Consider the following 498,918-nt stretch of genomic DNA (forward strand, 5'->3'; position numbering starts at 1 on the left):
CCATTTAGCTGCCCATCCCTATTTTACAGATGAGGGAACCGAGGCAAACAGAGCTTTAGTTACCCCAAATCACACAGCTAATTAGTATCTGAGGCTGAATTTGAACTCAGGTCTTTCTGATTCCAGGTTCAACATTCTCTCTGTTGCATTATCTAGCTATCATGTTCATAAGGGGAAAGAAAAATTGAATTCAATCAACAAACTTAATAACATAGTAATGGGATGGTACCCCTGATGCTTTATTTCTCATGAAGGACATAGACCAAAGAAGGAACAAATAAGAATGTAGTCTGTGAATTAGAAAATAGAATTCGGAATATTAGAACAAAAAAGAGAAATTAAAGAAAACAAAATAAATGAATACTTTCTTAGAAAAAAAAGCACCGCAAAAGAATTTTACTTAGGTTAAGAGGTTGGGAGGAAAGCAAGAGAAAGAGAGAGGAGATTTAGAATCACACCTATTTCTTCAGGTAAAGGGAAAGATGTAAAGAGATGTTAAAGCAAGATAAATAAGCCAATACATAGGAAAAAAGAAAGAAATCAAGAATTTAATTAAATTCACAGAATTTGGAGAAAAGCAAGTAAATGAGAATGTGGATGAATCTCTAGTCCTTTGGATGTCTCTCTTTAAGCAGAGATTCTTAGAATTATTTAATTAATCAATTTGTCCCTAAAACAGACTTGTGTCATAAATATGGATTATGGAGTTGTTTTCTTCCAAAATGTGCTTGAATAGTAATATTAAGCAAGGTATAAAACAGAAAGACAATAAAACAGATTCAAAAATGAAATGGGAAATATTTAATAGAAGAGAGTTCAATAAAAGATGGATTTGTTGTTAATAGTGAGGTTTTCCAAATGATCCTTTGACATTGTTACTAGTTGCATCAAAGTCTAAAAATCTGCAATTTCCTTATTGAAAAATATAACCATTCAAAAGAAAGTAGTATTTAGTTGGAAAAACCAAGTAAATGAAAAAGTGTATTGTCACAAATATGACATGTAGTTGGATGAATATCATTTGGAGAGGCACTGAAAATAGAAATTGGGTTGGCCCTGGAGTCAAATAAGATAAGAGAGGGATTGATTCTCTCTCTGAAGTGTTTCTGTAAATCCTCTTTTAATATTTTGAGCATTTATGTAGCTCTGGCTCTTCATCTATTTTATCTCATTCATCCTGACATGACCACTTCCTTTTCATATTGTCCTTATTAATTAATGTCTTTTTTTTTATCACTTTTCACATGTAAGTCATTACAGTCCACTTAGAGTCACCATTCAAATTTCCATTGATCTGTTATCTGCAATATTAATCCTTCCAGATCATGGTACTCTATGACTGGAAGTAATATATTATAACCAAGAATATTGATACTGAAGAGAGGGATTGTTGCAGTAGTTAGTAGTCTGATTGTGATTTTCTAAATGCAGCATCCTACTGGAGCATAGAGCTCCCAACTTGGGTAGCTAAGTGGTCAAGTACCAGACCTGGAGTCAGGAAGACCCATTTTCCTGAATTCAAATCTGACTTCAGATACTTACTAGCTAGCTGTGTGACCTCAGAGAAGTGACTTAAGTCTATCTGCCTCAATTTCCTCATCTTTAAGATGAGCCAGAGAAGAACATGGTAAACCATTCCAATATCTTTACCAAGAAAATTCTAAAGAGATCCCCAAAGGTCAGACACAAATGAATAACAATAAAATTCTCAATTCAGCTGTCAAAGTGGGGCAACTCCTTTCCTTCCTATTAATGGTTGGGCAGCTAGATGGCACAGTGGATAGGTGCCAGCCCTGAAGTCAGGAGGACCTGAGTTTAAATCTTACTAGCTGTATGTCCTTGGATAAGTCACTTAATCATGATTGTCTCTAATCCTGGGCCATGTCCAATCATCCTGATCTATATCAAAGGAGAAAGTGAGGCTGGTGACTTAGCACAGCCCCTCCTCAATCAAATTCAATTCACCCTCATGTCATGGCATCACCTCCCTGATGTCATGGTCTTCCATGAGAACAAAGAACAAAATGTCACATCATTATTGATGACTATCTCCTTGGACCACAGTGGTGATGACCTCTACTGCATGCATCCATCATCTTCTACATTCTACAATCAATCAGATGGCTTTTGCTGCTATTATATTCAACATTACTGCTCTTGCCTCCATATTGGTTTTCTGGAACCCATTCCCTTCTCACTTCCATTTCTTAGAATCCCCTTTTTCCTAGGAAGCTCAACTTAGGTACCATCTTTTACATAAAGTCTTTCATGTTTTCTCCAGTTACCTAGGACTCTCCACTAAAATGATTTTGCATTTATCTTGTACCTAGATTGTACATACAGTTCTATTTTGTGCATGTCTCACCTAAAAGAATGTAAGTTTTTTGAGGGAAGATACCGTTTCATTTTTGTTTTTATATTTCCAGCAGCTAGTATAGTGTCTGGTACAAGTAGGCATTTAATAAAAGCTTGTTGGTTGAAACTTGGTTTTCTTTTCTATGTAATAGAGATTAGAATAAATGATGCCTAAGGTTTTTTCCAGTTACAACTTTCTAAAAAATATTAAAGCTCATACATGTGGATTGCACTTATATAACCTATATTAAATCACTTACTATTTAGGGCAAAGGGAAGGGAAGAAGAGAGGGAGAATATTTAGAACTCAAAATTTTATTTTAAAATGAATGTTGAGGGGCAGCTAGGTGGCGCAGTGGATAGAGCACCGGCCCTGGAGTCAGGAGTACTTGAGTTCAAATGTGGCCTCAGACACTTAATAATTACTTAGCTGTGTGGCCTTGGGCAAGCCACTTAACCCCATTGCCTTGCAAAGCCCCCCCCCCCCAAAAAAAAACAAACTAACTAGCTAAACAAATAAATAAAATGAATGTTGAAATTGTCTTTACATTTAATTGGGAAAATACTAGTTAAAAGAAAAAATAAGCTACAATTAGCAAAGTGCACTGTTTCATATAAAGAAATAAATAAAATTTAAAAAAACAAAAAATTTTATGTAGACCATTGGTTGCTAAGTTGAGAGACAGTGACATCTAGTGACCATAATGCTCATCCAACTCAAGCACCAACCTGTACCCAGGAGGCCTCCTCAGGTAGAAGGGACGAAGGAGTGGAAGACTTTAAGAATTCAGCTGATATGTGTCTGAATCTAGAATCTCAGGAAATGCAGCCTTAAATTTAGTGGGTAAAACAAGAATGGGGATGGTGGAAAAGAGGAATTGAAAGTGGAGGTTGGCACTACTGGGTCTATATCCTGAAAAGATGAAAGAAAAAGGGTAAAAACATTACTTGTACAAAAATATTCATAGCAGCCCTGTTTGTGGTGGCAAAGAATTGGAAATCAAGTAAATGTCCTTCAATTGGGGAATGGCTTAGCAAACTGTGGTATATGTATGTCATGGAACACTATTGTTCTATTAGAAGCCAGGAGGAACGGGATTGCAGGGAAGCCTGGAGGGATTTGCATGAACTGATGCTGAGTGAGACGAGCAGAACCAGAAAAACACTGTACATCCTAACAGCAACATGCGGGCGATGATCAACCTTGAAGAACTCGCTCATTCCATCAGTGCAACAATCGGGAACAATTTTGGGCTGTCTGCAAAGGAGAGTGCCATCTGTATCCAGATAAGGAGCTGTGGAGTTTGAACAAAGTGCAAGGACTATTCCCTTTAATTTAGGAAAAAACAGATATCTTATTGTGTGATCTTGTTACCTCTTAGTATTCTTGTCTCTTCTCTAAGGATATGGTTTCTCTCTCATCACACCCAATTTGGATCAAGGTACAACATGGAAACAAAATAAAGACTGACAGATTGCTTTCCGTGGGGGCGGGGGAAGGGAAGTAAGATGGGGAATTGTAAAACTCAAATAATATATTTAATAAAAATTAATTTAAAAAAAAGAAAGTGGAGGTTGGGGGTGTGGAAGAGCAGAATAAGCAAAGGAGAAAGGAGTCTCAATAAGCAAAGTCAAGTCTACTTGTGACATTGTACCATCCTTTGGATCAGTTTGGTGTCTTTCCTTCAAAGAAGGGGGGGGGGCAAAATTCAGGAAATAGAAACGTATGATGTGAATACCTGTTAGATTCTTTTATATCCTTCCTCCCCAAATAGAATGTAAGATAATAAAGGGGAGGGATCGCATTAATCCATCATTAATTCTTAGAGGACTGCAGTATGTTTTAATTAAACAGTTTTCATAAAAGGTCCTTGGACAAAATTTTTCCATTGGGAGGGAATTTTTCAAGGGATATTACAGGGAGTTAACATTGATTCCATTCTCAGGAAGCTGATAACAAAGAAGGATAAGATGTAGATTAGATATCTTGGTTGATTTGACTGCTGAGAAGCAGTGTGATTGTCTGTAAACTAGTCCCAGATCTACCATTTATTCACTGACTCCATACATGAAGACTCTTCCATCCTACAGAAACTCTTATCTGAGTCTACCATTGCCTTAAGACATCATCCTGTCAACCTTCCTCTCTTTCACAGTCAAACTCCTAGAAAAAATTCTTTGTATTTGTTGGTACCACTTTCTCAATTCTCACTCTCTTCTCAATCCTTTGCAATCTAATCTAACTTCTGCCCCAATTATTCAAATGAAACTGATTTCTCTAAGGTCACCAATGATTTCTTTATAATTAAATCCAGTGGTCTTTTCTCAATCCTTCCTCTTTTTTATTTTTTTAGGTTTTTTGCAAGGCAATGGGGTTAAGTGGCTTGCCCAAGGCCACACAGCTAGGTAATTATTAAGTGCGTGAGACCGGATTTGAACCCAAGTACCCCTGACTCCAAGGCCACTGCTCTATCCACTGCGCCACCTAGTGTCTCCTTAGATACTCTCTCCTTAAAGAGTTTTCATGATTCCACACCATCATGATTCTCTTTCTATTTTAATCTTTAGTCTATTTAGTCTATTTTCTATTTTAGTCTTCTTTACATGTTCTTAATCATGTCCTACTGTCTGTGTGGTATGCCCCAGAATTCTGAGCTGAAACCTCTCCTTTTCTTCTCTATACTCTAATTCAGTGATATCTTTTGTTCCTTGGATCCAACTTTTTTTTTTACCCCTATGCAGATAACTTCCAAAGCTACATGTTAAGCCCTCACCTTTTGATCTCTTTCCTCACATCTTCAATTGCTGCTTGACATCTTCAACTATATTTCCTATATACATCTCAAACTCAATATGTACAAAGTAGAACTCATTCTTCTTCCCCATAATCCCATTCTTCTTCCTAATTTACCTGTTTCTGTCAAGAGTTCCATCATTCTTCCAGTTGCCCAGATTCACAACCTCTGAGTCATCCTCAATTTTTTTTTACTGTTACTTACCCTTCATATGCAATCACAGTCACCACATCCTGTCTGTTCTATAATCTACATTTCTCATATCTATCCCTTTCTCCTTACTGGTATTATAATTACTCTAGTACAAGCCATCCTCACTTTTTGCTTAAAATATATCAATTCTCCTAATTGATCTTCCTGTAAGCAACCATTCCCCGCTCTAATCCTTTTTCCACATAGCCACCATACTGATACTGCTAAAGGTGCTATGGTCATGTCACTCTCCTGATCAAGAAATTTCAGTGGCTACCCATTATTGTTAGGAGAAAGCACAAATTCGTCTATTTAACATTTAAAACCTTCCATGATCTGGCCTCAACCTGTTTTTCTTGGTTATTTATACACTCTTTTCTTTTAGCTAGGCTGGTTTTCTTGCAGTTGCCCTTGTACAATATTCAATTTACTATCTCCTAGTATTTGTACAGGTTGTTCCACATGCCTTAAATGTGTTTTTCCCTCATCTTCACCTCATGGAACTTTTAGTCTTATTCAATAGGACTTTACTGATTCAGTTTACTGATTCCCCCTAAAAAGATCACTGAATACTTATTTTATTTAAGATAGAATATATATATATATATATATGTATTATATTTATCTTTAAATATGTTGTATCTCTGTTGGTGGAACATAAACTCTTTGAGGACTCTTCTTGTATTCCCATTGTTAGGCATAATCACATAGTACATGCTTAATAAGTATTTATTGAGTGAGTATGATCTTGGGCAAGTTAGATTTATTCCCAGTTTTATCTGAAATGTTGGGCTATATGTTCTTTAAAGTCCAATTCTGATCATAGATCCACAGTTCTTCCAAATATCCTCCAATTTTTGTCCCTTCTGGAATCAAGATGATGGAGGAAAACAAGAACTCACTTGAACTCTTCCAAATTTCCTTTCAACAACATTAAAATACCATCTCAAAATGAAGTTTGAAGTGGCAAAACCAACAGCAGAGCAGGATGAAACAACTTAAAAGACAACTTAGAAAGTTGACAGGAAAGATCTATCTTACTTAAGTGAAAGTGGAATACAGATCTGGGAAAGGCAGCAAGCAGCAAGTTTGTCTGCCTGGTTCAAGCCAGTAGCTGAAGCCCTGCATGAGCCGGCCGTGAGATCCCATGCCCCAGAAAGTTGGTCTTGGGAGGCAATTGAATCAGCAGCAGCTACTCCCAGAGCTCTCGGCACACAGACAAGAAAGGGACAGGAAAACTATCAAAAGGAGATTACAGAGGACTCTTTTCTGGCACTGAATGCAGGACTCTGTTGCATTACCTAAATAGGGATCTGGTTCACACACTCAAATCACAGTCCCATGGTGAGGAGGAGCACAAGTACATTAAAGCATGCTACTAAAAAAAGGGGAGAGAGGATCCTAGACATAGGTCCCATGGCAGAAAAGAGTGCTTATGGATGCTCACAGACCAGAACACAGGTCAGGAGATCAGTTACCATGTCTCTCTTTAAATCATACCACCTTAAAGAATTGAAAACTTATAGGTTCCCCAGAATTAGCTCTGAAACAGCAGCAAGAAAAATCTGAAGCTCTGGATGCCCCCTCTGTCCCAGGAGTGAAATCAAACTTTAACATAAAATTAAAAGTAAAGAAATAGGCTGGGGAAATGAGAAAAAAAAAAAAGAAAGAACCTAACTAAAGATAGTTACTATGATGACAAGGAAGAGCAAAACACAGACTCAGAAGGGGACAATAATGTGAATTCTCAGAGAAAATTGTAAGTTGAAGTCAGGTCTAAAAAAGATCTGGAAGAACTCAAAAAGGATTCTAAAAAATCAAAAGAGAGATATAATAAACTGGGCAAAGGATGAGAGTGATGTGCAAGAATCATGAAAAAAGACAGCAGTTTGGTAAAAGAAGCACAAAAATAGGAAAAGATGTACAGAAATTCATTGAAGAAAGCAACTCTTCAAAAAGTAGAACTGGCCAAATGGAAAAAGATATACCAAATATTCCCCCAATTTTCTGTCATGGCCTTGAAATTCCAATATTAAAGCATCATTTCTTTGGTCTTGAGGACTTTTCTGCCTAAAAAGAATTGTTTGTTTTAGTTTAGACCTCTCTTGGTCAGCTCACTTTGTGTTTCATTAACACTTTGTGGTGAAAGTATAAAATAAACTGAAATAAAGACCCCAATTAATCTGGTATAAAGTATGCTGGGTTCTTTGAGGTAAGTTATAGGGCCTGAACAGTGAAGAGAAAAGCCTGAAAATTAGAAGAGGTCAGAGAACATAGAAGATTAACATTGGTTAAACAATTTTAATGTGGACTCCCAGAAGATAATGCTAAGATATCTAAGAACTACAGGTTGGCTATTTCATCAAATAGTAGGGGAGTGTTAACTGCTTGATTTGACTTGTCTGCCCTTCCCCAAAATAACTCATGTGTTACACACACATATATACACATACACACACACACACACACAACACACACATACACACACACACACACTACCACTACTATGGGGAAAAGTAGTGATTGTTTAGACTGGATTCAGTTCCTCTAAAAAAATAAATACCTTTGTGATGTTAAGATTTATCCATCATTCTTACCATATTGAATATTAAGCTAAATCACAATGCTTCCTTGCTAATACTCTATAACATAAGTGTCAGAACTCTGGACAGGGACCATGGTAAGGCAAAGATCAATGATCAGGGCAGCTAGGTGGTGCAGTGGATAGAACACTGGCCCTGGAGCCAGAAGTACCTGAGTTCAAATCTGGCCTCAGACATTTAATAATTACCTAGCTGTGTGGCCTTGGGCAAGCCACTTAACCCCATTGCCTTGCAAAAAAAAAACAAAACCTAAAAGATCAATGATCAGTGTCAGCACTACTACAAAGCTTCTTGAGATGAATGCAGTGATAAGAACACTGGAATTAGAGTACGGAAATCAGAGTTCAAATTAATTAGTCTTCAGACAACTGACTCAGCTGTGTGACCCTGGGCAAGTTACTTAACCCTGATTGCCTCACCACTAGGGCCATCAACCACTAGGCCCCAATTCATATCTGGCCACTGGACCCAGATGGCTCCAGTGGAGAAAGTGAGGCTGGTGACACATAGCACAGCAGCACCTCACTCATATCCAATTTACATATTTGTCATGGCATCACCTCCCTGATGTCATGGTCTTCTTGGAGAACAAAAAACAAATATCATCATTATCATCACATACATGATAGTGTATGGGTCAGCAGGTAGAAGGGAATTTAAAGAGCATGAAGTATGCTTACTACCTATAGTTAAAAACTAGCTACTATTATAACTTTATAGCTGTTTTTGAGGCCTTTGAAAAGTGACTCAGAGGGGTGGCTAGGTGGCACAATGGATAGAGCACTGGTCCTGGAGTCAGGAGTACCTGGGTTCAAATCTGGTCTCAGACACTTAATAATTACCTAGCTATGTGGCCTTGGGAAAGCCACTTAACCCCATTTGCCTTGCAAAAAAAAACCCAACCCATTAAAAAAAAAAAGAAAAGTGGCTCAGACCCAGGTTCAGGGTGGATGTCCAATGGCATTGTGGGTATCAGTGGAGGATAAATCAATAAATATTTTAAAACTATATATCAGATACTCTGTTTGGGGCTAGTGATACTCTTTTCAAGGAACTTACACCCTACTGGGAAAAAACAACATGTACATATTGAAGATGTAATGTGTACTAAATATTTTATTTAATAGAAATAACCCTGTTGAATAAGTCCTCTAGTAATAAATATCAAGAAAAACATAAAACAGAAAGACGTGTACTCTCCAAAGATATTTGCCTCTATGATTAGGGATATTGCCTGCAGAATCCAGGGAATGACATCCTCCAGATGCCGTCTTTTGTGGATGGCATTGTGCTGATGGCAATAGGAGATTGCAGAGCCCTCTCAAAAAAAAATATTTTTATTCAAAGGAGTTTTTCCTAACCGTTATATATACACAGAAATGTCAATTAGATGAAGAATGATTATTGACAAGATTTCAATAGGCACGTGGACAGATACCCTATAAAGACTGTATAACTTCTATCTCTTGTACACACAATTGAGATTGACAATGATCTGGATCCAGACTTGGAAAGGAGGAGAAAAGGCTGGGTTGATTTCAGAGAATAGTAGCTCTCTTGTTAATTCCAAGCTTCCCATGAAAGCAAAGATAGATTTACAATAATAAAAATTTCCCAGTGTTACTATGTAGGGAGATATAGAACTCCACTACCTCCAAAGAATTAAATATGAGAGCAATGAAAAGGATCATGAAGGGAATGAGTAACTAGTATTAATAAATATAAGGAATTCAAGAAAAACAGTGGTAAAGAACATCATAAAGAAATTTTATGATAAAGAGAAGATAGAAACGTTAACAAGAGCAAGTGATAGTAAGTGATCTCCTTTTATGAGACAAATATAAACCTAATATTTAAATCAGGAGAGAAAAAAGCAAAAAATGATGAATACAGAACAGCATCATTACTGAATATTGATTCAAAAGTTTTAAAATGTTGGCAAAAATGACCACAACAGTTTATACAAAAAGTCACTCACTACATCAATTTGGATTCATATCAAATAAGTAAGGATAGTTCAACATCAGGGAAACTATTAAAACAATTAAGCATAGTAATAATAACATTATATGATTATATTAATCATTAAAATGTATTATTATTTCAATAAAGGCAGAAAAAGCTTGATATACTACAACACTCACATGCTAAAATCCTAAAACCTACACATAGATGGATCTTTTTTTAATATGATTAAAAAATACCTATAAAATGCCCCAAAGCATCATTATACACAATGGGTACTAGAAGATTTCACAATAAATACAGAAGTAAAATCAGGATACTTCCTTTTCCCTAATGTTACTTGACATAATTCTAAAAGTGCTAGCAACAACAGCAAAACAAGGAAAAAATTAAAGAAATAATAAAAGCAAAGAGGAAACAAAGTTATCTCTCTTTGTTGATTACCTTGTGGGTTTACTTGGAATCAGCAAGAAAACCAGTTGAGAAAGTGAAGAAGTTTACTTAAGTAGCAGGTTACCGATCCAAAAATCAATCATATTTCTACATAGAGATAACAAAATCCAGAAGAGGTTAATAGAAAAGGAAGTCTCACTCAAAATAACCAAGTATATAAAACATGTGGGAATCAATCTGCCAAAGCATTATCACAGTTCTGTTTAGATACAGCTACAAAATGCAAAATCCTCCTTAAAGGAAGAAAGAACAACAACATAAGGAAATTCAATGCTCACAGTAAGACAGTGACTATAAAATTCAAATGACGCTATTATCAAAATAGTTTACAGATTTAGTGTTATACCAATTAAACTACCAGGGTGCTTTATATAGAGCTAGATGATAAAATAAAGTTCATTTTGAAGTAAAAAAGGTCTAAAATATCAAGGAAAAAAGTGTGTGTGGGGGAAATAGCAATGAAGGGGAAATAGTACTTCCAGATCTCTTGCTATTTTGTAAAATAATAATCATTAAAATTATTTGGTTAAAAAATAGAAAAGTTGATCAATGGAACAGATTAATCAGAGAAATATCAGAAAAAACAGAACTCAATACCCTAGTCGATAAACTTGAAAATATAAATTACCTAGGAAAGAACTATCTATTTGATATGAATTTCTGGGAAAAATTAGAAAGATTTACACAAAGCATTTCTTTAGGGCATCACACTTTTGCTAATTTTATCATAGTATTATTTAAGACTAGCTAGAACCCCGTGTGAATTTACTAATAAAAGGGATGTCATCCAAGTGGGGATAATGGACAGATGGTGTTTTCTTATTATTGAACAGAACATTCTAACCCTTAATGTGACACCTGAACCTTAGTTGCCCTGCTTTTTTTGGTGAAGTTTAAGGGGTTATGGGGGCAGCTAGGTAGCGCAGTGGAAAGAGCACTGACCCTGGAGTCAGGAGTTCAAATTCAGCCTCAGACACTTAATAATTAGCTAGCTGTGTGACCTTGGGCAAATCACTTCACCCCATTGACTTGCAAAAAAAAAAAAGAAGCATAGTTATGATGGGGATTGATAACTCAAAATCAGAAAGAGAAAAAGGAACCTTTTAAGGCCCAAAACCAAACAACTCACTTGTCAGTTGACTTTAATAAAAAAGGAATTATGAAGAATGGACCACCAAAAGCTAAACTGACCTAGAGACTTGACTGATATCACTTAATGGTGGTAGGGAGAGAGAGAAGTTACCCTATTATGGTCTAAATGAATCTAGTTTACTTTAAGGAAGTCTAGATCTATTCCAGTCTAAATGGACACTATTATTGTTGTGGGGTTTATCTCCAGGTGACTCATGAAAAACTCTTGCCCTGTTATGGAAATCTGGAAAATAAGTTAGAAAGGTCACACACTCCTCTTGGTAGGCAAACCATTCTAGGCTTTTAGATAGCAAATGTTTAGATCCAGTCATTGTACTTGGCAATTAAACTTTGTGACACACAACCTGGGATTATGATGGATCTAGAAAATTTGTCTAGTTTAATATATTTCATGTCTCAAATTGGTATTCTATCATACTTCCAATAAGTTGAAAGCTGAGAAGCCTAAGCAGATCCCCTTATATACCCCTACATTATGGGCTGGTAATGATAAAGTAGGAATGGATCAGGTTACGGTTCATCTGGAGTGTCATTGCTGCACAGTAGTGAGGAGAGGGGTGGGACATCCTGACACCCAATAGGATGTTGGCAACCTAGGAGAGCTGAGGACCAAGAACTGAATTTGGCAGCACTACAAAATCCTTAACCTCTCTCAGCCTCAGTTTCCTTAGCCTCACAGGATTGTTGAGAGGATCAAATAAGATAATGCGTAGTTCACTAGAAACGTTAAGGATCTATATAAATGTTAGTTATTATTGTGGGGTGTCTGCCATTATACTATAAGCCACGGCTGTCAAACCCAGATAGAAATAAGGGCTAATAAATTATACTTACATATCCCTGGGAGCTGCAAATTAACTTAAATAACCACATGTATTTATGTATTAATTTTTTTTAAAATTAATACATAAACACATTAAATCAGATAGGTTCAATCAAATAGGTTCAATCCCAAGATGTCATTGAACATTTAGATCATTTGGTATTTTCTAAAAGAGGTCATCTGTCTCTGTGGGCTTCCCATATAGATTGTTTTTAATGAGCCTATGGTTCAGCGTCAAGATCTGGAAAGAGTTTCAAAAAAGACTGCTTACTACAATCTATTATTCCCAGGTTGATGAAAAAGTAGAGCAAGCAAAATATAGCAAATATTATCTACATTATTCTAAAGATAACCTACAAAAAAAAAGTACCAGATACTGAGATCCACAGACACTCACTCACTCACTTATACATGTAGATCCATATCACTCTTACAGAGATAGACATGGTAATACTTTTTCTCACACAAACACTACATGCACCAGCCCTCTGAGAGTTTAGCACTCAAGAGTAAAAGGAATACAACACACACACACTCTCTCTCTCTCTCTCTCTCTCTCTCTCTCTCTCTCTCTCTCTCCCTCTCTCTCTCTCTCTCCTCTCCTTTCTTCTCTGCAAATGCTTCTTAAACTCTGGCCATTGGAGTGTTTATAAAACCATTAGAGCAGATCTGGCCTCTCACCCTTAGGACATTGTGGTTTAAGAAATCAATTGAGGAAGAGCATAGTTTCTGGGGTAAGAATTCTCTCTTTGATAACAACTGTTGGGGCAACTGGAAGTTAGTATGGCAGAAAACTGGATTAGACCAACATCTCACATCCTATCCCAAGATAAGATCAAAATGGACACAGGATTTAGACATAAAAGACAATATTATAAGCAAACTAGGAGATCAAAAAATGGTTTACCTGTCAGATCTATGGAAAGGGAAGCAGTTTATGACCAAAGAAGAATGGAGAGCATCATTAAAAATAAACAATAATTTTGATTACATTAAATTAAAAAGCTTTTTGCACAAACAAAACCACTGTAACCAAGAACAAAAGAAATGTAGTAAAATGGGAAGCAATTTTTATAACTAGTTTTTCTGACAAAGGACTCATTTCTAAAATATATAGAGAACTGGGTCAAATCTATTTTTAAAAAAAAGCCATTCCCCAATAGACAAATGGCCAAAGGAAATGCAAAGGCAATTTACACATGAGGAAATCAAAGCAATCTAGTCGCATGAAAAATTGCTCCAAATTATTACTGATTAGAGAAATGCAAATTAAAGCATCTCTGAGATACTACCTCCCACCTCTGAGATTGGCCAATATGATTAGAAAAGAAAATGATCAACGTTGGAAGGGATGTGGGAAATCTGGGACATTAATACATTGTTGGTGGAGCTATGAACTCATCCAATCTTTTTTGGAGAGCAATTTGGGCTCTCCAGAGCCCAATTTGGGCAAAGGGCAATAAAAATGTGCATACCCTTTGATCCAGCAATACCACTACTGGGTATATACTGAAGAGATCATGAAAAAGGGTAAAAATATCACTTGTACAAAAATATTCATAGCAGCCCTGTTTGTGGTGGCAAGGAATTGGAAACCGAGTGAATGTCCATCAATTGGGGAATGACTGAACAAAGCGTATATGTACATTATGGAACACTATTAAAAATCAGGAGGGATGGGATTTTGGAGAAGCCTGGAAAGACTTGCAAGAATTGATGCTAAGTGAGATGAGCAGAACCCAAAGAACATTGTACACCCTAACAGCAGCATGGCAGTGATGATCAACCTTAATGGATTTGCTCATTTTATCAATGCAATAATCAGGGACATTCTGCAATGGAGAATATCATCTGTATTCGGAGAAAGAACTGTGGAGTTTAAACAAAAACCAAAGACTATTACCTTCAATTACAAAAAAATTGTCTTATGGACTTCATAATTTTGCTATCTCTAATATTTTATTTTTTCCTCAAGGATATGATTTTTCTCTCAACACATTTAATTCTGATCAATGTATAGCATGTAAACAATGTAAAGATGACCAGATTGTCTTCTGTGGGGGGGGGGGAAGGAAGGGAGAATGGGGGAAAAATTATAAAATTCAAAACCTTATAAAATGATAGGTAGAAATTACTAATATATATAATTGGAAAACAAATAAAATATTTATTATAAAAAAAGAAATTGGGGCAGCTAGGTGGCTCAGTGGATAGAGCACCAGTCCTGGAGTCAGGAGTACCTGAGTTCAAATCCATCCTCAAATACTTAATAATTACCTAGCTGTGTGGCCTTGGGCAAGTCACTTAACCCCATTGCCTTGCAAAAACCTAAAAAAAAAGGAAATTGAAGGGTAGGGTGGCAACAGGTGAATATGGCACAGACTCCCACAATCACCCTCTCTTTGAGTCCCACTACCACCAGACCATTTCTTACTCATTATCAATCATCCTGGAATCTTAACAGCAATTTCATCCTCTGATTAGACCAATACGGAGCATAAAGGAATGGAGGAGGAATCTTTGATATTACAGGTCTGTCTCCTTGAGCCTTATTGCTCCTCCTATCACCTCCCCACCCCAAGATTTCTTTCTAGAATTCCTACAGAAGAGGCCAGGATGAAGACTAGGACTAGGAAAAATTAGAGCAAAGGAGAGAAACTTTAGTCAGTATTGTAGAAAGGTTGATGTCTAGTACTTAATAAATTCTTATTGACTTGATGGGCTGAAAGTTAATCACTTAATCACAAGGCATTTATTATATTTCAGGGACTATAGGGAGATCTGAAATACAAAGCCAAAAATGAAACCAACAGTCCTTGTCCATGAGGAGCTTATAGTATGGCAATGGAGACATGTTCATCTGTAGATATAGTATAATTTGGGGAAAAAATTTTGCAACTAGTATTTCTGACAAAGGACTCATTTCTAAAATACATAGAGAACTGAGTCAAATCTATAAAAAGGCACTAGTAACTCAGAGGTGGAGGATGGGGAGACCACCAAGAAAAACTATAAAATTCAAGAAAGTGGCATGGGAACAGAAACTTGATAAAAACAAAGACTTCTGAGAGATGAGTGCAAGGAGAGAGAGAGCACATTCTAGGCATGAGGAGGCAGGAAATACAAAAGGACAAGGGTCAAGGATGGAAAGTCCTTTCTGAAGATCTGGGTTTATTGTCCTGGCTAAACCATGAAGACCTCAGTAAGTCATTACATCTCTGTAGGTGTCATTTTTCTCATCTGAAAAACCAGGGTGCTGAACTAAAAGATCTCTTAAGCCCCTTTCTGCTTTAGAATTACGACTAAAGTTCTCTGATTCTTTTCCTGCCCTCTTTTCACTACATCTTCATCTTTTTGATCTACCCCCTTAACTATGTTTCTCCTTCTTGCCCCCTGAGGGCTTTTGGATAAACCATAATTAGTCAGAGATCTTTGTTCTTACAGTCCACAGAACACTAATATCTTATTAAGCAAAGAGGTCTCAGGAAAAAGCAGTCCCAGGGGAGAAAGAGTCCTTGGCTATTGATCTTCTCAACGTGGGGAAAGAGAGTCTTTTTAAAAACAGTGGTGAGGAGGATGTTGTTAACAGCACCAACCTTGATGAGGCAATCCAATCTGTCTTCCCTTCCCCAGGGTTCTGGGGGAGTCTGACCATTCTTTCACTCATCGCTGCTCCCCACATTCTATCCGTAGGATAAGCTTCCTCAACCCTACCCCAACTTAATTTGATATTACTAAGGAAGTCCTTTAAACTGGGACTGCTTTAGAGGATCAGGGGCAAACACTTCCCCCCCACCATTGTATTAGAGGAGAAATGTAGACACAATGTCCTGTAGTATCATAATTTCTCCCTCAGGATCCTCCCTGTGGGTGGGACATGAAAGGTGCTGCTACCCTAAAAAAAGGGAATAGGTGGTCCCTGGGTCCCACTCACCTGTTTTCTGTCACAGGACTCCAGTTTGCTTCCCACTGCTGCTGGGGTCTACATAGCCAGCCCTAATGCTTGCTGCTATCATGTCGCTCCTAGGGTCCTGATGCAGCCCACTCCCCTCAGATGAGGCCACTTGGCAGGAATACGTTTCTATATCCCAGAGGGGCCTGTACCAGTCCTTGGAGCCATTGGGCAGCTGCCTGTTGCTGTTGCTGTATCCAATGCATATTTGATGACAGCTATTATTCTAATTTTGCCTCTCCCTGACAATGGAGCCAGGAAACAACAAACCTCTGAATGCTTCAGCCTTGTGGGAAGAGCCAAAGTCCTCCTCCCTTTCTCTGCATTATCTTAGATCTTACTCAAAAACTCCCTTCTTTTTCTGTTCTGGCCCCTCCCCTCCCTTTTTAGGAACCACTTGAGAAATGTGCTGATCATCTATCCATCCATCCATTCATTCACATTTCAAGTATCTTAATAAATGATTATAATGTGTAGACCATTATGCTATTACTTTATGAGATACATAATTTAGATAAGATCAGCCCCCGGTCCTCCTGGAGTTTACTGTCTAATGGGCAGCTAGTTGTAACAGTGGAACCTGGGACTTGCAGTGAGAAAAACCCAATTCAAACCTAACTGCAGATGCCTGTTGGATAAGAATAATTTGCTCTCTCCTTGCACTTATCTCTCAGAAGCCTTTTGTTTTTATCAAGTTTCTGTCCCCATGCCACTTTCTCGAATTTCATAAAGTTTTTCTTGGTGGTCTCCACCCTCCACCTCTGAACTGCTAGTGCCTTTGTCCCCAAATTATCCTGGATCTACAGATGTCCATGTCTCCACTGCCAGACTATAAGCTCCTCATGGACAAGGACTGTTGGTTTCATTTTTGACTTTGTATTTCAGTTGTATTTCAGCCATGAAGATGACTGAAGAAGCAAATTGAAACACCTGGAATTGGTCAGGCATCAGAGATGCTAAGGTCATCATCTGCATCCCAGACCATTGCCTGTTGTCTTGACTTTGGTCCTGTCACTGGACTTTGATGACTCAGGAAGAGTGAAGTTGATGATTTTGAGCAACTCTGCTTCACTTGCATCTAATTCATGAGCAAGTGAAGACGTTACATGTGATGGCACTGGCCCTCTTCAAAAACAACAGACTTTCTACTATAGGTAAATCATTTAAACTCTCCTAGTTTCAGTTATTTCATCTCTGAAATGGACATAATAATATACCTATCTCCCTGGGGATATTGTGAAAATAAAATGAGATAATATTTGTAAAAGATATTGCAAACCTAAAAGTGCCAGTTATCTTTGTAAGACAAAAATCCAAATACACAACATTAAAGTTTTAAATAGGTGCCTATAGAGGCAGCTAAATGACTCATTAGATAAAGTGCTGAGCTTGATGTCAGGAAGTTCAAATCTGAGTTCAAATGTGACCTCAGACACTTACCAGCTATGTGACCCTGGGTAAGTCATTTAACCCTGTTTCCCTCAGTCATCCTGTCAAATGATCTGAAGGAAATGGCATTCTAGTATCTTTGCCAAGAAAACCCCAAAACAGACCCAACTGAAAAACAATTGAACAATAGCACCATTAGAGAGGTGCAAAACCCTGTGATTCAAAAAGATTGCTACCAGTGAAATTAGGAAGTGTTCTCATGAAGATGGAGGGAGGAAATTCAAGACAGGAGAAAACAGCTCAGACAAATGCTTGGAGGCCAGAAAGGGACCAGGAGCAGAATGTAGAGTGTGAGGTGAGTAAAATGAAATAAAGATGTAAAGAGAGAGTGGCATCTGCTTCTGAAGACCTTGAATGTCAGTCAGTCATCAAGCAAACATTTATTAAGAGCTTTCTACAAGCTGAGCAATGTACTCCTAACTGGGTATCTAAAGAAAGGCAAAGTTTATCCCTGCCCCAGAAGAGTTGCCTTTCTAATGGGTTAACAATGAAAATAATTAGGAATGTTCAAGAGATATATAGGGAGGACGCAAGGTAACAGTAGGGGGCAAGACACTAGCAACTGGGGTTGGGAATGGGAGGTGGGGTAGACCAGGAAAAGTCTTTTATAGATTTGGGAGTACAGTTAGGGGATACAGTGGATAGAGCACTGGCCCTGGAGTCAGGAATACCTGAGTTCAAATTTTACCTCAGACATTTAATAATTACCTGTATGGCCTTGGGCAAGTCATTTAACCCCATTTGCCTTGTAAAAACCTTAAAACAAAAAAGATTTAAACTGAATTTTGAAGGAAGCCAAGGAAGTTAAGAGGTTAAGGCATGGAAACAGATTGTGATGTTTAAGGAACAAGAAACAGACCAGTGGAGCTGAATGATAAAAGTATATTTGTGTTGTTTTGTTCAGTCATTTCAGTCATGTCTGACTCTTCATGACCCTATGGACCTCTCTCCATGATACTGAATAGTTTGCCATTTCCTTCTCTAGTGTGTCTCCATTTTGCAGATGAAAAACTGAGGCAAATAGGAATTAAATGACTTGCCCAAGGACATACAACTAAGTTTTTGAAACTGGTTTTAAACTCAGATCTTTCTGACTACAAGTTCATTGGTTTATTTACTGTGCCACCTAGTCACCCCAGTAAAATACATAGATGTTTACCCTTCATTTTGAAAAGATCCAATGACATCCAATGTCTTGACTTGCCTGTGAATTGGATTTATTGTCAGCCTTATCTCTGAATCGACAGAGTTCAGGGCCAAGACAAAAGTCAAGATGACTGGGAATGGTCTGGGATGCAGTGGATGACCAAGCTCAAAGCATTAAAGCACCTGCTTTAGCTGCCTTCATGGCTGTGGAACAAATTCTCATCTGCCATTCCTCCAGGAAAAATTTTCACATACTTGGAGTAGGACATGCTACTAACTTATTAATAGGTTTCAGACCTGTTGATTAAATACAACTCAGGTTAGCACATCTGGGATAGTTTACTGAGGTGTGACTACTGAACCTGTTACAGCTAATTACAGCTGAAAAAAGTTTGCAAATTGTCACACCAATGGTCCTAGTCCTTCTAAAGGGTCCTATATCCTTTAGAAAAGAATAAAATATATAAGGGTCTCTAGATGGTGTAGATCTGGAGTCAGGAAGAGCTGGGTTCAAATCCAACCCTAGACACTTATTATTTATCTGACTTTGGGCAAGTCACTTAACCCCTATTTATCTCAATTCTTCATTAAACAGGGACACAATGAAGGAAATGACAAACCATTTCATTGTCTTTACCAAGAAAACCTCAAGTGGGGTGAGGAAGAGATACACATGACAGAAAAACGATTGAACAACCAAAATTTCAAAAACACTTAATCATGGGGCAGCTAGGTGGCGCAGTGGATAGAGTACTGGCCCTGAGTCAGGAGTACGTGAGTTCAAATCCGACCTCAGATACTTAATAATTACCTACATGTGTAGCCTTTGGCAAGCCACTTAACCCCATTTGCCTTGCCAAAAAAAAAACCTTAAAAAAAACCCATCTAATCATTACTCTCACAAGACTTTTGATTAGGAATAATATGACCACTTCTATGTGCAGGAATGATTATTTTGACTGTGCCATGAAGAATTGGAGAGTAGTGAATAGAGGTAAGAAGACATATTAGGAGAGTATTTACAAGAGTCTAGATGAGTTCTAAGGAAAGCAGAATTAATAGAACTTGGCCACTAGCTGCATATGAGAAGTCAGAGGCAGGAAAGAGCCAGAGAGCCTTGAAGTCATTTGGTTACCAAAAATCAGGTACAGCTTGTCTAGTTTCCTTTATTAAGACTTCCCTGAATGCTAACTTTCATTAAAGTCTTCTTACTCTCAACTCTTAAAACACAGTCTATATTCCACAATCTAACTTGGATGTGGTCATTGCTGTCTTATATTATTTTTGGATTTTTTCCCCTGAATACTTTGTTCTCCCATTAGATTATAAATTTCTTGAGGAAAGAAATAATTTTTATACATAACTGTAGGTTCCTTTAGCACTTATTCCAAGTATTTAGGGTGGGACTTTGAATATTGGCAGATTTCAATAAGTCAACTGAAGAAAACAATAGAATTTGGCATTCTCATTCTACCAAAACTCTAAAAGAATCAGACATTTCACTACCATTTAATAGAGGGAAATAAAGTGAAATATTACACTTCCTGTTTAAGTTTATTTTCTTGGACTCAGTTCTCAACTAAGTGGTCAAAGGTCACAAACAGGCACTTTTTAGACTATGTCATATGGGGGGGGAATGCAAATTAAAACAATTCTGAGGTTCCATTCACATCTGTCAGACTAATAACAATAGAAAAGAAAATGTTGGAGATGTGGGAAAATTGGGGCACTAATATTGAAATGGTGAACTGATTCAACCATTCTGGAGAGCAATTTGCCCAAAGGGCAAACTGCGTACCCTTTAATCCGGCAATGCTACTATATCTATATTCCAAAAAGGTCATAAAAATGGAGAAGATTCACATACATTTATGACAGCTTTTGTGGTGACAATAAACTGGATACTGAAGGGAAGCCCAATCAAATGGGGAATGGCAGAATAAGATGTGGTATATAAATGTGATGGAATACTATTATGTTATGAGTAAGCAAATTTCAGAAAATCCTGTTAAGACTTACAAGAATTGTTGAGTGAACTGAGAACCAGAACATTGCACATAGTAACATGATCTACCATGACACTTAGCTCTACTCAACAAAACAACGATCCAAGACAATTCCAAGACTCATAATTGTAAATGCTATCTACATCCAGAGAAGTCTGAATGCAGACAGCAGCATTTTTTCCCTTTTCACATTTCTTTGTTCACAATATATAACCTGCATCAGCTTGCTATCTTAGGGATATGAAACTCAAAAACTTCTAAAAAAAAGATGAAAACTATTTTTATGTGTAATTGGAATTAAAAAGTACTATTTAACAGTTTTCCCCACCAAAAATAAAAAAAAAAACTTTCATGGAGCTGATGGTCACTTGAAGAAATAAAGGCAGCCACTCTTCTTACACATCTCCCCTTAAGCTTTAGATGGTTTCAGTGTTTTTGGAACTTGTTCTTATTGGACAGAGGGTAGCATTACTTTATCATTAAGTACCAATAAGACCTGGTCTTTCTCGGCATCCAGCTGTCAAACCATCTCAAGAAATTTTCCCTAGTTGGCTGACTCTAGTACAAAACAATTCAACTCACATTCTGAATTAAAGACAAGCTATCAAGATTCTAACTTCTATCCTCTGCAATCGTTCATTCCTGTGAATTCAGCATGGTATAATGCAGTGTCAAACTCAAGAAAAGAAACTGGGCCCACTAAACCATAGATAAGAATACCTATGGTATATTAACTTAGAAAATCACACTAACATGTTTTACTGAATTTTAATTTTGTTAAATATTTCCCAATTACAATTTAGTCTGCTTCTGACTGTACTTGAATGTATTGAGTTAGAATGCTTGTGTCCCATCTTTGACATAATAGGTTAAGTGCCAAACTTCAAACTTGCCCAACACGCTCCAGCTGTGAGATCAACAACAAAGCATTTAACTACTTGGAGCATCAGTTTCCTCATCTGTACAATGTAGCAGAACAAAGAGCCGACCTTAGAGGTAGTGGTTCACTTTCAACACAAGCATGCCAGCTATGTGACTGAGCAGATGAATCAATGGGAGTTGCCTACAGCAATAAGACCACAGCTCCCCCCACCTTATCCCTTGAAATCAATGCCCCACCAAAGCTGTGAGGAAAGCCCATTCCCAAATTTTAATGCTTTACAAACGCATTGCTATTTTCATTCTTCAAGCACATGGTCCTGCTCAACAGGACAGGGAACAGCCACTCATGACCATTTAGCACCATGTTGTTTTTCTGGCTCTGGCTCTCAGGTGCCATTTGTTTTTCATAACTCCATGAGTTAAAGTGAAAAAGACTGACACAAGCTGGGCTTTCTATTGATAGAAAGTGGCAGCTGTGTTTTCTTTTGAATATGAAGTACCAACTCTTATTCTTAGTTGGAGAAGAAATCATCCTTCTGTTTTAGTCTTTTAATCCAAAAAGAAAAACAAAACACCCTTCAAATTTAACAGATGTGCAGTTGAGGATCCATCACTGAAGGTTAAGAATTTGCAGTTAAGTAGTGGTACTCTGTCAGGAAGAATGGGCATCCCCAGAATTCCACAGGACCCCTGACCCATCCCATCCCGTCTTGCCAGCATCAGGGGAAAGGAGGGAAGAGGCAGCAGGAACTCTCAGCCATCAAACTATCAGAAAAATTCAGAAGTCTAGATAGTTCTGTGGGTGGTTTGTAATTCCCCTACTGGACCTGGGGACCCTGTTGGGATAAAAAGCTTGCTATGGGGAAAGAGAGCTGGAAAAAAGTTTCTTTTCTTGCCCTTTGCTTTTTGGAAAATCTGACACATATAAAAAATAAGTATGAACAATTGAGGAAATATGGAAAGATCCATGAGGTGATAAGAGTGAAGTGAGAAGTACCAGAATTGTACACACACTGACTGCAACGAGAAAAAAAGGAGAAGGGGCACAGAAAAAGAATAAAGTCGAAGGTTGTAGAATTTCCAACAGATCTATAAAGGTAAATAGAGGGGAAAGTCTTTATTGTTGCAGGTGAGGAGGAATTTCTGCTCTTCACTCCTCCAGTCATAGAGTGATCTGGGAGCCTTTTAGGATGCCTGGTGCAATAGGAGGGGACTCAGAAAGGATTGTTCCAGGTTACCAAAGTGGTACAACATAAAGCCAGGAGTCACATCTCCTAAGATATGGACTCTCACTGAAGGGATGGCAGGAGGGGAAAAACTTCAGCATCACCCAATCTCATACCAGTCATACATGAAAGAGAAACAAGCACTGTTAGGCTCTAATGGCAAGAAAACAGATTCTAATGCAAGTCTTAGCAGACCCTCCTCCCCACCAAGGGAAAGCTGCTTGGCACACACATCTCCATATAGCCAGTGCTGGCCACATGACAAGCCCACCTGAGCAGCACGGTCAGCAGCCTGGAAGGACCTAGGCAGAGCTTGGAAGTTCTGATTTCTGGTTACAGGGAGCAGATCCCCAAGTTGAGGACCCATAATGTGCAAATCCCTCTAGCCCACACTGGCTTCTTTGCAGTCTTTCCTTATCCTCCTATTGAACAAGCTTCATGGAAGCATAAATATGTGACTCTACGGTTGGTCTAGGTTTTCCTTCTTGGGCACACTCCCTCCCTCCCCACCCCCCACCCCATCTTTTTTCCTCCCTTTTCTGGCTAATAGATGATTACAGTCCATCAGATGCCATTCTAGGGATCAGGGTGGGGGCAGGCGCTGATGATTAGGTTACTTCTTGACTATCTGGATGACATCTTCATGCTCCATCGTGTGAGTCAATCCCACTCTCTGAGGGCTGTACTTTGTGCTGGTTCCCTTGAAGAAGGGAAGAAAGAAAGAAACATTAAGGAGTCAGCATTTCCTTGAGAAGGAAGAAAGAAGAATATTTTTAAGTCAGAATGACTGGTGGACTTACCCACACTAAAGCATACTTAAACTGGCTGGCAAGGGTTCGGTGAATCCGGTGGCACTAAGGGAAGAGAAAAAGATGTAAACTTCAGGATGTTCTCAGACTAAGACATATCTAATAATTCCACACTTGTTATTCACACTTGGTTTTCAGAGACTGAATTTCTTACAGGGGAGAATGAACCTAATACACTGTTTTTTCAATCTCTTAAAAATTAAAGATTGCTATGGTGGCAAAAGACTTCAAATGTCACCAATCCAACACAGTACCACATTTGCCCTTATTTGTTATTTGTAATTAGTAATTTTCTGCATGGTCTGGCTATTCTTTACCCCTTGACGGTAGAAGGGTGGTGGGCCACTAGTCTTTCAGGACACTTGGCACAATAAGAGACTCAGAAATAGAGAAGGACTCAAAAGGTAGAAATTTGCTCCAGGTGCCAAAAGGAACTAACATGATGACCCAGGAGTCTCATCTCCTAATAATGTGAAGTCTCAATTTATGAGATAGCAGAGGAGGGAAAGAACCAACACCATATTCAAAACTGCCACCCAGAAAGAAGAGAAACACCTGCTGATGTAGAGATGAAATTCAAACATTTTATGAAGATTTCTCTGACCATGGACAAGCCCTCCTAGAACTACATCACATCCTCTTTTTTTCTGTACTAAATTTGCCCCATAGTCCTGAGGAACCTTGTTATCATTTAACACAATTGTTTTAATTGTGATTGTGTGTGTGTGTGTGTGTGTGTGTGTGTGTGTGTGTGTGTGTGTATATGTTTTCTCTCTAACCAATTATAAAATTGATGAAGTAGGCATCTGACTTTCCATTTCTCTGGCTCTTATGTACAGACACATCACAGATAATTAAGTATCCATTTAGGGGATGACTCTAGACTAAATCAAGGGGATCCAGATACCAGAGCCATTTCTCCCATTCCTCACATGGTTCTTGGGAACTCACTTAACCTAATAGCACTTCCCTGACTATCTAACATGGATGTTTTGAAAATCAAAGATGTATAGAACCTAAAATACCCTAAATTTTCTCTAAGAAAATTGCCACACTACCCCAACATCCCTTTTCTGCAGTTACATGGGTGAAAACCTTTGTGCTATCAGAAATAGCTCAACCTATTTATTCTACTGAAATCTCTGGGGTGTCTTACTGTAAGTTTTAATCAAGGTCAAAAGAAAGCTACACAAGGACAGTCCTGGGCATATTTTGTATGCAGTCCTGGGCATATTTTGTATGTAATGGCTCTCAAGAGTCAAAATATAAAACATTGCACTGCCTCAGATGCCACAGAAATTTGTTTCTTCATTTACCACACAATATGCTCTTCTTAGATAAAATCTTTAAAAAATGCATTTGTTTTTGTATTCTAAGTTTAAAAAAAAAATAGTGCTATCACAGCACTATTTAAAAATTGGGCCCCAATTTCCTGATGCAAGTAGAGACTAAGGGTAGGAGTGGATAGCAAGGAGAAATGCTTTGCCACTCATAAGTGCTCAGGTAACCATAACATCCAATAATTAAATCACCTTGTAAATGTCACTGCCTGGAGACAATGAGGTTGTGACCAGGATTTCTAAATAACTAGTGGTTTTGCTTTAGTGGGGAAAAAAACACTGAAGTTTCAAAGAAGAGTGAGGCACTTGGGGGCAAAAGCTCAGTAAGAATGAGCTGTCTGATGAAGGGGCAGGGCAGGATCACTCAACAAGGAATTTCCCTGCCCTGCTGTGAGGGCTGCCTGAGCAGTGGAGGAGGCAAGACCCCTGGCCAAGGACAAAGATGTTAACTGAGGGAATTGTGAAAAACGACCAAACCAAACTGACTTTCCCTTGTGCCTTAATTCTGCATTTAGCTCAGTTCCCTTTCCATTTAATTATGGGTCTAGTCCAACTTCTGTCTTAAGAAAACTTTATTCAATTATTGTGAGAAAACCTTATTACATTGTTTGAATCTCTTCCTGAGGGAAGCTGGACCATCTGTACCTGCTGCTTAGGTCCCTTAACTACAGACCAGAAACTCAAGATTGAAGATTATGCAAGACATTTTCTCATAATTATCTTAAATTAGTCCAAATATGTCTAATCTGAAAACTGGCCCCATACTAGTTAACAGTTATGGTTTCCTTCCTCTGATAGAATACAGCCATTCTAGGGGAAGGGTAAAGTGGGATACCTCTTTTTCTGATTTCAGGGAATTAAACCTATTTGCTCTTCCTCTCCTAGCAAAGTAATTTTTCCTCCACTTTGAAATAAGATTATCTAATCTTATATTTTGATTTATATACTGTTATGTTTCCTTTTAATGAATAAAAACCCTGTATCCCCCTGGTATTCAGAGTTCTGTGTCACCCTGAGGAGGCCTGATCTCAATTTCTTATGCAACTGGCACACACTGCTTAATAAATAGATATGTTCAGAAGCTCAAACCTTTACTTCCTCAGTTATTACATATGCCTCCCACTACATTAAAAATTCTTTGATCTGACCCAGGACCACAGTAGATGACAACCATAATACCAGTTAGTGCAAAGTAATTCCATGGGCCAGAAGAAATAGTACTAGTGAGTTAAAGTACAGTGAGTACAGTGAGAGCTGAGTCACTGTCTGAAGAAAATTCTGCTAGGAGAGTTCCCTGGCAATTTCATATTAAATATGTTAAATAATCATTTCCTTTTAACTTACCACATGCTCTACAGAAGCTCCTTTCCGGAGAATAATGGCATCTGTAAAGTCTGGTCTTTCTAGATGAAGAATAGGATGAGAGGGGAGAAAACAGTTATAAGCTATCAGTTTTTCAATAGCAGATTTTTTTAAAAAATTAGCTCATACTTATGCCAACCTATCCAGCTATTCTTAAAAAATGTCAAAGAAACAAATAACCATTCACCAGATCCCAACAATTAATTTTCAACTTCCAGAATTGTATTATCTCAGAGCTGGAGAAGCATTGAATGCATACCTGCCCAAGAATCCCATCTAAAACATGTAATATTCAATATCTGCTTAATAATCTCCAGCAAGGGGAATCCATCACTTCATTCCATGTGGAAAAAGCACTAACCATTAGAAAGTTCTTCCTCAGATCAAGCCTCAATTTACCTCTCTACAATTTCCACCCATTGTTTCTAGTTTAGCCCTCTGGGGCTAATGATTCCTCTTCTCCCATGGAAGTTCTGCAAAACCTCAAAACAAATCTCATATCTTCCCAAAATCTTTTATTATTCATGATAAATTTTCTTCAATCAAATTTCAAATGACAAAATGTTGAGACCACCTTCATTATCCTAGAATGGACATTAGTATACCAGCATATAAGTCTTTTATACATGTTTCTTAAAAATAAAAAATGGTTGATATGTTATATGTGAAGAGGTGGCCTGTGCAGGGAAGAATCCAACAGGACTGTCCCCATGCCAGCTTGGGACATTGTGGCTACTACTGTTGTCTGAGGTGGCCCTGGCTTTCTGGCGGTCATACTATGGACCCACAGAGAGCTTGCAATGAACTACAATTTCCTAATCTTTTGAAGATGAATGGCTATCCCATTATGCCTCCTCTATCTTTTAAATGTGTGACTTTTTGAACTCAAGTTTAAGATACAGTATTTGGTCCTGACTGGTGAAATCACTGGTGGAGGAAATTTTCAGCGAGGAATATTTTTCTACCAATACAGACTGGCACCTACCCTGTCTTACTGAATTTCCTGGGAACAGGGAGAATATACAGCAGGAAGGTGCACTGATAGGACTTGAACCCTGATTTTCCTGACCCTCATCAGACCATCTCCCTGTATATTTATTCCTATTAAATGTTGTTTTATTAGACTCTGCTATCCAACCTCCTTATCTGACATGGAACCATTAATGACTCTTCTGCAGATCTAGCCATACAAATAATTCTAGGTCTATCCTGAATGGACCCACTACCCTTGAGTCCATTCCTCTTCATCTTGTCCACATTATAACATTGAAGAATGACATTAAAGGCTTGGGCAAATGTTTTGATATTATCCAGGTACACTATACCCACAGCACAGTGTAGACTATTTTATATTCATCCTCTGCTTTCTTTTTAGGTATTATCATCCCCATATTTTGAGATGAGGACCCAGAGAGAGGGGGTTAAGTGACTTGCCCATAGTCATATTGTCAGTGTAAATATTAGAATCTAAGTCTTTCATACATGTTTCTTAAAAATAAAAAGTGGTTGATGTGTCATATGTGAATCCATATCAGCCACTTTTGAGAGTCTTTGGAACTGCATTCTTGAACAAATCCATCAATCATATTTTTCTGTCTAGTTCTTAGATCTCCACACAGGAGTATGTTTTCTTAATATATAGAACTACTCCACTCTTCCCTTTACCTAACCTGTTCCTTTTGAATAGGGTATGTTTATCTTTCCAGAGTCATATTCCAGTGATGGGTCTCATCCCACTAAGTCTCTCGTAAAGACCACAAGGACAAATACACATCCTTGTGTCAGTATACTAGTTCTGACTAGTTCACCTAGATTAAAACTTTATAACTCATACTTTGAATATATGGATATAAATATCTGAGGTTACAAGTTTTTATTTCTTTCTTGTTTTTTTGTCTCCTCTGTATGGCTTGGTGTCACTACTGTTATTTCTTTCTACATTATCATTACTCTCTATAGCAACTGTGTCAAACTCAAATAGATCCCTGATGCTGGGTACTTAAAAAACTCTGAATTATATTTTTATATATTTTATTAAACATTTCCAAATTACATTTTAATCTAATCTAGGCTTCACTGAAGTTTTCAGGATGTAGGCCTCAAAATTGATGTTTTTAGAGTGTTTAGCTTTTAAATGTAGATAGTTTTCCCCTCCTTCATTTCTTAGTTTAAAATCTTTTTGATTAAATTTGCAAGACTTTAAGCAAATATTAGACTTATTTAGGAAGATTGCATTCCTGATCAGGATCCTGTGATTTACTGTATTTTAAATTTCTTCCAAGAAATTCTAATCTTTTTCTCAGATGTCATTTTAATCACCTCTTCACTGCCCAAATCTCTTCTAAAACCCTAACTCTCTGTTGGCAGCAACTATGACCCTAAGATCTTCAGTGTCTTGTCCAAGATTTCATAATCTTTAGTAATTCCTTCTAAATTCCTTTTGGCAGCATTATTTGTGCCAATATGAATTACTATAGTATTATATAGTATATGAATAGTCATCTAGTTTGACATATCTGAGGAGTTTTGCAGTTAACAGGTTAATAAAAAATAATCTCAATACCATTCAGCTGGGACTATCACCACTTTATGTTTTCCTGACATGGGACATGAAAATCCTTATCATTATTCCTTGGAGGACAATCAGCTGCTTCCACCTTAGAAGGGAAGTTCTTTTCCTTCAGAAAGGCTTTGATTTAAATAGTGCTTCTTTTCTTTCTCATGTGTGTCACAGTTCCCCCACCCTCTAAACTCCTGAGACAGGTAGAATTCATTTCCTTTCTGTCTCTTCAGATTCTTTTTCTTTTGCTTTCAACACTTTTTCTCCCCATCCTCACCACCTTTTTTTTTTTAAGGTTTTTGCAAGGCAATGGGGTTAAGTGGCTTGTCCAAGGCCACACAGCTAAGTAATTATTAAGTGTCTGAGGCCAGATTTGAACTCAGGTACTCCTGACTCCAAGGCCAGAGCTCTATCCACTGCGCCACCTAGCCGCCCCCTCACCACCCTTTTTAAGAAATTGCATTTTCCTCAAAGAGTGAGCAAGAATTTTTTGAACATCTTTTTTTCTTAAGACCAGCCTACTTTTAAAGCAACTGATAATGTGGCTCTGCAGTCACTACAAAATTCTCTCTGCTCTCTGAACTTTTTGGAAATGCGATCCTTAAGTTCTTTAGGGTTTTTGTTCTAATAGCTTCTTCCCTGGGCAACTTCTGTTCTCAGGGATCTTTTTTTGTTCCTGAGTTGTTACTATTCAATTTGTATGCACTTCAACACCCAAACACAACTTCCTTTCCCTTTTCTTTACTAACTTTCCACCCTGTCCTATCATCCCTATCCTACATCTCTTCACAACTCCTCAACTAAAATTCCATGAAAGTCTGTTGCTTCTGTCATCACTCCTTGCGTCTAATTCTCCTTTCACTTGTGGCTAAATCTTTTGCTGCTGGCTTCTGACCTCCATCTTGCAACTGTACCTGTTTCCTCCAAAGTTATCAATAAACTCTTAAATATCAAATCTAATGGTCTTTTCTCAGTCCTTACCTTGGTTTCTCTACAGTATTTGATAATACTGGTGACCACTCTTCTCTTGGAGATTCCCTTTTCTCTGGATTTACATGACACTGTTGTTTTTGGAATATCTACTTGATTTATCACTCCTCTTTGGTCTCTTTGCTGGATGATCTCCCATATCCTGTTCCCTAATAGCAGGCATATCCTGAGGTTCTGTCTTGAGCTCATGTCTGTTCTCTCTATTCTTTCACTTGGTGACCTAATCAGAATATTTTGTGTAGTGTTTCTGCATGTGCGCACATACACACACGCACACACGCGCACACACCACACACACACACACACAAACACACAATCATATAATGTATTGTTATACATTATAATTACTACATCTATTCCCTAGCTACAACTCTTTGCAGCTTAGTTAATGTTATTTGTAATGTTATCATCATTTGGTGGTTCTCTTTCCCCTAATAAATACATTTCTTAAATATCTCCAACAACCTTGATAATAAGAAAGGAGTTGGGGGCGGATAGGTGGCGCAGTGGATAAAGCACCGGCCCTGGAGTCAGGAGTACCTGGGTTCAAATCCAGTCTCAGACACTTAATAATTACCTAGCTGTGTGGCCTTGGGTAAGCCACTTAATCCCATTTGCCTTGCAAAGAAAAAAAAATAAGAAAGGAGTCAAGGAGGGAGGAAATAAAAATCAGAGAATCTATTCTATCACTTTTGCTACCTACAAAAGGGCTGAATATAGCAGAAAAAAAATAAAAATGTTTAAGATATTTGTGTTTACACAGCAAGCACTGAGCAGCTGCTGAGTCCAAATCTGAGAAGTCTTATCTTCTCTTGCAAATAAGATCAGTCTACCATAAATACTCAAAAATGCAGTAACATAGTCCCTGAGGTTACCTTGGTACCTCTGACCTTCAGAATACAGCCAAAGACCATGATGAGACAGGGAATTAAAACTCTCACAGATTCCGTAATCTATGACCCATGGTTTAAGGTAAAGGAATGATTACTGTTTATAAAGTGTCACAGAAGGAAACCGGGTCTAGGAGTGGTCCAGAAAGCACTAAAAGGGATAGTCTGAATTGTGCTGTCCTTCATTTATAAAAATAACATGACTATGCCCCACTGCTAGCAGGATGAATTCTCTCAATTTTTTAAGCAGTGGCAATGTTGTTCTTGTTCAGTTGATCAGTCATGTTCAACTCTTCAAGATCCCATAGACCAAAGCATACCGAAATAGTCTATGAGGTTTTCCTGGAAAATGTACTACAGTGGTTTGCTATTTCCTTCTCCAGTGAATTAAGACAAAAAAGGTTAAGTGACTTGCCCAGGGTTACTAGTCTGATGTCAGATTTGAATTTAGGACTGCCTGACTCCAAGTCCAAAACTCTATCCATTAAACCATCTAGTTGCCCTTAGTAGTGCCAACAGGGTTAGGATTATTATGAGATCTTACCTAAGGAAGGAAATTAAACCTAAAGTAGGTCCTATTATAGAAAGAGGGGGTGGAGAAGAGGGAGGGAAGGAGGAAGGAAGAGGGGAAGAAAGGAAGGGAGGAGGGAGGGAAGGAAGGAAGGAAAAAAAGGAAGAGAAAAAAAAGAAAGAGAAAGAAAAAGAGACAAAAAGGAGAAAGAAAGAAAGAAAGAAAGAAAGAAAGAAAGAAAGAAAGAAAGAAAGAAAGAAAGAAAGGAAGAAAGGAAGAAAGAAAGGAAGAAGAAAGAAAAATAAAGAAAAACAAAAGTTAACTGGTCCAAAAGAAAATGCAGATTTTCCCTCAGGGAAAGGGAAGGGGAAGTGGTGATGCCATGACACATAGGCACACATAATGCTTGTCCAGGAGAAGGTCTGGTACTCAACTTACGTCCTCTTTTTTTGGTGTAGATACATGTCAGGGCCAAGTATTCCCAAAGCATTTCCAGTAAGAAGTCCAGGTTGAGCTTCATCCCACAGCTACAAAGACAAATCACATACATGCAACCACGTTTCCTCAAACCCAGGGACTGTGTTGTGTAGTTAGTTTAATGTTGGGATAGATGCAAATGCGAACATGAAGATTCCAAGACCTCCTCTGAAGCAGAAATCCAAAGCTCATATTTTATTCAGCAGGCTAACCCAGAGGATGGGGATATAAGATAGGAAAGTCAAGAAAGAGTAGGGGATATTTTAGTCAGCAACAAAATCAATAGCCCTTAAATGAGTGGACACAGTGTATTTATACACAATTGTTTATAGGACAGGCTGAAGGTGGGTCTCCTCTAATGTAAACTGTATGGACATTAGAATAACTATTTCTCACTCATCTCTCAGGGTCTTTTTTGCTTACTTCCAGGAATATAAGTGGGCTCTGAATGGTCAAGAATTCAAAGAAGTCTGTCCTTCATAGAAGTGGAGTTTTACTTTCTCTTTATAAAACCAATGTCACAAAAAAATGGCCACCAGAACTATGATCTTACCTAATGACAACACTGTTGGGTTTTCGTGCCAGGCGATCAACTTCCTCCATTGAAATTTGATCAATTTTGTTATAAACCTGATTCCAAAAGGGAAAGGGAAAAGCAGTGAGGAAAAGAAGGGTCTTGGGAAAAACAAATCCATTCAAATAGTTCTCTACTCCTGCTCATTTTCTTACCTAGCCAAATACAAGGACAAGTGGAAGGGAATAAGCTTTTATACAGTACTTACTGAGTTAAGTATATCTTTAAAAAAACAAATATTATCTCACTTGATCCCCACAACCCTGAAAAGTAGGTGCTTTTACTATACCCATTTCACAGATGAAAAAATGATTTGCCCAGGGTAACTCTGTTAGTAAGTGTCTGGGGCTGGATTTGAATTCAGGTCTTCTGGACTCTAGGCCCAGAGTTTTATCCACTGTATCACTTACTTGTCTCTGAAAGAGTACTAAGGAACTCTGCATCTCAAAAAGCACAGCATCAGCACCCAAATAAAGAGCCTATTGGGGCTAAGACTCTCCAATGACTCCTAAAGAAAGCTGCATTTAGTTCAGTTCAATTTTACACTTCAAAAATTCCTATTTGTGTGGTAACCAAAGAAAACAAAGAAGATGGATATTTAAAGGGGGAAAGTAAAGAGAACTTTACTTCCTTGTCTTTTCTAGGACTCATTTTTCACAAGAAGGGCATGCTTGAAATTCCAAAAAATGGACTGAGACAAATGTACACAATGATCAGTATCTACTGAAGAGAAAGGAATTTCTCAGATCTTGGTTTTCACCCTATGGTCTCAATATGAAAGCCTCCACCTGGAGTTTGGGTACCACTCACATATAAGCAGGGCATGTACACTCGGTTGCCAACAATCACATCAATAAACTCATCTGGTGAACAGTCTTCTCGGAAGAGAACTTCAGCATTGAAGATTTCTGAAGTGGTCAAAATTAAGGTCAATGAATATACGTTTTCCTCAAATACAAATCAAAAGAGTTTCAGTGTCAAGTTTCTTGACTTTGAATTGTTCACTGACTCTCAATGAACAATATAACAAATAGCACTGTTCTCCAACCTTTCTTGTGTTCTCCTTCTGTTCATATTGGCTTGAATGTTTACAGTGTACAGGGACATCAAGATGTTGATGGACAACATTAATTGTCTTAAAGTTCTCTAATTTATTCTTCCCTGGTAGTCGTGTCTCTCTTAATCCACCTATATTTTCCCTCTGGAAAAAGACAACAAATCTAATTCCTCTTTCACACAATAGTCTTGTCTTTGCCAAAATACATATTTCAAGTTCTTCAACAAAGTGGTCCTCTAGCTATACTTTGCTGTCCATCTTAATACGTAGTCCATCCAGAACTGAATCTGGCACTCCACAAATATGATAAGCAATGGGAATTTATTAGATTAATAGCTGAATTTGGAATACACTATACTTATGGTAAATACTAAAATAAATAAAATAAGCATATACATTATAACCCAAAAGTCTTAGAGAGCTTTAAACCCACCAAAACTTTAAACTGCACCAAGACTTTTGAGATGCTCTACATAAAAGGTGCTTTAAAACCCCAGGGATTCTTACCTACAGATAAGTTACTTATTTTGACCAATACCAGTGTGCTTTCCAAGAACAGCACTCAACATTCAGAATAAAGTAGTCAGGCAGTTATCATCTTGACTCCTGGATGTCAATTCATCCAGGCCCCAGAAATCACTTCTAAAACTGCCTTCTATCTTGGTCGGAACAGCCAAAAATTTAAGGGGGTCCTCATTTATTGGATCTTTTGGAGAAAGGATACTGTACTCGTGTAAGATGAGCTGCACCAGCTTTTCAGAGCACTGGCTCAATGTGACTGTTGAATTGAAGGAGATCCCACCACCTTTCTTTGGCTGGGGTTGAGAAAAGAGAAAAAAAGATGCATGTTTAAATATAAAAACTGTTCTGGAAAGAATTCCTATTCTCTTTCAGCCCATGCAAACAAACCCTATTTAGGCCCAGAGTTCTCACCTTAAAGTAGATATTGGGTCTGTGCTTGTTGAGTCGGATCCCCACAGATTCCAATTCCTTTTCCAACAGGGACCTGGCACAGATACAATAAACAAAATGACTCTTAGATGGACTTCAAGCTCCAGTAATGAAAATACCTTCTTTATATCTAAAAAGGAGAATTCTATGCCCCAGACTTTGGACCTTCCTATATTACGCAGCTCAGTCAGTCAACAAACCTGTGTTAAGCATCTACACCAAAGGCACTCTCAAGAAGCTTACACAAGTCAAAAGGTACATATAAGTACAGACAATAAACAAACAACGAATAAGTTTAAAAAAAGACAAATAATTAAAACAGTGTATTCAAATTCAGGTTTTGTACTTAGAGGAACAGAGGGCTATTTCATTAAAATATCAGCATACCCCTTTCCCCCCATTTAAAGGAGGAAACTCAAGTAAAAGCTATGCCCTTCTTTCCCAAAGGAGCTCAGAGTTGGTCCCTGGCAGCTCAAAGTCAGGAAAACAGACCAATTTAATGGTTATGAGTGAATCTGGAATCCCTTGCCAGCACATGCAATTTCAAATGGGAACACCCTAACCCAGAGGGGGAGGGAATCAATGGAACTGTTATCTGGGGCCTGGTGTCTGCCAGTCTTCAAGCAACAGCTTGGTCACCCTGGCCAACTCTCCATAGAGTCAATGAAGGACTTATGCCAAGTTTCCCTCTGGTACAAGTTCAACTAACATTCCCATTCCAAGATCCTTAGCCAGGGCTTTCTACAACATCTCTCTCCAATCTTTCTTTCTACTCTCCTGCTATAAACAACTCTTTACTCCTGAGTGCTCAATACCAAAGCACATATTGGCTAGATCTTACTTAATTTACACTCCCATATAATTATGCCAAAAATCTAATCCAAGTGGAAAGACAAGTTAGTTACCAAGGGAAAACTGAGAGCTAACTCTCCTGCTGGTTCCTGCTGACTAGAAGTCCAAGATTCCAACCCATCTAAAGAAAGGCTAGCAGCAAGGGAAGACTTTTCAGGACAGCCTTTCTTTAGGGTCTTACGTAAGGCACAGTTGCTACTAAAAGTTAAGAGAACTACTCAGCAGATAACCAGACACAGGCAGGTAGCAGCATTCTTTGGTTTGGAACTGCAGTGGCATCACCACAGCAACTTGTTCTAGAGGAATAATTCTGGCCCAAACTCAATCCATTCCCTCCCTCCACACACTAACCTCTGAACTTCTCCCTTGGTGGCATCCAGCATCATGATGACAACATCTGCTGTCCTAGCCACAGCAATCACCTGTCGGCCTCTGCCTTTCCCTGGGAGAAGAATATGAAATTAAGTTCATCCCTCTTCCTAAAGTGTTAAAAGTTTATCCAATGATTTTGCCACCTTTTCACTTACTTTAATGGATTCCTGGAGAGGCATAGCAACTCCCAAATTTACAAATTAACATTATGTTGTAATTGTATTTTTCTTCATTTTGTCAAATATTCCCAACTATATTATATTCTGCTTTGGGTCATTCAAAAATTTTGGGAATGGTGGCAAATTTGACTCCTCTGATCTACACAGTTGTTCTAGGATACATTCAGAGACTCTGAAGAGTTGAAAGATATTTTATAGGTATATTTGAAGCTCACTAACAATAACAGTTGGGGAAGGGGTTTTTATCATGACATTAAAAATTAAAAGTTGTAGAATATGATATTCCAGAAGGCCAATGAACTGCTCAGCAAAAGTGAACATCATCTTTCAGGGGAAAAAGATGGGCATTCAATGAATCCAGGGAACTTTCAAACTTTCCTGTTGAAACGACCAGAGCTGAACAGAAAAATTTGATCTCCAAGTACAGGACTCATGTGAAGCACAGAGAGAGTGGAGGGGAAGGGCAAATTATGATGGACTTAATCATGTTGAACTGCTTGTATTCCTGTATGGGAATATGACACTGCTGACTCATAGGAATCATTCTCATTTATCAGAGCAATTAGAAGGAGCATATATAGATCAGGTAAAGAGGGAGCTGAATTTGAAGGTATAATATATATTAGAAAGATGGAGTTAATGAGTGAGTAAGGAATGTACTGGGAGGTAGGGAAAGAAGAGGTAGAATGGGAGAATTATTTCACCTAAAAGAAGCAAGAAAAAGCTTTTGCAATGGAGTAGAAGAGGAGAAAGGAGAAGGGGAATGAGTGAGCCTTTACTCTCATCAGAAATGACTCAGAGAGAAAATGACATGCACACTCAATTGGGTATAGAATCTATCTTACACTAGAGGGAAATAGGAGAGAAAAGGAATAGGAAGGGGGTAACAAGGGGGAGGGGAGGGAAGTATAGATAATAGAAGAGGGGGAGAATTGTGGGAGGGTAGTAAGATATAACACACTTTTGAGGAAGGACAGGGTGAAAAGGGAGAGAGAGATTAGAATAAATGAAGTTGGAGGGGAATAGGATGGAAGGAAATACAGCTAGCAATAGCAACTGTGGGGAGAAAATACTGAAGCAATTTCTCTGATGGACTTACAATGAAGAATGCTATCTATTGCCAGAGTCAGAGCTGATGGTGTCTGAATACAGCCTGAAGGACACTTTTTCCCCCATCTATTTTTCTTGAGGTTTCTCTTTCTTTGTGAGAGGAGGGATTATGTTTACTTTTGCAACATGACTACTGTAGTAATGTGTTTCATAGCTATACATTTTTAACCTACATCAAGTAACTTGTTTTCTCAATTGGGGGAGTGGGGTGGGAGGAAGGGAGAGAATTTAAAACTCAAAGTTTTGGAATAAATCTTGAAACTTGAAAGAAAAAATGAAAGCTGTAGGTGGAGTTCTTTTCTGGTGAACTCAGAAAGTGGAGTATAAAAGGGGATAGACATTTTGGTCAGTCGAAAGTCAGATTTAGTGACAATTTAGTGCCCCTACAAAGTCCATTAAGTTTGAATGGACCATGGACTACATTTCTTTTTTTTCTTTTAAAATTATTTTGCTAAACATTTTCCAATTACATATTAAATTTCTTAAAATAATTATTAAAATTTTGAGTTTGAAATTCTCTCCTCCTCCTTCCCTTTTCCACATCACCTCCATTATAATGGTAATGAAAAACTATTCTCAAGCTGCACCACCATTATGAGGTCCAAATTTCTTTACAACTCCAATGAATTTCCAACACCTCAGACCTTTGCCATAACTACTTGGCAAACAGTTTAAATGAAGAAGTAGAGGTTCTGCATGGCAATCTCATAAATTGCCTTTCCTCCAAACCCACTATGAGGAATTGGCCTGGGCACTTTATTCCCCCTTCCCTGTCTTTACCAAGTTTCTGCGTCAGTGATTATGAATAAAAATCAAACCAATTTTCCTACCTTGTGCAGCACCTTCAATGATTCCAGGAAGGTCTAAAAGCTGGATATTGGCTCCTTTATACTAGGGCAGAGCAATGAAAGAGGTAAGAGACTATGGGGATGATCTGCTGATTGTCCCTTGAAAAAACTTTTCTTAATATGAATTAACAATCCCTTAAGTCTTAAATCAAACATCTAAAAGAGTATTTAAGTACAGAATTTCCCCATCATGTTTCTGTCGGTTCTGTTCAATGGAAGCTTTTAAAATTTTATATTGCTCTTTTAAGAACCGAACCCTATCAATCCCAAAGCTAGGCTGAGAAGTACTTTCTTTACTTATAGGTTACCTTTGAAAAGAGAGCTCAGTATTGACATAAAAAGAAAAAGTGTTTCCAAGCCTTCAACATGGGGCAGGAGCTTTCAGGTTTCATTTTACACTCAACTAAAGATCATCACACATGCTACATCTTTTAAAAATTGTGATCATGGGAGATTCAAGACTATGTGATGATGATGATGATGATGATGATGATGATGATGATAGCTAACATTTATAGAGCACCTACTATATGCCTGGCACTGTGTATATCTCTCAAAATAAAGAAGTGATTTGGACAGATCACAATACAGGCTACAGATTTAAAGTATAATTTTAATTTTATTTTATGTAAACCAACTTTTTTACTGGAGCTAATTAGTGAGTTGAGAGTATTCTTACTGTTTGCCAGACCTCAGTGCAACAAGTAGTTCCTAGAAGCGGTGAGGGCAAGTAGTCTCTTGGAGCAGTATTCTAAAGTTCTAATCTAACATTCCTATCAGTTAGGGAAGCTGCAAGGAACTCTTTGAAGACCTCAAACCTACAGGGTAATAAGGCAACTTCAAGGAAATGAAGCCCAGCATCAACAAAAGTACAAAAATACTAGACATACAAACACATCCCCAAATATTCTTGTTCTTTTTGTCTCCCCCATCCAAAGAATTCAGACTTACTTCAATGACACCTGGGATACACGTCAGAGTGGTAAATTCATAGGATGCAGCTTCACTGGCCGTAGATGTCATTAAGCTCAAGAAGGTAGACTGAAAAGATGAGAGCATCCATTCAGGAGGTAAAATTACAAACTCCCACACTTTCAAAGCCCTCTAGGTTTATTAGTCAAAAGCCTCAAAAATCAAAAAGACCCTGCTACAAAGCAGACTGGGGGAGGAGGGGGCATATGAGCAGAGAAGGTGAAGAGAATAAAAGCTAGGAGGAAAGTAAACCTTTATCATTTCATTCATTTGACCCCGAGACTTAATACACTCAGATGACATTTGCCATCACATTTTCTGACATTTTAAGGGAAGAAAATTGTAATTTGGAAGTCAAATATTTAAATTGTAATTCCTCTTTTCTTTCCCCACTCCCACTTTAAGAATAATTTCACAATTATTGTTGAAAGTAAAGCCTAGGGGCCTAGCTGTGTGACCTTGGGCAAGTCACTTAACCCTACTGCCTTTCAAAAAAAAAGTAAAGCCTGGCACACTAATGCACTATTGGTGGAATTAATTGGTCCAACTATTCTGGAAAGCAATTCACAATTACACTAAGAAAGTGACTAAAATACCCACACTCTTTGATCCACAGACTCCACTGCTAGGAATACACTCCAGGAGATAAAACATAAACAACTCATATATACTAAAATATCTAAATTAGCACTTTTTTTGTAATAGCAAGTAACTGAAAACAAAACAGATATTCACCAATTGGAGAATGACTAAACAAGTTGTGGTACATGCAATAATAAAATAATATTCCTGTGCTGTAAGGAACAATGAATATGATAAATATAGAGAAACATGGAAAGAAAAATGAAATTGATATAAAGTGAAGTTAGCATGGACTACAAAATGTAAATGGAAAGAAAAACAACAAAATAAATCTGAATGCAGTACCAAAAACAAACAAAAACCCAACAACCTGAATTCAGTGAAATTTAGCGAAAAAGATTGAGTCCAAAAGAGATACGAAAAAGCACTAACCTAACCTTCTCGGGAGGGGAGAGGGAAATGCAAGAATAGGAGACCTTGATGTGGAAATATTGTACTTAATGTCAAACTTTTCAATGTACTGTTTAGCTTTACTTTCTTCACCTTACTTTTAATCTTTATTAAAAGGGATAGCAATCTAGGAGAGTAAAGGGGAAGGCAAGATTTAGAGGGGCAGAAGCACAGAAAGACTGAGTGACAGATTTTCCCAGTCCAAGATAACTTAGAAGTTTCACTGGAAAGGTGTATTTCACCAGGATGGGGGGGGGGGGGGGGCAGCCCAGCCCAGAGATCACCAGCAACAGCTTAAAGGGGCAGTGAGAGAACTTTGCTACACCAGAATAAGTGTGGAGTGAGGAGCATTGGCCACAGAATCTGCAGTGAGAATCTGGAGAAAGCAGCCTGCACCCCAGAGCACAGCCCAAAGACAGAAAGGGGTCAGTGAAGACTACAGAAATTTCTCCCTCTGCAGTTTGGGTTTGCATACTAAGATAGCCAAGCAGGACCCCTCCTTAAAGCTCCAGGGCAGAGGGAAGTGCAGTGGTCATCTAAATATCAAAGCACAGGCAAGAGAGCATAAGACCTTGGAGGAATAAATGTCCCAGTGGAGTGTCTCCACCCCAAAAAACTCCCCAAAGCCTTGGAAGTGCTATAAATTAGTCTTGTGCTGAAGAAATGAGTAAACATCAGAAAAAGAATATGACCATAGAGAATTACTTTAGTCCCATGGAAGAACAAAACACATATTCAGATGACAACAAAATTGAAGCTTCCTATCCAAAACCTCCAAGAGAAATAGAAAATAGGCTCAGACCATGGAAGAAAATAGTTTAGGCTTAATGGAAAAAGCAAAACAAAAGGCAAATGAGGAGAAGAATGCCTTAAAAAGCAGAATTGGTCAGCTGAAAAGGAGATAAAAAATCTCTCTGAAGAAAATAACTCCTTCAAATGCAGAATGGAACTAAAGGAAGATGATGACTTTGCAAGAAGTCAGGAAAAAATAAAACTCTTCCAGAAAAGCCAAATATTAGAAGAAAATGTGATTCAATGGAAAAACAACCAACCTCGAAAACAGATACAGAAGAAATAATTTAAAAACTCTTGGCCTATCTGAAAGCCACAATCAGAAAAAAAGCCTAGACTTCATTGTTCAAGAAATAAATTGCCCTGAGATCCTAGAAGCAGAGGGTCGAATAGAAATTGAGGGAATTCACTGGTCAGTTCCTGAAAGGGAATCCCAAAAGAAAAACTTCCAGGAATATTATAGCCAAATTTTAAAACTCCCAAATCAAAGAGAAAATTCTAAAAGTTGCCAGAAACAAACAATTCAACTACTGTGGCTCCACAGTCAGGATTACACAGGATCTGGCAGCATCTACATTAAGGGCTCTTGGGGATTGGAATATGATATTCTGGAAGGCAAAAGATCTTCGTTTACAACCAAGAATCAACTACCCAGCAAAACTGAACATCCTGGGGTGGCCAGGTGGTGCAGTGGATAAAGCACTGGCCCTGGAGTCAGGAGTACCTGAGTTCAAATCTGGTCTCAGACACTTAATAAGTACCTAGCTGTGTAGCCTTGGGCAAGCCACTTAAACCCATTTGCCTTGCAAAAAACCTAAAAATAACCCCAAAAAACCGAACATCCTCTTTCAGGGGGAAAAGATGGACTTTCAATGAAACAGGGGACTTTCAAACTTTCCTAATGAAATGACCAGAGCTGAACAGAAAGTTTGATCTACAAGTACAGGACTCTGGTGAACCATAGAGGGGATGAGGAGGACTAATTATGAGGAACTGAATGATATTGAACTGTTTGTATTCCTGTATGGGAAGAAGATATTAATAACTCATATGAACTTTCTCATTTATAAGAGCTGTTAGAAGGAGCATATTTAGACAGGGACACAGGAGGGAGCGGAATATAATGGTATGATATAGTAAAAAGATGGAGTCAATGGGTGATAAAGGAAAGTACTGGAAGGGAAAGGAGATGAAGCTAAGAAACTTCAAATTAAGAGTCAAGAAAAAGCTTTTTCAATGGAGTGGGAAGGGGGAAGGCAAGGGGGAATGAGTGAGTCTTCAATCTCATCAGAAATAGCTCAGAGAGGAAATAACATTTACACTTAAATAGGGTAAGGAAATCTATCTTACCCTAGAGAAAAACGAGAAGGGATGAGATAAGGGGGAATAGGGGGATAGAAGAGAGGGAAGATTGAGGTGGGGAGGGTACTCAGATACAACACACTTTTGGACAGGGACAGGATGAAAGGAGAGAGAGAATAGAATAAATGAGAGTGGGGAGGAATAGAGTGGAAGTACAGCTGATAATAGCAACTGTGGGAAAAAATACTGAAGCAGCTTCTCTGGTGGACTTATGATAAAGAAAGCAACCCACCCCAGAGACAGAGACATTGGAATCTGAACACAGACTGAAGTAATGTTTTTCCCACTCTCTCTCACTATCCTTGAGTTTTCTCATCTTTTTGGGGGTGAGGGGGGTTTATGTTTACTCTTAAACAAAATTATTATTATAATAGTAATAATAAATTAAAGCTCTCTTGCAAAAAAAAAAAGAAAATGTAGGTAATGTAAAAAAAGATCAATAAAACACTTGAAAATATGAACAAGTGTATTGTTCTTTCATATACAGTTACTAATTTATCAAATTCTATTAAGATCATTTGTATTTTAGTTGAAAATTGCAATCTTCTATAAATTACTAAGGACAGTGAATGTATCGCTATACCTAGCTCAATAATTCTTTTATATGGGATTTCAACTTTAGTTTTCTTTTAATAATAATTCAATAATTATCTATGATATAGACTTAGTTATTCTCAGCAATTCAGTGAACAAAGACAATTCCAAAAGATTTGTGATGGAAAATGCCATCCACATCCAGAAAAAGAAACTCCAGAGTCTAAATGCAGACTAAAGTGTTTTTTAAAAATGTTTTTTTCTTTCCTTTTGTTCTGATTCTTAATTCACAACATGACTAATGCCTCACATGACTGTACATTTTTCACATGATTATACATGTACCATCTACATCAGAATACTTGCTGTCTTGGGGAGGAAAGAAGGAAGTAAAAAATTGGAACTATTTATGGTATTCTTGTCAATCTGAACATTAGATAGATTAATTGAAAAATAAATATCTTTGTGGGGGAAAAAACTTAGTTTTCTTTATATTATATTTAACAAATATTTATGAAGCTCAGGCAAATGTTACACTAGAACAATGATGACAAAATAGTGTCTGCTCTAAAGGACCTTACATTCTACTAGAAAGATATAATATGGGCACAGATAAAGTAGTACAAGGTGATTCCAACAGTTGGGGGATCAGAAAGATTACTTGAAGGAGGAAGGAGATTCCAAGTATAGGAGATAATGCTATGTGTAAATGCAAAGGCAGGAAAATGTCATATTTGTAGAAAGACTAACAGACTTGTTTTAGACTGTACAAGAGGAAGTAACAAACTAGGCCAGATTGTAGAGGTCTGTAAATGCCAGGATAAGATTGCATTTCATCATGGTGTCAATAAAAAATTTTTGATGAGGGGAGGGAAATGATGAAACTAGTGTCTTAGAAAGATTAGACTGAATTGGAAGCAGAAGGGGGAATGACAAATTTGTTTGGAGAGAAAACGTTATGTATATGTTGGCGAATTAATAACTAAATAGTTGATATTTTTTTGCCACCAATGTCAATTGCCTTCCTATCAATTTCTTCTGGTTTCTGTTAGTCTTGTGTAGAAACAGTATTGATTTTTGTGAATTTGTCTTCTATTCTAATATTTTGTTAAGGATATATTTTATCTAATTTTATTGAGTTGACTGTAATTTCTAAATGTTTTCATATCCTCTGCAGAAAATACTTTAACTTCCTTGTCAATGCTTCTTTCATTAATTTAGTTTTTCTACCATATTGCTAAAGCTCACATTTCTAAATTCAACTCTCATTTCTAAAAAGATACAGTAAACAAAAATTCTACACAGACTATAAGAGTGTTTAGATGAACTGGTTGAGTCCATAGCTACAAGAGAAGCTGGGGTAAACTTAACCTTTAAGGCTGAGAGCACAGAATAGTTAAATAAAATCTAGAAAGAACATTATATTATTACTATTATAATATATTCTATTATATTCACTGCAATTGAGGAGGCCAAGGCTCAGGGAGGTGACATGTCCACAGTCACAATCTTAATAAGTGGCAGAACTGAGACTGAACCTTAAATCTTCTGCCTTTTACAAAGTCAGCTCTTTCTCCCTAGAGTATGGTAAGACAACCAGAGCTCTCACAACATATTTCTAGACATTCTTTTGACAAAAGAATGAGGGTAGACTGGACTATGACTCTGACCCAATAAGATAGACAGCAACTACAAGGACCCCCTTTCCAGTAGGGAATGGGGGGGGGCAGCTACGTGGAGCAGTAGATAGAGCACCAACCCTGGAAATCAAGATGTCTGAGTTCAAATCAGACCACAGACACTAAATAATTACTTAGCAATGGGACCTTGGGCAAGTTACTTAACCTCATTGCCTTGAAAAAAATCAAGGAAAAAAAAGGGGGGGAAATTTAGGTAAGTGTAATTAAAATTATTTTAATAATTTGAATTGAAATTAAACTTAAAGGGGGTGGCTAGGTGGCACAATGGATAGGGCACCGGGCCTGGAGTCAGGAGTACTTGAGTTTAAATCCAGCCTCAGACATTTAATAATTATCTAGCTGTGTGGCCTTGGGCAAACCACTGAACCCCATTGCCTTGCACAAAAAAAAAAGAAAGAAATTAAATTTAAAGAACGAAGAAACTGTCATATAGCTGAATACTTGAAAGAACTAAAAATATTTATTTTGAAGAAAAGATGAATGAATCACAGTATTTTAAAGTAGAAGGATGAATAAAGTTCAAAACATAACAAAAGGTGATGAAAAACTTTAGAGAAGTTTTAGAATCCATTTATAAATTTTTGAGCACCTACTATGCATAAGGTGCTATGGGTAAAATAAAGATTAAAACCATTAGAAAACATTAAAAGAATGTCTTTTGTCTGGAAAAGAGAAATGTGAAAGATGACAAAACTCTTCAAATACGGATTTGGAGGACTGAGAAGAAAACATTTGATTCGACAACTATGAGCTCATTAGAGATTTTTGGAAAGAAGTTTCTGATAAAGTGATGCCATCAGAAGGCAAACTGCAGAAAGTTTTAGAAGAGTGATAGGAGAGAAAATGGAGGTACTGAGTATAGATAACTTTTTTAAGGAGTTTGGGTAAGAAAGGGATAAGACATATAGTATGATAATTATAAGAGGATGGTGGGAGTGAGCAAATTTATTAAAGATGAGGGGACATGAGTATGCTTGTAGGCCACAGAAAAGAAACTAGTAGATAAGAGAAAGATGAAAGAGGGGATGAGTGGGGGCAATCTGTTGGAAAATAAGGGAGGGAATGGGATCAAAGGTACATATAATGGGGCAAACCTTGGTGAGAAGGACCTGAACTTAAGTGGTAACCATGAGTTCAGAAAATGGATGAAATTCAAATTTAGAACTTCATTCCCTTTAACACAAAACTTTTAGCATTCTCCCTTCCTAAATTATCCTGTATTCATTTTGTACCTACTTCTATATGGACATGTCTCTCCTAATAGAATACTGGCTCTTTGAGGAGAGGGAATGGCAACTTTTCATCTTTACATTTCCAGGCATTTAATAAAAGCTTGATTGAGTGCTTGGATTCAGCTACTAATTGAATTTTTGGGATGAAGGAGAGTAGGGGCAATTCAGAGATTTTGGATTGGGGTGATTAGAAGGAAGGTGGTACTCTCAACAAAACAAAGAGAGGAAGAGAGTGAATTTTAAGAGGGAGAGAATGAGTTAAAAATGACCATTAAGCAAATAAAATGAGATTTGACAACTAAGGATCATTAGAGATTTTGGAAAGAAGTTTCTGATAAAGTGATGCTGACAGAAGGCAAACTGCACTGTGTGTGTGTGTGTGTGTGTGTGTGTGTGTGTGTGTGTGTGTATACATATAAATATACACACACACACACAAATATGTTAGATATTTTAGATATTTAGATCTTAGAATCACCTGTACTGAGATGATAATGGAACCAAATCAAGCTAAGAAACCAAGGACAGTGCAGATGGAGAAATGTCAAAACTTCATCCCCAGTACTTTGAGAACACCAAGAGTTATGGCCTCAATGGTGATCTAACAAAGGAAATTGGGGAAAGTTCAGACAGTCAGGAGAACTTCTAGAAAATTTAAAAGAGACTATCAAGGAGAGAAAAAGTTGAACAACTGTATCAAATGAACATGAAGAGAGAGAAAATAATACTGGATGTGTTAAGAGATTATTGGGAGGTGGACAGGGAGAGATTGCTGGTAACTCAGGACAGAACAGCTTCACTTCACTTGACTGATGGGAATCTGATGCAAGGATGAAAGAGTTTGAGTAGTGAGAAGAGAGGATGTAACAATGCACTCAATCAGAGATATTTCAATTGCTTTTCCCTGGGGAAAAAACAAAGGAATGAGATCATTGCCTGGGCATCAGTAGCATACAAAATCAGACAATTATGTACACTGTATACTTTAGACAATGTTTCTCCTTAAAGTCTAGGATGCTGAACTAAATTTAGGAGTCCAGGAATCCACTACATGGATAAAAACACACATATGATTCCCTTTTACGTTAACAAATCTATGTAATCAATCAAGCATTAAAGCACCAACAAAGTACCAGGCACTATAGATACAAAAAGAAAAATGAAACAGATGCTGTCCTCAAGAAACTGCTATTCTATCCAAGGATATAATATAAACATAAATACATATAGACTATGTAAAAATAAATAATCTGATAATTGGGGGGGGGTTTCATGTAGAATATGGTATTTGACCTGAATCTTAAAGGAAGCTAGGAAATCTAAAGAGGCGGAGGTGAAGAGGGATTCTAGGCATGGGGACAGGCAGTAGGTACAAAGGCAGGAAATGGAGATGCCATGTGAGAGACACAATAAGAAAGTCAATCTGGCTAGACCACAGTGTAGAGAGGAAGGAAAGAAATGTATAATTTCTTAGATAGGGAAAGGTAGGATTAGAGAGGGTGGAGACTTGAGGCTGGGTGACAAATTACAATGCTATTTCACAAAAGTCCAAAAAAAGAGATGATGAGGGTCTGAAGCAAATAATTTTAATCACTGACCTTACCCACAGAAGGAAAGCCAATCAGTGCCACTCGGGCATCTCCAGATTTCATCACATCAAAGCCTTCTCCTTTGGTGGAAGCAGATTTGGAGGGTTCCAAGAGCTGTGCTCTGTACTTGGCAAGTTTTGCTTTCAGCAAACCAAGATGGTACTCAGTAGCTAAATATCACAAAACCAGATAATGAAGATCAATATTCATGTAATCAAAGACATCCAGGTAAGATATAAATAAATGTCAGGAAATACTGACTGGGAATAAATAAAGTGAATAGATATAATGGTCAAAGCATCTAAAATGTAACTGAGGAGCTATAGTTATTTTTATATGGGATTAACAGGTTGGAATAGCAGTACCTTAGTTTTATCCAAGGATAGTTGAAAAAGAAAAGAACAAACACAACAGGTAAGCATATTCTATTTTACTCAAGCTTCAGCACCAGACGAGTTCCGCTTCCCATTTTATAATTATCAGCAAGAACTATTTAATACCAATATCTCATCTCCTCCCTTCTTCCCCTCTATTACCATAGGTCTTTTGTACCTCTTAATGTAATGAGATTTACCCCATTCAGCCCCCTCCCTCCTGTCCCCCTTTTTAAGGGGAGGATGTGTTTTTAAATTATTCTGAGTCATAGAAAATTCTGAGTATTCATCACTTCTGGCTAAGTATATTCTCTCTAATAGAGTTACAATTCTTTTTTTTTTTTTTGCAAGACAGTGGGGTTAAATGGCTTGCCCAAGGCCACACAGTTGGGTAATTGTTACGTGTCTGAGGCAGGATTTGAACTCAGGTCCTCCTGACTCCAGGGCCAGTGCTTGATCCCCTCCACCACCTAGCCACCCCATTGGAGTTACAATTCTTGAGTTATTAGAGTCTTTCTCCCAAGTAGGATTATGGCCAGTTTCATCCCATTGGATAGCAGCCTCATATTTAATACCAATATCAAAGGATCCTTCTTCCCCTTCCATTCCCAGGCTAAACTTTGTACTATATATTAGTTCAAAATAACTTTGGGGTAGTATCTACTCCTTCCTAAAGACTCAGGACTTCAATCTTTTTTATGACTGGGTAGGCAGGACTATTAATGTTGGGCCAACAATCAGGACAAACCTAAACTTTAAATGGCTCATTTCCTGTGTTGGCAAATCCACACTCCTGTCTGCTTGACAAGATTTTGATAATATGGCCTTAAACTACTGAATTATCAGTTCCTTAACATCTTCCCATTCCTCGTGCTGGTATGACATCCTCACTGTCCACATTGGGAAAATTAATCAGAACTAATCCCTCAACCAGGTCAAACTCATTCCTACCTTTATGCTTTCTCAGATACACTTCTAAATTCCTTTCAGGTATCACCTCCTAGAGGGAACCTTTCTGACCTTCATTAGCTCTTTTTGCACTTAGGTTTCATGTTGTTTTGTGTGGATTTTTTTTAATTGGCTCCTCAAACTAAACCCCTCCAAATCTTATATTTCACTAATACTGACTCTTGCAAGGTAGAATAGAGTATTTTAAAGTGGCAGGCCTTCAGCTGTTTGCTGATGATGAATTGGAAATGAGGTGGGATACTATATACCTCTGCCCTCTATTTTCTCATAGGATCATAGTAGAGCTGGAAGGACCTTTGGGCCCCTGTCCAGCCCAATTTTCTCTCTCTCTCTCACTCACTATCCATCTCAATTCTCTCTCATCTCTCTCACTATCCTTCTCAATTCTCTCTCACCTCTCTCACTATCCATCTCAATTCTCTCTCACCTCTCTCACTATCCATCTCAATTCTCTCTCACCTCTATCCCTCTCGGTTCTCCCACCTCTCACCTCTCTATCCCTCTCGGTTCTCCCACCTCTCTCTATCCCTCTCGGTTCTCCCTCACCTCTCTCTATCCCTCTCGGTTCTCCCTCAACTCTCTCTATCCCTCTCGGTTCTCCCTCACCTCTCTCTATCCCTCTCGGTTCTCCCACCTCTCACCTCTCTCTATCCCTCTCGGTTCTCCCACCTCTCTCTATCCCTCTCGGTTCTCCCACCTCTCTCTATCCCTCTCGGTTCTCCCACCTCTCACCTCTCTCTCCCTCTCGGTTCTCCCTCACCTCTCTCTATCCCTCTCGGTTCTCCCTCACCTCTCTCTATCCCTCTCGGTTCTCCCACCTCTCTCTATCCCTCTCGTTCTCTCACCTCTCTCTATCCCTCTCGGTTCTCCCACCTCTCACCTCTCTATCCCTCTCGGTTCTCCCACCTCTCACCTCTCTATCCCTCTCGGTTCTCCCACCTCTCACCTCTCTATCCCTCTCGGTTCTCCCACCTCTCACCTCTCTATCCCTCTCGGTTCTCCCACCTCTCACCTCTCTATCCCTCTCGGTTCTCCCACCTCTCACCTCTCTATCCCTCTCGGTTCTCCCACCTCTCACCTCTCTATCCCTCTCGGTTCTCCCTCACCTCTCTCTATCCCTCTCGGTTCTCCCTCACCTCTCTCTATCCCTCTCGGTTCTCCCACCTCTCACCTCTCTCTATCCCTCTCGGTTCTCCCACCTCTCTCTATCCCTCTCGGTTCTCCCACCTCTCTCTATCCCTCTCGGTTCTCCCACCTCTCACCTCTCTATCCCTCTCGGTTCTCCCTCACCTCTCTCTCCCTCTCGGTTCTCCCTCACCTCTCTCTATCCCTCTCGGTTCTCCCACCTCTCTCTATCCCTCTCGTTCTCCCACCTCTCTCTATCCCTCTCGGTTCTCCCACCTCTCACCTCTCTATCCCTCTCGGTTCTCCCACCTCTCACCTCTCTATCCCTCTCGGTTCTCCCACCTCTCACCTCTCTATCCCTCTCGGTTCTCCCACCTCTCACCTCTCTATCCCTCTCGGTTCTCCCACCTCTCACCTCTCTATCCCTCTCGGTTCTCCCACCTCTCACCTCTCTATCCCTCTCGGTTCTCCCACCTCTCACCTCTCTATCCCTCTCGGTTCTCCCTCACCTCTCTCTATCCCTCTCGGTTCTCCCTCACCTCTCTCTATCCCTCTCGGTTCTCCCTCACCTCTCTCTATCCCTCTCGGTTCTCTCACCTCTCTCTATCCCTCTCGGTTCTCTCACCTCTCTCTATCCTTCTCGTTCTCTCACCTCTCTATCCTTCTCGTTCTCTCACCTCTCTCTATCCCTCTCGGTTCTCTCACCTCTCTCTATCCCTCTCGGTTCTCTCACCTCTCTCTATCCCTCTCGGTTCTCCCTCACCTCTCTCTATCCCTCTCGGTTCTCTCACCTCTCTCTATCCCTCTCGGTTCTCTAACCTCTCTCTATCCTTCTCGTTCTCTCACCTCTCTCTATCCTTCTCGTTCTCTCACCTCTCTCTATCCTTCTCGGTTCTCTCACCTCTCTCTATCCTTCTCGTTCTCTCACCTCTCTCTATCCTTCTCGGTTCTCTCACCTCTCTCTATCCTTCTCGGTTCTCTCACCTCTCTCTATCCTTCTCGGTTCTCTCACCTCTCTCTATCCTTCTCGTTCTCTCACCTCTCTCTATCCTTCTCGGTTCTCTCACCTCTCTCTATCCTTCTCGGTTCTCTCACCTCTCTCTATCCTTCTCGGTTCTCTCTCGTCTCACTCTCAAAGATGAGACCCTTCAGTCTGGAGGAAAAGCCCAAGGCCACACGGCCACACGGCCACACGGCCACACGGCCACACGGCCACACGGCCACACGGCCACACGGCCACACGGCCACTGGAGATGTTCCAGCGCAGTCCCCTCCTTTCACAAGGGAGGAAGCTGAGCCCCCCCAGTAGCGAGATGCTGCCTGCCCGAGGCCCTACGGTAAGAGGCAGTACACCCCGAATTCCACCGGGGGTCCCGCGACCCTGCACTGAGTCCCGCAGAGCGGAGGCGGGATTCGCATTGGGGTCTTCGGGCCGCCAGCCATCCCGGGCTCTGCTGCCCGCACTCCCCCGCTTCTAGGGACCCCGCCTTCCCCACGAGGCGACCCCACATTCACACGAGCCGGGGGCCGGGGAGAAACAACCCTCCCCCCTCAGTCCCCCGGCCGGGCCGCCCCGCCGATTTCACGGACGGGGACCCGGAGTCGGGAGGAGAGCCCCCGGCCCGCATCCCGGGCCCGGCCCCAAGCCCGGCGCTCACCCTTGTTCTTCTGGGTCCGGGCGATTTCCTTCTCTATTTCCGAGATCTTCTCCAGGATGCCCATGGCGGCGGCGGGAGCACCGGAGAGGCTGCAAGAGCGGACCGGATACCGGCGGCCGGAAGCCGACCGCAAAGCGCTCCCCCCCTCCCGCCCGCGGGGGGCCTTCCGCGCACGCGCCGCCGCCGCCCAGCCGGGTGCAGCCGGCCGCGGCGTCCGGGCTGCCGACGCAGGCGCCGCGCCCCGCACTCAGAGTTCCGGGCTCCTCCCCCGGGCCTTCCCAGCATTCCTTGAGGCCGCAGCAAGGGCTTCCGGCTTCCGGGGGAACAGAGGCGGTGCAGCCGCCGGGGCTCGGAGTCGGGCAGGGTGGCAAGTCCGAGAGCCCCGCAGAGGCGCCCGGCAGTGACCCCGGAGCAGCCTCCGTCCCGGGTCGCCCTGTTCTGGTTGCACCATTTTTCCCTCCATAAAAGTTAAGAATGACTACTGGAAACCGGCTTCGGCGGGCGATAAGGCGCGGAGCCAAGGTCCAAAAGCATGGGTGGGGCCCTGACCGCGGGGCAGCCGGCGGCTGGGCAGGATCCGAACTCGTTCCCCGACTCCCAGGCCAGCACCACCCCTGCCGCTGCCTAGGCCCCCAGGGAGCTCGCTGTTGGCCCCGGGCACCGCAGGGTGGGGGCGATGCGCCCCGCGCCCCAGGGGTCCGCTGGTGAGGCCCCTCCCGGCCCCGCGGTGCTGTGACCCAGGACAGAGAACGCCATCCTCCCAAGGGCTTCCGGCTTCCGGCTACAGACTACAGCATTTTTTATTTTCACTTCATTTTTCTTGAGGTTTCTCTTTGTGTGTGTGTGTGTGTGGGGCGGTGATGGTTATACTTACTTTTACTGCGTAACTATTTCAGTAATATTTTTCATGGCTACACATTTCTAACCAACACCAAATAACTTGCTTTCTCAAGAGAAGTGAAGAGAGGATTTGGACCTCAGGGTTTTGGAAGAAAATGTTGAAACTCGATTTTGTATGTAGCTGGAGGGAAGGGAATTTTTAAAAATTAATTAATTGAAAAGAAAACAACTTCCATATTCTTAATATCTTCACTTGAGAAGGAAATGGCAAACCCCTACAGTATCTTTGCCAAAAAACACCTCTTGGACAGTGCTGATGTACTACTATGGGTCCATGGGGTCACAAAGAGGAGTCACCTTGAACGATTCTTTGTAGAAAGAGGAAAATGTCTAAGAAACTTTTGATTTCACATGTTTTCCTGCTTAGACCTGATTAGCAGTGGAGGCTGTAAAATCATAGAATATAGAACTGGAAAGGACCTGAAAAGCCATGTAGTTCAGCTTCTCTTTATTTTTCAGATGTGGAAATAGGATTAGTTTATCCAAGCAGCACACTGCTAGCTAATGTCAAGTCTGAGCTCCTTTTAAGTGGAGTCAGTCATCCATCCAAATGTTGGCATACCATTTCTTTCCCCCACAATGTTGTGTTCTAAAAATTAAAATCTACCCCCCCAAGTTGATAGCATTTCCATCATAGGACTCAAAAAGAACTTGAAAAGTTCCTCTAAAAAGGCAGTATTCAAGAATTTTGGTCTGATAAAAGTCAGATCTTGTGAAGTAGAGCTCACTGTGTGACTTCTTTAAAAACAATTTTTACCTCATATCCTCATCATTCATTTCCATACTTACCTAATAGGCTCACTCATTCAACGTGTCATAAATTTCTACAAAAGGTCTTTCCTCCTAATTATATTAAGTAGAATAGAATAGCAAATGAATGATCTATTAAGTAAAAGAACTAGATTTCTAATCATAGTTTTACCATTTAGCTATGGGACTTTAGACTACCAAAAAAAAAACCAAGGCACTGTGCTGCTAGACATCAGGAATAGAGATGAACAATTCCAGAGTCTCTGTCTTCAGGAGTTTCATTTCAGAAGGAATGAAGTCTGAATGCAGATAAAAAGATATTTTCCCCAGTTTTGTTTGTTTAAGCTTATTTGTTGGGAGGGAGTGAGGGTTTTCTGTCACAATATGGCTAATATGGAAATATTTTGCATAACTGTTCATGTATAACCTTTACCAAATTACTTGCCTTCTCAATAAGGGGAGAGGGGCAAGACAGAGACAGGAAATAAAAAATTTTTAATGAAATGTTAAAAGATTTTTGCATGTTAATTGGAAAGAAAATTAAAATATTAAATAATCAAGTTTACATCTCAATGAGGACAGAAAAGTATAATATATAGAATGTGATGGAGCAAAGAATTTGGGCAAAGTGCTTTAAAAAAATGAGGAATCAGAACTCATTTTTAACTGGGTTATCAGGGAAGACTTTAATTAAGAAATAAGACTGAAGCTGAACCTTAAAAGAAGAAAATTACTTCAACAAGTAGAGAATGAAGAGGAGTGTAATTTACCAATGGGTTAAGCCTGCTTGAGCATGGGTAGGAAAATAAAATGAAATTTATAATGTGATTAGACCAGTCTGGTTGGAATGTGGAGTATGTGAAACAAAGTAATATTGAAAAAAGGTAGGCTGTAACCTGAGTGTAGTAGAAATTGCAAGCAAGGCTAATTTTATTTTATCCCATCAGATTTTGAGCAGGGGAATGACATGGTTCACCTATATATGTTAGATTGTTTTGACATCTATGTGATTGGTAAACAGGAGCCTGAAGATAGGGAGACCATGGTGGAGTCTGTCATATTAGACAAAACAAAGATAATGATAATGGCCTGACTTTAGGTGGTAGCAGTCATGTGAGCAAAGAAAAGGTCAAATTCCAGAAATAAATGAAAATAGCATATAGGGGGAGAAGGGAGAGGCAAAGAAAATGTAACCATTTAATCCTGGGTGTCTAGTTGAATGACAAATACTACTTAATCTTTCCAAACTGCAATTGGGAGGTGCATTTTGTTTTCTTTTAAAGTTTTTCTTGATTTGTTAGCAAAATGCTTTTTGCCCCACAATCATATACACAAATGGGAAAAACTCAAAATATTTTAAGCTACCATTGATTTCAGAATGACACTGAAAAACAGCTCCAAGATCAAGCAATTTATTTCCTTGATACAATCAAAGCACTGATCACTTTGGGTCAAAATTAAATAATTCAGCCACTCTGATGCCCATCAAGTAAGAAAAAAGCATTTTTGTAGGGCTTTTAAAAATTTGTAAAGTGCCGTGAAAATGTCATTCTCACCACAATTCTTGGAGGAAAGGGTTATTCCTGTTTCATGAGTCAAATGACTTGCCCAGGCTCACACAGGTTCAGAGGAAGGATATGAACTCAATATCTTCTTTATTCCAGGGTCAGCTCAAGCTCCACAGCTAAAAATGAATTCTACTCTAAGTCAGAATCATAGATTACTATGCTTACTAGTTATGTGATCTTTTTTTCTTGCATTTTTTTTAATTTATTTTTTATTCTCATTTTGTACAAATGATTTTTTACATTAATAGAATATTCTTGTTTACAAGTAAACAAAATACCCCTCCCCCCATGAATATAGATAGACTTGCTTGGGCGAAAAAAGTAAAGGAGAGAGAAAAAAAAATTAAAATTTAAAAAAAATAATAGTAATAATTGTAGGTATGGCCAGGTGGTGCAATGGACAAAGCACCAGCCCTGGAGCCAAGAGTACCGGAGTCCATATCCAACCTGTAAACCCAATAATCACCCAGCCATGTGACATGCAAGCCATCTGATCCCCACTGCCCTGCAAAAACCAAAAAGGGGAAAAAAAAGACCCAAAATAAAGTAAAATAGTAATAATAGTAGGGGTGGCTGGGTGGCAGACAGAGCATTGGCCCTTGAGCCAGGAGCCCCTGGGTCTGAATCCAGCCCCAGACACCCAAAGATCACCCTGCTATATGGCCCCAGGCAGGCCATCCAGCCCCACTTGCCCTGCACCCTCCCCCAAATAATAAAAACAAAAAATGTGCTTCAGTCTTTCTTCCAACACCAATAGCTCTGTCATGGGTGGATCACATTCTTTATGTTAAGTCCATGGCAAAAGTTACTTCCTTATTTTTCCAACCTTGCCATTGCTGATCGCAACTCCCTCCTTTCTTATTTCTCCACTACCATGTACTATATTTTCTCTCTCCTTTCACTCTGACTCTGCTGTAGGGTTGCTGAGTGGCACAGCAGACAGATCCCTGGTCCTGGGGCCAAGAAGCCCTGAGCCCCCATACCACCCCTTAGGCCCAGAATCCACCTGGCCCTATGGTCCTGGGCAGGCCATCCAATCCCAGCCCCTTGCAAGAAGTGAAAAAGAAAATGTGTTATATCTGACCACTGTCCCCCCATGGTCCATCCTCTCCTCCTTTATTCACATCCCCACCCCTTCCCCCTGCTCCCCCCTCCTTCTTACTCCAGATGTCTATAACCCATTGAGTATATTTGCTGTTTCCTCTCCTAGCCACCTCTGATGAGAGCAAAGGTTCCCTCATTCCCCCTTGCCTCCCCCCTTCCATATCATTGCAATAGCTCGTTGTAATAAAAAAAATCTTATTATGTGAAATATCTTGGACTATTCCCCCTCTCCTTTTTCTTTCTCCCATTCCATTTCCCTTTTTTTCCTGACTGCATTTTTACATTTTTTATCTTTGAATTCAGCTTTCTCCTGTGCTTCAACTATAAAAGTTCCCTCTACCTGCTCTATTAACTGAGATGGTTCATATGAATATTATCAGTATCATTTTTCTATACATGCAGTTCATCCTCATTAAGTCCCTCATATTCCCCCCCTCTCCTCCCATCTCCATGCTTCACCTGAGTCCTGTATCTGAAGATCAAACCTGTTCAGCTCTGGCCATTCCAAAAGGAACCTTTGAAATTCCCCTGGTTCATTGAAAGTCCATCTTTTTCCCTGGAAGAGGACATTAAACCTTGCTGGGTAGTTCATTCTTGGCTGCATTCTAAGCTCTTTTGCCTTCTGGTATATTGTATTCCAAGCCCTAGGAGCTTCCAATGTAGCTGCTGCTAAGTCCTGTGTGATCCTGACTGCAGCTCCACGATATTTGAACTGTGTCCTTCTGGCTGCTTGTAATATTTTCTCTTTGACTTGGGAGTTCTGGAACTTGGCTATAATATTTCTGGGGGTTGGTTTTTTGGGATCTCTTTCTCGGGGGATCGGTGGATTCTCTCCATTTCTATTTTGCCCTCTGCTTCTAGAATATCAGGGCAATTTTCCTGTAGTAATTCTTTGACAATGATGTCAAGGCTCTTTTCCTGATCATGACTTTCAGGTATTCCAATAATTTTTAAATTATCTTTCCTAAGTCTGTTTTCCATATCAGTTGTTTTTTCAATGAGATATTTCACGTTTTCTTCTAATTTTTCATTTTTTTGGTTTTGAAGTATTGATTCCTGATTTCTGGTAAATTCATCAATCTCCCTGAATTCTATTCTTTGTCTGAAGGATTTATTCTCCTCAGAGAGTTTTCTTATCTCTTTTTCCATCTGGCCAATTTTGCTTTTTAAAGCATTCTTCTCAATAACTTTTTGAACTGTTTTATCCATTTGACCTAATCTGGTTTTTAGCATGCTATTTTCTTCAGCATTTTTTTGGATTTCCTTGACTAAGCTGCTGACTTCATTTTCATGTTTTTCCTGCATCTCTCTCCTTTCTTTTCCAAGTTTTTCTTCTAACTCCCTCATTTGATTTTCAAAGTCTTTTTTTGAGGTCTGTCATAGCCTGATCCCAATTTCTGTTTTTCTTGGAGTCTTTAGATGCAGGAGCTTGTGCTTCCTCATCTTCAGACTGAGTATTTTGATCCTTCTTGGCTCATTTGCAAAATATTTCTCAACGGTGTTCCTCTTGTTTCTTTGCTTGCTCATTTTCCCAGCCTAAGCCTGTTTTTTGGGGTGCTTCCTGAGCTTTTGGGACACTCCCACAAGGGTCTCAGCGTGTGAGGCTCTGTCCTCCCTCCTGGTCTGTGAATGACCATAAGCACCTCCCTCTGCCACGGGGATGAGGTGGGGGGGGCTAGACTACGATCAGGATCTGAATGTGGTCAGAGCCCCAGAGTCCTGTTCCAGGGGCAGAGGACAGAGCTCTGCAGTCTCTCTCTCTTCACTCCCCTCCCTCAGCTCAATGGGCTCATGCCCTGGGGGCTCCTGCTTACCGACTCTGCCTGCTTCTGTTTCTGGGTCTGGGCTCCAGAAAGACCGAGCTGCTTGCTGTGTGCCCTGAAGGCTGGGCTCCACGTGCTCGCTCTGGCAGAGGTCCCCCGCTGTTCCCCCACTTTGTGCCCAGTGTTCCCCGGGGTGCAGCTCAGGAGACTCCCCCGCTGCTGTGAGCCACAGCTCCCAGTGCCGTGGGGCTGCCTCTGGGAGGCTGAAGTTCTTTCCCTCCGGTGGGCCGCCCCTCCGACCCCGGGGAGCAGAGCCTTTCTGCTCTTTTCCAGGTTACCTTGAGTAGAAGAACTGCCTCACTGGGTCCCTTTGTGGGTTCTGTCTCTCGAAAGTTTAGAGTCCTTAGTTTATGAGTTTTTATCAGAGAGCTCCTAAGACTGGATTCCTTCTTGTCGCCATCTTGGCTCCGCCCCCCCTTACTAGTTATGTGATCTTGAGCAAAGTCACTTCACTCAATCTGAGCTTATTTCCTAGTATTAATAAAGCAATCAGAAAGGCTAAAATTCGGTCTTGGCTGCAAATGTTTTAATGTTATTATGGAGGCACAAGAAATCAAAAAGTACTCTGCATTTAAATCCAAGATTTTAAGGCAGTTGTTCTTTTCATTATCCTATCTTGCCATACTTAGCATACTAGTCAGCATAGAAGAGAGATTATCAGACATGGCTGGAGTTCCTCTATAGTCAGTCTGTATTGCACTCTACCCTCCAAGAATGGTACCTGCATTCCTCACACATATTTTCATGGTCTGCCTTTTGTTTCCCCTTTTTTTGTACCAACCATAACACAGAAAAGAGGGGCAAGGGGAGTTCAGTGACTTGCCCACTGTGAAATATTAAGCGAACCAAGGAAGGAAAGAAAAATAGAGTAGAACCTTTGGATTTTCTAGCAGTTTAAAAGCCTTGGAAATTACATGTACAAAGGGTTTCAAAATCCAGGGCAGAGAGAAGCCAGAAAGCTGCCTGAACTTTTTTTCAGTTTTCCTCTCTAACAACTTTAAATAAAAAGGCTTCTAAACAGATTCTAGAGTACCAATCCCACAAAAAGATGGAATGAACAATTTTCTAGCTCAAGATATCTGGGAGGGACTTCAGGAAAAGATCTATCTCACTTGGGTAAAAGGGGAGCCCAGCCCAGCACAGGTGGGGTAATGGGGAAGCCAGGAGTCTCTTAGCCACAGCGTAGTTCAGTAATCAAAGGCCCCCTGGTCCAGTTCAGCAGGCCAGCAATGAGGACCCCCAGCTTCAGTGCAATACAGGAGGGTCTGGGTCTGGCTAACCTTTTGCCCTCATCATCTAAGACCCCAGTGAGCAAAGCCAGTGGGCAAAGACTCCTGGCCCCCAGCACAAGAAGCCCCCTGTAACCCAGAAGCAAAACTCAACTTTAAATCATAAAAAAAAAGGGTCAATAGCTTGGAAAATAAAGTTCAAAAATTGACTGAAGAAAATAATTTCTTAAAAATAGAACTGGCCAAATGGAAAAAAAAATTCACTTCAGAAAACAATATCTTTAGAAGCAGAATTGGTCAATCGGAAAAGGACATACAAAAGCTAACTGGAAAAAAAATCTTTAAATATTAGAATAGGGCAAGTGGAAGCTAATGACTTTGACATTCAGGAAGGCAATGGAGATTCAAATCCAACCAAGAATCAGCTCCTCAGTAAAGTTGAGGATATTTGGGGGGAAAAGATGGACATTTAATGAAAGAGGACTTTCAAACTTTCCTGATAAAGAGCCTAGAACTGAACAGAAGATTCAATATTCAAATAAAAGACTCAAAGTTTCTACTCTACTCCCCCCTTACAAGGGAAGATAATTCTTGTAACTCCTGTGAATTATATTTCTATTAGGACAGTAAGGAATATACTTGGAAGGTATGAGTATAAGTTGATTTTGATATAAGGACTGTACTAGAAGGAGAAAGTAGAATAAATCACATCACTGAAGAAGCACAAAGGACCTATTATATTAGTAGGAAAGAAAGGAAGGGCTGAGTCCTGATTGAATCTTTCTCACTTTGAATTTGACTCAAAGAGGGAATATATGCACCCAACTGAATTTAAAAATCTATTTCACCTATAGGGTGAAATAGTAGGAAAAAGGAAAAAAGGGAAGAATGGACTGATAGGAGAATGTATGAAGGGGAAAGGAAAGGGGAAGCAATGAGAGAAGGAAGAACAGATTGAAAAAGGTGATGATTAAAAAAAAACCACTAATGAGAAGGGATAGGGTGAAAGGAGAAAGAAAAGTATAAACAGGGAAACTAGGAAGGAGGGAAATAAAAGAGTTGGTAATCTTAACTGACTATAAATGGGATGAACTCTCCCATAAAATGGAAGTGGTTAGCAAAGTGGATTAAAAAACAAATGGTTCCAAATCATTAAAAGTATTCCTGAGGAAGTTACACAATTGCCATTGAATTCCCACAAGTCCTTCCCCCCATTAGATTTAATTAAATCAAACTCCTTTAATTTCATCACTAGCAATTTTAATGCCTTTCTTACTTAATGGCGTTGATATGTATAACTTTTGATATAATATTGATATTTTGCCCATGTTGCTGCTAGTTTCACATATGAGGTAGGCATTCTTTTTCATCTATCTCCAGATCCCAAAAAACATACATATGTATTTTTTGCTCATGCTGTTTCTAGTAAAAGAGGAAAAGTGCTCAAAAACGGTTGAGGTAGAGAGTATATAGGATTAAAAATATAATTTTTATCTGTAGTGCTAATTCTTTAGTGCAAACTAATATAACAAGTTAAAGAAATTCTATCACCTTATTTGTATATGGTATTGCTTCTTTTAAATATAACATCAAAATACAAATCGCAATTTAAAAAAATTGGAAAGGACTCTTTGCCATATGTTGATTATATTTCCTTTGTGTTTCATTTCGATTAAATACAGATAAAAATCAAATTTAAGAGAAAAATTGTTCTTTCCTTCTTTTTAAACTTCTAAAGCAACTAAAACTAGAAACATATTGAAAGTTGCAGGAGTGAGGGAAAAGCACTCCAAAGGTACAAATATATTGGGACCGGAAGGAGAAAAAAAATAAGAATACCAGGGCCACCTAGAATGAGCTTTGGACAAACTCCTACATCAAAGATAATTTCAGTACACAAAGAAAAATGACAATTTCCAAAGCCACAATTGGAAAGAAATATGATCTGCCTTTCCAAACTTGTTATTGTTCTTTTTTACTGCTACTAGTTTCTTCTAATACAGAAATATTTTAGTTTAAAAACAGGGCAAACACACTGCTCAAATACCTTTATTATATATTTCTTTTTATTATTTGGACATTGATAGCTCTGCAAAATACTTTTCCCACCCAATCCCTTTCCACAATTCATCCACAAAGAAAAAAAATATTTTGTATCCACTTAAATCTAATAAAAAACTTAAAATTCAAAGATGAATTTTTTTCTCCAAAACATATTAGTTATTTTAAACCTCAATGCAGCATACTTCATGGCATTTCTTTTGAAAATTATTTTATCAGACTCCATTTTATAAGAGGGAAAGAAAAATTCATATCAAGAACTTAGAAAGGAAATCCCCTATTTTCAAAAAGGAAAGTTATGTCCAAGTGTCCTTTTCCTTCCAAAGATTTTATGGGTTTTTTCCTTTTTTGATAATTTAACCAGCATTTAGACAAGTTAGCTTAAGCACTGCTTAGTTATTTTGGATTTCAGCTGAAATGCTTTATAATGGTTAAAAGAAAAAAGGAATTCTTTTCAAAATACCAAAAATATTAAGACTTGATGACCACAAAAGGAAAGTTTTCTGGGCAGTGGGGTATAAATAACCAAATTTTCAAGGGATCTTGATACTAGAGTATCAGGTATGTTTGGTATGAAAGTAAGTGATGGACAATTTGAAATCAGCAATATTTCTTAATTATGAATATGAATGACAATGAAAAATATTGCACACAGTATCAAAGTCATGTAAACTACTGACAGGTCAAAAGTAAAAGTAACTACAAATGGGGGATATGTTTTCCAAAGTTCTTTTAGGGAACACATTTGGAAGAGGTAAATTCTTTGTGTAGGAGTCAAGATAAATGATTAGAAGTGTTAACTAAGAGATGGAAATAATACTTAACTCTTTTCTCTGTCCCCACCAGACAGATCTTTAGAAAAAAAATCTTCATTAATGGTGTCCAAAAGATCCAGCAAAAGTATTACTACTTATTCATCTTTTCATTATAACTGGGAGTTTCTCCTTAAAATTCCATTTAGCCAAGGAACAACCAGTAATTTCCCCTAACATTTCACACCCAACAAACTCCTGAGGGCAGTCTTCTCCCCATTTTTTCCTTTCTTGGAAGGCTTGAGAAGTTAAGCCTTTTGAGATGTTTACAAAACATATAACAGGCTATTCACTAGCAGGGTCCTAAATGAGGAAAAAATTTGCAACATGAGGAATGACTGGAATTAAACAGCACTTGCTAAAATAAATGAACCAAATACAATTCATGTTATTGTTGCCTTGATTTTTAAATCTCATTCATCTGCTTATCAGCAAAGCTGCAGTGGAGCCTCTCTCATTAATATGAAATCAGCTAGGTTCAACCATAGCAACAAATAAGAAAGAAATGCCAGTTATTGCAGTGCTTTTGTTTTAAAATCTGACAGTATTAATTAATTTCTGAGAAAGACATGTTGGATACAAAAATAATTCACTGGGGACAGATTTTGTTGGTTCTGTTGCCCTGATTAGACCAGACTAGCTGGTTTTGCTTCGGTATAAAATTCTCAGGCTCCCTAAATTTTGGATCAACATAACACGTGTCCACTGACTAGTTCCCCAAATATATTTCCTTAAAGGCTTACCTTAAGACTCAGCCTTTTGATATGTTACAGTACATGTAATCATTAATTATAAGTTAGTTGGTTTGTGTATCTGTCTAAATAAAATATATTCTCCACTACTCAATTAAGTGAAAGGCTTTGCATTTTCTTATACTGCCAGTGGCCAAACAACCTCAAAATGGGTTTGTTCCCTTGGGTTTCAACTGTTTTGTTTTAAAGCTACCCTCATTGTTCTTTGAATCAAAGTCTAGAAACCACCAGAAAATGCCACCCCTAAAGCCCTGCACATATTTGACAGCTACACATCAAATATACAACTGATGCCAACTTTGAAGCTTCTGAAATTTTTGAAAAACAAAAGAACAAAACAAAAGAAAATACACACGCACACTTTGGCACGCACACAAGCCTCAGGTTATTATTTGAACATGGTTAATGTTTCCCCCTCATCCCCCAACATTTCAAAGTCATTGTTAAAGGAGAACAACTGCTCCTTCTGCCTGATAAAAAGGTTTGTCAAGCACTGTTTTGTGTAGCAAAAGGAGGAGGTACAAATGTTAAACTGACCAAAAAACAGTTCTCTTAATTAGCACTAATTTATGCAATGCTGCAAACTTTTGTACCAGGATGACTAGTTTCAAAAACTGCTGGTTGATTAAATATACATATATATATATATATATAAGTATAAAAATTAATAAGTCAACATTCGCTGTTTTCAATGTGAAAACGATAAAATGTAATTCTGAGTAATTGTGCATTTGCCATAGAGTCCTTGCTAAAGAGACCATAAAAATAATTTTTGTAATTAAAAAAATCTCTTATTTTTACTGAGTTTGGTTTTACCCTCAAGTCTGTGTGTTCAGAGCAAATGTACTGAGTAAGCAGGATTCTGATCCATTCCTACTGAGGGCTTGGAAGTGTTGAATTTAGTTATTCCCAATGGTGTGCCAAGGGAATCTAACAACTATTTATTTAGCCTTGAGTTGTTAATATTCCAGTGCTTTGCAGCTTGGGTTGACCCCATTAACCAATCAGAACTAAAGATTGATTAGGCCCTTTAAGAATCAGTACTGCCTCAGCCATGTGCTTCATTAGCAGATGTGGTGGCTCACCAATTCCCTGCACAAAACTTTGCTGATGCACAGATGGATCTAGGCTGTGGTTTCTTTTGAGCTACCAAAGCGTCAGACCAGGGGCACTGGGGTGCAACCATAAATTTGTGATTAGAAAGAATTAGTTCAAAACACTGCACACCAAGCCAATGCTGACATATATATATCATCCTGGAAACTATCAACTCTGCTTGGATTTAGAATGGGGGCGAGGGGAAGGGGCATTTCCATAATACAGAAGGTAGCTGTGCAATAAGGAAAAGTGCATTTAAAGGTAGCTTAAAAACCAGATTAAAATTAAACTGCCATTCAGAAGCAGGAAGAATTCCATTAGCTTCTTCCCCTCCCCCCACCCCGGTCATCCGCTTCTCTTAGGCTCTATGGGTTGACACAGATGCCACCTGGGGCACCTGCTCCTTAGGAGACCGGCACACGCTACCTCCCACTTCTGGCAGGTACACAATTCTCCTGATCGACTGGAATCTTTTCTGCCAAGTTCAGTTTTACTTGGTTATTGTTCTGAACAGTCAATTGTCACCGGAATTCATAGATCGGGGCGCTATGTTCAGGAACATGAGTCAGATTTAAGGACTGATACCTACAAAAGGAAGAGAATAAAGATATGGGTAATGATTATGAAAGAATTCTAAGTTTGAACTTGTCTAGATTTAACTATTAGACTGGAGATCTATTGTTTAACACATCAAATTCACAAATTCATGAGAAATTTCATTTTAATTTCTCCCAAATAAAGCAGACTGAATTAATTTCATTTATATTTTTCAAGTGGAGCCTAAACAATGAACAGAATTTATTATTTGTAATCATTCTGCTATCCTTCATAAAGTAATTTACAACATGCCTACCCTCATCATATTTAGTCTTCCTAAATGCACAGTTTACTATTTCCATTAACTCTCTATATAATATATAACCTAGTAACTCAGTATCAAGTAAAATTGGGGCATGATACTCTAATTCAATTTCTGATGTCTCAGTTTTTACAGTATGGCTAAATTAAATTCATATGTAATCCAACCCTTATTTTTTTGCTCTTCCTTTCAAATCTCCTCACCCTTGCTAAATCTTCCCTCAAAATCACTCAAACAGATGAGTTTTCCCTCCATTTCTGTGTTCTAAAGAGAGGAGAATCAGATGATGGATAACAGGAGAAAGGTAAGCAAAAGCTATGGATAATTTACAAACTGGCTATCTATTCATGGAAGAAATGTTGAACTGACTATAAAAGACATCTATTTTCTTCCTACATAATTCATAAAGGAACTGAAAATTAAAAAGCTTGCAGAATCAGGAGGAAGCTATTATTTTCTATAAAGTGAATAATACAATATTGGTATCAAACTGTTCTTCAAAATATTTTAATTATTTTTAAAAGGTGATAAAGTTCTGTGAAGGAAGGCAATGCAAAAGAATTATATAGTTTTACCAGAGCAAACAGTGAAATTATTTACTGAAAGTCCAATACAAACTGATGTGAGAGCAGCACTGACTCTCAACTTGCACAATTCTATTTCTCCTGACTTGAGGAATAATCTCTGGTCATCATTCCACAGTGGAACAGTCCCAAATAAAGCATTAGGAATGGAGGAGGGGCAGCACAAGGTGGTACTAAAACCATAAAAGGTGGGTGCTTTTCAAGGTCTTATACTCTTTAGCCTGTTTTTTTTTAGGTGTTTTTTTTTTGCAAGGCAAATGGGGTTAAGTAGCTTGCCCAAGGCCACACAGCTAGGTAATTAGTAAGTGTCTGAGTCTGGATTTGAACCCAGGTCCTCCTGACACCAAGGCCGGCCGGTGCTTTATCCACTACGCCACCTAGCTGCCCCTCTTTAGCCAGTTTTAAAAGGTTCTATATGGCATTAGAATGAAGTTAAAATCAGGAGCAAACAAATGTATATGCCAGTATATAAAAAAGAGTAATGACATTCAGATAAAGAACTAATGGATTCAAAATGCAGATCACTTTATTCTGTTTTTGTGTTTTTTCCTTTTGATCTGTTTCTTCTTTCACAACTGTGAGTGATATGGAAATTTGTTTTATATGACAGTACATGAATAACCTATAGCAACTGCCTACCATTTGAGGAAGTGAGAAAAGCAGGGAGAAGAAAATTTCGAACTCAAAATCTTGTAAAAATAAATGTTAAAAATTAGATTGATATATAATTGGGAAAAAAAGGAAAAATAATTTCAAAATTCTAAATAATTTCTAATTTCTAATAATAAGTGGAACAGAGGTCCACATAGAATGTGACTTTGAAGAATTCAAGCAGCAATTCAGGTGTAAACTATTAGATATTTAAATTATCAAAAAGCAAACAGGGGCAGCTAGGTGTCAGAGTGGATAGAGCACCGACCGGCCTTGGTGTCAGGAGGACCTGAGTTCAAATTCGATCTCAAACACTTAATATCTAGCTGTGTGACTTGGGCAAATCACTTAACCTCACTGACTTACAAAAAGGGGGGAAAAAGCAGCTGTTCTACTTTATCCCAAGTCATAGTCATTTGATAAACATGGGGAAAATATTGACAAAGCACTAAGAGTGCAATTATATAGGCCCCCTCCCCAAAAAAGTGCTCAAAGGTTGAACTAGAGACCTCTAAAGTTCCTCTTAGTTCTAAATCTTAAGTTTCTAAGTAGTTAGCATTTAACACCTTTATCTATCACTCTGTATTACCTAATTTAATGTCAAGTCAAGGGTGAACACCTACTACAGAAAGATTAAAATTTTTTTAAGATTTTCAACTGAGTGACGCAAACAATATGTTTATAAATGTTTATGTTATTAAGATTTTTTTCTTATACTGAACACCATAGTTTGAGAATAGCAAGAACTCTTTTAACTAGCATTTTCTTGATATCTTTACTTTTGAGAAAGGAGGGGTTCTTTCTTACCATTCTGAACTCCTATGGTAGTAATAACCCTCTATAGAGGCTGCAGATTTCTGGAAGCAGATGTAGTAGAACCCAGCAAAGGAAGCACCACTGATGTCTTTGATTGTATGGTCTGGGACTAGGAATTGTTCCTGTACAGATGAAGAAGATGACTTAAATCAATGGAAAATAGCAAAGCCTTCCAACAATGAGTCTGGTTTTCTTGGACTACCTTAAGTCATGCAGTTTGAAAAGGAATACCACTGTTGGGCTGAAATCAGTTCACTGTGTGCACTAAGTAGCAAATACAGAGTGCTTAAATATTCTGAACATCTACATACTACCAGTTTTCACAACATCTTAAAATAAGTAATGTTGTGAGTTCCCTTGACAATAGCCACTTAAAAGATAGTATGATCTTTCCCCCCAAACCACAGGTTAAATGACCCAAGGAAAATAAGTCTTTACTTCACTAAGGAACCTCACCAGAATATTAAAAATATGTCTACAGGGGCAGCTAGGTGGCACAGTGGATAGAGCACCAGCCCTGGAGTCAGGAGGAAATAGGACCTCAGACACTTAACAATTGCCTAGCTGCGTGACCTTGGGCAAGACACTTAACTGCATTGCCTTAAATAAAAAAGAAAAAAAACCCCAAAAGTATGTTTACAGCAGTTGCCAAACTCAGTACCATAGCTTCAACAAATCAGAATACATTAAAATTAACTGGGAAATATTTACAAAAATACATGTTAATTTGAGATTTTCTGAGTCAATATGAAGTCCCAGGGATCCCTTTCTATTTGAGTTTGACTCTACAGGTCTAGAGCAATGGCTAGATCTGTGGGGGTCTCTGGAATGTTTAGAAAACAAATTTCCCAGAAAAAGTGGGGAGCCAAGATGGAGGCATGAAGGCAGCATTTCCCGGGAACTCCCCCCCCCAACTCCAAAAAAACAAATGATGGCTCTAGCCAAAATTTAGAGGGGCAGAACCCACAGAGGACAAATACCCCAGAGGACACCCACTCTAACCTGCCACCAAAAACAAAAACCAAACCAAAAAGACCCTTCACCAGAATCAAGAGAAGGAAATCACTCTTGATGACGTTATCAAAATAAAGAAAAAGGAAGTTATTATTTTCATGCTAGAATCCAAAGGATAGACAGATATATTCTATTAGAGATCAGACAAGAGACTACTTGGAGGACACATGGGCATTATATGGTAGTCCCCAGGTCCAAACGATGAACATCTTTAAAAAAATTAAATTTTAAAAATAATTCTAATAAATTAAAATTTTCCCATTTCCCCACATCTTAACACAAAACATTTTTACCACTTAAATGAATTAAATTTATTTTACAACTTTCACAAAACCCTATGAGAACATTAAGTGAGCACAAATAGCTAGGTGTGGGAATTATCACTGATCTATAGAAATAGGTGAATTCCCCAAAACAAAAAAAATTACTATGAATTTGAATATATATATATATATCTCACAACAAAAAATTGCAATTTTGCTAATATATGATTGTATGCTACAACTAAATAAAAAATAGACAAGATATTACAAATAGAGCACACAAACATTTTTATGAAACAAAAAAAAACAAATGAACAACATAGACTAGATGGTTTGCACCAAAGACTGAGTAGAAAACCCAAATGCTATTCTTGTTCCCATATTTCTTGCATTGTTAGGGATAAGAGATGTTAATGTATTACACTGAGCCCAAGAGATGGAATATGGTAGGTAAAAGGTTTGATTTAAATAGCAACTGAGATCTCTTGTTAAAATAAGCATCAATAGCTCGCTAAATTTAAGGGGACCAAGACCATCTTTAGCCAAGAGTATGTAATACCATATGATAAAAGAGAGGCAGGGGAGGAATGGGGGGAGGGAAGAAAAGCAGCATCAAAGAGATCTGGACTGGTGAAAAAAATTAAATTTAGAAAAAAATTCCAACATCATGAGAGTGATTTAATATTAACTTAGATAAGAATAAACATGCTGATCACTAAAGTCTGAATATAAGGTGTCCCAAATGTCCTAGTACACAATTTTAAGTTTTTAGTTCAACCTATATAAATCGTTTGAGAGAATAGTAGTTAGAACGTGCATGCTTTTATAACTACTCTTCTGGATCTGTGTTTCAGTTAGCCAATGATATAAAAACAAGATGCATTCAATATTAAATATGAGAAATCTTTGGTAAGAAGGAATTTTCTCTGAAGAATGGATACATAACTTAAATTACAGATAATAGTGAAGCCTAATTCCCTGAGAGACTACTCAAAGTACAGTACTTACCTTCCACCTCATGAAGACATAATCACCATTCTTCAGTTCTTCATAATCGAAGTCATCGGAATTAAATGATTTTGCATACTGGTAAAAAGCCTGAAACTTGCCCTGAAAGCAAAAGAAAAAAAAGCACAATGTTTTCCACTAACAAAATAACATTTCAGAATTGTATCCATATTGTCTAGGCATAACAGTTTTCAAATTTTGACAGTCATAGATTCAACTCAAAATAAAAAAGAGACTAAGATTACATACATTAAGATAAGGTTTACTATCTGAGTCATTCATATTGAATCCATATTAGGTCTCAAGAGTACCTATTTGGATTCCTGCCTCAAAAACCAAAGGAACATAAACATCAAATAATGCATTCTTTAAAAAACATTAGAATAGTGACAGAAATCAAGGTTAAAAACTAAAAGTTAAAAAAACAAAAAGTAAATTAAATCCTGAAGGAATACAATTTAAATAAATCCCACTCTTCAGACTGAAATATTATTGGTTTTAAACAAAATGATTTTAAACAATTGTTTTTAAACAAAATGGGTTTAAACAAAACCATTTCACCAAAAATATGAACTAAATTTACTTTCAGTAGAGAATAAAATGAAGAAACATTTAAGTGCTAACAAAAATAGGATACCAATTCATTTTCACAACGTAAGATTCTCATGGTCAAGAAATTTTCAGAGTGAGACATATTACTCCTAATGGTAGCAAAGTAGGATATTGAAACCCAATTAAATATTTTTAAAACTCTAGACAAAATGGAAAGAAAGGGATAGCTGGTGAACTCACTGGATTGGAGTTTTATGATTAGGAATCACCATATAATAAGCTATTTGTGTATGTGGTGTGTATGTAAATAAATATGCCTATCCATGACATTTTGTAAACTTGTATTTTTGATATCTTATTTGAACTTCATAAAAAACTATTATTGATTATGAATAAGAGTTGACCAAGGCATAGAAAAATTAAGAGACAGACTTCCATCAAATATAATAATATGAAATTCCCCAGAAAAGTTTTAAAAGGATATCAAAATGAAGCAATAACCAATAAAACCAAAGGAAACATCAGTCAGCAACTCCAGTTCAAAAGCCTCTGGCACTCTGACCATAGGTTGGTGCACAGAGATGGAGAGGAGGAAAACAGGAAACTAAGATTAGCACCATATTCACAAATGGTTGTTTGGTCCTTCATACTCAAAGAGGACCAAAAATGTTATTACTCTATAAGGATCAATATATATATATATATATATATATATATATATATATATATATATATATATATATATATATATATATATGTCAAATTGTGGCTGCTAAGATCAATCAACATGAGCTAGGAAGGGGTATGTTATAAACAAAAGACACTATAAAATCATTTTTAGTAAAGAAAAATAATTCATAACCATGGAGAGGGCAAATCTAGTGAAAAAACAGAAGCAGTCATTACAGATGATTCTGAGAGTTTGGTAATGAAAATAAGGATATGGACCAACAACTTACAAGGATGACAGAATCAAATGAAAACTTTAAGGACAGGGAAAACCTATGAATACAGTCAAGGGAGAAATGTCCAATAGCCAATAAATAAAGTTTCCAGAGAATATAGGAGGAAAGAACATCAAGGGCACAATTAGAAGGATTGATGCTGACACAGAAAAGGGTATTCTTTCCTCAGAAAAAATATGAAGAGGGATTTTGAGATGTGATATTGAAAGGGAAGGATTTCAAGATGGGATATTCTTGATTTTCTCAAATGAGGAAGCAAGAGAAGGAAATAGAGGGCAAATTAAATAAAATTAATTTGCAACTGTAAAGACCCAATCGGCACAAGTGTGATTTCTTCCAGCTCCATCAATCAGTATGAACAGAAACTGATCAAACTAGCATGATTACGAGGCAAATATATTTCCAACCCCAATTAGGTACACTTTACCCTATGGCTTAAAATATAGAAATAATGGATTGTAAGCCATAGTCCAGAATACAAATCAAATTTTTAACCAACTCTTTACTTTCCAAATTTGCCTCTCTTCTGACTATACCTTTATTGGTATCAACCTGTATATTTAAGGTCTTCAGCTTCTTACACAAACATCTCCACAACCTCTAGCAATGTTTCTTTAGTTCCTTCTGGTTAGGATCATCTGAACCCATATGAAACATTATAAGTAGATAATGGTTGTCAAGTTTGAAAAAACTCAGTGGTTTCTCTATCAGGGCCCTAATATACCTAGGAAAATAGCATTATTTTACATCGGTTGACAAAAAGAGCTGATCCTTAGTATGCCTCAAGAGTTATACCTCACCCCTCATTACTACTACTTCTAAGGCTTATGAAAATAATTATGAAGCAAGGGCCACATAGAAATAAGTCTTTTAAAGGAAGACTGATAAACCAGAATCAAGAGCTAAAACAGGCCACCAAATTTATGAAAACCAATGGAAAGAATAAAATTCTGGAATACCTATTTTTGTCAATAAATAGAAACTTTTAAAAAGGCAACTGACTGGTTTCAATTATACTGAAAAGCTAGTAGGAAAATGCCAATTTTTTTTTCTTGGCTATAAGAGAGAAAATGAAAAATATTCTAAGTTTTTCCTGGCTACTCTCCATTAATAGGAATAATTGTCTCACTTCTTAATGGCTTTTCTTTCCACTAAATTATCTGAGTTTTTCACACACACACACACACACAGCCTCTCTCTCCTTCCTTCTCTCTCTCTCTCTCTCTATCCCTCTCCCTTCAATGGCCTAACACAGAAGTTTTTGCTCTGACCAGGTGTTTAAATAAGTGGATTATGGAAAAAAATGAACGTCAATGTTTATATTATCTGTTTTCTGCTCCGTCATCCTTTGTCAAATTTTAGATTTACCTTTCTGTCCTTGGTGCCTCTAGCAGGAAGAAGATTGAATTTAATAAGGTTATTTAACTAGTACACTAATTCTAGGATTATTTGCTCATTTAAAACAATGTTCAAATGGATCAAGATCAATGATCGCAATTTAAAAGTTCCTTCTCATGATACAGATCTTACTCTAACCATGTTGGCCTTTCCTGGGCAACTCCTGTTCAGTCTTCTCATAAGGGAAGTCATTTAACGTTTTGGGGCGCCCTTCCTTGTTGTTTTCTGATTTTGAAAGGGTAATCAGGGGAGCATTTCGGCTACCCATCTGTTATCTCTCTCCATGTGAACAGCACATCTTTTCTATCACATAATTGCTTAATGACATCTCCTGTTCTACAAAGTTTCTTGTCAATTATACCTTGCAACCTAGATATATCTACCATGTGCTTTCTCTATGTGATGTTCATTAATATTTCATAGACTGTTGAATTTCACATCCTTCATTCTATCAAAGTGATCTTCCTAATGCTCAGATCTGACCATATCCTACAGACACACACATTTCTCTCCCCTAACAAACTCCAACAGGTCATTCACTGTACCTCCAGGAACAAATATGAAATTCAGTTTGGCTTTTAAAGCTCTTTCTAACCCCATCCTCCCAGTATTCTCACATCCTAAACTTCCCACTGAGATTCAGTAACATTAACCTCTTGGCTGTTCCTGAAATACAACATTCCATCTTCAGACTTTGTGTCAGTTCACTGGTCATACCTCACGGTTGGAATTCTCTTCCTCTTTGTCTCGGCTTCCTGGCCTCCAGGAGTTCCTTCAAGTCTCAGCTAAAATCCTACTTTTTGTTAGAAGCTTTTCACAATATCCTATATTAATGCCTTCTGAAGGCATTAATCTTCCAGTTCTATTTTATATGTGTATGTAAATATATATAACACATATATATGCATAAATAGTACATACACACATATTTATATAATATACACTACTCATGTATCTTATAGTTACACATAGCTATTTTGCCTATTTTGAGCACCCTGAGGGTAGGGGTTGTTTTTTACTTTCTTTGTAATTTTGAGCTTAGTACACAATCTGGCACATCAAAGTGTTTGTTGACTGCCTCCTGGTTTCTTTGCCATCCTTGAAGATTCAGCTCAAATCTCACCTTCCACAGGAAACTTATTCTGTGTGTCCAAGCTATGGACCCTTCTCTGAGATAATCTCATTTACCTTTCTGTAGGCATCTCAACCTCTATTTAAACAGAATTCATTATCTTTTAACCCAAATTCACTTATCTTCCAAATTACCCTATCCTCTTATCACCTCCTACAATCCTCCTAATCACCTAGGGCTTCAACTTTATTGTCACTCCTGACTTCTTACTCTCTTTTACTCACATCACCTATCAGTTGTTAAGACTAGATTCTCTCTCCCTAGTCTCTCTTGAATCTGTCACCTCTCAACTCACTCTGTCCTAGTTCATTCCCTCTCCCCAACCTGCAACTCTCCCCTACACTAGTTAATCTCCAAGTCATAAGACTCTTGGTTTTCCATGCCATTTCTCAAAAGCAGTCTTAGTGACATCCAAAATCACAGATTAACCATGTCACTCTATGCTGCTCAATGAATTCCAATGGTTCCCCTACTAACATCAGAGCAGAGGTTTTTAATGAACACAGGTTTTCCTGACTCACACCAGCACTTTATACATTGTGTCACCAAGCTTGAAGTAATGAATATAAATTGTGACATAAAAGTCACAGCTGGGGACAGCTAGGTGGTGCAGGAGATAGAGAGCATTGGTCCTAGAGTCATATCATATCTTGACTATCTTACACAAATTGCTGGTTTCTATGCAGATTTGTTAAATCACTTAAAATCTTATAAAAAAATATTGAGCTTCAAAAAAAATCAACTGAATCAATAATTTTTATTTTAGCTTAAACAAAACTAATTTTTGCTGACCTAACTGAAGGTGAAATATCAAAGTAAAGGACAATATTATATGGCTAATAACATATAGGCTAATAACAATAGTCACTATTTGTACAGTTTCATGTGCCTACTAATGCTGTACATCAAGCACTTTACAAACATAGATTCTCACAAGAAGCCTGGAAGGTTGTAGGTGCTATTACTATATCCATTTTACAATTGAAGAAGCTAAAGCAAACAGAAGTTAAGTGACTTGCCCAGGGCTTCAACAGCTGTTGTGTCTAAGGAAGGATCTGAATTCAGGTTCTCCTGACTCAGACTAGCACTTTATACATTGTGTCACCAAGCTTGAAGTTATGAATATAAATTGTGACATAAAAGTCACAGCTGGGGGCAGTTAGGTGATTCAGAGACAGAAAGCATTGGTCCTGGAGTCAGGAGGACCTGAGTTCAAATGTGAACTCGGATACTTGTGCTCCCATAGTACTCCTTCAGATGTTTCAAAAACTCAAGAATATTCCCCAACATACTGGGTGGCCACTCTGAATCAAACATGAGGAAGATGCCCACAAGTCTATCAATTGTGGATGGATTTCACTGCACTGATGGAAGAAGTATTCACATTAATAAGATCATCTTTGAGTATAATGGAACAAATCCTCATTTTGCTCATACCTTTAACTTTCAATAAGAAAACAGAAGTGTGATCAATTAAGAGAAGTTGTTTTTTTTTCTCTTTTGGTCTGGAAATGCTGAATAGCCTAAAAGATCCTAAATCTCATTACCCTGAGTTATCAAAATGTCATTGGAAGGGTCAAAATGGATTATTCAAGGAGTTACTCACCCAGTGTTTACGATCTACATCCTCATCTGCATCCCACTTTCTGGTTAAAAATGGGTGCTTTTTGCTGATTATTTCCCCTTCAAAGAAGGTGGTAAGAGTTGGGTATTCCTATAGCAAAACAAAATATTTTTAAACTCTTAGCAAAAACTCAATCTTTTTCATTTGAATACTTGGATGAAAATTAACATTCCTAAGCAGTGATCTAAAATAGTTAAAATCTATAGATTGGAAACAAATCTACAGCAGAGGCTGTAAACCCTTCATTTTATTCAAGCTAGCCACTAATAATAGATAGACTCTCCCGTGTTAGGGCATTTTAAAAGTCTGATGCCAGAAGTGCAGAATCACTAATCAAAATATTTCTGTCACAGGAGCTTAAATAACACCTTGGTAAAGCAGATTATAGCTTAGTGTGTCTTGTTTTTTCAAAGAATAGTTTCAAAGCAAACTAACCAAAGTAAGTGGTTACACACTAAATGCTTAAGAACTAAAGCAGGACAAGAACAGCTTTGATTTTATATACATAAACAAAAAAACAATTCATGGTTTCATATTTAAGCCTCATCCATTCTATTTTGAAAAAAGAATATGCTCATTTTATTGTTATCAGTTGAGATCAGAATAATTCTGAATTCAACTGATATCAAATAAAATGAGCATATTCATATATACAAAAAAAGAGCAAGTCATATGGGTGTGGGTGTAATATGTATGTGTGTGTCTACATATATATACAGTCAGACCTGTAATTCCACTGATATAGGGAACTCCCAGTGAGGAAACACCTCTCTCCAAAGTAGTAAAAGCACCTGTTCCACCACTATCTCAGAGAGTTGTCTGGGATCAGGATCAGACTGCTAGTATATATTCAAAGAGAATGGACTCTTAAGTCTTCCTAGGTCTCCTTCTCTGCTCCACTCCCTTCCAAAAATACAAATAAGGCCACATTTTTTAAAATTCTCTATAACCTCTTATGGTGTTTTCAACATGATAAAAAATATTCAAAATGTCAGCTTTATTATTAGTTTCCCCCATGCCCCCATTAAAGAATTGTGACAAAGAAAGCCACTTTTCTCCCATCAAATGCTTCATACAATTTAGCATTTATATAAACAGCTCTCTTCTTCCTCCATTTTCAGTGCATTATACATACCAACACATATGTATATAGATGCAATAGTTTCTTTCCCTCAATAATGTCAAAGTTCCAGAGAAAACTTTGTTTGTTGAATTGACTATACTATATCAGATTAGAATAAACGAGGTACACACAATCCTAAAAGTTTCATAAAATCAAGAATGACCTTTACTATGTTTACAACTTATTTAAAAAGATCTAATGAATGGAAAAATTTGTTTATTTTTTAGAGAGAAAGCTTCAAGAAAATATAAAGCAAGCAGATATCCTATTTGTTTATATATAAAGATTACCAATTAAATGAGTAATCTAACTTATATTAGAGTTATTTGTGGTCTTCTCTCTACAAGACTAAACTCCTTGGGGCTTGAAGCTATTTTATTATTCATGTTTATTTCTTCCTCAACAATGAACACAGTGCACAGTACACAATTTCTCTGTTTAAGAGTGAATAAATTAGATGAAAATGGAAAATACTTCAAATATAAAATTGTAGTCTTCATGTTTTTTTTCCCCCACAAGACCACAGATTACATTTGACAAGAAATAATAAGATTCACCAATAAAAAGCATTAGGAATGACTTTCAAAATAAAATTTATAAAACTACCACCCTTGAATATAAAAGAAACCCTCATAAATCCTCAACATTTCTATATATGACTAGGAAGATAGAGCTGAAAGAGCTAGAAAGAGAAATCCCATTCAAAGTAACTTCAGACAATATAAAATACTTGGGAGTCTACCTGCCAAGGCAGACTCAGAAACTTTTTGAAAACAATTACAAAACGCTTCTCACACAAATAAACTCAGATTTAAATAACTGGGCAAATATCACCTGCTCATGGATAGGCTGAGCTAATATAATAAAAATGACAATTCTACCAAAATTAAACTACGTATTTAGTGCCCTAACAATCAAAATTCAAAAAAAATTACTTTATTGAGTTAGAAAAAATTGTAAGTAAATTCATATGGAGAAATAAAAAGGTCAAAAATTTCCAGGGAATTAATGAAAAAAGTGCAAAAGAAGGTGACTTAGCCCTATAAGATCTAAAATTACATTAAAAAGTATCAGTCATCAAAACTGTCTGGTATTGGCTAAGAAACAGAGTGGTGGAATAGACTAGGTGCAATAGCAGGAAATGATTATAGTTATCTGCCATTTGATAAATCCAAATTGTCCAGCTATTGGGATAAAAACTCTCTCTTCGATAAAAAACTGTTGGGAAAGTTAGTATGGAAAAAACTTGGATTAGATCAAGACCTCACAACCTATACCAAGATAAGATCAAAATGTATACAGGATTTAGACATAAAAAATATTATAAGCAAACTAGGAGATCAAGGAGTTTATCTGTCAGATCTATGGAAAGGGAAGCAGTTTATGACCAAGGAAGAGATGGAGAACATCATTAAAAACAAACTAGATGATTTTGATTACATTAAATTAAAAGGCTTTTGCACAGACAAAACCACTATAACCAAGATCAAAAGAAATGTAGTAAATTGGGAAAGAATTTTTATAACTAGTATTTCTGATAAAGGACTCATGTCTAAAATATATAGAGATCTGAGTCAAAAAACAAGCCATTCCACAATTGACAAATGGTCAAAGGACATGTAGAGGCAATTTACAGATGAGGAAATCAAAGTCATATGAAAAATTGCTCTAAATCATTACTGTTTAGAGAAATGCAAATTAAAGCATCTCTGAGGTACCACCCCACACCTCTCAGACTGGCCAACATGACCAGAAAGGACAATGATCAATGTTGGAAGGGATGTGGGAAATCTGGGACACTAATACATTGTTGGCGAAGCTGTGAACTCATCCAACCTTTCTGGATAGCAATCTGGAATTACACCCAAGAGGCAATAAAAATGTGCATACCCTTTGATCTAGCAATACCACTACTAGGTCTATACCCTAAAAAGACCATGAAAATGGGTAAAAAAAAAAATCACTTGTACAAAAATATTCATAACAGCCTTGTTTGTGGTGATAAAGAATTGGAAATTGAGTGAATGTCCATCAATTGGGGAATGGCTGAACAAATTGTGGTATATGTACATTGTGGAACACTCTTATTCTATTAGAAACCAGGAGGGATGGAATTTCAAAGAAGCCTGGAAGGCTTTGCACGAATTGATGCTAAGCGAGATGAGCAGAACCAGAACAATACTGCGGACCATAACAGCAATATGAGGGTGATGTTTAACCTTAATGGGATTTCATCAATACAACAATCAGGGACAATTTTAGGGTATCTTCCATGGAGAATACCATCTGTATCCAAAGAAAGAATTGTGGAGTTTAAACAAAGACCAAAGATATTTAATTTTTTAAAAAAGGTATCTTATTATGTAATTTTATTATCTCTTTTATTTTTTCCTTAAGGATCTGATTTCTCTCTCAACACATTCTATTTTGATCAGTGTATAGCAAGGAAACAATGTAAAGACTATCAGACTGCTGTCTGTGGGGTGTGGGGGGAGGGAAGCAAGATTGGGGTGAAAATTGTAAAATTCAAAAAACAATTAAAAAAAACTACCACCCTTGGCTTCTAAAAATGGACAGACCTGAAAAAGAAGGCAATTAAGGCCAACATATTTAAATTAATATTAAGGAGGGAAACAAAAGGTGGTAGAAAAAAACAATCTGTATTTCAAAGGTCAGAATCAAGTCCTAGATACACTACTGACCTTACTACTCCTCTGTGACCCTGCTTAAAGTCCTTTCGCACATCTCTGGACCCTACTTCTAAAATGAAAGGATTAAACTAGATGAACTCTAAAGACCCCTAATTATAAAAACCTTAAAATCATATACTCCAAGAGGGTCAGAGACATGACAATGCTTATTAAACTGACTACCCCACCCCCGACTCCCCGTGCCCCCAAATAAAAACAACTGATTTCTCCTGCATAAGGTTCATAGTTTATATTTTAGACCTAGAAGTACCTTTAAGATAGGTATAAATTCAATCCCCTCATTTCATAGGAGGGGTGAAACAAAGGGGCCAGAAAGGGGATGCTAATATGCTTTAAATCACACACTTGAAGTACAGGGACTTAACACATCTTCTGATGGCAAAGCTAAACACCTTCCTATTGTCAGTAGTCTCCTCTTTCCTCCAAAGAAGAAAAAATGGCAGTAAATTATAACTTATAAATTTTAGCTAGATTGATTTCTGATTAGGTGCCTCTAATAATTTTCTAGTGACCTGTCTTATTAAATTCTGTTGGTCATCAAATTGGACCAAAAGGCATAAACCCATATTTTTAAAGTCCATATTTTGTCTTTCCAATTTGTTATCTATATCTAATGATCTATTTTAGTTATCAGCACAAATGTCAAGATAACGGTAATGTCATTGGAAGGATGAATTCCTTTTAAATAGGCTAAACAGATATGAAAAGATTTTTTTCTTCATACAATACTAAAAGGACAATGATCAACACCATGTGTAATTTGTCTTAGCCTTTTTCAAAAATCGTAAGCAATTTTGCTTAAATCCCCTTTCATTGTTTAAATAATTACAAATATGAATTATGGTTTTCTTAAATTCATTCACTCAAATATTTGCTGACTACTATGGATCTAGTACACTGCTGAATAATGTAGGAGAAAAAAACTATATATGATACTTGTCCTCTAGGGCCTTACGATCTCAAATGTGAGATAAAATAAAGAGATAGATGAGAGTTTCAAGGCCTAACCAATCTCAGCACCAGGGCATGGCACCTAATTGGCTCAATACTACCCTCAGGTACAAAAATGAAATCCATGTTTTCATCAAAACGGGAAGCTCCGGGGAGCTAAAAATATTTATTTTTTTAAACATGTCCTAAAACTTATAAAAGTCTTAGAGAATTGCCAGGGAATACTAAGAGAGTAAGGGCCTCGTTTGTCTAAGAACAAGAAGCTAGTATGTGATAGACACAGGACTTGAACCCAGGGCTTCCTGCCTCCAAGGCTAGAATCCCATCTAACAAACTTCGAAATCCAATTCCTTTCAATCTTTAAGTTAAGTGCCTTACCACCTATATGCTGGCCAAGGGGTTTCAAGACCTGCATTCAGAATCTGGATGTGATCCTGGGAATGTAGCCACCTTCTCAATGCTCTAGGTAAATCTCAGACCAGTTGTTCTCAAATTTCTTGGTCTCACATCTCTCCATTCTCTTAAAAAAGAATGAGAACCGTTGCCCCAAGATGCTTATATGTGTGGTATCTATTGTCATCACTGTTTATTAGTAATTTAAATGTCTTGGCATTTATTATGAAAATAAGTTTTGATCTAGCTGACTCCATGAAGGAGTCTCTGAGAACCTCTGGTCTTCCAAGATCACAGTTGGAGAAAGATAAAGGTGCCGGAGAGTTTTCTTCACCTGGCAGTGTAAATGTTTTACATGCTAACTCTTGTCTCTTAACAAGGACTTTAGAAGGTAACATCCTGTTGCCAACTTTCTAATTGGCATCTTCCAAAGTTACTTTTAACTGCTCCATCTGATGGCTTTTCTCAGTTCTTTCTCCTTGATTGGTCTGCAGCTTTTGACACTCTTAAACTGTTCCATCTTCCTGGAAAAAGTCTCCTTTTCCTCATCAACCAAGCATTTATTAGGCATCTACTTTGTGCCAGAACCACAGATACAAGCATAAGGACCTTCTAACATTCTCCTTGAGAAGACCTTTTTGTCTGACCACTCTAATGCCTGCAATGTACTGCTTCCTCTTCACTAAGAAATTGTCTCCAACACTATGGTAGGAGTAACATTAATTACTCATCTGGTGGGAACTGAAGGATCAAAATTTCCTGCCATATGGGGTAGTTTTTTCACCAAAAAGGCAATGAAACCAACCTCAGAGCATCTCAGGGGCCCTTCTCAGTTTGATGTATGTCAGCAAATTCATTCAGGTGTACAAACATGGCAAATGCAAAGGTAAGGGAAAGTATAGCTATTTAAATCAACCCTGTCTCTGATGAATATCCTTTTCATTTAATTGTTGAGTAAGTATGCCGTACTCAATTTACATGTACTCTATTTTATTTCATTCTAAAACTGAGCCTGATCCATCAGTATTTGGTGTATTTTGGAATGCTCTCTTGGTTACCATGATGACTGAAATTAGGAAAAGATTAGGATAAAGGAGAGGAAGATAACTGTGGATGCCTTAGTGGCCTAGTAACTAGTATGGTCATACTTCTCAATAAATATGCTAAGCCCTTTCAATGGGACCAGAAGGATTTCCCCAATGATCTGGTGGGCTTACTCTACCAGGAGTTTAAGGTTGATAGAAAGAAAAGGTACTGTCAAGGGCTAACATTTTATATCTGAAAAACTAGATAACTGTCAAAAGGAAAATGATGACAACTAGAAACTTTCTCCAATGAGAGCCCTTGGTTTACCGTATTACTCCATGAGACGGAGAATGCCTTCATTCACCAGAGAGATCAAAGGCTGGATTTTTAAACTACTGAGGAACTTTAGGAGGTTGCAGGACAAATTTAGAACACAACTTTATGAGTTTCCAAAATGACTGGTGAAGTCGTGGCTTGGGGATATCAAAGAAGACCTACTTTTTCAAAGTCATTAAATTACTTGATGGGGATCTATCATTCTTTGTACCTTTGAAAGTAGCTAAGTCATGTATAGGTGATACAATAAAAATGAATTCCCTTTGTAACCCATACTCTGACAGGGTTCTTCAAGGGAGAGGGCAAAATTACCAAGAAACACAAGGCTGATGGATTGGCTCTATGATTTGTGTACCACAACACCACAACCATCCCTACCACAATATACAACCTATGACTAGCCAATGGATGGAGACATCATAGCCTATATTGGGAGCTGAGCCCACTACTTTTAAGTTGATTGATATTTCCTTTGTCTTCCTCCATTAAAAATAATCCTAAGTAGGAATTTTGTGGGATAAAAATACACTAAACAAGATCTTCAGAGACTGGATCTGAGTAAAATCAAAGTTTAAGTGTTTTTCTCAAGAAAAAGGCAAACTCCAAATCTCTTGGATCAAAGAACTGCACCCAAAGGACAGTCAAACAAGATTATATAGGTCCTAATGCAGGTTCTCCCTCCCTAACCACCTTCTCCTTTAACTCACTGGCTGAAAAGAATGAAATGTTTTCATAATTTTTTCCCACCAGATGGTGAGGTAACTTGGGACCTTCCATTACTATCTTAATAAAGATGAATAAACTGTCTTCCCAGTTTGCAAAAATAGTTTTTATCATAAAGCAGGTGGTTCTGAGCCTCCTTTGGAATGTAAGGTTTTCCTGACCAAAAACAGTTTTTAACCTTGAGAGTACTCCACAAGGAACTTTCCCCACACAGAATTTTTCCACTCTACTTTATATATCCGCAATTCCATGTCTAGTGCGTGAAAGAGAGTTGGCATTTAATACATTTCCTTCCCTACTTCACCATCATGTTTGAACCAACATACTGACTGTTAGTGTTATAATGACATATCAGGACATCTGAGCAAATATGAGGTTAGACTGACAGCCAGACTACAGAGGTGCCATATCAAGTCCTTGTATGAAACTCCAGGTTTATGGCATTTCTGGAACACATCACCCTAGGGTGACCAAGGCTAGGGTCATTCTAACTTTAAGGACCACAGAAGACAAGAAGTCATATATGTTCAAATCATAGTGGCCTAGAAAGGTGGGAGGGGCAGGCATCAAATGATTAGCCTTCTTGACAGAAGCAATCAGGTTACTATCATGCCAGGGAATTCTCAATGGGTCCACTGGGGGTTAGGGGGGAAAGGGGGAGACAGACTATTAACTGAGAAAGAGGAAACACATTTGTTAAGGGAGGTGGATTAATAGGGGACTCCATCTGAGCCGTTACTTCTGATGGTTCATTAGGGTTGAGGGCATTGTTAGAATGGATGTGATTAGAGCCTGGAATTTAGGTAGATTCCCTACCTACATAAGGTAGAGGAATCTCTATAAAAGTTATTGTGGAAAAGATCAAATGGAAACCTTTGAGGTCATCCAAGATATTCCATATGGTTATTACCAAACTATAGCAGATCACAGGAGCTATGAAAGTTATTTCTTCCCTAGGAACAGAGATGAAGGAGATTGGGATATTTCATTATATCCACTTCATTTACAACTCTGTGCCACCAGAGAGGAAAGCAGGTAGCCCTTGAAGGCTTACAGTGAACTCCAAGGAGGTGAATCAAGTCATCATACACACTGCTACCACAATTTATACTTTTGTTAGCATGATGTCTTATCTTGAAGAAAGCAGCAGGAACAGGCATCAGGACAATACCAGCGGAGTAAGGAGAGATCTAAGGAGCTCAAGCAGTGTGGGCAGTACAATAGGCAACCTCTTCTGAGCTAACCCTCCCCATGGGTACCCAGTGGTCAGACCCATAAGTGCCTTCTATCCAAAGAGCATATGAGAATGGAAGAATATGGAGATAATGGGGGGAGAGACATAAGCCTACTGAAGTTTAAACAATAGCTTTGTCATCATCCAAACTACCAGGTTTGGAATGTCTCACCACTCAGGAACTGAACCTATACCCTAGGAAACGAAGGGTTCTCTGATTCAACTCTAAGAAAACTTAATAAATAAGCAGTTTTTGGCCATTGACTCCTTTGACATTCTCTAATACTTCCTTATTCTATCTTCTGTTCTCCAAGTGGAATAGCCTAAGGCTCCTTCTGGATGTCATACTTTCTTATAAGAGCATACAAGTAGAGGAGAATGAAAACCCTCTTTGTATAACTATAGTCAGGGTGAATTTACCTAGAAAAAAGAGTCAATGGCTAATTTCCTCAGGAGAAGTCACCAATGGGGCAAAGATAGGCTTGGTGGGTCAGAGTACACTGACTGGATAGGTAATAGAATGGGGCAAGTTGTATAGACACAGGCCACAGCACACTCACTAGCACTGCTCCAACTCCTATCAACACTGTTTTATATCAGAAGAGGTACTGTAAACTGAGCTGAAAAGACTCTTCCCAGCTCCCTACACCTTGAACTAAATAGTTAAGATCTAGGACAAGGTCCTTCCAAAAGGGAAAGATGAAGCCTGGGTTCTGGCTTTGGTTCTGTTGGGGTAGTTCTATCTGACATCTCCTCCAAGAGTGACCTCTGTCTGATAGACTGCCTGCATCCTCAAGGTGGAGGGTGTCCAGTGGTTGGTGATTAATGGCTCTAAAGGCATTTAGGAAATAGAAGATTCCCTGAAAGGCCCTTAAGCTCTTACTCTAAGAGGTGGGATGTAATAGCAGTAATCTCTACTTAATAATCTGTTTGAGATCCATGGTAGGTAAGACTGAAAGATCCCTGTCATAAAATTTAGTTTTCCTTGTAAAAAGCAATGAAGTAGGGCAGCTAGGTGGCACCTGGAGTCAGGAAGACCTGAGTTCAAATTTGGCCTCTGACACTTAATAATTGCATAGCTCTATGAGGCTGGGAAAGTCACTTAACCCCATTGCCTTAAATAAATTTTTTAAAAAAAGCAATGAAGCAACCTTTGAGATGTAATTGGTTCAGGAAACTTAAGCCTCAAACTGTTAATAGTTTCCTAGTATTTAAAAGACAAAAGCCCAACCCACAATGAAGAGGTATTCCTAAGACTTGAGATCATCCTACTACATAACAAATACAGAGGAAGGGGAGCATTAACCAAGTGAACCAACAGAACAACTTTGTTCAAAGTCCTTCCTATGTTATTGTTTGGCAAACTTCCTTCTGTTAAATGCTACATAGCTTATACCAAGTGTCTCACTTCATTCCATTTCTGAGTAAAACCCACCAGACTGGCATAAGCAGACCTAGTCTAGAACAAAGGCTCAGCTCAAGTGGCAAATTCTTTACGAAAATTCCCCTTGGATCCTCAAGTTTTTCATGGTTACTCACTCCTCAGCTTAAGACAAATTTTCAAACATGGTTTATCCCCTAGTAGAATGTAACTTTCTTAAGGAATTATGGGATCTCAGATGTAAAGCTGGAAGGAACCTCACAGGTCAACTTCTTAAATCCTCTGCTATATTGTAGAAGAGGAAACTGGGACCCAAGGAGGTTAAGTGAGTTCTCCAAGGTCATGCAGAGTAAGTATCCAAGAAGTTCTCTGACTCTAATGTCAACATTCTATACACTATACCACAGACATAAACTGTTATTTTTATCTTTCTGCAGACATTAAATAAATGTTTCTTGAATTGAATGAAGATTAAGAAAAAAGATTACTTGTCAAATAGGTTAAGAAATATTCAAAATAGGCTAAGAGTCTTTATTTTCCTTTTCCTAACACAAATCTTTATTATTCTTGTCCTGCTTATTCAAAGAATGGAAAAGAAAGACTAACTTTCTTGTTTTCAAATTCCTAAGTAAATCCTCAATTTAGAGTGAATTATTAGATCATCACTTTTCATTAATGAGTTCAACTGATGAGCAGACATGAAAAGGAACTTGTATTAGTTGGCTATTATGATTTTTTTTTAGTTTTTTGCAAGGCAAATAGGGTTAAGTGGCTTGCCCAAAGGCCACACAGCTAGGTAATTATTAAGTGTCTGAGACTGGATTTGAACCCAGGTACTCCTGACTCCAAGGCTGGTGCTTTATCCACTACGCCACCTAGCCGCCCCATCATGATTTTTAAAATGATTTGTTGTAATTGGAAAAAGTTGTGATTACTATACATCTACTTACAGTTAACTTTTCTTCTTCACAAGTTAAAGATAGACCCTTAGACAAAATAAAATATTGAAAACTACCAAAACATGAAAGAGAATGCTTTTTATGGTCTCAAATAGTAGATTATTTGGTCTCAAATAGTAGACTATCCTGTCTAAATTATCCCAATCTAAATTTTGAATAAAGACAAAAATTATTTTAACATTTTTTTCTTTTAAAAGCATTTTTACCAATAAAGAGAAAACTTTTAGATCTATTCAGATAGTGGTAAACTACACAAATACACTGCTAAAGAACGAAGAAAAAGAAAAAAAGAAGTAGCAATAATAGCAGAAGCTGCTTTTATATCATCAGGTTAAGTAAGAACAAGAGATTTCCTTCTCACATACTTTCACCAATAGCCCAGACCAGGTGTTCTTAACCTAGAGTCCTTGAATAGATTTCAGGAAATTGGTGAACTTAGTTGGAGGGAAAACACAACTACATTTAAATTTTTCACTATCCTCTAAATGTAATTTAGCATTTTCTTTAATATTTAGAGATACTATTCTGAGAAGGAGGGGTTCAAATTTTTTTTGAGACTTTCAAAGGGTCCCATGCCACAAAAAAGATTAAAAACCCCTACCCTAAGGTCTTCCTCCCACATGTTATAAAACTCACGGGCTATTTCAGTCATCTAAAAATTTCTGGCAATTCCAATTCAGTACATCTTTCTCACTCCAAATTTCCCACCACCTCTCACTAATTGAGTTCAAAAAAACCTTCATTATCTTCCACCTGGATAATTGTAAAAACCTTCCTAACTTGTCTTCCCTAGTCCATTTTCTTTCCCTCTCCTCATTCTAATCCATCCTTCATTTAAAAATTTTGATATTTATGATTTTGGTCACAACCTGTGAGTTCATCTGTGTAAACAAACTCTACTCAAACAGGTCAGCTACTTATCTTCAACTTATTCTGTTAAAGAGTTTATTAGGATTCAGAAATGACATTAATTCCCCATAGTCAAAGATCTAGTGTGTGTCAAAGATAGAATTTGAGGTTGACAGCTTTTTCCCAACTCCAAGGCTCTACTGTCTACTATGGCATGCTGCCTCTCCTATCTATTAAATCCCTCACAAATTAATTTTCCCTATGGATCACTCTTTCGCTTAAAAATCATTATGGATTTCTACAGCACACTGAGTAAAATTCAAGTTCTTTTTTCTTGCAGGTTGAGGACCTTTATGATCTACCACCAAACTACTTTACATCCTTATCTATTATTACTGCCTCCCCATCTTCTCCCCACTACCACCCTCCTACATTTTCAATCAAATTAAACAATTATCTGATTCTCAAATAGACCCTACGTTTTCTTGACATCCTCATACTTGAAAAAATGCCCCATGACTGAATTTTCATTCATTTCTTTGAAGTTCAATTCAAATGCCCCCTTTCTCTCAAAGATACTGCTTTTTCCTCCTCAGCTAACCTTCAATACTTTTTTTTTTTGGCACCCTCTAATTCAGTTATGTGAATTATAGCTACCTGTGGTCTTATTTTGATTTTCTACTAGACTTTAAGTTCCAGGAGGGCATGGCCCTGACTCAGTGCTTATACAGTGTTTCTTGAATCTAAAAAAGTATGCACGTCTGTTTTTTAAGTGAAGCAAGAGTTTGTTTTTTGGGCGGCTAGGTGGTGCAGTGGATAGAGCACCGGCCCTGGAGTCAGGAGTACCTGAGTTCAAATCCAGCCTCAGACACTTAATAATTGGTCTTGGGCAAGTCACTTAACCCCATTTGCCTTACAAAAACCTAAAAAAAAAATGAAAAAAGTTTGTTTTTTAAGTAAAGCTAGCAGAGCTACAATAATATCACAATGTCAATGGAAAGAACAACCATAAAATAATCTTTTTCTATTTTTAAATTCTTTGATATCAGGAATGGCTTTTTGGCAATGAGGAAGAAGAGGAAAATGAGAAAAAACAAAAAATTAATAATTCATTTTAAATATTCTAAGGGAAAAATGTAATTATCAAGATGCTAAGTTACACCCAGGTCCATAATTACCATCAACACAACACCCCCTTACCTCTAGTTGCTTTGGTTCCCAACTCCCCCAATCACATAATCAGAGAGCTAGATCAATTGCTTAATTTGGCACAGTGGTACCTCAAGATGTACCACAGACATCTGTAAGTTATGTTGTCTGCAACACTAATTTTAAGTATAATATTCAAAATCAGATTCTGCCTATTACATGTGCACACCAACTTCAAAACATGTGAGACCACAAATTCACAACACAGCTCAACAAAAACAGAAACTCTTATCGAAAGAAAACTACATATTGCCTAAGTTTCCCAAGCTTCCTCTTGTGTTGACAACTTAAATCTTTAATATACTGTAATTTCTCATGGCAAAGAATACTGTGCTGAGAGTAAAGGAAAACCATTGCTTTTAGCATTTAAGAGAAGCTAAACGATAGACAATGGAAAACGTTGAAGGGGGTGGGTGTACATGAGAAAGAGCGCATAATTCCAGTTCATATCCTCTAGTTAAGTCAAAACTTATGGTCACCCCTAGCTGCCAGAAATTTCAAAAACTCATGTAACTAGCAACTTCAAAATCCTAAAGTTTCAATTAACCTTAAAATAACAAAATTTAGCTAATCTTAATCTGGAATCTAGAAGTTGAAATTTCCTGCCTTTAGTTATATAAAATTCTTTAATGTTGATTTTTTTCTAGTAATTTTAAAAGAATGCTTACCTCAGTAAGGCCTTTAATCTTCAAGTATCCACAAAGGTAAGAGTTTTCCATATCCACATGCTAGAAAGAATACATACAATCCTGTTAGAAAGGTATAAAGCAAATGAAAACTCTCAAATAATTAGGCACACATTTTAAAGCTATGCAGTATTTTGGAGCCTATTTACATGCTATCAAGTAAGACCATACCATAAAACCATTGGTGAGATCATCATTATTCAAAAGCTTACTCAGGAGTATCAAGTTTTAAAAACATTAATACAATATTTAGTACACACAGATCCTGGTATATGATATGCAATTAATAAATGCTCACTGATAAATTATAATGCTTTTCCATGCTTTCTCCTTCTAGTCAAGTAAACTTCCTGAATAACAAGATATACTCACACATCATCTGGGTAGTCTCAACAAAAACCTCCCATTATCTCCTTTTGTACATCTATCAGTTCTCACTCTATTTGTATGCTTGGTGCCAGACTTTACTCTCAACTTATTTTTTTTATTCTATTTCATGTATACTTGTCAACAACTCTGAGTACTGTTTCATTTCAATCACTAAATCCTTTTCTTTCCCGCCTTCATTCCTTTCTGGCTCAATACTGATAATGCCATATGGAAAACAAATATAAAGCACATTAACATTTTGAATTGCTAAACGAATGAGCTATTTCCCATGAATGTTTTCTAGATATTGAAAATTATTCTTTAAGGATCTAAACTTTAACCATTTTTGGATGGGAATCTTTCTTTTAAAAGTCTTAAAATACTCTTCCATCTTAGATAAATAAGTTAGCATAATTTAACATTTTTCTTGACTCAAGGTCATCGTTATGAATGTCAGTTATGACTACTTGTAGTGGTTATTGAAATAAATAGGGCAATTTGCCCTTAAAGAGAAATGTTCCTAGACTCTTATGGTTGATTTCCTAAGTCAATGCTCATTGGATTCCAGTTTGAGAAGTTTATGTCTCCTCCCTTAAGAAGTTTCTTAAGCAGACAGCTGCTATCAAACCCTTCCTTATTGCTTATAATCTCCAGTTTTGGGAGAAATGAGATAGGCCAGCTTGTTGGTATAGTCTCTAAGTTACTGTCTCATGGTTTCTCCTTCATGAGTCTGTAGTTCTGTTTGCAGAGGATTAAAACTGTTTCAAAAATCTACCCTCAAATATAAAAGCATATAGATTAAATGATATGCTATTGACTTACAACTTATGACTTTATAAAGTCACAGAATTTTTGAGCTAGATGGACTTTACTTCCTCAATAATTTACAGAGAAGGAAAAATATTAAGAGGCTTGCCCAAGACCTTTGCTTAAGACTGTCCTGACTTTTTTTAAAAAGGATGGACATGACAGAGACAGGTCCAAGACTTCCACCTACTGGCATGTAACAGCTTGACCAAAACACTACTTTTAAGATCTTTAGGGGTGGCTAGGTGGCAGTGGATAGAGCACTGGCCCTGGAGTCAGGAGTACCTGAGTTCAAATCCAGCCCAGCCTCAGACACTTAATAATTACCTAGCTGTGTGGCCTTGGGCAAGCCACTTAACCCCATTGCCTTGCAAAAAAAAAAATCTTTAGCTTTGTACAAAGCTTAATATCATATTCTGCAGGCTAGTTTCCCAAAGAACATAGTAAACTCTGCTGATACTATACTCTTTTTATTTTTGACCAATATATGCCTCTGTGCTGATATGGTGGCAGACTTTAGTGAGCACTTTGCAATAATCATCAAGCATTAGCTTTCTCCAGTTAGTTATATACATAGGAACTGAAGAAAAGCCTCTTAAAAGATGATCTGAAACAATCTCCTGTTTGTAACTCTTTCAGCTTTAGTTATCTCTCTTCCAAAATAACTCTAACCTGTATCAATTTCTCTAGCATAATTTAATATAACTATCAGTCTCATGATTAGACAATATATTCATATATTCCTATTCCCTCTATTATTTTGATGTCATCTTTTATTATTTAACTTGAAATGGGAAGAACATGATGTAGTGAAGTGGGGCTGCTAGCAGTTGAAATATTATTTTTATGTCTGAAAAACTAAGGAAACACTCTGAAGAAAAATAATTTTACTATAACTTATTACTTAAATTATAACAATTTATTACAACTTTTATTTTTATCAACTTAAAAAAGGTTAGTTATCAACACTTACTGGAGTATTTCTACCTGAATGGTTGGATGTTTAAATTTCAGAGTTTAAAAACTCCCACATCCATATTCAAAATGGATTTTTTTTAAGAACCACAAACTCCCCACAATACCAAGACTCAAATGCTTAAACACCTAGGTAGCAGCTAGGAAGATAGGGAGATTAAAGAGATCTTGTCAATGAAATAGAATTACTTATAAATTATAAACTCAGGAAGAGAAAATCTGAGGTTTAAATTCTACCTTACTCCCTTATCATCTGTGTAGCACTCAGACCAAAGTCTCCCTGGGTCTCACTGTTGTCCTATCTAAATATACTGGTTGGTCACTGAGATCTTTCAGTTCTAGATCTATATATCCAAAATAAGAATGTATCCAAGTAAGTCTTCTTCTACAGAGCCAAAGCATTTGAGCATAGTTTTATGTGACTTATTAATGGACTGCATGTGTATTTTAAATACATTCATGCGTTCTAACAGAAAGAATGCTAATAAAATGGCATTATTTCATGAAACCTAACTGTTCAACAGACTGCAATAAAGAACTTTTACTATAATATATATTTGTATAGTACTTCATATTTTAGTTTTCTTGGAGCCATAAAAATTATTTCACTGAATCATCAGAACTGTGATATTTAGCATATATATTACTAATACTAATACCATTTTATGGATGAAGAAAGAGGTTAAGTGCCTTTCTCAAGGTCACAGGTGGTAAACTGCAAAGTTGAGTTAGGACTTTCTAATTCTAAAACTAACAATACTCTTTCCACTACACAGGATTGCCTAAATTATAAATGATATAATCTACAATCTTGTGTATGTGTGTGTATATATATATATATATACACACACATACACACACAGCGCTCATGAAACTAACATATATGGTGGTTTAATATCTGAAGGAAAGATACCCAGGTGACATGGATACTTGATGGGTTGGGCTGTAGTTGTTTTGTTTTTGTTTTTTTTAATCTGTGAACTGGCTAAAATTTTTCAAGAGTAAGAAACACAAAAGAACCAGAATGTTGCCCCATTCAACCCTATACTTCATTGGGTTCAAACTGAGAATTACAAAGCCTAGAATTAACAAGGAGAAGATTAACTTAATATATATCATAATGAGAAGAATTTTAATTGGAGTCTGGATAAGAAAGATTACACATTTAGCAAAAAAGAAGTTACACAGCACATTCATAACCAAAATCTACTCCTTTTATATTCCTTTCACAATGTCCTAAGACTTTCTGTGCAATTGGTTTCTTGGATAGCAAGAAGGACACTGGAAGTAATTTTTTAAAAATAGGCCCAATTAAATGCATAATGTTTACAGAAATTTTCTCAAGGCAGAATCTCAAAAATGGATATGGTAGAAGGAAATAAATTGTAGGGATTGAAGTCCCCAGGCTTTTCCTCTGAGAAACAAGACCTGGTTGATGGAGCAACAAAAATGCTCTATGACAAGCAACCACTTCACCAATCCACCTGCAAAACAATCACAGCCTTTACTTGGCATGACTTACAACCTACATAAAGATAGCTCTGTTTGAATTAAGATGTACTACAGCCTATATCCATGGGCTTCTGCTTTAGCTGCCTTAAAACTTCCATTCCTCACTGTGATCTAAAAAAAAATCTCAAATTTAGCACTCATTCTTATCCTTTTCTAATGATGCTTCCCCAAGATTTAAATCATGAGCAAATGTAAAAAAAAGTGAATTATTGAACTAAGATAAAAAAATAAAACATTCAAACCTTTTATACTTTACTAATTAGATAACTGTTTCCATGAAAATTGGACGTGGAAATTTGGGACAAGAAGCACAAAAAAGCATTTTCATCCTTACAATTCATGGCCAACCTTTATACCTTTCACTAAGATTTTTGTTATAGTTGTAAAAGATATTCGCTGCCTTCTGGGGGGGGGGGGAGGGAATCAAGAATGGGGAAAAACTGTAAAACAAAATAAAATCTTTCTTAAAAAAAATAAAAAATACCAGAGGAAAATAAAAAAGAAACAAAACAAACAAAAAAAAAAGACATTTGTAACTTACCCTCTAGAAAAGACACAGAATTTGGGAAACTGAGAGAAAGCCTATTGGGTACTGTTTCCAAAATTCAGAAAGAACACTGCTTAACCACCCTACTTACTCCTAATATTACCAACATGACGTTGTATAGCAGATAAGTTTTCAGATCTAAAAGAAAGTATTTACATTTCCTAGGGGAAGAAATGAAGAAAATTCCTCTGACATAGAGTGCAGTAACTGAGAAGAATGGATAAAGAAAAGAGTATCCAACAAATAAGGAGAAAGAATCTGCTTAGTGCTCAAGGGCAGGTGTTCTTAATCTGTATTAAAAACATTTTATAACCTATTTCTTATAATTGATTTTCTTCATAATCCCACATAATTATTTCATATTTCATTTACTTAAAAACACCATTCTGAGAAATGGTCCAGTTTCACCAGAATGACAAAGGAGGTCTGCGGCACACACAAAAAAGTTAACTTCTGTCCCTAGAGTTAGTAAAAGGAGAAGGGTTCCCTACTTGCCTTTCGAGGAAAGGTCTATTTGAACTGAAGATGCAAGATCCTCTTTAGATTTAAGAAGAAATAAGTCATAGGTAAAGGTGTGATTTAGATTGTCCATCCCTATCACACTAGTAAAAAATTTCCCATTACCACGTTGGCCAAGCCCCTCCTGAGCGGTACAGATGCTGGCAAAGGTTTCCAGAGCCAGCTCAGGATGGGAAGGTGCTAGTAAGGAAGGAGGCTTCCTGTGGGAGAAGCAGCAAACCTGGGGGGCCTAAGCGGACCTCCCCCTTGAGCGCGAGTGGGAGCGGCTGCGGGGCAGGTGCGGGATGTGGGCACGGAGGAGAGTGGGGCCGAGCTGTCAAGTTTCCTCGGTTATGCGGCCCCCGAGATGTGCAGCTCCGGCAGCGGAGGCCGCATGAGGCCGCGGGCAGGTGCCGCGGGGAGCCGGAGCGAGGCGCCCGACCCAGGCCCTTCTGAGGGGCGGGGGGGAGGACTTCCGGCGGGGGCGGGAGGCGGCACGGGGGTCGGGGACGCGCGGGGCGGGGGCGCGGGGGCGCGGGGGCGGGCCGGCAGGGAAGGGGGCCCGCCCGGTACCTGCAGCACCACCTCCACGTCGTACGAGTTGCCCTTGCTCTTCTGGTGGCCGCGGAACTTGGAGCCGCTGTACAGGAGGCTGGTGGCCACGCCGGGCTGCTGGGTGTTGATGGGGGGCGGCGGGATGAGGGAGGCGGCGGCGGCGGCCGGGGCTCCGGCCGGCGGGGGGCACTCGGTGCGGACCGGCATCGCGGGGGCCCCCGGAGCCGGGACGGTGGGGTGGGGGAGGGGGGGAGGGGGAGGGAGAGGAGGGGGGAAGGGAAAGCCGGGGAGGGGGGAGAAGCCGCCGCGGCCGCCGCGCGGGAGCCGGAGGAGGGCGGGCTGAGCGAGGGGGCCGGGCGCGCGCAGGCGCGCGGGGCGGCGGAGGGGAGGGGAGGGAGGGAGGAGAGGGACGCCCACCCCGCTATTGGCCGACGAGCTGCTCCAGCCGCCGACGGCAGCCGGAGGACTAGAGGACGGGGCCTCCCCCACCCTGACGGCCCCCCCTCCCGGCCCCTGCCGACACGCGCGCACGCGCACGCAGGCACAGGCCCCCACCCACACACATACTCACACACATTACACACGCGCTTACTCGGGCCAATGGGCTCCGACCCGGCGCGGGGGCGGGAGCAGCTTCAGTCGCCGCTCCTTCCTACTGGTCGGCGTGAGTCGCACGTGTCGAAACGTCAGAAGCACGCCGGGATGTGTAGTCTTCGCCTAAAGGCGGAACGCGTTCGTGACGCTGATTGGCTGAGACGCCGGAAGCTGAGGCAACGGACCGGTAGTGCCTTGGGGGGTCAGATGGCGGCCCTCTGAGGAAACTGAGTTGATTAACCTGTAGGACGGTCCTCCGGGCTAGCCTCCCCACCGGGACGGGTGTGGGACTCCCCCTCCTCGATTGCTCCCGGGCCCCGGCCAGGGGCGCCAATGTGGCGAAGCTGCTTTCGGCTCGGGGCCGGTGGCGGGAGCTTCCCACGCCGTCCTCGCCTTCACCCTGCCGCCCTCTGGGGACCGGGGGACCCGGCCGGGCCGGCCCCGGGGCTGTCGCTCCTCCGCCGGGCTTACGCCCCCCCTGCAGGTGAGCGCTGGCCGCTACCGCCCCGGGCCGCGTGGAGCCGGGGGCGGCCGGGGAGGGGAAGCCGCCGGGGCGGGATGGATCCGCGCGGGGAAGCCGGGGGCAGAGCAAGGCCCCGGGGGTTGTGCAGCCCTGAGGCCAGCATCATATCCGGGGCCTGGGGCCTGTGGGCCCCCATCTCGGGAAAAGTAATGTGAAGCACACGCCCTGATGTATGTGGATATGTGTGTCTACATGTTACATGTATGTCTGCATAGACATCTGCTCGTATGTCTCTATAGAGCTCTGCATCTAGACCCACATTTATCAGTACCCATAGATTCTTATGTACATAGATGTAAACTTTACATATATTTAATTGTAGAGGTCGTTGTAATGCATATATATGTGAATGTAATTTAAGCTATTAGAACTTTTGAGAATCTGCACACACACACGTGTGTATATGCATATTCTCTCCTGCAACTGTCTGCTTTCGCAAGGAACCAAGTGGAAAAGAGCATAGATTAAGTCATGATACTCACTTTTTCAATCTTATTCATGATATGCTAAGTTGTTTTGGTTGAAATTTGGCTAGTAAATTCTGAAGGGGTCTTGTTTTAATATTTTTAACAAATGGGGTCAAAACCCACTGAAACTTTTCATTTGGAAGATTTTTAAACAAATTAGAAAATTGTTTCCAAGGTTTTTGTTTTGTTTTATGAAGATAGGACAGTTTATAGATGACACTGCATCATTTTTGGCAGCAAAAAAAAAAGATGGAAATACTTCCAAGCATCCATTTTCAAATGCTCTTTTTATTCTTTTTTAAAAAAGATTTTATTTATTTTGAGTTTTACAATTTTTCTCCAATCTTACTTCCCTTCCCCACCCCCCACCAAAGGCAATTTGCCAGTCTTTACATTGTTTCCATGGTATACATTGATCCAAATTGAATGTGATGAGAGAGAAATCAAATCCTTAAGGAAGAAACATAAAGTATAAGAGATAGGAAGATTACATAACATGATATTAGGGGGTTTTTTTTCCTAAATTAAAGGTAATAGCCCTTGGTCTTTGTTCAAACCCCACAGTTCTTTCTCTGGATACAGGTGGTATTCTCCACTGCAGACAGTCCCAAATTGTCCCTGATTGTTGCACTGATGGAATGAGCAAGTCCTTCAAGGTTGATCATCACCCCCATGTTGCTGTTAGGGTGTACAGTGTTTTTCTGGTTCTGCTCATCTCACTCAGCATCAGTTCATGCAAATCCCTCCAGGCTTCCCTGAATTCCCATCCCTCCTGGTTTTTAATAGAACAGTAGTGCTCCATGACATACACTGTTTGCTAAACCACTCCCCAATTGAAGGACATCTACTTGATTTCCAATTCTTTGCCACCACAAATAGGGCTGCTATGAATATTTTTGTACAAGTGATGTTTTTACCCTTTTTCATCATCTCTTCAGGGTATAGAGCCAGTAGTATTACTGGATCAGAGGGGATGCACATTTTTGTTGCCCTTTGGGCATAGTTCCAGACTGTTCTCCAGAAAGGTTGGATGAGTTCACAGCTCCACCAACAATGTATTAGTGTCCCAGATTCAAATGCTCTCTTAATAGTTCTTTCAGGGGTGTCTAGGTGGTGTAGTGGATAGAGCACCAACCCTGGAGTCAGGAGGACCTGAGTTCAAATGTGGCTTCAGACACTTAATAAATGACCTAGCTGTGTGGTGTTGGGCAAGCCACTTAACCCCATTACCTTGCAAAAAAAAAAAAAAATCCTAAAAAAAGTTCTTTCAAAAAAGCAGTTTTCTTTTTTAAAACATTAAAACTCATCATTAAACATCTTTTTGAAAAGACGGATTTTAGATTATTTCTTCAAAATTGCTAAGTCATTGCTACTATTGCCAACCACTTTGATAGCAGATGTTACTTGTTTTGGTAAAAGAAAAATGTGTAACATCTGTAAGTTTGATACTTGGTTATCACTGGATATCTATGTGTGTATGTGCATATATATGTACATATATATGGACGTATATATTGTCAGTGAATTCTTGTGTTAGAACTTGCCAATCATATAAAACAGCAAATTGCTGCTTTCCCATTGAAAACAAGCTAGAATGAGTTGGCAATAGTGATTTCATTTTTTTAAAATTCTGTATAGATATTAAGGGTATGAATTAAATATTCAGTTAATTTGATCAAAGGGGCTAGCCAAACAGATAAAGTTTAATATTTCTCCTTTCTCCTGAAATGAACCTCTGGAGAGTAAGAGGGCAGAACCTTCCAAGAAGCACCAAACCATCAAGAGGTGATCTGGAGAGTAGGGTTATGTGTGGAGAGTAGGGTTATGTGTGTGTGCTCTGATCTGGAGGCTGTGAGAGATGTATTTGCATACCTGTTAGGATTGGTTTTAATAATAAAGTAGAAGGGGAGAGGTTAGAGAGCTGAGGGTAAAGTGGAGGAGTATTGGGCAACAATGCTTGAAGGGGATGGTGGGGTTGAGAGGTGCCCAATGATTGGCTGTCTAGGCAAGGGATAGATGAAACTCATCTTCTGATTGGTTAGTTCTACCAACTACTATTACTGCCATCACTACCACTATTACTATTACACCACTATCACCTCCATGCCTCAAGTGGATTGTCCCTTACATTCTGTGGGATCGACATAATCTACTTTGGAGGCCACTGGTATAGAGGAAAACAGAGGTCCTTATGAATTCCTGTAGGTGAAATACCTGCCACCTGTTCTTGGTAGACCTGTCTTTTCTAACTTTAAAATTACGATGTCTCCTCTTTTCCTCTCTATAATGTAAGGTTGGGGGTGGGGCAGAGAGTGAGGCAGGGAGAGAAAGGGAGTTGACTTGGATGGTTAATCAGTATTCAATACTCTTTACCCTGATATAGTTGCTATGAGAAAGATTTCTGACTTGTAACTATCTATAAAATATTTTTAGGTTGAGTAATTCAGAGTTTTCATCCTACAGTAGAACTTTATAGGAAACTTACTCTGGAGTAGATCTTCCTGAATGAATGGATAAATGAACAGAGAATTTATGAAGTTCTCATTTTGTACCAAGCACTGTGGAGATAAAGAGAAAAGTAAGTTATTCCTTCCTCCCAAGGAGCTCAGATTCTATTTGGGAAACGCCATGTGGAAGGTTTCAGCTGCAAGTCAAATAGAAAGGTTCCTCTGGTCCTTCAGGTATAGTGGCAAAGAAGATGATGATGACTCCTCTTCAATATCATTTCCAATAACAAAATTATACTGATTTCTGGCACTGAGCCATTTGACACTGGGTTAAAGACATTGTAATTCCAAAGAGACTGGTGGTCTGGTCAAGATGGTGACTGACCCAGTCGGTTCACACACAGAGGTCCTTTGCAGTAGATCTGGAAGAACTCAGAACAAAAGGCAGACTAATGCTTTGTGTTTGTCCTGTGTCTTTCCTCCAAAGAGTATCTGATGTTGGAAGGACATAGTTAAAAGTGATCTTTTTGGTCCTTAGAAAAGGGACTGTACAATGTACACTGTAGTACAAGGTAAAATGAGGTAGCCAGCACTAACAAAAACAGACACCTTATTGGGTATTAGAAGCCCTATACAATCTTGCTCCAACCTATCCTTGGTTTAATTGGGTTTTACTGGCATTATTATCCCCCATTCACTCTACTCTCTAGCCAAATTGATCTGCTTGCATTTCCATCTTTGTCCAGCCTGTTCTCCATGCCACAACATTCCCCTCTCTTAAATCTTACTTTTGGAGTTGGCTTCTTTCTAGTCTCAGCTCAAGGGCTGCCTCCTTCATGAAACCTTTCCTGATGGCTCTCCTATTGTTAGTCCCCTCTTATCCCCTACCACCATTAATCACTCAATCACTGTTTTATACAAGATGTCCCAAAGGTCTTAGTGTACTTGATAGCTACTAAAGATTAAAACTAATATTTTTGGCACTATAATTGACTAATTTGCATACATGTCCGTCCATTGGAATATAAGTTTGAGGGCAGATACTGTCTTATTTTGATACTGGTATCACTCATCCTTAGCACAGATCTTGACACTTAAATTATTTGTTGATCAGTGAAATAGTGACCTGGAGAGTTACAGGGGACTTCATAAAGGATTTGGTGTCCAAACTTAACTTAGAAAAAAAAAACAGTGATTGTGAGAGATGAAGAAGAGAAAATGCATTGCAGACATTGGAAATGATTTTCTACTTCAGAAGCAGACCGTGGAAAGGGTGCTGAAACTCTGAGGTCTTGAGTCTACCACTTAAGACTTCTACTATAACTATGAGCAAGTCACTTCCCCTATATGGGTCTCAGTTTTCTTATCTATAAAATCAGTTGGATGAGATGGATGAGATAACTTCTATCTACAATGCCAGTAGTCCTCTTGAGTGAGACCAAAAAATTTTCATGAAGTACAGCAGTCTGAAATAAAGTTAAAAAGTTGTAGATGGGAGTCAGATTGTGGAAGAGATTGACAGGCTCAAGAATTTATATTTTTGTCCTGTAGGCAATGAGTCACAGGAGTCTTTTGAGCAAGGTTAGTAAAGTGGTTAGATCTCTGTTTTTAGAGAAATTATTTTGTTAGCAATTTGAAAAGGTGAGAGACTAGAAGGAGATGAGATAGGAGGGTAGTAGACTAACATTTCACCCATAAAAATTTTTCAGTCACTATAAAACATAGTTATCTATTTCAGAAGTATCTTCAGGAATAATTTAGTGTGCTTTTTGAGGTTATTCTAAATAGTTAACAGTTATTTTAATTTACATCTAGCATTTATTTCTAAATTGCATTCAGTAACACAAATTTAAAAAAAATTATAGTATCTGCTGGGTGCCCCTGTTTACTTTGTGAGGTCTTGTTAGGTGAGGAAATACAGCTCCTGGCCTATTCCTTAGGACTCTGAAGCCAATTGGAAAAAGACAAGGTATAAACACATATAAAGGCTAAATGCAAGAAATAACAGAAGGTATTAATTGCTAAATGAATGGTATAGATAATTGGTATTATGAGTTTGGATAAGGCGAAGTATTCTCTGGACTAAGAAAGCTTTATAAAGGTTTGCTGGATCTGTAAGATACAGATAACATAGAGGAGGAGAATCAAGTAGCAATAGGAAAAAAGTCAGGATAGTCCAAAATGTACAGAATAAAGAAGAAAGTACTAACCAGTTTTTTTTTTGGGGGGGGGGGGTAGCAAGTGATCCTATAGGGGAGTAGTAGGAGATGATTGAAAAGGTAGCTTAGAGTCATAATGTTGAGGGGCCTGAATTCTAGGTCTAGGAAGAATTTTTTGAAATTGTGGACTTTTTAAAGCAGGAGAACTGTAAAATGATGAAAGGGATGAATTAGTATCTTTAATTTGGTAATATAAAGTAGGGGTGTCAAACTCAAATAGAAATGGGGGCTGTAGGTTCACATAGTAGCAGTTTTAGAATATGTTATCTAATTTTTATCTTATTTCCTAATTACATTTTAACCAGAAGACCAGTAAAGCAAATATTAGTAGTCATACCAGAGGCAAGAGCCTTATTGGTATGCTAGCAGTTGAGATGAAAAAGAAATTGTTAGATTGTGAAGGAGGGGCAGCTAGGTGGCGCAGTGGATAAAGCACCGGCCTGGGAGTCAGGAGTACCTGACAAATCCAGTCTCAGACACTTAATAATTACCTAGCTGTGTGGCCTTGGGCAAGCCACTTAACCCCATTTGCCTTTCAAAAAAAAAACTACAACAACAAAACAAACAAAAAAGAGATTGTGAAGGAAAAGTGAATACGACTTCCCCTAGTAAAATTTGGTGTGTGCTGCAGTGTCTTAGTCTGGGAAACATTTGGTTAAACAATGACAGTTATGCCGCAGTTACATCTTGGCTTGCTTTTTACCTCAAACCATTCACAGTCTGTGGACCAATGAACCTGGATATAAAGTCACACCAGATGGAGCTATTTTAAAAGATAGAGAGATGTAGTCAACTGTATTCATGAAGCATTGTGGGAGTTGAAGTTCTTAGGGTATAGAGTTTGAAAAATTAACTTCCAGTAAGGAAATTGATAGAAAATGGGAGGCGGGGGGAGATTGTTTTAAGAATTTTATTTTTCTACTAGAGGGAAGAAAGTGCTTACTCAGAACTAATTATAGTAGAAAGGTATTTCATAAGAGAAAGAGTGTGACCTAATTTGGTAACCATATTCAAAGATGTTTCCATAGTTACTCTCTTGTGTACACTCATGTATTCATATTTACTATTAGAATCATAAGGTCAGAAAGAGTCTTAATGTTTTATATGCCTAAGTCCTCTTCTCAACAAGGCTGTCAACTCCTACATAGGAAGGAATTGTGCTTTATACAATTACATCTTCTTTATCCTTCATCATTAAGAAATGTGCTGTTTCCTGGCATGAATTTTCCAGTTATCTAAGTTTATCAAAGCAATTTTAGGGCAGCTAGGTGGCACAGTGGATAGAGCACCAGCCCTGAGTTCAAATTTGGCCTCAGACACTTAATAATTATCTAGCTGCGTGGCCTTGAGCAAGCCACTTAAAACCCATTTGCCTTACAAAAACCTAAAAAAAAAAAGTATTTTAAATGGAAATCTTTTTAACATATATAAAAATGTTTCCCAGACTAAGACACTGCAGCACACATCATTCATCATTATTTACATATATATAAACACGTTTATTGTATGTTATGTGTGTATATTATTTATACATCCTTGTTCCTTTTCTCAGTCTTTCAGCTCTAATTTCTCTGTTGTTCAGGTATAGCCTTTTAATATTCTATTCTTTCTCACTCCAGTTCACAGGATATGTTTGAGTGCCTTAGTGGACAAAAGCAGATGTTTTATGTTGGCAGCTTTTAACCTGTTATATATCCTAGAAAAGAGTAAATCATGCTTATTAAAATTAAGTGTTAATTAAGTTTGCTTTAAACTGATGAATTCTTCTGAGTACTGATATTTTTTTCACTTTATTTTTTCTTGGTTTTGGAGGGGCACAATTATTATGGAAATATGTTTTATAGTTTCACATGTGTAATGGGTATCATATTGCTTGTCTTCTTGATGGGATGGGGGAAGGGCTGGAGAGAGGAAGATAATTTGGGACCAAAAAATTAAAAACTTAATGCTAAATAATAAATACACCTAAAAAGAGCAGCTAGGCTTAGCAAGAATTAAAAACTGAATGTTAAATATCAAAAAAGAGTAGACTTGCGGTGGCTAGGTGGCACAGTGGATAGAGCACCGGCCCTGGAGTCAGGAGTATCTGGGTTTAAATCCGGTCTCGGACACTTAATAATTACCTAGCTGTGTGGCCTTGGGCAAGCCACTTAGCCCTATTTGCCTTGTCCCATCTTCTGAGTAAAATATATAGTTTTTATGCTCTTACTTTTGGACTTCAGGAAATCTGACCTCTGAAGTGAGGAATTAACCAAACTACCTATATATCCCCCACAGTGGGTGCCTAGCACAGTTTTAAGTCTCTATTAGTAGTCCTGTTATCTATATTCTGTTACACATCATTTAAGGTAACACTGTTTAGACACTATGTCAAGGTGGGCAATTCCCAAAGATTCTGTAACCCTCTGTGAAATGTTCAGAAGAAATCGTCTTTATAATTGAAATATACATTAATTTTGATCTTTTCCCTTTTTTTTTCCCCCCTGAAGGGCAGAAATTATTTTTTTTTTTTTTTTAGGTTTTTGCAGGGCAATAGGGCTAAGTGGCTTGCCCAAGGCCACACAGCTAGGTAATTATTAAGTGTCCGAGACCGGATTTAAACCCAGATACTCCTGACTCCAGGGCCGGTGCTCTATCCACTGTGCCACCTAGCCTCGCCAGAAATTAATTTTCATTCATGGTAACCATTCACTTAGAACATGAACTTCACTAAGTTTATCACTTAGTCTCCTTTCCCTGGTTAAACAATTCCTTTAAAAAAAAGAAAGTTTTACTTATAAATGTGTGTGTGTGTGTGTGTGTGTGTGTGTGTGTGTAAAATGGGAATGTTTAGTTTCATTTTTTATTCTTTTCATTTACACTGTCATAATCATCACATATTTTTCTCTGCACTGGTCTCTACGAGTCTTCCAACATTCCCTAAATTCCTTCTATTTTTCATTTCTTAGTATTACAGAATATTTCATTACATTCGTGTGCCACAGTTTGTTTAACTATCCCTGTATTCTTCCCATTTTATTTCCAGTTTTCTCCCACCAAATGAATTGCTGTTGTGCATATATTGCTATGTCCTCAGCAGAATGTATACCTACCCCCAGTAGCACGGATACTTTAGTTACTTCTGCATCATTTCAAATCGTTTTCCAAAATGGTCAGACCATTCAGAGTCCTGGCCTCTCTATCTTAAGTGTACAGCCTCTCCCAGCAGTCCAAAAGAGTGTTTATATCTTTAACCATCTCTGTCAATTTGCTAGATTAGAAGAAACCTCAGATTTCTTTAAATTTGCATTTTTTAATTACCAATTTGCAAAAGCTTTCCTATGATGGCTAATGGTTCTCAAAAGAATTGCAAATTGTTTTTTTTTATGTAGCCATTTCTCTTTTCTATTGGCCCTATCTTCTACTTAAGATTTTAGCTTTTCTCATAGGACTAGTTCCTGTCTACAAACATGTATAGGTCTCCTGAATTCAAAACAAAACCAGAAACTATTCTTCCCTTGAAACTTTCATCTATTCCAGCTTCTGTCTCAGAAAGCAGTGTGGAACATCAGAAAGAATTCTGGTTTTGGAGTCAGAACCAAAATTTGAGTCTCTGCTCTGATGTTTGTGGTCTGTTACCCTGTGGGCCTTAAGTTTCTTGTCTGTAAAACAAGCCAGTTATTATTTGGAATCTTCTTGCTCTGTATCTGTGAACTTCAGCTCTCTCATCAGTTTAGTTGCTCTGCTTCTTAATCCTTTTCACTTTTTTCCTCTTCCTTATGAAGATGTAAAGATTAGAAACTGTACAGTTCAGAAGGTCTGCCCAGTGCCAAGCAGAGATGGACATTTTTGTATCAGTAAGTCAGTTTGTGGCATTCATATATCTTGTTCATGATTAATTCTCCAAGGTCACATTTGTTTTTCATTATTTAGTTTATGGTGCTCTAACATCCCCCCAAGTATTTGTGGCTAAACTTGGGTGTTTTTCTCAAAAAATGTATTTCTCTTGAGTGCTTTTCTTGATTCTGATGGACCATTTTTGTGTTTGTTTTAATTTACTTGGGTCCCTTTCAATTTTATTCCCATCTCTTCCTGTCTTTCAAAGTGTTTAGCCATTAGATCCAATTTGGTCATCTGTAAACTTTGTGTTCTATATTCCTTGGTCAGTATGGTAATTAATGATGCCATTTTGGCAGAGGACAAGAAACAATTAGGGACAGGGCCATTTATTGTGAGTCCAAGTTTATCTTTTTTGTGACTGTGTACATGGAAAATTCATAGAGTTCTCTCATACTTGTTGAGTTTCTTATGCTACTTACTCTAATGCCTGAGTCTAACATATAAGCAAATCAGAAAATAGACACTTGAGAATAAGATCAAGACAAGTGATTCCAAAGAGCATGCCTCTCTGCAACTGGTCCTATAAGGGATTGTTTTTAAGTATAGATCTAAGACTTCATTAGTGTATAGGACTCCTAGTGGAGAAACTTCTTCCATTACTGACCATAGACACAGCTATGTCAGAGGCAGGACTCTTAACTCAGGGGACTGATTACAAGGCTAGACCCCTATCCATTATCCCACGTACTCTTTTCATAGGTGTTTGTAAGTATTTTTTAAAATAGAAACAAACCCCAGAACAGCCCATTTATTGTTATACCATAAAAGAAAAACCAAAATAACATGAAAAAATGTGTAGCACTATTGCATCCCAGTGAGTGTAACTAAGAAAGAAATATTGCTTTCTGAGTGTCTTCTAAGTTCACTGACCATATGCTTCTAGTTAGAGACACTATGTAGTACGGTAATGTTGTCTCCTTTTAGCATGATCGGGCCAAGTTGTTTTCTTGACTTTGTTTTAGAATGAATCTCCTTCATCATCCAATACAAGATTCATATACTCATTGAAACCAATCACGCAGCCTTCTATTCACATATTTATTTGTTCATACAACTACACCTGAATTTGGAACTGATTTTGGAGATATCTGAAGATGAGGTTGATGGGGCTGCACCATCACCTTCTGCACCTTCTGGCCCTGGCTGTGGTAACACCATGGCGGGAGCATACATTGAGAGCACTGCATGGCGCACCTCAGGGAAACTATGGTATTTATGATTATTGACAAAAAAAGCAAAATCATATGACCCTTAATACCAGTACAAATTTGACTCCTACTTCATAAAAGAAATCTTTCTTCAGATTTCTCAGCACTTTGCCTACCTCACTCTTTCACTTATCTCCTTTCCTTTGTACAGTAATTATTTCTATACATAACTTTAGCCCTCATCTAGTAAACTTCTTGAAAGCAAGATTTGTCATTGATAACCCTGTTGTTTAATAATAATATAGTGCACACAACCAACACTTGATAAATACATGTTGAAGATTGAAAATTTGAATTCTCTCTGATCAGTATAGTGACTACTTTTTATTTCAGAGACAATGAAACATGTTCCCCTCTTTTTAGGACTGAGAGATGATAGGCTTTAGCAGAAAAGTCCAACAAGACCAGCATTGTAGGGGAACCAGATTAAAATAGAATGGGAACATATTTAAAAATGCAGTATGCAGCCTATGGGATCCTGTGTATGGTTTAGTGGCCCTGCTTTCATTGAATTTATCACCAGATTATAGGACAGGAAAAAAGTCATTCATTGTTACATGGACAATGTTACATAATGAGTAAGCAAGAGTTATTGGGAAGTCACAAAAATAAAAAAAAATCATAAAAATTTTGTTAAAAAGAATAAATTTTGGAAACTGCAGTAAATGGCAATATCAATTTACTGTTTGACAAACCCAAAGACATCAGCTTCTAGGATAAGAACTCAACATTTGACAAAAATTGTTGGAAAATAGTGTGGCAAAAACTAGACATAGATCCACATCTCATACCCTATACCAAAATAAGGTCAAAATGGGTACAGGATTTACACATAAAGGGTGACACCATAGATAAATTAATAGACCAAGAAATACTCTATCAGATCTATGGAAAGGGAATAAATTTATAACCAGACAAGAATTAGAGTATATTATAAACTGCAAAATGAATAATTTGACTATTAAATTTAAAAGGTTTTGTACTAATAAAGTCAATGCTGCCAAAATTAGAAGGAAAGCAGAAAGCTGGGAAAATAATCTTCATAGCTAAGAGTTCTGTTAAAGGTCTCGTTTCTAAAATATAGAGAGAATTGCATCAAATTTATAAGGTTATAAGTCATTCCCCAATTGATAAATGGTCAAAGGATAGGAATAGACAGTTTTCAAGTGAAGAAATTAAAACTACATATAATCATATAAAAATGCTCCAATTCATTATTGATTAGAGAAATGCAAATTAAAATAACTATGAGATATCACTTCACACCTATCAGGTTGGCCAAGAGGAGAAAAAGGGAAAGTGATCAATGTTGGAGAGATTGGGACATTAATGCATTGTTGGTAGAGTTGTGAATGGATCCAACTATTCTGGAGAGCAATTTGAAACTATGCTCAAAGAGCAATAAAAATGTTCATTCCCTTTGACCCAGCAATTCCAATTCTAGGACTATATCCAGAAGAAATCTTAAAAAAATAAGAAAAGTCCCATATGTTCCAAAATATTCATAGCAGCTCTTTTTATGGTGGCAAAGAACTGGAAATTGAGGGGGTGCCCATCCATTGGGGAATGGCTAAACAAGTTATGGTACATGAATACTATGGAATATTATTATTCTATAAGAAACCATAAATGGTTGAACTCTAGCAAAGTATGGAATGAATTATGGGATCTGATGCTGAAAGTGAAGGGGGAAGAATCAAGAAAACAATGTACACATTAACAGCATTGTGAGATGATCAGCCTGGATGGAAGCAGCTCCTCTCAGCAGTTCAGAGAGCTAGGACAACTGTATTATACCGGCTATGGACTATGTTATCTCCATCCAGAGGAAGAAAAACAAAACAAAACAAAAACAAAAAACATAAAAACAACCCTTCAGAATCTGATGAACACTTTATAAAAATTATCTCTTATGTATCTCTTTCCCTTAATCCTAATTCCTCATACTGAAAATGACTAATCTGTAAACATGTTTATCAAAAATATGTATATACAATGCTAACCTGACTGTTCTCCACTGGGGGGTGGGGTGGGAAAGGAGGGTGGGAGGAAATTTTGTAACTTAAAAATATACATGTGCATATGGATGAAAAAAAATAAAAAAAAATTTTTTTTTAAATAAATTTTGAATCTTTAAGAAAACTTTGTGTTTAAGGAAATAAGCTCTGACAGCTGCCATCTATGTGATCCTAGGCAAGTCATTTCACTCTCAGGACTACATTTCCTTGATTTTGATTTTTATTTATTGTGGGGGAGGCAATGAGGATTAAGTGACTTGTCCAGGGTCACACAGTTTATGAGTATGTATCTGAGACTGGATTGGACTCCAAAGCCAGTCCTTTATCCACTAACCTAGTTGCCACCTAGCTCCACTTTTTCCCCTCAAACTTTACCTCAGAGGTGTTGTGAAAAGAGTGCTTTGTAATTGTAAAGAACACCATAAGAACAAGTTATTAAATATTGATATGGAATACATTTAAACTGATGAATGAAACTGTGGCAAAATTATCAACAATACACATTTATCTAATACTTTACAAAACATTGATGTCTTTGAAGTAGAGAACTCAAATATTGTCCCTTTATGCAGATGAAGACATTGAAGATGAGAGGTTAAGTGACAGCTAGTAAGTAGCAAAGCTGGCAAGTCCATGTTTCAAAATGCCAACTCTTCCTGCTGTACTTTATATGGTCTGTAATAAGACCATGATACCATAAATTCTCTTCCCTCCTTTGGTTCTTTGAATTTTTTTTCAAATCCTATTTTAATGTTTAACATAAGCTTGATTACTAATGAAAGAAGTTTAAATGCAAAACTCTTATTCTTTATTTTCACATACTCTGTTACTTCAACAGGCAAATCAAAGACCTCAAATGCTCTTAAATCTAAACAAATAAACTTTTTTCTAAGTATTACATCTTCTAGAGGTTGAATGATGGTTGGTAAATCTCAAGATTTCACCTACTTGTTTTTCCTCATTAGTTAAGAAAGTCTGCAAATTATGAGCTGCCTTTTTCATCTTCCTCCAGGGAAACATGTTATGAATTTCCATATTAGGATTTTTATTCAAATTATTTTCAAAAGGAGCACAGGACATAGATTTTTCCTTCTTGAAGGAAAATTTTGCAGTTCCTGTTAAGTACACAAGAAAGCTAAAGTTAATTAGGTTAATTAGTTGGATAGTGAAAAATAGAACAAGCTCTTGGGATCTCTACTTACTAGCAAGTACCTTTATAAAAGAGAATAAAGTATTTCCTTTTGCTTATATGTAACCTATATCTGGTTGTTTGTCATCTTGGGGAGAGGGAGAAAAAAACTGAAACTCAAAATTTTATAAAAATGAATGTTGGGGGGGGTGGCTAGGTGGCGTAGTGGATAAAGCACTGGCCTTGGAGTCAGGAGTACCTGGGTTCAAATCTGGTCTCAGACACTTAATAATTACCTAGTTGTGTGGCCTTGGGCAAGCCACTTAACCCCATTTGCCTTGTAAAAAAAAAAAATGAATGTTGGATGACTAATACATGACTATACATGTATAATCTATCAGATTACTTGCTATCATGGAAGGAGGGAGGAAAGGAGAAAATTGTTACAAAATCTTACAAAAAATGAATTTTGAAAACTCATTACATATAATTGGAAAAAATTAAATTTTAAATTTAAAAAATGAGTGTTGAGGGAGAAAAAGAATATGTATCTCTGTTACATTCAGTTATTATCTTTGTATTTAGATAAAAGTTAGAATGGTGGTAGTAAGAACAGAATTTATACTTTCTCTTAGATAAATCATTAAACCCAACCTAACCTAAAAGTCGCATATGATAATGATCAGAACCAGGGCCACTAATAACCCAATTTGCACCTTACAAAACCAGCAAATGCTGTTTGTTTCATGATAATAAATGCATAGTAAATCTTTACTAAGGTAGGCTAATTGAATGTAATTTTCTAAAAAAATAAACCTATTACTACCTTGGTATTGATCATAGTATTGGTAGATGTCTCTGTTACTCCACAATATTTTAAACTTATCTCTTTGAAAATTCTTTTTTAATAGAAAGGAAGAAGTTTTATCAAAATGTCAGCATTACACAAGGTGAAGGTAAGTATCTGAAAGCTCTGCCTTTTTAATGTGTTATTTGAAATGCTTTTGTTCGTAACTAGCCCATGTGATAGATTATCCTTCTTATCATTGTGCTCTTTTAGTAAACAGATGCCACTGTTGTCTTTAAAACTTATGTCATTCAAATATATGAGAACTGTCACTTGCTTTTACTTGTAATATCTGAGCGTTTTAAAATTTGATCTTTCAAGGTGGATATGAGATAAACCTGGACCATAGAAAACTGAAGACTCCTAATGCCAAGCTCTTTACCGTTCCCAGTGAAGCACTGGCTGTTGCTGTGGCTACTGAGTGGGATTCCCAGCAAGATACTATCAAGTTCTACACAATGCATTTGGTGAGAAGTTAAAAGTGAGGTAGAGAGAAAGTAAAGATTTCAACAGTTATACTTATCTTCTGATAGATAATTCATTTTATCATTAAACCTTGATCAATTTTTATACTCTCATTCTAACACTCTCTTAGCCATCTTCCACATTAGTCCAGTTGATGTAAATTCATAAAATATGAACTACTTTTAATAGATTAAGCAAAGGGTAATCAGATAAATATGAAGAAAAACATATCTGGATTATCTGTGTTTCTACTTTCCATTAGCTTGAATAGCAGTAAGTACTTATTAAGTCCACCATTGTGAGTGATGAAAGAGAAGTAATAAGAGCTTAGGGGTGGAGGGTGGGGGTTGTTAAAGAGTTTTTATTTCCTAATAGCATAGAATACTATTTAAATATCATAGTAATCTTTACAAGATCTTAGTGAGTTAAACTTTTCATAAGTAGGGAAAACATATAGTTGAGTTAGAAAGTTAGCCTTTGAGTTTGGTGATATAGACTAAGTAACATTGCTGCCTCCTGTTATCACAGGGATATCTCAGGAATAAACTTTAATTATTATGATTGGTCATTTTATTCAAATATATTTTAGAAAGTTTTTAGGCACATCATACTTTCTGCTTCTAGTGGTTATCTTTTTCTGCTTCTCTTGTCCATATGGACTTATCATAATAGGAGCTGAATAATACCTCATTGTACTTGAAGGATGAATATGAGTGGAAGAAAATCTGATTTAGGGGGTATTTTTAAAAAATCATAATAGTAGTCTGTTGTTACTCTTGTTTAGTGTATATTTGATCATGGGCATTAAGTTAGTCACATCAAGGTAACTCACTTAGGAACTTCAGTCTCTTGCCAGTAAGTAACGTCATCATTCTCTTACATTTAGCATCTCTTCTTGGACAGTAATGACTTTGTGAAAGAAGTATGTGTATCCCAGGGCCAATGAACTATAATAGCTTCTCTCTCTGCCTTTTGATTCAGACCACACTGTGTAATACATCTTTAGACAACCCATCTCAACGAAACAAAGATCAGCTTATCCAAGCTTCTATGAAGTTTCTGGACACAGACACGATCTGGTAACAGACACTTGGACTAAATTCACATTGTAATGACGGTGAGCTTTAGGTTGTTCTACAGCACCTGCCTAAGGCGTTATCTCAGGAGTTATTTTCTTATTTTATTGTGGAGCTTTTTTCTTTTAGTTGGAGTCAACTAAGCAATGAAAGCTAAGGAAGATAAGGATCTGTTGAATTCATAGAACAACAAATGCCAGATGGAGGAGTTTGTATTTTTAGCACTTTCTACCTCAATTTGCTTTGTTCTATACTAGAATCTATCTTGTATTCCCCAGTAAAACATAAACTCCTCAAAGGCAAAGACTGTTTTCCATATTTTTCTTGTATTCCATTTCCTAGCACATTTACAACTTTAGACAGGTCATTTGCTTGGCAGTCAAGTCTAAGTCTCGGTTTTACTACTTAGCAATTCTGATATTGGGGCAGTCTCTTGACCTCTCTCATCTGGGCAGCTAGGTGATGCAGTGGATGGAGCACCAGCCCTAGAGTCAGGAGAACTAAATGTACAGTTATTGTGAAAAAAAAAAAGTTATATATAGACGCAAATTATTATTAGTCCTTTTTATATAACAGATCAGCCTTTGAAAATTTTCATTTTGGGGATAAGATGTTTATATTTACCGAGAACAACTTTTAGTAGGTTGAGGCTGGCTTATGGTAGTAATGATGAGAGGTTTTTCCTATCTGAATACTTAATAAGTGCTCTGAATCCTTTAATGTTTAACTGCCCTCATTAGCAGCATGTGTGAGAGATATTAAGGACTGATTTCAAGGACAGAGCTACCTCATGGGGGGGGGGGGACTTTTTCAGGTTGTTTCATTTGTATATTTTATTATATGATTATTAATAGATTTTAAAAAACTGAACTAATTCATTACAAAAAAATGATCTTTGTTAAGTTACAGAGTGGAGGAGCCAGAGACATTAGTGGAACTTCAAAAGAATGAGTGGGATCCAATTATAGATTGGGCAGAAAAAAGGTAAGAGACAAAAAATCCCCATAAGTTTACATCTTTATTCACCTGCCCTTTGCTTTTCCTTGTGTTGCTGTTTTGTTTTTTTTACGATATAAGCCCAGCCTACCCATGAATAATTGAGGTTTTCTAGTTGTTTAAATCTGACATTATTTGTGTGAAAAGTATTTTGTAATTGTGATCATGTAGTTTCTAGGTTTGTCTTTACTGACTCCTGAAGTCTTGTGTGGCTGTTTTTAGAACTTAGATGGGAACTGGTCAGTGTTTACAATGTGAGTTATGGAGATACTAGTAGTAATGGGTTATTGAAGAAAGTTTTTAGCAACTCTATCTTATCTATAACTTATACATTATAAATTACTTGTGGTTTTAGATAGTTGCAAATAACTATACTACTTCATTGTCCAGACTATTCTTTTCACCCAAGGGAAATTCTTAACATTGTTCACTAGTGCATTTGGCTTTGGGGAAAAGATTAATTAATTAAAAACCTACCAACTCCTAATTAACTATAACTGTTACCTGGAATTCTTCTTTTAAGAGGACCACTTGACTGCATGAAATAGAGAATGAGTATATTCTTGACTCAAGAGTAGCCTGAGACCATTTGACTGAGCATTATTCACCCTTTTACCAGCATTTAATATATGTTGTTGCAGATATGATGTTAAGATTGGATCTTCTACAAGCATCATGGGACCTGATATCCCAGCCAAGACTAAGGAGACTTTCAGCAGTCATTTGGCATCTTACAACATGTGGGCTTTGCAAGGTAATTAATAAAGGTATTTTTTTCTGAGACTGAGAAGGGAAGATATTGATGTAAGGTTTTATCTTATGTCCCTCCTTTCCGTATAATATTTTACAGTTTCTACAACAGTACTATTCATAGGATCATAGATTAAGAACTGGAAGGAACATTTGATATTATCTAATCCAAACACTTTATTTTATAGCTGAAAAAATAGGCCCCAGAGAGGTGGTAGGACTAGTCATCCCCAAACAACAAAGTAATATTTCAACCCAGTTCCTCTGATTCAAGGGGCTTTTGCCACCATAATATAAAAGGCCCTGTGGGGAGAGAATGGAAATCCAAGAAGGTCGAGTCATTTGCCTAAGGTAAGAATACATCAGTAGGATTGTTATAATGAAAACCCTGGTCCTCAGACATCTAGACCTGGATTTAACTACACCTTAACTATAAAGTGTTCAGTAAAAATGCTTATAGTAGGACTTGGTTGAGAGAGGGAGAGGAAGACTCTGTGTGTGTGTGTGTGTGTGTTGTGTATATCGATAGCTTTAAAAGATATTCCTTCCTCATGGAAGGGAATGAACTGAGCAGTGTTCCACTAAAGTAGAGTAGAGTCCTAGGCTAGATTGACTGCTTATAGAAACTTCAAATCATGGGACATATGAAGGAAAAGTTAGCTTTGACAAATTTATCAGTGGCATGTGCTCTCACATACATGTGGCTCATATAGAATTGATAGTCTATGAGAATAGAAGGAAGAGTTGGAAGTTGGGAGTAGAAGACAGAGGATTAGGATCCTAGTAATATTGTTGTGCCTCTGACCTGCTGGGCATAGGCCCACAGCTTAAGTAGTTTCACCCTTGCCAAGCAAGCCCTGCCTCCTGGAAGGTCTAGATTCCTGGGAACTATACAGCTTCCCAGGAGAACTCAGTAAATGCTTTAGTTGATAATAGTTATTTGATATAAGATCTCTCTTTCTCTCAATCTGAAGTCAAAGTAGTCATCTTTTTTGAAGCATTCCTCTCTATTTTGTCTGATGGACAAAACCTTCTAATCTCCTTTCTAGACTTATTTATAATATCCTGAATTGGGGTTATGGGTACTAATGCAGAAGAACAGAAGTATTATCACTGTGATGACTTTGGCCATGGAATAAATACGTTTTTCCATTTTATTCACCAGGTATAGAATTTGTGGTCACCCAGTTGAAGTCCATGGTTTTGTCCTTGGGATTGATTGACAGGCACCTTACAGTAGAAAAGGCAGTCCTGCTATCTCGCCTGGAAGAAGAATACCAGGTATGCAGATTTATAGACCTGTAAATTTAAGTATAGATAATCCTATGTTCAGATCCCATAGTGTAGATGTATGGTTGCCATCCAGAGCCTCCATCAGAGTAAGGACCTAGATCCATCTTGAAGCAGACTTAAAACCCATCCTTTTTCAAGTATTCTCTATTCTAAATGACCTGAGACCAGGCCAATTGAACCTGTGGGATTAGACCTGCCTTTCGAAGGAAGAGGAAAAGTTACCTTTTTCATGTCTATATTGAACCATTCCCTAGCTCAAAAACTACTTTCATGGGTGAACTTCCCTAATTAACATTAGTTTGTCTCGCTGGTATCCTTTGGAGTCTATTGATCTGTTTTCTATTTCTAATACTAATGAGGAATTTTCTTTTACACTTTTCTTTAGTGTGGTATGCAAGGTTTTTCTCCCCTTGGAGATCATTCTCAGATTGTCTTTCTGAGTTCTGTCTTTTAGCATCAGTTACTTTGACTTAGAAAGATTTAAATTTTTTCCCTTTTGATTTTTCTTGAATATTTATTGTTATATCATTAAAAGGGATGAATTAGACCACTCATACAACTTCAGTGCCAAATAAATCATAGCCACCAGCCTAGTTCAACCCCAGCATCTCTTACTAGTCTGCACAAACCATTCCCCTCTATACCTCTGCTAGAATGATGTCACTTTTGAAGCATCTTACAAAGTCCTTCCTAACCTTGTTTCAAGCTCTCTTTCCAACCTGGCGCTACATAACTTCCCTTCACTTCCTCTATGGTCCAGTCAAACTGATTCTCTCAAGTTCCTCAGTTCTCAGTTCTCTCTCCCTCTCTCTTTCTTTTTCTTTTCTCTCTCTCCAGGTCATTGCATAGCGAGGTCCCCATGCTTAGGATATACTTCTTCACCTTTTTTACAAGAGAAGAAAATGACAAGCCATTCCATTACCTTTGCCAAGAAAAATTCCAATGGGTTCACAAAGAGCTGAACATGACTGAACAACATTTTTTGTTAGACATTTTCCAATTACATTTTGATCTAGTTCTAGTTTCAGGAAACTTGGAGTGACTCTCTAAGTTGCAGAGAAGGTGCTGTCTTGTGCTGGTAGAGGGGCCTCTTTCATCTGAGAGTCCCTTCTGTCTGTGAAATTACTGAAAGGTCCAGTCCTTATCCCAAAGTGCTGCTTTAAATAAGTAGGTTGGAGCTGGACACTGGAACTTTTTCATTATATGTCAATGTTTAATAGAAATTGACTTCCTATGTCAACCTCACCAAAGTGTCAAGAGAAATAGCAAACACTGATTTGTGGAGCTGGACACTGGAACTTTTTCATTATATGTCAATGTTTAATAGAAATTGACTTCCTATGTCAACCTCACCAAAGTGTCAAGAGAAATAGCAAACACTGATTTGTTGTGCTCTATAAACTTGAATTTGAGAAATGTAAATGATACTAGAACACAACTTTCTTTAACTTAACCTTAAAAATTGAAAGCCAGGCTGAAGTTTAGTTTTGTATTCTTTAAAAAGATAGTTATCAGGGCAGCTAGGTGGCACAGTGGATAGAGCACTGGCCCTGGAGTCAGGAGTACCTGAGTTCAAATCCAGCCTCAGACACTTAATAATTACCAAGCTGTGTGGTCTTGGGCAAGCCACTTAACCCCACTGCCTTGCAAAAAAAAATTTAGAAAGATAGTTATCCATTGTAAAGACTAATAGACTGCTTTCTGTGGGGGCTTGGGGGGCAAGCAAGATTAATTGTAAAATTCAAAATAAATAAAATCTTTCTTTTATAAGCAACAAAAAAGATAGTTACCAAGGAGAGGTACAAATTCAATTTCTATTTAGGATTAACAAAAGATAGAATTGTATTTGTAGTTGACAGAAAGCCAAGACCAGAGCCCAAAAGTCTTGGTTACAAATTCCACTTCTAATATATTGCCCTGGGCAAGGCCCTTCACTTTTCAGTTCCTCCTTATCAGAGGTGTCAAACTGACAGGGAACAGGGTTAAATTGTAATTAGGAAATAATGTGGTACTCCGAGTAGTGTCTTTTTAAGTTACAGAATAGCTGCCTATCACTTAATTCAGCTAATAAGGCTAAGAAATTGGTCCCTGCAAAAATCTTTAAAGATCTAGAATTTTTATCTTTTTTCTAAGATCACTGAATGCTAACAAACTGTATACATTTTTCCCTTAGATCCAAAAATGGGGCAATGTGGAATGGGCCCATGACTATGAACTACAGGAATTGCAGGCTCGAACCGCAGCTGGCACACTTTTTGTTCACCTTTGTTCAGAAAGTTCCACAGTAAAACACAAACTCCTGAAGGAATGAGGTTTTTCTTACTGAACTCTGGAATCATAAAGGAATAATGAGAGCATCCTAAGTGAATCAAGGATGGCACAAGCTTTAAGCCACTGGACTTAGCCTCAGGTCCTGCTAAAAGATCACCTTGTTTTTAGTAATTAAGAGACATCCAGAAGAACATCTTCTAGCAAGGGGCGGAAAGGGGCTATCACTATGGTGGTAACTTTATTTTTAATATTAAAGATTTCATCAAGATCAAAATTTGTATCAAGCCTTGTTTATTATTTATTACTCCAGAATTCTTCGGGTTTTTTTGTTGTGCCAGGGTTTTCCTGAGGTTAAACATCTTAAACTTTTGTGAGCATATTTTGCTTCTCCTGGTCTAGATCTGAAATTAGAGACTCAGTACCTTCCACCAGTCAGTAAACTAATTTGTATTCTTGATCTGTTTGATTTTTATCAGAGGATCTCTTGAAAGAGAGTTAATCTTGGTCTTTTTTTCTATTTTTTTAAAGTCAGAAAGTCTATTCTTTAAAATAGAAGTATATTAAATATAATTAAAATTCTAGAAAGTAATCTTAATTTAAAGATTAAGGAAAATTTAGGATTTCTCCCTAGTATTTTGTATTTAAGGTCCCCTCCTTATATCATGTTCGATGTGGCAATCTGCCATTTCTTAGCATGATTGTTATATAATACAGCAGAAGGAGCAAATGGTTCTCCAAATATACACGCAGCAAAGGCTTTTCAAGCAGCCTGTCCTTATTAGCACACTTAAAAATAAACTATAGGAATTTATGATAACCTGCATTCAAAAATAAATTAAGAAAGCTATCATCTTAAGAGTTTTGAGAGCTTTTTTTCTGATATTGTACAGCAGTCAGTAATAGAAGTCATATTTGTGCAGTAGTTTTTTCTAGGGTCACTTTCTGATAGGTTGTAAATATGTAGCTGAATACAGTATGTTCCTACATTACATAAATTCACATTACACAAATGCAACTTAAAGATTTCTGAGGGGCAGCTAGGTGGCGCAGTGGATAGAGCACTGGCCTTGGAAGTCAGTAGTACCTGGGTTCAAATCTGGCCTCAGACATTTGATAATAATTACCTAGCTGTGTGGCCTTGGGTAAGCCACTTAACCCCATTTGCCTTGCAAAAACCTTAAAAAAAAAAAAAGATTTCTGAAAGAAATCTACATTCCAAAAACAAAAATCTGTTAATTTTACTGTACTAGATGTGCATGCTTGCTCTCTCTCTCTCTCTCTCTCTCTCTCTCTCTCTCTCTCTCTCTCTCTCTCTCTCTCTCTCTCTCTCTGCCCCCCCACAACTCTTTCTCCTTCTCCACTCCTGCCCCTAGGCTTAATCTAATACTCTTCAGCCTCCCATCCCTCCACCTTTAAAAAAAAAATCCCTCAAAACTCTCCAAGTGAAAGCAGAAGAACAAATGTAGACTGGCCTTGGCTTGAGACCTCTAATGCTGAAAAAGTAGACCTTTGCCTTAATCTGACCACATGACTGACCCCACTGCCATGTGCCTCCCATTCTTTACTGCCTGTATCTGGCCCCCATGTGTCAGCCCCCTGCATGTTCTTCCTCTGAATTCTGTCTAGGCCCTCATGTGGCTGGTCCTAGCCCCTGCATGTTCCTTTTGCTCATTTCTTTGAACTACTCCCTCACTTTTCTTTGAACTTGTATATCAAGCCCCCCTTTCTCTTCCATCCTTCCTTTCCCTGGGACCATGTGCAAATTCACATTAAATAAAAAAAGAAATCTACAGAATTGTTTACTTATATAAAGCAAGAACCGACTGGTTGCTAATCTAATAACTTCAGTCTTTTTTTCTCATCTAGAGAGAGAGAGAGGAGAAAATCCCCTCTAACATCAAACTTGTAACTTGTATGACTAATAGTTCCAATGTGAAAAGCCATGGACCTGCCTCTGGAATACAGTTTATCATAAATTCCTATATATTATTTTTTAAGTGTGCTAATAAGGACAGGCTGCTTGAAAAGCCTTCACTGCATGCATATTTGGAGATTTTGTTCCTGCTGTATTATATAACAATCATCTTAAAAAATGGCAGATTAGGGGTGGCTAGGTAGTGTAGTAGATAAAGCACCGGCCCTGGAGTCAGGAATACCTGGGTTCAAATCTGGTCTCAGACACTTAATAATTACCTAGCTGTGTGGCCTTGGGCAAGCCACTTAACCCCATTTGCCTTGCAAAAACCTTAAAAAAAAAAAAGAAATGGCAGATTGCCACATCAAACACAATGTAAGGAGGGGACCTATGAAGACTGATCAATACTTTGGCTTGAGTTTTGTTTTTATTTTTCACATTTAAATAATTTTGAGGCAGCTAGGAGGCACAATGGATGAAGCACTGGCCCTGGAGTCAGGAGGACCTGGGTTCAAATATGGCCTCAGACACTTAATTGTGTGACTTTGATCAAGTCACTTAATTCATTGTCTTACAAAAAACAAAAACAAATTTACATTTTAATGCAATAAAATAAGCCTTCTGTCCTTTATTTTCATTTAAAAACTTTTTCTCAATGGAAAAAACACTGAAAAACTTAGGTAACTATTTTTATAGAAGTTGTCAGCCTCTGATCACTCAGGTACATGGGCAGAGTTTGGATTCCAATCAATATTCCTTTCTTAAAAAAAAAAAAGGGTATCCTCCTTTGTGTGAAGACTTACCTAATCCAAAAGGTCACCATAATCCAAGTTGTCAAGTTCAGTATGCAAATGGTCAATGTATTGGTTGATTTCCTTCACTCGTTTTCTGTTCCTATTGAGTTCATCTTCATGAACCTGAGATTTAAAAGCATTAATGATTATGTTAAAAATTTCTTTTTTTTAAAAGTGTCTGTGTCCAATTTATGAATAAAGAAGTGACTGATAAAAATGTTACATGGTTAATATTTTTCTTATATATTTTGATGAAAAATCATGCAAGATGAGTATGCTTTTTCTTAATATTCTTATCTGTTCAATTCTGTACAACTTAGAATGAGTTAAAAATACTATCCCTAGGAGACTAAAAATTAGTTTATTTTTTATGTTTTATGTTTTTATTTATGGAGGCAAGGAGTGGGAGATAAGCAATCAATATGACTTTCTAGGTAAATTTTCAGTTCCTTTCTCTCTGGTCTGTAGTTGAAAAATAAAAGTTTACCTGACGCAACAGGATTACAATTTACTTACCTTATCAACTACAGCTGAACACCAATTGGTAACGTTAGTTATTAAGTCGTCTTCTCTGTTGTCTATCTTCAGAAGATGGATGTCATGTGATGCTCCAACTGCATTAACAACTGTATCTTTGTCAGAAAAAAGCTAGTGAATAAAATTGGTCAAATATGGGATATATTTTAATAAACATGGTCAAAACCAGAGCTTAATACAAAGAGAAGAAATTCATTCAGTATTGATAGAACCAGCCCTGTGGTAAGCCAGTTTGACAGCTGCCAATTAGAAAAAGCTGTCTTTATCTTTACAGAGAAGACCTGAGTTCAAATATTACCTCAGGCACTTCCTATCTATGTGATCCTGAGCATAGCATTTAACCTGTGTCTACCTCAGTTTCTTCACATGTGAAAGCAGAATCAGTTTGGCACCTTCCTCTCAAGATCAAATGAGCTGATAATTGTAAAGTCCTTACACAGTGCCTGGCATCACTGTATAAATGGTGGCTATTATTATTATTATATTTTATTTAGTGTGTTTTGATGTTAGATTATCAAAATCTTTTAAATGTGATCAAAGATTTAAGTATATAATATTGCAAATGATGGAAACAGTAATAGTATAATTAAAAAAGATTAAATTTGCAATCTGTACTTCAATGACTTTACAGCTTGCCAATTTGTATGACTTTGAGTTGGTCACTTCAGTTTTTTTGGTTTATTTTCTTTCTGTACAGTGAAGGGGAAGGACAAGAGCCTACTCCCTGCATGATTTTAGATTAAAAGCTTTTCATCTTTCTGGAGCTGAGTAGCGAATGATGCTGTTAAATAGATATTCCTTGATGTTCCCTTCTGGATCTAGATCATATGGTGGTAAATAGGTATTAGTTAGTAGTAGACGTTTTTTCCTTCAATGATAAAAACATTAATAAAACTGACTGACCTCAACCCAAAGGGTTGTTTCATGGTGGTTCTTAGGTTCCGGTGATAAGCACAGTATGCTGAACACAAAAGTGTTTTGTAAATACCTTTCTTGTCTGTTGATTTTTTTTTTTGCTCAGATGCTAGTATGTAGGTCATTCAATTTAGGTGAGCAAATTATACTGAATTATACTGAAAAATTGCCTTTTTCTTTGACTGAACAGGTTAATGTATGATCTCTAAGAATATGATGCCATATGGAAATTTTGTCTGCCCTTGACTTGGCAGAGAGTAATACTCAAATATCCCAGTACTCATGTGCATTTCCTGATTTCATAGTTTGGAAGTTCTCTCCAGTGTTTCAGGTCACTGAAACAATTCAAGTCACTGAAACAAAAGCCCACAGCTTTTGTCCATGTCCTCCTATAAGTCTAGATTTAGTATGGGCTAGCAGAGGGGATTAGAGACAGTCCACCCAACAAGGAGAGGGAACCTTCCATGGTTCTTGACCTAGCAAAGATCCCAGTGAAGTTCTTAGATTATCCCCATTCTTCCTTGCTCTCACCATATAAATCCATTTTTTTTGTTTGTATTTTTCTTCATGATACCCTTTACTCCAGTTCTTTAAGGTTACTAATTTGTTAAATGCTGCACTTTTCTTATATCTATCATGTACCTTTCCAAGGATACTCATTTTAAATTGATAGACTGGTGTTCTACAATGAACAGCCACACACTAGTAGAATATTTATATTTTAAAAAAAAACCAGACATCCCCCCTCACTTAATAGAACCTTAATCTTAGTGCTTGGGCCTGAATCAAGAAAGAAGTTGACTTCAGGTCCATGCTTCAAATTATCCAATTCCTTTCTCCTTATGACTGACGACTCCCCAGGCAGAAACAAGTTAGTTTGGTTCTAGATGCTCACTATCTCCAAACCTAACACCATCTGGACCTAGACTTGATAATAATAGAGAAACATGTAGAAAAACCTAGTTCTTCCACATACCCTAGATGAACTATAATAAAACTATTTTGTTGCATTAAAAAACTGGAAACAAAAGGGGCATCTATCAAATGGAATATATATAAACAAGATATGGGATATGTATAAAATGAAATATTACACTATAACAAGTTACAAAAGGGACAGATTCAGAAAAATTTGTAAAAGATGAACAGAAGCTGATTGAAACAAGCAACAGCAGCAGAATAATTTCTATAATAACAACATTATAAAGACAAAGCAATATGGTGGAATAATGGGAAAGAGTTTATATTCTCTCCCACAACTATTCCAACATAGTTCAAAGAAGAGTATCGGGCTGAATGAGGATCAAGAAATCTAAGAAGGAACCACAGAGGGTCATTTTTTTCCCAGCCCAGATCAGCATAGGAAAACAGCTAAAGACCTATGGATGTTGGAAATGGATCCAGCCAAGAAGGCCTATGCAAAGTTTTCTAGCACATGGACAGAAGATGGGACCTGGAGCTATGTATGTAAAGGGTCAGAAGGCATGTAACAAGGATGAGGTAACAGCTATGTTACTCTGAACCTTGAATGGGGTTTCTGAGTTTTCCATTGAAGACTAAACATATTATGATATATGATGATAGTGGACTATTAATAACATCTAAGAAAATTACTAAAGAGTTGGTTTCAGAGAAATCTGGTATAACAATGTGTGATCAAATGAAGAATGAACCAAGGAAACAGTTTCAATGACTACAACTGTAAAATAAAGAATGAGCATGCCATAATGCTTCACCATGATTCCAGAAGTCCAATAATGAAGCATGCTATCTCCCTCCTTTTCATAGAAAAATTACACACTTAGACATGTATAATTAGGCCAAAGTATAAATTTGTTTTGCTTGACTATGCTTATTATAAGAGAAAGGGTTTTTTTTGTTTATTTATTTTTAATGTGGGAGGGGAATAGCAGGAAAATTGTGGGCTAAGTTGCAAAAGAAAAGAGAAGAAAGTAGGTCACTGAAGCATTTTTTTTAATGCTTGAAAGAGAACAAAAGGAAGTAGGGAGGTAGTCAAAGCAGGACAGCTTTGAAACTAACATTGAATTTATTATATGTCTTTAAAGGAAAATGTTCAGAATGAAAAAATAAATTTTTAAAAAATTCAGATGCAAGCTCTTGACTTAAAAACAAGGGACTTATTATTAGATACATATGACCATGAGAAGTCTTAGTTCATAAAAACAATTGTCCTTTGTTCCTCATGAAGAATACTTGGGAAAGTAACCAAGCATAACTGATCAATCCACCCAGACTCCTAATCAAGTCCTCTTTCTAGTGAGAGGGCAAGCAAGGGAGGATGACAAGGAACTGCTGTTGCTAAAGGGCAATTGTCTCCAATTAGCCTGTTTAGAACTTGAAATCCATTTTCAGATACGTAATAAAGATATAGTTAAAATAGTATTATTAGTCTTATATCTTACATTTTTTCAGTATAATTTGTTCACCTAAATTGAATGACCCTTCTACTAGCATCTGAGCCAAAAAAAAAAAAGTGAGAAAGAAATTTACAAAACACCTCTGTGTTTAATGAACTGTGCTTTTCACCAGAGACACAAGGACGACCATGAAACAGCCTTTTTCACATATCCCTTGGAACCTGCCAAATGGAGCATTCTTTTTTTTTGGGGGGGGGGGGAATAAGGTTCAAATAGAAACCTAAGTCTAGAGTATATGTTAAAGATCATATAGTTCAATATCCCACAAATAATATTCCAGAGTTTTTGTGTGCCAAGCATGAGATTTCCATATGAAAATGTTGATGTTAACATTTTCCCCTGAATATTAGTTTTAAGCCCAAATTGTGCAGGGACCAGGCCTATGATTTCATTGGTATAGGATAAGAAATTCCTGTATGGGGGCAGCTAGGTGGCACAGTGGATAGAGCACCAGCCCTGGAGTCAGGAGTACTTGAGTTCAAATGTGGCCTCAGACACTTAATAATTACTTAGCTGTGTGGCCTTGGGCAAGCCACTTAACCCCATTGCCTTGAAAAAAAAAACAACAAAAAAAAGAAACTCCTGTATGGAAACTGACAATGCAGGTCAGGCTAAGACAGTAGCCCTAAGAGAGTGAGTTTCATGGTCAAAGTCAGTATGTCTAAGAGGTAAAATTTTAAATCAGGCATTCCTAACTCAAGACAGGTTCTTAATATACCACACTGTCTCTCTTCATAGGAGTGTGTAGATATGCAATCAAAATACTACTATGTAAAGCACATATTTCTTTATAAATAATGTTTGCACATTTATGCACAAGTATAAATATATGTATATATCATGGCAGTTTGGAGCTCTAAGATGGGTCTAATTTTCTCTATTCTAAAATTCCTCTGATCCTCTTAATCCTAAATGTATATTCTATGTCCCAAGTCTAACATTTATGGATTTCATCAATGTGTTTCCAGCCCAAAAGCATTCTGTAGACAAACAAATTTGGGAAAAGCGTATCCATTCCAGATGAATAGTTTAATGACAAGAAAACAGATTCAAAAAATGTTCCATGTGGGGCAGCTAGGTGGCTCAGTAGATAGAGAGTACTGATCCCGGATTCAGGAGGACTGGAGTACAAATCCTACCTCAGACACTTAATATATTACCTAGCTATGTGACCTTGGGCAAGTCACTTAACCCCATTGCTTTGCAAAAACAAACAAAAAAGAAATGTTCCATGATTTGCACAAAGTCAAAATACATGTTAACAGTAGAACCAGGACTAGAAACAAAGTCTTCTGATGCCTAATCCAATGCTTCTAAATTATAGTCTTCCTTTTTCCTCTTAAGTAACTTACAGCCTGATTTTTGAAACACACTTGCTTCTTTCAGTCATCAGTGTCAAAAGACACATGTTCCACTCATGTAAAATAAGACTTTTTATATTATCTATAATATATATCCCTCTTTATTAAACTAGAAGTCTCACCGCTCGGACGTCCTCTGGCAGGTCTTCATCAAATTCACCCTTGACTACTTTCTCCAGGGTATTTATAGAGATCTCCAGAAGTTTCTCATGGTGATGATTTTCTAGGTCACGGCACTGGGCCATTGTAGGAGTGTAAGTTAAGCAAATAAGACCAAGTGATTATCATAATATGACTGATTGGTTATGACTATACTTGACAGTGATGAGAGAAGCAATAGTTTACTTCAGAGGGGCATTTTTCTCCCTAAAAAGGAGATTCACTCACTTCAACCAGGCGAGGTACTCAGTTAAAATTCTGAACTTGAAATACTGTTCTTTAAAGGGAAATCATAGAACCACAGAGTTCAACAAATATTTAATAAGAGGCACTTTTCAAATCATTGGGGATATACAAACAAAACAATCCATGCCCTCAAAGAGTCTGGAGAAGAGAGCTAATATGTACATAAATAAGAATGATGCAAGGTAATTTGAGTTGGGATTGAATTTTAAGTGGAATAAGGAGGGAAATCTTCATGGAGGAAGTAGTCCCAGAGGTGAGTATTGGGAGATGGGATTGAGAAAAGAATCCATTGCTGGCATGGAGCAGCTCATGTAAATAAATGCATGAAGGTAAGAGATGGAACATTGAATTCAGGGAATTACTAATTCCTGAAAAAGAGTAACATGAAATAAGGCCGGAAAGGTAAGTTAGAGGCACATTATGAAGAGGTTTAACTGGTAGGCTGGGGAATGTATTTTATGGAGGTCCTTGGGAGTCACAGGGTGGTGGAGTGCATGTTGTGAACAGTCCTATTATATAGGAAGGCATCTTTGGCAGCAATTTTGGTAGATGGATTGGGGAGACTGGAAGAGGGGGAAACCAATTAAGGGATTAAATATAATAGTTTGGGAGAGAAGCGATAGGAGACTGAAACTATCCTATCTCTAAGATAAAATATAAATTCTTTAGTGGGACACACTGATGAAGTGACATTCACAACTCCAGGGGACTTATGAAGCATGTTCCCCAGGGTATGGACATATGTTTTTGACTCTGGCCTCTATAAGCTTGACTAAGCTTTATTATGTTGGGATGGGGGTAGGAGGGTAAAGGAGTATTAGCAACAGAGATACCTAAAAAGAAAGCATTGAAACATTTTTTTTTTCAAATTGCTCAGAAGAAAACAGAAGGAAGTTCAGAAGAAAGCAAAGAGAATTAGGACAGTTTTGAAAGTAATGTAAAGAATTCTTTTTATGTTCCCCCCCCCCACTTTCCTTAGAATATGGTTTTTTTCCATCATATGCTTTTCTTTTAAAGCAAATGGTATAAAATAGATTTTCTTGGTATCATTATATAATCCACTCTTGTGTTTTGCTATTTGGAAATACTTTTTTGGATGTTTTAGCTCCTAATATAAAAATTAAATTTTAGGGGTGGCTAGGTGGTGCAGTGGATAGAGCACTGGTCCTGGAGTCAAGAGTTCCTGAGTTCAAATCCGGCCTCAGACACTTAATAATTACCTGGCTGTGTGGCCTCGATCAACCTTAATGGACTTGCTCATACCAACAGGGCAACAATCAGGCACAATGTTGAGATATCTGTGATGGAGAATGCCATCTATATCCTGAGAAAGAATTGTGGAGTTTAAACAAGGACCAAAGACTATTACCTTTAATTTTTTTTTTAGGTTTTTTGCAAGACAAATGGGGTTAAGTGGCTTGCCCAAGGCCACACAGCCAGGTAATTATTTAAAGTGTCTGAGACCGGATTTGAACCCAGGTACTCCTGACTCCAGGGCCGGTGCTCTATCCACTACGCCACCTAGCCGCCCCCTGCCTTTAATTTTTTAAAAAAATTTTAACCCCATTTGCCTTGCAAAAACCTAAAATAAATAAATAAATAGATGATGGACAGATAGATAGATAGATAGATAGATAGATAGATAGATAAATTTTAAAAGGAAAGAAAGCTATTTATAATCTGGTTCCAGCCCACCACCTTTCCAGAAGTATTTCATATTACTGCCCCCTATACACTAAGTTCCACCTAATATCTTCTATTTGCTCTACCTATAGAGATGTGGAGGAGTTTCCCACAGAAGTGGCACCTGAGTTGAGACTTAAAAAGAAACTAAAGATTTAAAGAGGTAGATATAGATATTATAATTTCCTGATAAAGATACAACCTGACCAATAGGTGGGAGATGGGGATAGGATCTTTCCTAACTGGGGGTTCCAAGCAAAGCTGGTAGAGAATCTCAATTATTGTTTTAATCATAATTTTATATAAGCTCCCTAAAAAGCTTAACTAAATTAGATCTACTTTTCTCCAGATAACCAGCTCTTCAGGAGGAAAAAAATTCATGACATTATTTTTCAGTTTAATCTGCATAATTGCTTGCAAAAACCTAAAAAAAAAAAAAAAAAGATTATCTAAGGGGCAGCTAGGTGGCATAGTGGATAGAGCACCGGCCCTGGAGTCAGGAGTACCTGGGTTCAAATCCGGTCTCAGACACTTAATAATTACCTAGCTGTGTGGCCTTGGGCAAGCCACTTAACCCCATTGCCTTGCAAAAATCTAAAAAAAGAAAAACAGATTATCTAATCTGCATAATTGACATTTTCTTCATAACTTTTTTTAATCTGGACAATCCACAAAACAATAAATCAAGAATTTCCTAATACCGAGATGTAAATGTGCATAACTAAAAATTTAACAACTGATTTTAGTACAATCTGGTTCGGTCCAGTTATACCCTGGAATTCCAACATACCCCTGAATTTAGGACAGTGATTAAAGAGTAGGAACCACTGGTGGGAGGAGAAAGGCAGAGTTTTATGAAGAGAAGCGAAATTAAAAATGCCAAAGGTGGGCACTACTCCCTGATAGATAGATAGATAGATAGAGAGAGAGAGAGATAGAGAGAGAAAGAGATGATAATATAGATGATGATATAGATATAGATTAGATATAGATAGATATAGATATATAGATAGATAGATATAGATATAGATATAGATATAGATATAGATATAGATATAGATATAGATATAGATATAGATATAGATATAGATATAGATATAGATATAAAACCCCATCAGATATCATCACTCTAATGGCTACACTGGTATTCCCAAAACCTACCACAGAGTCATGCCCATAATAGGTGCTCAATACATGTTTGTTGATTGAATGACAAGTGGAAAGAAAAGGAACAATAATTGAGACCTTGAGGAATAGTGGAGATAGAACTCATAGGTCCAAACCTTAATCAGACTCAGATCTTTTCCCTAGTACCCCTCTGAAGAGCAAATAATAGAAGCCTAGAAGGATTTGCATGAACTGATGCTGAGCAAGATGAACAGAACTAGAAGAACATTGTACCCCCTAACAGCAACATGAGAGTGATGATCATCCTTAATGGACTTGCTCATACCAACAGGGCAACAATCAGGCACAATTTTGAGATATCGGTGATAGAGAATGCCATCTGTATCCTGAGAAAGAATTGTGGAGTTTGAACAAGGACCAAAGACTATTACCTTTAATTTTTTTAAATGTTATCTTATTATGTAATTCTGCTATATCACATACTACGTGTTTCTTCCTTAAGGATATGTTTTCTCTCTCATCACATTAACTTAGATCAATACATACCATTAGAATGATGTAAAGACTAACAAACTGCCTTCTGGGGGAGGGGAGGAAAGCAAGATTGGGGGAAAATTTGTAAAACTCAAAACAAATAAAACCTTTCTAAAAATTTTTTAAAAAGAACAAATAATATTTCTTTAAAATTATAAACAGGGGCAGCTAGGTGGCGTAGTGGATAAAGCATTGGCCTTGGAGTCAGGAGTACCTGGGTTCAAATCCCATCTCAGACACTTACTAATTACCTAGCTGTGTGGCCTTGGGCAAGCCATTTAACCCCATTTGTCTTGCAAAAAAAAAAACCCTAAAATTATAAACAAAGCCACCCTATCTTCAAGTTTAAATTCAAAGCCCAAAATTTAATGCCCTTTCTACCACCAAAAACTATTATGAGGAAAATGGTTTTTTTTAATTTTTTCTCATTGCCATGTTTTGAAATCCAAATCACTGACTACAACATAGCAATAACAGTAAAATGTCAACAAATAACGTTATCTTGAGGCCCAGTTAAACCTATATTGAAGGCCTTCTACAATGATGTTCTTTCAGAATTTGTTGAACAATAGTATTTAACATGCAAGTTCTTTGGTCAAACAACTATTTCTATCTCTGTTCTCTATAAAATGCATAAGTATAAAAATTTGTCTTCCTTAAATAAGTGAGACAAAGAAAATATTTTTCTAGTAAAAAAGTCTCTGAAGGTAGAATTTACTCTAAAAATGTAATAGTTACTTTTGGAGCGGAAAACAAAATGACCATTTTAGAGTGGCATAGAAGCATACCAAACATAACCATCTGAGATAAACAGAAAATTTTACATTTAGACTTTAGAGACTGATTGTACTTTGCCTTACACATTAGTTTAAAACTGGAAGGGCAGCTAAGTGGATAGAGCACTGGCCTTGGGGTCAGAAGGATGGGAGTTCAAATATAGCCTCAGACATTTGATATATACTAGCTGTGTGACCCTGGGCAAGTCACTTAACCCTGATTGTCTTGCATCCAGGGCTACTTTCAGTCATTTCGATTCATAAGTGGCCACTGGACCCAGATGCCTCCAGAGGAGAGTGAGGCTGGTGACTTAGCACAGCTCCCCCCTCTCTCAAATTCAATTCACATGCTTATCATGGCATCACCTCCCTGATGTGGTCACCTTCAAGAATGAAAAGCAAATATCATCACCATCATTAATTTAAAACTATTATCTTTAATCTAATAAGCTGACTTCTGAATTCTTCTCAAATACGCAAATTGATCTGAGACTTCATCAATTTAAAAGTTATTTCCAATGTCACAGACAATCATAAATGTCCATCCTGTACAAGTCTTGCCCATGTTCTAAAAGTCCACCACAGGGAATCCATCTGGCACTTTAAAACAGAATGGTTAATTCTGACAAATCTTTGACCCATGAGGTAGATTTGATTTTTGGAAACAGTGCAAAGTCATTTAGAACTACAGTGGTGTGCAAATTAGATGGGACAATCTTTTTGATATAGTGATGGCCTTGCCCATGTGGGCCTACTGACACTAGGCTGACTCAGAACTTCTGACCTTGACCTCATGAAACCATATGGGCTAGTCTTCCCAGCTTGAATTCATTTTCCACCATCTGAGTGCTGGATTTTGTACCATACAAGTATTTTTCATTGTTCTCTTTTGTGATTTTAATTTTGTGGGTTTTTAAACATTAATTCAAAAGAATATGTGAAAGTAGTAGCTCTTAGAGTGTATGCTTCACCTACAGATGCATCACAAAAATCTCAGACTGATTTATCAAATTCTCCAACCTTCCAAATTACTGGCAAGGGTACCACCATTGTTCCAGTTTCCCAGATTTGCAACCTTAGCATCATCCTCAGTGCCTCTCTGTTACTCATTCAGAGAATCAATCAGTTGTCAAATATTATATTTTCTTTCTCTTCAACATCTCTTTCTGTCTCTCCACTCAAATAACCATCACCCCATTTCAGGCTTCATCACATTGACTAGACTATTTCAATAGCCTTCTGATGGATCTCCTTGCCTTGATTTTCTCCCCCCACCCCAAAATCCATCCCTTACATAGCTGCCACAGTGATTTTCTTAAAAATCATTTTGGTGTAGATAAGACTGTGTCACTATCCTCACCTCCCTCTTTCCCCCACCCAATCAATAAACTTCAATGGTTTCCTAATACTTTCGTGATTAAAAGTTCTGTTTGATATTTAGAACCCTTCACAACATGATTCCTTCCACCATTCCAGTATCCTTCCATTTGATTCCTCTTCACACACTACAATCCAGTTATACTGGTCTTGCCTTTGTACTGACTGCCCTTTATAAGTTTGAAGTTTTAGGATACTTGGCTTTCTTTAAGATTCAGTTCAAACACATTCTCTTTCAGGAGGCCTCTCCTGGACTCCTCATCTGCTGATGTTATCCCTTTTAAGGTTACCTTCTACGTATTCTCTAATTTGTATGTACTGATTTATGTATGTTGTCTCTTCTTTTCAAATAGGAGCATGATTGGGGTGGGGGACTCTCACACAAGGGTCTCATGAAGGGAACAGGCACAATAGGTTCTACCTGATATTGACCCCCAAAGATTGTGGTCACCTTCTTTTGGAAGTGCACAGTGCTGCAGAATGAAGGGCCTCAGATCTCCACTTTAGAGCATGCACAACTATTCTAGGACTGTTTCCTGTCTATTTTCTTCATAGTGAAGAAAAACCTTTAACTGGTTGCTGAGTGAGACCTGAATATGTAGAAGAAAATGCAGTAACAAGTCAAATTCATTTCTCATTTTCCAAGCAGTGAAGAAGGCATGAACTGCTATGGGCCTCCTGATTGACTCCACAGCTATCATGTGGCTTCTGTAGTTGTCCAGATATTCTTTCTAATTCTTAGATGAAGAGAATTGAGGACAGAGTGAATGACTTTGTGTATTCTGAAAGATCAGAAGAACTAGCAAAGGTCAGCAGTTATAGCTGCCCCATGCCCAAGGGGTGACCTGTGACTCAACACAGGAATGAGTTGATTTGGCAGCTGAAGTAGCCATGTCCTGCAAAATTATCCAGTAGTCAGATCTCACTCAAAAATTAATTCCATGATGGAAGACATGTTTGTAGTTCTTGCTTTAAATCTGAACTCATCTGAAGAACAGAGGGCAAGGCAGGCGTGTCCCATCTGGGAGATATGTTTGTCCTTCTGTTCTTGCTATATCTTTTCAGCAAATATCCTTTTATAAAAAAAAGCTAATTTGATATTAATTAGTTTATTAATATTGATGGAAATCAATGGCTAAATGAGAGTAGGAAGCTAATCAAGTATATTTAATAAGGAACTATTAATAGAACCTGAACAATTGATACTGGGGGAACACAATGAAATGGGGGGTTCAAATTATATAAGGAAAATGCCGCTGCCTCTCAGGACACTTCTAAAGCCCTTGAAGTAAGACTAATATAGATGTGATATGGATGACTTCTGGGGATCAAACGTTCTAGAGTGAGTGATACTTAGAACAAGGATCACAGCAAAGACTATTAGGATTACATAAAGAATCATCTTGGCCTCAGAGAAGAGATATTAGAAGATACCTTCCTTCCCCTAATCCTTTATGGAAGCTGGGGCTATGGCTGTGGAACATTGCATATAATATCAGAATTTTTTTCTTGCACTGTTTGATTTTATGGAATATTTCCTGTTCTTTTAAAAACAGGTTTTTATTGATATCTGTTATTTTTGCATTGCCTAGATTTTCCTCTATATCTTTCTCCTTTCCCCAGAACCATTACAAATAATTTTCCAAACAGGAATGAAAGAACAATACTATAAGAAAAAATTGAGAAAAATTGACATTATAAACAAAGTTTCAACATCCCAAACCCTGCTATCCTCAGCACCACAAAAGACTGTGGTGAGATGGTTCCTGACATCTCTTCTTTAGAGCAAAGCCAAGCAAACATTCATTTTCAACTGTTTTGTGGTGCTCTTTCTTTCCATTTACATTGTTGTAGTCATTTTATAGATTGCTTTCCCTACTCTGATTACTTCACTTTGTATCAGTTCATGTAGGCCTTCCCATGCTTCCTGGTATTATTATAATTTTTATGTTATATTATAATTTCTTACAGTAATACTCCATTACCTCCATTTAACACTAACCATTTTTCAGTCAATAGGCAGCTAACATTAAAAAAAAAGGCTTTGTATAACAAATCTTTTAATGTGACAATTGGAAATTGAGAGGATGTCTATCAATTGCAGAATATCTGAAAAAGTTATTTAATGATTGTGATGATATAGTATTGTGCTATAAGAAATGACAAGCAGGATGTTCTCAGAAAAACCTGGAAAGACTTACATAAATTGATGCACAGTGAAATGAGCAGGAGCAGAAGATCATTATACACAGTAATAGCAATATTATATGATGATCTACTGTGAATAATTTAGCTATTCTCAGAAATACGGTGATCTAAAACAATTCTGAAGGGCTTATGATGAAAGGTGTTGCCCAGATGATAAAGCCTGAATGCAGACAAAAGATACTTTTTCTTTATTTTTCTTAGGGATTTTTTCAGTCTTTTCTTTCAGAGTGACATAGAAATGTGTTTTACATGACTACACATGTATAACCTATGTCCAATTGACTGCCTTCTCAATGAGAGGAGGGGAGAAAGAAGAGACAATCTGGAACTCAACGTTTGAACAAAAGAATGTTAAAATTGTACTTACCTGTAATTTAGGAAAAAATAAAATATTAAATTTTTAAAAAGTTATGATAAATATTTATGTATAAATGGGGCCTTGGTACATGTTTTGCAGTGAAATTTCTGCATAGGATATGAACATTTTCGCAACTATGGATTTTAACAACGCCACTAAAAATGTATTCTTTTTTTTAAAAAAATACCTTTGTTATAAGGTCTGGGTCTCTGGGAGAAAGGATATAGGCAGAAACTGAGAGATTTAAAAACAAAATATATCAACAGAAATCTCTTTAAAAAAAAAAGAATACAAGAATGGACCATTTTTGTTTTTTTCTTTGTATCTCTAGAACTTAACACAGTGTCTGGAACATCCTAAAATTTTTTTGAAAAGTAAAAGTAAAGACCTTCAGAGGTACCTGGTAGCTGGAGGAATTGTTATTGATTCCTCAAAACTGTGACAGAGGGTTCTTTAAGTCAGACAGCTAGAAAACTATTTTTTAAAAATCCACTAAGGGCAGCTAGGTGGTGCAGTGGATAGAGCACTGGTCCTAGAGTCAGGAGGACCTGAGTTCAAATTTGACCTTAGACACTTAATAATTGCCATAAATAAAAAAAAAATTTTAAATCCATTAGCTGTTGAGATGAAGAAAAACCACTTGTAATGAGAAAGACAATGAAAAAACCAAGCTTCATAACTAGGGGGCCCAATTGTCAAAATGTTAAACATAGAGTAAGACCTTAGAAGTCAAAACCTGCCTTAGTAACTGTGAAGCTCTGAGTAAGTTCATTGACTTTTCATAATCTCATTTCTTTATCTATAAAATGGCAATAATAAAATCATCTACCTTATGGGGTTTTTGCAATGACCAATGGCATAACATATATAAAGCACTATGCAAACCTTAAGAAGTGCTACATGAATTTTAATTATTATTATTATTATTATTGAAAAATGAGGGGGCAGCTAGGTTGCATAGTGGATAAAGCACTAGCCCTGGAGTCAGGAGTACCTGGGTTCAAATCTGGCCTCAGACACTTAATAATTACCTAGCTGTGTGGCCTTGGGCAAGCTACTTAACCCCATTTGCCTTGCAAAAACCTAAAAAAAAAAGAGAAAAAAAGTATTTTTACTAATGAAATTAAATTTTTTCTCAAGGCTTTATGAAACTATAAGTAGAAGTTTCGATGACTCTATTAGATCTAGGCATCTTCATCAGACTGTAAAACATCTATCTTCAAAAAATTGTTTTGGAAATTTCTGCTCCAGTGCACTTTGAAGTCTTGTTCTCCATTGAGGGAACTGATAAATATAATGACATACTCAGGAACAGAACTGTTACAGATTATAGAAATTCTCAAATGGAGATGGATATTACAAAACAATTCTGTACATGTATAGCTGATTAAGAAATTTAGCCAAGAGATAGAGATAAACATGCTTTAATTGTCTGGGAGTTTGCCTGACTTAAACCTTATTAAAAACCTCTTTCTTACAATCAAAACTAGATTTTCTAATATGCTGAAGTTATGCTTGCTCTCTTGTGTCATACAAATTTGGTTTCGTGATGAAGAATTAAAGAATGTGTCAGAATCTTGTGAACTTAATGATAAATCATATTTTTTAAAAAAAGTCAATGAAGCAAAAGGAAGAGATGTTGCATTTAAAGATGTAAAAAAGTTGTAAGGCTTATTTAATATAAGTGAAAATTATTAATTAATTAATTTATTTATTTTACTGTATTCAATTTAGTTGGTGAACCACTATAAATCTGGTGAATAAGATCCATTATCAATCTAGGAAATGTTAGTATTGATAAGATTAAAAAATAAGGTATACTTATAAAAGTAATAAAGTTAGTTTCTTGTGTAGAATGCCAAGTTGCTCCATAGACAGTTTCCAGAGATAAATTGATAAATGTTAAATAAATTCTGAACAGGAACTATTTTTCGAACAAATAGTTTCCCACTATAATTCCTTTGGAAAAGATTATAATCATTTGAACATGTAACTTCCAATAATGGTAAAAAAAATTCATACCCTGAAAAACGGTATCTTCCCAAATACCAAGATCACACATCTTTAGCCAACTTAATGATCATACCTGTAAAAGTAATCTCAGGGAATCCTGCAACATATTATTATTTCATCTATAAACAATGGAAGAGACACCACTGAAAGGATATAGGCCTTGTACATTTTCAGTAAACACTCCTACCATGTCTATAATGTTCCTTTCAAAATTATTTATCGTTTCCTGTAAAGGACAAAGAGTAAAGACAACTAGAATTGATGGATACCAACTCAATTAATTCCTGAAGCAAAGTGAAAGAAACACATTCAACATGTTTGATAACTTCATTTGACCTTTATAAGTCACCTAAAATATTTTTCTTTATATAAAAAAATCACATTTTCTGAAATATTACACATATTTTTTCTGTGTAGCAGGAAAAATCATCTGCTATTCAAATGACAAGGAAATCAATATATTTCTTAAGGTTCAATTTTAAATATGAAGAATTGATTGAACCATGTTCAGTCATGTCTAACTCTTCATGACAATATTTGGAGTTCTCTTGGCAAGGAGTGGTTTTGCCATTTTCATCTTCAGCTCATTTTACAGATGAGGAAACTGAACAAATAAAGTTAAATAACTAGCCCAACTACTAAGTGTCTGAGTCTAGATTTGAATTCAGGACGAACAATCTTCCTGAATTCAGGCTACCACTGTACTACCTAGCTGCTCAATCCATCAACTTACTTCAAGTTACCACACTCATATTTATCTTGTGAAATATCAAGTCTTTAGGGTCTCCAATAGATTTTAAATATTGGAAGTTCTCATTTTAACTATTTACTTTTTAATTGTAAGCTTCTTATATTTTTCTTTTTGGATTTAGTAACTTTTAGCTGGAATTATAAAGTGACTTGTTTAGATCCTCCAAAGGTAAGTTCTATTTTTATTAGTCTCACTCAAAATGAATAGTTGGGCATTTTTCAGGATCTCTGATATTAAAAGAAATCTCTTTTCCATCAAAATTAAGATCTATATTGAGGGGCAGCTAGGTGGCGCAGAGGATAGAGCACCAGCCTTGGAGTCAGGAGTACCTGGGTTCAAATCCAACCTTAGACACTTAATAATTACTTAGCCATGTGGCCTTGGGCAAGCCACTTAACCCCATTGCCTTGCAAAATCTAAAAAAAAAAAAAAAAAAGATCTATATTGGAATAGTCATGAACTGCTCCCTGGATACATGAAAAAGTCCAAAGAAATTAACCCATCTTTATTTCTCAAAAAAATTTTCAAATCAAAATATTTTCAAAGTTAGGATTAACTGGATAAAACCACTTTAATCAAACCATCATTGAGAATATTCTGATTGCTTCATATGATAGCAGGCCAATGAGAATAATTTTGCATTTCATGTTCTTTCAACCACATACCCACATACCTAGATTCTTACAAGACTACTGTGACTGGCAAGTGCCACTACATCTCTATTTGAAGTTTATTTTTTTATTTTGAAATTAACACTAACTAAAATGGGCATTTCCATATACTTAACAGAAAAGGAAAACGATTGTATATGGAACAACAACGCTATCACATACAGCTTGTTCTTTTAAAATATATAATAAATTTAACATACAATTTTCAAAGCTATCCTGTTTTCTTTGATTCTTTCAGGCCTTCTCAGCTTCCATAGCAGAGTCCTATGACCTCTAACACAGGAATGCCAAAGTATTTAGAAAGGCTCAAGAAGTATTGCCAAGAATGCAATCTCAATGACCTTGGTGACACAATGTCATCAAGCTTCCCCATATCCTCCCACCACTTTCTGTGGGGAGAAAAAACTGCTGCCTTCTACTTTTTAGATCAACTTCCTTACCTTCCCAATTAAGAGAATATTTCATAATCAAGGTTTTGCTTACCTCTAACTGTTCAACCAGTTGCATTTCGAAAGTCATGAGCACATCAAATAAGTGATTGATGTCATCAGCACATTCACTTATTTTAGTATCCACAAATTGAATATCAGTTGCATTTTGAATGGATTGTAAAAACTAAAAAGAAAGATATGAAAATTAAACATTCCAGTCCATTTAAATAATGTAAAATAATTAAGACAGTTTTTCCACAGTACTCTAAATCTATTAGGCTATGTACTAAGTCAATCAGGAATAAGGCAGATTTCTGTGAGTCAGAATGGTTAGAACAGTTCTACAACTACTATGTGAATATAGGCTGGGCATTAAACCTGGGTCCTAGAAATGTAGTAGCCAGCCATTGACAATATAAGGATATATTACATTGTAATTCCATAGTTATAAAAGAGAATATTGATTTAGTGTTTCAATGAATGAAATTTACTGGAGTAGAGAGTGAACTAATTTCATACTACAAATGTCCATTGAGTGGTTACCCTGTTTGTCTCCTCAAATTTGGCAGTTATTTTCCAGGAATATGAAAAGCAGGCTTTGATCAGTTAACAAAATAGAAGCTGAAGGTATTAAGGGCCCTAAGCAAAGCAGAGAGTATATGAGAATTTGAAGAAGGAAGAAAGATTACTCTCTGGCTGGAGTGTTGAGGAAAGGTATTATAAAGTTATTGGAAGGGGGCAGCTAGGTGGCACAGTGGATAGAGCACCAGCCCTGGAGTCAGGAGGACCTGAGTTGAAATCCGGCCTCAGACGCTTAATAATTACCTAGCTGTGTGGTCTTCGGCAAGTCACTTAATCCCACTGCCTTGCAAAAACCAAAAAAAAATAAAAAATAAAAAAATAAAGTTATTGGAAGAAAATTCTGTTCATGGGACCAAACCTACCTTGGTCATTTCTGGAAATAAGTTCAAGTCTGTGACCATGGTACTAGATTTGCAGAAGCTAGAAATCCATTAATTCCTGAGACACCTACATTTTGGGGATAACTTTAAGTGTTAGGAAGTTTTTCTTTGCATCAAACCTGAATTGATCTCCTATCAGTTTCCACCTATCATTTTTCCTTCTTCCCTGAGGGGGCCAAGAAGAATAGCCCTAATATCTCTTTCATGTGAGAGCACTTCAAATATATAAATATGATAAAATGTAATTCTTCGAACATAAGGAATATATTCATCTTTGTGCATCCTTAGCCTCTTGTACAGTGCCTGTTACACTGCAGGAGCTTTCTAAATGCTTGTTGAGTTTTTGAATTCAACTCATCTACCCCCATAAGTCTTTTCTCCAAGTAGTAAGATCTAGATAGAACACTGAATTCAGAGTCAGGAAAACCTGCCTCAGATGTGCTCTTGTGTAAATTAACTGATGTGTAAATTAAATTCTTGCATTGAATTCTCTGTGACAGTCATACAGTGATCAGCAGTTTTTTGAGTTTTTTTTTTTTAAGTCTTCTTACTCTTCTGCCAAATTTAAGAAGCCCATGCCACACTTGTAGAATAGGAGCAGGGAATGTCTGATCTACAGGCCATAGAAGACCTGTGAAATCATTTTGGTCTAGTGCTGCCATGGCAACCACCAGAGGGACATGAAATTCAATAAATCTAGGAGTTTTTTTGGAGGGGTGAATTATTTCAATGTTTGATCAAATATAGCATGCTAATTTTTAAGTTGATAAATTTTATAGGATCAGCAAATGATGCTATAAATATCTCAATGGGAGATAAAGGAAACACTATCATTTCTTGCAAACAGTCCAGTTTCTCAGAGTCTGTCTGTTTTCTGAGGATTAATTAGGGAGTTTTGCAGTAATAGTCTCTAAATTCTTGGTGCTGATTTTATTTTCAACCACATTTTTTTTCCTTTGCACTTCAGTGCAAATGATCCCCTCCCAACAGCCACTGAGATGGCTCCAACAGTCATTGATGGGTGATCATCTTTTTTTTTTTTTTAAGATTTTATTTATTTGAGTTTTACAATTTTTCCCCTAATCTTACTTCCCTCCCCCATCCCCCACAGTAGGAAATTTGCCAGTCTTTACATTGTTTCTATGGTATACATTGATGATGGGTGATAATCTTTAAGAGTTGCAACATTTACTTGTTTTCTTAAGAGTATTGCCCATTTTTAAAAAAAATCAAACAATGAAAAACACAGAAAAACAAAAAAAATGAAATAGGAATATGATACCAAATCCAGTGCTTCATTCACAGAGAACTAATTAACTCAATATTATTTCCTATGATCAAGGTCATATGTTCTGAGTCTGGTGACAGAAGTACACACAAAAGCAATTGTTATCACAAAATGAAACCATACTCAAATTGCTGTTTATCAATCTAGTACTATAATAATATATACCCTTTGACCTAGTGATACCATCACAAGGCCTGTACCTCAAGTGTATCAGAGTGAAAAGACTTGTGTGTACAAAAATATTTGTAGAGTTCTATTTGTTGCAGCAAAGCTAAAAGAATGCTCATTAATTGAGATATGGTGGAACAACAGGAACAGAACAATGGTAAATTATAGTATATGAATGTAATATAAGAAATTATAAGAGATGGATTCAGACAAACCTAAGAAGACTACCATGAATCAATGCAGAATGAAACAAGACTAAGAGAACAATTTATACAATAATAATGTAAGGAAAAAACAATTTTGAAAGACTTAGGAACTTAATTAATCAATCAATGACCAATCATGATGCTGAAGGACTAGTGATAAAATATGGTACCTACCTCCTGACTTGGGGCAGCTAGGTGGCACAATGGATAGAGAAGTGAACTTGGAATCAGGAAGACTCATCTTTCTGAGTTTAAATCTGGCCTCAGATACTTACTAGCTATATGACCCTGGGCAAGTCACTTAACTCTACCTCAGTTTCCTCATCCGTAAAATGAGTTGGAAAAGGAATCGGCAAACCATTCCACTATCTTTACTAAGAAAACCCCAACTGGGGTCACGAAGAATCAAACATGACTGAACAACAAAAACATACTGAAAGGTGATAAAACTCAAGGTGCAGAATTAGACATGGGATTTTAGACATGGTTAGTGTGGGATTTTACTAGTCTAATGGGACTTGGTGCAAGCCCAGGCCACCTAAAATGAAGTCACCCATGTAGAAGACATTTGAAACCTTCCCCTGGGAGACAGGCATTTGCATGAACATCCTGGCACTGGTTTACTTCATAGTTAGAAGTGGCCCTTTTTCATTTGCCCCAACTGCCAAATCTGTCTATATCTTTAAAATGACCTAACAATACAGTATTTTTTCTCCTGAATTTATATCTAGGAATGAAGGACTCACAGGAGTTCTTACCATATGGTAAGGAGGGATAGCCTAAGGGTCCTCTCTCTCTTGGGCCATGTGGACCTAACAAATAGTCTAGGATATTGGTATGTTTCCTTTATTCTTTTCAATTCTATGGGCAGAGAATAAAGTCCCAATCTGGCAGTTAAAGTCATGGGAATCTTGGAACCCCAGACTCCAGATTAAATGTAGTATCCACCCCTTAAAAATTACCAAGGGAACTCCCCATTCTTCATAGAGACCAAGGTCATATGGGGGAGATTATATCCCTGAGATTTTGGAAGAAAATGTTCATATATTTATTCTTGCTACATCTCTGAAGTAAATATTTTCCCATAAAAACTCATCTGATGTTAAATGGTTAAATGGAATTGAGGTGCTAGTTAATTGCCCTTAAAAGGGGGAGATACAATTAGTGGGAACTTTGGCCAATGGCAGAACAGAGACTCCTTAACCCCTTAAGTGTACTGGAAAACCCCGAGAAAGGGGAGAAATGTAATAAGAATGACTTACAGAGAGTCGAGAGAAATGCATGTTACTTTTAATTCTGAGCATAGATAGATAGAGATATATATCTATATATATATATATATATATATATATATATATATATCACAAGGGCCTTATGAAGAGAGGTAATCTCTCTCTCTCTCACACACACACACACACACACACACAAACACACAAACACATATCACTTAGCTTCTTGATCCTCATTTTCCTCAATGATAGCTTGTAATACCTGCTTCTAATAACTATAATAAAGACCAAATTCAATAATAGTATATGTAGAGATAAATATACATATGAAGTGTCCTTAAGGCATTATATCAATATAATTTGTTTATATTCTTCTTTAATCATTTTTAATCATTGATATTTCATTATTTCATTAAGAACTATGTCTTTGAGCTTAAATCAACCTTCTGCTATAGTAATACTGAAGCCCACAACCCCCGCTAGAGGACACAGAAGAGTTGCCATTATTCCAGTGGAATGTATGTTACATAACACATATTAGACCATGTAGAATTTGGGAACTAGACAATTTGTTACTTCATTGAGGAGAGCACCACCACTTTCTCTAGGATCAAATTCACTCTAAACATGCCTTCCCAAAATGGAACATGGAGAGAGGATATGAGCAATAAGAATCATGCCTTCCTACCTTATTTATAGTGATTTTCATATTAATATTAATTTTGTAATTGCTTTGTTGGAAATGTTTCCCCTTCTGGATCAAATAATGCTATAAATGTATAAGCAGATGAGCATAAAAGCTCTGCATTGGACTGCCAAGGCCCTGACCTGCAAATGATGACGTCTGCACTTATATCAAACAAGATAAGATTAGGCAGCCAACACAGAACTGCAAAGAATGTGGTACACATTCAAGAGGGCTAACTTAAAAAGGGATGCTAACTTAATGAGGATAAATCTCTTATCTAGACCACTGAGAGGTCAAGTAATTTGCCAAGCATCACTCAAGTCTACATCCATGTCTGAGGATGGCCTTAAACCCAAGACATTTCGTTCAGATCTCTATCCACTCTGTCCACTCTCCCCCCATTTACTTGATATTCTGTCCCCTTACTGGCATTAAATCTAACCCATTCAGAAAACTGTGAAGGTGGGGGTGGGTAGTTAACCTAAGACCAATTGATTTCCACTGCTCCCCCAGCTGAAAGCAAGTCAGATATTAATGAAATATAAATACATATTAAGTTTTCCTTAATTAAACTGGATAGACAACTCTGTTATCTAGATGGAGATTGGCCGTGCCTCCAGCAGACCCTTAAATAGAAGAGTTCATCAGTTCTGCAATTGGTCTAGGTCAGAAATAGCTTTGTGGAGTGAGATGTCTCTGTTAACCCCCACCATTCTAAACCCCAACTTCTTAGGCAGAGAAAAAAAGGAGTTTCAAAGATTGATGCCTGGCAACAGAGAAGAGCTATGTGGAAGAACTATCACCTAGAGTCCAGCTAAGCAGCACAGCCAAAAGAGGCACTGTATCTGGAGACAGGAGCATGTTGACTCCATGAAGTCAGAAGGGATGTTAAATACCAAGGTGTCGGCCCTATATGAACCTAACATTTGTGCCTCACCACTATTATATTTCAAGGTTGTGCCCACTCTTTCTACTCATGCTGTGGGAGACTATCCCAGTTTCTTTTTTTTTTTTTAAGTTTTTGCAAGACAATGGGGTTAAGTGACTTGCCCAAGGTCACACAGCTAGGCAATTATTAAGTGTCTGAGGTCAAATTTGAACTCAGGTCCTCCTGACTCCAGGGCTAGTGCCCTATCCACTGCGCCACCTAGCTGCCCCAACTATCCCAGTTTCTGAAGGTAATGTTTTTCATCTACTATTCTTACTATGTCATCTTAGTAAATGCCTTTGCTCTCGATTAAACCTTTCCCCCTACTTGGGAAAGTTCACCCTTTGTTTTGGAGGGTTGATACAGGAGTCACCCTTTGGGAACCCAACTTTCCAGTGTGAGGGCAAGTTTGGGGAAGTAACCCATAAGGGATGATAGAAATGTACTTGATTTCATTCATGGATTACTTGAAATGTAAATTATGAAGAATTTTTTTCTTTAATGTCTATAGCCTATTTTAAATGGTAAAGTTCACCCCCCCCCAACTACTCCCATCACCTTCTATATAAAACCCATAGTACACTCTTTTATTTTTGTAGTTCATTTAGATCATCATCAATGTTTGGTCTGAAATGTATCCTAAAAGGGATGTGATATGTTATCTAAGAATGAGAACCAGGACTGGAAATGAGAAAGACAATAAATGAGCTCAAAGTTAAATGATTGTTATATATTACAACTGTAAACTAATTCCAATATTAATGTTGACTTCCACAGGTTTAATTGAATCTGACTCTTTATGTCCCCATTTGAGTTTTCTTGCAAAGATACTGGAGTGGTTTGCCATTTCCTTCTCCAACTTATTTTATTTTTTTTTGTTTCTGTTTTACTTATATTTTATTTTAGTTTAAATTTATTTTAAGGGCAACCTGTTGTTTTTTGTTGTTGTTGTTGTTGTTGTTTTATTAACGATATTATTTGAGTTTTACAGTTTTCTCCCAATCTTGCTTCCCTCCCCCCACCCCCACACCACAGATAGCACTCCGTCAGTCTTTACTTTGTTTCCATGTTGTACCTTGATCCAAATTGGGTGTGATGAGAGAGAAATCATATCCTTAAAGAGAACAGAATTCTCAGAGGTAACCAGATCAGACAATAAGATATCTGGTTTTTTTTTCCCCAAATTAAAGGGAATAGTCCTGGTACTTTGTTCAAACTCCACAGCTCCTTATCTGGATACAGATGGTACTATCCTTTGCAGACAGCCCAAAATAGTTCCCAATTGTTGCACTGATAGAATGAGCAAGTCCTTCAAGGTTGAGCATCACTCCCATGTTGCTGTTAGGGTGTACAGTGTTTTTCCGGTTCTGCTCATCTCACTCAGCATCAGTTCATGCAAATCCCTACAGGCTTCCCTGAAATCCTGTCCCTCCTGGTTTCTAATAGAACAATAGTGTTCCATGACATACATATACCACAGTTTGCTAAGCCATTCCCCAATTGAAGGACATTTACTGGATTTCCAATTCTTTGCCACCACAAACAGGGCTGCTATAAATATTTTTGTACAAGTAATGTTTTTACCCTTTTTCCTCATCTCTTCAGGGTATAGACCCAGTAGTGGTATTGCTCGGTCAAAGGGTATGCACATTTTTGTTGCCCTTTGGGCATAGTTCCAAATAGCTATCCAGAAGGGTTGGATGAGTTCACAGCTCCACCAACAGTGTAATAGTGTCGCAGATTTCCCACATTCCTTCCAACAATGATCATTATTCTTCCTGGTTATACTGGCCAATCTGAGAGGTGTGAGGTGGTACCTCAGAGAAGCTTTAATTTGCATTTCTCTAATAATTAATGATTTAGAGCATTTTTTCATATGGCTATGGATTGCTTTGATCTCATCTGTAAATTGCCTTTGCATATCCTTTGACCATTTGTCAATTGGGGAATGGCTTTTTGTTTTAAAAATATGACTCAGTTCTCTGTATATTTTAGAAATGAGTCCTTTGTCAGAATCACTAATTGTAAAGATTGTTTCCCAATTTACTACTTTTCTTTTGATCTTGATTACATTGGTTTTATCTATGCAAAAACTTTTTAATTTAATGTAATTGAAACCATCTAATTGGTTTTTAGTGATGTTCTCCAACTCTTCCTTAGTTATAAACTGTTTCCCTTTCCATAGATCTGACAGGTAGCCTAGTCCTTGATATTCTAATTTGCTTATAGTATTGTTTTTTATGTCTATGTCCTGTAACCATTTGGATCTTATCTTGGTAAAGGGTGTGAGGTGTTGGTCTAATCTAGGTTTCTTCCATACTAACTTCCAATTATCCCAGCAGTTTTTATCAAAGAGGGAGTTTTTATCCCAGTGGCCGGACTCTTTGGGTTTATCAAACAGCAGATTACTATACTCCTCTCCTGCTTTTACACCTAGTCTATTCCACTGGTCCACCACTCTATTTCTTAGCCAATACCAAACAGTTTTGATGACTGATGCTTTATAATATAATTTTAGATCGGGTAGTGCTAAGCCACCTTCGTTTGCATTTTTTTTCATTAAGGTCCTGGCAATTCTTGACTTTTTATTTCTCCATATGAATTTACTTACAATTTTTTCTAACTCATTAAAGTAATTTTTTTGGAATTTTGATTGGTAGGGCACTAAACAGATAGTTTAGTTTTGGTAGAATTGTCATTTTTATTATATTAGCTCTCCCTATCCATGAGCAGTTGATATTTGCCCAGTTATTTAAATCTGATTTAATTTGTGTGAGAAGTGTTTTATAATTGTTTTCAAAAAGATTCTGAGTCTGTCTTGGCAAATAGACTCCCAAATATTTTACACTGTCTGAGGTTAATTTGAATGGGATTTGTCTTTCTAGCTCTTCCTGCTGTATCTTCCTAGACATATATAGAAAAGTTGAGGATTTATGAGGGTTTATTTTACAACCTGCAAATTTGCTAAAATTGCTAATTGTTTCCAGTAGATTTTTGGATGATTTCTTGGGATTCTCTAGGTAGAACATCATGTCATCTGCAAAGAGTGAGAGTTTTGTCTCTTCCTTCCCAATTCTAATTCCTTCAAATTCTTTTTCTTCTCTAATTGCTGACACTAACATTTCTAATACAAAATTGAATAGTAGTGGTGATTATGGGCACCCTTGTTTCACCCCTGATCTTACTGGGAATGCCTCTAGCCTCTCCCCATTGAATATAATGCTTGTTGATGGTTTCAGATAGATACTGCTAATTATTTTAAGGAACAGTCCATTTATTCCTACACTCTCAAGTGTTTTTAATAGGAATGGATGCTGTATTTTGTCAAAAGCTTTTTCAGCATCTATTGATATGATCATATGATTTCTGATAGGTTTGTTGTTGATATCATTGAGTATACTAAGAGTTTTCCTAATATTGAACCAATCCTGCATTCCTAGAATAAATCCTACTTGATCATAATGTATTATCCTAGTGATGACTTGTTGTAGTCATTTTGCTAAGATTTTATTTAGGATTTTTGCATTTATATTCATCAGGGAAATAGGTCTATAATTTTCTTTCTCTGTTTTAACTCTTCCTGGTTTAGGTAACAGTACCATATTGGTTTCATAGAAAGAGTTAGGCAGAGTTCCATCTTTCCCTATTTGTCCAAAGAGTTTATATAGGATTGGAACCAATTGTTCCTTAAATGTTTGATAGAATTCACTTGTGAATACATCAGGCCCTGGAGATTTTTTTGGGGGGGGAGTTCAATAATGGCTTGTTGAATTTCTTTTTCTGAGATAGGGTTGTTTAGGTATTTAATCTCTTCTTCATTTAACCTGGGCAACTTATATTTTTGTAAATATTCATCCATTTCACTAAGATTATCAAATTTATTGGCATAGAGTTGGGCAAAATAATTTCAAATTATTACTTTAATTTCCTCCTCATTGGTGGTGAGTTCGCCTTTTTCATTTATGATACTAGCAATTTGGTTTTCTTTTTTCTTTTTTTTTAATCAACTTGACCAGAGGTTTATCAATTTTATTGGTTTTTTCATAATACCAACTTTTGGTTTTATTTATTAATTCAATAATTTTTTGCTTTCAGTTTTATTAATTTCTCCTTTAATTTTTAAAGTTTCTAATTCAATATTTGATTGGAGATTTTTGATTTGTTGTTTCTCTAATTTTTTTAGTTGCATGTTTAGTTCATTGATTTCCTCTTTCTCCATTTTATTCATATAAGCATTTAGAGCTATAATATATCCCCTGAGCGTTGCTTTGAATGAATCCCATAGGTTTTGGTATGTTGTTTCACTATTATCACTATCTAGGATAAAATGGTTAATTCTTTCTATAATTTGTTTTTTGGCCCACTCATTTTTTAAAATGAGGTTATTCAGTTTCCAATTTGCTCTGGGTCTATATCTCCTTGGCCCAGTATTGCATATGACTTTTATTGCATTGTGATCTGAGAAAGATGTATTCACTCTTTCTGCCTTTCTTCAGGTGATCATTAGGTTTTTATGTCCTAGTACATGGTCAATTTTTGTATAAGTTCCATGTACTGCAGAGAAAAAGGTATATTTCTTTCTATCCCCATTCAGTTTCCTCCATAAGTCTACCATATCTAATTTTTCTAACAATCTATTTACCTCCCTAATTTCTTTCTTGTTTGTTTTATGATTTGATTTATCTAGATCTGATAGTGGGAGGTTGAGGTCTCCTACTAGTAGAGTTTTGTTGTCTATGTCTTCCTGTAATTCTTTCAGCTTCTCCTCTAAGAATTTGGGTGCTGTCCCACTGGGTGCATATACATTCAATATTGAAATGACTTTATTGTCTATGGTACCTTTTAGGAGGATAAAGTTTCCTTCCTTATCTCTTTTAACGCTATCTATTTTTGCTGCTGCTTTGTTTTTTTTTACTTCAGCTGAAGCAAAATATATTTTGCTCCAACCTTTTACCTTTACTCTATATGTATCTCTCTGCTTCAAATGAGTTTCTTGTAAGCAGCATATTGTAGGATTCTGGTTTTTAATCCACTCTGCTATTTGCTTATGTTTTAAGGGAGAGTTCATCCCATTCACATTCAAGGTTATGATTACTAATTCTTTATTGCCCTCTGTGCTATCTTCCCTCTGTTTGTATTTTTCCCCCTTTCCGCCTCTTTTATCCATATTCCCCAGTATTTTGTTTTTGAATACCACCCCCTTCAGTATGTTTGCCCTCCTATATCACACCCTCCCCTTTCTTTCCCCTTTCCCTTTTCCCTTCCCTTCCTTTTGTTATTTCCCCTTATTTCCCCCACTCCCCTTCCTTTCTCCGTCCCCCCCTCCCCTTTTCCCCCTTTTAATACTTGAAAGGTTAGATGTTTTATAAGTTAACTGAGTATGTGTAGGTTGACTTTAAGCCAAGTCTGATGAGAAGAAGATTCAGGTGTTTCTCCTCTGCTCCCTTCCTCCCCTCTATTACCATAGGTTTTTTGTACCTCTTAGTGTAATGAGATTTGTCCCATTCACTCCCCTCCCTCCTCCTGTCTCTTTCCTGTCCCCCCTTTTTAGGGAGGTAGTGCATTTTTTTAGATCATTCTATCTCTAGGTCATAGAAAATTCTGAGTGTCCCTTCTAGTTCAGTATATTCTATTGGATAGAGTCAAAATTCCTGAGAGTTATTAGAGTCTTTCTCCCAAGTAGGGTTAAAGCCAGTTACATCCCATTAGATAGCAGTCTCATGGATAGGTCATGGATGTCCATCATTTCTGGCTAGGTGTTTTCTCTCGGTTAGAGTTACATTGCTCAGGATTTATGAGAGTCTCTCCCCGCCCCCCCATGCTGGAATATAGCCAGTTTCAACTTACTGGATTGCATTTTTTTCCTTTTACCGCCCCCCCCCCTTTTTTTTACCTTTTCATGTGTCTCTTGAACCTCCTGTTTGATATCCAAATTTTCTGTTTAGCTCTGGTCTTTTCATCAGAAATTTTTGGAATTCTTCCATTTCGTTAAATGTCCATCTTTTTCCCTGGAAGAGAAGGCTTAGCTTTGCAGGAAAGTAGATTCTTGGCTGCTTTCCAAGCTCCCATGCTTTTCGAAATATCTTATTCCAGGCCCTTTGATCCCTTAAAGTTGATGCAATCAGGTCCTGCATGATCCTTACTGTGGATCCTTGATATTTAAATTGCTTCTTTCTGGCTGCTTGCAGGATTTTCTCTTTTATCTGATAGTTCTGCAGTTTGGCCACAACATTCCTTGGTGTTTTCATTTTAGGATCTTTCTCTGGTGGGGATCGATGTACTCTTTCCATAACTACTTTGCCCTCCGATTCCATGATAATCAGGGCAGTTTTCCATCACTAGATCCTGTAATATTAAGTCCAGGCTTTTTTTTTCTCTTCAATGTTTTCAGGAAGTCCTATAATTTTCAGGTTGCCCCTCCTCGATCTATTCTCAAGGTCAGTGGTTTTGTTGATGAGGCATTTTACATTTGCTTCTATTTTTTCTATTTTTTGATTTTGTTTAACTGACTCTTGCTGTCTCATGGAGTCATTAGTTTCTGTAGACTCTGTTCTTTTTTTGGGGGAAGAGTTTTCTTCATTAACCTTTTGCAACTCCTTTTCCAATTGGTCAATTCTACTTTTGAAAGAGCTTTCCATTTGACCAATTGAGGTTTTGAGAGAATTAATTTATTTTTGCATTTGCTCATTTGAGGATCTGAGAGATTTATTTTCCTTTTGTGTTTGTCCAATTGTACTTTCTAAGGTTTTGTTTTCTTATTGCAAGGTATTAAGTGTCTCTCCCAAATTTTTAAGCTCCTTCCTTATTTCTTCAAGGAAGTCTTTCTGTGCTGGAGACCAGATTGTATTCTCCTCAGAGGTTCCAGGTCTCTCTGAGTTGGGGACTTCCCCTTCCAGGAATTTTTCTATGGATACACCTTTCCGCTGACCCTTCTTCATTATGCTAAGACCTTGTGGGGGGTGGGGCTGGTTCACCTGGGCTTGGGATTGCTAAAGGCTTTACTGAGTGCAGTTTCTCTGGCTGGCCAGTAGGAGGTGCTGGTTGCTTTCTCTGGAGTGTCTGTGACCTTGGTTGGGAGGCCTTCTCCCTTTGCCGGAAGGAGTTGGAACTATTGAATTCTTTTGCCTTCAATCAATGGTGGGCTTTACCCTGGCCTGAGGTCATTCCTCAGCTGGGCTGGTTCTTCTGCTCACACACCTGGGCCTGAGGCAGAAGTAGTTTTCATTTGTTTGGGAGGAGGCCTCAGTGCAATGGAGGAGTGGGCTCAGAGTTTCTCAGACCTGAGGAGCCCAGGGATGGTGTCCACAGCTCTCCTGCACCAGACCTCTCCCCGCAGCCCCTTCCCCAAGCTCCAGGGGGCAGCACCAACACCAGCACCTCTGCTTCCCTGCGGAGCCCCCTTCGTCCAGCCCCACCACTGATCCAGCAGGTCCGGCTCTCAGGCCCTCAGACTCCTGGTTCCAATTCAGCTGTTAATCTGGCTTATCCCGGGCTGATCTTCCCTCGGAGCCCAGACTCACCTGCCAGTACTCAGCCAAGGCTGCTGTGGGAGACAAATCCAGAGGTTGATTTTCCTTTCCTGGCTTTTCTTTCTGGGTTTTCTGGTTTGGAATTCTTTTAAGAGGTTTGTTTCATGTGATAGGGGAAGAGATCAGGAGACTTTAGAACTGTGCCTGTCTTCTCTCCGCCATCTTGGCCGGAAGTCCCCAACTTATTTTATAGATGAGGATACCCAGGGTCACACAACTAGTGTCTGAGGCTGGATTTGAACTTAAGGAAGATAAATCTTCCTGATTTTAGACCCAGCACTCTAACTCAATTGTAAACAGTGAAACTTGAGGTATGAAGTTTGAACCTTTTAGGGATTGTAGATGTGCTTCCCTTATTGCTGGTGACCTCATTTTGATTCATGACTAAGGTATTTATACTAATAAATCATCAACCAAACATGTGAGAGGAGAATGTTAGCAGTCTACCTTCTGTAGTAATAGGTAGGACATTTCCATTTTAAGGCAGGTCTTGTGCATACATTAGATTACTGGGAAGACAAGACTATGAATGTAGTCCTAAGACCCCTGACCCAGTTCCTCAAAGCTCTGCTTTTCCTTTTAAATGGACTCCAAGTCTAGCTCTTATACCCACTGTGAAGGTTTCAATGCATAATAATCCTTGCCTCCTTGAGGGATTAAACAGCCTTTGGAGTTTTTGTTCCAGTATGCTTGTCAGAGGTCTGTCTAGAACATTCAGACCAATTTCATGTTCTTACCACAAGGTCTGACTTCCTCACTTACTATAATTTCTAATAATTGTTACAGAAAATACTCCTAGTAACTTATAAATCTTAGTGTTACTATGTAATTGAATCCATCATGATGGGGATCAAGGGCATGAAAAGTTCTTTATGTAAGAACAAGCCATTTTCCCATATTGACATCAGATAAATGTCCAAGTACTTCTTCCTTATGCAATGTCACTGTGTTGTAAGCCAAGAAAATGGCAGGCAACTTTGGTTCATGAAAAGACTCAGAAGTCCCTTAAATCTTATCTTTAGGCACTGATTTTGTTATGCTATCAGATTATCCAAGGGCAGGTCAATCCACAAACTTCCTAGGTGCTCATATAAAACATCAAATTTAACTCATATAAATTTACTCATATAAACATCAAATTTAACAATATTTAAAGATTACAGCAAGGGTAGGCAACAAATGTAATGTGTTCCATAATGCCTGGTCTCTGTTGTCCTGTACCCCAGTTCATAATAATATAAGGATACAATTAATATTTAGGATTTCTTTAACTGGAAGTGTCAACCTTCATCAATAAAATTGATTTTAGCTAGAAAAAGATGTAAATGAATATACATGTTTATTTATGTTGCTATTTTGATATGTCAAGGTCTTAGAATCTCTGTGAAGATCTTCTTAGTTCAGTATTTATAGTCAGAATCTAATGAAGAAAACAAACTCTTTCAAACAAAGGCTAGATAGAACTCCACTAAGGCTATTTTCTTCAGTAGTGGAAAACTTGTCGAGGAAAGAAAAACTCTTTAGAATGTTTTGTCACTTACCTAGGCAATTTACTGCAGTTTCATTATTTTACCTATATCTCTAAACTGCTGGTAAGATCTTTTTTCCAAAGTTAAGCTCAAGTCAAGTAGTTTGTAGGCCTCTAGTTGCTATAGATATAGGTTTCTGCATCTGAGGAAGGGGTGAGAAGGATGAACCTTATCATCCCACTTAACATCCTATTCAATCACAAACTTGGCTAGAATCTCTTAGAATTAGAAAAGGAAAATAGCTCTAATAAGCATAATAGATGGAGCTTTTTAAAGTGTAAAATAAGGGAAAGCTTATTTAACTGGACATTTGCAAAGCTCACAGTTCCAGTTCTGATTAACCTTATAGCTAGATCAACCCAGGGATTACAGACAACCTGACTGCTTCCAGCCAAACCAGCACATGACTCAGTACTGAAGAAGTCTGGTACACTCTTCTTGCCCAATGAACAAAAACAACAGATAACTCAGTGGGTTCTTGCAAATGCTATGACTGGCTCACTCTCTTTTTCCTTGAACTCTCCATGTGGCAAGTGAAAAACTCTCCATGCCAATGAAAATAATGAATTGCTAAGCACTTGGTATCCAAAGCCCATAGAAACAAAAGTGTCTCCATTTACATCTACCTGGGTCCCTCACCAACCTTAACTTTTCCAAACCTTTCCATACTTCCTCAAGCCTCTTATGGCTCCCCTCCCCACCCTCTCACCTGACAACTTTTGTCTCATGATTTGATGAAAAACTTTTGAGGTCATTTGCACATGGTTCCCTCTTTTCTTCTCTTCAGCTCACATTACTCAAGTGCCTTCTGCCACTTTTTTCCCACCTTCACCCTTGTTTTCCAAGACAAACTCCCCACGTAAAAGCAATTCCAATCATCCGTCTTCAGCAGATTGCCTCCTCTATCAATCTACTCACTCACTTATCTTCAACCTCTTCCTATTAGCTTATTTCCTGCTGCCCACAAACCCACCCATATATCCCTCATCTTAAAAACCACTCACTGAATCCATCTGTCTCTTGCTAACTAGAGTCCTATCTATAATTCTTCTCCCTTTTTTAGGAGCAATAGAGTGGTGCAAATGATACAGTGCCAGACTTGTACTAGGAAGATGTAAATTCAAATCCAGTCTCACACACTATCTGTATCCTGTACAAATAATGACTTAACCTTAATTTGCCTCATGAGGATAATAATCGCCTCTACTTCCCAAGCTTAGTCTGGATCAAAGAAGATAATTGTAAAGCACTTAGCCTAGTGCCGGTACATAGTTGGTCTTGTATGAATGTTAGTCATTAATATTCTCTGTCCAACCTCCTTGAGAAGGTTGCTACAATGCTTCTGTTTTCTCTCCTCTCACTCCTTTCTGAACTCTCTGCATTTTGGTTTCAGACCTCATCATTCAACTGAAACCTCTCCCCCAAAAGTTAACTCTTGTTCTATTCATTGTCAAATCTACTTATCTTTTCTCAATTTTCATCTTCCTTGAGCTCTTTGCAGTCTTTGACAATTTTGATTGCTTTCTTCTTCTCAACATTTATTACATTAAAAAATAGTAATAGTGACTCCATTTTTGCCCTCATCCTCTATTTTGTGAAGTTAACTTTTTGGAAGTCACCTGATTTTGGAGAAGTCACAAGATTACTACTCACCCAATTGTCATTTGACTTAAGGAATGTCAAAAAACTACCCCATTCCCTCTTACCTCAGTATCTCCCAATCCTCTCCACTACTAAGAGACAAGGAGTCTCAAACACTATAATCTTTTCCACCCTGTTTTACACTCTCTCCAAACTTATATTGTGTAGAAACCAATATTCAATGTCTTTGGCTGCTGACAGCCTTAGATTCAATTTGTTTTGCAGCTGTGTTTATGTGTGTGTGTGTGTGTGTGTGTGTGTGTGTGTGTGTGTGTGTGTGTGCTTTGCTAAATAAATTGGTTGCCTGGATGAAACTCAGTTTCTTTATTCCACCATAATAGTAATATCCTGTAGACACCTTAAACTCAGCATGTCTAAAACTGAATTCCTCTTTCCCTTCAAATCCTCCTGTCTTCCTAATTTCCCTAGTATTGTTGAGGCCACTACCATTTCCCCAGTTACCTAGGCTCATAACCTAGGTGCCATCCTCAACTCCTCACTTTCTCACCTCCAATATTCAGTCGACTGCTGGTTATTTCTACCTTCATAACCTCTCTAATGCATGCTCCCTTCTCTCCTCTGACACTGCCACCCCCCTCCCCGCCAGTGCTGACAGTCATCACTTCACATCTGGACTTTTTCAATAACCTTCTGGTTGGTATCCCTGCAAATTTCTCCCCACTCTAGCCTGTCCTTCATCTATCTGTCAAACTGGTTTTCCCAAAAGCACATGTCTGACCATGTTATGTCATTCTTAATCCAATAAACTTCTAGAGTTCCCTATTCCTTCCAGTTTAAAAACAAAAACAAAAACCAAAAATTCCTGTTTGGCTTTTTCAAACCCTCTCTAACTGCCCCTGACCTTTCCAGACTTTTTGCACTTAAATCTAGCTCCCCATATTCTGTGATCCAGAGTTTGGTCTCCGTGCTTTTCCTCAGAGTGGATACTCCCTTCTCCCAAAGCCAGGCATTTCCCCTCTTTTGCTCCACTTTTCATCCCTGCCTCCTAGCTTCCATGGTTTCCTTCAAGTCTCAACTAGTGTACTTACTTCCTTCTGCAAGAAATTCTTCTTGTTTCCCCATTAATGTTAGTGCTTTCTCTATTGATTATCCACAGTTTATCCTATATATGTTTTGTTTATATATTATTGTTTACATATTGTCTCACCTATGAGACTGTATCTTCCTTGGCATCAGGGACTGTCTTTTTCCTTTCTTTGTCTCCATCAGAACTTAGTACGTAATCAGTGACTCACTAGTAAACCTGACTCTGGCTTTGCACTGACAGGATCTTCTACTTGCCCTTTCTTGGCCTTAGAAGAACAAGATGGATGGATTCAGGCTTGGAGACCATCTTGTGAGTTCAAGAGGTGTAGAGGTCCTGGGGCCACTAAAGAGAGGAGTCCCTGGAAACTACTTTAGTACTTTGGAATGGTAAGCCCAAATCTTGGTTTTTGTCTACTGTGATGGGGACAGCCAAGGTGAAATACATTATTTAACATAGTGCCTATAAAATGCCTTATCTTTAGATAAGGTTTAAGTACCAACATCCTGGGAAAGTATATTGGAAATTATTACTGCTGATTGTTTAAGTTTGCTTCCATCAAATGGTACTTACAAGTGTTCTGTTTAGCATTTTTATGTGTAGGAAAAGAAATACTATTCCAATATGTGATTCATTTAAGGCCAGGTTCCCTTAGGACTGAATCAGGTACAGAATGCAGTTGTGAATCCAGATCAAAGGACCCCTAAGAGAAGGAGTAAGATTGCACAAGATACCTCTACGCCCCCATGGTTTTGAATTAATGTTACCTTCCCTAAACCTACTAGCTAATTTAGGATCTGAGACCTCTATCTGCCCAGATAGGTAGATAAAAGCCATCTGAGGCCTTTTTCTGAGATCTCTGGAGGTTGCCACCCAACCCCTACCCCATTACTCATTTGAACAATTGCCATCTTCTATAATTCCACTCTCCTACCCCCACCCCATTAGCTGAACTGAAATTGCACCTTAGCTCTAAGAAACAGAGTTAAGAAGCATCCTATCTCCTTTCCAATCCTCTTGAGATCTCTATTGGAGGCATTTGATAAATATTTGTTGCACTGACTAACAGTACACATCCATCAGGAAATGAACCCAAGAAAGGTTAAATGACTCACCATGGTCAAACAGCTAAGAGTTTCAGTTGGGATTTGAACTTGGGTCTTCCTGACTCCAGGGTTACTTTTTCCTGATTCAGTTACTTTTTCCATTATCTGTCCCATAACAGATGGGCTAAGTAGCTAAGCATTTAAATAATGCTTTAAAGATTGCAAAGCATTTTATATATATTATCTCACTTGATCCTCTTATTATTATTATTATTATTATTATTATTATACCCATTTTATATCCAAGGAAACTGAAGCTGAGGTAGGTTAATCAACTAGTCCAGGATCACATAGCTAATAATCAGGTCTTCCTGATTCAAAGTCCAACACTACCTTATCCTTTGCAAAATGCAAAAGTAACCCTCATGGCCTTGGGCAAGCCACTTAACCCCATTGCCTTGCAAAAAACCTAAAAAACCAAAAAAAAAAAGTAACCCTGACTCATTTAGGAAAAGGAATTGAACCTAAAGCAAAGTGCTCCTCCTTCTGAATCAGGATTGAAGTAGCTGAGAGGAGAGCAGTTTCAACTTTGAGTTAAAAACTGTATCAGATCAAACCATTTCTGCTAGCCAGGGCCTGAGAAAATGAGGAGAATCTGAGTCTGCATAATGAGGTATTCTCCATGAACAGTAAAGGTGAGAAGAAACAAGCAAGGGGCAAAAGCAGGACTGAGTCCAGTCTATGGTTTATCACCTGAAATCAATGTATAGCATAGGAGGGAGATCAATGAAAGTGAAATTCCAAGAAAGGAATAGGTGAAGAGCAACCATCAATTAGCCAAAAGAGGTACAGGATATATAAGAAATTCAACAGGGCTGGAATCAATTCAGTGGACCACAAACATAGCCCAAAACTTGTGTGTCCTGACAGGTAAGAATCATCCCTCTTCAAGGTAGCCTTTGGGGCAGCTAGGTGGCGCAGTGGATGGAGCACTGGCCCTGGAGTCAGGAGTAGCTGGGTTCAAATCTGGTCTCAGACACTTAATAATTACCTAGCTGTGTGGCCTTGGGCAAGCCACTTAACCCCATTGCCTTGAAAAATCTAAAAAAAAAAAAAAAAGGTAGCCTTCAAAGTACTGGAAGAACCGGACATTAAGAAGATGCCTATCAACTGGGGAATGGCTGAACAAGTTGTGATATATGAATAAAATGCAATACTATTATGCTATAAGAAATGACAAGCAGGAGGACTTTAGAAAAACCTGGAAAGACTTAAATGATCTGATGCAAAGTGAAGTGAGCAGAATCAGCAGAACTCTATACAGTATCAGCAATATTGTGTGATGATCAACACTGACTGACTTAGTTCTTCTCAGCAATACAAAGATGAAAGACAATTACAAATGATTCATGATAGACAATACAGTCTACATCCAGAAAAAGAACTGATGCAGTCTGAACACAGATCAAAGCATAATATTTTTCACTTTTTAAAATTTATTTTGTTTTTCATTTCCCATGATTTTTCTTTTTGTTCTGATTCTTCTTTTACAACATGATTAATATGGAAATATTATGACTTCTTTTGCAACATGACTAATATGGAAATGCATGTATAACCTATATCAGATTGCTTGTTGTCTTGGGGAGGGGGAGAAGGAAGGAAGGGAGGGAGAAAATTTTACAAAAATGAATACTGAAAATTATCCCTACATGAAATTGGAAAAATACTATTAAGATTAAAAATGCAATGGAATGGGAAAAAGTCATGGGATTTGTGATGAGTTGATAGACTAGAAGAAAACATTTGAAAAATTGAGAAAGGATATGCTGGATTGTTCATTTTGTAAAAACTCAGCTCCATGAAAATTAGGAACATCTTCTTGTATATGAGTCATGGAAGATGCATAATGGAATTACAATATGGATTTTTATAGCAGGAACTCACAGAAAATCTGGTGATAGACAGATTTCTGGTAGAGTAAATGGGCTAGGGAATAAGGAACACAACAGATTGATAAATGAATATCACTAATAGAAGACAATCAGAAAAGCTAAATTACCTTCTCTTACAGTGATAGAGAAGATGAGCACACATGTGGCTTTGGTCCTGTGGAAGCTGACACATATAGTATAGTAGTCAGGTAATGGCAATGGAGGCCAAGGAAGGAACCTCTAAAATAGTAAGCAGGGTGCCTTTTAAGTTGCTTATGATTCCATCTGGACTCACTGGACCCTCCAAAGAGGTAATGATAAAGACTGAGAATGGGAAATGCAAGGCAGTCCTGGACTGCAAATTTTAAGTTACCATCATATTTTTTTAAACAAAGTTGAATTTTTAAAAATTTTTTATTTATTTAAGGCAATGGGGTCAAGCAACTTGCCCAAGGTCACACAGCTAGGAAATTATTAAGTGTCTAAGGCCAGATTTGAACTCAGGTACTCCTGACTCCAGGGCCGGTGCTCTATCCACTCCGCCACCTAGCTGCCCTGATCATATTCTAATAATTCTAGAAGATATTTGAGGAAAATACTTTTATGACCTAGAAAAGGGCTGAGACTTGGTGAACTGAGTGACAAAAACTATCCATATCTGGAATATATTAAAATAAATGTGAAATTTCCTAAAAAAAATAGTTGATAACAGTAGGGGAATGGACACCATGGTTCTAGTAATCTTAACTAGTCATTGTGAACAGACCCATCAACTATGCTTGGAGTATCAATACTGATTGGATCCAACTCCAGATAGTCAAAATACTGGCAGGTTATTATTGTAAACAATCTGGGACCCAATACATGAATACTTTGAGTACTGAAACAACCTGTGCTGAAGTTCACAAGAGATTAAAGACAAGCAATTATAGTGATCATCAGTCCAGTACCAGCCCTCCAACCTCACAAGTAGATTCCAAGAAACTGTACTTTGTTGATTTCCCCAGAAAAAATGGAGTGAGAAATTGATGCAAAATTTCACCAAGAAGATAAGCATGGGGGCAGCTAGGTGGCACAGTGGATAGAACACTGGCCCTAGAGTCAGGAGTATCTGAGTTCAAATCTGCTCTCAGACACTTAATAATTACCTAGCAGTGTGGCCTTGGGCAAGCCACTTAACCCAATTTACCTTGCAAAAACCTTTAAAAAATGTTAAAAAAAAAAACATGTTAAAGAAGATAAGCATGGTCTTTGGGGAAAGTCAAATGTGTCCAAGGAGCAGTTCACAGGGTCCAACATACCTACTCTCAGTCATTATGATAACAGTCTAAGTTTCTTTTATCTATAGTGGAACATTCAGTCATCTATACAGATTATAGAAATTCATATCTCTTCACCTGTAGTGATGGTTTGGAAATATGTACAGTCTACTCATACAAAAGAACCAAAGTGGAGCAATTCACCCTGCCAAGAATACAAGATACTCTGGATTGTCTGTTAGGCAGCCAGTGGTTCTCAGTTCTCACTTACACAGTGGCTACCACCAAACATCTGTGCAGAAGGAAACAAGGAAAACTAACCTTTCATCTGCCCAACTGGATTCCAGTTTGATTAGATGCTTCAAGATATCAGTTTCACCTACCATGTTCCAGTTATGAAGGAGAAAGTATTTGGAGTTGGGTACTACCTGAAAGTGTTGGTGCGCCTTGATGACATTATTTTCCCTAGAAAGACACTAGAAGAACATGGGGTGTGACTAATGAAAATCTAGAATTGGCTAGAGAAAAATGGTATACTGTCCCTTCCTGAGGACACTGAGGTATACCACCATTACACTGATAGTGTAATGATAATTGGGCCAGATGAGACTCTGGAGGCAGAGACTCAAGATTGGATGGGTTCTCAGATGAGGGACAAAGGGTGGGAAATCAACCTCAATAAAATCCAGAGTCTATCCCAATCAGTCAAGTTTTGGGGAACACACTAGGTTGAAAACCTATGTTTTTGGAGGTTTCCGTTCAATAAAGTCCAGGTTAAGTGGAACCTTAGCCACTGTCTAGAGTGACTAGAATAAATGATCATTAGACTTGTGGATTTGTAAGGTTCTCCAAAACAACTCACTATGCCTCTTTTCAAAAATCCTATTCAAGGAACCCATATGGTTCCCCATTGCCTCTGGGATCAAATATTATTAAGTTCTTCTAAGCTTTTAAAATAAAACCTGGTCAGAACCTCTGCACTCTGTAGTATAGTCAAACAGACCTTAGTACTATTCCTCACACACAACATTCCATGCCCCACCTCCAGACCTTTGCAGTGCCTCTCCCCTATGCTTGAAATGCATTCATACCTCAAGTCTTCCTTCTAAACTCTGCTGAAATGACACCTTCTGAATGTAGTCTTTCCTGCTCCCTCAGCTGCTAAGTGTTACTCTCATCAATTAAATTTTTATTTATTTTGGACAAACTTATTAATGTCAACATTGCTTCCCCATATAAAATGTAATGTCCTTGAGGGTAAGAACTGTTTCTTTGTGTTTTTTGTATCTCCAATGCATGGCACAGTTCCTGCCATGTAGTAGATACTTAATAAATGTATGATGATATGATTAGATATGTAATTACAGATCAGTCTGTAATTACTCTGTCCTCTGAAGTACACTTGTGGAGGCAGCATGTCATAATGTCAAGAACATTAGATTAGGAGTAAAGAGATTCTACTAAGTATGACCTTAAACAAGTCACTCATTTAAGCTTAGTATTGAGCTTTGTATTTGTATTGCAGTCACTCAACTGTAAATTGAAAATAACATTTTATCCTTCACTGCTTCACAGGACTGTGGTGAGTCTCAAATGAGAGAAAATCATCACCAACTATACAAATGTAGGCCACTACAATGGGCAGAATGGGAGACTCAAGAAATCGGACAATAAAAAGATTTACTGGGGATGAGTTGGGAGTAAAACTCCCTGAGAAAAGCCAATGAAAATAAATTAGTGAGTGTTCTTTTTAAAAACAGACCTAGCTAGAATAAGAGCTTGGTGAGGCTTAAAAATTGTGACCTATACAAGCAATACATGGCTTGTCTCCCTCACTAGAATATGAGCACCCTGAGAGTGGTGACAATCCTACTTTCCTATTTGTATTCCTATTACTTAAAACAGTGATTTGCACATAGTAAGAATTTTTAAAATTCTATATTCTTCCATTCATCTACAAAGTTTGAGCACTTGCTATAATATGGTACTTGACATCTCAAAAAAAATACCTACAAGTCATCAAGAAGAGAACATTTGGCATTAAAGTACTTGTGGATTTAAAGTATTTTAAAAAAATAATGTTTATATGTTCTCTGTGCCTCTCATGTGCCGTTCATTCTCTTTCCTCCTGGGGCACACAAAGTTTTGCCCTAAGTGGCTATTTACTTTACCTATCTCCAGGTCCAGTTCTCTCTGAGAGAAACTAGTTCACCATTGTAGTGGAATATGTCTATCTATAAATAATAAAAACTGTTCAATTTACATAGGTCTTGGAGAATTAAACACTTTTCTCACAACAATCCTTTGAAGTAGGTAAAATAAGGATTATCCTCATTTTTACAGATGAAAAAATCCAAGGCTCATAGTGGTTGCCACTTGTCTATGGTTCTGTGCCTATGGTATATGGTTATTATTTATCTTACCTAAATTCCCATCCATATCTTCCAATTTCAGGTCCAATGTTCTCTCTATGATACCATGCTAACTTTACCTATGTAGCTAACACACAAAGTGTTACATGGATCACTTTACTACATAAAAGTTATAATTAATTACCCCAATATATGTCTTTTCAAAATCCTGGATTGTGTTCAATCCTTGCTGTTGATTGTCTTGAAGGGCCTCTCCAAGACATTCATAGAAGAGATCAACCTCAGCTGTTCTCTTTTCTTGCTGTACCAAGCCATAGTCAAATAGGCTCTGGCAAACTGCAACAAATTTGGTTTTGTATGTGAATTTAAAGTTAAGGAAACTTGCATTAGTAACCTCAGAATCCTCTTTAGCAGAACTATTGTTAGATAGTTCATGAATTTTGGTTTCAGTACCTATCAATGATTTTATAATGACTTTATTTTAGGGGGAAGGACAGGATGTGGAGACCTGGAAGTATTGTAAGAAATTATTTCATTGGCAAATAACTAATTTCATAAGTCTTTTTTCTATAACTGATCAATTTTACTACACTAGCTTTGAGAGAATACATCAAGTAATACACTATATTAACTGTATACTGGACTAAAATTTGCATGGATGTTGGTGATAAAAATGCAGAAACAATAAAGCATCTTACTGATCTCCTGACATATTAATCAGGGATCAGAGAAATAAGGACCAGGAAGGTGTATATGTACTTCCCAGCATCTTTTTGAGAAATATGGATCTGATCCAGCTTTCCACCTCCTGTAGATATCCTTTCAATAATATTCCTATAGGTGGTCATCCTAAATCTGCTTGAACACTTCCATCCATAAATAGCTAGGTATTCTCAGAGTCAGGAAGTTATAGTCTTAAGTCCCATCCCTGAATCCTTTCTTAGATCTAAATTTTTGCTTCTCGATTAAATAGGAAGAGGAAAATGATTGATCACTCTTCTATATATGCTAAACTTGTCTTCTATTTGCAAATGATAAGCACATGTGCTCAAGCTGTTATTTTTTAAATGACTACATATGTAAAGACACTTGTGAAAAGCTTGCCTTAACTAATCTAGTAGATACTTGCAGCTATGCACCAATATTAAATTTGGGAACCCCAAGAGTTTACCAGAGTTCCATCCATCAAAGTTAAATAATATGAATAGTGATTCTCAGTAAAATGAAGCCTTTAAGCCTTTTTTGTTAGTATTTTTTAAAGCAGAAAGAGGATATGTCTCCAGTAGTTCCGGAACTCCTGGTAAATAAGCTAGCTTGGCAGCTTCAATGTCCTCTGCATAAAGGCTGTCAAACAGATAAGAACCATTCAGGTATTCAACATAAGCAGCCTGTGAAGAAAATCATGGAAACCAAGAGTGACTCCAAGTTTGATTCTAATACCTACCTAGTGAGCAAGATGACAAAACACAAAAGGGTCTGTGTGGAGGTCTATCAGACCATTCAAATATACAGGGACTTCTACTCTCAACTGAAAAAATAAAATTTCATTGGTCCCACATTTTTTTCCAATTAATGTGACCCTCACATGAAATCATACTAATGGGAAAAAAAGCAGAAGTCATTATCTTGACTACTTTATTCCCCAAAAGCCTAAAAACATAAATAAAACTCACCAGAAGAGGAAGGGTACCTTATGTTTTTCCAGCTCTGCTTTATTTGCCTGCTCCTCTTCAAGTTTGGACTGGATCTGATTCTCCCGATGCTTCAATTCATAAATACTGAACTGATATTTTGCATCACCAAGTTCTCTCTGTTAAATAAAAATAAAGGGCTTCAATTATTAGATATTATCCCAGGTCTAAAAGAAGTTATTTGGAAATAACATTTATGGTACTCCCAAGACAAAGCTTCTCAAACAGTTATGTGATTGTAGGAATGTACATAGAACTTAATAAAGGCAATTTCCAAAAAATTATTTGGGTTTGGGTTGTTTTTGTTTTAATATTTTCAATTTATATGCAGATATTTTGGGGTATTTTTTTTGCAAGGCAATGAGGTTAAGTGACTTGCCCAAGGTCACACAGCTAGGTAATTATTTAAGTGTCTGAGGACACATTTGAACTTAAGTCCTCCTGACTCCAAGGCCCGTACTCTATCCACTGCACCCCCTAGATGCCCCCTGGAGATATTTTTTGAACAATGTCACTTATCTTTTGTTTCCAAAGTATATTCCCACCTTCATCATATCATGGTACATTTGTTCCTGATTGTGATAAAGGACCTGGACACCTTTATCATCAATGTACCAAAAGAAGATAACTCATAACTCTGAGTGGCTTTAATGCTAGAGTAGGCTCAGATTACCTGACATAGCAAGGAGTCCTTGGGAGGAAGGGAGTTGGAAACAGCAACAGCAATGGTCACCCACCACTAAAGACTTGCACATCTCATGACCTTCTTATCACAAACACTGTCTTCCATTTGCCTAATGCAATAAAACTTCCCTCATAACAAACTTTGGCAAATAATAGACTATGTGATCATGTGAGAGTGTTATGTGAGAGTGACAAAAGCACTGTGTGGTGCAGAGTACTGGACTGATCACAGACTCATCCTCTCTAAGCTAAATATTCACATTCAACCAAAGTGGTAGCCCCAAGGCAAAATGAATACTAGAAGAATGAATGTCAAGAGTGTCTCCTGAGTGGGAACAGATTATTGTTAACTTGGAAGGAAAATTGAGCCAACACATAGGCACAGTGCAGCAAAGATCTGGTGTACAGCACTTCATTTGCTCATCTGGGCCAGAACACTTGCAAACATCAAGTTTGGTTTGATGAAAATGATGGGGAAATACAGAAGCTGTTAAATGAAAAACAAGAAACCCACAGGGTTTAACAGTAGGATAATTTCTAAGGCAGTTTCTAAGTTTCTAAGAAGGCAACATTTAATTCCATCAAAAGCAAAGTACAAGCAAAGCTTATAGAGAGATGCAGGACTCTTAGCTCAGTAAAAAGGTAGATGAAATTCAGTTATATGCAAGCAGTAACAAACCAAAATGCTTTTATGATTCTTGAAGGCTATTTAAGGACCAAAGACCTATGGCACATCTCAACTACTCAGTGCTGATGGATCCACATTGATTAATGATAGGGACATGATCCTAGAGAGATGGGCTGAACACTTCCATAACATTCTTAACAGACTATCATCAATCAAGTAGAAGCCATTGACCTTTTTACCTCAAATTGAAATCAATTAGTCTCTAAATGAAGTTTCAACTGAAGAAGAGGTTTTAAATGTCACTGGGTTCTTTTCAAGTGGCAAAGCACCTAGTGCTGATTCTATTCCAGCTGAGATTTATCCAGCGAGGGACAGGGAGCGTTCATAGCTCATACAAAAACTGACTGAAATTTTCCATGTTATATGACAAGATTTCAAGGATGCCCCTATCGTCCATCTCTATAAAGGTAAAGGGAATAGATTGCCCTGTAACAATCACAGGGCATTTCTCTTTTAGTCATTGATTTTTTTTTTCAAGGCAATGGGTTTAAGTGGCTTGCCCAAGGCCACAGGGCTAGGTAATTATTAAGTGTCTGTGGTCGAATTTGAACCCAGGTACTCCTGACTCCAAGACTGGTACTCTATTCACTGCGCCACCTAGCTGCCCCTGATTTTTTCTTGCATCCCTCCCCTCCTCCCCCACAGAAGGCAGTCTGTTAGTCTTTACATTGTTTCCATGGTATACATTGATCTAAGGTGAATGTCATGAGAGAGAAATCATATCCTTAAGGAAGAAAAATGAAGTATAAGAGATAGCAAAATTACATAACAAGATAAGTTTTTTTTTTTTAAATTAAAGGTAATAGTCTTTGGTCTTTGTTCAAACTCCACAATTCTTTCTCTGGATACAGATGGTGTTCTTCATTGCAGACAGCCCCAAATTGTCCCTGATTGTTGTACTGATGGAATAAGCAAGTCCATCAAGGTTGGGTATGCAATGTTCTTCTGGTTCTGCTCATCTCATTCAGCATCAGTTCATGCAAATCCTTCTAGGCTTCCCTGAATTCCCATCCCTCCTGATTTCTAATAGAACAATAGTGTTCCATGACATATGTATACCACAATTTATTAAGCCATTCCCCAGCTGAAGGACACTCACTTAATTTCCAATTCTTTGCCACCACAAACAGGGCTGCTATGAATATTTTTATATAAGTGATGTTTTTACCCTTTTTCATCATCTCTTCAGGGTATAGACACAGTAGTGGTATTGCTGGATCAAATGGTATGCCCATTTTTTGTTGCCCTTTGGGAATAATTCCAAATTGCTCTCCAGAAAGGTTGGATGAGTTCACAGCTCCACCAACATTGTAATAGTGTCCCAGATTTTCCACAACCCTTCCAACAATGATCGTTATCCTTTGTGGTCATATTGGCTAGTCTGAAAAGTGTGAGGTGGTACCTCAGAGAAGCTTTAATTTGCATTTCTCTAATAAGTAATGATTTGGGGCAATTTTTCATATGAATATGGATCACTTTGATTTCTTCATCTGTAAATTGTCTTTGCATATCCTTTGAACATTTGTCAATTGGTGAATGGCTTCTTTTTCTGAAAATTTGACTCAGTTCTCTGTATATTTTAGAAATGAATTCTTTGTCAGAAATACTAGTTACAAAAATCGTTTCCCAATTTACTACATTTCTTTTGATCTTGGTTATAGTGGTTTTGTAAGCTTTTTAATTTAATGTATTCAAAATTGTCTAGTTTGTTTTCAGTGATGTTCTCCATCTCTTTCTTGGTCATAAACTGCTTCCCTTTCCATAGATCTGACAGGTAAATTATTCCTTGATCTCCTAGTTTGCTTATAATATTGTTTTTTATGTCTAAATCCTGCATCCATTTTGATCTTATTTTGGTACAGGGTTGTGAGGTGTTGGTCTAATCCAAGATTCTGCCATACTGACTTCCAATTTTCCCAACAGTGTTTATTGAAGACAGAGTTTTTATCCTAATAGCTGGACTTTTGGGGTTTATCAAACAGCAGATTACTATAATAATTTCCTTCTATTGCACCCAGTCTATTCTACTGATCGACCACTCTTTCTTAGCCGATACCAGACAGTTTTGATGACTGATGCTTTATAATATAATTTTAGATCTGATAGGGCTAAGCCACCTTCATTTGAATTTTTTTCATTGAATCCATGGAAATTCTTGACCTTTTTATTTTTTCATATGAATTTATTTGCAATTTTTTCTAACTCATTAAAGTAATTTTTTGGAATTTTGACTGGTAGGACACTAAACAAGTAGTTTAATTTTAGTAGAACTGTCATTTTTATTATACTACTTTCACCTATCCTTGAGCAGCTGATATTTGCCCAGTTATTTAAATCTGATTTTATTTGTATGAGAAGTGCTTTGTAATTTTTTTCAAAAAGTTTCTGAGTCTGCCTTAGCAGGTATACTCCCAGGTATTTTATATTGTCTGAGGTTACTTTGAATGGGATTTCTCTTTCTAGCTCTTTCTTCTGTATCTTGCTAGTCATATATAAAAAAGTTGAGGATTTATGAGGGTTTATTTTATATCATGAGATTTTGCTAAAGTTGCTAATTATTTCTATTAGTTTTTTAGATGATTTTTTTTGGGATTCTCTAAGTATACCATCATGTCATTGGCAAAGAGTGAGAGTTTTGTCTCTTCCTTCCCAATTCTGATATCTTCAATTTTTTTTCTTCTCTTATTGCTGAAGCTAACATTTCTAATACAATACTGAAAAGTAGTGGTGATAATGGGCATCCTTGTTTCACCCTGATCTTATTGGGAATCCCTCTAGCCTATCCCCATTGTATATAATGCTTGTTGATGGTTTCAGATACATATTGCTTATTATTCTAAGGAACAATCCATTTATTCCTATGCTTTCTAGTGTTTTTAGTAGGAATGAGTGCTATATTTTGTCAAAAGCTTTTTCAGAGAAGGGGGCGGAGCCAAGATGGCGACAAGAACGGATCGTGTCTTAGGTGCTCTCTCATAAAACTCATAAGCTAAGGACTCTAACTAAATTTTTGAGAGACAGAACCCACAGAGGGACCCAGTGAGGCAGTTCTCCTACTCAAGGTAACCTGGAAAAGAGCAGAAAGGCTCTGCTCCCCGGGGTTGGAGGGGCAGCCGCCAGAGGATCGAACTTCAGCCTCCCGGATGTAGCCCCAGGGCTCTGGGAGCCGTGGCTTACAACAGCGGGGGAGTTTCCTGAGCTACACCCCCGGGGAGCACTAGGCACAAATTGGAAGAACAGTGGGGGACCTCTGCCAGAGCAAGCAAGTGAAACACAGGCCTCAGGGCACACAGCCTAGATCCAGGAACAGAAGCAGGCAGAGCTGGTAAGCAAGAGCCCCCAGGGCATGAGCCCATTGAGCCCATTCAGATCCTGATCACAGTCTAGGCCCCCCCATAGAACATCAGGGCTCCCCCACCTCGGCCTCTGGCAGAGTGGGGTGCATATGGTCATTCACAGACCACGAGGGAGGACAGAGCCTCACACACTGAGACCCTTGTGGGAGTGTCCCAAAAGCTCAGGAAACTCCCCCAAACCAGGCCCAGGCTAGGAAAATGAGCAAGCAGAGAGAAAAAAGAGGAACACTACTGAGAAATATTTTGCATATGAGCCCAAGAAGGATCAAAATACTCAGTCTGAAGATAAGGAAGCACAAGCTCCTGCATCTAAAGACCCCCCCAAAAAACAGAAATTGGGCTCAGGCTATGACAGAGCTCAAAAAAGACTTTGAAAATCAAATGAGGGAGTTGGAAGAAAAACTGGGAAAAGAAAGGAGAGAGATGCAGGAAAAACATGAAAATGAAGTCAGCAGCTTAGTCAAGGAAATCCAAAAAAATGCTGAAGAAAATAGCATGCTAAAAACCAGATTAGGTCAAATGGATAAAACAGTTCAAAAAGTTATGGAGGAGAAGAATGCTTTAAAAAGCAAAATTGTCCAGATGGAAAAAAAGAGATAAAAAAACTCTCTGAGGAGAACAAATCCTTCAGACAAAGAATAGAATTCAGGGCGATTGATGAATTTACCAGAAATCAGGAATCAATACTTCAAAACCAAAAAAAATGAAAAATTAGAAGAAAATGTGAAACACCTCATTGAAAAAACAACTGATATGGAAAACAGACTTAGGAAAGATAATTTAAAAATTAGTGGAATACCTGAAAGTCATGATCAGGAAAAGAGCCTTGACATCATTTTCAAAGAATTATTACAGGAAAATTGCCCTGATATTCTAGAAGCAGAGGGCAAAATAGAAATGGAGAGAATCCACCAATCCCCCCAAGAAAGAGATCCCAAAAAACCAACCCCTAGGAATATTATAGCCAAGTTCCAGAACTCCCAAGTCAAAGAGAAAATATTACAAGCAGCCAGAAGGACACAGTTCAAATATCGTAGAGCTGCAGTCAGGATCACACAGGACTTAGCAGCAACTACATTGGAAGCTCATAGGGCTTGGAATATAATATACCAGGAGGCAAAAGAGCTTAGAATGCAGCCAAGAATGAACTACCCAGCAAGGCTGAATGTTCTCTTCCAGGGAAAAAGATGGACTTTCAATGAACCAGGGGAATTTCAAATGTTCCTGTTGGAATGGCCTGAGCTGAACAGGCTTGATCTTCAGATACAGGACTTGGGTGAAGTGTGGAGATTGGAGGAGAGGGGGAAAATATGAGGGACTTGATGATGAACTGCATGTATTCTTGCATAGAAAAATGACACTGATAATACTCATATGAACCTTCTCAGTTAATAGAGCAGGTAGAGGGAGCTTTTATAGTTGAAGCACAGGAGAAAGCTGAATTTGGAGATAAAATATGGTATAAAAATGGAGTCAATAGAAAAAAGGGAAATGTAATGGGAGAAAGAAACAGGAGAGGGGGAATTGGCCAAGATATTTCATATAATAAGGTTTTTCTTTATTACAGTGAGCTATTGCAATGATATGGAAGGGGGGAAGGCAAGGGGGGAATGAGGGAATCTTCGCTCTCATCAGAGGTGGTTAGGAGAAGAAACACTCAGTGGGGTATAGACATCTGGAGTAAGAAGCGGGGACAGGGGGGAAGGTGGGGAGGATGTGAGTGATGGAGGAGAGGATGGACCATGGGGGGGAGAGTGGTCAGATATAACACATTTTCTTTTTTATTTTTTGCAAGGGGCTGGGATTGGATGGCCTGCCCAGGACCATAGGGCCAGGTGGATTCTGGGCCTAAGGGGTGGTTTGGGGGCTCAGGGCCTCTTGGCCCCAGAGCTGGGGATCTGTCTGCTGCACCACTCAGCTACCCTATAGCAGAGTCAGAGTGAAAGGAGAGAGAAAATATAGTGCATGGTAGTGGAGAAATACTAAAGGAGGGAGTTGCGATCAGCAATGGCAACAGTGGAAAAATAAGGAAGTAACTTTTGCCATGGACTTATTATGAAGAATGAGATCCACCCGTGACAGAGTTGTTGGGGTTGGAACAAAGACTCAAGCACATTTTTTGTTATTATTATTTTGGGGGGGGGTACAGGGAAAATGGGGCTGGGTGGCCTGCCTGGGGCCACATAGCAGGGTGATCGTTGGGTGTCTGAGGCCAGATTTGGACCCAGGTGCTCCTGGCTCAAGGGCCAGTGCTCTGCCTGCCACCCAGCCACCCCCTACTATTATTACTATTTTATTTTATTTAGGGTCTTTCCCCCCCCCTTTTTTTGGTTTTTGCAGGGCAGTGGGGTTAGAGTGGCTTGCATGTCACACGGCTGGGTGATTGTTGGGTGTACAGGGCCAGATGTGGGCTCGGGTGCTCATGGCTCTAGGGCTGGTGCTCCGTCCATTGCGCCACCTGGCCATACCTACAATTATTACTATTATTTTTTTAATTTCAATTTTTTCTCTCCCCTTTACTTTATCACTCAAGCAAGTCTATATTTATGGGGGGAGGGGGTATTTTGTTTACTCTTAAACATGAATATTTTATTAATGTAAAAAATTATTTGTACAAAATGAGAATAAATATTTAATTAAAAAAAAAAAGAAGAAAGAAACCAGGAGGGATGAGTATTCAGAGAAGCCTCGAAAGACTTCCGTGAACTGATGCTGAGTGAAATGAGAGAACCAGAGGAACACTGTACACCCTAACAGCAACATGAGGGTGATGATCAAACTTAATGGACTTGCTCATTCCATCAGTGCAACAATCAGGGACAATTTGGGACTATCTGCAATGGAGAATACCATCTGCATCCAGAGAAAGATCTGTGGAGTTTAACCAAAGACCAAAGATTATTACCTTCGATTAAAAAAAAAAAGTTGCCTTATGTACTACATAATTTTGCTATCTCTAATATTTTATTTTTCCTCAAGTATATGATTTTTCTTTCAACACATTCAATTTTGATCAGTGTCTAACATGGAAACAATGTAAAGATTACCAGACTACCCTCTTGGGGGGGTGGGGGCAAGGGAAGGGAGGGTAAGGGAAAATGTGTAAAATTCAAAACCTTACCAAAAAATGATAGGTAGAAAGTACTATTGTATATAATTGGAAAACAAATTTTAAAAATTTATATAACATTGTATGAGTGTGACTGTCTTCCCATAGTCTCTACAGCATTTATCACTTTCATAATTTACCAACTGGTAGGTATAAGGTGAAACATCAGTGTTATTTTAGCTTGCATTTCTCTTATTAATGACTGGACATTTTTTAAAAACTTACATTTATACATAAGCTTATTTACATTTATTTACTTAGTTTTTTTAATTTAAAAGTCAATTGTGTGTATCCTTTGATCTATCACCTATTGAATAAATATCTTTTCATGGTTTTAAACTTTAAAAAAAATAAATAAAAAATAAAATAAAATCCATAGAAAGGAATTTTCCTAATGCAGAAAATGCCCTCAAGCCCATTCTAGTTCTTCAGGCTAAAAGTGCTTCAGGCACATTTACAGGACTATAAGGTTATATTAGTATCCCTTCCTCCTCTTTCTGCCACTGCTTCAGGCACCTGTATAGCTCCAGCCTTTAGGAATCAGGTCACTACCATCAGAGCATGTGTCAATCAACTCTACAACCCCCAGTCTTTCTCTAGTGATCTGAATTTTGTGTTTAAAATCCAGTAAAATGAATTCAACCTTACTTATGTATGCTCATTCATTTGGACTGCCAGTTGTGCTTCCTTTCTCACTATAGTACCAAAGAATTCACTTGGCAGAGAGATTAAATGCATAGACTGATGCAAAATTTGAAGTAAAAATATATTAGTCTTTTGTTTCAGTCTTTGACTTCCTTGAGGTATAATGATGGTATTAAGATTGCTGGATCAAACACTTCAACAGATTAGTCATTTTTCAGCATAATTTCAAATTTGCATATAAAGGACAATTAGATCATTTCATAATCACACTCATGATATATTGGTGTGACTGATTTTCCATTATTCCCTCTAAATTTAACTGTTCCCTTTCATTGTGATCTTCATCAACTTGAATAGTATGAAATACAACTTCAGAGTTGTTTCAGTTTTTATTTCTCTTACTGATCGTGATTTGGAGCATATATCTATGTGGCCATTTACATTTTGTAATTCTTTCAAAAATCTACTGATTATATTCTTTGACCACTTATCTATTAAAGAATGATTCTTGGTAAAAAAAAAAAAGCTTTTTCAGCATCTATTGATACAATCATATAATTTCTGATAGGTTTGTTATTGATATAATTAATTATACTAACAACTTTCCTAATATTGAACCAACCCTGCATTCCTGGGATAAATCCAGCTTGGTCATAATGTATTATCCTAGTGATAACCTGTTGTAATCATTTTGCTAAGATTTTACTTAAGATTTTTGCATCTATATTCATCAGGGAGATAGGTCTATAATTTTCTTTCTCTGTTTTAACTCTTCCTAGTTTAGGTATCAGCACCATATTGGTGTCATAGAAAGAGTTAGGCAGAGATCTGTCTTCACCTATTTTTCCAAATAGCTCATATATATAGAATTGGAACCAATTGTTCCTTAAATGTTTGATAGAATTCACTTGTGAATTCATCTAGTCCTGGAAATTTTTTCTTAAGGAGTTCAATAATGGCTTGTTGAATTTCTTTTTCTGAGATAGGGTTGTTTAGGTATTTAATTTGCTCTTCATTTAACCTGGGCAACTTATATTTTTGTAAATATTCATCTATTTCACTTAGCTTATCAAATTTTGGGCTTAGAATTGGGCAAAATAATTCCAAATAATTACTTTAATTTCCTCCTCATTGGTGGTGAGTTCCCCTTTTTCATTTATGATACTAACAATTTGTTTTTCTTTTCTTCGTTTTTTTAATCAATATGACCAGAGGTTTATCAATTTTATTGTTTTTTTCATAAAACAAACTCTTGGTTTTATTTATTAGTTCAATAGTTTTCTTGCTTTTTATTTTATTAATTTCTCCCTTAATTTTTAGGATTTCTAATTTAATATTTAATTGGGGGTTTTCAATTTGTTCTTTCTCTAATTTTTTAAGTTATATATTTAGTTCATTGATTTTCTCTTTCTCTAATTTATTCATGTAAGCATTTTAAGGTATAATATATCACCCGACAGCTGCCTTGAGTGACTCCCATTTTTTTATTGTTGTATGAAATAATTAATTTTTTCTATAATTTGTTGTTTGATTCACTCATTCTTTAAAATGAGGTTATTTAGTTTCCAATTAGTTTTGGATCCATATCTTCCTGGCTAAATATTGCATATGATTTTTATTGCATTATTATCTGAGAAAGATGTATTCACTATTTCTGCCTTTCTGCAACTGATCACTAGGTTTTTATTCCCTAGTACATGGTCAATTTTTGTGTAAGTGCTATGTACTGCAGGGAAAAAAGTATATCCCTTTCTATCCCCATTCAAATTCCTTCATAAGTATATCATATCTAGGTTTTCTAACAATCTATTTACCTCCTTAACTTCCTTCTTGTTTATTTTATTAGATTTATCTAATTCTGAGAGCGGGAAGTTGAGGTCTCCCACTAGTAGAGTTTTGCTGTCTATGACTTCCTCTAATTCCTTCAACTTCTCCTCTAAGAATCTGGATGCTATACCATTGAATGCATACATATTTAGTATTGAAATTTCTTTATTGTCTATGGTACCTTTTAGGAGGATAAAGTTCCTTTCCTTATCTCTTTTAACAATATCTATTTTTGCAGCTGCTTTGTCTGAGATAAGGATTGCTACCCCTGCTTTTTTCATTTCAGCTGAAGAAAAATATATTTTGCTACAACATTTTACCCTTACTCTATGTATCCCTCTGCTTCCAATGAGTTTCTTGTAAGCAACATGTTGTAGGATTCTGGTTTTTAATCCATTCTGCTATTTGCTTACATTTTAAGGGAGAGTTCATCCCATTCACATTCAAAGTTATAATTACTAACTTTATTTTCCTCCATGCTATCTTCCCTCTGTTTGCATTTTTCCCCTTTTTTTCACTTTATTCATATTCCTCAGTATTTTGTTTCTGAAAACCACCACCTTCAGTGTGTTTGCCCTCCTATATCCAACCCCCTCCCCTTTCTTTCCCCTTTCCCCATTGCCCCTTCTTCCTTCCCTTCCTTCTGTTAATTCCCCTTTTCCTCCCCCTTCCCCTTTTCCCCTTTTAATACTTGAAAGGTAAGATAAGTGTGTTACCTTAACTGAGTGTGCGTATGTTAACTTTAAGCCAAATCTGATGAGAGTAAGATTCAGACAGTTCTCTGCTCCTCCCTTCTTCCCCTCTATTACAATAAGTCCTTTGTACCTCTTAATGAAATGAGATTTATCCCATTCAATCTCCTCCATCCTCCTGTTGCCTTATTGTCCCCCTTTTTGAGGAGGTATTATTTTTAAATCATTCTTTCTGAGTCACAGAAAAGTCATGAGTATCCTTCACTTCTGGCTAAGTATATTCTCCCTAACAGAGTTACAATTCTTAAGAGTTATTAGAGTATTTCTCCCAGGTAGGGATATAGCCAGTTTCATCTTGTTGGATAGCAGTTTCACAGATAAATCATGAATGTCCATCACTCCTGGCTAAGTATATTCTCTCTAATAGAATTAAAATTCTCAAGAGTTATGAGAATCTTTCTCCCAGGTGGGGATTTAGACTGTTTCATCTTATTGGATAGCAGGGGTTTTTTTCTTTACCTTTTTTTTTATCTTTTCATGTATCTCGAGTCTCCTGTTTGATGTCCAAATTTTATATTTAGCTATGGTCTTTTCATCAGGAAATGTTGGAAATCTCCCATTTCGTTAAATGTCCATCTATTCCCCTGAAAGAGAAGGCTCAGCTTTGCCGGATAGTGGATTTTTGGCTGCATTCCAAGCTCCCTTGATCTTCAGAATACCTCATTCCAGGCCCTTCAGTTCCTTAATGTTAATGCAGCCAGGTCCTGTGGCTCCTTGGTATTTAAATTATTTCTTTCTGGTTTCTTGCAGGATTTTCTCTTTTATCTGATAGTTCTGGAATTTGCCCACAATATTCCTTGGTGTTTTCATATTAGGATCCATTTCCAGAGGGGATTGATATATTCTTTCAATAACTATTTTGCGGGGTGGCTAGGTTGCATAGTGGATAAAGCACTGGCCTTGGAGTCAGGAGTACCTGGGTTCAAATCCAGTCTCAGACACTTAATAATTACCTAGCTGTGTGACCTTGGGCAAGCCACTTAACCCCATTTGCCTTGAAAAAAACTAAAAAAAAACCCCAAAAAACGATTTTTCCCTCTAGTCCCATGATATCAGGGCAGTTTTCCAACACTAAATCCTGTAATATTAAGTCTAGGCTTTTTTTTCTCTTCAATGTTTTCAGGAAGCCCAGTAATTCTTAGGTTGTTTCTCCTAGATCATTTCTTGAGGTCTGTGGTTTTGCTGATGAGATATTTTGCATTTTCTTCTATTTTTTTGATCTTTTGGTTTTGTTCAACAGAATCTTGTTGTCTCATGAAATCATTAGTTTACACAGATTCCATTTTTTTTTAGTGAAGAATTTTCTTCATTTACCTCTTGCAACTCCTTTTCCAACTGGTCAATTCTATTTTTGAAGGAGTTTTCCATTTGCCTAAATGTAGTTTTGAGAGAATTATTTTCTTTTTGCATTTGCCCAATTGAAGATCTGAGAGCATTATTCTCATTTTGTATTTGTCCAATTGTATTTTTTTTATTAGTTTTTGCAAGGGAAATGGGGTTAAGTGGCTTGCCCAAGGCCACACAGCTAGGTAATCATTAAGTGTCTGAGGCCAGATTTGAACTCAGGTCCTCCTGACTCCAGGGCCAGTGCTCTATCCACTGTGCCACCTAGCCACCCCTCCAATTGTATTTTCCAAGGATTTGTTTTCTTGTTAGGAGATGTTAAATTTTCCCTTGCAACATGTTAACTTTCTCTTGAGTTTCTTTTCCCAGTTTTTCCAATTGATTTTCAAATTCCTTCCTGATTTCTTTTTTTTAAGGTTTTTGCAAGGCAATGGGGTTAAGTGGCTTGCCCAAGGCCACACAGCTAGTTAATCATTAAGTGTCTGAGGCCGGATTTGAACTCAGGTCTTCCTGACTCCAGGGCCAGTGCTCTATCCACTGCGCCACCTAGCTGCCCTTCCTTCCTGATTTCTTCAAGGAAGTCTTTATGGGCTGGAGACCAATTCATATTCTCCTCAGAAGTTCCAGATCTCTCTGGGTTAGAATCTGTGCTTTCAAAGTAATTTTCAAAGGACCTCCCTTTCTGCTGTCTTTCTTCATTTTCCTAGGATCTTGTATTAGAGGAGGGACTGGCTCTCAGAGGTTTGCTTTTGAATACCCTAGAGGCTTTGTTCACTTGGCTTAGTAGATCCAAGTGGGCAGGCCAGTAGGGGGTGCTGGCTGCTTTCTCTGGAGTGTTTGAGGTCCTCTCCTTAGGCCTGTAGGGAGTGAGGAGTAGGAGTCTCAGCAGGGTCGGAATTGTTCTTGAACAATAGGATGGGCTCTGTGGAAGGTAGTTAATCTCCCTTTCAGCTGAGGGAGTTCTGCTGCCCATACCTGAACCTGAGGGGGTTGGAGGAGCAGTTACTGTTTGTTCTGGGAAAAAGACTCCACTGAAAGTATGGAGCTCAGGAGGCGCAGCTCCCTTCCTCCCCCGCCACCGCTGTGACATTGGGCGCCAAGCTGCCAGTGCAGCCCGAACCCCGAGCCCCAACCCAGCAGCAGAGCTCGCGTGCCTCCACCACCATGCTCCACACCGTCATCAGCCAAGCCAAGAGGCACCCAAGCCTGATCCCCCTGTTCGTGTTCCTGGGAGCTGGGGCCACCAGGGCCTCCCTATACATGCTGCTCCTGGCGCTCTTCAACCCCGACATCAGTTGGGACAGAAAGAATAACCCAGAACCATGGAACAAGCTGAATCCCACTGATCGGTACAAGTTCTACTCAGTAAATGTGGATTACAACAAACTGAAGAAAGAAGGCCCAGAATTCTAAGTGAAAAGGAGGCATTCAGCTGCTGTGAATGAAGGTCTTCCAAAAGCCATCCGCACAATTCTACACACAATTATGAAATGTTTGATTCTTTTCCCTCATGTTGCATGTAATCATGTTGGGTTTAACTGATGAATAAAAATGTGAAACTTGAAAAAAAAAAAAAAGAAAGTATGGAGCTCAGACCCGGAGCCCCTCTGCAATTCTCTGTACTGGAACTCAACCTCCAGTCCGACTGGGGCTCCCCATACCTCAGCTCCCCCAGCCAAAGGTTCTGCTACTAAAGTTGGTCCTCAGACCTGCCACTCACCTAAGGTTCAGTGGCTAAGGCTGATACTCTGCCTTCACCCTGATGCTGCCCCTGCGCTGGCTGTCTGCTCTCCTCTCCCGGTTCATTCATGGTCCCTTGAGGCAACCCTTCAGAAAGGGTTGAAGAACAGTCAATATGGTGTTTGCTGCCTGGCAACTCCAGGAAAAATGTTAGGAACTGAACAGAGGTCTGTATACAACATTTGTAGATCTGACCAAGGTCTTTGATACTGTCTGTCAGTCATGAAAATTTATGGAAAATCATGTCAAAAAGTTCATCAGTATTGTACGTCAATCTTATGACACCATGCATGCCTAGGTTCTGGATAGTGGATGATGCTCTTGAGATTTCCCAGTCAACAATGGAGTGAAACAAGGATGTGTCTTTGTTCCCATACTTTTTAACATATTTTCAGCCATGTGTTCTAACACTTTCACTGAGAATGAACATGGAACTACCACACTGATGGCACATTCTTAAACTTGAAAAGGCTACAAGCCAAGACCAAAGTGGAAGGAGTGTTGGTGCATGATCTTCTGCTTGCAGATGATTGTGCTCTCAAGGCAGCCTCTGAAGCTGAGATGCAACAAAGTATGAATCAATTCTCTGTTGCTTGTGCTAATTCTGGTCTAATAATTAATACCAAAAAATCACAGTTGCTCCGTCAGCCAACAACACACCATCCATGCGTGGAACCATTGATAATAGCAAATGGAGAAGTTTTGAGTACTGTGGACAAATTCACTCACCTCAGCAGTTCTTTCCAGGGAGATACACACTGACAATGATATTAACATAAGCATTGTCAGAACTAGCCCAGTATTTGGGAGGCTCCAAAACAAAGTATGAGAGAGAAAAGGTATTAGACTGACTACTAAACTGAAGGTCTATGAAGCTGTTCTGCTGACCTCATTGCAATATGCCTGTGAAATCTGGACAGCCTACCTTGTTAGGAAACTGAATTTAAATTGTCTTAGAAAGATTCTGAAGATCACCTGGCAGGAGAAGATACCAGACACTGAAGTCCTTTCTTGAGTTAAACTGCCTAGCATTCCAACATTACTACAGAGAGTGAAACCTTGATGGACTGGACATGTTGTTAGAATGTCAGATGTAGGCTTGCCCAAAAACAATTTTATGGAGAACTCACACAGGACAAGTGCTCACAAGGGGGTCAGAAGAAGCAATACCAAGACACCCTGAAGGTCTCATTGAAGAACTTTAAAATTGATTGTACAGCATGGGAGACACTGGCACAGGACCACCCAGCATGGCATGCCCTTATCAGTGAGGGTACTACACTCCATAAGGAAGGCAGAATTGAAGCAGCTCAAAAGAAACATGACCTTCAGGGGCAGCTAGGTGGCATAGTGAATAGAGCACCGGGCCTGGAGTCAGAAGTACCTGAGTTTAAATCCGGCCTCAGACACTTAATAATTGCCTAGCTGTGTGGCCTTGGGCAAGCCACTTAATCCCATTTGCCTTGCAAAAAAAAAAAAAGAAACATGACCTTCAGAAGTTTAGGGTACCCACCCCAGGGATTCACATGGACTATTTGTACCCAACCTGCGGTAGAGCATTCTGAACTCATATTGGTATAATCAGCCTCAGTCAGACACACTGTAATTGTCTCAAACATAGTGATGTCATTTTGGTCTTCTTTGATAATGAAGGACATTCACCAACTATATCCTGGTACATTTGTTCCTGAGTGTGGTTAAAGGACCTAGACAGAAAATAAATAGTATAAATAATGCCACTTCTGAATTTTTTTTAAATTTATTTAAGGCAATGGGGTTAAGTGACTTGCCAAAGGTCACACGGCTAGGTAATTGAGGTCTAATTTGAACTCAGGTCCTCCTGCCCCCCTCCAGCCCCCCTTCACTGCTCCACCTCACTGCCCCAATACTACCATTTCTAAACAGAAAACGTATTCTATTATTTTAAAACTTGGATAAAGCACAACAGAAAAAGGTAGGAGGTGAATTTTACTCCATCCCCTTACAAACTATTATTTTCTAGTGTACCAGTTTGGTTCTGCTCCCATCCTAACAAACCACAGAAGTCTGCCATCTCAATTGAATCAATCACAAGAATAAACTGGGTATGAACAAATGCATAATCAATTTGAGAGGATAAAAGTGCTTTAATCATTGAAGAATGATGATGCCACACAGGTAATTTCTGGTGATTGGCTATAAGAATCAGACATACTTCTGGGCTGATGTATAAAAATCAATCAGTCCAGCAGTAAGCTCAAAAAGCAGCTGTCTAGTCTATCAGTGGAAGAATTCTGGTTTGGAGGATTACTCTTTTATGGTGAGAGCTTTTCTTCTTTCTCCTTACCCCACCCCAACTGATCTTGTTATTAGAGAGACTGAACAAGTGTTGGAATGCACATCTTGTCAGGAGCAGAGAAAAAAAAACCCTGCAGATAAATATAGAAAGTCAGAAGAAGCATCTTCAAGGAGAACAACTCCATGCACCAGAGAGGAATGAAAACTCTGGAAAGAAGAAATGACTCCTAGTTCCTAAAGTACTAGGGATTGTGGCAGTGAGTTGTACTTATCTTTCCTTATGTTATCCCCACCTCTTGGCCCCAACCACAGGAGAATGTAAACTCTTTGAGGTATGAATGTTTTTCAGAAAATTCAATAAACTTAAACTTTTTAAATGATAAGTACAGAAGATAGAAGAAAGGGAAGATAATAGATCACAAATATAAAAGTGATTATGATTATTTAACACCCTGATTTCCCTATATCTTGATTTTCAAACCCTGACAAAATCACACATCCTTATAAGATTTATATATTCTAAAGTATTAGATACTTAACAGTCAAGTGTTTCTATATAGCAAAAACCCACTGCTTAAAAAGAAAGGGGAAACTAACCAACAGGATGGCAGATTTGGAATCAGAGGCCTGGGTGACCTTGGAAAGTCATTTAACCTTTGAGGTCTCAGTTTCCTCACCAATAAAATGAGGGGTTTGCATTTTCATAGTTTCTAAAGTCAATCCCAAATTTAGCTCATTCATGAGAACTAATCATGGCCTCTGAAAAAGAAAATGATAGTGTTATTATGGAAAGAAAATAAAGAAGGTGGAAATATAATAAATCTAATAGAATAATATAATGTGATATAATATAAAGTAGTTCTACTTCATGGCTAGTAAGGCAAAACAGCTCTTTGTTTTTGTGGCAATAGACTCTACAATGACTCTCCTAATCTCCACTAATACTGGCAGGCAGAGTCCAGGTTGAAGGTCTAGAGAAATAGCTTCTTCTCCCAGCACAGTCCTAGGGAACCTGGAAGGGATGAGTTCCCATTGGAGTCCTTCCCCTCAATGCTTATCATTTGATTATATTTTGTCAGTCAGATTTAATTAACTCTTTGAAAGGAGGTATTTACTGAGGTGATAAGGTAAGAACACGTAGCATGAAACATACTCCCAAAAGGCTGTGACACATTCTCCTACAAATACCTACAGAGTCTAGTGAAAAGTGGGTTAGAGCTTAGTAAATAGGTTACAAAGGGGCAACTCAGGTCCAGGGTCAGTTTACTGGCACAGAATACCTCATCTTCCTGAATTCTTCCTGAATTAGCTCTGTGACCCTGGGCAAGTCACTTAACCCTATTTGCCTCAGTTTCCTCATCTGTAAAATGAACTGGAAAAGGAAAACTACTTGGCAAACTACTCCAGTATCTTTGCCAAGAAAATTTTACAAGAGGTCACAAAAGTCAAAAATGAGTGAAAGGATTGAACAACAATTTAAAAAAACCTCATAGAACCTGGAAATCCTATTCTTTCTTTTGTGTAGCCCTCATTAAGTTTTCATTAGGTTTGATATAGTTTTGGTAGACTCCAGGGTAGACTACTCAGCATATCTAGAAATTTCCTCAGCATCCAATGAAGACAGACACTGTTAGTCACTGGTATTCCTAGGATGCTGCTAGTATATAAGCAAGTCGTCTAAACACTCTGGTTTTCCACAGTTCACAAGAATGGAGACAGAAGATTTACTCCACCACTACTCCTTTTCAGGAATACTTAGCTGGAACTACTCCTTCCTCTAAACTGTAAGACTCTAAAGGCTGGGTTCTGCCTAATTTGCTACTTTATATAATGACACATAGCATGACTGAGTGTACATTAATATAATTACTTCAAATGATTGAGTCAACAAAAGTGTTTTTTACCTGATAAAAGTACTTGCTTTAAGTAATCAACCTCTACCCTTGCAGTATGTTTAGGTTTACTTCATAGGCAATGTGTAAACTGGACAAGATGACTTCAAAACCACCTCTTTCTTGAGAACTGATTATGGGTCCAGTCTCTTTCTCACAGACAGAATAATGAAAGGAGGAGGTACTTGCCGTGCATGCATCAATAAGCCTGAAGTCCAAGTATACTAGATCAGGAAGGTAGGCAGTGACAAACAACTTATAATCTTCTTCCTCACAGATGGGGTTCCCAGCAAGGTTGAGTGAACGTAAATATTGGAATCTCCTCAGATAGATGACCTGTTTCAAATGTTCAAAAAATCAATTTTAGTGGATTCCAGAGCAAGAACAAATTTTAAAATAAAATCTTCCAACTTTTTTTTTCCTTTTTTGTCATCAATTTCATGTAAGATTTTGAAATTTATACCCCAAGGGTATTAGAATCTGTTGGGGTTCTTTTATTACTTAACTTGAAAGTAATTGACTTGAAATTTCTACCAGTCACTCAGATTCAGATTTTAAAGTCTGCAAATAATCAAAACAACATATACTATCTGGGACTCTATAATAAAACTTTGATGAACTAGGACAAAAATAACTGGAACATTCAGATTCACAGATGAGTTGAAAGGGTCATCTAGTTTGTGGTTGAACAGGAAGACTTTGCCCAAAAGCCCCAATAAGAGACCATCCAACCTCCATTTGATCTTTTGTATCAGATAGCCACTCTCGGGGAAGGCCAGTTTCACTTCAGAATAATTCTGATTGTCAGGAAGTCTTTCTTTCCAATAGAGTTTTCTAGACCTAGCTTTCTAAGACCTAGAAGAGCCCAGATCCCTCTCACAAGCACAAAACAATGAAATCTAGAAAAACACAATTAATTGGCAAAACAGGAAGCACCTCCTGTAGACTCCTTCACTCAGACCAGGGACACACAGGAGTTTGAGGACTGCTTGTACAAAGCAGCCCCAAGGCAACTGGACAGGAAGGTCTCTGGATGAAGTCAGGATGGCAGGATGGAGTCAAAAGCAATGTCAAAAGTAGAATGAGAGGAAGGCTTTTTTGTCTATTTCAAACCGTACAAGTCCTCCATAACAATCTGGAAAATGCACCAGACAAAATTCTGATAAAAAAAAGCCAAGCAAGAGTCAAAGTGAATCAATTTTCCAACCTAGAGCAGGTTAAAAGTTCAGAGAAGTCTGCAGATACTGGGCTTGCGGTTAGCCAAGAATAAAGCATAGCAGCGGAGGCTGAGGCAATCTCCAGCTGGAATATTCTAATACCCAGGGACGGAACTGCAGCCCAGGGATTCTGGGGCAGATCGAGATTCCAGGGACCTCCTGAACTAGCCCTGGGAACAGGAAGGACTGCCATTCGGGAGCTCTGCCACCCCTAACCCAGTTCCCGGTCACAGATAGAGAGCATAGAGAAGAGGTCATCAGTGGGGGGGGGGGGGGCAGGGAGAGGTAGGAGGTGAGCAGAATACTAAGTAAGGAACAAGTTCTGAGCCCAGGAGCTGAGGAGTGACCCAGTTCTTTATCCTAGCACATAAACCTGCAATGGAAAAACCAGGGCAGAATGTCCCAAACCAAAGGAGATGTAGCAATTTAATCACTCTGCATCTGCAGAAGTTCTTGGAGGCTAATAGTGACTGTCAGTATCATTCTATTGAGATTCAATCATACACAAAGCAATAGACCCAAGCCTGGGTCGGGGACTTTCAGAGCTCAGATTAAAAGGGCAGTGAACAGGCTTCTCCCCTCTTTATACCAATCTGAGAACACTGAAAACTTGCAGACCCCAAGACTGAGCTGTGAAAACAGCAGGAGGACATAAAAAGAGAGAAGCTCAAGTTGAGTGATCCCTCCAATACAAAGTCCAAAACAAAAAAAAATAGACTGGAAAAATGAGCTAACAAAAAAGAACACAACCATAATTAGTTCTGATGTTAACAGGAAATTCAAGATCAAACAGAGAAAACAATGACTTAAAAACATCTACAAGCAAAACCTCAAAAAAATGCAAATTGGACACAAGCACATAAAGGATTCCTAGAATAGTTAAAGAAAAAGATAAACCTAGTGAGAGGAAGAGGCAAAAAATGAGAAAAGAATGAGTTATGCAAGAAAACTATGCAAGAAGAATTAACAATTTGGTAAACTCTTTAAAGAAAATAATTCCTTGAAAATTAGACCTGACTAAATGGAAGTTAATGATATCATGAGACATCAAGAAATAAGGAACAAAGTCAAAGAACTGAAGGTAAAATATTTCATTTGAAAAACAACTGATCTGGAAAACAGAAGGGAGATGGACAATTTAAGAATCAGTCAGTGTATTACCTGAAGGTAATGAACCAAAAAAAATGAGGCTAAAACATCATATTTCAAGAAATTATTAAGGAAAACTGCCCAAATATCTTAGAACTAGAGAGCAAAGGAGACACTGAAAAAATCCAATAGTCACCCCCTGAAAGAAACCTCCAAATAAAAACTCCCCAAAATAATATATCAAAATCCAGAGTTCCCAGATCAAGGAGAAAATACTGAAAGCACCCAGAAAGAACTGTAGAGCCACAGTGAGGATCACAAAAGATTTAGGCAGTCATTACTTTAAAGAAATTAATAGCTTGAATTTGAAATGCAAAAGATTGAGGATTACAACAAAACTAAGTATAATCCTACAAGTGAGTGGAAAAAGATATTTAACAAAATAGAAGAGTTTCAGATATTCCTGAAGAAAAGATCAGAGCTAAATACAAAATCTGAATTCAAACAGGGACTCAAAAGAAGCATAAAAAGGTAAAATTGAGTAAAAAAATTAACAAGGAACTAAACAAAGTTAAGCGGTTTATGGAGAGATGATACATGTGATTAATCCTTCAGAACTTTATCACCAGCAGTCTTAGAGAGAGACTAATTAGACAAAAGGCCTAAGAGTGTTCCTTTTATTTTTTGGATGATCTCAAAAAAATGAAAGGGTGGAAAAGAGGAATGCACTGGAAGAGGAGGGAAGGGAAAGGAAGAATGGGGTGGGAAAATTATCTCACATAAATGGGACATGCCAAGGAGAGTTTATACAATGGAATGAGCAATAGTGATAGAGCAACATTTGTACCTCACTCTATCTAAACTGGTTCAAGAAGGAATGAATACACATACACACAGTTGGCCACAGAAATTCATTTTACTCAACAGGGAGGAAGGAGAGAAAGAGGTTAAGAAAAATGGGTGGAGAGAATAAGAGGGAGAGTAGAATAAGGGAGGCAGTTTTCAGGAACAAAACAGTTTCTTAAAGAAAAGAGGAAAAAAGAGGACAAGTATAATAGCTTGAAGGGAAATATATATATGAAACAAACATAATGATAAATATGAATGGGATGAACTCACAATGATCTTCCATAAGATAGAAAAGGGTATCAAAATGAATTACAAACCAGACTCTAACAATAAGTTGTTTATAAGAAATATTTTTGAAATACAAAAAATATGCACAGAGTTAAAAATAAGGAACAGGAGAAAAATCTATTATGTTTCATTTAATGGAAAAGGGACAAGGGTGCCAATTATGATGTCTGACAAAGCAAAAGCAAAAACAGGCTTAATAAAAGAGAAACTACATTTTATTAAAAAGATACTTATAGGGGTGGCTAGATGGTACAGTGGATAGAGTACTGACCCTAGGGTCAGGAGTACCTGAGTTCAAATCTGGCCTCAGACACTTAATAATTGCCTAGCTATGTGACCTTGGGCAAGTCACTTAACCCCCATTGCCTTAAATAAAATTTTTTAAAAAGATACCATAAATAATTAATAGCAATATGGAATACATTTGCAACACTGGCATAGTATCTAAATTCCTAATTAATTTACATATTCAATCCCATACCAATCAAAGTACCAAAAACATTATTTATAGAGCTAGGAAAAACAATAACAAAATTCATCTGGAAGAACAAAAGATCAAGCCTATCAAGGAAATTAATGGAAAAAAAACAAGTATGAAGGAAGGTGCCCTAGATGTACCAGAGCTCAAACTATATTATAAAGTGGTAATCATCAAAATGACATGATATTGGCAAAGATATAGAGTGATGAATCAGTACACAGTAGTAAATAACCATAGTAATCTAGTGTTAGATAACCCAACTACCCAAGCTTGGGGGATGAAGACTCATCATTTGAAAAATCTGCAGGGAAACTGAAAAACAGTGAGGCAGAAATTAAATATAGACCAACATCTTATACTGCAAACCAAGATAAGGTCAAAGTGAGTACATGATGTAAACATAAAGGGTAAAACCATAAGCAAATTAGGAGAACAAGGAACAGTTTATCCAGTTAGATTTATTGAGAAGGCAAGAATTTAGGACCAACAAGAAACAGAGAGCAGTATGAGGTATAAAAAGGATAATTTTGATAGTATTGAATTTTAAAATATATAATACTTTGTTTTTCCCCAATTGCAAGTTAATACAATTTATAAAATATTTGATAGGTTTTTTAAGTATTTAGATCCACATGATCAAAAATATTTATAACAGCTCTTTTTGTAGTGGCAAAGAATTGGAAATTGCAGAATTGCCCATCAATTGGGGAATGACTGAACATGTCAAAGTATATGAATGTTATGAAGGACTATTTTTCTATAAGAAATCATGAATGGTCAGACTTTAGAGAAGTAGGGAAAGAATTACACAAACTGATACTGAATGAAGGGAGCAGAACTAAAAGAACATTGTATACATTAAAAACAACATTGTGAGGGCAGCTAGGATAAAACACCAGCCCTGGAAAAAGGAGGACTTGAATTCAAATCCTACCTCAGACAGCTAATATTTACCTAGCTGTGTGACCTTGTGCAAGTCACTTAACCTCATTGCCTTGCAAAAACAAAAAAAAGAGAAAAAAGAAAAACCACTTTGTAAGATGATCAACTATGATGGATGCAGCTCCTCTCAGCAGTTCAGAGATACAGGACAACAACCCTGGGAGGGCCTACTATGGACAATGCCATCCATAACCAGAAGGAAAAAAAATAAACCACGAAATATGAATGTATATTTTGTTCACTTTTTTAAAAATGCTTTTATGTTTTTCCTTCTGATCTCATGGTTTTTCTTTCTTACATTAAAAAAAAATAAAGTATTAGGTTCCAAATTCTATCCTTCCCTGTCTCCCTCCCCTTCCTCCTCCCTGAGATACTAAGTGTTTATTATATAAAACTAAAAAGTTTTTGCACAAACAAAACCAGTGCATCCAAGATTAGAAGTAAAGCAGAAAGCTTGGGGAAAAAAATTTATTGCAAGTGTCTCTGATAAAGACCTCATTTCTTAAATATGTAGAAAACTGAGTCTTATTCTAATAAATTTGTATAAATACAAGTCATTCCCCAATTGACAAAGGATTTGAACAAGCAGTTTTTCAGGTGAAGAAATCAAAGCTATTTATAAAATATAACAAAAAAGGAAAATGATATATCTTAGAGGGGGAAGTAGAAAAACTGAAGACACTAGTACACTATTGGTGGAGTTGTGAACTGATCCAACCCTTCTTGAAAGCAATTTAGAACTATGCCCAAGGAGTATAAAGCTGTGCATATCCTGTGATCCAACAATACCACTATTAGGTTTATATCCCACAAAACATATTTATGGCAGCTCTTTTTTCTGTTGAGAAAGAATGGATATTGAGGAGTTATCCAACAATTGAGGAATGGTTGAACAAATTAGGATTATACATTTGTAACGGAATTCTTCTATGCTATATAAATAACAAGTAGGATGATTTCAGAAAAACCTAGAAGTGAACAGAACCATAAGAACAGTGTACATAGTAAATACCAATGTTGCACACTGATCAATTGTGATTGACTTAACTATTCCAAAAATACAATGATCCAAGACAATTCCAAAATATTCATGATGAAAAATGCCATCCACATCCAGATAAAGAACTGATGAATTCTGAAGGCAGAGTAAAGCACACTATTTTTGACTTTCTTCATTATTTCCAGTTTTTTGTTTGTGTCTTCTTCTTATAACAACATGACTAATGCAAAAATATGTTTTACATGATTGAAAATGTATAATTTTCAGTCTGTTTACTGTCCCAGAGAAGGGGAATAGGGGAAGGGAAGAAGAGAACGAGAAACTCAAAAATGTTTTAAATGAATGTTGAAAATTGTTTTTACAAATAATTGCAAACAAATAAAGCAAAATATTCTCAAATGAATCTCACAGAAGCCTGGAAAGATTTGCATGAACTGATGCTGACCAAGATGAGCAGAACCAGAAGAACACTGTACACCCATAAGAGCAACCTCAATGGACTTTCTCATTTCATCAATGTAATAATCAGAGACAATTTTAGTGTATCTGAGATGGATAATACCATCTGTATCCAAAGAAAAAATTGTGGAGTTTAAACAAAGACAAAGACTATTACCTTTAATTTAAAAAACTTATCTTGTGTATTATGTAAGTTTACTATCTCTTATATTTTATTTTTTCCTTAAGGATATGATTTTTCTCTCAACACATTCAATTTTGATTTAATGTATAGCATAGAAACAATGTAAAGACTATCAGACTGCCTTCTGTGGAGGGAGAGAAGGAAGCAAGATTGAGGGAAAAATTGTAAAACTCAAAAAATATTTTTAAAAAATGAATCTTACAAAGAAGTGCAAAAAATTAAAATATTAAATATATCTTTTTTCTGACCATAATTCAATGGAAATTACTACAATAAGGGATCTTTTTAACACAGATTAAAAATTAATTAGAAATTAAGTAACATAATCTTAAGAATTAGTGGATCAAAGAACAAATCATAGAAATAATCCATAATTATATTTGAGAGAATGTCAACCATAAAGTAATATGCCAAAACTTTTGAGATACAATCAAAGTAGTACTTAGGGAAAATTTATGCCCCTAAGTGCTTTATAAATGGATTAATCACCAAAATAGAAATCCTGAAAATAAAAAGAGAGATTAATAAAACTGAAAGTTAAAAAAATTCATTGAATTAATAAATAAAACAAATTGTTTTTATTTAAATAAACCAATGAAATAGATAAGCCATTAGCACATTTAATTTATATAAAAAGAAAAAAAGATAACCAAATTACCAGTATCCAAAAATCTTAAAATGTGAATTCACAACCAAAGTAAAAGAAATACAAGCATTAAGAAGTTGTTTTTGCCCAACTATATGTCCATAAAACTGCAATCTAAATGAAATGAATGAATTTTTTTTTTTTAGGATTTTGCAAGGCAAATGGAGTTAAAGTGGCTTGCCCAAGGACATACAGCCAGGTAATTATTAAGTGTCTGAGACTGGATTTGAACCCAGGTACTCCTGACCCGGATGAATATTTTTTAAAAGTATTATTCCAAATTAACAGAACAGGAAATAAAATACTTAAATAAACCTATCTTCTTAAAAGGAATTGAACATGTTTTAAATAAACTCCTAAAGAAAAAAAACCCCAGGATCCAATGGATGAAGTGAATTCTACCAAACACTTTAAGAACAACTAATTTGAAAACTACATAAATTGTTAGATAAAATAAAGAAAAAATTCTACCAAATCCCTTCTATGGCACATATGTGGTTTAAATATTTAAACTAAGGAGAATTATAACAGAGAAAGAAAACTATAGACAAATTTTCCTAATGAATGCTGAGGCAAACATCTTAAATAAAATACTAGTAAATAGATTAAAGCAATGTCATAAAGCTCATATATTATGACTATGCTGGATTAATAACAGGAATGAATAACTAGTTTAATATTATCATATCAATAACAAAAACAAAACAACAAAATCATATAATTATGTCAATAGATTCAGAAAAATGTTTTGATATATACAATTTGATAAATATAATTTGATAAATTCCTATTAAAAACAAAAAGAATAAATGGAGTTTTCCTAAAATGCTAATTAGCATCTATCTAAAATTAAGAGCAAACATTATCTGTAAGAGATAAGTTAGAAGGTCTTCCCAATAAGATCATGGGCAAAACAAGGATATCCATTACTATTTAATATTGTATGAGAAATGTATAGCAATAACACAAGAAAAAGAAATGGAATAACCATAGGCAATGAGGAAATAAAACTATCATTTTAAAGATGATGTGATGATTTACTTAGAGAACTCTACAGAGTCAGTGAAAGAATTAACAACAAAGCCCAACTCCTTGCTCCTGTCCTCCTTCCACCTTTCCAATGCCATGCTTTAGGTTGTGGAAGTTTGCTGGGGCTGTTACTACAGTTAATCAAAGCCAAGACAGTTAGTGATTTGTCCTGCAAAAGATCTCTTCAAGAGAGTAGCAGAACAGCAGCAAAGGGGACGGACAAGTATATGGGTTTGAAATAGAACCCATCACCATACATACTGTCCTGACTTTTCCCAAAGCTCTAGGAACTACAGAACTACAGAAATCATCCTTACAGCACTAATGCAGCAATGCACTGCCAGATAACTAAGGAATAGACTAAGAGGAATAGGACATAGACAGGACACTGCAGTGTGTGTGTGTGTGTGTGTGTGTGTGTGTGTGTGTGTGTATGTGTCTGTGTGTCTGTGTGTCTGTGTGTGTGTGTCTGTGTGTGTGTGTGTGTGTGTGTGTGTGTGTGTCTGTGTGTGTGTTTGTTGTACAGGGATAGAGGTGCAGCAATGAGAGAAAATATTCAGTTCTTATCACCCAGGCTTGTATACTATGAATTGTCCAGTGTGGGAAGACAATTGGAAATTTGACATCATAGGGGAGGAAGTCAAAAACTGAACAATAAGGAGAATTAAGTAAGAAATCAAAATATAACCTTTCAATTATCAAAGATCTCAGGAAGAAGAAAATTCAAAGACTTTGAATACAAACAGATTAATTAAAATGGAAAACATTAACAAAAGAAGGGAATAAAGTCTCTAGATCTAGTAAACAAATTCAGGCATCTATAATAAATACTGCAAAACAAAGGAAAATGATCAATTCTTGATGAGACAGAGGATACTGGGAATTTTAAGGAGAACATGGAACCTTGCTCCTCAAAGATTTAAAAGAGAAATGAGAATTAGAAGAACAGATCTTATAGCCTATACAGCAAAAATAATGGGAAAAACAGAAAAACTGGAATCTACAAAGACAAGTTTCACCAAAAGAAAGAACAACAGATTGACTGAGAATGCAAATAAATAGAAGCAAAGGACAATTTAGAAGAAAATATGCTCACTATGCAAGCAAAGCATATTGATCTTGAAGACAAGATGAGTAGAGACAACATAAGGTCCATAGAACTCCCAGAACATAACAAGATGAAAAACATGAAAACTATAATTCAAGAAATAATATGACCCTTTCCCCCAAGATGGCGCCAAAGGCAAAGAAGGAAGCAGTTGTCCCCCCAAAGACGGACGTCAAGTCCAAGGCCTTGAAGGCCAAGAAAGTGGTGTTGAAGGGTGTCCATGGCCACGAAAAAGAAGATCCAAACCTCCCCCACCTTCTGGAGACCCAAGACACTAAGAATTCAAAGGCAGCCCAAATACCCTTGGAAAAGTGCCCCTCAGAGAACCAAGCTTGATCACTATGCCATCATTGAGTTTCCCTTGACCACTGAGTCTGCTATGAAAAAGATTGAGGATAATAACACCCTAGTCTTTATTGCACATCAAGCAGGCGGTAAAGAAGCTGTACGGCATCAGTGCAGCCAAGGTCAGCACACTGATCCACCCTGATAGGGAGTAGAAGGCCTACATCCAACTTGCTCCAAACTATGATGCTTTAGATGTTGCCAACAAGATTGGAATCATCTAAATTGTTCAGCTGCCCTACTTCTTCACCCACAATAAAAAAGTTTTCCAGGAAAAAAAAAGAAATAATACAAGAGAACTATTCTGAATTTCTGAACAGAGAAAACGAAATAACAATTAAAAGAATTCATAAACCACTTCCAGGAAAAAGGAAAAAAACTTCAAATACAAAAGAAAGGAAATTCAAATAGCAAAACTATTTTGCACCCACAAGAAAACACAGGAGGGAATAGAATTGTGGCTGTTGTTGTTTCAGTCATATCCCATATTACACTCTTTGTGACCCTATTTGGGTCACAAGATTTTGACAAAGATACCCGAATGGTTTATCATTTCCTTCTCTAGCTTATTTTACAGATGAAGAAATGAGGCAAACAGGGTTAAGTGACCAACCCAGTATTTACACAGCTAGTAAGTGTCTGAAACCAGATTTGAAATGAGGAAAATGAATCTTCTTGACTTCAGATCAAGCACTATCTGCCCCAGGCTAACCTATCCTGCAAATCTGAGCTTAACCATACAAAAGATTGATATTCAATAAGAAGAGTTTGAAACATTTAGAAGTAAAACCAGAATTGAAGATAATTATTTACTTCGAACCAGCTCAGATAATAGAAATGGAGAAGTGAACAAATGTAACAGCCAAGGACAATAATAGCAAGAGTGTGAAGATAGTCTTCTTTGTAAATGTACACAATGAAACAGGGGTAGTGTCTGGTGAAGAAAGGAAAGGGAAGGAAAAAGGGAAGGGAAGAAAGAAAAAAAGGAAGGAGAAAGAAGGATAAAAAAAGGGAGAGAAAGAAAGGAAGAAAAAATTTAAAAAACAATGAACTGTACTAATTGAAGGGGAAGACAGGAAGGGGGAATCTACTTGAATAAGAGGAACAAAAGGAGAAAATTATATAATTAGAAAAAAGTACAGAATATTATTGTGCCACCAGAAATAATGAAATGGACTATTTCAGAGAAAACTGGAAAGACTGATAGGACTTAATTCTGAGTGAAGTGAACAGAACTAGGAGAACAATTCACACAATTATAAAATTATAGGAAAAAAATAGATTTTAGAATTCTGATTATTTTAATAATAAACCATAAGTTCAAAGAATTAAAGATGAAACATATCACTCACTTCCCTGCAAAGATTTGATAGACTAAAATCCAGAACGAGAAATATACAATTGAACATGACCAAAGTGGGAATTTGGTTTTTTGGATTATGCTTGCTTATTGTGAAGACTTTAAATCTATATTGTTCATTTGGGAGTGGCACAGAAGGAGAGAATGATTACTTGCAAAAATAAATTTACAGTCTCAGACATTTAATAATTACCTAGCAGTACAACCTTGGTCAAGTCACTTAATCCCCTGCCTTGCAAAAAGAAAATCAAAATAAATAAATAAATTTTAAAAGAAAAACTAAGTACTCCAAATAAATCAATGCAATTTTCTCACATTTATACTCCAATCCAAAAAGATAGTGACTACATTTGTGAAAGAGTTGTGCAGAACAAACTTACAAAGTGAAAGTTTGATGTTTCCAAATTAAAAAAAAAAATCTTCCCCAAAAGTGAAAAAGTAAATATTTGCTTATTAATCATTTGATTGGTGTACAGAAGTAATTCTCATCTAATTTTGAAAACACAGATCTTTCTAAATATAAGTGAACAAGGAAACTATTTACTATGAAAAAATGATATAATTTGATTCCATGTTAAACAAAAATAGTTAACTGACTTATCTTGTGATAGTACCTTGAAAGAAATGTTTGAAAAAATCTCAAAATGTTTTGGATATAGGGGAATAAATAAATAAATTTCTAGTTTGTTAAAAAAAAAAAACAAAAACAATACAGGGGGCTGCTAGGTGGTGCAGTGGATAGAGCACTGGCCTTGGAGTCAGGAGTACCTGAGTTCAAATCCAACATCAAATACTTAATAATTACCTAGCTGTGTGGCCTTGGGCAAGCCACTTAACCCCATTGCCTTGCAAAAACCAAAAAAAAAAAAAAAAGCAATACAGATATGAGGTAGCATGGCAGAGTGATGTAGACAGAGATAAGTCATTATGGCAGAATGGAAAAAGTACCGGCCATGATCCTAGGCAATTCATATTACTTCCCTGGATTCCACTTTCCTAATTTGTAAAATGAGAAAGTTGAACTAGATGAACTCTGAAGTCCCTTATAAATCCATGATCCTAAATTTGAAGACTATTCAAAAAAGAGTGGGGTTTTTTGTTGTAAAAGGTTTTTTTACTACATAAAATATAAATATGCATATGTTTCTGATATTCCTATAAGCTAGGAAGATCTGAATTCAAACTTTATTTCAGATACTCATTAGTACACTTAAAGCTTAGACCCCAGAGGGTCTCACCAAAAGGAAAATTTAGAAAGGTATTTAATTAAATGTATTTAAAATAAAAAAAATGTTTGAAGAGGATGGGGGAAAATTGGAACACTAATTCATTTTTGTTAGTGTTGTGTACTTAAACAATAATTTTGGCCAGAAATCTGGAATTATACCCAAAGTGTTATTAAACTACCTATACCTTTTGGTCCAGCAATAACACTATTATGTTTATTTCCAAAGATGATTAAGGAAGAAGGAAAAGAACTTACATGGTTTAAAATGTTTATAGCAGCTCTCTTTGTGGTGGCAAAGCACAGGAATTTGTGGGATGCCCAGCAATGGGGGAAAGACTGAAAAACTGTAGTATATAATTGATATGCAATACTACTGTGCTTTAAGAAAACATAAGCTCAATGATCTTAGGAAAACATGGAAAGATTTGCACAAAATAATGAAGAGTCGGGGTGGCTAGGTGGCGTAGTGGATAAAGCTTGGAGTCAGGAGTACCTGGGTTCAAATCTGGTCTCAGACACTTAATAATTACCTAGCTGTGTGGCCTTGGGCAAGCCACTTAACCCCATTTGCCTTGCAAAAACCTAAAAAAAAAAAAGAGTGAAATGGGAAGAATCAAGAGAACATTCTATTCAGTAACTACAATATTATTAATTAATTTATGTATTTATTCTTATTTTGTACAAATAATGTTTTTCATATATTGCTAAAATATTCTTGTTTAAGAGTAAACATAATACCCCTCCCCCCAAGAAAATATAGACCTGCATAAGTGATAAAGTAAAGGGGAGAGGAAAAAAATTAAAATAATCATAATCATAATAATTGTAGGTATGGCCAGGTGGTGCAGTGGACAGAGCACCGGCGCTGGAGCCAGGAGCACCCGAGCACAAATCCGGCCTCAGACACCCAACAATCACCAAGCTGTGTGACCCCATGCAAGCCACCCCAACCCCATTGCCCTACAAAAACCAAAAAAAAAAAGACCCCAAATAAAATAAAATAGTAATATTAATAGCAGGGGTGGCTGGGTGGCCGACAGATCACTGGCCCTTGAGCCAGGAGCACCCAGGTCCAAATCTGGCCTCAGACACCCAATAATCACCCAGCTGTGCGGCCCCAGGCAGGCCACCCAGTCCCATTTGCCCTGCAACACCCCCCAGAAAATAATAATAATAAAAAATGTGCTTCAGTCTGTGTTCCAACACTACCAGCTCTGTCACAGGTGGATCACATTCTTTAGGATAAGTCCATCACAAAAGTTATTTCCATATTTTTCCACCATTGCCATTGCTAATTGCAACTCCCTCCATTCATACTTCTCTACTACCATGAACTATATTTTCTCTCTCCTTTCACTCTGTCTCTGCTGTAGGGTAGTTGAGTGGCACCTCTGACAGATCCCCAGCCCTGGGGCCAAGAGGCCCTGAGCTCCCATACCCAGCATCCACCCGGCCCTATGGTCCTGGACAGACCATCCAATCCCAGCCCTTTGCAAGAAGTAAAAAAGAAAATGTGTTATATCTGACCACTCTCCTCACATGCTCCATCCCCTCCTCCATCATTCACATTCCCACCCCTTCCTCCTGTCCCCCTTCTCTCCTTCTTACTCCAGATGTCTATACCCCATTGAGTATATATGCTATTTTCTCTCCTAGCCACCTCTGATGAGGACAAAGATTCCCTCATTCCCCCTGGCCTTCCCCCCTTCCATATTATTGCAATAGCTCATTGTAATAAAGAAAAATCCTATTATATGAAATATCTTAGCCTATTCCTCCTCTCCTTTTTCTTTCTCCCATTACATTTCCCTTTCATCTACTAACTCCATTTTAATACCACAATATATATCCAAATTCAGTTTTCTCCTGTGTTTCATCTATAAAAGCTCCTTCTACCTGCTCTATTAAATGAGAAGGTTCATATGAGTATTATCAGTATCATTTTTCTATACAGGAATACATGTAGTTCATTATCATTAAGTCCCTCCTATTTTTATCTTCTCCTCCACTCTATGCTCCGCCTGAGTCCTGTATTTGAAGATCAAACCTACTCTTCAGCTCTGGCCATTCCAGAAGGAACATTTGCAATTCCCCTGGTTCATTGAAAGTCCATCTTTTTCCCTGGAAGAGGATGTTCAGTTTTGCTGGGTAGTTGATTCTCAGTTGCATTCTGAGCTCTTTTGCCTTCAAGTATATTATATTCCAAACCCTATGAGTTTTTAATATAGTTGCTGCTAAGTCTTCTGTGATCCTGATTGCAGCTCCACGATATTTGAATTGTGTCCTTCTGGCTGCTTGTAATATTTTCTCTTTGACTTGGGAGTTCTGGAACTTGGCTATAATATTCCTAGGGGTTGGTTTTTTGGGATCTCTTTCTCTGGGGGATCAGTGGATTCTCTCCATTTCTATTTTTCCCTCTGCCTCTAGGATATCAGGGCAATTTTCCTGTAATACTTCTTTGAAAATGATGTCAAGGCTCTTTTCCTGAGCATGACTTTCAGGTATTCCAATAATTTTTAAATTATCTTTCCTAAATCTGTTTTTCCATATCAGTTGTTTTTTCAATGAGATATTTCATGTTTTCTTCTAATTTTTCATTCTTTTGGTTTTGAAGTATTGAGTCCTGATTTCTCATAAAATCAGCAATCTCCCTGAGTTCTATTCTTTGTCTGAAGGATTTGTTTTCCTCAGAGCTCTTATCTCCTTTTCCATCTGGCCGATTCTGATTTTTAAAGCATTCTTCTCCTCAATAACTTTTTGAACTGTTTTATCCACTTGACCTAAGCTGGTTTTAGCATGTTATTTCCTTCAGCATTTTTTTGGATCTTCTTAACTAAGCTGCTGACTTCATTTTCATGTTTTTTCTGCGTCTCTCTCATTTCTTTTCCCAATTTTTCCTCTATCTCCCTCACTTGATTTTCAAAGTCTTTTTTGAGCTCTGTCATGGCCTGAGCCCAATTTCTGTTTTTCTTGGAGTCTTTAGATGAAGGGGCTTGTGCTTCCTCATCTTCAGACTGAGTGTTTTGACCCTTCTTGGGATCACAGGCAAAGTATTTCTCAATGGTGTTCCTCTTTTTTTCTCTGCTTACTCATTTTCCCAGCCTGAGCCTGGTTTTGGGATGCTTCCTGAGCTTTTGGGACACCCCCACAAGGATCTCAGTGTGTGAGGCTCTGTCCTCCCTCCTGGTCTGTGAATGACCATAAGCACCCCACCTCTGCCACAGGGGTGGGGGGGGGCCCTGCTGTTCTATGGGGGCCTAGACTCAAATCAGGATCTGAATGTGGTCAGAACCCCAGAGTCCTCTTCCAGGGGCAGAGGACACAGCTGGGTAGTCTCTCTCTTCACTCCCCTCCCTAGGTTCAATGGGCTTATGCACTTGGGGCTCCTGTTTACTGGCTCCACCTGCTTCTGGTTCCTGGATGTGGTCTGCTTTGGCCATGCTGCTGCTCTCACTGTGTGCCCTGAGGGCTGGGCTTCACATGCTCGCTCTGGCAGAGGTCCCCTCTGCTGTTCCCCCAAGTTGTGCCTTGTGCTCCCTGGGGTGTAGGTCAAGAAATTGCCCGCTGCTGTGAGCTGCTGCTCCCAGCGCCCTGGAGCTGCCTCCGGGAGGCTGAAATTCCTTTGCTCTGGTGGGCCACCCCTCTGATCCATGGAGCTGAGCCTTTCCACTCTTTTCCAGGTTACCTTGGGTTGGAGAATTGCCTCACTGGATCCCTCTGTGGGTTCTGTCTCTGGAAAATGTAGTTAGAGTCCTTAGTTTATAAGTTTTGCTTCAGAGTAACTGAGAGAAGGTCCTCTCCTGTCACCATCTTGGCTCCGCCCCCCTACAATATCATTTTAAGAGTGACTTTGAATGAATAAGTTATTTTTGCTATTTTAAATTCCCCAAGTAACTATAAAGGATATATGAAGAAAGATGTTATTTGCATGCAGAGAAAGAACTGTTAAAGTATGTATAAAATAATTTACATGCATATGTACATACATATACATATGTTTGTGTATATGTGTGTGTGTGTATGCATGTGTCTAATGGTGGCCATCTCAAGTGGGGAAAGACAAGAAAAATTAGAAAAAAATTTTCATAACTTTTTTGTATATAATTTTGTATATGATTAGCAAATTGTACATAATAGATTGGCAGTCTCGTGTGCAATCATCTTTTTTTTTAATATGTTATAGAAATGCTCATTTTATTCCCTAAATTAAAAATAAAATAAATTTTAAAAAAGAAAGGTATAGGACAACTATTTGTATTTAAATACAATGTCTGAGACAGTTATTTATGCTTAAAACATATAAGATTCATAAACAGAAATTGTTAGAAAAAATAAACAACAGAAGCCAGCCGTAATACTATGTAACTACTGTCATCCTCTACCGGTATGTTGAAAGTTAAAACATTAAAACATGAATCATTATCTACCTCCAGTTCCATATTGTCCAAAAAAATTCTCCCATCCTCATGTCTTCTGACTACGGTATGCAAGAGCTGACAAATTAAAGGTACTTCAAGTTTAAGAGTGGAAAGAAATGAGACATTTATAGAGTATTATAGAATATTTGACAATGAAGTCCATAGCAGGGAAAGGCAATTCAGAACAAGGAAAAGAGGTTCAGTGAGGGCACCTTGATTCAGATAAGCACATTTCAGTGCTTCTGTGTTGCTTATCATGGTCTGCTGGTTAAGTCCGAGAGAATTGTTAGACTAGATGACCTCTGAGTTCCTTTTAGCTCTAAATATGTGATTCTACAGCTCTAAACTTAAGATCTTTCTGTCATATGCAATTCATTTCTGTAGCCTGTTAATATAGATCCTAAATGGTATGTAAAGAGTGTCCTCCAGAGCTAACTTTGCTCCAGATCACTGGCACTATCATTGTGGCTTGATTGTCTATAGCTCCTTTTCTATCTGCACATTTCCCCTGGGCAAAGGACCTGCAGTGAAAGAACACTTGTTTCTGCTGTAGGTTAGAGTGGGAAAGAGACTTAAAAAAAAAAGGAACTAAAAACGGAATTCTTACAAAAAAATTTGGAGGCAATGTCCATCTTTCCTGAAATCCATCATAGATAAATCCTACCCTAATAACTAAAAAAGAAGGGCACAGGTAAATGGCTATGTTGAACTTGAAGGTCATACCCTTTGGGATGTGCCACCAAGCACAATGGGTATTGTCTTAGCCACTCCTTGGGGGGCTGCCCCTGTGGCACATGTATTGGAGATACCTGAAGCCAGATGCTAAACCATGGCCCCCAAGCACCACCCTTGTCCAACCCACTATGGGAATATATTTAAGCAAAGTCCTCTGAGGCTCTCTTTTTTTTTCTCTCAGATCTTCTTTGCAGGATGGCCACTTTCTCTAAGCTACAGCCATATGCTCCAACCTATGCACTGGAGCACTATGGCTTCAGGTCCATGAAGCCAGATTTATGATATACTAAGCTTTTCTTTTCTCCTCTCCTGGGTTCCCAGCCTTTTCCTTCTCTCTTCCTTCCTCAAAATTCTTTCCTATATTGTTTCCAGGCTTGTAACTAAATTCTTTCCTAGGCCTACATTGTTTCTGTGAACTTTTCAGGCTTGGGAAATAAAAATCCTGAGCTTTTCCAAATCCAGGGCTAGTTATGAGTTTTTCCACTCTCAAAGAACTCTCATCTTTAGGGCAGCACCACCAATTTTCCCATCATCAACTCTACCTTCTGGATCCACAGGACCAGATCATCATAATATTTTAGGTTTTTTTTTTCTGAATTTTTAGTTTCAGATCCTGCAAAATCCAAAAAGATATCATATGCACTCACTATATGGAATTACTAAGGAAGGCAAGCCAAATTGATACATGTTTAAACTACAATGGTTAAAACAAAGAAGGAATTTTGAAATAATCCTCAATCAATCAGAAAATTCAATTATCCAGGACACAATTAATCAAATATTTTATTTAATCAAGTTTATGCTATATTTACTTTATAGAAGAGAAACTTGAATTGACCCAAGTTTGAGGCTATGTTGCATTAAAAACTAGACTGGCTGGGATTAGAGAACACCTGCATGTTTTATTCTCCTTCCTGCTGATTTGATTTTCAACCCCTTACTTTGAATTAAAAGTAATACCCTCTTAAACATCCACTGTTTTCTGGCTTTTTGTTCTTTTGATTTTAAAAAGAAATTTTATCAATGTCTTTTTTCTTTAACATTGTCTAAATTTCCCCTTGAATTCTTCCCCCTCCCCACTTTCAGAGAGCCATTCCAAAATAATAAAGAATTTTTTATTTATTCTTTTGTACTTCTCCGAGCAGTCTTGTAAATCTGAAAAGATATAAACATATTTTCTTTGAAAGAAAAGTCATCCTACTAATGAAATACTGGTAAAAGTCATGGGCACTTACATTAAGGAGGTTATCAATCAGGTTGTTCCCTATGGAAAAGATCTGAAGTTTTACTAATGTGTCCATAGCATCCATCTTGGAAATTCGGTTGCTGAATAAGCTCAGATCTTCTAATTTAACTAAGGTATCTAGACCTTCAATTGACTCAATGTTGTTGAAAGATAAATCTGAAAATTAAAAAAAAAATTAAGAAACTTGTTAAATTGACTTCAATTTTAGTATAAGTAAAAATGATACTTAGTTTCTCCATGTTGAATAAAAATAGAAGTAGTACCAGATTTATGGTAGGTGCTGGTTATACAGAGACAAAAATTAGACAATTCCTGCCTTCAAGGAGATAATGTTCAATAAGAAGGCAGAAAGCAAATTTTTATCAAGACTTACTCTGGGTCAAGCCTTTATTATAATCATCTCCTTGGATCTTCCCAGCAGCCCTGGGAAGTAAAAGCTATTGTTTTCTGTATTTTTACAGCTGAGGGGACTAAGGGTCACACATCTCAATACAAGTTTTCCTGACTGTGCTCTGTCCACTCTGCCACCTAGCTGCCCAAGAGACCAAGTACATACTGCTGTGCTTGATTACCTTATTGGTGGTCTAACAAATTCTAATCTTTGTGGGGGGAGGGAAGGGACAGCTAGGTCATGTAGTGGATAGAGTGCAGGGCCAGGAATCTTGAAGACCTGAGTTCAAATTGAGCCTCAGTCTTAGCAGCTGTACTCTCCCTCAAGGGGAAGAAATCACTTTGAATATTTCTAAATATTAAAATAAATGTGTAACTATTTTGCAAATCATTTGCAGAGATAAATGATTTGATAGAAATAAATCTAAATAAACTATGGCATATCAATGTTGCTACTGTTTGGTCTGATTCTTCAAGACCCCATATGGGGTTTTCTTGGCAAAGATACTAAAGTGGTTTGCCACTTCCTTCTCCAGTCTATTTTACAGATAAGGAAACTGAGACAAATAGGGTGAAGTGATTCCCCTCCAAGATCACACTACTAATAAGTGTCTGAAGTCACATTTGAACTCAGCCCTTCTTGACTCCAAAGTCAGCAGTCTATCCACTGTGCCAACCAACTGCACCAGTGTACCAATATTATGCCATTAAAATAATAAATGATCAATATGAAGAAATTTGGAAAGATTTTTATGAAGTAAAGCAAAGTGAAGGAAGCAGAATCAGAGGATTTACACACTGTTTGTTATATAATCTCAGCTGGGCCCTCACTGCAGTAAGACAATCCTTTTATACCTCCTTAAGTGATTCATTATCCCATTCAGGGTAATGCCTTTTCCACCCTCCTCATATTTTCCATTGCTCCTCCTTTCTCCACCCTTTCAGTTGAGAACTTTGTCTCATATTTTACTGGAAAAGAAAGGCTATTCATCAGAATTCCCTCTTTTCCTCATCACGCAGATACCATCTACCAATTTCTCCTCCTTTATCTCTGTCTCCCATGGAAATAATCTTTGCCAAGGAAAACTTCCATCTCATCTTCTCCAACAGATTACACCCTCTATCATCCCTACTCTCTCACTAATCTTCACTCTTTCCCCATTTAATGGCTGTTTCCATACATATACATACATACATACATATATATATATATATATATATATATATATATATATATATCCAAATCTTCCATTCAGCCATGCCTGCTAGTTATCATCATCTATCTCTCCTCCCTTTTCAGACTTAACTTGAGAAGAACTTCTACAACAGGTCCCTCCACTTCCTTTCCTCTCACCCTTTTAACTCCCAGGGGTCTGGATTCAGCAATCTCTTAGTTACTAAATCCCATGGCCTTCTCTCAGCCTTCATTCTTCTTGAACTTTCTGCAGTTTTTGACACTAGTGCTCTCTCCTAGTTGTGCTCCTATTATGACTCTTCTGTCTCCTTTGCTGAATCTTCATCCTTGTCATGTTCACCAAATGTTTCTTTTTTTTTTTTTTAGGTTTTTGCAAGGCAAATGGGGTTAAGTGGCTTGCCCAAGGCCACACAGCTAGGTAATTATTAAGTGTCTGAGGCAGAATTTGAACTCAGGTCCTCCTGACTCTAGGGCGGGTGCTCTATTCACTGCACAACCTAGCCGACCTGAAAATTTGACATTTCTAAGAATGTTTCTATTATTTTTGAAAACACAACATAGAAATATACTTTAAAAATTAATGTTTTCCATAACTTGAACAAAAATATTCATAGCAACCCTTTTTGTGGTGGCAAAGAATTGGAAATCAAGTAAATGTCCTTCAATTGGGGAATGGCTTAGCAAACTGTGGTATATGTATGTCACGGAACACTATTATTCTATTAGAAACCAGGAGGGATGGGAATTCAGGGAAGCCTGGAGGGATTTGCATGAACTGATGCTGACTGAGATGAGCAGAACCAGAACACCCTAACAGCAACATGGGGGTAATGATCAACCTTTATGGACTCGATCATTTCATCAGTGCAACAATCAGGGACAATTTGGGGCTATCTGTGATGGAGAATACCATCTATATCCAGATAAAAAATCTTGGAATTTGAACAAAGTCCAAGGACTATTTCCTTTAATTTAGAAAAAAAAAACCTGATATCTTATTGTCTGATCTTGTTATCTCTTATACTTTATATTTCTTCCTTAAGGATATGATTTCTCTCTCATCACACTCAATTTGGATCAATGTACATCATGGAAACAATGTAAACACTGACAAATTGCTTTCTGTGGGGGATGGGGAGAGAAGTAAGATTAGGGGAAAAATTAAATAAAGAAAAATGAAATAAAGATTTAAAAAACTAATGTTTTCCCTTCTACAAATGATAAAATTATATTCTAAATACACACTGCTAGAGTGGTACTTGATTGATTAAATTGAAAATGAGTCAATGGAGTCATATCTGATTATAAGAAATAGCAAAGTCAACCTTACCAAGCCAGACCAGATTAACTAGACTTTCTAATCCAGTTATCTTCTCAATGATGTTGTTGTCTAGCTGTAATTTTGTCAGACTCTCAAACTGCCATAGATTGTCAATTCTGAGGATGTCTAAAATCAGAGAAGACAATATAAATCGATATCAGTCCTATTTGATTAGCATATTTATATAACTATTGAATACAAATGTTCAATAACAACAATAAACAACATTCTACGTTAATTGTATTTGTTCACTGATGTGTGAAGATCACTAAAAAAAAAATTCAAGAGAAAAGACCCTTTTCATTGGGTACCTTTGGTTATCCAAATGGAAGACAAATCAGCTATAAAACAAGTGTACACTGGTTGTTAGTGCTGACCAGGAATCATTTGAAAGGCTTATAGCTTATATATATTTAGAGTTCCAAGAGACTTTTTAGGGCTTTTAGAAAAGTCATCTAATTTTAAAGATGAGGGAAATGATACTCAAAGATATTTTAAGTGACTAACCCAAAGTAATATGAATAAGCATCAGAGGCAGGTTTTCTGACTCCAGTTAATACTTTTGCAGTTTTTTTTCCTTATGTCACTAAATGAAGAACTACAAAATGGAGGGTTTTAATGAATTCACTCCACAAGGGTCTTGAAAGGTATTGACCTTCATTTGGATTATCAGTAGGAATGGAGTAGTCTACAAGATGAAACCCTAACTTCTGAAGTTGGAACTACTTCAAGTTCATTACATTTAGTAATCCATTCCTGTATCACAGGTATTATGGTACTGTAGGCTTTCTGGCAGGTAATGTAACAGGGAAGATGACAAACACAATTTCATTATCTTCTACTGCCAGACAAATAAAAGCTACATGTATTTGTGTCTGAAAATAATAGGACAAACACACTGTGAATGACTGACAGTGGTGGCCTTGAGCTCTAGGCTTAACAATAGAATGGAAAGAAAATCCATAGCATACAAAGATATTTGTCATACTGAAATGATCAAGACTCATTCTGTATCAATTTCTTCTTGATTCTATTTATAATGAATAATTTTGTCCTGTAACTGCTTTAGTCATGGGCTCTGTCTCTGAACTTAGTTCAGAGTTCAGTTGTCCCATAATGGGTTAAGCTTAGAAATCCAGTTTCCTTGCTAATCACTTTTCTGTCCTTGACTGAAGGAATCAACTTTTATGGTGTTGCTGACTTTGGGGAGTCAGGTCTAATATCTTTCAACCACCATGCTATCCAAATTCCAACACTGAATACTTCTTAGTCAAAGGGAGGAAGGAGGGGGTCAGTGCTAGCCCTTCTTTCCAGACTTTTCCTTGTTCCCCTTGCCTTAGCTATGTTTCAAACCATGTTTTTCCCCAATCCTATGAGGTCACCTGCCCTGTTTTGTTTTTTGTTCTATATTCCCCAAGAACCTATAAAAGAGAAGTGTCCCCTTCATTTGGGGTCTTAGCTTACTGAGGAAGCTAAGATTTTATTCACTGGTATATTCATGCTTTATTAACAATTTTATTATGCTTGGAACTTTATGCCTCAGTTTACTTTAAGTATTCCTATACTAGATCAGACTGGCACCTCTCACATAGTAGACACACAACAAATATTTGTTCGAACACATTGAACTGACCCATTGCTTACCTTTCATGGAGTTCTGTTATTTACAGAAGCCCCAAGTGACCTTGATTTGGGAAGGCATACCTAAATTCAATAACAAATTGGAGCCCTTGAAAACTCTGTTCTTTGAATTTTCTTAATTCTCTACAGAGGGAAAAAGAGCAATCTGATTGTTTCTAGATATCTCTTTGTAATTGTCACTTTGTCATTCATACAGACTTTTAAAACCAGTTGCTGTCCATGCTTCAATATGTTCATCAAACGGGTATGTAATCCCCACTCAAAGCCCCTCTTTCAGAAGAAAGTCTAGTGGTGGCCTCCAAATCCCAATGAAAGAATAAAAGTTTTCCTTGGAAAAGGGTGGGAGGAGAAGAATGTAGAGATTCTATTTTGCCTTTCTTTGAGTCATATTCTACAACAGACCTCTCCTTATACTTAGTCTCCTTCATTACATGTAAATTAGGAAATACTGATATTTAGAGCCAGTTATACTCATTTCTTATTCATCAACAAAAATTCCATTGATACTCAAACAATAATTTCACTGGAACTTTTTATAAATTGCTTATATTTATTTAAAATGAAATTATTCAAATAGCATTATACCTAGGAAGAGTCTAATCTTAGTCTAGGTCTAACTGTCATTATTATAAATGAAATACCAAATCTAACTGGAAATTATTCTACATTTACATTTTATTAGGAATTTAGGTTCCTTAGATAAAGTCTAAACCACAGTGGTGTTAAAAAAAAGTTAAACCTAACAGAACAAAACAAGAGAAACTCTCTCTCTACAGAGACACATACAACTCACTCTGAAAATCCAGCTGCAGACTTAAGACATCTTTGAAATTAATGCGCTCCTGTTTAGCTACTTGTCCTGCTACATCTTGAGGTCCCTGTTCTTCCACAGCCAATGTAAGCAGCTCTTCATCAATCACATTTGGCTCTATAGTATCATATAACCGAATCATCTTCCAATCTTAGTTATCCTAAAGAACAGAACAATTTTTTTATGCAACATACCAGAAATTTATCTGTGACCTGTTGTAGACTTGAATATAAACAGAGCAATGATGCCTAGAACTCCTAATAGGGAGATGGGGAAAGTAAAAAAGTAGTTAGTCATCTAATTAGCCCATTTATATGGTATTATTCTGTGGGAAAATAAATTCTGAAATTTCTTGAGAAACTAGAGTTTGAAGCCAGTTTTCCCCTCTCTGGTCAATTTCTTCCACAAAAAGAGATGATTTCAAGTCTTTCCAGCTTTCATCCATACTTTGGATATGAAAATTATAATAGCTAATTAAAATAGATGGGCCCAGGGAAGCTAGGTGGTGCAGTGGAGAGAGCACCCGCCCTGGAGTCAGGAGTACCTGGGTTCAAATCCGGTCTCAGACATTAAATAATTACCTAGCTGTGTGACCTTGGGCAAGCCACTTAACCCCATTTGTCTTGCAAAAAAACAAAAACCAAAACCTATAAAAACAAAAAATAGATGGGCCCAAAATGTAGCAAGAGCAAGGGAAATCTATATCACATATATATGGAATGTTAAAAGGCCTAGGAGAAGTCCCTGAATACAGGATAGATAAACTGAAAAAGGAACACATGGAAAAGAATTGTACAAGATGAATAGTGGATCAATGTCTAATATAAGGAATATCCAAATCAATGAAGTCATAAATCCATAATAAATGGCTAATTTCCTGACAATGGAAAAAATTATTGGCAAAGATCAGAAGATCTTTTTCTCTGGGGAACATCTCCACAAATCAGACCAATGCTAAAGTCTTCATAATGTGAATAATGGCAAATTGAGAAATGTGGTTTTCCCTTCTCATTTTTTTCCCCCAGGAAAATATAGAGGAAACATTTCTTTAGATTTGGATACTTACAAGTTTGAGAAATGCTCTGTAGCCAAGGAATCCAAGACCTGATAGAGTTCTATCTCTCCTCTACTATCTCTTTAGCTAGAGTGCAACAAAAAAGTCCATCTATTTCTAGATTGCCATTCTCACCCTCTCCCTTCATTGAAGTTTATTGCATTCCCTCTGTTCTCCTTTTGTAAAGGTCTGCTGATCAGCAGTAATCTCTGCTCACTTTGTTTCAGAATGTTAACAGGGATGCCCCCACCCCCCCACCCCCTGGCCCCCATCCCAAGGGATTGCTAAAATTTTGCAAAGTATTATTAACAGCAACAACATGTGATGATCAGCTATAATAGATTTAGCTGTCCTCAGCAGCACGATGATTAAAGACAATTCTGAAGGACTTGTGATGGAAAATGCCATATATATATCCAGGGATAGAAATATGGAGTCTGAATGTAGATCAAAGCATACTACCTTCCATTTTTAAAATTTGTTTTATGCTTGCTCATTCCATCAGTGCAACAGTCAGGGACAATTTTGGGGTATCCGCGATGGAGAATACCATCTGTATCCAGAGAAAGAATTGCGGAGTTTGAAGAAAGACCTATTACCTTTAATTTAAAAAAAAAAACTTATCTTCTGATGTAATTTTACTATCTCTGATATTTTATTTTTTTCCTTAAGGATTTGAGTTCTCAACACATTCAACTTAGATCAATGTATAGCATGGAAACAATATAAAGACTAACAGTCTGCCCTTTGTGGGGGCGGGGGGGAGGGAAATGAGAAATTATAAAATTCAAAAATAAATTATTTTTAAAAACTTGTCTTATGCTTTAAGATTTTTTCTTCTCATGTTTTTTCCTCTTTTGTTCTGATTTTTCTTTCACATAACTAATATGGAAAAAAGTTTAACATATGTATATGTATATACGTATATAACCTATATCAGATTACTCATTGTCAAGGGAAAGAGGGTGGGAGAGAGGGAGAAAAATGTAGAACTCAATATCTTACTAAAAAAATGAATGTTGAAAATTATCTTTGCATGTAGTTGGAAAAATAAATTAATATTTTTTTAAAAATTTGAAAAATATTTAACTGGGAATTATTCCAGTTTGGTGACCAGTCAATTTCATTACAATTTTTATAACTCACGAATCTTCCCAAGAATAAAGAGAATCCTTGAAGTCGCTTTGGAGCAAATTATTTCCCTTAATCCTAAAAGAACCTAAACCCTTATACCGTGCGAGCAAATGTTTTGTTTCGCTTTTTTCACTTCTCAAAAGAGGCTATTCTCTGCTCCATTTTTTCTTTATCTGACTTAGTTACTGAATGGATGTTGCTCCAGGCAAACTGAGACCTGCTAAAGATCTTAGCTTAAAAAAGTAAAGGTCTCTCCCACAGCATCCAGGGTCATCTTCAGTCATCCTCATTCATATCTGACCACGGGACCCAGATGGCTCTGGAGGATAAAGTAAGGCTGATGATTTCACCCAGCACCCCTCATTTAAATCCAACACGTTTGCATGTCCTGGCACCATCTACCTGATGTCATTGACCTTTTTCAGAATGAAGGACAAACAAACAAGCTAACAGAGTTCACTATGGGAAAAGGCCCTGGACTAAAACCCAGTTACCAGGAATGCTCTGAGTTGGTACAGTGGGTGAGATCAGTGAGCCTGCTCTCTGATAATACTTTGACCTCCCACTTTGGAGGTGGGGGTGAGGGGTGGGGTTGTGTCTGTCCACGTGGCTCCGTGCTCTGATAGGGGAGCTTTCATTTGTATTTTACCTAGCACCAGACTATCCCACCAGATTATCATAAGCATGCCAAACACTTCTTCTAGGGTCACATTATTTGCTCTTTTCCCCCTTTAAAAAGCAGGTATCCTGAAAGCAGAGACTATCTTGTTTGTACAGTATCCCAGTGTTTAAGGCAATAGCATATGATAAATGCTTAATAATTTTTTTTATTCATCCATCTATCTTTCCATGAAGACAAATAAGAAATTCATTCTAGGATTAATTTCTAAAATTTTACATCATTTCAGTTGTTTTTCCTTTGCTTCTTTCAACAGGATGACTTGAATAATATTGATAAAGAATTTATTACAAAGGTTTTCATGTTGTTCTGATGATTTTTCTCTCCTCATGATTTTCATTTTAATATTCCATTAATTCATTTTTTAATACCTTGAATTGAATTTAGTCAAACACTGACTAATTTTCAACAGAATTATAATGTGCTGGATTTTCTTTTAATTTTAATTTTATATTTTACTGACTCCCTCCCTCTTCCATCTTCAACTAGTAATAAATAATACTTTATTTTTTCTTTTCCACTGAACCCATCATTGGAATATTTCTGTCTTTTTTGTATGTGTGGTCTCTCTTGTTTTGCATTTCTTCCAAAAAATTTTTTGTAGAATTAAATTGCTTTCCAATTTTATCTGAATTAACTCTGTTGAAGTGAAACTAATGTGCTACTTGATCTCTTATGAATATTAATGCTTGTCATTTGATGAGGCTAATGAGAATACCAGTTGTTTTTATGATTGCCTTATTTTAGCTGTTTACATACATGTTCACATTGCTGATAATTCACTGATAATTACTGTTGCTAGTTGTTACTGCTTCTAATTGGCATTGCTATCATTTACTAATTTGTTTGGCTAGTTACATTATTGCTCTTTGATAATACAATGAGTACTGGTAGGTGATGTTTAAAAAGTATTGTCACAAATGCGGTGAGGACATGGTCACATTTGGAGAGGAGGCTAATTCTTGAAGTAGACTAAATGTATAAGAATGAGGATAGAAAAGCTCAGAAGAGGTAAGTAAAGAAGTTGGGAGACTGCAAGGAGGCTGGTATTCCATGAGTGAGCACAACCCAAAAAAGCAAACACCTGGTGTAACTACCAGAACACATTGAGCATTTAAGAACACCAGACAAAATGAGAAAAAGGAAAGTTCACATCATTACACCAGGAGTTAATAAAGTTGGGTCATTGTTCCCAAGAAATCTGTGACATGAATGAATGAAAATGATAACAGCACAATATGGGAAATCCATGCTTGGAACTGCATTTAGTTTGTCATATACAAAATATTCATTTGTAAGTGATGTTGGCACTATATAACCATAACCAGAGTGTTAGTTCTACTTATGCCTAGACAACTCTGAAGGTATAGCTTTCCTAAATCAAATAGCACTGTAATGGCTTAATGGTCCAAAGTTAAAAACATTAAGTTGATGGGGAAACATGACTAGTTCTTCATAGACAAGACAGAAAGAGAAGGGCCAGCTTCCCTGAGTCATATGGAGAAACCTCACTTGAATATGGTTAGAAGTACACTGAATTGTATGAAAAATTTCATAAAAAAATTTCACATGATAAGAGGGCAAGAGTCACAGGATCAGGCAGAAAAACTTTGGCTGATGGCAGACATAGGAGTGAATATGTGCTGGCAGAAAACAACACCCCAGGTCAAAATTAAGAATTTTCTCAAGGAGAGGACCCGTGCTCTCCCAGGGAACAACCCTAACTTTGAGAATCTACTTTAAGCCAATGACAGAGGCAAGGATGACAAATGTGGAAAATGACAATTATTGAAGGGACATAAGGAAAAACAGGCACACTAAGATACAGTTGCTGGAGCAGAGAAATGACCCAGCTCTTCTGGAAATCAATTTAGAACTAAAGTCCAAAAGTTTAGACTAAACTATACATACCTTTTGTCCCAGTGATATCACGACCCCAAAGAGATTAAATTAAATAAGGAAAAGACACAGCCATAAAAAATCTATATAAACAAACAAACAAACAAATAAATAAATATATATATGTATGTATATACATATATATAATCTATATAGCTCTTTTAGTACCAGCAAAGAACTGGAAATAAAGGAGGTAGCTATGAATTGTAAATGACTGAGTAAACTGTGGTATATGACTATTAACAGAATATAACTGTGCTGTAAGAAATGACGCCAAGATGGTGGCCTGAAGTCAGGAAGATCCCAGCGCTTTTCCTGAAATAACTTTAAATGAAGCCTCTAGACAGACGCTGAAGTGACAGAACCCATAAAAATCAATGTGAGAAGGAAATTCAGCAACTTGTGAATAGGTAAAAGGGAAGTGTAGCCCAGTGGAGGTGGAAAAGTTCAGGGCAGCTCAGGTCCCAGCTTGTGCAGCAGGCCTAGTAAGGGTCCAATCCCCAGCTAGGAAGAAGCTCCAAAACACTGGTGCAACAGGCACAACTGGCTTGAGCTGCCCTAATGCAGAGAACAAACTGCTAGCACCTGAAATATCAGAGAGGAAAGCAAGGGATCAGATCTCCCAGCCCCAGCCCAAAAAGTTTGGGACTATGCTCCCTTTGTCCCAGGAGCAAAGCAAAAATGAGCAAAAAATGAACAAAAAAAAAACCCAAAGCAAAAAAGGCATTAGTCAAAGATAACTCCTATTCTGACAGGGATGAGTTTCAGAATAGAAGAGTAGTGAGAAAATGTCTGTAAATGAAGCCTCAATGAGGTTTATGAATTGGTTTGCAAAAAAGACCTCTTGGAAGAGCTCAAAAAGAATTTTAAAAACCAAAGAAGAAAATTTGAGAAAAGAAATGAGAATCATGCAGGAGAATTATGAAAAAATTGACTGAAAGAAGCAATAACTTTAAAAATAAAATTGGCAAAATAGTAAAAGCACTCAACTTTTTTACAAAATTGACCAACTAGAAAAGGAAAATAACATCTAAAAATAAAAATAACCAACTGGAAAAGAAAACCAAGTGAATTAAAAATAAAATTAATGTTAGGTGGCATAGTAGATAGAGCATCAGCTCTGGAGTCAGGAGTACCTCAGTTCATATCCGGCCTCAGATGCTTAATAATTGACTAGCTATGTGACCTTGAGCAAGTCACTTGACACCACTGCCTTAAATTTTAAAAAAGTAAAATTAAGCAATTTAAAAGGGAACACAAAGGCTAAATGAAAAAAACCCTAGAAATTAAAATTGGACAAATGGAAACTAATGATTCTATGAGACACCAAGACTCCATCAAATAAAAACCAAAAGGCTGGAAAAATAGACAATAATATAAAGTACCACTCAGGAAAAAAATGATCAACCCAGAAAATAGATCCATGACAGATAATATATGAAAGTCATAATCACAAAAAGGGACTGAAACAGTCTTTCAAGAAATTATTATGGGAAACTGCACTAATATCCTAGAACAAGAAGATATAGTAGTCCATGAAAGAATTCATCATCATCCTCAAAAAGAAATCTCAAAATAAAATCTCCAAGGAATATTGCAGCCAAATTTTAGAATTCCCAGCTAAAGGAAAACACTCCAAGAAACCAAAAAGAAGTTATTTAAATACTAGGGACAATATGATGCAAAATTTATTAGCTTAAATATCAAAAAAACTGAGGGGCCTGGAATATAATATAATAAAATATAATATATATATATAATATTCCTTGGATTACCACCAAGAATCAACTAACCTACAAAATTCAGCATATTCTTTCAGGGGAAAAGATGACTGTTCAATGAAATAGAAGACTTTGAAATTACCTGATAGAAAAAATTAAAACTGAACTGATAATTTGAACTTCAGATACAAATCTTCAAGAGTTGCATAACAAGTAAACAAAAAGAAAAATAAATGTTACTCAATAAGACTAAATTGTCCACATACCTACACAAGAAGACGATACTTGTAACTCTAGAGAATTATATTTCTCTTAAAATACTTAAAAGGAATACAATTATACAGAAGTTGTGGGAATACATTGATAATGATGTGATGATGGTTATGACTCTTGAAAACTGTACTTCTATTAGGACAATTGAAAGGAGTATACTTTGATAGAGGGTATGTATGTAAGATAAGTATAAAAAATATGGGAAAAGGATTATACTGGGAGAAGAAGGCAGAAGCATCAGAGGATCATTAACACAATGTGAAGAGGCACAAAGGACTTATTATAGTAGAGGGAAAGAAGAAAAAGTGTGAACACTAAGTGAATTTTACTCTCACAAATATAGCTCAAGGAGGAAATAACATACAGTACCAATTGGGTTTAGGAATTTATCTTACCCTAAAGGGGAAATAGGAGGGGAAATGGGAAAGGGCAAATTGAGGGAGACAGCAGTCAGAAGCAAAACACTGATAAAGAGGGAAAAAGAGAAATGAGAAAGAAAAGCAAAAATAGGGGGAAGATAGAATGAAGGGAAATACAGACTTAGTAGTCATAACTGTGAATGTGAATAAGATGAACTCTCCCATAAAATGAAAATGGATAACTTATTAGATTAAAAATGAGATTCCTGGGGGGAGGGAGGCAGAGCCAAGATGGTGGCATGAAGGCAGCATTTCCTGGGAATTCCTCCCCCATGGAAAAAACCCCCAAAAGCCAACAAATTATGACTCTAGCCAAAATTTAGAGGGGAAGAACCCACAGAAAGACTGAGTGATACATTTTCCAGTACAAGATAACTAGAATTTTCAAGGAAAAAGTGTGTTTTGGGGCGGCTAGGTGGCGCAGTGAGGGGCAGCTAGATGGTGCTGTGAATAGAGCACCAGCCTTGGAGTCAAGAGTACCTGGGTTCAAATCCAATGTCAGACACTTAATAATTACCTAGCCGTGTGGCCTTGGGCAAGCCACTTAACCCTATTGCCTTGAAAAATCTTTAAAAAAAAAAAGTGTGTTTCACTTGGACCAGGGGTTGGATAAAAGCTGCAGGCCACTCAGTACAGCCCAACCCAGAGAGCACTGGCAACAGCTTGAAGGGGAAGTGAGAAAACTCTGCTACACCAGAATGAGTGTGGAGTGAGGAACACCAGCTGCAAAATTTGCAGTGAGAATCTGGAGAAAGCAGCCTGCACCCCCACAGATGCCAAGGGGGTCAGGGCAGACTGCAGAAATTTTCTGCTCTCCCTTGGGGTAGGATTCTGCTGTATGCCCACACTCAGATCCAGCTGCAGTTTGGGCTTACATACTAAGTTAGCCAAGCAGGACCCCTCCTTAAAGCTCCAAGGCAGAGGGAAGTGTGGTAGTCATCTACATATCAAAGCACAGGCAAGACAGCATAAGACCTTGGAGGAATAAAGGTCCCAGTAGGGTGTCCCACCCCACCCCCAAAAAAAAACCCAAAGGCTTGGAAGTGCTGTCTTGGGCTGAGGAAATGAGTAAACAACAGAAAAAGAAGAAACTGACCATAGAGAATTACTTTAATCCCATGGAAGATTAAAACACATACTCAGATGATGACAAAATCAAATCTTCCATATCCAAAACCTCCTAGTGAAATAGAAAATGGGCTCAGACTATGGATGAGCTCAAAAAAGACTTTGAAAAGCAATTAAGGGAGATGGAGAAAAAATTGGGAAGAGAAAATGAGAGCGATACAGAAAAATCATGAAAACCAAATTAACAGCTTGGGGAAAGAAATACAAAAAAAAAACTGAAGAAAATAATACGTTAAAATCAGTTTAGATCTAATAGAAAAAGCAAATCAGAAGGCAAATGAGGAGAAGAATGCCTTAAAAAGCAGAATTGGTTAGCTGGAAAGGGAAATAAAAAAGCTCTCCAAAGAAATCACTCCTTCAAATGCAGCATGGAACTAAAGGAAACTGATGACTTTGCAAGAAATCAGGAAGAAATAAAACTTCCAAAAAAGTCAAAATTTAGAAGAAAATGTGAAATATCTCATTGGAAAAACAACCGACCTCGAAAACAGAACCATAAGAAATAATTTAAAAATTATTGGGCTATCTGAAGCCATGATCAGAAGAGCCTAGACTTCATTTTTCAAGAAATAATACAGCAAAATTGTCCTGAGATCCTAGAAGCAGAGGGTAAAATAGAAATCAAGAGAATTCACCGGTCACCCCCTGAAAGAGATCCCAAAAGAAAAACTTCCAGGAATATTATAGCCAAATTCCAAAACTCCCAAATCAGAGAGAAACTTCTAAAAGCTTCCAGAAACAAACAATTCAACTACTGAGGCTCCATAGTCAGAATTACACAGGATCTGGTTGCATCTACATTAAGGGCTCATGGGGATTGGAATATAATATTCCAGGAGGCAAAAGCTCTAGGTTTACAACAGAGAATCAACAACCCAGAAAACTGAACATCCTCTTTCAGGGGAAAAGATGGACTTTCAATGAATCAGGGGACTTTCAAACTTTCCTATTGAAACAACCAGAGCTGAACAGAAAGTTTGATCTCCAAGTACAGGACTCTGGTGAACCATAGAAGGGGTGAAAGAGAAGGAATAACTATGAGGAACTTAATGATATTGAACTGTTTGTATTCCTGCACAGGAAGAAGATATTGATAACTCATATGAACTTTCTCATTTATAAGAGCTGTTAGAAATAGTATATATAAACAGGACATAGGAAGGAGCAGAATATAATGATATAATATATAGTAAAAAGATGGAGTCAATGGTTGATAAAGGAAAGTACTGGGAGGAAGGTAAAGGAGATGAAGAAGAAGAAGCTAAGAAATTTCACATAAGAGTCAAAGAAAAAAACTTTTTCAATGGAGTGGAAAGGGGGAAGGCAAGGGAGAATGAGCCTTCATTCTCATCAGAAATGGCTCAGAGAGGAAATAACATACACACTTAATAAGGTGAGAAAATCTATCTTACACCAGAGAAAAACGAGAAGAAAGGGACAGGATAAGGGGGAATGGGGGGAGGGAGGGCGGGGGACAGGTGATAGAAGAGAAAGAAGATCGAAGGAGAGGGTACTCAGATTGAACACACTTCTGGACAGGGCCAGGATGAAAGGAGAGAGAGAATAGAATAAATGAGAGTGGGGAGGAATAGAGTGGAGGTACAGCTAGTAATAGCAACTGTGGGAAAAATATTGAAGCAACTTCTCTAGTGGACTTATGATAAAGAAAGCAACTCACCCCAGAGACAGAGCCATTGGAATCTCAATGCATACTGAAGTACATTCTTTTTTCTCTCTCTATTTTTTTAGGTTTCTCATCTTCTCAGTGCGGGGAGGGGGTTAATGTTTATTCTTATAACACATTCAATTTCTATCAATGTATGGCATGGAAACAATGTAAAGACTACCAGACAGCCTTCTGTGAGGGGGGAAGGGAAGGTGAGGGGGAATTATAAAATACAACACCTTACAAAAAATGATAGGTAGATACTACTATTGCATATAATTGAAAAACAAATAAAATGCAAAAAAAAAAAAAAGACCGCAAAAAAACCCCAAGAATCCTACAATATGTTGTTTACAAGAAATACATTTGAAGCAGAGGGATACACACAAGATAAAAGTAAAATGATGAAGCAGAATATATTATGCTTCTGCTGAAGTGAAGAAAGCAAGGGTAACAATCCTGATCTCAGACGATGCAAAAGCAAAATTAGATCTAATTTAAAGAGGTAAGGAAGGAAACTACACCTTCCTAAAATGTACCATAGACAATAAAGTAATAAAGATAGCAAACATATATGTACAAGGTCTCTAAATTCTTAGGGCAGAAGTTAAAATAGCTACAGGAAAAAATAGAGAGCAAAATTATATTAGTATGGGACCTCAACAACCCTCTGTCAGAATCAAATAAATCTATCACAAAATAAAAAAGAAGAAAATTAAGAAAGTGAATGGAAGTTTAGAAAACTTAGATATAACAGACTATGGAAAAATCTGAATGGGGAACAAAAGGGATATACCTTCTTCTCTGTGGTACGTGGCATCTACAGAAAAATTTTACCATGTGAAATCAAATCAAATGCATAAAAGCAGAAATTTTACATGTATCCTTTTTGGATCATGATGTCAATAAAAATTACATGTAATATAGGGTCATGGTAGGATAAACAAATTAATTGAAAAGTCAATAACCTAATTTTAAAGAATGAGTAGATCAAACTGCTATTTAATTATGGAAATAATTAACAGTTCCATCTTAGACAATGACAATGATGAAATATCACATCAAAACTTGTGGGATAAAGCCAAAGCAGTTATTACAGAAAATTTTATATCTCTAAATGAATACATGAATAAAATAGAGAAAGAGGAGATCAATAACTTGGGAATGCAACTAAAAAATAGATAAAGTACAAATTTTTAAAATTCCTAATTAAATACCAAATTAAAAATTCTAAAAAGCAAAAGCAAAAAAATTGAATAAGAAAACAACTGAATTGATAAATAAAATTAAGAGTTGATTTTATGGGAAAAAAAACCAACAAAAAAAGAGGAGGAGCAGAGCCAAGATGGAGAGAGGATCGTATCTTAAATCTTATAAGCTAAGGACTCTAAATTTTCGAGAGACAGAACCCACAGAGGGACCCAGTGAGGCAGTTCTCCAGCCCAAGGTAACCTGGAAAAGAACAAAAAGGCTCTGCTCCCCGGGGTCAGAGGGGTGGCCCACCAGAGGGGTGGCCCACCAGAGCGAAAGAACTTCAGTCTCCTGGAGGCAGCCCCAGGGCGCTGGGAACCAGCTTACAGCAGTGGGGGAGCTGCCTGATCTACACCCCAGGGAGCACTGGGCACAACCTGGGGGATCAGCGGGGGGACCTCTGCCAGAGCGAGCATGTGAAGCCCAGCCCTCAGGGCACACAGAAAGAAGCTTGGTGGCCACAGCAGCCCAGAGCTGGAAGCAGAAGCCAGTAAGCAGGAGTCCCGAGGACATAAACACTGAGCCCAGGGAGGGGAGTGAAGAGAAACTGCCGAGCTCTGTCCTCTGCCCCTGGAACAGGACTCTGGGGCTCTGACCACATTCAGATCCTGATCCCAGTCTAGGCCCCCCCCATAGAACAGGGCCCCCCCACCTCGGCCCCATGGCAGACGGGGGTGCATATGATCATTCACAGACCAGGAGGGAGGGTAGAGCCTCACACACTGAGATCCTTGTGGGGGTGTCCCACTAATACACAAAAGTTCAGGAAACACCCCAAAAGCAGGCTCAGGCTGGGAAAATGAGTAAGCAAAGAAAAAAAGAGGAACACTATTGAGAAATACTTTGCCTGTGATCCCAAGAAGGATCAAAACTCAGTCTGAAGATGAGGAAGCACAAGCTCCTGCATCTAAAGACTCCAAGAAAAACAGAAATTGGGCTCAGGCCATGACAGAGCTCAAAAAAGACTTTGAAAATCAAGTGAGGGAGATAGAAGAAAAATTGGGGAAAGAAATAAGAGAGATGCAGGAAAAACATGAAAATGAAGTCAGCAGCTTAGTCAAGGAGATCCAAAAAAATGCTGAAGAAAACAGCATGCTAAAAACCAGCTTAGGTCAAATGGATAAAACAGTTCAAAAAGTTATTGAGGAGAATGCTTTAAAAAGAAAATTGGCCAGACAGAAAAGAGGATAAGAAAGCTCTCTGAGAAAAACAAACCCTTCAGACAAAGAATGGAACTGAGGGTGGTTGCTGATTTTACAAGAAATTGGGACACAATACTTCAAAACTAAAAGAATGAAAAATTAGAAGAAAATGTGAAATATCTCATTGAAAAAAACAACTGATATGGAAAACAGATTTAGGAAAGATAATTTAAAAATTATTGGAATACCTGAAAGTCATGCTCAGGAAAAGAGCCTTGACATCATTTTCAAAGAATTATTACAGGAAAATTGCCCTGATATCCTAGAGGCAGAGGGAAAAATAGAAATGGAGAGAACCCACCGATCTCCTTGAGAAAGAGATCCAAAAAAAAAACAACCCCCAGGAATATTATAGCCAAGTTCCAGAACTCCCAAGTCAAAGAGAAAATATTGCAAGCAGCCAGAAAGACACAATTCAAATGTGGAGCTGCAATCAGGATCACAGAAGACTTAGCAGCAACTATATTAAAAACTCATAGGGTTTGGAATATAATATACTGGAAGGCAAAAGAGCTCAGAATGCAACTGAGAATCAACTACCCAGCAAAACCCAGGGAAAAAGATGGACTTTCAATGAGCCAGTGGAATTTCAAATGTTCCTGTTGGAAAGGCCAGAGCTGAAGAGAAGGTTTGATCTTCAATTACAGGATTCAGGCAAAGCATGGAGATTGGAGGAGAGGGGGAAAATATGAAGGACTTGATGATGATGAACTGCATGTATTCCTGCATAGAAAAAATAACACTGATAATACTCATATGAACCTTCTCAATTAACAGGCCAGGTAGAAGGAACTTTTATAGATGAAGCACACAGGAGAAAACTGAATTTGAAGATAAAATATGGTGTAAAAATGGAGTCAATAGATAAAAGGGAACTGTAATGGGAGAAATAAAAAGGAGAGGAGGAATAGGCTAAGACATTTCATATAACAAGATTTTTCTTTATTACAATGAGCTATTGCAATGATATGGAAGAGGGGGAAGACAAGGGGGAATGAGGGAATCTTCGCTCTCATCAGAGGTGGCTAGGAGAGGAAACAGCATATATAATCAATGGGGTATAGGCATCTGGAGTAAGAAGGAGGGGGGATCAGGGGGAAGGGGGATATGAGTGATGGATGAGAGGATGGGCCATGGGGGGAGAGTGGTCAGATATAACACATTTTCTTTTTTACTTCTTGTAAGGGGCTGGGATTGGATGGCCTGTCTGGGACCATAGAGCTGGGTGGATGCTAGGCCTAAGGGGCGGTATGTGAGCTCTGGCCTCTTGGCCCCAGGGTCAGGGATCTGTCTGCTGCACCACTCAACTACCCTACAGCAGAGACAGAGTGAAAGGAGTAAGAAAATATAGTACATGGTAGTGGAGAAGTATGAATGGAGGGAGTTGCAATCAGCAACGGCAATGGTGGAAAAATATGGAAATAACTTTTGTGATGGACTTATCATAAAGAATGTGATCCACCCGCGACAGAGTTGGTGGTGTTGGAACAAAGACTGAAGCACATTTTTTATTTTTTTTTTGGGGGGGGGGTTTGCAGGGCAAATAGGGCTGGGTGGCCTGCCTGGGGCTGCACAGCTGGGGGATTGTTAGGTGTCTGGGGCCAGATTTGGACCTGGGTGCTCCTGGCTCAAGGGCCCGTGCTCTGTCCACCACCCGGCAGCCCCTACTATTGTTGTTACTATTTTATTTTATTTTGGGTCTTTTTTTTTTTTTGTCTTTTTCAGGGTAATGGGGTCGGGGTGGCTTGCATGGGGTCACACGGTTGGGTGATTGTTTGGTGTATATGGCTGGATTTGGCCTCTGGTGCTTCTGGCTCCAGGCTGGTGCTCCATCCACTGTGCTACCTGGCCATACCTATAATTATTACTATTATATTTTTAACTTTAATTTTAATTTTTTTCTCTTCCTCTTTAATTTATCGCTCATGAGAGTCTATATTTTTTGGGAGGAGGGGGTATTATGTTTACTCTTAAACAAGAATATTTTATTAATGTATAAAAACATTATTTGTACCAAATAAGAATAAATTTAAAAAATAAAAAATAAAAAATTTAAAAAAAACAAAGAGGAAAACTAAATTACCAGTATCAAAACTTAAAAGAGTGAATTCATCCCCAAGAAATCAAAGTAATAATTCAGAACTATTTTGTCCAACTTGGATATCAACAAATCTGACATTATAAATGAAATGGATGAATATTTACAAAAAATACAGACTGAGCCAGATTAATAGAAGAGGAAATAAAATACTTAAATAACCTCATTTTGGAAAAAAGAAATTAAATAAGCCATCAATTAACTGCCTAAGAAAAAAATCTTCAAGGTCAGAAGGATTTACAAGTGAATTCTATCAAACATTTAAAAATAATTACAATTCTGTATAAACTATTTGAAAAAAGGGGGTCATAAAAGGAATTTTGTAGAACTTCACCCCCTTTTTTTCAAATAGTTTATACAGAATTGCTAACTGGCTGATTTTAGCTACACTAAAATAAAAAGATTTTGCACAAATAAAACCAAAGCAGCAACCAAGATTAGAAGTAATGCAGAAAGCTGGGAAACCATTTTTATAACTTTTTCTGGTAAAGGTTTCATTTCTAAAATATAGAGAGGACTGCATTGAATTTATAAAAATACAAATCATTCCACAATTAATAAATGGTCAAAGGGTATGCACAGGTCATTTTCAGATAAAGAAATTAAAGCTATATAGAGTCATGTGAAAAAATACTCCAAGTCTTTATTGATTAGAGGAATGCATCTTATAACAACTCTAAAATACTTCCTCACATCAGATTGGCTAAAATGACAAAAAAAAGGGGGGGAAATGATTAAAACTGGAGAGAATGTGGGAAAACTGCAATACTAATGCTGCATTGTTGGTGGAGTCATGAACTTATCCAACTGTTCTGGAGAGCAATTGGAACTATGCCCAAACTGCACACCCTTTGATCCTGAAATATCTCTACTAAGTCTATATCCCAAAGAGATCATAAAAAAAGGGGGAAAAGACCCACATGAACAAAGATATTTTATGGCAGCTCTTTTGTAACTGCAATGAATTGGAAATTGAGGGGATCATCAATTGGATAATGGCTGAACAAGACATGTTACATGAATGTGATGTAGTAAGAAATCATGAGCTGTCAGACCTTAGAAAAGCCTGGAAAAATTTTCATGAACTGATGCTGAGTGAAATGAGCAGAACCAGCACATTGTTCAAATTAACAGCAATATTGTGGCACGATCAGCTATAATGGATGAAACTTTTCTCAGAAGTTCAGTCATCAAGGACAATCCTGAGAGAACTGTTATGGAAAATGCTAACCACATCCTAAGGAAAAACCATGGAGTCTGACTGCAGAGCAAAGCTTACTATGTTCACTTTTTAAAACATTTCTTATGTTGTTTCTTTCTTTCTAATTCTTTTTTTTCCCTCCTTAGCTCTCATTCTTCTTTCACAACATGACCAATATGGAAATATGTTAAATACTATTGTAAATGTACAACCTATATCAGATTGTTCTGGGGAGGGGGGATGGAAAGGAGGATGGCAGAAAAATATGGAACTCAAAAGTTTGCAAAAGGATGAATGCTGAAAAAATATCTTTACGTATAATTGGAAAAAATAAAATAAAAGCTTTGTAAAAAAAAATGACAAAAAAGGAACCTAAACACACACACACACACACACACACACACACACACACACACACACACACACACACAAAATAGGGGCAGCTAGGTGGCGCAGTAGAGCACCAGTCCTGAAATCAGGAGTACCTGAGTTCAAATTCGACCTCAGACACTTAATAATTACCTAGCTGTGTGGCCTTGGGCAAGCCACTTAACCCCATTTGCCTTGCAAAAAATCTAAAAAAAAAAAAAGACAAAAGGAAGATAAGTGGATGGAAAGCATTTTGTTAATTAAAATAAATTTCATTTCATTAAGAAAACAAATTCCAAAAGGGATAATTTCACAGAAATCCACGAAGTCTTGCATACAGGGTGAAATAAGTAGATTCAGAACAATTTACAAAATAACAATAGCATAATAAAGAAAAAACAACAGAAGAATTTAAGAATACAAATCAATGCAATGATTAACAATGTTTCCAAAGTACTATGAATCATGTTTCTCAACACTTAATGGAGAACTAATGACCTCAAAATATAAGACATACGTTCTGGATGGCCAATGTGGATATTTGTTTTGCTTAACTATGCCTATTTGCTACATGGTCTTTATTTTTCTTTTTTTCTTTATAACCTATGGAGAAAGGAGAATATCAAGAAAAAGGAAGATATACTGAGGTGACCAAAAAAAAAGTAAGAAAGAAATCACAGATATCTTATTTTAATAGAAAAGACAAAAAGAATCATAGGTAAGCAGAATAGCTTTGAATTTATTACATTTTTAGGGGTGGCTAGGTGGCACAGTGGATAGAGCACTGGCCCTGGAGTCAGGAGTGCCTGAGTTCAAATCCGGCCTCAGGCACTTAATAATTACCTAGCTGTGTGGCCTTGAGCAAGCTACTTAACCCCATTGCCTAGCAGAAACAACAACAACAACAAAAAAGAATTTATTACATTTTTAAAATGAAAAGTCAGCTACACATATTAGAGAACAGAAGTTTCATTTAAAAAGTCCTCTTTTTTTTCAGCTCTATATTGGCAATACTCATTTTATGATTTATTCAATTTTTTAAAAATTTACATTAAAAAAAGAAACTACTAGTGAATACTATTATCACAGAGCTCACCCACATTAGCCATAGTTTTACTTTAAAAGGACAGAAAGTCATGCTTGCGTGCTGGTTACCAAACTTGGAACAACAATTGAAAAAAAAAATGGACCAAAATATCAATGCAAAAGTTCAAGAGTTCCTGGATTTTGGGTTAGACAGCCAGAGGTTTTCTTTGTTGAATATGCACAGTGATTATCAGATTTTTATGGCAGAGGAAGACAAAGAAAAGACTGCTTTCATCTCTCCAACTGTATTTTACCAGTTTGAACATATGCTCCAAGAGCACCTGCCACTTTCCAAGGACTGATGGAAAAAGTATTTGGAGACACAAACTACCTAGAAGTGTTGGTGTGCACTGATGACATAAGTGTCTTTGAGAAGAATCTGGACCCAGGCTCAGCAAACTCTGGATGGATCAAGGGGCAATCTAGCCCACTTCTTGTTTTGTACAGTCTGTGAGCTAAAGGTAAAAATCATTCTGATGATTTCTCTCTCATCACACTCAATTTGGATCAGTGTATACCATGGAAATAATGTAAAGACTGACAAACTGCCTTCGGGGGAGGGGAAGTAAGATTAGGGGAAAGATTGTAAAACTCAAAATAAATAAAATCTTAAAAAAAAATTTTTTTTAAATCATTCTGACCTGGCAAACTGTACAAAAAGGCAGGCAGGTTAGATTTGGCCTGAGGGTCTAAGTTTGCCAACTCTTGACATAGATGAATAAGAAGAAAATCTGTTGAAGGTTGCACTAGTTAGAGGAAAATGTGCTATAATTTTTATTTTACAAGTACCATTTTTGTAGATCTCCTGTCAAGTATGTGGGTCATACTATTTTGCTAAAAGGCATGAACACTGTTTCCGAGAAGATAGACATGCTTCTGATTTGGTCATGTCCAAAAAACCTTTGAAATCTAAGATCTTTATTAGATTTGGCAGGACTTATAAAAAATTTATTAAAAAGCTATGCTGCTGCTGCTAAGTCACTGAAATGACCTTATTTGAACATGTATTATTTAAGAGGCTCAAAAGCAGGAAGACAAAAAACACTAAGTTGTCTTAAAACCAACAAAGCCATTTGGAGAATGATAGACAGACTGATAGGAATAAGCTTTCAAAGACTTGGCCAGCTGCCTTATACAGGCAACAATTCTAGCTTAAGGAGCTCTACAGCCCAAGCAAGCCTTTTATTTTGAATTTCTGAATACAGATGCCTCCCTTGGAGGACTTGGGAGCAGACCTATACCGAGGGTGATGGTCACATGAAACCGGCTTCATTTGCCCCCAGAGACCTAGTGACAGTGAGAACTGTTACTCCATCTACAACCTGGAGTTTCTGGCTTTGAAGTAGACTATTACTGAGAAATTTAAGGCACTATTTTCAGGGGAAAGTTACAAATATGGGTTGACAGCAGTCAATTTTCAAAAGATAGATGCGGATCAGTGCTGAATTAGATGCTGAAGAAGAGTAACAGCACTAGTCACACATACATATATACATACATACATACTAGATGTATTTGGCATTAACTACCAAGTTGGAAAGACTGTGGTAACCTTATGATGATGGAAAGCATTATGGCAATACCTAAAGTAGTAGTGAAAGTTAAACGTAACATCCACTGAAGTGGATGACAAGCTGCTATCAGTGCAGCTAAAAGTCTTAAGACTTCCACTAGACAGTGTGCCAACAGCATCTGTGAGCCATACTTCATTGAACAAACTCTTTTTTTTTTTTGCCTTAGGTGCCTGAGGATTACTGGCAAAGATATCAAATGGTTGATGAAGGACTTTCTAGAGATATAAAACCAGAAATGTAGCAGTGTTAGAAAAGGGCTCAATTGCCATTTTTCTGTTCCCAAAGGTTACAGATGTCAATAAGAAGCTAAATGTGAGACAAGCCTCATTGTGCATAAAAAATATACTATCAATTCATACTATGTGTTCTGAGAACATAAGTACTGGCAAGCCTTTAGGACATTTAACATTAACTACCTATCTCTACAAGGAGACAGTAAGAACACAAACTATATATAGGCGGAAACCAACCACTTCACTAAATATTGTGGCAGATGAAAGATGAAATGATAGAGAAAATAAAAGTTTGAGCTTCTGAGCAAATTGATTTATCAAGCAATGCATGCTGATTGCCTAACAAATTGGGATCAGGCTTTCTCTGCTTGAAACTAGACCCTGAATACAGGGGGAGAGAAATTTGGTCATGTCCAAAGTTGGGAGAGGGAGAATGGACAAATCCCTGAAATGAGAAAAACAATGTCCCACTTCCCCCAAATTGTCTGTATTCAATCAAAGGAACATGGAAACAATAACTCATTGACCATTAAGGGGCCAGTTTTCATATAAGTCTTGTGGATTGCTTAAGATGCATAACTGTGGGAAAACTTGCATTAGTCTTCAGATCTGAATGGATTTCTGGTCAGCAAACCTAGGACATTAGCTAAAGCAACAACAAGTAGAAATAGTTCAGTTTCTCCACCATGTAGGGCAAGAATCAAACAATGCAATAAAGTTTTTTTGTTTTAGTTTTTTTTTTTAGGTTTTTGTAAGGCAAATGAAGTTAAGTGGCTTGCCCAAGGCCACACAGCTAGGTGTGTGTCTGAGGTCAGATTTGAACCCAGGTACTCCTGACTCCAGGGTCAGTGTTTTATCCACTGCACCACCTAGCCGCCCCAGCAATAAAATTTTCTCACAATTAAAGAAAATTTTCTCTCAAGACAGAGTTCAAATTACTGAACAGAAAGGGAACTGAACTACATTCAGAATTGGGTCACAAGATGGAATCACATCAAGACGGGTTATAAGTGGAGTTCACCCAATTTCCACAATATAGATTGGTATATCCAACCCAAAACCAGAAAGTTTCACAGTTGCTAAAATAGTATAGAACATAGAATGCTTGAGAGATCCAAGGCATTGGATTTAGGCTCTGGTATCTTCAGAGGTGCTATGAGTTCCTTTAGGGAGTCAGTAGTGATATAAACCTATGATCCTATAAAAGTACTCCTCAGTATATAGATATCCTGTGAAGAACTATTTTGATCAATATTGAGTTTTTTGAGAGTTCATTGCTACCCTGGAGTCAGGAGTATCTGAGTTCAAATGTGACCTCAGACACTTAATAATTACCTAGGTGTATGGCCTTAGGCAATCCACTTAACCCCATTGCCTTGCTAAAAAAAACCCAAAAAAAGAGAAAAAAAAAAGAAAAAAGAGAGTTCATTGCTAAGAAAGCTGTGAGCTTTGGCTAGCATCAGGAAGTCTAGAACAATGCCCTTTCATCTTCAAAAGGATCCACAATTCCAAATATTTTAACTGTATTCTTTTTTTTAAGACATTCTATTTTATTTTATTTTGCTTTGTTTTTGCAAGACAATGGGGTTAAGTGACTTGCCCAAGGCCACATAGCTGGGTAATTATTAAGCGTCTGAGGTCAAATTTGAACTCAGGTCCTCCTGACTCCAGGGATGGTGCTCTATTCTCCCTGCACTACCTAACTGCCCTATATGTATGTGTGAAGGGCACTAATTACCACAACAAAAACTCTCAGTAGAAACAGCAAATGGCTTATTTTTAAAATTTATACAATTTTACAGGAATAAAGTCAACTAACTTTACACCCTACTGTTGATGTTTAGGTGTGAACCATGCCTACATACTGATTTGTATTTTGGAATGACTAAAGACAAAAAGACCAAAGATACTCACAAGCAGTATAAACACTCTGTTGAGCAAGATAAGCTAAGCAGAAGAATAATAATGTTTATCCATGTTAATATATATTTTGAATATACTTTCATATATATGTTCATTGGCATTTAATAAGAAAAATAAATTATCATATGTTAAAGATATCTATGATTTATTATTTTTTGTTATGCTTCCTTGCTTTGTATCAGTACTATGACAGTATTGTACCATTGGTTTGTTAATTTTGCTTAGTTTTATAAGCTCTGCTCATAGTTTTGTTTTGCTAATTTTGTTATTTCATAGGCCTATTTTAATTATTAATTCTATTAATATTTGACTTGTAATATATATCCTACGTGTAAATTAGACTTGCAGTTAAAAGGTACCTGTTAAGTGAAGCTTTGCCTTGTGCTCTGTCTGATGTATGTATTGTGGTGGTGCCATGGTGCTTAGTCCCATTGTCTAGGACATTAAGTTCTATGTGTTGATGAGTATTTGATGCTGTCTTATATTTTCAGATGCCAACTATCTTGTGGCTATAACTCTTGCCACTCCCCCATCTCAAACCCCCTAGCAATGCCTGGGTCTTTAGGGTACAGTCAGCTGTACAGGGGAAATGGTAGTCAATGAAAAGGCTGCAAGAGAGGGACAGTATTATGATATTTACCCAGAACTGGCAGAAATTTCATCCAGTAGAGATAGGTGGCTAGTAGTGATTAGAAAAGGAGATGAGCCCAAACTTGGTGAATGTTTCCTACTTGAGAAATCCAAGCTAAGGTAGAGTGGTCTCTCTCTTCCCCAAATTTTCTCTTCCCTTCTCCCCTCTCCAACCTTTTCTACAGAATAAGGCAAAAAAAATCCCATATTTTCAGATTTCCATTTTTTCCTCCCCTCTGCCACCCCTCCCTCCTCACCACAGTAGTTTGTAAGTCTTGTTACCCTTTTATGAAAGAGTTCTCACTGGTGTAACCCAGTCCTTACTATGAATCTCAGAGTTCATGGTGGGGTGGCCCTTAAGAGTTTTCTATGTTTTTGAGAATTCATAAGTGAGGAATCCTCCAGTTCTGGTATGATGGTCATGGGGAACAAATTTTATTACAACTGTATTAGCTCTTCAATCTTCTCAAGAGTAATAGGAAGAGGGGTGGCTAGGTGGCGCAGAGCATAGAGCACTGATCCTGGAGTCAGGAGTACCTGGGTTCAAATCCGACCTCAGACATTAATAATTACCTAGCTGTGTGGCCTTGGGCAAGCCACTTTAACCCCATTGCCTTGCAAAAAAAACTTAAAAAAAAAAAAGAGAGAGTAATAGGAAGGTCCAATATGGATCTGGGCAAATTATTTCCCTAATGATTAAAGATCCTAGACTTCCAGTTATCTTCAAAACCCTGGAACCCATTATGAACAGTTGCCCCTAGGGCTAAATCTTCCTTGAGTCCCCCTCAAGTTGAAGAAGAGGAGGGGGGAGGAAAGGAGGATGAGGGACTGGACAAAGCTCCTCTAAGTCCCAGAAGGTACCTCCTGCGAGCATTTTCCATTTTCCTCTTCCATTCCCATTCCCTTTCAGTCTGCCTACCTCATGCTCCACATGGACAGCTACTGTTAGAATCCGGATTGAATTGAATAGGACATTAGTATGGTACAGGAAAGAGAGAATGGGGTGAAAAAAAAGCATTAGCTTCATGATCAGTCGAGTTCTGGGTTTGAATCACAGTTGTGTCTCTAGATGAGTGGCTAGGGGAAAGTTTTCCAAACTGCAAATTGAGGATAATAATTCTTGAACCACCCACTTCACAGGTTTGCTGCAGGGAAAGAACGCTTTGGAAACTTATAGCTAGTTCGAATTAGTGCAAATAATGAATACTCTGAAGGGGATAATTGAAAAAAACGTTCCATTATTAGAGACCTTTTGGACAAAGTGGATAGAGGGAAAGAAGAGAGAGGAAGGGAGGGACGGAGAGAGACATACAGATGGATAGGAGGGGGGGAGGATAGGGAAGGTTTAGGCTCTAAGGACTGGATTTATTCCAGATTTCCATTAAACTAGAACTAGGGGCGGCTAGGTGGCTAGGATAGAGCACCGGCCCTGGAGTCAGGAGTACCTGGGTTCAAATCCGACCTCAGACACTTAATAATGACCTAGCTGCGTGGCCTTGGGCAAGCCGCTTAACCCCATTGCCTTGCAAAAAAAAACCAAAACAAAACCAAAACTAGAACGAATGATCCTATTTTACACAGGTATAACTTCAAATAGCGCTAATTCGAATACATACTGAAAATTATATGGTTACATAACGGCGTGCATTATCCACACAAGAGATGCGGGATCAGGTGGGAAACCCCGCCGCCCCCCATCGTACGGACGCCGGGGCTGACATCTGCGGGCGCTCCCGACCCCAGGAGGGACGGTTTAAGAGTGGGGGGAGGGAAGTGAGATGGGGGGGGAATTGTAAAACTCAAAATAAATAAAATCTTAAAAAAAAGAATGCTAACGATTGCTTTAACATAAAATTGAAAAGAAAAGAAAAACTTTCTTTAAAAAAAAAAAAGAATGTGGTGGTGGAAGGGCGGTTAGCCCCTGAGGCCCAGAAGCCAGTCCCTGACTGCGCTCCCCTCCGGCCCGGGGAGCCGGGGCATCAGGACAGGCTGGAGCGCCCTTCCCCTCTGGCTGGTCCCCGAAAGGCCGCTCTGGGTTCTGGGCTCGGGACATCTCACCTGGAGTTCTAACCACCTCCGTCTCGTTTCAGCCTCCACAAGTTTGCCCGGTTGCTAGGGGAGGATGACGCGGCTGTCTGGTTGCTAAGGGAAAATCCGATGACGGCCTCTCCAAGGTGAAAGTTGACTGGTCACATGCCCAAACTTTTGGGTGGGGGAAAATGCTTTCCTCACCAACCGGTCACATAGAAAACAAATCTCTCTCCAATCGCTGCCTTCTGAGGGCGGGGCTCTGCTCGGTCCGCCTCTGCGGGAGACGGTGGTGACGTCCTCGTTTTTAATCCAATCATGATGGTAAGCCTTTGGATAGATCGCTCTCTTGGCGAATCACCTTGAGGATCCCCGACTATGGGCCGGGTCCAGAAAGATGGCTCAAATGACCTATCTGTCCCGCGATCCAATCAGAGTCTGCGGGATAAGCCGGGGCTTCTCGGAGGACGGCCGGTGACCAATGGTTGGAAGTCTGCGGAGACGCGGTCCAATGAGGACTTAGATCGGCAGGAGGGGCCGGGAGACCGGAGCTCCCTGTTCGGGAAAGGGGGCAAGTGTCACTCAGGCCGGGAGAACCGCGGAGGCTGGTTGCGGCGGCGGCGGCGGGCAGCTGGTCGGAGCCTCCGCAGCCTTCGCCGCTGTCCTCACAAGATGGAGTTTCTCCTGGGGAACCCGTTCAGCACCCCGGTGGGACAGTGCCTCGGTAAGGCCCTCTGAAGGGGCGGCATCTCCAGGCCGGCTCGCCCCGGTCCCAGCCCTTCTCCGCCGGGCGCTGTGCGGGCCGCGGGGGCGCGGGGCTGAGGCGGACAAGGCGGCGGGGCCAGGCCCCGGCCGCGTCTTTGCGTGGGTGCCCGGGCCACCTCCTGAGCATCCCCCAGACCGGGCCATCCGATTGGACGCTTCCCGAGGGGCGGCCCCTGCTCTAGGACCCCGCTCAGGCCAGTCGGCGCCGGAGGCTGGCCAGGCTTCTTTGAGCAGTGCCAACTTCTTGGTGCCGACCTGAGCCATCCTGGTTGTGCCCCCAATACGAGGTGGTGAGTGGCACCTTCCACTCCCTACCTCATCACTGTCGTCGTTTCTTTTCTTTCTTTCTTTCTTTCTTTCTTTCTTTCTTTCTTTCTTTCTTTCTTTCTTTCTTTCTTTCTTTCTTTCTTTCTTTCTTTCTTTCTTTCTTTCCTTCTTTCCTTCTTTCCTTCTTTTCTTCTTTTCCTTTCCTACTTTTTCTTTCCCTTCCTTCCTTCCTTCCTTCCTTCCCTTTCATCTCTCCTCCTTTCTCTCTTTTCTTCTCTAGGTTCCTGCCTCTCTTCTCTCCTCCTTTTTTCCTCTTCTGCCTCTCCCCCCTCTTCTTATTCTTCTCCTCTCTTTCTCCCCCCCCCCTCCCCTTCTCTTTTCTCCTTTCCCTCCTCTCCCCTCCTCTTCTTCTCTCAGCATGACTGACTCTGGAGTGAGAAGACTTGGGTTCATCCATGACATTTACTGTCTCGGTGGCCTTGGCATTTAATCCTCTTGGGTGTCGATTTTCCTACCTCTAAAAATGAAGGGATTCAACCAGATTGTACTCAGGTCTCTCTGTCTCTAGATCTGTGGTCCTTTCTCTTGAAGTTTTCTAAAATACAGTAAAAAAAGACTTCTCTGGATCTTTTTGTTTGGATGGGAAAGGGGGGGGGGTTGAATTGCAAAACCCATAAGTTTTTATGTCTCTGGGGCTCACAGATCTTTTTTATTTTTAGTTGTTTTTTTTCCCCCAAGCCAAATGGGGTTAAGTGTCTTGCTCAAGGCCACACAGCTAGGTAATTATTAAGTGTCTGAAACCAGACCTGAACTCAGGTACCCCTGACTCCAGGGCGGGTGCTCTATCCGCAGTGCCACCTAGCCTCCCCAAAGTTCAGATACTCTTGACAGGGATACTAGTGTCATGACACTAGGGAAGTGTTTGCAAAGAAGCAGTGAAACAGTTTGCCTTGAGAGAGTGAACAAATCATTGTTGAGGATCTTCTTACCAATACCTACTTGTTCGTTCATCCAAGGCAGTATTTTTGCTAGAGGAGTTGTCAAGAATGTTGTGACTTGGTTAGTTTACAGGCTGGAGGGTGGACTGGTAAAACATCTTTTTTTTGGGCGGGTGCATTTTTTATTCTTGCTTGCAGGACTGGTTAAGGTAGTGGTGATTTGCTTACTGGCTGCCTTGTTTTCCTGGTTTTAGAGGTCTGAGAAATTACTGAACCTTCTTCACCTTTCTAAGAACTGGTTTATGGAAATGATTAAAGGAATGAAAGAGGTTGTGTCTTGGTGGAGCAATAGCCAAGGAAAACTTTCCCATTTCTTTTCTCTTCACCCCTAGTTTCCTTTTGCACATCCTTCAGGTAATTTTCCACAAGGACCTTATGTCACATTCATACCAGCTCCACAGTTCAGTTTGGAATCTTAAAATTCTTGGGGTAGCTAGTTGATAGAGTGGATAGAGCACTAGCCCTGAAATGAGGAGGGCCTGAGTTGTGTCAGTAAGTGAATCAGGGATTGTTTTCATAGCACTTTGTGCTCCTTTAAATGTAGTACATTTATAGATGTAATCTGTTAGACAACAGATGAGATATAATGACCAATTAGCAAATAAATGCTGAGTTCCTTTTCTGTGCTAGCATGATTTCAAGGCCTTGGGGGGGGGGGGGGGAATACAGAAATGTGATATGGCTCTTGCCCTCAAAGAACTTCTAGTTTAATTATAGAATGTTAGTGTTGGAAGAAACTTTAGTTGCAGAATGGTTCAGTGGAAGAGGGAGACTTGGTTTATCATTCTAGTTGTCTGTATTACCTTGGGCAAGTCACCAGCAATTGGAACAGTATCTGGAATATAGTAAATGTTTATTAAATACTTTTTGACTGTGACTTTTCCAGACTTCCCTTTCTCATGTGAAAATTTTAGAACTGGGTCTCTGAAATCTTTTAGGATTAAAATGGATCATGTTCAGTTACAAGTTACCTAGTCCAATCTTCCACCAATATATATTTTTTTTTACTTGGGCTGCAAGTAAAGCTCCAAAATTGACCTACATGAAATAATAGGAATATAATAAAAGGTTGACAATTAAATGATAAATTATATGATGCTGCCTTTTTTACTGTGGAAATTCAATGAAGAAAAGAAGTGAGAACTGAATGATCCTAGAAGGCTTTCAGGAAGACTAGATTTAAAGAAAGGAATGAAGATTCCTGGCAGAGACACAAGCAAAGGGCATGGAGGCAGGAATGAAGAGGTATGTGTTCTTGGGATAATAAGGAGACAGGAATGTTTAGAACAAAGGGTGAATTTTTTTTAGGGTTTTTTTTTTTGCAAGGCAATGGGGTTAAGTGGCTTGCCGAAGGCCACACAGCTAGGTAATTAGTAAGAGTCTGAGGCTTCGATTTGAACTCAGGTACTCCTGACTCCAGGGCCGGTGCTCTATCCACTGCGCCTCCTAGCTGCCCCTAAAGGGTGAATTGTTGAAGAGCATTGGAAAAATTGATTGGAAGTAGAGTCAAATTTTGGAGAACATTAAAGATGGAAGTTTTCTTGATATTTTATACTTTTTTCTTTCTATGACTATTATCCTACAAGTAAAATAGTACCTCTCACCTGCTACAAGGTGGGTGTTGAGGCTTTCTGTTAATTATCTTTAAAAAATATTGAATTATAAAATGTTAGGATTATAATCTATGGGATTATATTTTCATATATGATGTCTTTTTTATCTTTTTTGAGTCATACTCAATAATGAACTTGTGTTCAGTAAATTTGAGACAATTTTATGGTCACTTCCTACCTTGACAGTGAATTCCACAATGTAACCAGATTGACCTACTTGCTTTCCCTTGCACATAGATATACTCCATCTCCCATCTCCAGGCCTTTGTACTGACTGTTCCTCATGGCAGGATTGCTCTGCTCCTCATTATCACCTCTTAGACTCCATAACTCTTTCAAAACTCAGTTCAGATGCTTCCTTCTTCTGGATACCTTTCATCAGATCTCAAGCTTCTCATGCCAAACTCTACTTCCTCTACTGCTTACCAAATCTCTGTTGTGTATCCATCAAGGTTGTACTTGCATTTCTATGTGTTAGTCTTCCCCATCGGAATATAATTTCCTTTGAAGGGGAGAACTGTTTTTGCTTTTCTTCATATCCCCAGTGTTTTCACCATGCTTATTTGTGCGTGTGCGTGTGTGTGTGTGTGTGTGTGTGTGTGTGTGTGTGTTTTATGCCTTTGGCTAACAGAATTGATCACATTCTACTCTTTTTTTGTGGCCTTTGAGAACAATGATTTTTTTTTAGCTCAGAAATTGGAGTGGGAGGTACAGAATTTAGTTTTCCTTATTTCCTGATTTTTTTTTTAATCTTAGGGCAGATTTTCTAGTGTTGAATGAACTTCTTTTAACTTAGTCACACAGTTTTAGACAAGGTAACATTTTAGTGGGGAGTTGACCAAGAGGTACAAAGATGGTTTTGCAGTTTTCATAATATATGTGTTTATCTAAAAGTTTTCACAAGATCCTTTTCCAAAGTTAATGTTTGAATGCCCCTAAATAAGTAGACATCCCAGGCAGTAATACAATAAGAAGCAAGTCTTATTCATGAGATGATTTTATAGTTCTGCTTGAATAAGTATGTAAGAAGCAATTATTCTTTGGTGAAGTATACATTTGTAGAGATACTGTAATGATGGCATACTGAATGTCTAATTTCTGCCTGGTTATACTGACTGGACTAGACTAATTCTATTAAATTCAGCAAATGTTTATGAAATGCCAAGGCAAGCCACAATCCTGAAGCATAGTACTTGCTGTCAAATAGTTTACAGTTTATTTACAGGAGCTAGAGTTCATTAGCTAGGCTTCTGAGTGGTAAAAGGATGGAGTGCCATAGTGCCAAGCACTAGATTCAAGTCCAGCCTCAGATACTTAATTAGCAATGTGACTCTGAACAAGTCACTTAACAACTCTGCCTTCATCTACCACAGAAGGAAATAGCAGATCATTCCAGTATCTTTGCCTAGAAAACCCTATGGACAATATGATCTGTGGGGTCATGAAAAGTCTGAAGGGACTGAACAACTAAAAGAACACTATAGACAAATGATAAAAAAACAAATAGGGTTCCAAAGAGACATGAGTCAAGTCAGGAGGTATTTTTTTTTAATTCTTAGTATGTCCAAGACACTGCACCAAAGCAAAATCAGTCCTTCCCTCCTGTCACTCACATCCTAAAGGGGAGTCAGAAGCATGCAAACAACTGTGTATAAACAAGAGAAAGTGGAGGTAATCCCGAAGGGAAGGTCTTAGCCTTTACTCTGTTACTATAGGGACCTTTTTAGTTCTGGGCAAAGGCAATCTTGTAGAATGTAGGATTGTAGCTGACACTTAAGAGAAGGCAGGAGGCATAGATGAGTAAGGAGAACAAGTAGGGAGGGGAAGGGTCTTGGGTAAGAAATAGTGAGGACAGACCGGTGAGTGTAGCTTGGATGGTAGAGTACATCTAGGGATAACTGTAGTTGGTGGCAAAATCGCCTAAGAAAGGCTTAGGCTTTAATTCACAGGTCACGTAAATGGTGTGCAAATTACTCCAAAAAGTTCACAAATCAGGTTCTTTGGAGAAGCACTAAAGTGTGTTTACTATTGCTGTGAGCTAAAGAGGAAGAGAGACTTAATCTGATTACTAGAAACTGAGGGTTAGAAGGGTTAAAGTGAAGGCAGTAAACTATCCATCCCTAAGGAGGGAGAATACTCAGTGGGAATCAAGTTTAGGCTGGGGGAGAGTGGCAAAGGTACGGAGACAGTTGGGGCAGAGTGTCAAAGCCTTATTAAGGAAGGAAAATAAAGGCTCCCTTGGATCCCACAGCACAGAGCCGAGACCTCGTGGGTCCAGTGATGTAGGGCTAGAGCACTGGATCTAGCTGGAGAAAGGAAAGGGTGACCCGCATAGCATAGAGCCCTTAATAAGGAAGTGATGACTCCTTAAAGACATTTTCTGTGATGGGAGGAGCAAGGACAGTGCTTCAGAGTGCTTATCACCTGCTGTAGGTGTGGTTTCCCACTGCGGTCACAGGGCCAGTCCTTAAAGAGTGGCTGACTCGAGGCAGCAGTCACTGAGCACGAGCAGGGAACTACTCAGGAGTGGAGACCATCGGCCCCAAAGGGCATGACCAAGGTCAGGCTTACTGTTAAAGTCATCCAAAGTACTTTAGGAAATGGGGTTCACAAAGAGCAAGCCCAGAATGGAGAACACCTCCACAGTACAGAAAAACGCCCACAAAATTTATTTCCTATACCAAAGGGTGACTGCATTTTTCTGTGCCAAGAGGTCCCTTGCTTCAGGAAGACTGGAAAAGTGAGAAAGATGTTCAAAGACGGAGGATTTTGTATTTGATCTTAGAGTTTTAGGGAGCCTCTGCAGCTTCTAAGTAAGGAAGTGACATGACTGAGCCCTGGACTTTGGGAAGATCAGTTTAACAACTGAGTGGGTTGATCTGGGGAGAGGCTTGTGGCAGGAGATACCAGCTAAAGTCTATAGAGATAATCCAGATGTGAGGAGATGAGAGAAGGTGGCAGTGTCAGGAGAAAAGGAAACATGTAGGAGAGAGGTTGACAAAATATTTGAGGTAGTGATCACAGTTGTTTTTTGTCCCAGACTTAATACTTCCATGTTTGAACAATGAAGACTAGTTATTATTGTGGGAGACCTTTGCCTATCCAATGCAAAGAGTGATAGCATTGGTAACCTGCAGTGAATTCAAATATCAAAATTTGTCAAATATCATAATTTACTTTTTTGGTCATGGATACATGAACCCATCACATTTTCAATCCACAAATATCTACTGACTTCTGTGTACAGGCTACCCTCTGTGAAAGGTTCAGAAATGAATAAAGCTCAATCTTTACTCTAAAAGAGTTTATGAATGTTGCACAAAGCATTATATAACAGAACAGGATAAGGCATTTGTATGTTCCTGGCAAGATTTCAAGATCCATACCCTCTGTGTCTTCTGCTCCAAGCTTTCATTTTAGCATGTGAAATTTACTCATCACAAAATAAATGCTAATACTTATGGATGGTAGAATATGTGACCCTGGGCAAAACATAGTCTCTTAATATCTCAGGCTAGCCTTTCAAACTTGGTTATCAGCCAGTATGCATTTATTAACTACCCATTGTATACTGGGCACTAAGTATAAGTGTGGAAAATAAATAGTTGCTGATGACAAGGAGCTTCTATTCTACTGAGGAATGTTATGTTTTCAGGTAAGTAAATACCAGATATAATGTATATGTTGAGGGTGAACCTAAAGCCAAGCAGCACCCTGTTCAGATTTGAATTGGGAACCAAATAAAGCATTCACAAGTCATGAAACAGTTAACAAGAGGAGGTTTACTTTAACATGAAAAGGATATGCAAAAATGATATAACAATACTTAGCTTCTATAAATTCTCTCTCTCTCTCTCTCTCTCTCTCTCTCTCTCTCTCTCTCTCTCTCTCTCTCTCTCTCCTCTTGCTTTTGGTCAGCATGGCAAAGTATAGTGATTCTAGTAGCCTTTAGCCAAGCACTATCTTGCAGAGTTCTTGACTCTATAATTCTTGAGATTTTTAAGCTTTTAGGTGACCAGGAAGCTGCACCAAGGGAGTTGAGTGAAATCCCAGGTTGAATGAGATGGGGGTGAACATGTCTCATCACAAATACAAAGTAATTTGGGGACAGAAAGAACTGGGAGACTCAGGAAAGGCCTCTTGAAGGAGCCAGCATTTGAGGTGAGTCTCCCCTAAAGGAGCCAGGTATTTCAAGAAGTCAAGATAAGGAAGGAGAATATTTCTGGCATGAGGGACAGCATATACAAAGATGCAGAGGTTGGAGACAGAATGACATAAGGGGATCAGCAAGTAAGCCAGTTAATTGGAATATGGTGTATGTTTTAGGAGTAATATGTAGCTAAACTGGAAAGATAGGCTGGAGCTATATTGTAAAGGACATTAAATGCCAAAACAAGTGTCTGTAATTTATTCTACAGGCAGTTGGGAATTCTTGATGGTTCTTGGGAATGGACATTCCAATATTTCAGGAATATTAACCTGGCAGCTGTGTGGAGAATGGCTTGGCAAGGGGAGGCATTGGGTATTAAGACTAATGGGGGGGGGTTGTAATAATCTAGGCTAGACATGAAGAAATAGAGAGACAAGGACTAAGAGGAAAGATGTTGAGAATGTTTAATCAGCAAGACTTAGCATCTAATTAGATATGAAGGGTATGAAGGAGTGAAAAGTTCAAGGATGACAAGTTCTAAACATGGGTGACTAGAAGAATGGTGGTACCTTTGACAGAAATTGGGCTTTTAAAGATGCAGAAAATGTTGGTCTGTTTCTAGAAAGAAAGAAAAGAGCAGGTGGAGATGGGAAGACTGAAAAATGTATGGAAGAGAGAGAAGGTAAAAAGGAAGGAGAGGAGAAAGCCAGAGAGAAAGAGGATGATAAAAGCTTCAAACTTGTTTTTTTTAAAAATATTTTGTTTTCCAATTATATACAGTACTAGTTTCTACCTATCATTTTATGTAAGGTTTTGAATTTTACAATTTTTCCCCTACCTTCCCTCCCTACCATGGTGACTGAAATTGAATGTGTTGATTGTAAATGGACTTGCTCAATTCATCAGTGCAATAAGCAGGGACAATTTTGGAGTATCTGCATCCAGAGAAAGAATTGTGAAGTTTGAACAAAGATCAGGGACTATTACCTTTAATTAAAAAAAAACCATTATCTTACTGTGTAATTTTGCTATCTCTTATACTTTATTTTTTCCTTAAGGATATGATTTCTCTCTCAACACATTCAACTGTGATCAATTTATGGCATGGAAATAATGTAAAGACTTCAGACCGCCTTCTGTGGGGGGTGAGAAGTGGGGGGAGGGAAGCAAGGGGGCAAATTGTAAAATTAAAAAATAAATAAATTTAAAAAAAGAAAGAAATTGAATGTGTTGAGAGAGAAATCATATCCTTGGGGAGGAAATAAAATATTAGAGATAGCAAAATTATGGAGTGTATAAGATACTTCAAAAAATTAAGGTAATAGACTTTGAGTCTTTGTTTAAACTCCGCAGTTCTTTTTCTGGGTACAAAGGTGGCATTCTACATCACAAGTACTCTAAAATTGTCCCTGATTATTGCATTGATGGAATAAGCAAGTCATTACCCCCATGTTGCTGTTACAGTGTATAGTGTTCCTCTAGTTCTGCTCATCTCGCTAAGCATCAGTTCATGCAAGTCTTTCTAGGCTCCTCTGAATTCCCATCCCTCCTAGTTTCTAATAGAACAATAGTGATCCATAACATACATGTACCATGATTTGTTCAGCCATTCCCCAAGTGAAGGACATTCACTCAATTTCCAATTCTTTGACACCACAAACAGAGCTGCTATGAATATTTTTGTACAAGTAACATTCTTAGCCTTTTTCATGATCCCTTCAGGGTATAGACCTAGTAATGGTATTGCTGGATCAAAAGGTATGGACATTTTTATTTCCCTTTGGGCATAATTCCAAATTGCTCTCCAGAAAGTATGGATGAGTTCACAGCTCCACCAACAATGTCCCAGATTTCCCACATCTCTTTCAACATTGGACATTGTCCTTTCTGGTCATATTGGCCAATATGGTATGGTATCTCAGAGAAGCTTTAATTTGCATTTCTCTAATCAGTAATGATTTAGAGCAGTTTTTTTTAATATGACTATGGATAGGGGCAGCTAGGTGGTGCAGTGAATACAGCACCGGCCTTGGAGTCAGGAGTACCTGGGTTCAAATCTGGTCTCAGACACTTAATAATTACCTAGCCGTGTGGCCTTGGGCAAGCCACTTAACCCCATTGCCTTGAAAAAAAAATCTAAAAAAAATATGACTATGGATAGCTTTGATTTCCTCATCTGTAAATTGCCTTTGCATATCCTTTGACCATTTGTCAATTAGGAAATGCCTTGGTTTTTTTTATAAATTTGACTCAGTTCTCTATATGTTTTAGAAATGAGTCCTTTGTCAGAAATACTAGTTGTAAAAATTGTTTCCCAATTTACTACATTTCTTTTGATCTTGGTTAAGGTGATTTTGTTTGTACAAAAACTTTTTAAATTTAATGTAATCAAGGTTCACACTTGGGGAAGGAATAAGGAGAGGATTGGAATCAAGAACACAAATGGAGGGGTTGATATTGATAAGGATAAAGATACTTTATTATACAAAATTGGAGTGAAAAATAGGGTGGAGATGATGTTGAAGTGATTTGAATCTTCAGTGGCATCTTCCAGAACTTTAATTCTTTAACTTTCCTACATTTGTTTAAGATTGTTAATAAGCTCTGTTTCAGTCCGGATTTGGGGCAAAATCAATTTTCCTTCCAAATGGACAAACATAATACACACAAATTATTGTAGTAGTAGTAGTAGAAGGCAAAGGTCAGTCTTGCTCCTCCATACTTTGACTGATCCATCCTGGTTTCTCATTGGTTTTGAAGCTCTGATCCTCTCTCTAAGGGGTTTCTAGGAACTTGTTCAGAAATGCCCAGTCTGCTGTTCCCCTAACAAGAGACTCTTGCTCCTCTTCTCCCCATTAATTACTGTCTCTAGTAGCAAGAGAGTCCTAGGGAGGGTCTTAGATACTGTCAGCCATCCTTTTTTTTTTAATAATCTCTTTATTTTATTTTATTTTTAGATTTTTGCAAGGCAAATGGGGTTAAGTGGATTGCCCAAGGCCACACGGCTAAGTAATTATTAAGTGTCTAAGATCGAATTTGAACTCAGGTCCTCCTGACTCCAGGGCCAGTGCTCTATCCACTGCACCACCTAGCCACCCCTATTTTATTTTCATAATACTGCTTTCTCCTAGTTCTCTTCTTGCCTGACCATTCCTTCTCAGTCTCCTTTGCCAGATCTTCACCCAGATTGTGCTCCCTAACAGTGGGTGTCCCACATGGCTCTGTCCTGGATCTTCTTCCTCTATATCATTCTGCTTCATCTTATCATGGTTCCTTAACCCTAACCTCTCCTGACTGCCAGTCTCACATTCCCAACTGCCTGTTCTATATTAAATATCTCAGATTAGATGTTCACACATCTTAAACTCAACTCTTTGAAAAATCTCCCTCTTTCTTGCTTCTCCCTCTTTCTTGCTTCTCTGTGACTTTTTTTTTTAGGTTTTTGCAAGGCAAATGGGGTTAAGTGGCTTGCCCAAGTCCACACAGCTAGGTAATTATTAAGTGTCTGAGACCGGATTTGAACTCAGGTACTCCTGACTCCAGGGCCAATGCTTTATCCACTGTGCCACCTAGCCGCCCCTTCTCTGTGACTTTCAAAGGCACCTCTATTCTCCAGGTCATCAAAGCTCACCATCTAAGTGTCATCTTTCTCTCTCTCTCTCTCTCTCTCTCTCTCTCTCTCTCTGAACTCCTCCCCCATCATATCCAATTATTTCACAAGTTATTTAATTTTTACTTTAATAACATCTCTTCTATACCCCCCCACTTCTCTCCTCTGACATTGCCATCACCTTAGTGCAAGTCCTCATTGTCTCACTCTTGGACTATTTGCAGTAGCTTTCTAATTGGTCTCCTTGTGTCAGTTCTCTCTCCAACACTAATTCCTTTTTCACTCAGCTGTCAAATTGATTTTCTTAAAGCTCAGGTCTGACCGTATCACCTCCTCAAATAAGTTCAGTACAGTCTGCCTATTCCTTCCAAAATCAAATATAAAATTCTGTAAAATATAAAATTCTTTGATTTCTAAAACTCTTTATGACCTGACCCCCTTCTTTCCTTTCTAGTTTTCTTACACTGTACCTGGCTCCAAGTATTCTAAGAGTCTAGTGACACTGGTCTCTTTGTTGATTTTTTGCATCTCCCAACTCAGGCTGACCTGAGTTCCCTGGCTGACCTCTGTCCTTCCTCATCTCCTAGCTTTCCTGGTTTCCTTCCAGTCTTAGCTAAAGTCCAGCCTTCTGCAAGAAGCCTTTCACATCTTTCCTTAATTTTAGTGCCTTTCCTCTGAGATGATCTCAGTTTATCCAGTGTCTATCTTATTTTTATATCACTATCTCCATGTTGTATCTCTATTAAATTGTCCTCTACTGTAGGCAGAAACTAGTTTTTGCTTTTGTTTGAATCCCCAACAGTTTAGCTCAGTGCTTGGTATTTAGTAAGTGCTTAATAAATCTTATTGACTAGACTTGACTAGTTAAAATTCCAAAAATAGCATCAGTGAAGATGAGATATTTATACCCTGAATAAGAAGATACCTTTAAAACCAGAACAAAGCCTTGTTGCTTTAACCTTATTATAGGTTGATGAAACTACTCTTGGTCATATTCTCTCCCCAGATATAAATATGTGTAGTTAATATGATATATCAGCATTTTAAAGACAGGTGGGCAAAAAATTTGATTATAGTAGCTATAATTAAGGGACTCTTACCATCAAACACAACCTTGATTTAATTTATTCTCCTAGTCTTTATCACTTCCATGTAATTCCTTGTGGCAATGTCTTCTGCATCAGAACACCTCTTATGAGAATTGAATTAAAGCAGCCTACTTTCTTACAAATTCACTGATATTTTTTCTTTATTCCACATAATAGAATACCTGTGTATTTCACTAGTTATTTGAATGTTCTTTGGAGATATATTGTTGGATAAAGGAAGAGAGGGAATTTAAACATATGCTAAGTTGTCTTAACTGGCCTACTTGCTTTAAGCCATTACCAGCTGCTGTTTTAATCATTAATGAAGCAGCCTTTTGTTATGTGTGAGGTATGTCAAAAATTGTGTTTGGGGTCTTGTTTTCACATTGAATTTGATGGCGAGAGATCCCGCTTTTCATCTTGGAAAGGTTGGTCTGCAAATCTCTGGGAGCCTGGGACAAGGATAGCACACTGTAATAAAACACTATTGAGTTCTTTCCATTTTTGAATTCTGGTTTTGGACATCTTGAGTTATAGAAGCCTATGGATTATCTATGGGAGATGTTGGATTGGAGTTCAGTAGAGTTGAGGGCTGGTTATGTAGATTGGGGGTCATTTGCATTGAAATGATGATGGAGATAATAGTTTTAAGGCTTTTCATTTGTTTCTTTTTGTTTTTAGGTCACATTAGTTTTCAAAAATCTCTCTCCCACTCTCTCCTACCTCTCAGTATTCTTTTGTAACAAAGACTTAAGAAAAAAAGAGTTCAACCTAGTCAACCGAACATCAGCTAAGTCTGACAATATAGGCAACACTGCACACTGATAGTTGAAATGGAGGGAGAGATTTGTATTTTCTCAGCTTTTCTCCAGGGCCAGGCTCAGTCATTATCCTTATATGCAGTTCAGCCTTATATTATCACTCTTTATATTTTCATTGTTACAGGTAAAAATAGCTATCTATATTGAATATTGGATATTTCTGTTCTGCTTACTTCATCAGTTTATTTAATTTTTTCTTTTAAATTAAAATATGGAATCCCTCATGAATTTATTTGTTGTCCTTATACAAGGGCTATGCTACACTATCATTTCAGTTTTAGTGTATGTGCTGTTGAAGTGAGTACTCATCAAAGTTTTACTATGCTTCTCTGAATTCTTCATGTTTGTTATTTCTGTTTAATTTAATTTTTAATTTTTGGAATAAAACAAGCATTTTTACAATATAGTATAATTGCACATAAAACTGCAAATTTATTAAGTATAACTTTAAATATATAATAAAGTGATCATGTAAATTTCTTTTCATTGTTTCTTATAGGTTGATAATATTCCATTATGTTCATGTTTTATTTCCATTTGTACTACAAAAAGTGGTATCTCCTATTGAGTCCTTGTGTAAATCCTCAAAGGAGAAATCATGTGGTGTTGAAACATTATTAGTCAAACTAGAAAATGGCATCTGAGAAATTATGCTTCATCATATTTGAAAGCTGAGCCTGCAAGTGTTTCCAGATGGCAAAAATACCTCATAGGAGCCCTCACAGTTCTTAAAACCTTTGAGATCATCTAGTTTGAGCCCACCTTCTCTAATAATTGAGGAAACTTAGGTTCCAAAAAGTGAAATATTCGATAATGTCCAGAATTTGGATTAGAACCTTGGTCTCCTAATTTTGGAATCATTTTGAATTGTGGTGTTAGAGATAGGAAGCAAAATTATAATTGAAATATCATTTTATAGCTTGATAATTTTTGATTAAAGATAATTTTTTTCTTTCACTGTTGGAGAACTGGAATTCCTGAGTTTGGCATTGGGGGGGGGGGGGGAACCAAACCTTTTTTATCTTTCATCTTGTTGCACAAAATGAAATTACGCAATTGTACTATCCCTGGCACTATCAGTGTTCACTTGGTTTTAGTTCCAAATGAAATAACAGCAAGAGGTAGTAGACAGGTGGACCCTTAATCAAGACACTTGTGTTTTAGTTCTGGCTCTGCCACTAACATACTTACTAGTTAGGCACTACACTTGATTTTTCTGAGGTTTAGTTTTCTCATTTGTGTAATAGTGATAATAATACTAATACTGTTTACCTTATAAGTCTGTTGTAAAGAAAGCACTTTGTGACTTAAAGTACTATGAATTAATATTAGTTACTTAGTATTGTACAGAATAAAACACTGTTAAGTAAATTAATTCATATAATTTCAAATTAGAATTTAATCTTTTGGGGAATCACATGCTAAATAAAAGATTTGGATGATATGATCTCCAAGTTCCTTTCACTCAAAATATTCAATGATTCTATAGTTTTTAAGTCTTAAAAAGACCAACTTTTCATTCCTAAAAGGCTTAGAGCCTCTTAGGAGATTGTGTTCTTCCCATTGTTGTAACTGTAGGTAATGTATGAGTTAAGAAAAGCTTCTCAAAGACATTTTCTAACTTATTTTGGTTCTCCTTTTGGAAGTCTGCATGATTTGGGAGTGAACTGGTTCCCAGTTTTGGGGGGGGGGTTAGAATGGACTGATCAGGTTGTTTTGCTTGAAAAATGACCACCCACCGTTTTGGAAGTTCACCCCTGAACTCTTTTTTATTTGTTTGTTTTTAATGATCCTAAACATTTTTACCCAACTATGTGCACAGATAATTTTCATCATCCATCCTTTTGCAAGCTTTTGAATTCCACATTCTTCTACTACCCTCTCTTCTTTCCCCCCTCCCGATGGCAGCAAGCAATCTGAAATAGGTTGTCCCTATTAGTCATGTTGTGAAAAAAGAATTAGAACTAAGGGGGGAAAAGGAACCATGAGAAAGAAACAACATAAAAGAAGTTTTAAAAAGTAAACATAGTATGCTTTGCTCTGCATTCAGAACCCATAGTTTTTTCCTCTGGTTATGGATGGCATTTTCCTTAAAAGATCTCTCAGGATTGATTATCCCTAATTATTGAACTGCTGAGAGGCACTGCATGCATCATAATTGATCATTTCACAATGTTGTGTACAGTATTCTTCTGGTAAAGCTCACTTCACTCAGCATCAGTTCATACAAGTCTTTCCAGGCTTTTTTGTGGTCAGACCATTCATTTCTTATTTTTTTTTTTTCGGTTTTTGCAAGGCAAATGGGGTTAAGTGGCTTGCCCAAGGCCACACAGCTAGGTAATTATTAAGTGTCTGAAACCGGATTTGAACCCAGGTACTCCTGACTCCAGGGCCGGTACTTTATCCACTGCGCCACTTAGCCACCCCCGAGACCATTCATTTCTTAAAGAACAATAGTGCTCCATAACATTCATATACCATAGCTTATTCAGCCATTCCCCAATTGATGAGCATCTCCTCAATTTCTAATTCTTTGCCATTCCAAAGCTGCTTTAAATGTTTTTTTACATGTAGCTCTTTTCCCCTTTTTTAATTTCTATGAGATACAGACTAGTGGTGGTATTGCTTTATCATAGGGTATATATACAGTTTTATTGCCTACCCATGAACTCTTTTTTTTTTTTTTAGGTTTTTTGCAAGGCAAACAGGGTTAAGTGGCTTGCCCAAGGCCACACAGCTAGGTAATTAAGTGTCTGAGGTCAGATTTGAACTCAGGTACTCCTGACTCCAGGGCCGGTGCTTTATCCACTGCGCCACCTAGCCGCCCCCACCCATGAACTCTTAATTTCTAAATGAATAACTTTTATTCAGTTTTTATCTTCCTTGACTTTTCTGTGGAATTTGACCTCTCTTGGCTTCTGTGAGTGACATAACCATTCTTTCTTTCTTTCCTTTACTGATTCATTATCCTCTTTCTGCTCACTGAAAGTACTACAGTACTTTGTCCTAAAACTTCTTTCATTTTTTTTACATTATTTTCCCATAGTAATCTTATCTACTCTTATGAGTTTATTACCTTTATAAAAGTGACTTAAAAATCTATTTATCAGGTGGCCAGGTGGCGCAGTGGGTAGAACACCGGCCCTGGAGTCAGGAGTACCTGAGTTCAAATCTGGCCTCAGACACTTAATTACCTAGCTGTGTGGCCTTGGGGAAGCCACTTAACCCCATTGCCTTGCAAAAACTAACCAAAAAAAATCTATTTATCAGTTCTAAGTTTTTCCCTGGCAACTTTGCATTTTTTTGGAAATCTACCTATAAATTGTTTTTCATATCCATTGTTTCTTATGAAGCAATAAGATTCCTCTATATTCACATACCACACTTTGTTTAGCCATCCCCAGTTCAGTAGGCATGACACCCAGTTTTCCCATTTACTCCCACCTCCATTCCCTTCCTCATCTCACTCAATGGAATGTAAAAACCTTAAGATTAGAGAATATTATTTTTATCTTGTCTTCATAGCACCTTTTAGTCATTTAATATATTGTTGAAGTGAATTGTTCCATTTGTTAAGATGATAAGGATTTAGATGTTCTCATCCTTTGTATTTGGACTGAACACTTAAAAGAAGACAAAGAAAATACTCATTACAGATATTCTTGGTCTACCAAAACAGATTCCCACACTGACCATTTCCAAATAAATGCCTTGTTCTATATTAATTAAATCCATTATCTCTTTGGTAGGAGGTGGATGTATTCTAGTCTCATGATTTGTCATTACATTGATCAAAGTTCTAAAATCTGTTAAAGTTGCTGTTTTACTCTATATTGTTTAATATGCTGTTGTGATATATATATATATATATTGTTCTCCTATGCTCACTTAAATCTGCCTCGATTCACTCTGAAGCTGGCCATTTCATCATCCACATTGCTAAGTGGAGCAGTGGGTAGAGGGCTGGACCTGGAGTCAAGACAATCTGAGTTCAGTTCCTGCCTCAGACACATACTGTGTTACCCCGGGCAAGTCACTTTACCTCAGCTGTAAAATGGGGATAATTAACACCTATATCACAGGGTTGTTATGTGGAACAAATGAGATCATATTTAATAAATATAAATAAATATTTATATATATATATAAATACTTCTTATCACACAATAATATTCCATTACATTTATGACCACCATTTGCTTAGTCATTTCCCAATAGATGGATACCCCTATAATTTCCAGTTTGAGGCTACTATGAAAAGTAGCCTCAAAATATTTTTGTACCTATAGATCTTTTTTTTTTCTTTCTTGATTGCTTTGGAGCATAGACCTAGTCATGATTCTACAGAGTTAAATTTAGTACTTTCAAGAGAATAGTTAAAAATTGCTTTCCAGAGTGGCTAAATTAGTTCCTGGCTCTACCAGCAAATGCAGTAGCACGCCTCTTTTCCTGAAGTCTCCCCAACATTTCTTGTTCTCTTCGTTTGTTTTCTTTGGCAATCTGATGAGTTAAAGGCAGAACCTCAGAGTTCCTTTAATTTGCATTTCTCTAATTATTAGTAATTTGAAGCATTTTTTTTTCAGGGTTGTTGATAACTGTTTAACTGTTTAACAATCTGTCCATATCCCTTGACTATCTACTAAAGAATGTTTAATCTTGTTTTATATTTAATTTCTGTGAAATTGTGTTCCATTTTTTTCCATCAGTTTTTTGTCAAATAATGAAACCTTAACCCAGTAGGATCTTTGGGTTTATTTTTCTATTTGGGTGTTATTGTTCTATTAGAAACCAGGAGGGACGGGAATTCAGGGAAGCCTGGAAGCATTTGCATGAACTGATGCTGAGCGAGATGAACAGAACCAGAGGAACATTGTACACCCTAACAGCAACATGGGGGTGATGATCAACCTTGATGGACTTACTCATTCCATCAGTGCAACAATCAGGGACAATTTGGTGCTATCTTTGATGGAGAATACCATCTGTTTCCAGAGAAAGAACTGTGGAGTTTGAACAAAGACTATTACTTTTAATTTAAGAAAAAACCCGATATCATATTATGTAATCTTGCTATCTCTTATACTTTATCTTGTTCCTTAAGGATATGATTTCTTATCACATTCAATTTGGATCAGTGTATACCATGACACAATGTAAAGACTGACAAATTGCCTTCTGTGGGGGGGGGAGGGGGAAGTAAGATTAGGGGGAAAATTGTAAAACTCAAAATAAATAAAATCTTTAAAAAAATTTAAAAAATACAAAACAATTTCATTTTGTTTTTTCTAGCTTTTATAAAAATAATACTTTAGGGGCGGCTAGGTGGCACAGTGCATAGAACACTGACCCTGGAATCAGGAGTATGTGAGTTCAAACCTGGCCTCAGACACTTAGCTGTGTGGCCTTGGGCATACCACTTAACCCCATTGCCTTGCAAAAACCTAAAAAAATAAAAAAAAATTCTTTGGAAATTTGGTTTGGTATTATTGACTTGATCTACCTTGATCAATTAGTATTTTTTCAGTTATTTAGATCTATATTTCTGCAAAGAATGTTCTGTATTTGGGATTCCTATAACTCCTGATGTGTCTTTGCATATCTGTTCTCAAATATTTGATATATTCTGTAGATTCCAATATATTCTGTAGTTTTTTTAATGGAATTTCTATTTCTTCCTATTGAGTTTTTATTGGTAATATACAGGAATTGTCATGATTAATATGAATGTTTTATAGCCTGCAACTTGCTGAATTTATTAATTGCTTCCATTAATTCTTGGTTGGCTCTTGAGAGAGAGTTTCGTTAAATCACATAATATGGAAAAGAGGATGATTTTGTTCCCTCTTTGTTTATGCTTATTACCTCAATTTCTGTTTTCTTCTCTTAATGCTATAGTTGGCATTTCTAGGATGATGTTCAATAACAATAATAATATTTGTCCTTCATTCTTAAAGAACACCATGACATCAGGGATGTAGTGTCATGACAAGCACTTGAATATTGGATTTGAGTGAGGGGTTACTGTGCTAAGTCACCAGCCTCACTTTCTCCCCCAGAGCCATCTAAGATCTAGTGGCCAGATTTGAATCAGGATGACTAGAGATGTCCATGGATGTATGGCAGTCAGGGTTAAGTGACTTGCCCAAGATCACACAACTAGTTAGTGTCTGAGGCTGAATTTGAACTCCCATCTTCCTGATTCCAAGGCCAGCACTCTATCTACTGCATCACTTAGTTGCCAGGATGATGTTTAATAGTAGTGGTGATAGTGGACATCTTTTCTTTATCTGTTATCTTATTGGAAAGGCTTTTTTCTCATATAGTGTTTGTGCTTGGTTTTAAATAGCTATTACTTATTATATTAAGAAAAATCTATAACCTTGCTTTTTAGAGTTTTTAACAGGTTTATTATATTATGATTTTTATGTGACTTACTATATTTATGGTTTTCCTTTTATTGAATTGGACTGAATTTCTTTATATAATTGTCAGTGCCCTAGTCTTTTTATTTGTTATATGGAAAAATTTGAAATGAAAGCTAATAACAGAGAAATCAGTTCTTTTTTACTTAGAGGCTCTGTATTCTACTCCTTATATTACTTATTATTTTTGTAACCTGGAATGGGTCATTTTTCTACTTCTATAAAATATGAGGGAGAAGAAAATTGGACTCTATGGATTTTAAGGTCCCTTTCTTCTTTAATATATGATCCTGTGATCCTAAAATGTCATTCATGGCATACTCTGTATGTAACTGTATTACATTTCACCTTCATAAATAGTTTTTGCAGTTTAGGTTACAATGAGAGGAAAGAGTGAAAGATGTTTATAGGAAGGAATAGAATGTGTGTAATGTAAAAGGGTATTGCCAGACTTGGAGTCAGGAAGACCTGAGTTCAAATGTGACCTCAGAAACTTCCAAACTGTGTAAGCTCGGGCAGGTCACTTCATTCTGTTTGCCATAATTTCCTCATTTGTAAAATGAGCTGGAGAAAGAAATGGCAATCTTCCACTATCTTTGCTAAGAAAACTCCAAATGGGATCATAAAGAGTCAGATGTGACTGAACATCAACAAAAAGTGTTGCTCAGTTGTCTGAGTGTCCCCAGAATTTTTAAGTGTACATTCTTGTCAATAAAAAATTATAAGCATATATCCTCAATGTGTGTGTGTGTATACTTATCTGTAGATCTATAGATTACATACTACACATATACTACTGTGCTAATAGATTCATTCTAAAACTTGCATAAAAATTGGAATTTAAAAAGGATGATATAAAGACAAAATAATATTTGATCCAGGAGTTAGGAGGAAGCCTCTGGAATTTATTGAGAAGAATGACATGGTCAGATCTGTGCTTTAGAAAATTCACTTGGGCCACAGTGTGGAGGGATAGGGATTGGGGCAGGGAAAGACTTGAGTCAGAGAGATCAATCCCAGACTCTGGCAGGTGGAAGGTGTGTACGTATTTGGTCATATTTCTAGTACCTTCACAGGGTGTCCTGTACTAAATGATATTTAGTCTTTTATTAAAAAATCCACTGAAGAACTTCATTACTATATAAACAATTTCAGAAACCATGTAAATGGACAATTACTGTTTCATTAGCTCCTTTAGAATATAATAAGACTTGGTATAACTTAGGGTGTGTTAAACATTCACATCAAATTAAAGTGCTACTCATAACATATATTTATTATTTATAGATGAGGAAGGATAGAGCATCAAATTTATGTCATATTTATGGCATGTTGGCAAAGTACTTGATAATTTTGTTGCTTATTAATGTTATGAAATAGTAGCCCTATATAATAGGTTGTATAAAGCTGTGGAACAGGGGAAACCAAATCATTTCAATCTAGTGGAAAAATTTGGTATTAAATCCTCTGACATAAGTAACATCAGCTTGCTTTCTGTTGAAGTTTGTTACGTAAGCAAACTAGACTGTTAATGAGCATCAAATTAAACCCCAGTCTTGTGCTCAGTGCTGGAAATACAATGAAAAGCAAAAAAAGAGTTCCAACTTTCAAGGAACTCACAGTCAGAAAGGACAGATAGCATGTCAATAAATTTGTTCAAAAAAAGATATAAACTGAATAGATTGGAGATAATCTCTGAGTGATAGCCAGTGAAAATGCCTCAAGGGGGCAAGTGTCATTGCATCACATAATATATAGAGAAAGTTAAATGTAAGGAACCCGGAAAAGTAAGAGGGGGCCAGGTTATGAAGATCCTTAAAAGTTAGAGGTTTTTATATTTGATCCTGGGGGGTAAGAGGGAGCCACAGGAATTTAGTTGAATGGGGTGGGATAGGAAAGCAGTGATGGTGCTATGATCAGACTTGTGCTTTAGGAGATATTTGACAACTGAATGGAGGAAAGACTCAGAGTAAAAGCAAAAATAAATATCACACACACACACACACACACACACACACACACACACATTGTAAAACACCTTCATCTTCAGTTATAGGCCAGTTCACTTTCTTGTGTAACAATGATAAATATTTATTAAATACTTACTATGAGCAAGATATTTTGTGTTCTTTCTGTGAATTTGAGTCTTCTCATTGGCCTTCTAATATGACCTTGGGCAAGTTATTTCATTTTTGTTTTTAAAAAAAGTATAAAGGAGTTAAAAGATTTCTATTTGAGTATATCAATTAGAAGAATATAAACTCCCCAAAAGGATTAGTAATATTCCATGGATCCTGGAATGGACCCTGTGATTTGGAGATGAGAAATTTCAAGTACTGCTTCTCAGAATCACACATTCAAAGAATGCTAGACCCATTCCTCTGATCCTTTGCTTTTGTATATTATATATAAACCTTATAGCCCCCAAATCTTAAACACAGTGATTTTTCAAAGAATGCTAATAGCTACCTTCCTTCAACTAAGGAGATGAAGGAAAATCAAATTATTGAATGGGTCAATCATTCTTTCCCTTTTTCTCTCTAAAATTCTGTTGACTATGGGATTAGAAAAGCTCAGTCCACGTAATCATTTATGAGTTGAGGTGTGGGTATCTGTAAGCAATCCAATCCTATTTTTTGTTAAAGAATTCATTTTTACCATGAAGTTCTTCATTTTGGGTTCTTTAAAATTGAATGTTGAATGATAATGTTCTTGCCTTCCCTTTTGAGGGAGATGTTAAAAAAGCAAGTCCAGTGCTGTTACACACACACACACACACACACACACACACACACACACACACACACATCTTTTGATGACAAAGTGACGTGGATGCCTTTTAGGCCCAGTTCTCCTTACATTTAACAGGAGACATGTAAGGGCTTGCAAATTACTAGATGTCTCTAAAGGACACCTTCCTTTATTCCATTGTTAAGAGAAAACCTGTTAAGCACAGGTTTTCCTGTCTTTCAAATCTGAGCCATATACTCATCCTTCCCTTGGGGCCATTTTCCTGACCAAGCCTCCTGTATTCATGTTAAAAGGTCATCTAGTTCATATCCCTGCCCCTAAGCAGAAATGTACCTAAAACTTTCTAAATATTTAAAGGAAAGGAGAACCAAACCTCAAATCTTCTGAAAACCTCACATGTCAGCCTCACACTTCAGTCTTCCTTTTCTCTTCTGTTTTGTTGTCCCACCCTCCACTCTAATGTATCTTTACCTATCTTCTTTACCTCCCTTCCCCTTTGGGACCCCAGTGATGGGTGGTGTTTTTTCCCTTCTATTACTGCTTTTTCTCTAAGGAGATTGGAGGAGAACTAAGGCACTATGATAAATGCCTCACAAATATTAACTCATTGGAGCCAGTTTCTCAGACAGCCCATTCCTAGTATGTTCATGACACCTCTCTACTCCTGCCATTCCTCTCTTTGTTCCAGTTACTTCTTGAAACATAAATTGTCTGGCTTGTTCATCAGTTTTTTGTGTATTTGCCTGCCTGATAAACATTGGGGCCTGAATACGGACCTCCTTAATTGATGCTAATTGTTTTCAGATTTAACACTGCCCTGTGTTTTTGTTTTCATCTCTTTTACATCCAGCATAAACCTCCTCAACAAACCAATAATGAAATGTAAGATTACTATTATTCATAAGCCTGATAGATAGACCTAGGTAACAAGGAGCTACTTACCATGGGGACTTTAACTGCTGATTATAGTGGCTTCATTTTTCTCATATGTAAAATTAAGGAATTGAATTATATTACCTTTATAGGTCTTTTTTTTGTCTGAATTTGGAATAGAATAGGGACTAGCTATGTAAAAGATTGCAAAAACAAAGATCCTATGTTCAAGGTCTGTTTTCTTGGAGTGATTCATACATAGGAATTCAATAAATCTTTAACTTAATTTTTTGCTTAATAATTGACTTGATTTAGGGGTGCCTAGGTGGCACAGTGGATAGAGCACTGGCCTTGGAGTCAGGAGTACCTGAGTTCAAATCCAGCCTCAGACACTTAATAATTACCTAGCTGTGTGGCCTTGGGCAAGCCACTTAACCCCATTGCCTTGAAAAATCTTTAAAAAAAATTACTTAATTTTACTTATCAGTGTACTAAATTTTACTAGCTTAATTTGCATATTTAAGTAAAAACAGTGTTTTTATATAATTTATATTTTCTGATAAATCCTTTCCCCTTTCCTTTCTTCAGGAAAACCATTCTGTTAGAGAAATGAATCAGAAAGTTCATGGCAGAAATAGTTTTGTGGGGTTTTTTAAATAAGTAACCAATCTGGTGACTGACTAATGAATTAATGATATTTATCTAGGATTTATACTGTTACTAGGTTCCAGGTATATTTTTTGGGAAAGTACATGTTGATCTTTTCAAAATAAGTCTAAAACATGACTAGTTTGCAACTTGATTTCACCAAGCTACCATCCTTAAAGCCATCCATCTGTAAGTAGTATTTTAAAAATTCAACATTCTTTACTTCCAAACAAATGATAATTTGGGTGTATAGCTCTTTGTTCACTTTTTTTTGTTGTTTTTGCAAGTTAATGGGGTTAAGTGACTTGTCAAGTTCACACAGCTAGGTAATTATTAAATAATCTGAGACTGGATTTGAACTCAGGTACTCCTGACTCCAGGTCCAGGGCTCTATCTAATGCGCCATCTAGTTGACTCTGCTCTTTGTACACTTGGAGTTTTCTTTAAATATTGCAAAGCATTTCTACCCTAATAAAGGCATATAATGCAGTGGATGCAGAACTGTTGAGTTGAAAAGAACTAGGGTTTAAATTCTGCCTTTCCCATTTTTTGACTGGATGGTACTGAGCAATTCCTTTAACTTCTAAGTGCCCCAGACATTTCTCTGGTTGTAAAGAAGGTACTCATGTCCATTGTAAATGAAGTTTCCTCCAAGATAACACAGACTCAATTAGAAATGAAGACTTTAGTTTGGTGCTTGTGTAGCAAAATACCATAATCTCCAAGTATGACAACTATCAACATTCAGCATTCCCTCTTTCAGCAAAAACTGTACTTGAATTAAGTGTTATGTGTATATAGTAACATAAAGTGTTAAGTATTATAAGATTACATCTGATCTTCTCCCCACTATTGCCCTGTCTTTGGACTTTCTCTTGGTGATTGAGAGAAAATGTGCTTGAAGCATTAAGATACTCTTCTTGGACAAATATAAATGATTGACTAAGAATTAAAGGTTTGTACTTGTGGGAAACTGATGCTTAATAATCAGTTTAGTATCATTTAATGTTGGTTTTTTAAAGAGTGGATTTATTTCCTAATCAATAACAGATTTTTGGTTTTAGAAAGTATTAATACATTAATGAATCATGGAACAAGTTTATTGTTCAAGTAAATTTATTGTTTATTTTGATATAAAAATGTACCCAAGGCAGTTAGGTGGTAGAGTAGATAGAGCACCAGCCCTGGAGTCAGGAGGACCTGAGTTCAAATGTAACCCCAGACAATAATTACCTAGCTGTGTGACCTTGGGCAAGTCACTTCACCCTGATTGCCTTGCATCCAGGGCCATCTCCAGTTTTCCTGATTCCTATCTGGCCCCTGGACCCAGATGGATCTGGAGGAGAAAGTGAGGTTGGTGACTTGGCACAGCATCCTCCTAACTCAAATCCAATTCACATGCTTGTCATGGTATCACTTCCCTGATGTCATGGTCTTTGAGAAAGAAGGACAAACAGCATCATTATCAAAAAAGTGCCCTCAGAGAATAGTAAGTTTCTATTTTGTTGTTATTTTCTATTTGCTATAAGATTCCTAAGACAAAACTTTTTACATATGCTAAAGAATTAATCAAGCAACAAGTTGTGTGTGTGTGTGTGTGTGTGTGTGTGTGTGTGTGTTCCCGTACATGCATGCATGCATAAACTGTGCTGGATAACTTACTTCATTTTAAGCTGCTTTTTTTCCAGTTTTTATCCTTTCTGTTCCTAGAATCAATTTGTTTCGTGGCTAATGGCTACATAAAAAAGTCTTTAAAAGAAGAACTAGAGACTTCTCTATTACCTTTTAACCAGGTTCTGTTTTAAATCAACCCTTTGGTATTTGAAAAGGTCAGTTGAGCTATTTTTGTGCCCCTGTCTCTAATTAATGGGCACTCATAAATTTCTACTGGCAACAGACAATGAAGGGTGATCCTATTGGTAGTGGAGAGCATCTGTTGTAATGTCAGAAGCAAGGTATTGGGAATTGCTGATGCAGCAACCTATGAAAAATGTAGGAAGAGATAAGACCCTATAGCACCAACCCAATGATAAAACTTTCCCATTTCTATTCATACAGACATCTCTGGGAGCATTTATTCTACTTGTATTTAAGATTTGTTGCTTTTAAATTAACACGAGACTATAGGGTGGATCAAGGGAGATAGAGGACATGAAGGAAGTAGGGAGGGGGAGAGAAGAGAGCTTTACCTGGGTGAGCTTTGTACTATTTGTTGTCTCTTGTTACCCTGCAAGAAGGTTTCCTTAGGTCTTCATTAATCCATATGTTGATGTTTAGGTTTTTACCTTCCTTGGAGGGAATATTTTACCCCCCCCCCCCAAGTTAAATAAAAATTGTTTCATTGGCTCTTGGATTTTAGCAAGAGAAGCAATTGCCAGTCTACACCTGGGGAGAGTAAAACTGAATATTTGAATCTCTTTAACTCAACCAAGAACAGATGGTCTTCTTTAGTTCATTTTGTGACCTTTCTTTGCCTGTGAGAAATCTGATCTCACTGATCATAAATATTCTTTGGGTTTGTACCCACAGAGGTTACAGAAGAGTCAATCTGCCATTATCATTTCACTTTTGACTAGAGCTTTTGACCTAAGAGTTTTACAGCAAGTTTTATCTACCAGATTAGCCTTTGACAATCTTATGAAGGAGCTCTTATTCATATTTCATAGATATAATGAAGGAGTATCAGATATTTGTCCTTCATTTCGAAGAAGACCACAACTTCAGGGAGGTGATGCTATACTAAGTCACCATCCTCACTTTATCCTCCAGAGACATCTGGGTCCAGTGACTAGATATGAAGTAGGACTACTGGAGATGACCCTGGATGCGGGGCAATCAGGGTTAAGTGACTTGCCCAAGATCACACAGCTAGTAAGTGGAATATGTATGAGAGGTCAGATTTGAACCCTGTCCTCCTGAATCCAAGGCCAGTGCTCTATCCATTGCACCACCTAGCTGCCCATTGAAGGGAGATACCAAGAGACAGGCTGATCCATACACAATCAGTAGCTTTTTGATCAAGTAATATCGAGCAATACTCATTTCCTCAAACTCACCATGTCGGTACTTCACCTTAATGCCTGCTTCTTGATTATAAATCCCTCCATCAGTCAAATTTAGCTTTAGTCTCCAAGGCCTAATTAAGGACCTAACTCCTTGAAATATTCCCTGGACCTTGTAGCCCAGATGTATCTGAACTTTTTTGATTGTGCTGTACCATAATAATTTCCAAAAAAAAAAGCTACTAGAGATTTCTATAGAAGAATTACATTAGTTAAAATTTTTTTATCACATTACCCACAGCATATATGTTTATTCATAAATTATATATATAAATTGTTATAATAATAATATATGCATACTATTGAACATTTGCAAAAATAGACATATAAAAATGAAATAAACTATTTTAGAAATTATGTAAAAGTACAAAGATCTTTTTGCATTTACTAAAATTATAATTATAATATTTTTAGTGAGAAAATGAGATTGAATATGCTTCATTATTCTTTACTATTGAGGTTTAGCATTTTGTGATAGAGCAATATAAAAGACTAGTTATCTAAGTTAATTTTATTTTGATACTTAGTTTTAATATCTAACAGTCGAAAAAGAGGATAAATAATAAAGAGATGGGGGATTAAAACTAGAGAAAATACAAAAATCGAAATTAGAATCTGGGTTTGGAGAAAAAAGGAGGAACAAAGAAGTAGGAACAGACTACTTTAGTTATAGATTACCAATGATCACATTCTTTCTCCATTTCCTTCTTTGTAAAAAGAAAAGGGGGAAGGGGTGAAAAGCGTAAAAGAAGCAGGAAAGGATTGAGATGAAGGTGAATATGCAATGAAGAGTCATAATATTTAAAATTAGAAGGCTTCACTATTAAAACAGAACATATACTGGATTAATAAGTAGCATCCAATAATATGTTCTTTACAGGAAATACATATTTCATGAAATTAAAATGAGATTGAAGAAGAATTTTTTGTGTTGTAGACAAATTTTAAAAAGCACAGGTAGCAATCATGATCTCAGATAAGCAATTATTAAAAATAGACTTCATTGGGTTGGCTAGGTGGCGCAATAGATAAAGCACCAGCCCTGGAGTCAGGAGTACCTGGGTTCAAAGCCAGTCTCAGACACTTAATAATTACCTAGCTGTGTGGCCTTTGGGCAAGCCACTTAACCCCATTTGCCTTGCAAAAACCTAAAAAAAATAGACTTCATTGAGAGAAATAGGGAAAATACATTCTGCTTTAAAGGTATCATCAATTGTGAAATAATATAAATAAATAATATAGATTCTCTAAAAGAGAAAACATCTACATTCTTAAGGAAAAAGTTGAATTAAAAGGTTATATAAAGAAAAGTTATAATAGTGGGACTTTAGAGCTAGACATATATAATAGAAAAATAAAAAAAGAAAGCAAAGACCTGAATAAATTTTAGAAGAGGTAGATAATTATTGATTTCTAGGAATTAACTAAATGGGAAATAGAAAGGAGTATGCACATTTTGAAGTTCTGCACATGGCTATAAAAATTCACAAATAATTGCAGAAAGGTAGAAATATATCTTTTGGGGGGGCAATAAGTACAATATTTTATTTTACAGATAAGGAAACTGAGGAACAGAGAATTAAAGTAACTTTGCCAGGGTCACAGCAAGTTGGAAAGTAACTTTGATTTTTAACCCAGATGAAAGGTAGAAATATTAATCTCTGTGAAAAAAAAAGGTGACCCTCTAGCCACTGGCCTACATACCTACTCTCCCATCTCTGCCAAATCTTTTTGAGAGTATTCCTGATGATAACATTAGCAGGTTTTCTTAAGCAATATGCAACATTGGGCCATATTAATCAAGCACTCAATTTACTCAAGTATTTATTAAGAGTTTACTGTGTGACCGGCGGTACTGAGCTAGGTACATAGGGCATATAAATACATTTCACAAAAGAATCCTTTCTTGTAAGGAGTCTTCTTTTGGAGAAGGTAACAGATGGAAACAAGTACATGTAATAGAATTAAATATAATAAATACAAGGTAGTTTAAGAGGGAAGGCACTAGCAATTGGGGGGGGGATCAGGAGAGACTTAATGTTACTGATATTTGAACTGGCTTAAAAGAAGCAAGGCTTTTGTCATAATCTAAAAATAACTGAAAAATAAAGAGAATATAAGACCCCATTGTGCTTTCTGTTAATTATTTTATAAACGTATTTAATTTGATAGAATAAAACACCACCTTACAAACTTTCTTACAGCGAAATACCTTCTATCTGTACATCAGGATCTTTTGAGAATTCCTAGGAAGATATGACACAAATAATCCTATTCACCAAAATAAATATCAGGTGAAGCATACCTGAAGAGAGTGATATTTTCTTATCAAGGCTATTTTTTTCCTCATGATAGTGAAGTTCTAGAGCAAAGTCAAAGTTGAGGAGAGATTCCCTTTTGATGGTGAGGTCTTCTAAGCATCCATATTTTCAGGTAGCCTTGTATTGCTTGAATCAAGCCCTAGAATATTGCAGAGTAGCGTAGAAAAGATCTATGATCATTCCTTCTTAGAAAACTAATAATGAACCTCATGCTTAGCATCTTTTAAGCGGAGAAGTTATAGTTAGAAAAATGAGACATACATTTTTGACATGACTAATGTGATTTATTTTCTTTGTATTTATTTGTACAAGGGAAGGATTTGATTTGATTTGATTTTTTGTCAGGGAGTACTTTTGAGAGATAAATCATAAGGGGGACGGGATGGTGATAAAAAAAATTTGGGTAGAAAAGAAATAGTGTCACCAAATTGTTTTTGAAATGCAGAATGAAGATACAAGTTTGCTTAGAAAAGGCAAGAAATTCAGAAGGAAATCCAGATAAACAGGAAAATGTTGGAACTACAATGATATATTTAAAATATATCTTTAAAAAGGTGTACATAGTGGAGATTCATTGTTTCATTTCTTTTTTATATGGGAAAATATTCATGATAGAAAGGGAATTAGCTTCTTTATAGTGCCTACTATCTGTCAGGCACTGTATGAAGAAATAGTATCTCATTTGAGCTTCATGGCAATCCTGTAAAATAGGTACTTGTTATTTTTGTCCTTATTTTATAGTGGAAGAATCTGAGGCAACAGAGGTAAATGACACAGCCAATAACTATCTGAGGTTGGATTTGAACTCAAGTCCAGTGCTCTCTCTATCCACTGTCACCAACTGCCTCTGTTTGAAAATGCCTGGAAAGTTCATAGTAATAAAAAAAAATATCAAAAAAATGATGTAAATAAAAAAGAATATTTAAAAAATTGAAAATCCAATAAATGTTCATACTATTTGCCAGTGTTTACACTTTTATAGTAAGAGCAATATTTAAGGCCCTACCTTTCAAAGACTAGTGTAGCTTTTCCTATAATAGTTTTTTATTCATTTTAAAATTTTTATTTATTTTGAGTTTTACAATTTTCCCCCTAATCTTGCTTCCCTCCCCCCACCCCCACAGAAGGCAATTTGCCAGTCTTTACATTGTTTCATGGTATTACATTGATCCAAATTGAATGTGATGAGAGAGAAATCGTATCCTTAAGGGGAAAAAATTAAGTATAAGAGATAGGAAGATTACATAATATGATATCAGGATTTTTTCCTAAATTAAAGGTAATAGTCCTTGATCTTTGTTCAAACTCCAAGTTCTTTCTCTGGATACAGATGGTATTCTCCATTGCAGAGAACCCCAAATTGTCCCTGATTGTTGCACTGATGGAATGAGTGAGTCCTTCAAGGTTGATCATCACCCCTATGTTGCAGTTAGGGTGTGCAGTGTTCCTCTGGTTCTGCTCATCTCACTCAGCATCAGTTCATGCAGATCCCTCCAGGATTCCCTGAATTCCTGTCCCTCCTGATTTCTAATAGAACAATAGTGTTCCATGACATACATATACCACAGTTTGCTAAGCCATTCCTCAATTGAAGAACATTTACTTGATTTCCAATTCTTTGCCACCACAAACAGGGTAGCTATGACTATTTTTGTACAAGTGTTTTTACCCTTTTTCCTTATCTTTTCAGGGTATAGACCCAGTAGTGGTATTGCTGGATCAAAGGGGACGCACATTTTTGTTGCCCTTTGGGCATAATTACAAATTGCTCTCCAGAAAGGTTGGAAGAGTTCACAGCTCCACCAACAATGTAATAGTGTCCCAGATTTCTCACATCCCTTCCAACACTGATAATTGTCCTTTCTGGTTATATTGGCCAGTCTGAGAGGTGTGAGATGGTACCTCAGAGAATCTTTAATTTGCATTTCTCTAATAAGTAATGATTTAGAGTAATTTTTAATATGACTATGGATTGCTTTGATTTCCTCTTTTGTAAATTGACTTTGCATATCCTTTGACAATTTGTCAATTGGGGAATGGGTTTTTTTTTAATTTGACTCAGTTCTCTGTATATTTTAGAAATGAGTCCTTTGTCAAAAATACTAGTTGTAAAGATTGTTTCCCAGTTTTACTACATTTCTTTTGATCTTGGTTACAGTGGTTTTGTCTGTGCAAAAGCTTTTAATTTAATGTAATCAAATTCATCAATTTTTTTTTTTTTGCAAGGCAATGGGGTTAAGTGGCTAGGTAATCATTAAGTGTCTGAGGCCACATTTGAACTCAGGTACTCCAGGGCTGGTGCTCTATCCACTGGACCACTTAGCCACCTAGCCCCCTGCCCCAATCTAGTTTGTTTTTAGTGATGTTCTTCATCTCTTCCTTGGTTGGTCACAAACTGCCTCCCTTTCTATAGATCTGACAGGTAAACTACTCCTTGATCTTCTAATTTGTTTATAATTTTTTTTATGTCTAAATCCTGTATCCATTTAGATCTTATCTTGGTATGTAGGGTGTGAGGTGTTGGTCTAATCCAACTTTCTTCCATACTAACTTCTGATTTTCCCAGCAGTTTTTGTCGTGGAGAGAGTTTTTATCCCAATAGCTGGACTCTTTGGGTTCTATAATAGGGTTTTTTTTAGGCTTTTTTTTTTGTAAGACTAATGGGGTTAAATGGCTTGCCCAAGGCCACACAGCTAGGTAATTATTAAATGTCTGATGCTGGATTTGAACTCAGGTACTCCTGACTCCAGGGCTGGTGCTCTATTCACTGGGCCACCTAGCTGCCCAGTTCTATAATAGTTTTTAAATTGTCCTTGAGAGTAAAACTTTGGCTTGTTGTTGTAGTAACTCCCTGGTTTGCTGAATCCCAAATGAAACTATGCCAAGCTTCTTCTCAGGCTTCTGACTGGCAGATTAGTATAACTAACACCAGTATAGGGAAACTTCATGACATGGAATCAATCCTGCATCCTCGTTTATTATCCTTTCCCCACTCTCAATATCCTTCTTATGGTCTGGCTAAGTATACCTTCTTTTATTAGCCTTCTATGAAATCTCTTATAAAACTTGCCTGAGTCAGGCCTGGCCTAATTATTTATATTTTTTTTTTGCAAAGGAAGGCAAGACCTGATGGTCTCTGTGCTTCTGATCTTTATGGTAATACTTCTGTGGTAAGATTTCTTACAGTGAGGCATCTCCCATTGCTCTAGGGAAATTATTCAATCAATAACTAGAGATTCTCTGCCCCTCTCTTTCTCTCCTTTCTCTGTATCTCCCTTGCTCCTCCTCCTCTCCTCTATGATTCCCTCCCCTCCACTTCCCTCCTCTCTCTCTCTCTCTTTTCCCTTTCTCTCTCTCTCTCCTGCTTTCTCTCCCTTTCCCTTGCCCCTTTTTCCTCTCAGTAATCTTCCCCACCTGGACTAAATGAGAACCGCTTGCACCTGGTAGCTAAAGCATACAAACTGGCCTGGTGAAGTCTCTTGCAGCCTCTTTTGCATTTTTCTTTTTCCCTGAACATAGGTGAGACATCCTGAGCTGGATCTCTCCATCCTGACTTTAGCACAGGCAGCAGATAGCAAAGCAATTCATCAGGAAAGGGGATGATGGTTAGGCTATAACTTGGGAGGACAGAGATTAAGCCCCAGAGGGGTCAACATTACTCCTCTGACAAAGTGAGTGCTCCATCATTGAGATTCTGGTTCAGTTCAAAATCCAGTGATTTTATTTGTGTCTTAATAAAGTGATCCAAAAGAGATCCTCCTAAAATATCAGAAATGTAAACTCCTTGGAAATAACCATATAGTCTTCCAAGCTAACTCTGAAACATTCATTTAGAGGTTTGCATTTGCTACAGATTTTTGTTGTTTTTGTTCTTGTTTTAGTGGTTTCATAGTACTTTTTTTTTTTTTGCAAGGCAATGGGGTTAAGTGGCTTGCCCAAGGCCACACAGCTAGGTAATTATTAAGTGTCTGAGGTTACATTTGAACTCAGGTACTCCTGACTCCAGGGCCGGTGCTCTATCCACTGCGCCACCTAGCTGCCCCCATAGTACTTTTTAAATTACTTTTTCTGCAATACTGAATGCTTAGAATTTTTACCCAGATTGTGTACTGTTGTTAGAATGGACCCTCAAAGTTACTTCTTACAATTTATAGCATTCTTGTTCTATTCACATAATGAATTGACCATCAGGTGCTGATAAATATTCTTAGTACACTGAGACATTGACCATTTACAGCCATATATTCACAGTACTGAAACACTCATATCTTAACTCATAGATTGCAATAATGATTTATAAGACTATATGTAGAATTGAGTGATAAGAATTATTCTATTAATTAGAAAAACTGATCTTTGTATTCATCAACTTTGAACTGAACAGATTTGAGATCTTTAAGAAGAGGTAAAAGTCTCCTTGTTGCATTAAATGTAAATTGCAATACTATTCAGGAAACTTGGATTCTGTTATAGATATGCTACTTCCACTGTTTAAAAAAATTTATTGTTGCCTTTTTTCATATCACACTCACTTCTTTTTTCTTTTTTTTTGTCCTCAAGAAGTTTATGTTTAATGAGGAAGACAACATACAAACATATACCAAGCAAGGACACAGGATAAATAAAACATCTCCTTAGTTTCCCATTTGGGGCTGTCACAAAAAGAGCTGCTATAAATATTTTTGTACATTTAGATCCTTTCCCTCTTTCATCTTTTTTTTTAAGGTTTTTGCAAGTCAAATGGGGTTAAGTGACTTGCCCAAGGCCACACAGTTAGGTAATTATTAAGTGTCTGAGGCGGGAGACTCTATCCACTGTGTACCACCTAGCTGCCCCCTTAATCTGAGGTGTTTTTTTTAAATTTTTTTTTATTAAAGATATTATTTGAGTTTTACAATTTTTTCCCCAATCTTACTTCCTTCCCCCCACCCCCCACCCCACAGAAAGCAATCTATCAGTCTTTACTTTGTTTCCATGTTGTACATTGATCCAAATTGAGTGTATCACACTCATTTCTGAATTTATCCTTCCACTTCTTGGTTGTTGAGTCGTCCCTTATAATAAAGAAATAAAAACAGCTAGGCAAAACCAACATATTAACTGGTCTGACAGCTTACATAACATTCCTCACCCAAAATCCCTAGTCCTGCCAACAAAAGGTGTATTTCTTCATCTATTTCTCTAGGATCATGATTTTTTTTTTCAGAAAGATTTTATTTGAGTTTTACAATTTTTCCCCTAATCTTGCTTCCCTCCCTACCCCCCTACCCCCCCCCCAGAAGGCAGTCTATTAGTCTTTATATTCTTGTCATGGCATACATTGATCTAGGTTGAATGTGATGAGGGGGAAATCATATTCTTAAGGAAGAAAAATAAAGTATAAGAGATAGCAAAATTACATAAGGTAACAGTTTCCCCCCCCCCTAAATTAAAGGTAATAGTCTTTGGTCTTTGTTCAAACTCCACAATTCTTTCTCTGGATACAGATGGTATTCTCCATCACAGTCCAAAATTGTCCCTGATTGTTGCACTGATGGAATGAGCAAGTCCATCAAGGTTGATCATCACCCCCATGTTGCTGTTAGGGTGTGCAATGTTTTTCTGGTTCTGCTCATCTCACTCAACATCAGTTCATGCAACTCCTTCCAGGCTTAGGACCATGATTTTTCATTATTATCATTATTATTATTACACAACATATAATCATTTTGTAAATTGTTTTCTTCATTTCTATTTCACTGTTACTGCATTGTTATGACATCATGGGCAAGTAATATCTTTTATATTCATGCTTTATAGAGATTGAGATAGAGATAGAGATATATACCGTCGTAAGACTGAGTAAAGTCCTTGTTCTCTTGGAAGAGAGAATCTAGTAAGAAAGATAAGACATAATGATAGGTAATTCAATTGCAAAGTAGAATTTTTAAGTTCTGTAACAAAGGTACATAGTACTTAATGGGAGCATGAAAGAGATATTATATTAAGTCAAACGAAATCAGAAAGCTTTATGAAGTGACATTTGATCTAGAACTTGGAGAATGGATAGGAATTAGGTAGAAAATAAAGGGTTTGCCTTTGACCCAGCAATTCCCTGGGTCCATACCCTGAAGTGATCATGGAAAAGGGTGAAAAGATCATGCATAGCAGCCCTGTTTGTGGTGGCAAAGAATTGGAAATCAAGTAAATGTCCTTCAATCGGGGAATGGCTTAGCAAACTGTGGTATATGTATGTCATGGAACACTATTGTTCTATTAGAAACCAGGGGGGATGGTAATTCAGGGAAGCCTGGAGGGATTTGCATGAACTGATGCTGAGCGAGATGAGCAGAACCAGAAAAAATATTGCACACCCTAACAGCAACATGGGGGTGATGATCAACCTTGATGGACATGCTCATTCCATCAGTGCAACAATCAGGGACAATTTTGGGTTGTCTGCAATGAAGAATACCATCTGTATCCAGAGAAAGAATTTGTGGAGTTTGAACAAAGACCAAAGACTATTACCTTTAATTTATAAAAAAAAAAAACAACACGTTATCTTATTATGTAATTCTGCTTTGTCTTATACTTTATCTTTCTTCCTTAGGGACATGATTTCTCTCTTACGACATTCAACTTAAATTTAGTATATACCATGGAAACAATGTAAAGACTAGCAGACTGCCTTCTTTGGTGGTGGTGGGGGAAGATTGGGGGGAAAATTGTAAAACTCAAAATAAATAAAATCTTAAAGAAAGTTTTTTTGTTCTTTACAATTTTTGATAGAATGCGAAGTACTTTTTAAGTCATACTATTTACTGGCAAAAGGGCGCAGTTTCACGGGGTCTTTGACTCCTGGGGACCTATGTCCTTACTAATGCTAAACCTGATGCACATTCCTATCCATTTTCAAAATTTTAAAATACTAGTACTTTTCTATCTAGAACCAAGTGTCTCTTGTTAGATTAGTACAGCAAAGTTTGTAATGGTAATTCTCCATCTTTTCCGAAAAATGTATTTTAAAAGCACATTGACAGCATAATTTAGTGGCAGATAGAGAAGTGACATTTTGAAAGAGAGAACAGTGTCAGTATTTCACAGTTAATTCCAGTGATGTTGCTGTCTCTGATAATATTTTGGTAGAATCTCTTATAGGTCAATTTACAAACATCATCTAGGAAAGAATATCCCTCCTATTTGGGTATTTAATGAAAACCATGGTAAAAATATCATCATCACTAAAATGTCTCAAAGACTTGAAATCTTTTAAGAAACTGCCATTTCAGGGCAGCTGGGTAGCTCAGTAGATAGAGTTGGGCCCTGGAGTTGGGAAGACCTGAGTTCAAATGTGGCCTCAGACACTTAATAATTGCCTAGCTGTGTGACCTTGAGTAAGTCACTTAACCCCATTGCCTTAAATAAATAAAATTAAAAAAGAAACTGCCATTTCAATGGTATGATAATAATTAGATCTTATTGGTTTCTATTTTGATCATCAGAAAAATTGTGTTTAGGAGGTAGTAGATCTTATATTCTATGCTGTACAACTTCCAACAAATTACCTCCTTGGGACATCTGTCACTTACTTGCAATTGTGCTACCCTGGGATAACTGTTAAAAAAGAAAAATTAATGCAGTTGGTTTTAGTGAGCACATTTAATTATGGACAGCAGTTAAGTTCAGTGAAGAGAGAACTTGCCTTGAATCAGGAAGATCTGTTTCTAAATCCCTTCTCTGACACTTCAAGGCTCTGACTGGCAAGTTACCTCAAACTGTCAGTGCCCTGAGCAAAACTGAGACTGTAAATTGTGATTTGTAATTGTGTGGCTTGCAGGTACTCATGGGTAGAGAGAATTCACCCCTGGGAATACCTCCATATAGTAAATTACAGATTGGAACCATTCACCATCCCTTACCCTACTCCCAAAATATAGTTCTAGCACAAAAGCAAAGAAAGCATTTAGTAAGATTCTCTAATGTGGGAACACCTATACTTTTCTTATTCAATGACACTATAAAGCCATTTCCTGCTTGAAATTGTTCTCATTTATGAAGAACACTGAGTAGAAAGGATGAGAAAAATGATCCTGTATTTTGGCATTGGTAGAAATAGGGAGATGAGAAAGCAAAGAGCTTTTTGCCCTGCTTGCGGCCTGGAATGTCCTTCAAAAAGCTCCCACAATAGAAGTCTTTTAGTAGCTGTTCACCAGAGTTTAGTTGAATGAGATCAGCATTTGCAGACCTCTTTTACTTTACACTTCACCATGGAACTTAAAAGGGTGAAGAGTAGCCATGCAGTCCATCCTTCTCAAGTGGACAGAGAAAAGTTGGAGGTTTATTTACTTGCTTGAGGATTATATTTAGACTTTTACATGAGGAATGCTAATAACAACCCTAGTACAAATCTCTACAAAAGGACATTTTTGTCTTAGTTAGAATGGGGAGGAAGAAGTTAAACTGTAGAGCTTTCAAAAGAATATTTTTATACCATAACCTGAGTTTGGGACATAGATCTGCCAGAAAATTTTTTTTATTAATTTAACATTATTTTATATTGAAATATTTCTTGCTTAGAGAGATGTCCAAAGTGTCATGCCTTCACGTATCTCTCTATATCTCAAAACAATTTGAGGTAATATGAATTTTGAACAAGGAAAAAAGATCATACTATGTTCAAATACAGGTTTTTGGATTAATATTCTAGAATAATAGTCACAACTCAATTCCTTCCTTGCCCATTCGTCTCAAAGAGTTGTACTGCCCTATTCCTCCCTCTGATCAATAACTCAATTCTTTCTAAATTACAAAAAAAAGAGGTCACTTCCTTGGAGTGAGTCAAAAGGGTAGTGGCTTTAGAGAATCTGTAAGACCAGGTTAGAAACTAGATTTCAGTTAAATTTGCTTTCATACTTAATCCTTCTTCCAGACCTTTAAGCACATCTTCCTAAAACTTTGGAAAAATATGAGGATTTCAGGATGAAGAAAATGATTTCTTATAGATATTTATTTCTCAGAAAATACTATTTTTTAATATTTCCAGTTGTACTAAAAAAAAGGAAAGTATGTTCCCACAATAGAAAATTAATTTTGCTTTGCTTTCCCTTTACTCCCAATCTCAAGGTTTTGAATAAGGAAAAATATTTTCACTCTAAAAAGATGCTGGTTTTCATATGGTACTCTGGGAAAGGAAGGGGAAGGACATATGGGAGGAATACTATGATGATGTAAGAAATAGAAAATATCATAAAACTTGTTTTTAAAAATAAAGAATTATAGGTTTACGCATTGCTTTTTCCTCTTGATTTTTTACCATCACAACTGAGTTTTTTAACTTAGAGTTTGAGAGTTTTTTCCCTTCAATTCTCCTCATTAGGGCCAACAATTGCTGGCACTAATCTATTTTTGACAGTCTTAGAGTCGGCCTATAGTTGAAAATGTCAAGCATAAACATGCTAGCCAATATCAACATCTGACATATTTGAAAACAACTGCCCATGATATTTATATAATAAGTGGGAGGCTGGGGCCTCAGAACTGGGAATCCTGTCTCAGGACAACAGATGTAGCCTCTCTGATTGATATTTTTTAACTAGCCGACTCGCTTACACTTAATCAGTGTGCCTAAACAGTTCTCCATGTTCTTCATTGTAGGAATACTTGATGGTACTATTTTTCAAATGATTATTTTGACTGTTTTGCATACATTAGAACATCAGAACTGTCTGCCTCCTCTTTGTCTCCACACAGTTTAGGGATAAAAATTCATGTTGCAGTATTTCTAAATGTTTGCAAGTTACAGATTTTACTTAGGACTCTTTAAGTAAACTTTGAGGAAAATAGGAAGGTTCCTGTTCCCTAAATGTATTCCATCTTATTTGCATGTTTCACTTGGCAGGCTTTGAAAAGTATTTTGCAAGGTGACCTATTTAAATAGACTCCCTTTAAAGTCACATTGTTAATAAGTTATGCATTGCACAGGTCCATTGATCTTAGAGGATCTGTGTTTACCAGTCCAATTCAGTTCTGAATATTATATCTGAAATCAACTTCTAAGGTATATTGATGCAGTTGCTGGCATTCTCCTACTAGGTCATGCTGCCCTATTCGGCATGAGCTCACTGTATCATTCTTGCACTGATCTTCCCCATCCTCCCCAACTTTCCACCTCTTGCTCAGGAAATGGGAATATAAATCAGTATTACCACTGCTTCTAGAAAAGTGTCCTGTAACTTCATTCATCATCCCTATGACTTCTTAAACCAAAACATACTTTCTGGTTACCATACCCCATACATATGTTTTCTCCCCTATTAGAATGTAAGACAATTTGGCATTTGTCTTGTATCCCCAGCATCTAGTACAGTGCCTGGTTCATTTATTTTTATTTTTTTTTTATTTTAGGCAATGGTGTTAAGTGACTTGCCCAAGGTCACACAGCTAGGCAGTTATTAAGTGTCTGAGATCAGATTTGAACTCAGGTCCTCCTGACTCCAGGGCCAGTCCCCTATTCACTGTGCCACCTAGCTGTCCCTCCTGGTCCATTTTTAAGGTTTTATTAAATGCTTTCTTATTCATTTATTATACATCTATGATGGTCTCTTTATATAAAAATGCAACTATAGTGATCTTTTCAATGTTATCTCTATTGTCTGTTCTTATTTTTATTATGGTTTCCAAAATGTAACCAATTCTTGAGTATTCATGTTGCTAGAAGGGGATAGATAGTGTCATAGATAATTCAAAATGCAAATAAGACATCATTGTATACCTGTATCTTCATTCATCCTTTTTTCTTCAAGGTCCTGACCCATATCTGATTGCCCAACATTCAGAAGCCTGGAAGTAAACTGGAAGGGAAGAGACAGAGTGCTGTGGATAAACCACAGATGGGTAGATAGTTTGGTCATTATAAAATATATTTTTAAAACTGAGTGGCATTTGTATTAGGGATCTTTTCTAAGTATAAAAAAATTTTTGCCTACCTTCAAAAAATATTTCTTATGTTTGACCCAGCCTTTTACTTTAGTGTTTCTAATGCAAGAACGAATTCTAAAATTCAGGAATCAGAAATATGGGTGAACTTGCCAATGATATATTCAGTACTTTCCCAATGCAGAGATGCTACTTTTTCTTCTAAAACTCAGTTGAGCCCCAAAAGAATGAGAAACTTCTAGACATTCTAGTCTCACTCCAGTGGCCTGCTCTTGACTTCTCCCCTTAAATGACTTTGAATATTGCAAGTGACAAGGAGAACTTTTCTTTGGGCCCAGTTCTGAGGCACAGCTTTGTGCAGGAGTTGTTCAAAGTGCAATAGTTTTAATGAGCATGAGATGTAGGGAACTTTAAAAAACAAAACAGATCATGTGAAGTTTAAGAACAGTACTGCAAAACTGAAAGATTTTTTTTTTCCCTTTTGGCCTCTCCTACATGTTTATAATTATTCTCCCATGATGTCATTTTGGGGATGACAGATCAATAATGATTTTAGTACTAGCACCCATGGAATGAGGCTCCCTCCCATCTCACCCTGCCAACCTTTGCCTCTTCTGTGATGTCTGCTTTGGGACTTTATTGAGAAAGGTTCTTTTTTGAATCTAGTAAGCCAAGTAGAAGTAGTCATAGTCTCAGCTTTCCTGAGGGACATTTATATTAAAGTTTCTTCTGGCCTCTTACTCTTTAATCCAGTGTAGCCACAGGAAAAGGTTGTTTCCAATACTAAAATACCAAAGTATATTTGCCAGTTTACTTTATCTCCCCTGTAAGTCATAATGGAATGCCCTCAGGAAGAGTAGGGCAATATGGCATCATTGAATAGTAGAGGCACGTAATCAACAAGTAAGCAAGGTGAGTAGAGAGCCCTAAAAAAGAGCTTTGAAGAAGAGGGAATTGGCAAGGAAATAGCCTCTTTGTGAAGAAGGAAAATCTTGCAGGTGTTCAGTAGCACATACTGCTCACATCCTGAGTTTTCAAATGGTCATTAAGTGTATTCACTCTTTTTAAATGTGGTAATATATACCAACACAGAGTACCCAAATGGCCTTTTATTCTCAGTGTAGACTTACTATGCTCTTGTCAGCCCAGTTTCAGTTCTTGGTGTAACCATCTGGGATTACAGCTGGTACCATCAGTTAATTTTTATAATTAGTTCATACTAAAATCTAACCTCACTTGAGAATCTTCAGTACATCCTAAAATCACTCTCCTCTTATCCTATTGATCTCTCTCTCACATGTATACACATATAAAATATTTTATTCAATACAGTAAATGGAATGGACCTCATTTCTAAAAGTCCTGCAAATGCATTTAAAATTGTGGATCCCGCCTCAAGGGAATTCCTGTAATAAAAGAAGTTGGATCAGCAACCCTAGGATTATATAGCTAACAAGCTCCTATTTTCTCTGTTGTTCAGCAGTCCTGAAGAACTCCTTTGTTTGGGTATCAGGAGGATGTGGTGCCCTAATTAGGCTTGGGTGTGGAATTGTCTCACACAGAGCTGCCCTTTAGAGCAGAGCTCTCAATTCATGGGAAGCAGTTGGCAGTTTTGCAGTTTCTCTCTATCTGAAGAAAGTCAAATTAAAAAGATGTAAAAGTTGATTCATTTATTAATATGACTTGACCCCTTTCAGTAGAACTCAATTGCATATTTATTTACTGATTTATAAAATGAAGAGATTGGACTAGAATTGGTGTCATCAGATTATAGATTTAAAGCTGGAGGTACCTCAGAGGTAAATCATCTCATCTTACCCCCTCCTCATGTTTTTCCTTGAGAATACTAAACTCACATATAATAAGTGACAGAACTGAGATTTGAACCTCAGTCTTCAAAGTACAATCTTCCCTAATAGGAAAAAAGTCCCAAATTGTGACAATGTCCAATTTTACATACAATTTGAAAGGCTTGCTCCTCCCCTCTGAGCCAGTCATTGGTTTGAATCATCAAGGGCACAATCTAATTGATTTGCATACCCCATACTACTCTTTAATATGTTTCCCCACCCTGGTCATACAGTACATGTTATGCTGAGGAACCTCAATCATCACCAATCACTGGGGGGGTGTATCATAATAGGTATGTATGGACCTCATTAAGTAAGCACACTTGCAGAGGTCAGAGACCCTAGGTCAACCCAAGACTAGTTGGAGCAGGCCGGTCCAATCTCAGGTTTGGTATCTTGGGGTCCGGTTAGAAGACTTCTCCCAGTTTGGTGATTGGTAGGGTCAATTCCTTTATCTCCCTTTTTGTCTTACTCTCAGATACTTGCATAGTCTGGTGTCTTTCCTATTCAATACAGACCCCAGCCTTTGTAATGTTATATATCTTTTAACTAACAGTCTCCTCTTATATCCTGTGAAACCCACAAACATCCTATATTCCTTATAACTTCAAATACCTTTCTAGAAGATTGGATAAATCCACAGTTCCACCAATAGTGGATATCTTCAGCATATTGAGTTAGCTATATTTATTTCCATCTTTGTTTACCTTTGCCAATTTTCTGGATGTGATATGAAACCTCAGAAATTTTTTTTAATTTTCATTTTTCTCGCTAGTTATTGAACTTAAAAGTTTCATTGTATTATTATTATTATTATTATTTTTTTTTTTTTTTTAGTTTTTGCAAGGCAGTGGGGTTAAGTGGCTTGCCCAAGGCCACACAGCTAGGTAATTAGTAAGTGTCTGAGGTCGGATTTGAACCCAGGTACTCCTGACTCCAAGGCCAGTGCTCTATCCACTGTGCCACCTAGTCGCCCCTCATTGTATTATTAATAGTTTAAAATTCTTATTTTAGAATTGTTAGTTCACATTTTTTCAGTCATATCTGACTCCTAGTGACCCCATTTGGGTTTTTGGTTTGTTTTTTGGTTTTGGGTTTTTGCAAGGCAATGGGGATTAAGGGACTTGCCCAAGATCACACAGCTAGGTCATTATTAAGCCTCTGAGGCTGGATTTGAACTTAGTTTCCTCCCAACTCCAGAGCTGATTCTCTATCCACTGAACCACCTAGCTGTCCTTTATATTTTGAATATCATCTTTGACAACTATGCAAAGATTTTTTTCGCAGTTGATACTTTTTGTTCTTGCAGAAACTTAAATTTCACTTAATTAATTAATTAATCTATTTTACTTTTTTATAATTGCCTCTATTCTTTGGTTAAAAATTTACGCTCTAGTCATAGCTTTAAAATATACCTGATCTGGTTCTTGTCTGACTTTTTTTAATAGTATGACCTTTGATATTGAAATTGGGTCCCCAGTTTGAACTGTGATGGTATGCAGTTTAAGAGGTTGGCTTCTAAGAATCAATGTTTGCTGCCTCTTATGGGATGAGTAAGAGTTTATACTGTCACTACTTTGGGAGGAACTCAACAGAAATCTGCAAAACTGGACCTTGAGTGGACTGGAATTAGAGAAACTCAACAGAATCTCTATATTTAAGTTCCCCAGTGTTATTTCATGGAATCTTTTATTTTATATGTAGTTTCTTGTCTTGTGATCTTATGAATGCAGGTATAGTTAATCTATATCTAGTCATAACTCATTTATGAGGAGTTTTTGAGATGCTGATGATTCCCAAAATAACTGTATTGCCAATTTGGTTTTTTGGGTTTGTTTTTTTTTTGATGTTTGGGGAAGGGAGTTAAAGAAAAACCCTCCTTCCCAGATTGAATTCTTTTTGTGACCAAGAAAAACAGTTAAACAAAAGTATTGAGTAGGATTAAGGCCTGAGATTTCTTCAGTAGAATATTATAGATTAGAAATAGTTAACTGTGTTATATATAATATCTCTTCTGCCCCTGACAAGCAACTTCTGGGGTATCATGACTGACATGTAAAGAATCTGTCTTATCTGTTGAAGTCTGGACATTCCTCCTGGCTGGAGGGATAATCCTGTCTCTGTTTGAATTATATGCTTTTTTCTTTAGATTAGTTTAGATTGTGAAGACCACATTCCTCACTATTGAAGATGGGTCAGTGGGGGGAGGGGGGGAAATTGTGTTAGGATCTATGACCCTTAGAGTCTTTTGTCCCTTTCCTGCATTCTCCATCTTTAAGGCTGAGTGGGTCTAGTTTCTTGAGAATCGAAAATCTTTTTCCCTTCTTACCTTGAGAAATCTCCAATATTTATTTAAGTGGTTACATTCATCCCACACAGTATCCAATATAGTAAATATGTCTAACTCATATTCTGTTTGAAAGTTTTTTTCTTCTGTTTTATAGGGAGGGAGGCAATTTTCATGACTTGTTCTCTAGGCCCTCATTGGGTTTTTTGTTTCACACAGATTAATTTTTCTTTTAATAGTTTTCTTCATTTTTCATCATTGTAGTCGTGTATATTATTTGCTTGGCTCTGCTTTTTTTTCACTTTGCATCAGTTCATACAAAAAGGTCCTCACCTTTGAAGACTTTATAGTTCAGTTGGAGAGCAATGACACAAACCTGAAATGTAATTAGAAATATTTCCTTTTTAAAGAGTTTTTATTGTTTGTGATTCTAAACTTGACAATCACCAACAAAAATTAATATCTCTAAAAACAAAAATCAGGAAAAAAGGGATTGTATATATAACTATAAATCTGTAACCTTTATTTTCCCCAGTAGTTTCTTTTATTTTTTCCAATTACATATAAAAACAATTTTTAATCTTTTACTATTTTAAGTTCCAAATTCTCTCCCACCATCCCTCTCATCTCATCTTATTGAGAAAGCAAGCAGTTTGATAAACGTTATGTATGTATAGTCAGGCAGAACATTTCTATATTAATCATATGAAAGAAAAACAGACAAAAAACCCAAAAAAATTAAGTTAAAAAATCCAAACTAATATTCTTTGCTTTGCATTCAGATTCCATCAGTTCTTTCTCTAGAGGAAGATCAACTTGCTTTTTTAAAAGCATATAATAAATTTAACACAGTTTTAAAGCTATGGGACTTCTGTCTTTCTCTAAACTTCTGTGCATTTTTTAAATGTTTCAGTGACTCACTTCTCTTTTATGAGGGGGTGGGGGTGGAGAGGGAGCACTAATATCACTTATCTCCTTAACTCTCTTCCTCCTCACTCGTGAAAATGCCTAGGAGTCCATGTTTCTAACTCATAGAATAGATGGGAGTGTGACTGCTAAAATATAAGATGCCTGGAAAAGCAAGAAGGGACCAGGCAATGATGAACTTTGAAAGCCAAATAGGATTTTATATCTGCTTGTAGAGATGATGGAGCCATATATCTTTAGATTGCATATGCCTTCTGGAAAGGGCTGCTTTGTGGGTTAATGCTGCTAAACTTTTTTTCTGTTAATTTTTATTGGAAGGGGAAGGCTTTTGAGTGAGTGGGGAAGGGATTCATTTGAAAATCTTTGTTCATTCTTTTGTTCTTTGTCCCCGGTGACATTTAGGTGATGTCATAATTTACAAGTGAATTGGATTTAAGTGAGGGATTTAAAAAGAGGAATTAATAGAAAAATGAGATTAAAGACAAAAGTTTGTAAATAGTTTGCTTCTGAATTGATAGTTTTATCAGTTTCCAAGCTGATTGGCTCCAGCATTCATTGTGGTAACTTGATGAATAGGGAAGGACCATCATCAATCAATGAAGAAGCCATTGACTGTTACCTCAAGTTGAAGTCAGTCGGTCCCTAGCTGAAGTTCCAACTGAAGAAGAGGTTTTTGAATGCCATTAGGTTCCTATCAAGTGGCAAAAAGCCTGTTGCTGATTCTATTGCAGCTGAGATCTATAAGGTGAGGGGTCCATTGCTCATCCAAAAACTGACAGAAATTTTCCAGGTTATATGGCATGAAGAGCTTATCCCTCAAGAATTCAAGACTGCCTCCATTGTCCTTCTCCATAAAGGCAAAGGGAATAGATTGTCCTGTGACAATCACAGGGGTATTTCTCTTTTAGTCATTGCTGGTAAGATTCTTGCCAGGGTCCTTCTCAGTAGGCTGATCCTTCACCTGGAAGATGATCACCTCCCTGAGAGCCAGTATGGCTTCAGAAATGGTCATGGAACAGTTGGTATGTTGTTTGCTGCCCCACAACTCCAGGAAAAATGCCAGGAACAGAACAGAAGTCTATACACAACATTTGAAGATCTGACCAAGGCCTTTGATACTGTCAGTCATGAAGGTTTATGGAAAATTATATCAAAATTTGGTTGCCCAGAGAAATTGATTAGTGTTGTATATTTCATGACAGCGTGTATGCCCAGGTCCTGGGTGATGAACAATGCTCTTGAGATTTTCCAGTCACTAATGGAGTAAAACAAGGCTATGTCCTTGCTCCCATACTTTTTAGCATGGTATTTTCAGCCTTGTTATCAAATACTTTCACTGAGGATAAACTTGAGGATGGCCTCAAGATCAGCCACTGCACTGATGGCAAATTCTTTTAACTTGAAAAGTTTACAAGCCAAGACCAGCATAGAGGGAGTGTTGGTGCATGATCTTCTGTTTGCAGATGATTGTGTACTCAATGCAGTCTCTGAAGCTAAGATGCAACAAAGTGTGGATTGGTTCTCTGCTGCTTGTGCTAATTTTGGTCTAACAATAAACCAAGAGAACATAGATGCTCCATCAGTCAGCACTGCACCATCTGTATATGGAACCATAGATTACAGCAGATGGAGAGGTTTTGAGTGCTGTGGACAAGTTCACTTACCTTGGCAGTGTCCTTTGCCAGGGAGATACACATTGACAATGAGGTTGACACTCGCACTACCAGAGTTAGCTTTGTATTTGGGAGGCTCCGAAAGAAAGTGTGGGAGAGAAGAAGTATCAGATTGATTACCAAACTGAAGGTCTACAGAGCTATTGTGCTGACCTCATTGATATATACCCGTGAAACCTGGACAGTCTACCAGCACCATGTCAGGAAACTGAATTGCTGTCATTTAAATTGTCTCAGGAAGATTCTTAAGATCACCTGGCAGAAGATTCCAGACACTGAGGTCCTATCTCTAGCTAAACTGCCTAGTATTCCAACATGCCGACAGAGTGCAACAATGATGGGCTGGACACCTTTTTTAGGATGCCAGACATATGCTTGCCAAAAAAACTATTTTATGGAAAACTCATACAGGGCAAGCATTCACAAGGGAGTAGTCAGAAGAAGTGATACCAGGACATCCTGAAGTTCTCATTCAAGAACTTTAGATTGATTGTACAGCATGGGAGACACTGGCACAGGACCACCCAGCATGGTGTGCCCTCATCAGTGAGGGTGCTGTACTCTATGAGGAAGGCAGAATTGAAGAAGCTCAAAGGAAATATGACATCCATAAGTTCAGAGTAAGCATCCCAGGTGTCCACATGGACTATTTGTACCCCACCTGTGGTAAAGCATTCCAAACTTGTATTGATCTGATCATCCATAGCGGGACACACTGTAACTTGTCTCAAATATAGTGATGTCATTTTGGTCTTCTTAGATAATGAAGGACAAGAACCAACTAACCAAACAGCCAATCATTAAGTTTAAACTTTTGGATAATTTCCTGACAGTTATAACTTAGAAACTCATACAAAGTGATGCCCTGACTTCCCTAACTTTATGGGTTAATTTCTAGACCCTTGAATACTATGTTGTAGAAGCACAGATTGCTTATATTCCAATCCTGATTCTCATACCTGTGACTTTGGACACAGTACTTTAACCTCTCACTTGCTTCATCTTTTGAAGAATTGGGTTAAGTTTAGGGGCTCCTTTCCCCCTGTGTCCCATGCCTTGTATTCTTTTTTTAGATTTAAGGTTTCTTCTAGCTCTAATGTTGATTATTCCCCTTTTCCCTTGCACCCTTCTTCCTTGGGTTATCTTCTCTCAACTTTTAGATAGCAAAGATGTGGCATGCTACTTAGCAATCTATTTTGTTTCTTTAACTTTCCATATTTAGAATATCTTAAGAAGGATGGACTGGGTCCTCCTATCCCTAATGACCTAATAGTTCATACTCTTGTGTTATATTCTTTTGATTTTCATTCTCAGTCATAAATCTTTGTACATCACCAGCTGCTTCTTAGATATTTTGAACTATATTTAATAGACATCTTGAACTCAACATGTCCGAAACTGAACTCATTATTCTTATTGCTCCCCAATCATACCTTCTTCCCATCTTCCTACTCCTATTAGTCAGTCAAACATTTATTAAATGACTACTATTTGCTGGACACTGTGCTAAATGCTGGACACAAAGAAAATCAATTCTTTAAAGGAGTTCACATTTGAGGAAATAAGGAAATCTGTACAAAGAAGATATATATATATATATATATATATACATATATATGTGTATATATACAGGATGAATTGCATATAATTGACAGAGAATTAAGGAAGATTGTTGATTCTTATAGATGAAGAATTTTAGCTGAAACTTTACAAAAGCCAGAGAAGTGAAGAGGGAGAGAATACCGGACATGGAAGACAAGCGTTTTGAACTGGAGTTTCTTGTTAGATGAACAGCATGGAGACCAGTGTCACTGAAATGCAGGGCATTTGGGAAGTTATGAGATATAAGAAGACTTGGAAGATGATAGAGTGGAGGGGAGTTATCAAGGACTTTTTTATAAAGTGCCTTGTCTAGGGCACTACCATTCTGTTAGTCACCAAGCCTTACGACCTGGTGTGATCCTTTGATACCTCACTCACATATCCCCCTTATTCCAACTGTTTTCCTTTTATAGCATTTCTATTATGTATCTTCTCTTTACTCACATCTACCACCTTGCCTTTCATCAATCACTTCACTCTTGGGCTGTTGTACTTGCCTTTTTCTTTGGTGTCCTTGCCTTAAATCATTCCCCACTCCAATATATATTCCACACAGTTAACAAAGTGAGTTTTCCTAGAATGCAGATCTGATCATATTCCTCATCATCATACTTAAATTCTGGAGGCTCTGAGGCAGCTAGATGGCACAGTGGATAGAGTACAGGTCCTGGAGTCAGGAGTATCTGAGTTCAAATCCGACCTCAGACACTTAATAATTACCTGGCTGTGTGGCCTTGGGCAAGCCATGTAACCCCATTGCCTTGCGAAAACCTAAAAAAAAAAAAAAAAAATTCTGGAAGCTCCCCATTATCTCCTGGGGGAAAAATCTGTCTGCTAATTCATGGCATCAGCTGTTCTGCAATATGTAATCTTGTAGAATTATATGGAAGTGATAGTGACTTTTTCAAGGACACAGAGCCAGTAAAATTCAGAGGAATGACTTAATCCTAGTCTGACTCAAATTATTTTTCTGTCCACTATGTGAACTGACTGTGCTAATCTGTAAGAATGAATTCTTCCTTTACTTGACTAATGGAAATTGGACTACAGATGAGGCATATAGAAATCTCAGGTACACTTTCTATATTATCTGAGTGTCTTCATTTTTTTCAGTTTATCCAGGGTGACTTTACAAGCTCTTTTTCTTCCTCACCAATGTGGTGTTGCTGATTTCTTTTTTCTAGACCTTCCTGAATTCTAAGGTATTTAACTGAGATTTGGCCTCAGTTTCCTTATCCTTAAAGTGAAAGAATTGAATTAGACCATTTTTAGCATTCCTTTTGAGTCAGAATATATATTATTTTAGCTCCCAATTTGTGTTGATTTTGTGTTTCTTTGAGTTACCTCTTTTTTTAATTTATTTTTATTAAAGATATTATTTGAGTTTTACATTTTTCCCCAATCTTGCTTCCCTCCCCCCCTTCCCCCCACAGAAAGCACTCTGTCAGTCTTTACTTTGTTTCCATGTTGTACCTTGTTCTAAATTGGGTGTGATGAGAGAGAAATCATATCCTTAAAGAGAAGAGAAGTCTAAGAGGTAACAAGATCAGACAATAAGCTATCTGTTTTTTTTTTCTAAATTAAAGGGAATAGCCCTTGCACTTTGTTCATACTCCACAGCTCCTTATCTGGATACAGATGGCACTCTCCTTTGCAGACAGCCCGAAATTGTTCCCGATTGTTGCACTGATGGAATGAACAAGTCCTTCAAGGTTGAACATCACTCCCATGTTGCTGTTAGGGTGTACAGTGTTTTCTGGTTCTGCTCATCTCACTCAGCATCAGCTCATGCAGATCCCTCCCTGTTTCCCTGAAATCCCATCCCTCCTGGTTTCTAATAGAACAATAGTGTTCCATGACATACATATACCACAGTTTGCTAAGCCATTGAGAGTTACCTCTTGATGCTGAAGATGCTTGAAATCCCTTATATCATCCAAGAGAACAGAGAAATCTGTGAAGATCTCTCAGTTTTTATCTTTATTGAAGACTAGCTGATGTGCAATGAATGCCATTTGACTTTTTCGAGAATTATAGTTATGTCACTGTGTGTGAATTTATTTTTTATTTTTATTATGTGATAGAATAGGTAGAACTCAGTTTTGCTCTGCTCTGATTGGGGGACATGTACATGATCATGATGAGCTGATGGGTAGCCATAGGAAGATGTGAATGAGAAAATGTCTCAGTGGTGAGCAAGTTCTGCAAATGATCAACTGCTAATTTCTTCCCATTAACCTGGAATCTTTCTGTTAGTCCATTAGGGAGGAGCAGGATGTCTCAAACAAATCCTCGTTGTCAATTATAAGTCCAGGAGGTTTAAATCCTCTTCTCCTGGTTGCTTTGCAGGTTCTTCTAATTCAAAGAGACCACAGGAATACTGTCTTGGAGGAGATAGAGAGGAGATTTATTGTACAACCTTGATGGCAGGAAGTGACTGCAGGGTCAAGTTCACACATAAATGCTTATCAGTTCCCTAAGTTCCTAGTCTGTTTCTCCTCCTCCTCTCACTTGTTTACTCATAGCAGGTCTGCTTGCCTTCACTTCCACAGCTGCATCCCCTGCTCCCCCATCCAGTCTAGTCCATACCCACATTTTCCATCCAGGTCCATCCCCTAGCCTGGACATTTATAGGGGCATAGAACAAAGGTGGCATCATGCCAAATCTGACATATAAGTATCATCAAGTATAAACAAGTTGTGCAACTGGCTCCATCCTAATTCCATGTAAGGAACTTATATCTGGTCAAGCTGGACAACTGTGATTAAGGAAAATTCATATTCACATCCAGGCAAATATTATTTGCTTTATACCTTTTCAGTACATAGAAAGTGACAACTGACTTCATCTCCTTTTACTCATATTTGCTCATTTCCAAAAAAATAAGCTTTTTGCAGTATCATTTGTATAGCATTTTGTAGCAAGATCGTAAGAGAATTAAAAACAAACTTTTCTTTAAAATCTTAATAAGCACATGTTTTAAAAACCTGAAAATAGAAACTCAAATATACTGACCCCAAGGATGCTATAGGGACTGTGACTTCCATTTTCCCTAACAATAGAGAAAAAGAAAGGATGAATATGAGGTTAATGTATTCTGCTGCTAACTGAACTTGGAAATGAGGTTTCATCGATTTAATATGTCCTCTGTTAACCCTTCAAAGATAATGTCCTTTGTGGTCCTCCTGGCATTCAGTTATGTACTCTCTTATCTTTTTTTTTTTTTTTTAGGTTTTTGCAAGGCAAATGTGGTTATGTGGCTTGCCCAAGGCCACACAGCTAGGTAATTATTAAGTGTCTGAGACCGGATTTGAACCCAGGTACTCCTGACTCCAGGGCTGGTGCTTTATCCACTGCGTCACCTAGCTACCCCTGTACTCTCTTATCTTTGTGAGATTCTTCATTACTTCACCGTGATGGGATAAGGGATAAGGTGTTCTTGCCACCTACCACTACTTTTTCCTAACTTGGAGGCCTTACAGATAAGGAAGTGAATTTTCCCCAGTTAATAAGTATTAGTTTATGGAGTATTCAGGGAGAACTGACATCTCTGGGATGAGTTCTTGCTGGGTCCTTTTTAGGACTGCTCATACACCTTTGGTGTTTACCTGTCCCCCAGTTCTTAGCTGTGACTCCTGCATGCTGTAGCATGTAGAATGGCCTCATCCGAGCAAAACCATCTTAGCAGACAGGCTAGATCAGTGTGAGAGTAACCAACAGGTCTCAAACCTGATGGTGAGTGAGGGGGTCATCTCCTTCAAGCATGTGAAAACTTCCTTGGTGGAACAGGTGGATGTGAACATTTTGTTTCAATGGGTCATGAAGGCAGCAGAAGTAGGTGTTGTGGAGCACTTAGAACTTCGCAGACACTGAAGATGCAGGCATTGCCAGGCATCTTGACTTTTGTATTGAGACCAGAATTTGAAGATGCAGGAGTCTAAAGATCTATTCTTTCTAAGAATGAATAAAATTTTATTTAAATTCTTTAATTGAATTGGGTTCAATAAATATTTATCAAGTACCTGCTATATTTAAGGTACTGTGCTAGATGTTGGTGATAAACATTAAAAAATTAAACCCTGTACTCAAGACATCTAAAAAAAGTAACATTTCAAAAGAGCTCTGGATCCCAGGGTTCTAGAATCAGAGAAGTATAGAATATTTGAAAGGGATCTCAGAGGTCATCTAATGCAAATTTCTGTCTATTGCAGGAGGAATTCTTTTTACAATGTCCCTGACATGGTCTCTCATCTTCTAACAGAATTCTTCCAGTGAAGACTGCTCATTTCATTGTCTATCATTCATAGTCTAATAATTAGAAAGTTCTTCCTTTGAGCTCAATGAAGTCTGACAATTCTACCCATTGCTTCGAGTTCTGTCATATAGAATATTAAAGGACAGTCTCTTCCTTATGATAGATAATGTTTTAAATATTTGAACGCAATTTTCATATTCCTCCTTACTAATTTCTTCCCAGAATTAACCCTCCCTTGTTCCCTCAGCTGCTCCCTTCATGGGTTAATTTCCAGACCCTTGAATACTATGTTGTAGAAGCACAGATTGCTTATATTCCAATCCTGATTCTCATACCTGTGACTTTGGACACAGTACTTTAACCTCTCACTTGCTTCATCTTTTGAAGAATTGGGTTAAGTTTAGGGGCTCCTTTCCCCCTGTGTCCCATGCCTTGTATTCTTTTTTAGATTTAAGGTTTCTTCTAGCTCTAATGTTGATTATTCCCCTTTTCCCTTGCACCCTTCTTCCTTGGGTTATCTTCTCTCAACTTTTAGATAGCAAATATGTGGCATGCTACTTAGCAATCTATTTTGTTTCTTTAACTTTATGCATTTAGAATATCTTAAGAAGGATGGACTGGGTCCTCCCATATCCCTAATGACGTAATAGTTCGTACTCTTGTGTTATATTCTTTTGATTTTCATTCTCAGTCATAAATCTTTGTATCATCATAATAGATTTTATTTTCACACTTCATCAGTTTCATGGATTTGTGATTTCATTGGTAGAAATATTCTTTTCAGTGATAGAGAGTGCAATTCATCCATCAGTCAATTAACAGATATTTAATTAAGTTCCTACTAGGTGCTAAACTATGTGCTACACATTAGAGCTATCTAAAAACCACAAATCATTCCATTCTTCTTATTCTTTCTTTTTTTTTTCAGGTTTTTGCTAGGCAATAGGGTTAAGTGGCTTGCCCAAGGCCACACAGCTAGGGAATTATTAAGTGTCTGAGGCTGGATTTGAACTCAGGTACTCCTGACTCCAGGGTCAGTGCTCTATCCACTATGCCACCTAGCTGCCCCCATTCCATTCTTCTTAAGGCATTTATATTCTGTCATGAGAAGCAACATGTGCATAAACTTAGGTAAATACAAAATATATACTAAATGACTTCTGTGGGAAAACAGCCAGCAGCTGGGAAATTGGGATAGACCTTCTAGATCTGAACTTTGAAGAAAGCAAAGGATTCTTACACACATGAAAAATTGAGGAGGCAGAGTAGTATTCCAGGCCTGGGGGACAGATAACTTGTGCAAAAGCATGGGACTTGGAGTGTTATGTGCAGGAAGCAGCACTGTTGTTTTGGCCAGACTTTAGAATATATGAAAGGGAGTAAAGTAAATAACCTTCGAAAAAGTAGACTGTAGCCAGCTTGTGAATGGTTTAAATATTAGAGTTTGTATTTTATCCTAGAGGCTTTAGAAAACCCTTGGAGTTTCTTGAGTCACAGGGAAGTGGCATGGTTATCTTAAAGTTGAGAAAAAATTAATCCAAGGAAGAGGAGTGTACGGAAGAAGGGAATAATCATAAACATTGGAGCTTAGAAGGAACAACTAGAAGGGTAAAAGAAATGAGAGTAAAGTCAAATACCCAGAGAGAAAATCCCAAAGGAAAAAGGCTAGTTAACAGTGTCATATTCTACAGAAGTCAAGAAAGAAGAATGAGGAGTGAGAAAAGGCCTTATTTTGTAATTAAGAGTAAATGGGGGGGGGGGCAGCTCAGTGGCATAGTGGGTGGAGCACCAGCCCAATAGTCAGGAGGACCTGAGTTCAAATCCGGCCTCAGACACTTAATAATTGCCTAGCTGTGTGACCTTGGGCAAGTCACTTAACCCCCATTACCTTAAATGAATAAAAAAAATTTTAAAAGAGAGATAATAGAGAGATAATAATTTTCAAGGAAGCTATTGAGAAGTGAGTGAGAAAAGAGGAAGTAGAGGCAAGAGTATAGACTTGTTCTTGGGGTTTGACTATAAAAAGGAAGAAAAGAGAGGGGACTGTATTCTGAGATGGTGATAGATCAAGTGAAAGACTTTAAGGAATGTAGTCATACCTTCTTTCCTGTTTGATTTTTGCCCTTAGTTTCCTCCAATAAATCATTCATAGGGGTCCACTCAAATGCTCATGACCTTCCCATAAATCTCTTGACATTATATGGATACTAAATGGATTATGTGAGCCCTTTGCCATTCTTTGTTCTTGCAGTGACTGATCCATCATTTTTCCCAAATATATCTATATCCATATAACATGTATCTCATATATGTACATACATACACACATACACATATATAGTCTCCATAGCCTCCATGATACTGCTTCTTTTCTGCATTCTTCCTTGGTAATATGTTGCAGTCTGCTCATCATACCTCTTTGTGCTCATTGAGTGATCTTTAATTTTACTTCTTTAAAGACTGTGGTAATACATGATGTATACATAGTTGACTGATGCATAGTATATACTGATGGGCCATCTGTGATTGTTCATCCAACTGCCTTTCATATCATGAATAATAGAAGTTTTTCAGGTACTTGGTTTTTCCCTATGTGAATAATCAGACCAGTGGCCTTCTAGTGATTTTGAATTAGGAATCTCAGCAGTGGTCAGGGTTTCATGCTATTAGTACAGTGACAATGTCAACAAGGAATAAGAAATATCTGAAGGATCTCTGGGGGAACCTTCATTGATTTAGTGTTTGTGTTAACTTCCCAAATTGTGGCAAGTATCTTTGGCAAGCATATGTCTTCCTGTTTTATACCATGTTGACATTAATTTGATTTTTATTAATTACCAGAAATCATTTGGAACCAAGCCAAGTGAAAAAAAGGTTGGCAGTTAAGCCTGAGATCATATGGTATAATGGAAGGAACACTGGCAAGGAGTTAAAAGGCCCAAAGTCTAGTCCTGGCTCTGACACTTACTTGAGACTTTGTCACTTACTGAGCCTGAATCTCTTCATCTTTAGAACATTAATAATACTTGCCTTCCCATAATAACCTGCCTTAGAGTGTGAAGTTTACTTTAGATATTACTTTGAAAACATAAGAAATATTTGAGAATTTAATGTACTACATAAGTTACTATAATTGTTATAATTCCTCACTTTTCCTGCCAGTGCAGCTTCATTCCAGGGGAAATCTAAAAGCTTTTACTCTTTTCTTTTACAGAGAAAGCTACAGATGGATCCCTCCAGAGTGAGGACTGGACATTGAATATGGAGATTTGTGATATCATCAATGAGACAGAAGAGGGGTATGTACAAGTGGACATAATCATTAGCAGGCATCTATTAAGTGTTTCCTATACATGTAGGATGTGCCAGTCTGGAAAGATCTTCAGTTCCTTCCATCTATTCTATTTTGTAGGTTATAGTAAACCTGCTCTTTAATCCTAAGTGCAGATAAAGTGGGCCCTAATTCCACCCTCCAGAGATAAAATGTTAAGAATGGAGGGCACACTAAGATGACTGATTGATAGTCCAGCAGTAAGCATTTATTAAGTGCCTACTATATTCCTGACACTGTAATGAGCATGGCCAATGGGGACAAAATGAGACAAAGAACAGCTTCTTTTTTTCATGGAACTCACAAGCCATTGGAAGAGAGAACATGCAAACAGATATATAGGAAGCATAGGTGAAAGGTGAAGGAAGAGTTTTTGTTTTTATTTTCAGGTTGGTGGAGACAAAGGTATACATGTAGGCATTCAGGAATGAACCAGTAGACAGGAGATTGAGAATTAGTTGCAGAGTGGAGATGACAGAGAGGGTTGGAGGAGACAGTATAGACTGGGATCACTTGAACAAGTAAAGGGGCTACCCTTGGTAAGAAGAAGTAAGACCATTTGATCTTGTAAGGTCAATAGAGGAGGATATACCAGTGAGTTATAAAAGTTGAAGAGAAGGACTTCATAGCTTTTGTCACTATTGTTTTCTATAAAATATAAGGCAAGGTTCTTATCTGAAAGAATGGGGGTCATAAGAGGTTTGAAGAGAGATGAAAAAACTCACCTAAAAAGAGTGGGAAGTGAATTGATAAAGCACATATAGAAAAGATTGCTTAGTAATGGGTCTGTGGACCCATTCAGAACATTAAATTTTCTTCACCTTTATTCAGTCACGCTTGAAGGATTGGAGGGACTGATGCAAGGTTGAGATTTGTCAGGTCTTAATGCTGAAATGATCCAGAAGGAGGACAATATAGAATTGAATTGGTTGATCAAGATGGGGAAAAGAGAAGAGAGTGACTAGAGAGATGAACTGGGAAAGAATGGAAGGGACAAAGGATTAGAGGTTACAGTATGGACAATGTGTAAAGTTTTGTAAGGGAAGTGCCAATAGATTGTGGTCAGATAAGAGAATTTCTTGCATGTGGAGGTGGTACATTTGTGGGTGATGGCAAGATCAAGTGTTTACCATCCTTGTGTGTGGCTGAGGAGGGATGGAGGAGTAGGGCTTGGGAAGTGAACAAGTTAAGAAACTAACTGGGTAGTGTTTGAGGGAGAGGCAACATGTATGTTTTAGTCCCCTAGTATGAGGGCAGGAGTTGGGGATATGAGAAATTATAGGGTGTTTGGTTTCCTCAGGGAGAAAGAGGAAGCTATTAGTTAAAGCTATACATTACAAAGACTGGGATCTGTCTATGGCTATTGATTAGGCTGAAAGGCACAAAGCTTATGTGCAAGAATGTGGGAATAAGACAAAAGGGGAGATAAAGGAATAACCCTTACCAATCATGGAACTGGGAGAGATCTTCCAACCTGACCCAAAGATGCTAGACCTGAGGTTAGACCAAAGCCTGCTCCAACTAGTCTGGGTTGCCCTAGGGTCCCTGACCTAACTCTACTGCACTTCTGTAATTAGGTTCATGCATAGTGACTAGCACACTTTTGAGGCTCATCAATATAATATGCCCTGTATGATCAGGGAGGGGGAACATATTAAGGAGGGGGTATGGAATGGACATATCAATTATATTGTACCCCTGATGATTCAGATCAGTAACTGACTCAGATGGGAGGAGAAAGCCTCTCAAATTGTATATAATACTGGACATTGCCATAATTTGGGGCTTTTTTCCCACTACAGGAAATTTCCCATTCCTGCAGGGATATTAATAAAAGCTATTCAATCACTGCTAAGTTTTTATTATTATGAGCCATTTATAACAAGAAGGAAAAATTGTGAATTGATTGAAGAAGAAACAGGAGAGACCCACAAGGTCTATAAACAGATGCCAGAATTTTAATTGGATGGCAGCTATGAATGGTATGAACCTCAGAAAAGGAGAGGTTCCCAAGTAATGAAGTAGGAAGAGAACCTGAAAATGGCAATGGGGGAGCAAGGATTACTCCCAACTTCCCCATCTCAACCAATAAGCCAAAGGGAATAAATGAAAGTATAGATGGTGCATGAAACTATGAAAGGAAATTAGAATAAGTTGAAATCAATTTCTGTGGAGCTGTAAAAGCTAAAGAGTTTATATTTGATCTAAGAAGTGATAAGAAACCACTAGAGTTTATTGATTAGGGGAATGACAGTTAAACTTGCACTTAAAGAAAAATTCTTTGGCAGAAGTATGTGGAATGGATTGGAATAGATTGGAATGGAGACTTGAGGCAGGTAAATTATCTTCAGATTTGTCTATGAAAAGGTGCTTGGTAATCTTAGAGAGTGTAATTTTCAATTGTGCTGAGTTCAGAAGCTAGATTGCAAAGAGTTGAAGAGTAAGTGAGAAGTGGAGGCAAGGAGTTTAGACAACTTTTTTAGGAATTTAAGAAAAGAAAGAGAGCTATAGGATAGTAGCTTGAGGGAATAGTTATGGAAAAGGATTTTAAATTTTGTTTTGTTTTAAAGAATGGGATAGACTTGATAATTTTTTTAAGTGTTTTTTTTTTTTTTGCAAGGCAATGGAGCCCAAGGCCACACAGCTAGGTAATTATTAAGTGTCTGAGGATTTGAACTCAGGTACTCCTGACTCCAGCGTCTATCTACTGTGCCACTTAGCTGCCCCTAGACTTGATAATTTTAAAAACATAAAAGGAGAATTTAATAAATAAGAAATAGAATTGGGGAATGATTGAGGTTGCAATCTATTGAAGAGGGGTGGTAATGGGATCAAGTGCATATAGAGAGAGAATAGCTTTGGGAAAATGCCTATTTGTTAGTCTTTGGAAAGGAGAAAATGGGAGATAATTTCAAGGGATTTTGAGTTAACAGTGAATGTGAAAAGAGAGAACTTATATATAATAGCTTGATGTTTTATTTTATTTTAGATTTTTGGTGAGACAGTTTGGGTTAAGTGATCTGCCTACGGTCATACCACTTAATAAGTATCTGAGACTTGATTTGAACTCAGGTCCTCCTCCAGGACTCTATTCACTGTACCATCTAGCTACCCTTAGCCTTAATTTTTCTTAGTAAAATAAGAAGTCCTCAGCTGAGAGAAACGGATTGTTTTTCAGTTTCTATAAGTCTTCTCATGCATTCCCCATGTTCTTCATATTCATTATCTCTTATGATTTAGTAATATTACATTATATTTATGTACTACAATTTGTATAGTCATTCCCCAAATGATAGCCATCTGCCCTGTTTCCTGTTCTTTGCTACCACAAAAGTACTGCCTTTAATATTTTTGTATATATGAGACAATTTTTTATATATTTGAATTTCTTGGGTATATGAATTTGGGATATTTTAATTTCTTGGGGTATATTTTATTTTGACTTTTAAAAAAATACATTTTTTATGGATTGTTGCTGGATAGGTGAAGCCTGCTAGTTAATTTGATTTTATAGCACTATTTTTTTTTAGATTTTTTTTTTTTTTGCAAGGCAAACGGGGTTAAGTGGCTTGCCCAAGGCCACATGGCTAGGTAATTATTAAGTGTCTGAGACCGGATTTGAACCCAGGTACTCCTGACTCCAGGGCTGGTGCTTTATCCACTACGCCACCTAGCCGCCCCTATAGCACTAGTTTTTACTAACTTCACATCTATTGTCCTTATAGACTTAAAGCAACTTTGCTTTTATACAGGAATTTGACTTCTCATTAGCTCTTCGGGCTATCGGTTTTTTGGGAGATGAATGGCCTAGGCAGGGGAGAAATAAAAGGTAAATTGAAGAGGAAGGTGATGAGGAAGAAGCATATGACACATTTATAGTTTCACCTTTGCTTAATTTGTTGATGCAATCATACCAATACCAATAAAGAGATACACAAATTTTGACTTAAATCAATCAAGGCAAACTAGAGATCCTAATCCAAGGAGGCAAATTTGACTTCATATAACTGAACTGTATTGGGATGATGCCTGTACACAGAATATAACTATGGAAAGATATCCTTTCTTAAATAGGAATAGGATAGATAAAATGTAGAAATGTAGCACTGCATGTTAAAAAAATACTCCTAGCAATTTGAGGTAAACTAAAATCCAAAAGAGAAAAACACCCATGATATTTTCTTAGAATGAAGATAATGGAAGCAAAAATCCATTAAATATTGTTAATTGAGTATATTGCAGACAACCTGGAGAAAAAATTTTAAGGGAACATAACAGCCTATCATTGAGACATGAATTAGTAGTGATGGGATATTTCAAATATTTAAACATCTTTTGGAGCTCTCTTAAGAAAAAAGCAGATTAACAATTTCATTCCTTGTTTTAATGAGAGGTGTTTTTTTATCTTCAAATGGTGGGGAATCCAATGAGTAGAACATGTATTTTGGATCTATCAATGAAGAATACTTGTGGATCTACTAAGAAACTTGGAAAGAAGTGACCACTCTTTCTTTGTACATTTGGGATAGAAGAGAGCAAAACTAGGCAAAATGTAACATGCACTCTAGTTCAGAGGAGAGATAGGATAGGTAGTTTGTGCATCTCAGCAGGGGTGGAAAACATCTGGTCAGTAGACTGTTTAAAGCCTATGAAATCATTTGGTCAAAATTGAATAAATCTAGGAGCTTTTTTAGGTATTCAATCTTTTTTTTAGGTTTTTGCAAGGCAAATGGGGTTAAGTGGCTTGCCCAAGGCCACACAGCTAGGTAATTATTAAGTGTCTGAGACTGGATTTGAACCCAGGTACTCCTGACTCCAAGGCCAATGCTTTATCCACTATGCCACCTAGCTGCCCCAAGGAGCTTTTTTAGGACTGGATTGATTAACTGTTTGACCAAATTCGGCAGGCTAATTTTTAAGTTGACAATTTTGTGTGTCCTGCAAATGAAGTTATAAATATCTAAATGACCTTGGCAGAAAAAAGGTTCTCCACCCCTGATCTACCGGATTTCTACAGGAAAGTCAGCTCAGCAAGGCCATCTAAGTTACTGTTTGCTTGAATAAGAAATCCTTAACTAATGAGCACCAAAATCCTATTCTGTGGTGAAAGGAGTTTACCTTTTTACTTGTCACAAATCTCCCCTTTTAATATTTCAAAGTATCAAGTGATAGAAATAGTTATTTCCCACAAATCTCTTTATAATCATCTATTACTAAAGTTTTTCTCCTAGGGAGAAAAATAACTGAATTGATCCCACACTCATCCAGTTTTCTCTATCTTAAAGATGAATTGTCTATTCAATTTTAAAATAGTAGATAAATATTTTGTCTTAGAGAATTTTGATCTTAGAATACTTCCAAATGGTAAATAATCATAGCCAGTGGATCTTTTTAAGTTTCTCTGCTTCACAGGACTAGAATTATAAGTTGGAATGCCTAGGAAATCAGGTTACAAATAGATCAGAATTGAGGTGTTAGAGGTAGAGCACAGAATCTCATATTTGGAAGGGGCCTGAGGAAACCATCTAGTTAGTCCTACTCGAATCAGAATCCTTTTATAATGAACAGTGATTGTATCCAACCTTTTCTTGATGACTTCTCTTAGACAACCTTTTCCACTTCTGAATAGCTCTCATTGTTAGGAAGCATTGTTTTAGTATATCAAATATAAATTTTTCCTTTCTGCCACTTCCACCCATTGCTACTGGTTCTATTCTCAAGGTCAGAACAAATTAAAAACCTCCTCAGTGCAAACTTTCAGATGCTTGTAAGAAGCAATCATATTTTCTCCTTGCTAAATCTCTTCTCCCTTCCTTCAAATGACCCTCATGTAGTGTTCTGAGTCGAATTTGATTTAGTTGAGCCTAGTGGTTCAGGCTCAGGATTCAAGTGAAATTGAAAATTAGTGAACTCCCCAACCTTCCACAAAAAAAGTTCATTTAATAGTAGTATGGAAAGGATACTTATCTATTGTCTCCACATGGAAATATCATCTCTCCAGAAGAGTATGTTGATACAGGATAATTGAACATCTGTCAAGTCTTGGGAGAAACTCATGGTCCTAGCTAGACTTATATGCCCTAGGTTACTGGGAAGCTTTGTTAGCATCTCAAGTCCTAGTATCCTGGTCTAGTTAAAGTTTAAGGACAGCTTCCTTCCATGTTAGGTAAAAATTAACCCAGACTACATGAGAGAGACCAAAGTGATTATTGTTTCTACCAAATCCCATCTCTTTGAATGATCTTTGGAATGATCCTTCTAGAGTACTTTTTACCACTTAAATAACTATAAGGACATTAATGGGCCATTCTGTTTGAAGATAAGTGAATCTTGGGATGGACAGTCCTAGAGGAATAGATTAGGGCTCCTAAAAGAAAAAAAGAAAAAAAAAAAGACAAAGTGAGCAACGTGTCATTTTACTAAAGGAGTGCAGTACTAGTGACCAAATATGGAGAATGAGGACTAGAAAGAGCAGGCATTGCCTCTTCCCTTTGGAAAGACTGAGTTCTGAGTTTTCCATGTTGGTTGATGGAATTAGGGGAAGTTTAGGTTCACAGTATAGCTCTGGATATAAAATGATGAGAATGAGCAGGAGCTCTGCTAGGAACCTCAGGACCACTGAATAAGTGATGGCAATTTCATCATAGTCACAGATTAGAGTCATCTGTAGTAAGGTAGCTAAGAGGTCATAGCCATCACCTGTCCCAGAGCCTGGGTTGATTCTAAGACTCTCACACTGCCACCGCTTACTCCACAGACTACCAGGCAGAACCTTCCCATACTTGGGAGCACCCTCAGAGGATGACACCAAATATTTGACCCCCCCAGAGGCCTTTGCTCAAGGGGTGCTCCCTTTTTCTTCAGAGGTTTGGCAGATATCTCCCTTTATTTTCATCCAGGGACTTAGAGTTGGCACCAAGATATGTAAGGGATCCCCAGTCTTCCAAATAAATTCAGACTCATGATAGTCATGCAGAGTTCTAGCTATGTCACTAGAAAGCAAATACCTTTCTGGGAAAGAGTTGGAAAAATCATTTCAAGGAGAAGGGACCTGCCAATTGAAAGGACCCTGAGACATTTCCCCAGGGCTTGCTTATAAAGCCTGTTTAGGAAGCAGAGACCTTAAGGCCCGGGAAACTCTTTCCAGTAAATTGAATAAAAGAAGAACTGAAGAGAGGCAATCAAGACTATCTAAAAGCAATCTGTTATTGGGTAAATCTTCCAGGAGAATGGATTCAAGAAATCACAGGGCTTAAGAGCTCTCCCTTTTCCTGGGGTGGCTTTGTGAAGGTGGTATATCCAGCTGATAGACTTGTGTTGATAAAACTGTTGTGACAAATACCTATTCTGTAGTTAAACAGTGTCAGCCTAAGGATGGATATGGAAGGTAGAAAACCCATCATATGTGATGGTGACAGACCTAATCTTGCTCCTCCTTCATAGTGGAGTGGGTATCTTGATCAGACATATTAGTATAAGAGTAGTCATATTTGGTTTAAAGGAAGAATTTGTTCTGGAAGGATTTTGATGGTGGCTGCTGAGGTAGCAAATTTGACTAACACTGCAATGATATCCCAGATAGGTCTCAATTGCTGTTAAGGGCAAACCTCTTAATAGCCAATATAATCAGTTTCCCAATTGGAGGCAGGTCAGGAACTACTGAGACCATGCCTTTACTCATATTTCTGATTGGCACAGACAATGTTTTGTCTTTGGTTAAAGGATCGTCACAATAAAGACCTCATGTCCAGATTAGTGATGAATCCACTCCTCCCCTTCTGCCCTTCTCTAAATATTGTTATTCTGGTTTTTAGCTTTAGCAGAGGGGAAATGATTCCTCCCATGGGTACTGATGTTCCCCCCCCCCCTACTGAATGTGGGGGAGGTGGGGAGGCACTATATTTCAGGAACCACACTTACAGCTCCTTTTAGGAGAGGCTATCCTTAACTTCTTTTCACATTTCCTATTCCCTTCTGTCATTCTCAGAGCATTTGTTTGTACTGACAACCATATTTTTCCAGACTAGCTACTTTGGGCTATCCCTATCTCCTGATCAAATTTCACCAATTGACACTAGCTGGTCAAAGAGGGTGGTGAGGTATGGTGGAGTAACATAGATCTGGTTTACCAAACCCATCCTTTCAAAAGACTTCATCCCTTCCCTTATTAATCCCCATTAGAAACAAGCTGCAGAAGGAATTCATTTTTATGGAGCCAGGTATGCAAAACTCTCCATCCATGGCCTCAATTGATTTAACTAGATTTATAAAAATAAATCTTTTTTCTTTTGAATTTTAATTAGCATTTTATTTTTCTTCAATTACATGTAAAAACAATTTTTAACATTCATTCTTAAAACTTTGGATTTCAAATTTTCTCCCCTTCTTTCCTCCCCACCCTCCATCATTGAGAAGACTAGTAATTCCATATAGATTATACATATATAGTCACACAAAGCATGTCCATAATAGTCATGTTGTGAAAAAAAACAGATTATAAAAAATAAAGGAGAAGAAGGATGCTTCAATCTGTATTCAGATACCATCAATTCTTAACATTTTTCATCATAAATCCTTCAGAGTTGTTTTTTATCATTCATTCTCAGCTGATCATCTTCCAATATTGCTGTTACTTTGTACAAGGTACATTTCACTTTGAATCAGGTCATTTAAGACTATCTAGCTTTTTCAGAGAGCATCCTGCTCAACATTTCCTACAGCAGATTATATAAAATTGTTTAGCCATTCTGCATCCCCTCAATTTCCAACTCCCCGTCCCCATAAAATAGCTGCTATAAATATTTTTGTACATATAAATCCTTTTCCTTTTTGTTATTTTTTTTTAGGCTTTGCAAGGCAAATGGGGTTAAGTGGCTTGCCCAAGGCCACACAGCTAGGTAATTATTAAGTGTCTGAGACCGAATTTGAACCCAGGTACTCCTGACTCCAAGGCCAGTGCTCTATCCACTGTGCCACCTAGCCGCCCCCCTTTTTGTTATTTTTAATCTTTCAGAAGTGAACTTGTGAACTCCCTGAACCAGGAAGAGTTCTGCATCAGTCCCTCTGAACTATGTTCTCCTGAGTCATTTGTTCCAGGAACCCATTGAGTTGTTGTTTAAATTCCTTCTGTCTTCCAGCTGAGCTAGACAGTGAAAGACCTGCCCATCTTCTAACTTTCCTGTTTCTCCTACCATACAGGGCATGATCTCAGTGCCTTTTGCCCTCTCCAGTGTCTCAAGCTTATCAGCGTCCTAAAATGCAATGAACATGACTAAGCACATTACTGCAGATGTGACCTGATGAAGACAGAGTACATTGCTACTCTCATCCTTCTGGTCCTAGAGGATACTCTTGCTGTCATTGAAGCCTCAGATTCCATTAGTTTTTTTTTTTTTTTGGCTGTTAAATTATTCAGCTGTCTCATTGAGCTTGAAGTTCACTAAAATGATGAGATCTTTTAAGATGTGCTCCATATTTTCTATTTAGCTATGCCTAACCTATTTTTCTCATACTTGTTCAAAAGGATACATGAGAGATTTTTGTCAAATGCTTTGCTGAAACCTAGCTATATTGTGTCTGTGGTATTTACCTAATCTACCAACCTTGTTATTCTGTCAGAAAAGGAGGTAAGGCCACTTTGGCATTACCTATTCTTGATGAAACCACATTAGCTCTTGGTGATCATCATTTTCCTTTTGAAATACTCACAAGCCATTACCTTATCCCCATTTTTTTTTTAATATAAGACAGTGGGGTTAAGAGTGGCTTGCCCAAGGTCACACAGCTAGGCAATTAAATGTCTGAGGTGGGATCCGTATCCAGGTCCTCCTGACTCCAAGGCCAGAGTTCTATCCCCTGTACCACCTAGCTGCCCCACAAGCCATTATTTTAAAGAAAATACATTTTAGAATTTTTCCAGGAGTTCAGGTGAAGCTCACTCACCTAGAGTCTGCAAATCTTGCCCTCTTTCCTCTTTTCAGGTTCTAGTCTTCTCAGTTTTTCAGTGTTTTACTTAATCCTTGTGTGTTTACATAAGTGTGTTTGTGTTGGACGTCAGAAATCAGTTCTGGGGGCGGCTAGGTGGAATAGTGGATAAAGCACCACCAGCCTTGGAGTCAGGAGTACCTGGGTTCAAATCTGGTCTCAGACACTTAATAATTACCTAGCTGTGTGGCCTTGGGCAAGCCACTTAACCCCATTTGCCTTGCAAAAACCTAAAAAAAAGAAAAGAAAAGAAAAAGAAATCAGTTCTGTCCTTCACAGCATAACTTTGGATAACAAATATGAAAGCTTTTTGTACATTATCACAGGTACCTAAAGGAACATAGAGAGTGATTTTGTATTTCAAATTTAACCTGTGGAATATTCGAGGGTTTTTTAAATATATATTTTGTTCTAGTCCCAAGGATGCTATACGGGCTCTGAAGAAGAGGCTCAATGGAAACAGAAACTACAGGGAAGTGATGTTGGCATTAACAGTAAGTATCATTCTCTAAAGTTACGTGAAAACTTCATGTAAAAGAAAGAATGAAATTCACAGTTTCATATACTGTTTTCTTTTTTATTCTTCTTTGTACATTGAGACATTTGTATTTGTTGATGATTAAGCTCATAGTAAAAATATATAAATTACTATGTTTAAAAAATCTAATTTAGTTTGTCTCATATCCAAGTCATCTCTCTCTTTAGCTATTCAATATCTTATACAAACTGAGAATTCAAAAGAAGTAGAAATTGAAGTACCAATAAAGGAACTACAGAAGGAAAAAAAAAAACCTGATCCTGATGGATTTTAGGCAAATTCTATCAGACTTTTAAAGACCATTGACCAAATTGGATTTATGCCAGAATACAAGGATGATTCAGCATTAGAAAAGTAATTACATAATTACATTAAAAAGAAAAAATATCTGGCCCCACATAATTGTAGCAGTGGACAGAAAAAGCCTTTGACAAAATACAATACTCATTTTTTATAAAATTCCTTGACAAAGCAATGCCTTAGAAGGATCTTTTTTTAATGTAGAAAAAAGCATTTTAATTTTTTTGTCAATTAATGAAGGACCTGAAATATGAAAACTTCCACTGCAGAATATTGGTTTCACTCCATAAAAATATATTCCAAAAAAGTATGTTACCTGGGATAATATTTCCGTATACAAGAGTCTAAAAAAACCCCTTCACACTCAAAATCTTCTGGCCTTCTGCCATTCTAAACTTTAAAGCTTAATCATTATTTAGATTGGTAAATCTATTTCACATAGGTTGAATAAGAAGGATCTTTTTTAAAATGTGATTTAATAAATCTAAAAATAATTGTTAGCTTTCCATACTGTAAGAACATACTAGAAATTGATATTGATTGATAGCAATAAGGAAGTAGAAAGAAATCAAGAAATTAAGTTAGACAGAGATGGAATAAAATTATCCCCAATTTATTAGTGACAAGATGGCTTTCTTAGAAAATGCTAGGGATGGGGCGGCTAGGTGGCGCAGTGGATAGAGCACTGGCCCTGGAGTCAGGAGTACCTGAGTTCAAATCCAGCCTCAGACACTTAATAATTACCTAGCTGTGTGGCCTTGGGTAAGCCACTTAACCCCACTGCCTTGCAAAAAAAAAAAAAAAAACTAAAACAAAAAGAAAATGCTAGGGAATCAACAAAGAAACTACTTGAGACAGTAGCTTCAGTATTGTAGCAGAATATAAAATAAACCTACAAAAATTAATATTTTCTGCCCCCAAGACCTGTGGTCCTATATACATGATATATGTGTTCCCTGTATTCCATGAAGTCAAAGTTTCTTAGATTTGAAATCTTACTATGTGATTTAAGATGTTCTCTTGAAGTTCTCCATGGTTTAATTTCCTTCTCTGAAATATAAGATTAATATTTCTTTATAAGATATCATTTAGCTAAGAAATAAATACAGTGTGGTTTCATGAGAGTTAGCACAAAACTGAAAATCTGAAAACCCACATTCTTGTCAGTGCTTAACTGCCAGCCAGCTATGTGACCTCAGTCAAGTCTCTTAACCTAGTCCAGGCCTCAATGTCTTCTTTCTAAAATGAGCGTAATAATGCCTGCCGTATTTGCTTTGCAGGATGAATTGAGATAGTAGATATGAAAATTTCTTCAAAAAAAAAGTTTACAAATATAAAGTTTGGTGTACATATATATTTAAAAACATTATTTCTCTTGCCTAAGTCTACCATCCCTGTAGGTACTCTTAAGAAGCAATAGTTTGAATTTTGTTTTCTCTTAAAGCAATAATTACTTAAATGAGAGACCTAGAAACCATGTTTTTGTGAAATAATCTTGCTACTTGAAAATATCACTAATCTTCAGACATGTGTGGAAATCTAAGTCATAATCAATTCATGTAATAAACTAATAAATCAGAATATTAGGTTTGAGATAATGGGTCATTTATCCTATTTTGTTGGGGGGCAGCTAGGTGGTGCAGAGGATAGAGCACCCACCCTGAAGTCAGGAGTTCAAATTCAGTCTCAGACACTTAACACTTATTTAGCTATGTGACCTTGGGCAAGTCACTTAACCCCATTGGCTTGAATAAATTAAAAAAAAAACATGCAGCAGCTTAAAGTGTTACCTTTAAAGTCAGATAAACTTTCCTTTGGCCTAAAGTGAAAAATCTGACTTTTGTGATTTCTCTTACAAGTAGAATGAGATTTAAATGATATTGGATGAGAAAATAGGAGTAGAAAATCCTTCCGCCTGGCTATGTATGACATTCACTGAAACAAATGAGCCTAGTCTGAATTATTCCATTAAAGTAACATTCTATTTAAGTAATCAGAAAATAAGCTATTCTATAGAAGTGAAAAATTACTGTGCTGTGCTTCACTATAATGTTGCCCTTCTATTCATGTGTGCAGCATCATTTGCTTCTACACTAAGTGACTTACAAACTGTTGTTTCTTAATTCTTATGTCAACTTTTTATGGTTTTTCTGTCTTTTACCTCAGTGTCATTTTTCAGTATTGTCAGTAAGTTTGGTAGTAGTAAGGCCTTCCAAACCCACTTGAGTAGAAAGCCAGAAAAAAAATCTTGTTAAAATTATGTCAAAATTAAGAATAAGTACTAAGAAAAAAAAACCTGAGAGTTTTTTTGAGTAAAGTGCATGAATTTGAGGATCTCTGTTTGTACTCAGATTTTTTTTTTTATTACTTTTTGGTTCTCAAATATATTGCAAAGGTTGTGGTTGCCAGATCAGTGTGTTCCATTCAAGTATTGCTGTACATTGTTTGTTTTGGTTGCACTTCAAAAAGCCCCTCTAACTTCATGAGAAATAGCGAAATTTTCTGACTTGGGGCTTTGGGATCTGTTGTGATGACATAAGGGTAGGTGTGAAATCGAACAGGATCTTCTCCTAGTTCTAGAGAGAAAGAAAGGTTTGTTTGTTTGTTTTATTAAAACTCAAGGGAATTCTTTCTCTTATCTCTCTGAATAGCAACAGATTTGGTTTATCCTATAGCACCCACCATTCAATCTCAAATTGAATTAGCTTGGACTTTTGGGCACTGAGCTGGTGGTGTCTGTGATGCAAACAGGCTTAGATAAATTGTCTTTGAAACTTTCTGTCCTAGAAAACAAAATGATTGTACTGCTCTCCTCCCATGTGATAGGTCTCCAAGTGTGAGAAATTTGTCAACTTAACATTGAAAGTACTGATTGATTTTCAGACATCTTCAGTTAAGCAAATTAACTGATTAGGGAAAGCAAATGGCTTCGAACCTTTTTCAGTAACCCTGTGAAAATAAGAAGTCTGAGGCAATGAAACCACCAGAATCTTCCACAGCAGAACCTAAAGCCAGTATTTTCAGGTTATAAATGGTGAGCTAGCAGAGTAACTAGAATTGTAGAATTTAAAACTGAGTTTCATTTTTTTGTAGTGGCAGAGAATTGTAAATTGAAGATGCCCATCAGTTGGGAAATGACTGAACAAGTTATGGTATATGAATGTTATGGAGGATTATTATTCTATAAGATACCATGAATGGTCAGGCATAGAGAAGCATGGGAAGAATTACAGGAACTGATATTGAGCTAAGCAAAGCAGAAGCAAGAGAACATTGTATACTTAACAACAACATTATGGATTAATCAACTATGATGGATGCAGCTCTTCTCACCCATTCAGAGAACTAGGATAACCATGGGAGACCTGCTAAGAATAGTGCTATCCACATTCAGATGAAGGAAAAAAACAAAAGCCACAGAATCTGAATGAACACTATATTCACTTTTTTAAAAAAATTTAAAATTTAAATTAAAAATTTAGAAATTTTCAAAAATTTCCATGTTTTTCCTTCCTTTCTCACACATTTTTTTCTTTTCCCTTGTCCTAATTCCTCAAACACAAAATGACTAATATGTACACGTGTTAAACACAAATGTATTTGTACAAAAGTTCACTAGACTGTTCGCAGCTGAGGGGAGTGGGGAGGTGGAAGGGAGGATGGAAGAAAATTGTGTAACTTAAACATGCAAGTGGAGGAATGGTGAAAATTTTTCATAACTTTTAATTGGACAAATAAAATATCAATTCAAAATAAACAAAATAAAGGAAAAAATGAAACATTGCTGCATTAAAAGAAAAACTGATTCTAAATAACATACACATGCCATGAATAATAGCCATGGAAACCAAGAAGCACCTGTGTTTGGATAAGGCAGAGAAACAAGATTGGTATCATGTTAATGTACATTTTATATCTGGAATTCATATTAGCAGGATCCTTACTTAGGAAGTTACTGATCTACATCAAGACCCTGTCACATAGGGCAGTATGGACAATTTTTTGAGTGGTTTTATTGATTTGTTTACATAAGGCATTAGATCATTAATCTGAAAGCAAACAGTTTTGAGGTCAAAATAAATCTATAGTATAGAAATGTTATAGAACATTTATGTAAAAAAAAATCTTCCCAGATTGTTCTGAATTGAATCCGAGGGGGAAAAAGAATAATTTATATAGTGATTAGAGCAGTAATCTGATGAATACAATAGATGAAAAGCTAATTAAAAAGAAGTTCAGGGGCAGCTAGGTGGCATAGTGGATAAAGCACCGGCCTTGGAGTCAGGAGTAGCTGGGTTCAAATCTGGTCTCACACACTTAATAATTGCCTAGCTATGTGGCCTTGGGCAAGCCACTTAACCCCATTTGCCTTGCAAAAATCTAAAAAATAAATAAACAAACAAACAAACAAATAAATAAATAAATAAAAATAAAAAGAAGTCCAACTCTAAATAGATTTAAAAAAATTCCAAGAGAACAGAAAATAAAACATAATTCCCTCCCTGACTACTCTGCCACACCCACCATGACCGAGAGTTTGAGATGTGTTTACTTTATTGTTTTTCTTTATCCTAAGGAAAGATTCAGTCTAGGGTAGAGATGGTCTTAAATTTCTGTGAAATAAATAAAAATGAAAGGTATCAATAAAATGATTTTAAAGTTAAAAAACACAACAAAAACTAAAGAATAAAATATAATAAAGTTATCTAAAAGTCCCTCTAACTTTGCTCATTTTCCAAAATAGCGGAATCCTCTTAGTATATGGTTGAGAATACTTCAAGAGATCTTGTTTTTCTCCCCTTCCCAATTGGAGAGTTCAGAAAAATTTGAGAGCCTTTCAGAACTGTGCCATTCCAGGGCCTACTAGTATTTATCCTTAATTTAAACCTCAAGTTCCATTTACGTATTAAAAGAAAAAAAGAGAACAGATAGTTTGAGGAATATCCTATACCTTAATGCTGGCTATCAAGTCTTTCTAAAAATTATAAATAGTGTTTATTTATAGTTTTAGTTTCTGGAAATAACATGGAGAATGGTTTCAAGAAAACCTGGCAAGATTTATATGAACTGCTGCAAAGTGAAGTGAGCAGAACCAAGAGAACAATCTAAACAATAACAGTAATATTTTGACAGTAATCGCCTATGAAAGACTTAGCTATGCTGATCAAGACTATGATCCAAGACAATTCCAGAGATCTCTTGGGAAAAAATACACTGCTAGAGAGAGAGAACTGATGAATATGAGTGCTAATTGAAGCATATATTTTCATTGTTTTTCTTGCTTTTTTTCCCAACAAGGCTAATACAGAAATATGTTTTGCATCACATCACATATCTAATAAGTACAATATTGTTTGTCTTACCAATGGGTGGAGGGCATTGAGGAAAGGAGAGATTTTTGGAACTCAACATTTTAAAAAAAATTGACATTTAAGTTTGTTTAAAATTTTAAAAAAGAAGTTTTAGTTCCTAATGCAGTAATGTATGCTCTCTTTAATCTACAAGAGTTAGTGCAGGCTGCCACAGAATATTTTCCTTGTGACAGATATTATCGTATTGACTAAGTCAGAGAGGAGTTAAATTGTTCATCTTTCAAGGGGAAGTCAGTCATTTTAATCTTATTAAAATACTACCTGCCTGTCATATAAAACTAGAATACCAATTAGTTGGTATTTAAATTACCAACTAATTTACTAATTATTTTGTAGGATCACAGGACTTAGTGAAGCAAAATATGTGTTCCAAGTATTTGTTCTAATAGTGATGGCCTCTTTTCTTTTCTAATTTAGGTGCTGGAGACTTGTGTCAAGAACTGTGGCCATAGATTTCACATCCTTGTGGCAAACCGTGATTTCATAGATGGTGTCCTTGTGAAAATCATCTCCCCTAAGAACAATCCTCCTACTATCGTCCAGGACAAAGTACTGGCTTTGATTCAGGTAGGCTGTGTTCAATTTCTATTTTAGGTTTGCTCACCTCTGCATGAGCAAGGTGAAGTGGGACCAGTTGCGAAGTGCTTGTCAGGTTTTTCCATAATTTCAAGCAGAAAAAAATGCCTTTGGATTTCTAGGATTTTTTATTTTTTCATTGTTTACGAAAGTATATTTTTGCAGCGGTGGATAGAGCACTGGCCCTGAAGTCAGGAGTACCTGAGTTCAAATCTGGCCTCAGACACTTAATAATTACCTGACTGTGTGGCCTTGGGCACACTCATGTGCTTCAAATCAGTAGATCAAATGTAGTCATAATCTCAAAACCTTCACTCCTAAAATACTAAGCTAGTTGTTACTACCAGAGCCCTCCACATACCCCATCCATCCATTTCCTATTTCTGAGTTTTATTAGGTTTCTCTTGAAGTAATAAGTGAAATCTATTCCCTGAAATGGGAATAAAGGTTTCTTCTCTCCTGTTGTGTTCAAGGAATTGTGTCCCCTAAAGACAGTAGTCCTACCTTTTGGTTTCAAGACTTAAGTACCTTGAAAGTGCCTCTTCCTCAAAAAAAATAAATAAATAAAGTAGAGAACCCTGCCCAAAGCCCTTGCTGTGAACCTTGCTGTGCAGCTAAGACCACAGCTCCACACATAACTGTCTCTGAACTCAGCCCATAGAAACACATAGTAGGGCTTTCCTAGGTGAGTTTGACTTGCTTTTGTCATGGGGGTAGGAATTAGGAATATTCTGAGAAATAGAAATACAAATGAGATTTGTACCAGATACAAAATGAGATTTATACCAGAATTCACTGTACCAAGACACAGAAGACTTGAATTCTAAACCCAGCTTTGCCATGCAGGCACCATATGAGTTTGAGAAAATCGTTCAGTCAGCAAGCATTTATTAAATGCCTGCTGTGAACAGTTGAGCAAACATTGAGCCCTTCTTATGTGCACTCTGCCAAGTACTGAGAAAATAGATTAGAAAGAGAAAGACAGACCTTGCCCTCAAATGTTGAGAAGGGAGTGGAAAGAGGGGAAGAGAAGGGGCAAGGGTATGAGGATAATAAAGGTGAATCCAAGGAGTATAGCTGGTGGGAAATGCTAGATTGCATGTCCTCTTTAAATTAAATCAAGGCTTTGGAAGACATTCTTTTGCTTACCCTCCAGTCTGAGAAGAAGAGGGTCCTGATGAGGTATTAGCACCAAAGTTGATGTAGTCTCTTGGTGATGAACTTTTCCTGGGAGCATGATGATACTGATGGAGTCAAATCCAAGGAGTAAAACTGGTGGGAGGAACAATGCACTAATTGATGAATATACTTAACTTTTTTCTAGTTTTTGCTATGACAAATAGAGTCTTTGGGAATATTTTTTTTTAAACAGTGAGTCTTTTTTTCTTTTCATGTAGCCTTCTTAGGATATGGTGCTAGATCAAACAGGATGTACATTATTTAATATTTATTGTATAATTCCACATTACTCTCCAAAAGCAATTTTCAAAAATTTTGTTATTCTGTTATCTTCACCAATTTAGTAGAATTCAGGTGGGTTCTGAGTTCTTTTAATTCTCATTTCTCTAATTATTAGAAATTTTGAAAACTTGTCCTTATGATTGTTGTTAGCTTGTGCCTTTTAAGACTTACCAGTTCATATCTTTTCCTCTTATCAATTGAAAAATGATTTGTAAACTTTGGGTTTCAGACTTTTTACTGGCAGTGTTTTTTGCAAAGATTTCTTTCCAGTTTGTTTTCAAAATTGATTCTCTTTATGGCAGTCCTTCAAATATGTTTTCCCCATAATCTAGGAATTAACTTTTGTAATTCCTTAAAGGTCATAGTTATCAGTCCTCTCACTGTCCTATGAATTTCCTAGTATCTCTCTTAAAGTGTTGCTTTCAAAGCAAAATACAGTTTCATAGGCATAAAATCTTCATACTGAGGACTGTTCTCATACTAAAACTTCTCCCAAATATGTCCATAGAAAGTCAAAAAGTACATAATTTTGTAGATGCAAAGAGAAAGACAGACTAGGGTAAGTTAAGATAGAGAGATGTGGTTGTTAGAAAAGGTTGAACTGGTTGAACTTTTCATCTTAAGACACAACATTGGTTCCTAATGCAGTCTCTCTAGGAATTAAATACAATCTTATATCAGGTCGGTATTGATGTGACATCCATGGTAAAAATTGTCCTTAAGGTGGCTGATATTACTTGTGATGACAAATATGAATTGGATTTTTTTCAGAAAAAAGCAGATTACCAGGTACAATTGACTAATCCTGCTTTCAAACTAAATGGCATAGTGCCTGAGAAATTTGAGTGGTAGATTTTTACTTCTATGATAAGGTTTTTATCTTCCATGAGTAATGATGATTAAAACAATGAAGTGACTTTTTTGAAAGTAGACTAAAAAGATTAGGCTTTTTCCCTCTATAAAGACTGGGATTTATAGAAGACATAACTGACACCTATTTCCCCAATGAGATTGTAAATTCCTAAAGAAAAGGACTCTTTTTTGCTTCATTTCAGCCTTTACTCTGTCACTCAATAGTTTTGTGACCTTGGATAATTCCATTCCCAGCTCTGATAATTCCCCTCCTAGGTCTCAGTATCCTCACCTGGCATTGGTTTTAAACCCAACCCAGAAAGGTCATATAACTTTAAATACTAGGTAATCCAGTTATAGAGGTTGCTGATATAGCTAAGTTCAGAAAAGGTTTAGATAAACTAGTGGATGTTTGAGCCAAAGCAATTATTTTTCGTTAGTTGAATGTGTCCTGAATTCGAACCACATGGTGGATATAGTATGAGGGGTTGTGAAGACTAGCTGGGGAGAGATGATCCTTATTGTCAGGCATGGTGAAGATAAAATAGAGATTTTAAAAGAGAAGTAACAATGCAAGGAAGCCTGTGCTAAAGTGCCACCCTAGTGATGCCAACCCCAATTGCTCTCTTCCTCTTTTGTAGGACATGCTACTTTAACTGGCTTCTGAAAGCATTTCAGAATACCTTTTTGACCTTTCGTGATTGAAGGGTCTCAGGGAGATCTATTACACTCTTTGTGGCACAAACTAGAGGTCAAATAATGAGTCAACAAGTATTTATTAAGCACCCCCCGTGTACTAGACATTATTGGGTGCTGCTGGGCTGCAGAGACAAAAATGTTCTTAATTTAAGGAGGAGACAACATAATGTATGACCAGATAATGGTGTATAAATACAAAGTAATTAAGGGGTTGTAGCACTAGTATTTGGGAAAATTGGGAGAGATTTCATCTAGAAGGTAATATTTTAGCAGAGTATACGAGGAAAGGTTTCTATCAGGCAGAATTGAGGAGGGTTGTATGGATCAGGGATCTGATCCAACATAGAATTTAATAGCTACAACATTTCTAAAATTATACAACATTGTTTTCTTTAAAACTATTATCTTTTTATTTTTATATCTTCTGTATTTCCCAATGTATCTCTCTCCTCTTCTTCCAAAGATCAATTCCAATAAAAAGAATAAAAAAAGTGCGGGGGGCAAATCTAGCAAAATCAACAAAAACAAAAATGTATGACATACACTTCATTCCACATCCATGGTCTTTCACCTCTGTAGCCCTTCTAGGTATAGGGGTTAGGTTTTTTATCTCTTGTTTGGAGCCAGACTTGCTTATTATAATTTGTAACATCCATTTCATTGTTTTATTATAATTGGGTTTTCAATTTACATTGCAGGTGCTGTTATTCTATAAACTGTCTTCCTGGTTCTATTTTTGCATAGTTTTCTATGTCTTCCCATATTTCTCTATAATTACCCTATCTTTCATTTCTTAAAACACAATATTCTGTCTCATTCATATATTATAATTTAATTATTCACAAATCACAGGCACCTATTTTGTTTGGTTCTTTACTACTATAAAGAATCTTATGGGGTGGCTAGGTGGCGCAGTGGATAAAGTGCCAGCCCTGGAGTCAGGATTACCTCGGTTCAAATCCAGTCTCGGACACTTGGCAATTGCCTAGCTGTGTGGCCTTGGGCAGGCCACTTAGCCCCATTTGCCTTGCAAAAACAAACAAACAAACAAAAAAGAATATTATAGGTATTTTGATACATCATGAACTCTTTCTTTCTATTACTGACCTCCTTGGGTTATATGTGAGATAGTAGAATTTCTGGGTTAAAGGATATGATCATTTTATTTACTTTCTTCCTTTGGTTTCAAGTAGTTTTTCAGAATGCTAGGAGCAATCTCTTGATTCACCAAAAGTGCAATAATGTGCCAATCTTTCCACAGTCCCTTCAATACTGACTATTTTTTATCTTTGCCAAATTTGTGAGTGTAGAATGGAAGCTCATGAAAGATAATAAGGAAAGGAGTAGCAAGAATTTCTCCTGAAGGAGATCAGGATAGCATAGTATACCCTGACACATACTACAGTGGGCATTGTTTTGCAGCCCAAATATGTTATAGACATAAACATACCTAGGCATGGGAGAACTGTGCCATTGTGACCCATTGAGGCACCCCCTATGGATTGTATTAAAGGACTAAAAAAAATGAAAATTTTTGGAGGTGCCCCAACAATTTCAGGTCATCAACACTAAATAGTAATAGAATACCAGGGGGATAAGTGAAATATCTCAGAAAATCTTAGAAATGTAAGAGACTGGTATTCTGATCTATGCTACTTCTCTGCTTAACAGCTCTGTGGGGCTGGTGTGGAAGGCCAGTGGAATTTGGAGATCAGTCAACTATTTGTTACTTTGTGAGTAACACTATCTCTGAACTTTCCAGACATCACACGAAGGGTAGAGGGAATATCATAGATAGCCAGGAAATGGTATAAAGTGACCAACTTGAAGAAGATGTTATTCTTCTTAATATTTGTTATAGTAGTATAGTTAAGGTCAGTTCCCTTTTACCAGGAAAGGGTTGCAGTATATTATAGTCAATCTCCAAAGTTATTTCACCTCCCCTGCATGTTTCCACAATGTAGTTACATCAGACCTTTCCTAGGATAACATTATAGCATTGACTTCCACCACTACATAGATGATGGGTGTGAACCCCATTGTGGTACTGAAACCCATAGATGATCCACTAGCTCATGATCTTCATCAGGCAAAACAGAAGCCAAAGAGTTGACTCATCCTTGCCTTTTTTGGTGCAAAAAAACCAAAACAAGTTATAGTAGAAGGTTTGGCTCACATTATAGCTGACCTATGGACATAATTCCTTGAAAAGGCAAACCCTTTGATTTGATCCCAGCAAACAGACTGTGTTTGGCATCTCCCTCCCACTGGGGAAGGAAATTCACTTTTATAACAATGGATACCTTCTCAAGATGTGGAACTGCTATGTCCTCGTCAAGTGCATCAATGGTTACTGTCATCAAAGCCTTAACTCAGATAGTCTAACTCTCATTTGGATCATCTGGAAAAATTACCTCCAACCAATGCACCTGCTTCCTAGCTAAGGAAATGTAAGACTGGTCATAGTTATACTGCATCACTTGGAAATTATACTTACCTGATCATCCCGAGGTGCCAGCCTCATCTAACTAATATTGGAATGAGCCGCTTAAGTGCCAGCTTCACATCTCTTTTCCCGGATTTATCTGTTGGAATGGACACCAAAAAGACTCAGTTACAGCCCTGAGCAGCTGGAACATAGCCCTAACTGGATTATTTCCAATTCATTAGTTGCTTTAGTGATAGTATCCCAAATGAGAGTGTAGACTAGGTACTCATGATAGGAATTACACCTTCTGACAATACTTTTTCATTCTAGAAACTTTCACACTGAAATATTTTAATGTGACAGCCCTAAAGCCAGGTATTATTGCCCTGGTTGAAACTCATCAAATATTACTCAGCTGTAAAGTTGAACTATCCATGGAATGGTTTGGATTCTTCACATCTCAGATGTGTAGTGGAAGAGGGAAAATACATCTAAATTACCCAGATAATCATGCATCATCAAACAAGGGCAAAGTATGTATCAGGAAACAGGTGAAGACTTTGTGTAGCTGTTAGTCACGTCAAGCCTCTTGATAAGAGTGAGGGGCCAGCATCTTGTGGCTCCAGCTGTGATGATGATGCAAAGGCCTGCCACACTCACCCTGATCAGTCTTCAGCTACCAGGGAGCCAGCAGGTGAAGATGGTGTAGAGACTGCCGAGAGAGAGAGAGAGAGAGAGAGAGAGAGAGAGAGAGAGAGAGAGAGAGAGAATGTGTTCCCTGGAAGAGCCAACTTGGATGGTCTAGGGACTCCTCAAGTGTCACTGCAGATTGGGGCAGGTACAAATCAGAAAGAGGATGACACCACATCACTTGATTGACTCCAAAAGAGGATAGTTCAGGACAAGCACCCTTGGACTGCCATGTGTCTCACTGTGCAGTCAACAGGAGCGGGAGTGAATTAGGGGGTGGGCCCTACTCTTGGCTGTTGTCCCCCCCCCCAGAATGAAACCAGGCAAGTGAAGATGTCATAACTATATGGGAATGTGTTAAACACGATTATACATGTACATCCTGTATCAGAGTGTTTGCTGCCGTTGGGTGAGGGATCAGAAGGGGGGGGGGATAATAGACAAATGTTGGACTCAAAAGCTTATGAAAGGATAAATGTCGCATATAATTTGCATATAATTAGGGGGAATGTTTTGAGTGACTAAAAATATAATTTAAAAAATAAAGATGTCAGTGAAGTAAGTATTAATCATTAATTAATTAGCTGTACTGTGTTCCAGGCACTGTGCTAAACTGATGTGTATTCATACTTACCAGAATATGCCAGGTTGGCTTTACTTACCTGATGGAATCTGAGCTCCACCTGGGCTGCTTCCTCAGAGAGATCATGAGGCTACATAGGGAACAAAGAAAACACAAAAACATACCATCATCCGTTGTGTCTCTCTTCTAGTTGTTCTCCTGGATCCTTAATTAATCATGTGAATAGTTCTTCAGTTCCAAATCCTCATTTCAGTGGATCACTGGATCTTGTCCAGGATGCTCTTTCTCTGCATTTTTGTTTCTTTCTAGCTCTATTTGCCCCTGACTCTATCTCCTTTCTCTGATTTTCTAGCCTTGTGTCAGTCTCTCTCCATCCTCTGGTCTCTACTGCTGCTTAAAAGTTCAGGTCTCTTTTATCTTTAGAAATTTTCAGGGGGCGACTAGGTGGTGTAGTGGATAAAGCACCGGCCCTGGAGTCAGGAGTAGCTGGGTTCAAATTCGGTCTCAGACCCTTAATAATTACCTAGCTGTGTGGCCTTGGGCAAGCCACTTAACCCCATTTGCCTTGCAAAAACCTAAAAAAAAAAATTTCCCTTGAGACATCTATCACCTCAATCTGTTGTCCTATCATCCCTTTCACTGTCAGACTTCTAGAAAGAGTCTTATGTATTCACCATATTTATCACCCATTCACTATTCAGCTTTTTGCAATATGGCTTCCAATGCCACTTCTTTCCTGAAACTGCTTTCTGGAAAATTGCCAGTGAACATTGTTAAGTACCCAGGTCTTTTAAAATTCGTTTACATTTTATTTTTTATTGTGAATTATCTCCCTTCTTCTTCCTCCCCTCTTCGACCCCCCCCCCCCCCCCCCCCGTCCCAGGCAAGAAAAAAACAAAGTCAATTATAAATATATAGAGTTACGCAAAATCAATTTCTGCATTAGTATGTCTGAAAGAAAATAGGTTCCAGTCTGCACTCTTGAGTCCATAAGCTCTCTATCTAGAGGTAGATAGCATATGTTATTATTACAAGTCCTGGAATTGAGATTAGTCAATGTGATAATCAGAATTCCTAAGTCTTTATGATGCTGTATTGTTCTCCTCTTCTGCCCACTCTACTTTATATCAGTTCATACAGTTTTTTTCAGGATTTTCTAAAACTACCCCCTTCATCCTTCTAGCACAATAATTTTCCATCACATTTATATATTACAATGTTACATCATTCCCCAACTCAATTGATGAATAGCCCCTCAGTTTCCAGTTTTTGATACTACAAAGAGTTACCATAAATTTTTTTTTTACATATGAGCTCTTTTCTCTTTCTTTGATCTCTTTGGCGTTCAGACCCAATAGCAATATCACTGAGACAGAGAGTTTGCTCAGTTTAATGGCTTCTGGGGCATAATTCCAAATTGCTTTCCATAATAGTAGGACCAGTCCACAGCTCCCTCAGCAGTGCATTAAAATACCTATTTTCCTACAATCCTTCCAGCTCTTAATGTTTTCCTTATTTGTCAGCTTTGCCAATCTGATAAGTATAAGGTAGTACCTAAGAGTTGTTTTAATTTCCATCCTCTAATTATTAGTGATTTGAAGCATTTTTTCATGACTATTGATAACTTAGATTTCTTTCTCTGAGAACTGCCTATTCATATCTTTTGATCATTTTTTAATTCCTTATCTCTCTTGAGCTTTCTAGACATTTGCCATTGTTCTGTCAAATATTCTTTTGTTGATTCCAAGATATTTCTCTACTAATTCTTCTACCTGTCGGACTGGTCATTATTAGTTTTCTAAATTAGTTAATCAGTCTCCTGATCCCCTATAAAAGCAGATGTGTTCACCAAATGTTGGAATTACTTCAGACCTTCTTATGTTCTCCTGTTGTACTCTCTTCTTTGGGAATTTCATTTGATCCCATGCATCAGTTTTTTTAAAATTAACTTTTTTTTAATCAGCAGAAATCAACTTTCTTTCCTCTTCTCCATTGAGAAAGTAAGGAAAACAAATAAAACTCCAGTTTCAAACATGAATAGTCAAGAAAACAAATTTCTATGGTGATCATGTTCAAAAAAGGGGGGAGCTGTTATTTTGCACTCTGAGCCTTTTATCTTTCTATCAGGAGATGAGCAGTATGTTAAATCATTTTTCCTCTGAAATAGTGGTTAGTCATTATGATGATCAGAATTCACCTTTTCCCTTCTTTCTGTTGAGTGAAATTTATTGCTGCACTCTACTGTATGCATATTTACATTCTTTTCTTCTTCTTTGACTAGTACAGATGAGAGTGAGTTTAACTGTCAGTTATTAGCCACCCCCCCTTCTTCTAGTTTTCATAGACTTCTCCTTCTACACACATCTTGATAAAATGAGATAATTTCCCTAACCTTCCATTCCCATCTCCACCTCCAGTGTTTTTCTTTTCCCCTTCCTTTACATTCTTCTTTAAATATTATCAAGACATAACAGAGCCACTCCTAGGCCTTTTGTTTAATTAGATTTTCTCTCTGACCTCTGATGAGGATATGTCTTCATATATTATCTCCCCATATTAAAATGTAAGCTTATCCTTGTTTAGTTCCTTAGATTTACTCATTCATGTTTAATTTTTTTATATTTTTTTTAACTCCTATATTCGTACTTCAAAGTTTTGGTGCAACTCAGCTTTTTTCATCAGGAAGAAATGAAAGGGTTCTGCTTCATTAAAGGTCTAGTTATTCACCTGAAGAATAATATTTGGGCTAATAGGTGGCATAGTGCCAGGCCTGGAATCAGGAACATTCATCTTCCTGAGTTCAAATCTGTGTGACCTTGGGCAAGTTACTTAACCTTGTTTGCCTCAGCTTCCTCATCTGTAAAATGAATTAGGGAAGGAAATGGCACACCACTTTACTATCTCTGCCAAGAAAACTCCAGAGGGGTCTCAGAGTCAGAGATGACTAGAAAATGATCAACAAAAAGAATAGATATATTTCTGAGTAATGTTTTTATTGTAAGTTTATCTATATCTTTGCCTTTTGGAATATTATATTTCAAATCTATATTCCTTTATAGTGGTAACTACTAAATTGTGTGATCCTGACTTTGACTCCTCAGTTCTTGAATTCTTTTTTTTTTTTTTTTTTTTTTGCTACTTACACTATTTTTTTCTTTAACCTGAAAACCCTGGATATTGGTTTTAATATTCATAGGAGTTTTCATTTGTGGATTTCTTTCAGGAGGTGACTAGTGTATTCTTTCTGTTTCCATTCTGGTTCTAAGAGATCTGAGCAGTTTTCTTCTTAGATTTCTTGAACTATAATGTCTAGTCTCTTATAATGGTTTTATGGCTTTCAGGTAATTCTAGTATTTCTTAGATTTTTTCTCCTTGATTTTTTTCCAGGACAGTATATAATATGAGATATCTTTGATTTTCTTATTTTTTCAGTCTTTTTTACTTGTTTCTCATGGAACCATTGATTTCTATTTGTTTCATTATAATCTTCAAAAAGTTTGTTGTTTGAGCAAGGTTTTATACTTATTTTGCTTTTAAAATCAATTCCAATTCTTTCTTCTATAGGTCTTGATTTTTTTTCCTTCCATTTTTTTCCTTTTAATGATTTAGTTTCAATTATTAGAACAAAAAAAAAACCTCTTCCTTTATCTCTTCCAGAAATTCTAGTGAATCTGCACCCAAGTTAGGTTTTTCTTTGAGACTTTATTTATAGTCTCCAAACTTTTTATATTTTCTGAGTTTGTCTTCAGAATCCCTTCCCTAAAAATAGCTTTTTATAGGGGTATTATTTTTGTTTTCTGTTTGCTTGTTTGTCCAACCTCTTTCCTGACATGTAATCTTATGTTCTTCCTTTGTAGACTTCAGAATAGTTTAGAAAGTACATTTAAAATAACCCCCTCCCCCACCACTGCACTCTTGAGGTCCAAGTTAGAAGCTGCTTGCTTCTAAACTTGCTCCTTGCTTGGTACTCAGTCTAGTAATAATCAGGGACAGAACCTAGACCAAAGGGAAGTTACTTTGAAACAGCAGAGTTTTCCAGGTGGCTAATAGTGGTTGAGTTCAAAAGACAGAGATCCCTTCTCATTTCTGCCTGGATCTGTGACTTCTGAGCAGCAAATGTCAGAGCTGCTGGTTGGCACATATTGCTGCACCCTACAGAAGTTTAGGTCCTCATAAGGGATCTGAGATCTGGTACGTAATGAGCCTCTCCCTATATTGGAATGCCTCCTATGTGTGCTCTTGGCCAGTCCCTATCCCTAGTGTCCATATATCTGTTCTTCCTATGCTGATTTCAACTGGAAAAAATTACTCAGGATTTCCTGAAGAAATGGAGAATCTTTTTGGGGGGAGGTGATGGCAACTTGCTGTTCCTCTTCCTGTTACTCTAACATCTTGTCTTCTCCAACCTACATATGATTTCTCTTTTGACTTTTTACCAGTTATTCCCAAATCTGTATCTTTAGCCTGACTCATCCCTAATCTCCAATCCTGTTGTGTATTTCCACATGAATGTCCCATGAGACTTCATAGTCATAAGTTCAAGGCTGGATTTATTTTATCCCTCTAAATCTGCCCATTTTTCCAATTCTCTTTCTCTTTTTTGGCATTACTATCTTATTAGTTACCAAAACTTGAAATCACAGAAGTCACCTTTAACTTTTCCTCTACCTCATTCTTTTGTTCAATTAGTTGCCAAATCTTAATCATTTAACCTCCATATGTCTTGTATCTATTGTCTTGCCTCTACTCACATGACTTACTTTAGGTCCTTATCATAGCTTGCCTAGACTATCTTAGTAGTTTCCTAACTTATTCTATCTTCTGTCTTTATTCATTCAAACCTCCACAAATTTGCCTAAATAATCTTGTATAGGTCAATCTATGTTGTCCCTCACCTGATAGTCATGCCTTTGGATCAACTATAAACTCAGCCTGGCATGTCAGACCCTCTATAATTTTTCTTCTGTCTCTTTTTTCACCTTATTCACATTTCACACTCTCATTGTTACATCCAATCTAGACAATTACCATCTCTGCAAATTTCCCTACAGTACTTTATTTAGCACATATCTCCCCCCAACACATACACATAAAGACATACCCAACCTCTCTAGTATCATGACTCCTTTAGTTGAATGGAGGTTCTTTAAGAGTGATTTTTAGGGACAGCTAGGTGGCACAGTGGATAGAGTACTGGCCCTGGAGTCAGGAGGACCTGAATTCAAATCTGGTCTCAGACACTTAATAACTACCTAGCTGTGTGGCCTTGGGCAAGCCACTTAACCCCATTACCTTGCAAAAGGAAAAAAAGTGATTTTTACCTTTTCAGTGTTTCTCAACATTTAGAGTAGTTGGTGGATAAGAAGGATTTGTTTAATGATTGAACACATTTACTCTTTTTTTCTTATTAGTCTAAAACTAAAGGAATTTACTGAGACTTCTAAGTCTCCTAGCATATACAGAATGAAAAGACTATGAGTTGATGCTGGGTTCATACCACCATGACTTTCACTCTCCTAAATAATAGTCATTGAGGAAGGCTAACTGCCAAAGCCATCTTTCCCATTTCCTGGGATTTGTACTTAGAATGCTGAAATATTACCTGTTTTTTTTAAGTGTAAGAATCATTGTTATGAAAATGCTTTCAAGGAGTTTATATTGTATGGTGGAGATAACAGGTTGATAGATAATTTCAGGAATCCTAATATTTCAGGGGATCATGAAAGGTTTTGGTAGAGGGTAATTCTTTTTTTTTTATTTTTTTTCCAAGGCAATGGAGTTAAGTGACTACACAAGTGGGTAATTATTAAGTGTCCAAGGTTGGATGTAAACTCAGGCCCTCCTGACTCCAGGATCAGTGCTCTATCCACTGTGCCAACTAGCTGCCCCAGAAGGTTTTGATTCTTGAACTCAGTCTTAGAGTAAGAGATTTTCCCAAGTGTCACTGAAGGGAGGACATTCCAGGCATCAAGGGATGGCCAGTACAAAGTCACTGTGGGCAATGTAATGCTGTGTAGGAAGAATCACAAGGATAATTTGCCTTTACTGTAGAATTTAGGAAGGAGAATAATGTATAATGAGACTGAAAAGCTAGAGAATGATTTGGTCATACCTACCCTTAGGAAAAATCATTTTGGTAGCTCTGAAGAGGGTGGATTTGAATGGAGAGAGAGACAATGCGACTTGGAGGCCTATTTGGTTGTTGTAGTTAGACCAGGTGAGAAATAAATGAGGGCCTGAATGAAAATAGTTTCAGCATCAATATTGTGAAAAGGATAGATTGAAGAAAGGTTGTAGAAATGGAAAGATTTGAAAGTTACATTATTTATCCTGGGGAATAACATATATTTAGTTGGATAGATGTTTATGTCGTCTCCCCATTTAAATGGGAGAGGCCTCCTGCAGAAGATACTTGAGCTGAGTATTTTAGGAAACTAGGGATACCAGAAGGCAGAAGGGAGGAGGGGAAGGTGACAGTTGTTAAGGACCTTAGAGAAGTTGATCTTGACATGGTCCCAAGGAGAGGCTGCCTAAATATCACTCCTGGATTTCTTCCATTCATATATTTCTATATCTTATCCCAACTTTAATCTTACCCTGTGCTACCACAACTTTCCAGTTCAGGCTTCTTTCTACCAGTGAGTTAAAGAAGAAAAGCTTTGTAATCCTTTGAACTGATAGGCCCTGCTGTGATCAGATAGTCCACAGCATTCAACTTGTCAGAGGAGTGTGTACCTGACAAACTGAATTAGTATCTAACTGAGAGCTTATAGTGTGAAGAAAAGAACTAAAATTATTCCCTCACACATCCCCCATACTTCCCCCCCCCCCATCCTTATTGTTCCTGAGTCTGATCTAACCACAGCTTTGGCCTCAGTGGCAAGGAGAAGAGGATGCTGGAAGAGGAGGTCCTGTGTAGGACCAAAAGATCTGTAACACCTCTCTTCCCATGTCTGAACCTGAATGGGAGGTCAGGATGGAGCTGACTGGCCCTTAAGGAATTTTTATCCTGGGGAATAACATATATTTAGTTGGATAGATGTTTATGTGGTCTACCCCATTAAAATGTAAGTTTCTTGGGGGAGGGGGTGGAGCCAAGATGGCAGCATGAAAGCAGCATTTCCCGGGAACTCCTTCCCCCCCAAAACTACAAAAAACAAACAAATGATGACTCTAGCTAAAATTTAGAGGGGCAGGACCCACAGAAAACTGAGTGATATATTTTACCAGTCTAAGATAATTTAGAAGTTCTGCGGGAAAGGTGTGTTTTACCAGAACCAGGGGTTGGGAAAAAAGCCGTGGTCACAGTCCAGCCCAGCCCAGGCCAGCCCAGAGATCACCTGCAACAATTTGAAGGGGCAATGAGAGAACTCTCCTACACCAGAATGAGTGTGTAGTGAGGAGCACAAGCCGCAGAATCTGCAGCAAGAATGTGAAGAAAGCAGCCTGCACCCCCCAGAGACAGTAAGGGAAATCTTCAGAGATTTCTCTGCTCTCCCTCGGGTAGGACTCTGCAGTTTGCCCACACTCAGATCCAGGTTGCCTTTTGGGCTTCCAAACTAAGATAGAAGGGTCCTCATAGCCCCAAGGAAGAGGGAAGTACTGGCGCCATCTATATATTAAAGCACAGGCAAGAAAGTATAAGACCTTGGAGGAATAAAGGTCCCAGTGGGGTGTCCCCCCCAAAAAAAAACAAAAACCCAAAGCCTTGGAAGTGCTATCTTGGGCTGAGGAAATGAGCAAATACCATGGAAGATCAAAACACATACCCAGATGATGACAAAACTGAAGCTTCTATATCCAAAACCTCCAAGAGAAATAGAAAATGGGCTCAGACCATGGATGATTTTGAAAAGCAATTAAGAGATATGAAGGAAAAATTGGGAGGAAAAATGAGAGTGATGCAGAAAAATCATGAAAACCAAATCAAAAGCTTGAGGAAGGAAATACAAAAAATACTGAAGAAAATAATATGTTAAAAACCAGTTTAGCAGGGTGGCTAGGTGGTGCAGTGGATAGAGCACCAGCCCTGGAGTCAGGAGTACCTGAGTTCAAATCCGGCCTCAGACACTTAATAATTACCTAGCCGTGTGGCCTTAGGCAAGCCACTTAACCCCATTGCCTTGAAAAATCTAAAAAAAAAAAAAATAAAGCCAGTTTAGGCCTAATGGAAAAAACAAAACAAAAGACAAGTGAGGAGAAGAATGCCTTAAAAAGCAGAATTGGCCAGCTGGAAAAAGAGATAAAAAAGCTCTCTGAAGAAAATAACTCCTTCAAATGCAGCATGGAACTAAAGGAAGCTGATGACTTTGCAAGAAAGCAGGAAGAAATAAAACTCTTCCAAAAAAGCCAAAAATTAGGAAAAAAATGTGAACTATCTCATTGGAAAAACAACTGACCTTGAAAACAGATCCAGAAGAAATAATCTGAAAATTATAGGACTATCTGAAAGCCACAACCAGGAGAAGAGTCTAGATTTCATTTTTCAAGCAATAATACAGCAAAATTGTCCTGAGATCCTAGAAGCTGAGGGTAAAATAGAAATAGAGAGAATTCACTGCTCACTCCCTGAAAGGGATCCCCAGAGAAAAACTTCCAGGAATGTTACAGCCAAACTCCAAAACTCCCAAATCAAAGAGAAAATTCTAAAAGTTGCCAGAAACAAACAATTCAACTACTGTGGGTCCATAGTCAGGATTACATAGGATCTGGCAGCATCTACATTAAGAGCTCGTAGGGATTGGAATATGATATTCTGGAAGGTAAAAGATCTTGGTTTGCAACTGAGAATCAACTACCCAGCAAAACTGACCATCCTCTTTCTCTCTTTCTTTTGTTCATTCATTCTTTCTTCCCTTTTTTTTTTTTTTTTTTTTTTTTTTTTTAGGATTTTGCAAGGCAAATGGGGTTAAGAGGTTTGCCCAAAGCCACACAGCTAGGTAATGTCTGACTCCAGGACCAGTGCTTTATCCACTGCACCACCTAGCTGCCCTGAACATCCTCTTTCAGGGGAAAAGATGGACTTTCAATGAAACAGGGGATTTTCAAACTTTCCTATTGAAACAACCAGAGCTGAACAGAAAGTTTGATCTCCAAGTACAGGACGCTGGTGAACCATAGAGGGAGTGGAAAAGAAGGAATAACTATGAGGAACTTAATGATATTGAACTGTTTGTATTCCTGCATAGGAAGAAGATATTGATAACTCAAATGAACTTTCTCATTTTTGAAGATATTGATAACTCAAATGAACTTTCTCATTTTTAAGAGCTGTTAGAAGGAGCATATATAGACAGGACATAGGAAGGAGTAGAATATAATGGTATAATATAGTAAAAAGATGGAGCCAGTGGGTGATAAAAGAAAGTACTGGGAGGAAGGAAAAGGAGGTGAAGAAGAAGCTAAGAAATTTCACATAAGAGTCAAGAAAAAGCTTTTTTCAGTGGAATGGAAAGGGGGAAGGCAAGGGTTAATGAGTGAGCCTTCATTCTCATCAGAAATGGCTCAGAAAGGAAATAATATACACACTTAATAGGGTGAGGAAATCTATCTTACACCAGAGAAAAATGAGAAGAAAGGGATGGGATAAGGGGGAATGGAGGAAGGTAAGGGGGGGGGATTAGTGATATAAGAAGGGAAGATGGAGGGAGAGGGTACTCAGATTCAACACACTTTTGGACAGGGCCAGGATTAAAGGAGAGAGAGAGAGAGAGAATAGAATAAATGAGAGTGGGGAGAAATAGAGTAGTGGTACAGCTAGTAATAGCAACTGAGGGAAAAATATTGAAGCAACTTCTCTGGTGGACTTATGATAAAGAAAGCAACTCACCCCAGAGACAGAGCCATTGAAATCTGAACAAAGACTGAAGTATAATTTTTTTTCTCTCTCTGTATTCTTGTGGTTTCTCATCTTCTTGGTGTGGGGAGGGGGTTTATGTTTTCTCTTATGTTTATTCTTAAAATACATTCAAGACAGGAGAGGACCATCTCTTAGGTGCTCTTGATCAAAACTTATAAGCTAAAGACTCTAACTACATTTTCGAGAGACAGAATCCACAGAGGGACCCAATGAGGCAGTTCTCCAACCCACGGTAACCTGGAAAAGAGTGTAAAGACTCGGCTCCACGGGCTTGGAGGGATAGCCCACCAGAATGAAGGAACTTCAGCCTCTCGGGGGCAGCCCCGGGGCACTAGGAGCAGTGGCTGACAGCAGTGAGGGCAGTTTCCTGATCTCCACCATGGGTAGCAGCAGGGACAACTTGGGGGGACCTCAGCCAGAGCGAGCCCCTGAAGCCCAGCCCTCAGGGCACACCGGAAGCAGAAGCCGGTAAGCAGGAGCCCCCCAGGGCATGGGCCCTGAGCCCAGGGAAGGGAGTGGAAAGAGACTGCCGAGCTCTGTCCTCTGTCCCTGGAACAGGACTCTGAAGTTCTGACCATATTCAGATCCTGATCACAGTCTAGCCCACCCCCCCACCTCAAGCCCCGTAGCAGAGAAGGGTGCTTGTGATCATTCACAGACCAGGAGGGAAGACAGACCCTCACACACTGAGATCCTTGTTGGGGTGTCCCACTAATACTCAAAAGCTCAGGAAGCACCCCCAAACCAGGCACAGGATGGAGAAATGAGTAAACATAGAAAAAAGAGGAACACCATTGAGAAATACTTTGCCTGTGATCCCAAGAAGGAACAAAATACTCAATCTGAAGATGAGGAGGTACAAGCTCCTGCATCTAAAGGCTCCAAGAAAAACAGAAATGGGTGGGAAAGTCCTCATGCAGAGGGCAAGGCTAGAACTGTCTTTCCTTTTTTTTAGTTTTATTCATTTTACTTTTTTAATTTATGGAATAAATTTAATTTATGGAATACAACAAGCGTTTCTAAACAGTAAAAAAAAAGATGATTGTGCATGGAACGGTAGATCTATTACGTACAACCTGCTATTCCTTTTAAATATATATTAAACATAAAAATTTTCTCCCCCCCCCAAAAAAAATGTAAGTTTCTTGAAGTCTTGGTTTGTTTCTGTATTTTCTTTGTATTCCCAGCACCTAGCATAGTGCCTGACATAGAACTGATTGACTGATTTGTATTTAGGTAAAAGAAGGTATGAGTAGGTTGGTCCTGCTTATGAAGTGAGAGTAGCCTCTCCATTGTCCCCCTAAAAATGTATTAAAGCAGCCTCAACAAAGGCTAAAAAAAAAAAGTGTGGCTAGTGTTCATATAGTGTGTACAGTGTGCCAGACACTGTGCTGTTTTACATTTTATCCTCACAGCAATCTTGGATGGAAGATGCTATTATTATTACCATTTTGAGACAAACAGATTTGTCCAAGATCATATACCTTGTGCCTAAGGGCAGATTTTCACTGTAGCTGTCAGCTGCACAACTAAATAATTGCTCAAATTCCAGAATTAAACTTAGAAATTGCTTTGAACAGATTTTAAATGTCTAATTATATGTATTAAATAAGTGGATCAAGTAAATGTATACAGGGGTGGCTAGGTGGTGTAGTGGATAAAGCACCCGCCCTGGAGTCAGGAGTACCTGGGTTCAAATCCTGTCTCAGACACTTAATAATTACTTAGCTGTGTGGCCTTGGGCAAGCCACTTAACCCCATTTGCCTTGCAAAAACCTAAAAAAAGTAAATGTATACAAATAGTTATTTTTGTAGTAAATGAGATGCTTCAATTTTTGACTTTTTGGAAACTGAGCTTTTCATCCCCAATGGCTCCATTTGTTTGAAGATAGGGTTTCTTCTGGTCCAATAAGTTGGTTGAAATAGTAGCTGTTCCAGGAAGTCAATTAAATGAGTCTGGTAGCAACAGAGTTTCTAATTAAAAATAATTTCTGAGAAAACTGGGATAGTCTCCTCGGGGTATGTAAGCTTACAATGGGATGGTACTTGGGAGACAAATATCTATCTCTGTTCCTAAATTGATCCTTTGTAAGTCAACTAGCTAACTTTATCATGAAATGTGTTACAAATCTTGAAGAATAAAACTAGAAGTTTTCAAATTGGGTAGAAAATAAAATGCAGTGTAAAAATGAGGAGATAATTCTATTTTCTTTTTTTCCTTATGGTCTCACTCAGTAAACACAGTGCTTGTTTTTTATTTTCTTCATGAACTCATTTCTAATGATAGACTTGAGATACTTCTCTAGATTTTTATGTATTTAAATAAAAAGCCCTAACATTGGGAATTAATAAACCTGCTCTTCATTCCTACCTCTGCCTTAAATTTCATCTCTCTGGGCCTCAATTTCCTTAGTTATCAAATGATCTCTAAGATTTCTTTTTGTGTTTAGTGGTCTATAATCTAGAGCTGAAAGATCTTAATTTTAAGTCTAAGTGTGATATGTCATAAAACTATTTCTCTTTTCATTTTAACAGCTGCCATATATGACAGTATATGAGAATGCCAAGTGGAAGAATGCATATGAATGAAAACTGAGCAGTGCTGACTGTAGCTGCTAAACTGATCTTATAACTAGATATTCTCTTTTTGTTCTTTCAGCTATGTATCCTAATGCATTATTATTCAGGAAATGTCCTCATTATAGGATGTACAACAGTACTTATGTGTTATTTCTCTATATCTGCTCCACAGAAATATTGTTTTATGTGAACTAATACTATTTCAGTGCTTTTGAAAATCGAGCTCATGAGTTTAAATTTTTAGCCACATTAGCAAGAAAACAGTTTTAAATTTTGCCAGTTCTTTCTGCATGCCAAAGTTGTTGCATGTTAAACTAAAAAGGAGACCTGGGGAGTTCATAAACTCATCCTTAAAAAAAAGTTATGCCTTTTGTTTATACATCAACCCATCAGCAAGCATTTATTAGATGTCTACTATGGGGGCAGCTAGGTGGTGCAATGGATAGAGCACTGGTCCTGGAGTCAGGAGTACCTGGGTTCAAGTCCAGCCTCAGACACTTAAACATTACCTAGCCGTGTGTCCTTGGACAAGTCACTTAACCCCATTTACCTTGCAAAAACCTAAAAAAAAAAAAAAGGTATCTGTGTCCTTGGCATTGGAAATACATAAACCAAAAAAGACAGAGTTCCTGCCCTTTGGGAGCTTACATTCTTTCAAGGGAGACAACATATACATATATCATTATATGTAAAAAAATACAAGGTAATTGTGATAGTAACTGGAATGGTCAGGGAAAGCTTCATTAAAAAAAAGGTCACAGTTTGAAGAAAGTGAAGAATTCTTAAAGATAGAAGTGAAGAGGGGACGGTGCCTTACAGGCATGAGAGATACTTTGACATTTTATTTGTTTTTCAATTACATACAATAGGAATATGTACCCATCATTTTTTGCAAGGCTCTGAATTCTACAATTTCCCCCCCTCCCTTCCCCTCACAGAAGGCTGTCTGACAGTCTCTACATTGTTTCCATGCCATACATTGATGTAAATCAAATGTGTTATACAAGTAAACATACCCCCCCCCCCCAAGAAGATGAGAAACCTCAAGAATAGAGAGAGAGAGAAAAAAAAAATTGTACTTTAATTTGTGTTCAGATTTCAATGGCTCTGACTCTGGGGTGAGTTGCCTTCTTTATCATAAGTCCACCAGAGAAGTTGCTTCAATATTTTTCCCTCAGTTGCTACTATGAGCTGTACCTCCACTCTCATTTATTCTATTCTATTCTCTCTTTCCTTTCATCCTGGCCCTGTCTAAAAGTTTGTCAAATCTGAGTACCCTCTCCCTCAATCTTCCCTCTCTTCTATCACCCATTCCCCCCTTCCCTCCCCCCATTCCCCCTCATCCTGTCCCTTTCCTCCCAACCTTATCCAGGGCAAGACAGATTCCCTCACCCTATTAAATGTTTATATCATTTCCTCCCTGAGCCATTTTTGATGAGAATGAAGGCTCACTCATTCTGAAACCTTGCCTTCCCCCCTCTCCATTGAAAAAGCTTCTTTTTTTACTCTTATGTGAAATCTCTCAGCTTCTTCTTCATCTCATTTTCCTTCCTCCCAGTACTTTCTCCCATCACCCACTGACTCCATCCCTTTACCACATCATACCATTGTATTCCGCTCCTTCCTATGTCCTGTCTATGTATGCTCCTTCTAACAATTCTTATAAATGAGAAAGTTCATATGAGTTATCAATATCTTCTTCCTGTGCAAGAATACAAACAGTTCAATATCATTAAGTTCCTCATAGTTAGTCCTTCTCTTCCACTCCCTCTATGGTTCACCAGCGTCCTGTACCTGGAGATCAAACTTTCTGTTCAGCTCTGGTCGTCTCGTCAGGAAAGTTTTAAAGTCCCCTGTTTCATTGAAAATCCATCTTTTCCCCTGAAAGAGGATGTTCAGTTTTGCTGGGTAGTTGATTCTTGGTTGTAAACCAAGATCTTTTGCCTTCTGGAATATCATATTCCAATCCCTACGAGACCTTAATGTAGATGCTGCCAGATCCTGTGTAATCCTGACTATGGAGCCTCGGTAGTTGAATTGTCTGTTTCTGGAAGCTTTTAGAATTTTCTCTTTGATTTGGGAGTTTTGGAATTTGGCTGTAATATTCCTGGAAGTTTTTCTTTGGGGATCCCTTTCAGGGAGTGAGCAGTGAATTCTCTCTATTTCTACTTTACCCTCAGCTTCTAGGATCTCAGGACAATTTTGCTGTATTATTGCTTGAAAAATGAAATCTAGACTCTTCTCCTGGTTGTGGCTTTCAGATAGTCCTATAATTTTCAGATTATTTCTTCTGGATCTGTTTTCAAGGTCAGTTGTTCTTCCAATGAGATAGTTCACATTTTTTTTCTAATTTTTGGCTTTTTTTGGAAGAGTTTTATTTCTTCCTGCTTTCTTGCAAAGTCATCAGCTTCTTTTAGTTCCATGCTGCATTTGAAGGAGTTATTGTCTTCAGAGAGCTTTTTTATCTCTTTTTCCAGCTGGCCAATTCTGCTTTTTAAGGCATTCTTCTCCTCATTTGCCTTTTGTTTTGTTTTTTTCCATTAGGCCTAAACTGGTGTTTAACATATTATTTTCTTCAGTATTTTTTTGTATTTCCTTCCCCAAGCTTTTGATTTGGTTTTAATGATTTTTCTGCATCACTCTCATTTCTCCTCCCAATTTTTCCTCCATCTCCTTTAATTGCTTTTCAAAGTCTTTTTTGAGCTCATCCATAGTCTGAGCCCATTTTCTATTTCTCTTGGAGGTTTTGGATACAGAAGCTTTGATTTTATCATCATCTGAGTATGTGTTTTGATCTTCCATGGGACTGAAGTAATTATCTCTATGGTCAGATTCTTCTTTTTCTATTGTTTACTCATTTCCTCAGCCCAAGGCTAATTTACCCAGACTTCCAAAGCTTCGGGGTTTTGGGTTTTTTTTTTTTGAGTCACCCCACTGGAACCTTTATTCCTCTGAGGTCTTATGCTCTCCAGTCCGAGCTTTGATATGCAGATGACCACAGCACAGCCCTCTGCCCTGGGGCTATAAGGCGGGATCCAGCTATCTGAGTATGGTAGCCCAAACTGCAACCTGGGTGTGAGTGTAGGCAAACAGCAGAGTCCTACCCCAAGGAGAGCAGAGAAATCTCTGCAGACTTCCCTTACTGTCTCTGGGGGTTCAGGCTGCTCTCTCTCTCCCCCGATTCTTGCTGCAGATTCTGTGGCTGTGCTCCTCACTCCACGCTCACCCAGGTGCAGCAAAGTTCTCTCATTGCCCCTTCAAACTATTGCAGGTGATCTCTGGGCTGCGCTGGGCTGGGCCTCATTGGGTTGGGCTATGCAGAGTCTTTTAATTTCCAACCCCCCCCCAATCCTGATGAAGCACACCTTTCCCGCGGAACTTCTAAGTTATCTTGGACTGGGAATGTATCATTCAGTCTTTCTGTGGGTTCTGCCCCTCTAAATTTTAGCTACAGCCATCCTTTGTTTTGGGGGGGGTTGGGGGGGTCGGAGTTCTCAGGAATGCTGCCTTCATGCCGCCATCTTGGCTCTGCCCCCCCCCCCCCATGAGAGATAGTTTGGACAAAGACATGGATACTGGAAATAGAGTGTTGTGTGAGAAAAAGAGCAAACAAGTCAATTTGAGTGGATTGTAGATTGATTTATAACGATGGAAATGAAGTTTGAAAAAAATAAGTTGGAGCCAATTTGTAACAGGCTTTTCATACTAAACAGAGGAGTTTGTGTTTGATGCTAAAGATAGCAGGGAACTAATAGTTTCATTTCTGAATATATGCTACCCATCCTACAGTATATGCCTCTACCCATCCCATATAATGAAAAAGAAAGGGGGGGGAAATCAAGCTTAATAAAAACCAACCAGTGCATCAATTGCCTCTGACAATGTGTGCATTAAATAGTTCACATCCATAGCCCCCATTTTTAAGAAAAAGAGAAATCAGGGCATTTTCCCATTTCTTCTCCAGGACCTAGCTTGATTATTAGTTTTCTTTTCCTTTTTTCTTTCCTTTTACATTGTTATCATTATATACTGTTTTCTTGGTTCTGCTTACTTCATTTTGCCAATTTTCCCATTTTTCAAAATTCTTCATATTTATATTTATGACCTCTGATAGCAATAAATAGCCCATTATATTTCTTGTACCACAATTTGTTTAGCTATTTCCCTATCAATGAGCACATAACATTATTTTTTTTTGCTTCCAAAGAAATTGTTCTAAATATTATTTACTATATTGGACCTTTCTATCTTTAACCACCTTGAAGTAAATATTATTTGCCCATCAGTGGAATGTCAGGGTCAAAGGTTATGAATATTTTAGTCATTTTTAACATAATTCCAAATTGCTTTTCAGACTGGTTGAATAGCTCACAGCTCCACAGTGTATCTACCTGTCTTTCCTTTGTTTCTCCAATATGGACTTTTCTTATCTGCTTTGGTTTTTATCAGTTCTCTGGGTGTAAGATGAAACTTCCAAATTCTTTTAATTTGCATTGCTTTTGATGATTCTGAGCAGTTGTTAATAGTTTACAATTCTTTTGGTTCTATATATTTTCAACTTTGTCAGAACTTTTTAAGTAAACTGTCATGAAAGACTTCTTGTTTCATTTTTTTCTTAGGCTTGGGCTGATGCATTTCGGAGTAGTCCTGATCTCACTGGAGTGGTGCATATTTATGAAGAACTGAAAAGAAAAGGGATTGAATTTCCCATGGCAGACTTAGACGCCCTGTCTCCAATACATACACCACAGCGGGTAAGCAACAGCATGGTATTTTCCAGGAAGACCCAATAAAGAATTGAATAACCTTCCACTAGCCTTATGCTGCTCCTTCTTAATTATTAAACTTCAGAACAATTTTTCAAAGTTTGTAGAGCATTTATTTTTTAAGAACAATAGAGAATGTATGAAATGAGGCATCTGGTTGATTGGTGATTTAAAAGCTTAAAGAATCTCCCTTACTTTCAGAAGATTTTAATAATCTAGCCTAGAGAAATCCAATTGACGAATCATTTTAATGTCAAGTTGTCATGAAGATGGTTACTTACTTAGACTCATCACATAAACCTCATTAGAATCTAACTTTGAGAAGCTGATTAGAGTCTTTTGTGGAGATTCAGTTCTTTCTCCCTCTGAGACACAGTTTCATTCTTGGGGGACAAAGAGGGATAGAGATGACTGATCCTTTTGCAGAGTGGCAAAAAAGCTAAATCTTTTCCCATCACTGCAAATCAAGTGAATCACACTTTCATTTTATTTATCCACTCATTCATTCATTTATCTATTTATTTTTATTTTTTGAGCAACAATGTTCAAAGGGGATCCATTCATTCCAGTCTGCTTTAAAACATTTAGTTCAAGGGAATTAAAACTTAAAGGTCTCCCACAGAAAGTTTTTATAAAGCTAATAAGTCTTGATTATGATGCCATATAAGTAGGACCTGAAATCAGAAAAGTTAAGAGATTTGTTTTTAAAAACACACCAGAGGTGAATCTTGAGACTAGAACTCATGTCCTAATCCCCCTGTCTGATATGAGGTATAATTACTTGGAGTGGAACAAGATCTTTGATTTATTCTTGCCCATATTACACCAGCCCTTTGACTTCTGACTATGAAATACTAAGTAAAAGAGGCCATGCTTTGCCTCATTTCTTCCCTAGACTTAATCATTAAATGGGCATTGCCTCAGTCAGAGTGATTCCTAGAAAGGACCTTAGCTTAAAAAAGTCCAATGTCTATCACTGTACCCGGAGCTATCTCCAGTCATTTGGTCATTGGATCCATATGGTTCCAGAGGAAAAAAGTGAAACTGATAACTTTGCACAGCATTCCCTTTCTTAAATCCAATTTATCTGCAAGTCATGACATCACCTTCCTGAAGTCATGGCCCCTTCAGAAGATAAGTATTCATATATAGCCTCAGATCCTAATTAGTTATATTGTTCATGGACAAGTATCTTGGGTATCAGCTTCCTCATCTATTAAATAAGGATAATACTTTTTGTATAAACCTCACAGGATTGTTGTTTAAGAAAGTGCTTTGCTAATCTCAAACTGCTATATAAATTTTTATCCTAAGAATAGGGGAAGTCCTGACAGTGAATGAGTTAATGTACAAGAAATAACTTGAGATGCTCAAAGACAATTGTGCTTTTTAAAACATTGTACTCTTTATGGTTGAAAAATGTAGGATACAAACTACTTTCTATGCTTTGTGGCTTAAGCATAAATATTTTACTCTTCTAATGAAGACACAAAGCAGTATTGTGCCAATGATTACAATGAATATTCTGTAATTATGTAATTACTATTTATATTCTCCTTTTAAAGCCAAAATATAGAAAGTTATCATATTGTATAAGAATCTATGATTAATGAAATTAAATGCTCTGAAAGAATCATTACCAAGAAGAGATGAGGAGGTGTTTTCCCCCATTTTTTGCAAAGTTGAGGGCCATGGGTATGAACAATGCATATAATGTTCTCTATTTTTTTTTTGATGTATTAATTTTGGTGAGCGTTTTTTAAAAAGTTCTTTGTTATACATAATTAACATGGAACTATGTTTAGTATGGTTATACATGTATAACCTATTTTAGACTGATTTTTGTTAGGGGAGGGAGAAAAATGCAAAATTACAAAACCTTGCCAGAAAATGATAGAATGTTGAAAACTACCATTGCATGTAGTTGGAAAAATAGAATAGTTTTTTAAAAAATTCTTTATTATAAAGAAAAATCCTCTGGGATAGGGCAAGGGAGAGATGCATTGGTAAATCATGGTAATATAAAAATAAAAGGTAATAATAAATATTTTTAAAGTCTATAATTAATAATAGTTAGTATTATCAACCTCCTATCTAAAATGCTAGCTATTCATTATAACCACAGTCATAATTCCCTTGAAGACTTTAAAGTGCTTCAGGGCTATTATTTTATTTCTTCTTATAACATTCAGGACACATAATCAGCAGTCAAATTGAAGCTAGAGCCACCATGGTGGTTGGATTGCCAGTCTTTCTATCCCTCCTCAGGCATTTGAGATGTTATTCAGGGTGGGATAGTTCAGGTATATTCATATAAACAGTTTAAATGCATGGAGGATTTTGTTGTTGGTGTGGCAGAGCATCCCTGAAGTGGATCCAGCAGCGACTATGCATAGGTCTCAATCACAGCAAAGAATGAGCTCCGCATCCTCTTCTGCACCTCCACCAACGCCATATGCAGCTCCTCAGGCCCCATCTTTGAATGTGACTGGGCCTATCACCGCCAACTCAGAACAGGTACCTTTTACCTTGAAGTCTATTAACAAGGTAGCTTACCTTGCCACCCTTTTTGTATGATACAACCTGGTAATGATCTAAACCAGAATTTGTCAGAAAAGTTTAGGAGAGGGGCAGCTAGGTGGCGCTTGGGGCAGCTAGGTGGCACTTGGGGCAGCTAGGTGGCACTTGGGGCAACTAGGTGGTGCAGTTGATAGAGTACCAGCCCTGGAGTCAGGAGTACCTGAGCTCAAATCCGACCTCAGACACTTAATAATTACCTAGCTGTGTGGCCTTGTGGGCAAGCCACTTAACTCCATTGCCTTGGAAAAAAACTTTTTAAAAAAAAAAGAAACAAAAAGAAAAGTTTAGGAGAGTACCTAAATTTAGAGAAATCAAATTTAAAAAAAGTGATGCCTCTGTTGATATATATATATTTTTAAAATGTCCTTTCAAACCTTCCATTTATGAACTTACACAGTAAAAATCAGAAAACTCCTAGAGAAAAATGTTTTCTAGTCATCTAAGTAGATTTTTTAAATTAGGATTATTTTGAAACTCATTTTGGTTTGAACCCTTCTTATAGGAAAGCTTTCTCAAATATAGCTTTCCTTCCTTACTAAATATAACTGTTATTATTTAATCTTGGTTTGATTAAGGATCTTGAAGGGCCTGATGATTATCATTCTGAAAATCAATTCTTAGGGGGCAGCTAGGTGGCACAGTGGATAAAGCACCGGCCCTGGAGTCAGGAGTAGTTGGGTTCAAATCCGGTCTCAGACACTTGATAATTACCTAGCTGTGTGGCCTTGGGCAAGCCACTTAACCCCATTGCCTTGCAAAAAAAAAAAAAAAGAAAAAAAATCAATTCTTATTGTAGAAGTCTGTAAATTTTAGTTACAAAAACTTAGATTGCGTATGGAATGATCCAAGAACATACCTGGGAAGGTTTTTTAGTAACAATATTCTTGAGGTCAATTTATTTTCTTGTGACTGTCCTATTTCTCCTTAAAACAAGGGGCAGGGGTGGCGTAGTGGCGTAGTGGATAAAGCACCGGCCTTGGAGTCAGGAGTACCTGGGTTCAAATCCAGTCTCAGACACTTAATAATTATCTAGCTGTGTGGCCTTGGGCAAGCCACTTAACCCCATTTGCCCTTGCAAAAAAAAAAAACACCTAAAAAAAAACAAGGGGCAGAAAAAAAATTCAATGCAGGCTAACATTGCATTATCTTCTTTTGATGACCATATCATACTGTTGATATACTGAGTTTTGTTGTCCACTCTCATATCTTTTTCAAATTGACTCCTATCTAGCCGAGTTTGTAACATTGCTTGGACTTTATTTTCTAAACAAAAGTAAAATTTTATATTATCACAATTACATTTTGGTTGAAATTATAAAGTATTGCTATCCTTTGAAAGGAACTGCAGATAGCAACTTTAGAAATTTTTTCCCTGGAAATCTTAAAAAATAAAATAGAGTTTGCTTTGAATGTGGTTTCAATATTATTGTTCTGAATAAGGTACTGGCAGAAAATAGATTATCTCCAAAGATTCATTCCAGAACTAAGATTTTATGTAGCAGATTCTAAGCAATTGCTATTATGTTCAAGATACTACAGTAGATACAGATACAGATATAGAAACATGTAACAGGTGTTCCCTGCCCTTAACAAACTACTTGGGTATATCATAAACAAACAAACATGAAAAACAAATGCTAAGTACCAATTCTAGAATTAGCTCAGAAAAGAAAGAAGCAAGTGTGGCTATGGAGAAGCTTAATTCAAGAGCTGAGCATCTATTGGCTTGTTCAACCAAACCTTCCCCCTTAATCCATCCCCTGTCTTCTACTGACTCATCATCAATCTTTTTCATTCCCAACTTTGATAAAGTGGTACAGTATGCTAAGAGGGAGCATAGGATACCAGATGGAGTGCCAGACTTAGAGTCAGAAAGTCTTGTGTGCTTACTTGAACACCTTATATACTTAGTTGATCATTAACAAATCATTTAACTATTCTTACTGTAGGTTTTCTTATCTGAAATGTTATTATATATTTTTAGTATCTATCTCAGAGGTTTGTTTAGAGGTTCAAATGAGATAAAATTTGTAAAATATTTTGAAAACTTTAAAATATTATATAATTTAGTTATTATTATTTGATTTCTCACAAACCACTGTACTAGAATCCCTTGCCTTCTTAACTCTAATCATTCACAGCCTTTGAATTTTCACCCCTAGTAACCTACACTATCAGATTTCTTTGTACCTATTCTAGGACTACTGAGCATTAATGGTTAAATTCATCCACTTGAGCTTCTGCTGTACAACCGTAGCTTTTTCCTGGATACTGCTTGACCAGTTACTCTCTTCTCCCTTTATTGACCATTTCCCTTTTTTCCTTCAGCATCAGTACTTTTTCTCTTTTCTCCTTTATTTCCTATTTCCACATTTATAGCCAAAGTCCTGGCTTTCAACTTTACTGCATTAAGAACCTATCCTATTTGAGTTTCTTCAGCTTCCTTCCTCATTCATCAGCACATCGCAGCAATAGCATCTACTTTTTTCCCCTTTTCCTCCAATCACACTAGATAATTTTATTTGTTTTATTCCCTTCTAGATCCTGCAGACCTTTTATCCAATAATCTTCTCCTTCTCTTATTCCTACTTATTTTCTCCCTGGCCACTGTTTTCCTCTGCTTACAAACCCCACTCATATAAAAGCTCTTTCTTAAAATCCTTCTAGGCCATTTAGGTCTCTCTCTTATCCGTTTCATCCCTCTCGTAATCAACCTTCCTGGAAAGAGTCGACATTCCTCTGCTTCTAACCAGTTTGTCTTCTGTTGCTACTCTTCTACTAGCATGATTCTTTCACAAGTCATTAAATGACCTCACTGCCAAATCCAATATCCTTTTTCTTGATTGTTTCTTCCTTGAGCTCTGCAGGTTTTGATACATCCTCTCACCACCTTCACTTTTGGCTTCAGAAATACCACCCACTGTTAGCTCTCCTCTTTCTTCTCCTATCATTCCTTCACTGACCCTCCAAAGAACTTCCTGATGCCTCATTAAAGGCATTTCTTTCCACAGAACCTCTCCTTGTTGTTACTCTTTCAAGATTCCTTTTCCCCTGCAGTCTCTCTCACTACCACTACTTCAGCTATCACCTTTCTTTACAGGATATATAAGGATGACTCCCATGTCTTTCTCTCTAGCCTTTGACTTCACTTTTGAGCTCTGGACCCATATCCTCATGAGCTCCATGCATTAGGATGTCACTATCTGTATATCTTACCAATTCTTCAAATTCAACATGTCTAAAACCAAACTTATTTTCTTCCCCCTGAAATTGTTCACTCTATAGACTTTACCATTTCTGTTCCTAGTACCTAGGCTACTCCAGGGTTTGTATCCTTGAGGTTATTTTTTTCAATTATTTACCAAGTCTTTGTGATTACATCTCAATAAAATTCTTAAATATATCTTTCCTCCTTTTTATTCCCACTATAGCCACTCTCATCCCAATCATTATTACCACTTGATTCCTTACAGGTCTTCACTCCCTCTGCTCTGCCCTTGATACTGCTACCAAAGTAATCTTTTACTTGGGTACATCTATTCTTCTATTTTAAAATCTTTACTACCTCCCTGTAGCCAATTGGTGCAATTTAGGTTCCTTTTCCTGGCTTTCAAAAATCTAACAATACAGTTCTTTTCCCATTTTATTTCAAATTATTAATTTTTATGTAAAATGTACTCTAATCACCAGTTGTCCTCCAGACATGTTATCCAATATGTTTTCTGAGCTTCTAGTATTTTAGTAATTTCTACCCCCTTCTGTAACCCTGGAATTCACACTGATTTCCCGATCAGAAATAACTTATCAGCAGACATTATTTGGAGAATGAATGATAGCCTAGCTTATTATGGTGGCCCATAATGATTTGTTATGTGATGTAGCCCATCAGTCACTTGATTCGAGGTGGAGGGCAGTCTTTGTTCTCCTCGAATAACTTAGGTTCTAGATTTTTCTGAGTACCTATCATTTATATTATGAAATATTCAGCTTCCCATCCAGGTGGTTTGTGACAGAGAAATGCCCTTCAGCATTTTTCTTCTATCATTAGTGATCATTTTTTCCATATGATGAATACCTAAGCAAGTTTCTTTATGATGCAAATTATGGAATTATGGAAGCCTTCTGTGGCCTTCACATGTATCAGAAGGATTTTGGAATGAGGTAAAAGGAGAGAAGCCAGGATCATTCAAGGACATTGAATTGTGACAGAAAATACAGAGGAGAAAAATTTTGTAGCAATCCTGACTTTGGTAACAGGAAATTAAGATATTTACTTCAGTCCTCAGGTTTTTATGAGCTGGATTTAATAACTTCCACATAATTGACTGAGCAAATTCCAAGCATTTTCCAGGGCTAGCAAGTCACTGCTAACCTAACCTTCCTTCCTTCTCTTTCCCTCTCTCCATCTTTTTTTTCCCCTTCTCTCCCTCTTCCTTTTCTTCTCTTTCCCTTTCCTTGCCTTTTTCTTCCTTTTCCTTACCCTTTGCCTTCTTTCTCTATCTTTCTCTTCCTCTTCTTCCCTATTTTCCAAATGCCCCCCTCTCCATTCTCCTCCTCCCCTAGAAGAGTGCTAAAAATGTTGATTACCTTGCCTCTTAGGAGTTGTAATCTATATCCCTAGTGCAGTACAACTTGCAAATAGGCATTTTAAATGCTGCTTGAGAAGTCTTTTCTAAAGTAGTCCTGCCTCATTATTGACATCCTTGTGTCTCACTAAGCTGCCAAAGTTTACATCTCTTCTTGAAAATATGCTTTCTAGCATAGGAGAAAAAAAGAGTATAGAGCTTCCTCTGCGTGCCCAGTTTACAGTAACAATAGTGTCAATGGAAAGAATAAAACAAACCAAGCACTATATAATTATAATGACCAAGTTTTGCCCTGAGAATATTGAGAAAAACATTCCCTTCATTGTAGAAGTTGGGGACTATTAGTATGAAATAATACATATAACATCAAATACAGATGACATGTTGACTGGTTTTGCTGAGTTATTCTTTTTTTTAATTTCCTTTTTTATCTTTATTCCAAAGAAAGGCTCACAAGTAGGAGAGAGGGGAAGTGAAATATGTAATAAGAAACAAATGTAATATTTTTGAAAGGTATTGAGAAAAAAGCAATTATTTTAAGATTCCTGCTAATTTATCTCCTTCTTCACTCCTGCCTTTGGCTTATACAGATTGCCAGGCTGCGGAGTGAACTTGATGTTGTCCGAGGAAACACAAAAGTGATGTCTGAGATGTTAACAGAGATGGTTCCTGGGCAAGAAGACTCTTCCGATCTTGAGCTACTCCAGGTAAGAGGCTCATTTTTCAATGGGGTATGCCCAAATTCTGATATAGACAACTCTGTGATATGTCTTATCTACAGTAAGCACTTAATAAGAATTGAATTGAATTGAAAATTCAACTAGACTGCCTCTAAAAGGACAATAATCTGGCAGATTATTAATTTTTTTTGCTTGCAATTTGAGGTTTTAGTGAATGCTCTTAAGTAGGCTTGAATTGTTTGACTACATAAGTTTCTCAGAGCTAGATCTAATCCCTAATGCAGGAGTGGAGAACTTCTATCTAATTGTTTTCATTTATTGTTTATTTATCTAGTTTGTTTCTATTAAGTATTTCTCCAATTACATGTAAATAATTTTTTAACAATCATTTTTTTAAATTTGAGTTCCAAATACTCTCCTTCATTTCACTCCTGTTCCTTCTTTAGGAAGATGAGCAATTTGATTTTGACTCTCTATATATGTAAGTTTCTGTCAACCATATTTCCCTATTAGCCATGTTGTAAAAGAAACCACAAACCAAATAAAAAATATATATAAAGAAATTTTGTAAAAATATGCTACAAAACCAGAACATTGTACACATTAACTGTGATATTGTCTCATGATCAACTTTGATAGACTCAGCAGTTCAGTGAGCAAAGACAATTTTAAAGACTTGTGATAGAGAATGCCATCCACAGAGAGAATACTATAGTCTAAATACAGACTGAAGTATACTGTTTTCAATTTTTAAAATTTGTTTGGGGCGGCTAGGTGGCATAGTGGATTAAGCACTGGCCCTAGAGTCAGAAGTACCTGGGTTCAAATCCAGTCTCAGACACTTAATAATTACCTAGCTGTGTGGCCTTGGGCAAGCCACTTAACCCCATTGCCTTGCAAAAACCTAAAAAAAAATAATAATAATAAAATAAAATTTGTTTTATATATTTTTTTCTTTCTCATGATTTTTTCCTTTTCACTCTTGATTCTTTTCACATCATGACTTATATGGAAACATCTTTGGGTTTTTTAAAATTTATTTAGCATTTTATTTTTTCCTTATTTACATGTGTAAAAACAATTCTTAGCATTTGTTTTTAAAACTTTGAGTTACAAATTCTCTCCCTTCCTCCTGCTCTACCCCTCCTCATTGAGAAAACAAGAAATTTGATATAGATTATAAATGGATAATCATGCAAAAATATTTCCATATTGGACATGTTTTGAAAAAAATGCAGGATCCCCCCCCAAAAAAAAACTCAAGAAATTAAGTTTAAAAAAATGCTTCATTCTGTATTCAGACACCATCAGCTCTTTCTCCCTGGAGATGGATAGCATTCTTTATCATAAGATCTTCAGAGATGCTTTGGGTCATAGTATTGCTGAGAAAAGCTTAGTCATTCACAAAAGATCATCCTGCAATATTGCTGTTACTTTGTACACCATATGTTTTACTTTGCACCAGCTCATTTAAGCCCAGGTTTTTCTGAAAACATTAATATGGAAATATGTTAAACATAATTGTGTACATATAACCTATATAAGATTACTTGCTGTTATAGAAAGGGGAGAAGGGAAGGGAAGGAAGCCAAAAAATGTAGAACTCAAAATCTTAACAATATATGAAAAACATTACCTTTACATGTAATCAAAAAATAAAATTAAAAAATTGTAAAATATGCTTTGATCTGAATTGAATTCATCAGTTCTCTCTCTGCAGGTAGGTAGCATTTTTCATCATGGGTCTGGGCTTCTAATTTTTTTTGAAGACTTTGAGATGACTAGTGATGGAGAGTAACCACAGTGACCCTGAACTGACCAGTATTAAACTCTGCCATATTGGGGATCTCAGGGAACTGTAAAGAGGGATCCATGACAGAGACAACCTCCTTGGAGATCTACTGATTAGGAACTTTCATGTTATTTGTTACACTTCATTATTTGTTCTAGGGAAGTCAGGGTCAGATCTGGATTCAGTCAGGAGATTCCAAAATTTGTTGTGGAAAAGGCCTAATTTTAGTCCATTTCCTTGTTCCACTCCCTGCATAGGATCTTGTTAATGATATATTAGTAGTACACAAGAGAAATTCAAGGCAGCTAAAGTAGTACAGTGAAGAGAGCACTGGACATGGACTCAGAAAGACCTAAATTCAAATCCACTCTCAAATACTTTCTAGCTGTGTAACCACGAGCAGATCGCTTGACCTCATTTTGCCAATAGTAGCACCTTCCTCCCAGGGTTGTTGTGAGGTTTACAAAGCAAATCTCAAGGTGCTAGATTCATGCTAGCTAGTTATTTATTTTTTAATCTATTTATTTTTCCAATTATATTTAAGGATACTTTTCAATAATCATTTTTGTAAAATTTTTCTTCCTCCTACCCTTCTCTCCTCTCACTCTAAGATAATATGTAATCTGATATAGGTTATACATATACAAACATATTACACGTATTTCCATAGTAGTTATGCTGTGAAAGAATCAGAACAAAAGGGTAAAACCATGAGAAATAAAAACAAAAAGCAAATTTAAAAAGTGAACATAGTATACTTTGTTCTGCATTCAGATCCTATAGTTTTCTCTGGATGTGGGTGGCATTTACCAACACAAGTCTTAAAGAATTGTCTTTGATCACCATTTTGCTGACAAGAGCTAAGTCTATCATAGTTGATTATCACACAGTGGTGCTATTACTCTGTACAATGTTCTGTTGGTTCTGCTCACTTTGCTCAGCATCAGTTTATGTAAGTTCAGATTTTTCTGAAATCTGCCTGCTCATTGTTTCTTTTAGTTTTTGCAAGGCAACGGGGTTAAATGGCTTGCCCAAGGCCACACAGCTAGGTAATTATTAAGTGTCTGAGACTGGATTTGAACTCAGGTACTCCTGACTCCAGGGCCAGTGTTCTATCCACTGCACCACCTAGCCGCCCCTTGCTCATTGTTTCTTATAAAATATTAATATTCCATTACATTCTTTAGCAGTTATTTATTTTTTTAAAAAGTCAGTTATTTTAATTGGAGGATAGACAGTTTAATCAAAAGAAGAAAAAAGAAAGAGTGAAATAGCTGATGAAAATAATGTGAAAGCCTCATATTTTGACTGTTAACTGTTGCTGTTTTTGCCAGACACACAGAGGTCTGATTTATTATAGTTTATTACAGCACTTCTGGCTAAGTGAACATCTCCTTAGCCAAAGGCTCTTACCTGATGGAGAGACCTGCCAAAGATAAAGCTCAGTTTTTCCCCAGATAGCCTTCTTGGGAGAGTTCTCTTGCATAAGGGTTAGTAACCCATTTCAGACTTCTTCTAGGCTTTTGTCATCAAAGAAATTACTCTGGGGACAAAAATAATGCTAAACAGGCCTCCCCAGACCCTGACCCTTTCTCAGATGACCCCCTGCAAGGAGACAGATTTGCTTCATGGTGGAAAATCTTCCAGTCTATGTCCCAGAAGCCATCTCTGTTATGTTATTTCAATGGTACTATTCTTTAGACATTTCTATTAAAATGTACTGGAATGTGAGGTCAGTTCAGAAACTAAGCACAATTCTCACAACTTGTGTTTTCTCAATCCTGGCATTCTTATTGACAAAGAGATTTTTTTCAATGAATGACATAGTTACTGGCAACCCATTATGAGCTGAATGGTGCTTCCTTGAGATTTTAGTGGACTTATACAATGAGGAATGTAAGTGTGTGTGTGTGTGTGTGTGTGTGTGTGTACATATGGTTAAAAAGTACACTGACCAAGCCCAGCAGGATATAATCTTCTGGTATTGGTTTATGGTTTTCAAAAAAAATTGTTTCCCATGCGTTTTTCATTTTAACATTCTGTTTCAGCTCTAGTTTTATCAGGCCTGGTCAATTCCATATAAATCAGTCAGAGAAGGAGCTATTCTGAGTAACAGTGGGTGGGTTATCCTTTCAGCAGAGGAAATGCAAAAGTTAGGCAGTTCTGTGTGAATCAGATGCAGCTCTTCTGTGCAGCTGATTGGTGTTCTCACTCTTCAATTGTTCCTGACATTCTTCCTGTCCTCCCTCCCTCAGAAGTATAAACAAATTTCTGAGTGTCCCTTCACAGCCAAATCTAAGATGAACAGAAGAGTGTCGATGACCTTCCAGTCATGAAAATGTCATAATCTGGTTTGAAAGAGTGGGATCACAAACAAGCCTTGTGGATTCCCTCCCCCAGGCTCCTAATGAAACTAGATTTCTTTGAATGGAATTTATCCAGAGCTCAGAATGTTGGCCCAGGCAGTGAAAATAAACACATTTGTCACCAGCCCAAATGTTCATGCCAACAAAGACACTCATGATTTGGATACAAATTGCTGAAGAGGTGAAGGGATAAACCAGAGGAGAGATAATCTGAGATGTTGGCATTGGAAATCATTGAATATCAAAAAGCAATTTACCAGTTGAATCAAGGAGCACAAAGGATAGGTCCTGCCTTATCATATCACTATTTTTGTTGTTGTTGTTCAGCCATTTGATTCAGTTGTGTCCAACTTTTCATAAACCCATTTGGGATATTCTTGGCAAAGATATTGGGATGGTTTGCCATTTCTTTCTCCCGGGCCATTTTATAAGTGAGAAAACTGAGGCAAATAGGCTGAAGTGACTTGCCCAGGGTCATGCAGTTAGTATATGTCTAAGGTCAAATTTGAACTCAGGCCTTCCTGATTCCAGGCCTGGCACATTATCTACTGCATCACACATCTGCCCAATTATCACTATTGCTACTTTTGATAATAATATCATACTTTTGATTTACCTTTCTCAGTTAAACAGAGTTGTCTTTTCTTGGTGCCTACAGTTCTCTGCTCAATCATTTTTAACCTCTTGCAGTCTAGCTTTCAACCTTGCTCTATTGAAACTATTCTGTCCTGAACCTTCTTCTCTTCTTCCTCTATACTACTTCAATTGGTGATCCCATCAGATTCCATAGACTCAGTTATCATCTCTGTGCAGATGATTCTCAGATCTGTTTGTCTAGACCTAAACTCTCTGCTGATGTCCAGTCTCAGATCTGCCAAATATAGGTATAGGACACCTCAAACTGAACATGTCCCAAATCTTACCCCCTCTCTCTTCCTAACTTCTGTCTTACTGTAGAGTAAGACAGTCATTCTCTCATTCCCTCAGGCTCACAACCTAGATGTCATCCTCAACTTTTCTTATTCACCCCCCTCCTCATATAGAATCTTTTGCCAAGGTCTGTTGATTTTTACCTTCCTGACATCTCTCTTACACTCCCTTTACTCCTCTGACTGTGCCACCACTGTGACAGACCACTGCAGTAACCTATCACTTGGTTGCCCTGACACAAGTCTCCTCACTCCAGTCCATCTTCTACTTGACTGTCAGTCATCTTCCTTAGGTCACTCTTCACCCCACCCCAGCCCTCTCAGTAAACACTTTTGGCTTCCTGTTATCTGGCTTTCAAAGCCTTTCATCACCTGCCCCCTGTCTTTATAGTCTTAACTTTGCACTATCCAAGATATTCTTTGGATGCCAACATCTTTCATCACCTCCCTCCTTGCTCTTCCTTAAACAACTGGACTCTGGACTCTGACCATTTTTACTTAGTGTCCCATATATCTGGAATCTCTTCCTCTTTCCTCTGCCTCCTGGATTCCCTGTGTTCCTTTAAGTACCAAATAAAATCCTACCTTCTGCCGGAAGTTTTTCCCAATCCCCTTAATTCTAATACTTTTTCCTCTGGAATACAATTTCTTCTGGATGATGACACTACTAATCAACTAAAATGTTTGTACATAGCTGTTGGCATGTTTTCTTCCCCATTAGATTATGTGTGCCTGGAGATTGGGAGGGTCTGTCTTTTGTCTGTCTTTGTATACCCACTAACTTAGCATGTATCCAGTACATTGTATGCATTTAAGAAATGATTTTTGATTGACTTGGTGACAAGGGTTCCTCTTGAATACTGTCCCTTCTCTTGGCTTTTTCTTAGTTCTTATAGTTCACCCATACCTCCAGAGGGCTCTTCTGATGGATTGTCAGTCCCTCTCCTGCTCATTATATTGGTGTCTCCCAAGGCTCCATCAAGGCCCCCTTTTCTTCTCTTCATAATATTCAAGTCTTAATACAATTATAAGCTCTAAAAGTCTTAGTGCAGTTTTTAACTTTAGTAGCTTAAAACTGCATTAAGACTTTTGAGACACACACACACACACACACATAAAATGTTCTCAATATATACATATATATATATGTGTGTGTGTATATATATATATATATATATATATATATATATATATATATATATATATATGGAGAGAGAGAGAATATCAATGTTCTTCTCATCAGCCAGATTCACAATTCTACAGTCCTTCACTTCTCCTTCTTCCTTAGACTTTCCTCCTACATTCAGTCAGCTTCATTTATACACCCACTACCATACACTTTGGAGCCTCACATTTGGAATATTGCATCCATTCACATTTCACATTAATAGTCCTAAAACACTATTCATACCATGTATGGCCCTCCCCAGCTCAAAAATTTCCATCAGTTCTCAGTTGCTCCTAGAATAAAAGATGAACTCTTTAGCCTGGTATTTAAAGACCTACACAATATGACTTCCACTTATCTTTTCCTATCTAGTTCATATTCCTTTACATTCTGGCCAAACTGGCCTTCTAGTTAGTTATTCTCTGATTTTTACCTATCTCTATCAGCTCTTTGCCCTTGCCCAGTCTGTCCCCTAGTGTCTGCAATGCAATCTTCCTTACATCTCGGTCTGTGTAAAGCTTTTCCTGACCTTTCCCTCCATTAGTGCTTTCTTCTCCATAAAATTATCATATTTATTTACATAACCAAATTATCTTCTCTTGTGGAATGTAAAGTCCTTGAGGGCAGGTGCTATTAAGCTTTTTCCTTTGTATCCTAAATTCATTGTGCATGGAAGATTTGAATGAATGTTTATTGAATTATATATATCTAACATTTCATGCTTTCCAAAGTATCTTCATGTCTTTTTTTTCCCCGGTGATAAAAAGTGGAGAAGATAAGCATTTATTATCTCATTTGGCAAATGAAGAAACAGTCAAAGAGATATTGCTTATTTTGCCTGTACTCCCTTGGCTCCTTGGTGGCAGTAGCAAGACCTGAGCTCAGGTTTCCTGACTTCTAGTTTCTACTACATCCACTCTGTTAAGTGCACTCCATTGACTTTGTCAAGGTACAGAGGCATTCTTAGCAATTTCATCTTGCATGACAGCATTGTATCTGACCAATGGAAAAGAGAATCCCAGGACTAAATAACAAACTTCTTTGGCCATTTATGCACTTAAAAAAAAAGAAAAGAAAAGAAATTAGCTGTTTCATGAAATTAATAAAAGCTGAAAATGAGAATTTCCAACATGAAAACTGGCTATATTCATCAAATGCCTAAAAGAGTACTCCTTCCTTTTCTTTGGTTAAAGAATAGCTAGGAGAGAGGAGATCTGCATCAGTAAGCATTTAATTAGTGTGATATGTGCAAAGCACATTCCTAGGACTGAGACCCAAAGACAAAAACTAAATAGTCTCTTCCTTCAAGGAGCTTGCTAAATTTATACTCTCTTGTTTTTAGACCTAAGCCAAAAGCACTAGAGACTGTCTGCAGTAATGGAAAATCAAAAAATCAAAGTGATAGTGAAGAATACTTACCATCTCTTGACAAAAAGATGATGAACTGGAAGAAAAGAATAGGATGTATTCTCAGACATGGCCCCTGTGTCAGTATATTTTGTTTGACTATACTTTCTATTATAGAGAATGACTTGGAAGGAATATTTTAGGTAGTGATAGAGATGGGGGGAAGTGAAAACACATTTTTAAATACATAGATTTACAAAAATTAACCCTGTATTGGACATAAAGTCTCACAAATTCCCCAAAGAAAAATATCAAACACAACTTTTACTATAATGTAGAAATTATATATTAAAGACCTTTCAAGAAAGGGTTAAAATTTAATTTGAAGCTAACTTAATTCTAAAAAACTGGTAGATAAAAGAACAAATTATAGAAACCATAGAAAGCTTCATCAAAGATATAACAACATTAAGAACAAAACAGAACTTTTGGGATGCAGCTAATGTTGTCCTTACAGAAAATTTTATATCTCCACTTTGATCAGTAGAAGGGAAACAGTACAGATCAATGAATTGGGCATACATCTTTAAAAAAACATAGAAAAGCAGTACATCAATTAGCTAAGTACCAATTTGGAAATTCTGAAACTCAAGAAAAAAATTAACAAAAATGAAAGCAAAAAAATTAGTAACTAAAATCAAGAGCTAAAAAAAACTAATAATATCAATAAACAATTATTTAGTCTGGTTAAAAAAGAAAGAAAAAAATCAAAAAAGAATTCATAACAATAGAAAAGGAAATGAGGGAAATTACTTGAAACCAAATTTCCTAGTTGTATGCTAATAAAACTGGTAGCTTAGAAAAAATAAATGAATAATTAGAAAAATAAAAACTCAAATTAAGAAGTAGATTACTTAAAGAGCCCAATATCAGAAAAAAGTTGATCGAGCAATTCATAAAGAGAAAAATACCCAGGACCATATGAATTTACAGGTGAATTCCAACAAACATTCAAAAAAAAATTCCATTATTATATAAACTGTAAAAACAAAAAAAGAAGGGATACTTCTAAACTCTTCACAATATTAATGTGATATTGATACTTAAATCAGGGAGAGAAACAAAGAAAGAAAATTGTAAACCATTCTACCTAATAGAGACTAACACAAAAATATTAAATAAAATAATAGAAAAGAAGCTATGATGGAGTATTGATAAAAAAGATGGTATATCAGGTTGGATTTATGCTAGTAATGCCAGGTTGGTTCAATATAAAGAAAACATAATAAATTGTTTTAGTAATAAAAACATAAAAATAACATGAAAAAGCTTGATAGAATCCATTCATCTATTAAAACACTATTAAAAAAACACTAGAAAATAGGAATACATAAGACTTTCCCTTTTTATAGTAATATATATGTGTGTGTGTGTGTGTGTGTGTGTGTGTGTATATACATATATACACATATATATATATATATGTATGTATGTATATAGGTTTAGGTTTTTGCAAGTCAAATGGGGTTAAGTGGCTTGCCCAAGGCCACACAGCTAGGAGTACTATATATATATTTTAAAATGAACCATTGTTAATGTAATGGAGAAAGAAATCTCTAATAAGATCCAAGAGTAAAGGAAAGATATCTATTGTTATCACTACTATTTGATATTGTACAGTAAGACAAAAAAAGAAAATTGAGAGAATAAACATAGACAAAGAGGAAACAAAACCATCAGTTTTTGTAGATGATATGAGGGTTAATCTTGACAATGCAAAAAAGTTAGAGTAATTGAAATAGTTAATAATGTCAAAAAAATGTTCAGAATATAAAATAAATCTAAACAAATCAGTATTTCTACATATTACCGGTAAAACCCACAGAAAGAGATAGAGATTATCTCTATTCTATTTCTAATCCAAAATAAATAAAAATATATACAATATTTGGAACTATGAGAAAAAACTACAAAAATACATATACATAGAAGAAATCAAAAGTTCAGACAGGGATGTGAGTAGAGCAGTTTTGATAATATACACTTTTTAACTATTTAATTAGAAGATCATAGTTTTGTATATATTCTTTTTTGTTCTCTTTTGAGAAATGGCTTGAAATATGTTTGATTCTTGAGTTCACAATTTTTTTTAAAAACCCTGAAAATTAAAAAAGATTGGTCCTAGTTCCATCTTTGCCACTAACATGACTGAAATCTTTGAGATTCTGTTTCCTCATTTGTCACATTAGGAGTTTAGATTCAGTGTAAACCAGCACATCATAGGATTATATGATCATTATAAAGAATTCTTTCATCCAGGTTCAGGTTCATATTTTATATTTAGTTTGCCATTAAGTTGTGGATGACTTACCTCTTTCTAATTTTATCACAAATAAAATAACATAAAAACATTTTTCAAAAGAAACCTTTTATTTAACATTGTTTAGATGCATTGTCCTAGAGTCTTTTCACCAGAAGATTTTTTTTCTTCTTCCACCTAGCTCCACCAAAAAGAAAAATTTTAACATGCTGTATGTATATCCTTTTAGGACTTAGGATTCAGAAGTTGCCCACAAAGTTGACTAAAATAATGACAGAATAATTCAAGAAAAAGTATAAAGGAATTGGAATAAATCAACACATAAAAGAGAAAATTTGGGGGCAATTTTTGAGACCTTAAATTATATAAAGTAATATTATGACTTACCATTATCTTTCATTCATTGCTGATATTTATAGAGAGCTTTAAAGTTCTAAAAATGCTTTATATACATTATCTCATTTGAGCTTCATAGCAATTATATAAAATAAGTACCACAGGTGTCCCTATTTTACTGAAAACTGGAAAGATGAAACAAAGCTAGTAGCAACAGATAATGATGGACTGGAAGACAAAGTTAGACTTCAAGAGAATTTTGACAGACCGTTGAATTGAATCTGATAAAATGAAATTTTAATAGGAAGCAAAATCAAATACAAGATAGAGGAGACATGGTTAGAAGTTTATCTGTAAAAAATCTGGGAGGGGTGTCTAGGTGATACAGTGGATAGAGCACTGGCCCTGGAGTCAGGAGTATCTGAGTTCAAATCTGGCCTCAGACACTTAATAATTACCTAGCTGTGTGGCCTTGGGTAAGCCACTTAACCCCATTGCCTTGCAAAAAAAACCTAAAAAAACAAAACAAAACTGGGGGTTTTAGTGGACTGCAAGCTCACTATGAATGAGTCAGTACTGTGGTACCAGAACCATGAAAACTCATGCAATCTTCAGTTTCATGAGAAAAGTATAGCCTTCAAGAATAAAGAGACAATAAAACCTTTTATCTTGCCCTGGTCAGACTGCAACTGAAGTATTATGTTCATGTATACCACGATTTAGAGTGGACATTGCAAAAGCTGGAGAATAATCTAAGATGCCGACCTAACTGGTCCAAGACTATGTCATGAAGATTGTTTGAAAGCATTGGAAATATTTAGTCTGGAAAAGAGAAGAAGAGATTTGAGGGATGCAAAATAATTGCCTTCATGTATTTGATAAACTGGCATGTGCCAGAAGAATTTGATTTATTCTGCTTGAACTCAGCAGAGTGAGTCAAGATCATGGTGTAAAAGAAGTAAATTTAAACTTTGTCTCCGAAAAAGCTTCCTAACAATAAGAATTATCCAGAAATGGAGTGGGCTGCCTCACAAGATCAGACAGTCCTCCTCCTTGGAGATTTTCAAGGATTCCTTTTAGCATATGTGTTAGAGTAGCTGGCCAACAAGGTCCTTTGCAATTAAAATAAAATTCTATGATTCTGTAATTGTCAAGAGTTAGGAGGGAATGTGAAGCAAGAACTATATAATATACTTCTTTTTGCATATCTAAGTAGGAAGAAGATGAAGTAATTGAAATAGTTAAAAAATCCATAAGCTCAGATTTAAAAGGTACCTCAGTTATCACTCCACACTCATCAGATTGACTATGTTGACAAAAAGGAAAAAATATTGAAGGTTCTAACTGGTCTAACCATTCCAGAAAGTTGGAATTATGCCCAAAAAAACACTAAACTATACATGCTTTTTATATCCAATAACATTACTCCTATGTCTATACCTCAAAAAGATCAAAGAAAAATGAAAAGGACCCATATGTGCAAAAACATTTATTGCAGCTTTTGGTGGTGCCAAAGAATTGGAAATGACTAACAAGTTATGGTATATGAATGTGTGATATAAAAAAGGATGAAGGGAGTAGTTTCAGAAAATTCTGGGAAACTGTATGAATTACTACAAAGTGAAGTGAATAGTACCAGGAGAACATTTTAAACAGTTATATAATTAGCTTTTAAAGACTTAGGAACTCTTATCAATACAATGATCAACCACTGTTCTAAGGACTTAAGATAAAAAAAGTGCTATCTACATCTAGTTAGAGAGCCAGATAGACTTCTGGGTGTTGGAAGATGGCAAACTAGAAAAAAGTTCTCAACTGAGCCCTCCCTATATCCTCCAAACAACTTTAAAATAATGCCTGAAATAGAAATGGATTCTGCTTTTTCTTCCCTTTGCTTTTTTTTTTTTTTGACATGGTTGTGGGCTTTTGTTTTGCATGACTACACATATTTGTAATGGATTTTGTTTTTCTTGCCTTCTCTATGGTGGGGATAAAAGAGGGAAGAAGAGTATTAAGGAATTGAAAATTAAAATAAAATTGAATTTTTTTAAAAGGGTCCTTCTGAAATAACCTAGCTTAACAAATATAGGACCAGAGATCTCTGCAACATCACATTTAGCCCTTGCTTGAAAAGGAATCTGTTACCTCTTGAGATAACCTATTCTTCCAAAACTCTTAGGAGATTTCCTTTATATTGGACTTAAAAGAATTGCCTCTCTGCAACTTCCATCTGGTAGCTCCAGGTCTGACTTTTGAAGTTAAGAAAACTATGTTCAATCCTTTTTTCCATGTAACGAACTCCTCAAAACATTGTTGTTTGTCTTTCATGCCTGAAGAGGACAAATGATATGAAGAAGTTAGTGTCAAAGTACAGTGTGGTTGACTGTGGCTGATCAGTTCAGTTTGAGGTTGGAAGACTACACCAGAAGTTAGGCACAAATACTCCATTTGAACATTTGGGATGGGTCTGATGTCTCCTTTTTTGCTACTGCAATTCTATTTTACTCATAGAACATAGTGCTTTTTTTTGATGTGGGCATGCCATGCTGAGTTAGTGGTCCTGTGCCAGTGTCTCCTATGAATTGCAACCAATACTAAAGTTCTTCAGAGAGACCTTAAGAGTATCCTTGTATTATATCTTCTGACCCCCATGTGAATAATCTTGCACATTCTCCATAAAATAATCTTTTAGGTAAACAAACATGTGGCATTCAGGCTATATGACCAGGCCATTAGAATTGCATTTTCTGTGATAGAAATTGTTCATCCTGTGTTCCTTTCTTAAGCAATAGACTACACAGGAGACCTCTGGGTGTTGGAAGATGGCAAACTAGAGAAAGTTCTCAACTGAACCTTCCCTACGTCCTCCAAACAACTTTAAAATAGTGCCTCAAATAGAAATTTGGAGTGACAGAACCAACTAAAAGTCAAAGTAAGATATTCTTCCAGCCTAAAACAACTTAGGAATTTGGGAAGAGAAATCTGTGACAAAGGAATGGAGACTTGACTGGAGCTCACATGGATGAAATTCTAGTGGGTGTGACAAACAGCAGAAGCTTTTGGAGTTCCCAAAGCTGAGGTCCTGGCAACTGATCAGAAAGATATTACATGAGACCCTTGTGCTAGAACTCCAGATATGGTTTGGCAACTCTCTTACCTATATCCCCTTTTGGGTCATGGTTCAAGAGCAGAGCTCTTTGGGTTAAGAGGGAGATGGAAGTCTAAGGGACAGTTAATTGTTTAGCAATTGCATTGTTTATATCCACTTCTAGGTCACAGTTCTAGGACAGGGAGGAACACTTTCCGTCAAGAGGGTGGAAGTCCTGAGAGACTTCAATTGCAATCCCAAGAAATCAAGTGTCACTTCACCTCCACTACTGGAAACAGAGTCCAATATTAAAATAAAGTTGTAAATCGAGAAATTGGTTGGGAAACTGAGCAAACAGCAAAAAAAGAAAAAGAAAAGATGCTGACCATAAAAAGATGTTATGGTGACAGGGTAAATAAAGGTACAAATTCAGAAGACAATGAAGTCAAAACCAACTATAATCAACGCCTTTAAAAAATATGAACTGAACACAAGCACAGCAAGAATTCCTGAAAGAACATAGAAAGGATTTCCAAAATTAAATAATAGTGATAGAGAAAAAATTAGGCAAAGAATTTAAAGCCAGGGAAGAATATTAATAGACAATTAACAGCTTGGTGAAAGAAACACACAGAAGAAATATATGAAGAAAATAAAATAGCATCTTAAAAAACAGAATTGACCAAAAAGAAAAAAAATTCTCTGAAGAAAATAATTTCTTAAAAACAAGAATTTGGCAAGTGGCTCATGACTCCGGGAACATAAAAAAAACAACAACAAGGGAATGAGAAATAGAAAAAATTTCAAATTATCTCAGAAAAACAGCTAATCTGAAAAATAGATTGAGAAGAAATCCTTTTAAAATTATTGAATTACCTGTTCAAAGCCATGATCAGAGAAAGAATCTAAGTATCACATCAGAAAATTATCAAGGAAAATTGCCTACATATCCTTGAACCAGAGGCTAAGATAAAAGTTAAATTCACCCATCTCTATACCCAAAATGAAAATGCCTGAGAATATTATAGCCAAATTCCAAAGCTCCCAAGTCAAAGAGAAAATACTTCAAGCAACCCGAAAGAAACCATTCAAATACAATGAAGCACAATCAAGACACACAAGATTTAGGAGCTAACACAATAAAAAAAAATGGAGAACTTGGAATATATTCTAGAAAGTAAAAGATCTGGGATTTTAACCAGTAATAACTGACCCTATAACCTGAATTTAATCCTTCAAGGGAAAAAAATGGGTATTTTATAAAGAATTTTTTAAGAATTCCTGATGAGGGGTCAGCTAGGTGGCGTAGTAGATAAAGCACCGGCCTTGGAGTCAGGAGTACCTGGGTTCAAATCCGGTCTCAGACACTTAATACTTACCTAGCTGTGTGGCCTTGGGCAAGCCACTTAACCCCATTTGCCTTGCAAAAACCTAAAAAAAAAAAATTCCTGATGAAAATAGCTGAATAGAAAATTTGACCTTCAAGTACAAGACTTAAGAGAAGTATGAAAAGGTGAACGAACATGAAAGAGAAATCATAAGTGACTCATTAAGTTTAAACTGTTTACTTCTCTAAATGGGAAGATAATCCATATATCTTAAAAGAACTTTATCATTAGGAAAGTTAGAAGGATTCTACATAAAAAGTGAGTATGAGAGTGAATTGATTATATTGGGATGATATAAAAAAATCAATAGGCAAGAAAGAGGGATTCCCCCAGGAGAATAGGGAAGGAAAAAGAAAAATGAGGGACATTCTCACATAAAAGAGATATGCAAAAACTTTTATAATGGAGAGGGTAGGGGCAGGTAATACTTGAACTCCGCTTACCATATTTCCCCATGTATAAGATATATCCTTTTTCAAAAAATTTGGGTCTAAAAACTGGGAGCATCTTATACAATGGTTGTAGATTTTTTTACTTGCATTTCCCACTTGTCTTTGAGTTCATTGTTTTGCATTTGTTACCAGCATACTAGGTTACATTTTGCCATATTCTGCCCAGAAATGGCTCAGAAAAGATTTTCGTATAGTGCTAAATTCAAGTTCAAAGTGATCCAGTTTGTGGGAGTTCAGAGAAACCTGAAAAGATTTGCATGAACTGATGCTGAGTAAGATGAGCAGAACCAGAACATGGTATACCATAACAGCAACCTGGGATTGATGATCAGTCTTAATGGATTTACTCAATTCATCAGTGCAATAATCAGGGACAGTTTTGGAGAATGAAGAATACCATCTGTATCCAGAGAAAGAATTGTGGAATTAGAACAAAGACCAAAGACTATTTACCTTTAATTTTTAAAAAACCATTAATCTTTTTATGTAATTTTGCTATCTCTTATATTTTATTTTTTTTTCCTTAAGGATATGATTTCTCTCTCAACACATTCAATTTAGATCAATGTATGTCATGGAAACAATATAAAGACTAAAAGATTACCTTCTGTGGAGGGTGGGGGGGAGGGAAGCGAGATGAGGGGAAAAATTGTAAAATTCAACAATAAATAAATGAATGAATGAATGTGATTCAATTTGCAAAAGTGATTGGAAGTCATGCTGCTGAAGGTCAATTTGGGTTTTCTCCAATGGATAAAATGATCTTAGACTAACTATGGGAAGAAGAAACCCTAATGAAAACACCCCAGCAGAAGAAGGCCATGAGAGGCAAGGCAGTCTGATCTATAGAGGGAATTGAAAAGATGGATTGAAGAACAAAGGGCCATTGGAATTCCTGTGTCCATGAAGATGATTCAACATGAGGCAAGAAGAATTGCTGATGAAAAGAAGTGACTGACACAATTGGTGCTTCAGATTCAAAATGGAATGTACTAATAAGCATGTGTCTATGCACCAGACTTACCCAGGGAGTGCTTGTGGTCAACCACAGACCAGAGCACAGACAGGAGAGTAGTCAGAGCCTCACCTAAGACAGTGATTCATCATCAAATACAGATGAGGATGAGCTAATGGATGGGAGTTTTGACAGTGATGAGGAATTATATAAATTTTATGATGAATAAAACTTGAGTTCAGTAACTTTATGTGATAGATTTTTTTCAAATTTCAGTTCTCAAAATTAAGGTGTGACTTATACGTGGGAGCATCTTATACATGGGGAAATACAGTGCATCTAAATTGGATCATTTTGTAATAGAAGTCTGTCTTACCCAAGAGTAAAATAGGAAGAGAAAGAGATAAGAGATAGGAATGGGGAAGGTAATAGAAGGGAAAGCAGATAAAAGAAGGCAATGGTTAGAAGCAAAACAGATTTTAGAGGAAAGAAGAATAAGATAAAAAAAGAGAAAGATAAACAGAATAAAATAGAATGGATGCAAATGGACAGTTAGCAATCATAACTGAATATGAATGGAATTAACTCACCCATAGTTCAATTTCCTTAATAAATATCGATGCAAAAATTTTAAATACAATACTGGCAAGGAGATAAAAACAATATATCTCACCTGTGATCAGGTAGAATTTATACCAGAAATGTAGAGCTAGTTTAATATTAGGAAAACTGGCAGCAGCTAGTTAGCTAAATGGACAGTGCACCAGACCTGGAATCAGGAGTACCTGAATTCAAATCCAGCCTCAGACACTTAATAATTACCTGTGTGACCTTAGGCAAGTCACTTAACACTATTGCCTTGCAAAAAAAAGAAAAAGGAAAATTGTCATTATAATTGATTATAATAACCATATCAATAATAAAAATAATAAAAATCATATGATTATATCAATAGATACAGAAAAGTCTGACAAAATAAAACATTTATTTCTTCTAAAAACCCTAGAAAGCATAGCAGCTAATGGAGCTTTCCTTAAAATGATAAGTAGTATCAATCTAAAACTGAGAGCAAATAAATGGAGATAAACTTGAAACCTTCCCATTAAGATTAGGAGTGAAACAAGGATGTCCATCATCACCAACTATTATTCAATATTGTACTTGAATTGCTTTTGTTGTTCAGTCATTCAGTCATGTCTGACTCTTCATCTACTTCATGGACCATAACTGTACTTGGGGTTTTCTAGGAAATATACTGAAGTAGTTTACCTTTTCTTTCTCCAGTAGATCCTTTTGTCAGGCATCAGAGGTTAAATGACTTGCCTAGGGTCATAAAACTAGGAAGTCTCTGAGGCTGAATTTGAATTCAGATCTTCCTGACTCCAGGCCCAGTGCTCTATCCACTGAGCCACCACCTGAATTGTTAGCTATATTCATAACACAAGAAAAAGAAACTGAAGGAATAAAAATAGGCAATGAGGAAACAAAACTGTCACACTTTACAAATGACATGATATATTTTTTAAAAACCCTAGAGAATCAGCTAAAAAAACTAATTAAATAAATGTAGCAACTTCAGAAAAAAAAGTAAGATATAAAAACTCCTCATAAATCATCAGCATTTCTGTATAATACTAACAAAACCCAGTAGCCAGGCATTAAAAAAAAGTTTCATTTAAAATAACTGCAGAGATGAGGGGGGCAGAGCCAAGATGACGACATGAAGGGATCCAGTCTTAGGAGCTCTCTGATAAAAACTCATAAACTAAGGACTTTAACTAAACTTTCGAGAGACAGAACCCACAAAGGGACCCAGTGAGGCAGTTCTCCTACTCAAGGTAACCTGGAAAAGAGCAGAAAGGCTCTGCTCCCCGGGATCAGAGAGGCGGCCTGCCAGAGGGGTGGCCTGCCAGAGCCAAAGAACTTCAGCCTCGCGGAGGCAGCCCCAGGGTGCTGGGAGCCTCAGCTCACAGCAGCAAGGGAGTCGCCTGAGCTGCACCCTGGGGAACACTGGGCACAAAGTGGGGGAACAGCGGGGGACCTCTGCCAGAGCGAGCACGTGGAGCCCAGCCTTCAGGGCACACAGCCAGTAGCCTGGTCTTTCCGCAGCCCTGATCCAGGAAACAGAAGCAGGTGGAGCCAGTAAGCAGGACCCCCCAGGGCATGAGCCCATTGAGCTGAGGGAGGGGAGTGAAGAGAGAGACTGCAGAGCTCTGTCCTCTGCCCCTGGAACTGTACTCTGGGGCTCTGACCACATTCAGATCCTGATCTCAGTCTAGGCCCCGCCTATAGAACAGCAGGGCCCCCCCCCACCTCAGCCCTGTGGCAGAGGGAGGTGCTTATGGTCATTCACAGACCAGGAGGGAGGACAGAACCTCATACACTGAGACCCTTGTGGGAGTGTCCCAAAAGCTCAGGAAGCACCCCAAAAAACAGGCTTAGGCTGGGAAAATGAACAAGCAAAGAAACAAGAGGAAGACCATTGAGAAATATTTCACAAATGAGCCCAAGAAGGATCAAAATACTCAGTCTGAAGATGAGGAAGCACAAGCTCCTGCATCTAAAGAATCCAAGAAAAACAGAAATTGGGCTCAGGCTATGATAAAGCTCAAAAAAGACTTTGAAAATCAAATAAGGGAGTTAGAAGAAAAACTGGGAAAAGAAAGGAGAGAGATGCAGGAAAAACATGAAAATGAAGTCAGCAGCTTAGTCAAGGAAATCCAAAAAAATGCTGAAGAAAATAGCATGCTAAAAAACAGCTTAGGTCAAATGGATAAAACAGTTCAAAAAGTTATGGAGGAGAAGAATGCTTTAAAAAGCAAAATTGGCCAGATGGAAAAAGAGATAAGAAAACTCTCTGAGGAGAATAAATCCTTCAGACAAAGAATAGAATTCAGGGAGATTGATGAATTTACCAGAAATCAGGAATCAATACTTCAAAACCAAAAAAATGAAAAATTAGAAGAAAATGTGAAATATCTCATTGAAAAAACAACTGATATGGAAAACAGACTTAGGAAAGATAATTTGAAAATTATTGGAATACCTGAAAGTCATGATCAGGAAAAGAGCCTTGACATCATTTTCAAAGAATTACTACAGGAAAATTGCCCTGATATTCTAGAAGCAGAGGGCAAAATAGAAATGAAGAGAATCCACTGATCCCCCCGAGAAAGAGATCCCAAAAAACCAACCCCTAGGAATATTATAGCCAAGTTCCAGAACTCCCAAGTCAAAGAGAAAATATTACAAGCAGCCAGAAGGACACAGTATCGTGGAGCTGCAGTCAGGATCACACAGGACTTAGCAGCAGCTACATTGGAAGCTCGTAGGGCTTGGAATACAATATACATGAAGGCAAACGAGCTTAGAATGCAGCCAAGAATGAACTACCCAGCAAGGTTGAATGTCCTCTTCCAGGGAAAAAGATGGACTTTCAATGAAGCAGGGGAATTTCAAAGGTTCCTTTTGGAATGGCCAGAGCTGAACAGAAGGTTTGATCTTCAGATACAGGACTCAGGTGAAGCATGGAGATGGGAGGAGAGGGGGGAAATATGAGGGACTTAATGAGGATGAACTGCATGTATAGAAAAATGATACTGATAATATTCATATGAACCATCTCAGTTAAAAGAGCAGGTAGAGGGAGCTTTTATAGTTGAAGCACAGGAGAAAGCTGAATTTGAGGATAAAATATGGTGTAAAAATTCAGTCAATAAGAAAAAAAGGGAAATGGAATGGGAGAAAGAAAAAGGAGAGGGGGAATAGTCCAAGATATTTCACATAATAAGATTTTTTTTTATTACAATGAGCTATTGCAATGATATGGAAGGGGGGAGGCAAGGGGGAATGAGGGAACCTTTGCTCTCATCAGAGATGGCTAGGAGAGGAAACAGCAAATATACTCAATGGGGTATAGACAACTGGAGTAAGAAGGAGGATGGGAGCAGGGGGAAGGGGTGGGGATGTGAATAAAGGAGGAGAGGATGGACCATGGGGGGACAGTGGTCAGATATAACACATTTTCTTTTTTTACTTCTTGCAAGGGGCTGGGATTGGAAGGCCTGCCCAGGACCATAGGGCCAGGTGGATTCTGGGCCTAAGGGGTGGTAGGGGGACTCAGGGCTTCTTGGCCCCAGGACCAGGGATCTGTTTGCTGTGCCACTCAGCAACCCTACAGCAGAGTCAGAGTGAAAGGAGAGAGAAAATATAGTACATGGTAGTGGAGAAATAAGAAAGGAGGGAGTTGCTATCAGCAATGGCAACGTTGGAAAAATATGGAAGTAACTTTTGTGATGGACTTATAAAGAATGTGATCCACTCACGACAGAGTTGATGGTGTTGGAACAAAGACTGAAACACATTTTTGTTATTATTATTTGGGGGAGGGTGCAGGGCAAGTGGGGGCTGGGTGGCCTGCCTGGGGCCACATAGCAGGGTGATCATTGGGTGTCTGGGGCTGGATTCGAACCCAGGTGCTCCTGGCTCAAGGGCCAAAGCTCTGTCTGCCACCCAGCCACCCCTACTATTATTACTATTTTATTTTATTTTGGATCCTTTTTTTTCTTCTTTTTGGTTTTTGCAGGGCAGTGGGGATCGGGTGACTTGCATGTCACATGGCTGGGTGATTATTGGGTTTACGAGGCTGGATATGGACTCGGGTGCTCGTGGCTCCAGGGCTGGTGCTTCGTCCATTGCACCACCTGACCATACCTACAATTATTACTATTATTTTTTTTTAATTTTAATTTTTTTCTCCCCTTTACTTTTTTGCCCAAGCAAGTCTATCTATATTCATGGGGGGAGGGGTATTTTGTTTACTTGTAAGCAAGTATATTTTATTAATGTAAAGAAAAACATTTGTACAAAATGAGAATAAAAAATAAATTTAAAAAAAGAAAAAAATAAAATAACTGCAAATGATAGAAAATACTTGGGGTCTATTGCCAAGATAAAATCAAGGATTATATAAATATAAATACAAAATACTTTTCACAAAAGATATCAGATCTAAATAATTGGAGAAATATTAATTGTTCATGGATAGACCTAGCCAATATAATAAAATGATTCTTACCTAAGTTATGTATTCAATGCCTTACCAATCAAGCTACCAAAAGAATTTTATTTTTATTTTTTAGAGCTAGAAAAAAATAGTAACAAAATTTATCTAGAAGAACAAAATGTCAAGAATATCAAGGGAATCAATTAAAAAGAAAGATTAAAGAAGATGGCCTAGCAGTTTCTGATTTTAAACTATAATACAAAATGATAATCATCGAAGTAATCTGGTACTGGCTAAGAAATAGAGTGATAGACCAATGGAATAGAATAGGTAGCAAATGACCACAGTAATCCCCAAAACTAAAAGATGCAAGCCTTATGGGTAAGAATTCACTATAATGCAAAAAATCCTGGGAAAACTGGAAAACAGCTTGGTAGAAATTATTCATAGACCAAAACTCCATACAATATACCAAAATAAGGTCAAAATGGATAAATAATTTATCTCAAAAGGGTGATATTTTAAATAAATTAGGAAAATATTTAAGTTATTGATTAAAAGTTTGAACAGTGCATCCTCAAGGACATTCCATTCAGGACCTCCTTCCAAGCTAGCATTGTCCCAATAATCATTGTTCTTTGAATCTAATCATTCACCATTTCTAAGACTCTGTCGTTTATATCTCATACCTGATCCATATACTTCATCCTCAAGTTGATGATACTGAGACTCAGAAAAGTAAAGTGACTTGCCTGAGGTAAAAAAAAAACCAGCTTAGCATTTGGTAACAGTTGGTCTCAGACAAGCAGCAATTCAAGGAGGCACTGGAAGAAAGAACTAGGGTGGGCTTCTGGAAGAACTGATGCCATAAGAAAAAATACTAACATGCCTCAATATCCATTTTTATCCTCATAAAAATTCTTTTATTTACAGCAGAGCAGTTAATTTTTTAGGCACATTTTCCTTTCATCTACACTGAGATCCTATGGGAAGCTCCTTTCCCTTTTCCGGGCTTCAGATTCTTCATCTATAAAATGAGGGGATTGACATGGAGATCTTAAGGTCCCTTCCAAGCCTCAAATCCTCTCCTTTTATGTCCGTTTCAGAAAAGCTCAGCATCACTAGTAAACCGAGTCATCTTCTTAGAGACAAGCTTTATATAGTATTAAATAAATGCATTTCCTTCCAAGATCATCATGAGAGGAAGGAGAACTGAATGGGGGGAAAGAATTCCTATGTCTCTCCAGCAAATTAGGTCAGTTGCTTGAATTTTGGATAATTTTTTGGAGCCATTCTTCCTCATGCCATCCAATCCTCAGTCAGCAGGGCTGCAGATAGCCTGAAATTTCAGAAACCTGTGACTGTAGCATTCCCATGTATTGAATGAGTAGCGGACTAAGTTTGAGTGAAGCTGACCCATGGAGGACACCACTACTAAAGGACCTGTGATGTCCAGTAGGTGGCGCCCAAGGCAGTCCCCAGCCTCTGCTCATCAATACTCCTTGGGAGACAGAGCCAGGAATTTCAAGGTGCTACCCATGCTGCAGTACAGGAGAGATAATGAGGAGAAATTGGTATTTATAGACCCTACTATCCGTGGCCTGAAGTTTGAATCTAAAAGAGTGGGTCCTTTCTCCTCACATGTGCAGACTGGCAGCATTTTCTGGCAAAGGGGCAGCTGTTCAATCACTGCTTTGATCAGCAAGCTTCTCTGATTGCAGATATCGGGGGAGGGGCAGAATTCATAAGAATGACTGAAAAAGTAGATTTATAGTTATCGTTATGTATTTAGGGACCAAATAGGCTACAAATTGTTATACACTCCAATTTCTATGTATATGTATATGTGTTCGGAAATGGATTGGGAAAGGAATTTTTGGGGGGAATCCCTTAAAACAAATTCCAAGAAGCTTTCTAGATCCTTTTATTATACTAAAATATATCCAAGAACAAACAATGTGTGTGGGTTGGAGCTTAGGAAGTTTTTTGCTGTACAGGCATAATCTGCCCAAGATCATTAATTTTTTTCAACCTAGCAGTGACATTGCAGGGACACCAGTGGAACACCAGCAGGGGTTTTGTGGCATGGGGTTGAGTTATAAAGTATTAATGCTATTACTTTGAAACAGTGAAGGAAAGGAGAGGACAACCTCATTGGGATAATCCTTTACAAAGGATTATTTTTATTAATAACTAGCTCCTGCCCATATGTAACACATAACCATTTGTAGGCATTGGTCAACAAAGAGCTGATATCTGGTATTACCTTGGGATGCTGATTAGTGTTTACTGTATTGGAATTCTTCTAATTGAGACATGACTACACTTTCAATTTCATTTTTTTCTCTTCTGGTTGACTTAGTAAAATTTAATTGCTCACACCTAAAAGGGATTAGTTGAAGAGGGTTTTTTTGCCTTTCACTTTTTGTTGAATATTGGAAATTTATCCAGTGTGTCAGGATAATATTGGACTTTTGTTTATTTTTGAATACTGACTAAAGTATATAAATGATTAGTAAGGGAAGTCAAAGAAATTAGAGCCAGAGAGAGAAAAGTTGGATACTGGATGAGCATTAAATGCTTTACATGTTGCACCCACATTCTTGTTTATCCTTTGTTGCAGGGGAGGTGGCTATGTTTGTATATGCTAAAAAAAGCAAAAGAGTTAAAAAATTGAAAGTCATTAGAGAATGCCAGAGTGGCAGGGGCAAGGTCACAGGGTTCAGCTAAATAATTGATGAAAGGCAATGTTGATCCTAGGTATTTTGATAGAGTGGTTGGAATGCAGTATGTTGAAAAGCACAATGGTTTAGAGTCCTCGTTTAAATGTGTTTTTATTTGATGACTCTGGAGAAATTATTTAACCTTTCTGTGCCTTACTTTTCTCATTTGTAAAATGAAATAATACCTTATAGGATTATTTCGAGCAAAGTACTTCATAAATCTTAAAGATTATATAAATTTGACTATCAGTATTATTATTGTTGTTATTATTATTATCGTTATTGTTATTATTGTATTGGTACAAATGGCAAGCCCATGAAAGAAAGGTAGATAATAGTAAACAGAGCTTAACTAGAAGGACTTGGCAACCAGAAATCTATGTTCTCTCCACTGGCAGTCCTACCTTAAGCTCCAAACCATTTTCACTCCTCCAGGACCTCTCCTTTCACCCAGGCCTTGGCAAATTGCCTCCAGTCCCTTATTAAGTCCTTATAACCTCCACTCTCCAGTCTCCAGTGGTCAGACCTCCACTGGTACTGAACCACAGTAACATATTTGCCTCCCCTGAAATCTAGGAGACAGTTCCTACCTCTCCCTGCCCCCACCCACCCATTTTTTGTACTTCCTGGGATATGGTAAGAATCAGGAATAATCAGGGGCGGCTAGGTGGCGCAGTGGATAAAGCACTGACCCTGGAGTCAGGAGTACTTGAGTTCAAATCCGGTCTCAGACACTTAATAATTACCTATCTGTGTGGCCTTGGGCAAGCCACTTAACCCCATTTGTCTTGCAAAAAAAAGACAAACCTAAAAAAAAAGAATCAGGAATAGTCTATCTGTGCTATATCCTCAGTCCAGGGTTCTTATCGATCCCAGGTTAAGAACTTCTGTACCAAATTCTCTTAGCAAGTAGACTTTCCCTCCCACATCATACCTGCACTAGGTATGGACAAAGACCACATATGACACAATGAAAGTGAAAACTGGTATACATTAGCTGACATAGCATCCTGAAGCCTTCCAGTATACCACATGAGCTTCTCCCCAGCCTTCCCAGGCTCTGCTTCCTCCTCTAGGAGCAGTCTCTCCCACCTGATTATGGTTAGGTTCTGTTTCTCTGATAAGGGACCTGTCCTGGGACAGGACTTTATATCCTGTGATTTTAGTCCTCACTCTTAATTATTCCAGGGGACAAAGTTGATAACTTAAAGCCTTAATAGATGAAAAGATAAAATTTTGAGGATAGGTTCACAAAGAGAATAATGGAATGAAAGTCTGAAAGTAGTGAAATTGTATTCTATTAGATCTATCCCTAGGTTATAGTTGGAAAGATCTCTAATCTTTCATCCCAATGCAGAAGGGTAGAGCTGTTAAGAAAAAATATCTGAGGGACACATACAGCTAAAGTCATCATTGGAGAGGGTTAACCCTAGTATGATGAAATGTGCATGGATTCTGGAGTCAGAGGATCTGAGTTCTAATTCCCCTCTGCTGCTTACTTGGGTAACTAAACTTTGCTTCAGTTTCATCAGCTTTAAAATGAGGGAGCAGACTAGAAAAACTTGGAAGTATTTTCCAATTCTAAAGATGGAATCTTTGGGCTCTCCACTCTCCTCTCCACCTTGCTCTGTATCTTTCTCTCAGTCAGTTTCCCTGACTCTGGAACCCTTTACCTCCATACTTACTTGAACACTTCCCTTCCCCCCCCCCCCCAGCACTCTAATGGTCATACCTTAGACTCATAGATAATTTGGCCCTGAGATTTTCTCTTGTTCCCCATTTTCAAATCTCCAACCCCAATAATCTGCTTCATTTGATTTCTCTTCCCCTGTTCCATGACAGTTGATAATCTGTAGAGAAAATAACAAAATCAAACTGATAACTTGTTCTTCTTATTTGTAGTACAGAAGCTCAGTCAGACCCTCAATACTGATAATTATTGTTCAGTCATCTCTGACTCTTTATGATCTCATGGACTATACTGAATATAGAGATTTTGAATTACGAAGGCACCTGAATAGCATGAAAGGAATCCCCACAATAACATTCTTTTTAGTTTTTGAAAGGCAATGGGGTTAAGTGGCTTGCCCAAGGCCACACAGCTAGGTCATTAAGTGTCTGAGGCCAGATTTGAACTCAGGTATTCCTGACTCCAAGGCGAGTGCTCTATCCACTGCACTAACTTCTGCCCATTGCTCTGAATTTAGCCCTTTGGGACCAAAGAGAACTCTTCTTCCTCTGCCCTATGAGGGTCCTTCCAATATATGATGACAACCCCACGCTATTGTTTCTCTTCCCTCCCCTCTTGCTCCTACCCAGAGCCTTCTTTAGACCTCAGTATCCAGTTCTTTCCATTGATCCTCATGTGACTGGGACTACTGGACATTCCTCAGCTTATCAACATCCTTCTTTCTTTTCTTTTTTTTTTAAATAATTTGTTTATTTTAAATTTTACTATTTTCCCCCCTAATCTCGCTTCCCTCTCCCCACCCCCACACAAGTCAATCTGTTTAGTCTTTACATTGTTTCCATGGTATACATTGATCTATATTGAATGTAATGAGAGAGAAATCATATTCCTAAGGAAAAAAATTAAGTATAAGAGTTAGCAAAATCACATAATAAGATAATGGTGTAGTTTCTTTTTTTTAATTAAAGGTAACAGTCTTTGGTCTTTGTTCAAATCCATAATTCTTTCTCTGGACACAGATGCTGTCAATCATGCTACTATCACAGATATCCCAAAATTGTGTCTGATTGTTGGACTGATGGAATGAGCAAGTTCATTATAGTTGAACATCACCCGCATGTTGCTGTTAAGGGTGTACAATGTTCTTCTGGTTCTGCTCATCTCACTCAGCATCAGTTTATTCAAATCCTTCCAGACTTCCCTGAATTCCCATCCTCTTGGTTTCTAATAGAACAGTAGTGTTCCATCACATACATATGCCATAGTTTATTAAGCCATTCCCCAATTGATGGATAGTCACTCAATTTCTAATTCTTTGCCACCACAAACAGGGCTGCTATAAATATTTTTGTACAAGTGATATTTTTACTCTTTTTATAATCTCCTCAGGGTATAGACCCAGTAGTGGTATCAATATCCTTCTTAAACCATGGTGCCCAGAACTGAATATGGTGCTCTAAGTGAAATTTGCCATTGAACTATCACCTTCCTATTCCTGGAAGTATGTCCTTCAAATTTTTTGGATGCTACATATTGAGTTTGTGATCCATTAAAATACCCAGATTTTTTTCAGAATAACTGCTCTCTAATGTGTCCCTTATCTTGTAAAGTTGATTTGTTTGTTTCTAAGGGAAAAACTTTATATTGAAGTTAAATTTATTATTAATGATTTATTCCAATGCTCCAGCCTATTAAGATTTTTGTATCCTGAGCTATCCCTCCAAATTCTGTCATCTGCAGAATTAAGAGAGAGAGGATTCATTCGATGAATAAACTAGAATAACAATAGTTCATATTTATGTGATGCTTTAGAGTTTTACATACCTTGATCCTTATAACAACCCTATAAAATAGATATTATTATTATCTCCTCTTTCAAGATGGGGAAACTAAGGACCAGAGAGAGTAACTAATTTGATAGTAAATATTTGAGGTCAGATTCAAACCTAGGTTTTCCTAATTTCAGGTGAAGCATTCAATCTACTATGCCATATTTATTACCATTCCACATGAAGGGAATATTTTTTTCTCCTTAATTCCTTTTAGTCATTTATATTTCCTTATTACCTAATCTCTCCTCAAACCCTTGCAATTTGGCCTCTATCACTACTACCATATTGAATCAAAAATGAAAAGAGTGAATTCACCACCAATGAAGAGGAAATTAAAGCAGTTATCCAGAGCTGTTTTTCCTAACTGTATACTAATAAATCTGACAATCTAAATGAAATGGACAAATATTTATGAAAATATAAATTGCCTAGATTAACAGAAGAGAAAATAAAATACTTTATAAATAAACTAATACCATACCGAAACTGCCCTGTCTAAGCTCACTACTAATCTCTTAATTAAGATCTAGTGGCCTTTTTCTCAGGCCTTATCCACCTGAACCTTTGACCCTATTGGTTCACCTCATTCTATTCTCTCTTAGCTTCAGATATATTTATACTTTTGTGATTCTACTTTTTACCTCTCTATTTGCCTGTTTTCTATATCCTTTACTACTTCCTCATCTCTTTCCTTACTAATGAATATATGTTTCCCAGGAGTATGTCCTGGCTATCTTCTGATCTCTCTCTACACTTTCCCCCTTGACAATCTCATTCACTCCCATCTCTCACAACTAATATAGTAGTTTCCCAAAAGATCTTACCACCTTCATTCTTGCCTGCCTCCAATTTATCCTTTATGCCACTCTTAGGATAGTCTTTCTTATCTGTTGATCTGGTTAGGTCATTTCTCAAAATTTCTGATTCTGGTGTCTTCCTTTAGCCAGGATCACTATGAGATGAAGTGAAATGAACTGTTAGATGTGAAAATGATTGACAAAGCATCGAATATTAAACTGAGATAGCTGCTAAAGCACTAAGCACTGGGAATATAAAAAAACAAACAAGGAGTACCCAGACCTTTGTGTGATGATTGAAGAGGTGAGAGCAAACTCAGCAAGTCCAGTTTTGGTCTCAGAAAAAAAACACATTTTCCCCCGTCAGTAGAAAGACTGTAGGACTATAGTTATGAAATGGTTTAGAAAATATTTAAAAGACAGATGTAGACTCTTTGTCAAGTAGAGGATTTGTTGAAAATTCTTCTTTAGGATTCAGTGTAGAGAGGAGAATTATGTTAAGGAATTAATCTGATGTTAAATAAAAGTAAAAAAAATTTAAAATGGGTGAGACAATCATGCAGCAAACACTACTGTTTGCCAGATACTACACTATAGGCTGGGAATACATATGTATGCACACATACACAGAGCACAAATATGGTCACCTAAGGTGGGCAGGGGTGACACTAAAGTCTCTAGAAGGTGGGACTTGACCTGAGCCTCAAAGGAAGACGTGGAAGCAAAGAGGCAGAACACAGCAGGCTGGTGGCCAGTCCAAGCCCAGGCAGAGAAGAGAGAGGTGAGAACTGTGAGTGGAACTGTGTGGCTAGGCCACAAATTGCCTGGGGGGACTGGAAAGGTCATAAGAAACCAAGTGAAGATGAGCTTTAAACACCAATGAGAGGGAATAGGGAGTTGTTGGAGCTCATGAGCAGGGGATAACTCGATCAGACTTTGGTGAATCTCTTTCGAAAATATATAGAGGGGGATGGCTAGGTGGCATAATGGATAAAGCACCGGCCCTGGAGTCAGGAGGACCTGGGTTCAAATCCGGTCTCAGACACTTAATAATTACCTAGCTGTGTGGCCTTGGGCAAGCCACTTAACCCCGTGGGAGGGAGGGAGATCATTTAGAATGTTATTCCAGTATAGTCCAGGCTAGAGTGACAAGGGGGGTTCATGGAGAATAGGAGACTTCCATGAGTTGTTGTGAAGGTAGAAACTAAAAGTTTGGTAAGTGGGGTGAGTGAGAGTGAGGAGTCAATGTGAAATGAGGTTATAAACATGGATGCCTGGGAGGATGCCCTGACAGTCCTAGGAAAGTTAGGAAGAAGGGAGAGATAATGAGTTCTATTTTGAGCATGTTGAGTTTGAGATGTCCTAGTTGGTGATGCATGACTGTAACCAAGGAGAGGGACGAGAACTGGATATATAGATCTGTAAATCATTTGGATAGAGATATCACTGAACTTGTGGAAGTTGATGAGAAGTGAGAAAGTAGAGAAAGAAAAAAGAAGAGGACCCAGTGCAGAGTTTTGAAGTCACCTAGTGTTAATGGGCATAACAGGAGAGAGATCAAAAAAGATAAAGGAGAAAAGATTATGAGAGACGATTTAAAAGAATCATCAGAAGCTCTGTATGAAGTGATACAATGTAAAGTGAGCAGAACCAGAATAATTTTATAATAACATTAAAGAAAAAAATAATATAAAGAAAATCACAGGCAAAGCCAAGATAGCAGTACAGGAAATGGTACATCCCAGTTTTTCCCAGAACTTCATACAGATAATCAAAAATGCACCAAACTGAATCCTAAGAAGGAAGTCCTAGAAAAAAATCAAGGTGAGTCACTTTTCCAGTCCAGGTCAGCATAGGAAATAGGTCTGTAGACACTGGGGGTGGAACTGAGTTGTGTAGTTCCCAGCACCAGGGACAGAATGTGCACTAAGGCAAGAGAAGATCCCAAACCTACTGGGCAACCCCAGAGCAATGTTTGGGACATTGTAATGGGAAACACAAACTACCCAGATCTAGGTGGGGAGGTACTGGGCAGTGTACCAAAAAAGGAACAAGTTCTGAAGCAAGCAGTTGTTGTGTGGCTCAGATAGTAGAAGCAGAGAAGAGTTGCACAATCTGAAGTCTACAGAATAATATCTAGAAACCCCAGACCAATTTTGTGATTCTGGATTAGCAGAGTTTCCCAGCTGGCTGAGAGTGGTTAAATCAGTCAGCAGAGTACTGGAGCTCAGATCAGAACCAAGGTCAGGAACTTTTCAGAGTCCAGACCAGAGAGGCAGCGATCAGATGTTGCACTGGATCACACACCTTGGGAAGACTAAAAGCATGTAGTTTTCCAGCTTAAACTGACCCGGAGAATGTGAAATAATACTCAAGTACCCTAAGAAAGCAACAACAGGATCAGACTAGACCTTTCCTCCATAACCAGAGCCCAGGCCTAACATCAAGTTCAATATCAGAAACTAGGCTAGAAAAATGATAAAACAAAAAATTAAGTCCTCCGTAAAAAGTTATTCTGGATGACAAGAATGCTCAAGACACTGGAAGAAGAAAATGACTCCAAAACATATAAGCAAAGCTTCAAAGAAAAACATAACAGGCACAAATTCAATTAAAAATTCCTGAGAGAGAATTGAAACAAAGGTTATGGGAAAGGAACATTGGAAGAAGGATTCAGAAAAAGGTTAACAGCTTGGCTCAAGATGTAAAAAAAATCTTGTTCAAGCAATAAATTCCCTGAAAATTAGAGAACCAAATAAAAACCAATGACTCCATGAGACAACAAGAAATGTTTTAAAAAATCAAAAGACTTAAAGCATGTAAGAAAAAACAATTAACTTTAAAAATAAATAGAAGAGAAAATTTTAAGAATTATTGGACTATCTGAACGACATGACCAAAAAGAGTCAGGACATCTTAAGAGAAAAGATTTTCTTCTTCTGTCAAGATTTTCTTAGAAACAGAGGGCAAAATAGAAAAAGAATCCACTATCACTTCCTGAAAGAAGAAACCCTAAAATGAAAACTCCCAGAAACATCATAATCAAAATCCAAAGCTTCCAGGTCAAAAGGGGAAAAAAAATAGGATAAGCAGCCAAAAAGAAAGAATCCAAGGACCAAGAAGCTACAGTCAGAATTTCACACAAGTTAGCAGCTTCCAGTACAAAGGACTTGTTAGCATTCCTGATGAAGAGAATAGAGCTGTATAGAAACTTTGAAGTTAAAGCACAAAAGAGAAACCTTAAAAGGTTGATACAAATGAACAATGACTAAACCAGGTTGAATTTGTGTAAGGTCTAATGCAGGGGAGGTAATGGGTCCCCTCTGAACCCTGTCATTATCAGGGGTCATAGAAGCCCTGGAACTGGTTCTTTTATGTATCAATGATCTGAAGAAAAGAATGGAAAGAGAAGGGGAAAGAAAAGCAAAGCTAAGAAAAATTGCCTCATGTTATTAGGGTAGACAAGTAGACTGTGTAAACAAGAGAGGGTGGGGAAGACTGACACTTCAACCTCACTCTTATCTGAACTGGATGAAAGAATAAATGCACAGTTGGATACAGAAATACATTTTACTCAAGGGCAGTGAAGTGGGAAAGAAGAGATAATCAGAAGAAAGCTATATACTCAAGGAGAGATTCTTTTTTTTTGGTTTATTTATTTTAAATTATTACAATAATCTTGTGAGAGTAAACTTAACCCCCCCTAAAAAAAAGATGAGAAACCTCAAGAATATTGAGAGAGAAAAAAAATGTACTTCAGTCTATGTTCAGATTCCAATGGCTCTGTCTCTGGGGTGAGTTGCCTTCTTTATCATGGTCCACCAAAGAAGTTGCTTCAATATTTTTCCCACAGTTATTACTAGCTGTATTTCTTTCCATTCTATTCCTCCCCATTCTCATTTATTCTATTTTCTCTCTCCTTTCACTCTGTCCCTGTTCAAAAATGTGTTGTATCCTCTCCCACGATCTTCTGTCTCTTCTATCACCTATTCCCCACATCCCTCCTTCTGTTGCCCCTTATCCAATCCCTTTCTTCTCATTTTTCTCTAGGGTAAGATAGATTTCTATACCCTAATAGATGTGTATGTAATTTCCTCTCTGAGCCATTTCTGATGAGAATGAAGGCTCTCTCATTCCTCCTCACCTTCCCCCATTCCACTCCATTGAAAAAGCCTTTTCTTGACTCTTATATGAAATATCTTAGCCCCTTCTTCCTTTCCTTTCCCTTCAAAACTTTCCTTTATCACCCATTGACTCCATCTTTTTTACTATATTATACCATTATATTCAACTCCTTCCTGTGCCTTCCATCCACATATATGCTCCTTCTAACAGCTCTTATAAATGAGAAAGTTCCTATGAGTTATCAGTATTTTCTTCTCATGCAGGAATACAAACAGTTCAATATCATTAAGTTCCTCATAGTTAGTCCTTCTTGTTGGCCTTCTCTATGGTTCACTTGAGTCCTGTACTTGGAGATCAAACTTTCTGTTCAGCTCTGGTTGATTCAGTAGGAAAGTTTGAAAGTCCCCTGTTTGGGGCAGCTAGGTGGCATAGTGGATAAATCACTGGCCCGGCCTCAGACACCTAGCTATATGACCTTGGGCAAGTCACATAACCCCATTACCTTGCCAGAGAGAGAGAGAGAGCAATGAAAGTTCCCTGTTTTATTGAAAGTTCATTTCTTCACTATTTTTTTGTATTTCTTTCATCAAGCTGCTTATTTAGTTTTCATGATTTATCTGCATCACTCTCATTTCTCCTCCCTATTTTTTCTCTTCTCCCTATTTTCCTTCTCTCCCTTAATTGCTTTTCAAACTCTTTTTGAGCTCATCCATAGCCTGAGCCCATTTTCCATTTCTCTCGGAGGTTTTGGATACAGAAGCTTTGATTTTTGTCATCTTCTGAATCTTCCATGTGATCCAAGTATTTTCTATGGTCAGATTCTTTTTCTTTTGTTTGCTCATTTTCTCAGCCTATGACTGATTTACCGCACTTCCAAGGCTTTGTGGGGTTTTGGGGGACTTTAATTCCTCCAAGGTTTTTATGAGAGGCTCTGACTGCTTTCTTGCCTGTGCTTTGATATGCATGTGGATGACCACAGGCCCTCCCCCTCTGTCCTGGAGCTCTGAGGAGTGTCCCTACTGGCTATGGGAGTACAGAAGCCCAAACTGCAACTTGGTCCTGAGTGTGGGCAAACAGCTGAGTCCTGCCCCAGGGAGAGCAGAGTACCATCTGTGGGCTGCTCTGAGGCCAGTGCTCCCTCTGCACTCACTTGGGTGCAGCAGAGCTCTCTCACCACCCCTTCAAGCTGTTCCTGGTGATCCCTGGGCCAAGAAGTCCAAAAACCATCCCCTCTGATCTAGGCACTCAGACAGTTGCACGGGGCTGGGGCTGGGGCTGGGGCTGGGGCTCGGGCAGCAGCTGTGCTCAAGGCAACTTTTTTCCAACCCCCATCCAGGTGAAACAGACCTTTCCTGCAGAACTTCCAAGTTGTCTTTCATTGGGAGGTTGTATCACTCAGCCTTTCTGTGGGTTCTGCTCCTCTAAATTTTGGCTAGAATCATAATTTGACAGCTTTTGGAGTTTTGGGGGGAACAAGTTTCTAGGAATTCCTACCTTCACAACACCATCTTGGCTCTGCTGGAGGGATTCTTTCTAGGCAAAACAAACTCTTAAGAATGTACAAAAAAGGGGGTGGCTAGGTGGCGCAGTAGATAGAGCACCAGCCCTGGAGTCAAGAGTCCCTGAGTTCAAATTTGGCCTCAGACACTTAATAATTACCTAGCCATGTGGCCTTGGGCAAGCCACTTAATCCCATTTGCCTTGTAAAAAAATAAAACTAAAAGAATGTACAAAAATTGGGGGCAGCTAGATGGCGCAGTGAATATAGCACTGACCCTGGAGTCAGGAGAACCTGAGTTCAAATCCAGCCTCAGATACATAATACTTAGCTGTGTGATCTTAGACAAACCACTTAAACTGTGGCCTTGCAAAAAAACAAAAAACAAAAAAAGAAATGGACAGAAATGACATCTGCTGACTGCCAGACACCTTGACGTCCTTTGCTTTAGGTGTGCTTTTGGCTGTGTCTACTGTGGACTGCCCCTGCCATTCAGGGGTTTGTTCCATCAGAACAGTTAAGCAATCTTGGTAAAACTGTGATGGTAGTGATCACCAGCCTAGAGGTAGAACCAGTTCCTATTAGCATCCCTGGAAAAGTAACCATTGGAATGGAGACCAAGACTCCTCACTTGTCTGGGAAAGGCAGTGGAGAAAAAAAAGGAGAAAAATGACTCCTGAGTTCTGGTTGCAAATCCCCTGTATTAAAAAAAATTGGAAGCTGCACCTATAAAGATATGTGGGAGACAATTGACTCCTTCATTCAACCTGGGACTCCCTGCTCTGAACCTCTCCATATCTATAGCCTTCCCTGTCACTGCCCCTTTAAGAAGGATAGCTACTCTCTTCCCAAGAGTAGCTTCCAAATAGCTGCTATTCAGCTGCCACTTTCTCTCAGCAGAGGCAACTACTGTTGCCTGTTGTAAGCAGGGCAAATACCTAGGTGTTCCTGACTACAGGGTCATATAGATAATGCAATAAGATAGACCAACAGGTTTGGAGTCAGTAAGACCAAGTTCAAATTTTGCTCAGACACTTACAAATTTGTGTGACTCTGGACAATTCACTTCTCCCTATTTGCCTCAGTTTCCTCATCTATAAAATGAATTGAGGAAGAAAATGGCAAACTAACTCCAATATCTTTGCCAAGAAAACACCAAACAGGGTCACAAAATGTTCAAAATAACTGAAACAACTGGACAGCAACAACTTCCTGATTCCAGGCCCAGCATTCTATCCACTGTACTATCCAGCTGGCCAGAAAGGATAAAGGGGGAAAACCAAGGATGATTTAGGTGAACTGAGGCAGAGTAAACAACTTAGAAAGAATTAGGAACTTTGATCAATGTGATCACCAACCACCAGTCAACAAGCTATAAATATATTTTGAACATGGCCAGTGAGGAAATTTGTTTTGCTTAACTATATATAGAGATTTTTTTGTTTGAAAAAATAGATAATCGAGGTGGCTAGGTGGCACAGTGGCTCTAGAGTAAGGAGGATCTGAATTCAAAACTCAGCCTCAGACACTTGATACTTCCTAGCTGTGTGGTAGTGAGTAAGTTACTTAACCCCAATTGCCTTGCCAAAAGAAATAAAAAAGACTTGAAAACTATAATTTTGGGTTTTGGGGGGGGGTTGTAAGGCAATGGGGTTAAGTGAGTTGCCCAAGATCATACAGCTAAGTAAGTATTAAGTGTCTAAAGTTGGATTTAAACTCAATTCCTCCTGGCTCCAGGACCCTCTATTTACTGCGCCACCTAGCTGTGCTGAGAACTATGATTTTTGCAGTGGACAGTTTTAAATCCATAAGACTGATGATGAAGCACCTCTTGACAGAGAGATAATATAAGGAAAATAGGAATATCTTGTACAATTTCTAGACACAACCAGTGTGGGAATTTCATATTTATTATAAGGGTTTTGTTGTTATTTTTTTCTCCCTTGGGGCAGAATTTGAGAGGAATGGAGTGGCCAATAAGAGAGAAAAAGGAAGCAAGGAAGGAAAAGGAATTATTAAAAGCATCTTTTTTGGAAATACAGAGAAAAGAATAGGAAGGACAGAAAGAAGCGCAGACAAATGGCATGACTTTGAGAGCTACAAATTTAATATGTACATTAAAAAGAAAAACAAGTTATACAAAACATCTTCATGTTCATATAAAAACCTCATTTTTCTGTTCTATGACAGTAGAGATACTGCTCTTTTTGTTAAGTTCAGAATAAAAAATTTTTAAAGATAAAAAAGGCTATTGGATTTGGTAATTAAGACTTTATTATTATATCCCAAGAAGATATATAATTGATAAAAAGAGAGGCACCATATACCAAAATACTTATAGCAGCACTTTTTGTGATGGCAAAATACTAGAAATGGCCATTGATTGAGTAATGGTCAAAACTAACTGTGGTACATGAATGTAATAGAATATTACTGTGCTTTAAGAAATGGCAATATTGGGGCAACTAGGTGGTACAGTGGATAGGGCACCAGCCCTGGAGTCAGGAGTACCTGAGTTCAAATATGGCCTCAGACACTTAATAATTAAGTAGCTGTATGGCCTTGGGCAAGTCACTTAACCCTATTGTCTTGCAAAAAATCTAAAACAAATAAAAAAAGAAATGGCAATGTGTTGAATAGTGGAAAGGCTTACATGAACTGAAATTAAGTGAAATGAAGTAAGCGGAGCCTGAAAAACTATATATGTTTGTTTGTAAATATATGTGTGTGCGTGTGCACATGCACACACACATACACACACACACACACACACACCAATAATTGAGAGAACAGAATAATTGAAAATTAATATTGCAAAATTATAAAGAATAAGTTTGATCCCAAAGAAAACTCCTTTACAGAGGTCAAGGTTGGGGGAAAAGGGTAGTGTCTAAGGAAATAAAACTTTTTATAAATTCTCAGATTTTTTTTTTAGGTTTTTGCAAGGCAAATGGGGTTAAGTAGCTTACCCAAGGCCATATAGCTAGGTAATTATTAAGTATCTGAGACCGGATTTGTACTCAGGTACTCCTGACTCCAGGGCTGGTGCTCTATGCACTGTGCCACCTAGCCGCCTTCAGATTTTTAAAAATGTATCATTTTGCTACTTTTTCTCTTCTTTTTCTTTAAAAAAATGGTTTATAAGGAGAGAATTTCTTTATGATGAGGGAGGAAAAGGAATGATACAGGGGCAAACTTGGTCACTGTGAAAAAGGGAAAGGTATTAATTTCTTTTTTAAAAAGATCATTGTTAACTTTACTAAAGGGTAATGGATGCAAGAGTAGATTATAATACAGTTAATTTGGTTTTCTCAAAGGGTCAAGAGACAGAAAGAAGGAACATATAGCCTGGAGAGGTGATAACCTGGGAAGGAATTGAGGGGTAGAAGCAATGGGGGTCACAGTGAAAAGGAAGACCAGAGGTAGGAATCATTAGCATAGGGAAGCATATAATAGTAAAAGATTATGATCAGATAAAGGAAGAGGAATGTTTTGGGGTGATGACAAGGTCAATAGACATAGCCTCTACCTGTCATTTGAATAGAAGTTGGTATAATTATCTTACTACCTCTTGGGATATTCCAACATAGCCACTGTGGTGAAATGTATATTCAAGAAGGGGATAATAAAGTATACTTGGAGTCACAGGGACTATCTCTCCCATCGATAATCTCTACTTCTTGCTATTTTATAATTGATTGCTCATATTTTTTTTCAGTTGCTTTCTTTGTGTCCAAGTCTTCTTGACCTCATTTGGGCTTTTTTGGCAAAGATACTGGAGTGGTTTGTCATTTCCTTCTCCAGCTCACTTTACAGATGAGGAAATTGAGGCAAAAAGGGTGAAGTGACTTTTCCAGGGTCACACAGCTAGTAAGTGTTTGAAACCAGATTGGAATTTAGGAAGGTGAACCTTTCTGACTCCAGTCCTGGCACTTCATCCACTGTACCACCCAACTGCCCAAGTTCATATGGACCCTTAATAAGACCTTCATTTCTCACAATCTCAACTAGTCAATCATCAGTTTTCATTTTTGTGACATACATAAAAATAGAAAAATTTGACTAAATCTAGGCTATAGTCTATGTGCAATAAAAGTTTTTGCTTACAATAGATCTTGTTTAAGAATGCCTTGTAGGGGAGCTAGGTGGCACAGTGGATAGAGCACTGGCCCTGGAGTCAGGAGTTGCTGAGTTCAAATCCTGTCTCAGACACTTAACCCCATTTGCCTTGCCAAAAAAAAAAAAAAAAAGAAGAATGCCTTGTGTACAAAAGCATTGATAAGTGAAAAACACATTAACAATATTTTTTGGCAGACTGATGAATTTTTTAACTGTCAAAAATGTATTTGTAAAGTAGATAACTTATTATATAAATGTTTTATCTAAATACCCTAATGTTAACTACTAGGTATTATCCATATTCCTTAGGAACTGAACAGAACCTGTAGAGCTATGCAGCAAAGAATTGTGGAACTCATCTCCAGGGTTTCTAATGAAGAGGTCACCGAGGAATTGCTACACGTGAACGATGACTTAAATAACGTCTTCCTCAGATATGAGAGGTGGGAACTTTTTTCCCTCTGAAAAGATTGTTGGCATAATATCTTAGGGATTTTTTCATAAACAAAGGGGAAGAGAGATTAGAAATGGAAAATACTCATTAGAGATGCTAATTTGTCACCAGATGACAGGTGAAATACATCTTATTCTCCTGGGAATTGAGCCATAGGAAATTGATATGCAGAATTAGTATTTGCCCTTTATACATGCTATTAGGGTTTCTGTTGATTTTTCTTCCTCTTCTTCCCTTTCCAGGTGGCCTCCTTTCTCTCTCTCTCTCTCTCTCTCTCTCTCTCTCTCTCTCTCTCTCTCTCTCTCTCTCTCTCTCTCTCTCTCCCCCCCTGCCCCCCCCCAATTTTAGGGAATTGGATAGGACACATTTCTAAGTCCTCTCTTAGATATCTAAGAAAAAAAGGATTGGCTTTTAAATGCTAGTTTGTCTAGAATGTCTGGACATTGAGCCATTGAGAATAATAAGATTCTTCCTTTGGAAGAGAAAGCATAACAGAAAGAAAGGAAAGAGAAGAAGAAGAAAGGGAAAAAAGAGAACCTAAGCCTTAACTGATGTAGTCATTTGTTGGCTGCTTCTACAACTCCTTCTTTGTTATAAGGAATTATTCATTTGGAATAGGATATCAGAAATAGCTATGATATGAAAAAAATACAATTATAAAACAATTTTTTAATAAAAGAAAAAGTACATACACCATTTTCTGCTTTCCTAAGGCTACCAAGCATAGCTGAATACTAGCAACAGATTAGGAATGTCCCTTTTCTCACTTAAAAGCCTCACTTAGAAAGAGTTAAAAAAAAACTAACAAATCCAAAACCTTCTAATTCACAAACAGGTTTAAAAAAGAAGCTACAGTGGCAAGTATTGTTGCATTAACCTTTCTGGCTTGTCTGTAGCCTCCTAGAAAATATGTAATTAGAAGTTAGCTTAGCTTTCATCTATATCTGAGGTCCAGTGAATATGAATAGCTTTTAGGGGATCTGTGAACTTGAGGGGGAGGAATCCATCTTTATCTTCACTAACATTTGGTTTCCTTTGTAATCTTTTGCACTTTATTTGTACATTAAAAACTTGATTTTTTTAGAAGGGGTTGATAGGCTTCTCCAGACATCTGTAAGGAACCTAAAATAAGCACCCCTGTTTTAGTTCATCCCATTCATTTTACAGTTGAGGAAATTAAAACACTGAAAAGTTAAATAACATGGTCATAGTCCTGTAGCCATCTGGTAGAAATCAACAAACATGTATTCAGAATGCGAGGCATTGGAATCAGTATTAGATTTGGTGTGACAAGCCTTGGATTCACATAATTTTTTTAATGCAATTTTATTTTTTTCAATTACATGCATGTAAAGATAGTTTTCAACATTCACCTTTTTATAAGCGTTTGAGTTACACATTTTTCTACTTCCCTCCTTTCCTTCCTCCCCCATGACTGTGAGTAATCTGATATAGTTTGCTCATGAATAATCGTGTTTAACATATTTCCATATTAGTCATGATGTGAAAGAAGAGTCAGAACTAAAGGGGAAAAACATGAGAAAAAGAATTAAAAAACACAAAACAAGTCTTAAAAAATAAAAATAGATGCTTTGGTCTGCATTCAGATTCCATAATTTCTTCCTCTGGATGTAGATTCCATTTTCATCACAAATCTTTTAGGATTGTCCTTGATCACTGAATTGCTGAGAGGAGCTAAATCCCTCATGGTTGATCATCACACAGTGTTGCTGTTAATTTTTATAATATGGTAATATGTTTTCAGGGTTCTACTCACTTTACTGGACATCAGTTCATACAGGTCTTTCCAGGCTTTTGTGAAGTTCACCCACTAATGATTTCTTACAGAGCAATAGGATTCCACATTCATATACCATAATTTTATTCGGCCATTAAAGAACATCCCCTTATTTTCCAATTCTTTGCCACTACAAAAAGAGCTGCTATAAATAGTTTTTGTACACATGGGTCTTTTCCCCTTCTTTATGTTCTCTTTAGGAAACAGACCAAAGGGGTATAGTTGGATCAAAGGGAATTCATAGCTTTATTGCCCTTTGGACATAGTTTCAAATTGCTTTTTTGGAATAAGTTCACAACTCTGCTGTCAGTGCATTAGTGTCCTAGTTTTTCCACATCTTCCCACTACTGATCATTTTCTGTTTTTGTCATTTTTGCCAATCTATTAGGGATGAAGGTATCTCAGAGTAGTTTTATTTTATGTTTCTCTAATCAATAATGATTTAGAGCATTTTTTCATATGATCATAGTAGGTAGCTTTAATTTCTTCATCTGAAAACTGCCTGTTTATATCCCTTAACCATTTATCAATTGGGAAATAACTTGTATTTTTATAAAGTTGACTCACTTCTCTATATATTTTAGAAATGAATCCTTTGACAGAAATAATAGCTTTGAAAATGGTTTCTGCATTCTTTCCTAATCTTGTTGGATTGATTTTATTTGTATAAAACATTTTAGTTTTTAATGTAATCAAAATTATCTATTTTGTATTTTATAATATTTTCTATCTCTTGTTTGGTCATAAACTCCTTCCCTCTATATAGATCTGACAGATAAACTATCTTGGATGTGGTTGTTGAGTCATTTTCAGTTCCATCCAATTTTTTGTGACACCATTTTGGGGTTTTCATAGCAAAGATATTGGAGTGGTTTCCTTCTCCAGCTCATTTTCTTGATGAAGGACTGAGGCAAACAGGGTTGAGTGACTTGCCTGGGATCATACAAATGTCTGAGTCTATACCTGAACTCAGGAAGATGAGTCCTTCTGACTCCAAGCCCGGTGCTCTGCCCACCTTTGTGACCCAGCTCGAGTCATTTAACTTCTCTGAGTCTCATTTTCTTTACTTTTAAAATTAAAGAATTAGACAACTGATTACTGAGGGCTCTTCCAACTCTAAATCTATAATCCAAAACCAGCACCCATATCTCTAATACAATACTCTTCTCAATATACTATGTTTCAGTACTTTATAACCCACTAATTGTCAACCAACTAACTTGTGGTGTTATTTTTATTACTACTATTTATTATTACTATTATTGTTAGCACTAACAATAATAATATACTGCAAACCCAGTAAATACTCAATAAGTATTAATTATGATAATCCCATACATTTACATGGTACCTACCTCCAAGAAGCTCAGTGAATTTTGCTAGCTATTGTTTTTAAATTTTTTTTCATCTTCCCAGCCTTCCAGTCTATTAGTAGTGTGCTTTTTTTTAGGTTTTTGCAAGGCAATGGGGTTAAGTGGCTTGCCCAAAGCCACACAGCTAGGTAATTATTAAGTGTCTGAGACCGGATTTGAACCCAGGTACTCCTGACTCCAGGGCCAGTGCTTTATCCACTGCACCACCTAGCCACCCCCTGTATTGTGTTTTCATTCCCAGTTCACAGATAAAGAAATCACTACACTCTGTGTTTAAAGGCTGTCAGTACTAGAGTCTACCATGTACATAAAGGTTTGTTGACTTGAAGAAGCAGGAACAAATTCTAGGTATCAGGAATTCCTAATTTATATGGAAATACTTGAGATGGCATTCTCAAGGGTAATTCCTTTTTCTAGGTGCATTCTAACCTAGTCATTCCCCTTCATAGCATATGACACAAGAAAATATTAATACCAGAGCATCAGAAATTGAGATTCACAGATATTCACATTGCACTAAAGAATTATCCCTATAGATTTTGCTTTTAAAATATTTTTTTCCTTGCTGAAAAGGTATCAGAACAGATACCCAGTATCCAGAAATTATCCAGACCTTGACATTTCCACTCTTTCCTTTAAAAATCAAGATTGAAAGTGCAACATGAGTTTTCTGACATTGATAAGTGTAGGAAGGAAGTTGCAGCAGGCTGATAACAGATCAACTTTAAAATAACACATAGAGGCCTCTTTCTCCCCATAAGCAATCTCCAGAGAACTGGAGGGAATAAGAGGAGTTGATAGAGAAGCACAGAAAAGTCTGGTGCAGAGCTTTTAGCTTCAAAATTCACCCTCATTTTCTGTTCACCTATAAATTCTTACATTTACATACACACATATGCACACAGAAAATCAATATCTGTGTCTTATTGAACAACTTGGCATAAAAATGACTTGGTTGTGGATCAGAACAGTTATGATTCTAAACTTCCTGTTAGGACAACCCAATAGCTATTCCTTGGCTTTCATGATCATTTCAGGAGGTAGAGGTCCCAGAGGTCTCTCTGTCATTTCCTCAAAGAGGTAGGTGAAGTGACTCACTTACCACCAGACAAATAATTAAAGGCTCTTCTCCTTATCCAATACCCTTCTCATTGAAATTGGGTATGGGGAGGAGAGGGCAGAAAGGTACATATTATAGGCATGAACTAATTATTCTTTATAAGAGTCCTGTGAAATAGTGAGGGGACTCAAGATTATTACCTTCATTTTGTAGATAGGATGCTGAGTTGCCCTCAGGTCACTGGGGGGGGAAATAAAGGCTGCCAAGTCTGGTGTAGCTGTAGACTGATAGTGTCTGTAAAATGGTGGGTATTGCACATGATGTACTAATTTCACATACCACCCTCTGATACATATGCACCCAAAATATCCTGCCTTGATGGTGTGGGATGAAAGTCAGAGAATCTGCATCTGTTTGCCCTGGATGCCTCTTTACAGTCTCCTTCCCCCAACTCTGTAAAGGTCTGTGTAAATGTGCATTAGTGTTCCCTAATGAATTCCCTAAGTAGCCTGAGGACTCCTGCTCTCTGCAGGTATGACTGATATCCCTCCTGTCTTTCAGACACCTGACACTTCCTTCACACCTAAACAGCTTAGCAATTTGTTGAGTTTGATCCCTTTCCCTTTTTATTCTTTCTTGCCCTCTCTACCCCCACCCCTACCAGATTTGAACGGTACAGGTCGGGTCGTTCTGCTCAAAATACCAGTAATGGAGTAAGTATCATTTCAGAATATGTGGAAGAGGGCTGGTTCTACCTCCTGTCATATCTTGGTGATATCCTACTTCTCCCACCCCCTGGCTCTCTTATTTACACTTAAAGGTACATGAGCCCAAGTTGTCAATATTATTGGGGAGAAGCATAGTTAGAGATTTATTTAATGAATCATAAGCAGGGAGGAATTATTCATAAGAAGAGAGATGGTATGGGTTGGGGAGGGGTAGCATAGAAGCAAAGGCATGTTATTCTGAAATTTGAAGGTATAATCATATTATGCCAGCTAAGTCTCATTGTTAGAATATCTCTAACTTCCTTTTAGACTCACCTAGAACCTGCTCTGGTTCAGGTTTTGGCAACCTTTAACAAGTACTACACTAGGATTCTAACCTTTTTTACTCTTGTGTGATTAAAAGTAGAGCATTCCTGGAATGCACTGCTGTATAAGTTGATTCTCAGATAGTAATAATGGCTACTACTTTGGAAGCCATTAAAAATCAGAAGACTATTGAAAATCGGAAAATTATATGCATGCTGTAGATTTCTAACTCCTCTTCTAGTTTGTAATATTTGCTAGTTTGTCTAGTTTGCCTGAAGCAAAGTTATCAAGAAGCTCACTGCCTCTTTAATATCCTGACAGGTCCTGAATGAAGTAACTGAAGATAATTTAATAGATCTTGGTCCTGGTTCTCCAGCTGTAGTGAGTCCAATGGTGGGTAACACAGCACCACCATCTTCTCTTTCCTCACAGTTAGCAGGCCTGGGTAAGCATTGTGTTTAATGGCTTTCTTTCTGTGAATTTCCTCAGTGCCATCATATCATTAGAAGCCATGTTCTCCACTGAATTTATGCTAGACAGAATTCTAAATATCTACCCATTTTTTCTTTTCAATTAGAAGAGTGTGGGGATCATTTTTTTCCTGGATACATGGTGTAGTTTTTTTTGAGTGTATTTATGACCTGTCCATTTGTTCCTCACCAGTTCCATAACAATATTCTAAATCCTCCACTGTTTTTATATCAGGTAATCATTTTTAAAAGTTTAATCAAATGGAGCACCTAGGTGGTTCAGTGAATAGAGCACCAGCCCTGGAGTCAGGAGGACCTGAGTTCAAATTCGGTCTCAGACTCTTAATACTTAACTATGTGACCTTGCCTTGCAAAAGTAAAAAATAAAATTTTCATTAAAAAATGCTTAAATTGCAGCTACCTGAAAATTTAAATGCTACAATTCATTTGTCATAAAATTATATGAGAATGGTTGCTACTGTTATATGAATAATGCTAAATTATAATTGTAACAAAAGAGGCATGTTCAGTTTTGTCCTTCCTGGGAGGTAATAAATAGCTGGGTAAGAAATAAGGCAGCTGCTTTTCCCTTACCCAGCAGCTGAAAATAGCCCTTATCACATGGAGCCATCAAGGAGAATAGACTGAGCGATTGGCAGGTCACACCTTTTGTATGCATACTGATTTCCTATTCAACCACTCCTGCAACCAATAAGAAGACTTTTCATCATCACTTACTACCAAATTCTACCTATTGGATTGAACTAGGCAGAGAATATCCATGCAATTTCTGGATCCATGGTAGAGTTTGTTTTTGTTGGTATTTATGACCTGTCCATTTGTTCCTCACTAGTCCCCATAGCAATATTCCAAATCCTCCATTGTTTTTATATCAAGTAATCATCTTTAAAAGTTTAATTAAATGAGGCAACTAGGTGGTTCAGTGGATAGAGCAGCAATCCACCAGCCTTGGAGTCAGGAGGACCTGAGTTCAAATGTGACCTCAGACACTTAATACTTACTTAGCTATGTGACCTTAAGTCACAAGTTACTTAACTCTGTAAAATCCATCAACAAGCACAAATCTGAGAATGCTTCCCCTGTAACATAATTAATAGCAGATGAAAATAAGTGCCCACAATCTTGTATTGTCCATTCTCTTTTTCATCTTTGTCACATGACCTGTGTGACTTTGAACAAGTCACATAATTCTTATGGCCTCAGTGTCCTGATCTGTAACATGAAGAATATGGACTAGATGACTTCTAGGATCTCTTCCAGATCTAAATCTATGATTGCATGATCCTTCTTGCTGGTCTTTCCCTCCCCTTGCTTTTTATAAATTGAATCTTTCCCATTTGCTTACAAATTGGGGATTAAAATACATTTATCTTCACTCAAGCCCCATATCCTCCTCTCTGCAGCTTGTTCCCTGCTCACTGAGCATCCTAGAAATGAAACAGAAAGTACTCAGATTTATACTATGTAAAATATTCACCTTAAACCATTTTGACTAGGATGAAAGTGATGTGTCTGTGACCAATATTTCATTATTTTCATCTTCAGACTTGGGGACAGATAGTGTCAGTGGAACCCTCAGTTCTCTCCAGCACTGTAACCCCCAGGATGACTTTGATATGTTTGCCCAGACGAGAGGAAACTCCTTGGCTGAACAGCGTAAGACGTAAGTAGGGGGCTTTTTAGTAGCACTCTAAAGATATTGGGAGCAACAGTAATTGACTCGGCCTTGGGTAAAAGCCAACACAAGGGAACTTCTATTCTTGAGGACAGCACTACTACCCAGAGCTTTTTAAATGTGAAACTGAAGATTTAGCATCTGATGAGGATAATGAATGGAATTTTCTTTCCCTGTGGTCTGGAGTCGTTTGTTTGGTAGCTGTGTGTTTTCTCCTGCCTATCATAAATAAGGACTTTTTTTAACCCTAAATCACTGTTCAGAATAAAGCGAAACCCAAGCCCTGCCCTTGGAAATTGTATGGAGCAGAATGTGTTATCATATATATTGAAACTGAAAAAAAAATTTTATACATAGTTATATGAACTTTGGTGAAGATCAAGGTAGAGTACCTCCTTGATCTCCCACTCAAACACCAACATAACTGGGATTAGAGATTTGGAATGTGATATTGCTTCTATTCCAAGTACCTGGATTCTATAAGACTTTTTGCTAAGATTTATCCTTAAGTAGGAATGCTTCCTCATGCCATCTCTGCCTTCCCTTCAGAGGTGCTACTCCCTTTACTCATTAAGAAGTCCTGGGTCCTATTTTTAGCAACCTTCTTTGAATCTTTTGACCAGAAACAGACCTGAGTAAATAGGTGGCACATTGAATAGAGTACTGGACTTGGGAGTCAGAAAGACCTGAGTTCAAATCCTACCTTAGATACCACCTATGTGACTATAGGCAAGTCACCTGAACTTCCTCAGCCTCAGTTTTCTCATATATAATATACATTTACCTCATAATTATTATGAAAACCAAATAAGATAATGTATATAAAGCACTATAAATATTGACTGTGGACATATTCCAGGGTTTTAAGACAAAATAGGAGTCTCTTCCTTTGGCAACCTCACTAAGAACAATGTGTTTGTGTAACAAGGAAAAGAAAAACTGGGGTAGGAAGGAAGGGAGAAGAGAGACTGTCCTTCAAATTTATAGATATGATAGTTCCAGAGCCCCATTATTCCTAATCATTTTTTCTTATACCTGCAAATGTGACTTCTTTATCTCTAATAACAATTAGTATTACTTTTACTTTCTACATAAACCCAGTCTCAACTATATTTCATAGTACTGAATTCAGACGTATTGATATTGAGCCTCCAAGGCAACCCAGTGAGATCAGGGTGATATGTTTTTCAAATGAAAGAATAAAAAGTCCCACAAAATATTAAGACTCAAGTCACAGTTAGAATCTAACTCTACTAATTCTTATCAAATTTCAGTAAGGCAACATGATACCCTAGCTTCTCCCCAAATAGAGCCCGTGGTAAGACCTTCTTGGGTATTAAAGGTGACAGCTATATTCCAAATGGTTTAGAATAGAAACTGATCACAGATCCCTCCATCATCAATAGTTGAAACTAAAATTATTTTCTCTGCTTTGTTTCCAGAGTCACTTATGAGGATCCTCAAGCAGTGGGAGGACTGGCCTCTGCATTAGATGTCCGAAAACAGAGTACTGGAGTGGTAGGTTTTTAAATCTGTTCCCTCTTTGTAGAAGAAAGACTTTTGAAAACACAGCTCCCTTAAAAAAAAAAAAAAAGAATTATTGAGTAAAACCAGCTAGATAAAGGGAGAGATCATCTTAGCAAAAAACAGGATCTTAGTGACTCCTATTGGAGCACAGTTGTACATGTTCCCCGGTGTTTGACCTCTAACTTTGACTGGTCTGATACTTTGCCCTTCAGGAAGAGAAAAATCCAGTAGTAGAATCTACTTAGAAATACCATATTTACTTGATAGAATTATTCCCAAGGAAAAGATTTCTTTATATAACATGTGGTTGGCACTTGTTAGCATGATTATGAAGAAGTAGTGAATTTGTTTGAGGTAGCCATCTTGAGACATTTAAGTTTTTTAAAGGAGGAAGAGTTAGGTAATTGTATGTTCATGACTGTCTACAGAATTGAAGAGAGTAATTCCCAGGAAATTAAATTTGTAAGAGAATTTAGGAAGGTCCTTGTTTGTATCACTCCTCAGCCCTCACTCCATGTGACTTCTTACAAGGGATCAGATAACTTTGAGTGTTTGATATTTTGTATTTTTTGCATTGCAAGCTAGAACTATAAGCTTTTAGACTATTTCAATGATCAGAAAAGTTAGGACATTTCTCTAGCCTTTTCTGGCTATTTAGTACTCCCCCTCTACCCTTCCTATAGCTGATGCACTGCCTGTGTTGGGGGGAGGGGAGGGGAGCTACTAGCCCATAGGTCTAGCCTATCCTTAGCCAGTCTCATATAACTAGACTCATTCATTTGAAAGGAAGCATGACTTCTAACAGATAAATATTTCTTAACCTTTGACTCATCTTAAATCCCCAGGCTTACCACACAGTAACATTCCTTTCAGTTTTGCCCCCTGCAGAAAAACAAAACCAATAATATAGAGCCCACCAGTAGGATATTTGATGAATCAGAGCAATGTTCCTCTCAATATCAGCCACTAGGGAGCATTGAAGAGCTAGTCTAACATCTGCCTGTAAGCCCTAGGCAGGTTTCATCATAACTCTGGGCTTTGCTTTTGCTATAAGGTTAGTGAACTACAGTAACGCTGGTCAGGTTAGCTGACCCAAAGCTCTTTTAATATTACAACCTCTTTTTTTTTTTTTACTTTTTACTAAATGAGATGTAGAAACCCAGGAATGCCTAGCCATTTTTTTAATTGAGCTAGTATGGGAAAATATTGAGAGAAAAGAACCTATCTAAATTGTCCAGAAATAATGTTTGTTTTTTTTCTTATGGTGATCGCTCTGGTCTAAGTTGAGTTAATATTTTTGTGAACATCAGCAATGCTAGGAAAAAGTGCTTTCTGTTATTCACAGTGGGATAATGATCTTCTATACCCAGTGTTTATCAGTTTTAAAGACTCTAAGCAGATTTAGAACCTATATAAGGTACCTGTCAAAGTATTCCAATCCTAGGAGATTTGGTGGATATAATGAACTTTAGCCTATTTAGGTTAAAGCACTTGGGTCACCCCACTGTTTTCAAAGATTCTAATGACTCTAGCAACTTATCAATTGATAGTGTTTTTAATTGCTTAATGTCTATATTGCTTGATTGGAAGAAGACAAGGTCTGACATGTATCAAGAGACTTGGAGATTACATAAAAACAGGTTAGCTATCTAGGAAATAAATCATTCCAACTCGGTATTTATAATGATGTCTTAATATTGAGAGTTTCTTCTTGGTCACTAAATCTTTTTTCTCTTTTACAGAGGGGCTAAGGGAAACATTGTGGGTTTTCATGGGATTTTTTAATTGAATAAATCAGTGGATATGAAAAGTAACTTTTCTTTTGCTGCTGGTACACTATTAACTTTTTTGTCACGAGTATTGCTGTGATTTCTTTCTTTCTGGGATATTTCTTTTCTCCGCCCAGAGGAGAGGTAAAGGTGGGAACTCTGACATGGAACCTATAGACAAGTGGCTAATTACACAAGGAATGGTGAGATATCACCAGCAAAAGCAAAACTCCCTATTGTCCGTCCAGCCCCCACCTCCTATCCCTGCCTTTGTAATAATCATTCTTTGTTTACCTTCCCCGATGTACTGAACCTTTGTAAATCAGACAGTACAAGGTTACTTTTGAAAACCAAATTTCTACCTTTGTAATAATCTTCTTAAACAAGACTTCCAAACTAGGAAAACATCTGAAGTGCTTTTCTGCTATTTATGCTGTCTTTAATGATTTTTAAAATTACCTTGGGATGGGCAATGAATCCCTTTTCTTCCTTTTACTGTCATGATAGCCATATGCAGTATCTGCTTTTCCAGGATAAACACAAGTTTTACTGGTTCTGGGTGGTAATTCTTTTTAAGGAAACCAGCTCAAAACAAACCATTCAACAGAGAACATTCATGTTGCATATGCATTTTGAAAACCTAGAATTGAGAGCTCTCTTTCTTTTTAAAATGCCCATGGTCCTTAGGACTAAACAAATATTGACTAATAAAACATAAATTCTCTAATTTCTACCCCTGGCTTCCATTATATTTGACCTTTGAGTAGTCATTTTACATTTAGTTATTGAATTTCTGCTATATACAAAGCACTGTCTTAAGTATGTTTGGGTGTAGAAATGGGGAGACTCACAGAGATATTGAAAACTAGGAAAGCATAGCTCCTGAATTCATGGGACTTAAAGTCTTGGGGGAGGGAAGAAGAAGAGGGAAAAAACAGTACCACTGAGGATACAACAAGGTTGGTGCTAGCTCTATATGTGAAATGTTGAAGAGACATATGACAATTGGAGATAAAAAGGATTTAAATTAGCATGATTTTCTTTACCTTTATGGGTACTGAATTTTGAAAATATTAGCTCCCATTCCAGGCAGTTCATTGGAACCACTAAACTAGACTTGTGGATGAGTAGAGGCTTTAGGGGTGATGAGAATACTCAGCAGTAGTCCAAGAGTAGTCACATTTAGGAATCCTTAAGTGGCTAATATTTTTTTTCTAATTGTCCTTGAAGAACTTCTAAAAGATAAATCAGTATCATTTCACCATGCTATATGAGAGGAATTTTTTTGGGGGGGTGGGGGTGGAATCAGAAAACCCCAGGTGTACTGAAACACTTAACCTATGTACTCACTTGATCCATTTTGTTGGACCAGTTCTATGTGTCATACATACATACATACATACATACACATACACACACACATTCTCTCTCTCTCTCTCTCTCTCTCTCTCTCTCTCTCTCTCTCTCTCTCTCTCTCTCTCTCTCAATACTAGGAAGGAAAAGTTAAGAATTTCATAATCCCCTGATCCCTTTATAACCCCATACAGCTTTCCTTTGGTTAAATTGGAAGAATCCATCCCTTTCCCCATCTTTATCGTTACTGTCTTGCCTTGTGGTCATTAATCCTGTAAAAAAGGATACTGCAGCCTTCCTATAAACAGCCCTGCTGACAGAGTGAACTGGAGCCAACATCTGCCTCCATGGACACTGGCTGCTTCCTTGCTATATAAATGCAGTAGAGTTCTCTAATCTCCCCATGCCCCCTTGAGACCAAACCAAGCTAACAGTTACTCTTAACCTGACTGTAGTTCTTGTTATTGTTTTTAACAATGTGTATTATAAATGCTTTGCCACTATTTACAATAGAATGGAAAACTCCAGTCTTTCTAAATCTCCATAGTGCAAGTTCTTTATTTGGTAACTTTTTGTACTGTTGAGTGAGAACAGGAACAGAAACTGTTACTACCCTATCAGTTGGTCCTGGCATTTATTGATGAATTTTACTATCTCTTTTAAGATGGCACCAGAATTATATAAATTTAAGAATTAAAATGAAATTCTTTGATCTTGGAAGTTGATAAACAATAGATATTGTATTTCCCACTCTCTGGTGCCATGTACCTTTTCCTTTGCATTTTGCTTCTCTCTCTCCTTCCCGTTTTAGCCTTTTGTCTTTATCCAGCTGGGGGAAAAAAAATAAAAGATTTATTGAATACTCAGCTTTGTTGTGAAAGGCACTTTGGAGAAGATAGAGCTATGAGATATAGCTCCCTATAATTGAACCTACCATCTAGTTGGGCAGATAAGACATAAGCTTGAAAGAAAGTTAAAAAGCAATTTGAGATTTAAATAGCAGCTCAAGATCAACAATAGAAGAGATGTTACCAGGCTAGGCATGATTAATTGTGAAAGGAATGATACAGACAAATCAGTGCTATTGGAGTCCAAAGGAAGAGAGTTCTTTAGATCAGAGTGGTCAGAAGAGCTTCACAGAGGTAGTAGAATTTGAGTCAGCTTTCAAAGATTGATCTGTTTAGTTTCTTTGGTTTGTTTTCATTGTCTTTGTCATTGAACCAGTCAAACACATAGATTAAAAAATAGAATCTAGGCCTTTGTACATATATCAAGTCTGTGATTTTATTAATGATAGTACTCCTTTGATTAGTGCCCAATCAAAATCTCTTTATAATTTAGTAGGTGGTCTTCAAGAATTGCTATGATTTAAAAAAACTCATTCAACTTGCACACAATGTAATCAAATGAGCCTCTCCAAATTTGACTGTGCCCATCCTTCAACAACATATATACAGATCAGCACTGGACCTGTATTCAAAGTTTTTCCACCTTGGTAGAACTTTCTGGAATTATTATTCCACTGATGTCGGATTTAAGAATCTAAGATTACCTCAATGAAGCAATCAGAGTTAGACTTTTTTGAAGGGATCTTCTAGATATGATCTAAAATAAAATGAATGCAATCCTGACTTTTCCTAATTCATTTCCTATCCCATTCTAATCATGGTAATGTTTAGTTTGAATCAGATCATAAGAAACATGGAATATTAGAGTTAGAAAGAACATTAGAAATTATCTGATCCAACTGCCAGATTCTATGAACGAGGAAACTCAGTCCCAGAGAAGTATTGCAAGGCCATTTGAATAGTACAGGCTGGAACCGAGCACAAGGGACTCTTAGCATACTTATGCTGCTCTTTCTACTAACATTAAGTAGATGGTAATTATTTAAGTTGCTTAAGACATCAGAACATTTCTATTTAGAAAAGAAATCTTTAAAAAAGTCTGGAACCCACAAGGCAAAAATAGCAGCAATGAGTGGAAAATGAAGAAAGTTCATTTCTAACTCAAAATAAGGAAAAAATTAAAATCATGTCTCCAAATAGAGTAAGTTTCTTATGTGGTAAGTTCTTCCCTAGAGGTCTTCAAGTAAGGTGACCACTTATCAGAGTTAAAGTGGAATTCCTGTCCTGGTATAAATTGGATTGGAATTGAGGGATTGTGGTATAGTGAATAGACTTGGAATCGGAAAAAACTGGGTTCAGTTCCCATCTCTGTTACTTACTAACTGTCTCTCTGTGGCCAAGTTTCTTGTTTTCTTTCTGGAACCCAGTTTGCTCATCTATAAAATAATTTTAATAATACTCATAATATTTATCTCATGGACTGTTTGTGAGGCTTAAATGAGATATATACATAAAATGCTGTACAAACCTTAACACCGTCTGATTGTCAATTATTATTATTATCATTATTAGTATGATCCTGAAGTCCCTCCAGTTCTGTTCTTCAGACCTGTTAGTCCCTGAAGAATAGAACTGTCCCATTCTTCATCATGTTTCCTTTGAGTTATATTTCTATAACTTATCATAAGTAAAGGAAAACTTCTTTCCCCTTTTTAAAGCCTCCTGTTCAGTTTTGTGTCTGAATACACATAGGTGATTAGAAGACATAACATTATAGGAGATTTTTTAATTAGAACAGGGCTAATCTCTATAAAACCAGACCTCTGCTATATGTCTATTTAGAGATATACTTTATATAAATTCCTATTCTTCCCTCCATTAGAAGGGGAAAGCTCCTTAAGAACAGGCACTGTCAAATTTTTGGCTTTATATACCCAGCAAGTATTACTTATTTCTGCAGGCCCTTTAAAAATGCTTGTTAAACAAATGAATGAATGACCTTTCATACATTAACTACTTTATTCCAGCAATTTCTGAATTATTTGTTTCCCAAATTAGAAAACCAAAGCACTACAGAGTTAAATGATTTGCCTTTTAATTAGAGAATCCTAAAATGTTAGAGCTAGAAGAGATCCTAGGATTCCCCTAGTCCAACCCCCTCATCTTAAATAATTTATTTAAGTTCATACAACTAATTAAGAAAACAAGAATCTAGCTCCCCTGGGTCTCAGTCAGAGATTCCTTTGGATTATAGGATTTAGAACTGAAAGAAACCTGATGAGGTCATCAAGTCTAATACCCTCCTTCTATGGTACAAGTGAACCTCAAGTGATCTTTTCATTACATTGTGCTGTTTTTCTTTGACTTTATTTCAGACTTCACTTTAAAAACACTTGTAAACATTTTTAATCATTTGGATTCTGCTACCTGATTTGCACATTACTTAGTTGGTAAATCAAAATAAGAGAAAAATCTTCCCTATGCTCTAATTTTTTGGAATTTCCAGAAGTTCACTATTCTGAGAAGATTCAGTATTAAACTCATTTGTTCTTATGCCATGTTAACTGCTATCCTAGACTCACTAGAAGGAAAAAAAGATATAATTCCTTCCCTTGAACAACTGATAGTGATAGGGGGAAATATGTTGGAGGGCAGCTAGTAGACACAGAGGATAGAGTGCCAGACAGCCTGGAATTAGGAATACTCATCTCCCTGAGTTTGAATTTGGTCTCAGACACTTAATAGCTGTGTGACCCTGGGCTAATAATCACTTAACCCTGTGTGTCTCGTTTTTCTCATCTGTAAAATGAGCTGGAGAAGGAAATGCAAACCACTCCATTATCTTTGCTAAGAAAATCTAAATGGGGTCATGAAGAATCAGACACAACAGAAAAATGACTGATAAACAAAAAGAGTATTGGAGAGGAATTCATAGAAAAGTCAGGAGTATCTAAATACACATCTGATCTGTGGATATAACATCTGAAAAAGCTACACATCCTCACAAACACTTTTTTTGTTCTGGAGAAGATTTAACTATGTAAGACAATAATGATGGTTCTTGTTTCTGTAATTCTTAATGGTTTATGAGTCATCTTTCTCAGAAACAACCCTATAAGTTGAAGGAGAAAGTACAAATATTATATTCCCACTAAGTATATAGATATAGCTCTATATAGATACACTAAAAATACATAGATTAAGTGACTTGCTCAGGGCCACTTATTAGTTGGATGGATAATAAGTGATGGACCAGGGACTTAAATCTAGGACTTTTATCTCCAGGTTCTGGCCTTTATCCACTATACTATCTAGCAAGGTATGAAAAAGGTATAAAATGTGATGTAGATATACATTAATTCCTAAGTTATTGCTGAATTTGTTTTCCTATTTCAGACAATTCTTTTACTTTTGAAGTAATAATTCTTGAATATTAGCATTTTATAAACTCCCGGAAGTTGAATATCCTCATTTCAAAATTTAAAAACTCTAAAAATTGGCATCACTTTTGCATGTGCATGTATATGTGAAAGAAAGGCACATCTTTATCAGTCTTCTAGAAATTAGCACACTTTGCTTGGTTGGGTTGAAATTCTATATTTAGCAAAATTCCAAGATTAGGCTTTCCAACGTTGAGTTTAGGAAATTATTTTCAATGATTAAAAGGAGTCAAAAAGTTATCCATTTTAAGAACATGTACTGCCATCTTTTCCTTCTCCCTTTGTATCCCATTTGGTTTGTTCTCCTTTTTATGATTTCTCTCCTGCCAGTCCCTGCCTACTTATGATTTACCTCACATGTTGCTCCTACATATTTGGTTGCCTTTTCAACACATTCTTATGTTTAAATTTGTGTGCCATGTTGGTCATGTTTTGCTCAGTGTATTTTGAGTTTGGTTGGGGAGGTGGGTGGTTTTTGATTATTTAATTTTGTACTCGGTATTTTGTTTTCTTTTTGCCCTGGCTGTTTGTGGGTTTTGCCTGGCTCGGTGGCCCTCTTTGCTGCATTCCATAGATCCCTGTTGCGCAGTCCTCTGTCATGGATGACATTGAGGTGTGGCTCAGTACGGACCTGGTGAGATTTTGACTTTTATATTTTTTCTTAACCTCCTCTCTCTGAAAATGGGAGTTATGCCTTTTATGTACTAACAAAACCAGTTAAGTCTGCCTTCTATCGCAGGTAGTCTATACGTTGTGTCTGAACCTTCAGTTTAGCAGGGTGCTTACACCTGAAATTCCATATATATATGTATCATATTCCAAGTTTCATAAATGATTGAAAACTCCTTCTCCCCTCTCCTTCCTCCTATTTACCTATCACCTTCAAGGTTTTTTTAAAGCCTTCTTCAGACTTTTTCCCCTGTGTGACTATTTGATTTGTAATAGAAGTTTATTAGACCCTTTCTTGGCAGTGTTTCTATCATGACAAAAATTATAGTTATTAAGAATGTAGGGAAAGGAAGAAGGAAAAGAATTTGGATCTCAAAGTTTTAAAAATGAATGTTAAAACTTATTTTTGCATATAATTGGTGAATAAAGTAAAATTTTTAAAATGTAGGAAAAAATTGCCTTCTCTACTATTAGAAATTACATCATAGGTGAGATGATGAGAAACAACTGAGGGTGTTCTTGTTTCATGAAGAAATATTCCAATATCTGGATTGTCCTCTAACAAACAGATCTGACATCAGATCTGTATCAGCTGTCCATGGGCCAAGTGTCAGATGTCAGGCACAACTGTTTAGCAACTTTGAACTTCCTCCCACTGATGTTAGATGAATCCATAACAGAACCAGAACTAGCTAGACCAAGACTTTTCCCACTTATCTCAAGCTCTGCTACCTGTGCTGTCTTCACAGAGATTTTCTAATACAGTTCGTTGTCAAATAGACCAGTTCTTAAAATCTTATATAGCCCATCATTTCTTTTTCATGAAAGTAAAAAATGTAGCTTCCTTACTAATCTGGGGTGCATTTTATCTCTCATTTACCTTTCACTTCACACTAAGGTTTTCTAAGGTAAGGGAGCTATATGGTAATGAGAATAAGGTCCATGGGAGGAGTTTGTTAATTGCCTCTATATTGGTGATTTCTACCCAGGGTTTTATAACAATCCAGGGTGACTCCAGTTATATCCATAAGTGTAATGAAATTCTCAAAGTAAAATAATTCTAATTAACTTTAATTAAAACTTCTAATTAAAAAATAAAGTAAATATTAGAGTGGATAATAGCATGGTAAAATCCAGTTAACAACAGTAGTATTTCAGAATTTCAAAAAGGCTGGGGGATACAGCCTTCAGGAAGATGTATTTTCTTCCTCTTTGGTAGCTCTTCTTTTCTTAAGAAACAGAGAAGCTATAAGAAGGAATAGGAATTAAGTGTAATTAGAGCATGCGGTATCCATCATCTGTAGCATATGCTCATTGGTTCTGCTGCCTTATGACCTAAAATATCACAGAACCCTAATGGGGAAGTCATGTGATTCATCTCCTGATTTCGGGCAGGATGGTACTTGTTTTATAGCAAAAAGAGAGCTGCCTACCTTTCCCCATTCTGCCCAGCTCTTGAGAACATAAAAGTCCTAAAACTATTTTGGTTGTAAATATACCAGTCATGCTGTGCTTCCATGGACCAGGGAGGTGAGTGGAAAAAGATAAAGTTGAAAATGAAGGGCCAAGACACAACTGGGGACACTAACACTATTTTGTCTTTGTTCCTGTCACAGAAAGGTGATGAACCAGAGGAAGGAGTCACGAGTGAAGGTAAGCACAAAGTTATTTTTGCAGCCAAAGATTTTTTCCTTTTTTTTTTAACATACTGAGTGAACATTGACTCAGGTCCATTTGAGGCATTTTGGAGACTAAAGGAAAAGAATAAGAGAGAGTTCCTCTCTTCTAGGAGTTTACAATCTAATAGGGGAGGTATGTATGAAAAATTGAATGCTCTCTCAAGACAGTATGTGAACCTGCCAGCTCCTCCTCCCCCCACCAGCCTTTTCTTGCCTAGAACCAACCAGAGTCAGAGCCATTGAGGCACTGAAGGTGTTCTTTCTCTTCAAAGACAGGTAGGAGAAGGGCATTGGAGAGTTTTTGAAGAACACTCAGCCTTAGAAACTGGGTACTTACAGAAATAATAGAAATAGGCAACTTTATTTTTAATTAAAACTATTTGGAAAATGTGTACTTTCTTTTCTCTCTATGCTAATTTTGATCTCCTTCCACTACTTCTTGCTCATATTCCTTCCCTAACATCTTTTTTGGTGAAGTTGGATTGTTCTTTTAGTTAAAGTTAAATTAGATACTTAAAAGTTTTGTCATATCTTCAAAGGCCCTCCCTCTTCAAGGGAAAAAAAAACCCTACTATGGAAGATTGGGAAAAGTTCCCAATTAACAGTTTTTCAAAAAAGAAACAATTTTTGGGGGGCGGCTAGGTGGTGCAGTGGATAGAGCACTGGCCTTGGAGTCAGGAGTACCTGGGTTCAAATCGGACCTCAGACAATAATTACCTAGCTGTGTGGCCTTGGGCAAGCCACTTAACCCCATTGCCTTGAAAAATCTGTTAAAGAAAAGAAAAGAAACTTAATTTTCCATTGTTACCAACTTCACTTAGCCATAGAGATGAAAGGAAATCCTAGTCACTTACTCTTCCCAAACCAGTGGGATGAGATTGTTGGTAGCAGAGGGAAAACTGTGTGAAGTCAGAGCCAACACTTGGAGTTGCCATGCTAGCCCAGGTTGAGCACAAGAATATTGAAGAGTAAAAGAACCTTAGAAACCCTTCAGTCCAATCTTTTGTTCATTAAAGTCCAGAGGAGAAGTGATTTGCCCATTGTTAAAGAGCTGGGGACTGAAACCTAGGTCTCCTGAAGCCCAGGTGTAGTAGCTACTAAGACCACATCAGGAGACATAAAGCTAAATAGATTCTGTAGTATTTGATCTTGTCTTCACTTTACCTAATGGAAACTCTGTAAATTGAGTTGTTTAAAAGGGAAAGAAAAAAACACCAAAAGTTTAACAACCCTCTCCCCTTTGAATTTAATAATCATAGAGGACCAATACCTGAATCAAAAGATTCCAGTTATAGTTACATATTAGAGGCAAAACAGGACAAGTTTTATGAGCTCTGTCCATTTTGTGGCTTTAGGTTTACCACACCTAGAGAAAGTATTATGGAACAAGTCCCATCAAGTTGTATTGTCTTTGTACTCTCATTGTACAGTCCAGTCTATAAATCCTATCCTGGCTATGTCTTTTTCCTCCCCTTCAAACAACAAACCAAAAAGGAATACTTTTTTTGATAGTGGATTTGCTGGGAAGTAGTTTTTTATGGTTCTTGTTTTTCTGGTCCCAGCTTTTTCTCAATTCCCTGAACAGCCCTGAGAAGCCTTTCATTTTTGTTTTTAATTTTTGTAAAATGATGCATACAAGATAGCCTCCAGCAAAAAAGTTCAACATTAACTGAGGTCTGTCTGTTCCCCCCCCCCTCCCTTTCACCATTATAACCTTAATCCAATGAAGCATTTCTGAGCTGGGTAGGCAATAGAAGAAGCTGTTCACCAAGCAGGAAACCCAGGTTCTAGTGTGGGCTTCACTACTAATTCCCTTTGTGACCTGTGTAACGCCCTCTCTGGGTTCCATTTCTCTCTCTTTATCAGTGTCCCCAGTGCTTGAATACATCCTCTAGATTTTCTCCCTTTCCTCCCATCAGGCCTCCCATAACCATTCCTCCTCTCTCTCCTCTCAAAAGGAACCTGGTATTCAGATATTTATACTTTAGTGTTATTACTATTGTATCCCTACTCCCACTGCTTCCTGCCAAGTAACCTCCAATAGTTCCTTAATTTGGCTGTTTTAGCTCAGCTCATTCGTCCAAAATGTCCCCAAGCCTTAGACCAAATCCTTACTAGGATACTACTCACCAAAAGAAGAGCAATCAACCAATTTGTATTCATTAAGCAACTGCTTTGTTCCTTACACCATATTAGGGTCTAAGGGGGGGAATTCAAAATACATCTATTTTGCAGATATGTATATTAAGAAAATAAATTTGTAATATATATATTTAAAACTTTTACAACTCCTTTGCAGGAGGCATTTGTTGTGTTAGGAATGTAAAATTAATACACATGAAATAATTGCTGTACAAGTCATTGAATAATGAAATTCTAAATTGTATAATATTGAGAATTATTTATGAATATACATATGTATGAATGTATACACATACACACAGAGAAAAGTGCTAATTGTGTGGTAAGCTAAGTTCTGAAAGGGTTCAGAAAAAGAGATTATGTAAGCTAGAGTCAGGAAAGAAATAAACAGGTGTGCCAAAGAATAAAGGATGAATGGGTATAAGAATAAGTTCAGAGAAGAGATAAGAATAATGGATGGATGGATGGATGGATGGATGGATGGATGGATGGATGGATGGATGGATGGATGGATGGGTTTCAGAGACAATGTGGTCAGAACATTAAGAAAGGTTGGAGGGGAGGGGGGGAAAGTGGAGTAAAATTTTGGAGAATTAATATCAAGGCAGAGTATGAAAAAACTAGTCAATGTATTTTCTCAAAGAAATATTTCTTTCTCTTGCTCTTCAGTCACAAGTGACTTCACAGAATTGTAGTCCAGATCTGGAAGGACTATTAGAGATCAAAGAGTCCCCTTTCAGATGAGGAAATTAAGTTTGAGACTGCCTGGAGACACTCAATTATCAAGTGGAAGTAGGATTTGGACTCAGTTCTTGACTCCCAAATCAAGAACTAACTCTCTCTCTCTCTCTCTCTCTCTCTCTCTCTCTCTCTCTCTCTCCTATGCCACCTCTGTGTGATGGTTTTTGTGGCCTTCAAAAATAGTTAATGTTGTGAAAAACAATTGAAGTTTAAGTTTCTTGTGGGGAAAAGTTGATGTTTATTCATTTATCCTGGGCTTCCTCTGGTAATTCTAGCTCTCAAAATGATTTTGTGTTGCAGAATTTGACAAATTCCTAGAAGAAAGAGCCAAAGCTGCTGAAATGGTTCCCAATCTACCTTCTCCCCCTGTGGAGGCACCAACACTACCCATAAATTCATCTGGAAGAAAAAAGCCAGAGCGTTCTGAAGATGCCCTCTTCGCCCTGTAATGCATTTTCTTGTGCTGTGCAGAAGAACACTACTGTCTGGTCATACCATCCTCTCCTCAACTGTGGCAAACACTGACCCCTCATCACCCCCCCCCCCGTATCTGTCACCCTTATCCACTCCCCAATCAGTCACACCAATCTCACTAAAAAGGAAACTTCACTTTTCTCTACTTTGAAATCCTATTTTATTTCCTTTAAGTCTTCTACCCTTTAATACTATCTTTAACCACCTTTTCCTTTCTGGGCTGTATAAAATTGGCTGCTACTACTGAAACCCACCTCTCCTTCCCCCTTCTTCCACCTTACCCACTTGATCCTTCCCCCTGGAAAATGTAAATGCATGAACTTACTTTTCTCATATCGGAAACCACGTATTGCAGAAAGAGTTGCCCAGTTTTTGAGATGATTTGTCAAAGTGGTTCCCAATTTACCTTGCCTTGTAGCCAAATATTTAGCAGGAGACAATGGAGGATCTTTGGGCCTAGGATGGATTCAAGTAAAGGAGCATCTCACTTCTGATGTTCCCAGTTATAGATCCAAGTCATAGCACTCCTGCTCTAGAATTCTGCCTTTCAACTCTTTTACTTCTCCGACCCCTGGGTTCCTGACTGGAAATTCTAGCTGGTGAATCTCAGAAGATATGTCAAGTTTCATGAGGTTTTCCATTCTTTGATCTCTTCTTTTCACTGTGAGCTTTTCCAAGTTGGTTGCTTATCAACATGCATTAACTTGGTGCAGTTAAAAAAGCAAACCCTTTGGGTCTTTGGGGTTTCTAGCACTTTAAAAAGTTCTGCATTATTTCCCAATGTTCCAGCAAACCTTTCCTGTCAATTGGTTGTTTTAGGTCCTTTTGGACCCTCTATTTCCAGGTATTCACATAGAGGGTCCTTTATTATAAGCCCATGCCAGTTGTTCCTTACTGAATCTGACCTACTTAGCTAGACATAACTTGAAATCTTTGACCTGAAGAAATTCTAGGTTGCAGAGGGTCCACCTTCTGATGGAATGCAGTTTCTATATGACCTCCATTAAATCTAGCTAATGAAAGCAAAGTTAAGGGAAGGAAAGAGACCAGGAGTTGAGCACCTCAATGAAATCAGTTTTAAATCATACAAATACTGGTCACACATCAATTTGGCTCTCTCATATAGGATTAATACTAATGTTAAATGACCTCACAGGAAGGAACGGTTGAGGATGCCACTCTTTGGTTCTCCTACCTCCTTGACTCTCATGCTTTAAAAGGATTTTGCATTAGGAACAATTGCTCCCTGACCACTGTAGAAAGAATTTGTAGTCTGTTTATGTATTGCACGTATGTCTATGGAATAGTTATGTAGAGGGTATTGTACCTACAAGCCACCTCATCCAAAGGAATGGCTAGTGTGTTTAGGCTTGGTGGCATCTCTGTATGGTTGTGAGCCCTGCCTTAACACCACATTCACAAACTTGGGTCTCTTTCATTAGACAAGCTTTAAGTCAACCTTGCAAACCCTAGCCCCTTCTTTAGGGAAGTGCTCTCAGTGTCTGTGATCCACTTCCTCACTTTGACTTGATGCAGCAGATGGCTGCAGGTCTTCAGGATGATCTGCAAAGATGACTAATGGGCTGCCCGAGGGAGAGTATCCAGCTGTCCAAAGAGGCAGCAGTCGCTTTGCCAGGGCTTGCATCCATCCATCCATTCATCAGGGCTTATTTGAAACTGGATGTCTAAAGGATTCTCATTTAGGGTCTTCATTCTTCCTTTGCCTGCCTGTCCAGAGCTGCCAGATGTTAACTTGCTACTGCACAGTCACTGGAAGGGAAAATGCTGCTATAGCCAAGAGAGATGTACTTTGACTTCTTTCTTCCAGGCATTGCCTACACTTGGCTCACCACAGTTTATCCTTTGCCAGTTCTCAGAAAACTGACTTTCACCAGCTGTTACTTGACATGAGTTAGTCTGAGTTTGCTTCATTTAGACCTGTTGAGTCAGATGCTACTCAATGTAGTGGAGATTCCTGAAGTCTTCAGAGATCCTTGGGAACATCTGGGGGCAGATGTTCATCTTGGCCCAAAGTGCAGTCTGATGTTTGCAAGCTAAATTCAGCTTCCATTATTGTGCATGTCATGGCCAGCCTAGACCTCTCTGTGGCCCAGGGCAATGAGATGTACAAAGGCAAAAGTTTCAACTAGGGAAAATGGGCTTAGAGCCATAACTGTTGGCTGGCAGAGCGTAAAGCTGATTAATTTTCTTCCTTCAGGAAAGAACGGATGTATTGGAATCAGGGACTAGATTTTGCAGAGACATGACTTGGCAGCTCAGGTTCTGGGTGAGGCAAAATATCATTCTTGTGACTGAGCCAAAATCCAGATTTAGCCCTGGATGGTTCTCATGGTGAAAAACCAGAGAGACTAGTTGGACAACAGATATCAGTGACCTGAATAAGTATTTTCCCTTCAGGCTTTTGAGAGTCAATGAGTGTGCCTAAACATTGAGCTTAGGGAACGAACAGTTTGGGTTTCAAAACTAGCTCAGCTAAAGTTAAATAAAACCAGCCCAACTATGATGACACCCAAACATCATCTTCCTTATGAAACTTTTCTGGACAGCTTTAAGCTGCCACTAATCCTTTCCTTGGGCTACTCTTTGTTCCTCCACATAAAATCCTCTCTATTATCTATCACTCCTATTTTCATGGCATTCTCCCTGTCTTAGACCTTCTTCCTGCCTTCTCATGTTTACCTCTGTTCATTCTCACTTCCTCCCACATTTTTACCTTCTTTTCTCTTTTCCTCATTTTCCCTTTCATTTGGCTTTTCCATCCAATGTCTCATATTCAGTGTCCTTGTGTCTTTCATAAGTAGGGGGTGGGGTGGGGGCCCAGAATGCAAAAGTCAGATCAGGTTAATGCCAAAAAGGCTCAGTCACTTTTTCTTTGTTTCTCATCCTCTCACATTGACTTGAGCTCTGAAATTGAGCTGCAGCAGCTGCCCTCTTATAGGAACCAGAATGGCTTATTTTTGCCAAACTTGCAAACATCACTGGGTGAGATGCTGTAATATCTTCTTTCCAACCATATTATTCCTCTTCCTTTCCCCTGTGTGACAGGACTGTAATTTTCGCAACCTATGAGTTTTTATACTTCTTTCAAAAAAAATCCCATTCTGGCAGGCAGGTGAAGATATCTTTCTGAAATTCAACTTCTGGAATGAAGTAATTTTCCTTGTGCCCGAGGGAAGGCATCTCTTTGGCACAACTGTAAATGCTTTAACCCATCCAAGACAAAGTTAATTTTTTTTCCAAAATGTGAAGCATGAATGGTCCTCTCGTTGTTTGAACCTCTTAAATTTCAGACTTGAGCCACCAGCACCTTCAGGCCACCTGGGTATTCCATGTCCTAAGGAGGTTAGTTAGACCCTAAGAAAGCTATGCAGCTCCAAGTCCCCGAGTCCACTTGTCAGAAGCTTCTGTTAGTGCTGATCTATATGTGATGGAACCTTAGTCACACTGAGGTGTCTTAGTTGCTAACTTGGTATAGAGCCATGCTCTGCTTCTATCTTTTCCTTCCCCCACTTTATAAAGGAGAGATCCATTTTTTTTTGTCTGTGTTTGGAGTTGGAGAGAATGATCAGGCCTCTTCCCATTTCTTTAGTCTGGCTTTAACTTCTATCTCTCACAGAGAAGTTGCTCCTAGCAACCTACACTACAAATACATATATATATATGTATGTATATATACATACATATATATGTATATGTATATATACATATATATGTATACTTCAGTACCATTATCATACTCATTACCTCAAATTCTTATGTTTACCTATCGCAGCAAGGTAGAAGTAGTAGCTTGATAATGAATGGTGGCAGAAGAGTTTCATGGTCAATGATCTATCTCAGTGAAAAGGAGCAAGGCCCTACTGAGAAAGGTGGTCATGTACTCAGAAGAATTCAACAGCAGAACTATTCACAGCCCTGGGTCTAGGTCAACCCAATGGGTAAGGGCTTCATAAAACCATCAGACATACCTTCCCAAAACAAATTCCACTTTCCAATTCTGCAGCGTGTCTGAGAGACCCAGGGTCAGTTGCATCTTGCCTATGATTTTTATGTATGCTAATCATACTAAAAGAGTGTGTCCTGTATCAGGATCTCATTTTTGGCTCTGGCTCATGATATATCATCAGCCAGGAATTACTCAAAGAAACTAAGAAGCTCCTTTTCTTCAGTGTCATCAGAAGCCCTAGAAGTACCACACCTATTTCTGGGTGGTGGGCACTTGCCTGGTCTGTGACAAGCCCCCCCCCCCCAAAAGAGTAAGCATCATGGTTCATAGAATGTGGATCAGCAAAGCAAAAGGGGGGGGGGGATCATTAAAATAGGAAGTATCTCTGAAAATGTTAGAAAATCACAGATATAGTATGTACTTAATTGCACCAAATTATTGTTGGAATTCCTTGTAAGTACTAATTATACCTGATTATAGGTTAAAATATTTATTTTGTCAAAATATTTTCTTTGGGCTGTGTTTAACCTTTTCCCCGTTCATTGTATACCGAAATGTGAAAATTAATCATTTGCCTAACTTTGTGGGGGGAATACTGGTAGAGAAGGACATTTGGAAAGGTTTTACATAAAGCATCTGTGCATCTTATAATGACCAACACTCAAGAGCAGTGCCCTATATGGGGAACATTTAACCAACCAACTGGTTCAGGGATAAGGAAGTGATAAGAATGGTTCTTTGAAGAAGAGACACAAAATATTTCTTCTGGTATAAGGAAGTATGTCCTTGCCCAGGGCCAGGGGAAATCTTTTTTCCCACCTTTCAATATTTTCTCTTTTAGGCCATTCCCTAAACTTGCTAAGTCCCATGGCTACTTACTGTGTACCTGGTTAAGTCTGGTAAAGGGTCTCTCTGAAGGCCTACTTTGCCCATTATGGAAATCCCCACTGCAGTCTCTGTGCCACCCTTACTCTTAAACAAAGGTGATCATTTGCCAAAACACTAGAGTCTAGGTCATTGTTTTCCCCTTGTCCCCTCCCCATTTAAATAAGTAGGGTTAAAGAGCCAAGACCTGTACCTGAGCAAGTGGGAAGGGAAGCATGCCCCTTGGGCAGGCTCTGTTATTTTGTTCCTCCTTCTAGGGAGGGGGAAAACTGGTTCAGCTTGAATGTTCTGTGATAAGTGCCCTAAATCAAGCATAGGACGTTATTTTTCCTGGAAACACTGATTCAGTAGACAAGTGCTTTTTCTTCTCCTCCTCTCCCTTCCCCCAAAAGCATTCAGGTAACCCTTTGACTGCTGAAGAAAATCCTTGGGCCAATAACAGGTGATGCAGTAAGAACTCTTCTCAAGTCCAGGGCATCCCTCTGGGAATCTGCCCTTGGGATGCCCAGCTTCTCTTGCACTCTAATTAGTACCATCTCTACTTTTATTCATAGTAACTCCCTCTCCTGTTTGGTGGTGGTGGTGACCCACGTGACCCTTTCCCCACCATCACATTCCTGCCATCTTTAAGGGGATGTATTTTCACCTCATCTACACAAAGCAATAGCAAATATTTTCCTCTTCACATGTGTTCACCACAAAACTTTACTCTGATCCCACCTAGTTCACTGCAGCATCATTCCTCACCCCCCCCCCCCAAATCCCCTATCTCTTTTTGTATTTTCCGATTACAGCCTGGGCCTAATAAGTACCTCCTCCTTCTCCTTCCGCTTCCCTCTCCATTCAGTCTTCAGTCTTATAAGCAACAACTCTCCTTCTAGCTGTCAAAGTACCCTAAGCTGTTGTTAACAACACTACTCATGTAACCCCATATAGTAGCAGTTCTTCCTCTGTATATTGAAACTATAGGCTTTCCAGATGAATATTGGGGGGGATCAGAATATTTATTTCCTGAAGCTAGTGGGTAATATGGGAGGGTTTTAAGGGATGGGGGCTTGAGATGGGGAATGTATCTGTTCAAAAGAAGAATAGATCAAGTTCATTGTCAATTTGCACAACACAGCTGGTTCTTATGTTGCTGCTGTGTGTTTCCATAAACATGATGTTGGTTGTAACTTGTGTATGGCTAATGGTGAAACCCTTGTATTAAAATGCTACCATTTGATCTTATTCCAGCTACCATCTCTGAGTTTGGGTTTTTGCATGTGAAATATTCCAATAAAAACAACAACAAAACTTCCTAGTGTATGGAGCAGGATGTGGCTATGTGTGGGAGGAACCTGACCAGTGTAACCTGTATTCCCCAGCCCACATTCTCTCTTTTCTTTTTTTTTAAAGCATCCCTCATTAGAGGTTTGAGTCTCCCAGTAAACAAATCATGATCTTCCAAATTTCCCCCCAAGCTTTGTGTCTGCATCTTTTCATCTCTCTTTCCCTAGTGCAGAATCTTACACATAGTAGATGTTTGGTCAGTCTTTGTTAACTAAATTAACTCGGGAATGAAGCATCCTCTTTGTGCTTCAGCATGAGAAGCCTGGGCTTACATGAAATCCTCATAGCAGTGTCAGATTTGAACTGGATGCTTGTTAAGCCATCAAGTTTTTAACAGCTCCCCAGAGGCAAGAAGTGTAAGTATGATCTTAGGCAAATCATTTCACTTCTCTCCTGAAATATGATTGTTGCACAAGTTTTGAAGAAAGGTTTCCAAGGCTTTTTCAGCTTTAAAATTCAGAAATCTGTTGAAGAGCCCAAGAGCTATGATTTGGATAGACATCTGTAAATTCCCTTGATTGGTTCTTTGAAAGGAAACTTCAGGTTCCTAACCTAGCATTTCATCTGCACTTCAAAGCACCTCCATAACTAATGCCATAAACAACCAACACTCCATTGAATCCAAGAAAAACGTCACATCTTTGGGCCTGGTCTCTGCTGAGACGAATATTCAGAACACATCCATGTAATTGAGCCACTCTTTAAAAAGTGGAGATATTTAGGAATTGCAAGATAGGAAGTTGAACCCCTGAGGAAAGAGCAACTGGAGTGATGTGAGACCTAGTTTATAAAAGATGAGTGGCATGAAACCATTTGAACAAGTTTTGTGGGTTTTGATGTACTTGACTACAGTTGAATTGAAGACTCAGAGCTCTCAATTTAACTCAACATTTATTAACCATTTAAATTGTGTGTAAATCACAGTGTTAAACATCATAGTTATTAAAGTAAGAAAGCTACCATCAAAAGTTAGGGGCAGCTAGAGGTAGCTCAGTGGATGGAGTGCAGACCCTGGAGTCAGGAGGACCTGAGTTCAAACCTGGCCTCATACACTTGACATTTACTCATTTACTAGCTGTGTGATCCCAGTTGCCTCACCAAACAAACAAACAAAAAAAAAAAAACCAAACCATATAGTTCGGCCTTCTCATTATTCTACAGATGAGGATTTTGAGGCTTCAGAGGCACAGTTATGTGCTCAAGGTCCTATATCTAGTTACTGGCAGAGCTAACACTAAAACCCTAGTTGTATGAGAGTCATTCAAGGGCTCTAAAGGGAAGAGTCAAAGAATATAAAGTTACAGAGGCCTCATGTCCCATAAGCCAGAAGGGGAAGTGCTAAATGAGAACCTGTGTCCTGACCTGACCTCCTGATAACATGTCTCTGTATCCAACCTCATTTGCCCTTTATACTGACTTCTCTGGTATACATACCCTGGTACTATAGAAAATTCTCTCCCCACCTGGATCCTGTCCCTCATGGCAACTAGCAAGGAGGAAACATAACAGTAGGTTTGCCATCTATAATAACCTATGAAAAAGCTTATTGGATCAGCCTCTCTCAAGTAACTTCCTAGAGATTCCATCCTACTTTATCCAATTCCAGGATTTTGGATCTCTCTAAGGGCCCATGCTATATGTTGAATTTGTGTTTCTTCCATACATTTAAAGATAAAGGAAGATGTGCACAATAGATAATTCAGGTTTCATGTATAGCCCTCTGTTATATAATAGATGAGGGAATGCCCCCTTTTATTTGGTTTTTGTTAAGTTGAAAATGAAGATTTAAAGTATTTTTTCAAACTTTAACCTAGGACCAGTCAACCAGTCAAATCAGACTTTGGTGTAATTAATAAAACATGATTTCAGCCATCAGGAAACTCAGTGTAATCAGGCATTTGGACCAACATTGAGGGAATAATGGAGTGCTATTCTGTGATGCTGCATATAGAGACAATTTAGAAAAAGTGGAAGATTATGGTGGGCTGGAATTATCAGAGAAGGACTTCATTCAAAAACTGCTAGGACAATATAGTGGAAAGGGGATGGAGAGTCAGAGAGAAGCTGGATTTGAATCTCATGTTTGACCCACTTAATTGCCTATGTGACTTTGAACTGAGAGAGGCTGAACAGATTCCTCATCTATAAAATGATTGGGTTGACCCTGTAAGTTCTCCAGTTCTGATCTTATGGTTGATTAGATGGAGTCCTTGAAAGATGGGTAAGATGGTATTCCCAGGGGAACCTATTTCTTAACCTTTTTCTGGGATTTGGCCATACAATGGAGAATATATGTTCTGCAAAGAAAAGTAATTATAATTGCCAACTACATAGGGCCCTGAAGACTTATAGAAAGTAGGGAAATATTTCAATTCCCTGGATTTTTTTTTAAGGCCCACCCATATTTATTTTTTAATTGTGTCTTTTTTATTTATTTTTTCCAATTATATGTAAAGGTAGTTTTCATTTGTTTTTTGTAAGGTTTTCTCCCTCTCCTCATTCTATGATAATAAGTAATTTGATGTAGGTTATACATGCACAGTCATGTTATACATATTTCCATATTAGTCATGCTGTGAAAGAAGAATCTGAACCAAAGGGGAAAAGCCATAAGAAAAAAACAACAAAAAATTTTAAATGAAAATAGGATGCTTTGAACTGTATTCAGACTCCATACCCCTTTCTCTGAATGAGGATGACATTTTTCCATCATAATTCTTTTAGAATTGTGTTTGATCACTATATTGCTGAGAAAGCTGTCTATTATAGTTGATCATCAAACAATGTTGCTATTAATGATCTCCTGGTTCTGCTTTCTTTATTCAGCATCAGTTCATGTAAGTCTTTCCAGGTTTTTCTGAAACCCACCTACTTATTATATCATATAGAACAATAACATTCAATTACATTCATATTCTACTGCTTGTTCAGCCATTCCCCAACTGATAGGCATGCCTTCAATTTCCAAATATTTTAAGGTTCATATTTCTGATAGGCTGCCATGAGTCATAGGTGGGAGCAAAATAACAAATAGGCTGTAAGAGGTAGAACTAGAAGAGACATTAAGAGATTATCAGGGGGCTGGCTAGGTGGCTTAGTGGATAAAGCACTGGCCTTGGAGTCAGGAGTACCTGGGTTCAAATCCAGTCTCAGACACTTAATAATTAACTAGCTGTGTGGCCTTGGGCAAGCCACTTAACCCCATTTGCCTTGCAAAAACCTAAAAAAAAAAAAGATTATCAGGGCAATGGTTCCCAACCATTTGCTGCAGTATGGAGACCCCTTCCATAATGTAAATCCCCTTTGAGCTTCAAAAAATTTCATAAACCAAACCACATGGCATTAATTTCACTTTTCAGTAGTAGCTTGAGAAAAGACATGACAAAGAAACTACTGTGAATTCAGTGATGCATTTAATTTACATTTTATTAATCACAATAGCATCCACGTGTGTGTGTGTGTGTGTGAGACAGCCTACAGAAGGTATGTTTGCTAATTTTATGAGTCATGTTGCATATTTTGTTGGAGCTAAATAAAAATCAAAAATCAAAATGGCAGTGTTTGGTATGCATATGAATTTAAAGACCTTTTGCAATAATTCAGGGACCTTGGCCCACAGTCTGATAACCACAAATGAGGCACAGAACTATTCAGAACTCTTTTTCATTACATTTGTACTGCCCTGGGAAGCTTTTCTTCAGCAAGTTGTCTTTCCTGCATATGTTAGTCATGCAAGGTTTCAATGACAGAATCACCATAAAAGTGACTTTGTTGAACCATCTCCAGGCTATTGACATCAAAGTGTAGTAGTATACAGAGAGGTAGATATTTGTCTGAAATGAACATAAATATCATACATAAAAGTGGTAGAAGCAACACTTACCCCATGCAGACCAGACTAGTTTTTCTCTAAAAGGACAATGAAACAGTCCTTGAGACATAACTGGTCTCAATATCTAAGGTTCCTCAGTCTTGAGATGCTTTTCTGACTAGAGGTACCCCAATGGCAAATGAGAAGACTGGAAAAATTCCCCCAAATGATTTGATGTTCTATCCATGCTGAATATCTCTTTCATGTAATTATTAATTAAACCTTTTGTTAAATGATGATCTAGGAAGATTTCATTTCCTTTCAGTCCCAAACCTGAGTCACCCAACCTAAGTCAGGTCTGATTTAAATCAAGTTCCAAATGAAAGAATTTTCTACTCATGACAACAATCTACAATTCTTATTCACAGTAATGTCATATTAATTGCATTGAATCCTGGGACATAATACTGTAAAAACTTTCTTAGTGAAATCTACAGTATGAAAGCTATTGATATGGCTTAGATTGAAAACTTGTTGAGGTCAAGGACCATGATTTCAGCATCTTCCACAGGGTTTCAAAGGTATGGGCACATAACCATGTCTTGAAACTTCATTAGGACTGCTTGAAGCAGCTTCTAGAAGTCCTGACCTGGAGTGGAGGTCAGTCCATGCCAAAGTTTATTCTAAATTGGGAGGGGAGGATTGGAGAAAATGAGGGAGGATGGTAAAATAAACAAAGGCAGGCATTTGAAGAATCACAGAATTTTAATGTATTGGAAGAGACCAACCCATATGCAAAAGGAAGTCTTACCAGGACATAAATTTAACAGCTCTGTTTGAAGACCTCTCTAATTTTTTGGAAGATTCTTCTGACATTCAACCTAAATGCCTTTTTTGCAACTCTAACCCCCTAGAACCTAGTTCTACCTTCTGAGGTCAAATAAAATAAGTCTGATCTCTCAACATGACAGCCCTTCAGATAATTAGGCAATTAGGATCTCCTTGAGTCTTCAGGCTAAACATGACCTGTTCCTTCCATTGACTTTCATATGACCTTAGGGCCCTTCACTTAACCCTTCCTGGTTACCCTCCTTTGGTCTTGAACTTATCAACTTATCAACCATTATGCCCAGGACTGAACACTTCTCTTTCTTTTTTTAAATTTTATTTTATTTTTTCCAATTACATGTTATGGAAATTTTCCATCAATCATCCACTTGCATATCTACAATTTACACAATTCTACCCCCTTCTTCCCACCCTTCCTCTCCCCCTGGGGTGAATACTCGGGTAAAAGTTATACCTGAAACATTTTGAACATTCTTTTCAAGGTAGTCTTGACCAGGGTGAGTACAAAAGTTTTATCATCTCCTTATTCCTGAAAGCTACTAAACAAACTTTGTGGCAGCCATATCATGTTGATCCATTGAGCTTGTGATCCACCATAGATCTTTTTCAGAAAAATTGTTCTCTGGTCATACCAGTGGAAGCCTGTATTTTTAAAGATGAATTTTTGAACTGGTATATGGCTTTACATTCATCTAAAAGAACTCTGTCTTATTAGATTTAGCTCAATATTCTAGCCTTTTGATTCCTGACTCTGTTGGCCAATAAATCATCTGTCCCTTCCACCTTGGTGTTATCAGTGAATTGGATGAGCATGCCATTCAAGTCATTGTCAAACTGTTAAACAGGATAGCTATCCTACTAAGATGGCTTTGAACCTTTAAAGACTATTTTAAGTCCATTGGTTCAGCCATTTCCAAATCCATCTAATTTAGTACCCTTCAGTCCATCGATCAACAAGAATTTATAACGTGTTTGCTGTTTGGCGAACACTGTGCTACCAAAAAAAAAAAAACCAGTTCCTGCCCTCATAAATTTTAATGGAGGAAACTCATGTAACTAAGTAGATATATATATACACACACAAGATACATATAGATTTGATGGAGCAATCTTAGAGGGGAAGGCATCCACAGCTGGGAAGACTGGGAAAAAGAGTTCTGCAGAAGGCAGCTTTTGATTTGAGCCTGGAGATGTATTATCATGTCTTAGGACAAACGGGTAGGTCAATATGACTGGATGGTAGAATACATGAAGAGAAAGAATGTGTAAGACTGGAAAGAAACTACATTGTGAAGAGTTTTAAGTGCCAAACGGGAATTGACCATTGATATTAGAGGTAATAGGGAGTCACTGCAGTTTATTGGGTAAGAGAGGTGATATGATCAGACCTATACTTTAATAGAATCTGTTTGGTAAATGTTTAGAAGGTGGATTGAAAAAGGGAAGGGGAGGGCAGAGCCAAGATGGCAACAAGAGCAGATCTTGTCTTAGGTGCTCCCTCATAAATCTTGGAAAATAAGGACTTTAACTAAATTTTTGAGAGACAGAACCCACAGAGGGACCCAGTGAGGCAGTTCTCCTACTCAAGGTAACCTGGAAAAGAGGAGAAAGGCTCTGCTCCCTGGGTTGGAGGGGCAGCCCGCCAGAGCGAAAGAACTTCAGCCTCCTGGAGGCAGCCCCAGGGCGCTGGGAGCCGGGGCTCACAGCAGTGGGGGAGTCTCCTGAGCTGCACCCCGGGGAGCACCGGGCACAAAGTGGGGGAACAGCGGGGGGACCTCTGCCAGAGCAAGCACTTGGAGCCCAGCCCTCAAGGCACACAGTCAAGGCAGTCCAGATCCAGGAAGTAGAAGCAGGCAGAACCCATAAGCAGGAGCCCCCAGGGCATGAACTCAAAAACCTAGGGAGGGGAGTGAAGAGAGACTGCCAAGCTCCATCCTCTGCCCCTGGAACAGGACTCTGGGGCTCTGAGCACATCCAGATCCTGATTGCATGCTAAAAACCAGCTTAGGTCAAATGGATAAAACAGTTCAAAAAGTTATTGAGGAGAAGAATGCTTTAAAAAGCAAAATTGGCCAGATGGAAAAAGAGATAAGAAAACTCTCTGAGGAGAGCAAATCCTTCAGACAAAGAACAGAATTCAGGGAGATTGATGAATTTACCAGAAATCAGGAATCAATACTTCAAAAAAAAATGAAAAATTAGAAGAAAATGTGAAACACCTCATTGAAAAAACAACTGATATGGAAAACAGATTTAGAAAAGATAATTTAAAAATTATTGGAATACCTGAAAGTCATGATCAGGAAAAGAGCCTTGACATCATTACTACAGGAAAATTGCCCTGATATCCAAGAAGCAGAGGGCAAAATAGAAATGGAGAGAATCCACCGATCCCCCCAGAAAGAGATCCCAAAAAACCAACCCCTAGGAATATTATAGCCAAGTTCCAGTCCCAAGTCAAAGAGAAAATATTGCAAGCAGCCAGAAAGACACAATTCAAATATCGTGGAGCTGCAGTCAGGATCATACAGGACTTAGCAGCAACTACATTGGAAGCTCGTAGGGCTTGGAATATAATATACCGGAAGGCAAAAGAGCTTGGAATGCAACCAAGAATCAATTACCCAGCAAAACTGAATGTCCTCTTCCAAGGAAAATGATGAACTTTCAATGAACCAGGGAATTTCAAATGTTCCTGTTGGAATGGCCATAGCTGAACAGGTTTGATCTTCAAATACAGGACTCAGGTGAAGCACTGAGATTGGAGAAGGGGAAAATATGAGGGACTTAATGATGATGAACTGCATGTATTCCTGCATAGAAAAATGACACTAACAATACTCATATGAACCTTCTCAGTTAATAGAGCAGGTAGAGGGAGCTTTTATAGTTGAAGCACAGGAGAAAGCTGAATTTGAAGATAAAATATGGTATAAAAATGGAGTCAATAGAAAAAAGGGAAAAGTAATGGGAGAAAGTAAAAGGAGAGGGGGAATAGGACAAGATATTTCATATAATAAGATTTTTCTTTATTACAATGAGCTATTGCAATGATATGGAAGGGGGGAAAGCAAGGCGGAATGAGGGAATCTGCTCTCATCAGAGGTGGCTAGGAGAGGAAACAGCATATGTACTCAATGGGATATAGGCATCTGGAGTAAGAAGGAGGGGAGGCAGGGGAAGGGGAGGATGTGAGTGATGGAGGAGAGGATGGACCATGGGGGGAGAGTGGTCAGATATAATGCATTTTCTTTTTTACTTCTTGCAAGGGGCTGGGATTGGATGGCCTGTCCAGGACCATAGGGTCAGGTGGATGCTGGGCCTAAGGGGTGGTATAGGGGCTTGGGGCCTCTTGGCCCCAGGGCCAGGGATCTGTCTGCTGCGCCACTCAATGACCCTACAGCAGAGTCAGAAAGGAGAGAGAAAATATAGTACATGGTAGTGGAGAAGTATGAATGGAGGGAGTTGCAATCAGCAATGGCAATGGTGGAAAAATATGGAAGTAACTTTTGTGATGGACTTATCCTAAAGAAGGTGATCCACCCGTGACAGAGCTGGTGGTGTTGGAACAAAGACTGAAGCACATTTTTTATCATCATTATTATTATTATTATTATTATTTTTTGGGGGGGTACAGGGCAAATGGGGCTGGGTGGCCTGCCTGGGGCCACATAGCAGGGTGATTGTTGGGTGTCTAAGGTTAGATTTGGACCCGGGTGCTCCTGGCTCAAGGGCCAATGCTCTGTCCACCACCTAGCCACCCCTACTATTATTACTATTTTAGAGTCTTTTTATTTTCCTTTTTTTGGTTTTTGCAGGGCAGTGGGGTTGGGGTGGGTTGTATGCCACATGGCTGGGTGATTGTTGGGTGTATGGGGCCAGATATGGGCTCGGGTGCTCCTGGCTCCAGGGCTGGTGCTCTGTCCATTGTGCCACCTGGCCATACCTACAATTACTATTATTTTTTTTAATTTTAATTTTTTTCTCTCCCCTGTACTTTATTGCTCAAGCGAGTGTATATTTTTTGGGGGGAGGGCATATTTTGTTTACTCTTAAGAATATTTTATTAATGTATAAAAAAATTTGTACAAAATGAGAATAAATAAATATTAAATATTAAAAAAAATCTTTGGCAATGGATAACTTGGAAATAGTGAATCCCATAATATGAAATGCTTAGAATTAATAGCTCTTGTGTAAAATATAATACTAAGTAATTAAGATTACAAATTGACCTTCTGAATAACACTTGAGGAAAAAAAAGAAAAAGGGAAGAGACTTGAGGTGCTAGAACTAATCAGAAGACTGTTGCATGGGGTGGCTAGGTGGCGCAGTGGATAGCGCACCGGCCCTAGAGTCAGGAGTACCTGAGTTTAAATTTGGCCTCAGACACTTCATAATTACCTAGCTGTGTGGCCTTGGGAAAGCCACTTAACCCTATTTGCCTTGCAAAAGCCTAAAAAAATTTTTTTTTGAAAAAAAAGACTATTGCAATAGCCTATCCCAACAGATTGCTGGAAGCAGGGAAACTAAACTGGCCTGAACTCAACCAGCCAATGCCAGGTCTGCCCTTTACACTGGAGACAGCTTTGGTGAAGAGGGCCTAAAATAAGATGGTAACCATGTGAGTAGAGTGGAGAAGACATGTGCTAAGAAGTGTTGTGGAGACAGAAAACAAAATTTGAATATATGGGGTGACAGATTGGAGTGACACTGAGTTTGAATCTGGGGACATGGTATCATCCAGAGAAACAGTGAAGTTTGGGTGATTTTTTGGTGAAAATACGAGCTCTATTTTGGACACACCGTTATCTGAGTCACTCCATCTTTTCCATCAGAATAGTATACCTTTTCAAGTTCTTTTACTAAAAGCTAAAGAATCTATGTCTCCAGTATTCCCCTGGTCTACCAGCTTTAAGAAAGGAAATAAGAGCAGTCCAACCGAGCTGCCTTGCGATGTGTCCTTCCCCTGACTACTTCTGTAATGATGGCCCTTCTAGAATGTCCCCAGGAATCTGCCGGGCTTGCTGCCCTATAGGTTTTAGACTAATTTCTTCCCTCCTTTTTTAGTTTTTGCAAGGCTTGCCCGAGGCCACACGGCTAGGTCCTCCTGAGGCTGGATTCGAACTCCCGGCTGCCCGGCCTTTCAGGTGCTGCTGACTCTGTCTGGGCCGCTTTAGCTGCAAGGCCACGCCCCTCCGGGTCAGGTGACATGAAGAGTCCGGATTGGCTGCTCCCGCAAGTCCCGTGGCGGGTAGCACGCGAGGCCGATGCCCGCGTTCAAACCCGAGTTACCGAACCCGCGCGGGTGCCCGGCGCGCCGCGGGGCCGCAGGACGGAGAGGACGAGGTTGTGGGCGCTGTGGGGGGGCAGGTCGGGAGGACGCGCGGGGCGGGGGGAGCCCGCCGGGGCGCGGGCCATGTGACCCAATGGCTGGCTTCCCGGGAGGATTGCATGAGGTCACCGCCGCGCCGGGAGCCGTGATGCCGAATCACTCCACTCGGGGCCGCGCGCCGATTGGCTGCTCCGCCCTGGTTCTACGGCCGGGGATCCTCCCCCTCCCCCACCCCCCGCACGCACCCGGGAGCCAAACTTTGCCAGGGAAAAAAAACCGTCCAGCCTCGCGCGCCGCCATTGGCTGGGCGGGCCGGAGCTCCGCCCCGGCCCCGCGGGGTGCGGCCCAAGCTGGCCCTGGGCGCCCGGGCCGGAGGCGGCCCCTGCGGCGGGCCCGCTCCTGAGACTGCTCATCCCAAAGTCCCGCCCGGGGGCGTCCCGGCGCGGCCCCCTCCCCGCGGCTGAGCTGGAAGCCCGCACCGCCTTGGATTCGGCAAGGCCCCACCAAGACCCCGTCTTTCCTTCTTCCCCAATGCCCTCTGAATGACTTGCTCCTTGTCCTGTCTGCAGCTTGCTCTGTGGCTGCCTTGTCTCTCCCAGTTCCATTGCAAGCTCCTCGAGGGCAGGGCCCTGTCACTTTGCACCTCACCAAACACATGATAATGCTTATTAAACGTATATTAAATTGATATTTCCCATATGTATACTTATAGACGTACATGCTGTCTGCCTGGGTTGGAACCCTAAACTAAGATCCCCAGTATCCAAAACATGCCTTGCCCATAGTAAGCACTAAATAAGAGCTTGTTTATTGAAAGTCCTCAAAGGAAACAAACCCTTGATAGATGCTTATTAAATGTATAGTAAATTGATATTTCCCATATGTATACTTATGGAGGTACATGCTGTCTGCCTGGGTTGGAACCCTAAACTAAGACCCCCAGTATCCAAAACATGCCTTGCCCATAGTAAGCACTAAATAAGAGCTTCTTTATTGAAAGTCCTCAAAGGAAACAAACCCTTGATAGATGCTTATTAAATGTATATTAAATTGATATTTCCCATATGTATACTTATGGAGGTACATGCTGTCTGCCTGGGTTGGAACCCTAAACTAAGACCCCCAGTATCCAAAACATGTCTTGCCCATAGTAAGCACTAAATAAAAGCTTGGTTATTGAACGTCCTCAAATCTCTTTAGTTCAGCAAAATTCCTATTATGCCCATTTTACAGATATGGAGACAAGCCCAGAGAGAACAAGTCCTTTTTATGCCGATTTTACAGATATGGAAACAAACCCTTGATAGATGCTTATTAAACGTGTATTAAATTGATATTTCCCATATGTATACTTATAGAGGTACATGCTGTCTGCCTGGGTTGGAACCCTAAACTAAGATCCCCAATATTTAAAACATGTCTTGCCCATAGTAAGTACTAAATAAGAGCTTTTTATTGAACATCCTCAAGTCTCATTAGTTCAGCAAAATCCTTATTTATGCCCTTTTTATAGATATGGAAACAAGACCAGAGAGAAAAGTGACCAAGATCAAATAGCAACCTTGTGGTTCTCAGTCTCTCTCTATCCGGCTCAAATATCTGTTGTGCTATGGGGCCTCACTACTAGTCCCTGGATTTCACTTGCCCACTTCTGACTTGGAGGGAATAGGTACTTAAGTGATTGAATTTGCCGGTCAGGGCTATACAATAGTGTCCCTGAATACCAAACATGTCCTTAGAGGCCTACAGATATGAAAGGTTGGAATCTTACCTCTGTGAGTCTTCATTCCCCACCCCTCCCTTCAGAAATCTTTTTCTTCTTCTCCTTTTTTCTCCTTTCCTCTTTTCTTCTCTTTTTCTCTCCACCCTTCTCTCCTCAGTTGACCTCCCTCTTCCTATCCTTTCCACTTTTCCCTTCTTCACTCCTCCCCTTCTACTTTCCTTTCCACCCTTCAGGTAATAGGGTTAAGTGTTCAAGTTCACACAACTAGGCAATTGTGTGTCTGAGTTCAAATTTGAACTCAGGTCCTCCTGACTCCAGGGCCAGTGCTCTATCGACTGCTTCACCTAGCTGCCCCATTACCCATATACTTTTGATGTTTACCAGATTTTAGGGGACATGTTAGGGTGGGGTGGGGGCTCTTCAGGGCTTCAACCTTACAAATGCTCATGGTAGGTCAGAGGACAGGAAGTAGGAAATTTTATCAGCCCTGATTTAGGCTGGGATTTGTCCTTAAAATATTTCAAAGTCTCTGCAAATCACTTAGAATACTTTCCATTGGCATCCCAGGGAAATCAGAAAGCTGCAAAAAGATCCAAATGCCTGAGAACAAGGATGACATTTGAGAAATTTCAATGGAGAAACTTTGTCTTCTGTTATGTTTATTCTCTCTCAATTGGGGAAGGGGTAGTGATAGGGAGAATGAAGACCATATACATCACTTTATGTTCCACCCCAGAAATCAGTAACCCCAGATTATTTTTATCTGAAAAAGGTCTGATGTATTACAGGCTCCTCCTTCAAAGGGTATCTGCTTGTTAATGTATAGCAACTCAAAGAATCCCATGGCATCACTGGAGAGAGATAGTTCACTGGTGAAGAGATCCTTCTCAGCACCCCTCAAACAACACTGGTGTATTGGGGGGGGTTCCTGGCTTGATAAAATGGGTTCTCTTCAAACAGCAACAAACCCCACCAAACTTTTCAACTCCAAGTCTATTTCTATAACTAACTTTCCACAGTCACCACTAGGGAGAGTTATAGAGGAGGATATATTAAGATTTTAATCTTCTTATCTTTTTCTTCTCCAAAAGTATTCCTTGCTCATCCTATCACCTGGAACACTTCACATCCAGTCATCACAAGAAAAAAACACTATTTTTTTTCCCAGAAGATTCAACTGTGTCTGAATATTCATGACCCCATTTGTTGTTTTATAGTTTTGGGGGTCTTTTTGGTAGAGATACTGAAGTGATATGTCATTTCTTTCTCTAGCTCATTTTACAGATAAGGAAACTAAGGAAAACAGTGATTTGCCCAGGGTCACACTGTTAAGAACTGTCAGAGGGCATATGTGAACTCAGGACTTCAGACTGATACTCTATTCACTGACCACATTACATGCCCTTACCCTAAAGTATAATACTTCTTGGGCAAGCCACTTAATCCCATTTCCCTTGCAAAAATCTAAAAAAAAAAAAAAAGTATAATACTTCCTATAGAAGGAGAAATTAAAGAAAGAGAATCATATGCGGAACTTCAAAATTATGACATTATTTGATTATCTTGGCACAGATTTAAAACATTAAATCTCTTCTAAATTCTTCCTATTGTCACTCCCCTGAATGAAAAGACATTCCTTTTAGCTCTAGCCACTGGAGCCAACTGCCCTTTCTTGCCTGTTCCCATTACTGCCTCTCCCAGGCCCCTGCTGGTTTCCCCTCAGATCCTCACATCTCTGGAGTAGCGGGGTCCTTAGTTCAATCAATAAGCATTTATTAAGAGCCTACTATGTATCCACTCCTGTGTTAGGCGGTGGGGATTCAATGCCAAAACAAGACAGTGAATGGACCCTTCACGATCAGTGCCTTAATGTTGGTTAGAAACAGCTCTATTCATAGTGATCTGAAGCCTGACTTGGCTTGTATCCCCAGGATTCTATAAAGAAATTCTCTGACTAACCTCTCTTCTAAGAATATAGCACCCTGGAGAGGGGGCCTTCTATCTCAACTTTTCTGAACCTCCCACAGTCACTAATGAGCATATTGGATGCTATTTAATTTCTTTCAGCACTAAGATTCTAATCAAAAATCTGAGTTTTCTTCACTTGTCCATCTAGATGAATTGAACTGACTTAATGTTATAAATTATTTCATTATCAACATTGCCATACTCATATGATGTTTTCTGATTTTGAGGAAGGGAGTATTTTGCTATAACTGGTCAGATGGGACAACTATCATAAACTTTCTGAGCTGGCAGCCAAGTCAAAATCCCTTAGGAATTTAGCTCGAAGATCAGTATCTCAGAACCAAGAGAATACATGAGAGCAAACTTAGGGTGTGAACCAGTATTTGGTTGTCTTTAGGGAAGTAAAAGGGTGACTCTAAAATCTGGTTTAATTTTTTTTCTGTAATAAACAATAAAAAAACCCCCACATTTTCATATACAAAGTAGAAGAGGTAATGTAATATATATATATATATGTATATATATCTAAAATAGAAATCTATTAAATGCAGCCTTTTCTTTTTAAAATAATATCTTCTAAATTTAACATATATTCAAAACTCTCCTTCTGAACTTACTTCTATTCTCTTCAATGCATTTTTTTTTTCAAGGCAATGGGGTTAAGTGGCTAGCCCAAGGCCACACAGCTAGGTCATTATTAAGTGACTGAGGGCAGATTGAACTCAGGTCCTCCTGACTCCAGGGCCAGTGCTCTATCCACTGTGCCACCTAGCCACTCTTCTTCTATGCATTTAAAAAAAATGCTTCAATGATCCTCTTGTTTTTACTTTTCTTTTTGAGAATACCATTACTAGCTCCCTTCCTCTCTATTTAAATCCTCCCTCTCAAAATAAAAAGATACAATCATAATAAATAAGCATTTGACTACATGTTTTCAAATATATGTTGTGTTCCCTTCTCTAAGACACTACATGGCCTACTTTTTCAAAAAGCTTGAGAGAGGCAATTTGTTCTTTAAGAATAAGATCAGGTTCTGTTCATTTCACTTTCCATCAGTTCTTGTAAGTCTTTCCAGGTTTTTTCTGAAAGCATCCTGCTCATCATTTCTTATAGCACAATAGTATTCCATCCCAAGGACAGCTAAGTGGCAAAGTGGATAAAGGAGTGGGCCTAGAGTTAGGAAGACCTGAATTCAGATTTGATCTCAGATATTTACTAGCTGTGTGACTGTGGGCAAGTTCACTTCACCTTAGTTTCTTCATCTGTAAAATGAGATGGAGAAGGAAATGGCACACTACTCTGGTCTAGAGATACTCAATAAGGGATCCTGAAGAGTTAGACACAGCTGAAACAATGGAACCAATAACAATTATAAACCACAACTTGTTCAGCCAGGCCCCAACTGTGAATAACATCTATTTTCAGAAATATGATGATCCAAAACAATTCTGAAGGACTTTTTTTTTCTGAAGGATTTATAACAAAAAATACTACTCACTCCAAGGAAAGACTACTAGTGTAGAATACAGATTGAAGCATACTTTTTTGCATTCTTCATTATACTTTTTTTTGGTTCTACAATATGGAAATGGTTAGCATGACTGCAGATGTATAATTTATATAAAATTGCTTCTCAAGGAGGGAGGGCAAAGATTTGAAAACTCAAAATAAAAATTTTACATAAAATTAAGAAAAAAATAAAAATGAAAATGAAAAACATTTAAAAGAAAGCAAGCATAGGAACTGAAATGTGTCAATAGACCTGGGTTCTAGCTGCATTTCTGCTACTGACTTCCTGTGAGACCCTCTCTGTGCCTTGGTTCCCTTGTCAAATAAATGAGAATAATATTCCCCTCTCTCAGATGACTGCAGTGAGGACAAGGGAAATAGATGTTGGATGAAGGATGAACAAATAAATACGTTTGTTGCTATATAGGAATTCGTGAACCAGAAGGGAGTTTGAGCCACTACTGATGTATATCTTCTTCCTTTGACCCAATAGAGATGAAAAGTACAATGTGTACCTATAATTGCTTGTCTGATGGAAACCACATTATGTCTTTTAGCTCTTCTAGATCAACCGTTTCCCCAGATTGTTTTTTTAGTTTATTTTCTTCTTTTTTTTTTCTTGCAAGGCAAATGGGGTTAAGTGGCTTGCCCAAGGCCACACAGCTAGGTAATTATTAAGTGTCTGAGACCGGATTTGAACCCAGGTACTCCTGACTCCAAGGCTGGTGGTGCTTTATCCACTGCATTGCCTAGCTGCCCCTTTCTTTTCCTTTCCCTAGATTGGAAGTGAAGTGAGTGAGAAGAATTCACTCATCTCCAGAGCTCAAGCTTATCAAGAGCCATCTAGATAAATGGACTAGGACTTGTGGTCCAGTAACTATTGATTATCAAGTGAGCTCTGGATCCTCAAAGAAGAGAAACCAGAGTTTGATTCCATTGAGCACAATCCAAATATCAACAAAGTATTTATGGGGTGAGTATATTCAATACATCCTGAATTGTGTTCCACAGGGATAGAAATGAAATGGGGATTAAAAATGAAATAGAAGGGGGCAGCTAGGTGGTGCAGTGGAAAAGAGCACCGGCCCTGGAGTCAGGAGTACCTGAGTTCAAATCTGCCCTCAGACACTAATAATTACCTAGCTGTGTGGCCTTGGGCAATCCACTTAACCTCTTTGCCTCGCAAAGAAAGAAAGAAATAGAAGAAAAAATCACTGCCCTCCAGAAACTTACAGATTAGTTAAGAAAACATACATGCAGTAAAAATGATACTTTATCAATAATTGAAAAAGATATATGATTTCCTTTATATGGGACACAGATTCTGCTGAACCAAAGGCAGACATTGTAATTCCTCATCACCATTCATTAGATATTTAAGGGGAGAAAAATTCCATCACTTGGTGGACAATATTCTGGTTTTGAACTTCTCCAAATTTAGCTAGGCTGGTCTTTGGATACACAGTTTGTAGCTCCCTTCATCACCAAGGCCTAATTTCATAGGAACGACAAGAACTTGCTTGTTCTTCTGTGGCACCTGGAACTCAGAATCATTAACATTAGTAGGCTGAGTGAAATCTTAGTGGAGGAATAAAACAATAAAAATGTGAAAAGAGGAACACAAAGGCAAATTTTTTTATCAAAATTTGATAAAAATCAAATGCCAAAATGTATCATAGAGAGAACCAAAGTCAGTCATTAAGACATTTATTAAGTGTTACTGTTAATCTATGTAAATACTAAAAATAATCTCTGACCTCAAAGAATTTATAGTCAAATGGAGGAGGAAACTTGCAAACAAATATCTACATAACAAACTTTCTACAGGATAAATAGGAAATGATTAACAGAAAGAAGGCTCTAGAACTAAAAGAAATTGAATCTTTCCAGTAAAAGATGGGACTTAAAGGGAATCCAGGGAGCTCAGCAGGAAGAGCAGGGACAAGAGCAAGAGTTATAAAAACAGCAGCTTAGAAATGGAAGAGACTTTTATGGATGAGATAAAACTTCCACCAATTCCTTATTTAGTTTTGTTTTATTTTTGAGACAGTCTCCCTATCTCTTACCCAGGTTTCTGACCTCGGCCCAACTTTCTGTTGGACCCTGTAGAGGAAGTTTGATGCCACTCACCCTTCCCCTGGGGTTAACCATATTGACTAAATTTACTAATTCTAGCACCCCAGTGTGTCACCTAACCCAACCAGCTCCTCAGTGTTACAGATGAAGTACCCAAAGCATAGACTAAAGTGACTTATCTAAGCTCACACAGGTAGTAGAGCTGGATTTCAAGGCCAGACCTTGGAACTCCAATTCTAGCACCATTCTGACCAGAACTAGTCTCTTACCCTCTCTTCTCCTACCCTCTCCAACTGTGGTCACTTCCCTGGCAATTCTCAGTTTATTTTTGAGGAAGTTGAATTAAAGCAACTGCTCTTTTTGGGAGTCTTTATTGACATTCTTAAAAATATTGAAGGGCCCCAAAAGAGCTTTATTTTATGTGAGTTTTATCTTCCAGCACTAGGAATTTAAGGTGAGAAAATTTAAATGTTTCTTTTTTTTCAAGAAAGATTTTATTTATTTTGAGTTTTACAATTTCCCCCATTCTTGCTTCTCTCCCCCCACCCCCCACAGAAGGCATTCTGTTAGTTGTTTACATTGGTTCCATGTTATACACTGATCTCAGCTGGATGTGTTGACAGAGAAATCAAATGTTTCTTAATTAAAATAATAAGTAAGATCTGTAGCTGAATTTTCCAAAACAAAAAACTCCCTGAGAAGACTGACATTATTTTACATATTTTTGCATAACCCTTTAACTTGTGGTTTACCTAGAAGACAGGAGGATTTTCATCAGCTCTGTCGTGAATGAGGCATGTTGGTTTGTTCTTCATATCTGAAGCAAATCCGGCCTCACACGAATAAGTAGTCGGGGAAGGGAGGCTCATTTTAGTAAATCACTAGCTTCTCAGTATGATTGATTTTAATAAATCGATAGCTTCGCAGTATGACTGTGAAGGTGCCGGATGGCGGTCTGAGAGCGCCGGCCCGGACCTCGGGGCGGCAGGTGGAGTTGGCGGGCGAGGCGGGGCGGGGCGGGGACGGGGCCAGCGTGCGGATCGGCCAGCGCAGGGCAGGGCTGCCCACCTGGGCTGGGCTGCGGAGGGCCGGCTGCCCGGGTTCCCGGAGTCGGCCCGCCGTCCGGGGTCTCCGCCACTCCGGGGCTTCCCGGGGGGCTGGAGGGGCCCCGCGAGTCCTCAGCCGGGCGCCACGTGCCGCGGCCGCGCCCCGGGGTCCGGCCCCCGGCGCCACGTGGTGGCCCACGCGGACTGGGCGGCCCGGCCCCTCTCCCGCGGCCCGGGCCGGGCTGTCACTCAAGGCGGAGGGCGGGGCGGGGCCACGCGGGCCGAGGCCCCGCCCCGCGCCCGCGCCCGCCCTTCCCCCCGAAGAGACTAACTTTTAGCGGGCACGGCGCCGGGGGCGGGCGCGGGGCGGCCCTGGCACTAACTTTGTTTCAGGATCCGGGCGAGGCGGGCTCGGGAGCGGTCGGGGCGCGCGGCGGCTGCTCGGCCCGGTCCATGGCGCGGCGCTGAGCGGCGGCGGCGGGGCACGGGCGCGGCGGGGCCGGCGGGCCCCCAGCTGCCGAGATGAGCGGCCTGGCCTTCGACGAGGCGGCCCTGGACCCCTCCCTGGGCCTGGGCGAGGCCAGCGACATCGACTCGGCGCTGCTCAGCGACATCGAAGGTGGGTCCGCACCCGGGCGGCCGTCGAGGGCGCGTGCGTGCGTGTTGACATCTGCGGCCGCGCGCGCTGCCGTCTGGGCCCCCCCCAGACCCGCTGTCCCCGAGGGCCCTGGAGCTCGTGACGTCAGCTTCGGCGCGAGGTTACTCCCGGTCATTCCCTGGGCGGCCGGGTTCCGCGGGGCGGGGCGGGGCGGGGCGGGGCCGAGGCTCCAGACTCCGCGCCCCGCCCCCACCCTGCCCTTTGGAGGTGCCCGGCCCCCGCCGTCCACGTGGACCTGGAAGATAAGCCTGGGGGGGCGGGGGGGGGGCTTGCCTCCCTGGGACCTTCTCCGGGCACCCGGAGGACGGCCCTGCCACTTGGTGGCCAGAAACCGAGGCCCGAAGCGGGACTCGGCCAAGGACCCGCGGGAGCAAGCCGGCCCTCTTACCTTTCCTTCCTAAATTGGGGGGCTGAGGCGTCGGGGTGCTATAGATGAGGGTGCAGGATGCTGGTGAGAGACCGCCCCTGTTCCAGAAGACTCATTCATTCATTCAACCGCAAGCTTTACGTAAGGTCTACAGCCTGAAAACGTCAGGGTACACAGCGTTCTGTGCATGGGGGGTGGCACGGAGAAACAGGTGAGGCCACACAGCATCAGTACCTAACTGCTAGGTGGAGGTCTGCGGTCAGCAAGAGCCAAGTTCGAATCCAGCCTCAGACTCTTATGAACTGGGTGACCCTGGGCAAGTCACTGAAATGCCCCAGTTTGTCATCTTCAAAATGAGTTGGAGAAGGAAATAGCCAACCACTCCACTACCTTTGCCAAGAAAACCCCAGCGGGGTCATGTAGAGAAGAGGAAACTGAACAATAGCTACAGTCCAGCCTCCCTGCTTCTTAATTAGATTAGAGAGGGCCTCATTCTCTTGGAGTTTATAGCCAAGGAAAGGATATACAGATATACTGACATCCCTGTCTGCCCATCTCTAATAATAACAATAGTCATTACATAGCTCCTACTATGTATCAGGCCAACTGGGATGATATTGGATCCTCACAGCATCCCTGCCTGCCCATTCTGTTATAATAACAGGAAACTAATAATAACAGTATTATTTATATAGCTCCTATTATGTATCAGGCCAAATAGTGTCTCCTAGGATCCTTACATCATCCCTGCCTGCCCACTCTGTTATAATAATAAAAGCTAATAATAACAATATTATTACTCCTACTATGTATCAGGTCAAATAGTATCTCATTGGATCCTCATAGCACCCCTGCCTACCCATTCTGTTGTAATAATAAATAAATAATAATTGCAATAGTACTTATATAGCTTCTACTATATTTCAGGCCAAATCACATCTCATTGGATCCTCACAGCTTCCCTGCCTGCCTATTCTGTTATTATAATAATTAATAATAGCAATAGTATTTGTATAGTTTCCACTGTGTACCAGGCCAAATGGTATCTCTTTGGCTGCTCACAGCAAGCCTTGGAAAGAGGGGCTTTTATTATTATACTCATTTTACAGATAGGAAAACTGAGACAAACAGGTAAATGAGTTGTCCAAAGTCACACAAACTAGTAAGTGTCTGTGGCTGAATTGAAACTCAGTTTTTCCTGATTGCAATCCCAGAGTTCTATCTATTGCAACACTAAGTTGCCTCTAGTTCTGTGTCCTGAAAATTCCTCAATGGACCCACCCAGCATGCTGGAGACCAGTGGAATGAACAAACCCATTAGTTATTCAAATAATAATATTTGACACTTCCCCCACTCTTCAGGAGTTTCTAATGGATCTGACAGGCTGTGAGGAGGCAGTGAAGATTTTTGAGTAGAGATGTGATATAATTATGTGGTATGGTGTCTTTTCCAACTCTTCCTGATGTCATTTGGGATTTTCTTGACAAAGATACTTCAACATTTTCCATTTCCTTTTCCAGTTTATTTTATAGATAAGAATTGAGGCAAACAGGGTAAAGTGATTTGGCCAGGGTCACACAGTTAGTGTCTGAAGCTGGATTAGAATTCAGGAAGAGGAATGCTCCATCTACTGAGCCACCTAGCTTCTCTAAGAATATAGCACTGGTATGAAGAATAGAAAGAAGATAAACTGATAACAGGAGTAGCTGAGAGGCTATTACAGTAATCAAGGTGAGAAGAGATGACAATTTGGTCTGGGATAGTGGCTGTGGAATTGAAGAGCTGAAGACAGATGATGAGAGAAGTTTATAGGAGGCAGAATGGACCAGAGTTGGAACTGGAATTTAAGGGATCTGAGAGCTCAACTGGTCAAGCCCTATATTTTACAAAAGAGGAAACTAAGGTCCAGAGACTTCATAACTTGTCTGAGGTCACCCAGGAAATTAGCAGAGCCAGGATTTCAACCAGAATTCTTTTTTTAAAAATCTATTTACTTATTTTTCCAGCTTCATGCAGAGATAATTTTCAACAATCATTTTTGGGTTTATTTTTTTGGCAAGGCAGTGGGGTTATGTGACTTGCCCAAGGTCACACAGTTAAGTATTATGTATCTGAAGCTGGATTTGAACTCAGGTCCTCCTGACTAAAGGGACAATACTCTATTCACTGGTTTTGAGCTTCACATTTTTCTTTCTCTCTCTCATCCCCCTGACAGAGAGCAATCTAATGTAGTTTATACATTATAACTATGTTAAACATATTACCATATTAATCATGTTGTGAAAGAAGAATCAGAACAAAAAAGAAAAAAAAACAGATGGGGGGAACATAATCCGTAAAACAAATTTAGAAAATTGAAAATAGTAAGGTTTTGGTCTACAATCAGACTCCATAGTTCCTTCTCTGATGTGGATGGTATTTTCTAACACAAGTCTTTTAGAATTCTCTTTGATTATTGTTCTGCTGAGATGAACAAGTCTATCATAGTTATCACACAATGTTGCTGTTAATGCATACAATGTTTTTCTGGTTCTGCTCACTTCACTCAACATCAGGAACCCAGGATTCTTGACTCTAAATATGGTGCGTTTTCTATTATCCCAGACAGCAGGAGAATGAGAGAAAGAAGAGTACAGTATGACTCTGAGGTTGTCACCACAGGTAGCAAGAACTGATGCCATGGACCAAACTAGAATAGTTGGGGGAGGAGCTGGTTTGAGGATAAGGATGACTTGTTGAGATAAAGTACTAGTGCTAGGTCAGTGACATAGTGTCTGCTTAATAAATTTCTATTGCTTGCTTACTTGATTGATTAACGTGAGAGTCATTGACATAGAGATTAAAGTTGAAACCATGGAGATGATGAAAGCATCCAGGAAGAGAGGAAAGGACTGAGGACTCAGTTCTGCACATTTAAGGAGGAACTGGCAAAAGGTATAGAGGAATGATTAGAGAGGTTTGTTTGGGAAGAAGTATGAGAACCTAACATCTCTGGAATCCAAGTGGGAAAAGAGAACATTTAGAAGAAGGGAGTGATCTACTGGGGCAAGGCTTGATAGGGTGGGAGAAAAAAATTAGGAAGATGTTAGATAACCTTGGAGAGGGGAGCTGCAAAATGGACAGAATGAAGCTGAATTTCAAAGGGGTTGAGCAATAAGTGGGTGGAGGGAAAGGGGAAGGCTAGAGAATGCGTTACTCCTTTAAAAGTTGGTCTTGGAGGAGAATATGAAAACCAGAAGATAGCCTGAGAGGATGTCAAGTTTCTGGGAAGGGCCCACTGGTGGGGGTGGGGGTGGGGCAGGGTGAATAGAATGGAGAAGAGATGGGTGTGACTTCTAGATTAGTCTCCTAGAAGTTGTTTGTTGATGAGGTAAACTCTAGATAAGATATGAAGGAAATTTTTATAAATCAGACATTCTTAAGTGTATAGAGAACACTTGATATTTGAAGGAATCCTGGGTGAGATTGTGTGATGAAAAAAAGTGAGGAGAAAAGAAAAAAGTGAAAAGAGGAGAAAGAAGAAAAGAAAGACATGAGGAGACAAAAGTTCTAGAGGTTCTCTACACTGAGATTTCTCAGTGACCTCCTTCAACTCTCTTGGGTTCCATTAATCCCTAGGTTGGTGACTCCCAGTTCCTAGGTCCAGGTTTAGTCTCTGCTAAGTTTCAGTCCTACATCACCTATGAGACATTTCCCTGTGGATATTCAGGATGTGTATTCAATTCAACCTGTTCAAAACCAGAATCATTATCTTTCTCCCCAAATTTCCCTATTTCTGTCAAAGGCTCCATCATTTTTCTAAGCCCACAAGTTCACAATTTTAATATTATCCTCAATGTCTCAATCTCATTCACCCCACATATCCACTCAGTTGCCAGATCTTGACTTTGATACTTCTAAAACATGTCTAGAATATATCCACTTCTCTTTTGTCATGCAGACAATATTTTATTTCAAGTTCCTATCCAGTGGTATTCAAGAGTCTGCTCTAATGGCTCATGAGAGCCAAGTAGTAGATTTACTGTGTGAACATTCACACTCTGGAATGCTAAAAAAATAAGTAAATGCTATAAATATAATAAATAGATTCCATAAATGTAATAATTGATAGCATGTAAGTAAATTATAAATATAAATAATATACAAAAATAAATTCTATAAATAAAATAAACAATATGCATATAAATATCATGAACATCTTATGATTCTATGAATCCATTGACAAGAAGAATAATTTGATGAAATTAATGTTATTCAGTCATTTCCAACCCTATCTCATTCTTCATGACCCCATTTGGGGTTTTCTTGACAAAGATATTGGAATGGTCTGCCATTTCCTTCACCAGTTCATTTTAAAGATAAGGAAACTGAGATAACCTTAAGTGACTTGTCCAGGGTCACACAACTTGTGAGCATCTGAAACTGGATTTGAACTCAGGAAGATGAATCTTCCTAACTCCAGACCTGGAACTCTATCCACTGTGCTACCATTTTATAATCTTATAAGCTTATCTAGCTTTTCACCTGAGTTTACAGAAAACAAGGGACAATTGTTTTAAATAGAGGTTATTACCTCTAGATAGCTAGAGAAAGGCAGTGGTGGCCTTGTACTATTTCCAATGAGTTTAAGCTACAGAGCTCAGCAACCCATTCATACCTGAGTGGGTAGGGTGGATGTTGAGGTGGAGAGAAGGTCTGGCTTTAACCTCTTGCCCAAGAGTTACCTTTACCTATTGACAGATTTTGTTTTGCTTTCAACTGCTTGGCTTGGCTGGAACCCAATGTGGGCAAACAATTCTGTAGGTTGATCCAAGGTGAGGAGGAGAATCAGTAGCAATCACTTCAGGGTGACTGACAGGGCTGCCCCTGCTTCAGAAGCCTTGCCATCCCACCAGGCCAAAGGGCCATCTGACTACTGATAATTTTTTCCAGGTTAAAGGATCTTTATATAGTCTCAGGCACACCAGTCCAGGGAATTTATCTCTTTCTCTTCCCTTTAGCTGCTCTTGGCTCTGGTGTTCAGAGGAGACATTGATGATCTCTCTTACCTTTGCTCCCAAATCAACTGGGTCATGGTAGGTCAGGATGCTTCCACGTTGTCATCCTGAAATCACTGAATGGTCACTTCAAGTAGCAATAATGGAACTTGGAAACCTGCGAAATTGTTCTGCCTATCCTGTGACTGAGTCAGAGATGATTTTACCATTTAGTTCTATTATACTATATTCTGTTGTTATTTAATCAGAAAACATTCTGATTAAAATTTAAGTTATGGACTCCCATTTCTTTTTTTATTGATATTTCATTTTTCCAATTCTATGTTATGAAAGTTTTTCAACATCCATCCATTTGCCTATTTATATTACACAATTTTCTTCTCTCCCTTCCCGCTTCCTCCTCTCAGCAGCGAACAGTCTAGTGAATATTGTACATGTACATTTGTGTTTGACATGTTTATATATATATATATATTAGTTCTTTTGTGTATGAGGAATTAGGACTAAAAGAAGAGAAAGAAAACCATGGGATAGGAAGAAAAATCATAAGAGAAATTTTATAAAAGTGACATAATGCTCAAATTCTAGGGTATTTTGTCCGTTCCCCACCCCCAACTTCATCTGGAGGTGGATGGCATTGTCCATAACAAGTCTCCCTTGGTTGTCCTAGGTCTCTGAACTGCAGAGTAGAGCTACATCCATCATAGTTGATCAATCCACAATGTTGTTAATGTGTGTAATGTTGGCTCTGCTTGCTTTGCTCAGTATTAATTCATGTAATTCTTTCCATGCTTTCTAGAGTCTGACCATTCATAGATCATGAATGATCCATATTATAGAGATCTACATTATAAATATTTATAGATATAATATACATATATTATATATGTATGTGTATATATATATGTATATATATGTATATATACATATATATATATATATATATATATATATATATATATATATATATATAACTGGAAATTGAGGGGATGCCCATCAATTGGGGAATGGCTTAACAAGTTATGATACATAAATACTATGGAATATTATCATTCTATAAGAAACCATAAATGGTCAGACTTTAGAGAAGCATGGAATGCCTTATGGGATCTGATGCTGAGTAAAAGGAATAGAGTCACGAGAACAATGTACACATCAACAACATTATGAGATGAACAAACATGATGGAAGCCAGTCCAGAGAGCTAGGACAGCTGTATTTGACTGGTTATGGACTATATTCTCCCCAACCAGAGGAAGAAAAACAAAACAAAACAAACACTTTATAAAAATTCTCTCTTATGTATCTCTTTCCCTTAATCCTAATTCTTCATGCCAAAAATTACTAATTTGTAAATATGTTTAGCAACATATGTATGTAAAATGTTAACGTGACTATTCCCTGCTGAGGGGAGGGGAGTGGGAAGGGAGGATGGAGGGAAATTTTATAACTTGGAAGTATGCATGTACAAATGGATGAAAATAAATTTAAAATAAAAAAAATAGATCAATAGAACTCTATAACTTGTTTCAACCATTCCCCAATTGATGGGCGTCCCCTTGATTTCCAATTCTTTGCCACTACAAAAGAATTGCTATGAGTATTTTGGAACATGTGAGACTTTTCCTATTTTTTTATGATGTCTTCTGGATATAGGCTTAGTTTTGGTATTGCTGCATCAAAGGGTGTGATCAGTTTTATTGCACTTTGGGCATATTGCTCTCCAGAATGATTGGATTAGTTCACAACTCCACCAATAATGCATTAATGTCCCAATCCTTCCACAACCTTTCCAACATTGATTGTTTTCCTTTTGTCATTTCAGTCAATCTGATAGATGTGAGATGGTACCTCATAGTTGTTTTAATTTGCATTTCTCTAATCAATAATGATTTGGAGCATTTTTTCATTTGATTATATATAGTTCTAATCTCTTCATTTGAAAAATGCCTCTTCATATTCTTTGTCCATTTATCAATTGAGGAATGATATGTAACCTTATAAATTTGATTCAATTCTCTATATATTTTAGAAATGAGACTTTTATCAGTACCCCTAGCTTTGAAAATTGTTTCCCAACTTTCTGTTTGTTTTCCTTCTAATCTTGGCAGCATTAGTTTTATTTGGGCGAAAACCTTTTGACTTAATGTAATCAAAATCCCATCTCTTTTTTATAGCATCTGATTGAGTCTTTGACCCATCTGTCTCACAAGTGGGTCGTGCACCACAATCTATCTAAAGTAGTCACCTGGGGCAGCTAGGTGGCGCAGTGGATAAAGCACCTGCCCTGGAGTCAGGAGTACCTGGGTTCAAATCTGGTCTCAGACACTCAATAATTACCTAGCTAGCTGTGTGGCCTTGGGCAAGCCACTTAACCCCATTTGCCTTGCAAAAACCTAAAACAAACAAAAAAAAAGATAACTTGATAAAAGTAAAACTATATCCTTTAAAAAAAATAAAATAAAGTAGTCACCAAAATATTTTGGGGTTACAACAGTTCCAAAGGACGCATGTAAAAATGCTGTCCACCTCTAGAGTGAGAACTGGTAAACTCTGAGTGTAGATCAAAGCATTTCGCTTTATTTTAATTTTTTTGTGCAGTATTTGTGAAAATATGTGTTTCATGAACACATATATATATATATAATAATATATATATAATATATATATATATATAATGGGTATTATATTTCTTGCCTTCCCATTGAGTGGGAAAGGAAGTGGAGAGAGAATTTGGAACTGAAAATAAAAATAATAAAATTAAATTAGATTATTTGATGCTAAAAAGAAAAGTAAATCAGTGTAGCAAACTAGAGAAGCAATAAAAAGAAGCAGTTGAGAATGGTAATCTAGTATTTCATAAATCCAAGAATATAAACTACCTTTTAAAAAATATTCATCAATTACTTATTTTTCCAGTTCTATGTAATGATAATTTTCAACATTCATTTTTGCAAGTTTTCTCCTTCCCATTCTAGGTTACTAAATAATTGGATAGAGGGCATACATGTACACATTTCCATATTATATAAACTTCCCTTTTAACAAGAACTCCTGGGAAAAAATGAAAAGCAGATTATCGGAAATTAAGCTCAGAAATTAGATATCTTACACCACATACAATAAGCTCGATGGATATCCAACTAAATATAAAAGATTATATTATAAAAGGTTATAAAAAATTAGATGAGAACAAAATCAATGTAACTGGCAATTATCTCTTACTAGAACAAGGGGTAGATAGAAGCATAAAAGATAAAATAAATTATAATCACAAAAGACAGAATTTTGTGTCCATTCAGTTAAAGCTATTGTATGAATAAAATCAATGAAAACAACAAAAACAAAACAGTTGAGGAGGGGAAATACTTGCATAAAATATAACTAAGGAAATTCTGTTGCCCAATATATACAAGGAATTGGCATACCATGACAATCCATTCCCTAAGAGGAAACTAATCAAAGGATATGAACAGTTTTCAAAAGATTTGAAAACTATAAATGACTCCATGAAAACATTCTGAGTTACTAAGTAGTAAGATTAAAAAAAATTATTTAATCAAGTTTTAAGCCTTGTCTCCATGCAAGTTGACAGAGATAAGATAGGGAAAAGTCAATGTTGGAAGAACCATAAAAAATTAACATATTGAAATGATTCAGTTGTTCTGGATTTCAGTATGAAATTTCCCTCAAAATGTGACTATACTGTCCATATTCTGGGATTTATTAATCCCACTGTTGCACATATACCTCAAGGAAGTCATAGTCACAAATAAAGGTTTGGTATATATCAAAATATCAACAGCAATAAGTCTCTGATAATGAAGAACTGGAAACAAAGTGAATACTCATTGACTTGGAAATGTCAGAGAAAACTTGTAGGAATATAATGGAATATTATTTTGCAGCAATAATTTGAATTTAGAGAAATGTAGGAAAACTTGTAAGAACCAATGTAGAATGAAATGAGCAAGTCTAAGAGATTAGTCTATACACTGACTATCCAGTGTACATGAAATTTGAATTTATAGTCTCTGACTAATGGGAAAAAAAAAATGGAGTTCCAGAGATGAGATTATGAGGTATGTGCTTCTTTCCTCATGGCAAGGAAGTACACTGAACATTCTACACATTCTCAGTCTTGGTCTCTTTCTATTCTATTTTCATGCAGTTTTTTTTTTCTCTGTTACAAGGAAGAGTTCAGACTGGGGTGGGTAAAACCTGTGATAAAAAGACAAAAGGCAACCATAAAACTTGAGAGAAACTCAGCACCAACAAATGTAGGTTATATTTTTAAAGGTGACTAAGTATTGATGGTTAAGGGCAAATCCATCCCTGAGACTCAAATAGAATGATAATCTCTCTTTTTTTTTTGAAAGATAATCTCTTAATTTTTTCCCCCCACATTCACTTCTCCTCACTTTGGGATCAGTTGGATGAAAATGGATTGTAGCTTTGACCCTGCCACCCACAAAAGCAATGTTTTAATATGGGAACTCTTCCTGGTTATGCATTTGCTTTCTGATATGTTATTGCTTTGTATTAAGTTTAATTTTTCAAGGTCTGTGACAATGAGATTTAAAGTTCCTTAAGGGCCAGGACCTCTTTTATTTTTCTCTTTGTGTCCTTAGCAGCTAGAATAAGTCTCTAATATTCAATTGGTCATTAATAAGTGCTGGTTGAATTGAATTCCAGCCCCAAATCTTTACTAGCTATGTGATTCTGGGCAAGGTATTTAACCCTGTTTGCCTTAGTTTCTTCATCTGTAAAACTCAATGGGAAGGAACAGGTGTCTTTGCCACAAAAACCCCAAATATGGTCATGAAAAGTCAGACACAATGATCAACAACATAACAAGAGTATCTAGGAGAGGGAGACTGAGAAGGCTGCAAGAGAGCAAAATGACCATGGTCATTGTTCTCTTCTTTAGACATATTTGTGACAGTGGATTCCAAATCCTAGACTTGGAATCCTCCAGTGAGTTGAGTGAGAAAAGCTAAATTTACAATTCAGTTCCACAACTTTAAACACCTGCTAAGTGTTGGGTATACTAAGATTAGCAGAACAAAACAGTTCCCGTCCTGAAAAAAGGTTATATACTAGGAGTATACAGCATGATAGGAATTGGAACTGGTTTTTTGATTCCATTGGTCTAGGGAACTCTTAAGTGAGAAAAATCCCTTTACCAGCGCATATCAGCACATTCTTTCCATCTTAAGTCACAGAGGTTAAGTGATTTACCTAGACTCACATAGCAGGTGCTTCTCAGAGTTGAGAACTAATTTTTCCTGGATTGATTCTTTTCTTCATTTAATATGGCATTTTTCTTCATATATATATATATATATATATATACATATATATATGTAAATTTTAAAAATACTTCAAAATAATTTCAAGACAAGGATAAGTAGATGATGCATTGAAAACCTGAAAACTCAGGAAAACCTGAGTTCAAATATGGCCTCTGACACATACTAAGATGTTGGACAAGTCATTTAACCCTGTTTATCTCAGTTTCCTCATCTGTAAAATGATCTGGAAAAGGAAATGGCAAGTCACTCCAATATTTTTGCCAAGAAAAATCACAAATGGAATTTCTGAAAAGACTGAAGAGCAAAAATTTTATGGTGGGGGAATCCATGAAGGAGGGGTCAGAAAGAAAAGAACAAAACCCAAGTTTTGGTCCCTTTGAGATGGAATTTCCTTTGTTTTTCAGTTTTCAGCTCTTTCCTCTCTTCTGTTTTTTTTACTCCCTAGCTGTATCTCATTCTTAGAAATGAATTTTATGCATTGTTAAACCTTATTGAGGCTCGAGGTCTTACACCTCTTCTGACAGTTCATGCTTTCAAAGGTCACGACTTTATTAGGCATTGCCAAGGACTTTCTACTACTTCTTTGTCCCAGATTCTGGGCATAGGCCTTTTTTAATCACTGATCAAGAGAATGGGCTCTTACTTTTTTCCCCCATTTTTTATTCTCATATTTTTTCTGGTTTATGCTTTTAGGTTCTTAACAAAGTAACATTAAAAAACTAAGATTCTTCTCAGATTACAGTTGTGTCATACAGTCATTTTTAGTTATATATTTATATAGGTTTCATTTCAAAAGCTGTGTTTCTTAAAGGCTTGGTCTATATTTTGCTTTTGGGGTGGTTGTAAGGTATTTGGGGGGTTAAGTGACTTGTCCAGGGTCATGTAGTTGGATTTGAACTCAGGTCCTAATAATGCCAGGATTGGTGCTCTATCTACTGAGGCACCTACCTGCCCCCACCCCAGATTTTGAAATAACTCTGAGCCAGACTAGTATACCAATTTGAGTAACTAGAAATTTCACTTTTCCTCACAAAGTCCTTTGTTTTACTATCAATAACAGATAATTGCAGGGTTCAACTTAATTTACCAACAAGGAAGGAGTAAAGGAAGAGGCAATCAAATAACAAAGTAACCAAATTAAACAATATTTCTAATCATACCCTGCATATCAATTATCAACTTTTATCATTAAATTAAATTCAAAATATGTTTTCTTATGATCTTATCACATCTCTATCTAAGTCATCCAAGTGCAAAGCCATTCTCTTTGACTGACTTTGTACACTTTCATCATTCATCACCATCATGGAATCTCTGTTGCTTTGTGTTAAAACTGCCTAAATTTATGGGATTTATTAGATAATCTCCCTATTCCTTTTTTTGGGGGGGGGCTTTTTGCAAGGCAAATGGGGTTAAGTGACTTGCCCAAGGCCACACAGCTAGGTAATTATTAAGTGTCTAAGGCCAGATTTGAACCCAGGTACTCCTGACTCCAGGGCCGGTGCACCACCTAGCTGTCCCTCCCTATTCCCTTTTTCTGCCAATTTATTCAAATGCCTAGGACCCATTCCCCCTGCTGAAACAGCTATCAGGTGGTTGTAGATGGACTTTAACTTAAGGGAGATTAGTTCCAACCAGCTGCACTTGATTGTTTATCAGATTCTTTCTATGATAGTTGACCACTCCCTGGATTGGGGCAGAGGTAATACTTGTCACTTGGAGCCTAGCCGCCGCCCCCCCCCCCCCCTTTGATTCCTTCATTTTCCTCTTTCAGAAAATGAGAGAACAGGATAAAGCTGGGGAGCCCTGTTAACAGTACTGTTTAAAAAAACATTTCTTTCAGTTGTGTCCTTGATATACACTGTTAGTCTCAGTTCAATATTGAGTGCCTTCTGTGTGCATAACATTGTTTTTACTTTCCTGTCTCCAACTTTCCTAATGTACAATCTTTCTATTTCTCCTGTCTTTTTCAATTTTCTCCCTCTTTCTATCCTTTTTAGCTTTCTGTCTTTCCAATGTACATATGAATTTTCTGTCTTGAAAACATCATCATCATCATCACTAGAATTTTAGTGCTTTTAGGTTTTACAAAGGACTTTAAATGTTATCTCATTTAATCCTCACCTTAACTTTGGTAGGTACATGTTATTATTATTATTCCTACTTTGCAGATTAATAATATTAATAGTTACTAGGTATTAATTAGCACTAGCTATATGATCCTGTACAAGTCACATAATTTTTGTTTGCCTGTTTCCAAAACTGTAAAATGGGGATAGCAGCACCTGCAAGACAATGCCCCAGAATCGTTTTAATTTTTATTGGTGAATTGGACCATTTTTTTTCATGGTTGCCATTGCTTTGGTTATAATCTTTTTTAAGTTGCCTGTTCATACACTTCCAATTATATAGTGGGAAATGGCTTATTCTTTTTTTTTTAATAGTTTTTGCAAGGCAATGGGGTTAAGTGGCTTGCCCAAGGCCACACAGCTAAGTAATTATTAAGTGTTTGAGGTCGGATTTGAACTCAGGTACTCCTGACCCCATAACTGGTGCTCTATCCACTGTGCTACCTAGCCGCCCCTCTTATTCTTTATTTTTATAACTGTGTCAGTTTTTTATATATCTTAGATATTATACTCTTTCCAAAGAAATTTACTATGAATATGATTTACAAATTGTTTTCCTCCTGTTTCTAATTGAACTTTATTTTTGCTTTTGCACAAGCCTATCAAGTCTATATAAATCAGAATTGTTTATTTTATCTTTTATCATAAAATGTTAATAATTTCCTCCTTTGATTTTTTTTTTGCAATCTCTTTCCTAATATTTTATTTAATGTTTTTGCAGTAACATTCATTAGAGATTTTGGACTGTAATTTTCTCTCTGCTTTATTTCTCTCATATTTGGTTGTAAGATCTTTGTTTCATTAAAATATAAATTTGGTAAGATCTTATCTTTACTCATTTTTTCTAATAATTCATATAGCATTAGACTTTATTTCTCTTTCTTTTATAGAATTTACTAGTACTTTTTTTGGACTTGGAGGTTTTTTGGGGGGAGAATTCAATTGTTTTTTCTGAGATTGGGTTGTTTATAAGTATTCACCTATTTCTTTTAAAATATTAGCTTTGTTCTCAGTCCTTTTTTTTAGGTTTTTTTTTTTTGCAAGTCAGTGGGATTAAGTGGCTTGCCCAATGCCACACAGCTAGGTAATTATTAAGTGTCTAGGGTAGGATTTGAACTCAGGTACTCCTGACTCCAGGGCCAGTGCTCCATCCACTGCACCACCTAGCTGCCCTAGTTCTCAGTCCTTTTTTTAAAAAATCTAGTTTTTCTCACTTCCTTTTTTTATTTTCAATTTTGTTGATCTGCTTTACTTTCAGAATTTCTATTTTGCGTTTAATTTAGGATTTAAAAAATTAATAGTGATTTTCAAAAAAATTTCATTCTCAGTTTATTCTCCCCTTTTTTTGTTGATGCATGTGTATGGAGATATAAAATTTCCTCTAGGAACTGTTTTGGCTCATACCAAAAATGTTTTGATATGTTGTCTAATTTTTATCCTTTTCTTTGATCTCTTGTTTCAGTAATTAATATATATATATATATAAAATTTAGAGTTGTATTATTTAGTTTCCATTTAAATCTAAATCCTTTATTTATTAAAATTGTTAGTAAAAGGTGTGCTTAATTTCTTTGTTCTGCATTTGTTGATGATTTTTTAATTTCCTGTGATGGATAAAGATAACAATCAACTGAGAAATATGTGTATTCTTTATGATTCCCATTCAGTAGTCATTGAAATCTATCATATCTAACTTTTCTAAAATTCTATCCATATATATATATATATATATATACATACACACACACACACACACACATTTGTATATGTACATCTATATGTGCACACATAACTTTATCTTTTGGTTAGATTTATCTAAATCTGTAAGGAGTGCATTAAGTTTCCCCAATTTATTATTAATTATTATTTTTCTGGTTTTCTCTAGTTCAGTTAATTTTTCCGTTAGATATTTAGATGTTATTTCATTTAGTTCATTCATCTCTGTGTGTCTGTTGTATGTATTCATGTATCTTTGGGTGTATTTATTATTGATATGATTTCATTATCCATGATATTTTTAAGTATTATGTAGCTTCCCTCCTAATCTCCTATGTCTATTTTTATTATTGCCTTATATAAGATCATTATTGTCACCCTTGATTTTTTCTTTAGAGGAGTGACATAATAGTTCTATTTCACCCCCTTAATAAACCTATGTGAATCTCTATGTTTCATGCTTATTTCTCTCCCTCTCTCTCTCTCTTTTTTTTTTTTGCAAGGCAGATGGGGTTAAGTGGCTTGCCCAAGGCCACACAGCTAGGTAATTATTAAGTGTCTGAGACTGGATTTGAACCCAGGTACTCCTGACTCCAAGGCCGGTCGGTGTTTTATCCACTGCGCCACCTAGCCACCCCTCATGCTTATTTCTTATAAACAATATATGTTTTGAATTATACTTTCTGATCCATTTTGCCACTCTCCTTTATTTTATGGATGTGTTTATTCCATTCTCATTCATGATCATAATTGTTAGGTGTGTTCTTTCCACCATATCCTATTATCACTTTTTTCTCCTTTTGTCAACATTAATTATCTAAAATTATATTGGTCTTAGCTTAGTTCTTTATCCTTCCTTAGATTGAGGTCAAATTCAGACCTCATTTTCTGAGTTTTACCATTCTTTTCTCTTTTAAAGTTAGTTCCTCTTCTATTACTGAAGTATGTTTTGTCTTTATCTGTAGATGTGTGTTTATTCTTCTACTTCAAATAAGGGTGATGCTCATGAAAATCTCTGGTCCCAACATGATACCTATATAGTCTTTTTTTTTTCCCCAATTACATGCAAAAATAATTTTCAACATTTATCCTTTTGTAAGCTTTTGAGTTCCACATTTTTCTACAATTCTCCCTTCCTTCCCCCCTCCCCATAGCAGTGAGCATTCTGATATAGGTTCAACATGTATAATCATATTTAACATATTTCCATATTAGTGATGTTTTGAAAGCAGAATTAGAACTAAGGGAGGAAAAATCATGAGAAAGAAAGAAAATGTATAAAGCAAGTTGTAAAAAGTGAACATATATGCTTTGTTTTGCATTCAGACACCATAGTTTTTTTCTCTGGATGTAAATAGTATTTTCTATAACAGGTCTCTGATGCCTTATATAGTCTTCTGACATGTCTCAGTAATAAGAAAAAATAAATTCCTTCTCCATCATTTTTTTCCCTAGTAGATTCCTGTTCCCTCCCTTTCCGTTACTCTTTTTTAAAACATTTTTACTTTTTTAAAAATTAAAAAATTTTCCCCCCTTTTTTCCCCTTTACTCTTAAATCAACAAAATAGCATACAATTCCACCAAGTCCAACCTTTTTTTTCTTTGCTATATCTTTGACTCTTGAAAATTGTTAGATTTTGAAGGGACAGTGGTCTCTTCCCCTAAATTAAGATGTAATCTCTTATCTTTATTTTAGCTACTTCAAGTCATTAAAATAACTACTTTTCTAGGCTCCCCTTGTGTCCTATGTTTGTTTAAAGATTCCTTCCATCTCTTATTTCCTCAACTGGAATGTTTTTTCTCCTGAAAATCCATATATTTTCCCCTATAGAATTATTCTCGATTTTGCAACTATTGTCTTCTGGTGCTTTTTCCCAAAAAAAGCACCTGTTCTTTTCAGTCAAATCAGTAAGCATTTATTTATTTTTTATTTTTTTAGGTTTTTTTCCAAGGCGAATGGGGTTAAGTGGCTTGCCCCAGGCCACACAGCTAGGTGATTATTAAGTGTCTGAGGTCGGATTTGAACCCAGGTACTCCTGACTCCAGGGCTGGTGCTTTATCCACTACACCACATAGCTGCCCTGAGTAAGCATTTATTAAGCGCCACAGAGCCCTGTGGTTGGGGAGGGGATGGGGAAACAAAAAAAGGCAAAAACCAGTTTCTACTCTTTAATTCTACTCTAATTGGTCTAAAGCTACAGATAACAGAAATTGAAAATAATTAACAGATGGAAGGCACTAGAATTAAGGCACTTGTAGAAGATTGATTTATCTACTAGACATTTAAGGTTTATAGTTCTTGGTCCTGGAGCAGCTTGACTTTGGACCATACTGCTTTCAGGCGGGATTTTTTTCAGGCCCCTCAATAATCTGCCCTCTGCCTATTTCCTTATGCTATCACCTGCCTAGAGGTCCAAACTTCAGGGTTCAACTCCTGGATAACACCGCCTTCTGGCTAGTCTCCTGAAATATCTCTAAATCTTGTCCTGGTTTCCATGTTCTCATGTATCAGGAGGCCTCAGCCCCTAGACTGGCCCTTGCTTTTGATCCTGTCTCCCCATGCTCTTTGGGAGATGGGGAGGGGCGGCTAGGTGGATAAAGCACCAGCCCTGGAGTCAGGAGTACCTGGGTTCAAATCCGGTCTCAGACACTTAATAATCACCTAGCTGTGTGGCCTGGAGCAAGCCACTTAAGCCTGTTTGCCTTGCAAAAAAACTTTAAAAAAAAAGTCTTTAGGAGATGAGGGTGCTCACAGCTGTTTTCCTTTGGGTTATTTTTTTCACATGGTTCTCTTCATTGCTAATGGTGTTCCTCAGGGGAGTTATGTTTGCCTAGAAATTTTCATATAACCGTTTTAACTGGAAGTCTTCCAATCCCTTTTCTGGTCTTCCCTTACTACCCACATAGTCATCCTTGCCCCTAAAATAGCTTAGCTCATATGGAAACTGGGAGGATATCTTGGCCAGCCACAGCAAAGCTGGCAGTCAGAGGGAAGAAGGATGTTGGAATAATATAATAACCTAGCAAAAAGACACAAGGAAGTAAATCAGATCCAATCTTTAGCATCCCATTGTAGGAGAAAGCAACTTCTTACCACATACTTAAAATGATCCAGAAAGGGGTGGGATTTCAGAGAACTATCTAGTCCCATTCTTTCATTTCATGAAGACACTTGAAGCCCAGAGAGAAGTATTTTGCACAGAATTACATAGTAAGTCATTTGAAAAGCCAGGCCTAGAATACTATGGTTGGCATTTTGGCCACTGGTCCTGGCTGCCTATAAGCAACACCATACTGGTTTATGAACCACAGTTGATAGAAGGAAAAACTATTCCATACTGGTTCATAAACTACTGCTGATAAAAGGAAAAGCTGTCATGGAGAGGGTTAACGAAAGAGGACAGGAAAAATGAACAATGAGCAAAAAGCTCAAGATGTAAGATCTTGACAGGTTAAAGGTTTCACTTCTCAGGGTGGGTTCTTCAGAGGACATTTCTGTGTTTCCTGGCACAAGGCCTGAAATTCTGGAACCTTTTACTATGGAATAGGGGGTGGGTGACTTAAGGCATGGTAATAACTCACACTTTAAAAATTATTTTTCCTTCACAACAGCGCAGGACTCCATTTTACAAATGTAGAAACAGGCTCAGAAATTAAAAGACATAGCCTTAGTCACACTAGAAACCAGGATTTCAATCTATCCTGATTTTTTTTTCTTAAAAAAAATTACAGCTTTTTAAAAAATCACTATCATTTCCTAATTAATATTCCATGATCCAGTAAAAAATTTCCATAATAATAAATGTTTATAGTCAAGCAAAACTCCCCAGTACATTGACCTCATCTGAAAATGTCCTTTTTGAAATTGACCTCATTTGAAAATGTCCTCCCACTCTGTCACCTGTGGGACAGGAGTTTGGATTTCCTTCAAAAATGAATAACAAAAAAAGAACAGATTCCTACATGCCACAGAAACTGACATATTTGACTTTCTTATTTAAAGAAAGTAGAATGACTGCCCATTTGAGCCCCTTTATTGCTGCAATCAGATCACAGTATATTTGTTGAAATTCAATGACAGGGTCTACCATAGGACCTAGTCAGAAGGGGCAGAAAGTTTCAGACAATACAGCTAACTGGGTAGCAGAGAAAATTAAGCTAAAGATCATTCAGTCTTGGAAAAAGGGATGTTTTTTTTTAAGGATAACGCATAATTTTATTAGGCAATGGAAGCTTATTGGTTGTTGTCCAAATTTGTGATCTTAGAATCATATGATTTACGAGTTATAATGGGAAGGGAACAGGCATTATGTTAAATATTTTAGAATATATCTCATTTGATCCTTACGACAATTGTGGGAGGTAGGATTTAGCGCCTCCTTTTATAGTTGGGGAAACTGAGGCAGGCAGAGATTAAGTGGCCACTCAGTCTGAGGCTAGGTTTGAATTTAGATTTTCCTGATTCCATGTCCTTAGCTGCAATCTGTTGGGCCACTTAGCCATAAGGGAACTTAGAATTCATTTAGACTGCTCTCTTCTTCGTATAGAGAAGGAAACAGGCTCAGAGGAGAGAGAGGTTATATAGTGAGCAATCACACTAGGCTTATAGAACCCAAAGTTCTTCATTTTCAGTTTTCTATTTTTTCCATTATGTTGAAGAGACTGTAGAGATCTCACTTTGCAGATAGAGAAACTGAGATTCAGAGAGACCAAGGCCACAAAGATAGGGAGGGCCTCTCTTCATCTATAGCCAGAAGAATGTTAAGTACCATGGCTTAGCATACCAAAGTTTTTGCTCGTTTCCTTGTGCCATCTTGTTGAATGCAGACTATAGAGTATCAATATGGTAGGACATAAAGAAATTCTCTTTAGGTTAGCAACTGACAAATGGTAGGAAGAGAATTCCAGTTCTGGCAATGTCACCATACCATTAAAAATGACCTGTCAACAATTTTGTTGTGTAGCCAACTAAGCATGCCAATATGGTGGCTCCACTGTAGCCACAGAAGTCCAATGATGAATGAGTTACCTATAAAGGAGATGAGAGACACATTGGCAATGAGGTGAGTGAGTTCCCATGATTAGAGTTTGATGTGGAGGCTGAGCAGAGTTCAAACCCCACGAGTTTTACTATATTCTGTGTTCCTCAACTCCAGTGAAAATGCCTTGGATTCTATTGACCACAATGGGTGAGAGAGTGTAGATGAATCAGTGCAAACATATTCTTAATTCTGGACGAATGACTCAAAATGACCTACAAGTGAACAATAAAGTGTCCATAAATAAAAGACCAGAATGATGGTTTTGCTATTTAATAGCTGTGTGACTTTGGGTTAGTGAATTAACTGCTCTCTCAACTTCAGTTTCTTCAACTGCAAAACGGGAATAATTAACAACATTGTAAATCCTACTGTATGTCACCCAGAAAACTTTGTAAACACTTTGCCAAATATAATCTTTGATTGTAATTATTTCCTCACTTTTGTATCATACCTTGTTCTTATCTAAGTGTTTTTACATCTATCGTCCATATGATTATGGTGGCAGAGCGCCACCATAGACTTGTAGCTGAAGCTCCTTAACTCAATTTCCATGTTGCCAATAATACTTGACTACCTATCTCCCAGGTATGTTATGAAGATACAAGGAGAAAATGCATTTAAAAGTGTTTCATAACTGTAAAGGATCACTTAAGTGTTAGTCCTTTAACAGATGTGTGAGCATCATGATTTGGGGTAGGGGGGTAGGGCAGGACATTTCTTTCTATTTCATTAGATAATCACAATATCCCTGCATGGGAGCAGTTGAGAGATTTCTCTGCTTTTTGACAGATGAGAACTCAAGATTTACTCAAAAACTTGTTTTCTGCCACCTGTACCATATAATGTCTTGAGATCTTTTTTGTCGTCTAACAGAAGGAGGGAAGGGGGCAGGGTTTCCAAGATGGGAAACATGTAGTTTCACTTTTTGAGGAATATTTTTAAAGCTTGTGTTTTAACTAAAGAGGGGGAAGGGCACCCTTAAGAAAAGGAGAAAGTGATTTTGCCAGTAAAAAAGTCGAAGACTCAGAAGAGTGGGGAGTGAATGGAAGATGTCACATGTCAAGAACAAGGTGAATGCAGCCAAACCAAATAGGGTTTCCAAACCTTTTCCCCAGGGTATCTATTTAACCTCTTAGATTCCTTTCTAGACCTGAAATTTAACAGTCTTATGGAAGCAAAACTTGAAAGAAAAAGGACATTTTAGGAATAGAAAAATAAATCCATGCTTTTTTTTGCAATTGGTCCCCCATAGGTGAAATATTTTCTTTCCTTTCTTGCCAGTATCCATCAAAACCTGACTCAGATGGCACCTCTTTCAAGAGCCTTTTCTTGACTGATTCAGTCAGTTTTTCTCTCATCCTCTTGATATTACTTTGTATAACTTTGTTTATATATTTACTTACTTGTATACTCATAGGCTGTAATATAGGCCCCTTTGGGCAGGACTATTTGCTTTGCTCAGCAAATAATAGATGCTTAAGGAAGCAAGCATTCATTATGCACCTAAGACTATGCTAAGTACTTATCTCATTTGGTTCTCAACAACAACCAGAGTAGGTAAGTACTATTATGACCCCCATTTTGTGGATCATACAGCTCAGAAGTATCTTGAGTCTGGACTTGGACTCAGGTCTTTTTGATTATAGACTCAGCACTCTTTCCACTGTTCCACTGACAAGCTTAATAATTGTGTGTTGAACTGAATTAAACAGTCATATAATCAAGATGAGCGCTATATTACCACATCCAGAAATCAAATCAGTAAGAAGACTTATAGGGGAGTTAGGTGGTGCTGTGTTAGGAGAACCTGAGTTTAAATCTGGCTTCAGACACTTAATACTTACCTAGCTATGTGACTTTGGTCAAGTCACTTAACCCCGACTACCTTGCAAAAACCAAAAATAAAATGAAAGGTAATTTAAAAAAAAAAGACTTAAATTTTCATAAACCTAGGCAATGGATAAGTAATGCTTTCTGACTCATCAAAAGACCTGTTTCCATTAAAAAACTTTTAGATTTCTTAAGTTTGTAAGGACCAAAGAGAGATGGCTTTAGGAAAAAAGGTTTTGTTAGAAAGAGAATATTTTAGAAACATGATGTTTTGTACCAGCAACTTTTAATTAGCTGGCAGTAAGGACCAAATATCAAAGTGAAACCAGTCAAGTAAAGGAAAAATGACCTTTCAACCACAGAAAATGGAAATTAGAGAAACAAACCCAAGGAATTGGGACAGGAAAATTTATCTTCCCAGTTCTTAAGTTATGATGCCACTATAATACTACATTGTTTTGGGAAAAGCAAAACAAAACTAGGTAATCCTTTAAAATAGAATAATGTTACAGGAAAACAAATTATAGTAATCCCTTCTACATTGAGGAGACTAGGGGTACCAGCAGCTCTGCAGTCTGGAAAATCTGCATAAAATTTTTGGTCCTCCCTATATAACAGAGAAGTCTGAATTATCATGGCATTAAAAGATAAAATATGTTGATATTATACTATATTCCACTTGTACTTCATGCATTTCTAAATCTTTTTAGTGCTGTCTGCTAGCCTTCCTGGGTCATCTGCAGCTTATGTAAAACTCCCCCCCCCCCCCAAATTCCCATTTAATTTCTTATGCTAATCCTTGATATATCAAAACCATAGTGGGGAAAGTTGAGATGTGGAAGGGCTAACTATGGTTTTAATGATTTAAAAAATTTATGGAGGATAAAATGTCCTTAGCTCTAACAAGTAGGTGAAAGAGAAAATACTTCAGGTATCTATGTGATCTTAATGTAGAGCTCCTATTTTACCTCTGAATGGGTAACTGTATGGTTTTGAAGGTCTTCGGATGGCTTCTCAGATTCTCCCAAAGCCTTTTTCCCTTTGCTGAGGCTAGATATTTCACCATTAGAAATCTCTACCTTTAACACAAGACTGCTTCTGTTTCAGGTGAGGTGAAAAGACCACAGGTCTTTAAAGATACCTTAAAGTTATATCACTGTGGGCAAGTCATTTTTAGCTATTTCTGTTAGTTTCCTCATCCTTGAAAGGGGTATGATGATGAGGAAGATGATGATGATATTTGTATACTCTGTCAATAAAACTGTGAAGTTCAAATGAGATAATTGAGAAAGAAGATTTGTAATTTTAAAAAAGATGAGATTTTTTTTTTTTTTGGTTACAGACCTGTTATTTTATTGATTAACAGAATTGCTGTGGATTCCTTCTTCCTTGGCAGATCAGTGATTTTCTTTTAATTTACTGTTAAAAAAAAGACCTGTGAGTACGGAGAAATTAAATGACTTCCACAGAGTCATACATTTAGCATGTGTCTGTGAGAGGGAGTCCTACAACTCTAGTAATCCACACTGCCTCTTAATTATTGTTAGCAGTTATTTATTCCTTAATGAGTCAGTTGATCTGAATTCTTTACTAAGGGACAGTTTGGATTGGGAGAAGAGCTTCTGAGAGCACAGAAAGTAATATGAGAAAGGTAAAGACAAACTTCATACTTTGGTATGGAAAAAACTAGGGCTGTCCATTGAAAGGGACTCTTCCCCATCTTCCAAATAGAAGATTATAGGAGATGGCAAAACAGATTCCAGACTCTCCCTTGGATTCCCTGGCAAGTCTCCCCACTTTCAGAAGGGTGACTTGTCCATGTGGTTTTTCAGGACCAGTATTGGATTAAAGGGGAATAGTTGGCTTAGTAGAAATGAAAGGAATAATAGGATTATAGATTTAGCCCCAGAAGGGGCATGAGGTCACCTAGTTCAGTCCCCTCATTTTAAGGTCCCTTTGGATAGTAATGAGAGAAACATTGAACCCAGTTCCCCTGACTCTAAATCCAAAACTTTTCCTACTGTACATTGCTGGAATAAAGCTCTAATTTTTTCCTAGACCTCAAGTTGAGATTGTCCCTTCTCCCCAAACCAAGATCTCATTTCCAAGAAGATCAGGGAACTAAATTCATTTCCTCAGTATCAGAGTGACAGTCATGGAATGTTGGAATTAGAATGAAAATCAAAGATAATCCATACCAGGGTTGCTTAAAACTTTTTTGGGGAATGGGGTAATGGTTCTTTGGTGAAGTCAATGGCCCCTTTCTTAGAATAATGTCTTTAAATAACTGAAGGAAATGCTGGCTGTCAGAGGTTAGTGAAAATAAAAATGTAATTTCTTCTCAATTCGATTTCAAGTTGCTCACTGAAATCTATGAATTTCATGGACCATTTGAGACTCTGTGGATGGATCCCTGGATTCCCCAGGGAAGGGAACAAGCATTTATTAGGCACCAAGTGCTTTATAAATATTATTTCATTTGATGCAACAATTCTGTGAGGTATGTGCCATTTTAAAGTTGAGGAAGCCAAGGCAGACAGAGGTTAAGTGACTTGTCCAGAGTTATACAATTATTGCTGAAACTAGATTTGAATGAAGATCTTCCTGAGGCTGGATCCAGTGCTCTTCTCTATCTATTGTGCTAGCTGACTCCCCTCCCTCTAATCTTTATTAATCCCATCCTTTTAGAGGAAAAGGAAACTGAGTCCCACTAACTGCCACTCCCCTGATCAAGCAGCTTCCTTGCCTTCATTTTGATATTAAAATTGTCAACTGGACAGGAACCAGCTTCTAACCTGGGACTGACTGGGGTGGAAACATAGCGGACTAGAGCCAGGAGAGTTAGGATACAAACAAAAGTTTAATTAATTTCAGAGTGAGGAAAATGATGACCAGGAGAAGGAAACCCCTTGCTCCAGAGAAGGAGGGGTCATTTAAATGCATGAAAGAGCTTGGTCCACATCACAGTCATTCTTAAATCTTGAGAGATGTCTCAAGTCTTGGGGGGGTCTTGGTCACCCTGTGGGGCACAGAACCAGAGTTCTGTGACAGGAACAGGAGAGCAGTACCTACCCATGACAAGGAACAGAGATTGTGAAGGTGTGATGAATGATGCTGGGAAATAAAGGGAGATAAATTCATTAGTGAACATCTGATCCTGATCTAAGCAATATACTTTGCCAGAGTGAGGTTATTCTAGGGTGCAAAGGATTGGTTATGCCAAATTCAGAGCATAACCTGCTGAATAGGGTCTTAGAAAACAGGATATCTCCAAGATATTTTGACAGAATAGATTAGCAACCTGTTAGTTTGGGATTTGAAGCCCTTCTTCACAAGCTGACTCTTATCAACTTTACATGATTTATGCTTTCCCCTCAGTAGAATGTAAATAGCTAACGTTTATGTCGTGTTTTAAAAGTTTACAAAGGGTTTGACTTGTCTCAATAGATCCCCACATCAATCCTGTCTGGTACTGTGCTTTAATTATTCCCCATTTTAAAGATGGGGAAATGGAGGCTGAAGGAGAGGAGGGAATGATTTAACCAGGGTCTCATTGCTGAAAGGTGCCTAAAAGCAGGTTCAGACTGTAGCCCTTCAAGTGTAACAAATTGTGCCACCTAGCTGTCCAAATGAGTTTCTGAACATTAAAGACTTTGTCTTTGGTCTCTAACATGTAGAAGGCCTTCTTCATAAATGCTGCTTGGATTGAATTGCATTCTTCAAGGTCTCACACAACTAGGAAGAGCAAAGATTCCTGACTCCCAAATCTGTCTTCTTGCCCCTGGACTAAACACTTTTAACTATTTCCTTATAGAATGAGATTTGGGAGAGTTGGGGTGAGAATGGGTGGGTGAGGTGGGGAATTGGTACTGAGGAATGGCCAGCTCCAAAAATATTTTCTAACTCCCCCATTCTCACCCCCAACCTGCTTTTGACCACTGAAATTCTGACATTATAAGAGGCTTATTTCTTCAATTTAAACTTTTGCTGTCTCCTGATTGGTCCTTTCTTAAAATGTAAACAACCCCAAGAGACCACAGATTCACTGGGAGTGTCTAACCTTTATTTCATATTTTAGTGATCATACTGTAAAGTTCGGTTCAGTCCAACTCAACAAATGTTTATAAGATTTATACAGAAACACACAGGCCCAGGGAGCTAACATCCTGGAGTGCTAGTGAGAGGTTGTATATAGATACATATTTATGAAATCAAAGATCTCATGTGCATAGATTAAAAGATAACTTGTGTAAGGAGAGTGAATCAACAACTGGAGGGAGCTAGAAGGAATTGGTTGTTCTTGGAGGAAGAAGTATCTGGCCCTAAACCTGATTAGATAGAGCATTGGACCTACAGAGTCAGGAAGATTTGAGTTCAATTGTGGTCTCAGATGTGTTTTATCTTTGTAACTGTCTGCCTCACTTTTCTCAGCTGTAAAATGAGGATTCATAAAAGCACCTAAAATGAGGATCCAGCACATTAAATACTTACAAATAAATGATGAGAAGAAGTATATTCCCAGGGATGGAGGAAGGCTTGCCCAAAGGCAGGAGATAGTTAAAAATTTACTGAAGCATTTACTTTTAAAATTCTAAACTCAAATTCCAAGAAAAAAACATTTCCATACACATAGCCCAGCACAAAACTGAAGATTCTATATGAAACTGGGTTTCCATTTCATTCCCTTTGCTTTTTAAGAGTTTATAATAGGGGTGGTTGGGTGGCACAGTAGGTAAAGCACCAGCCCTGGAGTCAGGAGGACCTGAGTTAAAATTTGATCTCAGACACTTAATGATTACCCAGCTGTGTCACCTTGGGCAAGTCACTTAACTCCACTAACTTACAAAAACAAAAAAGTATATAATAAATTCTAGGAGTTACTTTCAAAACTACTCGTCTGTTTCCTTCTAGGGAATTAGATAATATTCTACTTTGACTGGAACATGGGGTATGGTGGGGAATAATATTAACTTAAAACTGGGAAAGGCCTGTTGGCAGTAGCTACATGCTAGCTGAAGAGTTTTCATTTTAAGGACAGGGAGTGGATAATGGTTTTGGGGAGAAATTGTAATTCTTCCATTCTTTTAATACTATACAATCCTTGAAAACCCATGGGTGTCCTCCAGTGACACTACTCAGTATAATAGAGGCCATATTTGATATTAAGTTGGTATCAGTGTAGCCCCTCAGTCTGTCCATCTGTTTTCCCTTAGTTGCATCATGATTGGCTCATTTCCTTTCCCATTTTAGTTTTCCTGGATGGGAAATGGGATCTGATAAAATAGGTCTTTAAAAGAAGCTGACTTTGCCAGTCTCTTAACCTGAACTTGGTGCCTTAGTTTACACAGTTGCAAAATGGAAGAGATTATCACAGCACTTTTTTTTAGGTTGTTTTTTTTTTTTGCAAGGCAGTGGGGTTAAGTGGCTTGCCCAAGGCCAGGCAGCTAGGTAATTTAAGTGTCTGAGGGTGGATTTGAACTCAGGTCTTCCTGCCTCCAGGGCTGGTGCTCTATCCACTCTGACACCTAGCTGCCCCAGAACTTTTTTTTAAAATCCACCTAGTAGTGAGTATAATTGGTGAAGTAACCTGATAAAGTCTGCAAATTACTTTGCATACAGTATCTCATTTGAATCCCTCTAGGCCATTCTAAAAGCTCAGCATACACCTGGTCATGGTTTTCCTCTTTTTACTGTTAGGAAAGTTCTAACGGACTTGTTAGAGCCCAAGGGACTTTACCGGCAGATATTATTGGCTAGGTGATGTTTGAACTCAGAACCGCACTCTTTCCATTACTTTTTGGTGCCCTTCTAATTCAATTCAACAATAATTTATTATGTGCACACTCTGGACAAGACACTGTGATTTAGGTAATAAACAGTATGTAAGGCTCAGCATAAATCCCTGTTTTATTCTTACCTAACTGGGAAGGGAAATTAGAATGAGCAAGCATCCCCTTCTGGAAGAAATCAATCTGGGTGATACAAAAAGAGGCAAACACTCTGTGCCCTCAAGGAACTTGCAGTCTAATGGAGGAGACAACTGGCAAACTACCAGATGGATCATATTTACTAAATATTAAAAATAAAAACTATCAATAGGGGATAATTAACTGAGGGAAGTCACTAGAAATAAGCGGGGTTGGAGAAGGCTTTAGATGGAAAATGGGGTTTTAGCTGGGACTTCAGGGAAGCTTTGATCTGGGAGGTCGAGAGGCCCGGGAGCCAAACTGCAGTTCATGCCTTTGTGATCTCAGTTCCCTAAGCCTCAGTTTCTTCATCTGTAACTCCCTACTCTAAAGCCTTATTAGGTCTTCAGAATCAAATTTAGATCCATGAGTTAATATTGGTAAAAGGCCCAGTGAGGGCCATATAGAATTCATTCCCCTTCTCCCCCAAGAAATGATTATTTTCTAATTATTATAGCGTTCCCCGAGGTCCGAGGCACGGCCTAATCTCTAGCCCGCAATTTTGTTCCTCTTTAAAATTAAAGGGATTATTTAAAAATGTTTTTATCTGTAGAAGGGACGGACAAGCTCCCTTCCATCCCCAGCCCGTGGTGGAGCCCGGGATGGATGGGCCGCACGGCCGGGCCGCGCCCCCTGCGCCGGGCGCTCGCGGTGCCTCAGTTTCCTCGCCCGCAGAATGGGGGTGTTCCTTGGAAAGCGCCTTGCGGACTGCCCAGCGCTTTCGGAGGTCGATGGCAGCAGTACGTGGCGATGGCCCCTCGGGGGGCCCGGCCCCGCGGGCGGTGGGCACGCGGCTGGCGGCTGGGGGCTGTCTGCACGTGGGAGCCCGCCGGTGACCGGGAGTAACCCGGGCCCGCCCCCCGCCCGCCGGGGCGGGGGCGGGGGCGGAACGCCCGCGAGTAACCCCGGCCCATTCACCTCCGCCGAGGAAGTTGCCGGGGGAGCTCCGCGGCCTCGGGGCGGGGCGGGGCCGGGAGGCGCGGCCGCTGATTGGCGGAGGGGGATCACCTCATGCTCCCGTCCTGATTCACAATTCCAGGGTTCACTTCCTCCCGGAGGGAGCGAGAGAGCGGAGGGGGAGGGGAGGGGCGGGGCTCCGGGCGGGGCGTGTCCCCCCAGGGGGGGGGGGGGGGGGGGGGGGGAAGTGCCTTCAAAATCCCGAGGCGGTGACAGCCCGGCTCGGAGGCTGATCCGTGAGGGGCGTGCGCGCCGCCGTGCCGAGACCCCCGCCAGGACGCGGGCACGTGGGCAGGCGGGAGGGGGGCCGGCGCCATGGACTGCACCTTCGAAGGTATCTCCCTTCTCCCCCGCCCCCCTCCGGGGCCCGCCGGGCTTTGCGAGGGGAGGGGGCGGCGGCGCCGCAGCGTCTGCACCGGCCCGCGGTAGCCGCAGCCGCCCCCGCCGCCCTGGGACTTGGGGGGTGTTCGGGGTTTGGGGTGCGCGTGTCGCACCCCGAGCGAGTGGGCCTGTGCGCTTCCGCGGGGCGCGGGCCGCCGTGATCCCCCAGCCCTGTGGGGGGCCGGGGCGCAGGCCTCGGTTTCCCGAGGCACCTGGGGAGCCCGCGGGCATTGTTTCCCCCACTTTCTGCAGGTGAGACCCACGAGGAAAGGGGAGCCTCGTGGGAAGGGCCGGGTTTGTGACACTGGAGGGTTTGCTTGCCAGAATTTTCCCTCTTGACTCCAGAAGAGGCCTCGAGAGCCCGGGGCCCTCCAGAACTGGTCCGGCAAGGATGCCAATAAGTATTTCCAGGCTTCGGAACTTTATAACCAACCCGACCCCATCTGGGCCTAACCAGGATTAAAAAAAAAATTCCTTCCCAGTTTCAAATAAATCTGTTAAACATCATTCACGAAGTTCATGTCCGTGCAGAAGTTGTCGCCACTGACCCGAGGGGGTGGTACTGGGGGAGGCAGGATAGGCTGCAAGGAGGACCTAACCGGGCCGAGTTTCAGACCCACAAATACTTTTTGCCTAGTAAGTAAGAAGTCTCCGTGGAGAATTAGGGTAGAGCCTTGGCCCAGCTGGCAGAAGGAAGCCTGGGCTGCAGAGCAGGGTACAGTTGTGCCAGAGGCTCCTGTTGCACAAATGAAGTATTTTCAGCCAGCTGAGAGAGATGTCCTTTCCTTCAACCTTGATCATACACGGGGAGAAAGGGCAGGCAAGCAGTTGGGTCTTGGATTTATGAAATGGCCAGGGGAGAAGAAAGAGAGCAAATAACATATCAGGGGAAGGAATAAAGAGAAGGATGTAGGTCTTTCCCAGTCATTGAGTTTTAAATGCTCTCCAGAGGATGCTCCCTCCTGTTCACTGATTTTTCCCCTCTTGAGCTGAGAGTCAGGAGACCTCGATTCTAATCTTGCCACTCATTAGTTTTGTGTTCTTGAGCGCGTCCCTCATCAGCTTCTGTTCCTCTTTTGTAAAATGGCAATACCAGTCTCACAGTGCTGTTGTGAGAATCAGATAAGTTAGTGAATACAAAAATTCATGTGCAGGGAAAAGATACAATATAGCAAGCAGAGCTTATTTGTTTTGAATTAACTCAAGCTGAAAAGGGTTCCAGACCGGGTTGCAGCTAGAAGGACCAGCCTATTTAAGTGTGGGTGCCCATATCTACCCAGTAGGGCCTTTAAACATAGCCCATTTGCCAACATGAAAGCTGTACCAGGGTTGACCCTTCTCTTACATTTGTCACTTGGCTTTACTGGCCCTATTCCCTAAAGAAACTGCCCTTAACCTGAGCTGAAAGTGCTACCTGGAAAGACAGGGTGTATAGATGAATTGAAGGATAGTAGAGGTTGAGGAAGACTCACACTTGAAGTACCCAGAGCAAATTGTTCATCTGCCTTTGGGCTAACATAACTTTCCAAATCTCAGAGGCTTAATCTTCCATGCAAGTTATTTCCCTCCTCCCCTCCACCACTCCCAAGTCTTTTAAATAATAAAAATACCTTATTCTCTGTAGACTTTGGAAACTAAAAGTGCTTTCACAACATTTTATTCTTCTTGAAGTAGTTGGAAAAGCTAGGTAGGGAAAGTACATTTTATAGAGAGGCAAATAATCAGGTTTAGCATTATTTCGAAGATCATACAGCAAGGAAGTGGCAGGGCTGGGAATTTGAAGACCTTCTGTTCTACTATTCTACCACCAGAAACAGAGATGTGATATTTATTCCCCACTCCTGGGTTGTCTCCATAACACCCAGCAGGGGTTGAATGATTTGCATCCCAGCTGCAGACCCCTAGTCCTGGAATTAAACTGAGAGTGCTTTGTGTTTGCAAAGTTTTGCATCAAATAATAACTAAGGGAAGGACACCCAAGAATCAAGGATGTGTCCTTTTCCAGGTAGAAGTTGTCTGCCCAGGGTAGACAGCCCATATTATATATATTCAAAGACTCAGGGGTGATTTCTGAGAGCTATCCTGGGCAAGGTCAGAACCCCAAAAGGTTGAGAAGCACATAGAGGCATAGTAGAAGAACCAGGAGAGCCCATGACCTCTGTCTGAATCCAGTTTGAAATCTAAAGGGGAAGGGAATATCAAGAAGATGAATTTTGCCATTGTCTGCTAATCTAAGCCAAGTGAATTTTCTTCTTTGCAAATATGAAATTTCACAGCCAAAGTTTGTTACATACCAAGCACAATTTTTTTTTCCCCGTTTTGAAGACAACTAGGGTTATAGCTTGATTAGGATCACAGTGTCTGAGGCCAGATTTGAATTCTGATCCTGACTCCAAGGCCAGTGGTCTATCCAACTGCTTCGAAGTTAAGCAAGCTCTAAGCTGCACTGCCAAAGGGCATTTAGAGTTACTCAGCTTGTTGCTGGGTTGACCACATTCAAATGATTAGATCTTTAAGGGAGTCAGCAGGAATTAGCTCACTGGATCTGGTTTCTGGACCTGTCTCTTTCACTAAGTAAACTGTAGTCTTGGTCAGGCCTCCTAATCTTTCTGTGCCTCGGTTTCCTCTTCTGTAAAACGGCTTTTATTTCGTGACTCTAAGTAAATGTGTAAGAAAGTATACTAGATGGGAGAACGGAGGATAAACATTTCTAGAATAAAGAAAACAATCTTTACCTTCTAACCAAAAAGAAAGATAGCTTCAGAGATAGATAGTGGAGGATGTTAGAGCTGGGGGGGAAACAATCATTTATTAAATACCTACTGTGTGAGAGATACTGTGCAAATATTATATCATTTGATCCTCATAACATCCCTGGGAGATTAGTGCTATTATGATTTCCCATTTTTATGGAAGGGGAAACTGAGGCAGGCAGTTGTTAAGTGATCTAGACATCATCACACAGCTAAGTGAAGCAGAATTTGAATCCATATCTTCCTGTCTCCAAGTCCAGAACTCTTTAACTACTTATGCTACCTACAGGCTGTCTTGGGGGGTGTGGAACGGGGACATAGAGACAGACATAGGCACTAGAGAAATCTGATGAAGAAACTAAATGTCAGTCTTCATTGTGTTCTGCCATTGAAGAGTTGTCTTAGTCATTGATGGGTTAGTTAGTGGATTTGTCCTGGGTCTCCAAGCCAGCTGAACCAGAAGTGAAACTTATAGCCTCTGAGATCAGGATCTCTGTCCCCTCTTGAAGTCTGTTTCTCAGGGATGTAAATAGATCTAGTTAAAATGACTCCCTGGTTAATGAAGCAGCACTCTATTGGCTGAAGGAGAGACAGAAGACTTTCCCTGAGGTTAGGATTTGGCTTCAAAGGAGATGAGATTTCATTCCTCCAACTAAAGGAAAGGCTGACGATTGGAAGTGAAGGTTCAAGTAGACTATTGGTGGGGAGAGGGTCTGAGAAACTAGGCTGTTTCGGGCAGGAGTTGTAGGGGTTTGTTTGTTTTTATTGGACTTGTAGTTTTTTACCAGAGCCCTGAGGCTCTCCCTGGCTTCTTCCTCCCACCCTGTGAGATGGAAGGGAAAGTATCTGAATTTTCCTATTCTCTGCCAGTTGGCAAAACCTACCAGACTACACCCCACCCCTTTTTCTTTCCCTGAGGGAAAAGGAAGCCTATTTAGCACCTCCTAAGGGAGGCTCTAGAGGAAGGGGGGAAAAAAAACAAATTAGAAGACAGTTCCTAGTTCCAGTGCTGCCATTGAGCTTTCTGATTTTGGTCAAACCAATTCACCTCCATGAGTTTCTTTTAATTCATGTGTAAAATAATAGTGGATTGCAAATGAGTCATTTCTAAGGTCCCTTTTAGACTTTCTCAAATTGTATGTAAGCAACCAAGAAGAGCCTCACTTGGCTTTTTTTGATGGTTGTCATGGCTTCCGTCCTCTATGATTCTGTTTATATTTCTCTCCCCTTTTCTTGATTTCTGTCTCTGTCTTTCTATTTCTCCCCCTCTCAATCCCTACCTATCTTGGTTTCTCTGTCTATCTATCTCCTAATTTTACTCTTCTCAGTCTCTCCTCTCTTCTATCTGCACCCTTCCCTCCCTCCTCTCTCCCTCCCTCTGAATGTCATACTGTCTCTATCTCTGTTTCTCCATCTTTGCATCTGTTATTTCTCGTCTCTCTTCCTCTGTTTCTCCCTGTTCCTCTTTCCTCTTCTCCTTTGTTTGACTTCTCTCTTTTCCCCTCTTCTGTGCTCTATTCTTCTCTTCTGTCCTGTTCTCCCCGCCCCCACTCCCTTCTCTTAATTTGTAATATAGTAGAAAATAAAGAAACTTGAGACCTGGCTTCACCTCTGTCACAATCTCCATCTGTGACCTTGGGCAAATTTCTTTGCCTATTTCATCATACTGCGGAAGAAGAGATCAGCTAAATCTTTTGTATTATTTCTTCCTGCTCAGTGTGCTTCCCATAAACCATCACCTTTTCTATCCCACCTTCCATTTTCCCTTCTGTCTCACTTTCTCCATCTCTCTTTTCTTTCACCCTCTCTACCTCTCTTTTTCCAACATCTACCTTTCTTCTGTTTTTTTGGGTTTTTGTTTTTTTTTTGCTCTTCTCTCTTTCCTGCCAAGACTAACCAGTATCCACTGAAAATGCAGCTTCTCCTGCTGGTAATACTTAGAGCTGCTGGCTTTAGGCCAGGTTAGAGCTCTTTTCTTCTCACTTAAGGTCAGTGTTTGAAAAGTGGGCTTTTTGAAGCCTAAGTGTTCCTGAAATTTGACTCATTCTTTCCACCTCTTACCTTGCCTCCTTGGGAGCCTCTCTCCAGGTCAGCCCTGAGTCCCTGGGGCCCTGCTCTGGGTGAGAGAACAGAACTGACCCAGATGTTTGATGGCCTAAAGAAGTATAGATTCAGGTGTTCTCAACTGGATATGTATTCATGTGACTAATTCATTTACCAAATATCTACTTAAACCTTATTATTACTTAATATTGTGGGTGCTAAGTGTTGTAAAGGGGGGGTGTCCCCAAAGTCCTAGCTTTAATGACTTAAAATGGCACCAAGACTTTTGGAATACACCCCTCTATAAGACATTTTCCCTGCCCATAGGAATCTTACAAATCAGTCGGTGGATAAGAAAACTTATAATTCAACTTCTTAAAGTGTTGGGGCAGCTAGGTGGCACAATGGATAGAACACTGATCCTGGATTCAGGAGGACCTGAATTCAAATTCACCTCAGACACTTAATAGTTGCTTAGCTATAAGTCATTAAACCCCAATGCCTTGCAAAAAATCCAAACCCCCCCACCAAAACCCCAAAACCAAGGTGGAATGTATAAAGTATTGTTAGAGAAGAAAAGAATCGCTATTGATTGGGGAAGACTTCATAGAAGATTTGAACTACTATTTGATCTTTTGAAAGTTTATTCCCCTTTTCAGAGCCCTAAGTTCCTTCACTGCAAAATTAAGAGTCTGGCCTAAATGAGTTCTAAAATTCCTTTCAGATCTGGATCCAAATGATTTCAAGAGAAGAGGAAACATTTGAGCTAGGTCTTGAAGGATTAGCATTAAATTAGAATGGGAGGGAGGAGCATGACTGAAGTGTGAAAGTGTAGAGTTATGACGCATTAGAGTTGAAGTTCTGTATATAAGCAGGGAAATAGTAAGTGAGGAGATTGGGGAGGAAAAGGAACCCTCCTGTTTTTGGAAGACTATCTTGATCCAAGTGTCTATGGGAATAGGACCAGTGATATCAAAGGTTTAGGTCTCCAGACCCTCTCTGTAATGTACTGAATGAGCTAACATGCTGGTTGACTCAGTGACTTCACCCAGCATATAACTGAGACAGGACTTGGATCCAGTTCTCTCTGGTTTCAAAGTGGTATCTCTTGCCACCATATCATCTGTAAATGCTTTCTGAGGACTAATTAGAAAAGTTTTGTTTGAGTGCACATGGGTAACCTGTATTAAACTGTTTACTGTCTCAGGGTGAGGGAAGGGAGGGAAAGAATTTAGAACTCAATTTTTTTTAAAATGAAGATAAAAAAAATCTTTCCATGTAATTAGGGAATATATATATACACACACATATATATATATATATATATATATATATATATATATATATATATATATATAAATTAGGTTTTTTTTTGCAAGGCAAATGGGGTTAAGTGGCTTGCCCAAGGCCACACAGCTAGGTAATTATTAAGTGTCTGAGTCTGGATTTGAACCCAGGTCCTCCTGACTCCAGGGCTGGTGCTTTATCCACTGTGCCACCTAGCTGCCCTGGGAATATATTAAAAAATAAATGCTTGTTGTAATTGTTGTTCATAGGGTTTCTGGGTTTGTTTTGGCAGGTAGATTCATAAGTATTTTATGTTATCTACAGTTTAAGTGGAATTTTTCTTTCTATCTCTTGTGCAGGGCTTTGTTAGTAATACACAGGAAAACTGATGATTTAAAATAAATGCTTGTTGATAGAGGAAATTTAGAATTATAATAATAGCTAGCATTCATGTAGCAATTTAAGTTTTGCAAAGCACTCTACAAATATTATCTCATTTTATCTTCACAACAATCTTGTGAAGTAGATGCTATTATCATCTCTTTTTTTTTTACAGATGAGAAAACTGAGGGAGATAGGTTAAGTGACTTGCCCAGGGTCATACATAGTCTGAGACAGGATTAGAACTCAAGTCTTCCTAACAGGTCCAGTGGTCTATCCTTTGTACCACTTAGCTCCTTCAAAAGATCAGTCAAGACTAAGAAGAGACAGAAAAGGAAAGATTTGGGTCTCAAAAACAGACTAGAAGGACTGGTTATGTGTGAAAGGTATTGAAAAAGGAGAGGTCAAAGGTGGCATTGAAGTTTTGGCTCTGGGAGACTGCCAGGATGGGAGAGCCATTGACAAATTGGGAAGAGAACATTTTTCTTGGGAGAGGATAAATTGGGGTGCCATCATGTTATATTTGAAGTGTTCAGGTAGAAATATTCAGGTGGAGATATCCAATGAACAAATTCAAATGTGAGTCAAAAGACATGGTACTATGTCAGTTATATTTGTATGTTTATACACTTACATTGACATGTGACAGTATATATGTCTTAAGTGAACATGCCCCATGATTATACATGTGTGTGTTCCATGATGTAAAGTATGGAAACTGTTTTTGTGGCAGGAAATGCTTAGGTTCTATTTTTCCTCCCTCATTTATTCAGATACAATCTTCCAGAGTGGAGAGGAAGGTGGAAGGGTGGAAATTGCTATTGTCCTTGACCCCTCTTTGGCCTTCTCTTTGCTTCCAGATATGCTTCAGTTGATCAACAACCAAGACAGTGACTTCCCTAGTCTCTTTGACTCCAACTATGGTGGGTCTGCACCCACCTTCCAAGATGTTGGCTCTTCTGGGAGTCTGTCCCCACCCCCCAGCTCTCTCAGCTCCACCCTTGATAACTTCTTGGGGAGCACCAAGGTGCCAACACATGTGAAGTCGTACCAGCCCCCACCTCCTCCCCCTCCTCCAATGACTAGCTTCCAGCCCCCGCAACTGATGGCAGGGCCTGACCTGAACCAAGCCCCATCTGGCATCAAGGAGGAGCCCATGCCATTGTCCATCCTTCAGCCTCCTCCCCCTCAGCTGCTTCCCCAGCCAGGGCTGCCATCCCCAATGGTACCACCACCCCCGCCAGCATCCCAGCCCCATCTACAGTCTCAGCAGCCATCCCAACCCCAGCCTCAGCCCCCATCTCAGCTGCCACCACAGCAAACGCAGCCACCACAGCCACAGCCACAACCACAACCACAAGCACAGCCACAAGAGTTACAGTCATCAGGAGTCATGGTGCCCCAGAGTTTTGCTTCTCCTTCCCAGCCTCAGTTTACCTCTTCATCTCTACTTGACTACCAAGGCCAGGGCAGTTTCCCAGCAGGTGAGTAGTGGGGTGGGAGGGTTTGGGGTGGTGGTACTAAATACAAAGGATGATATGGGGTCTGTTTACCTCACAGTGGAAGTTAGGGGTATTCCAGAATATGGGGATTTATTAGGGGCAAGGGTTGATGGAGCAAAGAGGAATAAGGAAGGTAGATTGGAAAGGAAGCAGTTATCCTTAGCTGTGAGGGCAGTGGTATAAGTTTCTCCTGAGAAGACTCCCTTTTCAGAAATATCTCCTTTACTGGTATCTAAAAATTTCACCATTTGCTCTTCATTCCTTCCAACTAAGCATTAATCTTTCCTGCTCTTCCAAGATTATAAATACAAACTGGGGGAGGGATAATGCCTCAGTGAGAATGAAGTCATTAGGTCCTCTCCTCATCCAGGATAAGTTCAGGGGAGAGGGACAGAGAGTAGTCCCTGAAATGAGGGGGAAACAGAAACATGATTTGAGAGGGGGGGGGGGTTGTTACAGTCCTAATGCCTCTGATGGTTACCATTTCCTCTCTCCCTCCTTTCAGCTGTTCCTCCTGGTAGTGTCCAGCAACCCCTGACCAACCAGCCCCTGTCTCCTCAGGGGCCACTGCCAGTGACCATTCAAACCCAGGTTCAGAATATCTGTCCACAGCAGTTGCTGACAGCACCTGCCCAGGTGGTCTCCTCCCAGATTCAGCAGGTCCCAGTAAGTTTGATTCTCATTCTCTCTCTCTCTCTCTCTCTCTCTCTCTCTCTCTCTCTCTCTCTCTCTCTCTCTCTCTCTCTCTCTCTCTCTCTCATATTCCCTCCTATTGTACAAGTATAGACAGAAAGGGAGAAGCTGGCCTCATTTCTAACCTTGGGGGTGGGGGGGGAGCTTTCCTTGAAGTGAGACCTGAGATCCAGGGAGATCAGAACCAAAATAAACTAGCCAGGCCTGAGGCAGCCCTAGGGAGCGGTTATTTAAGGAATGAGAAGGGATTGCCTTGACCCTGTGTCAGTAAAACTGGGAGAAACTGACTCTTGGATTCCAAAATTTGATCTTCTACCTCTTGCTCCCCTTCTGTGAAGCTGCCCTGTTCCCTTCCTCCACCCCTCCCCACTCAACCCAACTCCTCCCAACAAATGTGAGACTGCAAAAAAATATGTATCCTTATTAGAATTAGTCTGGAGATTCTCTAAAGGCCACATCATAGTCAATAAATATTTATTAAATGCCTTCTGTGTACTATATCTACTATGTAGATAGATTGTGGGTTTGGGAGCTAGAAGACTAGTTTTGTTTAGTGCTTAATAACCAACTGACCTCTTAATGCCTCAGTTTCCTCATCTGTAAAATGGGCATAATTGTAACACCTACTTGGATTTATTGTGGCTTGACTGAGATAATGTAAAGAGCTTTGAAAGTTTAAAGGGTTATAGAAACATCAAGTATTAATATAAATGAGGTCTGTCCATCTTGGAATCTTCTTACAGAAGCACTGAGCTGTTATTACTTGCACATCCCTAAGTTGCCATTGGTTTCTAAAATTCATAGAACTCTTGAATTTCAACGTATTTTAGAGAGACTACCTTATTCAACCCATTAATTTTACAAAGTAGGAAACTGAAATTACATTTCATTTTATATCTGAAAATTATATCTTTTAAATTTCCAGGGGGAGCCTTGATAGATAGATAGATAGATAGATGGATGGATGGATAGTTTGTTTTTATTTTCCAGAGACCATGCCTTTATTTCCCCACCCTGCATTTTATAGGCTGTGCTAAAGCCTCTCTCATCAAAGGTTCTTCTAAACCAAGACTATTACACCACAATATGTTTGGAGAGTATTGCCTCAGTTGAGGATCCTTGGGCCCCAGCCTTGATTGAGTTCATCTGCCCTAGATGTGGAGGGTGTGTTTTAATAGACAGACTCTGGATTTGGGAGTGTCTTCTGTTCTGGGGCCCTTTCCCCCTAAGGCCTGTATTGCTTTTTTTATCTTCAGACTCCTACCTTCGACTTTATTTTGATTCAGAATCCAGAGTGGCCACATCTTCAGTTGGCTGCCTTAGCCATCCATCAACATCAGGCTAGGCAGGAAAGGTGTAAAACAACCAATGATGTCACTTGTTGATTGTCAAAACGCAGTCAGCTGATGGATGACATTGGTGGAAAGTGATCGAGGGATGGATGGCACCCTCCCCTTCTGTTGGGTCTCCTCCCTCTCTGATCCACCTCCAAATGAATCATCCCTGCTCTTCTCTCCCTCTGAGTCCTAATAATCTCTCTTCATCAGGGAGTGAAAGTACCTCCTGGCCCTCCTACCACTGGTGCTACCTCTCCACCATCATGTGCCTTCTTATTATTTCCAGGACTCCATAGAACAAACTGTCTATAGGAAGATCTGCTTTAAACTAAGGACTTTGATGTATTAGTCTGTCCCTACATAGACAACTCTTCCATCTGCCATATCATTTTACTTGGTCATTTTGTCTGGGCTCTCTCTAGTTCTTTCTCAGAAGGCAGAGATCCCAATTGCTCAGCCAACAGAGGGAATGATGAAACCTAGAATCTTAAGAAAATCAACATTCTTCTTGTTGTCACAGGAGAGAAATATTTTTAAGACAAGGTCTTTCCCTCAGGCAGCCCAGCCTAGGATACAGGAGGGGGCTTCTCTTTGAGAAGTGGGCAGCATCATTTCTCTGGCCAGTCAGGAAAGATGCCAGAAACAGATTGCTGCCCTTTACCCATATCACTCTCAGAGAGTTTGGTGTGTTTTTTCTTTTCTTTTTGTAAAATTCTAAACTTAAACCAAACCAAACCCCAAAATAACCCCAATGAGCATTTCTACATTCACAGCAGAACACTTTTTTATTATCTCTTTTTTATGCTTCCTTTCCTTTTTTTAATGTGTATAATAAACTCCAGAGAGCTTTCTCTCCAGCTGACGTTGGCCTTAGTGTAGTGGTTGGCAGGGAGGGAAAGTGTACCAGGCACTGTAGGAAGAGATTTACGATTATTATTTCATTTAATCCTAACAACAACCCTGGGAGGTAGGTGCAGTTATTCTACTGCAGAGGAAGAAGTAGACCAAAGTTGAAGGGCCTTGCTCTGGGAGGAGTAAGTGACTGAAACTGGATTTGAACTTAGGTCTTCCTGATGCCAGGCCTAGCCCTCCACCCACTGCGCCACCTAGCGGTTTCTGGGGGCACAGGATAGATAATTTCTTGAGTTCTTTCAATGCCAACCTTGCATAAATATTCAATGTGACAGAGAAGCCAGGAGGGATATTGGGGGAGGCTGTTCCCTAGCTGAGGCTTTTCCATAAATGTATCTAACACCTTTACCTAGCACTTACCATGAAAAAACAGGACCTTTTCAGATTCTGTGAATCTTGTTTAAACTCTCTTGGGAGTAGAAGAGTGCCTACCTCTGTGAGATGTCTCTGGTTTATGGGAGGATCCTAGCTCATTTGAGTTCGATGTTAACAGAGATGAGTGTTTCTTAAAATTAGATCAAGTTCTTTTCAACTAACAAAAATTTGTTTTCACCCCCTCCCAACCATTTAAAGTAGAAAAACAAAAACAAAATCCTTGACCCAGCAAAACAAATTCTTGTTTTGACCATGTCCAGAAAAAATGCCTCATTCTTTTCCCTGCATCCATTACTTCTCTGGCAGGAATTGAATGGCATGATTGACTATCTGTTCTCTGAAATGGTGACTGGACCTTATATTGATCAGAATTCTTAAATCTTTCAAAGATGTTTGTTTAACAGCATCAACATGTATGAAGCACTCTGGTAAGGGGTTAGGGAAACAAAGAAAAGCAAAACAAATGATTTAGAAAAGAAGACTAGGAAGGAAGAAGGAGGGGCTTCAGAAGGACCTGGGGGACACTGACATTTCTCCCATCCCTTTTGCTAAGGTTCTGCTCCAGCCTCACTTCATCAAGGCTGATTCATTGGTCCTGACGGCTGTGAAGACTGATGTGGGCACTGGAGTAAAGACCTCGGGGATCAACTCTTTGGCCACCACTACAGCAGTGCAGTCTGCCCCTCTGCAGGTCCCGGTATGATGGCCAGGCCAATAAAGGTGGAATTTGTAAGGGCAGGGTGAGATAAAGACATTAGATAGGGTGGTAGAGTCATTGAAGGAAGATCAAAGTCGACCTAAGATCATAACCTCCCAAACGTTGGAATTCCTACTTATTTCTAATGCAGTAGTTACTTTTGTGAATGTGTGTATGTAAGTGGATGAATGGTTGGATATTTCTGGATACCTATGTGAGTTTGAGTGTGTGTGTGTGTGTGTGTGTGTGTGTGTGTGTGTGTGTAGACAGAAAGAAAGGTGGATGGACATAGAGATTTCTAATACAACTGTGAATGGCTTTCTGTGTGTGTGTGTGTATGTGTGTGTGTGTGTGTGTAGATAGAAAGTTGGATGGATAGATAGTTCTAATACAATGAATATGTGAATGTGTATTTGTATGTGGAGATAGATGAATGGGTGGATTTTTTTTTGGCAAGGTAATGGGGTTAAGTGACTTGACCAAGGCCACACAGCTAGGTAATTATTAAGTGTCTGAGGCCGGATTTGAACTCAGGTACTCCTGACTCCAGGGACAGTGCTCTATCCACTGTGCCACCTAGATGCCCCAAATGGATGGATTTTCCTAATACAATGAGTAACTTTGTGACTATATACATATAATATGTAGATAGAAAGATGGATAGGATAGGTAGACAGCTATTTCTAATATAATGGGTACCTTTGAGAAAATGTGTTTATCTATCTGTCTAAATTCTGGGTGGGAATAACCCTTAAATCTTGGGTTACCTCTTCCTACAGACCATCTGACCTCCATGATTGCCTTCTTTCCATGCTGTTTGGCCTTTCTTAGTCATTTTTCTTTGAATCTTTCCTTCTTTCTACTCTTCCCTAGCTCTGAAACCCTCTGTTCCTCTTCCCCATTACACACTGCCCTGGCTTTGAGTTAATTACATCTCTCTTACCTTAAATAGACCCTGGTGAGTGGAGGTACTATTTTAGCCACTGTGCCCCTGGTGGTAGATGCTGACAAACTGCCCATCAATCGTCTTGCTGCTTCAGGCAAGACCCCCAGCTCTCAGAGCAAAGGGGAGAAGAGAACAGCTCACAATGCTATTGAGAAGCGTTATCGATCTTCTATTAATGACAAGATTGTGGAACTCAAAGACCTGGTGGTGGGAACTGAAGCCAAGGTATGGGATAGAGAAGGAAAGGAGAGGAATTGCAGAGGGGGAAGGGAGCAGAAATCAGAGAGGAAGATTAAGACAAGTGGAAAGGGGGACACTTTCAGAAATCCAGGGAAAGATGAAAGAGAACTGGAAAGCCAGGACTGAGGAAATATCTTAGACCTGGAGCCAGAAACAGCCTCAGAAGCCATCTGTTCAATCCCCAAAGAGAAAACTCAAGAATGAGGGAGACATGAGAGCCCTGCTTTCCTTACTTAAGCATCTCAAAGGGTTCTTAACCTTTATGTGTGTTCTGGACCCCTCTGGTGGACTAGTGAAATCTATGTTTAAGTTTATAATATATGTAGGATTATAAAAGAAACCAGTTATAATGAAGCACAATTAAAAAAACCAAGTTTGTGAGCCCCAGGCTAGCAACCCTTGAGCTAATAAATATGCAGTATTCCTCCATCAGTATCTTCCCTGTCATCCCTGCTTCATCTGAGGGAAAAATCTGGGACTTAATATCCAGAGCCAGCTCCAGGAATGCTTTAGCGTGATGAAGGATGCTGGGGGGATAAGAGTGACCAGGTCTCAGATGACAGGACCTCAATCATTCCATTCCAGCTGAACAAATCAGCCATCCTGAGGAAGGCCATCGACTACATCCGATTCCTGCAGCAGACCAATCAGAAGCTAAAGCAAGAGAACGTGACTCTCAGGATGGCTATGCAGAAGAATAGTGAGTTTTTCCTAAGGGTTTCCCCATAACCCAAGCCAATGGGACTTGGGGGCAATGTCAAGCGTGGAGAGTTGACTTATTGTTGACTTATTGTCTGAACTGGGAAACTCCCTATTCCTAGAATACCATGTTGTCAACCAAGGGAGGGACGATGCTATTACTGCTATCTCCAATGGGCTCCTTTCCAACTCCTACCTTTGGTACAAGTCTAGCTTGAGAGTTGGGTAAGGAAGAAATTCCCAGATTGAGTCAAGTGAAGTCCTTATACAAACAGAAATACAAGCAAAAAAATATTGAGTCCCTTCCTTTAGGGAAGGTTGACTGTCCCAGATCCTTCCTTAAAATGGAGCTTCTTAGAAAGGCTCACTAATGGGAGAAGGGGGACTTTTGGGACTCCAGGGTAAGAAGTCAGCTGAAGTATGACAGAGAATGAAGGAAAGCTGGCCAGGGACTTTTTTTGTGCTCAAGTAGGGACTATGGACCCTTCCTCTTATCCTTGCTTTTTCTCTATTCTGCACCAAATTCCAGAATCCCTGAAAGACCTGGTGACATCATCATGCAGTAGTGGGAGCATGGACATACCAATGGAGATCATCAAGCCAGAGATGGTGGATGCACTGACTCCGCCACCCTCTGATGCTGGTTCCCCCTCCCACAGCAGCCCCCTGTCCCTGGGTAGTGGTGGCAGTGGCAACAGCAGTGACTCAGAACCTGACAGCCCGATGTTTGAAGATCCCAAGGTACCCGATTGGGGTGGGAGAGTATACCACTTTGGGGTTTCTATGAAACTTCCTCCTTATCCTACTTCATTACTCTTCTCTTCCACTGTCGCACCTAAAGACCCCAAAATCCCTTCTGTTTTTGGTTTTTGACTGGGGCACCTTTGTAGTAGGTCAGGCAATGGATAGATTATTTTTTTGCCACTGAAGGAACTTGAATATTTTCCTCTGTAGAATGAGTGGAAATGGATAGTCTTTAAGTTCCCTGCCATCTCAAAATATTCTAAATTTTTATGATTCTGTGATGTAGATCTCAAAGTTTTGAGGCTTCACTCCAAATTTTCCTTAATAATTTAGGGTATATCTTCTCATCATTTTATGTGAATATTTTCAGCATGGGGTTCAGAGGATGATTGATTTAATGATATAACCTAGCCATTTTAAATACTGAAAGGTATTTTATATTTGTTATTTCATTTAATCCTCAAAGATGAGCACATGGAGAAGTTAACAGAGAAGTTAAGTGACTTGCCCAGAGTCATCCAATTAACAAGTGTCTGAGACAGGATTCAAATTCAGCTCTTTCTGGTTTCAAGTCCCAACACTACTCATTGAACCCTTTGACCCTTTGGAAACCCTATAGCCCAGGACCCTTATTTTATTTTGTTTTTTTTTTTTTGTACTTTTTTCTCAATTACATGTAAAAACAATTTTTGACATTTGTTTTTTAAATTTTTGAGTTCAAAATTCTTCCCTTCCCCCTTGAGGAAGCAAGCCATTTGATATAGTTTATTCATGTGCAGTTATGCAAAACTTATTTCCACATTAGCCACATTGCAAAAGAAAACACAGGCTTAAAAAACCCCAAGAAAAATAAAGTTAAAAGAAGTATGCTTCAATCTGCATTCAGACTCCCAACAGTTTTTTCTCTGGAAGTAGATAACATTTTTCATCATAAATCCTTCAGAATTGTCCTGGATCACTGTATTGCTGAGAATAGCTAAGTTATTCACATTTGATATTTCATATAATATTGTTGCTTTGTGTACAACATTTTCCTAGTACTGTTCATTTCACTTTATATCAGATCGTGTAAGTTCTTCCAGGTTTTTCTGAAAGCATCATTTCCTTTTTTTTCTTTCAAACTTTTTAAAAATTTTTTTGAGTTTTGAGTTTTACAAGTTTTCTCCCAATCTTACTCCCCACCCCCACCCCATGGAAAGCAATCTTCCAGTCTTTATTTTGTTTACATGTTGTACATTGATCCAAATTGAGTGTGATGAGAGAGAAATCACATCCTTAAGGAAGAAACAAAAAAGTATAAGAGATAACAAGATCAGACAATAAGATGTGTTTTCTTTTTCTAAATTAAAAGGAATAGTCCTTGAAATTTGTTCAAACTCCACGGCTTTTTATCTGGATACAGATGGTATTCTCCACTGCAGACAGCCCAAAATTGTCCCTGATTGTTGCACTGATGGAATGAGCAAGTCCTTCAAGGTTGATCATCACCCCCATGCTGTTGATAGGGTGTACAGTGTTTTTCTGGTTCTGCTCATCTCACTCAGCATCAGTTCATGCAAATCCCTCCAGGCTTCCCTGAATTCCATCCCTCCTGGTTTCTAATAGAACAATAGTGTTCCATGGCATACATATACCACAGTTTGCTAAGCCATTCCCCAATTGAAGGACATTTACTTGATTTCCAATTCTTTGCCACCACAAACAAGGCTGCTATGAATATTTTTGTACAAGTGATGTTTTTAACCTTTTTATCATCTCTTCATGGTATAGACCCAGTAGTAGTATTACTGGATCAAAGGGTATGCTCATTTTTGTTGCCCTTTGGGCATAGTTCCAAATTTCTCTCCAGAAAGGTTGGATGAGTTCACAGCTCCACCAACAGTGTAATAGTGCCCCAGATTTCCGACAACCCTTCCAACAATGATCATTATCCTTTCTTGGTCATTTTGGCCAGTCTGAGAGGTGTGAGGTGGTACCTCAGAGAAGCTTTAATTTACATTTCTCTAATAATTAATGATTTAGAGCAATTTTTCATTATGGCTATGGATTGCTTTGATCTCCTCATCTGTAAATTGCCTTTGCATATCCTTTGACCATTTGTCAATTGGGGAATGAAAGCATCATTTCTTGTAGCACAATAGTATTCCATCACAGTCATATACCACAGCTTGTTCAGCCATTCTCCAAAGGTTGAGCATGCCATCAATTTCCAGTTCTTTGTCACTACAAAAAGAATTGCTATTAATATTTTTTAACTTATGTAAAGTTGGCTTCCATGTAAAGTCACAGCATTTTATTTGTTCTAAAATTTTCTGCTTTCTCCTCTGAGGGCTTTTCTAGTCTTAGTGTCTGAAGTTGAATGACCAGGTCTGGGTTCTCCTTTCTTACTTAGTTTGTAAATTTAAAGATTTTGGCCATATAACCTCCTCTGAGGGCTTTTAAATATTATGTTCATAGTGTTAGAAGGGACCTTTAAGAGTATTCATTCAACCCCATTTTACAGATAAAGATGTTGAGGCACCAAGGTGGAAAGCTAGTTTCCCAAGGTCACAAGAGGAGGTAGTAACTGAACTGACACTAGAATCTAGGGCTCCTAACTCCCACTCTGTTGATCTTTTCAGTTTGTTTGAACAGCTGCTTTCTTTTGGGCAGCTCCCTCAGGTCTAAGTAAACCCTGCTGCAGGGCTGAGAGGTCATTAAGAGTTGTTAGGCAGTCATGTGTCTTGCTTACATCATTGCCCCTTGTTTCCTAACCATCACTTTAGAATTGTGTTAAGAAAAATAAAAAATATTTCTTTCAGAAAGAAATATTGAGAAAGGTTAGAGGTCATTGATTCTAATGCCTCAAATTTATTTTTAAAATGTAATTTAAGTCCTGGTAAGGTTTATTTTTTTTCTCCTACCTCTTCCCCATTGGGTTGAGAAACAAAAACAAAGGCCCTTGTCACAAGTGTTCGTAGGAAAGCAAAATAAATGTCCACATTGATCATGTCCAAAAATACATGTTTTCTTTTGCATATTTAGTTCATTATCTCTCTAGGGAGGTGGGCAGCATATTTCATCATGAGGCCTCTGGAATCAAGTTTGATCATTGCATTGATCAGAATTCTTAAATCTTTCAAGCTAACCTCATTTTACAGAGGAGGAGCTTGAAGTCTATAGAATTCCAGAGAATCCATTTGGTATAGGTTTCATGGGCAGGAAATGGTAGACCCGGAATTTCCATAACTTCTTTTTCCTAGCCTTGAACTCCAGCATTCTTTCCTGAATACTGTCTGATGTCCTCTCTCCAGCTAGTAGGAAGCTGGGGCTTCACCAGGGATTTCCTTGTGTTTCAGGTTAAACAGGAACAGCTCCCCTCCCCCAGCAGCCTGGGTATGCTGGATCGATCCCGCTTGGCCTTGTGTGCCTTTGTCTTCCTCTGTCTTTCCTGCAACCCGTTGGCCTCCCTTCTAGGCAGGAACAGTGGCCAGAGCCAGGCAGATACTACCACCACCTACCATGGACGTAGCATGCTAGGAACAGAGAACAAAGGTAAGACTGGCCAGGCATGCCACCAGACCCTGAGGGTGCAGGATCAAGAAGGACCTGAAAACTATCCCAGGCTGGTCTCCTGAGGAGGGGATGGGTCTTGGTTGTACTGCAGGGACCAGCAGAAGCTTGGTTGGTTAAACCTGTTTTTCAAGATAAATGGGGAAACGGGATAGATTTAATTCGATTCAACAAATATTTACAGCAGACACTGGTGGATAGACTTAAGTTTTGTATTTTTTTTATATTTGGGTATTTTGTAAGGCAGTGGGGTTAGTGACTTGTCCAAGATCACACAGCTAGTATCAAGTGTCTGAGATCAGATTTGAACTCTGGTCCTCCTGACTTCAGGACTGGTGCTCTATCCACAGCACCACCTAATTGCCCTAACAAAGTTTTAAAAAGATGCTGTCCTTACCCTCATGGAGCTTATATTCTAGTGACGGCATGACAAGTATAAATAATAAATATATAATAAACATAATCTGTTAAGTATATTATAGAGGCACAGACTGTAAGAATGGCAGCTAGCCTTTCTAGAGCTCTTAAAGATTTACAAAGCACTTTAGATATATTACTTATCTCCATTTTATAGATAAGGCAACAAGGTTGAACAAGATTGAGTGACTTTTCCAAAGTCACACAGCTAGTAAGTGTTGAGGTATGATTAGGACTTGGGGGTTCCTGATTCCAGGTCTAACACTATTCCAGATCCCTCTCCAATCACTTAGTAAAAAATGTTTAAGGGGAGAAAGACCTTGACTGAGAAGAGCAGGGCAGGGTTCATGGAGGATGTGCATTTGGGAATCACAGACATAGAACTGGAAAGAACACCTAGACCAGTTTTTTGAGCTTTCAGATGAGGAAAATGAGGTCCTTTGAGAGGGGGGTTGAGGATTTTGCCCAGGGTCACAGGTGTAGTAAAATAGCAGATTTGAGGCTTGGTTCTAAAGCCTTCCCTTGCAACATCATTTGAGTTATGTTTTTTTTTTTTGGTTTGTTTTTTCAAGGCAATGGGGTTAAGTGACTTGCCCAAGGTCACATAGCTAGGCTATTATTAAGTGTCTGAGGCCGGATTTGAACTCAGGCTCTCCTGACTCCAAGACCGGTGCTCTATCCACTGCACCACCTAGCTGCCCTTGAGTTGTGCTTTAAAAGATAAGTAAAAGAGGCGGCTAGGTGGCACAATGGATAGAGCACCGGTCTTGGAGTCAAGAGTGCCTGAGTTGAGATCCAGCCTCAGACACTTGGTGATTGCCTAGCTGTGTGGCCTTGGGCAAGTCACTTAACCCCATTTGCCGTGCCAAAAAAAAAAAAAGATGAGTAAGAATCTGGTAGATCGTGGGACAGGGTGGCATTCTAGGAATAGGATGGTGAGTGAGTGGTACAATTTGGAGTATAGGATCATAGGCTCAGCTCCATTGGAATTTCCACATTATCTAGTCTGACTCATTTTTACAGATGAGGAAATCCAGACTACAGAGGTTAAGTGAGTTTTCCAAGGCTACACTGGTAGTTAGTGGTAGGACATTCCCTGACTTCAAGGTTAGATGGTGCCAGCATGCAGAGAGCCTAGAATGCCAATCAGCAATGAACTCTAAATTAGGTAATGGGAAGTTACTGAAGGGTTTTGAATAGAGAGGGAATGGTTTGCAGTGGAGTAGAGGCAGGAAATGAAATACTAGTGCAGTGCTCCAGACACAGGATCTGTATGATTGAAAGAACTTCTGGATCTAGCGCTGATAGGATCCAGTAAGTAATTGTATTTACTGAGGAAGAGGGGAGCAGAAAGAATCAGGCCTAAGATATAGACTAAATGAGTGATAGTGTCACAAGGAGGGAAATAATGAAGTCTGAAGGAGGAGCAAGTTTTTGAGGAAACGGGGACCAGTCTTGTGTACCCACCTATCTTCATCTTCTTTGGCTTCAGGGGACTTGTGGGGAAGGGATCTTTCCTGTAGAACCATGACCCAGCCACCCTCTTCCCTCCCCTCCCCCCCCCCAGAAGTCAGCATGGCCAGCTTTACCTAGGTAGAGTGGGATGATTTCAGGGAGCTGGGAAGATCTTTCCCATCCCCCAAATTCATTTAACAGAGATAGAACTTTTCACTCCACACTCAGAGATAAAAATTGAAATGTCCATCTCAGAGAGAAGGGCTCTGTTGTTTTAAATTCACACAAAAGTGGTAACAACTAATAACAAGATAGTATGGGACAGAGAAGGATGGAGGAAGGGAAGTGTGGAATTTGGGCTCTTGCCATATTGGACCAGGAGGCCTTGGATTCTAACCTTGTCTAATCATCTCCCCTTACCAGGTAGTCCCAGTTGGTCTCAGTGGCTACTGCCCACTTTGTTTTTCTGGATGCTCAATCTGTTGGTGGTCCTGGCGGCCTTCATCCGCCTCTTCATCTATGGTGAACCCATCACCAGGCCCCACTCGGGACCCTCGGTCTTGTTTTGGAGACATCGAAAACAGGCTGATTTGGATCTGGCCCGGGTAAGAGGGTGGGCCTGAGGGAGGTAAAGAAGTAGAGGCTGGAGCTCCATGGGGAGGAAAGCATTAGCCTGGCAGGGGGAGGTTAAAGTTAATCTTGGTTGATAATTCTGCCCATTCCTACTCTATTGTGTGCATGAGTAGGAGGAAGAGGTGGTGGTGGTGGTGCTGGTGCTGGTGCTGGTGGTGGTGAAATGGGGTCAGGAAACAGTCTTTTTCCCATGATCTTCTATAAATCTTCCTGCTTCTTGATCTGTCTGACCATTTGACTCAGGTGACTACTTTTTTCTGAGTTTTCTCTCCCTTTTCTTGACATTATTTTCTCCTGGTCTTGTCCTTACCTACTGGACCTATCTTTCTCAGATTTCTCATTGTTCTGTCAATCAGCAAGCCTTTATTAGGTTCTTACTATGTACAAAACCAAGGTTCCTGCCCTGGGAAACTTGTAGTTCTAATGAGGGATACAACCTTCAAGTGACCATATTAGGGGCCCGATTAGATATATTGTTAGCCCTTCCCTTTCATGGATATTAAGGGGCATAGCACATATGTAAACAGGAAAATGCATGGAAAAATTTTTTAGTCTCTGCTTCATACTAGAGAAATCTGAATTTTTTTTTCTTTTATAGGATCTTTACAAGTCCCTTGTAAAATTTGGGGTGATATTATGTAATACTATACATATATTTTAAGCACTTAGGAATTTCAAAACTTTTTGTGTATTGTCTATGACTTCTGCAAAACTCTCCTAAAATTCCCATTTCATTTTTTATGCCAGCCTGTGATGTAAGGTGTAGAAGGGATGAAGGGAGGTGGTTGGGGCAGCCTGGAAAGAGCTCATACAGTAAGAGAAACTTGAGATGAGGCTGGAGGAAGAATGTCATGTGTGAGGAGCAACCACTGAGGCCAAGGTTGCTACATTGCAGATTGTGCAGAAATAAATAGATTATAAGAAGCCTGGAAAAAGTAAGCAAAAGGCTTTAAAAGAGAATAGAGATAAGTCACTGTAGTTGAATGAGGAGGAGGCAGAATGGTCAGACTTGGACTCTAGGAAAATCACTTTTGTAGTTGAGTGGAGGATAGTTTGAAGTGGGAAGAGACATGAAAGAAGGAGACCACTAGGGGCAGCTAGGTGGTGCAGTGGATAAAGCAGTGGCTTTGGAGTCAGGAGTACCTGGGTTCAAATCTGTTTTTAGATACTTAATAAGGCTGTGTGGCCTTGGGCAAGCCACTTAACCCCATTTGTCTTGCAAAAACCTAAAAAAATAAAAAAAAGGAGACCACTTTTTTCTTTTCTTTTTTAAATTAATTTATTTTGAATTTTACAATTTATTCCCTAATCTCGCTTCCCTCCCCCCCACCCCCCACAGAAGGCAATCTGTTAGTCTTTACATTATAATCCACTCTGCTATTCCTTTACTTTTTAAGGGAGAGTTCATCCCATTCATATTCAGAGTTATAATTACTAACTCTTTATTGCCCTCCATGCTGTCTTCCCTCTGTTTGTATTTCCTCCTTTTTTTCACTTTATCCATATTCCCCAGTATTTTCAGAAGAGACCACTTTATAAATTCAGACTCAAAGTGATAAAGTCCTTTACTAGGAGACTGGCAGTAAGTGATAAAGTCCTTTACTAGGAGACTGGCAGTACCCTCACCAGTCAAGTTGGGAAGAGGGAGTGTTTGGAGGGAAAGATGTGTTGGATGTGTTTTGTTTAAGTGGCTTAAATCTAAGATCTAGTTTAAGATGTCCAAAAGGCAATTGGTGATATAGGTCTTGGGAGGTCAGGATAGAAACAAAATAAGATTGATAATCTGGGAATCAGCAATATAAAGATGATCTTGAACTCATGGAAGCTGATAATATTAGCCCATGAGATACTGTAAACTGTATTTTTAAAATTATATCTTAAAAATGTAGCAGCAGAATTAGGTGGCATAGTGGATAGAACACTGACCCTGAGTCAGGAGAACCTGAGTTCAAATTCAGCCTCAGACACTTAATCATTACCTAGCTGTGTGACCTTGGGCAAGTCATTTAACCCCATTGCCTTGCCAAAAAAATATAAATAAAAATAAAATTTAAAAATATATAAAATATTCTTAGGGTGGATACTATACAAAAACAGAGGAAAGACCAGATGTGGCCCTTGGGCCATAGTTTGCTGCCCTCTAGTACAAATGAAGAAGAGAGGAGTCTAGGATTGAGACTTGGGGAAAACTCCCAGTTGTATCCTCCATGTTTCTTCCCCTATGTATGGGGGTGACCCGGAACTCTATACTTAGTTTTTCTCTTTTTCCTCTTTCCTCTCCTCTGATCTCCCCTCAGATTCATCTGTCATCTCTATGAGAATGACTCTGAAATCTACATAATAAACATTTCTCATCTATACAGCTTGTTGGGTTGAGAGTTAGGAAATCCTGTATGAGATTACTAACTAGCCAAGTCTAAAGGTTCTTCCAGCTCTAAATTTATGGTTCTTTGATCTCTATCTTGAGCTCTTATCTCCTTTCCAGTGACCTGCTGGACATCTTCACTCAAATGTCCCTCAGTCATCCTAATCTCAGTTTGTCAATAGCTTTCCTCTAAACCAATCCTTCCCAAATTTCTCCCATTATTCTAGTCCCTTAATGCAACCAAAGATTCATCCTCAATTCTTCATTTTCTCATATTCTCCACTGATAACTGGTGACCACATCAGGTCAGGTATTCCATCTGAATATTTTCCCCTTTCTCCCATTTCACTTATACTGCCACCCCACATTCCAGGTCTTCATCGCCTTTTGCCTGGATTATTATAATAGCCTTCTAGATTGAATCCTGTGCAGTCTGCAGGGCTGGAAAACCTTTCTGGAGCACAGATCAGACTTGAGTGTAGTTACATGGTACTCTCCTCCATTCACCCCCTGACCCAACTAGGCCACTCTATCTACTGTTTCCAACATAAAACACTTTCATCTCCAGCTTCCATGCCTTTGCATAGACTATCCCATTCCTAGAATACTGTTCTGATTTTACTTTTGCCCTCTTCCTGTGCCTAACTTCCTTCAAGACTCAGCTCAGACACCTCCTCCCCTTTTATTCCTGATTCCCTGTCCCCTCTTTCCCTAGCAGAGCTCATGAACCGAATCACTTTGTATATATTTGGTATGTAACCTATTTTTAGGTAGCCTGAATATTTAGAATGTGTGGCCCTATTACCAGCACCTAGCTCACAGGTAGGTCTTCCTTCAATTTTTTTTTTTTTTTTTTGCAAGGCAATGGGTTTAAGTGGCTTGCCCAAGGCCACACAGCTAGGTAATCATTAAGTGTCTGAGGTTGGATTTGAACTCAGATCCTCCTGACTCCAGGGCCGGTGCTCTATCCACTGCACCACCTAGCTGCCCCTCAATTATTACTATAATAACTAACATTAGTACTTTACATTCTGTACCTCTTGTCATCTCTCCTCTTTCCCTTCTCTCTCCAATATTTCATTTGATCCTCACAACAATGATGAGGAGAGGAAACTTAGCTGATAGGTTACGTGAGTCTGGGGTTACACAACTAAGAGTCTTAGGCAGAATTTGGACTGGGTCTTCCTGTTTCCAAAACCTGCCCTCTCTCCACTATACATACCTCCTGCTGACATTGATTGCTGCAGGTTGTATGGAAAGTGGGAATGGAGGCAGATCATGGGCTTTTTTGTAGCTGATGTGCAAGCCTGGCCAACTGTGGCGAAGATCCCCTTCAGTCTCAAACCACTTGTCCCTTTTGTCTTTCCTCCTCAGGGGGACTTTGCCCAGGCCTCACAGAACCTGTGGCTGGCCCTCCGAGCCCTAGGTCGGCCTCTGCCCACCTCCCATTTGGACCTGGCCTGCAGTTTGCTCTGGAATCTTATCCGCCACATCCTTCAACGTCTCTGGGTGGGGCGCTGGCTGGCTGACCGAGCAGGGAGCCTCTTGCGTGATCGGGAGCTGCAGGCTGATGTCCGAGCTAGCTCCAGGGATGCAGCCCTTGTCTACCACAAGTTACACCAGTTACACATGACAGGTGGGCAGGTGGAAAGACCAGGGGAGGGTCCTGTGTGTTCCTGGCTATGCCCCTACCCCAGGGAGGAAACCCTCTGACCTGGGAGCAGTAACTAGGTGGCTGCTCAGACCCTCCAGCTCAGCATTGCCCTCCTCCCCTTGCCCAACATCAAGCAGGTGTTGAGCTTATTTTCCCTGCAAGGTGGGTGGGTGGGCAGACAGATGAGGAGGGGCTCTGACTGAATCTGGGTGAGGACCTTGGGGACACCTGATTCCTGTCCCTCTGGCCCAATAGGGAAGTACACCAGTGGACACCTTGCTGCCATCAATTTGGCGTTGAACGCACTCAATTTGGCTGAGTGTGCAGGCAGTTCCATCTCCGTGGCAACCTTAGCCGAGATCTACGTGGCTGTTGCCCTCCGGGTCAAGACGAGTTTTCCTAGGGCCCTCCATTTCCTGACGGTAAGGGGCCGGACCATTCCCCTCTCCACCTTTCCCTTCCCCCCACCCCTGACTGGCCTGGACCTCCAGATGGGTTTCAGACCTGGGAAGGCTTAAGGTGCCATGTTTGTGGCCAGGAAGTAGGAGAGCCCACCCATGGTCACACTGACCAGCATACACAGTGGGCTGGGCCTTTATAGACATGCTCACTCACCAATCAGAAGGGGCTTCCTTTGGGAACAGAGCTAGGGGAGGGTCCCCACTGCTAGTGGAACCCAGGCCCATGATCCAACTAACCATTATCTCCTCCTTGCCCCTAGCGCTTCTTCCTGAGTAGCGCTCGCCAAGTGTGCCTTGCTCAGAGTGGCACCATGCCCCCTGCCATGCAGTGGCTTTGCCACCCTGTGGGGCATCGCTTCTTTGTGGATGGGGACTGGGCAGTGAGGAGTGTCCCTAGAGAAAGCCTCTACAGCTGCACGGGAAACCCAGGTAACTCCTCCTCTATACTTCCTCCATTTGTCCTTATACCCCACCCCATTTTTCTCTTGTCTCTCCCTTCTCTCTCCTCTTTTATTCCCTCTCCTTTCTCATTCTTTCCCTCATCTTTCCTCTTTCCCCTAACCTCTTTTTTCTATTAATGATCAACAGCAAACACAAACATTTCACTAATGTAGTAATAATAGCTAGCATTTATGTGCTGCTTTAAAGTTTGTAGCATACAAAGAGCAAGAATGAATAAAAAGCTAACTTTCTATTATGTACAAATTATAATTTAGAGAGTCAATCAATGGAGTATAGGCCTACCAGGGACAACACCGGGTCAAACGGTACCCACAGTTTACAAGTTGTTTTTTAGAATGATTGGACTAGATTCCAGCTCCACCAAGGACTTGTCTTTCCAAAGCCCCTCCTCTGGCTTTCCTCTTTTGTCACCTTTACCATTCTGATGAATGGGAGATAGAACTTCTGAGTTGCTTTAATCTATAGTTGTCTTATAAGTAATTTGCATTCTGAGGTAGACTTACCCAGTTGCTTTAGTGATTTCCCCCCTCCCCACCTTATCCTTCCTTATCCCTTAATTCCTTCTCCCCTCTTTGTCTTAACTTTCTCAAGTTTCTGAAATCTTGGCCCTTCTAGCCAACTGTCATTTCAAAGTACTGAGAGGATGGGGGGATAACTGAAGCACTCCCTGCTATGGTTCCTTCCACCTGTCTTCTGTAGTCATCTTTTCCTCCCCACCCTTGGAATAGCAGAGTTATCTAAAGAGGATCCTGGGGTCTCCCATATCTCCCCCTTGTCCTGGGTGTGGGATGTTGCTTACGTCTCTCTCTTTCTGGAATAGTGGATCCCCTGGCCCAGGTGACCCAGCTGTTTCGGGAACATCTGTTGGAGAAAGCCCTGGGCTGTGTGGCCAAGCCTGAACAGACCCTGGCTTCAGCTGATGGGGACAGGTGAGAGTTCAACCCAAGGGGTGCCCTATCCTCCATTGCTCCAACACCCCTATTCCTTTACACGCTTTACTCTTCTCAAGCTTCACTATATTTCTAACATGCTCTCCTCCAGCCCCAACCATCTACCCCAACCTTTGCATTCATCATCCCTCTCTAACTCTTCTTGTCCCCAGCTGAGCCAGTTAATGGTCCATTCATCCTGAGGACTTAGCTGGTCCCTTCTCAACATGGCCTAGTTTCATTGAGAATCTCTTGAACAAAGGGCTTTGAATATTAATAGAAGTATAACAGCAATAATTATATTGGTATTTTCTACTTTTCAAAGCATCTTCATGTCTCATTTGAATTGCCTCTGGAAGGCAGGTGGGTCCAGGCTGGGGTGGCTGTGTCCTGACGCACAGGTGAAGAAGCTAAAGCCAAGAGGAAAGAAATATCTTGCCCCAGGTCCCCAGTGAGTTAGTTCCAGATCCAGCTCAGGGCTCCAGGGAAGTCCCATAGTATTCTCAGTGGGGTTTACTTGCCTTTTGGCTCACTCCTCACTCGCAAGCTGCCCTCCTTCATGTGCTTCCCTCCCTACCACATAGAGAGTTCTCTGATGCCCTTGGGTACCTGCAACTGCTTAATGGCTGTTCGGACACTGCTGGGGCCCCTGCCCTCAACTTCTCTGTCAGTTCAAGCATGACCACTACCACCGGTAAGTAAGCTTTTTGCTCCTCTCCTCATGGCTGGGTGCATGGGTCTTTAGGAGCCAGATTTTTCGGTAGTTGGATAAGACAGACCACTGCACTCCGAGAAAGTCCACTTCTGAGCCTTCCCTCAGACAGCAGGAGGGTGGTACAGTTCACATTGCACCTTGAGTTGGGAGAGGAGAGGGAGACCCCAAGGACAGTGGAGAACAACCCCTCTCCTCTTCCATTGCCTAGGCACTGACATTGTGGCCAAGTGGTGGGCTTCCCTCATTATGGTGGTGATTCACTGGCTCCAGCGGGACGACGAGGGGGCAGAGACTCTCTACTCCATGGTGGAGTACATGCCAAAAGCCCTCCAGGCTTCTGAGTGAGTGTCTGGGGCCCAGCCCCTTCCCCTTCCAGATCTTTAGGGGAGAAAGGGGAAGATGGTTTGCCTCTGAGTCAGGGCTTTCCAGGACAGGCTACACAAGAGAATGCAGTTTCCAGATGAAGCTAACCCCCTTGGACAGAATACTGGAGGATGGGACCACCTTCCAAAGCCAGATTATAAAGCTCCCAGAACCCGGGGGGATAAAAGATACTCCCCAGAGTACCTGACCAGATACTTGGGTGCTAAGGCAAGAAAGTCAAGGGACTGGGGCACAGCTTCCATTTCTCTTCCGAGAAGAGTCCCCTTGCCCAGCCTTTAGTTTATCTCCCTATCTAGGACCTCACATTATACCTGTAGTCTTGAGGGATTCTGCTCCAAAGAAACATCCCCAGCTTTGAAATGGGAGGGAGCTTCGTCTAATAGTATTAGGGGGAGTCCTAGGAAAGGCTGAGGTCAGCAGGTTAGGGAGGCTTGGGCCTGAGTGACCTTGGAAGCCCCTCATCTGCCCACAGGAAGCCCCTGCCTCGGGCAGCCCTGCACTCCTTCAAGGCTGCCAGGATGCTTTTGGGGAAGCAAAAGCAGGAGCTTGGTCAAGCCAGCCTTAGCCAGTGTGAGAAGGCCAGCAGCTACCTCCGGGACAGCCTGACCACAGGACCTTCTGCAGCCACTGCCGGGGCTTCTATTGACAAGGTAACAGCACCATACCCCACGCCCCGGGGGGAAAAGAGATGGGTGAGATCTGGGGGAAGAAGCACCAGACTGGGCATCAGGAGAACTGAGGTCTAGACCTGCTCCTGAATGAGAGCTCTGAACAGCTCTGCTTTCCTGTGGTTCCTTAACTGATCCAAAAATAAGAACCCCACCCCCAACTGTCTGGGATGGACTTTGACTGCTGGGTTTGGCCCAATAACAAATTGGTCCATGATCAGGACTGGCTGGCCTTGCCTGGGGCATTGCTGAGATGGCCCCTGGCCTGCTCACCAAGACCCTCGTCTGCCCCGCAGGCTGTCCAACTCCTCTTGTGTGATCTGCTCCTGGTGACGCGCACCAGCCTGTGGCAGCAGCAGGTGGGCTCCTCCCAGCCCCCCGGCTCTGGCTACCAGGCCTCGGCTCTGGAACTTCGAGGTTTCCAGCAGGACCTTAGCAGCCTGCGGCGTTTGGCACAGTCCTTCCGGCCTGCCATGAGAAGGGTGAGTTGTCCCAGCTCCAGACTCTGGCTGAACTCTGCAGTGGGCTTCCAAGGACTGGGGATTCTCCCATTCATCCTCAGGGTGTCTGGCTGTTTGTCCATAGCTCAGTGAAAATGGGTGAAACTGGTCTCTACGTTCAGTCCTGTCTAATCAGACTTGGGCTCCTGTTGGCCCTGCACAGAGGAGAGACCCAGCCCTCACACAAGTAGCCTGTGATTCATTGATTATCATGGACAAGCATTGAGTGGGGGAGGTCAGCATGGGCAGGAGCATCCCTGAGGGACAGAGGAGGAAGGAAAGATGGCACAACTACTTGGGAGGTGAGTGCTGTTTTACAGTGGAGGAGACTGAGGCAGAGAGGTGAGGTAACTTGCCCAGGGTCTAAGGCCGGATTTGAACTCCAGTCTTCCTGACTCCGACTCCAGTGCTCTTTCTGTTCTAGCAGCTTCTGGAGGAGGAAGAAGTCAGCGAGAGCAGAAGGATCTTGGGGCTTCCTGAGGAATTGGGGCTTGAGCTGGTTCTTTGAAAGAGTGAGGGGTGGAGGGCAACCAGTTATTTTCATGGTCATGAGGTCCCCAGCCCCAGGTATTATAGTAATGTAATTGAGGAACAGGAATCCCTATCTTCAGGAAATTTATCATCTTGTTGAGACAGAACATGGGGAAAACGGAGAACCTGCCTTTCCAAGTGGGTCCACAAGCCTTTGGTCAAGAACAATTCTGGGGAAGAGAAATTGATGTTAAACCAAGTTCTGAAGGTGGGAAAGGATTAGGAGTTAACTGATGGGTCTGATACAACCCTTTGGAGGAGACTGTCCCTCCTCTGTCAGTGTCTGGCTGGCTATTGATAGGAGTGGTTGAGAACTCTGAGAGGGCTGAGAGTATGGTGGGGGGGGCCCTCTTAAGAAAGCCTTGCCTCTTGCTCTCTTAGGTTTTCCTTCATGAAGCTACCGCCCGACTGATGGCTGGAGCCAGCCCCACCCGAACTCATCAGCTCCTGGACAGAAGCCTGAGGAGAAGGGTGGCCCCAAGCAGCAAAGGATGTGAGTGTAGGGGGGGTCCTTCTCTCTCCTTGGGAATGAGCTGTGCCCACTGAGTCTGGAGACCTGAATTCAGATACAGCCAGGGATATTTACTAGATGGATAACCCTGGGCAAGTCACCCACATGCCTGTTCCCTGCCTCAGTTTCCTCATCTGTAAAATGAGGAACATAAAAGCATTTCCAAGCATGTGAGGATCCAAAGGGAAGATATTTGTAAAGAAGTTGGCACATTGCCTACACAGAATAGGCATTTAATAAATGATTTTCCCCTTTCTTCTACCTGTGTCCTAACTAGGGAATCTCCTTAATACTCCTCTGGTAAAAGTTGCCATTACCAAGACCAGGGGTGGTATTGTGGAAATATCATGGGTTGTTGTTGAGTTGTTTTGGTCAGGTCTGACCCTTTGTGACCCCATTTGAGGTTTTCTTGACAATGCTGTCTGGAGTGGATTGCCATTTTCTTCTCTGATTTGTTTTACAGATAAGGATATTGAGGCAGTTAAATGACTTGCCCAGGGTCACACAGCTAGTCAGTGTCTCCAGACCCTGGGCTCTATTCACTACAGTCCCCCATAACATGCTATATTGAACCAGTGTTCAGGTTCCATACTGTTCTTGTATGTCTTTATATATGTTGTGGGGCTGAATATGGGAGAGATTGGTTTGGGGGGTATGTGGTGTGTGTGTGTGTGTGTGTATGTATGTATGTATGCACTGCAGGTATGTTTGCATGTCTATACCTGTGTGTGCTGTGTGTACTGTGCTGGCGTGTTTTTGTGTGTCCACCCTCACCCCCAGGGCAGACCCTCATCCAAGCCCCCCAGGTCCAAGCTGCGGCATTCCCCTTGACCCCGCTCCTTTCCCTACAGCAGGTGAACTGGAGACCCGGCCCACTCAGAGAGAACACGCAGAGGCCCTCCTGCTGGCCTGCTGTTACCTGCCCCCCACCTTCCTGTCCGCTCCGGGCCAGCGAGTGGGAATGTTGGCCGAGGCTGCTCGAACCCTAGAGAAGCTGGGAGACAAGCGGATGCTGCACGACTGCCAACAGATGATTATCCGTCTGGGTAGTGGCACCACAGTTACCTCAGGGTAGCTGGGCCTGCCCTGGGCCTCTCTTAAGACCCCAGCCACCAGGCCCCTGAAACTTTCAACCCTCTGGACCACCCTGGAGGTGTGGTCCTTGCTTGGGTCCTGGTTGACCCTGGCAACTAGGGTTGCAGAGGTCCTGCAGGATATGGACAGAAGTGGGCAAGGTGACCTCTTTCCCTTCTCTTCCTCAGTCGGACCTGGAAGCTGCCCGCATCCACTGGTCCGATGCCAAGAGGAGCTGGCATGACACTAGACCGCCATTTCCCACCCTTAACTTTGAAAAGCCATGGAGTGTAATGGGAGAAAAAACAAAACGAAAACTAGATTTAGAGTCAGGATCAAGGTTCATATCCCAATTCTGATTCTCTGAGTCCCAATTTTCTTATCTGTAAAATGAAGACGTTGGACCAGATGACCTTTCTAACTCTATGGTCCTATCAAAGAAAACAAGTCCTAGACTAGACACATCCCAATAGGGTTCCTTGAGGGGGCAGTGTATGAATTTTTGTTTGGGTGATTTACCCCCTCGATGGAAGAGGCTGCAGTGCTGTCCTTCCCTGCCCCCCTCACTCCCTCCCATCTAATCACTGGGTAATTTGATGCCTGTGATTTATTGTGTTTAATGGGCCAAGGCTAATGAGAAGTCTGCCTTTTCCTTGGTAATCAACCTTAGCTAGGGAGAAAGGAGGGGGTGCAGGTGACTAGCAGGGCCCCAGTGAAAGGCTGGCCAAAGAGAGGAGAGGGCGGGATTCTCCCAAAAGATGAGCCTCCCCTCCAAGATGAGATTCTACTGACCTCTGGTGGTCTCGTGGGAGATTGCAGGGGCTGTATGGCTCCCCCTCGGGGGGTTCAGAGTGGATGGACCCCAGGTCTCAAAGCCAGGAAGGCTTGGTTCAAGTCCCACCTTTGATAGATAGGGCTCTAGGCAATCGTCCGAGGCTTAGAAGTTTCCCACACTGATGAAATCACAGATGTCACCCCAAATGGCTGCTTCATCTCTATGGAACCCTTTTTTCCCTTTCTGAATTGACTGCTTTTAAGAGGGGGAGGGGAAATGGACTGTCCTGGAGCAGATGTCTTTGACCCTCAGGAGCCGAGGGAGTCTTGAAGGAGAAGAGCTCCTGCTGACCAGAGGTCTACCGGCCCTCCTCTCACATGCCAAAATCATGCTGGGGCTGTGGGGCTCCTGATCCCACCTCAGAGTCCACACAAGAGCCTCCCAGCTTCTGCCCCTTTCTCCCCCTGCTCCCACTGCCTCAAGCAGTCTTTTATGTCATCCCCATTCTCCCGTGCCTTGGGCTCTCTACTGCCAGAGGAGCTTTCTTCTGTTCCCTCTTGCAGCCAGGGATCGGGATACCCCAAGGGGCCACAGGAGGCCTTCACTTCCAAAGGAGGTGGGCTCCTGCTTCTGGGCCCTTGTGGGCTGAGGGTCATGCTACTGAAAGAGGAGGGAGGGAGTGGGCCTGGGGTTGTGTGGCTGATGCTGTACATATATGTTTATGTCATTACTACATCTCCTTGCCACTGCACTAGCCTCCCTCCAGCCTCGGGAGACACCTGTACTACTTTTTTCCTTCGCAATCTTTATTTTCATAGTGTGAGAAGAGTTTTGTACAGAAAATTAAAAGGAGAAATTATTTATAATTTGGGTTCCGTTTTTGAATAAGACTGTCCTCTGGGGAAAAGGGTCTAGGATGGTGGAAGAATGGGCTCCACACTCACTGGCTATGTCAGTCTTAGACAAGTCATTCTCTGGGTTTTGGCTTCCTCCTGCGAAGTGAAGGGGCTGAATTAGGTTATCTCCAAGGTCCATTCCCACTCTCATTTTTGGACTATTTTTGACTCCTGCAAGTGTTAGTGGATTAATGGGAGTCAGGGAAGACTCCTGCATTCATTCAACCTTTCCCAGTACTTCAAAGAAACATCCAGACTCCGGGGATGATGGATGCACCCCAGGAGAGCGAGCTGAGCTTGCGTGTCCTCTGTCGAGGGGTGGTGCTTGAGCTGTCTATATAGGACAACCAGGAATCCCAAAGCACAGAAGGGGAGGGGAGGGGGAGCCCGGGGGGGGGAGTGAGTAGTGAGCAAGGGGCTCTCTCATAGCAGTCCCTGCTTTTTTTGTGTCCCCTTCCTCAAGAGCCCTTGCCCAGCATGTGGAGTATATCCCTTCTGGCAGAAGTAAAAGCCAGCTCTTTGTCCCCAAATCTCCTCCTGTCCCATTTCTTCTCTGTGGCAGTGGGTGGGTACTGTCAGAAGAGCTTCCTGCAGTCGGCCAATTGGTATTGGGTGGTAGGGATAGAGGTTGCTGGGCTTGTGGAGGAAATCCAGGGCAGGAGGATGGGGGTGCTCAACCCCACATAAGGGAACCAACAGTCTTGTGCTCAGATGGTTAGGTTTTAGGGAGCAGGGTGGCTGGGACTTTGGGGAGTGAGGACCTCTTCATGTCTGAGTCCTAGACCTTGACTGGCCTCTATGGGAGTGCAGGGATCTTTGGGTGAGGGTGAGCTAGACTGTATATGTGAATGCGTACCCAGGATCACGGGTTGCCGAAACCAGAAGGGTCTTGAGATAAGAGTGGGACAATATTAGGACAGGGGAAGCTGGCCCCGGTGGCCCTACCATGGATGCCTTCTGCGAATGGGGAAGAAGAGGAGCCACGTGGGAGAAGAACTCCTCTCTGACAGCTTCTCTCCCCTCCCCCCCCTGCCAGTTGCTTTCATGGTGACAGAAGAGTTTTGTACAGAAAATTAAAAGAGAAATTATAATTTGGGTTCCATTTTTTGAATAAGGCTGCCCCATAGTGAAAGGGCCATAGATGGCATTACACCTGGGCAAGTCGTGTAACGTCCTTGGTTCTCAAGAAGCCTGTGTTCCTCTTCTTGGCCTTATTAACTAGAAATAATCTTTAACTTTTGCTGCCCCTTTCCCCCCCTCCCCAAACTCTTCCTTCCACCGTCTTGCTATCAGGAAGAAGGGAGGAGAGAGGAGAGAGGTTAGAGGCCACAACTCCATGCCCGAAGACTTCCAAAACAATTGTTGTATCTTTATTGACGGTTTTTTTTAATGCAATGACCTGTTTTTTTTCTTTTTTTTACTCTTAAGGAAAATAAACATCTTTTAGAAACAGCTCGTTAACACACAATCTTCAGTGTGAAGCAATATACTAATAAGAACACTAGTCTTAACATTTACAGTCTTCATATATATTATATATATGTATATGTATACATATATATACACTATATAATGAGGCAATATATAATACACACGGTTTACCATTTTACAGTCATATGTACATGATGCCACTAAGACGGGTGGGAGCTAAGGGAGGCGCCCCCCAGTGGCCCTGGAAGGCCGTCTCCAGAGTCCAAAGTGAGCTTGTCAGCAGGTGCCCCGGGCAGCCGGGGCCCTGGCCTAGCTAAGCGGCGGCGGTGATAAGCGGAGCAGAGGACCACAGACAGACAGACGGACAGACAGGTGCAATAGGCAGGGACTGGCTTGTCTGGGCTTCCTGGCTGGGCTGTTTCTGGGGGTCTCCATTGCACTATGCCAGCTTCCCCTGGGCCCAGCTCCTGTGGGCGGAGGGCATCCTAGGGAGAGGACTTTTTGGGGGAGGTGTTGGACAGGAGACCTAAGGACTGAGGTTGCTGCTTGCGGTGGAACCAATGTGGTGAAACAAAAGCGAGCACGTTTCAAACATATATACATTATATATAACATATATATATAGAACGGTACATATATATTTTATACACATGATATATCTGTTTTCCGGCTGCGTGGTTCGTAGCTGTCGCCGCCCCCGGCTCTCCTGAGAGCGAGTCCCCGTCACACACAGGCTCCAGATATATGTTGTCTAGCCAAACACACACATGCGCATATAGCACTATGAAGGTGAACAGCTATATATAAATGTGTGCTGCGTTACCACTAGTGTGTGTGTACAGATGCATATACACGTGTGTATATATACACAGAAACCCCACCCCACCCCAAGCTGGCTCTGGTCAAGCTCTCCAGAGGGCCCGGCTTCTCTTTGCAGACTCTTCCCACCGTCCTCTGGGAGTCGGGGGTGGGGCTGGACCCGGGGTTGGCTCTGCCAGGGGAAGGGGCACAACACACAGGAGCAAGGCTGAGAGCTGAGTCAAATGAGCAGGAGACGGGGATTCCGTGGAAACCAGAGAGCTCAGCTTCAAGGTAGCTAAAGCAGGGAACGGGCACCTCGGGGAGGGGTCGCTAGGCCAGCCCCACGGGATGAGCAGCTGCCAGGCCCTGCCTGGGCCTGGAATGTCTCCTGACCCTGGAGTCACCCACTGCTGTCTTCAACCCATCAACTGATGCCACCGAAGGAGGCAGAGGAGTGACGGATTCTGAGGGGATGCTGAGAGCCAAGGAGCCGAGGGGACTGAGTTGGGAGGGACCTCAGAAAAAAATCACTTAGTCCAACCCCATCATCTTATAGATAAGGAGTCAAAGAGAGTGACTTGCCCAGGGCCACATGCCCAGTGGTGAGCAGGGTCTCTGATTGAGAATGACCTAAAATCGAACTCCCTTCCCTAACTGAAACCCTGGGGGTGCTGGGAACTCCCCCTCCATGGGGCCAGGCTCCTGGGGGCCTGCCAGGACCAAGCCTCCTGAGCCTGGGCTATGTCCCCTGGGGGATCCCCAGCCCCTCACCTGCCCTGGGCCTCTCCCAAAGCTTTTCCCTCCATCTGTTGCCAGGCTGGGACCTGGAAAGGGGCACTGCCCGGGGGCTACTTTTAGGACCCCTGGGGATTTCCAAGGACTTTACATTTCTTCAACTAAACTAACATAACCAAGGTTTGTCCTGGGCATGCAAAAAGTTGCCTTCTTCCAACCCTGCTCACACTAAGACACCCTCCTCCGAAGAGGAGCAGATAGATGCCTGGTGGGCCAGATCTACTGTTAGTCAAAAAGAAGATGCTAGGCAGGAAAGAAGTACCATGTGGACAGAACTTATGGGGGACCCCACTCCACACACACCTTTGGGATGTAGAAATTACATGTGTCCTAGTTCAACTTACACCAGCCTCCTCGTCATCTGCCAGGTGGATGAGGTGACAGAGGGAAAAGGAGACAGTCCCTTTAGGCCACTAACTCCCAATCCTGCCCTGTCCCTCTGGCCACCCTGGTTGGCAATGGGTTTTTTTTTTTTTTTTTTTTTTTTACTTCTCTAGTACCAAAGGAGGATGGGGCTTACCAGGAAAGAAGAGTCCAGGGCTATTTCTCCATCGAGGGCCAGCGGGCCCCTAATCAGCAGGGGCTGTCAAGTAGCTGGGCAGGGAGCATGGGCAGAGTCAGACCTGGCTTCTTAGGCATCCAAGGACCAGGCCATACCCAGGAGATGCTGGTAGGGTCAGGAGTGAGCAAGAGAGAGTTGGGGAAAGGATCTAAATTGGAATAAAAGCCTTCCAGCTGCTTCACCCCTAGATCCTGTCCCCGTCTCCCTTTTCCATCATTGACCCTGGGCAACCTTGACTGATGTTACCTGCTAAGAGAGGTCTAAGAATCCTTCCCTACCAGGGTAGATATGGTATAGGGACTGTTTTGTCTGATGGATTCCACATCCACAAGTCCGGGGCCTGGATCCTATTGGTCAGCAAACCTGGGTCAGCTCTGAGGAGTGGTTCTTTGCAGGGAGAAGACCCACAAGTTGGACGGGACTCTAGCCATAAGCGGATGAGAACATTCAGAAGGAAAGGACCTCTGGTTAAGGTCAGCAGGTCAAGGGGGAGGAAGGGTCCTGTTCCTCTTTTCCTTGCCGATCTGGGTGGTCCTGGTCACAGCTCCAGGTGAGCATTGGGCCCAAGGCTTGGCACCATCTCCTGTCCAGATGGAGGAGGTAAGACCCAGGAGGGTGGATTACAACAGCTGCCTCTGGAAGAAAGTCCCACAAGAGGGTCACAACTAGCATCAGCAAGCAGACCACAAAGGGGCTTCTAAGGGGAGACCCCTCCCCCCTCTGCCACCCCTGCCCCCAAAATCTGCTTGCCCTGAGAAATGTCCCCCTCCTTTAGGCCTCCCCAATGACAGCCAACTCCTCCCCAATCCAAGAGCTCCCTTGAATTCTCATCCCTGCTGGATTCTCCCTCCCTCCCAACCCTATTTCTTGATGAAGTGTTCCCTCTCCTCCATCTTCCCTGCCCCACTGCTGCCTGACCTCCTGCCGGGCTCTGGCAGACAGTTACACTTGGCAATCACTCCGTCTTCTTCCCCAGTGCCTGACCTCCTCCTGCAGGGAGAGTTCCTCCCCCACCCCCAGGTTTGCTCTCCAGCCCTTTCTCTTCTCACTCCCTCTTCTTCTATTTGCCTGGTTTATAAGGAAATATTCATGATCATTGTATGTCAGCCTGCTCTGATCTCTCTGATTTTGCAAATTAAAAGACGTGCACATTCTCAGTGGCTATGGCAGGGGGATGAGATAGGCAGAGGCATCTCTGAGAGCAGATCCCCAGAATGAGGCCAGAGCTGAGAGACAGAGCTGCCTGGTGATTGACTGGGGTGCCTCTCCTGGGAGGCAGGAACAGACTTCCCCGAAAAGAGACGGCCTCCGTGGTACAGGAACAGGCTCTCCCCAAACAAGGGCATCGTGGTAGAGGAATGGGCTCCCCAAAAACAAGGGACCCACCCTCCCCAGTACAAATGCTGCTGAAGCATTCAAGGACCTGGAAGTGAACAGGAAATCCTTCCTCTCCTTCTGAAGGGTAATAAGCATATGGAATAAGTTGCCAGGGGGTGAAGGCCCCTGAGGAAGAGTATGAATAGGGAGGGCAGGATATATTTGGGACCCGTTGGGCACCCAGTGAAACCCTGATCTCTAGTCCTCATCCCCACTTGAAAGGGCTCTGGTTGGGAAGGGACAGTGCCACATCCTGGAGGAGACGGTTCAGATGAGGCCCATCTGTCACCAGCAGGAGGGCCCCTGGGGAGAGGTGAAGAGAGTATGTATGAAAGGCGGGGGGGGGGGCAGGGAGCAGGAGGGCATGGCCACTGATAAAACTGGGAGGCCGAGGGGATGCTGGTGGGCCGTGGCATGTTCCCTGATGTTTGAGGGGGCGAGAATCAAAAGGAGGAAGCCATTTCACATACCTTATGTTTAGGACATTTCAAAGAAAAGTTCTCTTCAACTAGAATGCAACCTAAGAGCAAAGAGAAGTGTCTATTGTAAGAACAGGGATAGAGAGGGGGGGGGTAGGGGTGGAGGGAGAGGGAGAGGGAGGAGCAGAGGGGTCTCTCGAGCTTCCAAGTCAGTCTGCCAGGAGTTCCCTAGTTGGGACCGACCTGAGGCACGGAGAGCTTCCCGGGGTGGAAATGGAAGGGGAGCCCACTAACTCCAGCACTTCCTCAGTCCATCAGAGAGCTAATGGTGAAACCAGGATTGCAAATGACTTCATCAGGGAAGGTAGTCAGATTTCCTAATATATCAGAGAGTGTGTGTGTGTGTGTGTGTGTGTGTGTGTGTGTGTGTGTGTGTGTGTGTATGTATCCTCATAGTAGTTCAGTCTTGTGGTCCAGCTGGATGAGAAGCAGCAACTCTTTCCCCTCTCTCTAGTCTCCACTCCTACGCCCCAGCCTCCACCAAGAGTGGATCCTGAGAGAGGAAGTTCTGGCCACTTTCACTTTCTTCTTTCTTTCCCCCCCAGTCAACAGAAGTGGGAGTTGGAGCCTGGAAACATAAAGTCTCTCTTGCATCACTGGAGAGCACTAACCACTGGGAAGCCCTGTGGACCATCTGTTGACAGTCTGTACATGAATCCAAGCTCACCAAAGACACCCGTTGCTTAGTCAGCCAAGCGTGAATGGGACAAGAATCTAGCCTTGTGGAGGTCCAACTCCTCTTCACTCCCTCCCTCCTGGGTCATGCCTGCCCACCTGCTTCAGGTCAGTGGGGCTCTTTGGATTTGTGGATGGCTTTGGATCCAGGAAAGGGCATGACTCACTGACTGGGGGAAGAAAGGAGCCCTGATGGGAAATGGATTCTGGAAGCATCCTCCCCCCACCTCCTCCAGATTCCTACCTGCCCCTACCGAGCCAGGGGAGGTCTCCCTTCAGCTATTCCGGGCCTGTCCTCTCAGAGGAAGGGTTACAAACAACATTCACTGTGTGAGGGAAAGGGAAGAGGTGGTGGGATTGTCAGCTCCCTCTGGGATAAGACAAGGAGAAGCATCAAAGAGGACAAGAGGCAGAGGAGGCGGGAGTGCCTGACAATCCTCCTTTCTTCTTTTCCCTGCATCACTGACGCATTCTGAGCATGCCCCAATCACTTAATAAAGGTGAACTAGCCCAAGGTTCTGAACCAGTTGTGTGTTGTGGACCCCTCTTGACAGTCTGGTGAAGCATCTGAACCCCTTCTTGGAAGAATGTTTAAATGAATAATAATAAAATACATGAAATCAGAGAGGGAAAAATAATCATATTGAAAAGGTATAAAATAATTTTAAAAGCAAGCTCATGGACCATCTGAAATCCAGGTTCTGAACCTTAGCACTAGGGGTTTTCCTTATTTCACTAAGGGAGTTTGCTTTTTTGTACCTCTTACCACAAGGTAGATTGAGGCAAGACCCCAACCAGGAAATGCTACCCTTTTCTTCACAAGAAGCCTTCATCTGTGTTGAAACACCATGTAAACCATATTTATTCATTTCCTATCAGTTGTTTCTACTTTCCTCTTCCAAGCTTAGCTGGTCACTGAAAGGTGGTTTTCTGCAATTCCTCCTCTACCCTGAGAGTACCTATGTACTCTGGGATGAATGCTGGCTGAGTACACAGGACAGAAAAACCAAATACACACACACACACACACACACACACACACACTCAAACATTCACACACATACTCACACATAAACACACTCACATACCACACACACACACTCAGGAAAACACCAGGCAGGAAGAAACACTGAAGCTGAACTTCTCTCCCCACTAACCCCACCACATAGAACATTCCTCAGGTATTCTATTTCACTGCTCAGCTAGTAACACAGTGAAACACATTTAGTAGAGAGGAAATGTTTGCCAGGATAAATCCGCCACTTGACTTGACTGTGCTGTACCCCAAAAGGACCTGCCTTTAATTTCTTGACTTCATTAAAAGGAAGGAAAATTCCCATTATCCTACTTCTGACACCAACTATTCCACAATACTGTTTATGATGTTCTTAAGTCTCAGAATGTCAAAGGCAGGGCAGCAACTCAAAAATTGGCCTGCAATTGGCAGTAAGAATGTGCTAAGAGATGATGTTAAAGTCATTTGTGATCTTATTATTATAATTATTTTTATTTTTAATTCTTTTTCTGTAGACTTAAGCAGGGTACTATTTGTACCATATTGTGGTTGGCATTAAGTTCTGCAAAAAACCAAAAATCTTTCCTCCACCATGATAAGAAATAACATTAGAATGAATTTCAAAAGGTTTTAGGCCCAATTTTTTTTTTTTAGGTTTTTGCAAGGCAAATGGGGTTAAGTGGCTTGCCTAAGTCCACACAGCTAGGTAATTATTAAGTGTCTGAGACCAGATTTGAACCCAGGTACTCCTGACTCCAGGGCCGGTGCTCTATCCACTGTGCCACCTAGCCACCCCCTAGGCCCAATTTTCTCTCAATCTCTTTCTCTCTCTCTGATACTCATATATACACAATCATATATATATATATATATATATATATATATATATATATATATATACATCCATGCTAACAAACATAAGTGCTCACACTTACACAAATTAGTCTTCAAATATAGATGTCAACCTTCAGTGATACTTAATCCAAATGATTTGATTAAACCTTAATCACTTTAGTACCCTAAAACAGGGGGGTTTTAACCTTCAGTTATATGACTTGTTTTTAAAAATAGATTTAGTTAACTGTATTTCAATATTATTCAATTTGTTTTATGCACTTAACAATAGTCTTCTGAGAAGGGGTCCATAGGCATCATCAGACATCCAGAGTCTGTAACACAACAAAGGTTAAGAAACCTTATTCTGAAAACAAACCAGAAAGAGTCAACAGGAACAGAACAGTGTGATAGAACAGAATCCTAAGATCTAGATTGGATCCCTAGCTACAGGTATATAACCTGTAACTATAGGTACATAACCAGAGCCATAATTAAAGAAGGGGGATTAGGCATTAGCCTCAAGGCAGAGACATTTTAGGGTGCTAAAAAAGATTACTCTGGGGGGCACTTCCTCTTCTGCTCCCTCTAGTCATAGTTACTGTCTCAGGTCCATAACATAGGTTCAGCTACTTCCTTACTCATTCCCCCCCTCCAAACTCCCCAGGTGTCACTTGGCTTCTCAGACTCCCAGGTTTTCATCTGTAAAATATTTATATTACATACTTCACACAGGAATATTATGAAGAAATATGTTGCAAGCTAGAAAACATCATATAAATAGACTATCTCCTCCAATGAACCAAGCCAAACTGTTTTCTAGATTTGTGATGGTGAAATCTTTGTGAGTCAGATCCTTTTTTCTCCTCCCCTCAGTTTTTTTCAGTTCCATGAATCCCTGGTTAATCTAATTCATTCAAGGCAAGGTAGGAGGTGTGTGTGCGGGTGGGTGGGGGGTGGGGATGGCACATTTTGGCCGAGAAAAAGGTTTTTTGCAGGATCCTAAAGGTAATTAGTGAGTCCCTGGTTCACTTATCATAAGGATATCAGAATCCTGCTAAACCCTTTGGAAATCCATCCTTTAAACCTTTTAAAAACCCTATTTTGGCTGGGAAGGCACCCACAAGTACAAAGAATTTCTTACTATGTGTGCGTGTGTATATATTCACACACACATGCACACACACACACACACACACACACACACAATCTAAAAAACATCCCTTTCTGGGAAGACTTACATGACTTGATTCAGAACAAAGTGAACAGTCAAGAGAACAATTCACACAAGGACAATAATATTGTAAAGACAAACAGTTCCAAAAGATTTAGGAACCCTGATCAATTCAATGACAAATCATAATTCCAGAAAACTCATGATCAAACATGTTACTGACCTTCTGAGAGAAAGAGAATGAAAAGGGGGATAAGCTTGGAGTTCATATTGAAGGTTTTGATTTTTTTTTTTTTTTAGATTTTTCAAGGCAATAGGGTTAAGTGGCTTGCCCAAGGCCACACAGCTAGGTGATTATTAAGTGTCTGAGGTGAAATTTGAACCCAGGTACTCCTGACTCCAAGGCTGGTGCTCTATCTACTGTGCCACCTAGCCGCCCCCCCCTTTTTTTTCAATAGACAATGCAGGAATATTTTTTTGCTTGACTATATATGTTTGTAACAAGAATTTTGTTTTTCTTATAGTGCTGAGTGGGGGAGAGAGAGAGAGGGTTGACTTTTTGGGTTGAAATTTTTAATTTGAAAAAAGAAAGAAGAAAAAAAGAGAAACCTTCAGCTTCACTGGGTCAGTGGTTATTTCACCATTTTAGTATATGTTTTGGCTAACCAAGGTTACCCTAGGGGAAAGAGGGAATACATTCTTTAGGCTGGGATTTCCAGAAGTTCTAGGACTAAGGAAAGTATTCTACCCTATGAGGCTGGAGCTGGCACTCTGGTATGTGGGTACAATTCTTAGCATGAATGAATCAAATTAAAATTAAATGGGGGATTGATAGAACCTGCATTTATGAAGTTAGTTTTGGCAGTTGTCTCATGCAAAGTCATCCTTAGGGAGAAACAGGGTGATAATGGCACTAGGGAGACTTGAACTAATGGGCAGTGATTTAGTGAAGCAGCTGCAGGAGGAAGGAGAGGGAAGAATCCCCCACTGTTACCCACTACCTATGCTTAGAGCCTCCCTTCTTCTATACACTCCAGTTCTCAGGACTTACTTTTGTGAACTCTTTCAAGGCTGTCCCTGATGATCAATGGAAACTGATTTTACTTTGCATTTTAAAAATTCATAGAGTGGGGTATGGTATGCATGTGATGATTTTCTAGCTCATGTACCTAAGTCTCCAAAGGCTATCCCCTTGCACACACCCCTAAAGACAACCCCAGGCTCAGCAACCCAATTCACTCAATAAGTACTAACATCCAGGGGATATGCCAACAAAATGTCATCACTCAAAGCCAAGATCACCAAGGGGAGCCTGTGGGCTGGAAGCCAGTCCAGGACAAAGTAGGAAGAAAGAGAAGAGGCTCTTTCCTGAAGACAGCCAAAACATCCCCAATTGAATGTATTGCTGACAGTACTCAGGGGTGAATGCCAGACAGTAGAGCCACCCATGAACTGCCATCACAGGCTCTCTAGAAGAAAGCCATCTTTGCCCTGACAGGTCATCAATGGGAAAGTTCCCTCACAGCCAGTGATCACACTGGAGCTATATGGGTTCATCCAGATAGTTATACTAGATACTTAATAAATGTTGAATTGAATTGACCTCCCTTGTTAATTCACATAGCCCCAAATCACCAGTGCCATTCCAGGAGAAATTCATGTAAGACAGAAACCTATGTAAGCCGACAGCTGGCTAAGAATCATGAGTGGCAATATGAATTTACTCATTACGTGGATATTTGAGGGTACTGCACCTTCTATTGTGTGGCTGGATCTGGAGCCACTGCCATCAAATTCCTCCCATAATTTCTTAGTAAGAACCTGAAGTTGAGAAGTTTCTGCTGACAAAAGGACCCCAACCTTCTATAATAGAAAGCAATTGAGAAAGAATGGAATTGGAAGTATATCTACCTATTTCCTTGTCAACAGATGAATTCCTTATCTGACAAGCTCCACTGGTGGGGGTGGGGAGAGCCCTGAGGATGGGGGCTGCATACTGACCCCCAGTGTGTAAGAATTCCTAGGCTACCCATTGTCAGGATTCATTCATGCCAGCTCCTGACTCAGGTAATCCCTGACAGGACATTGTCCAGGATGTAGCAGTCATTGACCCTCTGACACAGTCATAATTCTCTGGTTGTTTTGTGTGTTCTCAGTCTAAGAATTCAAGTAGCTTACAGACACAAAATAAGACTTTTCTCTGAGACACAAAATACAAGGAAACACAACCCAGCAAAGTTTCCCATGAAGCCAGGCTATCCAGATCTATATTGTCTATAACAAAGAGATTTAACCTGCTTCTCTCTCTCTGCTCTTCCTTCTTGACTGACGACCAACTGCTCTGCCTTTTTATTTTATGTGGTAATAAAGAAGACAGGTGTCCCATTGTTGGCTGGACTATGATAGCCTGGAATTGGAGTTCTCCATTTGATTTCTTATGGTTTGTACCACATGTATAGCTCATACGGTAGAAAGGGGCAACAAAACATCTATGTCACTGATGCTTAAATTCTACCATTAGCATTCCTTTGGGTAAAGTCCTCCTCCCCCCTTCAGTTCTTTTAAAATGAAAATTACTGGGGGATGATGAGTTTGTCAAATCTACTTTTTTTTTTTCAGGTGATCAAGAATGAGGATGAGAGTGTTGATGAATGTTGAAAGAAGGGGAGAGAATGAAGATAAACTTTATCTATTCCTCAGTTTTGCTGAGGCTCCATTCTATGGTTGAGGAGAAGCTTCTAATCCCATCAGAGAGGAAGTTGTGGAACTAAGGCTAAAGAATGAAAAGGATTAGGGTTCTATTTAGGTTGACCTCTGAGGTTCCTTCCAGTTTAGAGGTTCTCTGACTGAAGGTAAGAGGGTCTAGGGAAAGGACAAGAACTAAAAGTTGTCTGTGAGAAGAATAAAGTCTGGGACATTAAAATAAAACAATGCTAAGAAAAGAGGTCAGGGGAAACTAAAGGGGAACTGGATCTGTTAATAGTTCTGAGGGTCCAGGATCAGAACAAGTGAATATCTGGAAGGAGAGGAAAACCAATGTGCTATTTACAGGGTTCAAGAGGTCAGGGTGGGCCAAGAAGCCCCCTGAAATGGTGCCCATTTACCCCTCCACCTCCCCACACACCCCTCTCCCTCCCATGGTTCCCAAAGTGGTATGAAGAAGGGCAAAAAGAAATCCTGGCCCCATAGTCCCTTACCTGTATCACTGGCACATGCGTAGTGGTAGGTTTGGGGGCATCCTTTGTGGCAGCAGCCAAGGGTGGCACCTACTTGCTGGCAGCTGGAACATCTCTTTACATCCATGAAAGAGGGGGAGCAGTAAAGAGGAAAAAAGATAAGGAATTCAGTGACACTCAGAAATCCAAATTTCCTGGTGGGTCAATTATCTGATCAACCAAACAGACTCTCTGGGACAGCTTTTTGTTTTCCTGGAAAATTTTCTTTCTCCAAAATGAACAAAGTGAAACCTGTATTCAAATCCTTCCTTTGACACTTACCTAAATGTAAGGCCATGAAACAAGTTTCAATTTCTGAGTCTTAGTTTCCCTATCTATAAAATGGGAATAATAATGCTTGTAGGTAGTTCCTTCACAGGGAGGTTGTAAAGTTCAAATGAAATGATGAAGGAAAAATACTTTTCAATCTTTGAAGTACTCATTATAATTTAAAGAAGCAAATCTGGATAACTCTGGGAGATAATCTTTCCAAATTATTCAAAAGTTCAGAAGACCAGACCTCAGGATAAGGTTTCTGAGTGGCTGAGATCTTTGATGCTCCCTCTCATCCCCTCAAAAGTTCCATCAGTCCAAGGTCCCCTGCAGTCAGCCACGAGGCAGCTGTCCTTGGGGAACACATGATACTCTCTATGGTCACTCCCTTTGGCCACATATTTGTCCCAAATCACTAGGGCCTGGTTGTTTCCCTCCCCGCTTCTTCCAATGCCTCATTCCTGAGTGAATGACTTTCTTCTCTGGCCTGTATTTTCAAAATTGTCCTGGTAGATTTCTAGGAAGGCACTAATTCATCCTGAATTTAACCTATCCTTCAGGTTTGAAGAAGCTGGGCCCTTCCCTTTTGTCCTGGGACCAAAGTCCATGCTCAGAGCTCCCCACCCACCCACCCAGAGTAAGCCATAGCAAGTCTCAGATGTTTACTGCTGAAACAAGTGCACCTCCCTGAAGAAGGCTTTATTTATCAAGAGAACCAGAGCCCTGCGGATGTCCAGAGGAAGGACAACGCCCCCCCCCCCCAAGCCCTCATCATACTCCCTCCAGAGAGATGGCTAATTGCCAGTGAAACAGCTCCTTATCCTGGGGCTGCTTACTCATACATCTGGATGACTGTCCACCTGACGTGGGTCTCTGGGGCATTAATCTCTCTCTCTCTCCTCCCTCTCTGTGCTTTCTCCCATCTCCTGACACTGTCTGGGACACAGCCTGCGTCATCGGGAAGGAATAGGGTATCTAATTGGGAATTAGCGAGAGTGCAGTCACAATCATCTAGGCAGTTTGGCTGCCTAGATGGAGCTCTTGGCTGGCGGTGGACTCTGTTTCCTCCTTTGTGATAATGGCCCCAAATCTGAGTGGGCTGACTTCCCCAAGCTGGCCAGACCATCTTCAAGAGGTCAGGGCAGAACACATCATTCCCAAGATTCCAAAGCTATGGTTCCTGAATCCTATGGCAAAATACTCCCTCTATAAAAATGATTTTGATTTAAGGGCAGATTGTGAAAACATCATGTCAGTGTTAACACTGCAAATATGATGTGTTTGAAGGCTACACAGTATAAATTCAAATGTCCTGGGGGGGGGGGAGAAATAATGTAACCAGATAAGGTGTATTCTATCCAAGTCAGTACACACACACATACATAGACATATGTATATATAAGATGGGGTTTGTGCCAGTGGAGTACCAGCTGACTCCATGAGGAGAGGAAGTTACTATTGGTACAGCAGTTTAGGCCAGAAACCAATGGGGAAAAGCCTGGAGACCCAACCATAAAAGGGTCTCATTCTCCTAGAGACTAAAAGGAGTTGGAGGAAAGAACTGTAACCTCTTCTGCTGAAACTCAATAACCCAAAAGATCTTGGAACTGATGGGATTGTTTTAGTATTTTATATTTCTGTAAAGGGGACTGACGGAAAGCTGCATTTTAGGTGGAATTCAACTCAAGACAGTGAAATGTGAAGACCAAGCTAATCTTAATACAGTCACTGATTCCCTCTGTAACTTTGGCCAAGCCACTTTATTTCATGTTTCTGGGGAGGGGTGGCATGAGCTCAGGTCACTCAATGTCTCTGGACTTGTCTCTTCATTTTTTAAAATGGGAGAGAAGGGCTGGATTTGATCTCTAAGGGTCTTTCCTGCTCAAAATCCATGAACTTGAAATATCCTCTAAGATATCTTCCAGTTCTAATACTCTGCGAATCTATTATTACATGGAGAATGATCCTTAAGATTTCCCCAACTTGAAGCAAAGTTGTGCTGTGCACTTGACCTGGTGACTGATGGACTGTGGGGAGAGATGCAGTCCAGGGATGTGGGCTTTGACTGAGACCACTCATAAGTGGTGACAACCTATTTATTGTTCGTCTGAAATGTACCAGTCACTGAGAAGAGATGATACTGTCCTGTTTGGTGACATCTCCCTCCTCAGAAAGGTACACAAAAAGCAGAGTGAGCCCGGGGCTGTAAAGTGGTTGCCCACCTGCCCAACAGTCAGTGAATCTTTCTGGGAAACAAGCTGTCTAGGCATATCTGAAAGGCAGATGGTGCACCATTGTCCTTGCCCATGATGAAAAAGTAATCGAGGCCTTTAGCATGGGACAGACCCGTTCCTAGTGTCACCTTTCCAAAGAAAAAGGGAGAAAGGAGAAAAACAGTGGGTTCAGTACAGTTGGCTCCTTGGCAAAAGGTAATTAAATAAAAATAGTCCTGGGGAAAACCTGGAACTGGGGTATATTCAAAGTATTACCAGCCCATGTCTGTCAGCTCTTTCCCCAGGGCATCATCCAGGGAATCCAGCTGAGGCTGCACCAGTCTTTGTTGTTCAGCAGGCTCTTTAGATCCTGCCCAAGCCACCTGGAGTGAGGACACTGGTTCAGTGGGGGGGGGGGGGGGGGGGGAGATTTGGTTCACAGGTAAGCATCCTCTTGGCATCTTAACAAGAAACCATTCCTAAAGAGAGGTTGTTCTTGACCTACTAGCTCTCTCCTTCCTGTGCCAACCCCAGCTCAGACCAGATCTTTCTTTTGAGGGATGAGGGCAAGCCAGAAAATGGGAAAGAAAAATGCTCATTTACATGTGACCTGACTCCCAAGAAGAGAGGGCAGAATCTGATGCTGGGTAGGAAGGTTACAACTTTGGAACTATGGGGAGATGAGAAAGTCCCCACATTTTAATTTCCAGAGGGAAGAGACCAAGGCAGAATCAAATATGAAAGAGATAGTGGGTAAGAAGAGCAGAAGGAGAAATGGACAAACAATTAGAGAGCTGAGGAACATGAGAGAAGGATGAGTTGGGGGAGCCATCCCTCAGCATCATATCTCTGCCCATGCTGTCTTTTCCAAATTAGACTGCAAACTTCTTGAAGAGAAAGGCCGAGTCTCATTCAGTTTCATATCTCTTAAAGCCCTTGGAATAGAAATGCACATAGCAGGCTTTTGACCAAAAAAAAAAAAAAAAAATTTTTTTTTTTGCTAAATTGAATAACTGACAAGAGTAAGAGAAGGAGTGGGCTGGCTACATAAAAATCCAATCACCTTTTTTCTTTCTCTCATCATGAATAAGGCAGGGAATATTTTTTAACTCTTTATCTGTCCTGAAAACCAAATTCCTCCCTTCTACTAACTCATAGACAGGCCCTTGCCACCTACAGACCAAAACATAATGGAGCCAGTCACGTCAGTCTCTTCCACAAATACACCAGTGCCTGTCCTTTAGCTGAGCAGCTGGCCCAACTGTCTCTTGGTGTTTGGGTAGGATGTGGGGGTGTTGGATGCTGCTCCTGAGAGGGTCTTAAGTTATATAGGGCAGTACATGTTGCAACAAAACCAAAATGACTCATGTTTTCCCTTTGGCCTTATCATTGGTACCATGACAGCATTAATTTTGATTGGCCCTTTAAGGGCTATTACAATAAAAGAGTATGACCTCATTTATATGACCCCTTCCTGCTATATCAATATCTCCAATGGATAAGAAAGGTCCTCAGACTGGCTGTGTCTACTTAAATTTAGTGCCGGATAAAAAAGAGTTCCTGAAAGCTCCCTGATGTTGGGTAGAGGTAGGGTGGGATAAGGGCTTGAGAGAGCAATCTGATGGTTTTTATTTTAAAGGTGAGGGACATCGAGGCAAGAGGAAGTATATCATGTTGCAAGGAGAAGCAAAACTGGGAGAGTATCGGGCAATGTGAATTTAATTAGCCAGGTGACATTACCATTCTTAGTCTCAGTTTCTTCCTGTGTAAAATGAGGCGATTGGACTGAATGAGCTAAAGCCATTCCTTTACTTCTACTAGTCTTGGGTTCCAAGTGAACTGGTGGGACAAGGAAACGCTCAACACAGGCTGAGTCAAAGACAGAACAAGAACCCCTGGTCTGTGAATGACTCAGTCCCAGGCTCCTGTAACAAGGCCATACCCCCTGAGTCTAGGCAAGGAGCACAGTGATGGGAATGGAAGCTGGAGAAATGCTCTTTCAGAGGCCAACATCATGGTCTAGGGAGGAAATCCTAAGACTGTGATCAACTCCCCTGGGGAAGAGCCCAAGCCCTGAAAGGAGAAACCTTCTTCTTCTTCTTCTTCTTCTTCTTCTTCCTCTTCTTCCTCTCCTAGCCACCTCCTCCAGAGAGAAAGGGCCTGACCTTGGTGGGTCTGAAGCTAACTCTCCCACTTCCATGACTCTGCTAACATCAACTCCTCTTCACTTTCTTCTGTCTTTGTAATAGCATAACTCCCCTATTGCCCAACTCATGCCAAAAAACTGGTTAATGTCGGTCAGGAGAACAAGCTGCTTTGCAGGTTTACCAAGAGAACTTTCTATGGGTGTCCCGGGGCTCCCCGGGGTGTCCTTCTGAGTCCTACAGAGTGTCTTCCTGTCCTCCAGTGTTTAAGATCTTCACAGAGCCTGGCAGGTTACTCTTGGGGGCTTCAGCTCCCTGCTCACTCTCTCTCTCTCGGGAAGGTGAGGCCCTGAGCCAGGGGGTGCTTGCCCAGCTGGGAGGCCCCCACCGCCCAGCACCCAGTCCCCGCAGCGCCCTCCACGGCCCGTCGGGGGGCGCGGGCACATCTTACCACATCTGAGGCTGTCTTCATCGCCTCCTGCAGGCCGAAGAGCTTCCCGGCCACCAGGTAAACGCCGGCGGTCCATATGGCGCAGCCCTCATGCACCCAGTGCTCCTGCGTGTCCCCGCTGGGCTCCGGCGGCGGCGGCGGCGCCGCTTCGCCCTTGCCGCACTCGTGCTTCCTCGGCTTGTCGGCCTCCTCCTCCTCCGTCCTCTGCTCGTCGCAGCAGTAGCAGCTCTGCAGCCTCCGGTAGAGGCCTCGGGAACTGGACCTCAGGGCGCTGGGCTTGGCGGCGTCGGCGGCGGCGTCCAGCCTGGGGGGCTTGGCGGCGCCGGCGGCGGCCGGGCAATGGCTCTCCGGGCCTCGGAGTGTTCTGTCCAGGGGCGGCGCGGCCTCCTCCCCCGGCCCCTGCAGCCTCACCTTCTCCTTGAGCCTGGACTTCTTTTTGGGCAGGCAGTCCTCGGGGTAGTAGGGCCCGCAGAGGTCCCCCAGGTCCTTGTAGTTGGCAGGGTTCTGGCAGAGGCAGCAGACCAGGCAGGCTGCGCTCAGGGTCTTGGAGACCACCGGCCCCAGGTGCATGGTGGACGAGAGGGGCAGCGCGGCCCGGGCCTGCAGGGAAGCCCCCCCTGGGAGGGTGGCTAGGGCGGAGGAGGAGGTGGTGGGAGAGGCAGCGGAGGAGGAGGAGGAGGAGGAGGAGGAAGAGGAGGAGGAGGAGGAGGAAGAGGAGGAGGAGGAGGAAGAGGAGGAGGAGGAGGAGGAGGAGGAGGAGGAGGGGGAAGGCTTCTCCTTTCGGGGCTTGGGCTCGTCCCCGGGGGAGTTGACCACAGTGCAGGTGGTAGTGAACTCGTCCTTCTTCTCCACCCGCACGTAGGGGGAGAAGGGCGGCGCCCTGCTGTCGGGCCGCAGCCTCTTGCAGGAGATGTACTTGAGCCTGATCTCGGGCTCGGCGGGGTCCGGGGGCGGCGCGTGCTGCGGCTGCCGGCGCCGTTTGGCCCTGCTCTTGCACGGGGAGGCCACGCTCTTGGCCTTGCCCCGAGTCAGCCTTTTGCGCTGCCGTTTGGAGTAGCCGCCGTTGTACCCGGCCTGGCCGGCCGGCTGCTTCTGGGCCCGGGTCTGCGGCTGCGGGGCCCTGCCCTCGGGGGGCTCCGGGCCCTTGTCCTCCGCGCCGGGCTTCTGGCCTCCGCCCCCTTCCCCGTCCTCCCCGCCGGCGGCCGCCCGGTCCCGGGGGGCCAGCAGCAGGCCCGGCGCCAGGTGGGCTCGCTTGTCCAGGGGCAGCTTGGCCAGGCCCAGGGCGGCCGCCTTGCCCTTTCGGCTCCGCTTCTTGGCCGCCAGGCCCGCGCTCTTCGCGCCATCCCCCGCGCCGCCGGGCTGCGGCTGAGGCGGCGGCGGCGGCGGCGGCGTCCCCGGGGCCGGGCAGGCCTCGGCCCCGAAGCAGTCGGGGGGCGGCTTCTTAGCGCTCATGAGCTTCCCCTTGAAGGCCCTGCCGTTGGGGTTCCTGCATAGCGGCTCCGGCCCGGGGGCCGCGCCGGGGCCCGCCGCGGCCTTCTTCAGGGCCCGCTCCTTGTCCGGGAGGGCCGGGCTGAGGGGGCTGCCGTGGGCCGGGGCCACCACGGCCGCCGCCGCCGCCGCCGCCGCCGCCGCCGCCGCCGCCGCCGCCGCCGCCGCCGTGGCCGTTTTGCAGGCGAACTTCTTGAGGCTGGGAGAGGTGATCTTCTGCACGATGGCCTCCAGCTTGAGGCCTCGGCCCTTGCGCGGGGGCAGGACCTTGGTCTTCATGGCTCCCTGGAAGGCCGCCCGGGAGGTGATCTTGATGCAGACGTTGGGGGTCTCCGGGGGAGGGGCTTTCAGGGCGGGCTCACAGGCGCCCTTGGCGGCCTTGGCCTTTTTGGGGCTGGAGATCCTCTTGAAGAGGTTGGGGGGGGCCTCGGCCTTCTCCTCCTTGACGCCCCCCGCGCCGCCTCCGCTGCGCAGGATCAGGTTCCGCTTCTTGGCGGGAATCGGGGACATGAAGGTGGCCTTCCTCTTCAGGGAGTGCAGCTGGCGCTCGGGCAGCTTGCCCCCCACGCTAGACGCGGCTTTGGGGAGCTTCACCCGCCGGGTGGCTTTCCCCTCCTTCTGGGCCCCGCCGGGCATCTTGAAGCTGGGGGGTAGGTGGTTATTAGGCAGGAGCTTCTTGGCAGTTTTGCAGTTGGGCAGCCTCCCTTCCGAGGGCCGCCTCCTCTTGGGGTGGAAGAGCTCCTGGGCTTTGGTCCGAGACCGGAGAATCATGGACCTCTGGTCCTTGGCCGGGGTGTCTGGAGACTCGGCCTCCTTCATCTTGGGCCCCATGGAGCTGCTCTCTGGGGCCAGGCTGGGTACCGGCAGGGCTGCGGGGTCACTGGGGCTGGAGGCCACCTTAGGGGACAGCTTGCCCGCTCTCTTTCCGGACTTGAAACTGGCTCTCTGTTTCGCCCCCAGCTTCTCCGGTTGGGAGGACGCCCCGGTGAGGCTCGGCGGATGGGAGCCGGGGGTCCGGGGCTCGTTGAGGGCGGTGAAGGAGCGGGTGCACATCCTGGGCAGCCCTTCGGCCGCGACCCTCCCGGCAGGCCCTAGCTGGCCGGGCCCGCTGGCCCCTTCGGTGTGTCCCTGGGGCTGTCCGGGGCAGGGCTCGGGCAAGGAAAGGTCCTTGGGCAGGTCGGGGGCTTTGCAGCCAGACTCCTCTCCCTCCGGCAGCCCCCTCTGAACTCGCCGGCTCCGCAGGCTCTTCCCTCGAGGCATCGGCCCTTTCTTGGCCAGAGTGTTCTCAGGCAGTGCCGGCTTGTTGAGCTTGCCGGGCAGAGGGGCGCTGGGGGCTATATTCTCGGCCGGCGCACTCTCGCTTTCCGCCGCCCCTTCCTCCGGCTTCATGTGAGACAGGGAGGACTCAAACCAGCTCTTCACCTTGGACTCTGT

The 498,918-nt window shown here is 38.7% G+C and overlaps 7 protein-coding genes and 3 pseudogenes across 21 annotated transcripts in view; 4 read left to right on the plus strand and 6 right to left on the minus strand.

Annotated features, from left to right (window-relative positions):
• Positions 1-21,645: 21,645 nt before the first annotated feature.
• DRG2 (developmentally regulated GTP binding protein 2) lies at positions 21,646-51,393 on the minus strand. The gene is made up of 13 exons (XM_074208410.1): positions 51,221-51,393; positions 47,104-47,264; positions 38,833-38,922; positions 37,864-37,924; positions 35,724-35,814; positions 34,503-34,575; positions 34,294-34,384; positions 33,323-33,420; positions 32,492-32,568; positions 31,900-31,988; positions 26,493-26,551; positions 23,800-23,853; positions 21,646-23,699 (listed from the first exon to the last, which is right to left on the minus strand). The coding sequence occupies exons 1-13, from the start codon at positions 51,282-51,284 to the stop codon at positions 23,613-23,615; spliced, it is 1,095 nt and encodes a 364-aa protein (XP_074064511.1). The 5' UTR covers positions 51,285-51,393; the 3' UTR covers positions 21,646-23,612.
• Positions 51,394-59,832: 8,439 nt separating this feature from the next.
• GID4 (GID complex subunit 4 homolog) lies at positions 59,833-93,278 on the minus strand. The gene is made up of 6 exons (XM_074208446.1): positions 93,046-93,278; positions 87,747-87,806; positions 74,166-74,273; positions 68,513-68,614; positions 66,219-66,349; positions 59,833-63,902 (listed from the first exon to the last, which is right to left on the minus strand). Exons 1-6 carry the CDS (start codon positions 93,232-93,234, stop codon positions 63,839-63,841), a joined length of 654 nt encoding a protein of 217 aa, XP_074064547.1. The 5' UTR covers positions 93,235-93,278; the 3' UTR covers positions 59,833-63,838.
• A 482-nt stretch (positions 93,279-93,760) lies between these two features.
• On the plus strand, positions 93,761-116,637 carry ATPAF2 (ATP synthase mitochondrial F1 complex assembly factor 2). 2 transcript variants are annotated; one of them, XM_074208444.1, is made up of 9 exons: positions 94,216-96,812; positions 97,075-97,189; positions 108,423-108,467; positions 108,680-108,825; positions 109,805-109,902; positions 110,803-110,883; positions 111,537-111,649; positions 112,811-112,926; positions 115,112-116,637. In XM_074208444.1, exons 2-9 carry the CDS (start codon positions 97,129-97,131, stop codon positions 115,247-115,249), a joined length of 798 nt encoding a protein of 265 aa, XP_074064545.1. In that variant the 5' UTR covers positions 94,216-96,812; positions 97,075-97,128; the 3' UTR covers positions 115,250-116,637. The 2 variants fall into 2 exon arrangements, with proteins under 2 accessions (XP_074064544.1, XP_074064545.1); XM_074208443.1 differs by lacking the exons at positions 94,216-96,812; positions 97,075-97,189 and adding an exon at positions 93,761-94,105.
• Positions 94,896-227,148, minus strand: DRC3 (dynein regulatory complex subunit 3). Of its 3 annotated transcripts, none has more exons than XM_074208442.1 (14): positions 226,914-227,148; positions 203,298-203,475; positions 200,873-200,989; positions 197,947-198,113; positions 179,523-179,669; positions 161,019-161,138; positions 160,601-160,716; positions 159,513-159,684; positions 135,557-135,688; positions 133,806-133,877; positions 123,292-123,414; positions 118,435-118,566; positions 117,928-118,041; positions 94,896-98,524 (listed from the first exon to the last, which is right to left on the minus strand). In XM_074208442.1, exons 2-13 carry the CDS (start codon positions 203,455-203,457, stop codon positions 117,928-117,930), a joined length of 1,572 nt encoding a protein of 523 aa, XP_074064543.1. In that variant the 5' UTR covers positions 203,458-203,475; positions 226,914-227,148; the 3' UTR covers positions 94,896-98,524. The 3 variants fall into 3 exon arrangements, with proteins under 3 accessions (XP_074064543.1, XP_074064541.1, XP_074064542.1); XM_074208440.1 differs by lacking the exon at positions 94,896-98,524 and adding an exon at positions 107,169-107,497; XM_074208441.1 differs by lacking the exon at positions 94,896-98,524 and adding an exon at positions 111,849-112,944.
• LOC141503242 (small nuclear ribonucleoprotein E-like) lies at positions 101,884-104,420 on the minus strand (annotated as a pseudogene).
• LOC141503243 (cytochrome c oxidase subunit NDUFA4 pseudogene) lies at positions 174,589-175,018 on the plus strand (annotated as a pseudogene).
• Positions 227,149-227,442: 294 nt separating the features above from the next.
• Positions 227,443-398,188, plus strand: TOM1L2 (target of myb1 like 2 membrane trafficking protein). 3 transcript variants are annotated; one of them, XM_074208439.1, is made up of 17 exons: positions 227,520-227,607; positions 267,057-267,147; positions 282,999-283,083; positions 293,515-293,593; positions 299,727-299,876; positions 323,657-323,791; positions 326,162-326,320; positions 331,560-331,676; positions 369,889-370,022; positions 374,929-374,977; positions 375,620-375,743; positions 377,335-377,452; positions 378,907-378,982; positions 380,898-380,963; positions 386,976-387,035; positions 388,687-388,723; positions 391,933-398,188. In XM_074208439.1, the coding sequence occupies exons 2-17, from the start codon at positions 267,144-267,146 to the stop codon at positions 392,079-392,081; spliced, it is 1,542 nt and encodes a 513-aa protein (XP_074064540.1). In that variant the 5' UTR covers positions 227,520-227,607; positions 267,057-267,143; the 3' UTR covers positions 392,082-398,188. The 3 variants fall into 3 exon arrangements, with proteins under 3 accessions (XP_074064538.1, XP_074064539.1, XP_074064540.1); XM_074208437.1 differs by lacking the exon at positions 267,057-267,147 and having other exon boundaries at positions 227,443-227,607; XM_074208438.1 differs by lacking the exons at positions 267,057-267,147; positions 380,898-380,963 and having other exon boundaries at positions 227,444-227,607.
• Positions 240,401-240,500, minus strand: LOC141503782 (U6 spliceosomal RNA; annotated as a pseudogene).
• An 18,779-nt stretch (positions 398,189-416,967) lies between the features above and the next one.
• SREBF1 (sterol regulatory element binding transcription factor 1) lies at positions 416,968-478,859 on the plus strand. Of its 3 annotated transcripts, none has more exons than XM_074208587.1 (19): positions 416,968-417,226; positions 453,291-453,914; positions 454,438-454,598; positions 457,803-457,946; positions 458,899-459,117; positions 459,718-459,832; positions 460,361-460,572; positions 463,914-464,109; positions 466,423-466,604; positions 470,372-470,633; positions 470,907-471,073; positions 471,373-471,541; positions 472,395-472,503; positions 473,088-473,197; positions 473,427-473,559; positions 474,075-474,252; positions 474,567-474,752; positions 475,683-475,794; positions 476,667-478,859. In XM_074208587.1, the coding sequence occupies exons 1-19, from the start codon at positions 417,130-417,132 to the stop codon at positions 476,885-476,887; spliced, it is 3,597 nt and encodes a 1,198-aa protein (XP_074064688.1). In that variant the 5' UTR covers positions 416,968-417,129; the 3' UTR covers positions 476,888-478,859. The 3 variants fall into 3 exon arrangements, with proteins under 3 accessions (XP_074064688.1, XP_074064687.1, XP_074064689.1); XM_074208586.1 differs by having other exon boundaries at positions 476,664-478,858; XM_074208588.1 differs by lacking the exon at positions 416,968-417,226 and adding an exon at positions 445,793-445,919 and having other exon boundaries at positions 476,664-478,857.
• A 3,825-nt stretch (positions 478,860-482,684) lies between these two features.
• RAI1 (retinoic acid induced 1) overlaps positions 482,685-498,918 on the minus strand; it is a 294,145-nt gene continuing 277,911 nt past the window's right edge. For 7 of the 8 annotated variants that reach the window (XM_074208584.1, XM_074208582.1, XM_074208578.1 and 4 more), the window contains 3 exons: positions 495,997-498,918; positions 490,898-490,991; positions 483,030-484,043 (listed from right to left, as the gene is read on the minus strand). The exon at positions 495,997-498,918 is cut by the window's right edge and continues 2,947 nt beyond it. In XM_074208584.1, the coding sequence (XP_074064685.1) occupies positions 483,967-484,043; positions 490,898-490,991; positions 495,997-498,918 (3,093 nt within the window). In that variant the 3' untranslated portion in view covers positions 483,030-483,966. Of the gene's footprint in view, positions 482,782-483,029; positions 484,044-490,897; positions 490,992-495,996 lie in introns of those variants that run through there. The other variant, XM_074208585.1, reaches the window with a different exon arrangement.

This window comes from Macrotis lagotis, chromosome X (genome assembly GCF_037893015.1).
Source record: "Macrotis lagotis isolate mMagLag1 chromosome X, bilby.v1.9.chrom.fasta, whole genome shotgun sequence".
NCBI classification, from domain to species: Eukaryota; Metazoa; Chordata; class Mammalia; order Peramelemorphia; family Peramelidae; genus Macrotis; species Macrotis lagotis.

Coding starts and splice junctions, on each gene's coding strand:
- TOM1L2 (XM_074208437.1), top strand. CDS start 227,556: ATGGAGTTTCTCCTGGGGAACCCGTTCAGCACCCCGGTGGGACAGTGC. Junction 293,594..299,726: donor AAGTGATGTTGGCATTAACA/GTAAGTATCATT, acceptor TTTCTAATTTAG/GTGCTGGAGACTTGTGTCAA. Junction 378,983..380,897: donor GAAAACAGAGTACTGGAGTG/GTAGGTTTTTAA, acceptor TTCTCCGCCCAG/AGGAGAGGTAAAGGTGGGAA.
- ATPAF2 (XM_074208443.1), top strand. CDS start 93,955: ATGTGGCGAAGCTGCTTTCGGCTCGGGGCCGGTGGCGGGAGCTTCCCA. Junction 108,826..109,804: donor AGTTCTACACAATGCATTTG/GTGAGAAGTTAA, acceptor CTTTTGATTCAG/ACCACACTGTGTAATACATC. Junction 111,650..112,810: donor CAACATGTGGGCTTTGCAAG/GTAATTAATAAA, acceptor TTTATTCACCAG/GTATAGAATTTGTGGTCACC.
- GID4 (XM_074208446.1), bottom strand. CDS start 93,234: ATGCCGGTCCGCACCGAGTGCCCCCCGCCGGCCGGAGCCCCGGCCGCC. Junction 87,807..93,045: donor ACGTGGAGGTGGTGCTGCAG/GTACCGGGCGGG, acceptor TATTCTTTCTAG/CATGTGGATATGGAAAACTC. Junction 66,350..68,512: donor ATGTCTTCATGAGGTGGAAG/GTAAGTACTGTA, acceptor TCATCTGTACAG/GAACAATTCCTAGTCCCAGA.
- SREBF1 (XM_074208586.1), top strand. CDS start 417,130: ATGAGCGGCCTGGCCTTCGACGAGGCGGCCCTGGACCCCTCCCTGGGC. Junction 459,118..459,717: donor TGGTGGGAACTGAAGCCAAG/GTATGGGATAGA, acceptor ATTCCATTCCAG/CTGAACAAATCAGCCATCCT. Junction 473,560..474,074: donor AAAGCCCTCCAGGCTTCTGA/GTGAGTGTCTGG, acceptor ATCTGCCCACAG/GAAGCCCCTGCCTCGGGCAG.
- DRC3 (XM_074208442.1), bottom strand. CDS start 203,457: ATGATTCGGTTATATGATACTATAGAGCCAAATGTGATTGATGAAGAG. Junction 179,670..197,946: donor TGATTGATAACCTCCTTAAT/GTAAGTGCCCAT, acceptor CATTTGAAACAG/GTCATCTATCTGAGGAGATT. Junction 133,878..135,556: donor AACTGGTTGAACAGTTAGAG/GTAAGCAAAACC, acceptor TGTCCTTTACAG/GAAACGATAAATAATTTTGA.
- DRG2 (XM_074208410.1), bottom strand. CDS start 51,284: ATGGGCATCCTGGAGAAGATCTCGGAAATAGAGAAGGAAATCGCCCGG. Junction 37,925..38,832: donor GTATCCCAGGTGTCATTGAA/GTAAGTCTGAAT, acceptor GCTCTGCCCTAG/TATAAAGGAGCCAATATCCA. Junction 34,576..35,723: donor ACCAAGGGAGAAGTTCAGAG/GTTAGTGTGTGG, acceptor TATCTGTGCCAG/GTCCCTGTTGGAAAAGGAAT.